This window comes from Anabrus simplex, chromosome 1 (genome assembly GCF_040414725.1).
Source record: "Anabrus simplex isolate iqAnaSimp1 chromosome 1, ASM4041472v1, whole genome shotgun sequence".
Taxonomy (NCBI): domain Eukaryota; kingdom Metazoa; phylum Arthropoda; class Insecta; order Orthoptera; family Tettigoniidae; genus Anabrus; species Anabrus simplex.
Genome location: NC_090265.1, coordinates 1,685,175,240 through 1,685,751,955, shown reverse-complemented (window position 1 = coordinate 1,685,751,955; position 576,716 = coordinate 1,685,175,240). Strand labels below are relative to the sequence as shown.

Below are 576,716 nucleotides of genomic sequence, written 5' to 3'. Positions count from 1 at the left end.
GAAATGATATAATGGATGCAGAAATTTTCTCACGGCACTGGAGTGTGTATCGTAGAGATAGGATACGAAAGGTGGGAGGGGGAGTTTTCATTCTGGTGAAAGAAGAATTTGTAAGCTACGAAAAAGTTAAAGATGAGACACATGAAATTCTAGGCGTAAGGATCATTTCTAAAGATAATAGGGAACTTGATATATTTGGAGTGTACAGATCGGGAAAGGGTAGCACTGATGCGGATTCGGAATTATTTGATAGGATAGTCAGCTATGTGGGAAACGACATGGAAAGAAATGTGATTGTAGCGGGAGATCTGAATTTGCCAGATGTCAATTGGGAAGGAAATGCGAACGACAGGAAGCATGACCAACAAATGGCAAATAAATTAATATGGGAAGGACAGCTGATTCAGAAAGTGATGGAACCAACCAGAGGGAAAAATATTTTGGATGTGGTGCTTTTAAAACCAGATGAGCTCTATAGGAAAACTGAAGTAATAGATGGTATTAGTGATCATGAAGCTGTTTTTGTGGTAGTTAAAAATAAATGTGATAGAAAGGAAGGTCTTAAAAGTAGGACTGTTAGGCAGTACCATATGGCTGATAAAGCAGGTATGAGGCAGTTTCTAAAAAGTAACTATGATCGGTGGAAAACGGTAAATAAAAATGTAAACAGACTCTGGGATGGGTTTAAAGAAATTGTTGAGGAATGCGAAAACAGGTTTGTACCTTTAAGGGTGGTAAGGAATGGTAAAGACCCACCTTATTATAATAGAGAAATAAAGAGACTAAAAAGGAGGTGCAGACTGGAAAGAAATAGAGTTAGAAATGGCTGTGGAAGTAAGGAGAAATTGAAGGAACTTACTAGAAAATTGAATCTAGCAAAGAAGGCAGCTAAGGATAACATGATGGCAAGCATAATTGGCAGTCATACAAATTTTAGTGAAAAATGGAAGGGTATGTATAGGTATTTTAAGGCAGAAACAGGTTCCAAGAAGGACATTCCAGGAATAATTAATGAACAAGGGGAGTGTGTATGTGAGGATCTTCAAAAGGCAGAAGTATTCAGTCAGCAGTATGTAAAGATTGTTGGTTACAAGGATAATGTTGAGATAGAGGAAGAGACTAAGGCCAAAGAAGTAATAAAATTTACATATGATAACAATGACATTTACAATAAGATACAAAAGTTGAAAACTAGAAAAGCGGCTGGAATTGATCAGATTTCTGGGGATATACTAAAGACAATGGGTTGGGATATAGTACCATATCTGAAGTACTTATTTGATTATTGTTTGGCCGAAGGAGCTGTACCAGATGAATGGAGAGTTGCTATAGTAGCCCCTGTGTATAAAGGAAAGGGTGATAGACATAAAGCTGAAAATTACAGGCCAGTAAGTTTGACATGCATTGTATGTAAGCATTGGGAAGGCATTCTTTCTGATTATATTAGACATGTTTGTGAAATTAATAACTGGTTCGATAGAAGGCAATTCGGTTTTAGGAAAGGTTATTCCACTGAAGCTCAACTTGTAGGATTCCAGCAAGATATAGCAGATATCTTGGATTCTGGAGGTCAAATGGACTGTATCGCGATTGACATGTCTAAAGCCTTTGATAGGGTGGATCATGGGAGACTACTGGTAAAAATGAGTGCAATTGGACTAGACAAAAGAGTGACTGAATGGGTTGCTATATTTCTAGAAAATAGATCTCAGAGAGTTAGAGTAGGTGAAGCTTTGTCTGATCCTGTAATAGTTGAGAGGGGAGTTCCTCAGGGCAGTGTTATCGGACCTTTATGTTTTCTTATATATATAAATGATAGGAGTAAAGGAGTGGAATCGGAGCTAAGGCTTTTTGTGGATGATGTTATTCTCTATAGAGTGATAAATAAGTTACAAGATTGTGAGCAACTGCAACGTGACCTCGAAAATATTGTGAGATGGACAGCAGGCAATGGTATGTTGATAAATGGGCCTAAAAGTCAGGTTGTGAGTTTTACAAATAGGAAAAGTCCCCTCAGTTTTAATTACTGCGTTGATGGGGTGAAAGTTCCAAAGTTCCTTTTGGGGATCATTGTAAGTATCTAGGTGTTAATATAAGGAAAGATCTTCACTGGGGTAATCACATAAATGGGATTGTAAATAAAGGGTACCGATCTCTGCACATGGTTATGAGGGTGTTTAGGGGTTGTAGTAAGGATGTAAAGGAGAGTGCATATAAGTCTCTGGTAAGACCGCAACTAGAGTATGGTTCCAGTGTATGGGACCCTCACCAGGATTACCTGATTCAAGAACTGGAAAAAATCCAAAGAAAAGCAGCTCGATTTGTTCTGGGTGATTTCCGACAAAAGAGTAGCGTTACAAAAATGTTGCAATGTTTGGGTTGGGAAGAATTGAGAGAAAGAAGAAGAGCTGCTCGACTAAGTGGTATGTTCCGAGCTGTCAGCGGAGAGATGGCGTGGAATGACATTAGTAGACGGATAGGTTTGAATGGCGTCTATAAAAGTAGGAAAGATCACAATATGAAGATAAAGTTGGAATTCAGGAGGACAAACTGGGGCAAATCTTCATTTATAGGAAGGGGAGTTAGGGATTGGAAGAACTTACCAAGGGAGATGTTCAATAAATTTCCAATTTCTTTGAAATCATTTCGGAAAAGGCTAGGAAAGCAACAGATAGGGAATCTGCCACCTGGGCGACTGCCCTAAATGCAGATCAGTATTGATTGATTGTTGTAATACAAGGCCTGGAAATAGAGCCCGTAAAGCTCCATTCACAATGCAAACGTAACGTAACGTAAACTTAAAATTAACGTTAACTTAAAAGTTAGCGGCCATCTTATCTAATGGAACCATTCACAATGCGCCGACGTAAACTTAACTGCGAGTCCGTAAAATTAAGGGATTGCAAACTCCAAGCTCTTGCGATTAATTTTACGTTAACTTTAAGAACCAGCCAATCAGAGCAGAGGTAAACATTGTGTGTTGTGCATGATATAATGACTTCTTTCGACGAAACACTTGTAATTCTCTTTCAAAATAATCTTTGTGTATAGGCTATGTATGATAGAAGGAAAAAGAATTACAAATACGCTGTACCGAAAAATAATAGGTGGAAATAAATTTCCTGTAGTAATGAAATCTGACGGTAAATGGCGGGAGGCAAGCTCATAGCGCTGGCGAACGGACGAGAGACAATCCCTGTCATAAATAAAACAGTGTCCCTGTATATTTCTTAACATTATGACGGACTACTAGTTTACGAAAACGATATCATCCAAACAAATAGATCCAAACGTCTCATCGGGGTGTGATAGGGTCATAGATGTCGGTAAAGGAGACCTTACATTTCTTTTTATTACAAAAGGGGAAGCAAATCGTAAGAAAGGCAAACAGTCCAGGTTTCATCCGCATGTCCAAAAATCGCCCTGAGATAACCTTCTTTGATTCAAGGGATGAACCCATTTTCTGCACCGATGTTTAGATCGCCTTTTCAGGTACCGTAGGCCTACACAGCTCCCAGGAGCAAAGCAATAGATGTTTGAAGTAATATGAATTCCGCTACCACGTTGTTTGATTCCATCGAGGTATTGAAATATAAAACTGCGAGATAGCCCAAAACCTGACTTCCGTACTCAATAACATGGCAGTGTTTTGATTGGCTGCTGTGTACTCTTTACGTTAATGTTACGTTCCTCCATTGTGAATACCACAAATTTTACGTTAATTTTACGGTTACGTTTGCATTGTGAATGGGGCCTAAAAGGCTATGGAAGTGGTTACACTGAAGTTCAATGCCGGGCAGCTAGGATCGCTTTCTTGCCCCCTCACTACCAGGCTCGCGCCTTTAAACGTGTTCATTAACTGAGTTGGTTGTGAATCTGTTACGTATTTGTCTAATGTTAAACATTCGCAGTTCCACTCATGGTTTATTCACGAGAAATTAAAGGTAGTGGAATTTTGTTTCACAAGTTTCCAGTGAATGTTCAATGTTTGAAACATTATACAGAGGAAGTATTACGCAAGAGTTGCGACTTCAAGCTGATCGAAGTAGGCCTCTGTTCCTAAGTTTTGATCCGAGTTACGTCATAAGAATCGAGCGATCCCAAGATTTGTCACTGGACTTTTTTTAAACTATGCTACCGTGACCGGGAATCATTTGAGAGGCATCTTCAAACTCAGAATTTTCCCCTGAAACAATCTCTGGTTTGTAAAGTATCGAGGTGGTTTTGTCCCGAGAGCATAAAATACAGTTTAAAAAGCCATTTGCTTTATGGAGCATTTTATTAAATTGTTCAATGCGCATAACGTCTGCAACACCTCACATGGGACATATTCCGGAACGAGAACAAACGAGCATCTTTTAACCGGGCGAGTTGGTCGTACGGTTGGGTTCGAATCCCACTGTTGGCAGCCCTGAAGATGGTTTTCCGTGGTTTCCCATTTTGACACGAGGCAAATGCTGGGGTTGTACCTTAATTAAGGTCACGGCCGCTTCCTTCCAACTCCTAGGCCATTCCCATCCCATCGTCGCCATAATACCTATCTGTGTCGGTGCGATGTAAAGTCACTAGCAAAAAAAAGAGCATCTTTTAGTACTGAAGATGAACTCCTCAGTTGGTTAATTAATGATTTCCTGTCATACATTAAGAAACTTAAAATGCATTCAGAGAAAGTAAAAAAGAATCATGAGAGAAATGTATCAGGCAAAGATCTTGACTACCCAGTCCACTGTGGCCTGCGTAAAATACCTCATAAGTATACATTTACATTATGCATTGACGAGGAACCTATAGTAGGGCCCCCGAGAGTTGAAGACTGGCATTTAGCGCCACCGGCGTGAAAAAGTTGACTAACGCTGCTCAAAAATGGTCTGTTGCTATGGCAACAATAACAGAGATGCCACATTTAAGAACGCTATCGCCACGTGGGTTGGCTTGCTCTCAGTGGCTTTTGTGATATTATTCGGAGTAGTACTGTGTTAGCTGCGTTAGTTGTTGCTGGTTTATGTAATTATTGACATGTTTGTTATTTGATATTTTTGTAAGTTAATCAGTAGCTTGTTGTACGGTTATATTCTCTATTTGATGTGTACATTTGTTGAGGTTATTGTCAGCTTAGTGAATATGAAATCTCATATTTATCGCCAATGACATGTTCTGTCATAAATGCCGGAATTATTAACACGAGCTTAGGAACGGGTCAAAGTTTATTGAATTGCATTAGGCCAACATAGCTGATTAAATATTCAGCCTGTATGAAAGAGTGATATGCCGCAGATTAAGGTAACTATGACAACGCAGCTTACTTCGTAGTTACTGCTTTTGCCGCTCAAATGTCAGACTTCAACTCTCGTGGGCCCAACTTTAACGAGCTATGACATCGAGCTCTTCTTCAGCTACCACCTAAGACGCCAAGCGGAATACAATGACATATGTTTCGTGTGGCAAACGAAAAAACAGACTATAAAGGCTGTTTAGAACATATCTGTTCTCCAGCTACTCAAAGTCCAACATTGTCTTATTCGTTTTCTAGATCGAGGAGCCCTCAGATACCGAAAATCATCGTCTGTGGCACTTCTGCAGTGAACGACGGAATTTGTCACTTCCGCTACGCAGTACTTGTCCCGAAGAAAGTTACTAAAAGGTGTACGTTTATTTTTTCGAAAGACATGTTCAACAGTGAAATTAAGTGTGGAAAGTGTAAAGGCGACAAACCACCTCTTTTTCTACTATGAAAATTTCTGAGACCTCTGTTAGACAACATTGCTTTGAGCCACTCAAGTAGAAGAGAGAAAGTTTTGAAACTTGATAAGAAGCCCCTCAGAAGGAAAGTTTTGAAACTTCAATGACATATCCAAGCCAATGCAGCACCGCTCTATAAATAAAGTACTGTCAATACTCGCAAAAACATTCAGTTCTTTTTATTTAGGATATACTTTACTTACTGACATATGCGCCCATGCGAATACAAGGGGGCAAGACCGCGATCCTAGCGGCTGAATGGTGAACTAGGAAGCAACCCATATCCACGAGTTCATTTCAAGGCCTTGTATTAAAGCGTAGGCAACGATTTTAGATGCCTTGTGCTTGCACGGAATGTACCCGATGCCCTTAAAACATCGCGGATTATCGAACTTTCCTATGACGAGGGGAGAAAGTCTCTCACTTCCGTCCAAATTACAACAACAGTACAGTGAATATACTTGTACGATTTCCCGTCATGGTACTTCTAAGATCCATTATGCATGCAATCACCTTGATTCTCAGTTTAAACTTTTCGAATGCCATGGAAAACACTATTTCAGAAATTTATCCAACAAGGTGCATTTACATTATTCAAATAATGTATAAAACAATGACAAGCATAACCTCACGCAACGAAAGGAACAAAAACCCGGTTCAAAGATGAGGGAAAAATAATGCGGGCTCCCCTGTGCAAATGCTTTATCTTTTGAATTACTGTACTGTCTGCATTTTTAGATGCCTTGCACTGACATGGAAAGTGCCCGACGCCCTTAAAACATCGTGGCTTTTCGAACATTCCTATGACACATTCCGTGAGCAGTGTTCACTGTATAGCAACTAGGGATGGCAACGATTTATCGGTTTTTATGAAATACCGATATTTTCCTTTCGATTTATCGATATATCGATATCGAAATTTTGATTCGATTTATCGAATAATATATCGGTTTTTCCATTAATATATCGTTTTTCTTTGAATTATTATTTTCATTAACAACATCCGCACTAGAGAACGCCGATAATTCTGCAAGAGATGATGCTAGTGAAGGTGGAATTGCAACCTGGAAATATCCAATCTAATCAATACCTTGCTCTGAGCCTCTGGTAGGCCGGACTATAATTCGAATACAAACGGTGGAATATGTAACACAGTTGTCTCCGCATGGCAGTTTACACAGCGCGAAATACGTTCTAGTTCCAGAGTCACCGCTAGACTTCGTGTTAGCCCTCCACCATTTAACAACACAGACTATATGGAAACTGTGAAGGAAAAAGGTAAGTTTAGGTGAGATAAGCCTTAAAATTCATTATAAAAGGCGTCGATTTGTGTATTCAGCTTGTGATGAGTATATGGTTTATATTTAAACGTAAAGTTATGAAAATAGAAGCCTCCGCGAGTCAGGTGGCAGCGCGCCAACTTCTCACCGCTGGGTTTCGTGGTTCAAAACCCGGTCACTCCATATGAGATTTGTGCTGGACCGGTTTTTCTCCGGGTACTCCGGTTTTCCCTGCCATCTTTCATTCCAGCAACACTCTCAAATATCATTTCATTAGTCAGTCATTAATCATTGCCCCAGAGGAATGCGACAGGCTTCGGCAGCCGGGAAATTTCCAATTCTCGCCGCTAGATGGGGCTTAATTCGTTCCATTGCTGACCCGGTCAAATGACTCTAAACAGGCTGTGGATTTACGTTAAGAAAATGTTTTGTGCATATTGATAAATATACAAGAGCCGAGAGAGTATTTATTGTAAACATTCTATTCACAAGATGTTTATTGCGCGTGATAAACAATGGTTTATTGCTGTGCACCATTCTGCAAAAGTAAACTTCAGAAAGGTAGTGGCATTTATTTCCACGAGCAAATGTGGAACTACGAGAAAAATGGGTCTTAATTATGTCATGTCGCGGTGACGAGAAAAATAGCATGTGGCAACCTTCCTCGAAGTCTGTAGTATGTAGTGAACATTTTGAAAGCACGTGTTTTAGCATTTCTACTAAAACTAGTCGCAATCAATGCCAACACTTTTTTTCAGGGTATTTGCATGGCAAGACTAGGTTACGTACTAATACTAAAATGTTTTAATTCCTCCCCTGAAGGAGGAGGCGGGCCTCTTAGATGGTGACGCCGTCTGTGAGGCCGGGAGATTTGTTACAGCGAAGGAGATGCTCGGAGATGGTGAGGGGGTTGGCGGCCGTGGCCTATACTAGGAACCCTCCCAGCATTTGCCTTATTGCAGGAGAATGGAAAACCACGTAAAACCATTCTCAGGAAAGCCGACAGTGGAGACCAGCCGTGAGGTCCAGCCCTGTCCAGTCTCCCGAATACAGAGACGAAGTGCCACCCTTCCTCTGGTCGGTTGGCCGGTCGGAGTGCAGAGCTGTTGGACCACGGACCAGCCGTGGCCACTTGTGGGCCGAGACCCACTCTGCATTCATCGACGAAGGCTCTGTGAATACTGCAGTGTTTTAAAACATACTATGAAGTATTTTCATTTTTATTAGGATGTGTACTTTCCGGTTGCAATTATACTACCTGATTCGTATGAGCTCATCTTGAATTACTCGGTGATACATTTATTTTTCTTCATTAAACGTCATAGAAATATCACTTTCCTACTCAAAACGCAATGTTTTATATTTGTAATGTGCTTTTATGTGCAAGTTATTATCGTAATGCCAATTGGAATCGTGCTGAGGAATGGAGGGAAAACCTCACATCCAGCGGCGATATTTGAACTGCTGCTACTTTGTCAATTTAGTACTTGAAGAGACCGTGCATGCTGAGGCCTTTACTTATCTCGTAGGCATCGATAACACCTAGGGACGTTCCGATATAATAAATATCGATATTTCATTCGATATCGACATGCCGATGTTATCCTACTATCAAAACAAAATAGCGATATAGCTCGATATAAAGTTATTTCTTTTCCAAAATACAAGGATTTGAAATATTATATTGAAGTTCTATAAATCGGGGATCTATTAACAATATGCAACTTGTTTGAAGCCATCAAGAAATATTTAATTTGTTTGTATCTATCTGTACATAATACTGAATGATTAAAAATTTTAATTTGTTTGTATATAATTCCGAATTTGATTGATTCCTTACTTTATAAGGTAAGGCGGCAGCTAAGAATTTAAGTCCGTTAAAATGTGCAGCATACTTGAAGCCATCAACAATGTTTTGATTTGTTCGAATCTGCTTCTATGTATTACTAAATGATTGGAAAATTTCATTTGATTTTATGTCATTCTGAATCTGGTTTGCACGTAAATTTGAATGTTTCAACAAAACAGTTAACCAAGAGACGTAAGCATGGTAAGACCTCTGTGGTGTAGTGGTTAGTGTGGTTAGCTGCCACTCCCGGAGGCCCGGGTTCGATTCCCGGCTCTGCCACGAAATTTCAAAAGTGGTACGAGGGCTGGAACGGGGTCCACTCAGCCTCGGGAGGTCAAATGAGTAGATGTGGGTTCCATTCCCACCTCAGCCATCCTCGAAGTGGTTTTCCGTGGTTTCCCACTTCTCCAGTCGAATGCCGGAATGGTACCTAACTTAAGGCTACGGCCGCTTCCTTTCCTCTTCCTTGTTTATCCTATCAATGCAATGATAAAACCATAAATACTTGCACGGTAGATGCTATTTTCAGCCATTTCTACTAATTTACGAGGTTTATATGAACATCAAGCATTACTGACACTACTTCTTTCACTCTAAAAAAGCTATTTATTCAGGATCTATGCCTCGACTGCTGTCTTGTGGCTGCGGCTGAATGAAAATTTGTGTTATGGAGGTATAACCCTAGCAACCGTGCAGGCTAGTGGTCATCTGAAATTAGCAGCCGTTGATGGATAATTTCCATCGATAATTAAACCTAGAATTCCAGTAGCAAGATAAACTCAACCAACCAGTCGCGTGCACAGGCAGAATAAACCAATATTGATATATATGCATTGAGATCTGGTGATGATATTGTAGTTACTCTTGGGTTACGATATATCGATATCGCTTGAATATACCGATATATTATGTGCAATAAATATCGATTATCGAAAATAAGTTTTCAATATATCGAAATATCGATATATCGGTATTTTTTTTTTAAACTGCCATCCCTAATAGCAACACAGTACATTTGTCGACTGGAAATTCTCTCCTTTAAACCCTTAAGTCCGTTTGGCCTCAGCATTTAAAAAAAATAAAACAAACAAAAAATGCAGTTTCATCAGCATTGACAATATTATTTGGTGCGTACGAATCGATTATAGGTTATTTTCGCCAACTGTCTGCATCGCCACTGTTTGCGGATTCTACCTCTCCGCACACTGCCTGCTATGTGATATTGTGAATTGTGGCGTTCCTAAAAACGCTGAATACAAAATAATTACGATTCCGCTCGAGCATAGCAGATATGAAGCAAACTAGACACGCCGAAGTAGGTGGAAGTGCGCGAAGTTGCCCCTTCACGATCCGGAAAACGGGTTCTTTCTTGACGCGGAGAAATTTTGAATTTAAATTACTCTGTAAAATACTATTATTTCAAAATGTAAAGCCAGTTTCGAATTAAAAGTCTGAATTTCGGTAATGGGACCGACATTGTCCTTCGAATTACGAATTGTCCGTATTTCGAATTAAACGAGTTAAATAACATGAGTACATCATTATTACCGTCTAATAATTATGTATTTTAATTAGATACGAGACGCTAATGCTGAAGAAGTCTAAAATTAGAAGAAACGTGTACCAAAGAATGTATAACATATTTTAACATTAAATGTGTTCTCACTTGTAAAGTGGACCTTGAAACCTAACACTAGTTCTTAATTAAGCTGTATCAATACGGACCTATATGATAAAGTTTGTAAATTGCAACTGCGTTCCAATCAAAGTTTCTTCTAATTATACTATTGCTGACTTTTCAACCACCCAGTTCGGGTCTCCCTTTTGCCCTCCCTCCTGTTTCTGAGTTTCCGTCATCTACTTTTGCATCTTTCTCTCTTCCATCCTCTTACCATGTCCAAACCATCTAAGTTTATTCCTCTATATTCTGTCATAAAGTTTTTCCACTCTGGTTCCCTCCCTGACATTCTCATTCCTTACTCTGTCCTTTCTTGTCTTTCCTATCATACTTTTAAAAATCTCATTTCACTGGCCTTGATTTTATTCTTCTGTCTTTTATCATTCTCCAGATCTCTGCTGCATATATCAGTATTGGGCATTAACACCATCATGTTACACTTCATTGGTATTTCCTTCCTCCACACCAGGATAAGCATTTTATTATTACTCTAATAAGAATAGTAATTCGAGACTCTGTGGCTCAGACGGCAGCGCGTCGGCCTCTCACCGCTGGAAACCGTGGTTCAAATCCCGGGACCACGAACCTGCTCTGCTGGAATAGCAGGGGGAGAGGTGATACTCCCACGTGGCGCGTCCCAGCTGGCGGATAGGGAAGTCCTAACCGGCTTGCCGGCGGACTTGAGGGAACTAAAAAACACCATGGGTCCCTTTTCCGTGCGCGTAGTACCACTGTGTTGGGTACCAAATAGGTTTGTGATTAGTAGCAAACGAGGGTTCGACGGCTTTTACAGTACCTGTGATTAGAAGCACTATATGAGAGACGCAATGGGATCAGGGAACTAATGGTTCTGGCTTGCATATGATTAGTACCCACTATATGAGGAACATCACGGGATAGTACGAGTCCTTGTGGTTAGTATCCTTATGTGATGAACACCATAGGTTTGCGTCGCCTGTAAATTGCGCCGCAATGTGCTAAACAGCGTAGGTCTGTAACACACGTGCGAATTTCATTACCTGTGAGTAGTACCATAACGTGTGGAATACCGCGAGCCTACGCTACTCTTGATTAGTACTGCAACATGACAAATATCATGGTTCTACTTTCCTGGCGATAAGTACCATTGTGAGGGGCCGCTGGCTTGGATTTTCGACCCCCTTTTGACTACATGTATCATCGATTCAGTATTGTGCTATAGAAGCAGTCCCTTGGTCAGTAATACTATTGTTCTACGCCAGCTTCTGTGTGTGAGGCACTGTAGGTCAGTTCCACTGATCGTTTTAAATTCACATCCGTCCGTCCTCCCTCACGTTTTGAATTGTGGTCAGTGGATTTTTTGAGCTTTTAATTTGTCATTTCATTTCGTACCATTAGGGGCCAATGACCTAGATGTTAAGACCCTTTAAACAACAAGCATCATCATCATCATCATCAAATCACGGTCACCCCGTGTGAGAATTTTGCTGAGGTGGGACAGGTTTTTCTACGGGTACTCCGGTTTTCCCTGTCATCTTTCATTCCAGCAACACTCTCCATTCTCATTTCATAACATCTATCAGTCATTAATAAATCACCTTGGGAGTGGCGACCCCATTGTACTAATAGCCTATATATATGCTTCTTTCATTACATCCCTGACCTGGTCAAAGACTGGAAAACAGGCTGTAGATTTTCATTTTCAATAATAGTAATTCTAAAACTGAGGTGATGACATTTTAGTGTTCTAGTTTCACACACAAGAGATGATGTTGCTTATGTTTGTTGTTGGTATATGTTAAACTCTAATTACACCTATGAATAAGAAGTAATCAGTATTTATTCTTGCATTTCAATTTCCTGTGCTAAAGAGAACGTGGTTTGCTTTATTATTACTAATAATAATATCATCATCATCTTCATTGAGGGGTTCCAATTCAACCTGATACATTTTTGGCCAATTCCAGTTGTTAGTGGTATCCGGAACGTAAGGTACTAAAGTGCACAAATGTCTGTATCACACTAATTTACCATATTAAAAGGATGTTGACTACCTGGGGGTAGGGGCGGTATAATAACACCCATGGTATCCCCTGCCAGTTATAATAGGCGAGTTAAAACATTCTGTTCCGTATTGAGCTGAGATCACGTTAAAATTTTGGGTAAAAGTTCAACCATTTCAATACAATGCATGTTGTACAGGAATGTTGTTTACAACATATTTTATTTAAAGTACTAGTTTCGACACCTATATATGGTGCCATCATCAGCTTAAAATTACAACTAAGCAAAAGAACAAGGGGAGTGTGTATGCGAGGATCTTCAAAAGGCAGAAGTATTCAGTCAGCAGTATGTAAAGATTGTTGCTTACAAGGATAATGTTCAGATAGGGGATGTGAGTATTAAAATTTACCTATGATAAAAATGACATTTACAGTAAGATACAAAATTTGAAAACTAGAAAAGCAGCCGGAATTGATAAGATCAAATCAAATCAAATCAAAAATCTCTTTATTTGCAAATGAGGTGTCTACCTCGGTGGCAAATGGTACACTAAAATACATTATTGTCAAGCACTAAATATTAAATTAACAAGAGAAGAAAATTTTTCCTATAATACAATATTATACAATTTACGCTAACAATGTTTTCTATTAAACACACAGCTCATCCTTAATAAATTTATATTGTTTAAAAAATTCTAATTATAATATCTCCTGTACTACTTACAAATATAGTCAACTGATACACAGTATGTGGAATTGCTTCAAATGATACTATAAAACTGGTATAACATTAATATTTACATTGCATTTATTTATTTACTATTTTTTTACCCGTTCTGGATCCTAAGTAGCATAACGACCTGCTGCGTCTTAACCAGAGCCCCTTTTGCCACCACTTTTCAGAGTTCCTGAAGGGCCTTCACAGCTACCGTAGCGGTCCCAGGGCCCTCGAAGTCCCCACTGTACTTCACCCCTACAGGCAGTCCCCTACTTTGGCTGTCCAAACTCCTTAGACCAGGGGATGGAATTAATTTATTCACACACATTTTTTTTATTTACAATAACCTGCACTGGTCGAATGCCCTCTAACACTTCATTTATTTTCTCTGTTGTTGTTTATTCTCTTCTTGAATATCTGTACAGATTTTGGAAAAGGATCAAACACTACCCCTGGTAAACTGTTCCACTCCTTCACACCCTTCCCAATGAATGAAAATTTACCCCAATCGCTTCTGCTAAAATTCCTTCTAATTTTATATTTGTGGTCAGTCCTGCCGATATAATTATTTTCCAACTGAAGCCTCTCACGGATATCTCCCCATGCTTCTTCTCCTGTATAGGCTCTATATAATCCTGTAAGTCTAGTTTTCTCCCTTCTCTTACTTAAAGTTTCCCACCCAAGTTCCTTTAACATTTCTGATACACTACTCTTTCTCCTGAAATCCCCTGTTACAAATCTTGCTGCTTTCCTCTGCACACTATCTATTTCTTTTATTAGGTATTCTTGGTGAGAATCCCAAACACTGTTTGCATATTCCAATAATGGGCGAACCATACTCAAGTAACTTTTTTCTTTTAATTCTTTGTTGCATCCTTTAAGTAGCCTCATTATGACATGTAATGATCTGTATGCTTTCCCAACAATGTCATCAATATGACCCTTCCAGTGCAAATTACTTTCAAATCTCACACCTAAGTATTTGCACTTGCCAGCTTTTGGGATAACTACCTCATCCAAAGTATATTCAAATTCAGTTTTAAAGCTCCTGTTTGTAAAAGTTGTAACAGTTGATTTGCCTCCATTAACCTTCATATTATTTTCTTCAACCCATTGTTGGATACTTTCAAGGTCCCTTTGTAATTCTGAACAATCCTCAATGTTGTTTATTTCTCTATAAACAATTATGTCATCTGCATACAATCTTATTTTTGATGTTATATTGTTCCCTAAATCATTTGCGTATATTAAGAAAAGTAACGGACCGATTATACTACCCTGTGCAATTCCCTTCCAAACTTTCTCTTCCTGAGATACATTATTTCCTACTTTGACTTTCTGAACCCTTGAATTTAGAAATGCTTTTATCCAACGTGTAACCCTTACGTCCAATCCTATTCCCTCCAATTTCTTTAGTAATATTCCATGTTCCACTCTATCAAAGGCTTTGGAAAGATCTATGGCTATGCAATCTAACTGACCTCCTGAATCCAACTGATCTGATATGTCCTGCTGAAATCCCACCAGTTGTGCCTCACAAGAAAATTTCTTTCTAAATCCATACTGGCTCCTCATGAACCAATTTTTATCATCACATATCCCTCTGATGTACTTCGATATTAAACTCTCCAGAATTTTACAAACTATACTGGTCAGGCTGATTGGTCTGTAGTTCTCTGGTTTCCTTTTATCACCCTTTCCTTCATAAATTGGTATTATTATAGATTCCTTCCATTCCTTTGGTATTACACTATTATTTATGACATAGTCAAAGAGAAATTTTAAATAAGGCACTATGTACCACCCCATTGTCTTTAATACCTCCCCAGTAATTTGATCACTTCCTGCAGCTTTTCCTTGCTGAAGCAGTTGGATTTCTCTGAAAATATCTTCGTTTGTGAATGAGAAGCTTCTTGTTTCCCTCTGTCTCTCTCCCTCTCTATCTTCTGTTTCGGTTTCCAACTCTTGACAATCATCTACTGAATCTCTAAATTCCCTACTAAATAGGTTTGCTTTCTCAGTATCTGTTAAATAGTGTTTACCCCCTTCTCCCACCATTGTAGGAATTTGGACTCCTTTTCCTTTTTGATTCCTGATATATGAATACAGCTTTTTCCATTTCCCTTTGTGGTCATTACCCTCTTGAAGTATGCCATTCATATAATTCTCTTTTGCTTCCTTTTTCACTCTATTCAGTTCCCTCATTAGCTGTTTTCTAGTTTCTCTACTCTCCCTACCCTCTTTGATTTTCCTGTTTACTATTCTACATTTTCTTTTTAATTTTCTTATTTCCCTTGTATAATAAACAGGGTCTGAGGTCATTTTACCCTTCTTAACAGGTACAAATCTCTTCTCTCCTTCCCAAATAATTCCTTTAAATTTAGCCCAAAGTGTATCCACGTTACTCCCTTCACTTATCCAACAACTGAATTGTGATTTAAGGTAAGTCCCAAATTCATCAACTTTAGTATTTCTGTACAATTTCTTGTCTTGTGTAACCCTCTTATTAAACCTTTTTGGTACGAGTCCTACATCCATTATTACAGCCTTATGGTCTCCTATTCCTTCAACTACCTCAGTTTTATCAACAATTTCCCATGGTTTAACCAAGAATACATCTAGTAAGTTATTGAGACGAGTCGGTTCTTGTACTACTTGTGTAAATCCTCCCTCCCAAATTAACTTATTTGCCAGTTTCTGTTAATGGGCTTCACTTGCAGCTCCTTTCCATTCAACTTCAGGCAAATTTAGATCTCCCCCAATTATTACCATATCATTATTATTGTTTTTATGAGTATAATCTATTATTTTTTCAAAGATTTCCATGTTTCTTTCCTCTCTTCCAGGCCTGTATGTTCCTATAATTCCCACCTCCTTCATATTATCACAAACTAATTTTATCCCTAATATTTCATCCCTTTCATCAGTAAACCATTCATGTGAACAGTAAGTTTCCTTCACCAGAATAAACACCCCCCCTCCCTTTTTATCTCCTCGGTCTCTACGATAGACTGTGTACCCTTCTGGAAATACTTCTCTATTACCCACCCCTTCTTTCAACCACGATTCCACTCCTATCACCACATCAGTCTCATAAGATTCCATCAATGTACCGAATTTTAATTGTTTATTTACTACACTTTGACAGTTTACCAAGAGCAATCTCAGACCCTCTTCCTCCCTAAAACTTGACTGTTGCAATTGGGTAACTTGAAATTCCTTACTATCCTGAGTTTCTTTTTCTAGTTGACTGAGCCAGCTTGAAGTACAGCTGGCTCTTTCTACTAGTTTTCCTGGTCAGTATTATAAATCAAGGGAGTTACCTGTTTTACAGTACATATCTTAAGATTAATAAAATCTAGAACAATATTTGCTATCATTCGTTTACCTGAATTGTTTAGATGGAGGCCATGTTTTGTATAACAGTATCTCTCAAAACTGCTGCATTCAATAACCTGAGTATTCCGAAAATGTTTAAAATTTTTAACAATATCTGTATTGACCTTGTCCACTTCAATGTTCACACACGAGTCTCTACTCAAATCATGCCTGTGGGGCACGTTCACTACAAAAACGTTAGTGTGGGTCAGCTTCCCTAGTGTATGTTTAAGTTGTGATCTTACATTCTTGGCGTCGTCGCGAGCTACGTCGTTCGTCCCACCGATGATAAGCACTGCATCGCCGCTCCCGAAGTTCCTAGTTGCTGCTTCTACGTTTTCCACAACACTGCTGATAGAAGCTCCTGGATATATTTCTCCGGTTGCTGCTATATTCTCGTCGTTAATAACTCCCGCAATTCCCCTTCCTTGGCTATCACCAAACACAGCTACCTTCGCTGATTTAGGCCTAACTGGGTCTTGAATCTGAATTTTAGGCCTAAATTTTAAACTCGGCACGGCAACGGATCGCGATGATTTGGTTTCACGCGCGCGATCACTTTCTTCCAGGATTAGATTATTTAGGGCAGAAAACCTATTTCTAATGTTTATTTCCGGAAATTCAGTTGTAGATTTCTTCTTAGCCTGCCATCCACGAACTACTTGACACCACGTGCTCGAGTTTGTTACTTGTACCGGTATATCACTCGAAGAATGGTCAGTCCCAAATTCTAGCGATCGCAGTCTTTCTTTTAATTCTTGATTTTCAACTTTAAGAGTCTCATTGTCCTTTTTTAGAATGTTTATAATTTCTAATGCACTTTTATATTCCTCATCGACTGTTTTCGGTGCTTCGTCAACGCCGTCCCCAACAACAACATTCCGAACACACTGCTCACAAATCCAGTCAACATTTTCATTAGTTTTTACGTCTCTAGGGCAATTTCCGCACTTATAATGCCACCATCGATCACATGAATCACAAAACATTCCATTTTCACTAATTTTCGACATTTTCCGCACTTTTTGTCACATTTTACGGTTAATTTACTCGGAGAATAAAACACTACGTCGTCATTACCGGGCGCCATTTTGAAAAAACTTCCTGGGGATATACTAAAGGCAATGGGTTGGGATATAGTACCATATCTGAAATACTTATTTGATTATTGTTTTGTCGAAGGAGCTCTACCAAATGAATGGAGAGTTTCTATAGTAGCCCCTGTGTAAAAAGGAAAGGGTGATAGATATAAAGCTGAAAATTACAGGGCAGTCAGTTTGACATGCATTGTATATAAGCTTTGGAAAAGCATTCTTTCTGATTATATTAGACATGTTTGCGAAATTAATAACTGGTTTGACAGAAGGCAGTTTGGGTTTAGGAAAGATTATTCGACTGAAGCTCAGCTTGTAGGATTTCAGCAAGATATAGCAGATATCCTGGATTCAGGAGGCCAAATTGACTGTAATGTGATTGACCTATCTAGGGCATTTGATAGGGTAGATCATGGAAGACTACTGGCAAAAATGTGTGCAATTGGACTAGAAAAAAAGTGACTGAATGAGTGGCTATATTTCTAGAAAATAGAACTCAGAGAATTAGAGTAGGCGAAGCTTTATCTGACCCTGCAACAATCAAGAGGGGAATTCCTTAAGGCAGTAATATTGGACCTTTATATTTTCTTATATATATATATATATATATCAATGATATGTGTAAAGTAGTGGAATCAGAGATAAGGCTGTTTGCAGATGATGCTATTCTGTACAGAGTAATAAATAAGTTGTAAGATTGTGAGCGGCTGCAGGGTGACCTCGATAGTGTTGTGAGATGGACGGTGGACAATGGCATGATCATAAACGGGGTTAAAGGTCAGGTTGTGAGTTTCACAAATAGGAAAAGTCCTCTCAGTTTTAATTACTGCATTGATGGGGTTAAAGTTCCTTTTGGTGATCATTATAAGTATCTAGGTGTTAATATAAGAAAAGACCTTCATTGGGGTAATCACATAAATATGATTGTTAATAAAGGGTACATATGTCTGCACATGGTTATGAGGGTATTTAGGGGTTGTAGTAAGGATGTAAAGGAGAGGGCATATAAGTCTGTGGTAAGACCCCAAATAGAGTATGGTTCCATTGTATGGGACCCTCACCAGGATTACTTGATTCAAGAACTGGAAAGTCCAAAGAAAAGTAGCTCGATTTGTTCCGGGTGATTTCCGACAAAAGAGTAGCGTTACAAAATTGTTGCAATGTTTGGGCTCGGAAGATTTGGGAGAAAGGGGACGAGCTGCTCGATTAAATGGTATGATCCGAGCTTTCAGAGGAGAGATGGCGTGGGAGGACATCAGTAGACGAATAAGTTTGAGTGGTATCTTTAAAAGTAGGAAAGATCACAATAAGAAGATAAATTTGGAATTCAAGAGGAGAAATTGGGGCAAATATTCGTTTATAGGGAGGGTACTTAGGGATTGGAATAACTTACCAAGGGAAATGTTCAATAATTTTCCAATTTCTTTGCGATCATTTAAGAAAAGGCTAGGAAAACAACAGATAGGGAATCTCCCACCTGGGCGACAGCCCTAAATGTAGATCAGTAGTGATTGATTGATTGATTGATTGATTGATTGATTGATTGATTGATTGATTGATTGATTGATTGATTGAAGGCGTTGACATGTTCCATGTACCTAATTTTAAGGTTGTGTCCAGTCTTTTCGATGTATGAGGATTCACAGCCGTTGCATTTAAAACGGTGTACACCTGACCTTGAGAAGATGTTGGATTTATTAACTGACTTTGAATTGTGCATAATATCCAGGTTCCTGTTTTTGGTTTTGTAAGAAATCCTGACGTTATGCTTCTTGAAGGTATTTACGACACTGTATATGTCCACGTTAAATGTGAGGGTGGAATAAGCACTTGGTTTAAGTCTTTCTTTTTGTAGTGTTGACTTCGAACAATGTTTGAATTAATTGATAATTCGTTCTATGAACGATTTGTTGTATTCATTGGCTTTGGCTATGGCATGGTTGATGTTCAATTCTTTATTTAGTTTTTCTTTAGAAAGGGGCATTTTGAAAGCTCGGTCTACCATGTTAATGTATGTATTGCACATAAGTGCGTGCAGGTGTGATGAGTCATTCCTAATAGTGGTTATTCTTTGCAGAGGTTTTCTGTATACTTCATATTCTAATGAAGATGTTAGTCTGTTTATCGTGATGTCTATAGCAAATTTATTGAGTTGTTAGATTCGGATTCCAAAGAGAATTTGATGAGGATCAATGTTATTTAAGTTATTTAAGGTGGAGGTTGTATTAACGATTCTGTCATGTAGAATGACTATCTACCTGGCCCAAAAGCATATTTTCTCAAAGGTGTTTTCGTTGTAAATTACCGTATGTTGTATGTAATCTGTATATATCTTCGCCAAAACCCTTAGGCCAGTGACCCCATGGCTAAACCATCCTATTGATAAATACACTTGTCAAAGGTGAAAGAATTGTTATTTACACCTATTTAAACACAGTCATAAAGTCTTGGATTTCTAGTTTGCGTAAGCCAATGTATGTGTTTAAGTTATTTAAAACGATGGGGAAAACTTTTTTAGTATTAATTCTAGTGTACGTGTTAGTAATATTATATGAGTGAATGGAATGGTAGGGTGTTTCTAAAATTTATCTAGTTTCTCAATTAGTTCTAAAGTGTTTTTGACAGATTTATTTGATAGAAATTTGTAGTTTTTCATAAGAAATTTCTGAATAAATTGTGCTAATTTATAAAGAGAGCAAGGTCTATTATTAATAATGGTTCCAATGGGGACATCGACCTTGTGGATTTTGGGGAGAGCTTTGGCGGTAAACAGATCGGGGTTCAAATAAATTAATCGTGTTTTCTCTTGCTCTGTGAATAAAAATGGTGTGTTCTTAAGTGTTTGTTTTAAAAAGTATTGGATCTGTTGAGTCAGTTCTTTATTAACTACAGAAAAAGTCATTATTAAAAAAGTTCTTAGTTTTGTCAATGTATTTGACTTTGTCCATGATGTATTACAGAAATGTTCAAAATAATTTTATTCGAATCCGCTTTGTCAATACACTTATTAATGAAAGAAAACTATTTATTTAACCATACATGTTTTGGGAAGTCAACCATTCCCTTCATCAGTGGTCACTTCAAAGAATAAAACAATATAACAGTATCTTTTTTTACAATTCAGAGAAGTATTGTGTCCTAATACACCATATCAATGAATAAAGAAAACTGATGAAATATTATGAAAATGATCAATACATAAAATTTTGTTGAACTTGAATGAGAATACTTACATAAATTTAAGATCTTCAAGTTTTTCTTCTTTCCTTCTTTTTGTTCCTTTAATGATCATATGCTAGTCTGCACTTCTGTCATTTAAACTTGATTCAATATTTCTTTGTAAGATAGATTTCTAAACCTTCCAAAACAGTCATTAATTTTCACTTTTTGGCCGAATGTTATAATTTCATGACATAGAAATATCTGTAAATTTATGATACTTTCCAACGACGTGTTCCCCCATTGCCGAATATCTTTTATGTTTAATATTGCATGAACATGTTCTATGTACCTTATAGCCACACTTCTTCCAGACTGTCCTATGTATAATTGCTTACATGTTTGGCTTGTTACTTTGTAAATTTCTGATTTATTAAATGTACACTTATTCTCTATCTTAACTGAATTGAAAATTATCTTATTAGTATTATTATCCGTTTTGTATGTGACATTGATGTTCTTTTTCCTGAAAATTTTAGCCAGTTGATAAGAGCGGTTATTTCGAAAAGTTAGAACTGCACATTTCTTTTCCTCCTTTCGCTCTTTAATTAAGTTGTTTTTGGTTAATTTTTTACTTTATTCATCATTCTATTAATACGTTTTTTGGAATATCCGTTGCTACGAGCAATTTGATGGATTATATTTATCTCTCTGTTATAATTCTTCTTAGACATAGGTATGTTCATAGCTCTATTAATTAAACTGTAAAATGTTGCCTTTTTATGTTGACCTGGTTGATTGGAGTCGTTTCTGATAATAGTATATATTTGAATAGCTTTGTGAAAATTTCAAAATTGAAATGACCAGAATTTCTAGTAATTGTTAAATCATTTTCATTTTCAGATTCCATCGTAAAATCACTTGTTTAAATACTCCAATATACCATCAGGTTTAACCTTTTGTTTGTAGATAATAACCAATATCTCATCGACGTATCTCAACCATGTAATCAATCCATCTGTTTTATCCACTATTTTATTATATTCCATGTTTTCCATGATTGTGTGTGCTAATATTCTTGAAGCCGGCGAACCCATTGCTAGGCCTTTGGACTGTTTGTAAATTTTGTTGTCAAAAACGAAATAGTTACTTTCCAAAGTAAATTCTAGTAATGTTAAAAATTCTTCAATTTGTCCATGATGACAGTTGTATTTCCTTTGTCTGCCTTTGTAACTATTAGGTTATTATCGTTGATACTCTTTTTGAGTTTGATAACGTTATCTTGTTCGACAAAAGATGTTCTGTTAGTGTTAGTATTGGCGGTTGCTGTTTTAATTCTGGAAGTGTGGATCTTGTATAATTTTCTTTTTACATCCAATTATATTTGATCCTGTAAATCTAGGGTTACTTTACCGATAGCCATTTCTGACTCTATGACTAAGTTGGTGAATGCATTGATTTTATTTAAATTTGTCCAGTTTTGTTTCGGACCTTTTACTAAGATCGTGTTTTCCTCTTCTGCGTTGTTTTTGAGAAGTTGACCACCGATGTGTGAAATCGTTCGATAAGAGTGTCAGGATGCCTAGATTTTTTTGGTTGTTTTTGTGTTGGTCCTATTTAATACTGCATTGTTCTTTAGCGTATTAAACTTCTTCTCTAGTGTTGATTGCTTTTTGACTAGTGCTCCAAATAGTCTGTTTTCAACTTGGGTATGAAATAGGCCCCATTGAGTTTTTGTGACTAGGCGGGCTGCCTCAAGATGTGTCAAGCGGTTGCTTTAAGAGAGATTTATTCTTGTACAAAAATCTAATTTTGTTCTTCATCCAAATTTTATTTACACGGATTTGGGGTCTTGCATTCTGGGAAGAGTTACTTTTTAATGTTGGTTTTTAGGAAGTTAGGTGTTAGGTTGTGTTTCGTACATTGTTTAAAACTGATGTCTTTGCCCAATTTAGCAATTTTGATCTTTAGGCCCATGTAATGATATTCGTAGAGGTGAAGGAAAAGGTGTACAAAGAGGGAGGAAAAATATACTTTGCTATAAATTTCAACACTTATATGTATTCGTATATTCACTAAATAATTTTTTTCCAGAGGATACGAAAGTTAAAATATGTGGGAATTATCAAGAAGTCGTCGTAAAGTGACTATGATCACAATAATAGTGAAATGCTGCCAGGTACAATTTGAGGGATCAGTACTGGCGATTTGGAATTAGTAGCGGGTGAGGGGACAGAAAAATTCCTAGACAACGAGAAGTACCAGGATTCTGCAGGATATAGCGGGCGGGGGTTAGACAACAAAATTGAAAAAAATGGATGCTCTTTGAACAAATTTTGACAGAGAAGTAAGGGTTAACAATTTGCAAACTTAACAATCATTCGCTACAGATCTGCATTTGGCAGATTCCCTAATTGTTGTATTCCTAGCCTTTTCCTAAATGATTGCAAATAAGTTGGAAATTTCTTGAACATTTCCCTTGGAAAGTTATTCCAATCCCTAACTCCCATTCCTATAGATGAGTATTTGCCCCAATTTGCTCTCTTGAATTTCAACTTTATCTTCATACTGTGATCATTTCTACTTATAAAGACACCACTCAAACTTATTTGTCTATTAATGTCATTCCACATCATATCTACACTGACAGCTCGGAACATACAACTTAGTTGAGCAGCTCGTCTTCTTTCTCACAAGTCTTCCCAGTCGAAAGTTTGCAACATTTTTGTAAACGCTACTCTTTTGTCAGAAATCACCTAGAACAAATCAAGCTGCTTTTCTTTGGAGTTTTTCCCGTTCTTGAATCAAGTAATCCTGATGAGGGTCCCACACCTTGGAACCATACTCTAGTTGAGAGTTTGATTGAATACTATACAATAAAACTTTCATCAAAAGAACAATTACATTACAATTAATTAGAAGTATGCCATTATTATACAATGAGTATTTTACTACAGAATGACGAATGCGCGTGGCAAGCGGGTGAATCTTACCTTATTGTCCATGATGTTGGCAAAAATATACCCCTGTTTCCGGTCCTCACAGCATATGCTAAAATTGTGATTAATATCTGATGGCACAAACATGCGCGGATCCATGAGCCTGGATCGGTAACTACTGCTGAGCTATTTGGAGCAAAATAAAGCCTTATCACCCTAACGTAGTTGCCAGGAGCCAATTTGAACACTTCAAAGTGAACATTCCTCCCTGCTGACTCACGCTACAACATAACATGGACTCGCAATTAAGGTTCTGTGCCATTACCTAGTAATTGCGCTTCTACATGCTGCTGTCTCCACAGCACTGTAGGAACCAGTTAGCTGCGTCGAATGATATTTTGTACGTATTTGCACTAAGTCGTCGGTTGTGACTGGATCCGAGTATATATAACTTCTTCCTGCATACGTTGACCAGTTCAACTCCGTTTATGGATGTGTTTGCGATGACTAAACAGACAAATCACACTGAATCGATGCTGGAGGGTAGGGTTATAATTAAGGGAGTTTTCTTGCTTGTCGCTTGGCTGCGGCGTTCTCTTTCAAACAAGTTGACAGCGGTGGATGTGTTCCTCCACAGAAAATGGTCCACAGAACATTCATCCCATTGTCTTCATGTCCAGTTGTCTTCATGATGTGATTCATCTGGTCCTTAAAACGCTCCACGAGGTCTTCTGCTGGAGCAATGTTCACCATAAAGAATTTGGTGGGGAAGCTTGGTATCACCCATGCGGTGAACATGGCCTAACCATCTCAGTTGATGAGCGATGATTGTGCCTCAATGCTATTTAGCTGCGCTTTGTCGAGAATTGCCGTGTTGATCACATAGTCCTCCCACTTAGTATTCAAGATGTATCTCATTTTCTGTTGGTGGAAGCGCTCAAGTTTTTTGATATCACGGCGATAGTGTGTCCAAGTTTCACAACCATACAGCAGCGTGGAAATGAAAACAGCTTTGTACACCAAGAGTTTGGTATGCAGTTTTAAGTCGTTATTCATGAATACTCTGTGCATTAACCATCCAAATGCTACATGAGCAGTCCCAATTCTTTTATCACTGGCTTGTTCGCAGGCGCACCGTTTACACAAGATGCTTCCAAGATATGAAATGTAATAAATCTGTTCCCGTGTTGTATCTAAGATGGAGATACTGAACTCAGGAAGAGTTAATCCTGGGGCAGGTTGTGCAAGTACCTTTGCTTTTTTCGCATGAATTACAAGACCAAAGCGATCACATGCAGTTTTAAAGCAGCTGACTGACTGTTGTAGTTCTGCAGGTGTTAGAGCAGCAGATGCGTTGTCATCGGCATACTGCAGTTCTGTCATCCGGGTAAGCAGAGTACATCTTTGTGAGCGAAGTCTTTCCAGATTGAAAAGGCCTCCATCAAAACAAAATTTAGTCATGTCTAAGTTGGGTGCATATGATTCATGCATTATGGCAGCCATGCATAGTGCAAAGAGTGTAGGAGCAAGCACACAGCCTTGTTTCTATCCATGTGTGATTGGGAATGAATCCGATACTGAGTTACCAGGAAGAACCAGTCCAGACATGTAATCATAAAGAACTTGAATCAATTCCACATAACGTTCAGGTCATCCAAAATGTCTCAATACTTTCCACATAGCAGATCTTGGTACTGAATCAAAGGCTTCTTCCAGATCATAGAACACTAAATACAGAGACTGCTGTTGCTCTCTGTATTTTTCCTGGAGGTTTGGAAAGAACATTGCGACTCGGGAAAAATAATCTGAGATAACTCGGAGTTGATTTAATAGAATCCTTGCGAGAACTTTACCTGTTCAATTGACAAAAGCGATATACCACGGTAGTTTCCGCATACACAACGATCGCCTTTCTTGAAGATAGTGATGATTGTGACATTCTTCAAGTCGTCAGGTACTTCTTGTGTTTCCCAAGTGAAGATGATGAGTGTGAAAAGTCTAGTCTTCACGGGTATGCCTCCATTTTGGATCAGTTCCAGAGGGATGTTATCAGGACCAAGAGCCTTTTTTGGTTTTAGCTCATTGAGTGCTTTGGTGAAGTCTCTGTATGTGGATGGAAATGTCATCCATGGTTATTGGATCTGCTGAGAGACATTATGAAGAAAGTCCTCAGCGACATTGGAGACACGATTTAGAAGTGCAGATAAATTTTTCTTCCAATGCTCTAATCTTTTTCCATTATCAGTTAAAATGATGGAGTTGTCAGCAGTCTTCAATGACCCCAATGAAGATTGAATTGGACCATATATCTCCTTTATGCCAGCATATAAATTTTGCAGGTCATGGGCATCAGAGAGTCTTTGCAGTTCTTCGGCTTTTTTACCACCAATTATTCTCAATTTACCTCATTTGTGCCTGACATTTTCCTTTAAGTTCCAAGAAATGTAATCTCTTCATATTGGAAGGGATCTTGAATATAGGACAGATGAGCTTCCCGTTTGGCATTGATCAGAAATTTAATTTCTTCATTATTTGTATCAAACCAGTCTTGTCTCTTTTTCCTCACAAAACCAACTGTTTCCTCAGCTGACTCAGTAATGACCACCTGAAGCGTGGCCCATTCCTGATTTATACTATTACTCTGACTGGATGACTAGCCAGTTTATTTGAGATTGCATTTCTGTAATCTGTAGCAATGGATTCAATTTGAAGTTTAGAATTATTGAATTTTTTTCTGGGCAGGTTGTGGATAGATCTTTTTGGTTTGCGACAGATTGAGATTCTCAACCGGCAAAAGAAAAGATTATGATCTGTCCAGCAGTCATCGACATTTCTTGCCGTCCTTGTAACAAGGAAATTTTTTTATCACATTGCCTGGTGATGATATAATTAAGGATGTGCTAGTGCTTTGAGCGAGGACGCATCCAAGTGGTCTTGTAGCAATTAGGCAGGCAGAACTGAGTATTAGTAATAAAGAGTTCATGTTCAGCACATAAATCAAGGAGCAGTAGACCATTGGCATTTACAGTTGAAAAGTCCACGTTTTCCCACCACATTTCCCCATAATAAAATTGCTGATCTTTAGCAACTCTGGGGTTGAAATCGTCAAGTAATAAGAGTTTGTCTCATGGTGGTACTTTGGTGATGGTTGTGCTCAGCAGGTTGTAGAAATGGTCTTTAGCTTCTACATCAGCATCCAAGGTGGGAGCATATGTGGAGATGAGCATCGTAGATTTGGCTCCAGAGAGTGGGATTTGGAGAGTCATAATTCTTTCACTGACAGCGGTTTGAGTTAGCTGATAATCATTCACCAATGTGCTCTTCACTGCGAATCCAACACCATGAATGCCGTGATGTCCCTCATCTTTCCCCTTCCAGAAGATTGTGTAGCCTGAGCTGAAGTCTGTAAATTTACATTCACTGGACAGTCTGGTTTCACTTAAGGCTGCAATATCAATGTTCATTCGTCCAAGCTCATGGGTGACAAGCACTGTTCTTCTCTCAGGTCTGTTATTGTCTTTCAAATAAAGTTAGGTTTGTACATTCCAGGTTATTATAATCAAAGTTTTGGTAATCTTCGTTTTTCAACCGCATAAGGGGTGACCCACTGGGTGCGGCCTCCCAGCCGGCTGAGATTGTGACTACCGATAATTAGCCCATATTTTCTATGGACTTCCCCATTCAGGGTGGGCAGCGGTGGATCTAAATAGGCCTGCTCAAACACAGGTGCAGGATTTAATTTCTAGTAGTCACGGGATCTCAGAAAGACGACCATCACACATCTGCTGTCAATGTGTAGGTCCGAACTAGAGGCTTCCAGTTTCACCCAACAATCTGCCTCCACCATCCTTATCCCATCGCCGTTGGACTTGAGTTGAAGGGCGTGAGAGCAGGAAAGAGTGCCACAAGCAGGATTTTGTTGAAGGTGGATCACAGCTTGCAAGGAAGTGAGCCACACACTATGATCTCAGAACTATACCCTGCGGCACAAATGAAATGTGACGTGCAGGTTCTAGTACCACGACTGCAATGGACTGCCGCAGACACGAAATACCATCGAGTTGCGCCTTCACAGCCAGTCCATTTGGCATGACCTCATCCGCCTCCTCGACTGATGAGAACCACAAAGAGGAGGTTCCTCCGTCCATTTTGACGTTAGGCCAAAGACACAGATGGGTATCATTTACTACACTGAGGGGGACCATCGCCCTACTCAAAGGGACTCATCCGCTCGAAGCCATTGGTCCCTATTTAGGGTCGAGTTATTTACCGCTCCTCGACACTAGGCGTTGTGCACTAAGTAATATTTAAAGAAAAAATGCCGCTACTTTGAGTGATTACAAGCATATTAACAGAAAATCTGAATACAGTTAATTATGTAATATAGAAAGAATACTCCCCCTAAAACAATATTAGCTTTTGCTCTAAATTGGAATCTCTAGGGAACCCAGCCCTCAAATACGCGAGGCATCAAATTGGGGCAACAATTCTTGGCACTCGAAACATTACTCACAAGAAAACAGTGTGCCCGTTGCATTTTCGGACGTGATCCAAAATGGCGCCTAGGAAAGGTATAGACCACTCAAACTAAAGAGAGTATACAACGAAGTCTTAATATTCAGATACAATAGGAGGCCATGACTGACTTGAAACGACAACATTTCAAAGGCGGTGCAGAACAGGGCAACGTCAAGCAAATTGCTTCAAAAACAAGTAAAATAGAATAGATTATTGTAAAAATTGACTTGAAAAACTGAACTCGAGAAGATAAGAAGTGAATTGCTGCTGCTCTGTAAAAATAAGAAGATTGTCAAGATTGTGGCGGAAATTTCGAGGAAAACGACTATAATTTAGAAGAAGACGGTAAAACAAACTGTTAAAACACTGTGGATGATAAATACGGCGAAAAATACGAGAATTTATTCAAATACATATACTGATAGTCCCGAGGCGCAAGATCACCAATACTTCGGAAAACGTAAATTGGAAGCCGCAAAAAGAGGAAAGAATAGGAGAGAATTACACCATTAAAAGAAAACAAGAGGTAGGAATAATATGTTTGAAAATTAAATAATATAAATTTGAAGATTTTTGCAAGACAAGGCGAAAATATCTTACGCGGACGTAGAGAATTGGTCGATTATAACGCAAAAGAAAACTAAAAGAATAGCTTAAAAGAAATATTAATCTAACAAGAATATAAAATGAATATTTACTTATCGGAAATATTTGATTTTATTGGCAGTTATTCCAAGAAGATGATGATCTGCAAAGCACCCAGATGGACCAACCTGGAGGGAGATATCATCCGAACAGCTGAACCTACCCGAGATGAGAGGAGGAACTCGCCCCAGCCGAACCAATCTAAGGTGAGATGAAGAGTCCAGCCGAACCTCGAACCATGGTCAATGAACCAGCGATGTGACAAGCAGAAAGAGAGCAACTGACGGCCGATATGATGAAGGACGAGCTAAGTGTTTACGATAAGTAACATAATTCTTAGTTTAATTTGGCATATGCCGTAGAATAGAATATTTTAAGTATGAAATATTTAAGTGTGCAAAGTGAAGTGCATTACATTTAAGCTGATAATGCTATATTAAAGTCAGTGTAGAATTAGTTAGATATCTCGTGAAGTGTGATTATATATGAACAGGTGATTCAACGAGGTAGTTGAGAATACGATTAGGAAGGAAAGTAATATAACAGCTGATTGCAAAAATTGTCATATGATGGAGAATATCTATGAATCTCGTAAAGCCATTCAGTCAAAGATTACGTCACAGGTTGATCGCGTGCGAGAAGTGATTAGATAGAATCGAGTTATTCCTTGTAAAGTAATATTGTTAAATGCTCAAATACGCTATTTTAAGGTTATGCATCGTAATTTTTGGAAGAAACCGTAAAGAGGTGTTGTTTTGAACTTCGGAAAATAGAACGTTTATTAGTGTTTATTAGTATCCGCGTGGTACATTGAGGATTTCTGAGATCTGCATAACGTTTTGCGATTGCGTTAGTGATCTTTTACGAGTTCGTGCGGAGCATTCAAGCTGTTCGCTTCAGTTCACAAGTGTAGTGAGTGTATCACGTGTGCTTCCTATACATTTGATATACTGTGTGTATCACTTAATCAATATGAATTTTTAGTTATTTGTGGGTACGATGGCCGCCTCCAGCGAAGGAGGCGGACATAATTTGAGTGATCAAATACCAATGAATCAGGAAGTAGAAGATTCAATGGATAATGAATCAATTCAAAGCTCTGAACAATCACCTGCTCAAAAGAATATTCAAGTAGATAACGGTGCTAGTGTTCAAATAGAAAAGGAATTTTACACTCCAAATCATTATGGCCCATTTAACGTATTCGTAGAATTCAATAATAACCAGTATCTTGGACAATTACACCCTATGGCACTTGGGCGATATTTTCACGAAAATGCTTTAAATGTGAAATCCATTACTCGAATGGGGAGGAATCGTTTACAAGTGTCATTTACTACTGCCTTACAAGCTAACGATTTTTTGTGCCATTCCATTCTCGACACATTAAAGTTAAAAGCATACATTCCGTTCTCAAATATACTAAGAGTTCCCATTAAGTCAGTACAAAGACTCAACAGACAGGTAGTCAATTATAAGAATATTGAGTATCTACCTTCAGGGTATGTTAAAATTATTTTCCGAACCCAGGCTTTGCCTCAATACGTTTCTCTTTTTAGCGTATATTTACAAGTTGAACAGTTCATTTTCTCACCCATATAATGTCGAAAATGCCAACGGTACGGTCACACAGAAAAACAGTGCAAAGCTCAATTTGTCAGATGCAGAAAATGTTCTCTTGCACATCCTACTAATCAATGTACCGAAGAGTTTCAAAAATGTGCATACTGTAAGGGCAGTCATTCAACCGGATCCAACGGATGTCCAGAGCATAAATACCAACAAGAAATAAAAAAGTTATGACTACGGATTACCTTTCGTTTGAAGAGGCTAAAGCGAAAGTTGCGCTACCCATTTACTATCCACAACAGCATCCAAATCACTTCCCTCCCCTTCCACGAAATGACCCCTCTACACCACTTACACCAGAAAATCCTAGAAAAAGGAAATTCACCCAAGTGGTAATGCAATCTCCAAGACCCACTCCAACCCCCGGATTTGATAAGGAGCAATATATAGCAATTTTACGTAATGAACGAACCCCTTCACAGGGGCCAGTCTATCTATCCCACCAGGTAACCCCTGAACCTTCCACTTCTTCTTCAACCTCTCCCCCTTCTAAGAGTATCAGCAATTCACAATCACAACAGGCAACTATTCTACATCAGAAAAAAGTCAACTTCAACAAGAAATTCTAAAAATCATAGGACTACTATTACAAAGTGCGGGAGAAGAGAGAAAACTCTCCCATGCTATATATCATTTAAGGGATCAAATAACTAATATGATGGCATATATGATTCGCATTTTGCAGTGGAATGCAAGAAGGATAGATCCTAAAAAACATGAGTTACAATTATTAATCCGCAAATCCCCTTCTAATATCATTATCATTCAGGAAACATGGTTTTCTAGCCTCTTCCACATTTCGTTTACCGAGTTTCAATCTTGAACGACAAGATGGACCAAGTAGTGCTAGCGTAGCGATTTTTATTCAACAAAATCTTACCTATCATATTTTAACTCTCACTTACCAAATTCCTTATACTTTCGCCATAGCTGTTACGCACAATAATATCCATTTCATTAATGTCTACTGCCCTCCTGATGTTTGCATTACTGCAAATCAATGGGCAATTTTTTGTCAATTTCATACTTTAGATCACGTCATTATCTTCGGAGAATTCAACTGCCACCATACGTTATGGGGAAGTCAGCATGATACACCAAAGGTAATTCATCTCCTATCTGCGTTTCAGCAATATGATTTCACATTATTAAATGATGGATCTCCTACGAGAATATCCCCCCCTGACGCACCTCCTAGTGCTGTAGATCTAACTCTTTGTAGATTCCACATGGCTCCCATAATCACATGGCAAACACTATCAGACACATATTCTAGTGATCATTATCCTATATTTATCACGCATGGTATTGGAAAACCATGCTTAACGCAGAGAGCAACTCAAATCCGTAGCAATGTCCACTCATTTCACACTTTCGATAAGCAAACTTACTGCACATTTATACATAGTCAACTTAGTGACCTTCAGCAAACTCCTCTCTTGTATAATACACTTCATTCTATTATTAATACCTACATTGATACATTTCATCCTTACAAACCTTGTGTGTCCACGTATTTACGACCCTATCAGTATATGCACTGGTGGGATAGTAAGTGCCTCCAATTAGTATTAAAACGAAAACGTTTATTTCAGACGTACCGAAATGATATGACGTTACAACATTATTTATCTTTAAAGCGTCATAATGCAAGAATGAAACAAGTATTTCATGAAAAGAGACGGACAACCTGGAAACCTTCATATCATCTTTGACTTCACAAATGTCCACTGCCTGTTTGTGGAATGCAATTAGAACTCCTACGCGTGCTGCCCAACAACGCCCACATTCATCCATTCCGCGAGAGATTATTACCCCTTTCTAATTTCTCTTACTCCAGATTATACCGTTCCCTTCCCTTTTCCTCAGTTTCCCAATCTACTCTACATTCAACTTTATTACAACCTATTCAACTTCATGAATTAACTCAAACACTTGTATCTTCGACAAGTTATGGTCCCGGTCCAGATTCAATAACCTATACTATGCTTCAATTGTTGCCATCTTCAACCCATAAGATAATACTCGAATATTTTGATAATATCTTAGCTGCTGGTAATATCCCTAAAGAATGGAACATCTTTCATCTTATACCAATACTTAAACCTGGGAAAACGCCAACCGACCCGGCGCATTATAGAGGAATCGTGTTGGGTTCATGTGTAAGAAAAACATTCCTAAAAATACTATTAAAACGTTTGGTCTGGATTATGGAATATTATCACCTCATTTAATATTTTTCTTACGTGATGAGATATCCTGAGATTATATCTGACTAGCGGGAGTGATAGCTGTGTCGTACCTTGTCGCGGGAAGGGCTCAGTTATTTTTGGCGCTCCAACTTGGGGTCAGAAGAGAAAGACACCGCGAGACTTAGAAGGCTCGAAGAGAAATACATCGCGGGACCTTACATGAAGAAAAAGGGACAAGAGAAGAAAGGTTCACCAAAAATAAGTCAGTTATTTTTCGTAGCATAGCGTGGAGCTTGAAAAGAGAGATACCGAGAGACTTATCAAGAGAGAGATATTGAAAAAGATTTCCAAGCAGTGGAAGTTGATTCGTAATAGGATCTGAGCCAGAAGGGGAAAGTATGGCAGGACCTTACATGAAGAGAAGAGATAGAGCTTGGATGAAAATTTAGTAATTTAATATGGAAAGATGGATGATATTTAAGAATGAGTATTCTTCGAAAGTTGATTTAGAAATAATTAGAAGTAGGATGATATTTTACTCCTTTCTCAGAATAATTTAGAATATTTTGATTTTAATTCTTTATTTCAAGATATTATCGAATTGTTTCTTGATATTATGATGAATAATTAGTATATAAGTGAATGATGTACACCATATAATGAATACTTATTTATTTTTGGGGAATTCATTCTGAAATGAACTCAAAGGAATGCAATCTGAATTCGTGTTAAGTTGCTCATGGTCAAGCTGGAAGGATGATATCGATCTTCACGAAGGTCCATACATTAATTTATTTGGAAAACAAAGCTAATAACTAGTGTCTAAGATTTAAATACTGAAATTTGTTAACTCATTAGGTTAAGAAATTGAAGACATTTTGGTATATTTATTGATATTGTGTGATGTTAGTGAACTTAAAAAATTAGAGAATTTGTAAGGAAATTACAGAGACCATACCGAATATAACCGATTTTAGCCAAATCATGGCAACTCAAGGAAGAGCACAGACTAAGAAGGAGCAAGAGGAGGAGTTGAAGAGAATGGATGAGGGAATTAGGAATAATGAGGAAGAGATGAAGAGAATGAAGGAGAAACAGGAAGGAATTCCAGTGTGGTTCCAAGAATTTATGAAAAAACAGGAAGAGAAACAAGAACGAGAGGAAAAGGAAAGAAAACAGAAGGAAGAGCAGGAAAAGAAAGAGAAGAAGCAGGAAGAAGAAAGAAAGAGAAACAAGAACGAGAAGATGAGAAGAAGCAGGAAGAAGAGAAAAAGAAGAGAAGGATAGAAGACGGACAGAAAAAGAACAGAAGCAACAGGAGGAAAGAATCAGAGAAAAGCAAGAATTATTGCAGAATCTCGATAGAAAACAACAAGAATTATTAAAGGAATTTAGTAAGGAACAAGAAAAGAAGCAAGAAGAATGGCAACAGAAACAACTCGAGGAAAGGAGAAAGGAACAGGAGTGGCAACAGAAAAAACTCGAGGAGAGGAGAAAAGAACACCAAGAATTGTTGAAAGATTTGCATAAGAGACGAGAAGAACGGCAACAGAAACAGCAAGAATCATTGGAGGGAATCATTAGGAAACAAGAAGATAAACATAATAATGATCGAAGAGCTAAAAAGGAAACAGGAAGAGATGAATGAAGCAGGCACGAAAATTCGGTCAGAAATATCGGGGATTAAGAGCGATATGCAAAATATGCGAGCCGAAATGACCAAGAATATGGAAAGTAAAAACAAGGAGATGCACGAGGAGATAAAATAAAAGAAGAAGTAACGGAAAGCCGGAGCATCATTCAAAAGCAAATGGATGAAGAAATTAATAAATTAACCAACAACCTGGAAGAATTAAAAGTTAGTAATGAGAAGAAATGGAAGGAAATAAATAAAATAAGTGAAAAAGTAACGGAGAGTCAAGAAATCGTTAAAAAATTAAAGGATGAAGAAATTAACGAATTAACAAGTGGCATGGAAGGATTGAGTGTTAGTCACCAAGAGTTAGAGGAAAAATTCAATCAAGCTACAGGTCAAGTAACCGGTAAAATTAATGAATTAAGAGAAAAGGGACAAAAATGAAGCAGACCAGAAAATGGAGAAGACAGAAGAGGAATTGAGACAAATTAGAAAGGAAATGCAAGAAATGAAGATGGAGAGCACTTGAAGTTCAAATCAACGAAAGGGAGACCACATCATCAGGGACAGCTGATCCGAATAGGCAGAATGTTGATTTATAAACGGAAGTAGCCATAGTGATAGTCCGTCGATAATAAATATTATTAAAACTTATGACGATCGTCCAAAACACTTTAATAATAAAGCGAAAATATCGCCCAAGCAATTTTTGAGAGAAATTGAGGAACATTTCCTAGAGAGTAGGGTTCAAGAAGATAAGAAGCTGCGAATAAATGAGAAGCATCTCAACGGAAACCCGAATATACGGTTCCAAGACTTTAAATATGTTTCCACAGTTATGAGGGATTTAAGGCAGCATTTTAAGAAAGTTTTGGAATCCAGAAATACAACAACAGTTAAGGCTTGAGTTTCATCAACAGGCCAGACGCGATATAGTGATTATTTCTCTTACCAGTTCCACCGATTTCAAGACTTAGACTCAGCGCCAAGCGAATTAGAGGCCATAAAGACTATCCAGAGACAGTTTCCACCAGAGGTACAAAGATTGTTGGCAGCCTCAGGTGTACAAGCTGCAGTCGGCATGGAGAACACGTTAAGGCAGATTGACATGACATCGACATGTTCGATAAATAGGAATCCACAGAATATTAGCCAAGAGGTGGCAATAAACGCTATTATTCCCGAGGAAATGAACCATAGAGAAAATGATAAGTCAGAAAATAGATCAGAAAATTATAACAGAGAAGGAGAAAGAGTAGAGAAGAGATGCTGTTTTCAATGTACTGGAGATTCAAATGGAGGATGTAGACAGAATGCTAATAGATATAATCCACAGTATAGAATTAATCCACGGTACAGAGGAAACAGGAAGCAGCAGTACTATAGAAATAAGAGACGGGGACAGAATAGTTATAGGAGAAATAAGGAAAAACCGACGGCATATCCAAGAATTACGAGAAAAGAGGCGAAATAAAAACCGTTGGGAAGAAGCTATAAGAGACAAAGATATAAACAGAGATATCGAACGAGCAGAAAGCCTCGAACTGCAGAGTTACAAACGCAGAAAGGCAGAAGAGGGAAGGTTGAACCCGGATAGTCTGGAATTTACAAATAGTTCGGAGTTGCCTGAAAGATAAAAAACGCCGATTTCAGATTGAGGAATGGCGATATTTTAAATAACGAAAGAAATGAGAACTTGGACAAAATTTACAGTTGGATAATCGCACAGGTAGATCATTGGGACATTCAAACGGATGATCTAGTTGAAGATAATATTCATGGCGAAGAAAGATCAAAATTCAGGTTACCAATAATAATAGTAACAGTGGCCGATATTAAGTTACATTGCTTGGTAGATTCTGGGGCCAGCATTAGTGTAATGGCGTATGTACTTTTTCAAGAGCTGAGTAGGAAAATTTATGTACCGTCAATACCCGTATCTGGAGTGAAAATTAGGGGAATAATCCCAGATAAGTCGGTCGAATGTAAATTGCAAGCATATATGACTATCATGATCGGAAAGCGTAAATTTGAACATCCTTTCATGATTATGAAAAAAATAAAATATAATATCATCTTCGGAATGGATTTTATGCTAGCAACACGGATGACTATAGACATGGAGAAGCGAGAAGTTCGGTTTCCAGCGGTAGAGAGTAATGGAACACAATCAATAGAAACAATCCAACTCAATAACACCATGGATGAAATTGAACACCTAAAGATAGAGGGAAGGGAAGTTGATGTTATGACCAAGGAAAGCCAAGGGCCGAATAGAGTTGATTATAGTCAAGAGATGATTTAGAGCTAATCGAAGGAATCGAGAAAATAATTACTATCGAAGAGAAGGAAGAAGAGAACTCTGAAATTTGGAAGAGTACTGCTGAAGCTGAAGTATCGTCTGTGGAAAAAAGGAAATTATATGGAATCCTAAAGAAATATGTGGAAGTTTTTAAGAACAATCCAGGGCAAATACCCAACTTTAAGTATAAATCGTTAGTCAATGACTAGACACCTTATAAAGGGAAGATATACGACGTCCCTGAGAAGTATTCTTCGGAAGTAAAGAAGATTATCGATGAAATGTTAGCTGATGGGTTAATTACGAAGTCAACCACTCCATATTTAAAACCACTCGTAATAGTAAAGAAAAGTAATGGGAGTCTGAGGCTGTGTCTTGATGCGAGAAGGATCAAGGAAAAGTTCATCCCAGAATACAATCAGTTACCGGGAATTAAAGACATAGTCAAGAGATTTAGAGGCATGCGATACTTCTCAAGCATGGATTGTACCTCATCATTCCATTACATCGTTCTGGAAGAAAAATCAAGGTTACTAACAGGATTTATGTTTAATAACCAGACATATGCATACTTCAGATTGCCATTTGGTTTAAAGAATAGTTGCGCTGTGTTAATAAGAGCATTAGACAGAAACTTAACAACTGAAGTGAAGCAATTCTTAAACTGTTACGTCGATGATTTGGTATTTGGCAGTACAACATTTGAAGAACACTGTGAGAAATTGGAGAAATTATTGAGTAATTTACAGAGAACCGAATTTAAGATTAATTTGGCAAAATCTAAATTCTGTCCAAATCAAGTACTTTTCTTTGGACATGTGATAGACGGTGAGGGAATCAAGCCTAACCCTGTAAAGATAAAAGCCATTTGTGAATTCCCACGTCCTTCGAAGGTAAAACATGTTAAGCAATTCCTTGGAATGATCGGATTCTTTTCTGACCATTGTGAGGGTTATACCGAAGTAGCCGCACCGCTGCAGAATCTGCTAAAGGTAAACATGTGGAAATGGAACGAAGAGACAGAACAGGCCTTTGTCAACATGAAAGAGCTAATGAGGCAAAGCATCAAACTGGGGTACCCATACTATGAGAAAGAGTTCGTTATCCAAGCTGACATGTTGGAGCATGTATATATCAGGAGGCAAAGGAAAATCAGAAGCGGTCGTATCTAGCATTTACTAGCAGAAAGTTACGAAAACATGAGCAGCATTACACAACAACAGAGCTAGAACTTCTTGCTATCGTAAATGCGTTGCAGCAGTGGAGGCGAATCATTTATGGATACCCTGTGATCATCAGAACAGATCATAAGGCACTTACTTTTGGATTGAAAGCAGTAATGGTAAGTGAAAGGGCAACCCGGTGGATGTTGTTCACACAGCAAATCAACATCAAAATTGAGCATTGCAGTGGTTAAGACAATATCTTGGCAGATGCATTAAGTCGAAATCCGGCAGGCCAAGAAGAAAATATTTTGCAAATTGTGTTAGATGATCAAGATGAGGAATTGCTAAAAAAGGGAATCTAGACGAATTTAAAAAATCAGACGAAAGATTAAAGATCATCATTAATAAATTAACGGATGATGAAGTGGAATCATCACTGAGAAATAAGTAGGAAATAGTGGATGGCATACTCACAAAAATCATGGAAAACAGTATGGAAAAGAAAAGGATAATGGTACCACAAGAACTGCAACGAGAATTGATATAGTATGCACATAAAATAACAGGTCATGCGGGAATAGATAAGGTAATAGGAACGTTAACAGCGAAATTCACCTGGACAGAATTAAGAACACAGTAAAAACGTGTGACATATGCCAGCGTGTTAAACATAACAATTTCATTAATAGCCACCAGCCTATTGCCATTCTACCATAAAGGTCAGAGAAATCTATGCGGTTGATATCTTTGGAAAGTAACCAACAGCCAAGAAAGAAAGAAGGTATATATTGGTAGTAATCGATGTCTTCTCAAAATTATATCTCGCTACAGCCTATTCAACGAGCAAATACAAAGCAGGTCCTACGAAGTTTAGTGAATAAAGTGATTCCTGAAATGGGAAAGCCCAACAAAATATTAACAGACAGGGGAACGCAAGTTACATAGGTAATATTCCGTGAACAGATGAAAAATATGGGCATAAAGCATGTACTATGTTCAGTACAACATCCAGCAGCTAATCCGGAGGAGAGGTATATGAAAGGAATCGCAAAATTCTGTAGGATTTATTGTAGTCAATGTCACTGGAGATGGATTGATATACTAGAAACCATAGAGGAAAGCTTAAATAACACAGTAATATAGAAAGAATACTCCCCCCTAAAACAATATTAGCTTTTGCTCTAAATTGGAATCTCGAGGGAAACCAGCCCTCAAATACGCGAGTTATCAAATTGGGGCAACAATTCTTGGCACTCGAAACATTACTCACAAGCAAAACAAGCAAGCCCGTTGCATTTTCGTACGTGTTCCAAAATGGCGCCTAGGAAAGGTATAGACCACTCAATCTAAAGAGATTATACTATGTGAGGTAGGCAAGAAGTTATAAATAGTGGAGCCGACGTATAAACATAGTACCGAGATATCATACCGCAGATACTTGTTGAAATTACTTGCACACACGGTATATTTGAGTTAAACGTAACAAATGAAGGCATATCGAGCCAAACTGCAATATATTAAGAATTATGTAGATAGAATAGGGAGATAGATTATTTTATATTTTGAGTATTATTTTATAATTTATGCTAGCATTTTAAATGAGAAGATATTAGGTTACGAGCCGTAATTTAAGAGACAGTAGGGTCGGAAACCTTAACACATCAGTTGTCATAATACAGTTCTTCAGAATGATATTCTACGTTAACGAATTCAGATTTCAAGACATATAAGTGCATAAATTATGAGGAGGAATTCCAAATTTTCCTAATGCTAATGTAATTGTGTGACATTGATGCATGTGAATTACGAATTTAATTTTCCAACGATGATTATAGATAATTTGATTTCATTTCAGAAATATTGAATTCATAATATCATGTTATTTTATTAATAAGCCAGCGCTGGCTTAAATATTGAATTTCACGATTTATTAATTTTGAACAACAATTGTGGGAGTTTATAATGATAATAGTTGTAATTTTTTTAAAAATTTTCTTAGTTTAATAAATATGTTTCTTCATTGTTTTATAATTCAGTGAGTGATAATTTATAGTCGTAGTTAGTAGATTGACTTAGTTTGTAAGGTGATTTTCGTATGATTTACGTAAAGAAGTTGCGGTCAGAGATGGATTTATAGTTTTATGCGATAGGATGGAGACGTTCATCGGTGATTATTGCGAACGGTCGCCTCAACTTTCTCGGAATTCACGTAAAGCCTAACCTACAGAAAAATTTAATTTTTTTCTTACTTGATGAGATACCCTGAAATTACATCTAACTAGCGGGAGTGATAGCTGTGTCGTACCTGCACGCGGGAAGGGCTCAACAGTAAGGATGAATATTACAAAACAATTCAGCACCGGTACTTTTTACTAATAATAATACTGGCATGAGAATAAAGCGTGAAGAATGAACTCCTCATTAATAGATAAGAGGAAACAAAGTTTCCATTCAAATAAGAAAATTTCTAGCAATTATATTTAATTTGACATGAAAGACGAATGGGACATACACTTAGGTACAGATGTCACCTCAAATATTTACCTTCCAAAGGTTAAACATTACATAAACAGAAGGGGACGAATAGTTAATACGGTAACTATACAGCAGAATTGCCAGCATTACAGGTTACAACCTCATGAATACTGCATAAGTGAAAGTCTTACAAAGTGGCCCTCCAAAATATGCAGTCTTACTCAATCTACTAAAGAAGAACATGTTTGATAATGGTAGGTGTGGAGATGCGGAAGTAAGAAGAGGGATTCCTGAATCCAACACAACTAAAATTTAGGAGGAAGTTCCACCAAAATTCAAAGTCCAAAATGTACTGTAAGTCTACAGTTAGCTGCTCATGAGGTAATGAAACAATGAAGTAATCCTGTAAGAGGAAGGAGCTCTCACCTTGAATAGAAGATAAGATGGTAGAGTTAATGGAGCAGAGAACCACCTCTCTCCCAAGTCACAGCTATCTTGCTCGATAAAACACACACATCTATTTAAGATTATTAAAATTTTATTAGTCAACCTATTCAATACAAATGATATTTGCAAAGTTAGGACTTACATCCTATTAAACTAAGGTCTAAAGAGACATGTTTCGCCCTTTAAAAGGGCATCATCAGCCTTTTTACACTCATGCTAAAGGTAAAAATCAGGATCCTGATTGTCGATATAAGAAAAAGTATATAAAATGAGAATAAAAATTAGAATGAATATTATATAATATGTGCAATCATGAGTTCTTAAATGACAATTGACAATTAAAAATCATTTAAAATGTTTGCGAAGAAATAAGTTTTGGTATGGTAATTACATCAGCAATCTTAAAATGATCTTATAAAACTGTACAAACTAGGCTTTGACCAAATAAATAATAAGAAAGTCTATGGCTAAAGTTGCCGTATCAAGGTTCGTGAAATTCGGCTGGAAGCAATCTGATTTTAAATGGAGAGCAAATTAGAATTCAATGGCCACTCAAGACAACATAAAACCTCTCTCGTTGAAAAGTCGTAATGAAACTGTAGTATGGCGCATGTAGATTATAAAGTTGTGTCCAATCAATCCATTAATTTCATATTTTACTAAGTGGGATCGCGGTCTCAGTATTTTTGTTGAAGGAGTTGTGAGAAGTTAACTAATAAGTGCCGCTGTACAGATTTTGTCAGCTCGTATACCGATGGTTAAATGGGAACATTCTTACGTGTTGGCTGTAGTTTTGAATGTGGATTGACTATTGAAGAAATATGGTGCAGAATCTGTAATGAAAAGGAGAATAAAAAGGTAAGAAGTTTAGAGGAAAAACGGTTAAATTAGGGGAATTGATATAAATTCAGTTACTTACGTTCTCGGTTTTTGCGGTATGAACTTGTTGCTTGTATGGTCTCGGAACGAGTGAGGTTTGAATGGCGTGTGTTGTATCTGTGTGGAACTGAGGGAGGGGGGGTGTGATGGATGAACGGGAATAGGCGGAGCGTTGAGCTTGCGCGCTATTGCCTGTTGAAGATGGGGAGTTAAGGAAGAGGAATGTAATGGAGAAGAGGAGGTGGACGGAGGGTTTAACCTACATGCCGTTGGCTGTGGAACATTAGCAGGGGCGGGGACGGAGGGAGTTACTTTTAAGGGGAAGTTAGAATCTTTATTGGAAGTTAGTTTGGGGTTTTTTAAGGATTTTATTTAAATTTGGATTTAAAGATTGTAATAAATTGGGTAAAGTCTCGTATAGGGTTTTTTTATTTCGACGGGATCATTGAGATTTAGGTCTTTGTTGTAATGTTGATCCAGATATATGTAAATATTTTCTAATTCGTTCATTAATTTTCCTTTATCTACTATTTTAATGATTGTTAAGTCCTGTTCGATAGTTGTGAAATGATGACCTGTATCTTTCATATGTGAACTCATGGCTGAAAATTTATTATGTCTAATGGCATTATAGTGTTCCTGGTATCTAGTAAGGAAGCTCCGGCCTGTTTGCCCATGTATGATTTTTCACATTGCGTGCATTTGAGCCTGTATATGCCTGAGTTTGAGTAAATACTATTGTTCATGTTGAGTGTATTGTGGTTGAAAAATAGGCTGTGATTGGTGTTTGTCGTCTTGAAGGCAATGTTAATGTTTTGTTTTTCAGAGGGTTTGTTGCTTGGTAAATGCCTGGATTATTGTATGTAAAGGTGGCGAATTTAGATTTTTTAGGTTTTTCAGGGACAAGGTTTGTTGCTAGTTTATCTTTAATTTTATTAATTATTCGGTTGATTATTTCTTTGAAGCCATTGAATTTTGCTAAGTTTTTAATATAATGAATTTCTCTTCTTAGATTCTTGGGTGATAATGGGATTTTTAAAGCTCTGTAAATTAAAGTATAGAAAGTAGCTTGTTTGTGGGAGTTGGGGTGTATAGATTAATTTTTGATTGTTGTTGGAGTGTGGGTGGGTTTTCTGTAAATTTGGAAGTCAAATGTGTTTTTGTCGCGTGTTATAGTTAAGTCTAAAAAGTTAATGGATCTGTTGACCTCGTCCTCCTTAGTGAACTTGATATTTTGATCAAGGGTGTTTAAAAAATCCAAAATATCATTGCTATTGTTGAGATTACTGTCAATTATTGCAAATGTGTCGTCAGCGTATCTGAGCCACAGGCTGAGTCCTTTTATTTTTGAAGTTATTTTATGATGTTCTAACGAGTCCATGTATATGTCTGCCAAGATCTTGGTGGTAGATTTTGCCATTGAAAGTGAAATAGTTGTTTTTTAGTACGAAGTTTAAAATATTGATGAATTCGTCTATTTCGGGGATGCTGAGATTGCTGTGTTTAGATAGGTTGTCCTTGATAATGTTTACAGTTTGTTTTGTTGGCTCGTTAGAATACATGTTCGTGATATCGTAGGAGCACATGATGTGGTTAGGGAGTAGGTTGAATTTCTTTAAAAGATCGCAAAAATCAACCGAGTTCTTCAGAGGGGATTTGTTGTTGAAAGTGTAGTGTCTTTTAAGGAAATGGTGGATGTATTTTGAGGTCTTGTAAGTTGGGCTTTTTGTGCAATTAATTATGGGACGTATAGGTGTATCTTTTTTGTGTAGTTTGGGTAATGCTCTGGCTGTGGGAATATTAGGATTCATGGTGAATAGTTTTTGTTGTTCTTGTTCATTAAGTAAAAAAGTTGAATTCTTTATCAATGTTTTTAAATTTCGCTGGATTCTGGTGGTAGGATCTGTATTAACTATTGAAAAAGTCCCATCTGCAAAAAAGTTTTCTGTTTTTGTAATGTATTCATTCTTATCTAATAATACGGTAGTCCCTCCTTTGTCCGCTTTAGTTACTATGATATTGTTGTCGTTGATCTTCATTTTTAAACTTTTTATTACGTTTGTATGATTGAAGTCGGAAGTTTTAATTAATTTTTTGGTGACTGTTGGTAGTTCCTTTTTTATTTCGTATCTGGTGTCGTTTTGCAAATCTGGAGGGAGATTGGTAATGTTAGACTCGATCTCTGCTACAGTGTTGATTATGTCATTTTCTTTTTGTATGCTTGGCCAATTATGTTTTAGACCTTTGCTTAGTAGGTCGATTTCCTGTTCTGAAAAGTTTGTCTTTGTCGTGTTAACTATGACTGGTGAGTTGTTGAAGAATAAATTGTTTTTTATTATTTCTACATTCCTATTGGATGATTTTAATTGGGTCTCCTTTAAGTGTGCAAGCTTTTTGTTTTCTGCTTAGGATATCGTTTAATTTTAATCTACATGTAGCTGGAATGAGCTCCATTCTATTGGGGATACGTATTGAGATATTGCCAAATGTGTTCTGTATAACTGTAAATTTAAAAGCATTTTCTTTTTGTGGGATGTTTTGATTTCGTGCTTGAGCCAAATTTCATTAGTTCTATTTTGAGTTTTGGTTAAACTGGATGTGGTTATGTCTTTTCTCCGAACAGGTCTCAAGAATCTTGGAACCAACTTTAGTTTTAGACATTCTTTTAAATAAGCTATGTCTTTACCTATTTTACAGATTTTTACCTTTAGGTTGAGATATTTGTTCAAGTTATAATTAGCCTGGTTGGCTTTAACATTACATGTTATAAACTTCATATTTGGTCCGTATTGAAAATGTACATCAATTTAAGATTATTAAAATTTTATTAGTCAACCTATTCAATACAAATGATATTTGCAAAGTTAGGACTTTCATCCTATTAAACTAAGGTCTAAAGGGACATGTTTCGCCCATGTTTCGGTATACGAGCTGACAAAATCTGTACAGCGGCACTTATTAGTTAACTTCTCACAACTCCTTCAACAAAAATACTGAGACCGCGATCCCACTTCGTAAAATATGAAATTAATGGATTGATTGGACACAACTTTATAATCTACATGCGCCATACTACAGTTTCATTACGACTTTTCAACGAGAGAGGTTTTATGTTGTCTTGAGTGGCCATTGAATTCTAATTTGCGCTCCATTTAAAATCAGGTTGCTTCCAGCCGAATTTCACGAACCTTGATACAGCAAATTTAGCCATAGACTTTTATTATTATTTATTTGGTCAAGGCCTAGTTTGTACAGTTTTATAAGATCATTTTAAGATTGCTGATGTAATTACCATACCAACTCTTATTTCTTCGCAAACATTTTAAATGATTTTTAATTGTCAATTGTCATTTAAGAACTCACGATTGCACATGTTGTATAATATTCATTCTAATTTTTATTCTCATTTTATATACTTTTTCTTTTATCGACAATCAGGATCCTGATTTTTACCTTTAGCATGAGTGTAAAAAGGCTGATGATGCCCTTTTAAAGGGCGAAAAATGTCCCTTTAGACCTTAGTTTAATAGGATGTAAGTCCTAACTTTGCAAATATCATTTGTATTGAATAGGTTGACTAATAAAATTTTAATAATCTTAAATTGATGTACATTTTCAATAGGACCAAATATGAAGTTTGTAACATGTAAACACACACACACAAAGAGAAAGAGAGAGAGAGGGGGGGGATCAAGAAAGTTTGGGAGAGCACAGGCGAACAAAGTCGTCTATGCCAGCATGACATCACAGTGCGAGAGAGAGAGACAAAGCAGGTGATCAGTACAGCAAGCTACAAGCAAGGGGAAAGATGTGCGAGAGCAAGATAGCAGCTCAGGGGTGCCGAAATTATCAGGCAAACTGTAGTAGCATGCCACACTATCCAGCTACCACTGCTCCTCCTTAACTCAGTTCCAATCCTGGTTTCTTCTAATTATATTATTCTTGATAGTTTTCAACCACCTTAGTCTGGGTCTCCCTCCTATCTTGGTTTCCATCATCCACTTTGGCAACCATCCTCTTAACATGTCCAAACCATGTAAGTTCATTCCTCTCCATTCTGTCATGTAGCTTTTTCAGTCCAATTTCCTACTTGACATTCTCATTTCTTTCTCTGTCTTTTCCTTTCTTTCCTATCATATGTAAAAATTTAATTTCATTGGCTTGGATTTTATTCTCTATCTTTTCGTTGGTGTTGAGATGTCCACTGCAAATGTCAGTATTGGGTAGTAGGAAATCTTATACACCATCTCTTTACACTTCTTTGCTCCGCACAAGGTTTTATCACACTCTGGTATAATGCTGAATCGTTTTAGTTGCATCAGTTTGCTTCCCAAGTACTTGAAGCTCTCTGTTCTTTTATAATTCCTTTCCCTTCCCTTTCTCCTCTAGTCAAAACCATTGGTTTACTCTGATCCATGGTGATTATCATTCTATAGTTTTCAATTTCATCATTCAGTCTACTGAGTTGTCCTTGTCCTTCCTCTGTTTGCTTCCCATATTACAGTATACCACCTCTGCGAACCATGTGACCTTGCCGCGGTGGGGAGGCTTGCGTGTCCCAATGATGCAGATAGCCGAGCCGCAGGTGCAACCATATCGGATGGGTATCTGTTGAGAGACCAGACTAACAAATGGTTCATCGAAAGGGGGGTAGGAGCCTTTCGGTAGTGCAAGGGCGGCTGTCTAGATGATTGACTGATACGGCCTTGTAATAATATTCAACATGGCTTAGTTGTGTTGATACTGCTACACGGCCGAAAGCAACGGGAAACTACAGCCGTAACTACCTCCCGAGGACATACAGCTCTCTCTGTATGAATGATGTACTGATGATGGCTTCCTCCCGGGTAAGATATTCCGGAGGTAAACTAGTCCCCCATTCGGATCTCTCGTGTACGAGAGGGAGATGGATACTGATATTCTGTGAGTCGGAGCGTGGAATGTTAGAAGTTTGAATCGTTGTGGTAGGTTAGAGAATCTGAAAAGGGAGATGGATAGGCTGAAGTTAGATGTAGTTGGTATAAGTGAAGTACGTTGGCAGGAAGAACAAGATTTTTGGTCAGCTGACTACCAAATTATCATTACAAGATATTAGAATCATTCCGTATTGACGGTTTTCACTTTACAATGGCGAAAAATGAAAGTATCCTCCTATTCAATACATCATATATTCCGTCATTAGACGGAGTAAACAAGTTCAGACATGTTTCGGCTCGTTTGAGCCATCTTCAGTGAAAAAATTAGGGGGGTTGGAATAATTTACATAATATGAGTTGAAAAAATGCTAAAAAACATAATGAAAGCGCAAATGAAAAAACAAACAAAAGAGAGCCTAGACGGAAACAAAATAGCACAAATATACAATATTTACATCAATATGCAGAGTAAAAAAACAACTTACTGCAACAAAATTCAGTGAAACAGGAGTTAATTTGAAATAATAATTGATACTAAAAAACTGCGTTAACCTAAGAAACAAGGGGCAAGGGGGTAACGCAGTTTTTTAGTATCAATTATTATTTCAAATTAACTCCTGTTTCACTGAATTTTGTTGCAATAAGTTTTTTTTTACTCTGCATATTGATGTAAATATTGTATATTTGTGCTATTTTGTTTCCGTCTAGGCTCTCTTTTGTTTGTTTTTTCATTTGCGCTTTCATTATGTTTTTTAGCATTTTTTCAACTCATATTATGTAAATTATTCCAACCCCCCTAATTTTTTCACTGAAGATGGCTCAAACGAGCCGAAACATGTCTGAACTTGTTTACTCCGTCTAATGACGGAATATATGATGTATTGAATAGGAGGATACTTTCATTTTTCGCCATTGTAAAGTACCAAATTATCAACACAAAATCAAACAGGGAAAATGCAGGAGTTGGTTAATGAATAAGAAAATAGGGCAACGGGTAAGCTACTACGATCAGCATAGTGAAACAATTATTGTCGTCAAGATAGACACCAAACCAATGCCCACCACAATAGTGCAGGTCTATATGCCTACTAGTTCAGCGGATGATGAAGAAATCGAAAGAATATAGAAGATTTAATACAATATGTAAAAGGTGACGAGAATCTAATTGTGATGGGAAACTGGAATGCAGTGGTAGGCCAAGGAAGAGAAGGTAGTACAGTAGGAGAATTTGGATTGGGTCAAAGGAACGAAAGAGGAAGTCGGCTGGTTGAATTCTGCACTGATCATAATTTAGTCCTTGCCAATACTTGGTTCAAACACCACAAACGACGGCTGTATACGTGGACGAGACCTGGAGACACTGGAAGGTATCAAATAGACTTCATTATGATTAGGCAGAGATTCAGAAACCAGGTGTTGGATTGCAAAACTTTCCCAGGAGCAAACGTGGACTCTGACCACAACTTGTTGGTCATGAAATGCCATCTGAAGTTGAAGAAATTGAAGAAAGGAAAGAATGCAAAAAGATGGGATCTAGACAAGTTGAAAGAAAAGAGTGTGAGGGATTTTTTCAAGGAACATGTGGCACAAGGACTAAATGAAAAGGCTGAAGGAAACACTCTAGAGGAAGAGTGGAGAGCCATGAAAAATGAAGTCAGTAGGGCTGCCGAAGAAATGTTAGGAAGGAAGAAAAGATCAACTAAGAATCAGTGGATAACTCAGGAAATACTAGACCTGATTGATGAACGACGAAAATACAAGAATGCTAGAAATGAAGAGGGCAAAAAAGAATACAGGCGATTAAAGAATCAAGTGGATAGAAAGTGGAAGGTAGCTAAGGAAGAATGGCTGAAGGAGAAGTGCAAGGATGTCAAAGGCTGTATGGTCCTGGGAAAGGTAGATGCTGCATACAGGAAAACCACTTCTAGGGACAGAGGACAAAGCAGAAAGATGGCAGGAACATATCAAACAATTGTATCAAGGTAAAGATGTAGATAATTTGGTTCTGGAACATGAAGAGGCTGTGGATGCTGATGAAATGGGAGACCCAATTTTGAGGTCAGAGTTTGACAGAGCTGTGAGTGACCTAAATAGGAACAAGGTACCTCGAATTGATGATATTCCCTCTGAATTACTGACTGCCTTAGGAGAAACCAGCATGGCAAGGTTATTTCATTTAGTGTGCAAGATATATGAGACAGGAGAAGTCCCATCCGATTTTCGGCAGAATGTTGTTATACCTATTCCCAAGAAAGCCGGTGCTGACAGGTGTGAAAACTACCACACCATTACTTTAGTATCTCATGCCTGCAAAATTTTAACACGTATTATTTAGAGAAGAATGGAAAAACAAGTTGAAGCTGAGTTGGGAGAAGATCAATTTGGCTTCAGAAGAAATGTAGGAACACGTGAAGCAATCCTGACTTTACGTCTGATCTTAGAGGACCTAATCAAGAAGGACAAGCCCACGTACATGGCATTCGTAGATCTAGAAAAGGCATTCAATAATGTTGATTGGACCAAGCTATTTATGATTTTGAAGATGATAGGGATCAGATACCGAGAACGAAGAATTATCTACAATCTGTATAAAAATCAGTCTGCAGTGATAAGAATCGAGGGCTTTGAAAAAGAAGCAGTAATCCAGAAAGGAGTGAGGCAAGACTGCAGTTTGTCCCCTCTCCTTTCCATTGTTTACATAGAACAGGCAGTAAAGGAAATCAAAGAGAAATTTGGAAAGGGAATCACAGTCCAAGGAGAGGAAATCAAAACCGTGAGATTTGCCGATGATATTGTTATTTTATCTGAGACTGCAGAAGATCTCGCGAAGTTGCTGAATGGTATGGATGAAGTCTTGGGTAAGGAGTACCAGATGAAAATAAATAAGTCCAAGACAAAAGTAATGGAGTGCAGTCGAACGAAGACAGGTGGTGTAGGAAACATGATTAGGAAATGAAGTCTTAAAGGAAGTAGATGAATATTGTAACTTGGGTAGTAAAATAACTAATGATAGCAGAGGTAAGGAGGACATAAAATGCAGACTAGCACAAGCAAGGAAGAGCTTTCTTAAGAAAAGAAATTTGCTCACTTCAAACATTGATATCGGAATCAGAAAGATGTTTTTGAAGATTTTCGTGTGGAGCGTGGCATTGTATGGAAGTGAAACATAGACGTTAACTAGCTCAGAAAGAAAGAGAATAGAAGCTTTTGAAATGTGGTGTTACAGAAGAATGTTGAAGGTGAGATGGATAGATCGAATCACGAATGAAAAAAGATACTGAATCGAATTGGTGAGAGGAGATCGATTTGGCTAAATCTGACGAGAAGAAGAGATTTATTTATTTATCGTGTCAGAAGTACAAAGTAAGAGAGACAAAAATTAAACCAAAAAATTTTAAACATTGGTTGACCAAAAATTGGCCACGACAAGCGCATTTCGAGTTGCTCTCATTAGATCTTTAATGGTACAAGTGGCTGGAGAAGATGGACACAGTAGAAGATGTTCGTTAGTCTGCTTAGTACCACACTTGCAGTAAACTGTCTCCACAGGAAGGCCCCATTTCTGTAGGTTGGTCTTGCATCTCGTGGTACTGGAGCGTAATCGATTGAGAGCCTTCCATGTTGTCCACTTTTCAGAATGTCCAGGAGGAAGTTCTTCCTTTGGAACCATCCATTCTCTCAAATGTTGACATTTTTCCCGCCACATTGAGATTCTTGCTTGTTGTGGAGTTCCTTTAAGAGCTTCAGTGGTTGTCAAGAAGCTCTTTCTTGATTTCAACCTAGGATGTGCTGGTTGACAGGCATACAAAGGATGGGCTTCCATAGTCATAGCCTTGCTTTTCTCATGCCTAGCAGCAATCTCACGTCGGATTTCAGGTGGTGCTATACCAGCGAGACAGTGGAGTTTATCTATGGGAGTAGGTCTTAAACAACCTGTGATAATACGGCAGGTGTCATTTAGTGCTACATCTATGTTTTTGGCGTGGCTGGACTTATGCCACACGGAGCAAGCATACTCAGCAGTGGAGTAGCACAGTGCTAGCGCGCTTGTTCTCACAGTGCAAGGGTGAGCTCCCCAGGTGGTGCCTCGAAGTTTCCGCACTATGTTGTTTCTGGCAGACACTTTTTGTTTCACGTTTAGGCAATGTTTCTTATACGTAAGCGTACGGTCCAGAATCACTCCCAGATATTTTGGAGTCGAACAGTGTTGAAGAGGGATTCCTTCCCAGGTGATTTGTAAGGTTTTAGCTGCTTTTTTGTTATTGAGATGAAATACACAGCTATGAGTTTTGGCAGGATTTGGCTTCAAATCATTTTCATTGTAGTAGTTGGTAAATTCTTTCAGAGCTTTGGATAAAGTCTGTTCTACCTTTTCAAAACAGTTGGCCTGAGCAGTGACTGCACAATCAGCATATATAAAACTCTGGGTACCTTCAGGTAGAGGCTGATCATTAGTATAGATGTTGAATAACAGTGGTGCGAGCACACTGCCTTGCGGTAACCCATTCTTCTGTGTTCTCCATCTGCTTCTTTTTCCCTGAAATTCCACAAAGAATCTTCGGTTTTGGAGAATATTTTTAATGTTGCACATTAGATTGAAGTCTTTGGTGATGTCATACAATTTTGTTAGAAGAAGCCGATGGTTGACTGTGTCATAAGCTGCAGAAAGATCAATGAAGACAGCGCCTGTAATGAGCCGATTCTCAAAGCCATCCTCAATATGCTGTGTCAAGTTTAATACCTGTGATGTGCAACTTTTTCCTTCTCGGAATCCAGCTTGCTGTGGTATAAGAGACGACTCCACCTTTCCTATCAGTCGCTCAAGAATGAGCCTCTCCAGGACCTTGTACAGGTGACAGAGCAAGGAAATAGGCCTATAGCTTTTAGGATCCAGCCGATCTTTGCCTGGTTTAGGGTTAGCAATGACTCTAGCCTTCCGCCAGATTTTGGGAATCTTGCATTCTTGGACACAGATATTCATTAATTCCAGTAGCCAACGCCTCGTAACAGGACCAAAATTTTTGATTTGCTCTACTCGAATGTCGTCTAGTCCAGCTGCTTTTCCCAATTTGCACTTCCTCAGTGCTGATTCCAGTTCATCTTCAGTAAATGGTGGAGATAGTATGTTGCTCTCTTGGTTTGGCTTCCGTGTTATTGGTTTCTTATCTAGCTTTCTAGATCGGGTTGATTTTCCATTTACTAGCAACTGATGGGCAATTTGATCTGCCTTTATATTAGAATATGTGCTGGCTTGGGTATTGTCATTATTGAGACGACGTAAAAGTAGAAGAAGAGATAGAATGATATGACACATTTTAAGACACCCAGGACTTGTTCAGTTGGTTTTTGAAGGAAGTGTAGGTGGTAAGAACGGTAGGGGTAGACCAAGGTATGAATATGACAAGCAGATCAGAGCAGGTGTAGGATGCAATAGTTACGTAGATATGAAAAGGTTAGCACAGGATAGGGTGGCATGGAGGGCTGCATCAAACCAGTCTATGGACTGATGACTCAAACACAACAACATTACAGTATAATATGCAAACCTTCAGCTTCCTGTCTGCATGTCCTTTGTCCTCTAGTCATTGTTTTAAATATTCATTTGTAAAACATTACCTGAAGTAGCTAGGAATAATTTTATTTAATGTTTTTAATATTAATTAAATTTTCATTTGTAAAACATTATCTGATGTAGCTTGGAATTATTTAATTCCTTTTAAATATTTAGTTTATGGTACCACATATATACAAATGAGCATTTACAAATATCTACATACGATCCAAGTTGTCCAGCCACTGTATAGCCTGTTTAGAAACTCTCATAAAATCCTCTGTAGATCCTGAAAATAAAATGAAATGGCGTATGGCTTTTAGTGCCGGGAGTGTCCGAGGACATGTTCGGCTTGCCAGGTCCAGTTGATTTGATACCCGTAGGTGACCTGCACGTCATGATGAGGATGAAATGATGATGAAGATGACACATACACCCAGCCCCCGTGCCAGCGAAATTAGCCAATAATGGTTTTCCCGACCCTGCCAGGAATCGACCCCGGGACCTCCGAGACCAAAGGCAGCACGCTAAACATTTAGCCATGGAGCCGGACATCCTGAAAATGATTTCTTTGAACAGTCTGTAACAATATTTAAAAAAAACTAAACTTAAGTTTATAAAATAACTGAATTCACATGGAGCCATCCAACTTCATTTCTTTTAAACATTAAGAACTATTATTACATTTAAATTTGTTTGGAATGATTAATTAAGCTCCAAATATTGGGAAGTGAAATAATCCAAGATGCAAGGTAGGATAAGATCAGCAGAAGGATATTAGTGGGAAATATGTTCTACCAGAATGTAAGGAACTTGGTGTGAAACAGAGAAGTTCCTATGAAATGAAATCAGATAATTTACAAGATGTACTACAGTGGAACCTCAATTCTCCGTTTTTGGAAGGACCACGGAAAATAACATATAACACGGAAAAGTGGAAAATACGGGAATGAATGGAAACCATCAACAATTTGGCTAAACATCACCAAAATGAAATATGTATAATTATAATATTACAAACACTCCTAAACCAAACCAAACCAAACCAAACTACAGTCCCAATGGGCCTTTGCCTACCAAGACCCCGCTGTTCAGCCCGAAGACCTGCAGATTACGAGGTGACGCATGGTCACTGTGACTAATCCTCTCGGCTGCAATTCTTGGCTCTCTAGAGAGGGGTTGCAATCTCACCATTAGATAGCTCCGCAGTTAAAGGAAATAATGTAGGCTCAGTGGACCGGGAACCAGCCCTCATATCCAGGTAAAAATGCCTGAGCTGGTCGGAAATTGAACCCGGGCCCTCCGGGTGAGAGGCAGGCAAGTTAGAACGCGGGGCCAGCTCCAAACTTCGTCAGTTTCCCATGAAAACTTCTTTCAGTTCAGCAACTTTAATCAACCAAACTCTTCGAAAAATCTAATTATGCCAAGCCAAACAACAATCGATCACAAGTAGTTTTCAATTCTCTAATCTAATAAAATAAAGCACATTACATACAAAAGCACTGAACATAATGGTGAAATCCTTTCTTTTTTTAAATCTTCCATTGTAATTTGGTCAGCGGTATACTGTTCGTATTCATAGTCAGTTTCTGGAAATCATGTACCGCGTAAATTTGGCCTACATCAATTTTTAAAGGTTATATTGAACCCAAGAATATGGTTTTGAATGTAAGTATTGATTCTCAAAAGTTCTCGAATGCATTATATTCAATTCTGCCCATCACTAATCACAATCGAATTGGAAAGAGAAAAAATATCATCAAAACTTCATAAATTACAGTTGTTTGTGACCTTGAACTCAGCTGGAAAGCACGCTTGTTGCACAAGTCAGTACTAGTGGGAAATGATATGAACTTTTTAAATGCAAAGAAATGGGGGTAGAAAAAACTGAGTGATACGATGGAGAAGAAGAAATTGAGATGGTTTGGACATGTTATGAGGATGGAGGAGGGAAGGATACCAAAACAAGAGTAGGAGGCTAAGACAGAGGGCAAGAGATAGGCCCTAAGCAAGATGGATAGACTCTTGTCAAGAATAGTATAAGAAAAAGAAGACTGTAATGAAATACAACTACTGAAGAGGAGTGGTGGAAGGAGAGGCACCGGTGGAGAAGTACCATCAACACTGACCTGACAAGAGCTGGACAAGGCAAAATAAAATGATGATGATTGGTCAAATTCTTTACATGTCTATGTAAGAATTATTTAACTCTCCCATCCTAATTTATAAGTATTTCAAAAATGAAAAGAGAAAATTACTAATCTGAGAGTTAAGACTGAAAACTTTAACCATCAATATCTGATATTTCACTTTTTAGGGCTTAGGAGGTTTCTGCAGAATAATCTTTAATTGTTCTGGTGTAGTGATATCAACAACAAAGATCAACTGAACAGAAATATTTATTTTCATTTCACAACAAAAGCAAATCATAATTTAAAATCAACCTCACATTTCAATTCTTACAGGAAGATACATCAGTACATTGTTTACAGCTCATGGAAGTTTGCATATATTTACATTCACTAGAACTGAAACCACACAGGTTTAGGTAGTTGTGTGAATAATAAGAAAGGATCACAATCAAAGAATATCTCACTCAAAAGTTTGCTGAAATTCATTTTTTTTTTTTTTACAAACATACAGTATATTCACTGATAAGCACAAATAAATAAAATTGCAGGAAACATAAAAGCCTGACAATTGCTTAACCTGCAACTGCCACATGTGGGTGCAGGGGACCCAAGAAATAATCATTTTCAATTTCTCATCTTAAGAGATTCATAGTCCAGAGCTAGGCTGCTGTGTAAGTTCCACCTGTTCAGTCGGCCTTAAATTTGATTGTTATCTTCCACAGTCTGTTACAAATAAAAGTCACGAAGTCCACTGTACCCATCTGTGTCTCAAATGCAACTTTTCTTCGTAAATATACATAGCTCATTTTGTAAGTTATAGCAAACAGTACTGATAGTCAACAATTCTAGAACTTTTAAGTGAAGCCTTGAGTGACACTGAAGAGACTTTAGTGAATCTAAAAGTGAATATAAGTTAAGTGTCCATTATTCAGTCTCTGATGAAGTCTGTAATGTCCTCTGTATCACCACCACTTTTCAATGCTATGAAAAAGAAGCATACTTTGAATGTTAATACATATGTTGATTACTCAGCCCTAAAGGTAGCGTATTTCACCGCATAATCGTAGCAATTTTTAAACTAAAATTTTTGATAAAATTGTAGAGTGCAACCATTATGCAAAGAATTTTTTAATACCAATATTTGTATTACTCAAAAAGTTAATTTATAACTAAAATTGTGTTTGATACAAGTTTAAGATGCACGTAACATTCACGTATATACATCCAAAAAATTAAAATGGTCCAGATCAAACATATACGTAAATAAATAAATAAATAAATAATACTGGGATATGAATGATGCATGGCAATTAGAGTATGGTTCCAATGTATAGGATTCTCACCAGGATTACTTGATTCGCAAACTAGAAAAAAGTCCAAAGAAAAGCATTACGAGTTGTAGTTTGACAACGTGGTCGCAAGCCAATGTACAATTTATTCACCAGCGGTATGAGTTCTTATTTGAAATACTTAAGGCTGTCAGTTATCGCTGGTCAGCAACATTGCCAAGAAATACCGGAACCGCACTTGTTTTCTATACTAGACTTAACTAAAGTTGGCGTCTGACAGGTAAGGTTGGAGGCAGGAGCACTGCACGTGCCATTTCACGATGTTGCCACATTCCAGTATTCCTTTCTACATGCTCTTACCCCTCGCTTCCGGCTCACTTGTTCCCTCCTTCATTCTGACCGCTGGGATCTGTTGTAGACTACCTGGCCAGGCGGTGTCGTCCCATTTGCGATCACTCAGGTTCTTATCAGTGACATACAAACAGTCAGGTTGCTGTGAGGGAATTCCTTACTGAAGGATTGGTACAGGAAGACATCCCTCAAGTAACTGGCGAAACTGGGAATATTACGAATCGTACGTTGAAAGTCATTAAATTACTTATATTTACCGTTTGAGACTGATGCGTTTATATCGGGACTGACAGGGAATAAACAGGACTCAAATAAACCTTTTATTTACCGAGCTGGATAGCTGCAGTCACTTAAACACGGCCAGTATGCAGTATTCGGGAGATAGTGGGTTCGAGCCCCACTGTCGGCAGCCCTGAAGATGGTTTTCCATGGTTTCCCATTTTCACACCAGGCAAATGCTGGGGCGGTACCTTAATTAAGGCCACGGCCGCTTCCTTCCCATTCCTAGCCCTTTCCTGTCCCATCGTCGCCATAAGACCTGTGTCGGTGCGACGTAAAGCTACTTGCAAAAAAAACTCTCTTTTATTTAGAGTTACCAGATGGTTGTGGGTGTAAAGGCAGTTAAATGATTTTTAAGAAGCAGGACAAAAGATGGGCATATTAACACCGTTGAATTTTACACTTTCTGATTTCAAAACAAAGGATTTTGCTGTAACACTTAAAACATCTTCGACAGTGCTACCCTTTTTAAAGCAATTGTAGCTCATCTCATACTTAACAGTTACACTTTTCTATACAATAGGGGACAATATTAATATTAAATGAATGCTTACATAATGCTCAAACTGTTCAAATATTCATACCATGACGTTAAGTAAGCAGCTGCACAAAATATAATCAGCCTACTTTTCTCTGTCTGTATGTATGTCTACCTCTCAGTCTCGTTTATTGATACTGGGTCAGGATGAGATGAGATTAATTTATACAGCATGTTTCTACTGCTGGATGCCCTTCCAGGCACCAACCTCAGTTGAGGAGCAAATGAAGACGAAATGTGTTATGGTGAATGAAATTGGGTAAGGGGTGCCTATGGATAGGAACTGTTCCGGCATTCGTCGTATTTGAAATATAAATTAAAATACAATGATTGCACGGGCGTATGTACATAAATAGTATTTAAAATACAATTAGAAACTTACTAATGGCCACTCACACTGAACTGCTTGCAACAAGATCTAGCTCACAAGTGAAGTGAGCGGTTTGGCAACTCCCAGCAAGACGAGCTGCCCTGAAGTTTTATCTCCATGGCAACCGCAGTTGCCCCACCCTCGTTCCCATGCCAACCACACAGCCACTCCCTTTATCCCGCCTCGGCAGGCAGTCAACGGACCTCCCTCTAAGAAATGTCAGACGCCAACTCTTATTATTAGCAGTATAGTACTGGTAAGGCTTTCAGAGCCTTGCAACCAGGGGTACACTGGTATCAAGAATGCACAGGCAAATGGTGACAAAATGAGTCACTGAGAATCTAATTCAACAAAAGTAAGTTAATATTTGTTCTTATCACTAGTAAACATCGAAATGAATGCATCCCTTTTTTTCATAACACTGTCATGTAATCAGCTGCCATGGGCCACATTCTTGTGGTCTGCTATAATACATAATCAAACATTCCATTATTGGGAAATTTACCAATTTACCTTGCAACCATCGTAATTCACCACAAGTGGGCCTCTCCATGTCCTGGCGGTATGTAGATTTTTCCTGTTTCGTGTTTATTAGGTACTCTCGTGGAAGTATCAACTGCTCTGTAATGTAAAGATGCATGTGTTTGTTTGTGAGTGATGTGTTTACTGTACTGTAGACAAGTGTGTATGAGAATTTAAATTTTATTTTGGCATGTTTGTAGAAATATATTGCTTTCTAATACAATAATAATGAACAGTTACCAACAGTAATTTACATAGCAACATGTTAATGTGTAAAGCATTTATTTGTGATCATGGGTAAATACAGAAACTATTCTGTGTGCTTCAAGCTAAACATAACTGTCTTAGCTGAACAGCACAGAAACAGAACCGAGGAAAGAACATCTTCAGCGAATGAAACGTTGGTGCATGACCAGAGGAAATTAAAAGACAGGGAAAAAAACCTATTCTAGATGTGCGTTCATCAGCTGGAGCAGTATCTTCATCTGACGTCACGTGATCGCAGCTTATCAACATGGCAGGATTCTGGTCCTCAGAAGTAGTCTCTGCATTGTCAATGCTGATGTATTGAGCTAAAGTTGTACTGAAATCTCGCAAACTTGAATGTGTTGCTAAATTCCCCATAAGCCAAATACGTATTTAAACTGCACTTTCATATGCAATGTACATTGCAATTCCATTAACCTTTCAAGCAGCTTGAAGAACAAAATTTGAATATGCAGCGATTATGGGATGAAATTTTAAAATCTGATTTTTGGATTGAAAATAAAGGATATGATGATTATGCGGTGAAAAACAGTAATTGGATCCTCAACGGATCCACCATCAGCTATCACATGTAGCCTATGTCACACTGGAAGAGGTGTACCAGGGGAATGAGGTGGTTTCCTGTTGCTTTCCTAACTGAGCCAGGAAGTGCTGTTACATAGCAGTTTACCAAGCGCTACTGTACTAGACACCAACCAACCTTATGAGCAAAACTTTTTGCACCGTTCATCCCAAAAGACTAGCTGCATAACAAATGCAGGTACTAATAATATTCATCAGTCACTTTCATTTTGTCAAAGCCAAGGATGAGACTGGGATAGAAAAATGAAAGTAACAAACCTGATACCAGGGGAGGATGCAGTGCTCTCTCCACATTCTACCTCACCTGAGACATCTGTTCAATGACAGATATTTTGTATCACCTTGATGGCTACACTTAGCAGTAAAAATAATAAAATTGCAAGTTTTTGTGTGGTACTTTCCTAAACACATCAGCTAATATGTGACAGTTAAAAAAAATAATTAAGGTAATTTTCAGCTTTCCACATAAGTAACTAAAATATAGCAAAGTAAAAGTGGCTACTTTTGAAGAAAGAGTGCTTTATTGGTATAGGCATTTTGAAAATTCATGTCCTAAAAAAAGGAATATTTAAAAAACACGCTTTTGTTTACAGAGAAGTAACTTATTTTGTTTCCATCATTATGCTGCTAGTGACAAAAATGTGCAAACTGGTCCCTTGAACCTATGTATCCTAATGAAATTCTTTTGTGTGTGGTAGTTACAGGTTAGAAATAAGAATGAGAACTTGAGTGGAATATTTTACAATTTATTGTACAGGTGAGAGTGTGGGAAAATTTTAACATTCCCAGTACTTTCCACAGTCAGCAAAACATACACTCAGAAGAAAGTAATGAGATAGGCCACCTCCCACATTGTATAAAAAGCAAAGCAAAGTCATCTCCGTACAGGCCTTGAAAGCCCTTGGAAGGGTGGAAGGTAAAGGCTTCCACTAACCATAACCTCGGCACTTGAGGGGGTAAAGTGGTTAGCTCTACGCCTGGCTGCCTTTGTCTCCAGGAATTAACCTGGCAGTAATTTTTGGTGTAGGCTGAGTGAACCTCTGAATTATATGCACCTCCGGAAGTAATAAATCTTGTTTCTTAGATTTTCGACTTCCTGACGGGAATCAAACCCACGTCCTTCCGGGTGAACCGAACACGCTGTTACCGCCTCGGCCAGGCAGCCCCTACATTGTATAAAGTCATTATTTTATCTTTTTAGCATGAATATCAGGCATAAATAAATAAATAAATAAATAAATAAATAAATAAATAAATAAATAAACACACACAGGTACATCTTAATTATAGACTTATGTCTTTCAGTGTTCAGTCTCTAAGCCTCCAAGAATCAACTAGGTGCCTCCTCTATTATTTCTTGTGGCTTTTGTTTAGTTCTATACTTTCATCTTCTATCAAACGTCATGATATCACCTAAAATGGTAAAAGGTGCATTTAAATATGAATACACCAACAGTGTGTACATTTTGTTTTCTGTGTCTCTTGAAACCAATGTTCCAGAATTACGGTACATTCTGGTAAGCGGCCAAGTTGTAAAGCCATCATGCTCTGTTCATTTGTTACTTGATACAACATGAAAGTTATATTTTACCATCAAATTAACCATATGTTTTTCAAATCTTTACAATAAAAATCTACAGTGCATCTTTTATGAGAGGAAAAACTGTAAATAAAATATTAGATATGTTAAAAAACATGCCATCTTGAAGGTGAAATAATCAATAGTATCAATAGTGATATAGCAAACTAATACAGATTAAAAACGATGTGTTGATGGTCTCCCTAAAAACCGATCTATCACTAGCACCAACTGTGTAACTTAGAGTACAGAGCTTATAATTGGTTAAAACAAAAACACATTACTAATGAATATTTCAAAAACATTACTGACATTTTATTGCTACTATTAGTACATAAGATTCACCTCATTCCTGGACTCCTGCAGACATTCCAACAATACTGGGTTTTCAGCGATTATTAGCCTGACAGCGTGGAGTGACGTGTAGCACGTCATGCAGCAGCCGTCTGCTACTGTGGAGTGACGTGTCAGACACGCACTGCGCCGCATCGGCATTATCATTGCATCTCGGGAGTTTCTTTCGACTATATCTGAGGTTTCTTCACAGTCATCCAGATAAAGCTTCATTCTTTCATTTCATGCATCTACCGATCCATTCAATGATTTTTTGCCAAGTTATCGGTGCAAAATTCATCGAATATTCGCTCGTGTACTTTTCTCACAATGTCGTCTGTAAACAAGGATAATTTTTCTGGCAATGCTATACAAGGGATGTTAAACGAGTGCTTTAGTGATTGTGAGAATAGTAGTTATAATTTTAGTGATGATTTTGATGACGGTGATGTTAAATTTGCCGAATCAGACCGTGATGAGGCTGAAATGATACAGAAGAGACTGTTGCTTCCAACACTATTCGTGCTAGATGTGTCAGTTTATTTTTTACAGGGATAAGATAGGTAAATACGTAAGAAGTAAACATTTTGTAAGGCCTTTTCACCCCAAGGTTTAGCTCTAAATGTCGTGCAACTAATAAACTCTTCCAAACTTTTCTTTTTCACTTGAACTCGTCCAGCTGAGTGTAACAGAAACAGGTCACTACACTTAGCGTTACATGAAGTCCCGAGGAATGTTATTTCCATTTCTATCTAGGGTAAGGGAATTATTTCCAATCAATGAAAATGAGATTGTTATCTTAGTCCTTTTCATGTTGATAGAAATAGTATGGAAACTAAATTTTAGGTCTTACTTCTCGAAAAATTGTACTATTGTCATGCCCCTATTTGATTCATATCTTTAGACAAACTTGAATTCATATGCAAATTACCTCACTTCAATGACGAGACTAAACACACTATATCTGGTGGACCGAAAAACTATTTCCAATATAATCAAAATTGGTTAGAAACAGAGACATGGTATCATAAAACAGTTCGGTGCACAGGTATACTAGCCATTAAATGCCGAGTGAAAGCTCCTCCCCGCATACAGTGAAGGCTAAGAATGTTCAATGCTCCCGCTCAGAGGGATTAGTCGTTGAGTGTATTTCTTGTGCATTATAAAAACAATCATGATTATAGAGTTTTCGTGCATTATTTTATTATTTACAAACTTGTATTTGAACATCACTATTTCATCCTTTACTTCTCATCATCGCCAATAAAAACTACACACACTCAAAAAATACTGCACACTGTATTCCCATATATACATGCTATGGAAATAATTTCCCTCTTCACAGAGAATGTTTTGTGGTGTCAGCATAACTGAGTGTGAACCTGTTCATCTCTGATTACTAGTCTTATTGCATAATGCAATATGTCCAGTTTTAAATACTGTATTACAAAGACAATTTTTGTTGAAAATGAAATGCATCCGTTGAAAAGGGAATTTTCCCTCCAAAATTTTAAGAGGATTGGTGGTGAAAAAATACAGTAATTGTTATTTAACATAATGTGATTGCCGTTAAAATTTGGACAACATTAATCAGAAAAGAACCAACAGTATTCAGTCTTTTGAGAAAAGTGAAGTCAAAGTTAAACCAACAGTACTGAAATTAAGTGGATAAAGATACAGTAGTTCAAAGAAAGGAACCACTGGCTAGTGCTTGAATATTAAAGTGTCCACTTTCTATAAAAATGAAAGTGGTAACTACCAGATTCCTTTCTCCTGAAATGGGAGTGCTGCATTTCTACCAAGAAAAGTTTCTAACAAGGAGACCATGGCACTGCAGCCCTAATGGATCTTGGCCTACCAAGTGACCCCTGCTCAGGTGTTCAGATTACGAGGCGACACATGGTAAGAGCGACAAATCCTCTTGGCTGTTACTTTCGGCTGCTACACCAGGGCTGGTGTCTTACTGTCAGAGAAGCCCTCAATTGTTTTCAAGTAGGCTGAATGGACCTCAAACCAGCGCTAAGATCCCAATAAAAATCCCTGACCTGGCTGGGAATCAAACCCAGGGCCTCCAGGTAAGAGGCAATCGTGCTACACCTAGACCACGGGGCCAGTTTTGTTAAAAATAGGCAATGGTAAATTACATTCAAAAACTAACTAATTTTGGAGAGTTGGTTCCTTTTTTAACTATCAAAAGATATAAATTTCACGATGATTGATCTGTATTGAACTGTGATCACAATAATAGTTAAATATTTTATTTTTAAGGTCAACCTTTTCAATACAAACTATGCAATGTTTACATTACATCTCTGTTCAGGGCTAGTTTCTACCTAACTGTACGTCATCATCAGCCATAAAGCAAATCACACAAATACACCAAATAAAATAAACAAAGTACAGACACCATGGCCTTAAAATAAAACTGTATACCCAACCCATAGAATTCAAGTTAAGACTGGATACATAAATATATTCTGTTAAAAGTTCAATCGATTTAAGATACAGTATTTAAACAGAAAAGCCCTTCTAACATCATGCATCACATTCATGTGTATTGAATGTGTTTTGTGTACATAACTCAAATATTTTTAACATCTTGAGAAGACACCTCGACTTCGGCTCAACTGAACTTTTAATTGAACGCAACATATATAAGGAGCTAGCATTAGTCGAATTTCTATGCGCCAAACTTAACCAACATTTTATGAATCTCTACAAAAAACAACTTTTGAACATAGTGCAATACATTTCTGGAGCCTTACTTCGATGCATACATGGTATGTACGTATCTTTTTAATGTCATTGACACTGCATTGTGTCTTAAATCGATTGAACTTATGTATTTATGTATCCAGTCTTAACTTGAATTCTATGGGTTATGCATACAGTTTTATTTTAAGGCCATTGTGTCTGTACATTGTTTATCATATTCGGTGTATTTGTGTGATTTGCTTTATGGGTGATGATGACCTACAGTTAGGTCGAAACTAGTCCCTGAACGGAGATGTAATGTAAACATTGCATAGTTTGTATTGAGAAGGTGGACCTTAAAAATAAAATAAACTATTTTAAATTATCACCAATCTCCGAGAGAAACAGAGGGAAGATCGACTGAGATGGTTAAGTCACCTTCAGGAAAGAACAGAAGATATGTGGCACACAGGGTGGAGAAGCAGGCAGCAGCTCTGGGCAGATCGAAATTAACACATGGGTGACGGGCCCCGAGAAATCTCTGTTTTATTCACGACATCGTTTTTGGTCTCCCTGTGACAGAGGTGCCAACTATTACGGATTTCACCTCAGGATTATGGAATTACGGTCAAAGGGGAAATTATTACGGAAAAGCTGACATCACAAAAAAATAATTTTCTATGAAAAAAAAAAAAAGAAAAGGAAAAATGTTCAATCCTTTTGAGACTTTCTCCTAAATCGTCATCATTTCAATGCTTGTGAGTTGACAACGATACTTATTCGATCGTGGCTTCCTTTTGCTACCCATAAGCATTGTAAAATTCATTGTGAATGAAGCAGCTCAGGCGCTGCTCTTCTCCACTATAAATCCTTCAGCAATGTTGTATTTGCTGTGTTAAGTGTACCTGACAGTTGACAGAAAGAATGAGAAAGAAGTGAGGCCTATAGTAAGCACATCTGCACTGGAATCGCTTATGGTTCAGAACGTTAAAAATGTTATCACAGTGGGAAGGATGCTTCAAGAAAAACTACACTGAAAATGACTGCTGCGTAAGAAACAAGCTACAAGGAATGAGCAGCATTTAAAGTAACATTTTATGTAATATAATCCTTGTGGTGTAGCGTATGGAGTTCTACCTGTTTTATCACAGAACTTACAGGCTGTGTGCAAATTTTATAGTGCAATATGATATACTTTCGAAATATTGCTAGAGGGAAGGGCAAAAGGGGCGTCATTATCGAAAGGAAGTAGCATGCTTTGGACATGACTCGAAATTTTTCTCGGGGGCGGGGGGTGATTACTGATAATTCACTTCGAAGGTTGGCACCTCTGCTGACATCTCTTGACCATATATTGAACTATTTCAGACATACACATTGAGTAGAATAAATCATAGACGACCGGGCGAGTTGGCCGTGCGTGTAGAGGCGCGCGGCTGTGAGCTTGCATCCGGGAGATAGTAGGTTCGAATCCCACTATCGGCAGCCCTGAAAATGGTTTTCTGTGGTTTCCTATTTTCACACCAGGAAAATGCTGGGGCTGTACCTTAATTAAGGCCACGGCCGCTTCCTTCCAACTCCTAGGCCTTTCCTATCCTATCGTTGCCATAAGACCTATCTGTGTCGGTGCGACGTAAAGCCCCTAGCAAAAAAAATCATAGATGTATATCTGCCACTTTTCTTATATTCACAACCTTATTTTATTCCTCGATTTAGTTTTGAAACGTCAACTTTCTTTCTGCTGGTTCAGTCGATGATAAGATGGAGCGCTTGCATAATACAGCGTTAGCTGATGACAATTTTTTAGAAGAATTGTATGCCGATGATCGTTCAACTGGATATAGTGATTGTGATTTAGTGGAAACTGAATGTGAGAGTGAGAGTGGAAGTGATATTCAAGCCCCTACACACCGTAATTTACATAGTGTGCTCATTTATTCAAGTGACTCTGATGACGACATCCATGTAAACAATGATGATTTATTAGGAATTGACGCTTATAAAGACAGATCCACCGATATATTTACAACTTTAAAGATAAAATCTTGACTACTTTAATATTTATGTACATTTTTAATCATGTGCACTCCAGTATGCTCAGTAGAAAAATGTCCAGTACGCAGGGTATGTGACAAGCTGAAACATCCGGTCAGCAATGTGTTAAGATGGAAAACCTGCATCTGGAAGGACCTGAATAGTACCAATGCTGATGAAAACAGATTATAAGATTGAAGTTACTGGAGGGAAGTTACCAGAAAATCCGATCCCACCTGTGGAGGAGGAGGAGGAGGAGGAGGAGGAGGAGGAGGAGGAGAATAGGTTCCTTTGTTAATTAATGCAGTCCATTTCTTCTTCCAAGTTTCCTCACAAGCTATAAGAGCACTTTACTCATCATCCACATTCTAGCTTTCATTTTTTAAATCTTTGCACATATTTACAGTATGCCGAACTGTACTCAATGACTAATAGCAAACACGAGTAAGCTGAACTTCCAACTTCACCTGTGGGTCTTGAGATGGCTGCATAGTCCAATGCGGGAAGCACACAATTTGCCACAATGAGCGCAGGTATAATTGGGATATTGAACTCAATGACTAAGCACTCACAAAATATGTTTTGCTTGCACCTTCATGCACCTTTTGAGTAGCCATTATCATCTTGCAAATGGAAACAGTTTCTGAGAGATAATACAGTGAGAGCATTTCAACTAAGAATCAGCAGCACAGTGTTTTTCCTACTGGCATTCAAGGTCAGGTCAGATATTACAAATGATCAATATTTATTAACATGTGATAGTTTCACTCATATAACAAAATATTCAAAAAATAAAATCTACTGGATTAAAAAAAATCAACAAAACAATGCAGCTAGATCTTGATTCAAATGGGTATTGCTTTTCCTAAGTAAAAATTGTTTCTAGTGCATTTCACCTGTAAAAATCCTTTCTTTTCCATATCATCTCAAGAAAGGAATAATACAGAAGTTAATACTGATTATAAACAAGTTCATGTTAAAAAAAAAAAGAAAACTTTTTACTGCATGTAGCAATTAATATTACAATGCAATACAACAACATTAAAATTTAAAGGAAGCATGATGACAACCTTGAAACAGTTTCAAAACTTTGGTATGCCACCCTTCTCTCCTGCTTCTCTATAAATCTGCCATTTTAACATGTAAGAATTCTAACGAGAAAACTACAAAATGCACATAAATGTTTGGAAGACTACAATTACAACTAGTATGGTAGTAGAGAAACTGCCAACTCTAACTTTGTTTTTAAAATTAACTTTATAACATTTAACATGGAAATTCATATTTCAATCAGCAATGGACAATGGAAATGTCAGACTCTTCACACCGAAACCAACCTACCTTGAAACTTTGGTGACATAACCAATTTGCTTCCAAAAAGAGCACGTGAAAAAAATAAGCTGACCGTTTCCACTGCAAATTCCGGAAACAAACCCCTGATTTATGCATATAAGCAATAAGAAAATAATACCTATCACTGCAAGTTGGATTGTACCGCCTTCTCTGTACTATGGTCATCTGATGAGAAGTTGCGTGGATGCAGGGTAAGAGGTGGTAGGAGTAAACATTGCTGCCGTGCATGCGTCAATCACAAGTCTCAAGGCCTGATAATAAACATCTGTTCTGTCTGGGGTTATTCCTGCAAAATGAGGTGCTGCTCTGAAGCTTCAAAGTGGTAGTCCAATTGTGCTTTAGTTACAAATTTAGCCTACTAATTATACACTGATCAACAAGAACATTATGACCACCCGTCCAGGCAATAGCAGCGTCACCAGACGAGGAATGACCAGTCAGACACACGCACCGTGCATGCAGTATCAGTGAGCATGCTGTCTGTGTGTAGAATGGGGAAGGCGCGCGACTATCTGAGTTTGACCAAGGGCAGATTGTGATGGCCCAGACGCTAGGTATGAGCATTTTGGAAACTGCATGACTTGTCGGGTGTTCGGGGAGTGCTGTGGTGAGTGTCTTCAACAAGTGGCGAAACAAAGGTGAAACGGTGACCAAACGTCAAGGGATTGGGCGGCAATCCCTCATTACAGATGTTGGATGTCGTAGGCTGGGCAGACTGGTATAACAGGGCAGACGGCGAACTGTGGCGGAACTAATATCAGACTTTAATGCTGGGCAAAGTACAAGTGTGTCTGAACACATAGTGCACCGAACACAACGCAGCCGATGACCCATGCATGTGCCGATGTTAACACCACGACATCAGTAACTAAAACTGAAATGGGCATGTGACCACCGTCACTGGACGTTGGCGCAGTGGCAGAGCGTTGCAGGGTCTGATGAATCCCAGATACCTTCTTCATCATGTCGATGGGAGGGTGCGAATCAGTTGTCTTCCAGGGGAACAGCCCCTGACATCTGTACTGCAGGACGGAGACAAGCTGGTGCCAGTGGCTCAATTATGCTCTGGGGAACATTACGTGGGCATTCATGGGTCCAGTGGAGATCGTGTAAGGTACCATGATGGCCAAGAAGTATTGTACACTGGTTGTAGGCCACATGACCATCATGTTTCCCAAAGGCAGTGGCATTCTTCAACAAGATAATGCGCCATGTCAGAAGGCCAGGAGTGTGATGGAGTAGTTCAAGGAACACAGTGGCGAGTTGCAAATGATGTGCTGGCCCCCCAACATGCCAGATCTTAACTCGTTCAAACACATCTGGGATGTGAGGAAGAAAAAATTTATGGGAATTAGGTGACTTGTGTGTGCAGATGTGGTGCCAACTCCCTCCAACGACCTACCAAGGCCTCATTGCTTCCATGCCAAGACACGTCGCCGCTGTTATCCGTGCCAAAGGTGGGCATACCGGCTATTAGGTAGGTGGTCATAATGTTCTGGCTGATCAGTGTAAGTACTGTATATGAACAAGTTAATAGTGAACATGCATGTGTTTCAGAGAGTTTGCACTGCATGTCATGATGAATGGTTATAGCTTAGAGTGTAGTATCTGTTACTCGTGCCGTACCTACAAGCTGCTGTGACTTCTTGTGAGATGCAGAGAGTAGGTAAGACAGCAATGGAGTTGTGAGTAGAGAACCGCGAATCATGGTCCACACAGCTCACCAGCGAGGCAGGGTTGTTCACTTGGGCTGCATTACTGTCTGGCCACGAAGGATTCTGGCTTCGATTCAGACCTTTGCATTGTAAACAGGCAGCTATTTTTTTGTATGTTGGTCTTTTCATATTACGTAGGTCATGTTACCAAAGGTACAGGGTAGGTTTCGGCATGAAAAGTTTGACACTTCCCTTGTGAGGAAGAAAAAATAGAAACAGTATTTACAGCAATTTAGGACCGAGCAGGATTTAATGAATTTTGAAAATTTAAAGAATTAAAGAAATATTTTGGAGATAACTGGTAACAGTATAAAGTAAAAAACCAAACCTAACTAGCAATAAACAATATAGACAAGAAAAACCTACAAAGGTCTGAATCACAATCCTCGATTATTAGTTGCAACACTCTCTCCTACCTCCATCCTTATTCAACAAATACAATAATGTTGTGCAGAATGAGGAGACAGTTGACTGACAGTTACATTTACAGGATTAAAACTATAAAATAATCTGTAAAAATTATAAATTTAGAACAATTTAAATAGCAATGGCTTTAACTAGCTTTTAATGTAAACATGTAAACATCAAAACTTGATGGTCTCACCATTATCCTTGCATTTAAACAACGAAGACATGGACCACCCGCGGACAACATTATTAATTTGTTTAACTCATGAAAATAATTTGTATTTTTCATACTAGAGAGTGACAGTTTTACTATGAAACATACCATATTTATCCATGTAATAGACACATTTTCTCTTTAATTCTTATAATAATAAAAATCTACAGTGCATCTTTTATATCAGGAAAAATGTCCACCATATTGAAACTTGCACCAACTCGAATGAGAAATAATCTATACCATTAATAGCAATATATAGCAAACCAGTCTGGCTCCATGGCTAAATTGTTAGTGTGTTGGCCTTTGGTCACAGAGGTTCCGGGTTTGATTCCCGGCTGCGTCGGGAAGTTTAACCATCTGAGACCTGTGTAGAATTTCTAGGATGTGGAAAGTGTATGTAAAATATTTTATTTGTAAACCTATCCTTTAAGGAAGACTTACAGTGTGAAGTGGAGTGCTGTGCTAGAATATTTTATTCATATTCCATTTTGCTACCTAACCTTGCACAGTGTAAAATATTTTTGTAGCATATTTTACTTGTAACTACTAGATTATTGTTCTATATTAGCTGGAACAGTCCAGAAAGATTGTGATGTGGACTTTTAGAACAGGGTGTGTTGTCCCCTGTCGGTTATGGATTCTAGAAATATGTCCTTTCTATTCTGGAAAATGGAAAGTTCATGATTTGTGTCTGTATATGTTCGAGAATATTGTATGAACATTGCAACCAGATAAAAGGTTGTGATTGGTGAATCTGGGTGGCACCGACTGGAACCTCTATGAATTTGAGCTTGTTCCATTCGTGTTTGCGACAGGAGCTGCTGTCCTTACTTGGTTACTGGATTATGTTTTATCTGACATTATGTTCAAGTTTGTCTATAATTACCTTGACGATTTGGTAATCTTCAGTGAAACCTTCGAGGAACACGTTGCCCATCTCAACGAAGTCCTTGAAAGACTGCGTATAGCACGTCTAACCCTTAAGGTTACCAAGGTTTCTTTCGCACAACCCCAGATGTCCTTCTTAGGCCATATTGTGTCGGGGAAGGGTGTCTTAATCGATCAGTCTCGTACGGCCGCCATCCAAAATTTTCCCACACCAAAGGATGTCAAGGCTGTAGCCAGATTTATTGGCATAGTTAATTTTTTTTTTCGTAAATTCATTCACAATTTTGCTGAATGGGCAGTCCCATTAAATGCCTTGAGAAGAAAGGATGCCAAATTTGTGTGGGGTGATGCCCAACATGAAGCCTTTTTGCAACTTGAAATCCGCCTTATGTAACGCTCCTGTACTGGCTATGCCAGACTTTTCTAAACGCCTCATCCTTCAGACTGACGCCTCTTCCTCAGGGATATCTGGTGTTCTCCTTTAGGAATTTCAAGAGGGGTGTCGTCCTATTTCGTATGCTTCTCGTGCCCTGAATCCTGCTGAACAAAATTATTCCATTTATGAGTTGGAAGCCATAGCTGTTGTATTCTCTTTAGAACACTTCAGAATGTACCTGGAACATCTCCCTTTCGATCTTGAAACTGACAATTAGGCGTTGAGTTGGGTACTGGCCAAACCGCAAAGGACCGGTCGTCTTGCGCGTTGGGCAGTGCACATCTCAGCCTTCCAATTTGAAGCTCGCCACATTCATGGCACGGAAAACGTTGTGGCTGATGGCCTCAGTAGGATGTTCTATCCAGGCAGCTCTGACTCTCAATCAGAGCCTGCAGACCCCTCTCCTGAACAGGTATCAGCCTTTGTGAATGTAGTTCTCAATGACTCTCCCTTCCTTTTGAAAGATATAACGAAACATCAGGAGGACAATGCTGAGTTAAAAGCTGTTATCGACAAGATTAAATCCGGTGAACATGTTAAGCCTTACGTCCTTAAGAATGGTGTCTTGTGTTGTCCTGCTCGCGGTCGCAGAGACCCCAAAATTGTAGTCCCAACTAACCTGGTTCCGGCTCTCTTCACGTATTTTCATGAATCCCTAGTGGGGGGTCATCTGGGCGTTTTCAAAACCAGAGAGAAAATTCGTAAGCACTTCATTTGGAAATCCATGGATAGTGAGATCCATATCCTTGTCAAATCCTGTAAGACTTGTAAAATCAGTAAGCCCGCCCCGAATACTCGTCTAGGCCTCTTGTCTTCCGATCAAGCTTCTCGTCTAATGGAGAGATTGTTCATAGACTACATCGGTCCCTTCCCGAGATCATGGAACGGCCATCGTTTCATACTTTAGTGTGTTGACGCATATTTGCGTTTTATGTGGCTGTTCCCACCTTGTATGGCTAATACCAACACCACCATCTTGTGCTTGAAACAGATTTTTGCTTCTTTTGGACCCTGTCAATTTTTGGTAAGTGATAATGCAAGAGCTTTTACATCTGTCCAGTTCCAGAATTTCTGTTTTGATCTATCCAATGCTCATATAACCACTACCCCGTATTACCCGAGGCCAAATTATGCTGAAAGAGTTAATCGTAACCTGCGATCTGCCCTCATCGCTTATCACTCTGCTGACCACTCTTAAGTGGGATTCCTCACTAAATTGGTTGTCGTTTGCATTTAACACTGCCGTCCATGAAAGCCACAAGCAAACCCCTGCTTTGTTAAGGTTGGCCTTTACTCCAAATTCTGCACTATCAAATCTGTGGTCAATTAATGATCTTCTGTCTGATGATGCCAGCCCAGAAAAGGTCCGAGCTAACTGGCATGTGCATGAAAAAACTTAAAGGTTTATTACGCTTAAGTCCAGCGTAATTACAACCACGATCGAAGGCCACACAATATGTCTGTGGGTGACCAGGTGTTTATTAAAACGCACCCCGTCAGTAGAGCTGCAGACCATGTTATCAGTAAGTTGGCCCCCAGATTTCGAGGTCCCTGCACCATCTTAAACTTCCTTACCCCAGTGTCATTATTGGTGAGCGATCCCAAAAGGAAAAGTATCAGCAGAGTCCACCTCTCTCAAGTAAAAGTACCTTAACCCTTTCAGACCGAGTACGCACAATTGTGCGGGTTCGTATTTTAGTTATCCCTGACCGTATTTGATGTTTTTTCGGCGCTACACCGGACTGCAGTGATTGTGCAGGACACGTGGCGTGTATTTCAATTGATTTTAGTATGCGCTTGACCGCCAGGGCGAAGGAAGAAGAGTTTAAAAAGCACAGTTGATCGGCGAGATGGCAGGAAGCAGTAGTGCCGAAAGTAAGTATTTATTTACTGCGTTTATATTAATCTAGAAGCTTTACTGAATACCGGAATATATTCAATGAAGTGTGTACATTGGTTAGTGAACGTAAATTTTGAAGCTACACCATCGTACGTGATACAACGAGGTTTTGAATTTTGATACGCACAATTGTGTGGGTCCTGTTTTTCGGATGTTAGTTTTTATTTTGTAAAATAAACTATTAATATGTGTATTGAGGAGCATTTTAGTCAGTTCTTGACGTACAAACAAAAATTCACACCTCCAGTTTTCTTTCAGGTCTGAAAGGGATAAGTCATATAGGGAGGGGTAAATACCATTGTTGGTGGCCATGTAAATTTAGATGTAAGTTATTTGTAAGATTTTGCTTGTAAGGTAATAAGTTTTATTGTAACGTAGTGGTAAGATTTTAGATGCTGGCCAGCAAGTAGCAAATATTATATCTATACCCTAATCATAAGTAATTTGTGTTTGTCATGACTATAATTGTGTGGATAAACACACTAGGTATCCTCAAGCATTTATCTACCTTAGTGTAATGGATTTAGTATGATAAGTTAGGTAGGTTTTAGTTTAGAGTCACTAATTGGAATTTATTCCCCTAACATTTTGGGCTTAGGGTAAACTCCTGTAGTTTTCTTTCACCCCCCCACCATAAACTTCTCTAAAATGTATGGATTGTAGATAGTGCATACCCCGGGGCTAGGTGCCCTAATGTCCCTGGTGTGGGAGGAGGGTTTCTACAAGAAATTCATTGAGCCACCCGTGGGGTGACTCTATGCTAGTCAGTGAATTAAAGAAAGATCACTAACCCTCCTTGAAAACTGTTTGTCTCCAAGATCTTCTAGTCCGGCAGGGTAGTCTTGCCTCGAGTATTCCCGTCTGTTGCGTGTTGGTTTATGTTACAGTGGCTGCAGTGACCAATTTCATCTGACGGCAATCTAACATGCCAAGTTGAGAGGCACACTGTATACCTTGGGCGCTACCATCCGGCACCACAATCCTGTGGCAAAGTGTCCCAATGGAGGCAGTCTGGCTAGACTGCGCTTCACCCATCTGCTCATTTGGTGCAAGATATGGCTGGGCTGCACTGCAACTTACCTAGCAACCTGGTTTGGCCTGCTTTAGACTGAACTTGAATGGAGGCTATTGGCAAACGGCCATGTCGGCAGCCACATCATCAGCAAGAACCTGTGGCCTAGTTGTGCAACTTCGATCCTATGATTGGTGTGAAAAGTGGTGCAAGATCAATTTATTCCGTAACCTTGCTAAGAAAGAGGCATTGGGCGCTTTCTTACAGAAAGTGAAAGGGTTCTGAATTACTGACATTTAGCAGAAGGAAAGAGTGTACATCCTTTCTGCGGACAGAGTTTTGGGCAAATTCATTTTGCACTGTATCACATTTTTGGGCATGTATGTTGTCCTTAAGTTTTAAAATTATCCTAGCTACTGAAAGGACGTTGGTGTAGTGACGGTTTGTTTTCATTGTTGGAAGTTCAACTTGATGAAAATCAATGTTGTTAGTAGGATGACTATCAAACTTTCTGAGAACTACAGTTGTGAATCCCATTATGTATGTTTACTAATCTGTGCTATGGTGTGCAAGTTCCAGAAGTGATCACTCCCCCAGTAACCTTATGTTGTCGAGCGGAGCTAGATTTTCGGAGGGGAGGAAGATGAGACCTGTGTAGAATCTCTAGGATGTGGAAAGTGTTTGTAGAATATTTTATTCGTAAACCTATCCTTTAAGGAAGACTTACTGTGTGAAGTGGAGTGTTGTGCTAGAATATTTTATTCATATTCCATTTTGCTACCTAACCTGTACAGTGTAAAATATTTTTGTAGCATATTGTAATGGTTGTCGAGTCCGCCATGCTAACTCGCTACGCGCCGGGGCCGTCACCCGTCGCCCCACCCCCCTTACGCTCGAGCGTGCCAATCCGCGAGCAACACTCAAGCGCTGGGCCGGCCCTTCTCACTTCTATCTGCAGTCGCGCCGCAGCGAACTACGGAAACGACTGGAAGACTAATCTGGAGTCTTCTATTTCGCGAGGTCCCTCGATCCATCGAACATCCAGACTATTCCAGAAGGGCTGGCGCTGGTATAAAAGAGCAGTTAGTTGCCTACAGAGTCAGTCAGTGAGAGCTAGCCAGTGAGAATTGTTCAGAGTGTGAGGGTGAGGAGTGAGCGCAGTCAGGCTGAGGTGTCAGCCTAAATAGAGTATCTGCCTGTGGGAGCGGAGGACTCGTTCCTGTCTCGTTGACGTCATGCGTGTGTATCTCTTGGGACTGGCTACGGGAGAAGAACCTTGGTTGTTCTGGAGTAGCGCGAAGAGAGCACTGGGTGCCGACGTGGAAGACTGCGGAGTTCAACGGGTTGAGTGAACAGCGAATACTATCCCGACCTGCGAGGCTGACGACCGTGACAGCGCTAACGAGTGTGACTGAGTGGCTGAGAGAGTGTACTGTAAATAATCGTCTGTGTGTGTGTGTGTGTGTGTGTCATCGTAGATAGAACATAAGAGAAACTAAGAGAGAGAGAGCACGAACCGTCTGTAAGTGTGTAACCGTGTACGTGTGTAACTTGTGGCTCGGCTATCGTCTGTGTGTAAATCTGTAGTTGTAGTGCTTAGTTAATAAATCTTAGAAATAGGTTGCTACCACGTGCTGTACGCATTTATTTGCTTATTTAACCCGCCAACACGTTACAATATTTTATTTGTAACTACTAGATTATTGTTCTATATTAGCTGGAACAGTCCAGAAAGGTTGCGACGCAGACTTTTAGAACAGGGTGTGTTGGCCCCTGTCAGTTATGGATTCTAGAAATATGTCCTTTCTATTCTGGAAAAGGGTAAGTTCACGATTTGTGTCTGTATATGTTCAAGAATATTGTATAAACATCGTGACCGGATAGAGTTGTGATTGGTGAATCTGGGTGGCGATAGGCAAGCTCCTGTGCTCTGATTGGCCACACCGTAATTGCACCAAGGCCAGTCTTCCCTTTCTAAAGTGAGCAAGATTGCATTTAGTTGTCTTTCGTTATATTGTGTGTCCAGCTGTTTTGACGCATGTCAGCGTGTCCTCGCTCCGAGGATGGGCTGCGTTGTGGTAAGCACTGTTGATTTAGGTCCAGTTTTAATTTGCATTTAATTTTCTTTCGTATATCACATAGGAGTTTGCCCTAGTTGCCACTCTATTGCTCAGATGTTTGAAAGCAAGTTTAGCTTCACTCTCAATTGTAATAACATGTTGTGTTTCCGCTTACCTTCAAGATTGTATCGTAGGACATGATTTGTGTTAAGATATATTTGCTTAACTCCTTGGTGTTATAGCAAGCCCTTGTCAAAGAAAGTCTAATTCGTATTTCGCAAATTGTGTACCTAGATTTTGTGTATAACTGCATTTGTTCGGAAGTTACTTTGTAATGTTGATTTTCGAAAATAATATCTTGAAAACAAGAGATCACTGTTGGCTTTTTGGAAACCCGCAACCTTTGCATCCATATGGCCTTTGGTAAGTTCCCAGTCCGTTCCACGTTCCTTGTTTATTGTCATCAATTTCCCCAACCTGATATTTACTTGTGTTGAATGTGGCGCAGTTCATCGGATGTTTAGTGTGTGTCTAAGGCTTTAGGGTACCGTGTAATTGCATTTATTTGCTCCCCTTTAACTCTGTATTGTGTAACCGCCGAAGTACCATCATTGGTTAAATTCTCTGGCATGGGGGCATGTATCATCTTCATCATTTCATCCTCATCATGATGCACAGCTCGCCTACGGGCGTCAAATCGAAAGAACTGCACCTGGCGAGCCAAACATGTCCTCGGACATTCCCGGCATGAAAAGCCAAATGCCATTTCATTTAAAGCAAACCAGTAGCAACAAATTATATATGGATGATCTTGCTATGAATGAATCTATAGTCAATCGGAAACTATAGGTCTTTTCTGCTCTGATGGCGGGCGGCCTACATGCTGTCAGGGGAAGTGGGGAGCATTGGGCCGACCAATCCAGGACAACGTGAGAGGCCGTTAAGGGAAAGAGACAGAGGCCACTATTACAACGCAGTTAAATATAACAAATTTTCGGCTATCGGCCAACATATGGTCGACTATAATCATAAATTTACGAACATTGAATCAGACATGGATATCCTTAAAATAGCTAATAAAGGCCCTCTTCTTAATATAATCAAAAATGTTTACATACATTTGGACCAATATTTCAATGCGAATTATAATCTTAATGAAATAACCGAGATACCTAATATTTTGTTTGATCTTTTTATCACTTATTTCAGAAAAAGTAAGTCAGTAGACCAAAACTCTTTCTTCAAGTCAATCAAAGGTCCCCCGCTAACACAAACACCGCCATCTTCCTTCCCGCCTACCTCGCCTTAAGCCACCTCCCATTTCCCCCTTCCCCTCCCCACTCATGTCACTCCATGCTCCTCCCCTATTAATCCCCTCCCTTCCGCTCACATTGCTCCTCTTCTGCTTCAAGCCATTTTCACTCTGACAGTAGCACTCAAACCGGCAAGCTCGTTTCACATTGCGCAAGGTGAGCTCTCAACGTAGTGTTTTTATTTTTATTTTTACTAGTCTCGTTCCTCATTTTACTTTTCTCACGTTAACTCAAACTCTCTCTTCCTCAGGTTCATTTTGGTTCCTATTGAATTGGGATTGCTCCTTTGCATCACAGCAAGATTCAATTCACCTCATGATATACCCTACAACTCTAATAACACTTTACCTTTGCTGTGGACTTTTTGAACAACAATTCCCTCTGTGCTAATGTTGATTCACATCTTCTAGAACCTAATAGAAACTGCTCTTTGTTTATAATCTGACTTAACCAATTTTAAATGTGCAACTTCGTCAACCAGAGCTGTTTTATTCTGTTTCGAGATAATAGTTGACTACTAATGTAATTTTAAAGATAACATTGTCACTGTTTATATAATTTTGCCACATTCAACTGTTCATGTATTACCATTCTATGTATATCATCTCAGGTCATTTCATCTTTCATCTCATCGAATCACTCTTTTAGAAATATAGTTTACATTTGTCTTGGCTAGGCTGATGATGGTCCTTATAGGACCGAAACTAGTACCTTATAATATTGTAATGTTATTGTAAACATTGCATGATTGATATGTATTGAGAAGGTGGAAATAACAAGATTTAGCATTTACTTTACGTGTCATACTAAGTAAGCTAATGGGGCGGTAATTTTTGGGATTTTTATGATCTTTATTTGGTTTTGAAAACATTATTTTAGCTATTTTCCACCATTTTGGAAAATATTCCATAGTTAGCATTGCATTAAATATGCTTGTTAAGATGTTGATCATGTTATTAGCTAGATGTTTTAATAGCAGTGGTGGGACGCCATCCTCGCCGGGTGCTTTATTATTAGAGAGTGGTTTGATTGTGTTTTTAATTTTTATTGGTTTGAAATTAGGTGCTGGGGAGTGATTTGGTGTATTTAAGTAGTCGGTTACTTTGTTTTTTACTTTTTCACTGTGGGTGCAGTTTATGAGATGTGTATTTGGGGTGAAGTTCTTTTCAAGTGTGTTTGCCAGTATTTCTGCTTTTTCGACATTAGAGGTGATTTGCGTGTCATTTGAGCTGACTAGAGGGGGTATTGGGCGCTCAGTGTTGGTAAAGATTTTGGCTGCTTTCCAGAGGTGGTTATTATTATTATTATTATTATTATTATTATTATTGTCATGATTATTATTTGTTACTGTGAGTGTTCTTAGTTTCTTTGCCCATTGTTCATTTTGGTATTTAATTATTTCTCTCTTAGTTTTAGAGTGCAGTCTGTTGTATAAAAGTTTATTTTGGAGGGTTCCTGACTTTTGAAAGGCTGTGCGGGCTTTATTTTTATCATGAATAAGCTGTATGATTTGGTCCGGTAGTTGTTCTTGTTCAATATTAATGGGGCTTATGGAAGAAAGAAGGTAGAACTTGCTGAGTCAGCAAAGAGGATGCATCTGGATGTGCTAGGAGTAAGTGATATTCGGGTAAGGGGAGATAAGGAGGAAGAGATAGGAGATTATAAAGTGTACTTGACGGGTGTTAGAAAGGGAAGGGCAGAGTCTGGGGTAGGGCTCTTTATCAGGAATACCATTGCACGCAACATAGTTTCTGTTAGGCACGTAAGTGAGCGAATGATGTGGGTAGATTTGTCAGTGGGAGGAATTAGGACAAGAATTGTGTCCGTGTATTCACCATGTGAGGGTGCAGATGAGGATGAAGTTGACAAGTTTTATGAAGCATTGAGTGACATCGTGGTCAGGAACAGCAGCAAGGATAGAATAGTGCTAATGGGCGATTTCAATGTGAGAGTTGGGAATAGAACTGAAGGATACGAAAGGGTGATTGGTAAATGTGGGGAAGATATGGAAGCTAATGGGAATGGGAAGCGTTTGCTTGACTTCTGTGCTAGTATGGGTTTAGCTGTTACGAATACATTCTTCAAGCATAAGGCTATTCACCGCTACACATGGGAGGCTAGGGGTACCAGATCCATAATAGACTATATCTTAACAGACTTTGAATTCAGGAAATCTTTTAGGAATGTACGAGTTTTTCGGGGATTTTTCGATGATACAGACCATTATCTGATCTGTAGTGAACTAAGTATCTCTAGGCCTAGGGTAGAGAAAGTGAAATCTGTCTGCAAACGAATAAGGGTAGAAAATCTCCAGGACGAGGAAATTAGACAGAAGTACATGGATATGATTAGTGAGAAGTTTCGAACAGTAGACAGTAAGCAGGTTCAGGATATAGAAAGTGAATGGGTGGCATACAGGGATGCTGTACTAGAAACAGCAAGGGAATGCCTAGGAACAACTGTGTGTAAAGATGGGAAAAGGCGAACATCTTGGTGGAATGATGAAGTGAGAGCAGCCTGTAAACGTAAAAAAAAGGCTTATCAGAAATGGATCCAAACAAGGGCCGAGGCAGACAGGGATTTGTACGTAGATGAAAGAAACAGAGCGAAACAAATAGTTGTAGAATCCAAAAAGAAGTCATGGGAAGATTTTGGTAATAACCTGGAAAGGCTAGGTCAAGCAGCAGGGAAACCTTTCTGAACAGTAATAAAGAATCTTAGGAAGGGAGGGAAAAAGGAAATGAACAGTGTTTTGAGTAATTCAGGTGAACTCATAACAGATCCCAGGGAATCACTGGAGAGGTGGAGGGAATATTTTGAACATCTTCTCAATGTTAAAGGAAATCATCATGGTGGTGTTGCAAACAGTCAAGCTCATGGGGAGGAGGAAAATGATGTTTGTGAAATTATGCTTGATGAAGTGGAAAGGATAGTAAATAAACTCCATTGTCATAAGGCAGCAGGAATAGATGAAATTAGACCTGAAATGGTGAAGTATAGTGGGAAGGCAGGGATGAAATGGCTTCACAGAGTAGTCAAATTAGCGTGGAGTGTTGGTAAGGTACCTTCAGATTGGACAAAAGCAGTAATTGCACCTATCTATAAGCAAGGGAACAGGAAGGATTGCAACAACTATCGAGGTATCTCATTGATTAGTATACCAGGCAAAGTATTCACAGGCATCTTGAAAGGGAGGGTGCGATCAGTCGTTGAGAGGAAGTTGGATGAAAACCAGTGTGGTTTCAGACCACAGAGAGGCTGTCAGGATCAGATTTTCAGTATGCGCCAGGTAATTGAAAAATGCTACGAGAGGAATAGGCAGTTGTGTTTATGTTTCGTAGATCTAGAGAAAGCATATGACAGGGTACCGAGGGAAAAGATGTTCGCTATACTGGGGGACTATGGAATTAAAGGTAGATTATTAAAATCAATCAAAGGCATTTATGTTGACAATTGGGCTTCAGTGAGAATTGATGGTAGAATGAGTTCATGGTTCAGGGTACTTACAGGAGTTAGACAAGGCTGTAATCTTTCACCTTTGCTGTTTGTAGTTTATATGGATCATATGCTGAAAGGTATAAAATGGCAGGGAGGGATTCAGTTAGGTGGAAATGTAGTAAGCAGCCTGGCCTATGCTGACGACTTGGTCTTAATGGCAGACTGTGCCGAAAGCCTGCAGTCTAACATCTTGGAACTTGTAAAATAGGTGCAATGAGTATGGTATGAAAATTAGCCTCTCGAAGACTAAATTGATGTCAGTAGGTAAGAAATCCAACAGAATTGAATGTCAGATTGGTGATACAAAGCTAGAACAGGTCGATAATTTCAAGTATTTAGGTTGTGTGTTTTCCTAGGATGGTAATATAGTAAGTGAGATTGAATCAAGGTGTAGTAAAGCTAATGCAGTGAGCTCGCAGTTGCGATCAGCAGTATTCTGTAAGAAGGAAGTCAGCTCCCAGACGAAACTGTCTTTACATCGGTCTGTTTTCAGACCAACTTTGCTTTATGGGAGCGAAAGCTGGGTGGACTCAGGATATCTTATTCATAAGTTAGAAGTAACAGACATGAAAGTAGCAAGAATGATTGCTGGTACAAACAGGTGGGAACAATGGCAGGAGGGAACTCGGAATGAGGAGATAAAGGCTAATTTAGGAATGAACTCGATGGATGAAGCTGTACGCATAAACCGGCTTTGGTGGTGGGGTCATGTGAGGCGAATGGAGGAGGATAGGTTACCTAGGAGAATAATGGACTCTGTTATGGAGGGTAAGAGAAGTAGAGGGAGACCAAGACGACGATGGTTAGACTCTGTTTCTAACGATTTAAAGATAAGAGGTATAGAACTAAATGAGGCCACAACACTAGTTGCAAATCGAGGATTGTGGCGACGTTTAGTAAATTCTCAGAGGCTTGCAGACTGAACGCTGAAAGGCATAACAGTCTATAATGATAATGTATGTATGTATGTATGTATGTATGTATGTATGTATGTTGTTCTTGTTGGCCCTGTTTTGTTTTGTTTTTTGGTTGTGTACTGGCTTTGGCTGCTGTTAGGAGTATATTTGTGAATGTTGTTATGGCTGTGTCAATTTCTGCTGTGGTGGTGGGGGAGGGTATTAGGTTCAACTCCTGTATATGGTGTAGTTGTTCCTTGTATTGGCCCCAGTCTATGCGATGTGTTGATAGTATGGATCTGCTCCTAGTTGCATGAGGACAGGCCTGTGATCTGATCGTAGTGCTTGCATGGTATCTATTGAAATGTTGTACGGTATGTTTCGTATTAGTGTTATGTCGTTGGTGTCTGATTGTAGTGTGTTATTGTGCCAGTAATAGAATGTGGGTTCAATTGGGGCTATGATGAAGTAGTCTTTATGTAGGTTGCGATTTCGTAGTTCATAGCCGTGTGTATTGTTGTGTTTATTGTTCCAGTCGGAATGTTTACAGTTTAAATCGCCCGCAATGATGACTTGGTTATAGTCCAGTAGAATGTCTACGTCGTTTGTTTTAAATTTCTTATTTGGTGGTTGGTACGCTGATATGAGTGCAATCCTGTCTGGTCCTCTATGGATCTGAATTGCTGTGGCTTCTATATTTTGCGTTTCTGGTAGGAAGATGTGGCTGTGAGAAATGCGCCTTTTTATGGTGACCAAGGTCCCTCTGCCGCCACCGTCTCTATCCGTTCTGTAGATATTGTAGCTACGTAGTGTGAATCGTTTAGTAGGTTTGAGTTTAGTCCCCTGTATAAGAATAATGTCAATGTCCTGTTCTGTGAGATATTGTGTGAGTTCTACTTTCTTGGCCAGATCATTGAGGCCGTTAGCGTTCCAGTAAGAAATCCTTAGTGGTTTCTTACCCATGTTTGGTTGTTAGAAAGTTGGAACGCTAGCTGTAGTAAGGACTGATTGAATTGTTGTATTGTTGCAAGTATGTTGTCTATGAAAGTTTTCATTTGTATTTGCAGTGTTTCTAATATGTATTTAATGTAAGGTGGGATGGTGTCTGGGATAGGGCACTTCGTAAATGTAGTCAATGGTTGTTCTTTGGGTGTGTGTGCTGGGTTAGTGTGGGTGGGTTCCTCAAGTGTATGTTCTGGATTAGTGGGGGGTGAAATTTGGCGTTGTGTTGTTGTTGCCGGTTATATTTCGTGGGGGTGGAGTGGAGAGTGGGGTATCTTGTGCAGTAGGGTGTGTGTCTGGTAATGAACAAGTTTTTCGTGTGGATCAAATCAAATCAAAATCTCTTTATTTGCAAATGAGGTGTCTACCTCGGTGGCAAATGGTACACTAAAATACATTATTGTCAAGCACTAAATATTAAATTAACAAGAGAAGAATGTTTCGGTGGGTGGCAGTGAGCAGGCTAATGAAGTGGGTGGGGTAGGTGGTGGTCGGGGGGGGCAGTGCTGTTGTCTCTGTTTTAGGGGTGGATAGTGTTTTTGATAGTGTTCTGTGTTTCTGTAGTGTTATGTTCTGCTTCTGAGTCTGGCACGTCTGATGAGAATCCTGGAACGTTCCAGTGGTTTGTGAGGGGGAGTGGAGCTAGTTGGAATTGGGGAGGTGGGGTTTTGTTGGTAGCAGTTTGAGCTGAATAAGTTGAGGTTTTGGCAGGTTGAGTTGTATGAGTTTATGTTTTTTGCTTTTTGTGCACATATTCTACGTATACTTTGCATTTCTGAGAGGAGGCAGGGTGGGTTTCTCCGCAGTTTGCACATTTGAGTCCCTCTGGGCCTTGAATTGTGCAGTTGGCAGGTTTGTGTGGGCCTGCACATTTTACGCACTTAAGTTTTAGGTGGCAATGTGATCTCGAATGGCCGAAAGCTTGACAATTATAGCATTGTTGCGGTCTGTAGTTTTCATTTTCAGTTCTTTTGGGTTCAATTCTGATAGGGATGTTAAGTATTGTATTGATCTGTGAGAGGTCCTTGTTTGTGGGTGTGGAGTCGTATGTAATTATGTACAGTGGCATGAGGGCTTTACGGATAGTGTTATCCTCTTGAGTGATGTTTCGGTACATTTGTACTACTGAGAGGGGCTGGAAGCCTTGTCCTATAAGGTCTTCCTTGATTTCCTGAGGTGTCAAGTCTGACAGTAGTCCTCTGACTACTATAGATTTTCTGTTTGTTCTTTCTAGTGCGTGCGTGAAGAAGTCTATGTCATATTTAGTGAGAGTGTAAGTGAGTAGCTTGTGGTCTTCCTTGGTGTGGACTCTAACATTAGCCCCTTCTTTCGTGGGTTGGATCTGAAACCGTTCATGTTTGAGTGCTCTTTCTACTGTTAGACATAGGTCTCTCCAGTGTTGGGATGAGCGAATGTGAATGAGTGGCAGAGTTTTCCGTTCGGTCCTTGGCTCATTACTTGCCACTGTAAAGACTTTATGCGTTATTTCTGGCTGTATTTATTTTCCTACTAGTTATTGCGACAGCAACGGCAGCACCTCGGGAGGCCCTGAGCCACATACTGGGTGCTGTAATACCAATATAATGGTCCGTTATTGGACATTATAAATTTTCCAGCTAACTCATTCTTGGTTGCCTGCGTTTCATCCTCGTGTGCTAAGTTAGGCTCGTCAGTTGGGACTTAGCACACCACCCAAGACACAAGGCTAGTGCATACCGTGGAGGCCACTGCATAGGCTACTTGAAGCCACCAGCAGTGCCAATGCACTACGAGAGCTATGTCTCATTTTCAAAAATTGATGCCTGCCTGGCCATCAAATGATGTAGATGTTGATTCCCATAGGGAACCTAAAATATTTGTCCCGAATGAGTAAATTTATAATACCAATATAATGGTCCGTTATTGGACATTATAAATTTTCCAGCTAACTCATTCTTGGTTGCCTGCGTTTCATTCGGGACAAATATTTTAGGTTCCCTATGGGAATCAACATCTACATCATTTGATGGCCAGGCAGGCATCAATTTTTGAAAATGAGACATAGATCTCGTAGTGCATTGGCACTGCTGGTGGCTTCAAGTAGCCTATGCAGTGGCCTCCACGGTATGCACTAGCCTTGCGTCTTGGGTGGTGTGCTAAGTCCCAACTGACGAGCCTAACTTAGCACACGAGGGCGAAACGCAGGCAACCAAGAATGAGTTAGCTGGAAAATTTATAATGTCCAATAACGGACCATTATATTGGTATTATAAATTTACTCATTCGGGACAAATATTTTAGGTTCCCTATGGGAATCAACATCTACATCATTTGATGGCCAGGCAGGCATCAATTTTTGAAAATGAGACATAGCTCTCGTAGTGCATTGGCACTGCTGGTGGCTTCAAGTAGCCTATGCAGTGGCCTCCACGGAACTCCTTCGACTCATCCAAATCACTGCCAACAACTTCAACCGAGCCCGTCCTACCCTTCTAATCACCTTCGACTTCCACCTAGCCTTCGACTCCGTCTGGCACCCCGCCCTCCTCTTCAAACTCCGGTTCTTCGCCCTCCCCACCTCCTACGTCCGCGTCATTGCCTCCTACCTTACAAACCGATCAACCCAAATATCAATACGGAATCAACTGTCACCATCCTTCCCTCTCACATTAGGCGTTCCACAAGGCTCACCCCTCTCCCCACTCCTCTTTATCCTATTTGTGGCCGACATCCCCCAACCACCTCCCCCCATCCAATTGCTCCAGTTCGCCGACGACACCGCCATCCTAGCCCCTCTACATTCAGTCCAAGCCATTAACCGCTCCGTCCAACCCTACCTCAACACCTTCCTAACATGGTGCGACCGGTGGCACCTAAAACTTAACCCAGAAAAAACCCAGTCCATCCTCTTCAGGCGTAGACGGGGAAAAACCAGTATATCCCGTAACCCAGACAATCTCCAACTCCGAATCCGTAGATCCCCCATTAGCACACAACCCACCCTAAAATACCTTGGTATCCTCTTCGACCAACACCTCTCCTTCCGTCCCCATTTCCAACACCTAAAAACCAAGACTGCCGCCCGGGCTCGACTAGTGCGCCGCCTAGCCGGGACCAGATGGGGTCTAAAGTCCTCACTACTCCTCCTCACTTACAAAGCCTTCGTACGCCCCGCAATCACCTACGGACTCATCACATGGGTGGCTGCTGCAAACACCCATCCGAACCTGTACCATCCTTTACTATCAATTGAACGCCGCACAGTCCGACACGCCCTCCGACTTCCCTTCCGATACCCCACTACCGACTTACTAGCAATATTCCCTTTCCCACCCTTAGACTCCTATGTCCTCACACAATTCCAGCGATCCTACCGCCGAGCCCTAGACCGAGACAACCCAACCCTCTACCAACTCCTCCGAGGAGACCCACCCCCCAACCCCCACTTCACCCAAACCCCGTTCCATCTCTACCGGTCCCTCCCCCCACCCGATGAGGGCACCACATAAGTAAAAGAAGCTGTGACGAAAATACCCCACCCCATAAGCCCCTAACCCCGTAAAATCCCACCCCCTCCCATCACAGGTAAAGCAACCACAACACCCTAAGAACCCCTGACGACCTCCCCCCCCCCCCCCAACATCAGGATATATGTTAAATGTATTAACGAAACCCTTCTATGTTTCAGAAGAAGTGCCTTCCAACCACAACCAGGATAATATTGTAAATCACCAAGCAACAACAAATGTAAATCTGCTAATCAACAACTGTAAATACCCAGATCAACGTGTAAATAACTCCATTGTGGACCACAAATAATTATGTAAAGCAAGCCAATCTACTGTAAATAACAACGTATTGTAAACATCAAGCACTGTAATAATCAATTGTAAATAACCAAGTTCTGTAAATAACCAAGCTCTGTAAATAACCAAATGTAGATAGTCCATAGTTTAACAGATGTAAATATCCTAATAACCCCCCAATAATAAATTAAAAAAATAATAAAAAAAAAGAGAGGGGGGGAAGGGATATATTAAATACACAGTAGGCAAAACAATAAACACGTAAATGTTACAGCACAAGAAAAACAATCTTAATGTAAAAACCCAAAAATTGTAAAAATGTAAAAAGAATACTGTACATATGGAAGAAATCAATAAATACTTAGTCAAGAGGTCGAGACCCCCCCAAATCCTACAACTTAAGCAAAGCTCCATCCTTCTCTACCAATCCCAACAAATCCCCAAACCCCGCCAAATCTCCTGGCCAGAGAGAAGGCGTAACCTTCTAGGTGGCCCGCCCCTCCCCTTCGGGGAGGGGAATGAAAACTTCCCCCTTGGTCCTTGGTCCTCCACGGTATGCACTAGCCTTGCGTCTTGGGTGGTGTGCTAAGTCCCAACTGACGAGCCTAACTTAGCACACGAGGGCGAAACGCAGGCAACCAAGAATGAGTTAGCTGGAAAATTTATAATGTCCAATAACGGACCATTATATTGGTATTATAAATTTACTCATTCGGGACAAATATTTTAGGTTCCCTATGGGAATCAACATCTACATCACTGGGTGCTGTGTCGGGCCAGGTAATTGTTTTTACAGTGGTTTCCCCACGACAAGGCCCGAGACAGCGCTCCGCGTGGGTGGTAAACTACTGTGAGAAAAAAAGCCTGTGGAGCGAGGTGGCTCTCTCTGGCTGTTGCGTTTGAGTGCTGTAGGTCTTGGTTGCAGGAAGTACCCTTTGTCTGCTGCAGTGGTGCGGGAGTGGCGGGAGCGCTGACCTTGTAGGCGGTGAAGCTCCCCATGGATGTCCCCAGGCAAACAAGGCAGGCATATTAGCAGCTATGTGGCCTTGTAGTAGGATTGCAGCTATTGTTTGTGTGTACAAGACCCAAGAAGCTCTCTCTGACAGAGGAAGCGAGTGTTCTCAGATGAGATGAATGTAGTCTCATCGAGCTCCTACTTGTGGAAAACAGTAAGAGGAGCAGCGAATCACAACCACACCGTCCTGCTTCCTAGTCCTGTAATCGAATGTGTGTTATGTTGTCTCCTACAACCTCCTTCACCTTTTTGTAGAGATTGACAGAACTATGCCTCTCAGTTACAGCACATTGTGCAGTGTACCAGTCTACCCTTGTATGTCATAAATCTCATCCCATATTGACGGTTATCACTTTAATACTTTCTATTTGTAAAGCTACACTACCTTTGCCTGCCATATTTCTTGAGAGATCTCATCATAGAAGCATTTGTCTTTGTTTTCTTATTACCACCTTTGCTCCATAAGGCTGAGGATGTCAAGGGTCATCCACTGTTGTTTTGACTGAACGCTTCCTTTGCAGAGCCATGACTTTGCTGTTTCAGTCAACAGGGTCTTTCAGTGATTCTATGCCTTGAACCTGTGCAACCTCCTTTTGTGTATAGTGGCATTACTATCACTGCTTCCATTACGGGCCAGATTTTCAGCATCTGATCACCCAATCTGAGTGTCATCTTCTTGGCAACTCTGAACAGGATCTGAATATGAGCTACCAAAAGGCAGTGATCCGAGGGTACGTTTGCGCCTGGATAGGTCTTTATGGATTTTACGGAGTTCCTGAACCTCTGAGGGATGGTGATGCAGCTGATTTGATTCCTTACCACATAATAATAATAATAATAATAATAATAATAATAATAATAATAATAATAATAATTAATAATAATAATATTTTGCCTTATGTCCCAATAACTACTTTTATGGTATTCGGAGACACCGAGGTGATGGAATTTAGTCCTGCAGGAGTTCTTTTTATGTGCAAGTAAATCTACAGACATGAGGCTGACGTATTTGAGCACCTTCAAATACCACCGGACTGAGCCAGGATTGAACCTGCCAAGTTGTGGTCAGAAGGCCAGTGCCTCAACCATCTGAGCCACTCAGCCCAGCTACTTACCACATGCTCTGGGGTATCTGCAAAGAGATTTTCAGGTATTTAAGCAGCTCTTCAGCAACTTAAAACGTGTGTTCATGATGATGAGGTCACTTCCTTGCACAACTGCACAAATCGATCGCCTCATTCATTCCTAATTCCAAGCGTGAACTCGCCAACCATCTCTCCTTCTCTTCCTTTTCCGACCTTGGCGTTCATGTTTCCCGTAAGAATGATATAGGCCTATTGATGCCTTGTTTGCCAGAGACAGTTTCTGATGTCACTATAAAATCGGTCCAGTCCTTCATCTTCCATGTTGGATGTTGGTGCATATACTTGCACGAATGTGACACAGCGGCGTCGACTGGACATGCAGAAGAGCGACCCTATCTGCGACAGGCAAAAAGCCAACCACAGCTCGATGCACTTCTAACAAGACAAGAAAGGCCACGCCATTGTGCTGTTCTCTCCCAAGAAGTAGACAGCACCACTGTCCATTACCTGTATGATGTTCTGGGGCCATCTCATCTCGCTGGTACCAAGGATTGATGTGCTGCATTCTATAATCTTTTTCACTGTATTCTTCAGCTTCCTTTTATACATACTTGTTCCTATCTTCAGTGCTCTTGATTTACATTTAGATTTCCATAGGGAACCTGAAATATTTGCCCTGAATGAGTTAATTCATAATTCTAATATAAGTGATCCATTATTGGAAATGATACATTTTCCAGCCAACTCATCCCCTGCAGCCTCCACTACTGTATATGTACTAGCCATGTGGATTGGTGTGATAGCAACTGATGAGCCCAATTTGGCAAACTGGGGAAAAACGCTGCCAACCAAGAATTAGCTAGCTGGAAAATGTATAATTTCCAATAACGGAATATACTGGAATTATGCTCTTGATTTCACCGACTGACTGACTGGCCGACCAGCAAATTCTTAGTGCTGCTGACCCATTGAAAGGGCGCCCATACTCAGCGCCACGATTAGAATTTGTAGCCATATGACTGTCCTGAGAAAAGCATAGTGTGGTGGTTTTCTGTTGTCTTCCACACCACTGTTGGAATGCCATGACCATGGACTCCATTGCACTGCTCCACGTTCAGTCCAGAACAATTTTTCTTCTTCTGAAGAGTTGCTCCTGGCCAATATTTGGTAACACAGGGTGCCACCTCCCAAGATGGTATAAAGTGGCATTTCCTCCACTAAGGGGACTGTCACCCCACCTGAAGGAGCTTATCTGCCTGAAGTCCTTGGCCGTCTTATGGAATTAGATTATTTACCACCACCAGACACTTGGCATCAAGTTGCTGGCAGTACGGTCTACTCGGCGACTGTAGCAGGTTTCAGTAGCTTTAATTTTACACTCGCTGTGGGTGGACACAGTAGAATAACACCCACAGTATCCCCTGCCTGTCGTAAGAGGCGATTAAAAAGGGGCCCTAGGGGGTTCTGATCTTTGGAGCGGGATTTGGCGACCACGGGGCCATTAGCTGAATTCTGGCATTGCTTACACCTACTTGTGCCAGGCTCCTCTCTTTCATCTATCCAATCCAACCTCCCTTGGTCAACTCTTGTTCTTTTCTGACTACGACGCTAGTAGGTTTGAAAGGGCTAGGGAGTATTTCATTTTCACGCCCTTTGTGGCCCTTGTCTTTCTTTGGCCGATACCTTCATTTTCCAAAGTGTCGGATCGCTTCCAGTTTCTCTCTCTGATTAGTATTATATAGAGGATGGTTGCCTAGTTGTACTTCCTCTTAAAACAATAATCACCACCACCACCACCTTTAATTTTAAATTAGGACACTTCTACCTAATCTACACTTAAAATTTATGTAGAATTTTATCCTATCTCATTTTTACAGTAGTACCAGTTTCAGTCTCTTACTAAGACCATCCTCAGTTACAATGATAACCTTATTACTGTAGAAGGGTTACCTGGTGATCCACCCTTCAAAAATCTGACTACACCTGCTGGGTTTGAACCTGTGGTCTTGGGATGCAGAGGTGCCAACTTTGAAGTGGATTATCAGTAATTGCCCTCCGCCCCCAAGAAAAATTTCGAGTCAAGTCCAAAGCATACGCCTTCCTTCTTGATAATGACACACCCCTTTTGCCCTTCCCTCTAGCAATCTATCGAAAAGTATATCATATTACACAATAACATTTGCACGCAACCTGTTGGTTCTATGATAAAACATTCCTTGTAGCTTGTTTCTCATGCAGCAGCTGCTTTTCAGTGTAGTTTTTCTTGAAGCATACTTCCAACTGTGATGACATTTTCGTTTTCTGAACCATAAGCGATACCAGTGCAGTGCAGATCTCTCTGTCAACTGTCAGGTACACTTAACACAGCAAATACAACATTACTGAAGGATTTGTAGTGGAGCTCCTTCATTCACAATTAATTTTACAACGCTTATGGGTAGCAAAAGGAAGTCACGATCGAATAAGTAACGTTGCCAACTCACAAGCACTGAAATAAAGTCGATTTAGGAGAAAGGCTCGAAAGGACTCAACATTTTTCCTTTTCTTTTGTTTCCGTCAAAAATTATTTTTTCGTGATAATGTCAGCTTTTACGTAATTATTTCCCCTTTGACCGTAACTCCGTAATTGTGAGGTGAAATCCGTAATAATTACGGACAATCCGTAATAGTTGGCACCTCTGGGGATGCAAGGACTGGCACTCTACCACTGATCCACAGAGGGAACTTTGTAGCCTCGAATATGACTGTCAGTTCGTTTAGGGATGATTATCTTGGAACGTAGTTCACTCAGACTCACAAGTTCAACCAAGGAACTGTCTGGAAATCAGATAGCAAACCTGGTCAAGAAAGTCGAGCAAAAACGCAGAATGTCATTGATCACACAACACCTCAAAGGGCAGCAACCGTCAAGGCCCTTTATGGACTATGGGTCAAGGATAGTTACATTCCATTTATTAGCAGATTATTTTTTTAATCTCGTATTTACAGATGAAACAAAGCAAACTAAAAAAAGGGATCATTGCTCATTTTAAAAGGTAAAATGAAAGGCTGTATGTATTAAGTGATCACCATTCTTCGTAAAGTAAGATTAGATGGTGAATAATGAATAGAGGAACAAAAGGTAGATTTCTGGTTACCTCTAGACTCACACATACAGGTCCTACCAAAAGTTTAGGGACACCTGCATATTTCTTGAACATGATTCCTGTTCTTAAACTTGTGGTCTCAGGTACACAGGGAACTAGTACATATTTAGAGGAAAATTTGCTGAAATTTGCATTAAAATATCACTGTTTTGAAGTTACTTTTTTTTTTTGTTTATAATAATCGGAAATAAAATAGCTATTTTTTAATTCTTGGGGTGATCTGGACGGTAAAATACGGGGATTACATCAATAATTTTTGTTATGGAGAGACACAGATACCTGTAGAATATTTATAATAGTAATAGAGCAACAGAATATGTTTCCATTAAACATACCCCGTTTTACAGCTCACAACAGAACCACAGAATGAGATCATAAAACAAACGTTCCTTGAGTTTGGCTGGACACGAGACTCCTCAAACTACCAATATCCTTTGTGTGTTATGTTGTAGTTTAAATATCCCAATACAACATAACACACAAGCGATCTCGGTAGTTTGTTTCTTCTTAATGAAAATTATTAATGTAATCTCCATATTGTACCATCAAATCTCCTCGAGTATTAAAAGATAGCTACTTTCTTTCTATTTATAGTAAACAAAAAACTTAGTAACTTCAAACCATAGAGTGATATTTAAACGACAATTTCAGCAAATGTTCCTCTAAATATGTACTAGTTCCCTGTGAAAAATTGTTTGCCTGAGACCACAAGTTTAAGCACAGGAATGTTGTTCAAGAAATATGCAGGTCCTTAAACTTTTGGTAGGACGTGTACATCCTTTAAATTTGATGATACTGAATTATATCAACTTGAATGGTGCTTGCAACTTATAAACTTCATTGTAGGATTCTGTATTGACTTCAACATAAATTAATTTTATTCCTTGACAGCATATAACAATTTAGATTCCATCTGTTTGATACTTCTCATAATATTCATATTAAATAGTCATCACATAAGGTTAGGGCATGTTTTGGCCTAACTGGGCCATCATCAGCTAAAACTTACAATTTATAAAGATATTTACAAATTTTGCCTTTGAATGTGGCACGTTATAAAAGATTTCGAGATAATACAATGAATATGACGAGTTTTAGAACGTGCCACATTCAATGACAAAATTTGTAAATATCTTTATAAGTTGTGACTTTGAGATGAAAAATGGCCCAATTAGGCCAACACCTTATATGATGACTATTTAAGTATGAGAAGTATTGATTATGTGGAACCTGGGTTATATTCTGTCAAGGAATAAAACTGACTTATTGAATGATGCTGTTAAAAATCTTGCATAATTCTGAATATCCTCGTTAGCTAAAATATCAATACAATACTTTATCCAACTTATTTATGTGCATGATTACAAAATTTTGTTTGTAATATTATTCATTCAACATAGTGATCTAATCCTGTAAATTGTACTTTGTATTCTAAATGAACATGAAGTATATTCTCAGTCGTTTTAACAAGGGCTACTGAAGAGTAGTTGGAACGTCTACATATTTTAAAACTGTCAACATAGCCTAATACCTCTGAGAAACATCATGGCTTTGTCAGCTGACATCGACCACGAAAGCCTGAATCAGTATATAGATTTTTTTATTTGTGACTTTATCCTGGTTTTCTGAAGAAGTAGCAACCCCTCGTTTGTACTGGTGGGAGCATGAAAAATGCACACTAAATGGGAATTTCACTGTAATTACAAAATTAGTCCACAGGAAATAAAAATCTTTTCCTAGATCTCTGTGAAGAGTAACCATGTTTTGTTTGTACCTGAACACAAATAAACTTAACTAAGAAGTGCGGAAGACATCACCTAACCAGTATGCAGCTGAACACACGTTAGTACACTCTGCAAAACTGTTAAACAATATCCTGCTTCTCCAAGAGCTCGTCCCACTGGCATGAAGCTCTCCATGTAAGCAGCTTCTGCAAGGAGGCTGGGCATGCCAGAGGCCAGGACAACAGTCATCAGACGAGGCAGCAAGTCATCTGCTCCACTGTAAGATAAACATATCAAACAATGCTTATTAGCATTTTAAAACAGCACATATCACTTCTTTCCTTGTCAAAAATGGTAGAAATGGATGCAGTTCCTAATGAAACACTGAGTGGAACTAAACAATATGAGGATAAGATAACAGGATAAAGGTAGAGCTGCAGTTCAAGCTCTGACTAATCAAAATATAAACATTCATTAATGACAGAGAAATTCAGAAAAAAGTATCTAGGATCTGTTGTCAGACGCAACTTAACATTGGTTGGATGAAATGGTGTGCACCACGTGTAGTCATGTGCGACGGGCAGATGCTGGTCAATTTGAATGGCAAGGAATGTAAGTCTGTCAGCCATCCTGCTCTTCTGTATGGCTCAATGTTGGACTAGGAAAAAGAAGCATGATCAACAACTGCATTCCATGAATATTGTATACAAATGCTGCAGTGGTTGCTTGCATCACAATGAAGGACAAGTTGTATACACCAAAACCCATGGAAATGTCAACAACCAGCATGTCTGGGCAGGGTTACTTGTGACGGGATGGAGTAGACCGTACAGCAAGTGATTCAATGCAGAGTTGGGCGGTGGTGAACGACCCGACTCTCGAAAGGAGTCAACGGCTTTGGTAAAGAAGCTCCTTAAGGCAGGTGCTGCTCTGTAAGTGGAGGAAATGCCACGGAAATCCAGCACGTAACGTCTGTTCTCCAGGTTACAGGTGGCCTCATTGAAACCTGGCCCGCCATGATAATACCCTATATGAAGTGTCTAAGTAGATTGGGCCACGGAGAGTGTGATATGGCGGTCAATGATCCACTGCTCGACCCAGGAGCTCCCTGGACAAAGGTGACAGGAGGATAAGGAGAAGAAGAAGATTATTCCAAAAAATTATTTCAAAAACTTTATGAATTCACCTTAGTCCCGCGAAGCCACTGCAATATGCTGATGATGTAAAAATATTTAGAAGTATCCAAGAGGAAAATTATTGCAAACTATTACAAGAAGACCTAAATAATATTACGTACTGGAGCTCGGTCAATCACTTGGATTTGAACATAAATAAATGCTACATCCTAAGATATACAAGAAACCAGTCAGAGGTAATATATCTAAGCGAGAATTCATAAGGGCAAAAAATTACTCGCTATTGAGGATTGTCGCTATATGCGGTTTTTCGTAAAAGTTGGGAAAAACGCCATACACATTAAAATTGGTACGAAACGGTAATAAATTTATTCAAAACTTGCGTTTTCATGGATATAATCCACTCTACGGATTATTTGTTCGATGATATAGATGTTGATTCTCATAGGGAACCTGAAATATTTGTCTCGAATGGGTAAATTTATAATACCAATATACAGTAAATGGTCAAGGCCAGGCAGGCATCAATTTTTGGTAATGAGACACTCTCTTAATGCATTGGCACTGCCGGTGGCTCCAAGTAGCCTACGCAGTGGCCTTCAACCATGCGCTAGCCATGCATCTTGGTAGGTGTGCTATTTACCAACTGATGAGCCCAACTTAGCACACTTGGGCAAAACTCTGGCAACAGGAATGAGTTAGCTGGAAAATGTATAATGTCCAATAACGGACCATTTATATTGTTTACTCGTTCGTTATATTTTTTGAAATCCTATACTACGTAAAAGTGTTTGTTTAATTTTGTTCTGAAAAAGTTTTCATCTTCGAACAGTGTCAGCTAACTTAACCGTATGTATCATGAAAACGTATTTCAAGCACATGCAGAGAAATGATAACCTCCTCGCTACAAATTCACATGGGGCCTTTCTGAAATTTAACTAGATGCAAGAAAATATAAACTATCCTCGGAAATGAGTGATGTACTCTGCCACATCTTGAGGCGTACCTTAAGTTTACTTAGTTTCAGTATATAACATTGAAATTAAGCGATCATTTACTTCAGCCTTTATTTCTAATGAGTTAAAAATTGCTATCGGACACACTATTTACACATTTATTACGAAAATATGTTATCCTCTTTCATTTTGAATTTTCCTTTAGAGAACAACAGTTGACGGGTATTACTAATCGACCGGGCGAGTTGGCCATGCGCGTAGAGGCGCGCGGCTGTGAGCTTGCATCCGGGAGATAGTAGGTTCGAATCCCACTATCGGCAGCCCTGAAGATGGTTTTCCGTGGTTTCTCATTTTCACCAGGCAAATGCTGGGGCTGTACCTTAATTAAGGCCACGGCCGCTTCCTTCCAACTCCTAGGCCTTTCCTATCCCATCGTCGCCATAAGACCTATCTGTGTCGGTGCGACGTAAAGCCCCTAGCAAAAAAAAAAAAAATTACTAATCGACTCAGACATTACCTTCGAATGTCGACGAGAGAGCTCACAAGTTTACACAGCGAGAAAACGATACGGTACCGAAGATAATGTTTCAATTTTCTTATTCAAACAGTATCACGTAACCTAACTTAACCGTACTCTATGCATCATGAAAACATATTCTAAGCGCCAGTAGAGAAATGATAACATTCCCGCTATAAATTTGCATGGGAATAGCCTCTCTGAAATTTAACCAGACGTGAGAAAATGTAAACTAACCTCTGAAATCAGTGGTGCAATCTGCTATATCTTGAGGTGTATCATATTCTTACTTAACCCAATGAACTCTGATGACTGAGCACGCCCGCTTGCAAGCACATGGCCTACAACTCGGATGACGAACTGGGCCCATGAATTTCCCATGCTCAGATATCTTCCCATAGTGCACTCAGGCTTGTAACAGATGGTGCTTTCATTAAGATTTTCGTATACTAGAAGGTTAAGGCGAGGGTATGTCCAAGTTTCCCCTTGTTTGACCTTCATACCACGTGTGTAGGGTGACTCGGAAATATTTAAAATACCTTTCAAGCCAGCAGCCAACATGGCAACTAGCAGCGTGCGCGTTTCTGAACAAAGAATTACTGAAGTTAGTTAATAGTATTTTAGATAGTGATTCCAATGACAGTGTAAGTGTAGATCTTCAAGAATTAGCAGACGATAATTTGTGTGAGGAAATGTTGAGTGTAAATAATGTAAATGACCCAGGAAATGTGTCTATCACTAGTGACTCAGAGAGTGATGATGAGCAAAAATCTTTGTGTCAGACCTCTACAACTAAAACGTGTGAAACAAGATGACTGGGTGTGGATAAGTGGAGATAATCCTGTCATTCACCCCTTCACCGCACAAAGGGGTGTTTCTGAGTTTTCATTTTAGAAATATGCAGCCATAGTTTCATAGAAGACACCATGGTGGAATGATAGAGTGAAAACAGCAGTGAAAGAAAGAAACCAAATAAAGAAGGCACTGGACAAGGAAAAACAAAAACAGCGACAAGAACGAAATGAACAAGAAATACAAAGACTTCAAGGAGTATACAGGAACAAGAAACTTGCTGTAAAGAACATTGTAAGGGAAGAAAAAAGAGAAGAAATGGAATGAGTTTGCAGACAAACTGGAAGAGGACAGTAGAGGAAATATGAAATTGCTATACAGAGTAGTGAAAAACAAGCGAAGGGATCAAGAGACCATAAAAGCAATAGAACGTGATGATGGAACTCTGGCACAAGAAGAGGGAGAAATTAAACAAGAACTCAAGATCTATTTCGAAAAGCTGCTGAATGGAGATACAGAAAACATAACAACGGATAGAGGAGAGCCAAGTCGAGGAACCACAACTGAACCACCAATTACATGGCTTGAGGTTGAAAATGCGCTCAAGAGCATGAAGAAAGGAAAGGCAGTGGGCATAGATGAACCAAGTGCAGATATGCTGAAAGCAGCGGGAGTTCCAGGAATCCAATGGCTCTATAGACTGCTCAACAAGATATGGGAGGAAAATACTATTCCTGAGGACTGGAAGATGGGCATCATTGTACCTCTGTTCAAGAAAGGAAGCCGACAAAAATGTACTAATTACCATGGTATCACACTACTGTCTCATGTCCTGAAAATATTGGAAAAAATAATAGAGACCAGAATCAGAGATATTGTTGAACCAATTTTGGAAGAAGAGCAGTATGGTTTCAGACCAGGAAGGTCAACTACAGACCTTATATTTGCAATTAGGATGCTAATGGAAAAATACTGGGAGAAGAACAAGCCTTTATTTCTAATATTTTTGGACATTGAGAAAGCATACGATAGTGTACCAAGGGAAAGAATTTGGCAATGCATGAAAGAACTTCAAGTGCGAGACAGCCTCATAGATAAAGTGAAAATGTTGTATAGTGGGAACAGAAGCTGTATTCAAGTAGGATGTGGTGATGAAAGTGTATGGGCAAGGAGCAGAACCAATAGCTCAACTGGACAGCGTTCCAGTTTTCAAATACTTGGGTAGCGTTATATCAAATGACAACCTAGCAAAACATGAGGTGAACAATCGAATCAATAAGGCAACACAATTTTACCACCAGGTAAGACACCTGCTGTGGGATGAGCAAATATCCATGAAAACAAAAATGACATTGTACAAGTCCTATTATACACCAATTCTTACATACAGTCTCGAAACCACAACACTGACCAATAGAAATAATTCCAAACTTCAGGCAGCTGAAATGAAATGAAATGAAATTCCTACGCACTATGATCCAGAAAACCAGGAAAGACAAGATTAGGAATGAGTCCTCAATAAGATTCAGATATCAAGATATCAAGACTGAAGTGGTTTGGTCACATGAAGAGGATGCCAGTAAACAGAACTGCAAGGAAGGAATTTGACAGGAAGGTAGAAGGAAGACGACCCATGGGAAGGCCACGAAGGAAATGGATAGATTTAGTTAAGAGCGATGTAGTGCTGAGAGGTCATGATTGGGACAAGTTGGTGGAGGAAGAATGTACAAGGACAGGATGAGATGGAGGAGGCTCATATACCACACCCGGGAAACTGGAGATGGTTTAGGATGATGATGATGATGAGTTTCATCAGAGCTCTCCGTCCTTTTAGACTATATGGATCCATTATTTTCTGTAATTGCTACAGAGACAAATAATTATGCTCAGAAGCAACTTCCAGATGAGAAAAGGAAAAAGAGAAAAGATGACGAGAAATGGTTTAACACAATGGAGGACGAATCCTGATGTCCCAGGTTCGGAAACCTCGTATCCAGTTATACTGGAGTAAAGATAGGTGTATTGAAACTCCTATCTTTTCAGAAACAATCAGCAGAGAAAGATTTCTCTTCATTTCTTGTTTACACTTCAGTGATGATGTTTCAGGTGATGCTGGTGACAAACTGAGGAAAATTAGGCCTATAATTCTGCACTTCTGGGACACATTTTCTTCGTTGTTTGAACTATCAGAAAACATTGCCTTAGACGAATCCCTTATGAAATTTCGTAGTAGGCTGCCGTATGTGCAATGTAATTGCAGTAAGGGGGCCAGATTTGGCATAAAGGTATATAAAATTTGCAATGCAAATACAGGTTACTGCAACACCTTTTGTATATATTCAGGAAATGATATGATTAATCTTTCCTTACCTGCAAGCACTAATGTTGTTATGAACATGTGTGAACATTTGTTCAACAAAGGTCACACTCTGTACCTTGACAACTGGTACAGGTCACACTCTGTACCTTGACAACTGGTACATGTCTACAGATCTTTGTAAAAGGGTTAATGAAAAACAAACAAATACTGTAAGAACAGCCAGGCCCAACAGAAAAAACATGCCACTGACATTTCATCGAAAGTACTACAAAGAGTGAATATCAAACGTGGCCGTACAACAACATTTTGTGCCTCAAGTGGAAGGATAACAAAGATGTTCATTTCCTTTCTTCAAAATACACAACAGCAAATACCGGTATTACATCAACGGGAAAACTCAGGAGAAAGCGCGGACAAGTGCCACAGGAAGAAGTAAAATATTAAACTGGCCCTTGAGTACCAGGAAGGGATGAAGAAAGTAGATTTACTAGACCGGGTCACTGAACTTTTTACTCATCATGAGACGAACAGTCAACGGGTATAGAAAAATATTTTACTATCTTCTAGCCATTTTTCTTTTTAATTCCTTTGCAGTGTACTGTACTTTCTCACACTTGGAGCGCAGGAAACCCTACTGCACAGACTTCCGTGTGGCCGTAGCGACACAGTTACTTGCGACCATTCAGCTGCCTGATTACAACGTCAAGGGACGACATTCATCTAGTGCACCTCCTTCTTAGACTACAAGCTAGAAACTAGGCTGATTTTCCCATGCACATCCCTAGTACTAAAAAGAAGAACAATCCCTCTAAGTGATGTTTTATGTGCTCAAAGCAGAAGAAAAGAAGTGAGAAAACGTGGCAGTGCAAGAAGTGTGAAATACCACTACATCTCCCTGATTGCTAAGAAACCTATCACACAAGAACATCATTTTAGGCGAGTACATGTATTCATTCACCTAATGAGAAAATTTCAGGTTAATACCTTGTATAGTTCTCTTTTTACAATATATTTTCCAGTGTGCTGCACAAACAGCTTCTCCACTGGGATTTAAATCTAAGTCAGTGTGAGACAATATAATATAATGCAATATAATAGCTGGGTTCATAAATATCTGTAACTGAAAAATATCATGCACGCTTAATTGCTCGTAATAACGGATGCATCAATGATAGGGCTCTCTCCCTGTAGCTGAAGGACAATACACAGCTGAATATAGGCATTTTGAAGGGACTAACAAAAACCGATGTTATAATGGGGTTCTCGTTATATGCCATACTCGCTATAGCGGACTTCTATTGTATCAGATTTTAGACACACAACTAACTGCCATAAAATCGCATAAGGATCTTTGTGTCAAGTTTGATTCCAGATTAACATGTTCAAGGTATATAATCGAAACTGTTGCAAAAGCTTATGAAATGTTAGGATTTATCAGTAGAAATTCCCAAGATTTTGTAAACCCTAAAGTATGGCTATTTTATATAAAATATATGTCCATTGCCAGCTGGAATATGCATCAATAATTTGGAATTCCTGGTTCTGAAAATATAGTTCTGCATTTGAAGTGGTACAAAATAAATTTATCAGGCATGTAGTTGAAAGTTACCTGCAAATATACAAAATTTGACAACAATGACAAATTACTAAATTTGCTAGATTATAAATCATTGTGTACAAGATGTAAAATTACATCCCTCATTTTTACTTTCAAACTATTCAATAATTTTATACATAGTCCATATTTATTATCACAATTCACCAGTCGTGTCCCTCACGCTACAACACGTCCAAAGCTGACAGTCTGTCCAAAAACAAAAACTGAGCACTACAAACATTCTCCAGTCATTCAACTGCATGAGGATTCATAATAATACTCAATTACTTTCAACTTGGATATATCTTTTAGCACAATAACAAATTTTACTTTTCTTTGCAAGACAACTGTGTAGAAACAATACTAGGATCTCTGACTGAAAATTAAAACTTCCATATTTAGATAACAGTGAACCTGATGCATTTCGATGACCTTACTTCGTAAAAGGTATTATTCGAAGTATCTATGAACATTAAACCTAAGTCCAATAGCTAACTGAAATGTTTCTCTACCAGAGGTACACCTTCCTTTCTGTTTATTCTGTGTGCCTTCTCTACTATGGCCATCTCTGATAGCAACTAAGAACTTTTGAAATGTTGTAAAAGTTTATCGGATGACTGGATGGCTCCAACATACATATTGGAATGAACACTGGAGGGCAAAGCCCAAAACTAATTTGTGAGAAAGTTTGAATGTTGAAGTTGGTGTTGAATACCATGTGTATGTTTGTCCCTCAGAGGGCAGCACTTTTCAGACAGCTACATCCTCTGTGGAAGGGGAGGCTAGCTGATGCTACTCATCGGCGTCAGTGAGTTACGAGTCTTGGATTAGCGTGGGTAGATGTGTTGAGGTTGGTGTGCTACAACATGGACCACAGCATCCTATGTATATATATTTTGTACAGTATAATTAGATTAGTGAATAAATTAGAAATGTAGATTCTATTCACCTTCCTTTTGCACTTAATGATAATAATGAAGTACATTCTGTGAACTGTGGGAAGAGCTAGGCCTCTAGCGATACGAGTTTATTTATTTAGCGTTTGGCTATACATATCAATATTAGTCAGGAAAAAAAAAACAAAAAAACAACAACATTTTTACATTATTTACAGTTTGACTTTCAAGTTGTTAATAAAGTCTATTACAGCTGGACCTGCTTCCACAAAGTCACTGAAGTTGCCACTAGAGGAATACGTCGGGCAGTCATTCACTATGTGCCGTATGGTCTGTCTGGGAGCACCACAACTGCATTCTGGCGAAGGTATATGTCCCCACTTGTAGAGAAGATCTGCACATCTGCCATGGTTTGTTCTTATCCTGTTCAGTGTTGACCATGTTTTCCGGGGTAGGTGAAAGCCACTTGGTGGTGTTGTGATGTCTTGCAGCTGACATGGAATGCTTTTTATTAATTCATCCTTCCAGGTTTGTAAGAGGTTGAAATTATTGTTCACCAGGTGTCTCGCTGTCCGGATGGAGGGATTCCGCGAACGTAAACGCCTGGCTTCAGCAGCATTGATGTCCTGGTGTATTGGTAGCTGGTCGTTTGCATTTATCTTCTTATACTCCCGGAGTAAGGCGTGTTTTCGTTTAAGTTCCGCTGGTGGAATGTGACTCAGTGCTGGTAACCAGAATGTAGGTGTTGATTTTACTGTGCCAGATACAATTCTCATTGCCTGATTCAATTGGGCATCGACAAGTTTGGTATAGCTGCTATTGAGCCACACTGGAGAACAGTACTCAGCTGTTGAGTAGACCAGACTGAGGGCGGTGGTGCGTAAAGTGTCAGCTGACGAACCCCATGTAGTGCCACACAGTTTCTGAAGTATGTTGTTTCTAGACTTCAGTTTTTCAGCAGTTTTCTTCAGGTGTTTCTTGAAGGAGAGGGTTCTATCTAATGTGATTCCCAGATAGTTTGCTTCATTGGTGTGGGTCAAGCGATTTTTACCCAGGTACACTTCTAGTTCACGATTAGCTAGCTTACTGCATAAGTGGAAACATGTCACTGTAGTTTTGTTTGGATTTGGCTTCAGCCTCCATTTTCGGAAGTATTACTCAAGAGTGCATAAATCAGTAGTTAGGGTATGTTCTGTGTTTTCGATCTGTCTATCCTGAATAGCAATTGCCCAGTCATCTGCATAACCAAACTTTCTTGATATGGTTGCAGGCATGTCAGAGATATAGAGGCTGAAGAGAAGTGGGGCCAAGACAGAGCCTTGAGGCAGCCCATTGTCAAGTTTCTTCTTATTACTGATGGTGTTTCCCAAAATTACTTGGAATCTGCGATTCGTTAACATGTTATCCACAAGTCTGGCTATTTTTCTACAAGGTATTGTGCGTAGGAGTTTATAGATCATGCCATGCCTCCAGACAGTGTCGTAAGCAGATGTCAGGTCAATGAATGCAACTGATGTCTTAAGTCTTTTCTGGAATCCGGCTTCAATGTGGGTGGTCAGTGATAGTACTTGATCGACACAGCTGCGATTTGGTCGAAATCCAGCTTGTTCCATAGGTACTTGTTCAAGAATCATAGAGCTTATCCTGTTGTACAGAAGTCTTTCCAGTAGCTTATACACTGTGCTGAGTAGTGCAATAGGTCTGTAACTTTGAGGTAAGTCATTTGGTTTGCCTGGTTTCAATATGGCGATAACCTTTGTTCTTTGAAGTGCAGGAGGTATGTTCCCTGTTTGCAGGATATCAGAGAAAAAGCGTGCAAGCCATACTTTTGCATATTTTCCACAATGAAGCAGGAATTCTGGGTGGATACCATCAAAGCCTGGAGCTTTACCCTTTTTAACATCTTTTAGTGCCTTTGAGATGTCCTCTGATGTGAATGGACAAGATACTTCATTATCCTCCTGACACTTTGCTTTTAAGACTTTGAGCTCTCGTTTAATCTTGATGGTGTAATCTCTTTGCTTGGGTGCTTTTGATGTTGCCACCATGTGTGAGGCTATAGTATCTGGACTGATGGTGCTGTTATCAAGTGATATTTTGTTTCCACCTCCCAGTTTTCGAAGAAGGGACCATGCTTTCCTGCTTGAGTGTTTGAAGTTGATATTCTCGACGGTTTCAATCCATTTCTGTCTTCTTGAGGCATCAAGGCTGTGCAGTAGTTCAGTTGATATTTCATGGTCACCAGTTGTGAGGAACTCTTCATATAATTTTTCGCTGACTTCACTCCATCCAGGAATATACTCCTTCCTAAAACCTCTAGGAATAAACGTTTTTGCTATACTGGTCACTGCGCCCACAAATCTCTCATAATTTTCACTAACAGGTGGAATCCAACCCAGACATTTGTCAAGGTTCTCAGAAAATTCAGGCCAGTTTGCCTTTTGGAAATTCCATCGCGGTCGTGGAGTAGAAGTGATAATGGGCACTTTCACACTTGTTTCAATAATGACTGGTCTGTGTTGACTGTGAGGGAAGGCACGTAGGACTTTGCGTGATGTTGCTAGGGGCAGACAGTTATCATCCGTTGATACAAAGCATAAATCAGGGTTGTAGTCCCGTTTCCATGAAGTTGATCTAAAAGTAGACAAGTCTTTCGCATCAAAAATAAGGTGCAAGTGATGTGCGTCGGCCCAGGTGACCAGAGCTTCGCCATTGTCGTCATTAACACTATATTTCCATTCGGTGTGATGACTATTGAAATCACCAAGATAAACAGATGGATGTGGGTAAATTGGGACTACATAAGGAGGCCACTGAACGGCAGGTGGTTTGTAAACATTTATGATTTTTGTCCCACTTACATCTATGACAACGGTGTGGATGTTGTCATTGGTGTTAGTAGAAATCAGATAGGCATTCTCCATAGTATTGTGAACATATATAGCTATACCATACATCTTGTGATATGTTGCCCCTATGAGATCATATCCTGGAATATTTCCTCTTGAGTTTAGTTGGCCTATATCTTCTGTGTGCGTTTCTTGAATGGCAATTACGTCAATGTTGTTTTCTAGAGCAATTTTAGATAAGTATTCTCCCTTTGCTCTGCTTATGCCTTCCACATTGATCTGTAACACATGGATACAGTAATCAACTTGAACACGAGACCGAACATTTCGGTCCTCTGGTGCCCGATGTGATTCAGTGGCGATAATATATCTTGTATAATTTGCGCATTTATCAGTGATTACAGTTCATTTACATGTGTTTATATTTGTGTCAAGTATGAATGTGTTCTTTTCGCCACCAAGCCTACCACCACCCACGAGTTACTACTGCGCAGTAAGGTACAAACGAGTGAATTCAACTAACCTGCCATATCTATAATTCACAACCATAATCTACATGAAACACTGTGACTTGTGATGTTTATTTATTTATTGTATGGAAAGTATAAAAAGAAAATTTACACTATATACAAGGGCAAGAATGTTGGTAGCGTTCACATTTACAAATCAATGTCTAGTTGCTGTAGCCATTCTAAGAAGCTACAGCTACCATACTTCCTCAGAGGGCACTCAATAATGTGCTGCACTGACTGGAAAGGGGCTCCGGAATCACAGGCAGGGGATTCTCAAAGTCCCCACTTATGTAGAATGGCATTACATCTAGTGTGGCCTGTTCTTAAACGGTTGAGTTTAGACCATTGGTGTCTCTTAAAGTGAAATCCTGGGAGTCCAGTTGTGGGGTCTTGGATGCCTTGGTGTTTCACACATGCAGAGCTCCAGCTTTGATGCCATTTTTCCTGGATATTGAAGCCAGTTATGTCATGCCATATTGGGTTCCTTGATTTAAGACAAAAAGGAGGTAGGCCAGTAAGGACCTCATGGATTGGGAGATTCTGTGGACGATCAGGATGGTGTAACATTTTCCACTCACGTATAGTTGCTTCCTGTCATCTCAGTTCCGGATGTGGTATGTTAGTGATAGTATGTAGCCACGGGATTGGGGTGGATTTTAGTGTGCCTGTTATAGTTCTCATACATTCGTTCAAATGGACGTCGATCTTTCTAGTATGAGCGCTACGTTGCCACACCGGGGCACAATATTCAGCCACTGGATAAACCATGGTGAGAGCAGTAGTGCGTAGTGTGGATGCATCAGCTCCCCATGTCGTACTAGCTAGTTTCTTCATGATGTTTCTTGACTTAAGTTTCTGACTTGTATTTTCCAGGAGTTTTTTGTATGTTAAAGAACGGTCTAAGGTGATGCCAAGGTACTTGGTTGAAATTATGTTTAATTCTTTGTTGGCAGAACACAACGTTGAGTTTTTAGTGAGCTATTTGGTTACACAGATGGAATGAGCATACTTCTGTCTTAGCCGGATTTCGGCAAAGTCTCCACTTCGTGTAGTATGCATTCAAGGTTTACAAGTCATTGGAGAGAATGCTTTCCTGCTCTTCTAATGTGACAGTTTGTACAGCGATGTCCAAGTCATCAGCATAGCAGAATTTCTTGCTGATGGTGTCAGGCATGTCACTGGTGTACAAGTTGAAGAGTAGTGGGGCTAATACAGACCCTTGAGGTAGTACATTTTTTACTGTAAAAGACTTGCTTGTTTTTTTGTCCTACGATGACCTTGAAGTAACGATTTGTCAGCATGTTCTTCAGAAGGGCTGTTAGTTTTCGGCAGCATGTATGCTTTTCCATTTTGAACAGTAGTCCATCCAGCCATACTGTATCATATGCCGCTGTCAGGCCAACAAAAGCGACAGATGTCTTTAGCTTCTTCTGGAATCCTGCCTCAATATATAATGTTAATGCTAATACTTGTTCACAGCAGCTTTGTTTGGTTCTGAAACCCGCCTGGTATGTTGGTGTTATGTCATTTATTATTTCCTGGATTCGGTTGAGGATGAGGCATTCCAACAATCTGTAGCAGACACTCACTAGTGCAATAAGACGGTAGCTTGAGGGGTCATCTGCTGGTTTTCCTGGTTTGAGGATTGCCATGGTGTGAGCCATTTTGAACTCCTGGGGAATGATTCCAGTCTCTAATACGTCACTGAAGAAGTTCTTGAGCCATATTTTCCCACTTGTGATGTGATTAACTGAGTTGTAATACAGTTTAATTAATTTAAAATTTCGAGATTGAAGCGTGAGTTGCCGCCATCTTAACTACAGTGCTGGCTGAACACAGTCTTGCCAACACAACTAGTAGAGGTTCCAAGGAGTAGTCCAGCAATTAGTGGAGATTCCAGGTAGTGGTCTAGACACGGAGCAGTAGTTCAAGAGGTGACCACCAGAGTGCAGCCCACCTCCTCAGAGCTCTTTGGTCTTCAGCCCTGCTGCTGAAGGATACATCCTCCTGATCTGTAAGTAGTCTGGCATTCCCAGTCCTTATCTTATATCCATTATTACTTATCCTTTACCATGGATCCTCTTCAGTGAAAAGGTCACATAAAGAAGAGAGCAGTTATTAAGACTTGAATAACGTGTATAGCCAATTTTGTCAATCTATTTAATGAAGTGTCTAACTGAATTATATTCGAGTTAGGCAAAAGCTGCTATAATCAAGTATGGAGGAATACAATGATGTTCAAACCCAAATAGAAATTAATACCGAAGAAGTTCAGAACATCCTAGAAATAGAATCCAAGATGGAAACTCTGTTGGATGCAAATTCGAGTGCAACTTCCTCCGCAACGTCTAGTTCTTCAAATACTAGTAGCATGCATGAAATAAGACTCCCTACAATTTCACTGCCAAAATTTACGAGAATTATTTTTAAATTTGTTCACTTTCAAGATACCTTCCAGAGCCTGGTAATTAATAATCATGCCTTAACAGACAGACATACAGAGGTATTATTACCTATTGTCACGTTTATTGGGAGAACCTCACAAAGTAATTGAAAGCTTGCCTGTCACTGAAAGCAATTTCAACGTAGCTTGGAAATTAATCTCTCAGAGATGTAATAACCCCAAATTGATTGCAGACCTACATGTTACGCAACTGCTAGATCTTCCATCAGTGAAAACAGAATCAACTAAGCAATTAAGAGTATTGTTAAAGCAACTGCTGAGCAACCTGAGTGCTCTAATCGTTTCATAAGAAAATATTTTCCACCTTTGGCAAAGTGGATAGTTTGTAACCTGAGTGCTATCAAAGTAATGGAGATAGACATGCCTCTGCATGAGCTTTTGTTATCTCGCTTCGTGCTAGATCAAATCTGCCTCAATCTTAGAAAACAGTGGGAAGCTAAATTCTCAGATAAGAAGTTCCCTCGCTGGAAGGATTCAGTAGTAGCATTCTTGGAGAATATCAGTCGGGAATGCATTTCTCAAACTTTCGGGAATGCATTATATTCAATCCTGTCCATCACTAATCACAATCAAATTGGGAAGAGAAAAAATACTATCATAACTTCAGATTTTGTGGTTATTTATGACCTTGAGCTCAGCTGGAAAGCGCGCTCGCTGCACAAGTCTGTACGAGCGGGAAAGGATACAAACTTTTTTAATGAAATGTGCACAAATGAAACGACTGCAGTTTTTAGGACATTAAAACATAAAATTCCCAGTCTTATCAAATCAAATCAAAATCTCTTTATTTGCAAATGAGGTGTCTACCTCGGTGGCAAATGGTACACTAAAATACATTATTGTCAAGCACTAAATTTTAAATTAACAGGAGACGAAGAAAATTTTTCTAGAGTACAATATTATACAATTTATGCTAATAATTTTTTCTATTAAACACACACATCATCCTTAATAAATTTATATTGTTTACAAAATTCTACTTATAATATCTTACGAACATAGTCAACTCATATACAGTACGGTATGTGAAATTACTTCTAATAATACTATACAACTGGTATAAGATTAAAATTAACACTGAATTTATTTACATATTTATATTTTACCCATTTTGGAACCTAAGTAGCATAACGACCTGCTGCGTCTTAATCAGAGCCCCTTTTGCCACCACTTTTCAGAGTTCCTGAAGGGCCTTCACAGCTACCGTAGCGGTCCCAGGGCCCTCGAAGTCCCCACTGTACTTCACCCCTACAGGCAGTCCCCTACTTGGGCTGTCCAAACTCCTTAGACCAGGGGATGGAATTAATTTAATCACACACATTTATTATTTACAATATCCTGCACTGGTCGAATGCCCTCTAACATTTAATTTATTATCTCTGTTGTTGTTTATTCTCTTCTTGAATATCTGTACAGATTTTGGAAAAGGATCAAACACTACCCCTGGTAAACTGTTCCACTCCTTCACGCCCTTCCCAATGAAAGAAAATTTACCCCAATCGCTTCTGCTAAAATTCCTTCTAATTTTGTACTTGTGGTCAGTTCTAGCAATATAATTATTTTCCAACCGAAGCCTCTCACGGATAACTCCCCATGCTTCTTCTCCTGTATAGGCTCTATATAATCCTATAAGTCTAGTTTTCTCCCTTCTCTTACTTAAAGTTTCCCACCCAAGTTTCTTTAACATTTCTGATACACTACTCTTTCTCCTGAAATCCCCTGTTACAAACCTTGCTGCTTTCCTCTGCACACCATCTAGTTCTTTTATTAGGTATTCTTGGTGAGGATCCCAAACACTGTTTGCATATTCCAATAATGGACGAACCATACTTAAGTAACTTTTTTCTTTTAATTCTTTGTTGCATCCTTTTAGTAGTCTCATTATGACATGTAACGATCTGTATGCTTTCCCAACAATGTCATCAACATGACCCTTCCAGTGCAAATTACTTTCAAATCGCACACCTAAGTATTTGCACTTGCCATCTTTTGGGATAACTACCTCATCCAAAGTATATTCAAATTCAGTTTTAAAGCTCCTGTTTGTAAATGTTGTAACAGTTGATTTGCCTCCATTAATCTTCATATTATTTTCTTCAACCCATTCTTGGATACTGTCAAGGTCCCTTTGTAATTCTGAACAATCCTCAATGTTATTTATTTCCCTATAAACAATTATGTCATCTGCATACAATCTTATCTTCGATGTTATATTGTTCCCTAAATCATTTGCGTATATTAAGAAAAGTAACGGACCGATTATACTACCCTGTGCAATTCCCTTCCAGACTTTCTCTTCCTGGGATATATTATTTCCAACTTTGACTTTCTGAACCCTTGAATTTAGAAATGTTCTTATCCAACGTATAACCCTTACATCCAATCCTATTCCCTCCAATTTCTTTAATAATATTCCATGTTCCACTCTATCAAAGGCTTTGGAAAGATCTATGGCTATGCAATCTAACTGACCTCCTGAATCTAACTGGTCTGATATGTCCTGCTGAAATCCCACCAGTTGTGCCTCGCAAGAAAATTTCTTTCTAAATCCATACTGGCTCCTCATGAACCAATTTTTATCATCACATATCCCTCTGATGTACTTTGCTATTAAACTCTCCAGTATTTTACAAACTATACTGGTCAGGCTGATTGGTCTGTAGTTCTCTGGTTTCCTTTTATCACCCTTTCCTTTATAAATTGGTATTATTATAGATTCTTTCCATTCCTTTGGTATCACACTATTATTTATGACATAGTCAAAGAGAAATTTTAAATAAGGCACTATATACCACCCCATTGTCTTTAATACCTCCCCAGTAATTTGATCACTTCCTGCTGCTTTTCCTTGTTGAAGCAGTTGGATTTCTCTGAAAATATCTTCATTTGTGAATGAGAAGCTTCTTGTTTCCCTCTGTGTCTCTCCCTCTCTATCTTCTGTTACGGTTTCCAAGTCCTGACAATCTTCTACTGAATCTCGGAATTCCCTACTAAAGAGGTTTGCTTTCTCAGTATCTGTTAAATAGTGTTCACCCCCTTCTCCCACCATTGTAAGAATTTGGATTCCTTTTCCTTTTTGATTCCTAATATATGAATACAGCTTTTTCCATTTCCCTTTGTGGTCATTACCCTCTTGAAGAATGCCATTCATATAATTCTCTTTTGCTTCCTTTTTCACTCTATTCAGTTCCCTCATTAGCTGTTTTCTACTTTCTCTACTCTCCCTACCTTCTTTGATTTTCCTGTTTACTATTCTACATTTTCTTTTTAATTTTCTTATTTCCCTTGTGTAATAAACAGGGTCTGAGGTCATTTTACCCTTCTTAACAGGTACAAATCTCTTCTCTCCTTCCCAAATGATTCCTTTGAATTTAGCCCAAAGTGTATCCACATTACTCCCTTCACTTATCCAACAACTGAATTGTGATTTAAGGTAAGTCCCAAATTCATCAACTTTAGTTTTTCTGTACAATTTCTTGTCTTGTGTGACCCTCTTATTAAGCCTTTTTGGTACCAGTCCTACATCCATTATTACAGCCTTATGGTCACCTATTCCTTCAATTACCTCAGTTTTATCAACAATTTCCCATGGTTTAATCAAGAATACATCTAGTAAGTTATTGAGACGAGTTGGTTCTTGTACTACTTGTGTAAATCCTCCCTCCCAAATTAACTTATTTGCCAGTTTCTGTTCATGGGCTTCACTTGCAGCTCCATTCCATTCAACTTCAGGCAAGTTTAGATCTCCCCCAATTATTACCGTATCATTATTGTTTTTATGAGTATAATCTATTATTTTCTCAAATATTTCCATGTCTCTTTCCTCTCTTCCAGGCCTATATGTTCCTATAATTCCCACCTCCTTCATATTATCACAAACTAATTTTATCCCTAATATTTCATCCCTTTCATCAGTAAACCATTCATGCGAACAATAAGTTTCCTTCACCAGAATAAATACCCCTCCTCCCTTTTTATCTCCTCGGTCTCTACGATAGACTGTATACCCTTCTGGAAATACTTCTGTATTACCCACCCCTTCTCTCAACCACGATTCCACTCCTATCACCACATCCGTCTCATAAGATTCCATCAATGTACCGAATTTTAATTGTTTATTTACTACACTCTGACAGTTTACCAAGAGCAATCTCAGACCTCCTTCCTCCCTAAAACTTGACTGTTGCAATTGGGTAATGTTTGACTCATGAGTTGAGAACTTCCCTGGAACCCAGATCCTTGTACATAGATCTTGATTTAAGGGTCTGGGTTTTCTGGCAAGTTTCCCTGTATGTGCCAGTTTAGTGGTATGGGTTTTCTTAAGTACAGATTAGTTTGCAAATCTCTGTTGATAATTGTAGCAATTTGTCTACAGAGAGTTGCTTTTCCATTACCATTTAGATGTAACCCATGTCTAGTGAACATTTGCCTGCCAAGACCTAAAGTATCTACTACATGGACATTTCTAAAACTCTTACTTAATCTCTTAATTTTTATATTTACATCATGTACAGCTTTGTTCACACATGAGTCCTCTAAAAGGTCAAACCTGGGTGGCACATTTACTACAATTACTTTTGAGTCAGGTAGTTTAGAAATCTTACCTCTGAGAGTCGTAATTAATTCCTCACCTTCATTTGCAGCAATGTCATTTGTACCACTCACAATCACCACATAATTGTCCTTCTCTAACACAGGATCACAACTTGAAAGGACGTCTTCAGTTTTGGCACCTGGTTTTATTAGTCCTAAAACCTCAGTCTCTGGATTCTGCAGCTCATCCTTGATGCCTTCTGCCATACCCCGCCCTTGACTGTCTGCGTAGAGATGAATCTTTGGCGATCTTGACTTTCGGTTGGTTTTCTTCTGTAGCTTACCTCCACTGGATTTAAAATTTTTTGGAAAACTTGGTGTGTCTTCTTCTGGAACTTGCTGCAATAACTGAAATCTATTTTGGCACCGCAAAGAGTTTTTTCCCGGTTTTAAGTTGTACGTAGTTTCTCCCATATGTTTAACATTAGGCCTAAAATGGCCACTCGTCACTTCCGTCCACGGCGATCTTTCTTCTCCAATGTCTTCTTTATCTTCCAGTTTCTTTATTCTGTCCTTTAAGGACCAAAACAGTAATAGGCAATCCGAAGACCTCCCATAGCTTTACGTATGTAAGGTGCAACATCTGTTCTGGTCTTGATAACATAATCGTATACAATAAACTAGATTTGTGTTAAGAAGGAGCAGTTTTGAATCCTGCCTGAAAGCCCAGTGATTGTATAGTGCCCTGAGGGAAGTGCCGCAAAACCCATTCGGCGATACAATCGAGAAAGATATATATATATAAACATCTAACCCTAGACATAATGTGGACATTTTACAAGTACAAACATTTGACGAAATTCATTCCGTCATTCCGTCTTCAAGTAGAGCTGTGGAAATGCGCTCTGTCTGCTTCCAATTGTCATGGCCACGCTTTCTGCTTTATGATTTCCGAGGATTCTCTAAAAATACCACCTGAATGCGATACCAAGGTGATCCCTTATGCAAGTTCACCACTGAGCGTTTTTTCCAGTACAGTACTTGCTCTAATTATTGCAATGACGGGGCATTAACGCCAAGATGTTAGTATGCCGCAGAAGTCCTTTCATGAGACACAGTTTCTTGAAATACACTTGATCGAGGAATGGATAATGCAGGATTTTTACAATGTGATTTAATTAGGATGCTTGCGAGAGCACATAATTTGAACGTATTATCCGGGAAAACGTACTTTCCAGGAACGGATAATCAAGGTTCCACTGTAAGTGCAAACCAGATGCTTAGGGTGGACATCAGATTGGAACAAACTAAAGCTCCATACAGCCAGAAACATACCATCATCCTACCACCTAATCATCAAGTGACCAGGTTGTTAGTAACGTGCGAGCACATGCGACTTTTGCATGCTGGACCCCAACTTTTGCTTGGAACCATTAGACAATGGTATTGGATACCTTATGGTAAGTCTGTCATTAGGCATATAACACACAAGTGTCTCCCTTGCTACAGGTTGAAGGCAAGTACATCAACTCAACTCATGGGCCAGCTCCCACACCACAGGGTAGAACCCAACAGACCATTTTTGAACTGTGGAGTTGACCACGGGGGTCCGCTATACATTAAGCAAGGACTCCTAGTAATCACCGACCTCTTAACAAGATGGAGTGAAGCCTTTCCGATACCCGAAGCCATGACGAGACGCATCACCAGTCTTCTAGAAGATGAGGTATTCAGCCACTACGGTTATTCACGGTGCATTCTGTCAGACAATGGGAGTCGGTTCACGCCAAAGGAAGTGGCAGCAAATGATGACTGAATGGGGTGTGGAGCACTGGACCACTCCTATCTACAACCCAAGGGCCAATCCAATGGAACGACGGAACCAGGAGCTAAAAGGGATGCTATGTGTCCACCTAGTAGACAATGAACATCGACTGTAGGACCATCAGATACTGCAGTCACTCTTTGCCCTGAGACGAAGCATCAACTGTGTCGATGGCTATTCCCCAGCGGAGCTGTTCCTTGGTCGACAGCTATACAGCGCCGGGGATTGGGAGATTTGTCCACCAACCACTTCTGGTCACGATGATGCAGCTGTTTCCCTAGCAAAGTGGCAACATAAGCAGCAGCAGCAGCAACAGCAGCAGCAGCAGCAGCAGCAGCAGCAGATCAAGGAGAAGCAAGCTTTGGCCGAGAAGAGATCCCTAATCCAGGCCAAGGCTCAAGATGTCGAAAATACCCAGATCTTCCTACCAGGCCAACAAGTACTGCGACGTAACCACTCAGTCAGTAATAAGATTGGAGGGTTTCATGCAGGTCTCGCACCTAAGTGGATTGGTCTCGTTGAGGTGGATAAGCAGCTGGGCCATGGGGTCTACTTACTAAAAATCAACCCTCCTATCAAAGTCCACGCATCAGAGTTGTGGCAAGTCACCCAACCGCTGCACATACAGGGTAAGCCTGGTACTGCCACGAGTCCACCGGGAGGAGAGGCTACTAATGACACAGCACATCCTGGTCATCATGAGGAGAATGCATCGAATATCATCAAGGAAGAGGCTGGAAGCAAGGCAACACCAACCCCCAACACGGCACGATCCGGTCAAGAGGAGGTGAACACTTCCAGCAACGGCGAGGAAGATATAATCTAGACCAAGGCAAAGTCGTCGAGTGTGACAGACAGTTGAAATTGTTTCATGTTATAGGGGCGATATTGATGCAAGTGCAATGGACTAGTATAACTTGGAAACAATTCCCTAAACTTACGGTTAGTGAAATATCGAGTTTGATTAGTAGATATTCAGTAATTAACAGCAGCTTTTATCCTGTTAGGGGTTGTAGGATAATAACAAAATAGAGCACGACTAAGTAGTATTGTAGTGTAGTCATATATTAATTACCTTATTGTTGTGTACTATCCCAGACAATATATCCCTCCGTTCATTTATTTTTTTGCAAATAAGTTATTTTTTAATTTAAAATTTTCCCCCCTAAAGAATGGCTAAGGAGCGCGAGTGTACTTATTGTGGGTGTGGTGAGGCATTGAGGGGTATGAGGGAGGAGTTGGAAAGTTTGAGGGAGATAATTAGGATTCTCACAGAAGACAGGAAGGAAGATAGGACTCCCTCAAACAATGTACAGGTTACAGTAGGTGTACAAGAGGGAGGGGAAGGAAAGGGAGGAGTTGTAGAAGACAGGTGGTCTAATGTTCTAAGGGGAAGGAGATTGCAGGCCAAGGGCTCTATTCAGGATCAGAATTCAGGACAGGTGTCTGTGCGAAATCGGTACGAGTCACTCCAGGTAGAACAACAGAGGGAAGATGAGGGACAGGGAACTGTTGCTGAGATGCGTGGAAGTAGGAGGAAGGGAAAAGGTAAGAAAGGGAAATGTAGAGTAGAGGATCGGAAAAGACAGGTGGAACAGGGTCATGGGAAGGAGAAAAGGGAGGAGGAAGTAGCTTCTGCAGCTATCAGGAAAGATAGGGCTGACCAGGAGGGGAGGGGATCAAATGAGGTGGGTAGGGTTGAGGCTCTGATCATGGGGGATTCCATCGTTAGACACGTGGGGAAAGTGTGTGGAGGAAAGGGAACCAGGGTAGAATGTTATCCAGGAATTAGGTTGAGGCAGATGTTGAGGAAAGTAGAAGAGAGGGAGGAGGGGAAGGAGAAGGTGGTAGTGTTTCACGTTGGTACCAACAACGTAAGGCAAGCTGATATAAGTACCAACATAGTCAGAGATGTGTGGGATCTGGTAAATGCAGCACGGGTGAAGTTTAAGAAAGCAGAGATTGTTATTAGTGGAATACTGTGTAGGAGGGATACTGACTGGAGGGTGATTGGGGATTTAAATGAGACTATGGAGTGGGTATGTGGGAAACTGGGAGTGAAATTTCTAGATCCTAATGGGTGGGTAGGAGATAGGTATCTGCGCTCGGATGGCCTTAATTTTAAACCGCAGTGGTACGTATAAGTTAGGAAATTTGTTTGGAAGGGTAATGGGGAGGTACATTCAGGGAAACGGGATGGCCTAGGGAGCGATGATAAGGGAACAGGGAACTGGAAATCAAGTAGGGATGACATAAAATTGTTAGTGTTGAACTGTAGAAGTATTGTAAAGAAAGGAATAGAATTAAGTAATTTAATAGATATATATTTACCAGATATTGTAATAGGTGTTGAATCATGGCTGAGAAATGATATAATGGATGCAGAAATTTTCTCACGGCACTGGAGTGTGTATCGTAGAGATAGGATACGAAAGGTGGGAGGGGAAGTTTTCATTCTGGTGAAAGAAGAATTTGTAAGCTACGAAAAAGTTAAAGATGAGACACATGAAATTCTAGGTGAAAGGATCATTTCTAAAGATAATAGGCAACTTGATATATTTGGAGTGTACAGATCGGGAAAGGGTAGCACTGATGCGGATTCGGAATTATTTGATAGGATAGTCAGTTATGTGGGAAACGACATGGAAAGAAATGTGATTGTAGCGGGAGATCTGAATTTGCCAGATGTCAATTGGGAAGGAAATGCGAACGACTGGAAGCATGACCAACAAATGGCAAATAAGTTAATATGGGAAGGACAGCTGATTCAGAAAGTGATGGAACCAACCAGAGGGAAAAATATTTTGGATGTGGTGCTGATAAAACCAGATGAGCTCTATAGGGAAACTGAAGTAATAGATGGTATTAGTGATCATGAAGCTGTTTTTGTGGTAGTTAAAAATAAATGTGATAGAAAGGAAGGTCTTAAAAGTAGGACTTTTAGGCAGTACCATATGGCTGATAAAGCAGGTATGAGGCAGTTTCTAAAAAGTAACTATGATCGGTGGAAAACGGTAAATAAGAATGCAAACAGACTCTGGGATGGGTTTAAAGAAATTGTTGAGGAATGCGAAAACAGGTTTGTACCTTTAAGGGTGGTAAGGAATGGTAAAGACCCACCTTATTATAATAGAGAAATAAAGAGACTAAGAAGGAGGTGCAGACTGGAAAGAAATAGAGTTAGAAATGGCTGTGGAAGTAAGGAGAAATTGAAGGAACTTACTAGAAAATTGAATCTAGCAAAGAAGGCAGCTAAGGATAACATGATGGCAAGCATAATTGGCAGTCATACAAATTTTAGTGAAAAATGGAAGGGTATGTATAGGTATTTTAAGGCAGAAAAAGGTTCCAAGAAGGACATTCCAGGAATAATTAATGAACAAGGGGAGTGTGTATGTGAGGATCTTCAAAAGGCAGAAGTATTCAGTCAGCAGTATGTCAAGATTGTTGGTTACAAGGATAATCTCGAGATAGAGGAAGAGACTAAGGCCAAAGAAGTAATAAAATTTACATATGATAACAATGACATTTACAATAAGATACAAAAGTTGAAAACTAGAAAAGCAGCTGGAATTGATCAGATTTCTGGCGATATACTAAAGACAATGGGTTGGGATATAGTACCATATCTGAAGTACTTATTTGATTATTGTTTGGCCGAAGGAGCTATACCAGATGAATGGAGAGTTGCTATAGTAGCCCCTGTGTATAAAGGAAAGGGTGATAAGACATAAAGCTGAAAATTACAGGCCAATAAGTTTGACATGCATTGTATGTAAGCTTTGGGAAGGCATTCTTTCTGATTATATTAGACATGTTTGTGAAATTAATAACTGGTTCGATAGAAGGCAATTCGGTTTTAGGAAAGGTTATTCCACTGAAGCTCAACTTGTAGGATTCCAGCAAGATATAGCAGATATCTTGGATTCTGGAGGTCAAATGGACTGTTATTGCGATTGACATGTCTAAAGCATTTGATAGGGTGGATCATGGGAGACTACTGGCAAAAATGAGTGCAATTGGACTAGACAAAAGAGAGACTGAATGGGCTGCTATATTTCTAGAAAATAGATCTCATAGAGTTAGAGTAGGTGAAGCTTTGTCTGACCCTGTAATAGTTGAGAGGGGAGTTCCTCAGGGCAGTGTTATCGGACCTTTATGTTTTCTTATATATATAAATGATATGAGTAAAGGAGTGGAATCGGAGGTAAGGCTTTTTGCGGATGATGTTATTCTCTATAGAGTGATAAATAAGTTACAAGATTGTGAGCAACTGCAACGTGACCTCGAAAATATTGCGAGATGGACAGCAGGCAATGGTATGTTGATAAACGGGGCGAAAAGTCAGGTTGTGAGTTTTACAAATGAGAAAAGTCCTCTCAGTTTTAATTACTGCGTTGATGGGGTGAAAGTTCCTTTTGGGGATCATTGTAAGTATCTAGGTATTAATATAAGGAAAGATCTTCACTGGGGTAATCACATAAATGGGATTGTAAATAAAGGGTACCAATCTCTGCACATGGTTATGGGGGTGTTTAGGGGTTGTAGTAAGGATGTAAAGGAGAGTGCATATAAGTCTCTGGTAAGACCCCAACTAGAGTATGGTTCCAGTGTATGGGACCCTCACCAGGATTACCTGATTCAAGAACTGGAAAAAATCCAAAGAAAAGCAGCTCGATTTGTTCTGGGTGATTTCCGACAAAAGAGTAGCGTTACAAAAATGTTCCAATGTTTGGGTTGGGAAGAATTGAGAGAAAGAAGAAGAGCTGCTCGACTAAGTGGTATGTTACAAGTGATGAAAATCATTTTTCGTCCGTATTGAAAGTTTCATAAACTGTATATAGGATAATATCTTTTGTTTATTTCCACCTATTCAATACATTACAAGAAGTTGGCATTTACTTTAAAACATTATTCCAGATGAGACATGTTTCGCCTCTCACTGTGAGGCATCTTCAGTCATTATCAAAAACCTTATTATTTTACCAGGCATCTGGTTAAAGATATTCAAAAATGTGTTTGATGATTATAAGAGAGGTAAGATTTACGTTAGTTATAAACATGTTCATGAAGTAACTGAAGATCAAATATATTGATAAAAACATATGTAGTTCTTTGTTGAATAGGACTTGTTTGATTCTACTATAGTAAGAGAAGGTGGCTTGAAGCCGTAGTCGTTAATAGATGTCTAATAGATAGTGGAAGGCATAAAATATCAGTTCTATGAGAATATACATTACATTCAAATGATACTAAAAACTAGTGGATTCAAAGGTAGTACATATAAAATGTTCAATGAAATAACTATTGATCTAATAAAATGATAAACACATATGTAGTTCTTTGTTAATTAGGACGTCGTAAGATTGTACGGCTTAAAGCCGTAGTCATTAATAGATGTCTAATACATAGTGGAAGGCATATGAAATCAGTTCAATGAGAATATATAATACACACAATTGATACATAAAAACTGGTAGATTCATAAGAGGTACATTTAAAAATGAAGGCGTCATGTGACTATAGAAGACAGTTGATGGCTTAAAGCCGTAGTCAAAGTTTGAAATGTAGGTCAAATAACTGCTAAATATATGGTAAAAAGATATAAGTCAAAATATACAGCTTAGTATAAAAAATATGAAGGAAAAACATTCCAATTGCTTGACAAAAGTTACTTGACGTTGGCATGCGTATGTCCGTGATATTTATTGGTCAACATTTCGTAGGTTATTTTAGATTTATTCGGCAAGATTGCGTTGACAAGAAGTTCACCAGATGTTTATAGTTGGCCTAATTTGTAAAAAGAAAGTTGCAGAGATGATGATGGGTGGAAATTCTCAACGTTGGTATGGTTTTTTTTTTTTGACGTGAAGGTTGGAGAGCTGTTGTGTTCTTCTACGATGACAATATATTTTATAAAACGTTGATTGTAAATAATTTATACTATTGAAGAGTATTATGGAAGTTTGATGAAGCTGTTGAATTATTGTTCTTATAGAATGGTTCTGAAATGAAGAAAAAACTGTAGTTAATTTTGACGAAAATGAAAGAAAACATGGGAAGGTTTTGTTTAAGTGTTGTTAGTGAGAAAATGTTGGTGCTTACCTATGGCGTTGTAGGCCCATTTAACAAGCTGTGTGAGGCGCTATTAGGATACTAATGGTCACTAACGGTTTTTACTCCTTGTGTTGTACGTATGTCGTCTGGCTAGAGGGGGGTGGGTAGGAGGGGGCGGAGTTGTAGGCTTGTGATTCGTGAACGGGAGGGAGTTGTGAATGGTAGGGGAAGCGGAGGGGCGTGTATCATTTATTGGTTTATGAATGGCGCGTGGAGGGGAATTACGTAAGATGGGAGGGGGAGGGGGTATGATGTATTTGTTGACGTAGGGGTGTTTGTTGATACTGTTTTGAAAATATTAAAAAATTAACTACAGTTTTTTCTTCATTTCAGAACCATTCTATAACAACAATAATTCAACAGCTTCATCAAACTTCCATAATACTCTTCAATAGTATAAATTATTTACAATCAACGTTTTATAAAATATATTGTCATCGTAGAAGAACACAACAGCTCTCCAACCTTCACGTAAAAAAAAAAAAAAAAAAAAAAAAAAACCATACCAACGTTGAGAATTTCCACCCATCATCTTCTCTGCAACTTTCTTTTTACAAATTAGGCCAACTATAAACATCTGGTGAACTTCTTGTCAACGCAATCTTGCCGAATAAATCTAAAATAACCTACGAAATGTTGACCAATAAATATCACGGACATACGCATGCCAACGTCAAGTAACTTTTGTCAAGCAATTGGAATGTTTTTCCTTCATATTTTTTATACTAAGCTGTATATTTTGACTTATATCTTTTTACCATATATTTAGCAGTTATTTGACCTACATTTCAAACTTTGACTACGGCTTTAAGCCATCAACTGTCTTTTATAGTCACATGACGCCTTCATTTTTAAATGTACCTCTTATGAATCTACCAGTTTTTATGTATCAATTGTGTGTATTATATATTCTCATTGAACTGATTTCATATGCCTTCCACTATGTATTAAACATCTATTAATGACTACGGCTTTAAGCCGTACAATCTTACGACGTCCTAATTAACAAAGAACTACATATGTGTTTATCATTTTATTAGATCAATAGTTATTTCATTGAACATTTTATATGTACTACCTTTGAATCCACTAGTTTTTAGTATCATTTGAATGTAATGTATATTCTCATAGAACTGATATTTTATGCCTTCCACTATCTATTAGACATCTATTAACGACTACGGCTTCAAGCCACCTTCTCTTACTATAGTAGAATCAAACAAGTCCTATTCAACAAAGAACTACATATGTTTTTATCAATATATTTGATCTTTAGTTACTTCACGAACATGTTTATAACTAACGTAAATCTTACCTCTCTTATAATCATCAAACACATTTTCGAATATCTTTAACCAGATGCCTGGTAAAATAATAAGGTTTTTGATAATGACTGAAGATGCCTCACAGTGAGAGGCGAAACATGTCTCATCTGAATAATGTTTTAAAGTAAATGCCAACTTCTTGTAATGTATTGAATAGGTGGAAATAAACAAAAGATATTATCCTATATACAGTTTATGAAACTTTCAATACGGACGAAAAATGATTTTCATCACTTGTAATATTAAAGCCAACCAGGCTAATAAAAACAAGTATCTAAACCTTAAAACAAAAATTAGCAAGATCTCAAAAGATATTCAATTCCTAAAAGAATGTGTAAGATCCAATCTAGTGCCGAAATTTCTAAAATCGACTCAAAGGAAAAACATTCCGAAACATAAATCTAACGATATTCAAAACAAAATCAACAACCTTTGGCTCAAAAATGAGATAAAACTATTGTATAGAAAGAAATCCTTATTAAATACACAACTTTATCGCGAACATTTGATTCTCGCGCAATCGTTATCACCGCTAGAATGGCTTTCTTATCAACAACACATTACATATAAAATACAGATTGCATTGAACAAAAAACAAGAAACACTAAATCGTAAATTGACACACTTAAAAGAAGAAAAAGCAAAATCAATGAACCGGAACAGTAATATAAAAATATCCCCCTCTCCTTGGAACAATATTCCAACTACAATTAATCTATCCGACGTCACCTTTACAGATAAAGAAACACGTTTATTCAACCAAGGCTTAAAACATAATTGGCCCAACCCACATAAAGCAGAAGATATAATCACTACAATAGCCGAAGCTGAAACAAACAAACGAACAAATTCCAGCAGACAAACAAAACGACATAAAATACGAAATTAAAAAGAAATTACCTGCCCTTGTAAAAAAAAATTTTAACAAAAATAACTCGTCCTCACTAAAACAGATCCAAGAATTAAGAAAAAAAGTGGACACTAATAACATAATAATAACTAAAGCCGACAAAGGCAATACTGTAGTCTTAATGAAAAAACAAGATTACATTCATAAAACAGAGGAGTTCTTCTCTAATGAGACCTACACAATAATCTCAAAGGATCCCACTAAAAAAACTCAACGTAATCTAAAAACACTTTTAAAAAACTCTTCATTTTTATTTAATGAACATGAATACCAAAGTCTCATTAATATGAACCCCAAACTACCCACCGTCAGATCACTACCGAAGGTACATAAAAAGGACGTTCCCATTCGACCAATCATAAACAGCCAAAATAGCCCGACATATAAAACCTCACAATTCCTCCAGAAATTTCTCAAAAAACATTTCAAATTCCATAACAAACACCCCAAAAATTCAATAGAACTATGTGAAACTCTAAAAAAATTTAACTTAAAACCTAATCACACATTGTGCTCTTTCGACGTTATTAACATGTATTCAAACATTCCCGCTAAAAAAACTATAGAAATAATAAAAAACAATCTTTCCAAACATAGCAATTTAAGCAAAATAGAAATAGAAGAATTCTTAAAAGTACTAAACTTCGTCTTACAAAACAACTTTTTCACTTTCAACAATAAAATATACAAACAGGAAGGCCTGGCCATGGGAGACCCTTTATCCGGAATACTTGCTGAAATTTATATGGAAAACCTCGAAAACAACAAAATAATAAATAACATCAATGGATTAAATCTCTGGCTACGCTATGTTGATGACACGCTAGTAATAATTGACAAAAACCTCAACAATAGTGAAAACATATTAACTTATTTAAATAATCTGGATAACAATATTAAATTCACTAAAGAGGACGAGAACCACAAATCAATTAATTTTCTTGACATCACAATAACAAGAACTTCCAATAAGTTTGATTTCCAAATTTACAGAAAACCCTCATTCACACCTATAACTATTAAACAAAGTTCCCTTCATCCACAATCACACAAACAGTCCTCATTTTATAGTATGGTGTACAGAGCTCTAAAAATTCCCCTTTCAACGACCAATTTTAAAAAAGAAATAAATACAATAAAAGAAATAGCCACTTTTAATGGATATAATCCCTCTATCATAGACAAACTAATCAATAAAGTTAAATTGAAACTATCCACAAACCTCTCCCCAATAAAAAATGAAAAATCAAAGTTCGCAACCTTTACATACACCAACCCAATCATACACCAAGTAACCAACACCTTAAAAAAATCAAAAGATCAAAATAGCTTTCAAAACTCAAAATTCAAACCAAAAAATGTTCTTCAACCATAATACAATAAATTCAGAAAATAATAAATACTCAGGCTCCAGTATCTATAGATTAAAATGTAATGAGTGCCTCAGCTCATACATCGGACAAACAGGACGAAGCTTCATAACTAGGTACACAGAACATTTCAATGCCCAGAAACATAATAAACACTCAGCAATGAGCAATCACATGAAAAAAACGGGGCACAACTTTACCACAATTGAACAGGACCTTCACATTTTGAAAACAGTAAAAAAAGGTAGACTTATGACCGAATTCGAAAATTTATACATATTTTTGGACCAAAAATTCAATGCTAATAAGAATTTAAATGATCCAATAGACAATAGAAGCCCTTTATATGACCAAATAGTAACATTATTCAATAATGTAAACCTGCAAGACAAAAAGCTTTTTAATATTTTCAAAACAGTATCAACAAACACCCCTACGTCAACAAATACATCATACCCCCCTCCCCCTCCCATCTTACGTAATTCCCCCCCACGCGCCATTCATAAACCAATAAATGATACACGCCCCTCCGCTTCCCCTACCATTCACAACTCCCTCCCGTTCACGAATCACAAGCCTACAACTCCGCCCCCTCCTACCCACCCCCCTCTAGCCAGACGACATACGTACAACACAAGGAGTAAAAACCGTTAGTGACCATTAGTATCCTAATAGCGCCTCACACAGCTTGTTAAATGGGCCTACAACGCCATAGGTAAGCACCAACATTTTCTCACTAACAACACTTAAACAAAACCTTCCCATGTTTTCTTTCATTTTCGTCAAAATTAACTACAGTTTTTTCTTCATTTCAGAACCATTCTATAAGAACAATAATTCAACAGCTTCATCAAACTTCCATAATACTCTTCAATAGTATAAATTATTTACAATCAACGTTTTATAAAATATATTGTCATTGTAGAAGAACACAACAGCTCTCCAACCTTCACGTCACAAAAAAAAAAAAAAAAAAAAAAAAACCATACCAACGTTGAGAATTTCCACCCATCATCTTCTCTGCAACTTTCTTTTTACAAATTAGGCCAACTATAAACATCTGGTGAACTTCTTGTCAACGCAATCTTGCCGAATAAATCTAAAATAACCTACGAAATGTTGACCAATAAATATCACGGACATATGCATGCCAACGTCAAGTAACTTTTGTCAAGCAATTGGAATGTTTTTCCTTCATATTTTTTATACTAAGCTGTATATTTTGACTTATATCTTTTTACCATATATTTAGCAGTTATTTGGCCTACATTTCAAACTTTGACTACGGCTTTAAGCCATCAACTGTCTTTTATAGTCACATGACGCCTTCATTTTTAAATGTACCTCTTATGAATCTACCAGTTTTTATGTATCAATTGTGTGTATTATATATTCTCATTGAACTGATTTCATATGCCTTCCACTATGTATTAAACATCTATTAATGACTACGGCTTTAAGCCGTACAATCTTACGACGTCCTAATTAACAAAGAACTACATATGTGTTTATCATTTTATTAGATCAATAGTTATTTCATTGAACATTTTATATGTACTACCTTTGAATCCACTAGTTTTTAGTATCATTTGAATGTAATGTATATTCTCATAGAACTGATATTTTATGCCTTCCACTATCTATTAGACATCTATTAACGACTACGGCTTCAAGCCACCTTCTCTTACTATAGTAGAATCAAACAAGTCCTATTCAACAAAGAACTACATATGTTTTTATCAATATATTTGATCTTTAGTTACTTCATGAACATGTTTATAACTAACGTAAATCTTACCTCTCTTATAATCATCAAACACATTTTTGAATATCTTTAACCAGATGCCTGGTAAAATAATAAGGTTTTTGATAATGACTGAAGATGCCTCACAGTGAGAGGCGAAACATGTCTCATCTGAATAATGTTTTAAAGTAAATGCCAACTTCTTGTAATGTATTGAATAGGTGGAAATAAACAAAAGATATTATCCTATATACAGTTTAAGTGGTATGTTCCGAGCTGTCAGCGGAGAGATGGCGTGGAGTGACATTAGTAGACGAATAGGTTTGAATGGCGTCTATAAAAGTAGGAAAGATCACAATATGAAGATAAAGTTGGAATTCAAGAGGACAAACTGGGGAAAATATTCATTTATAGGAAGGGGAGTTAGGGATTGGAATAACTTACCAAAGGGAGATGTTCAATAAATTTCCAATTTCTTTGAAATCATTTTGGAAAAGGCTAGGAAAGCAACAGATAGGGAATCTGCCACCTGGGCGACTGCCCTAAATGCAGATCAGTATTGATTGATTGATATTATTATTATTATTATTATTATTATTACTTGTGAGGTGTGGTTATGAAGTTGTTTACGTCTACTAGTATTAATTTTATTATTTACATAGTTATGTACAGACTTTATATTGGAAATAAATCATGGTCGTATCATTTATTATTTGTGTGTTGTACGATCTGTCTTGTGTACAAAACATGTGAGGTTATGCCATGATACATCTGCTGTATGTATATTAATATGAGTTCACATAATGTAAGAACTCTTAATAGTATATAAATTGTTATTACCTGTAAATATGATGTATAAATCCAATGTAATGTAGTGCAACACAGGGTAATAGTCTAGAACAACACACCTTTGTCACAAGAGTTTTACAGAATGTTCTATTCATTGGTAAAAAGGTTATTGGAGACTCAAGAAAACATGTGTCATACTTTTCTAGAAGCCTGGCCAGGCAAGGTATATAAAGAGACGGTGTAGAGTTGTTGCTAGCGAACGTCGTTAGTCAAGTGAACTAGTGTTGTGTTTTTGTTGTGTTTGTAGTTGGTTGACATACTAATGTGACGGTCTTCTTCTTATCCTTCTTAGCAGTGTTTTGTTCAAGAAAGCAGTTCATTATTGTGTGTGTATAATGTGTAGATAATTAGTAAATAAAACAGTGTACACAAATGACAGCATCTCCTGAGCGCGTCTTTGTGGTTATGACAATGTCCAAACTATTAGTCCAGATTGAGGCATGCCTGAATTCAAGACCATTAACCAAACTGTCTGGTAATCCTGATCAATATTCATTCCTGATTCCCAGCCACTTACTGATCAGAAAACCTCTCACAATCAACCCAGAACCAGATTTACTTGCAGTTTCAGGTTCTTGCCTGTCCAGGTGGCAGCTACTTCAGAGCTGCAGGTAATATATCTGGAAGCAGTGGTCAAGGGACCATCTGTGTCAACTCCAGCAGCGGACTAAGTGGTTGTCAGGAAGGGTCAACCCGGAACTCTGGTTCTTCTCAATGAAGACAACTTGCCACCTCCTGTGTGGCAGGCAGAGATAGTGGTAGATACGCAAGCAGGGGCCAACCGACGGCGTGGTGTGAGCTGCCACTATTCGCACTGCCAAGGGGACCTTTAAGCAGCCAGTTGAAAGAATTTGTCCTTTCACAGAATAGGTTGAAACTGTACATAGGGAAAATGTGTAATCTTTTATGTCATAAAACTTTCTTTCTTACATTTGACATTTTCAGTGCGAGTGCTAATTTGTTTTGTTGTTGTTAGTAATTTTTACACCTATAATTTATAAATAAACTAGCTAAGGTACCCGTGTTTCGCTACGGAATTCTACATTGTATACAAAATTGTAAGTTACATAGAGAACACGTCGCGAGCAAGACTATTAAATTGCACAACTCTTAATGTTACCCTAGAAACGCGTCGGAGAAATCACCAAACGCCTTTTCTCATGTGAAGACTGCGTTAAGGAATTTTCATTGTAAAGGTAGGCCCGCTTGCCTACCATCAGTCATAATCAGGTTGGAGAATTGCATTATAATGGCAGACACTCACTCTCCATCTGCCTTTTTACATCCTCAGAAAGACTGCCTTAGTGGTTTTCCCAGCTGAAATGAACATAGGTCATTACAATGACGCCAGTAGGAATGGTGCGAGTACAAGCAATGATTTCACATGAAATACTTGGTCAAATGTAAAACCACATGTTTTCTCACTTTTAACGAACAGTACTATGCTACCAATCTAACAGTCCAAAGTTCCAGAGCTGGAATGACCAGGCCGCAGACAGCCATGATCTGTGAACACTTTTAGTCTTTTTTCGGTGTGTGTGTGTGTGTGTGTGTGGTGTCAAATAGTGGAGAGTCCCAGGAAAATAAAACAAAAACAAACTATGCCCTTTTACTAATCTGTTTCCTAGGAGTACCTGATGAGTCCGAAAATCTCAATTCACTACATTGGCAGGGTAAAAATCTATCAGACTTGGAGGCAACTTTTTTTCTCCAAGCCAGAAGAGAAACCCACTCTTTGGTGCTAATTTTGAATAAAATGAATGTAGAATTTAATAAAAGTGAAGAGAAAGAAGCTTTTTTTAAGAAACTGCTCTTTTCAGGGTTGAACTTTGAGTTATTTAGTGAATTGTGGTGCTATAATTTGGAGTATGCCTAAATTGTAATTAGACCAGGTCATACTACTACTACTACTACTAAGTGAGCATCTGCCTTAAGAGTGCACACTGCCAAGGCCGCCCAAGTTTCTTTTCTTTCAAGAAAATTACTTAAAACTTGGTATTATGTAGAAGTGGTAGTACCACCCCCACCAACAGGCAGGGAATACCATACGTGTTATTCTACCACCATTCATCGTCCAAAATTTTAAAAATATTAAATAAATACCCCCCAGGTCTAGCGCCCCCCCCCCTTACAAACTGTCATATGGGCGCCCATGCACACTGCTAATTCAAAACAGCGCATCAGAGTAGGGTTCGAATAGCTGGAATACTATGATGAACCAGTGAGTTATGTACCAGGAGTACGGTATCAGAAAATGTATGAACCAGAGGAACGACATGCTAAAGAAGAAAGTTTTCTAACTCCCCAGCTATTTCCTGCCAATATTCAGTCAGGCTGTTATACTCGGTACGCATCAGTAATCCCATCTATCAGAGTTGAGCGGCAGCATAAGAGACAAAGAACATCACCACAAACAATGGTCAATGTAATATTATTGCTGATCAATGTTATGTCTTCCAATACTGTAGGCCTTCACATTTAGTTTTCTTCCAACTCTGAAATACCACTCTTATCATAGTTGGTACGGTAAAATTGAATAAAACATAAATGGTTGGAAATAGTATTCTCTATAACTTTTGTTAAGCAGTACTTTCGATAGGAACAATAACATAGGTACCGGTATTTAAAAATTAAATTTTAGGTGCCTTCCCCTAAACTACAATTTCATACAGGGCAAATAAAATTGTTTATAACTTAGACTGTAGTTTCTTATTCCCCGACTCTATATACCGACTTTCATTAAATTCTGTTAACCCATTTTCTCGTGGCTCGGCGTTGATATGGACTTGGCAACAAAAATACAAATTCATGAATATCTGTGTTATCAAAGCCAGTACGGTAACAATGTATGACATAAATGATCAGAAATGTAATTCTATATAACTTTAGTTACGTAGTATTTATCGATAGGACCACTAATAATATAAATATTTGAGAATTAAATTTTAGGCCTTCCCCTAAACTACCATTTCACATAGCATGAGTAAAATTATTTATAGCCTAGATTGTAGTGGCTCATCCCCCAACTTCACATACTGATTTTCATTAAATTTTCTTCAACCGTTTTCTAGTGATGCGTGTACATACGTACGTACATACATACTGTACCCGTTCAAAGGGTATTTTATTGGATTTGGAGAAATTGGTTCAATTCTTGTAATGTAACACGGGTCTACGCGTGAGCGAGCACCAGCTGATTACCGTGCCGTTCCGCTGCGGACGAGAGGAAACTGTGTCAGGTGGTGAAGGTCATCGTACGTCATAGGGTTTACATCACATAGCGAGAGCCGGAGGCGAAGGGGAGAGAGATTCCAGAAAGATCTGCTCCAAATTTGGAATAACGAATCACGTCGCAGAATAGCTGACGACCAATGAGAATTAGTGAAGCTGTTCTGTAGTCAGAGAATCATTCTGGAAAGAAGATGAATAGTGTGGTTTTAGTAAGGCTGAAGAACAGTGTGGTTGTAATGGAGCAGCCTAGTGCGATATATTATTGCCGCACATTTGCCTGGGTGAACGTTTCCAAACCACGGACAGTCAGCACGAGACGTTACGTCAAGTTTTGCCGCAGGAATTTTATGGAATGTTCTATTAGGAATTATGAGGGAAGATTATCACTGGAAATGGAATCTTCAAGAATGAACCTGGCCGAGGAACATTGTTTTTAACAGCAATATATTGGATTATTCGATATTCCAACAACTCAACAAAGTGCTGTAAACTGATAAATGAGGTCAAGATTTGAAGCTTTCTGTAGGGCTGAACCACAGTGTACATCATTGCACCAGTTAAGTACTGTAAGGCAAACTGTTAGTCTACAATGAGTGTGGATCAAATTTTAATAATAAATTTTGGTTTCAGCAACATCAACGAAGGCGAGTAGTCATCATGGACCAACCAAGAAGGAAATCCTGGGGAACTCTAAAACATCGCTGGAGTGATTCCGCGCTATTTGACTGCACAGGAATCCTGATGTGTTAAGCCGACTTGTGTGAGCCAGCATGATGAATTTGTTCATCTACAATCCGCCATAATCCGGAGAAGGAACTCACATCTACACCTATATTCAAGACACCAGAGATTTACATCGGAATAATAAGTACTCTTGTCATATTTTCTTCTCTTTCGGTAGATTGCTAGTTGGATTGTATTCTTATATAATGAAACGTAGATTAGTTAGAGACTTAATATTTACGTTGTGGTGATGGTAGAGTAGTCACTGATTCATTGATTTCATTTTGTACATTTCTTGCAATATTGCTGTGATGATTCAGTGATTGATAACCCCAGTTGTTAGTGAATTTCACGAGGTTACGTGTAATTAAGGTCTTCGAAATGAATTACGGGGGAATGAAGACTACTACTACTACTACTACTACTACTACTACTACTAAGGAAGATATATGACTTCATTAAAAATCATGACAATAATAAATTATCGGATTATGTTAAAGCAATAATTAAATTGAAGCTTTGGTAAAGTAATGATCTGTGAAGTAAGTCTGACCTTAGAAGGGAAGGTGATAGCTGTGGACAGTAGGCAGCGCATCGAGATGATGCGTTTTAGAGTAATAATCAGGGATATAATAATAATAATAATAATAATAATAATAATAATAATAATAATAATAATAACTTTCACTCAACAACTTATATGGTGTGAAGTAATGACTCACTAATTTGTTTTTTCCTTTCCCTGAGGTTATGATTGCATTCTTCGATGTATCCCTAACTGATGGTGGTGATGACTGTTTCTTCTATTTTCATTCATCCTATTTTGGTCATCCATCACAGGTCATGGTGATTCATTGCTATTATCTGCAAATAATGCGAGGGTCTTCAACCTAATTCTGAAGGGAGACATAATAAAATAATAATAATAATAATACTAATATTAATAATAATAATACTAATAATAATAATAATAATAATAATACGGTACACCTCCACGCCGCAAATTCAAATATTGCGCCAGTTTAAACTCCTCTACAGGAGAAGTTTGAAACCTTGAAAACTGAACTAATTCCACTATTTCTTAAAAGATGTCACTACTGTAAATTTGGTAATCTTGTAGTGTTCTGAACTGTGTCTATTTTGATTTGTGTTTGTTTATCCTGTATCAAGAAGTGTGGACATTCTCTTCTAGATGTCTCCACAGAGAAAAAACTAGGATTATGCACTCTGTTGCAAAGGAATGAACCTTCTTGAAGAAGTTTTGTGTTCATAAGTTTTTGACCTTACTAAATTTTGTTCTGTGGTTTGTGGGTTGGCAACATTAATCATTTCTACCCGCTTGTTTTGAATTTAGCCAATCCCGAATTTCTCTAATTAATTTTTGACCAATAACGTATGTCTTCTCCGATGTGGATATGTTGCTTTAAGCTATCCAATAAAGTTAAGGGGGGTGTGGGTACTCATCCTTGAAAGGTCTCGAATGTTCCACGAGGGTATTTAAACTGCTGATTTTCTTGTCTCGGTGCCACTTCATCGACATCTTGCTTAGTGTGTGATTATGTAGCAGGGGGCGGGAAGCGCCTCTTTCTTCGGGCAGCGGTTCATCCACAAGGTAATGGCCGTTTAATAACTTTATTTCTTGCTAGCTCAGCAGTTTAACCCTCGGGGCAGGTTCGAAACTTTTCTCATGTAACCTATCTTTAAAATGTAATAGACATTTGGTAAAAATTCCGCCTCTTTAACTATAAATTGGGATAGAGAGTGCCTAACCCTCTCGAGCTCCCACTCATATTGTTTTGAGGTGACTACGTTTTCATAACCGCTTTCCTTCTCTTCGTAATGTAATAAAGTTTTCTTATCGTGTCACCTCCTTAGTATGGGATTAGCCCTTGCGTAAGCGGCCTAGTGCCAAGTAGGTTGCAAAAGTGTATTAGGAGTGCAAGCTTCGCCTCCATTCTATTTTGTATTATGGGCCAGTAACTTAACCTGATGTTTTATTTTCCTCATGTAAAGGCCCTGTAGGTTGGGTATCAAATATCCGTGTTTCTTGGTGTGCCTTAAGGGCAGACAGAAATGAAGTTTGTTGTAGCCTTTGATAGGCTTGTAAAATTGAGAGCGGGTCTGCTCTTTTTCTTAACGTTGTAATTAGGAGCAAGTGCTCCTTGTACTTAGGGGTTTTCTGCCCTTTAGCTGTTGTAGTGGTGAGCTAAGAGCTCAGAAGTTAATCTTGGGGCTCGAAGCCCAAGTCTTGTAACTATTGTAATTTCTTAAATTATTTTCCTGCTACTTGGTACCTGTTACTCTGTTGTTGTTATCTGTTGATTTTGAAAAGAAAATATAACTTTTGTTAAAGTTTTAAATTAACTTTAATTTCGTAAGTTGAGACCTATTCCACCCAGCACCTTCTTTCACCTCTGCAAATCCACAAAACATCGTAACAATAATAATAATAATAATAATAATAATAATAATAATAATAATAATAATAATAATAATAATAATAATAATAATAATAATAATAATAATAATAATAACCTCGATACTATGATATAATCTGCTGATAAATAATTGGAGGAGATTGTGTAATTGTGTGAGAGCTTATCCATGTGTTTCAACAAGTGTTTATTCTTTTGGCGATTTTTCATGTGGTTTATTGTCAAATGAAGTTTTGGTTTCTGTTGGTTGCGCGTTTCGCTACGTGATACTCTGCTATCTATCCACAGTAAATTAGTAAGTGAATAATCGTTAAAAATTGCCAATAAAAGAATACAGTCGAACGTAATCTGAGAAGGAGGGGAAACTTGCCAAAGAATTTCCAAATTAAACGTTAAATGTATTTTCCAAATTAAATGTTAAATGAATTTTTTAAAATGAAATTGTAAAGAATTTTTCATGTAATTGTTGAAAGGATTTTCTTACGAAAATGTTCAAAGATTTTCCAAGGATTTTGTAAGCGAATTTTCTGAGTACAGTGAAATCTCGGAATGCGAGTAACTTGGTCTACGAGTGTTTTGCAAGACGAGCAAACATTTTAAATAAATTGTAACTTGATAGGCGAGCGAGGTTCCGCAATACGAGCGTCACGTGTGTCTACGATTTCCCCTCCCCTGTGGCTTTGTTGAATGGATGAATGTGGTCTTTGGCCCTGCAGTGAAGAAATACCGTTCAGAAAATAATCTGCCGCTCAAAGACTTGCTGATTATGGACAATGCTCCTGCTCATCCTCCAGGTTTTGAGGCCTTGAGGACAACTTGCTGACCGGAGGAAATCAAGTTCGTTAAGGGTAAGTTCCTTCCTCCCAACACTACTCCAGCCTATAGATCAGCAAGTCATTTCGAACTTCAAGAAGCTATACACCCAAGCACTATTTCAGCGATGCTTTGAAGGGACCGAAGGAATAAACCTTACCCTCCGTGAGTTTGGGACAAATCATTTCCCCATCGTGAACTGCCTGAAGATCATTGATAAAGCCGCTTGGGGAAAGCTGTGGCCTGACGATGTTTTTGGACGTGACTGAGGGGATTATTGGTGACAGTGAGCCGCTGATCGTTGATGAAATTGTGTCCTTAGGGAAGACTATGGGGCTGGAGGTGAATGACGTGGACATTCAAGAGCTGGTGGAAGAACATAGCCAGGAACTGACCACCAACGAACTGATGGACCTGCATCGCGAACAACAGGAGGATGTTATGGAGGAGATCTCGTCCGGGGAAGAGGAGGAGGGAAAGTCAATGGAATCTCTCACTTCAACTGAGATTCAGGAGAAGTGCAAAATGTTGAAGAGAAACACCAGCCAAATAAGGATGTAGCAGTGTGAGCGATGAACCAGTTCAATGACAATGCAATGTCACATTTTCGTGAAATCCTCAAAAAGAGGCATTGTCATTGGACAGGTTCCTCGTTAAAGTTTCACGAAAATAAAATAATTCCAGTGAGCCAACATATAGCAGTGATTCCGTTCATGAAATTCGTGCTACACAGTAACTTCTCTCATGTCATCTCTCGTCTCTCTCACACCAACAATGATTCAACGGTAAGGTAAAGTGCTCTTTAATTTGTTTTAAGTTATATTTTGTTTTAGAAATGGTATGCGAATAAATATTATTGTGTTGTGGACGAATCATCCGTGTCTCAATTGTTTCTTATAGGAAAACTTGCTTTGATATACGAGCGCTTTGGATTACAAGCATGTTGCCGGAACGAATTATGCTTGCAATCCAAGGTTCCATTGTATTGTGAAAGAATTTTAGAAATGGAAATATTGCAGAATTCTCCAAAAATTGGTAAAGGAAATTTCCAGAAAATTTATCAAATGATTTTCCAAAGCCAGAGTATATTAGTGAATTAATTGATGGTGATTTGCCCAGAACTTATATGGAGGGGCAGTAAAATTGGTAAAGAATTTATCCCTCACGGGAATATTGTATAATTTAATGATCTAATGTAACACTATTGGTCTTAACGACATTGTCGTTAACATTATGATCGGTCCAATGTTACAGTTCCATAAATCGAGGATTTGACCTGAAGCATGATTTCGGATGGTGTTTAACTAAAGACGGGTGAATCAAATGGAACCCATAAGCATGCTGTTGCATATATTTCACGTTAGAGATCAGAAGCAGTCAATTTGAGTTGTATTTGTGTAAATAGGTTTTTCTTTCCTTTTCTCATCTGCATGTCCAGACTGTTGGTTATTTAATAAATGTTATTGTTATTATGTTCTGATTTTATTTTTTTTATCATGCTGTGTCACCTATAGCCCTGCAAATTAAAAAAAATTCTGAAGGTCTGTCCCGAAACAGTAAAGTTGGCCCTGCAAACGTTTCACCCTTTGGGACCCTTGCTCCGCCGACTGAGCGACCCCGCAAAAGGGGACAGAACATACATACATACATACATACATACATACATACATACATACATACATACATACATACAGACAGAAATTACGGAAAAGTAAAAAGGGCATTTCCTCGTTACTATGGACATGACCAATACAGAAATACCATTCTTATCAAATTCTAAGCAATGTACAGACAAAACTCTTATTTTATATATATAGATTAGGTTGTCGGTATGTTGAATGCCATGTGTATGTTTATCCCTCAGAGAGCAGCACTTTTCAGACAGTTGCATCCTCTGTGAAAGGGGAGGCTAGTTGACGATACTGATCGGCGTCAGTGCGTTACGAGACTTGGACTAGCATGGGTAGAAGTGTTGAGGTTGGTGTGCTACAACATGGACCACAACATCCGATGTGTATATATTTTGTACAGTTTAAGAAGCCTTTCTTGTGGTCAGTCGAGATTTCTTCTGAGGATGCAGAACACAGTTTTCTGCGAAACGTTAAGATTTTCACCTCATTTTCTTGACATGGCCCAAAAGCCTATACAGTATCATGTCTATATTGTACAGTGTGATTAGATTAGTGAATAAATTAGTTAAGAAATGTACATTCTATTCACCTTCCCTTTGCACTTAATGATAATGGAGTGAATTTTAAGAACTGTAGGATGAGCTAGGCCTTGTGCGACATGAGTAATAAACTTGAACATGAGACCAAACAGTTGGTAAACCTATTGTTATGCTGTTCTGCTGACCATGGATATCCCCAGAACAGTTCGTATAGCTATGAGTATATATACCAGTACCTCATTATGTATATCACACTTCATGTTTGTGTTTGATAATAATGTCCTAGCTTTTTAACTGAACTTTAGTTGATGTTTGGAAATTATATGCTTAGAATGTCTTAATAATAATAATAATAATAATAATAATAATAATAATAATAATAATAATAATAATAATAATAATAATAATAATAATAATAATAATAATAATAATAATAATAATAATAATAATAACAACAACAACAACAACAACAATAATAATAATAATAATAATAATAATAATAATAATAATAATAATAATAATTTTATTATGTGTGCAATGTTTTAGTTTTAAAACAATATATAGCAATTAACTGCAATAGTATTAATGTTTTTATCACTTGTGTTCCTTGTTATAGTGGGTCTGAACCTGTCAGGATCGAAATTAAATAAACAAATAAATAAATAAATAAATAAACAAACAGTAATACTAATGTATCAATCAATCAATCAATCAATCAATACTGATCTGCATTTAGGGCAGTCGCCCAGGTGGCAGGTTTCCTGTATGTGTTGTTTTCCTAGCTTTTTCTTAAATGACTTCAAAGAAATTGGAAATTTATTGACCATCTCCCTTGGTCAATTATTCCTATCCCTAACTCCCCTTCCTATAAATGAATATTTGTCCCAATTTGTCCTTTTGAATTCCAACTTTATCTTCATATTGTGATCTTTCCTACTTTTAAAGACATCACTCAAACTTATTCGTCTACTAATGTCATTCCACGCCATCTCTCCGCTGACAGCTCGGAACATACCACTTATGTAGATGTTGATTCCCATAGGAAACCTGAAATATTTGTCCCGAATGAGTAAATTTATAATATCAATATAAATGGTCTGTTATTGGATATTATAAATATTTAGAGTTTTGTGTTTGCTCTAATAATGAGAAAAACATTCCTATTAACATATAATTTATAGTTTACCATTTCAAGCATACATTTCAAACTCTTTAGGAAAATTATTTACAGGGTGTAATTCCATCATTTAACTAGCTCCTTAGGCCTTTCCCACCTGCAAACAACCAAACAAAATAACCTTGCATTACTACCTATAGGTTTGCTAATAGTACCTACCTAAGAATTGTACCTGGTTACTATAAAACTTTTAGTCCTTTATAACAAATATTTGAAACTACAGTTAATTAAAAAATTGAACTAATTTCAGAGCAAACAAAATATTTCAGTACCTTCAGATATCCTGGTCTCCCTTGACATCCTCAGCTGTGCTCGAGTCATCTGGCTGGAGCGCATGGCATATAGTATGGCGATTCTGCGGTATGTATGGCAAAAGACACATCAAGTTCGTGTATTTAGCTTTATTAATTCTTCTTCCTACAGGATATAGACTTCCTACAGGATATATGCTGTAGAAAGACGTCCTGCTGATTTATTAGTCCAAATAAGAACTTGCACTTCCTCCCACAGACAAAGTTCAGAATAGCTGGTTTTGTACTGTAATATACCAGATTTATTACAGTCTATCCTGAGAATGGCAATCTTCTGGAGTGGCATTTTAACACCTGACCTGCGTTTCTAACGAAGCACGATGTGGCACTGTGGAAGTTTTTGAAGTCTTCACTTTTCATTTCTATCACATAAAAAGGATTCTTCACTCTTGAACGTTCCACGAGACGAAACCAATCTTCTGGTGTGAATACATATTCCATTTTCCTGATCATGCTTTCGATGACACCGAAATCACGGTCTGAAGGCAAAAAGGTGTGTCCAGGAACAAGAGAGTAACGTTCTATGCAGTCAAACTTTCCTGTCATCACAAGAGCAAATAAATCATATATAGGATGTTATTTTTGTTCTGTGCAGAACAGGAGTCAGAAAAGTATCTTAACTTCCGCTTTCCCAAAGTATTTGCAGGTATACTTATTTCATTTAAACATGATGCAATCTCTGAAGCACCTCGCGAAGCAACATTTTCGACCCACATACATATGAAGACAATTTTCTGGTTGCATATATGAATAAACTCATAGTTGCCTTAGATAAAATACCACTCCTGTTGGTATAGGGTTGGTAAAGCTTTCTGAAGATCCATACGTTATCAAGCAGCAGTCACAGTTTCCTTCGAGGCATTCAGATTGAAATGCACAGAGAAGATTGTATGCTGCAGTTGCCCTTACCTGATGTAGCCATATCTCTAGAGGTATGATATCTTCTTCATTAGCTTGCCATTCATCACACACTTTGCATGTATCTGTGCGAGGCATTTTGAAGCCGATATTAAATTTCGTATTAAATGTAGTACTGAATGTGCCACAACTAACACTCTTCATGCCAGCATCATCTTTTTCTTCTTTGTAGAGCCTATACATCTCTGCAACTGATTTCACAACTCGAACGAATTTTTATTTAACCTTCTTTCTGAAATAGTGACTTACATACACAAGGGAAATTTTTTAATATGGTCCATTACTGATTTGTCATCTTCATCACTTAACTTACGCTTGTAATTACCATGCTTACCTCTGAGATCCACATGAGGTGATACTATCGAGTTGTTTCACGATGATGATCCTTCGCTTTCAGATTCGCCTCCTACCGGCACATTACCTTTTCTGTCACCTCTGGCTGAAGAAAGACGTCTCCTGGATATTCTGAACACATCGCAAAATGCCTTTCTGCACACCCTAACTACATGACCACGGGAATTTTTCACAGAATAAGACACGTGCCTTCTATTTAAATGTTCGTTAATTCTCCTCTTTGGGTAAATTCCACTGCATTCTTGCTGATTTATTAGTCCAAATAAGAATGCATTTTGTGCATTATAATCACCTGTTTTATAGAATACACAGAATATGCAATCTTTCCTGTCATTTTGTAATTTCATAGTATTTACACCAGCTAACATTAGTTGCCACAGATCACACACTACACTCACATCCAGCACCTTGCTGCTTTGCAGGAACAACCTTATTCGTTTTATCGCTAATGTACTCTAATCCCAAGTTTCTACACACTTTATCATCATTTCTAACTCGTTTTTAGGTTTTTCACAACTACTCACTATTACTTCCCCTTCACCGTCCACCGTTTTGTACACAACTAACACGAGTTTGAGAATAAGCATAGCGATTGGCCAGCTCGCATAGCCGACAGACAGCGCATACATTGAATGCTTCTAGCTGCTTGGTATAGCTCACTCTCTCGCAGCATAAACGTGAGATGAGTAGTTCACAGAAAATTTCTTTAAAAAAGAAAGGAAGGAGCATGCGGAAGTCTTTGATATTTTGCACACTAAAAGATGAATGTAAGCCTACACAAGGGTACCAATTTCTCAATTTTGACAAAATCTCGGCATAGCCCACTCTCAATCAGTGCCTCAATTGGAAAATTTACATACCACTTAGTCGAGCAGCTCGTCTTCTTTCTCCCAAGACTATACAGAATAACATCATCCGCAAGAAGCCTTACCTCTGACTCCACTTCTTTACTCATATATATATATATACAGTAGAATTCCATTAGTCCGGCATCCAACAGTCCGGAACGTCCGATGGTCCGGCACTATTTCAGGATTTTTTAAAGTTATTATCTCTTAATAATGATCTCTCCTGGACAATTTGATGCATTATTTATCGAAACCATTGAAGTGTATTTTTTATTATTTCAAAGTTAATAATGCAAATGTATCTGATACAATCCAGTTGATATGCATTGACTTACTCAAATATCTCTATCACTGGAAATATTCAGTCTGGAAGGCTGTGTGCTACACTGAGTACTGGAATGCCAACCATATGATTAAAAAAAACAGATTTCAAAAATTGAATGTATGGGCCATGTTCAAAAACAGATGGGAACATGCCTTCAAAAACTGAAGCGGACAGAAGGAAAAGAGAAGTTGTAGATGGAAAGACTTGAAATGGTAAAGGGAGACTTACAGATAAAAACATCGATGAACTTACGGCACTATTATGGAATGGCAATAAGAAACAACGCGATTGAAAATAGGAGTGTGTTATTAAACTAATGATTCTGCTGATCAACATTTTACTGCAAAACGCCGTGTTACAGCTGTTCTCACTGTACGCCTTAACCTATATCGTAGTAAGAGGTACCGCCCAATAGTCCGGCATTTTCGGTAATCCAGTACCAGGCCGGTCCCGATCGTGCTGGACTATCGGACTTATACTGTATATATATAAAAGAAAACATAAAGGTCCAATAATACTGCCTGGAGGAATTTCCTTCTTAATTATTACAGGGTCAGATAAAGTTTCGCCTACTCTAATTCTCTGAGATCTATTTTCTAGAAATATAGCAACCCATTCAGTCACTCTTTTGTCAAGTCCAACTGCACTCATTTTTGCCACCTGTCTCCAATGATCCACCCTATCAAATTTTTTTAGACAGGTCAATCGCGATACAGTCCATTTTACCTTCTGAATCCAAGATATCTGCTATATCTTGCTGGAATTATACAAGTTGAGCTTCAGTGGAATAACCTTTCATAAAACCGAATTGCCTTCTATCGAACCAGTTACTGATTCCGCAAACATATCTAATGTAATCAGAAAAACTGCCTTCCCAAAGCTTACATACAACGCATGTCAAACTTACTGGCCTGTAATTTTCAGCTTTATGTCTATCACCCTTTCCTTTATATACAGGAGCTACTATAGCAACTCTCCATTCATTTGGTATAGCTCCTTCAACCAAACAATAATCAGATAAGTACTTCAGATATGGTACAATATCCCAACCCATTGTCCTTAGTATATACCGGTACAAAGAAATCTTATCAATTCCAGCCAGTTTTCTAGTATTCAACTTTTGTATCTTATTGTAGATGTCATTGTTATCATATGTCAATTTTAACACATTGCTGACCAGATGCTTGAGCTTGTCACATACCTTGTGGACCGGACATTTTTCTACTAAGCATACTAGGGTGCACTTGATTATAAAAATGTACATAAATATTAAACCAGTCAAGATATTATCTTTAAAGTTGGTATGAGTACTGACCAATGCCCCTAGTAGTACTTAACATATCTAAGATAAGCAAGCAAATGCGTGTCAATTCAACAACACATCATTAATGTTTACATCGTTGCCGTCGTCAGAGTCACTTGAATAAATAAGCACACTAGGTAAATTAAGGCGTGTAGAGGCTTGAATATCACCTCCACTATCACTCTCACATTCATTTTCCACTAAGTCATTATCACTATATCCATTTGAACGATCATAGGCATATAATTCTTATCGTCGTCAGCTGACACCGTATTCCGCGGGTGCTCCATCTTGTCATTGACTGAATCGGCAGAAAGAAAGTCGACGTTTCGAGACTAAATCAAAGAATAAAAGAGGCCGTGAATAAAAGAAAAGTGGCAGATATAAATCTACGATTTATTCTACTCAATGTGCAAGTCCGAAATAGTTCAATATATGGTCAAGAGATGTCACGGGAAGACCGAAAACAATGTCGTGAATAAAACAGATTTCTCGGGGCCCGTCACCTACCGCTGGCGAGTGTACAACGAGATTTCTCGGGGCCCGTCACCCATGTGTTAATACTTCTTTAGCATTAGTCACCTCCTCTATCTGGACATTATCCTTGTAACCAACAATCTTTACATACTGCTGATTTAATATTTCTGCCTTTTGAAGATCCTCACAAACACACACTCCTTGTTCATTATTCCTGGAATGTCCTTCTTGGAACCTGTTTCCACCCTAAAGTACCTATTCATACCCTTCCATTTTTCACTAGAATTTGTATGACTGCCAATCATGCTTGCCAAGTAGCCTATGCAGTGGCCTCCACGGTATGCACTAGCCTTGCGTCTTGGGTGGTGTGCTAAATCCCAACTGACGAGCCTAACTTAGCACACGAGGGCGAAACGCAGGCAAAAAAGAATGAGTTAGCTGGAAAATTTATAATGTCCAATAACGGACCATTTATATTGGTATTATAAATTTACTCATTCGGGACAAACATTTTAGGTTCCCTATGGGAATCAACATCTACATCATTAGATAGCCAGGCAGCCATCAATTTTTGAAAATGAAACATAGCTCTCATAGTGCATTGGCACTGCTGGTGGCTTCAAGTAGCCTATGCAGTGGCCTCCACGGTATGCACTAGCCTTGCGTCTTGGGTGGTGTGCTAAGTCCCAACTGACGAGCCTAACTTAGCACACGAGGGCGAAACGCAGGCAAAAAAGAATGAGTTAGCTGGAAAATTTATAATGTCCAATAACGGACCATTTATATTGGTATTATAAATTTACTCATTCGGGACAAACATTTTAGGTTCCCTATGGGAATCAACATCTACATCATTAGATAGCCAGGCAGGCATCAATTTTTGAATATGAGACATAGCTCTCATAGTGCATTGGCACTGCTGGTGGCTTCAAGTAGCCTATGCAGTGGCCTCCACGGTATGCACTAGCCTTGCGTCTTGGGTGGTGTGCTAAATCCCAACTGACGAGCCTAACTTAGCACACGAGGGCGAAACGCAGGCAAAAAAGAATGAGTTAGCTGGAAAATTTATAATGTCCAATAACGGACCATTTATATTGGTATTATAAATTTACTCATTCGGGACAAACATTTTAGGTTCCCTATGGGAATCAACATCTACATCATTAGATAGCCAGGCAGCCATCAATTTTTGAAAATGAGACATAGCTCTCATAGTGCATTGGCACTGCTGGTGGCTTCAAGTAGCCTATGCAGTGGCCTCTACGGTATGCACTAGCCTTGCGTCTTGGGTGGTGTGCTAAGTCCCAACTGACGAGCCTAACTTAGCACACGAGGGCGAAACGCAGGCAAAAAAGAATGAGTTAGCTGGAAAATTTATAATGTCCAATAACGGACCATTTATATTGGTATTATAAATTTACTCATTCGGGACAAACATTTTAGGTTCCCTATGGGAATCAACATCTACATCATAGGATGAAAGTCAGCTTGTTCTGGTATGAGTAATGGGTCTACCACTTCAGATAGTCTGTCCAGAATCATTCTTTCTAAGATTTTGAATAAATGGCACAACAAAGAAATTTCCTTCCAAATTGACATTTGGTAAATTCAGATCTCCCGCTACAATCACACTCTTTTCCATGTCGTTTCCCACATAGTTGATTATCTTATCAAATAATTCTAAATCCGTGTCAGCGCTACCCTTTCCCGGTCTGTACACTCCAAATATATCATGTTGCCTATTATCTTTCGAAATGAGCCTTACACCTAGAATTTCATGTTTGTCATTTTTATAACTTTCGTAGCTTACAAATTCATTTTTCACCAGGATGAATACTCCCCTCTCCTACCATTCCTATCCTATCTCTACGATACACACTCCAGTTCCGTTAGAAAATTTTTGCATCCATTACATCATTTCTCAGCCATGATTCAACTCCTATTACAATATCTGGTAATTGTATATCTATTGAATTACTTAATTCTACTCCTTTCTTTACAATACTTCTACAGTTGTTCAACAATGACATTTTTATCTCATCCCTATTTGACTTCCAGATCTCTGTACCCTTATCACCGCTCCCTAGACCGGCCCGTTTCCCTGAATGTACCTCCCTATTACCCTTCCAAACAAATTTCCCAACTTATACGTACCACTGCAGTTTAAGTGAAGGCCATCTGAGCGTAGATGCCTATCTCCTACCCACCCATTAGGATCTAGAAATTTCACTCCCAGTTTCTCACATATCCACTCCATAGTCTCATTTAAATTCCCAATCACCCTCCAGTCAGTATCCCTCCTACACAGTATTCCACTGATAACAATCTCCGCTTCTTTAAACTTCACCCGTGCTGCATTTACCAGATCCCACACATCCTCAACTATGTTGGTACTTATACCAGCTTGCCTTACATTGTTGGTACCAATGTGAAACACTACCACCTTCTCCTTCCTCTCCTCCTCCTCTTCTACTTTCCTCAACACCTGCCTCAACCTAATTCCTGGATAACACTCTACCCTGGTTCCCTTTCCTCCACACACTTTTTCCACATGTCTAATGATGGAATCCCCATGACCAGAGCCTCAACCCTACCCACCTCATTTGCTCCCCTCCCCTCCTGGTCAGCCCTATCTTTCCTGACAGCTGCAGAAGCTACTTCCTCCTCCCTTTTCTCCTTCCCATGACCTTGTTCCACCTGTCTTCTTTTCCTATCCTCTACTCTACATTTCCCTTTTCTACCTTTTCTCTTCCTCCTACTTCCACATATCTCAGCAACAGTTCCCTGGAACAATGATAGCTGTAAATATAAAAATAATTAATTACAATTTAAAACAAATACAAAAAAAGCTCAAAAACATGATAAATATATTTGCCCCCTTTCATATTTCAGTGTCAAAAATCAAAGTACTAAATGAGTCCAATGCTGAGACAGATTATTATAGTTTCAGATACAACAAGATTAATTCATTTTTATTGAAAAGTGTTGAAATTACAAAGCCTCAAAATATGGCTAACATGCTCAGTCATCATCATCATCATCATCTATTAAATTCAATGCCTTGTCACTGTAGCCACATCTGATTATCTTCTGCTAGCCTCTTCATGTTGCTATATTAACCACATACCAGTTCACCAATGGAATTTCTGATGTATGACATACTTGTTTGTTCCATGGCTCTCTTTCTCAGTACTTTACCTTCAACGTTGGTTTGGAGAAGAGAGTCATGTCTCAGTACGTGTCCAAGGAACTTTGTTTTCTTCTTCTGTATCGTATTTGATAAACGCCAATGCTCCTTTACATTCTTTAAAACAAGGTCATTTGTTTTTTTTAATCCATCCAACTTGTTTTTGTAATTCTCCAAAAGCACATTTCTGCAGCCTCAAGTTTTGTTACTTCCTGCTTCCCTAATGTGCAGGTTTTACATCCATACAGTAGCACACTCCAAATCAAAGTCTTGAGAAATGATTTTCTGGTCTCTAATCTGAGATGGTTATTTAGCAATAAGTTTTTCTTATTTCAGAAGGCTTGTTTTGCTACCACTATTCTTTTCTTGATTTCCGAAAGGGACCTGTTATCAGAGATATTTACACTACCCCAATAGGAGAATTCTATGACTTGTTCTATCAGTGTGTTATTTAATTTTTTTCTATCTTGATATAGCCATAAAGACGCACACAAAATGATGTCAATTGTGTACTGTTTTATTTACAAATTATTTACACATAATCTATACACACTAATAAACTTCCATCTTGAAACAAAACACTTCTATGAAGAAGCAGAAGACTGGAGACTGTGCAGCACTTCCATGTCAACTAATTATACCAACGTAACAAATTCACATACGCAACCAACATGACTTCCACACAAGTCTCATTAAAACAACTCTACTCTACCATCATCAAGACTGCTTCTTTATATACGTTGCCTGGCCAGGCTTCTAGAAGAATATGACACAACATGTTTCCTCGTAAATTTGAGAGTCTCCAATAGCCTATTTACAATGTAAGGAATTTTCTACACAAATCTAGTTGCTTATTGCATTGTTCTGGACTTATTACAGTGTGTTGCATAATGTTACATTGTAACATATATACATATATACATCATATATACAGGTCATAATAAATTATATACTATTAATTATGTGTTCTTACATTAAATAAACTCGTATTAATATATATACAGCAGGTATTTCCTGACATAACCTCAAAAATAATACAAACATGATTATACCAAATAAAGTTCGTACACAAATACACAACTACGCAAATAATAATAATACATCTTCATAGCCACACCTCACAAGTCATAATAATAATTTAAAAAAATAAGAATCGATATTTGCATTATTTACCCGTGGGTTAAAGCATTGTTTCGAAGTTATATTAGTCTGTTACACTTGAGTCAACCTGTAGGCTTCTTTTTTGTCTACTATCATGAATTTTTTTAAAATATTTAAATTTAGTTTAAATTTTTCTAAGAATTTGTTGAATGTTCTTAATAATAATAATGCTATTTGCTTTACGTCCCACTAACTACTCTTTTACGGTTTTCGGAGACGCTGATGTGCTGGAATTTAGTCCTGCAGGAGTTCTTTTACGTGCCAGTAAATCTACCGACACGAGGCTGACGTATTTGAGCACCTTCAAATACCACCGGACTGAGCCAGGATAGAACCTGCCACGTTGGGGTTAGAAGGCCAATGCCTCAATTGTCTGAGCCACTCAGCCCGGCGTTGAATTGTCTTAGCATATTACTTATATCCTTTTCAGTTAACACGTTATAAATATGCCAGTCTTCAATATGTTAACAGGAGCGAAGTACCAGCATATTTTAAAATTGCAACTCTTAACTATTCTCAAACAAGGAAAACTTAGGAATGATCCATCTACCAACCGATTAACTGCTCTTCTCAGCATGTGTTACAAATTACTTGAAAAACGTATCTATATCAGAATATATAAATTGATTAATGTGGCAACCTACAAAGCAGGGTTTCCACAAAACCGCAGCTTCTGCGAGCAAGTTCTCGCAATGACATGTTGAAGTACGATTCCAAAGGGATTTGAAGACATCGGAAGTATTCATAGACTCATCTGCTGCTTGACGGACTGATGCTGAAACTGAAGAACAATTTCTGCTCAAACCTAACCACACTGCTGTCAGGTATGACAAGGAAGAGATATTTCCGTTTATATATGGACGACCTCCATTGCTATTCAATCATTCAAACGCCTGAAAAGCCATACATCCAATTTTTGATCTGATTTTTGATATGCTCTATTGGTGGAAAAATATCTAATTCCCTTCATGGGAATTTAGTATTACCATTCAGCAGTTGGTCATGAAATTGAATCTAGCAAAGAAGGCAGCTAAGGATAAAAATGGCAAGCATAATTGGCAGTCATACAAATTTTAGTGAAAAATGCAAGGGTATGTATAGGTATTTTAAGGCAGAAACGGGCTCCAAGAAAGACATTCCAGGAATAATTAATGAACAAGAAGAGTGTGTATGTGAGGATCTTCAAAAGGCAGAAGCATTAAATCAGCAGTATGTAAAGATTGTCGGTTACAATGAAAATGTCTGGATAGAGGAGGTGACTAATGCTAAAGAAGTATTAAAATTTACATTATGATAACAATGATATTTACAATAAGATACAAAAGTTGAAAACTAGAAAAGCGGCTGGAATTGATAAGATTTCTAGGGATATACTAAAGATATTGGGTTGGGATATACAGTAGAAGTCCGTTATAGCAAGAATTCATAACAGCGAAAAATTTACTCGCTATAACGGATTGTCGTTATATCCGATATTTGTATAAAAGTCGGAAAACCCTTCATGCACTTTAAAATCGGTAAGAAACGGCAATCAGTTTGTTCAAAACTTGCGTTTCCGTAGATGATATCCACACTACGGCTTACTTGTTTGTTATTTTTTTAATCCGATACTACGTGAAAGTGTATGTTTAATTTCATTCTGAAAAAAATATAGTACCGTATATCTCAGAATCCAAGATGAACCCCACTTTTTCCTTCAAAAATTTTAAATCAGGCTCAAAAAGAAGTTTGTAAAATCATATGAATGCCTGTCTTACAGTAGGCCTACGCATTTTAAACTATTTTTAGACGCCGAACAATGACTTTCGTCACGCCGTATTTCTTTATTTTTGGCGGCTGCACAATTATTTATTTCCGCGGGTTTAAGGACCATTAACTCAACATTGGCATCATAATACCGAAGAGAACTCGTTGAAAATTTTCCAGCAATACCTATTCCATGCGTCTCTACAATAGAACGATCCATCAGGAAATTATTCTTGCTGTCTATAAAATTGTTACTTTTACGCAGCGTCAGATATAACCGGCTGCCGCTACACGCACGTCTCGCTTGTCGGGTTCGGCCAAATTCAGCGGCTAGCGATGTATTGGCCTAATCGCGAACGTTGAAAGTCAACGAACGAGTTTATATCGCCACGGTATGGCCATTCCGCCCTTGCGTTTTTCGTGCACATACCTCACAATTTCATCTTCGACTTCTTTAAAGTGTCCTTGTTGCGGACCACTGAATGTATTTATTGTACAGTACGCATTTTTTTAGCTCTTTGTCTTCACGCTAACGCCAAATACTGGCTTTAGTCAGGCCTATGCCGTATTTTCTTGCGGCTGCACAATTATTCTACATTTCCGTGTGTTTAATAAACATTAACTTATAATTGGCATCATAATATCGACTAGAACCCGTTGAAAATTTGCCGGCAATACCTTTTCCACGTATCTTTACAATACGACTATCCATCACGAAAATATTTCTGCTATCTATAAACCTTAATTTTACTAAGCGTCAAGTACAATAGACGCGTTATGATTCTGCCACTGAGTACTAGAATTCGAAGGGTCGCATGCTTTGATATCATTCTGCAGATTTGAGAAACACACAGGCTCTGTACAACCGGTTGTCGCGGCAAGCGATGTGTGGTAAAGAGGCGGTCGTTTATTGTCAACGAGTTCTGTGCGCGTGTGAAAAGAAGCAGCGTGGTTACCGCGGTAGTTGCCAGTGGTATCCATTAACTTACTGTTAGGCCGCGAATGCAACAACCCTTCAGTTTTCGCAGATTCTGAGAAAAAAAAGTCTTGGATTCGGAGAAATATGGTATCACTCCAGAGATTTCTGTGGCAAACACCTCAGCTTTCTTCTTCAAAAAGCGTCACCTAACCTAACCGTATATGTAGCCTATCATGAAAACATATTTGAAACGCATGTAGAGAAATAACCTCCTCGCGAAAAATTTACATGTAAATAGCCGTAACTAGACGTGAGAAGATATGAAATATCCTCCGAAATCAGTGATGTACTCTGCCATATCATGAGGTGTATCACATTCTTACTTAATTTCCGTATATAACATTAAAATTAAGAGGTCGTTTACTTCAGTCTTTATTTTTAACGAGTTAACAACTGCTATTGGCCACGTTATTTACGCATTTATTACGAAAAGGTGTTTTCCTCCTTCATTTCGAATTTTCTTTAGAGAACAGCAGTCAATGGGTATTACTAATAAACTCCAACATCGCCTTTGAATGTTAACGAGAGAGCTTGCAAATGCACAAAGTGAGAAAACTATACCGTACCGAAGATGATTGATAGCATTTTGTTGCAAACTTTTCAGTTTTCTTATTGAAACAGCGTCACGTATCCTAACTTAACTGTACTATACGTATGATGAAAACACACTTCAAGCGCCAGTAGAGAAATTATACATTTTCATAATAGCCTTTCCGTAATTTAACCAGACGCGACTGAACATAAACTAACCCCTGAAATCAATTAACCATTCTGCCATATCTCAAGGTGTATCCCATTCTTACTTAATTGCAGTATTTAGCCTCAAAATTAAGCGGTTGTTTAGTCAGCCTTAATTTTAACGAGTTAACAACCGTTATCGGACACGTTATTTACGCATTTATTACGAATATATGTTCTCTTTCATTTCGAATTTTCTTTACGGAATAACTGTCGCCGGATATTACTAATCGACTCCGACATCGCCTTCGAATGTCGACGAGAGAAATTGCTAGTGAACACAACGAGGAAACGATGCCGAAGGTAATCGATCGCATGCAATATCATCGCTGGGGTGCATAAATATCGGTAACAGAAAAAATCGCGCGCGCTTAATCGCTCGTAATAACGGATGCGCCAGTGATAGGGTTCTCGCTGTAACCGAAGGACGATACACAGTTTAATATAGGAATTTTGAAGGGACAGAAAAATGTCGCTATAGCGGAGTTCTCGTTATATGCCGTACTCGCTATAGCGGACTTCTACTGTAGTATGATATCTGAAGTACTTACCTGATTATTGTTTGGTTGAAGGAGCTATACCAAATGAATGGAGAGTTGCTATAGAAGCTCCTGTATATAAAGGAAAGGGTGATAGACATAAAGCTGAAAATTACAGGCCAGTAAGTTTGACATGCGTTGCATGTAAGCTTTGGGAAGGCATTCTTTCTAATTACATCAGAGATGTTTCCGATATTAATAACTGGTTCGATAGAAGGCAATTCGGTTTTAGGAAAGGTTATTCCACTGAAGCTCAACTTGTAGGATTCCAGCAAGATATAGCAGATATTTTGGATTCTGGAGGTCAAATGGACTGTATCGCGATTAACCTATCTAAAGCATTTGATAGGGTGGATCATGGGAGAACACTGGCAAAAATGAGTGCAATTGGACTAGACAAAAGAGTGACTGAATGGGTTGCTATATTTCTAGAAAATAGATCTCAGAGAATTAGAGTAGGTGAAACTTTATCTGACGCTGTAATAATTAAGAGGGGAATTCCTCAAGGCAGTATTATTGGACCTTTATGTTTTCTTATATATGTAAATGATTTGAGAAAAGGAGTGGAATCTGAGGTAAGGCTTTTTGTGGATGATGTTATTCTCTATAGAGTAATAAATAAGTTACAAGATTGTGAGCAACTGCAAAATGACCTCGATAATGTTGTGAGATGGACAGTAGGCAATGGCATGATGATAAACGGGGTTAAAAGTCAGGTTGTGAGTTTCACAAATAGGAAAAGTTCTCTGAGTTTTAATTACTGCATTGATGGGGTGAAAGTTTCTTTTGGGGATCATTGTAAGTATCTGGGTGTTAATATAAGGAGAGATCTTCATTGGGGTAATCACATAAATGGGATTGTAAATAAAGGATACAGATCTCTGCACATGGTTATGAGGGTGTTTAGGGGTTGCAGTAAGGATGTAAAGGAGAGGGCTTATAAGTCTCTGGTAAGATCCCAACTAGAGTATGGTTCCAGTGAATGGGACCCTCACCAGGATTACTTGATTCAAGAACTGGAAGAAATACAAAGAAAAGCAGCTCGATTTGTTCTGGGTGATTTCCGACGAAAGAGTAGCGTTACAAAAATCCATCCATCCGTCCGTCCGTGGCATGATGATAAATGGGGTTAAAAGTCAGGTTGTGAGTTTCACAAATAGGAAAAGTTCTCTGAGTTTTAATTACTGCATTGATGGGGTGAAAGTTCCTTTTGGGGATCATTGTAAGTATCTGGGTGTTAATATAAGGAGAGATCTTCATTGGGGTAATCACATAAATGGGATTGTAAATAAAGGGTACAGATCTCTGCACATGGTTATGAGGGTGTATAGGGGTTCAGTAAGGATGTAAAGGAGAGGGCTTATAAGTCCGTCCGTCCGTCCATCCTCTCTCTTGAACCCGTACATGAATGCCTTTGGGAAACTTTGCTTTAGGCACTGTTTCTCTTTTGAAAATAACGTACCACAGCAATTTCTTCCATCTGCGGTTACTGCTAGCATGACAGTGCAACACTGTTTTTCACACAAAGTTGTACGTACAAGCACGCTAGATTCTCCCTTCTCGTTGACGGTGGTGTTGTATGGCATGTCGAAGTTTATCGGAGTTTGATGAAAATCCACAGCCTGTTTCCACTCATTCGACCGGATCAGGAATGGAATGAATGAAGCCCCCATTTAGCGGTGAGGATAGGAATTGTTAACAACAATTATAATAGGAAATTATTTATTGTCCACCTATTCAGTACTATCCATACGGATTAACCATGAAGATGATAAGGATTGTGCTGGCTGCCGAAGTCTGTCTCACTCTTCTGGGGCAATGATTAATGAATGACAAATGAAATGAAATGATATTGGAGAGTGTTGCTGGAATGAAATATGACAATGAAAGCGGGAGTACCCGGAGAAAAACCTGTTCTGCCTCTGCTTTCTCCAGCACAAATCTCACATGGAGTGAGGGGGATTTGAACCACGGAACCCAGCGGTGAGAGGCCGGCGAGCTGCCATCTGACCCACGGAGAATCTATCGGGGTTTGATCTGCATTGCCAATTTGAGATAAGAGGTACTTGTTTTTCTTCTGCATTGCTATCACATGGCGATGAAAATCTATGATTTTGTTTTGCCGAAATCTCTTGGCATTCTCTGGCAGAGAGATGTTCGCCTTCACAGACACAATCCCTTTCGTGTCTTGAATCTACGGATCCAACCCCGGCTCACTTTCAGATCTGATCAGATAATTCCTCCCTTAATCGCTAGTTCAGGCGTTTTGAAAAGTAGCATCTTGTGCAAGATACTAAAGCCATCATTTCGCAACTCTGTAACGTAATGAAGTAACTCGTCTTCCAGGTCAGGAAACTGAACGGTTTTCGGGCCTCTGAATGCCTTATGTGTTCGGTTGATGGTTTCTAGTGCAGCTTTCTGTTTACGCCAGTAGCAAACATTAAACTCAGTCACACTGAATTCTCGACCGGCAGCTGTTACTATGGTCTTAAGCATATTTGATCACCTGAGTTTAAACCCAGCCATATCACTCACACTTTTCTCCATAACTTAAAGATCGACCTACACCAGAAAACTTAAATGAGAAACAAGAATGAAAAGTGAAGACAGAATACTGGTACTTGTTGACAATACAACAGATGGACAATACCTAATACTATGATCACTTGACTGTCTGGACAGGGAAACAGTCCCAGTTCACGTGATCAGCTCTGCAGAACAGGTAGCAATAAGCACATTGACAAAGATAGAAGAGTGAGAGGGATGGCCGAATGTGACTGACTGGCTAGGAATACGGCCTTGGGGCGGCGGTGTGCGAGTTAGTTATTTTTGTTACAACAGCTAGTCTCAACCGTTCTGCAGGTAGAAAGAAATGCAGCTTCTTCTTGTACTGTCACATACAAAGTACCGTAACAGCAAATGGTACAGCCCTGATATTGAACATAGGCATGTCCATGGAAAACCCAAACTTTATTTTGTGTATGTACCGTATATCTTTATGGACCGGTTGCATAAGGCATTTGACCGATCAATTTAGAACCTAGTTCTGAAAATGAACTGACATTACGACTTTGACGCGTTGTACACAACTGAATTCTGTTTACACATGTAGTTGAAATGTAATTGGAGTACAGAAAAGTGGACATTGCAACACCGCGAAACAAATGAAATATGAAATAGCTTTGCCTGTTGGATAATACTTAAATGATGGGATTAAGCTCGCCGTGACTGTCGACAAATGAACGTAGTTTGCAGCATGAAAAACGGATATCCGTCTTCCCTCAGTCAACCCTTGTTTCTTTCTGATCCCAATGGTATTAGCTTTGAGAAGCCTAACAAGTCTTTTATTTTCACAGCCTTCGTTGCCGTTCTCTTTCTTTTATTCATTCTTTGAAGAATCTATTAGTGTTAAGAAGGGGTGATTGCCCAGTTGCACTAGCTTGTTCGGTCTTGTGTGGTTTAATATCACATCAGGATCCGTTTTTCCTTTGTGGTTTCTGTTACCTACGGCGATATTAAAGGTGTTAAATCATACCTTTGGTCATAGTGCTTTCATGAGCACAGCAGAGCAAATACGTAACTGTCAGGAAAAGGTGAAGCAACTCCTGCATGTCAATACCTAGCTCATGTTTCATACGTAGCGCAAATCGAACAGGGCAGTCCCCAGCTGGCAAATGAAGCATGTTTGAATACATTACATTTTCTCGAGAAGTACTTGGATGGATTTTCGGAATAATCACAGTGTTGAACTTTTAACACTTGTAGATTTAAGGTTAGGCGTAGAAAACAGTGTAGTTCCATCTTAAAAACAAAGTTAATAGTATTACCTCAGAGGATATTAACGCCATTCAATCTTGAACAGTCCATACATTATTTGAGATGGACAACTTAGCTGAATAACCCTCCATATCGTATTAATCAGATATCTGTAAAACAGGAATGAGATAATGTAATATCGTAAGCAATTCATAGAGGTTATGTTGTAGAATTATGTTTCGCTGCATTATAAGAAGCGTAAATAGCTTATATAAGGACAACAACTACAGCTAACAATGTATTGATGATGATGATGATGCTTGTTGTTTTAAGGGGCCTAACATCGAAGGTCATCGGCCCCTAATGGAACGTGATGGACGACATGATACATGATATTTAAAATTTTAAAAATGTATCCACTGACAAGAGTTAAAAAAATATGGTGATGAAAAAATGAGTATGAGATTAAAACAGCAATGGATCTAATTCGCAATGCCTTATTTTCTAATAAAATAAGAGAAAATAGAGGGAGAAAAGGAATAAGGCATTGCCTGGTGGTGCATATATATGTACTTAATTTACATTGGACGTTAAAATAACACATTAAAATACGCAACACAAACTAAAATGAAGTCAATGGGATAAAAGCGCAATTGAAACAAATACACGAGGATAAAGGACTTCACTAGACACGATAAAACAGACCACTATCCCTCATAAAGCGGATGACGAGGTCGGCTGACTGCTCGTCATCTCGCAAGATAAGGGAGATGGTACCCGGAAGGTTAAGACTACGGCGAAGATCGACCAGGTCCATACACTCCGTAAGGATGTGTACCACGGTAAGATGGTTGCCGCAGGTACACACCGGAGGGGGTTCTCATTTCAAAAGATGCGAGTGAGTTACGATACCATGGCCGATCCGAAGACGACATAATACCACGGCTTCCCTCCGCAAAGCCCGAAGGGAAGTCCTCCATACCTTCGTTGTTCCTTTTGGCAGTGGTAAAGAAGTAGGGGACTGGAAATAATAATAACATTGCATTGAAAATTACTCACTTGTGTTTAGGACTCCATTTTGAATATTATTAGGTCCCAAAATGTTGTTTTATTAGTGATTTTGTGCGTAATATTGGTAATAATTGCACTTAAGAAGTAGGAGGATATATTTATGATAGCCATCTTTGTTTCCAGAGATGTTATGGTATAGACTGGTTACTTTGACTTTACAGAAAAGCATGGAACTTCAGATAGTTGAGGAAAGCATGGAGGTTACAATGCAAAGCATGGATGTTACAACATAAAGCATGGATGTTACAACTCCTCTAAATTAGTAGCTGTAACTTGTCTTTGCAAATTCAGGCCAAGCTCTGTAATTAGAACAGTGGCTCCCTTTGGGGGCCACACTCCCTTCCAGAGGCTCTTAACTATCGCCGCGGCGCATACTGCCTGCACGGCAAGAAAAAAAATAATTTAGTAGCTGTAACCTATATTTGCAAAATGCAGACCAGGCTCTGTCATGAGAACAGTGGCCCCCTTCGGGGGCCACACTCCCTTCCAGAGGCTCTTAACTATCGCCGCGGCGCATACTGCCCGCACGGCAAGAAAAAAAATAATTTAGTAGCTGTAACCTATATTTGCAAAATCCAGGCCAAGCTCTGTCATGAGAACAGTGGCCCCCTTCGAGAGGCTCTTAACTATCGCCGCGGCGCATACTGCCCGCACGGCAAGAAAAAAAATTATTTAGTAGCTGTAACCTATCTTTGCAAAATCCAGACCAGGCTCTGTCATGAGAACAGTGGCCCCCTTTGGGGGCCACACTCCCTTCGAGAGGCTCTTAACTATCGCCGCGGCGCATACTGCCCGCACGGCAAGAAAAAAAATAATTTAGTAGCTGTAACCTATCTTTGCAAAATCCAGACCAAGCTCTGTCATGAGAATAACATCTTTGCATTGTAACTACCATGCTTTATGTTGTAACATCCATGCTTTGCATTGTAACTTCCATGCTTTCCTCACCTATCTGAAGTTCCTTGCTTTGCTGTAAAGTCAAAGTCTATACCATAACATCTCTGGAAACAAAGATGGCTATCATGAATACATCCTCCTACTTCTTATGTGCAATTATTACCAATATTACCCAGAAAATCATTAATAATGCAACATTTCGGGACCTAATAATATTCACAATGGAGTCCTGAACATCTGTGAGTAATTTTCAATGCAATGTTATTAATATTTCCAGTCCCCTACTTCTTTACCAGAGCCTTCCTTTTATCGCTCTCAGCTTATTTGGAAGTGGAATGGCCTGCCACTCCATCTCCCAATGAGACATGACCAGATGTCTCAGCTGAGAGCGAAAACAATGTATTGTTAGTCTTTTGTGTATTTTCTTATGATTTAACATAATACAGGTAATATATTTACAATCAGCTGTTCTTCTATCTCTAATACGAAAAACCTCCTTGAACTGAGATCATAGAGTTTGATCGGAGAAATTTCCCCAGTCAAAGTTAATTCTAGTTCAGTGCGAATTGATCTGAGATTAAAGTTTATATAACAAAAAAAATCTGAGTTTAGCGTGAACTGAGATCAATTTCGTCTCTGATCTAAGATCAAACGGTTTATGCAACCGGCCATATGAGGTCGGAAATTAATGTGAGTGATATGCGGGGATTTTCTCCCCCTGCAATTTTTAAATGTTAAAAATGGGGTGCAAGATATACGCAGTGGCAAGTTATAAGTGAGCAAATATGGTATATACTGTACATACAAAGACAAAAACTGGAAACACAAACTGATAAAATGGAAATAAAATAAAAATAGAGTGACCTAGTATGGTTATTGAATGAACGAATGAAGGAAGAATGTTGAAGACTATGAAAATACAATAGCCTAAAGAAGAGCCTAAAGCAATATGATCTGGAACATACAATGGATGAGGGAGTGGAGGAGAGGGAGTAAAATGGAGATGAATTGTATTTGCCTTGACCAGGTTGCATCTGGATCACCACTGCTGCTCCTCAACTGTATTCCAATCTAGGTTACTTCGTATTATGCCGTTCTTCATCGAGTTCAACCACCTTCATCTAGGTCTACCTCTAGTTTTCCTTGAATACTACTCTCCATCGTTCACTTTAACATCCTTCCCTCTTCCATGTCCAAATAATCTCAGTTTATTTCTTTCCATTCTGTCGGAAAGCTTGACTCTCCTCTCTTATGTTTTCTCCAGTGTCCAGGTTTGCTGCATATGTTACTACACAGCGATAATACATCTTATACATCACCTCTTTACCCTTCCTTTTTTCAAACCGAAGTTTCTCAGACTCTGCTACAATTCATTTTCCTGACAAATCCTTCTACAAATCTCCATGTCAAAACAATCTTGACAAGTTTCTTTTCATAAGGGTGCATGTTTCAATACCATACATCAAGACAGGTACGAAGTAACTGTCGAACATTGGTAATTTTATCATCTCAAAGAAGAGTTGGTAGAAGATTTTTCTTTGTTGGTGGTTTAACGTTGCACTTACACATCAAACTTTTTTCGATGCAAAGATAGAAAAGGGTTAGGATTGGGAAAGATGCAGCCGTGGCCTTGATTAAAGTGTGAAAATGGGGAACCCACAGAAAACCATCTTCAGGGCTGCTGATGATGGGATTCGAACCCACTATCTCCCGAATGCAAGCTCACAGCTAACCACATGGCCAACTTGTTTAGTGGTTGGTAGAAGAGGCAACTTTTCCATCCTGTTGGTGGCCTCTCCTGTGGCTAAGTTATTCTTTCACAGACTATACTGCAAGGTAAGTGAAGCTGCCCTTACTCTCCAACTGGTGGTCTGTTATTTGATGCTGCCGGGCTGAGTGGCTCAGACGGTTAAGGCGCTGGCCTTCTAACCCCAACTTGGCAGGTTCGATCCTGGCTCAGTCCGGTGGTATTTGAAGGTGCTCAAATACAACAGACTCGTGTCAGTAGATTTACTGGCACATAAAAGAACTCCTGCGGGACTAAATTCCGGCACCTCAGCACCTCTGAGGACCGTAAAAGTAGTTAGTGGGACGTAAAGAACATTACTAAAATTATTACATTAATTTGATGCTTGTTGGTCGGCCCATTCACCGCCATCACCACTGTCTTACCTTGAAGATGAACTCCCAGAACTTTATCTTTCAAGTGCCAAGTCTTGTCTGCACTTCATCATATGTTTCTCCCTAAATCATGATATCACCAACAAAAGCATACAGTTCACCCGATATTTCCCTTATGTCCTTCAATACATCATCCATAATCATGATAAACAGCAGTGGGGACAGTGTACTGCATTGTTCAACTCTGCTTTGGTCGTAGGCCAGTAACTGTCCTTCTCTACCTCGCACACAGCTGGTACAGTTCTTGTACAATTGGATTTTCCTTACCCTTCCTTCAGGTAACTTTCTTTTTATCCGGTATTGGTAGATCTTCTCTCCTGTGACACCGTCATTTGCCTTTACAATATCCAAGAATATTACGAACAGATTCTTGCCTTCTTCCATATGTTTTGCCATCAGCATTAAGCCGACTATGGCTATCCAGTGATGAATTTGTATGTGATCTTGGAGACATACTGCGGAATGACCATTCAAAAAGATGTAACATACAGCTAATTACTCACGGCAATACAAGCATAACTGTGACAATGAAGACCGTGGACAAAATTGATTAAAATCCACACGTTAACTCTTAACTGTACAATTCAATAAGCAGCTCTTTTAAAATACTCACATTGATTTTGCATTATTTTCATCAGTGTTGGTCGCCAGTATTTTAAGTGTAGCGACTAGAGAATCTAACATAAAGCAAGGGTTATGGAGCGAAGCCAGTCGATGAAGGGCAGCACATGCAGTCCGTTGAACTCGCTCTTCCAACTCTGCCAAGTCTTTGGTATTGCACTTTGCTGACATTATGTTGGACAGCTCAATTTCAGCCTGCCTCATACCAAGTCTGTAACAATTAAAAATAGCAATCTGCATATATCACTTGATAAACACTAAATTAGCTACAAATTCATCTTATTTTTCAAATTATAAGTTCTCATTTAATGAGAAAAGCATTTACATATGTACGTACATAAATGAGAAAAAGTACAAAATCATTATTTACTGCTTTCTCCTTTCTAACTGTAAAACATATGAACTATAGCTACTCTTCTTGTAAGCTTGTTTTTCTACTATCTGCAAAACTTTTAGTGACACTTCATTTTACAGGGTGAACAGTAAGGAGGGAGCTACAACAGTTCCGGTAATACTGCCAATTGAATGGAAATGAAATCTGAATTGTTTTGATAGTATGATAGATCGATCGATATGGATTTCCTAAACCGTCGTTTCCATGTTGGAGTTTCCATGATGATGATGATGATCATCATCATCATCATCATTTCTTCGCTCCAGCAAGCCGGGTGCAGTTGTGTACGAGCCTCCTCCAGTTTGTTCTGTCCATCCACAGATGATGATGATGGTGTCTTATATTCAAGCCAATATGGTAAATAAATGAGAAATATAAAATCTCTATTTACTGCTACCTTCTTTTTAACTGCATGATATATATTGACTGTAACTTGTCACAAGCTTGCTTATTTTCTAAAACCATTCCCACAGCTTAAAGCAGTTTCTGACAAAGGCCGAAATTGCTAAATTACATTAGACCATCTAGGTTCAGAGTTACCTTATAATATTTCAAATTGTGCCAATTTACAAAGCATTCTATCACATCTACAGACATTAAATATTTACATAACACAGTCAACTTGCGATTATCCATGGTCAATGAGTGGTAGCCACCTCATAGATAAATGAAACCATAGTAAAAATGAGATTAGTCATAAACATGATAAAAATTAGGGTTATTTAAAACTTTCATCAATGTAAATGCCCAGCAGCACTGGAATGATTCACTATGAGACATTATAAACTGTTTCACCACAACTATAAACTATTCTAACTACTAACAATTTAATGTCACTTTATAAGACTTTTACACCTTGCCGAAATAGTCCGTCAACACCTTTTTGTTCCTTTAAGAGAAACCCACTGAAACTGCCAAACCAGAGATTCAAAGAAATTTTTGGCTTGTTTAGCTCACATTATTTTTGTACTGTGCGTTTTGCTGATTAAACCAAATCACCACTGTCAATGTTTTCAATGATTTACTATTTTTCATCCTACTGCAACTGGACGATGAAGTGACCGAAATCACAGTGAAACCTCGTTAGTTCGTTCCTCATTAACATGTTTTCCTGCTTAGCACGTCGTAAACTCTTAAGTCCCAATTCTCATCGTAATAAATCTATATAAAAATACCTCACTTATCACGTCGAGAATTTTTGCTATTACTGCTTAGTTACATGTAATTTACCTCATATTAAAACCATATTGAAGATGATATATTAAAATTATAAAATTCTTTCATTTATAACCACCCATTCAATACATTACAATAAACTCATTGAATTATAATATAATCATGAAGTGTCTAATATTGGGACACGTTTTGTTCGACATAGCAAACATCATCAGCCATTAATGCAATAAAAACTACGTCAGGGCCCTGAGCTTAAAATATAGAGAATGTTATCATCATATTAAAAATGAACCATGCTGTAATAAAAAGTGATAATCAACAATCAATACAATAAAAACATTAGACTTGAGGTTGTAACAAAATATGCAAGTTAAAAGCAAAATTCGTCGTGGACTACATTAACGGTGGCAATCTGTGGAATTAAAAACAATTATGAGGCCACTGGCACATGACAATAGATATTGTGACAAATATACGTCAATGTGTGAAGCGTGGATTAATATTGTGAGGATGAAATTCCTTTGAATTCATAAATAAGGGTTAAAATAGAGTTCACTGACTTGTCACGAGTCCAGGTTGAACCAGTCAAACGTATAAATTGAACTTCAGCAGGAGCAAAATTCATAAGAAAGGTGCAATCTTACTGTCGGAAAAATACCAGTTAAGCTAGTTAATATATACATGCTAGCAAATAAAACTAGAAGTTTATTATATAAACTCATTGAAGAGTAGCGATGAAACTTGAATGTGGGGAGAGTTTTAACGATCCTTGTAGGACAAAGAGCATATTTTGGCACAAAATATAGTTGAAGTTCAAGTTATACGTCAAATTTAGTTTGTTCAATGTTATGTGCCTTTTATAAGCCCCAGCAGAATAAGTTTTCAAATTTGTTATCTTGTGTTTTTCACACCTTTTAATACTCTCTTCTCATAGAGTTTTCACTGTACTCTTGGATATACAACGTAAAATCCCATTATGTCGGAAAAAATTGTATCTATTGTTTCCATATCCCTGTTGGATAGTTTTTATTTGTGTATTCAAAAGTACGTTTTCTCGCTTAACGCGTTCTTTTTCCTTGTCCACTGCAGAAACGTCTTAATGAGGTTTTACTGTAATTACTTTTCACATTGTGCTGTTTACTCTCCTATTCCATGTTGTAGTACTTGTTGTTCAAAAGTTTTCTATCTTTTCCTAACTGCTCAATTTTTTTCGGCTTTTGTTCATTGCTAAGAATTCTTTTGGCTTCAACTGTGGCATTTTCACTAACAATAACTCACACTGTGTACACTATGAAGTTCTACAAAAGACTGGGTATAACGCAACTGTAACACACGCAGCACTATGTTGCGTCGCTTATGGTAAAGGACTGAGTTTATGGAGTCTAAACTTGGTTTACAAGTATACAAAATATCGCAAGGAATGAAACAGTTCTCTGGTTAATCCGCACTCGAATAATCGAAAGTTGGCTATATTGTCTACAAAAAGGAGTCTCTGCTTTGGCTATGGCAAGATTTGAATTTGTCACTAAAGCAGAACAATGGCAGAGTTGTAAGTTTATCATCTAGCTTGATCAATGCAGCAGGCAGACAAAATTTTCACAGGCAATTTGAAAAAGAGAGTACAATCAAAAGGAAAAAAAAAAATAGAGAGATAAATTAAAAGAAGGCAAGCTTGTAGTTATACAAGGCTGTTGTGATTGTGATCATAGCCATGGAACCTTCAGTTTTACATGACTGTTGATATCCTGATCATAGCCATGCGACCTCCAGTTTTATGCAACTGTCAATATTATGACCATAGACGCGGAACCTCCAATTTTATGTGACTGTTAACATCATTATATTAACCGGTAGAGTGGGGCTCGCTTCAGGTGACGTGGCCGGAGTGAGTCCGCTAGTGGACGCGCGTTGTGTGTAGAGCGGAAGTTTTTATTTTTTATCTCCGTTGCAAAACAAATGGTAGGTTTTAAACTTTTTCTGTATGTTCTGGGAGGTGCTGCCAATTGACAGAATTTTTTCACCTTCGTATATCTAAGCAGTTCTCGTCAGGGAATCCCCTAGTTATCTGCTACATAGCTGCGTAGCGCAAGAACAACCGATGTGGTGCTTGGCTATTGCAGGTGCGAGAAGCTGTCAGAGTGTTGCGTGGAGCGTAGTATTGCATGTCTCGGTGTGAATGTGTTCAGCTTTCATAAGTTGTTTTGTTGGTATATATCTCTTGTGATTTATTCTACGTGTAGCTTTTCCTATTTGTTGTGAACATGTCCAAAATAATTGGAGATCTTCCGAGTGATGATATACGGGATATTCTCAAACTCGGTGAGGAAGATAGTTGCAGTGATTCTAGTTTAGATAGCAATGGTGAAACTATCCTGCTATTAGATGCTCCAAGCATGAGTGCTTCCGTTGGAGTAGGCCTTCTGCCTAGATGCTGTGGACAGGTGCCGAGTTCGAGCTTCGATGAGAGTAGCGAGTCAGAAAGAGAGAGTGATTTGTCGCCTACTCCACCTAGTGATTGGGATGTAAGGGGCTGCAGGAGAGCCAGATTTGCAGCTACATACCAAAGTAGAATTCAGGGCAAAATTTTAAATGAAAAAGAACCAGACGAAATATTTGAGCATTTCATTGATGACGAAATGTGCGACCTTATTGCAGAACAAACAAATCGGAACGCTCAGCAGTCAATACAAACTAGTATAGGAACAGCTAAAATGAAAAGAAAAAGCAGAGAGAGGGATTGGGTTCTTACTAACAAGGGGGAAATAAAACTTTTATTTGGGATTTTTTCTTTAGGGTATAATTCAAAAGCCGAAGCTCTCACATTATTTTTCAATAGATTGTTTGCTACACCCGTGATTCACGAGACCATGTCCGAGAAACGTTTTTTCCTTCTCCTGAAATTTTTACATTTCTCCGATAATGAGGCTTACGATCGGCAAGTATCCCCGAAACTCTACAAAGTGAAGCTAGTTTTAGACATTCTTGAATCAAAATTTAAAACTTCCCAACTATTGATGAAAGTTTACTCCTTTGGAAAGGTTGCTTGGGATGGAAAATGTACATTCCGAAAAAGGAGACGAAGACGAAGACGAAGAAGAAGAAGAAGCTTGTTTCGGGATGGAATCCTTCAAATTATGTGCGGCTAAAACAGGATATGTGTGGAATATCCTGTGGTACACATGCAAGGAAACTGAGCTAGTAAATGAGGTTTGTGGGGTAAATATTTCTCAGCATACCAAGCCCTCAGAAGTTGTGTTTGCCCTAGCTGAACCTCTTCTAAATAAGGGATACCTCATAGCTCTAGATAATTATTACAGTAGCCTGGAACTCTTCCAGCAGTTCAATGAGTTTTAGACAGACGCTGTTGGTACTGGAAAATCTAATAGAAAAAAATCTTCCGAAGGACATCAGGGGGAACAAGTTGAAAATAGGGGAGGTGGCTTCTACCTACAAAATCAAACTCATGGCCTTGAAGTGGAAAGACTAGAGAGATGTCTGCATGCTGAGTAGCATTCATGACGCGGAAATGCGCACTATTCTAAACGAGAAGGGAGAAATCAAAGAGAAGCCTGCATATGTATTGAGTACAATGACTCAATGGGAGGGGTGGACTTATCGGACCAATGTATCATGCCATAGAGTACAGCGAGAAAAAAGAATGAAGAAGTATTACCACAAAATTTTTTAGACACCTGGACATAATAATGTTCAATGCTTTCGTGATATACAAGAAACACGGCGGCAAATTCACTCAGCTGTAGTATCGTATTTAAATTATGCAGAAACTATTTCTGAAGTACGCGAACGCTATCCCTATCGCAGCCCTGCCAATTCGATCAGTGAGAGCCACACCGTAGACTTTTCAACTCGATTCTTGGGAAGGCATATTCCAGATTTCAATCCAGCCTCAAAATCAAGACTGCATGCAAATAAGAGATGCGTTGTTTGCGTGGCGAAAGGCCAGCGGCGGGACACTCGGTATTGTTGTGTAGTATGCAATGTCGCTTTGTGCCCGTCTCCTTGCTTCAGGCTTTACCATACAGCTGAAGTATAAGCATTGCAAATATGCCAGTGCATCTCACGTTCTATGCTCCGGAAATTTGAGAAGCTCATAGTGTACAATCAGAGACTGTTGTACAATCTGTGTGCCGGCAATTATCAGTGACCATCCTGAAAGTATTTCAATTTTTTCTCCAGTCATTTGTGACAGCTACTGAGTGTAAACAATTAGTGCTGAACAGTGTAGTGCAATTTTGTTTAATGTGGTGATAAAATTGTGATGAATGAACTCTTGGATGGAGCTGGTAAACACAAACTTAAGACAAGACTTGGACTAGAGCACAGTGGTGGATAAGGTAAAACTGAAAAGACTCATGTTTGCCAATAGGTTTTGAACTGCGTAAATACATTATACTAAGCAGTGTAGCACTATACTAAGCAGTGTAGCACTGCGAGCTGTGCTTGTCAAATGATTCCTACACCAAAACAACTTGGCGCAACCACAGTTCATCAAATGACCTGATTGGGTTAAGGCCACTCCAAATACCAAACAGCCCCAGGATAATAAAGCAGCTGCATGAAGCTTACTTCTCCTCTGTGAAAGTCAAGTTAGGTTAGATGAGAAGATACTTTCCAGTGTTATAATTGAAAACAATTTGTAACACCGGAAGTACGTAGAAAGAAGCAATAATTCGATAGTTTACTCTGACTACTTCATAGGTAAGATCGATGATGGATACTTTTTGAGCCTCGACCATTCAATTTACTCGAAGTTACAAGAGATTGGGTGGGCGTTTAAATTGTATTTCCTTTAGGAGTAAAGGGATTACTTTTAAAAATCCAGGACTTTTAGTCAGCCAGACGGGACATTATTTATAACACTCTAATCTGGAACAATCCCAGTTTTCCGGGACGTATGGCAACCCTATACATAAGGCACAAAACAACTTCATAATCCTGAGGGCAAGAGTTGAAATACTTTTATATTCCCCCAAAAGAAAAGAAAAAGAACATGGCTTTCCGCTCCAATAAAGTAAGAAAGGCCACCCCAATCAATACACAAATGATCAACATTCTTATTAAAATCTCTATTAACAATACTACCTGTAATACTCTAGGGAGGGGGAAAAGAGGTGAAAGTTCTTGACAGTGAAAAAAAGTGTGGTATTGCTCTTCACATAGAAGAATGTTTTGAGGTCTACCATTTCATGCAATTGTACTGAAGCAACAAAACTGATGAGTTCATGGTTTTGCTATTATACTTACCAACTTTATAAAACCAAAAATCAAGGTATTTTGATATTAAAATCAGGAAAAAATCAGAAGATACAATTGATCAACACTACTTATTCTACATGTCTTGCACAATACAGGAGTACTATGGTATATATTATAACACTTATTGTCTCAAAACCCGACTGTTGCTATACGACACTATAAGGCTAAAAATTACACATCTCTATTCCCTCACAGGTAGTATGTGAGTGAGATGATCTGTCTCTGATATGCCTTCCTAAAATAGTATGAACTCATGCTCACATGTGTGATTCAATCATGCACTTGGACACCATTACTTAGCAAATGCCCGCGCAATTATGCAAAGCGCAATGCTATTTTTCATAAGGAGTGGAAGTTTTTTTTTGCTAGGGGCTTTACATCGCACCGACACAGATAGGTCTTATGGCGACGATGGGATAGGAAAAGCCTACGAGTTGAAAGGAAGCGGCCGTGGCCTTAATTAAGGTACAGCCCCAGCATTTGCCTGGTGTGAAAATGGGAAACCACGGACAACCATTTTCAGGGCTGCTGATAGTGGGATTCGAACCTACTATCTCCCGGATGCAAGCTCACAGAGAAAGCGTGAGCTCTGAAGTTGTTCCCTGTTGGCTAGTATAGGGACTGCGATGAATCACCTGCTAGGGGAAGCACCGTTACTATCTGAGAGTTCGTATCTGTAGTTGTAATACGGTTATGTTCGGTAGTATTGTTCTGTGAAGGCAAAAACTTAAGTGTCTTGCATTATTGTTAAGTGAAAGTGAAGAGCATGTGATCTGGTGATGGTATTCATTTATTTAGTGTAAATATAGTGCCGAGTTTATAAAACTTACAAACATACTGAGGAGGAAAAAATGTCTGCTTGCTTCGCTCCAGGCTGTAAGTCTAGCTATAAAACTGAAAAACGTAAACACTTCTTAAAACCAGCTCAAAATGAAGCAGAATATTCAAAATGGGAAAAAGATGATTCGCAGAAAAGACAAAGAGCTTTCTGATAAGTGTTATGTGTGCGATTCACATTGTTCTGATGAATTTATTGTTAAATCAGATTCATTTGTAATTCAAGGCGAACAGGTAGAAATTCCTAGAGGTAGACGGAAACTGAAAACTGGCGCTGTCCCTCATATATTCCCCAATTTGCCACAATATCTCATGAAACAATTAAACAAACAAAAACCAATAAACTCAGAGGGATTTGAAGACAGTGAACCGACCGAAACGTTCACTAGGGAATTAAATATCCTAATAGTATTAAATACTTCTACACCAGCAGGGGCTCTTTATAAAGATTCAATAGGGCATCAAACCTTAATAAAATGGAGAAATAACCTCAGTGGGAAGAATAATACTTTTGCTTCGGAAAGAACTCTTGAATCCTTAAGAGTAACAATTGAGAGCACCATACAGGTGTCCGAGTATTTATGGAATAATGGATTGTGACATGTGCTCACAGCCAAATTTAACCAAGATCCACTAGAACGGTACTTTGGTATACTACGCTCATTAAGTTGTGACGACCACCCTTCAACTGACTTTCTGAATTTACACACGTTGCAGTCTATTTATATCCCAACCAAACTTGCCCTGTCATCGAGTAGTAATTGTGAGCCCAAATTTGAACTGATATTCACTTCATTCGTTAATCAAATGAGATCACTGGCTAAGAAGACAGAAGAGACAAATAAGGCTGCAGTAGAAAATGCACAAAATAAAATAAGGCAAGCACTAAACTTCACTGAGAACATGGATGACCTCTTACCGGATTGGGAGAACAATTTAGGTCTAATTTACAGTGATAACCGCAGTCTTCCAAAGGAGTGTTTGATATATTATCCAGGAGGATATGTAAGATGCAACGTATCGAAGGTCACAAAATGTCTTCAATGTGTCAGCCTGCTTCACGGAAAGCCTACAGAAGAAATACTTGCTGCAGCCCTCACATGTATTAAGGACTATAGCAATAAATACAGCACTGGCAGCACATTCCTCAGCCATCCTTCAAGAGCAGTTCATAATGTGTTCATGCAAGTTGAAAGTGTACTGGAACAAAAACTCTCCTGTGAACATAGTCAATGGGGCGATATATTTTACGAGTGTCTGGACAGTTTGTACAGTATAAATTCGAAAGAATTAGGATGCTGTGGTGACCATGTTGCGGGAATTATCCCTAAATTTGTTACATTATATGAAGTATATTATAATTATTTTTTTTTTACTCATTCGGGAGAAATATTTCAGGTTCCCTATGGGAATCAACATCTATATCATTAAATGAAGTGTTGATTTTATTTTGTAACAACACAGATGAGAAAGGAACTGAAATCTTCTAAGACCACAAAGTCTATCCAGAAGCTATCTAAACTATCTGACAACTGACTTCTGAAATGGTAAGCAAAAGCATAATATTTTGCTTGCAACAAATGTCTTATTCGTATGCTGAATTGTAAGCTCAAGCTCACTTACTGCTGGAAGAGCAGTCTAGCAGAGGAACCAATGAACTAGGGGAGAGATCACACTTCTACTTTCTACTCACTATGCTATCAAGTAATAAATTAAAATTTGCCAGAATTGTCTCCAAATGGCTCCTAAAATCTCTAGAAAAGTCACTAGTCACTATCTTTGAAATTCCGTCACGAAGTTACTAAAATAGACTCCAAATCGAGTGACTAGTCTCTAGAATCGACTAGACTGACGTGAACAAACACGAACATAGCATGCGAGAATGAGAGATTTACAATTGATAGACACGTCGTGATATACAGGATTGAATAAACATAGCGCGTTTCTAATATTAATAAATGTCCATGTATTTCATTTAAAAGCGGCCAATGAGAGGACTTCCGGCCACTGGCGTACAATGTTCAAATGACGGGATTTGAAAACAAATGTTTTAAGTTCACCAAAAAATGAGCTAAAATCGGGAGAAATAGTAGAATAATCGGAAGGTGGGAAAAACTGTTGAAAATCGGGAGTCTTCCGCCTAAATCTGGAAAATTGGCAGGTATGTACAGTGGAACCTTGATTCTCCGTTTGGAGGAACCACGGAAAAAACAACGTACAACACGGGAAAACGGAAAATCCGGTAACAAAAGAACCATCAACAATTTGAATAAACATCACAAAAATTAAATATGTATACTTAAAATCTTACAAACACTCCTAAACCAAACCAAACTACAGCCCCAATGGGCCTTCCGCCTACCAAGCGACCGCTGCTCGGTCCGAAGGCCTGCACATTACGAGGTAACGCATGGTCGTGTGACTAATACTCTCAGCCGTTATTCCTGGCTCTCTAGACTGAAGTCTCCATCTCACCATTAAATAGCTCCTCAATTAAAGGCAATCATAGAATGAGTGAACCTGGAACCAGCCCTCATATCCAGGTAACAATGCCTGACCTGGTCAGGAATCGAACCCAGGCCCTCTGGGTGAGAGGCAGACAAGTTATACCGCAGGGCGGGCTTTAAACATTACTTACCGGCACACGACTTAAAAATCACGAAAGTTTACATTCAGTTTTACCGGCGAAACTTCGTCAGTTTCCACTGAAAACTTCTTTCAGTTCAGCAACTTTGATCAGCCAAACTCTTCGAAAAATCTAATTCCTGTAACACCAAGTCAAACAACAATCGACCACAGTAGTTTTCAATACTCTATATCTCTAATCTAATAAAATAAAGCACATTAGATACAAAAGCGCCCAACATGATGGTGAAATCCTTTTTTTTTTTTTTTAAATCTTTCATTGTAATTTGGTCACTGGTATAATGTTTGTAGTCACTTTATGGAAACCTTGTACCGCGTAAATGATTAGGCCTACATCGACGTTCAAAGGTTATGTTGAACCAAGACCAACTACAAATTTGTAGTTGGGTAGTTGGTCTTAGTTGAACTCGAGGATACAGTATGGTTTCGAATGTAAATTTCGATTCTCACATTTTCAAATGAATTATATCCAATTCTGCCCGTCACTAATCACAATGAAATTGGAAAGAGAAATATATCGTTGACACACCTGAAATTACGATTATTTGCGACCTTGAGCTCAGCTGGAAAGCGCGCTCATTGTACAAGTCGGTACGAGTGCGAAATGATAAAGTTTTAAAATGTAACGTGCGCAAATAAAACGACTACAGTTTTTATAACATTTTAACACAAAAACGTGAAATTCCCAGTCTTATATTAGGATCAAAACAGTAATAGGCAGTCCCAAAACCACCCATGGCTTTATGTAAGTAAGGTGTAACATCTGTTCTGGTCTCGATAACAATCATATACGATAATATTAAAATAGTAAATTTGTATTATGGTATTTAAGAAGGAGCAGTTTTGATTCCTGCCTGAAAGCCCAGTGACTATACAGTGCCCTGGGGAAGTGCCGAAAACCTGTTTGAAGATACACTCGGGGAAAAAAAAAAAATCTAACCCTGAACATGATGTAGACGATTTGCAAGTACGAACATTTGACGAAACTTGTTCCCTCTTCAAGTAAAGCTGTCAAAATGTGCTCTGTCTCCTTCCAATTGCTGTGGACACTGCTTTATGATTTCCGAGAATTCTCTAAACAGTACCACCCGAATGCGATGCTAAGATAGTCCCTTATGCACATTCGCTTTTCTGGTACAGTACTTCCTCATATTACCGCAATGACGGGACGTTAACACCAAGATTTGTAAGTATGCCGTAGCAATCCTTTCACGAGATACAGTTTCTTGAAAAACGCATGATCGAGGATTTAGCATTGATGGGACTGAAATTTCTGGATGGTTGATCTGGGAAATTGTTTCTTCGAGGAACGGATAATGCAGGATTTTTACAACTTGATTTAATTAAGATATTCATGGGACCACATAATTTGAACGAATAATACAGGAAAACGTAGTTTCCGGGAACGTATAATCGAGGTTTTACTGTATTATACAAACAAAATTTCAGATGGGAGAAAACCTTATTGGTCGATTTTATATGACTTTTTTTTTTTTTTGTAAGTTAGCATGCTTTCTACCTCTCGGCTATGCCGTTCATATGTAATTTCTAAAACATTTTAAATCTGATATCATTGGGTTAAGGGCTTAATTTTTACCACAAAGTAGGCTCTTCCAGCATGCCACCAACATGCTCCCTTAATGTCAATAAATCAGGGATCAGATAATTAAATGTAAAACAGTTTCAAAGAGCAGAGTTGTATGCTTGATAAGAACACCAGCACATACCTGAGCAGCAATATTAAGCTGGACTTTATAGACGAGAAGTAAGCTTCATGCACCTGCTCTGTTAGAGCAGTATCTGTGCTCAGTGGTTCAAGTACAGTTGCAAGCAAAGTCTCCAGGAACTTTATATCCTGCTTCACATCTGTGAAGGTAACACACATACTGTAGACATGTTCACATTCCACATAACTGCACAAAATAAACCTGAACTATATATACAGTCCCATATGAATTAATAGGAAGAAGACAATAATGTACATTTGTATTTTCACTTTTTCCTCAGTTACATACTTTAATAGCCAATATGTCCTCATTTCTGTTGTAGAAGTTGCATAACACTATTTGGTATAGCACAAGCTTTAAGCACATATCTTTAAGACCAGTATCATGCTACCACACTCCAATCAGAAACTCTATAATGTGTATTATTGTGGAACAATCAATATTTAATTATCTCCTTTTGCAAATAGCTCACGTTTTCTATCACACTAATGTTATCAGGACATGTTGAGTGAGTATATTAGTAATTATGGAATGAAAACAAGCAAGACAATAGTGCTGAACAGAGGAGGAGAACTGGGAGAGAACTGGAAATTGTGGAAAGCTTCAAGTATTTGGGAAGGAAACTGATGCAGGAAACAAGTTTTGACATGGATACAACAGGGAAATCCATTTTACCAGAGTGTAAGGAACCTGATCTAGACGAAGGAAGAGTAAAGAGATAATGTATATTTTACAGACATACAGTGGAGGAAATGCCACTGGAATCCATTATGCAGTGTCTGTTCTCCAGGCTAGAGGCGGCTGCACAAGGCGTCTGTACTCTAGAGGAGCGGCCTCATTGTCACCTCACTGGATCACATCCAGAGTTGTAATTCGGTGACACCTTGACAGTCAACCACGGAAGGTATTTTAAGAAATACTCCACCGGCTGAACCAAGAGTTCAGAGAAGGCAGCATTCGGATATGGTGGGCTGCCACATAAAAGATACCATGAAGTCAGAGGCAGGGAAATACCCCAGCACCACATACATGAACGAGACAAAGTCAAGAATCAAACCAAAGCAGATAACCTACTTCTCTAAACACAATGTAAACTCACTTATGCAAACCGGTAAACTAAAAGTGATCACCGACATAATGGAGGAATACAAAATTCTTATCATAGGATTACAAGAAATTAGATGATGATGATGATGATGATGCTTGTTGTTTTAAGGGGCCTAACATCGAAGGTCATCGGCCCCTAATGGTACGAAATGAAAGAACAAAAATTACAAAGGCATCCACTGACCAAAATAAAAATAAAAAATGTCATGAAGAATGAATGGATGGACATGAACCCAACGAAACACAAAACAAACAAACAAAAACAAAAACCAGTGGATCGGATTCAACAGAGAACGAAAATAACATTATTACCGACCAAGGAACCACTCATAAAGCACAGCGATGCTTGGTGTCTAAAGGGGGTGCAAAATCCACGTCTAAGGCCCCACAGAATGGTACATGTCGCGAGTAAAATAGAACCATGGTATGTGTCACGTTGGGGTATTAATCAGAAGTAGCGAGGACTCACGGTGTTCCACAAAAGATGGTACTACTCACAAGTATTGTACTTCGTACAGGTAACGCAGACCTATGGTGTTTCGCACACAATGGCGCCACCCACAGCCAACGCAAACCGATGAGTTTCCTCACCTAGGGTACTAGTCACGGGTGCCGGTCCCAAGGGCCCCGTGGTGTTCCGCACATAGTGAGTACTAATCACAGGCAACGCAGACCCACGATGTCGCTCATATAGTGGCACAACTCACAGGCTACGCCCAGACCCGCGGTGTTGCCCACATGGGTACAACGCATGGGTACTGGAATCCACCAGGTGAGGCTTTTTACTGCAACGAATCACAAACATACTTCGTACCATGTTGGTGATACTACTCGCAAGTACATGCAACCTATGGTGTTCCCCGCATGATGGTACGAATCAAGAGTCGTTTCATGGTTCTAATTCATTCATCCCTTGGTCGCCCCTTTTAGTCGCCTCGCACGACAGGCAGGGGATACCGTGGGTGTATTATTCGTCAGCCTCCCCCACCCACAGGGGGTGTGTGTTTGGTCCACGAGAGGTATTTTATTTCCCTCAAGTCCGCCGGCAAGCCGGTTAGGACCCCCCTATCCGCCACCTGGGACGCGCCACGTGGGAGTATCACCTCTCCCCCTGCTACGCCTGCGTAGCAGGTTCGTGGCAAGAAATTAGAAACACTGACCAGGATGCCCTGGAATCTCAAGGGTACAGACTTTATAAAGGTATACCTGGGAAGAGGGTGATGAAGAATGTCCCACAATTTGGAACAGGATTATCGGTCAGCTTTAAAATAATAAACTCAGTTCAAGAATTCAAATCAGTCTCCATGACTCTCAAAGCTCACCTTAAAGGCATCTAATAACATATATACAATAATAAATGCCCATGTTCCCACTAATGATAAAAAAAACTTCTCAACATACCATGAAGAAATAGAAGAATTCTGGGACCTAGTGGACCAGACCATAGATAACATCCCCAAACACCTTGTAAAATTATTAATAGGCAACTTCAATGCTCAACTAGGCAGAGAAAGAAAATACCATGACATCATAGGAATATGGCCAGCACACAGAAAACAAATAAAAATGGAGAGAGACTAGTTGACCTGTGTAGAAACCATAACTTAATCTCAAAATCTACAGGTTTAAAGAGAAAACCTCAAAAACTCAAAACTACACTAAAGGAGAATGGCAACTGGATCACATATGCATGGACAAATACCACCACAAAGAGATCTATAACGTTAAAGTCCTCTGAGGCATAGACACAGGTTCAGATCACTACGTAGTTAAAATAAAAATTAAACTCACTCCCCAGAGGAGAAGACAAAAGCAAGTCTCTAAAACTAAAAGAAAAATAGCTCCTATACAGCTAATCAACAATGAAAATTACCCAAAACCAACTGAAAAAATAAAAGTCACTGATAAACTTGAAGACTTAGTAAACAACCTTAAAAAAATTGCAGAAGACCTGGTTCCAATTAAACCATGTAAAAAATACCAGTGGTGGAACAGTAAATGTAATGAAACAGTGGAGAAAAGACATCAGCCATGGCTATTACATCAGTCCCAAAAATAAGAAATATCCTATCAAGATCTAGTAAAACAGAGAAAATCTACCCAAGTCTTAAGAAGAATTAACAATGAAGACAATGCAGAAATTCTGGCTAAATATTTCAACAAGCTTCTAAATTGCGAAGAACCTACAAAACTCCTTCATTTGGACATCAACACCCCAATAAAAACACCACCAGAGAACATCAATCCCCCACAATAAAGGAAGTCTACCAAGCACTGATTAAATTAAAAACCTACAAAGTGCCAGGAAATCTGGAAATATGCAGGAAGATCAGCAAAAGTTGCCCTACATCAACAACTTGTCTATCTGGATTAAAGAAGATCTGCCAGAACACTGGACAACAGCCCTCATTCATCTACTGCACAAAAAAGGAGACAAAACCCACCCTAATAACTACAGAATCTCACTCCTAGACATAACGTACACAATATTTTCAAAAATCATCCTTAACAGGATAAGTTTACAACTTGAGAAAGAACTAGTAGAATATCAAGGAGGTTTCAGACTCTGGAGGAGCAGTCCTGATCAGATTATGAGTCTTAAGTTGATAATGGAAACAGAGATAGAAACAGAGATATGGTGATAACATTTGTAGATTTCCAGAAAGCTTACGATTGCATCCATAGAGAATATCTGTTTAACATTTTAAGACACCTTGGACTACACCCCAAATTAATAAACATGATAAAATTGACAAACACCATATCAAAAGTGAAGTTTAGGGGTGAAACATCAGTCATTTGAAATTAAAACTGGACTACAGCAGGGAGATGGGCTCTCACCACTATTATTTAATTGTGCTCTAGAAATGGTAATGAGGAAATGGTTTAGGAAATGTCCCCCAAAAATAAAGATTGGCTGAAAAATCAAAACAAATTGCCTGAGTTTTGCTGATGATTTAGCATTACTAGCAGTGGATATAAAAGAAGCAAAAACCCAGATATCAGAACTTCAAAACATTGCAAATAAAATTGGCCTCAAAATGTAATTTGAAAAAAAAAACAAAAAACAAATTATGGCCCAAAAACCAACACAACTAAAAGAAGTTACCCTAAATGGTAATAAAATCAAAATAGTAACTCAATTTAAATATCTTGGAGAAGTAATAACACATAACCTAAATGAAAAAATCTCAATCCAAACAAGAACAAACAGAATAGCTAAAGCACAAAAATTAACATGGGATATCTCAAAAAGAAATGTTTATCAATAAATGCAAAAATATAACACTACAACACAGTTATAAAACCGGAAGCTACATATGCAGCAGAAACACTTTTTCAATCAAAGACTGACAGACTTCAGAAAATTGAAAGGAGGATTGGAAGAACCTGCATCAACAAAAAATACCAGAAAGATGGACAGTGGCGGATAATACCTAACAGTGTCGTGTACAAAGATCTAAAACCCATTACAGATACTATGCGTAAGAGGAGACTGGGATTCTTTGGACATATCATGAGGATCTGAAGGGAATAGGCCTTACAACAAAAGACACCACAAATAACATAAAATTGAATACAAAACTCAAGGAATACAAATCTCTGCTTTACCCTTACACGAAACAAACCAATAACACGCATATTTTCAACCGAGGAAAGGGCATGAAGATCAGAGCACCTGAGGAAGTACTGGAAGGACCGCAAAGCCCGAACAATCCCTTCAAAGAGACCTGAACGACTGACTAACGTGATCCTATGCGGTCATAAAAGAAGAAAAATTACAGACAGAATGGAGAGAAATAAACAGAGATGGTTTGGACATGTTAAGAAGAGGGAAGAATAGAGATGATAGAGGAAGGAGAGCAAGAGAGGCAGACCCAGACCAAGGTTGTTGGACTGGATCAAGAACAGCGACATAAGGAAAATTGAATGGAACACTCAGTTGTAATCCAACCAGTAACATTAACCCTTTCCCACGCACTATCTTTGATTCATTGTCTGGCGAAACCTAGAGTAATAATTTGCTTGTCAGTTATAGTTGTGGAGTACCTTCACTAAATAATTTATTCTGTAAAAATCACTTAAGATATCGCTTTCAAATTTTGTAACAATGGAAAATATAGTATAGTTATTCTAAAATTTATTTATTTATTTTATTTGTATCAGAAGCATACATTTTATATAGCATAATGGTACTTAATGACATACATATCAAATAGTGTCTGCCCAGAATTTTGCCAAATCACGGGCATTAGGTGTCGCAGCCATCAAGTCCTCTATTGTGCAACTTAAAGGACATTTACTACAGTTCATGAAATGGGCTGTGGTTTGGTCTTCACCACATTTACATTGTCTGGATGTGCCAGGAAAGCCCCACTTTACCATATTGATTCTTGATCTACCAACCCCAGTGCGAAGCCTGTTAAACGATTTCCACGTAGACCAATGTTCCTCGTGTCCTGGAAGGAGGTGTTCAATTGGTAAAATTCAACCAGCAAATTGAGGATTTCTAGTTCTCCATAATCTCAACCTTGTCGATTGAGGAGATTAGTTTAAATCTTCGGTTGTATTCAGGAAACTCCTCCTAGACCTCAATCTTCGGTGGGCAGGTTCATATCCATTCAATGGGTGTGCACATGAGGCAAGTGCTTTAGTTCTCTCATTCATGGATGCAACTTGTCTTCTTATATCTGGTGGGGCGATTCCAGCCAAACAGTAGATTCTATCTCGTGGAGTTGGTCTCAAGCAGCCAGTAATGAGTTGACAGAGAAATGTCAACTTGTTTAGCATGACTTGATCTGTACCAAACAGGGCAAGCGTACTCTGCAGCGGAGTAACACAGAGCCAGGGCTGTAGTTCTCAATGCCTTTGTATGTGTACCCCAATTGGTTCCAGACAACTTGCGAAGGATGTTGTTTCTAGCCGACACTTTCTGGTTGATGTTCATGCAGTGTTGTTTGTAGGTGAGAGCACGATCAAATGTTACACCTAGATATTTAGGTGTTGGGCAGTGATCTAGTTGAGTATCTTCCCATACTACCTGCAATTTCCTTGATGCCTGTCTGTTCTTTAAATGGAAGGCACATACCTGAGTCTTAGATGGGTTAGGCTTCAATTGGTTTCCCCTGTAGTAGTAGGATAGTTCAGAAAGAGCCTCTGATAACTTTTCTTCTACAACCTCAAAGCAGTTTGCTTGAGTAGCAATAGCTCAATCATCCGCATATATGAAGCTTCTGGTGCCAACTGGAAGAAGTTGGTCATTCATATAGATATTAAAGAGCATAAGGGGCGAAAACACTGCCTTGTGGCAAACCATTCTTTTGTTTCCTCCATTCTAAAATGATACAGTGAGATCACCTAATTACATGCAGGATTCTCCCTCCCCATTCAGAGTGATACATCAAGAAGCATCCAATATGGTGCATAATGTTAAATGCTTGTTCTTGAAGTCAGTATGAATTGCTGGACCTGATGGGGCTCTTATTTTCTTGGTAGTGCAGAGAACACAGGAATTCATCCTGAATCTCCCAATTTATTTCATTTTCGGGATCAGTCGGATGAAGATATTTAGATGGCCAATCATATTTCCTCTCGGACATACAAATTATAAACAATTTTTCACTGAATGGGACTGGAAGATAAATTGACATTAGTTGGAATATTAAGTAATTAAGTAGAGGCTCATAGTCCGAAACAGAATTAACTGGCGAATTAAAACTGATAATTATGTTTTGTTTAAAGTGTTCTGAGCTCGGTAAATTCATGAAGCAGGATGCTGCCCTACTTGCACATAGTCCAAGTGAGGATCTCTCCTCTAACGGGTTATGGACCACTGGTGAATTGTATAGTCCTAGCCGCCTGAGCACAAGGAGAGCCATGACTCAGAATATGTCCGAGATGCCCACTCCCATTCCACAGCAACTGGTATCCCGACTCTCAGAACCACTTACTAGGCCACTCAGCCGTTGCCCATGGTTCACGAACTAGGGCATGACTACAGTAACCCACAAACATGAACCATCGAGGTATAGAACTAAATGAGGCCACAACACTAGTCGCAAATCGAGGATTGTGGCGACGTTTAGTAAATTTAAACCTAAGAATTTCATTTTTTGTCCGTATTGAACTGAGAAGGATGATAGGAAAAACTTAAAACGGTCCACCTTTTCAATACAAAAAGTTATATTTTATTTATAACATGTATTTGTACTTGGAACTAGTTTCGACGCTGTGTTTGCGTCATCATCAGCCAAAATGGGAAACAGGCAAGCATGTAGGCATTTATGTTACACAAGGCGTTACATTAAACAATACACATCTTACAAGGAGATAAAAACAGGGACGAATATAGGAAACAAATGAATCGTTGAGAAAACAAAAGTTATACAAATTAAAAATAACCTTAACCACACATCTTGCAGTGCGAAAGAGTTCTTCTTGAATGATTCCTGAATGTAAAACACACGCGCACACTTTTCTGAGGAGCCAGCAGGCAGGACAAAGTAAAGTGAAACCTTAAGAGTTCTTCTGAGAAGAGTTCATCATTTTTCTATGTTCCGACTAACTAATGAAGTCTCCCTTGAGTTCCTGATAAACATATACAACAGGAAATTCTCCTTCACTCTCCATGCCTGGAAGGCATCCTGGAAGGCCTTTTCCGGAATGTCTTTTAGAGCCGATGTAACATGCGCCTGGATTCTTTCAACGGTCCACCTTTTCAATACAAAACGCCCGCGCACACACTTCTAAAGAGCCAGCAGGCAGGAAAAAGTAAGGTGAAACCTTGAGAGTTCTTCTGAGAAGAGTTCATCATTCTTTCTATGATCTGACTAAATAATGAAGTCTCCCTTGAGTTCCTGATAAACATACACAACAGGAAAATTAAACAATACACATCTTACAAGGAGATAAAAAACAGGGAAAGTTATACATATTAAAAATAACCTTAACCACATATCTTGTAGTGCGAAAATATTCGTCTTGAATGATTCCTGAATACAAAACACACGCGCATACATTTCTGAAGAGCCAGGAGGCAGGAAAAAGTAAAGTGAAACCTTAAGAGTTCTTCTGAGAAGAGTTCATCATTTTTTCTATGTTCCGACTAACTAATGAAGTCTCCCTTGAGTTCCTGATAAACATACACAACAGGAAATTCTTCTTCACTCTCAACAATAGCTATAAAGATCAACGGTAAATTTCATTTTAAATATTGTGTAGAGACGTGAAAGCATGATCTTGAATATAATATAACTCCTTCATTTAACCCAATTTTTTACACAAGGTATTATATTAAACAATCCACATCTTACGAGGAGATAAAAACAGGGACGAATGTAGAAACAAATGCATTTTTGAGAAAGCAAAAATTATACATATTAAAAATAAGCTTAACCACACAACTTGCAGTGCGAAAATATTTGCCTTGAATGAATCCTGAATACAAGATGCACGCACACACTTTCTAAAGAGCCAGCAGGCAGGAAAAGGTAAGGTGAAACCTTAAGAGTTCTTCTGAGAAGAGTTCATCATTCTTTCTATGTTCCAACTAACTAAAGAAGTCTCCCATGAGTTCCTGATAAACATACACAACAGGAAATTCTTGTGTAACATAAATGCCTACATGCTTGCCTGTTTCCCATTTTGGCTGATGATGACGCAAACACAGCGTCGAAACTAGTTCCAAGTACAAATACATGTTATAAATAAAATATAACTTTTTGTATTGAAAAGGTGGACCGTTTTAAGTTTAGTAAATTCTCAGAGGCTTGCAGACTGAACGCTGAAAGGCATAACAGTCTATAATGATGATAATGTATGTATGTATGTATGTATTATGTTTTGTACAAGTAGGCCTAATATTTTAAAAGGAGGCAGTACCTGAATGAACATTTCTTGTCCTGTACTGTATTTAGATTTCCCTCAGATTCAGATTCTGTCCCAACTGCTTTCCACACCATTTTTATTATCATACCTACAACTTCAAACTCTCTACCATTGCATTTGTCAACATATTGATCTAATTTTTAACAAATATCCTCCGCACTCAACTGGTTATGAGCAGCCATGTTGCTGCAATGTGTTTACAATCAGTCAGATGTCTTTTCTATCTAAGAAAACATATAAAAGAACACTTTATTTTAGGATTCCGTGCATGCCAGGTGTATCTAGGAAGCATAGGGAAGTCACTGGTTCCATAAAGTTATATGTTTAGCAGACAGATGACAGAGGAATTCTGTTTGAAAGTCAAGTAAGCTTTACTACGCAACCTGCGGGAGACAATGTGAGACTCCAGTAAGCTTTACTACGCAACCTGTGAGAAAGAGTTAATGACATATGAGTAACATCAGAGTAACGGTTTCCACCTATTCAATACAAAATATACTAACATCTCTTTTCATTTACCACATTCACTTGTTATTCCATAATAATCTTACTGTTAAAATTAACATGTTCTTAGGATTTCGTCAAGAGTGATCTTTGCTTTGATGTGGCTGATGATGACCCCTAGATGGGTCGAAACTAGTTCCATGTAATTTTAAAATATTGTGAATATATTTTGTATTGAATAGGTGGAAACCTTCACTGTGTTGTTACTCATATGTTATTCTTAGTTCAATACGGACCAACAACATGAAATTTATAACCCTTAAAGAGTTAATGGAAGTGAAGTACTGAGTGATGCAAAGAGTGCGAGCATAAAATAAGAATGGACGCGTCAATTGAGCAATACCGGTGTGCTATAGGGAAGTGGCATTGTTCAATGAAAGTGAAGTACATCTAAAATGGCAAAAGTCTTATAATGCAGGTTGTGATTGAGCCATTAATGATCGATGGCACCTGGTCCTGGGCAGCCTCAGGAGGACACCGAGAAGCTCAAGGAGGTTGTGAAGGATGTACGCCAAGTGGACAAGATCAGGGAATTATTAATGGATCAGAATATGGAAATCAAGGATGTGAAGACCTAATTAAAAACATAACTGTGAGCTGGTTTCAAAATAAGTCAGAATTGGGCGAAATTAAGTATCTAGTAGTGGACTTGGAAGAAACGGTAAGGAAGTTTGAATTAACGCGCATTAAGAAATTACACGGACAGGCGCGCGCCGCATGGAATGTGGCTCTTACAAAATATAACTTAAATGCACATTCTTGGGAAAAATGTGAAGATGTGAGGGCGTTTTCATGAAGATACATTGCCAACTCATAGCTGGAGTAATAATTGTCGGTGGTAATGATTTTATTCAATGTATCGAAACAGTCATTCTTTTTACGATGTCAAATAGTTTAATAGACGTCACAAAAGGACCTGGTTTCTGAATTCTGCAATACAGCACAAAATTAGATATGTAATATGTTTTGCTGACACACAGGGCGTATATTTTATGCCGCATTTGGCTGGTTTGTTTTGGCATATACTGCACGAAATCCCAGCGCCCTCGAAATCCTACAAGCATTTCGTCTACTGTGACGAACTTGCTATGCGAATAATTCAATCGACAATTATTGTTCAAGAGCCTTGTATGCTGTTCCCTAATAGTTGCTAACTTATCACATTGCTGTCGTTCTTGACGAGTGCGCACATCATCAAATCGAAGTACTTGCATTGAAAACCAAAACGGCTTGAGACTGAATACAACTCTTAGGATAGGCATGCCAGTGCAGTCTACTTTCTATAGTTCTTCAGTGACAGTGCATCTTCCTTTTTTCTACTCCGATATGGAAAAGAGCCCCCAAAAGATCCCTCATTTCTATTCTTGTTCATTGCAGTCTCTCTCTCTCTCTCTCTCTCTCTCTCTCTCTCTCTCTCTCTCTCTCTCTCTCTCTCTCTCTCTCACATGCACAAATTTGTGGTAGAGCACAATTTGTCAATAAAAATTTTAGTTCATGAAACAATATTATCAATGATATGAAAATCAAAGAATTTTAGAAATGCACCATGTTCTGTTCTAGTATTCTTTACTACTCGTTTTGGACAGGGAATAGTTTTTATTATATTTCTCGACCTAGTTTTTCCGGTTCAATAACTGGTTTTCTACACCAGACTGTAAGTCTTTACCAAATAAAATCTATAATCATGTCCGTCGTCATCAGGTTCACCTGCTTCCAAATCCACTGACTGATCCGTATTACTAGCCTCTTTTTCCTCCTCCATCACAATTACGTATCCGTGGTCGTCGTCCTCGTCTCCATCCTCGTCCTCGCGGAATTCAGGTTGAAGATCTGGATCATCACAAAGCTCTAGAAGGCCTTGACGAATGTCCTGCCAATTTTTCAGCCCCTTCAAAATAAATATATAAGTAATCTTTTGAACGTTTGTTTAGATCAGGAAGCAATTCGCGAACAAAACAAATAGCATCTCCTATATTTACGGTTATGAAATCATTCTCAAATATATTTGCTTATGTGGAAAATAATATTGGAACGTTCACAGGGAGAAGAATTATATGAATAATACATACGTCACAACGTTTGGTCTGCATGAACTATAAAACAAGCACACAGAGCGAACAGTCCTACACCAAATGCAAAAGAAACTGTTACGAGAGTAGGCGCACACTTCACTCAGTGCGGCGTTACGGTACCTGTCAACTACCACAGCCCATGGACAACCGATTAGAGGCAGATAAGCGATCGATTGAGTTGAAATAATGAACATAGCATACAATGGCTCCCAAGGCGGGAAATCACTACGTTCATCAGCAAAGTGTAATCAAACGAATTTGCCACACTGAGTGCGGCTGCGCGCCCTCCAGGGGATTAAAGGGACAGGGAAGAAGGGAGGACTGGAAGATAAGGTTAAAGAGAAGTTGAACGATATGTTGGACAAAGTAACTTCTTTGATCAGGCAGAAAGTGAAAATTGATTCAGAATAAAGGAAGAACATGACAAGGAGAACAGTGAAAGTCTGTATGGTGTCGGGTCTAAAGATCCGGAAAATCTTGGAAAATACGAGGCACCTGAAAGGAACTAAAGTATCAAGGAAGAACTGGATACAGAAGAAATGAAAAACACGAGAATGCTACATTTTTACTTAGGGAAGCATGGAACTCAGGGCTGAAGGCTTTTATTCGTGGGAACAGACTTATAGTGGTTGGCGACTCGCGTAGTACGACTCGGTCAGCCAAACAGTTGCAGGAAATGGAAAGAAGCTCAGATGTGTCAGCCCCATGACACTTTAATGCCACAGTAGGCAGACAAGAGAGCATTGACTTGGCGGCAACCTGTGTTGACAAGGAAAGTGTAAATCAAGGGAGCAACGACTCGAAAACTTCAGGACATGCTGTTTTCAGAAGGGCGGACGTTATCACAGGAAAAAACAAGAAACATAAGGTACCATTCAATCATAAGTTATGATTAAATTACCATTAAATTCAAAAATCATTTAGACTAAAAAGGGGATGAAGAGTATAGACGAAGACTGAGATATGGAAAAGGAAATAATTAACCCTTTGGCTTTCAAGGTAACGATCTATCGGTACCCACGGGTCCTGCGAAAACTGTCAGGGTAACGATCCGTCGTTACCCGCCTTTATTATAATTATTTCATTATTTACGGGCCAAATAGCATTTCTTTTGCACGGAATAAGAAGAGTACAGTTTTATCTCACGTTATACTCCGCGGGAACTGCCGGCTAACCGTATTTATCGTTATTCTTGAGGTCTGAAACAGGTGCTCACTGGAGTTCCGTGTCTTGTTTACATCGTGGTTGGCGGCAAACTTGCGTTCATTTCTCTCCGTTTTCATTCGTGATTATATAGTGAAATTAGGCTCTATCGTAGGCAATATATTTAGTTTACTTTTTAGTTCATTATTGAAATAGTTTTCTTAGGTAATTAGGTGCATAGTGATAGTGAAGTGTAAGATATAGTTCATTTAGGTTAGGCCTAGTTATTTATCGCACGCGACATGGCGAAGAATGTTCATTTAGCTGATGATGATATCATTGAATATCTTGACAATTATTCAAGTGATGGTGATGTTTCTCTGTCCGAATCGGAAAGTGTAGACGATGATGATGATGATAATCCAGCACCCCCACACAGTGATGTCAGTATGGAGGGGGAACACCGTAAAGCTTGTGAAAAAACCGGAAGTGATCCACAGCTACAATAAATTCATGGGGGGCATTGATACCTCTGATATGATGTTGTATGCCTACCTAGATGAGCGCAGAACTGTTCGATATTGGAAAAAGGTGGCATTTAATATCATCGCCAGAATGGTCCTGAATTCTTACATTCTATATAAAGAACATGCAAGAGGTCAAGGAAAACTGAAATCTAGGCTACGCTTTATTGTAGAGATCATTGAACATTTAGGGGGTGAGTGGTTGCAAACAAAGAATGCTTCAGCGAATGATCCTAGAGGGCCACCACGTGTGAGAAAACTGCCTGATAGGAGGGAGTCCAGGTGCTGTGTCTGTACTTCAGAGGGGAGGAAGCGGAGATCCAGAACCATTTGTACGAGGTGTAGCAAGGGACTACACGGAGAGTGTTACCCAAAACACAAGTGTTAATAGGTCAGTGGTATATCACATTACATAACTGAGAAAATATGGTCTCAGGAACAAACAGTTTTTAATTTTAAAGTGCTAATAGGGCCTACAGACAGAATCAATTGAGAAAATTTGGTTAAAATTAATTTCCTAATGAAATTTATGTTTTCCAATATTTTTACTTTTTTCACATTCAAACCAGACGGTATAGATATCCAACACATTATCAGTGATAAGTGATTCATTTTCTATAGGTCAACTGAACTGCATGGTAATATCTTCATTGGTGAGTCTTTTATATTAGATTTAAGAAATGTGTGTTTTATGCAAAAATGGCTGACATTTTTCAGTGTTACATCACTTTAAACATTTTAATCTATCCTTGGATGTAATGGACATAGAATCGTGATATTTACCATGATAGTAAACAATAATATAGCCTTCCTACTGACATGAATAACAAACTCGGATTGTGAATACTATTTCCTAGAATTACTTCTAAACTTTCAAAATCTGAAATTTATAACTTTGCTTCTATATTTATTATTTTTTAACATCGCTTTTGGTTTTGGGAAATGACTTACATGCAGTGATACTAAGTGATGTATATTCTATAAGTTTGCCAACTTTCATGTTGATATCTTTATTGGTGTGCCTTCAATGCAATTTTAAAAGAATTGTATGCATAGAGTGCTAAATATGGCCGTCAGTTTTCACACATCCATCAGCTCAGAGCTTGAAAGCGAAAGGGTTAAATAATGTGAAAGTATTATACAGTAAGAAAAACTACAGGATGATTGCCCTCTTAAAACAATAATCACCATCAGTTAGAAAACCCAAGAATTACTCATAGTCAAGTTGGAAGTTTAGCAGATATTCTGACAAGTAAATAACTAGTCTGCCACATAGAATACAAAGGGCATTTTGAGTAAGCTGAGAAATGAGGCAAGGAAATTAACCCTTCGCAGGCTGCAGTAATTCATGGCTGTAGGTGGCAAAAAGATTTGTTTTAAAACTGCATGAAACATTTTGGAAAACTCACTAAAACCATGAAAATATACCTAAGTAAGCCACATACTTTGTTAAAAGTGGAAATACAACTCTGAAGACGTTTGAAGGCAAAATAAATTGATCACATCATTCTGTCATTGGAAGAATGATACAAGGGATACTCCACAATATGACCTGACAGTGGTTAACTTGAAGTACACTTTAGTCTACTATTACGAAATAAAGTAAAACCTCCTTAGGATGTTTCTGCAGGGGACGAGGAAAGAGACTATCTTAAGCGAAAAAATGTACTATTGAATACACGAATAAAAACTATCCTACAGAGATATGGAAACAATTCAGGGTTTTTTCCTTTTTCTACAAGAGTTCATTTTATGTTGTGTAGGAGCAGGTACAGTGAAAGCTATATCTATAATTTCTAAATATGAGAGGAGAGTATTAAAAAGTGTGAAAATCACGAGAGAGCAAATATGAAAACCTCTTCCAGAGCGACTTATAAAATTACAACAGTGCATTGAAAAGCATGAAAAATACCAAACAACACAGAGGAAAACATTTACATTGGGACACATAAAAGCATCAGCATATTATTGCAGATCATACTCTTTCTAAAACAAATGTTCGTTGAAGCCTTATATTTCGGACGAGTGGTTTTATGGAACACAGTTATCTGGTCACATTCTTCGATCATGAATTATAATAATTCTAAGGTTATACTCTGCCATGTGTGAGAAAATTACTTTGGTCACCATATTGAATGCAACAAAATTTTGACCAACTTGAGTCAAGACTTGAATGCGAGAGCTTCAACATTCACGTCACCTCTACGCACTTAAAGATGAGCCAGTCCACTTCCTGAAAGATTTTAATTTCATCTTCCTTAGTAAGCAATTTCATGACTTTATCCATATCCATAACTAGACTTATCACAAGATAAATTTGCCCCATGGTAGTCAACTTCACACAATTATATTTCTAATCCGTATATCACGCGACAAATATTCGCTACCCTTCACTCAACCAGTCAACACAGAATAAATTTCTTACTTTGATTGGAATGTAAAAAACAAGCTCAAACAGGCTCAGTGGGTTATTCAGGAATATCACTGCTAACCAGCAAGCAAGCAACACTGCACTTTCCTGAGGCTAATAGCTTGTTCGCCAAAGGTGTAACTTACCCTGTGAAAATTCAGGAATTCACGGCCTTTTCCCATTACCGCATAACTTTCTTGACCTGCCTCCTGTGGTGAGGGCTCTTATCTGTGTTGGAAATCACGTTCCTTTCGCAAGGGATGACAACAAACTGTTTCAGAGATAGGAAACATGTCATCGTACTAAGCAGTAATAGTGAAAATTTATGATATGATAAGCGAGGTATTTTTATACAGATTTAATATGACGGGAATCGGAACTTTGAATTTATGATGAGCTAAATGAGAAAACATGTTTATGAGGAATGCACTAAAGAGGTTTCATTGTACATGCACAAAACGCAAATTTCAATGATGTTTCGGTTTCATTTTGTGTCTTTGTTCATCAAAAAGTGGAAAAAATCAAGCACAGCAGTTGAAACCATGCTCTACACAAATATAATACCCTGAATTTGAGAGTGTCAAGGAGGTGGTTCCTCAAAACTCTTGTTGAGTGTGGTATACCTTGAAGCACTCACCTGGATCAGATAAGGCTTTGAAGTGCAAGTTTCACAAAAAAAAAATATGGTCCACTTGTGGTGACCTTGAGCCCTACACACAACAGAAGCAAGGAACGTGACACTGTTGATATCTACAAAATGCGGTATTCCATTTAGTATCTCACTGTAGGGACTACCTGAAGAATGCTTTGTGCTTGCAGGGATCACTCTTCTACTAGGGACTCTACTAAACACTTTCTGAACTTCTTATGACTCATGAGTTTTTACCACCTTCGTGTTGCACCATAGTGTACAGAAAAAATTAATTGACTATACATAGAGTAGCGCAGGTAGCAGGTAGGGACCCTCTTCGGAGGCAGCCCTACCGAGGGAGTGGCGCCCCTGCCTATGTGAGTCCCAGAGCACACTGACCCGGTGTGTAACATCTGGTATGGGTCCCAGCTCAGGGTTACGAGTAAAGACCTCAACGGCATCTACGGCGGAGAAGGTGGACTTCGGTACGGCAGAGATGGTGGAAGGGGCATACCCGTAGCGTCTGTACTCCAGAGGAGTGGCTACGAAAGGCGTCTGTCTCCATGTTAGGGGCGGCCTAATTTTGAACCTGGCAGTAGGTATAAAATGCCTTTGGGTGTGGCGAGCCCATCGTAACAATAGCCTATATGGACAAAGCAGATATGGTGCCTCGGAAAAGGTTAGGGCGTCCCCTGCTAAAAGCGACGCGCAGCTCTTCAGGTGCTGGGGGAACTGTGAAAAATGGGCAACCAGCACCAAACTACATCAAAACTGCAACAGTAAATGTACTGACGCTGACGGGAAAGACAGAAGAACTGGTTGACTTCATGATAGAAAAAGATATAGCCATACTTGGACTGTGCAAGACCAAGAAGAAGGGTACAGGGGAGATCCCTCCGAGAGAAGGATACAGGCTGTATTACAGCGGAGGACCTGAAGCAAAAAATGGAGTGGCCATCATACTTAGAAGAGAAATCCAAGAATATGTGGAATATACAGTGTACGTCAGCGATAGGATGATGATGATGATGATGATGATGATGATGATTATGAGACTCCAGTTTGAAAATGGCATGAAAGATCTATTTCAGTTCTATGCCCCACAAACTGGTTGCATAGATGAACATCTAGAGGACTTCTTAGAGGAAGTGGAGAGATAGATAGAAGATAAGGAAGTACTATTGATGGGAGATCTAAATGCACAAGTTGGAATGGTAAGACAAGGAAAGGAAGATGTTGTAGGGCCCTTTGGATATGGAAATGTTAATCCAGAAGGCGAGTTGTTGGTGGAATTTTGCATGAGGAATCAAATGATTGTTGGAAACACCTGGTTTAGGAAGAAGAACAGTCAGAAGATTACAAGGTATGGTTGGGGAGACAGACGAACAAAGACCATGATTGATTATATAATCATAGAGAAAGAACACCGGAAGAACCTTGTAGATGTAACAGCCATGCCTGAAGAAGCCTTTGGTGGAGATCATAGAGTTGTGATAGGAAAATTGAAAGTTGGGAAGATTGAAAAACCCCAATTAAGAAGAGAGAAAAGAATTAAAGTATGGAAGTTGAAGGAGAAAAGCATACAAGAAGAATTTCAAAGGGAAATAATACCCTTGGTACCCAGGACAGAGGTGGGGAATGTTGAAGAGGAATGGAAAAGATTTAAGGAAGCACTGGTTGGATGTGCAGAAAAGGTGTGTGGCAGAACATCAGGAAATGTGAAAGACAAAGAAACACACTGGTGGAATGATAGGGTAAAGATTAAAGTGAAGGAAAAGAAAATGGCAAGGAAAGCATGGAAAACATCTAAGACTGAAGAAAGTAGAAGAAAATATGTGGAGGCAAAGAATTTGGCCAAGAAAGTAGTGCACGAAGAAAAGAGGAAAAGCTGGGCCTTATCCACACAGAAATTGAGAGATGATACGCAGGGCAGCAAGAAATTACTGTACGGTATCTTAAGAAACAAAAAGAAAGGTCAAGTAAACACCAGATTTGTGAAGGATGAAGGTGGCATAATTTTAACAAAGCCAGAAGAAATAAGAAATAGATGGAGAGAGTATTTTCAGAAGCTGCTGAACATAAGAATGGATGACAGTCATTCAATGGACCAGGAAAGGCAATTAGTTGATGAAGAAATGGATAAAGAAATTACAATGAATGAAATTGAAATGGCAGTAAGAAAGATAAAAAATGGATAAACTGCTGGAATAGATGAAATTTCAGTGGAGATGATAAAGGCAGTTGGAGCTGTAGGCCTGCAGAGGACATATCGGGTTCTCAGGAATGTCTGGGAGAATAAGGAGGTCCCTGAGGATTGGCAAAAAGGTATAATCATCCCAATTTTCAAGAATGATAAGAAAGTTTTGAAGAACTACAGGGGAATTACTCTAATATCCCATGTTGCTAAGATAATGGAAAGGATACTGGAAAGTAGAATAAGGTTGAGGGTTGAGAATCAGATACAGGAAAATCAGTTTGGTTTCAGAAGTGGAAGGTCAACAATAGAACCCATTTTCATTATGAGACAACTAATGGAAAAGCATTGGGAGTACGGGAATGATATGGTGATGACATTCATTGATATTGAAAAGGCACATGACAGTGTCCCCAGGACGAAAGTTTGGGACAGTCTGGTGCAAAAAGGAATTGGACAGGGATTAATAAAAATGATCATGGCATTGTATAAGGAATGTTGTAGTTGCGTGCAAACACAAGTTGGCAGGACAAGTTGGTTCAAAATAACTAGTGGGCTGAGACAGAGAAGTGTTCTATCACCAATCCTGTTTACAATAGTAATGGATGACATCATGAGAACAGCAAAAGCAGCATATGGAGGAAGAAAAATGAACATGATGTTATTTGCAGATGATATTGTGATTTGGGGAAAAGACGACAGGAAGGTTCAAGAACAGTTGAATGTGGTGAATGGGAAGATCGAAGAATGTGGATTGAAAATAAGTGTAGAAAAGAGTAAAACCCTTGGTATGACTAGAGGGGAGAAAGAAGGGAAAGGTCAGATTAAACTTGCAGACAAGCCTCTGGAAGTAGTGGAAACGTTTAAATACCTGGGGAGTGAATTAATGGAGAATGCTCGACTGGATACTGAGATTAGTAAAAGGATTCAAGCTGGAAGTTGTTTCTATCATAGTGTAAGAAACATGTTATGGGACAGAGATGTGCCAATGGAAGCAAAGGATACTATGTAGAAGATGTATTACGTACCCATAACAACTTAAGGAGCAGAAACTTGGACAATGATAAAGAAGGATGAGAGTCGAATACAGGCAGCCGAAATGAAGTTCTTGAGGAGTATGATACAGAAGAGTAGAAGAGACAAAATAAGGAATGAGAAAATCCGGGAAGAAATTGGAGTGGAAAAAATGAATGATAGAGAAGAGCCGACTAAGATGGTTTGGGCACATAAAGCGAATGAGCGACGAAAGAATGCCAAAAAAGGTGATGGAAATGCAAATCCAAGGAAGGAGAGGCCGTGGACGACCACGATTGAGAAGGAAGGATACCATCCAACGCAGCATTATAGAAAGAAACCTGGATTGGGACACAGTGTTGGAGGAGGAGTGGTGGAAAGACCGAAGAAAGTGGAGAGGAACCATATTTGCCCCTACCCGGCTACAGCTGAATAAAGGGAAATGATGATTATGATGACATAGAGTAGCCAAACGAACATCTTTCTGTACCATTTACGTTATCGTTCTCATGAATTGGTAGGATGTTAAATAGTGATCAGTTCTGCCAACCCTACCCATGATTTTAGTGTAGTCTAGATTATTACATTGGGCTTGGAGACGGGTGGCTGTATGGGATATCCTGCAGTAACTTCTGTGACTGCAATTTTGTCATTCTTGTGACAGGTACTAAGCTAGGTCACCATACACTTATCTTTCTATTTTCTGGCCATCATTTCATGTTTTTGGCAGCTGATTATATCCCCCCCCCCCCCCCCTTCTCATTTTCTTTACATTACCAATTTTCAGCTTATCTGGCATGCCCGTTGTGACCATACCCATTCCTAGTCAGTACAGAAATGGAAACCTGGGAATGGGACATAGAATTTTTAAAATATTTTTTTCATGAAGGACCAGCAAAGACTTTCACTACCTGTGTTGTCTTCAAAATTGCAAACCACACTTCATGGTCCTTATCGATAAATTAATCAATAAATCAATCAGAGAAATTGTTCCACCTAATTAATACCTTTTTATTTTGCCTTTGGCAAATTTAATTTACAAGTAGTACATGTTTAGGTAGAAATTCATAAGAGTACAGAGGCATATTATTCCATGTGAATCTTAAAACACTCTCTAACATATTAAAAAATTAAAGGTTGAACATTTTAAAATGTGGGAGGGGAAGGGGGCAGGTTAAGAACTTAGCTAGGTCAATTTTGGTTAAAAATTATGGTTAATAAACATTTCTAAAAACATGTTATAATTGATGACTAGAAAATGTCATTGTTAATTTTGTGTTCTCAATTCAGCACACTGGGGCGAAACGCTGGCAGCCAGGAATGAGTTAGCTGGAAAATTTATAATGTCCAACAATGGACCAACTATATTGGTATTACAATCTGCTATAGCGAATAATATATATATATTTTGCCGTTATGAATTCTTGTTATAATGGACTTCTACTGTAGGAGGCAGCAGAAGTGCCATCCAATTTTTTTTCCCCAGCAGAATGTTGTCATACCTATTCCCAAGAAAGTCAAAGGTAACAAGTGTGAAAACTACTGCACCATTAGTTAAGTATCACATGTCTGCAAAATTCAAGCACATATTATTTACAGAAGAACAGAAAGACAAATTGAAACTGAGTTGGGAGATCAATTTAGCTTCAGAAGAAATGTAGGAACACGCGAAACAATCCTGACTAGGTCTGATTTTAGAGTATCGAATTAAGAAGGACAGGTCCACATATATAGTTATCGTAGATCTAGAAAAGGCATTCGATAATGTTGATTGGAAGAAGCTATTTGAGATTCTGAAGGTGATCGGGATCAGTTACCGAGAACGAAGAATTAGCTACATTCTGTATTAAAATCAGTCTGCAGTGATAAGAATCAAGGGCTTTGAAAAACAAGCAGCAATCCAGAAAGGAGTGAGGCAGGGCTGCAGTCTTTCTGCCCCTTCTTTTCAGTGTTTATATAGAAAAGGCAGTAAAAGAAATCAAAGAAAAATTTGGAAAGGGAATCACAATCCAAGGAGAGTAAATCAAAACCCTGAGATTTGCCGATGATATTGTTGTTTTGTCTGGGAATGGAAAGGATCTAGAAAAATTGCCGAATGATGTGGACGGAGTCTTGGGTGAGGAGTACAAGATGAAAAATAAATAAAACAAAAGTAATGGAGTGCGGTATAATGAAGTCGGGTGATGCAAGTAATATTAGATTAAGATATGAAGTCTTAATGGAAGTAGATGAATATCGTTACTTGGGTAGTAAAAACACTAACAATGGCAGAAGTAAGGAGGACATAAAATGCAGACTAGCACAAGCAAGGAAGGTGTTTCTTAAGAAAAGAAATTTGCTCACTTCAAACATTGATATAGGATTTAGAAAGATGTTTTTGAAGACCTTTGTCTGGAGTGTGGCATTGTATGAAAGTGAAATATGGACAATAACGTCCGGCTCCATGGCTAAATGGTTAGCGTGCTGGCCTTTGGTCACAGGTTCGATTCCCGGCAGGGTTGGGAATTTAAACCATCATTGGTTAATTTTGCTGACACGGGGGTTGGGTGTATGTGTCGTCTTCATCATCTTTTAATCCTCATCACGACGCTACGGGTGTCAAATAGAACCTGGCGAGCTGAACATGTCCTCGAACACTCCTGGCACTAAAAGCCATATGCCATTTCATTTCATGGATGATAACTAGGTCAGAAAGAAAGAAAACTGAAGCTTTTGAAATGTGGTATTACAAAAGAATGCTAAGGGTGAGATGGATCGAATCACAAAAGAAGAGATTCTGAATCGAATTGGTGAGAGGAAATCGATTTGGCTAATTTTGACGAGAGGAACAGATAGAATGATAGGAGACATTGATGATGATGATTGTTGTTTAAAGGGGTCTAACATCTAAGGACAACGGCCCCTAACGGAACGAGATGGACGACATGATATGATCATTAAAATGTTAAAATGCATCCACTGACTGGAGTTTAAAAAAATGCTGATGAAAAATTATGATTAAAACAATCAGTGGATCTAATTCGCAATACCATATTCTCTAATAAAATAATAGAAATAATAATAATAATAATGTTATTTGTTTTACGTCCCACTAACTACTTTTACGGTGTTCGGAGATGCCGAGGTGCCAGAATTTAGTCCCGCACGAGTTCTTTTACGTGCGAATAAATCTACCGACACGAGGCTGTTGTATTTGAGCACCTTCAAATACCACCGGACTGAGCCAGGATCGAACCTGCCAAGTTGGGGTTAGAAGGCCAGCGCCTTAACCGTCTGAGCCACTCAGCCCGGCAAATATTAGAAAATACAGGTGACAAATGAATAAGGCATTGCCTGTAAGTACAGACATATATATACCCCCCAGGGCACTAAATGCCCTTGAAAGGGCTTTGTCCAGCCCAGCGACCGCTGCTCAGCCCAAAGGCCTGCAGATTACGAGGGGCCGTGTGGTCAGCACGACGCATCCTCTCGGCCTTTATTCTGGGCTGTCGAGACCGGGACAGATATACCGGGTGGTACAGCTGCCCCTATTCATGCAGTTTTATGCAACCCGCAGATTATAGCCGAACCTAAAAATATTGACCTTGACTACTCACTACAATGTCTGCTCTTACAACGCTTTCCATAATTCGTTTATTCGTGTCAAGCAAATCAGCATTAATGATAAAATACCGATTGATGGTAAAGAATCGTGAAAATTATGTGTCGCAGAAACGTCCTGTACAGAGAATATTATTGGTGAATGACTAGAAGTAGCAGCAACACAACAGCGCTAAACAGCAACCCGTGATAGCCGAGCTTGCTAAAAGTTAGAGGAGAGTACCGGTGTTAGTTAGTAGGCGGTTCGAGTCCTGTGTACGACGAATATTTTTATTGCGTTGTTGATGTTCGTGAGAGTCGTGTTGTTGACGACAAATCTAAATCATGATCAGTTCTCATATTGCAGGTACTCAGCTATGTTTGTTTTTTAAGGAGCTCTTAAAAGAGCTATTTGCAATAAAGTGAGATTGTACCGACAGCAGTGCGATGGGCTTATGCATGGCCATTCGATTAATGAAGCAAATGTTCAAAATGACCACCTGCTTCGTTAATGCACATCTGAGCACGGTGGAGGAGAGACATTCTCGCTTGCTGCAACATATGTGGTGGAATCTGTCTGCAGGCTTCCGTGATGAGCCGCCGTAAATGATTCGGGCTCTCAGGCTCCTGCTCATAGACTCTTTCCTTTAAATAACCCCAGAGGAAAAAGTCGAGTGGAGTAAGGTCAGGTGATCTAGCCGGCCATGTGATCGGACCCCCTCGTCCAAGATATGTCCTATGCAAGTGGTTCCGTACTGCCAACGACCAGTGTGGGGGAGCTCCATCCTGCTGGAACCATATCCGTAATCGTGTCATAAGGGGCACATCCTCCAATAAGAGTTGGAGGTACTCACGAAGAAACTCTAGATAGCGTCGTCCCGTGAGGTTTCCTTCGAAGGAATATGGTCCAATTATCTTGTCACCTAGTATCCCGCACCACACATTGACGCCCCATTGTACCTGAAATCGAGCTCCCCTGATCCAGTGAGGATTTTCAACGCTCCAGTAATGGAAGTTGTGACGATTAACAGTTCCGTTGTTGTGAAATCTGGATTCATCACTAAAGAGAATGTCCATTAAGAAATTCGCATCAGCTTCAACTCTTTGTAATATCCATTGCGAAAATTCTATCCGTTTTGGAAAGTCATCTCCGTGAAGTTCCTGGTGCAGCTGTTGATGGAAAGGGTGGAATTTATGGAGGTGCAATATTCGCAGTACAGATACATGACTGATGTTCAGTTCATTTCCTATGGCCCGTGAGCTTGTGTGCGGGTTGTATGCAATTGCATTTTGAACAGCTTCGTCGTTATTTCCAGACGTCACTGGAGCATCCCGAACGGGGGGTAATGTATGAAATGACCCCGTTGCACGCAACCGTCTTTCAACACGTCGAAATGTATCTGCAGTTGGCAGCCTTCGTCCAGGAAATCGTTCTTGATACAAGCGTCTGGCTTCCCGTGCATTTTGCCTTGCTTCTCCATAAAGTAGTACCATATTCACATAATCATCCCGTGAATACATAATGTTTGCTTTCGTGCTAACCGTACAGTACGTGCTCACACGTTGCTGCTAGGATTACGATATGCTGTTTCATGTGCCCTACGTATGAAGTGTAGACCGCTGTTAGTTGGTCTTCGAGTCGAACGTGCGCAGTTGCTTGGTTGAATGGGTGGGTCAGAATGTTGACAACACGTGCACTGCACTTCATTCCCTGTAGTCGTTTGCCATATGGAAGTCGCATGTTATTATTCCTTTCATATGTATGCTTTCTTTGTAAAGGTGGCAAATTACTTTTGAGACTTAAGAACGTTAAATATTTATTACGAATGGCCTTACAAGTATAATATAAAAATAAAATTGAAAAGATCGTAACTAGATTCGAACTCTAAATGCCTGCTAACATATCGTATGCTCGCTGCGATTGGTGCCAAGTAGCCACTGCAGGCGACAAAGAATTGGTCTCGTAGCTCTGTACTAATGGAATTACCTAGGCTATCGCTTCGATACTGATCGTTGATGTTAAAAGTTCTGAACTCGAATGTGCAAACACCACAGTGAACTAAAGAATTGCGTCTCTCTTACGCTCAGATAGTGGCAACCATTTTCTACGCGTTACTTGGTTGAATGAGTCCAGCGTTATGTTTCAGGTGGTATTCACAATTGGTGCGTATGTGGCGATATTTATGATACCTGTTTATTATAACTTCCGTAGAAGAATATCGGAGACTTCAGAAAGGTCTTCGTAAACGGTGGCTAGGCGAATACGAAATGACATTAAAAAATGCATGACTCAAGAATGGTTGGAACCCTTCCTGCTTCAAGTAACCTATCGAAGTACGTCTTCCATACGTAATTCCGCGCAGCTATTTGCAACGTACAAGCGCCATCCTTGCAACTCTGTATTCACGAGGAGAGCGGAAGTTCCCGCTTCGACAAGTTACTGATGAGTTACAGCCTTATGGTCCCGTTTTATGCCTTTTTTGATCGCTCTAACGGTAGTAATTACATGGCGTAAGCTATCAAATCTGCTGTACAGCATTTGCGTGCCAGAGATTATAAATTACAGTGCAAAACATGTTTCTATCAATTTCGATGTGATGAGACTGTACAAAATGGTGGTGCATTGACATATCTGTAATTGGTCTTACCCTACACGTTTTCTATGATACCACGACCGCCCTTTCTATCAAAAGAAAATGGCCTCTTGGACTAATCAGGTGCGCATTTCTCTACCGACAGCTATAGGCGTGTTTATGGTTTGTACAGTATAGAAACATTTCGTAAAAATTAGTAGAGTATTGGACACTGCTCTACATAAAATGGTACAGTGTTTTTGAGATGAACCTCACTTACTGCCTCTTGTACCATTTTTCCATTGTGCGGAGAAGTCTACATCGGGTTAACTGCACATAACATTGCTGTAAGGTGTTGCGCAAGATGGGACTAAGAGGCATTTACGTCCTAGCTGGTTGCATATATTCGGGAAAAAATAGGGGCAGCTGTACCACCCGGTATATACAATTCAAGTTAGAAGTTAAAATAACACATTAAAATACGCAAACACGAACTAAAATAAAGTCAATGGGATAAAAGCGCAGTTAACACAAATACACTAGGACAAAGGACATCATTACACACGATAAAAAAGACCATCCCTCATAAAACGGGTGACGAGGTCTGCTGACAGCTCGTCATCTCGCAGGATGAGGGAGATTTTACTCAAAAGGTTAAGTCTACAGCACAGATCGACCAGATCTACACACTCCACAAGGATGTGTACCACGGTAAGATGATCGCTGCAAGTACACACTGGAGGGGGTTCTCCCTTCAGTAAATAGGAGTGCGTTAGTATACCGTGGCCGATCCAAAGACAACATAATACCACTGCTTCCCTCCGAGAAGCCTGAAGAGAACCTTTGTTGTTCCTTTTAATCGCTGTCAGCTTATCTGGAAGTGGAATGGCCTGCCACATTCCATCTCCCAATGGGACACAACCAGATGTCGCAGCTGAGAGCGAATATCACTTGCTGGAACCTTGTAAGGCAACGGGGGCAGTGTAACTGCCTCCTTGGCAGCCTGATCTGCTAACTCGTTTCCCTCTACACCCATGTGGCCTGGGAGCCACATGAACATGATTCTGGTGCTGGCATCCGAACACGCGGCCAGTAGGTCCTGGATCCGCTGCACCAGAGGGTGCCGAGGGAAACAGGTATCAATAGACTGTAGCGAGCTCAAGGAGACAGTACACAGAAGAAAGTGTCGGCGCTCATCGGACAGTGCGTACCGCAGAGCTTCACAGATAGCATACAGCTCTGCTGTGTACACACTACAGGTTTCCGGGAGAGCAAAAAGAAACCCATCATTGTTGACAATGATCGCACAACCCACGTTCGTTTCTGATCTTGAACCATCTGTGTAAACGACGGCTGAACCTGGATACCGGCCAATAACGGACAGAAAGAGCCTTCAATAAATCGAAGGGTCCGTGTACAGATCCAGAATTAGTTCAGGTCGTTGTATTATCCATGGAGGTACCCCACTTGGTTGTCTGACAAGGCAGGGAACCGAAGGTACAATCAAACATTCTGTAACTGCTATCCAAGCGTATTCCAACCGGCCGCATTTTTGAGGATGAGCATCATATAGCGGACGGTTTCCATTGTGAAATACGCAAGGATAGCTTGGGTGAAGTGGAATCTGTCACAAATTTGCAGCATAGGGCAGAAGCATTTGCTGGCGCATCAGGCGTAAATGCAGCACACCAGATTCAGCGAGCACGCTGGCAATGGTGCTTGTACGAAAAGCTCCATTCGCCAACCGAACCCCGCTGTGGTGGATGCTGTTCAGTTTCGCAAGGACGCTTAGCCTTGCTGATCCATATGCCGCACTGCCGCAGTCTAACCTGTATAATAATGGGCACAAGAGGCGGGACCCTGAAAAGGGCTCTGCTTCTAGGGCACAGAGGACTCCACCTACTAAAACGCCAGTGGGGAAACGACTTCTGTTGGGGGCAACCCCAGAAGAAGATCGGCAGGCCCACAAAAAACCCAAGGTGGAGTATGCCAGGATAGCTAAAGCTAGGATCAGGATGGCCATAGTGCCTGTAGGATATCCTGACCAGCAGCCAACTAAGAAACAGGTGGAGTCTGTGGAGGAGGTTATCACCAATCTGATAGATGAGCTACCGGAGCAGGGGCCCATTAAGCCACAGTTCCTGGATTGCTATCTGTCGAGAGGTGCGGCCATCATTATCGCAGAGAACGACGAGACTGTAGCATGGCTTTCTAGTGTTGTTACAGACATGCAACCGTGGGAAGGAGCCAGGCTCACAATTGTGGGCATGGATAAACTCCTTTCCTATAAGAGAGTCATGGTCTGGATACCAGGACAACCAAAGGACAACAACGTCCCTTTGGGAAGAATGGCACGCCAGAACCATGGCTTAAATCCTAACAGCTGGAGAATCTACGATCGCAAGGAAGAGAAGGGAGGTGTCCGACTTGTGGTCAGCACTGACTCCAGAGATGTGGAAAAAGTGGTGAGGAAGAAGATCTTCTGCGGCGTGCATGTTGCTTCCTTCACCCTGGTGGAGGGCAAACGCGACAAGCAGAGGACCAACCCCACCACAGACAACATAGAGACCAGCAGGGGCGAAGAGCGGGAGCCTGGACAGGAGCCGGGGCCAGTCAAACCTCAGGATTCATCGCGGGAGACGGAGCTGCAAGTTCCGGAGACCGCATAAGGTAAAGTATTGCATGAAAGTAATGAATGATTACTTTCATACAAGAAAACATACAACATTGTATAGCGGCCTCTAGGGTACTTACAAGAAGTATCCAGAAAGGCAGGTTTTCGGTCGCCCTGATACAAGAGCCCTGGCTTAGACAGGGGCATATCATGGGGCTAAAATGTGCAGGCTTCACTCTATTCAATGGAGTGGCGGTGGAGAAGCCTAGAGTATGCATACTAGTTAAGGATCATAACGCTTGGGCTATACCGGGCTTCATTACTAGAGACCTTGTAGAAGTTCTAGTGAGATATGAAGAGGGTGGACAGCCAAGAGACCTGGTTGTCTGTTCTGCATATTTCCCAGGAGACTCTGAATCTCCACCCCCGCCGGAGGAGTTCAAGAGACTGGTGATACACTGTAGGAAACAAGGACTTAACCTCATAGTAGGTTGTAACGCCAATGCTCATCACAGGAATTGGGGAAGTAAATACACAAACTGAAGAGGAGAGCATTTCATAGAATATCTATGTAAAACTGATTTTGAGATCATGAACATAGGTGATACCCCTACCTTCATCAATAATAGGAGTGAGGGGATCATAGATCTTACCCTGGGTTCCATGGGAATCATACAGGAATTGATAGACTGGAAAGTTTCGTTGGAGCCTTCCTTGTCAGATCACAGACACATTGTGTTTCATATAGAGGGCTCCTTCGAGATCCCATCTTACAGAAACCCTAGACGAACCAATTGGACGTCTTTTAGGGAGGACGTGAGGAGGGGACTGGAAGGAGGACCCTCAAATATAATTAAGAACAAAGAGGAGCTGGAGTTCAGTGTGAGCTTTCTCACACATACACTAGTTACCTCTTATGAATTAAACTGCCCAGTCGTTAAGGCAAAAAGAGTAACAGGAAGCTTCAAGTGGAACAGTTATCTTGAACACCTGCGGAGAAATACACGAAGGCTCTGAAATAAATACAGGGAACTTCAGGATCAAGAAAGTCTAGATTCTTATAAAGAATCACAAAGAAAGTACAAGTCAGAAGTCAAAAAGGCTTCTAAGAAATCTTGGAGACAGTTTTGTGATTCCATCGAGAGTCAACATGAAGCAGCAAGGCTGCATAAAATTCTAACCTTGGATGGAAGGGCAAGGCTGGGCTCATTGGAGTCACCTTCGGGTGGATATACATCCAGAGAGGGGGAGACCCTGAGCTTATTGCTTGATGCCCAATTTCCAGGTTCAGTAGTCACAAATCGTGAAGTAGAATCGAGCGCATCCTTCAGACCCGATAGAAGTAGCTGGAAGGAAGCCGTAGAGATTGTTACCCTAAGAAGGGTGAAGTGGGCATTAGAATCTATTGCCCCTTATAAAAGCCCAGGAATGGATGGGATCTTCCCAGCACTTCTCCAGGAAGCGGGCACGGTCCTTATACCATACCTGGTCAGAATTTTTAGAGCCTGTCTCACTATGGGGTACATGTACTCCTTGTGGCGTCAGGCGAAGGTTGTGTATATACCTAAACCCGGAAGGTCTTCATATACTAGACCTAAGGATTACAGACCCATTAGTCTAACGTCTTTTCTTCTTAAGACTTTGGAAAGACTGGTGATTAGACATATCAGGGACAAAGTATTAAGGGACTGTCCCCTGCATCCTCATCAACATGCATACCAACCAGGGAAGTCGGTTGAGACAGCACTACACCAGCTAGTTTCTAGGCAGGAGAGCGCCTTGGATCAGCAACAACTTGCTATGGTGGTATTCCTAGATATAGAAGGGGCCTTTAACTACACATCTTTGGGCTCCATAGAACTTAATCTAGAGAGAAGAGGAGTGAGCAGGATGGTCATAAAATGGATTATGGCCTCACTGCAGGACTGTGAAGTTCTGTTTACCCTCAACGCAGTAATGTTGAGAGCTAATATAGACAGGGGGTGTACACAGGGAGGAGTATTATCACGAACATTATGGTGTCTGGTAGTGGATGAACTACTTACCAGGTTAAATGTTGGAGGAATTTACACCCAAGGCTATGCAGATGACATCAGCCTGGTGGCGGTGGGAAATTTCCCCAGTACGGTTTCAGAGCTTGTACAGAGCTCCCTATGTAGGGTGGAAAGATGGTGCCACGACATGGACTTGTCGGTTAATCCCGACAAGACGGAGCTCGTGGTATTTACCAGGACGAGGAGGCTAGACGGACTGTCAGAGCCTTTCCTATTTGGGAAAAAATTAGTTAATACAACCTCAGTTAAGTACCTTGGGGTAATCCTTGAGGCAAGACTGAATTGGAAGAAACATATAGACTGTAAGGTGGATAAGGCTCGCAAGATTATGTGGGCCTGTCGCAGGGCCGTCGGAAAGACTTGGGGCCTAGGACCTAAGGTGATCCAGAGGCTCTATATTTCTATTGTATGGCTCACGATCACCTTTGCATCTTTAGTCTGGTGGCCAGGTTCGGAGAGTAAAACTGTGACCACCAAGTTAAACAGTGTCCAAAGACTTGCGTGTCTAGGAATAACAGGGGCACTGGATACCACACCATTATGTGCAATGGAGGCCATCCTAGGTTTTCCCCCTTTACATTTATATGTTAAGGAAATAGCGGGAATGAGTGCTTACCGTCTCTGGTCAATCGGAGGATGGTCCTTCAAGAATCCGAATAGAGGTCATGCTTCTATTTTTTACAAGGCTTCACCAGACCTGCCCTATGACAATGATGATCGGGGACCTGAAGCCTAGTTTTAATCTGAATTATAAGTTCACAGTAGTTATACCCACAAGGGAGGAGTGGGCCGCGGATGCTGGGGCCCGTCTTAGGTCTGCGGGCTGTACATGCTACACTGATGGCTCGCGGACAGAGACGGGCACAGGCGCCGGTGTCTGGGGACTTAAGACAAGGCTCTCCCTTCCAATGGGTAAATATGCTACTATTTTCCAGGCCGAAGTATATGCAATACTGGCCTGTGCTGTATATATATGGAACATGCCTGGACATAGGAGATGCATCACCATTTACAGTGATAGCCACGCAGCATTAAAAGCACTATGCGCAGTTAGAACATCAAAAATGGTATGGGAATGCCAAAGGATGTTAGATCAGCTGTGTGAACTCAGCTCAGTTACCCCATTATGGGTCCCTGGGCACACAGGTATCAGTGGAAATGAAGAAGCTGACAAACTAGCGAAACAGGGCTCGAAAGGTCCTTTCATAGGACCAGAGCCCTTCCTAAGAGTGTCACTGCGAAGCGTGAAACTGGTAATATCCCAGTGGACAAACCAGTCTCACTTAGACATTTGGAAGAGGCTAACCATAGCAAGGCAGGCACGTGAACTTATCAAAGGGCCTAGCCAAAGTTATAAAAAGGTCCTGATAAATTTGAATAGGACCAGAATGCGAATGGTAGTTGGACTGCTGACAAGACAATACATTACAGAGACACCTACACATCATGAAAATCAGCGAGGATCCGATGTGCAGAAGATGTGGTAGGGAGGAAGAGACCTCCACGCATGTGTTGTGTCAGCGTGAGGCTCTTGCAAGCACTAGACATCGATATCTTGGCTCACATTTTGTGAGCCTGGAAGACATCAGGAATGCCAACATCCGGACGCTGGTATCCTTTATAGGAGCACTAGGGCTGGACTAGGCAAACCCGTTTAAGGGACACAAAGCGTCTTCACAGACCTACGCGTGGAGCCCTGCAAAGGCAGGGCTCACCCATTCTTTATCTATCTATCTAACCATCTAACCTGTATAATATATGTACCCTATAAAATCATAGGAGCACCGTGCAGTCTGCACCCCAATTAGTGCTGCTAAGAAACTTCAAGATATTAAACTTCTTGGTGCACTGCAATTTCAACTGCTGCACATGTGGGTCCCACGATAATTTGCTATCGAAAAGAAGCCCAAGAAATCAGTAAGCGTCAACTACAGGAACAGCAACATTCATAAGGATAGGTCAGGATCCGAATGAAGAGTGCGCTTCCGGCAAAAGTGGACTACAGTGGTCTTCTCGCTTGAAAACCGAAAGCCATGTTGTAAAGTCCACTGTTCCACTCTCCTAATAGCTTGCTGTAATTGCCGCTCTGCGACTGCCATATTATGCGAGCTATAATACAGAGCAAAATCGTCCACATATAGCGACGGTATTACTGCTGAACCAGCAGTAGCGACAGTACTGTTTATTTCAATCGCAAACAGAGTGACACTAACAACCGATCTCTGTGGGACTCCATTTTCTTGAACGCGGTATTGCGAATATGCCCTCCCAACTCGGACACGGAATAGCCTGCGGGACAAAAAATTTGGAATAAATATCGGCAAGTTACCTAGGAATCTCCATTGACGTAGGACTGAAAGTATACCAGATCGCCATGTGGTGTCATAGGCCTTTTCTAAGTCGAAGAAAACAGCCACCAAATGCTGTTTGCAGAGAAATGTATCCTGGATAGAACTCTGCTGGGGTACCAAGTGGTCAGTGGTTGAGCGAGCGGCTCGAAAACCACATTGATAATCTGAAAAAAGTTCTTGTTTCTCCAGACACCGTACAAGTCGGCGATTTACCATCCTCTCAAATAGCTTACACAAACAGTTAGCGAGACAAATAGGTCTATAGCTTCCTGCATACCTAGGACTTTTGTCAGGAATAACTATGCCCTCTCACCACCAAGACGGAAACTCACCCTCTATCCAGACTCAGTTGAACACTCGAAGGAGATATAATAGACTCTCCTCACTAAGGTGTTTCAACATCTGGTTATGGACAGTGTCTGGCCCAGGAGACGTGTCCTTGCTACGAGCCACGCGCTGCGGAGTTCCCACTCCGTAAAGGGCACGTTATATTCCTCTGAAGCTTGAGTGGCAAAACTAAGGTGATGACGTTCTGCCTCCTGCTTCAGGGCGAGGAAATCATGATGGTAATTTCCAGAGCCAGACACATCCATGAAATGACTTGCAAGATGGTTAGCAACCGAGAGTGGTTCAGTGACGATACTGCCTGCAATGGAAATTCTCGGTACAGAAGTTGATCCCTGGATACCCGAAATACGTCAAAGCTTAGTTCACACTTGAGACGATTGAGTATGTGACATCATAGACGACACATATCTCTCCCACGAAGCTTTCTTACTTTGGCGAATAAGAACTCGTGCCTTAGCGCGGAGTTTTTTTAATGTTACCAAGTTGGCCACAGTAGGCTGCCTACGATAATGTTTATGAGCGCAACGGCGTTCTTTGACAGCTGCTGCAATTTTTTCATTCCACCAAGGAACAAGTTTTCAGGGAGCAGTCTATGAAAAGGAGGGAATGGACTCCTCAGCAGCAGCAAGGATAACTTGTGTTATGTAATTTATTTCGCTGTCTACGGTCCGCATGGTGTCATCGTTAAAGACAGCTAGGAATGTGAACTTTGGCCAATCAGCATGTTTAAGAATCCATCGAGGAGGAGCCTCGACGGATTTTTGTTCTAGCAAACTAAGAATAATGGGAAAATGGTCACTGTCACAGAGATCATAGAGTGTATTCCACTGAAACAGCGGAACCAATGTTCGGCTGCATAGACTTAAGTCTATGCGAGAGTATGTGCCGTTAAGTACAATGAAATGCGTTGATTCACCTGTATTCAAAATACTTAAATTCAGCTCTGTTACCAATGTTTCCAACTCCCTTCCCCTGGGGCAAGGCGCTTCAGAGCCCCATACGGGGTGATGGGGGTCAAAGTCTCCCAATAAGAGGAAGGGAGGGGGAAGCTGATCTATAAGATCAGTGACATCATTTATGTCAAGAGACTGGCCTGGTGGAAAATAAACATCACACACTGTTGCTATGACAGGCAGCAGAACGTGAACTGCTACAGCCTCCAGCAGAGTTCTTAGTGGAATCTCTTCGCTGTAGGTATCAGAACGGTAAAAACCGCTAACGCTACCGGAAACCAATGTTGTTCTGTCGAGTATAGTCGAAAATTTCTCAAGACCGTATGATGACCTGGTCTGAAATTTGTTTCCTGAATACAGACTATACTCATTGAATACCCGCTAATGAGCTGGCACAGCTCAGCAAGATGTCTATCATAAACGTTACAATTCCATTGTAACAGTGCCATAGTGTGGGTGTGGACTTCTTAGGTTTAGGTTAGAAGCAGCGTAATGCTACCTAACCTACACTCACATCCCCATCCGAAGATGGAGATAAATACTCCATGTTCATCACCTTGTTACCAGGAGGAAAGCCCGCTGGCGCAGACTCAGACCCTCCGGGTGCAGGGCATTGAAGTGGAAGAACGCCTTGAAAGGGCGCTCTTCTTTCCCACTGTCGATTCTTGTTTAGACGGGCCGGGACGCAGTTCCCAGCCCTGGTCGACGATGCCCCCTCCGCCGGCTTAGGCGCGGCTTTCGCCGACCTCGTAAGGGAAGGAGACATTGTCTTCTTCCCCTGCTGTGCCGGCGTAGGTTTTTTAGCTCGAACAGGTTTGTTGGTGGTTAAAGGCCAGGATGTACTCGCTTTCGAGCTCTTTCTCTTTGCAGCATTGCTCACAGGAGGAACTGCCGCCTTGGGCGCAGCGATCTTCTGGGAAGGTGTTCTAGTTATAAATGACGAACCTGGGAGAGACTGTGCTATCATGCTGAAGTCTAGTGTCTTAGCCAGTGCATTCAGAGAATTAAACTTACAGTATGCTTCCTGGTAGGAAAGACCATCCAGGTTCTTAATCTTCTGGATCTTCTTCTCACTCAGGTATACCGGACAGTTCCGATCTCAAGGAGAATGAAGACCAGGGAAGTTAGCACACCTATATGGAGTTATGCACTCTTCCATGCCATGAGTTTCTCTTCCACAAGTACGACACATAGATGGATAAGAACAACGAGATACCTCGGGCATTGATAGCATCGCATAGGAGGCGGGACGTACGGCCTCGCATCACAACGATAGTTTGTTACCTTGACTTTCTCTGGCAACATTGACAATTTGAAGGAGACTATGAACGCACCCGTGGCAACAGCTTCACCGTTAACTTTGCGCGTGATGTGCTGGACGTATGCCACGCAACGGTGCTTCACGTCATCCATCAATTTATCATCAGTGTTCAGAACGAGATCATGGTGGAAAATAACTCCACGAACCAGATTCAAGGTTTTTGTGTTCTTTCACCAAAGTGGTCGCACTTAAGCAACCGATCTGCTTGGAGCGCAGTGCTCGTCTTCAGAAGCAAACCACCATTGCGCATTTTCTTAAGATCCTCAAGTATACCATATACATCTTCGATGTATCGACTGAAAAGAATCAATTTGACCAGCTTGAAAAGCTTGCCCATCGGTTCTGGTAGTAACCAGGAACCTAAGGAAGCTGTAACCCAGACTAATACGCTGCGCTTGTTCCTAAGGGGTTGCCCCCCTTAAGGAATCAAATGTTAAAGACTAGGGTAGCGAACTACCCAAGGAGGCAGGAGGAAGTGGCTTCGACGCCATGCCCAAAATCATCCTCCCCAAATGCCACCCACTCCGATCAGGAGTCTCTGTAGCCGAACCAAGCAGCCAAGGCAATACCCACCTGGTCGTAGCCGGTATTGCCCAGGATCCGATGCTGAACGATGCCTAATACGGGATGACTGAGGCAATGAGCACTAGGACTCCCTTCCTTCAATCACCCACAATAGCATGTACCCCATAGCATGTTCAGAGCACTAAATATAGAGAAAAAGTAAAAAACAATAATAATAATAACATGTCCTTCTGGCATTCGACTGTGCGGGGACCTGTGTTGTCAAGCGGATACTACTGCAAGGGTACATGACACTTCCACCCGCCGCTTCCTGGGTGGTTACTACATGGGCTTTCAAGCATAATCACACACGTAGGAGGCCCATCTCCAAGCAGCATGCACATCAAAAATTTGGAATCGGTCTACAACTAACCCTCAAAAAACAATAAAAAATAAAGAGGGGACCATGGCCACATGACCCTTTTAGTCGCCTTCTACGACAGGCAGGGATTACCTGTGAATGTATTTAGCCCCTCCCGTCCACAGGCGGTCCAACACATGATATCAAACCGCAATCCATGTTCGTGCCTAGGTCGTCCCTTTTAGTCGCCTCTTAGACAGGCAGGGGATACCACGGGTGTATTCTACATATACGTCCCCCACTCGCAGGGGGTGACAGGAGACATTTTAAGACACCCAGGACTTGAAGTAAAACACTTTCAAGATTAAAATTATTGTGTCCATCTTTTCAATACAAATAGATGTTTTAAGTGATTAAGTTCTATATGAATTAAAAACACCCTAGTTATGGGCATCTTCAGCCTAATACTAAATCTTAAGGTCAAGAAATAAAACTATAAAAATCGGAACTCAATAGTAAACTTAATACTAAATACAATGGTCTTATGCTTTTTACGTAGTTTACTATATGTACAGTATGTGCAATATGTACATTAGCTTTGCCAGAATTTACGAACAATGAATTAATTTATTTGATAATGACTAGACATCCAAATTGTAGATTGGATTGATCACAGCATGAAGTGGGTTTCTCAAATTGTATTGACTAGAAATTTATTACAGCGAGTTGGGGTTTCTTCAATTGTTATGGTCGCATGAGTCGTAAGTATTGTTACAAAACCGGAACCTTGGTTGAAGTCGTTATTAGGGTATGAAATCTATTTGGATATTCCTTTAGAAAGAAGCATGGTTATGTATTAAGGTTGAAGCATGTATGTTGGAAACTATTGCTCATCGGATAAAAATGTTTTTGGAATAATACGTCATTCTTGTTGATTAACTTCCCATTGGTGCATTGTTCAACCTTGGGAGGAATATGAGTTGTCTGTAACTGGATAAGAGAAAAAACAGGGAATTAGAATGATGAAAGTGGAATCCAAATCACAGAACGCATGCGCTCCAATAGCCACGCCTAATGCCAGGCCCGCCCAATCCAATTCGAGTAACACCTCTCAAGCAACAACACGGACGCACGATTTGAAACTCACTCCCCCTTTCCCCCCTCCGTTACAGCATCAATACTACACTAGGAGTTGCAAGCTTAGTCGTTCAGACACAACCGGAAAAATTGGTCCCAGCTAATGTCGACAAGACAAGTAATTTCATGTGATAAACACTCACTCTGCAATTATTATCATATTAGATTAATGTACATATTGTACATACTGTACATAATGTAAACTATGTAAAAAGCATAAGACCATTATATTTAGTATTAAGTTAAGTTTACTATTAAGTACCGATACTTATAGTTTTAATTCTTGACCTTAAGATTTAGTATTAGGCTGAAGATGCCCATAACTAGGGCGAAACATGTCCCTAACGGGTGTTTTTAATTCATGTAGAATTTAATCACTAAAAATATATATTTGTATAGAAAAGGTGGACACAATAATTTTAATCTTGAAAGTGTTTTACTTATTGTATCTTCAATACGGACCAAAATGAGATTAGTTACTTGTAACCCAGGACTTGTTCAGATGGTTTTCTTGAGGGAAGTGTAGGTAGTAAGAACGGTAGGGGTAGATCAAGGTATGAATATAGCAAGCAGATTAGAGTAGATGTAGCATGCAACAGTTATGTAGAAATGAAAAGGTTAGCAAAGGATAGGGTGGCATGGACAGCTGCATCAAACCAGTCTATGGACTGATGACTCAAAACAACAGTTTATAATATCCTGAAAGTTATTGTAGTGATTCTGACCTGATTATATGTGTGTATCCATAGCCTGAACCACTACGAGTGTAGCTGGTTCTCTTTCCAGATTACTTACCATCTGAAATGTTTTGGAAATGCCTTTGAAAAGCTTCCTCTTCTTCTTTGGCAATCATGTTCTCATGTAAATGCTCATATGAATTACTGTCGCCATGTTCCATTCCTCTATTCCCAGCTTCTAGTGCTAAATCATACAGTTCTGCATTGACACTCGACACAGACAATGCTTGCTGCCTCGGTTCAATGATGTTACCATTGAAAGTTGCAGGAAGATTATGCTGATGTTTCGCAATAATAGGATTCACTTTATCAAGAACTGCATGTTGCATCTGACACATGAGGCTACCCAGAGGATGAAGTCTGTCTTGTAAAATTCTGTTCACAAAATCCCTGAAAAAGACCACACAATATAATTTATGGCTCTCAATAAAAGAAAACAATTATCTAACACATGGAAAAAGAAATCAGAATTTTAAACTGTATTGAAGTAAATTAGAACAACCAAGTGACTCACCTCTTGCTTGCCACATGAACTACATGTGTTAAAAAACTTAATTGTACCGGGCAAGCTGGCCATGCGGTTAGGGTTGCGCAGCTGTAAGGTTGCATCCGGGAGAATAATGGGTTTGAACCCCACTGTCAGCAGCCCTGAAGATGGTTTTCCGTGGTTTCCCATTTTCACACCAGGCAAATGCTGGGCTGTACCTTGAATAAGGCCACGGCCGCTTTCTTCCCACTCCTAGGCCTTTCCTGTCCCATCGTCGCCATTAGACCTATCTGTGTTGGGGCGATGTAAAAAACTAGAAAAAAATACTTAATGGTTCTGAAAGTAGGTGTCAATGAGTTAAGCTTTTTTTGTTGGTCAATATCTGATCAATTTTCAAATTAATTGGGCAATCAAATTAAAAAATGTAAATACAATTCTTAGAAGTACAAGATAAAATTAATCACATCACTGAATGAAACTGAAATGAAGATATAAACCATTCATTCCCAGTCTCTGACAGGCTTGTTTCTCCCATATTTATGGAGAGGCAATCCTCAAGAAATACCGAGTCATGTTGTTCCCTGCTTATGTTTAGTTCATCTGGCTCAGGGTTGGGGTTTGTGTTTGCCATAATGCACTACTATTCATCTACATATAACATATCACACTACTAACTACTATATAAACACACAATAGTGTGTCACATAGGGTTGGTGTCAGGAAGGGCATGCAGCCGTAAAACTGGGCCAAATCCACAGCAAGTGCCGACCACACAAAACTGGGGGGGGGAAGTTGGCATGAAGAACGTAAGAAGTGTAAGAGAAGAAGAAAGATAAACACACCTTTAGTCTATAGCATGTTTGCATTCAGGTTGTTCACGCCAAGACAAAGCTGCCAAACAGACCAAATCAAGTTTTTTTTTTCTTGAAAATTCTTAAGAAGGCAGAAGCCATACAATGACATTTATACAAGATCTCAATCCTCTGTGATATGGTACTCATAAAAAATTAATTTGAAAAACCCACACACAATTTGCAGTATTACTCTGATTTAAATTATGATAGTGCTTTAACGTTGGACTTAATATGAACAGTAGATTAAACAAAAGCTTTATGCTAAAATATTAGAAGTTACATATTTTGTGATAGTTCGATACAGAATAATAACATTGATAGAAATCGTACTGAGAAAGTTTCAGAATCAAACATAGAGTGGAACCTCAATTAGCCATTCCCAGAAAAAATGTTTTCCCAGATTTATTCAAATTACGTAGTCTTGGGGGCATCCTAATTAAATAATGTTTTAAAAATCCAGCATTATATCTATTTCACAAAGAAATGATATTCTGTATCAACTGTCCAGAAAAGCAAAATCCTCAAGAAAGAATATCTCACGTAAGGATAGCTATGCAACACCTATGGATCTTTGCATTAAAATTGTAGTAATTAGAGCAAGTACTGGAAGTACTGGAAAAGTGATCAGCAGTGAACTTGCTTAAGGAACTATCTTCACCTGGTATTGTTTAGGAAAAGCATGGAACTCAAAGTAGAGTGGCTGCAACAGTTGGAAAGAGACAATGACTTCAGATATTCTTATCACTGTGGAAGGTCATAGCTCATTTCGGAGTGAGAGGGGCAAAGTTCCTTCTTAAGCAATGGGTCGGCGAACGAGGCTTCTCCACCAGTTCCGGTCTCTGAACTTTTCTCCTTCTTCAATGCTCTCCAAAGTAAGTCCTCGCTGTATGTATATAGGGGCAATGGCTTCACAGAGTAGTAAAATTAGCGTGGAGTGTTGGTAAGGTACCTTCAGATTGGACAAAAGCAGTAATTACACCTATCTATAAGCAAGGGAACAGGAAGGATTGCAACAACTATTGAGGTATCTCATTGATTAGTATACCAGGCAAAGTATTCACTGGCATCTTGGAAGGGAGGGTGCGATCAGTCGTTGAGAGGAAGTTGGATGAAAACCAGTGTGGTTTCAGACCACAGAGAGGCTGTCAGGATCATATTTTCAGTATGCGCCAGGTAATTGAAAAATGCTACGAGAGGAATAGGCAGTAGTGTTTATGTTTCGTAGATCTCGAGAAAGCATATGACAGGGTACCGAGGGAAAAGATGTTCGCCATACTGGGGGACTATGGAATTAAAGGTAGATTATTAAAATCAATCAAAGGCATTTATGTTGACAATTGGGCTTCAGTGAGAATTGATGGTACAATGAGTTCTTGGTTCAGGGTACTTACAGGAGTTAGACAAGGTTGTAATCTTTCACCTTTGCTGTTCATAGTTTACGTGGATCATCTGCTGAAAGGTATAAAATGGCGGGGAGGGATTCAGTTAGGTGGAAATGTAGTAAGCAGTTTGGCCTATGCTGACGACTTGGTCTTAATGGCAGACTGTGCCAAAAGCCTGCAGTCTAATATCTTGGAACTTGAAAATAGGTGCAATGAGTATGGTATGAAAATTAGCCTCTCAAAGACTAAAATGATGTCAGTAGGTAAGAAATTCAACAGAACTGAATGTCAGATTGGTGATACAAAGCTAGAACAGGTCGATAATTTCAAGTATTTAGGTTGTGTGTTCTCCCAGGATGGTAATATAGTAAGCGAGATTGAATCAAGGTGTAGTAAAGCTAATGCAGTGAGCTCGCAGTTGCGATCAGCAGTATTCTGTAAGAAGGAAGTCAGTTCCCAGACGAAACTATCATTACATCGGTCTGTTTTCAGACCAACTTTGCTTTACGGGAGGGAAAGCTGGGTGGACTCAGGATATTATATTCATAAGTTAGAAGTAACAGACATGAAAGTAGCGAGAATGATTGCTGGTACAAACAGGTGGGAACAATGGCAGGAGGGTACTCGGAATGAGGAGATAAAGGCTAATTTAGGAATGAACTCGATGGATGAAGCTGTACGCATAAACCGGCTTTGATGGTGGGGTCATGTGAGGCGAATGGAGGAGGATAGGTTACCTAGGAGAATAATGGACTCTGTTATGGAGGGTAAGAGAAGTAGAGGGAGACCAAGACGACGATGGTTAGACTCGGTTTCTAACGATTTAAAGATAAGAGGTATAGAACTAAATGAGGTCACAACACTAGTTGCAAATCGAGGATTGTGGCGACGTTTAGTAAATTCTCAGAGGCTTGCAGACTGAACGCTGAAAGGCATAATAGTCTATAATGATAATATATGTAATGTATGTATGTATTAAGACTTTGTATGAATATGTTATTGAGACCAGAACAGATGTTGCACCTTACATACATAAAGCCATGGGAGGTTTTGCAATTGGATATTACAGTTTTGGTCCTAATATAAGACTAGGGATTTCACGTTTTTGTATTAAAGTTTTATAAAAACCGCAATAGTTTTATTTGCGCACGTTACATATAAAAAGTTTTAATCATTTTGCACTCGTACTGACTTCTACAGCGAGTGTGCTTGCCAGCTGAGCTCAAAGTCACAAATAACCGTAATTTCGGAAGTGTTAATGATATTTTTTCTCATTCCAATTTCATTGCGACTAGTGACGGGCAGAATTGAATATAATGCATTCGAGAACTTGACAATCGATACTTACATTCGAAACCATATGCTCGAGTTCAACATAACCTTTAAAGTCAATGTACGCCTAATTTACGTGGTACAAGATTTCCAGAAACTGACTACGAACAGTATGTCGGTGACCAAATTACAATGAGAGATAAAAAATTTTTAAAATAAAGGATTTCGCTATTATCTTATATCTAATGTGCTTTATTTTGTTAGATTAGAGAATTGAAAACTACTTATTGTCGATTGTTCGTTTGGCTTGGCGTAATTAGATTTTTTGAAGTTTGGCTTATCGAAGTTGCTGAACTGAAAGAAGTTTTCAGAGGAAAATGACAAGTTCCCATGGCAAAACTGAATGTAAAATTTCGTAATTTTTAATTCGTGTACCAGTAATTAATGTTTAAAGCCGGGTCCGCGGTCTAACTTGCCTGCCTTTCACCTGACGGGTCCGGGTTCGATTCCTGGCTAGGTCAGGCATTTGTACCTGGATATGAGGGCTGGTTCCAGATTCACTCATTCAACAAATTCCTTTAATTGAGGAGCTATTTAATAGTGACATGGGGACCCTGGTATAGAGAGCCAAAAATAACGGCCGAGAGGATACGTCACACTAACCATGCGTCACCTCGTAATCTGCAGCCCTTCGGACCGTGCAGCGGTCACTTGGTAGGCAGAAGGCACATTGGGGCTGTAGTTTGGTTTGGTTTAGGAGTGTTTGTAAGATTATAAATATGCATATTTCATTTTTGTGATGTTTAACCAAATTATTGATGGTTCATTCGTTCCCGGATTTTCAGTTTTCCTGTGTTGTACGTGTTTTTTTTTTTCCGTGGTCCCTCCAAAAACGGAGAATCAAGGTTCCACTGTATTTCATTGTTGTGATATTTAGCTAAATTGTTGACAGTTTTAATTCGTTCATGGATTTTCTGTTTTTCCATACCTACTGCACTTTCTTTTCTATGAGCCCTCCAGAAATGGAAAATTGAGATTCCACTGTATTACCTTTAAATTTCCCAGTCTGTCAAAACTAATGCAAGGTTAAGAAATACTAAATACCTGGTAAAAGAATCACATATGTCAACCCTTCTGATACAAGAATGTCAAAGGCAGATATTTAAAATCCAAATTTAGTCACTACATAATGAAAACACAAACATGATGCCCCACACCTTTGCCTTCTTTCATCATGGGGTGAATTGAGCAGATCTTGTTTTAACCTCTTCAACCACAAATGTTCTTCTTCATATTGCAGAGCTTCCGCATACAAACGCTGTTTCCTAAAATCTGCTTCTGTTATCTTTCCATTACCAATTTTTTCTTTAATGCAGAACTTCCTAAAAGAAATGGAAACAATATCCATTAGAACTGTTTTCACTATAGCAACACTGCAAAATCTCCACAACTATTATGGCAAAAGAGAAAGTCAAACTTTCATAGGAGAATCCTCAAAAGAATGATTGCAAATTTCGGCAAATTCAAAATGATCATAATGAAACATGGAAAAATCAAATGTTGCATTCATTGTAAGTACCTTGGAGAGATCATTTCCTTTCATGCATTGGAGATGAGGCTCTGAAATATAGGGCTAAACACATGAAAACAACTTTACAACTCTGTAAACCCACTCATCAGACCACAACAATCACCTGGCAGTTCAAATACCACTACTACACCACATTAGTATGTCCTGAAGCCTTATATGCTGCTGAATGCTTGGGTCGTCTCACCATACAGAGAGGATACAAAACAAAGAGAGGAAATTACTACAACAGATCCTTGGCCCACTTCAAAATGAAGAGCAGTACTCTAAATTTAAAAAGCTCTCACTTGTCATAAGGAAGTGTCGTCTTATGTTTTATGGCCATTTGTCTCAAATAATCATTGATATTCTCACGATATGGAAATGTACAATCCATGGGCATTTGCTGTGAAGGAGGATGTGGCTGACAATGGTTCAAGAAAGAAGTAAGTACAGGACCTGGGCACATGAGTTAAAGGATCTTCCGAAAAGAGCGAAAAGACTACCTGGTGCAAAGTGGTCCAAAGGACGAAGAACTGCATTCTCCATCAAGATGAAGGAGTAGGAATATATTATCAATTTTATAATCTCATTTACAATGGCTTTAACAATTTATTGTGTCATAGCAACGGAGATTGTGTTCCTTTGTGTGTACCTCTTAATTTTTGACTTGACCACCAGCTTGCAGATCTTCAGAATAATTACTACCTACAGATTACTTCCGCTCCTTTTGACTTGCCTCTCGAGATACGCAAATTGAGCAAAATGACAGGATTAAGTTGAGTGAGCAAACAAGAAGAACTATTTTATTTATTGCATTGTGGTGGCTCAGAAGGTGGTGGCTGACAGAGATACGAATCCCAAAATCCTGGGCAGCAGCAATGACAGTTGCTCAAATGAACGTGATGTTGGTATCAACAACCAGTTTGCATTAATAGACTATTACACTTCATTTATGACTATAAATACAGTAGAAGTCTGCTACAGCGAGTACGGTATCTAACGAGAACACCGTTATTGTACGGTACATACGGTACATAACAGCGAGTACGGTATATAACGAGAACACCGTTATAATGACAATGTTTCTCCATCCCTTCAAACTTCCTATATTAAACTGTATATTATTATTCAATTACAGCGAGAGCCCTATCACTGACGCATCCATTATTACGAGCGATTTAGCGCGCACTTTTTTTTCCCCATTACCGATACTTATGCATCCAGTCATTATACTGCATGTGGTCGATCATCTTCGGTATCGTTTTCTCGCTATGTCCACTAGCGAGCTGTCTCGTCGACATACGAAGGCAATACAGTAAATACTATTTATTTATTTACCTTTCACCTTAACATCTAGTACATGTTTCGAGAATATTATGCATTCTCTTCCTCAGCTAGTGGATTCAAATTCAGTATACAATAAGACCTGACTAAAATAGGAGGGCCCCCATAAAAAATTCAAAACAATGAGTATTACTATGTAACACTTAAAAATTGGATGGTACAAACATAGAATTAAAATCCCATTTTGCCAAGTACAAATTAAAAACACAATATAGTAATGTCTAGTTAAATACAACGTCTTGTGATGATATGAATTCACAGTATCCTTGAAGTTGCCTTGCGTAGTTCAAAAAAGTTGAGTTAGGAATGAATGAAATTGCATTAAAACTTGAAGTCCTGCCGATATCCACCGTTAATGGGTGTTAAAATGATGTCTATTTAAATTAAAATATTGGACACAGCGTCGTATAATGATGTGAATTTACGGTGTCCTTGGAATTGTAATACTATCTTGCGTAGTTCAATTGGATTTGTACAAGAATAAATTAGGTTGCGTTAAAACTTGGAGTCCTGCCATTTTCTTCGGTTGATAGATGTATTATGCAGCCAGGTTGAAAATAGGTTAAAATGGTCTATAAAAAGGAAATGAAACGGAAATTAACGAAAAGGCTAAAATGGTCTATAAAAAGGAAATGAAACAGAAATTAACAAAAAGGCTCCAACATGAACAAATGAGAATACAACGGGGCAAAAATATTAAACCTTACCAGCACCGGGCGAGTTGGCCGTGCGTGTAGAGGCGCGCGGCTGTGAGCTTGCATCCGGGAGATAGTAGGTTCAAATCCCACTATCGGCAGCCCTGAAAATGGTTTTCCGTGGTTTCCCATTTTCACACCAGGCAAATGCTGGGGCTGTACCTTAATTAAGGCCACGGCCGCTTCCTTCCAACTCCCAGGCCTTTCCTATCCCATCGTCGCCATAAGACCTATCTGTGTCGGTGCGACGTAAAGCCCCTAGCAAAAAAAAAAAAAACCTTACCAGTGTGATGATGTAAATATTACGTGTGGCATGCATGTGTTGGATAGATGTGAACTGTGCAATGTGTGAAAACATGCATGAAAACAACCATCATTTCACAAATATTGAACGTGATATGACTATTACATTCATTAAGCAAAGGCAAACAAATGAATGCCCTAGAGAAATTAGAAATATACAAATTGCAAAAATTTGATAATGAGAACAGCCTAAATGAACACATTGCAGAAGACAATCAGTTGTTTAAATTGGTAACCCAATACCCTAGTAAGAGGCCAAATGATGTCAAGCGTGTAAGGGGGAAGTATGATTGTAGTATCAGGGGCGGTTCCTTCCACCCCTCTTTCCATCCACCACGCAACCCAATGTAATTCCGTAACCAGTTGCCATACAACATCAGGTGCCTCTGAACTCTATTTCAACTTTTGTTTTTGCTCAATTTAAGAACTCCATAGTCAATAATTAATCCACGCTTCACGCATTGACATATATTTTAAGATCCACTATATCTATATCTTTTTACTTTAACAACCTCATGTTTGTTTTAACTTTATAGACTACCATCGTTCAAAGTATTCCTCTACAAATACTTGCTGTTAATCTGTACATATTGTTACAATTTCAAGTCTAATGTTATCATTTTACTTTTTATTATGGCATTGTCACTCTTTTAACAATTTTTATCATTCAGCTCAGGGCCCTGACCTAATCTTTGTAAATTAAGGCTGATGATGTTCGCTATGTCGAACGAAACTTGTTCCTTTATTTAAGACACCTCATGATTATTTTATAATTCAATGAGTAATATATTGTATTGAGTAGGTGGTTGTTATTAAAAGGATTTTATAATTTTAATATACTGTCCTCAATACGGTTCTATTACGAGATTAATTACATGTAATGCAGTTATCGAGCTCGGTACAAATAGTCTAAAAGTGCGTACTGTATAAGAGGCATTCATATGATTTTACAAAGCACTTTTTAAGCCCGATTTAAATTTTTTTGAAGGAAAAAGTGGGGGTATTCTTGGGTTCGGAGAAATACGGTAATATAATTTTTTCAGAATGAAATTAAATGTACACTTTCACAAAGTATCGGATTTCGAAAAATTAACAAGTAAGGCAGTGTGGATATTATCCGCGAAAACGCAAGTTTTGAACAAACTGATTGCCCTTTCATACTGATTTTCCCGACTTTTACAAAAAATCGGATATAACGACAATCCGATATAGCAAGTAAATTTTTCGCTGTTGTGAATTCTCGCTATAACAGACTTCTAATGTATTGTGTTGACTGACATTCTCAAGAGCTAACCAGATTTTACCACAGACACAACAAAAAGCAAGCAAGCTTGCATACTAGTTTCACTGAACTGTTGATATCGTGATCACACCCACCAGACCTCCAGTTTTACATGGATTACATTAAACATCTGCATAACATACCTGCCTACAAAAAAGCAATTAGTTACTTCGTAATAACTATAGAAAATAATATGCCACTCTGGATACAGTCCCTTATAGCAAAATGTACCACTTGTGATGTCAAGGGTACCTTCTGCGCATTATCCTGACAACGTGTGCCAACTATCATTTTTGTTACTTTCATATTGTTACCTCCAGTTTTTTCATAAAATTTCCCAAATTCAATTCCTTTCCCCAGCAGCACTAAGTAACATGGAGATCACTGGATCTTCAAAACCACTTCGTTCTTAAAAAATATGGTTGATCTGAAGCCATTTACTACTTCCTTCATCTGTAAGGAACATTGATAATCGTAACATCCCATTATTTGTCAAGTTCGTTTGAGAAGTTTCTGACCTGCCAAGTGGAAGCAAGACTCAATCACTCTCACAGGACCAAAGCTTAATAAAAGCACTGAGAATCAAGCAAGGTAGTAGCCTTTTCTCAACATAAACAAATCAGCATGATTTAAAACTTAACCATTCAGGGACAATCAGGTTCAGACACTGTAATGGAATTTTGGGAAGACACAGATGAAGGGATTGAGCAGCCTTCGCACAAGGATGGCATTGCATACCTGCCAACTTTTTAAAAGGGGTATCAGTAAAACACGCACAACAAAAAAATCTAACGATTTTCGACATAACCCGGCTTCTAATCAATGTGAGATAATATATCAACGTAATCGATACCTTTCTTTTATTTTGCCTTTGGTAATTTATAAAATCATTAATAATAACAGGACATGTTTCAATCGCTTTGCGATCATCATCAGCTGCATACACAAAAGCTTAGATAAAACAGCATAAAGCAATCACATAAATTAGTTACATTTTTGTTGACTTTAAAACTAATGTTAGTAAAGCACGTATGGGTAGGAGGGGGTAGTATGCGACGGGGGGGGGGGGGGGTTGTTAAGGACCTTAAACTTTAAAATGAATTAAAATACTATCTATGAGCTAAAATGTCTTTTGGTATCACTTTACGTCCCAAAGGAAGGCTTAATAAAATCACTTGTTTAAAAAACTAAACAATTGGTGTTGTGAACCTGAAGAAATGTTTTTACTGAAATATGCGTCTTCTTTACTTGACTTCTGGTTTTCTTTCTCGTCACTTTGTACTGTATTAAAAAGGCTGATCCTCTTGTTTATCCTTTTCTAAGTGGAAAGGGTGTATTCGCTGTTGGTTGAATTAAGAATTGTATTCATAAAAATATCAGGTTGGATAGCTTGTTGTACGATCTGTAACCGGCAAAAAGAAATATGCGTCTATTAGTTGAAATCGCCTGGGGAAGTGTTGTCTAAGGAAATTATTTAGAATAATGGAAATTGATTGAGAAATCTTGAACTTACCCCTGTCCAATTCACTTCCTTTACTTCCCCGTTATTACGGGTGTGGGTCTGATTTTACTGTCCGCAACCTTGTGTAATAGTGGTGTGATGTGGTTCGTATGCTAGCTTGATTCGGAGGGAGAAGGGGAAGCGAAGTCGTGTCGTCATTTGTTGTTTCTCGCGAGGAGGTGGCTTCTGTCTGTGAAGTAGGGCCCTCATGCTTGCTTGTTACAATTGCTGGGCGTGGTTGTTTCCTACCTAGTGAATCCATGTATCTCAGTGTATGTTCGTATAAGAAATGTCTTTGTTCATTCATCTCATTTAAGTTCTTGTCCTTATTGATTAACTTATCCAGAAAAATGTGAATATTTTCTAAACTATTCATCAGTGTACCTTTATTTATTCTATTAATAATTACAAGGTCTTATAGTCGTGTTGCTGTTGTACAGTATAGGTGGTGTAATAAATGGCCATAACTGGGAAGTGCAACTTATTTTCTGATCTGCCCTCGTAAATGTAAACAACAAACAAATATAATAAAACAGTCAGAGAAAACAAAAAAGTACGTGAGGTTCACCTACAACAATCCTAACATTTACGTAATTACAAATTTATTTAAGAAATACGACATCACGGTACCATTTTCAACAAACAATAACACTAGGCACAGGTTTTTCAACCACAACATGGTTAATAAGAACAAAGAGGAATTTTTCCCGGATTCAGGAATTTATAAGTTGATTTGCAATCAGGGCAATCCGGACGGAACTTTGCAATAAGGTACCAAGAACACGTCAATGCGGAAAAATATAGAAGGTTTTCCGCCATGGGAGTACATATGAAAGGGACGGGTCATAAATTTACAGATATAACAACAAGACCTTGTAATTATTAATAGAATAGATAAAGGTAGACTGATGAATAGTTTAGAAAATATTCACATTTTTCTGGATAAGTTAATCAATAAGGACAAGAACTTAAATGAGATGAATGAACAAAGAAATCCCTTATACGAACATATATTGAGATACATGGATTCACTAGGTACGAATCAACCACGTCCAGCAATTGTAACAAGCAAGCATGAGGGCCTTACTTCACAGACAGAAGCCACCTCCTCGTGAGAAACAACAAATGACGGCACGACCTCGCTTCCCCTCCTCCCTCCGAATCAAGCTAGCATACGAACCACATCACACCGCTATTACACAAGGTTGCGGACAGTAAAATCAGACCCACACCCGTAATTACGGGGAAGTAAAGGAAGTGAATTGGACAGGGGTAAGTTCAAGCTTTCTCAATCAATTTCCATTATTCTAAATAATTTCCTTAGACAACACTTCCCCAGGCGATTTCAACTAATAGACGCATATTTCATTTTGCCGGTTACAGATCGTACAACAAGCTATCCAACCTGATATGTTTATGAATACAATTCTTAATTCAACCAACAGCGAATACACCCTTTCCACTTAGAGAAGGATAAACAAGAGGATCAGCCTTTTTAATACAGTACAAAGTGACGAGAAAGAAAACCAGAAGTCAAGTAAAGAAGACGCATATTTCAGTAAAAACATTTCTTCAGAATCACAACACCAATTGTTTAGTTTTTAAAAAAAGTGATTTTATTAAGCCTTCCTTCGGGACGTAAAGTGATACCAAAGACATTTTAACTCATAGATAGTATTTTAATTCATTTTAAAGTTTAACGTCCTTAACAACCGTGCCCCCCCCCCGTCGCATACTACCGCCCCCTCCCCTGATGATGATCGCAAAGCGATTGAAACTTGTCCTGTTATTATTAATGATTTTATAAAATTACCAAAGGCAAAATAAGAGAAATTATCGATTAGGTGGAAATATTATCTTATATTGATTATATTGATTATCGATACGGGAATGAAGCGGATAGTTTGTAATACCCTGGCTTGACGAAAATAATACTACTTCTGGGCTACAAAATACAAGGCTTTAAACAGGATACTTGAATGAAATCATATCTACTTACATCATCAAATCAAATCAAAATCTCTTTATTTGCAAATGAGGTGTCTACCTCGGTGGCAAATGGTACACTAAAATACATTATTGTCAAGCACTAAATGTTAAATTAACAAGAGAAGAAAATTTTCCTATAATACAATATTATACAATTTGCGCTAACAATTTTTTCTATTAAACACACAGCTCATCCTTAATAAATTTATATTGTTTACAAAATTCTACTTATATCTCCTGTATTACTTACAAATATAGTCAACTGATATACAGTATGTGGAATTACTTCAAATGATACTATACAACTGGTATAAGATTAATATTTACATTGCATTTATTTACTTATTTACTTTTTTTTTCTTTTTCTTTTTCTTTAACCCGTTCTGGAACCTAAGTAGCATAACGACCTGCTGCGTCTTAACCATAGCCCCTTTTGCCACCACTTTTCAGAGTTCCTGAAGGGCCTTCACAGCTACCGTAGCGGTCCCAGGGCCCTCGAAGTCCCCACTGTACTTCACCCCTACAGGCAGTCCCCTACTTTGGCTGTCCAAACTCCTTAGACCAGGGGATGGAATTAATTTATTCACACACATTTTTTAATTTACAATAACCTGCACTGGTCGAATGCCCTCTAACACCTCATTTATTTTCTCTGTTGCTGTTTATTCTCTTCTTGAATATCTGTAGAGACTTTGGAAAAGGATCAAACACTACCCCTGGTAAACTGTTCCACTCCTTCACACCCTTCCCAATGAATGAAAATTTACCCCCGTCGCTTCTGCTAAAATTCCTTCTAATTTTATATTTGTGGTCAGTCCTGCCGATATAATTATTTTCCAACTGAAGCCTCTCACGGATATCTCCCCATGCTTCTTCTCTTGTATAGGCTCTATATAATCCTATAAGTCTAGATTTCTCCCTTCTCTCACTTAAAGTTTCCCACCCAAGTTCCTTTAACATTTCTGATACACTACTCTTTTTCTCGTGAAATCCCCTGTTACAAATCTTGCTGCTTTCCTCTGCACACTATCTATTTCTTTTATTAGGTATTCTTGGTGAGGATCCCAAACACTGTTTGCATATTCCAATAATGGACGAACCATACTCAAGTAACTTTTTTCTTTTAATTCTTTGTTGCATCCTTTAAGTAGCCTCATTATGACATGTAACGATCTGTATGCTTTCCCAACAATGTCATCAACATGACCTTTCCAGTGCAAATTACTTTCAAATCTCACACCTAAGTATTTGCACTTGCCATCTTTAGGGATAACTACCTCATCCAAAGTATATTCAAATTCAGTTTTAAAGCTCCTGTTTGTAAAAGTTGTAACAGTTGATTTGCCTCCATTAATCTTCATATTATTTTCTTCAACCCATTGTTGGATACTTTCATGGTCCCTTTGTAATTCTGAACAATCCTCAATGTTGTTTATTTCCCTATAAACAATTATGTCATCTGCATACAATCTTATTTTTGATGTTATATTGTTCCCTAAATCATTTGCGTATATTAAGGAAAGTAACGGACCAATTATACTACCCTGTGCAATTCCCTTGCAAACTTTCACTTCCTGAGATACATTATTCCCTACTTTGACTTTCTGAACCCTTGAATTTAGAAATGTTTTTATCCAACGTGTAACCCTTATGTCCAATCCTATTCCCTCCAATATCTTTAATAATATTCCATGTTCCACTCTATCAAAGGCTTTGGAAAGATCTATGGATATGCAATCTAACTGACCTCCTGAATCCAATTGATCCGATATGTCCTGCTGAAATCCCACCAGTTGAACCTCACAAGAAAATTTCTTTCTAAATCCATACAGGCTCCTCATGAACCAATTTTTATCATCACATATCCCTCTGATGTTCTTCGATATTAAACTCTCCAGTATTTTACACACTATACTGGTCAGGCTGATTGGTCTGTAGTTCTCTGGTTTCCTTTTATCACCCTTTCCTTTATAAATTGGTATTATTATAGATTCCTTCCATTCCTTTGGTATTACACTATTATTTATGACATAGTCAAAGAGAAATTTTAAATAAGGCACTATGTACCACCCCATTGTCTTTAATACCTCCCCAGTAATTTGATCACTTCCTGCTGCTTTTCCTTGCTGAAGCAGTTGGATTTCTCTGAAAATATCTTCATTTGTGAATGAGAAGCTTCTTGTTTCCCTCTGTGACTCTCCCTCTCTATCTTCTGCTTCGGTTTCCAACTCTTGACAATCATCTACTGAATCTCTGAATTCCCTACTAAATATGTTTGCTTTCTCAGTATCTGTTAAATAGTGTTCACCCCCTTCTCCCACCATTGTAGGAATTTGGATTCCTTTTCCTTTTTGATTCCTGATATATGAATACAGCTTTTTCCATTTCCCTTTGTGGTCATTACCCTCTTGAAGTGTGCCATTCATAGAATTCTCTTTTGCTTCCTTTTTCACTCTATTCAGTTCCCTCATTAGCAGTTTTCTAGTTTCTCTACTCTCTCTACACTCTTTGATTTTCCTGTTTACTATTCTACCTTTTCTTTTTAATTTTCTTATTTCCCTTGTATAATAAACAGGGTCTGAGGTCGTTTTACCCTTCTTAACAGGTACAAATCTCTTCTCTCCTTCCCAAATGATTCCTTTAAATTTAGCCCAAAGTGTATCCACGTTACTCCCTTCACTTATCCAACAACTGAACTGTGATTTAAGGTAAGTCCCAAATTCATCAACTTTAGTTTTTCTGTACGATTTCTTGTCTTGTGTAACCCTCTTATTAAGCCTTTTTGGTACGAGTCCTACATCCATTATTACAGCCTTATGGTCTCCTATTCCTTCAATTACCTCAGTTTTATCAACAATTTCTCATGGTTTAACCAAGAATACATCTAGTAAGTTATTGAGACGAGTCGGTTCTTGTACTACTTGTGTAAATCCTCCCTCCCAAATTAACTTATTTGCCAGTTTCTGTTCAATTCATTGCAGTTCCATTCCATTCAACTTCAGGCAAGTTTAGATCTCCCCCAATTATTACCATATCATTATTATTGTTTTTATGAATATAATCTATTATTTTCTCAAATATTTCCATGTCTCTTTCCTCTCTTCCAGGCCTGTATGTTCCTATAATTTCCACCTCCTTCATATTATCACAAACTAATTTTATCCTTAATATTTCATCCCTTTCATCAGTAAACCATTCATGTGAACAGTAAGTTTCTTTCACCAGAATAAACACCCCCCCCCCCCCTCCCTTTTTATCTCCTCGGTCTCTACGATAGACTGTGTTACCCTTCTGCAAATACTTCTCTATTACCCACCCCTTCTTTCAACCACGATTCCACTCCTATCACCACATCAGTCTCATAAGATTCCATCAATGTACCGAATTTTAATTGTTTATTTATAGGCCAATGATTTGTAGATAAACACAACAATAACAAGAAATCCATGTTAAATAGCACCAGGCGTGGTGAATATTGGTTTCGAGCATACATAATAGGATTTCCTTGATAAATTAAGCAGATATGTGATAACTGATAAAGGTTTTACACAATAAAACTTGTTTTACTTAAAAAAGGCAAGAAATAGTATAATACACACTACAAATCACACGCTAGTTCGACTTTGAAGTCATGGTTGTGGCCTTTTTAGCCAAGAAGAAATATCTCGATATCTACTGAAACATCGAAAGGAATCTGGATCATTGAACGTCACATAAAATTATAACAAACACTCAAGGCAGTCAAACACTTCATTAAAACATGTCAAAGCACACAAAGGTTTACCATTAAATGAACACGAAACAAACCTCGTGATCAAAGAATATGCACAAGGTAAAAAACATACACACATGTGGAATGAAGGTAATTCTTCTTCTTCTTCTTTATAATTTAATGGGCTTCGCTAATACCGGTACATCCAGCACTGGAACAAATGTAATTAGTCCAACGAATACAGGAACACCCACTGGTGCAACAGATACATGACCTTCTAGCCATGTTAGGGGATGCTGGCACCAGAATCCCTTTCGCGTGACTTCCAAGCCACGTTGGTATTGCGGTACACGAACTTGCGGATGAAGCTGCAAAGGAAGCTGTACTTTTACCTCCAAGACCAGTCAATGTACCTGCTAAGGATATTTGTTCTCAGCTACGTCGAGCCATCTTGGCGCCCTGGGAATCGGAGTGACTAGATATCCGAACTCCCAACAAGCTGAGAGTAATTAAGAAGACAACTACCGTGTGGCGGTCCTCTTTCTGACCTTCACGGAGAGAGGCCAGAGTACTGTGCAGGTTGAGGACAGGTCATTTACGATACGCGCACTCTTATCTCCTAAAGAGGGAAGACCCCCCAGTGTGTTCTTGTGGGGCCGATTTCACCGTGGCCCACATCCTCACAGAGTGCGCCGACCTCTCTGGCCTAAGATGGAGCCTCGGCCTGCAGGAAACACTTGAATGCATACTAGCCGATGACGCGACTACTGTTGATCTCGTGATCCGCTTTATGTGCGACATCCCCCTGTGGGTGGGGGCGGCAGAATAACACCCACGGTATCCCCTGCCTGTCGTAAGAGGCGACTAAAAGGGGCCCCAGGGGCTCTGAACTCTGGAGAGTGGGTTGGCGACCACGGGGCCCTTAGCTGAGTCCTGGCATTGCTTCCACTTACTTGTGCCAGGCTCCTCACTTTCATCTATCCTATCCGACCTCCCTTGGTCAACTCTCGTTCTTTTCCAACCCCGACGCTATTAGGTTTGCAAGGGCTAGGGAGTCTTTCATTTTCACGCCCTTCCTGGCCCTTGCCTTTCTTTGTCCGATAACTTCATTTTTCGAAGTGTCGGTTCCCTTAATTTTTCATTCTGATTAGTGTTATATAGAGGATGGTTGCCTAGTTGTACTTCCTCTTAAAACAATAATCACCACCACCTTATGTGCGACAGTGGACTCATCAAGGGTATATAAATTACAAGTGTACTGTTACTCAGGGAACGTACGTTCCCTTTTGATATGTTAGTAATCCTTTCAGCCTAATTCTATAATTTTTTTGTTTTATTTTGTACTGCATTTCCAAATTCCTTTGTTGAATAAATAATTTTGTTTTATATTTTAAATTTCTTTTCCACTTATTTGTTCCGAGAGGATGATTACCTCGTTGTACTTCCTCTTAAAACATAAATCACTACCACCACCACCACCACTCTTGTGACTGATTTCTTACTCTATACAAAATAACATCATTAGCAGAAAGCCTTCACTCTGATTCCATTTATTTACTCACATCATTTATACGTATAAGGAAACATAAATGTCCCTTAATACTACCTTGAGGATTTCCTCTCTTAATAATTACAGGGTCAGAAAAATCTTCGCCTAGTCTAATTGGACGTAATTATGCATTTATACACTAAGCGACAATTTGCTTATTTCAGGCTTTTCCTGTATGTTGGAGGCCCCAAGACTCAAACTTCAATATAAAGATAAGAAATGCCTACTTTCTTCAGTAATATTTCCAGTAAAATAAAAAAAACCTAAGCACCGCACGATTTAGGTCCATTGCTGTGTTTCGCATTTGAAGACCAAGTATTATCTTAAAAGGCAATAGTAGACCAACCGACTAATCATTTTGCAATTGTAGACCAAGGCTATCACTTGGTTCTTTTACTTTATACTGCATTCGACATCTGCATTGTTTAGCAGCTGCAGTATATTCTGGCGGGTTTGTGTGTCTAAGGATGCGTATTTTCTTCTTAATAATCCCACTTCTGTATTGTTTAGGAACTACTGCATTATTTACAAATCTTCTAGTAAGCTCTAAACATGCATCCTTCAAGAGGAAAGATGTTAGAAGCATTAGGGATAACTGTTATGAAAACGGTAAGATAGATTTTTCATATTCCTATTAAAACGGATGGAATGGTAAGGTTTATAATTGGATATTTAATTTTTTTCAATATCTATTTTAGGCATCTGAACAAGATCTGCCTTCTGACAAAAGGCATGCTGAACACTGCATTCAAGAAGTAACTAATCCTTCACAACTCTTTCAAACTAATTTTCTTGTACCTTTTGAATGTGGCGGAGGTGTTTCTGATGTACATGATGAATTTGATTGACTTAAAACTGACATAATTCACTGCGAAAGTAATATATTTTAATATCATCACAAGTAATATATTTTCACCTTCAGTCAAGCAGGACCTTCTGCCTTGTAATATGTCACTTTCAGTTGGGAAACAATGTGTAAATGTTTTGCCTGAAGTGGTCACATTGGTATGTTCCGAGCTGTCAGCGGAGAGATGGCGTGGAATGACATTAGTAGACGAATAAGTTTGAATGGCGTTTATAAAAGTAGGAAAGATCATATTATGAAGATAAAGTTGGAATTCAAGAGGACAAACTGGGGCAAATATTCATTTATAGGAAGGGGAGTTAGGGATTGGAATAACTTACCAAGGGAGATGTTCAATAAATTTCCGATTTCTTTGAAATCGTTTAGGAAAAAGCTAGGAAAGCAACAGATAGGGAATCTGCCACCTGGGCGACTGCCCTAAATGCAGATCAGTATTGATTGATTGATTGGAATCTGCGAGGAACGAAGTTATAACACAAAAACCTGAACACTTCATATCCGACTCCATAGCCAAATGGTTAGCGTGCTGGCCCTTGGGCACAGGGTTCGATTCCCGGCGGGGTATATGTTTTGTCTTCATCATCATTTCATCCTCATCACGACGCGCAGGTCGCCTGCGGGTGTCAAATCAAAAGACCTGCATCTGACGAGCCGAACATGTCCTCGGACACTCCCGGCACTAAAAACCATATGCCATTTCATTTCATTTGAACACTTCATTAAACTATGTCATAACATTAAAAGGCCACAACATTCAAGGAATGCCAACTTCGTGAACAAAGAATAACACTCACGTGGTCAAAGAAAGTGGGTTGAATCGCAGCAAGCGAACAGAGTGGAACAAAGAATTTGCGGAGCAGAGCCTGTCAACACCCAAGATTCACGCCGAAGAACTGTTATCCCAGCTTTAAATTAAATTCCAATAACGACAAAAACATCATACGGTTATAAATTCCAATCATATCAGAGAATGAGTTATCGACTATCGCGGACTTGCCTTCGACCCACGCAAACAATCGACTGTACGGAAGTGGAGTGATTATCGAATGTTAACGTTTCAAATTTTTGTCCCCAAAGTTGTAAAATGACACCGTCCATCTGTAAAACTGTAAAATTCTGCAATTTCCATAAATTTTACGGATAAACCGTGGAAGTTGGCAGGTATGGCAATGTCTCAGAAGATCTGGGATGGTTACTTCCATTCCATAGCACCATGTACACAAACTCTCTAGCCAACCCATCCATTATCATGGTTCACGAACAAGCCAGGTAACCAGAAAGGGAAAATGATGCAGTTATTTGATATTGAGGTTGTGTGCTTTCCTATCTGTTAGCTGGAACTGCTGGGGTCAGGAACAAGGAGGTGAGAAAGAAAACAAGTAGTTATATGACAGATACAACAACTACAACTGTTTGATGATTATAGTCCTTCAAACAATGACCACTGCCCTCCCACCTCCTCACTCAGTCACTCGCATAGAATCGTTGTTCAACATCAGAAACGTTCCAGGCCCATGGAAGCACCTGAACATCAAGTAATTGCTTACATTTGCATTTCTCTTCCCCTCCTCTCTACACTCAAGGTATTTAACAATAAGGAGAATCAATCAAATTTCTCTTCCCCCCATGAATATTTTTTAAAAATTTTCAATCAGTGTAAAGCAATCTCAAAATTCCCTGCTCTCCATCAGTTCCTTCAGCAAACATATTCAGCTCTTGTTAGATTTCATATTACAGCTTTTTTTTCTTTTTCGGAAAATAAAATTCTTTGATTAAGATGATAAGAGCTAAAGAACAGCAGAGAAGAAAATATCAAAAGATGCACTGGACTTGAATTTCATGCTTTTCATAGCCCTACACTACTGAGAACGTGAGTCTTCAATTAAAACCTATTACTATACAGTTTAAAAATTAAAAAGTTTAATATGCCATATTCTACTACATACTGAATGACAGTTTTGAAGCTTCCTTCATATTTCAAACTCAACTATAAAAAAATTTCACTCACTGCAGCTGGTGTTCTCCTTATCTAATTTCTTCAATTGAAAAAATAAAAGAAGATATACTGTACATATATCATTTGGGATGGTATGCCTACCGTTCAGCAGTCTGTTGGCACCAGGCTCGAACTTTACTCCGCTGTTGTTCCCAAGCATCCTGCTGTTGTTGAGCAATGGCAGCATTCTCAGTTAGACGTCGTTCAAGTTCCAACTGTAAGTTATGACGCTGAGGTTTGGAAGTAGCTGCTTGAAGACGCGTAGCATAGCGAGATATCAGTCTCTTGTTTTCCTCTTTCATCCGAGCTATCGGGGATTCATCAGCCATATCCTGTTGGGGATTACCTGATAACATCAAGTGACAACTGTTATAATAAAAAATCTTGAGAGAAAGGCTGGATATTTCTCTGTAATGTGTATACTAAAAAAAATCGAATATAATATTTTGAAAACTGGGTGTACTCAGGATATTTTATTCATGGCCTGCACTACGACTGTCAGATAACAGCCAGATACGTAGTTGCAGTTTTGCAAACTAGAAGTTAAATATTTCCTTGCGTACTACTATCGGATTTTAATGACTGTATTGTTATGCGGCTCAGGTAGTAACATTTTTATTGCGTTGGTAACAAGGACACTGAAAATATAGTGAAATGTTAAAATTAATTATCTATGTAACGAAACTCTCAAAACTGTTGTGGAAAATAAAAAGAACAAAAATGTATACTGGACTCAAAAAGATTAAGATTCAGGTTATATATCTTATCAAATAATTCATACCGTGGCAAAAGTAAAGTTTATATTAATAATTAATGCCACTGTATGTGGCGTCGGATCATTAATTTTATTATTAATTCAATTTATTGTTGCTAATTTAAAAAGTAGTTAGTTTCTTTTTTCCAAGACAATGTTAGAATAGTAAATGGCAAGTTGTTATGCATGCATGCATACATACATACATACATACATACATACATACATACACTATCATTATAGACTTATGCCTTTTAGCGTTCAGTCTGCAAGCCTCTGTGAATTTACTAAACGTCGCCACAATCCTCGATTTGCAACTAGTGTTGTGACCACATTTAGTTCTATACCTCTTATCTTTAAATCATTAGAAACAGAGTAAACACCATCGTCTCAGTCTACCTCTACTTCTCTTACCATCCACAACAGAGTCCATTATTCTCCTAGGTAACCTATCCTCATCCATTCGCCTCACATGACCCCACCACCGAAGCCGGTTTATGCGTACAGCTTCATCCATCGAGATCATTCCTAAATTAGCCTTTATCTCCTCATTCCGAGTACCCTCCTACCATTGTTCCCACCTGTTTGTACCAGCAATCATTCTTGCTACTTTCATGTCTGTTACTTCTAACTTATGAATAAGATATCCTGAGTCCACCCAGCTTTCGCTCCCGTAAAGCAAAGTTGGTCTGAAAACAGACTGATGTAAAGATAGTTTCGTCTAGGAGCTGACTTCCTTCTTACAGAATACTATTGATCGCAACTGCGAGCTCACTGCATTAGCTTTACGACACCTTGATTCAATCTCACTTACTATATTACCATCCTGGGAGAACACACAACCTAACTACTTGATATCATCGACCTGTTCTAACTTTGTATCACCAATCTGACATTCAATTCTCTTGAATTTCTTACCTACTGACACAAGAGTTTCTGTACAAGAGTTTCTCGTACTTAATTTTCCCATTGTAATGTATATTAATTTGTGCATGTTAAATACCAATCAGGTACCTGATTTTTACCTTGAGGAGATAATTTTGACTGATGATGCCCTCAATGAAGGGCGAAACATGTCTCAAGCGGAATTAAGAATAAATTCCTAAATGTAAAATTTATATGTATTGAATAGGTGACAAAATAAACCATTTAGCATCCTACATTAATTTAGTCTCCGAAAGGCTAATTTTCATACCATATTCATTGCACCTATTTTCAAGTTCCAAGATATTAGACTGCAGGCTTTCGGCACAATCTGCCATTAAGACCAAGTCGTCAGCATAGGCCAGACTGCTTACTACATATCCACCTAACTGAATCCCTCCAGGCCATTTTATACCTTTCAGCAGATGATCCATGGAAACTAGGAACAGCAAAGGTGAAAGATTACAGCCTTGTCTAACCTCTGTAAGTACCCTGAACTATGAACTCATTCGAGCATCAATTCTCACGGAAGTCCAATTGTCAACATAAATGCCTTGGATTGATTTTAATAATCTACCTTTAATTCCATAGTCCCCCAGTATGGTGAACATCTCTTCCCTCGGTACCCTATCATATGCTTTCTCTAGATCTACGAAACAAACACAAGTGCCTATTCCTCTCGTAGCATTTTTCAATTATCTGGCGCATACTAAAAATCTGATCCTGACAGCCCCTCTGAGGTCTGAAACCACACTGGTTTTCATTCAACTTCCTCAACTACAGATCACACCCTCCCTTCCAAGATGCCAGTGAATACCTTGCCTGGTACACTAATCAATGAGATACCTCGATAGTTGTTGCAATCCTTCCTGTTCCCTTGCTTATAGATAGGTGCAATTACTGCTTTTGTCCAATCTGAAGGTACCTTACCAACACTCCATGCTAATCTTATTACTCTATGAAGCCATTTCATCCTTGCCTTCCCACTACACTTCACCACTTCAGATCTAATTTCGTCTATTCCTGCTGCCTTATGACAATGAAGTTTATTTACCATCCTTTCCACTTCCTCAAGCGTAATTTCACCAACACCATTTTCCTCCTCCCCATGAGCTTAGCTGTTCACAACACCACCAGCAAGATTTCCTTTTACGTTGAGAATCTGTTCAAAATATTCCCCGCACCCCTCCAGCGATTCCTTGGGGTCTATTATGAGTTCACCTGAATTACTCAAAACACTGTTCATTTCCTTTTTCCCTCCCTTCCTAAGATTCTTTATTACTGTCCAGAAAGGTTTCCCCTGCTGCTTGACCTAGCCTTTCCAGGTTATTACCAAAATCTTCCCATGACTTCTTTTTGGATTCAACAACTACTTGTTTCGCTTTGTTTCCTTCATCTATGTACAAATCCCTGTCTGCCTCGGCCCTTGTTTGGAGCCATTTCTGACAAGCCTTCTTTTTACGTTTACAAGCTGCTCTCACTTCATCATTCCACCAAGATGTTCGCCTTTTCCTAGACATTCCCTTGCTTTTTCTACTACAGCATCCCTGTATGCCACCCATTCACTTTCTATATCCTGGACCTGCTTACTGTCTACTGTTCGAAACTTCTCACTAATCATATCCAAGTACTTCTGTCTAATTTCCTCGTCCTGGAGATTTTCTACCCTTACTCGTTTGCAGACAGATTTCACTTTCTCTAACCTAGGTCTAGAGATACTTAGTTCACTACAGATCAGATAGTGGTCTGTATCATTGAAAAATCCCCGGAAAACTCGTACATTCCTAACAGATTTCCTGAATTCGAAGTCGGTTAAGATATAGTCTATTATGGACCTAGTACCCCTAGCCTCCCATGTGTAGCAGTGAATAGCGTTATGTTTGAAGAATGTATTCGTAACAGCTAAACCCATACTAGCACAGAAGTCCAGCAAACACTTCCCATTCCCATTAGCTTCCATATCTTCCCCACATTTACCAATCACCCTTTCGTATCCTTCGTATCCTTCAACTCTCGCATTGAAATCGCCCATTAGCACTATTCTATTCTTGCTGTTGACCCTGACCACGATGTCACTCAATGCTTCATAAAACTTGTCAACTTCATCCTCATCTGCACCCTCACATGGTGAATACATGGACATAATTCTTGTCCTAATTCCCCCAACTGACAAATCTACCCACATCATTCGCTCATTTACGTGCCTAACAGAAACTATGTTGCGTGCATTGGTATTCCTGATAAAGAGCCCTACCCCAGACTCTGCCCTTCCCTTTCTAACACCCGTCAAGTACACTTTATAATCTCCTATCTCTTCCTCGTTATCTCCCCTTACCCGAATATCACTTACTCCTAGCACATCCAGATGCATCCTCTTTGCTGACTCAGCCAATTCTACTTTCTTTCTTCCATAAGCCCCATTAATATTGATAGCTGCCCATCGAATTCCATTTCGTTCGCCAAGTTGTTTCAAGGAGTCCCTCGCATGTCAAATGGGAGTGGGACTCCGTTACTCCCATAGGTCCGAGGCTTGCTTTAAATGTTTTGAGCTTGGATGCTACCCTACTTGCACATAGTCCAAGTGAGGATCTCTCCTCTAACGGGTTATGGACCACCGGTGAATTGTATAGTCCTAGCCTCCTGAGCACAAGGAGGGCCACGACTCAGAATATGTCCGAGATGCCCACTGCCATTCCATAGCAACTGGTATCCCAACTCTCAGGACCACATACTAGGCCACTCAGCCGTTGCCCATTGTTCTCGAACTAGGGCGTGACTACAGTAACCTACATCATAAAGTCAAATAAATATAACTTTAACTTCCTCATTCGACAGGCGAATCACCATGAACAACATCGTATACGTTTACTCCACTTGTGTGTCGTGGACAGATTTGGAACAGAACCCAAGCTTTTGACAGGCACTCTAATGATTAGGAAATATGTACTATCACCTTTAGTACCCTACCGACTAACAGTGAGAAGGTAAAAAATTATGTTGGACTATTGGGACACGAACCCATAAATAACGGCGTGCCAGCATTGAATGAAATTTTGTAACTACTACGGCTATCTAGGAAGCTTGCTATTGACTTGCTTGCGTGCAATTCATATACAGTAGCAACAACTTGTTACCTTGGGAAATCTTTAAAAATTCTGTAATAGCTGGACAGGAAGCATGATATATTCTATAAATATGCACATAGATTACATTATAACAAATTTTTTGTATAGCATCATGCAGATGTAGATTCATCTTGATGAGAAGCAATTTTGATACTTACAGTAGTGTCCCCGATAGGAGTAAAGTTCCAGATAAGAGCGTTAACTGCCTCTCGAATTTCGGCATAGCCAAATCGAGAATATTCTCCCAGATTGCACATAAATGAAAGTCGTAGTACACATTGTCAACCGAATTTCCAGATAAATGTGCAAACTGCCACATAAATTTAAACCGCATTTTTATCTGGCTGTCGTAGTACAGGAACTCATAAGTTAGAAGTAACAGAGATGAAGTTAGCAAGAATGATTGCTGGTAAAATCAGCAGGGAACAAGCAAGAGAGAACTCACAATGAGACATAAAGGCTAAGTTATGAATGAATCTTGTGGGTGAAGTAGTAAAAGCAGCTTCAGTGGTGGAATCATGTCAGACAGAACGAGACCAAGATGACGATGGTAAGATTGAGTTTTTAAGGATTTAAAGATAACAAGTGTTGAACTAAATGAAGCCATGGACCTAGTTACAAATAGAGGATTCTGGAGGCGCATAGTTAAATAACAAAGGCTTGCAAAATGAATTCTGTTTATGCATTGCAGATGTATCTTTTTATTTGATGCCATTTAGGATGCCTAGATGTCAATTTCAACATTCTGTTTTACTCTTATCAGATGGCAGAGAAACCGGGGCTGTGTTGAGCTATGTATGGCACAGTTTTAACTAGTTTTGACAGACAAAACCCAAACACATCACCAGAGATCTTTTATAAGTATGGTACAGAGCCGAATTGACTTTTTCCTCACTTTCAAATATCTGAATACCTCTGCTGAGCTTGAACCCATCATCTTGGGATCTGGAGGCTGAAACTCTACTATTGATCCACTAAGTGAGCTATTTCATATACTGAAACATTAAACTGAAGTGTTGTGAGTTTTTCAGAGCATCCAGAGAGGGTCAGAGCAATCCAGGCACAGTAAGATAATGTGGGTATAAATGCCAATTTATCAAATTAAATGTTACTTTTTTTAAAAAAATCCATGAAAACTGGAAGCATTAATGGAGAACAAGTGGAAAGTTGCAGGCAAGGCCCACCAGCTGGCGTGACACCACGGATCGCATAATCAGTTCACTCCGGACAGCCGAGAGGAAAGTCAGTACAATAGATGGAGTGCATGTATCTTTGAGAAGTTTGAAACATTTCCACATTTTGAACACAGAATTTCAACACACTTACTGATATTCATAATATTTATCCATTCATAAAAATGTAATTGGAGCAAAAATTTACAGCGCCAGGCTGAGTGGCACATACGGTTGAGGCGCTGGCCTTCTGACCCCAACTTGGCAGGTTCGATCCTGGTTCAGTCCAGTGGTATTTGAAGGTACTCAAATACATCACGCTCTTGTCGGCAGATTTACTGGCACATAAAAAGAACTCCTGCGGGACTAAATTTTGGCACGTCGGTGTCTCCGAAAACCGTAAAAGTAGTTAGTGGGACGTAAAGCCAATAATATTACTGTATTATTATTATTATTAAAATTTACAGCAGTTAATCTTGCTACCTCTTTTTTACATTTTTCAAAATTTTAATACACTTAAAATTCCAATATCATTTCTTGTAACCTAGGACAGAATGATAAAATTTACCTGTAAATAAATCTTACAGCTTCCTATTGATACACCTGATGCAATGTTATATTCACCAAGAAGTTTAAAGGACTAGGGTTATACAAGTTGCGATGGGAATCTTTCATTCAGCAGTATAATTCTTGTAATATACTACTAAGATCTAGCAATACATACATAAGAACCATCAGGGGCTTACAATTAGACAAAAAACAATGTCAAAGACATCAGAACAATCTTTAGGTTTGAAGATTACAAAAAATGGTGCCAATTGCAAACCCCTGCAATAGATGGCAGGAGATCAGGAAGGTTGAAGTAGTTCAGAATGGTGTGATGCTTCAAAAGGTAAACGTAGCTCCAGTGAGAGTTCTCCATGGCAGAAGTCAAGACGGAAACCACTGCAGACACAGTAGAAGATCGAAACTTTAGCACACGTCCTTGGCTCCCGTCCGCATGAAGAACTGTTAAGAAATACACTACACCATAGCATAAGAACAAGGATAGTGACTTCTTTGGGATATAAAAAGCGGAAAGTTCACAAAGAAGTCCACTGTGTAACTCAAAATTGTAGAACACAGAAAAATAGCTCCTCAAAGGTAAACACGTAGGCTGAATGGACCTGGAACCAGCCCTTATATCCAAATAAAAATGCCCGACCTGGCCGGGAATTGAACCCAGGCCCTTCAGATGAGAGGCAGGCAAGTTAGAGTGCGAAACTGGCATCAAACATTAATTACCGGTATGCGAGTTCAAAATCTTGATACTATATATCAGGGCTGGCCACAACGAGGCTCGCGAGCCACATGCAGCTCTTGAGTCAGTCTCGTGCAGCTCTTGACACCAAGTTTAGAGTAAAATTAATTGACATAATTATTGGAAACTAACAACATCTCGTGGTCGGCGGCAGTCAGCAGCAGTGATGTGCGGCTCAAATTAACTGAATCTAAACATCGATCTAAACTCTCTGATGAACATTTAAGTGTAATATTGTGAACTGCGCTGACAAATTATCAGCCAGATTTCAAAAAACTAACAGCAAAAATGAACACTGGAAGAAGCACTTCTCAAAAGTTAAATATCATTCCTTGATGTGTACCTGTTCTGTGTAGTGTAGAAAATAAATGTTCTTTCTTCATTTTATAAACCATTTTATAAACATGCTCCCAATTTTGTCTCCTAAATTTGCGGCTCCCAAAATTAAGGTTAGTGGCCACCCCTGCTATATATTCAGTTTTACAGGGGAAACGTCATCAGTTTCCCGTGAAAACTTCTTTCAGTTCAGCAACTTAGATTAGCAAAACTCTTCGAAAAATCTAAGAACGCCAAACCAAATGACAATCGACCACAAGTAGTTCCTATCTCTCATCTAATAAAATAAAGCACATTAGATACAAAAATGCCCAATATGATGGCAAAATCCCTTCTTTTCTTAATCTTTCATTGTAACTTGGTCTCCGGTACACTGTTCGTAGTCAGTTTCTGGAAATATTGTACCGCATAAATTAGGCCTGCATCGACATTCAAAGGTTATGTTGAACACAACATGGTTTCGAATGTAAGTATTGATTCTCAAAAGTTCTCGAATGCATTATATTCAATTCTGCCAGTCACTAATCCAATCAAATTGGAAAGAGGAAAATAAAAATAAAAATAATAATCATCAAAACTTCAGAAATTAGGGTTATTTGTGACCTTGAGCTTGTTGTATCCACAATGATGCACACAAAATGCTGTCAACTTGTGTACACAGATTTATTTACAATTATTTACTAATTAAATGCAAACAACCTAAATCACTGCCATCACAACGAAACACTTCACTCCGTAAACATCAACAAGCCACCATCGCTAACAACTGCCTATCACAAAATATCTTACAAGGCGACTGCAACCACTGCATGTCAACTACCAACTTTACTAAACCAATTCACATACTTCAAACACTCGTTAGCATAACACACGTCTCATCAGAACAACAACTGTTACACCATGACTCTTACTAAACAATAACTTGTCTCTACCATCAAGACCACCTCTTTATACAGTGCCTTCCCAGGCTTCTAGAAAGATACATTTCCCGCAAATTCTAGTGTGCTTAAGGGCCAGATATAGTGTACAGAATATTCTACAGAGTTCTTGTCTACCGAGTGCCATTCTGGATGTTACAGTGTGTTTCACAATAATTCTGTAGTGGATTACAAATCATATATACAGGTAATAATAAATTATATATTAGTTACAGGTTCTTACATGAACTAAATTCATAAATATCTACATTCAGCAAAGGTTTCATGACATAACCTCACAAATAATGCAATCGTAAACTAATAATGATACTAATAAGTGGATTACATTACAAGTCATAATAATAATAATAATAATAATAATAATAATAATAATAATAATAATAATAATAATAATAATAATAATTCGAGTTCGATACTTGCATTATATACCCATGGGTTAAAGAATATTGTTTTCAAGTTATATCAGTATATTACACTTGCAACAAGCTCAGCTGGAAAGTGCGCTCGCTGCACATGTCAGTACGAGTAGGAAATGATAAAAACCATTTAAATGTAACGTGTCCAAATAAAATGACTGCCGTTTTTTGACATTTTAACACAAAAACGTAAAATTTCCAGTCTTATATTAGACCAAAACAGTAATAGGCAATCCCAAGACATCCCATGGCTTTTTGTTTGTAAGGTGCAGCATCTATTCTGGTCTTGATAACATAATCATGTATGATAATATTAAAATACTAAATTGGTGTTAAGAAGGAGCAGTTCTGATTCCTGCCTGAAAGCCTAGTTACTATACAGTGCGCTGAGGAAAGTGCCGAAAACCTGTTCGGCAATACAATCAAAAAACGTAAAAATATAAACATCTAACCCTGGACTTCAAATGGACGTTTTATAAGTGCGAACATTTGACAAAACTCGTTCTGTCTTCAAGTACAGCTGTCGAAATGCGCTGTCTCTCCTTACAATTGTTGTGGCCACTCTCTGCTTTATGAATTCCTAGATTCTCTAAACAATACCACCCGAATGCGATGCTAAGATGGTCCCTTATGCAAGTTCACCCCAGATTGCCAGTACAGTACTTCTCTAATTATCGCAATGACGGGGCATTAATGCCAAGATTCATAAGTATGCCACAGCCATCCTTTCGTGAGATAAAGTTTAATGAAAAACGCTTGATCGAGGATTTAGCATGGATGGGACTGAAATTTCTGGACGGTTGATCCGGGAAACCATTTCTTTGAGGAATGGATAATGTGGGATTTTTACAATGTGATGTAATTACGATGCTCGTGGTACCACGTAATTTGAGCGCATAATTCGGGAAAATGTAGTTTCCGGGAACGGATAATCAAGGATCCGGTGTATATAAAGACGTGGCATTATTAGCCTTACAGGGATCTCTTCAACTTCTAATCATCTTTATAACTTGGTCAAAATTGCTTATTTTTTCCAAATTTATAATGCAATATGTTTACACACTTATACACTGTATTAATGCTGTCCACTTTGTGTAGTATACATTGTCCTGTGGCAACCCGTAAATTGGGAATTCTGAATGAATGAATAAAAACTATGTTGAAACTGAAAAGAAAATAGCTTCAATATCAACAACAATAAAAGTAAAGGAGTAGGGTGAAATATACTACTAGAGTTTATTAATTACACTTTATCAACGTAGAGAAGAGTGCACATCATTCTGTGTTGCCTCTAGTGTGTTGATGGAAAGTCATTTTTAGCAACTGTTGTGATAAAGGTTCTCACCCAGCCCAGCACAGACCATGTTTCATGAGGCTCAATCATCAACAGACAGCACTCATATTGCAATACGATAAGGTCTTTTACACACCTGTTATTCATACTTACACTTAAATTATGAATAATACATATGTTAATACGGACAGACAGTCGCTCTAATGTCATCAAGTGGAGACTAGGATGTGCAACTGCTGTCTTAGCAGCATACAGTTGTAGTACGAAATACCGAACTACACATGTTGCATTTGTTGTCTTCCTGATCACCTCGTTGCTTTTCACCAAAGAGGAGAGACTTGTCCTGTATATTTTAATTTCAGGTAAAAGATAATGAGATAACTCACCATATTCTTTCCTTTTGACAGCACCAATCTTCGAGGGTGAAGGTATGCCCCCAACTCTTTGAGTTGCTGGAGGCTCTGGGGATGGTACTGAACTGTTCTGTTCAGCTCCCTCATTATTGCAGACCATCCCACTTGTCCCTTTAAATATACTGTCAGATTCATCTAGAAGAAACCAAACAAGTAATGTTTATTAGAGCTTTCAATCACTGGCCTGCAGATTATCCCCCACTCAAATTCAAGATGGTGAAACAATTTTACCTTAGTTACACAATCAGTAAAATTCTTTTCCCATGTTTGGACTGAATACATTGTAACAATAAAGGTCAGAAGGTGGAAGCAGAAGGTGGTAATGCCAGGGGAGTGGCATCAGTAAACAAAACAATAGCACCAATGAATTTTTGGCCAAGCTCCTACAAAGATGCTGGAGGCTGGCAAACAATGGAAAGGTGCTGGGTATGATCCGGATGCAGAAACTGTGAGATATTTTCTGGAGAATCTTCTCCCAGGTCAACATAAAGAGCGAAGCCGGAAGGAATCAGTCAGTCAGTTAGTTAGTTTTGAGTCTGTCACGAGAGAATGTGAGGCAGTTATGAGACGGGCGTGAGCCCGTGCATGAGCGAGGAGTAAGATGGTGAAGATTACACAAAGTACAGCGAGTTGTAGAGTGAAATGTTCTGGGAATGACAACATGCCTTTGAAAGGCAGTGTTGGAGAGCAGGAGGTCGACGCCCCAGAGGACTGGAGTTTGGCATCATTTATGAATAAAACTGTGTGAAATGGAAAACTCAAGATGCAAGTGAACAGTAAATAGTAATTTAATCAATTTAGTCTACAGTAAAAATATTCTTCATCTATGAGTAGTCATTTTAGTTTTAAGGAACCTGACAAGGTGTCAGAATATCTTACAATCAAGAACCAAAAATTTCTTGAGTGTGATTACTTAAAAATCTTCGATAAAATAGTGAAATTCTTGCAATAACAGAAAGAAAGAAAGAAAGAAAGGGGGAGAAAATGTCCTGGGTTATCCAAATTTTAGTTATACAAGAAATGTGTTATATGACACACTGTGCACAACACATAAGGAGGGTAATATATTTTTAATTTTGTCAGTCTTACAAATGGCAAAACATTATACTTCTCAATTTGTTCACACCTTCTCCAGCACCAGCCTGTACGGTGTCTCATTGACAACTGGGGTCATGGCTTCAAGGCGCCAGCATCACACCTAAACCCCATCATCAGCTTGAAACAATTGGACTGTGACTCATTGGACCATGCCAGATGTCACCAGTCATTCAGGATCAATTTAGCAACATTATGCGCCCAGTTAAGATGCTGTGTCTGATGTCATGGTGTTACGAAAGGCATTCTGACCCTCTGCTAAAGAATACTGCATTGACCTTCTGGATATGTATCTGGTACCGTCTGCATTGAATGAGGACATGATTTGAGCCAGTGTAGTTTGTCTGTTACCACGGAAAATTCTAGCCATATGCCGCTGATCACGATTCTTGTTGGCCACTGTTCTGCCCACTGTGGGTGGTAATGCCTTCCATGAGATACAGAATGCCGTGCTCACTAATCATGCCCTGCTCAAAAGCTGATAATTCATGTCACCAGCACAGACGATGTTACTCTCAAAATTTCAGATTACAACTGATACAGGTCTAGGCACTTCCCGGACATCATGGTACAGAGGTACCATGGACCATTATTTTTCATGCTGTTATCCCGGAACTTTTGGCAAAACTATGTATATTTCCTGAAATTGCTAGTACCTTACGAACGTGATCTCAAACAAGGGTGGAGCAGGGCAAGATGTACAGTACTTAAGAGAGGCCAATGGGTCTAAATTCTATAACCTTGTAGGTCCCCTGATCTGGGACAAGAAGGTACCCCTACAAACCAAGATGTCCTTGTATAAATCGTAACTTATTCCCTGCATGTTGTGGGCGAGACCCTAGAAAACTGCAGGCCTGTGAAATGAAAGTTCTTAGGAATGGCAAGAAGAAGAACACAGCAAGAGGCACCCTCCCCAGACACATCGACCTTAATACAAAATCTGAAAGTTCCATTCTGCAAAACAAAAAGAATAGTAATACAAATACTGAGAGACTTTCTACAAATCATTCTTTTCCATCTACACCTGAGAACGTGATTAAAATTCCATCCCCACTAATGCTGGAAAGAAGATAATTAGCAATTAAATTTCCACTTTTTGATGTTTTTAAATCCGCACTGAAATTGTAACCTGACTGTATTCCGGATCTGGTCACCCTCATTGGGGGACAGACAATTTATTTCTTTAATAAATCTCTCTCAGAGAAATAAGGATGTCAGCTCATCTTTGGGAGTGGAGGACACCCTTGAAGGAAGAATAAGGTCTGCAAGACTTAAATGGTTCAGGCATGCAAAGAGAATGCCAGGCACTCTAACACCACACAGAAAGAGAGAGAATGATGATTTACGTGATTTCAGTCACATATAACCCTGAAAACTGTTAAGTTTTCATACCTTGTTTATCAAGTAGAAAAATAAGCCTTTCAACACTTTGCTTAGCAAAGCCTAACAAACTCCTTCGTTCCTTGTCAGACAGATACGGGCAGCCTTCAGTCCAACTGTTCACAGCATCTTCTTGAAGAGCAGCAGCAACAAGAGCGAGCCCATCGAGATAGTTCCGGTAAGCCTCCTGGAAGACAACAGGAAAAGTTAAGGAACATGCATCTGCATTACGCAAAGTGCATACCGATGCAAAAGGATACTTTACAATATGATTATTATCCTGAGGCAGGATATTTATCACAGCAACAGTCTTGTTCTCAGTGGAGCAGTACAATGAGTGACTCAATAAATACAAAGAAGGAATCATTTTATGAATCAGTTGTAATCATGAGCTCCTCCTGAGATGATGATGATAATGATGTGGTGTACAAATGTATTTGCAGTGTAGAAAACTAAAGAAAAGAAGGTACTGGGTGTACCCCTATAATGTCGGAAATATTGAACATAGTTGGGCAGCAGCCTCACCAGAACTTCCTCATATCATGAATTCTATAGGATGAGCCTGGACAGTTTCCAAGTTTTGGAGAAAATGGTTTCAGCACATGGTCAAACCTGCACTGGAGTAACACTTTAATAAGTAATTTCATATGTAACAGTAGGTCTGAATAAGTCTGGTGAATGTTATCATGGGTACTATGTCTTCTTGTGTCCTCTTCATGTTACCTACCTAATGTAGAACACAACACTGATCATACAAGACCATCAATCTATATTTCTTTGAACGATATGACGCCGATAGATGTCAGACGATCAAGATTTTAAAATGTATTCTTGATCATCACCTATGAAACATCGTATAAATTTCTACAAATCAATGCGGTTTTGTCAAAAGAGTCAGTACAATTGACGCTATTAATACAGCCCGTCTCCTGGTGGAGAAATATAGAGAGAAAAACAAACCTAGAAAAAAAAAATTTAGAAAAGGCTTTTGAACAGATACCACATAAGCTCATTATTGGAAAGCCCTTGGATCCCCTCACTTTCCAGAAGCCAAAGTCTGATGGACCCAACTTTTCTATGACAAAGTCATCAGTAGGGATCTCACCCTCATTTTCCATCAATGTTGGGTTCAGCACTGTCACCTCTCTTATTTATCCTAGGTATGGATACAGTCACAGTTAATATCCAGACATCATACCCGTTGACCATCTTATATGCTGATCATGTGTTACTTGCGGATCAGTCCTGAAGGAATCTGGAAAATCTACAAATTTGGAAAGACCGTTTAGGAGAATATGGCTTGCGCCTTAACATCACTAGAATCGAGTATCTGCAATGTGGCTTGCAGACTGCTGACACTATTCGCATCGCTGGGCAAGACCTAGTTAAAGCCAACCAATTTAAATATCTTGGATCACTCATCACCTCCGACGGAAAGACATTACCAGACACCCGAGCACGAGTAAATGCTACATGCAATATTTAAAAATGTACAAGTTAAATTTTTAAATATTGTAATCCCACTTCAATACAGATCATGAAATTTCTAAAGTTTAATAAATGCTACATGGCTGAAGTGGCGTCAGGTCACTGTGTGCTATGCGACAAGAAACCCTATGTAATTTTCATTTTGTATTGAAAAGGTGGACCAATAATATATTATTTTACTCTATTGTAATCACAGTTCAATACGGATCTATCATTATGAAACTTATTTCTTTTAATTAAGAAACCCACCCACCTGAAAGGAAAAGTCTATAAATCCATGGTCCGACCAGTTGCACTCCATGGGTCGGAATGCTGACCTACAACTAAGAAGCATGAGCAGATTCTACATAGAATGGAGATGAAAATGTTACGTTGGTCACTGGGTTTACAAGAATGGACCATGCCAGAAATGAAGAAGTCTGAAGGTGATTGAGAGAAAAGATGCGAGAAGCACGGCTTAGATGGTATGTATCCAATGCTAAAAACTTCATATTTGGTCCGTATTGAAAGAAGATTAACACACAACAGAAGAGAGTATAAATGATCCACCTTATATCAATACAAATTATGTTGTTAATACAAAATCACAACATTTTTATTAGGTTAGGGACCGGTTTCGATGTCTTTGGACATCATCCTCAGCCATAACAGGTTAAATGAACAAAGATATATATCTTACAATACAGAATGTCCGACTCGTTGGCTGAATGGTAGCGTACTGGCCTTCGGTTCAGAGGGCCCCCGGTTCGATTCCCAGCCGGGTCGGGGATTAACCTTCATTGGTTAATTCCAATGGCCCGGGGGCTGGGTGTATGTGCCGTCCCCAACATCCCTGCAACTCATACACCACACATAACACTATCCTCCACCACAATAACACGCAGTTACCTACACATGGCAGATGCCGCCCACCCTCATCGGAGGGTCTGCCTTACAAGGGCTGCACTCGGCTAGAAATAGCCACACGAAATTATTATTAATACAGAATGTAAACCATTAATAATGAGATAATATAAAATGGGAGAAATGTACAACATGATGCTCAAGAACCATTTTTATGAAATGTACAAGTTAAAACTTGATGGTCAGACAATAAAATAGGAATGAAAATGTTATCACTAGTTTAAAAAGTCTTTGCCATTATGTGATGTCTAAAAGTTTTTGAGCATGGCATAAATAAATAAAAATTGACGTCTGAAAGTTGACGTAAATCGTTGTTCCCCTGTAGAAAAATTTTGTAACTTGGTAGTGGCCTGTATCTCAGTTTTCATGAGATAATCATTGAGTCATAAGGTGGTTAAGCAAGTGGATCATGTTTACAGTGTTGACATAAGTATGTGTTGTAAGACCAGAAAGTTCTCGATCCAATCCGGGACCTGAAGTGTAAGAAATTTTGAATTAAAATAAGTTGATGGAAAAGAGGGCATTATGTTAAAAGAATTTTCAAATACAGGACTCACCTTGATCGGCCTGTTTGTATGGAGAGCGGAGAGGAACTAAAGGTTGAGGCTTACAGGGAGCATAGCACAGTGATAAGGGAGGGAGAGGGGCAGGTCGAGAGGAAGGGGGGAGGGGAGGGGCAATGGAAGGGGCGGAGTCAGGCGGACGTAGTAGGGAAGGATAGCGTGATAATTTGTTACGTAAAATCTGATAGAACCAAATGTTTTCAGGGAGCTTGACACTGTTGAATAGTGATATGAGGACATCAAATAAAAATCTAGGCTTTTCGGAAATGTCATTGAGATTCAGATTCGGATTGAAATATTGGTCCAAATGTATATGGCAGATCTCCATAGTGTCTAGCAAAGGGCCTTTGCTCAACGTATCTAAAATTGTTAAGTCGTGATCTATTCCATTAAATTTGTGTTTTGGCGTCTCCGAAGACCTTAAAAAGTAGTTAGTGGGACGTTAAACAAATAACATTATTATTAATTTGTGTTTGTAATCATGAATGTGCTGACCTACTGCGGAAAACCTGTTGTATTTGACAGCATTAAGGTGTTCTGCACATCTAATCTTGAAGTTCCTACCGGTTTGTCCGATATAAGAACTGCGGCAGTCATTACACTTAAACCTGTAAACACCTGACTTTGTGAAAGGGTTGGATTTATTAATTAGATTGGAATTGTGCAAAACATGCATGTTGCTGTTGTTAGTGCAGAAGGCAATGTTAACGTTATGCTTCTTGAAAATGTTGGTAACACCGTAAATGTTGCGCTTAAAGGTAAAAGTTGAAAACAATTTAGAACACCTTAATGCTGTCAAATACAACAGGTTTTCCGCAGTAGGTCAGCACATTCATGATTACAAACACAATGGAATAGATCGCGACTTAACAATTTTAGATACGTTGAGCAAAGGCCCTTTGCTAGACACTACGGAGATCTGCTATATACATTTGGACCAATATTTCAATCCAAATCTGAATCTCAATGACATTTCCGAAAAGCCTAGATTTTTATTTGATGTCCTCATATCACTATTCAACAGTGTCAAGCTCCCTGAAAACATTTGGTTCTATCAGATTTTACATAAATTATCACACTATCCTTCCCTACCACGTCCGCCTGACTCCGCCCCTCTCCCTCCCTTAACAATGTGCTATGCTCCCTGTAAGCCTCAACCTTCAACACGTACTACATGTATGTAACACGACCTAAAACGTTGAAAGTCTCTTTCGATTTCAGTTCCTCTCTGCTCTCCGTACAAACAGGCCGATCAAGGTGAGTCCTGTATTTGAAAATTCTTTTAACATAATGCCCTCTCTTCCATCAACTTATTTTAATTCAAAATTTCTTACACTTCAGGTCCCACATTGGATCGAGAACTTTCTGATCTTACAACACATACTTACGTCAGCACTGTAAACATGATCCACTTGCTTAACCACCTTATGACTCAATGTTTATCTCATGAAAACTGAGATACAGGCCACTACCAACTTACAAAATTTTTCTACAGAGGAACAACAATTTACGTCAACTTTCAGACGTCAAAATTTTTTTATTTATGCCATGCTCAAAAACTTTTAGACATCACATAATGGCAAAGACTTTTTAAACTAGTGATAACATTTTCATTCCTATTTTATTGTCTGACCAAGTTTTAACTTGTACATTTTGTAAAAATGATCCTTGAGCATCATGTTGTATATTTCTCCCATTTTATATTATCTCATTATTAATGGTTTACATTCCGTATTGTAAGATATATATCTTTGTTCATTTAACATGTTATGGCTGAGGATGATGTCCAAAGACATCGAAACCGGTCCCTAACCTAATAAAAATGTTGTGATTTTGTATTAACAACATAATTTGTATTGATATAAGGTGGATCATTTATACTCTCTTCTGGTGTGTGTTAAATGGTATGGTCATGTTGTCCGAAAGCCTGCAGAGTCAATGATACATACAGCACCCCAATTTGATCCTGGAGGTTCTCGATCCTGAGATCGTCCCAAGAAGTGATGGTTCGACTGCATCAAGGAAGACATGCGTCTTATAGGCATCACTGAAGCGGATGCCCTTGACCATAGGAAGTGGAGGATGGCATGTTTAAAAGCAGACCCTGCACCAATGCAGGACTAAATACTAGGAAAGGAGATGTTGCTAGCTTCTTGTTTCTGTTCCACAGTGTAACGGCTTTGTCGCTTCAGAACACATCATATATGTACCCTTCGAGCCCCGTCGCATTTTTATCACATTGAATATTGTATCGCTTACTGTATCATCTATTGCACTGCGCCAGCATGAACTCTGCCTTACTATTCCCAGATCTATACTAGATGGAGAAAACATACATACATACATAATCATTATAGACTGTTATGCCTTTCAGCGTTCAGTCTGCAAGCCTCTGTAAATTTACTAAACATTGCCACAATCCTCGATTTTCAACTAGTGTTGTGGCCTCATTTAGTTCTATACCTCTTATCTTTAAATCGTTAGAAACCGAGTCTAACCATCGCCGTCTTGGTCTACCTCTACTTCTCTTACCCTCCATAGCAGAGTCCATTATTCTCCTAGGTAACCTATCCTCCTCCATTCGCCTCACATGACCCCAACACCGAAGCCGGTTTATGCGTACAGCTTCATCCATCGAGTTCATTCCTAAATTAGCCCTTATCTCCTCATTCCGAGTACCCTCCTGCCATTGTTCCCACCTGTTTGTACCAGCAATCATTCTTGCTACTTTCATGTCTGTTACTTCTAACTTATGAATAAGATATCCTGAGTCCACCCAGCTTTCACTCCCGTAAAGCAAAGTTAGTCTGAAAACAGACCGATGTAATGATAGTTTCGTCTGGGAGCTGACTTCCTTCTTACAGAATACTGTTGATCGCAACTGCGAGCTCACTGCATTAGCTTTACGACACCTTGATTCAATCTCACTTACTATATTACCATCCTGGGAGAATACACAACCTAAATACTTGAAATTATCGACCTGTTCTAGCTTTGTATCACCAATCTGACATTCAATTCTGTTGAATTTCTTACCTACTGAAAAACAAGTGGCACATAATATTAAAGTTTGCCAGTCTGTTGAAACTAACTGATGATAGATTTATGAAGACCAGAAAGTACCTGGAAAAGAAAACAATTGGGAACATGCATCATTTTCAAAAATATTTTTTTTGAAAAGTACACCAATGAAATAGTACGTAAACGTATTAAATTGTGGTATGTTGTCTTGTTTTCTACCATTAAAAAAATATTTAATAGTGCCTTTCCGCAAGGCGAGTGAAACGGCCTCTGACGTAAGCGGCGCGCTGTGACGTCACGATCCAGTACCGCATGGAGCTCTACCAGCCGTTGTGCATCAGCCGTTGCTAAAAGCCGATTGTTTATTATTCATGATCGCGAATAACTTCAAAATGACAGAAGAAAGGTTAAAAACAGCACAATCAGAAAATCTATCTTGAAAAATAGTGACTTTTGTGGCCGCAGAAATTCGCGGATAACAAGCAAGTTTGTAAGTGGCGTCTTTTATATACGTGCAATGTACTGTAACCCATAGTATTAGGATAACAACGAACCTGGATAGGTATCACATCACTTTCAACATTTCCTTCTAGACTGATTCTCCTATTAAAGAATAACATTACATTTTCGGGCTTTCAGCATTAGTAAAGTAAGAAATCGGATTTCAGCACTAACATAAACATATAGGTTGTATTATAGTACTAGTCTGCTTCTGTGGTGTAGTGGTTAATGTGTGCCACTCCCGGAGGCCCGGTTTCGATTCCCGGCTCTGCCATGAAAGTTGAAGACAAATAGTACGAGGGCTGGAACGGGGTCTATTCAGCCTCGGGAGGTCAACTGAGTAGAAGGGTTTCGAATCCCACCTCAGCCATCCTCGAAGTGGTTTTTCGTATTTTCCTACTTCTCCTCCAGGCACCTAAGGCCACGGCCGTTTCCTTCCCTCTTCCTTGTCTATCCCTTCCGATCCTCCCATCCTCCAACAAGGCCCCTGTTGAGCATAACAGGTGAGGCCGCCTGGGCGAGGTAATGGCCCTCCTCACCACATCGGAACTCTACACCATTTATAAGTTTTCTGCCTCACTGTCTGCGCAGGATTCATTTTAAGTCTAAAATATACCACTCAGATTATTATCCAATGTATAGACCTCGAATTTAACCATACTAGACACTAACGTAAAGTAGAAATACGCAAAGTGTATCCTGCTTCTCACAGCACACTATGTGTTATTTCGTCTGCTAATTCAGCCAACCTGTACGATGACGTCAGGCCAATGAGATCGCGTACTTGCGTGACGTGACATTTTCGTAGATTTTTACCATGTTTGGAGTTATTATTTGTACATTATGATCACATTTTTGAATTCTGCATGCAATTTTGAATCAGATTAGCATATTTTTAATTAAAACTCCGAATCATGCATGTTCCCTATTGGCATAACTATCGTGTAGAGCAGTCCTGTCCAACGCGGTGCCCAAGGTGCCCTTTTATGGCGCCCTTCGCAATTAATTTCCAAATTAAATTTTACTTAATATTTGAAAACAACACTTTTGCATTTCAATAAATATTCTTACTTTCTCTTAAAAATACCATCCTCAAAGTCAGGAAATTTGTTATATCCGTACCTCCAAATACACAAAGAGCTCTGAGTAAGCCATAAATGTGATCTAGGCCTAACTGACTCATGTCCGCAATTAGTGAAGAGATAGAAGAAAGGTTCAGAAAGAGAGCTATTCGACATGTAAGTAGTTGCGACAAAGGGAAATCCTCCACAAACCTCTCACTGTGGGGGGGGGGGGGGGCTAGTGGCAGGTATAAGGCCCTCTCTACTCACGGAGCCAAATATAGCCGCATATTTATTCTGCCAAACAGAACCGCTTCCTTATGATTCACTTTATTGCAATGCCATAAACTACCTACCATGACAGAGTTTCACCAGGACGACAATGGGACACCCAATTTGCCCACAAAGTTACTTTAATCCCAACAAATGAACAAACGATTTATTAAAGTCTTATTTAATACTAAGAATTTCATTATGGTCCGTATTGAATCGAGATTTACAATGCTTATTGAAGATAAAAGGTTTTCACCTATTCAATACACTGATGTAGTGATTCAATTAAGACATCACACATTTATTATAAACATTATGGTGTACATTATGGTACCGGTTTCGGTATCTCACGTGCCATCATCAGCCATTGAGAAAATTATTGCAAGGTATATTGGATAAATACATAAACTATTAGTACTATTAGTTGCTTGACACTTCACAATTCAGTTCCTCACAAATACCACACGCAGTTACATCGAGCTACAGGTCCGTGCTGGTTCGAGATCAGTATTAACCTGTCCATTCCACCTGACATTGAAACAATTTTTCAAGATCTCAGCCATCAATATACGGCCTCAGCCATACAATTTTACTTTTTGAACAATATTATGAGTGCAGAGTTCAAGCTTAAATTATATCAACAACTAGAGGTTTCATAATAGTCATACAAAGACTGTGATACTTAAAATACGAAGGTAAATTTGTACACGATATTAATCTTATAACTGTATATAGTGACTGTTTTACATAAAACCGTACAACTCATACCTTAACCAAAGAACAATGTTCTAGAAATTATGTATTCAACACATCAGATGTTATTAAAGGACTAATGATAAATTTTATAAGGAACTCCTTGTACTTTTCTAGGCCAATTACAGACATTTTTAACTGTTAACAGAATTTTTTGACATACAAGATAATATTGTGTTTTAAGACGCTTCTAAAGATTAATTGGTCCTTGCTATTAAGTCAAATATATTTTCTTCTCGCTAGTTGCTTTATGTCGCACCGACACAGGTAGGTTTTATGGCGACGATGGGACAAGAAATGGCTAGGAGTTGGAAGGAAGTGACCGTGGCCTTAATTAAGGTACAGCCCCAGCATTTGCCTGGTGTGAAAACGGGAAACCATGGAAAACCATCTTCAGGGCTGCCGATAGTGGGGTTCGAACCTACTATCTCCTGAATACTGGACGCACTTAAGCGACTGCAGCTATCGAGCTCGGTAAATATATTTTAATGTATATATACATATATATAAAGTAAGACTCGCTAATCAGAATAGTATGCTCTGTATATACTTTATGTTGTACTAATAGTTTATGAATTTATCCAATATACCTTGCAATAATTTCCTCAATGGCTGATGATGGCACGCGAGATGCCGAAACCGGTACCATAATGTACACCATAATGTTTATAATAAATATGTGATATCTTAATTGAATCACTACGTCAGTGTATTGAATAGGTGGAAACCTTTTATCTTCAATAAGCATTATTAAAGTCTTGCAATTGGAATGATCCCAGTTCCTAGCTTTCAGGCGAACATTTAGTATTACTTGTGAGCTTATGCAGGGCTTATGGAATACGTTTTGAGTGCCTTGTGTTGTGATAAGTTGTACATTCAACATGTTTCGTGTGCTTTTTTTTCATTACTATTTAAACTTTAAATTATTCAGTTTATAATCTATATATAAAATAAGAGTTTTGTCTGTACATTGCTCAGAATTTGAAAAGAACAGTATTTCTGTATCGGTCATGTCTACTGTAACAAGGAAATGCACTTTTTACTTTTTCGTAATTTCTGTCTGTCTGTATGTATACGCATCACGAGAAAACGGCTGAAGAGAATTTAATGAAAATCGGTATGTGAAGTCGGGGGATGAGCCGCTAAAATCTAGGCTATAAATCATTTTATTTGCACTGAGTGAAATGGTAGTTTAGGGGAAGGCCTAAAATTTAATTCTCAGATATTTATATTATTAATGGTCCTATCGAAAAATAATACATAACTAAAGTTATATAGAATTAAATTTCCGTTAATTTATGTCTTATACATTTTTACCGCACCGACTATGATAACACAGATATTCATGAATTTGTATTTTTGTTGCTAAGTCCATATCAACGCCGAGCCACGAGAAAATGGGTTAACAGGATTTAATGAAAATCGGTATAGGCCTATAGAGTCGGGTAATAAGAAACAATCTAGTCTATAAAAAATGTTATTCACCCTGGATGAAATTGAAGTTCAGGGGAAGACTCTTAAAATTTAATTTTTAAATACCTATGTTACTACATAACAAAAGTTATAGAGAATATAATTTCCGATCATTTGTGTTTTATTCAGTTTTTCTGTACCGACTATGATAAGAGTGGTATTTCAGAGTCGGAAGAAAACTAATTATGCAGGCCTACAATATCGAAAGCGCATAACATTGAGCAATAATAAAATTATATTGACCATTGTTTGTTGTGATATTCTTTGTCTCTTATACTTCCACTCAACTTCGATAGATGGGATTACTGCTGTGTACCAAGTAAACAGCCTGACTGAATATTGGCGGGAAATGGCAAGGGAGTTAGAAAACTTTCTTCTTTAGCATGCCATCCCGCTCGTTCATACATTTTCTGATACTGCTGGTACGTAACATACTGGTTCATCATAGTATTCCAGCTATTCGATCCGTACTCTGACGAGCTGTTTTGAATGAGCAGTGTACCCACTTAAGCCAGAGGCTCACTTAGCAGCAGCAGCAGCAGCAGCAGCAGCAGCAGCAGCAGTAGTAGTAGTATGACCTGGTCTAGAATTACAATTTAGGTCTATTCCAAAGTATAGCTCCACAATTCACAAAACAACCTATAATTCAACCCAGAAACGAGCTGTTTCTTAAGAAAAGCTTCTTCTTCTTCTTCACTTTCATTAAATTCTATATTCATTTTAATCCAAATTAGCAGTGAGGAGGGAGGGGGTTTCTTCTCTGGCTTGGAGGAAAAATTTGCCTCCAAGTCAGGTAGATTTTTTCCGCCGTCAGTGTATTGAATTGGGATTTTCTAACTCATCAGTTGCTCCTAGGAAACAGATTAGTAAAAAGACATAGTTTTTGCCCTGGTACTCCCCACTATTAGACTCCCCCCACCGAAAAAAGACGAAGGGTGTTCACGGATCACGGCTGTCTGTTGCTTGGTCATTCCAGCTCTGGAACTTTGGACTATCAGATCAGCAGCTTTCGTTAAAAGTGTGGTTTTTAATTTGATCGACTATTTCATATGGAAGCATTGCTTTTAATCGCGCCATTCCTACTGACGTCATTGTAGTGAGCTATGTTCATTTCAGTTGGGTAAACCACTAAAAGTCTTTCTGAGGATGTAAAAAGGCAGGTGGAATGTGAGTGTCTGACATTATAATAAAAACTCCTCATCCTGATTGTGACTGATGGTAGGTAAGCGGGCCTACCTTTACAATGAAAATGCTCTAACCCAGTCTTCATATGAGAAAAGACGTTTGGTGAATTCCCCATCGCGTTTATAGAGTAACGTTAAGAGCTATGCAATTTAATACAATCTTGCTCACAACGTGTACACTACCTAACCTAGAATTCTGTATACAAGGTAAAATTCCGTAGCGAAGCACAGGTACATCAGCTAGTCAGTTATATTTCATTAAACATAACTCTTCTTAACATGGCTAAAAGGCAAAGAAATTATAACTTTAACAGTGAATGGGAGGACCAGTATTGCTTTATTGAAAACAAAGGAAAGTCGGTGTGTGTATTGTGTAATGCTAGCGTGTCTGTTCCTAAAAGAAGTAATGTACAGTGACATTTTTTGACTAATCACAAAAAATTTGACAGTGAATTTCCTGTTAATTCTGAACTAAGAAAACACAAAGTGAGACTTAAAATCTAAATTAGCATTGCAACAAAGTGCGTTTAAGAAGCCAGTTCAGCAAACGTGTAACGTGACAATAGCTTCTTACAAAGTTTGTTACGTCCTAGCTAAAAGGAAAAAAGCTTTCAGTGATGGGGAAGTAGTGAAAGAAGCTATGCTAAATGGCATTGAATCTCGTTCGAATCTCACAAAGATAAATCTGAATTGATATCTTCAATCAAAGGCCTTCAGTGGTCTCACCAAACTGTTGCTAGACGGGTTGAACAGATTTCTAATAATATGGAATCTCAATTACATCAGGATCTGAAATCGTGTGAACATTTTTCACTCCAGTTTGATGAAAGTGCTGATATGTCTGACACTGCTGAGTTGTGTGTATTTGCTAGAATGGTTTTTAATGATTTTACAGTAAAAGAAGAATTTGTCAAGCTATTGCCACTTCATGGACGTACTAGGGGAGAAGACATATTTAATGCTTTTGTTAAATTCACCACAGAGAGTAACTTACCACTGTCAAAGCTTGTCGCTATAACAACAGATGGGGCACCGTCTATGACTGGTAGAAATAATGGATTTCTTTCTCTTTGCGCTAAGGATGAATCATTTCCAAAATTTCTTTCTTATCACTGTATTATTCACCAAGAAACTTTATGCGCAAATGTTTTAAAGTTCGATGTCATGAAAACTGTAACCCATGTCGTGAATTATATAAGATCATCGTCTAATCGTCATCGATTGTTCAGAAATATTTTCAGTATGTCAGATTCGGAGTAGGGCGACGTCATCCTTCATGCAGACGTAAGGTGGCTTAGTAGAGGGAAAACACTCGAACGGTTTTGCTACCTGCTGGATGAGATACGAGACTTTATGAAACCATCTCCTGGGAAATATTTTCACGAACTTGATGATATATCTTGGCTAATCAAATTAGCATTCTTGGCAGACATCACTTCAAAATTAAATGAGTTAAATCTCAAATTGCAAGGAAAAGATCATAATATTTCAGGTATGATAAGTATTGCCAATGCATTTGAAAAGAAACTTAAGGTATGGATTGTCTATTTAAATAGAAATTCCCTTTCACATTTTTCAAATTTGAAAAATATGGTAGATACAGTAAATGGCGGCAAGCGTGATTTTTCATCTCTTGCTAAACATCTTGAAACTCTTGGGTCCGAATTTGGTAGCAGATTTAGCCAGTTTTCAATGCTTGAACCAGTGATCATGTTTGTCAATAATCCCTTCACTTCTGTTGACGTTTGTGAGCTTGGAGGGAGGGTGTGTGAAATATTCAAAAATTATAATCCTGAAGAATTAGAAATGGAAATTTTAAGCCTTCAGTCAGACCTTTCTTTGAAATCCTCCTATGCAGCATGTGGCAATTTCTGGACTCTGGTGGACAGTAAAAAATATCCCATTACCCACAGTGTTGCTCTGAAGATGCAATCTTGTTTTCGTTCAACCTATCTTTGTGAATAATATATAAGTAATAATAATAATAACGTAAATGTTTCCACCTTTTCAATACTACAATATATTCACAAAATTACAAAATTATACGGTACTAGTTTCGACCCATCTAGGGGTCATCATCAGCCGTATTGGAGCAAAGATCATTTGTGGCGAAATCCTAAGACAATATTATTTTAAAGAATAACAAGTGAAATGAGATGTTATGGTAATAGTTAATAATACAAGGAATATACATACTAAGAGGTTTTTAACAAAGAATAAAGTATAAATGGGGTGTTGTAAAAATTATAATCATGGAAATCAGTAAGTTCTTGTATTGAAATGAAATATGGCTTAGGAAGAGGGCTTAAGGTGGGGCTGAAGGGTGCGGGAGAAAGTGTAATTGTCTTGGAAAAGTACCTTTGATTAAATTTAGGATTGGGTTTAGGTTGGCTGCATTATTGTTTCTGAGGAAAGTGATAAATAGATCGAAGAATATGTTGGGTTTCTCTGAGATTTCATTGAGATTGTGACTGGCATTAAAGTATTGGTCTAGGTGTATGTAGTAATTTTCCATTATGTTCAGTAAAGGGCCCTTGTTTGCTAATACGAGGATGTCCATGTCTTGTTCAATATTGGTATTAGCAAACAAGGGCCCTTTACTGAACATAATGGAAAATTACTACATACACCTAGACCAATACTTTAATGCCAGTCACAATCTCAATGAAATCTCAGAGAAACCCAACATACTCTTCGATCTATTTATCACTTTCCTCAGAAACAATAATGCAGCCAACCTAAACCCAATCCTAAATTTAATCAAAGGTACTTTTCCAAGACAATTACACTTTCTCCCGCACCCTTCAGCCCCACCTTAAGCCCTCTTCCTAAGCCATATTTCATTTCAATACAAGAACTTACTGATTTCCATGATTATAATTTTTACAACACCCCATTTATACTTTATTCTTTGTTAAAAACCTCTTAGTATGTATATTCCTTGTATTATTAACTATTACCATAACATCTCATTTCACTTGTTATTCTTTAAAATAATATTGTCTTAGGATTTCGCCACAAATGATCTTTGCTCCAATACGGCTGATGATGACCCCTAGATGGGTCGAAACTAGTACCGTATAATTTTGTAATTTTGTGAATATATTGTAGTATTGAAAAGGTGGAAACATTTACGTTATTATTATTATTACTTATATATTATTCTCAGTTCAATACGGACCAAAAACATGAAATTCATAACTATCTTTGTGAAGACGCGTTTTCGACTATGAACATAATAAAAAACAAATACCGATCCTGCCTGACAGACTCACACCTGGATGATGCGTTAAGAGTAGCCTGTTCCAGTTACACACCAGACTATCCTCAACTTGCAGTGAGCATGCAGTGCCAGATTTTACATTGATTATGTGAGTAAATATATTTTCATATAATTTTTAATTCCAGATTTATTATTATTATTATTATTATTATTATATAGTCATTGTAGTACCGATAACAGTAGTCAAATTAGTGGAATCGTACCTGGCGCCCACATACCTTTAATTATCATGTGAATGTGCTCGCGTAGAAACGAACGTTGGACAGCTCTGGTGTAGAGAAATGAATTTCATTTTATGGGTCCATACTGAACTTTGATTAAACCAAATAAGTGAGTTATTCCACCTTTTCAATACAAATTAAATAGTGTTTATTAAATAAACATTTAATGGGACTAGTTTCGTCCTATTTAAAGGTCACCTTCAGCCATATCGCGTGTAGAACTAAGTATATGAAACACAGCTGTTTTAAAGATGGGCTCAAAAAACATATAAGTTAAACACTATGAAAAATTGTTTATAGAATTTCCTGAAAACACATTTGTTGTAAGAAATTAGTTCACTTAGCTGTATACGAATATACGAGAAGAAGAAGTCTTATAATATTCTTCCTAGTATACTTTTTTTTCTATTTGCTTTACGTTGCACCGACACAGATAGGTCTTACGGCGACGATGGGACAGGAAAGGCCTAGGAATGGGAAGGGAGCGTCCATGGCCTTTATTAAGGTACAGCCCCAGCATTTTCCTGGTGTGAAAATGGGAAACCATCTTCAGGGCTGCCGACAGTAGGATTCGAACCCACTATCTCCCGGATGCGAGCTCACAGCTGCACGCCCCTAACCGCATGGCCAACTTGCCTGGTTAGTAGTATTCAAGAACGGATACAATTCAAAATTCACAGTCTTGATGAGATGTGGAAATGGGCATATATGTAGCCTATAGTGTTGTTGTGGTAGAAGTCTTATGATATTCTTCTTATCACTGTGAAGTGTAGATACACTTTAAAATCATTCATAATCTTGATGAGATGTAGAATTGAGCATATATGCAAAGTATTGCCTTAGTAAAATGTGAGTTGAACTTCTATGTTTTAAGACCATCTTTAAAACAACAGTGTTTCAAATACTTTGTTCTACATGCGATATGGCTGAAGATGACCTTTAAATAGGTCAAAACCAGTCCCATTAAATGTTTATTTAATAAACACTATTTAATTTGTATTGAAAAGGTGTAATAACTCTTATTTTTATTTGGTTTTATAACTATAGTGTCCGCCCCACAATACTAGTAGCAACAAGCACCACTATGTGGCGCACGCAAAGCCACGGCTTAACTGTCCTTTGTTTAATACTTCGGTTTTCCACTTGTACGCTAAGATAGGTCGAACTATATTGTTGCCAACTGCTGCTTTTCATACTCTGTTGGTTTAAGGATCTGTGTGGCAGGGTGTGAAGTAAAGTTAATGCAATTTGCTGTTGATTTTAAGGATAATCTTAATTTAATAGATTTCTTGGAAGGTCATAACTTAATTACACGTATCAGGATGAGTTTTTGGAACGTCTTAACTTAATTACAAGTACAAGGATTGGTGATAAGTGCGGACACAATGTGAAATTGAGTTACACAGGAAAACTAATTCTTTTTAGGTGCTGTTGCCATCTTGAAGGCAGGAAAGATGTGGGTGATGTGTGTGCTAGAAAGAATACCGTAGGTCCCATAAAGCAAAGAGGGTGTGAGGACATAAACCCCCAGAGTGATTATGGTTTTAAGAAAAGGGGAGCAATTCAGAAAGAGTAATGTTACCGTCTTGACGCCATGACAGTTTATAACTTTGCGGGCCTCTAAAGCATTTTTTATTCTACGACGGTTGGTAACGAAATCTGTCTCTTAATTTGTGGAAATGACATCATATTCTATGATATTTTAGCCAATGACAGTGATAGTAAGCGCAGAAGTTATGAGTGTACCATTACATAATGTTATAAAAGAAAAATGTATTTCTGAGAGCAGGTGGGTTGGTCCCTGGTAAGCGTAATGAACACATCTCTCCTCTACGATTCCCACGTAAAAACTGCAGCTCTAAGACTTAAATATTATGTTATAAACCTTGCAGGGCAGAAACTATATTTCTAGCAAAACATTTTAATAACAGAATGACATGTTTTGTTTGTATAAGAACAGCATCAGGTTCTATGAAATCATTCTTATTAAATGTCTGTCTGTCTATATCGGTCCTTCAATCCTGAGGATCGTGATCTCTGAAGATATTTCTTTGTACCCGTTTCCATCCTCCACGGTCTTCTGCTATACGGGTAGATTGTATGAACGATGTCTTTGTTGCATGTTTTATGCCATCTGTCCAGCGTATAGGTGCTCACCCACGCTCCCTCTTTCCAGGCAAGTTTCCCAAGATTATGTGCTTTTCAAGACTTCCTTCTCCACGACGCATAATATGACCAAAGAATTGGAGAATCCTCTGTTGACATTTTGCCGATAACCTGGTACTGATGTTCAGCTCCTTGATGATGAATTCATTGGTTCAAAATGCTGTCCAAGGAATGCGAAGCATTCTTCTCCAGCACCACATCTCGAATGAGTTGATCTTATTCAAATCTGAAACTCGTAAAGTCCACGTTTCACCACCATAGAGGAAGATAGAGAATACCAGTGTCTGTACTAGTCTCATCTTTAGCTTTACAGAAATGGAGCGATCCTTCCAAATATGAGATAACTGAGACATAATGTTCTTGGCCATGGCAATCCTTCTCCTGATCTCTATTTCACAGCTGCTGTTGCTAGTTATAATGGCACCCAGGTACAACATTTCTGAAACCATTTCCATTTTGCTGAAGGCACTGAGTGCCAGGCCTATCAACTACCATAATTTTTGTCTTTTGTATGTTGATCTGCAAACCCAACTGATGCTCTCAGTTCTGACACAGTCTAAAAGCTCTGTCATTTCTGCCTCATCCATGGCAATCAATACAGTGTCATCTACATATCGGAGATTCGATAACTTTCTGCCATCAATAGGAAATCCACCAGTCCATCCAGCCAATGCAGTTCTCATGATGTACTCGCCATAAATATTAAAAAGCTGGGGTGACAATATACAGCCTTGGCGAACGCCCCTTTGTGTCTTGAAGATTTCAGACATCTTGACATTTATCCTGGCAACTGCTGTGTTAGACTCATATAGATTCTTTATCAACCAGATGTTTTGGAACTCCAATTTCCAATAACACTTGCCAAAGTTTCTTCCATTGAACACAGTCAAAGGCTTTCCTATAGTCTCGAAAGCAAATGATCAGAGGAAGCTGGAATTCTCTAATCTTTTCGATTAGTTGTCGGATGTTCAGCAGCTGTTCTCTTGTGCATTTCCCTTTGACGAAACCAGCTTGTTCAGGGAGAATCTGTGAACAAATATAATTTTGGAGTCCGTCTTTCAAGATATACAACATGATCTTGCTAGCATGTGAGATTAACGATAAAGTCCTATAGTTATCACATTTCATTGTTGAGCCCTTTTTATGCAAGGAGATGAAAATGGATGTAACCCAGTCAGCTGGCCATTTGCCATTTCTCCATATTTTACTGCAAATGTCTGTGATAATTTGAGCACCAATATTGTTCGTCTCTTTCAGTAGTTCAGCTGTTATGTTGTCAGAACCCGGTGCTTTGTGCGGTTGCAACAATGTAATTCCCCTTTTTGTTTCCTGAAGTAAGATGTCTGGTTCTTGTACAAAATCTCGCCATTCAATCATCGGCTGTACTGTATCTTCTTTGTACAACTCCTTACAGTACTGTTTCCATCTGTTCAAAACAATTTCAAAATCATGTATCCCATGACCACTAGAATCTTCTATGGACCATACACGAGGTTTGTATTTATTTGACAGCTGTTTTACTTTCCGGTATATATCTCGTGTTTCATTGTGATGGCCACGAGCTTCAATTTCTTCACCGATTCCTGACAGATACTTATGTCTGTCTAAGCAGCAATTACGTTGAATTTCACGACACAGCTCAAAGTATCTGTCTTGAATGTGCAAGCCTGTTACTTTCAGTTGTTTCCGCTGTTCTATGAGCTGCCACGTATGATCACTGATCCAACACTTACGATGACTCTGTATTGGAGAAGAATGTTTCATTGCAATGGTCACTATATTAAATGAACATAATTTAAAATGTTTTGTGTTATTGATTAAAAAGGGCAATTATTATTAAGAGAAAATCCTTACATTAAAATTCTGTGTTCAATGCCTACAATACAAAACAAGTATGTTATAAAATGTAAATAATTAACATAAAATTATATAGAATTTTTAAAAAAAGGTGACTTGTCGCATGCTTATATTCTGCACTATGCAGTGTCGCATGGAGTACGTAACCTATGGTACCATCAATTGTAGACAAATATCAATTCACCAAGATCTACTGTAGCATCCTCTCAAATTACTGGAAAGTAATTTGAGAATTTGCTTTACGCTGTACTGACTTATCTCGACAGTAGGATAGTAAAGGATTAGGAGCGGGAAGGAAGCAGTCGTTGCCTTAATTAAGGTACAGCCTCAGCATCTGCCTGGTGTGAAAATGGGAAACCACAGAAAACCATCTTCAGGGCTGCCGACAGTGGAGTTCAAATCCACTATCTCCCAGATTATTATTATTATTATTCTCTCTTTTTACAGTCACCACTATCCCCTAACTTATTACTTACTCTACTACTTCAACTCTGGATCTTCAACTCCTACATTTTGTTATCTGTGGGGAAGAATTCACAGAGCAGGCTACTGGAGATGAACAACGTCTGCTCTATGGAATTTCAAGTTGTAAGGAAGCAGGTAATACATCATAAATAATTATTACTGGTAAAACTTTAGTAACTAGTTTGTAAAACAGAGGTAAAGAATCCAACCTGGCCCAGCTCATATGACGAATGCTACACACGGCTGCCACCTTAGGAACATTGGTCAAAGACCACTGGGCAAGATCGGTTAGGTCCGACTAGTAGCAAGATCACTGGGCTGGATTGGTAAGGTTCGGCTAGTGAAAAAGACCATTAGGCTAGAGGAAAACAAATGGGGTCTGGGGACATTAGCGGTCATAACAGTGGGCCACACATGATGCGAGCTCTGTCGGAGATGGTAGAAACTGCCCTGCAGCCAATGGAACACTGACATACCACAGGGTTGGGATTAATTTTTCTATATAAGTAAGTATACTTCTAGGGGTGGGTTAGTGGGTCCCTGGCAAGCATATAGGAAGGGTGTCTCCTCTCACCTTCTTTAGGAACGGGTATAATTTCACATCATTTTTGCACGATTTTCAGCTTCCTAAAACTGTGATGAGCTAGTAAAGTGTTACTTTACTACTCTGTAGAGCTATAATGAATTAGGTTAGAAGTAACGATCATCTTGCAGAGCTCTGAATGAAGAATGCAGCTTTCATTTCCCACCACAAAGAAAGACATAGTCATACATGTTGCATAATATTGCAATAGGATGCTGAATTCTCATCAGATAGGGAGGTGCGAGTTAAAATGGCTATGGAATCAAATAATGTGACTACTGTCCATGATTGTGGGACTCCAATATGACAGGTAGGAAAAGACCCAGTCCAGATTATAATGGTTTAAGAGATCAGTGATGGTAAACTGTAAACAGTAAAAAGGAATCTTGTGTCTTTGTCCTGAGATGGTGCAGCTCTTTTCAGGCACACGCCATGATGGAGGTGAGATGCCTGTACCATTTTAATCATATACCAGTCCTCCTGCCATTTTAAAATCTTTGGCAGTACCAGGGATCAAATCCATGCCTCCATGGATGACAGCTAATAGTGCTAATCATTACACTCTGGAGGCGGAAGCTCCTTAAAATATTGTATTGTGAATAATGTGAATTAAATTAAATAATACTGAACGACATTGTACACTTGGCTTCAAATATCTGAAAGATAAATACAAAGTGAAAAGTAAGAATTTATGGGACCATCCAAAATTTACACTCTACAGATACCAGTAAAGAAGGAAAGGCAGTGATATTAACAACATTGCATCGTAAAGTGTCCTAGCTCATTTCTGGAAACTTTTACATTGAATTCTTACAGTACAACAGTTTACAGAAGTAAATGTACAGTTCTAGAAATATTCCCTTAACTCTACATCATTAACCATTTGTCTGCTGGACGACACGTGGAGAGATGAATGTTCTTCCCCCCACCCTTCTGTCAACATTTTTTGCTTTCCTTTCCCAGTATGCATCCTAACCTGAGAAAGCGTGGCAGTTCTTTTTATGCCTAATTTTATTTTAGAATTACAGAAGTGCCGTCATCTGAGAAATGAATGGTTAACAATAACGCAATGGTATGGACTTAATGTAGGATGCTAAAGGGTTTAATGTGTCACCTATTCAATACATATAAATTTTTAAACATTAGGAATTTATTATTAATTCCATTTGAGACATGTTTCGCCCTTCATTGAGGGCATCATCAGTCAAATTCAGTATCTTCAATACGGACACAATGATTTTTATCACTTGCAACGGTATGGACTGTCGAAGAAGGATCCAACGCTGCCTTCTATGCATTTACTTCTGAATAATAAAAATGTTCCTTGTACAGGGTTACATAATACCGGGCGAGTCAGTCGCGCTTAACGGTTTATGCTGTTAGGCATCCCACCGAACGTCACTGGTGTCGCCATTAATGTTTTCACGGCCCGTACTTATAGACATGATAGTGTATAGGCTTTTGGGGTTATGCCGTGTCAAGAAAATAAGGTGAAATTCTTAACGTTTCGCAGAAAACTGTGTTCTGCGTCCTCAGAAGAAATCTCGACTGTCCACGAGAAAGACTTCTTAAACAATAACATTTTGAATTTCAGAACGTTATAATAGAAGTACATGCTTCGAACGCTAGCGTTGTGCCACGTCCTGGGGGCCATCTGGTGGCGAATGAACGTACCATTTCCACTTCTATTATAACGTTCCGAAATTCAAAGTGTCATTGTTTAAGAAGTCTTTCTCGTGGACAGTCGAGATTTGTTCTGAGGACGCAGAACACAGTTTTCTGCGAAACGTCCAATGCATGGATGACAATAGGCTACCCCGACAGATACTATACAGTGAACTCAGTTCTGGCAAGAGGCCACGTAGCGCACCTCTGAAACGCTACAAGGATCAGCTCAAAAAACCTTCAAGAGCACCAACATTGACCCCAGTAACTGGCACACACTTGCTGAAGATCGCCTTCGCTGGCGCGCAATCACATCCACTGCTGTACTGCAGTTTGAAACTGAGCGTCGAAGACTGCAAACAGAGGCTCGTCTCAGAAGAAAACTCAGAAAAATTCAACCATGTTCACCCCCTTCTCTCAGGTGTGCCAAATGTAATTGCACGTTCTATGCAAGAATTGGCCTGATGAGTCTTCGTCATTTACACAAAACGGACTCTACATGAATTGCAAGTGAAAAACATACTTGGATATGAGTAGTGGCCGACGACGAGGCCATTAGGGCTGCTTATGTGGATGTTTTATAAGCAGGGCTGGATGAGGATAGAATGGTTGGGGGTTTGAATCCGCTTGACTGAGCAACAGCCTGTTAACACAGTAAGTGTTCGAATAGATGGCATTCTGCAGTAATGCATGTTTCAGCACGCCACTGAACTGCCATTCAGGCTCTTTGTAGCACTGTAGATGTTACAGATTCACAGGCTTCCGTAATAAGGTTTCGAAGGCTTTCAGGATTTTCTGACTGCTAAGCGTACACTACATCCTTCAAATAGCTCCATAGGAAGAAGTCCAGTGGCATCAAATCGGGCGATCTAGCAGGCCAGGTGTTAGGTCCTCCCATTCCTATCCATCGACCAGGATATGTAACATTCAGGTAATTGCAAACATCTGCTGACATGTGAGGGGGAGCTCTGTCGTGTTGATACCACATGGTTACACGCTCACCCGGGGGCACATCCTCTAGCAGCAATTGTAGTTCGTCTTTAAGAAACTGTAGGTACCGGGGTCCTGTCAAATGATCCTCAAAGAAATATGGTCCAATTAGGTGATCATCCAGTATGCCACACCAGAGATTTACTCCCCATCGCGCCTGAAATGCTGCCTGCCTTACCCAGTGGGGATTTTCAACACTCCAGTACTGCATATTATGATGATTCATAAGTTATGAATTTCATTATGGTCCGTATTGACAATTGATCACTATCAAAGGGTAAGAAGGATTCACTAATTCAATACTATTAGTTTGTACATTGTCTTATATAACTGGGACTAGTTTTGACCCCATATATATTGGGTCATCTTCAGCCACGTTCCAATTGGAAGACATAAGCACACATATAACCAATAATGATATAAACACTGATATGACAATTTATGGTCTTAATTTAAACCATTGATGAAGTCTAAATAACATTTCGAAACTAGTCACAGTTTTATAAGACAATATACAAACTAATAGTATTGAATAGGTGGACCCTTCCTACCCTTTGATAGTATTATGACTATTCACAGAGCCATTATTATGAAATGTGCCTCGTACGAAAATAAAATGTGAGATACAAACGTTGGATCATTTGCCACTTGCGTCAGTATCCACGCACTGAAATCAACACGAATTTCGAAATCTCATCCATCGAGTTCTTGATGAAGTTGGTGATGATACAGATGAAAAAAACTGGAATGCCTTACAACAGACGACTGGCTGATGTTGGCCTGTTGTGCTACTGCCCGGGTACTTGTGTGAGGATTCTCCCGGAAAATGTCCAAAACCATCTCAGCAGTTTACCGCACATAACTGGTGCCTCTCTAACAGGACCTGTTTGGGAAAGCGACGAAGTTGTACAAAAATGTCGATCCACCCTCCTAAATGTATTTGCATTTGGTTGTTGTCTGTGTGGAAATCTTTCCTGGTACAGGTGCTGTGCTTCCTGTTCGTTCTGTCTTGCTTCACTGTAGATTAGGAGCATGTCAACATACTCATCTGTTGAATACATAGCGAAGAAATGACCAGGACTGCTAGGCTACACCAAGTGTCAGGCCACTACACATTCAACATGCATGCTATTGGTCGAATGTGGCATGAATAGCCTCTTATCTGATCCTCAAAGTTTAAAATGTGAATTAAAATATTTATCGCTTGTGGGATTCGAACACACCTACCAACGCAACATGCATCAACACATCTGTGGTTAGTCCATTACACCAAGGCGACTGTTGCCTCCAGTTTATCAGAAAGCTTACTTGGTGTAAAACTACGTCCCGCTTCACAAACTCACACACGTTTTCTATCAGTATGCCATCGCTTTTAGCGATAATTTCATAACCAATCGAAAGCTTATAGTTGGCATATACATTTACATAATCGTATGACAGTTTGATGTGTTGCGTAAATACCTGTCGCATACATGTTTTTGCAGAAGTCGTGCAGTGATGACGCGGCAAAGGAAAATCGACCATCACCCCACTGAGTTCATAGGGATGTCTTAAAGCAGAAACGTCAGGCACAGCGGACTCACCCAATATACTGACACAATATTCTGAAGAAAGGAAAAAAACCAGTCTCGCTAATGGAATATGCACGGCAGCCGAGTGATTATCTGATTACACCTCACCTTCGTCACCAGCTTACGCAGCCAACTACATTGCGACCGATGAGAGTAATGTTATGTGAAATACTCCAAGTAAATGCAGAAATATGAAAACCTGAACAAGAGAAACCCTACAGGAAGAAAACATGCCTTTTCTCTTTTTAAGCTGCAGGCTCACTTCTTTTGCGCTGCTTGCAGTCAGGCAGTATGTGGTGACCACTGATCAAATACCTGAATAGTGCGTTTAAGTGATATGTAGGTAGTTAAGAGCACATAGACAGACCTTAAAGTGAACCATCATTCGCAAATATTAATAAGACACGATTAAAGTAGAATACAAATGCACTTCTCAACCAACCTGCTGATGAAAAACATGATCCCATGTTCATTTTCACAATGGTCATTAAGTGTGATGCAGATTGATGTTTTTGGAGAAAATGCAGTGGTAGAGATTGAACTCGGAACAGTGTAGAAAGAAAATGTGTGCAATTTTCCATTTTCAACATACCGGTACTGAAACTGATGTTTTCTTACTGTATTGGTTACGATGGAGATGTGCAGTGATCAAGAATCGAAGAAATACTGTCCATGCAGTAACTTTTACGACTTTGAAAATAAAAAAGTGTGCTTGTATATGTGTATTTTTAAGTTTTGGTTTACTTTTATAATGTGCATAAAGGTGACAATTGGAGATATTGATGGTTTCATTTTCGTAGTCTCACAGATGAATGATTAGTGATAATGTTGGTCGTGGGAGAGGATAGTGATCAAGGGTAAAGTCAGTTTACTGAGTCATCCCATGAAGGGGTAGTTCCAAACAATTCATTGGAAAAGACAGGGCAAAAAAAAAATAGAACCTTAACTCTTGGCACGTTTGTGCGCTTTTCTTATTAATATAAAATAAAAACACAGAACATTATGTAGCCTATACTAAAACATCTAGCTTTCTTATATTACTTCGTACCCAAATAAAGATGTTCTATCTTAATTTTAAAAGCTGTCACTCACCAAATCACAATTATTTTGTTCCAAATCAATAGCTTTGCCAAAACTCGTTACAACTCTCTTACGAATATTTTCTTCGCCCATTCCAAGAATCAAATACTGAGAATTCACATTCTAATATTTCCTGAAAGAAATTTGAAGGATTCTAAAGATGACATGTCAAATTAACTCACAAATACAACAGATAAATACACGGAAAATGCGACAGTACTATCTTTTATTCACAAATCTGCACTATAGTTGGTATTAAAGTGAATCACCGACAAACAATCTGCAGTATTTCACGTACGGTATAGTCCCAAACAAGGCACGGTCACATTCAAAGCATACGGGTCTGCTACAACACCAACTGACCAACTCCAACACCCAGCCTTGGCAGCAACGGTCATTTCAACGGTTGTAGGTCAAGTCGATACGTAATCGATAGATGAGGGCAAAGCAAGACCATCTACAATGTAGTTGCTCTTGGGCAAAGATTTTGGATAAAGAGTACTACTTTAAAAGAAAAGGAAAATGTGTACAAATATTTATTTTTTTAATTTAGAAGAATAGCACAAAATATGCATGAAATTCACTCCGAACAAAACTTGGACAGAGACTAGTATTTTGCTACAAAACATCGTATGATATCTATCACACTCAAATGTGTACAAATACAGTCAACGTTGCGCGTGTGCGCTTTCCTCTTTATTATTCAACGTTAAAAGTGTAGTTGGGAGTTGGATGTGAAAGAATGTGTCAAAAATAGTTCCATAATTACGTGCTAAAATATAAACGTGAGTTTGTTTTATAGTCGTTCGTCCTGGTAATGATGTCGTGTAGATATGTAGTGATGGGTCGTTCATGAACGAACTGACTCTTTTGAACGACTCATTGGATATGTCTTATGTCTTATCAGTGATGAATTTGAGAAGAAAGTGATGAACACTATGTTGCATGGATGGGTAAAAAAAAGGAGGCAGAAAATGTAAGATGAAAATAAAATGGGGGTAAAGGCCAGGAAACCACAAACATTTTTCATGTCCATGACGTTTAGAAGAGGGGGACCTCATGGAATCTTCTATTGTGAAGACCACGTAAAGCATTTTAAATACTTGGGCGTAATTTTTCAAACCCAAGGTAATGTTTTTACCCTCCATCTCATAGACCGTCTAAATGCATCTATGAAAGCAATATCTGACATTAAGCACCTGAGAAACTTGTCTTTAGAAACGGCCATAAAACTCTTTCATCTAAAAATCAGCCCTATAGCAACATATGGCTTGGAAAACATTTGGGAACATTTGAGTATGAAACAGTTAGATAAAATCGAGAAGTTGAAGGCAATCTACTTGAAACGGGCTCTGTGCCTCTCCAAATATTCTCCTTCCCGGCTCGTGTATGAGCTATCCAGAGAGGGATTTTATGTGGAAGAGCTAAGGTTACAGTTGTTACTTCCAGCAACAACACCCTATATACATCTGCTTCGAGACCTACGATCGAAGAAGGCTGACATCTGGGAAGATTTCTACTCTACCGATGCCATGCTAAATCGCGAGTGGGTTCAAGGTGGATATGAACTGCGACACCTGCTGACAAGGTTCTCCGTTCATGGGTTCCATTATAAACTGTGTAATATTAAGCGTTATCATGAACCAGGTTTGAACTGTGTATGTTTAAGATGTGGTGCACACTGTACTAGGTACCATGTTTTAAATTGTAAACAGCGATCAGAATCACTGGTGAAATTTTGCAACGAAGACTAATGTTCTATATAGTAATTCTTTGCACATTGTGCGCGTTAAATAAATTATTATTATGTCTTATCACGACCCAAATGAAAAATGTGAATGTTCACTGTGTGATCAGTTCTGTGACATGTATCACATCACAAGATGTAAAAACAACAACAAATCTCTATGCGATTATAGCAAAGACTAAAACGGTCAATGATCTTTGTAATGCACATTCGTGCGCTTTTCTAATAATAATTGGAGAGAGAGCTAGCTCAGGGCTAGCTCTCTCAATGAGAGTCAACTCTTGTAAGAGCTAGCTCCCTCCTTGCTCCATGAGAGCTAGTCGTTCAATTACGAGTCGACTCTTGTATGAGCTAGCTCCTCCTTGCTCCCTGAGAGCTAGCACGAGCCGTTGCCTACGCTATAATAGAAGGCCTGGTCAAGCCGACACATTTATGGGAGAACAAAGTAGTTCAGACAATGGCCGCTTCGATCGCGTTTATGTTCTGTTGTTCTCATGTTCTGTCTATATCCTTATATATTGAAGATATATATACAATAACGCGAAATAATACATTTTTACTTCCATTATGCCAGGCGTGAATCAGATATAAAAATATAAAACAACTTAGAACACACTACACTTCATAGATTTCTTTCATTTTGCACTTGTTTATCACACAAAAATAAAGAATTGGGAAATAAATAGAAGTACTCACCTGATATTTCCCTATTTCTATAATTTCAAACACTTTTTCTGCTCAGAGGCTTGCTCTTGAATTTGTTTAATAAATTACAGCCATTAGTCACTTTCTTTGCATTGTTATTAAGAACAGCCCTGAAAAATTTTGCAAGTATAACGTATGTGATGAGTGCTTGATCACAGTCGCGGCACTGAAAAGTCTCTTTAAACTTTGGAGCGGTAAGGAATTTCAGCTTTCGGACAAGGTTACATTTTCCGAGGTATCCTAACGTCCGCGTTGTAAATATTAATACATTTTTTAGAAGAAGACGAATTTGCGTCGGCATTTATCGGAGAGCAGAATTCCCCTCACAGTACTTACACTGTAATCTGATTCGACAAAGTGCAAGCTACATATTCTGGAGCCCAGAGAGATCCTTTTCTGCTGCCCTCTCGAGAAATAGCAAGTCTCCACTTCTTCAGTAACCTCGGACCTTTAACAAAAAGATGAACATTTATATTTGTGTATATTTCTTCGCTGTGTCAGATGTGCGGTAATTATCCCCAGGGGCTCTGAAATTTGGAGCATGGGTTGGTGACCACGGGGTCTTTAGCTGAGTCCTGGCATTTTTTCCACTTACTTGTGCCACGCTCCTCACTTTCATCTATCCTATCCGACCTTCCTTGGTCAACTCTTGTTCTTTGCCGACTCCTACGCTATTAGGTTTCCGTGGGCTAGGGAGTCTTTCATTTTCACGCCCTTCGTGGCCCTTGTCTTCCTTTGACCGATACTTTCATTTTTCGGCGTGTCGAGTCCCTTCCAGTTTTTCTCTCTGGTTAGTGTTATATAGAGGATAGTTGCCTAGTTGTACTTCCTATTAAAACAATAATCACCACCACCACCTTCACGGTAATTTGGAAGCACATAACTAAACAAATGTTAAATGCATCTCACCAACCATCCATATATTGCAAATCGTGAGACCAAATAAATTTAAAAAACGTCAAAACTCTTCACATTTCATATTAGATAAGGCCTTACCTTATAAAATGAAGTTTAATATGTTATTTCTTCTCATAAAATCATGTTGCTGTACCACACGTAATCATAAAATTCGTGCCAAACAACAGAACATAAACGCTAACCTAGCGGTGGAAAAGAGAAAAACTATTACCCCGCTTTTAATGCAAGAAATTGGCTATCTGTCCAGGCCTTCTAGTATCTAGTAGGCTTTGCACGAGCCGACTCTTGTATCAACAGCGACTCCAAGAAAGGGCTAGCTCGTCACATCGACTCTCGTTCATTTCTAGCCAATAGATAATCACGTGACGTACAGAAGCCGCTTTCTTTTTTATACGCTGCCCAGTCTAGCCTCTTCCCGCATTCAGTCAGTGCTCCGAGTGCAGTGGTTGTGGTCTGTTTGTTAGGTACGTTTTTGTGCCATAGTTCTGGCAACTTGCAACGTAACGAAACAAGGAAATGAAATAAACATGTTATTGAGCAATACTTACCTGTTCACTTCCTGTATGCACTCATAACCTATGAAGGATGTAGGGCCTAGTATAGATCCAGTAGGTTAGGAGCAAATAAAACGACACGAAGTTCGGGTTAACTAACCTCAACTAAGCACGAACAGTCACTATCCAGAATACTGAATATACCACTCGGCAAGTAGAAACGGCGTAGTTTTATTCTGTCTGAAATAATTAAGAAATACTCTGACAAATCCTCACCTGTTTCTTAAATGCGTTCGTAGTTATGAATTAACATATTGCCAAAATCTTTCGGTTTTACGGTACAGTGGATAAAATAATATACCGTAGTTTTAAATCGAATTAAGGCAAATAGAAAATAACACTAGTTTTGGCTTTAAAATATAGGCTAAATAACTCATACCAAAGTGTATACCGCAGTACATTTTCAAATAATTATTTATTGACGTGTAAGAAGTCCGACTCCTTAGCTGGATGGTCAGCACTGAGGCCTTCGCTGCAGAGGGTCCCGGATTCGATTCTCGGCCAAGTCGGGAATTTAATTCTTCTGGCTCGGTAACTGGGTGTTTGTGTTTGTCCCAACACTTTCCTCGTCATATTCAGACAACACACCACAATACCAACCACCATAGAAACACGCAATATATATTACATCCCTCCGCATAAGGTTAGCATCAGGAAGGACATCCGGTCATAAAACAGGGCCAGCCGGGCTGAGTGACCCAAACGGTTGAGGCGCTGGCCTACTGACACCAACTTGGCAGGTTCGATCCTGGCTCAGTCCGGTGGTATTTGAAGGTGCTCAAATACGTCAGCCTTGTGTCGGTAGATTTACTGCCACGTAAAGGAACCCCTGCGGGGCTAAATTCTGGCACCTCGGCATTTCCGAAAACCGTAAATGTAGTTGGTGGGACGTAAAGCCAGTAACATTATTACTTACTATAAAACAGGGCCAAATCCACATTTGCGGATCAGTTCGCACCCGCGAACCCACAAGTGTGGGAAAAGTGGTCGAAGCGGAAGAAGAAGAAGAAGTAAGTTTAGATAGTGTAAGGAATGCCAATATATCGAACATATACGACTCATACGGTTTAATCGTTCTTGAAAAAAAAATAGAAGAGAGTGTGACCATACTGTACAAGAAAAATAGGCAAAATGCTATGCGTACTGTAGTATACTTGGTTATATGTGCATTTGTGCTGATAGTAGTTTCCATTATTTTCGTTAAAGATCGCGTTTAATCAGCTATGTTTCCTACGCTGCATTAATGAATGAAAGAATCTGTTGTTCCAACGCGGAGTGTCAAGTAAAAAAAACTTTCTGTAGCTCCAGTCGAAAGAGGATATTCTGATGACATCTTTTGAGTGAAATGTAAACTACGTGCACAGGAATAGAGATTCTTCTTATGCTTATCTGGATTGCCGGGGTCGAACGGAAGTATTGCCAATATCTCGAACATACGTCCCGTACAGTGCATTCAATCTTGAAATACATCATTTTAAGGAGAATGGAACTTAAGCAAAGTAATATTAAATGTCATCAATCAACACTGTATATTTGTGACACGTTTCTTCGTTACTGTGTATAAAACTTTATCATTGGATTAATTGCGAATGTTGCCAGCAGTGTACATTTGTTTTATTCCAAGAGTAACGTACCAAACTGTACATTGTGTTTCCATCTGTTGTGGAAAATGTGAACTGTCTCGCGCCATCTCGCTCCTTCAAATAAAAACGGGAGTCATGATTAATCTAGAAAATGTAAAATCACGCTATTTTGGGCGTTTATGAATAAATAACTCATAGCTTAGTGTATACTATAGTAACTTACATCCCATTACATTCTTAAACAATTATTTATTAACGTGTAAGTATTGCCAATATCATGAACGTACGTCTCGTCACAGTGCATTCAGTCAAGCATCATTTTAAGAAGAAAGGAAAATGGGCACGACTTGGCCAGAGAGAGGGCGCTACCCTCTAGGTGGCCCGCCCCACCCCTTCAGGGTGGGGAATGAAAGCATTGTTAGTAGTAAATGGGCACGACAACACACAATCTCTCCCTGAGTTGGATTGCACCGAACTCCGTCGCATCTTCAAATCATTTTTGCTCGGCCGGGTGGCTCACCATCTGTAACTTTGCTTCCCGCCGATACAATCAGCATAATGGGCCGACACCTAGTTGGTAGTCAGCCCCCCTCACCCACCACCATATCAAGCTGCGTGCTCCCTGATATTGATCCCGCCTTTTCTGACCAGGACTTACTTCTCAAACTTCAACTGACACACGTCCCAGCTCGAAGCGTCTCAAGGATACTCCAAGACTTCGTTCCTACACGTCGGGTCCTGCTACATCTCCATCCAGCGGACGCCGTTCCACATTTCATCGCAAACGGAATCTACTTGGATCGCCAGATCCATCGAGTGACGTCTAGTCCTTCGTACTTTGCCGAAGAAGCACCGCCACAGTGGGCACCGCCCCAGTCATCTTCCTCTCGTTCCTACACCACTCCCAGCACCACCACCAGCACCATCATCACCACTACCATCACAACGACCACCACGCCATCCATCCATCTCATAATTCTATTCCGGTCACAACTGTTGTAACATGCCATCCTTCTCCTCTCATGACTTCTTCCATCCCTCTCTGCCGTACCCCTGAAGGACCTCAACCCCCGTACCAGCCCACTGAGACATCTTCGTCTACAGATGCAGCACTGCCTTCGTCACCATCATCTACGCACGCCGCTGACGCCGCAGCCTCCGCCGCAACACCATCCACGAAGTCCTCAACGACCTGTCACACCATGTACAGTTGTGTGATCCGTGGGGTGGATCCTGCTCTCTCCAAGGACCAAGGGGGATGTTTTCTCTGGCCAGGAGATTTGGCGGGGTTCGGGGATTTGTAGAGGTTTGATGATAAAAGGAAGGAGCTTTGGGTTTGTTGAAGTGAGGGATTGGCCTCTTGGCTAAGGTGCAGCATCTGTTCCTGTGCTTTTTATTGAGATTCCTGGGTTACATACATGAGTTAAAAATACATGGGTTACATACATCATATGAGTTACATACATTAGGTTGCTTACAATGGTTTTACGAGTACAATGTGTTTAGTTGGTTTACTAGTGCATATATTGGAGATAGGTTGCTAGTTAAATGTGGGTTGGGTAGGGGTTGTAGTGGTAGAGTTGGGATGTAAGGAGATGGAGGGTTGTTGTGATGTTGGTAATGGACGTGGCTAGGAGGCGGAGAAGATCTAGAATCGGGAGTGGTGGTGGTAGGAAGTTGGTTTGGGGGATGGGTAGGTGTATGGTTTGCTGTGGTGAGGTGGGTGGGGGCGGCCGGGGGCGGCGGTGCGGGATATTAGGAGAGGAGCGTGTAGATTGGGGCGGGGAGCGTGAGTGTTCTACTCTGTGATACTGGCTATTAATCTGGACTCCGGTGGTTATTAGCTGTTGTACTTCTTCTTCTGTGGGGAGTTGGATTCTTACCATGTAGGTCGGGCCGTTTCTGCTGTAGATGCGGTACGCTCGGAGTACTGATATGCCTGCAGATTTTAGTTCTTGCTGGATGTCATTTGCTGTTAAGGTTGGTTCGATTCCCCTGATGACACAGCTCGGCACTGGTGCTGGTGGCTGCTGGTGTGCTGGAGTTGCGGCGGTTTCTTGTTCTTGCGGGGCTGGCTGTGCTGTGCTGGTTGCATTTACTTGGCTAGTAGGAACTGGTGGCTGCTGATGTGCTGGAGTTGCGGCGGCTGGCTGCGCTGTGCTGGTTGCGTTTTCTTGGTTAGTAAGGGTTTGTTGATAGCTGGGCGGTGAGGGGCTTGGGGAGGTGGTGGTTATTGACATTATCGGTGTAGGATGAGTTGTCGTGGTAGTGAAAGTGGGAGAATGGTGGGGGGTGTAGGCCGAGGTAGTGATGGTGGTAGTAGTAGTAGTGGTTGATGTGGATGTTAGGGACGTGAGAGGCGGTGGGGGCTCGTGGGCTGTTTTGGGTTGGTATTCATTGACAGTAGGAAGGGCATAAGGATTATCGATCATTTGTTGGAGAATGTAGTCTGGTGTTGTTACCACTGGGTACCGTCTATTGCCGATATCTGCTCCACGGGCTTCCAGGGTCAGTTTGTCTTCTCTATTAGGTAGGTATATCAGTAGCTGTGTTGAAGGCTGGGAGGTTGCTTGATCCATGAGGCGGCGAACATCGTGGACTCGGTAGCCGGACTTGCGAAGTTTTGTCCTGATGGAGTGTTCTGCGATGGTGGTGTCCACACCTGATATGAGACAGGAGTACATGATTGGGGAGGCGACAGCCAACTAGGCGTCTGCCTGTTTGTGCTTTATTGGGCCGGCTGAGTTTGCGAGTAGAGGTGATGGCACCCCAGCCGAAAAAATACAGGTGTGTTTGATCCTGAGTTGGCGAGAGAGTGTCTCTCCACCCAAACGATTCTCCAGGAACTTCAAGCTGCAGGCGTCCCAGTCCGTCGCGTCTTTCGGATCAAGAACTCCTCCGGCCTACGTATATGGTCCGCATCCACCTTCCAACTGCCGAAGACGTCCAACGACTTATTACCAATGGAGCCTACATCTATCGCCATCGTCGTAAAGTTGAGCCCTCTCTCTCCCCACCTAGAACTATTCGCCAACATTTCAACCCACTATATTATATCGCCACCCCCGGCCAGCCTCTCCTTTTCAACCTAGTACACCCGTCTGCCCACGACTTTTTACACCTAGTTTCTTCCCCCAACCACCTCCAACGATAGATATCATCCGACATCTCATCACTTCCCTCAACAATATCACAACAATTCTGCACCTCCTCCCATTCCATCTCCACCCAGCTACATTCAATTAAACTTCATTCTTAACGCACAACTCCTATCATTCCCATCTCCCAAGCTAAGACGATCTACCGTTACTTCCCTATGACTTTTCACATCGTTATACCCACCTTCTTATTCTATCCCACCTTCTAATTCTTTTCAATTCTCCCGGCCCGAGCGAGAGCGTCACTCTCTAGGGGGCCCGCCCCGCCCTTCGGGTGGGGAATGAAAACGAGAAAGTAGTAGAAAATGGGCAAAGTAATATTAGATGTTATCCATTAATACTGCATATTTGTTAAACATTTCTTCGTTATTGTATATAAAGCTTTATCGTTAGATTATTTGCCAATGTTGCCAGGAGTGCATATATTAGTTGTTTATTTGTTTTATTTCAAGAGTAGCTTTCTGAACTGGATGTTGTGCTGCCATCTGTTGTGGAAAATATAAACTATTTGCGCTATATCGTTCGTTCCCGGAAGTCATAAAGAGCCGTCTGCCCTAAACCGGATGAACGAATGAACGAACGAACCTGGAGCGGAGAGCGGCCTCTGACTTCCTGGCTCGCTCCTACCTACCCGCTCCCAAGAGTCGACTCTTTCGAACGACTCTCAGTTAGGAGCGGGAGCGAATGAGCTAGCTCCCTCAAAAGTGCTAGTTCGACCCATCACACATTGTGTACTAAGAGGCAGGGTTGCCACCGGGCAAAAAAGTTTCGTACTAAATTTTCCCCTAAAAAGGTACTAGATTATGGGAAAAGTACTATTTTTTAAATGGAGTAGGATTATTCATAAAGGCAGTATAGAAAACATAGGGTACTTATAAAAAATACACATTTATTATATGAGAAATTTGTAATATCTCTTGTGATATCTATTATGGGAAGCAGCAATGTTGCCGTTTCAATCACCACCATCGTAACACTTCCAGTTCCAAGCTGAGTACAAGTTTTAGTCATTTATTTGTGTTTAGAATATGAACACTATAAATATTCTCACGCATTTCAGTTCAAAATTCACACCACACACACCCGCGTGCGCCTTTTGTCTTTATACACTACCCAAAAGTTGGCTGTCTTTTAGAATATATCACATGTATTTCACATTTTGCTCTTCTCTTAATCCTTGGAAAACATTGCCAAAGCAATAAACTGTTTTGAAATGTGAAAATTTTGAGCAGATTAATGTTTTAGTTTCTCCTTTTTAGAAGGAACCCATTCAACACACAGGATTCGAGTTTATTTCTCAATTTGGTGTTATTTAAGCAATAGTAACAGGCAGAATAACTTTCCGTTGCAGCAGAAAAATGTCGTAAACAGAACACTGCCTTCACAAAATTCGTCAAATTTGGAAAGATGTAGCCACCTACAGGATTTTTCATTTCAAAGTCAAAGTTCGAAAATTTCATAAATTCTTAGTTTCCTTCCAGCGATTCTGTGGACTTGTTTGTTAAGAAGGAACTTTCCACTGTCGACTCAGTCAAACGTAACATTAAAACTTTTCAGTCTGTTGAACACACAGGTTATATATCAATATTGTTTAATAGTGTGTTTTTACAAGTATGTTATCGTGTAATATTGAGCTTGTGTGTTTGATAGATCGAGAAGCCCTTATATTTCTGTGGATTTGGCTAATCACCATTTTTATCTTCATTAACACTTTCTGTAATTACATTAGGGAAATATACAGCTAATGGGATTGTACTGATGAAACTGCCATCTCATTTGTAATTTTCTAGGTTCGACATGGACAGATTTTTCAAACAGGATCACAAAATCAATCCTCTTAAAAATCTGTTCGCAGAATTCAACATGAAAAGATAGGCTTTGAAACTTCTTATCAATTTATTTCCGGTTCTTCTGCTGCAGTAGAAGAGCTTCTACTCTATATCCGTAAAAAGTACTAGATTTCCATAAAAAGAACTAATGTACAAAAAATGTCCACGAAGTACTAGATCTAGTACGAAAGTACTAAAGCTGGCAGCCCTGCTAAGAGGCAAAGGCTAAGGGGAATTAAATTCTAGTCAGGAGATATTCTTGATTTATGTATTGGCTGTCCTGCCTCCCCCTTTTTGTTTTCTTGTACGTTCAACATCATGACAACGTGCAACATGTGAATTTTATTTGACAGGCACATTGTATTCCTTGCGATGTTCCGTAGCCTGTAAAAGGAGTGAACATTTGTGACATTGTACATAACCGATTTATCGGTGGTATTGAATATAAAAACACATTACGTTTCTTCGCATGACGGTGCTGTAATCTTCGACTCTATAAGATTTTTCCTATCACAGTGCCAGGATGGGAAAGTTAAACGTAACGATATTGAGGTATATGACCCGAGAAGACTTCAGAGTGTTAACAGCAGTAAGTTAGATTGTGTTTTTTATATTAAAGTCCATCCATTTTATACATTATATCATTTATTTTTTAATGTATGGTGAGGGCAGAAGTAGCGAGTTTCGTTTATTGGAATGTCAGAAAGTATATTCTGGCTTATAGCCTATACTGTATGAATATTTTAGGTGTAAGGTAATATAACATGTCTATTTAATGTTTGTCCCATTCTTGACTGGTACTCACCTAAAGTAAACTAGTTTAACCCCTTGGCTCAATTCAGTTATCTTAATTACCCTTCTTCCAACTTATACCATAAAGTCAAACTGAGATGTTTCTGTGTGTCCCATCATACGACACACATACTGTTATGTTATCATTTTCAGTACACTCAGAAACCTGTTTGAAGTAAACATTGTATGAAGGTGTAGAGATTGTCCTTGTCATTTTTTCTTGTTTATAACCTCTTCCTATTAATAATTTAATTTAATGCAGCCAGTGACCATGGGATAGTTATATACATAAATACATTGAATAAATGTTCACTTAGAATACCATATGTAGTTCTCTGTGTTAGTCACTACAAAATTTGGTCAGGGACACGACTCTTTTCCCACATTCCTGGAGGTGATAGCGATCACAACAACTCTTGCACAGCCAACACATACAATCCTCCTGCGGATTATGTTGTTTCGTATTGTCACATATTCTGTGATGGAAGCCATGTACCGCAAATCGTGTTGTGACATGTTGTAGCTCATAATTTGATTGTTTCCAATCTTGAGTCATCATGGTATCCGTGGTATAAAACATGCTCCATATTTCCTTTTTCTTTGAATAAAGTTATTGTAGAACACTATTGTAGGCAGGTGTAGAAGTAGTAGCATCCACTCTCGCAGATCCTCTATGAAGAACCTTTCTCTTACTAGTTCATATACCAATCGTGAGGGAGTAAATTTCAATAGGCTTAAAACTTTCTTTAGATAAACAGCTTTTGCCTTCTCTAAATCTCTTACATTTCTGTTAGTAAGATGATCCCACATTAGATGTAGTCCGTAACTCAATATTGGTGAGACCTTCACTTCAAAGAGCATCATCGCTGTATCCACTGAGAGACTCTGCAGGTGCTTTTATTTCATTCATGGCTATTACCGCAGCAGCGACCTTGTCTTTTATATGAAGCATGAAAGTGGTACCCGTGACCTGTAGAGTCATTCTCAGGTACTTAAAGGAGGTGGGCATCGATAATATCTCACTCTTATAATAAATTGTCTTTCAATGAAATTTTCCCTCCTGATCTGAAAGTCACGACTACTGTTTTACTTGCATTCAGCCGTAAATCGTTTCTACCTGCCCATCCCACTAATCTATCAAAAGCTGTTTGTAGATCTTCACTGGACAAAGACGCAATTGCCATATCATCCGCATAGACAAATTTTTACATTCACTTACTCTCCTGATTGTGTCGGTCGCTATGTTGAACGGTTTTGGGCTCAACGGATTCCCCTGAAGAAGTCCTGTTGTTTGTTTTATCAGAAAGGACATTGTCAGGTTGTCAATTTGTACCTAGTTTTCTGCAAGTATATTTTGTATCAGAACAAATAGGGCATTATCACTTACAATAAGTGGCTCAGGTTTTTCTATCTCTTTCTATTGCTCCCTTTTTCCACATTGACCTGTTTTTGTGACCTGTTGTAATAACTGAGAACAGTGCACTCAAGTGAGCATTTGTGCGCGAGTTATTCCTTGCTATATTCAGTTATTGATTTTAGTTTATTTTTATACTCTGTGATGCATATCACAACTCTTCCCGCACAGTTTACGAACACAGTAGTTGTTGGGTTTTGTGGTATCTTGTGTTTGCACAGATTTTATGGTGAATACATGTATGGCCAGTCAGGTTGTCACATGTCTTTGTTCTTGGCACTCTCTGGTCCAGGTTTCTCTGACATAGCAGATGTGCAGTAGAATTCAAGCCTCTTCCCGTTTTTTTTTTTTTTTTCTCTCCATTTCTGATATTTACAACCTCTTGGTATGGCCTTGTGGACGGTAGATGGTGTTAAGCTCTGATATCCTCAATGAAATAACTTAGATTTCTTTTATAAGGTTGAAAACTAGTTGCGAGGGTGCTGTTTTTCCTACCCCCATTGCTCTTTTCATGAACATTGCTTTGACCATTTCAATTTTGATTAAATTGCCAATTGTAAGATGTTCCCATATGATGTGAATTCCATAAGTTATGATATGAACTATTGCTGTGGTGAACAGTGTCATTGCTGTGCTGATGGAGAGATTGGTTATGCTTTTTATGTTGTACATGACTCTGATAGCTGTTGCTGTCTTCTCTGGTACCTAGGTAGTTATGTTAGTCTTGTGCATATTAATGTGAACAAGCAGGTAAATTTAGTTTTGTAAGTAATAAAGTGGTAACAACTGTTTCCCAACAATTTGTAACAACAGTATGCAGTGTTCTCCCCATTATTTTTTGTCAGTTGGGTGGGAGGAATGAGTAGCCGGGCAGGGAATATGTAAAAAAATGAATATGATAACATTTTCAATATATTCCCCTCAGGTCATTAACAGTAATATCAGGCAAGTAAACATTATCTGCAGAACTGTACTATTTCAGTGTTATCACAAACAAGACATAACAGAGTATTCTTGAACTTGTAATGTTCTCCTGCTCGTTCATAATGATGTAACACTGCTGCTTACCACTCAGTTGCTGTAGAGTACCCTACAGGTTTGTGATGTCATACGGAATCAGTGCTCTCATGTAATTTCTCGCCAATCCAGACACTACGCGATAGTCAAGCTAAACTCCGATATATTTGATGCAGTTACCCTGACAATAATGAAGATTTATCATTTAAATAAATGTTTTACAGTATTTACATTTTAATTTGGATCTCCTAATACAGGGTCTTTATTTATGCTTGGCAGGGACTTTCTCGCTCGACCTTGGCTGCCAGTGACGGTTCAGTTGCCAGGTACCGCACGTGCTTACGTACGGAAGAATATGGTGCTCAAAATCATTATCATGCATTTTACTTACCATGTTTAGTTTATGCTCAAAAATCATCATCATGCATTATCATGCATTTATCATGCATTTTACTCACCATTTTTACAGTTTATGCTGAAAATGTTCCCCATGCGCTGCCAAAATAATCGGCATCTCCTAATGAAGTTTTTGGTTACTCTACCAAGTTCTTCAGCACTGATGGATGCAATTGCAACTCTTATATTGTCTGTAAGTTCATCTAGTGTGTGAGGGCTGTTTCCATAAACTACATTTTTTAACATTCCCCACAAATAAAAGTCACATGCTGTTAAGTCTGGGCTACGAGGGGGCCACAGATTTTTACTTATGATTCTCGTACCAAACATGCTTCAGTAAGGAGATAACGACCTTTACGTCTATTTTTATTGTTTACTGAACCTGTAGGTTTGAATCTCTTGGCTAGTTGTTTTATTGTCCTATTGATCGGAATGGGTCTCCCTGGAAATTTCGCTCGAAACTTTTGTCCCACTGCACGATTTTCTGCACTTAATGTAAGTATTGTGCAGATATACACGTTCACGTAACAAATATTTCACATACATTACAGCACTATACACAATCACAATAAAACACTATACAATACGACATACAGTACGCAGTAGCTTCATTGAACACCCTACTATCTCGGAGCTCAGCTCTGAGCAACTGCAGAAGTGCCGGAAACCGCATGCGCCAGCGCCTGGTAGCGGCCTGTCATCAGCGGCCAAGTTCGAGCGATAAAGTCCCTACCAAGCATAAATAAAGACCCTGTAGGTATTAATATTATATACCAAAACCCACACAGTTGTGCATACGAATGATGCTACGATTTACAAAGTTGGCTAATTGTGATTTTTCTCTTTGAGCACTTAATTGTGTGGTACCTGTCACAGAATTCATTGCATATCTCGCACACACATTCACGACTTGGTTCATGGAATGTCTTAGTCCTACATATTTTGTGGTGATAGACATGTACAGCTAAACCTGTGATCATGTATCGAAGTAGTTGGTTAGGTTGCATCCATGTTTTGGTCCATCATTGCACTTGTGGCATAGAATTCTGGCCATATTTCTTCTCTCTTCTGTTTCCTTTCTTCCAGTAATTTTGACCAGTTTACTGTTGATGGGATTGAGAATTTTAGTCGTAGGTCCTCCACTAGAAAGGTTTCCCTTGCAAGTTCATATGCGTGCCTCAGTGGGCAAATTTTGATAGTCCAAGTGTAATTTTCAAAAATTGTGATTTCACTCTTTCCAATGTCCTGAGATGTGATAAAATGAGGCTTTCCCAGGTCAGTTCTATGCCATAACACAAAATTGGGATAATTTTGACTTCTAGAAGTTTTACAGTGGTGCTTAAACTTAATTGTCTGAGATTCTTAATATCAAATATTGCCTTAGTCACTACTACAGCTCTCTCCTTAGTACGTATACATATACAGAATGATTTAATGATTTGATTGTAGGGTCATTCCTAGGTATCTGAAAGCGTTGACAATTTTCAAACGTTCTTCTTCGAAAATAATAGTGTCATTCTCTGTAGTTCTTTCACCTCTCCTGAATACCATCTGGACTGTTTTCTGTAGATTTATGTTAATTTTGTTTCATGTGGCCCAGTTTATTAAGAGATAGAATGAATCTTGAAGGGCGTTTTTGTTTGGTGGTCATAAAGCCATATCAGCATAGACGAACAGAGATGTCCCTGGAAGACATATTTTTGTGATGTCAGCGGTGGCAGTGTTGAAGAGAAGAGGACTTCAAGGATCTTCCTCTAACACTCATCTGGTTTGCCTTACTTCCTCTGATGTTGATATTGAATCATCTATCCTAATGATGTTATATAATCATATATTTTTGAGAAGTGTTGCAGTAATTTTGTCAGTTCCAGTTGTATCTAGCTTTTCAGAGAGAATTTCTCTGTCCAAACTATCAAATGCTTTACTATAGTCGATGAAAATTGTATAGTATTTCTGTCCTGGTATGCGAATATTGTCATGGATGACACAGTATATTCTCCAATGCCTGTAAACAGGAGCGTCCTGTCCTGAAACCATATTGCTCAATCAATCAGTCACTACTGATCTGCATTTAGGGCAGTCGCGCAGGTGGCAGATTCCCTATCTGTTGTTTTTCTAGCCTTTTCTTAAATGACTGCAAAGAAATTGGAAATTTATTGAACGTCTCCCTTGGTAAGTTATTCCAATCCCTAACTCCCCTTCCTATAAACGAATATTTGCCCCAATTTGTCCCCTTGAATTCCAACTTTATCTTCATATTGTGATCTTTCCTACTTTCAAAGACACCATCCAAACTTATTCTTCTACTGATGTCCTCCCACGCCATCTCTCCACTGACAGCTCGGAACATACCACTTATTACATGTAATAAATATCATTTTTGCCACTTATTACATACAATTTACAAAATATTCGTTTAATGTTACCTAGGATGCTAAAAGGTTAGTTTTTTCCACCTATTCAATACATATAAATTTTATAAATTAGGAATTTATTATTGATTCCACTTGAGACATGTTTCGCCCTTCATTGAGGGCATCATCAGTCAAAATATCACCTCAAGGTAAAAAATCAGGTAACTGGTTAGTAGTTGACATGTACAAATTAATACATATTATTAATACAATTACAAAAATTAAGTATGGGAAATAGTTGTACAAAAGTGATGGTTGAACATATAGGTTTATAGATGAAAAGTCGGCACCAATGCCTAAAATTAACATAGTAGAGTTCGGCAGTGGTGCTCTGGAGAAACAGTTGACGCAATCATAGGAAAATAAAAAGTTAAAAAATATTTACATTAAAACAATTAAGGGAGAAAAGGTGTAGTGTTCGGCGTCAATGTTTGTAACCAAAAATTAATGTTAAAGGTAACTATACAGTATTTACATTGTTCAATTGAACAGTTGAGATAAAGTTTTAAAAATATTTACATTATAACATTCAGCGTAAATGTTTGTAATAAAAACTAATGTCAATAGTTGGTAACTATATAGTAATTACATTATCTAATTGAATAGTTGAGAATTTACAAATATATACATAATTACACAAGAGCAGCTGGTGTGCAAGGATAAAAAAATTTTAGTACCAAGTGCGTCCTGATGTTTTAGAGGTTGGAAGAAGGAATTAGTATTGACATTTCAGAAATATGTAGAGCAGTTTATTTTAGTTAAAATCACCGGGGGTAGGGAAATATTTCATAGGCAAATGAGGTTTTATAGGCATCAAGCTGGAAGTTTTTCAGTTGCAGTGCTGAGATCGGTACGGAGACTGGTCAGTGTGGATGGAGATTCATGGGTATTCCGTGCGTTTGAACGGCAACAATGGTGACAGTTATTAGTGGGTAATTGCTAGTTATATGGGTAATTGCTAATTAGGAAAATGTTGCGGGTTGAAACTTTCGCTTATTCTTTTAGTTGACTTCTGTAGCATCGAATGTGATGTGAAGACATCGGTGTGAAATGCCGGTGAGACAAATTGATATTGTTCCGTGGAATAAAGTATGGCGGACTTCGGGATGAAGTTATTGTTCTTTTCTGGTCTGGTGAGATAGAATAGAGTTGCTTGTGTTGTGAACTGCTGTGGAGAGATTAGAATGTATGATATTGATATTGATATTGAAAATAACTTTTAACATCACAACATCTCATTCCAATTTTATATGACCAATAATTGTAAACAGTCTTAATTGTAATTATTTGTTTTAAAGTTATCCATTGTGCTGATGATGCCCATTAAGAAGGATGAAACATGTTCACGATCTTTCTATTTTTTATAATTATTTAACCACAAAATGTGGTATTGTAAGTATTGACTAGGTTAACATTAAACGAAAATTTTGTAAATTGTATGTAATCACTGTCGTCAATACGGACCAAAAATGAGGTTAAGGACTTGTAACATACCACTTAGTCGAGCAGTTCGTCTCCTTTCTCCCAGTTCTTCCCAGCCCAAACTTTGCAACATTTTTTGTAACACTACTCTTTTGTCAGAAATCGCCCAGAACAAATTGAGCTGCTTTTCTTTGGATTTTTTCCAGTTCCTGAATCGAGTAATCCTGGTAAGGGTCCCATACACTGGAACCATACTCTAGTTGGGGTCTCACCAGAGACAAGTATGCTCTCTCCTTTACATCCTTACTACAACCCCTAAATACTCTCATAACCATGTGCAGAGATCTGTACCCTTTATTTACAATTCCATTTATGTGATTTCCCCAATGAAGATCTTTCCTTATATTAAAACCTAGGTATTTACAATAATCCCCAAAGGGAACTTTCACCCCATCAACGCAGTAATTAAAACAGAGAACTTTTCCTATTTGTGAAACTCACAACCTGACTTTTATCCCCGTTTATCATCATACCATTGCCTACTGTCCATCTCACAACATTATCGGGGTCATTTTGCAGTTGCTCGCAATCTTGTAAGTTATTTATTACTCTATAGAGAATAACATCATCCACAAAAAGCCTTACCTCAGATTCCACTCCTTTGCTCAAATCATTTACATATATAAGAAAACATAAAGGTCCAATAATACTGCCTTGAGGAATTCCCCTCTTAATTTTTACAGGGACAGATAAAAATTCACCTACTCTAATTCTCTGAGTTCTTTTTTCTAGAAACAGAGCAACCAATTCAGTCACTCTTTTGTCAAGTCCAATTGCACTCATTTTTGCCTATCAAATGCCTTAGACAGGTCATTTGCAATACAGTCCAATTGACTTCCTGAATCCTGGATATCTGCTATATCTTGCTGGAATCCTACAAGTTGGGCTTCAGTGGAATAACCTTTCCTAAACACAAACTGCCTTATCAAACCAGTTATTAATTTTGTAAAAATGTCTAATATAATTAGAAAAGAATGCTTTCCCAAAGTTTACATACAATGCATGTCAAACTCACTATCCTGTAATTTTCAGCTTTATGTCTATCACCCTTTCCTTTATATACAGCGGCTACGATAGCAACTCTCCATTCATCTGGTATAGCTCCTCCGACCAAACAATAATCAAATAAGTACAGATATGGTACTATATCCCAACCCACTGTCTTTAGTATATCCCCAGAAACCTTATGAATTCCAGCTGCTTTTCTAGTTTTCAACTTTTGTATCTTACTGTAAATGTCATTGCTGTCTTAGGTAAATTTTAATACTTCTTTAGTATTAGTCACCTCCTCTATCTGGACATTATCCTTGTAACCAACAATCTTTACATACTGATGGCTGAATACTACCTTTTGAAGATCCTCACATACACACTCCCCTTGTTCATTAATTATTCCTGGAATGTCCTTCTTGGAACCTGTTTCTGCCTTAAAGTACCTATACATACTCTTCCTTTTTTCACTAAAATTTGTATGGCCACCAATTACGCTTGCCATCATGTTATCCTTAGCTGACTTCTTTGCTAGAATCAATTTCCTAGTACATTCATTCAATTTCTCCTTACTTCCACAGCCATTTCTAATTCTATTTCTTTCCAACCTGCACCTCCTTCTTAGTCTCTTTACTTCCCTGTTATAATATAATGGATCTTTACCATTTCTTACCACCTTTAAAGGTACAAACCCTTTTTCACATTCCTCAACAATTGCTTTAAACCCATCCCAGAGTCTATTTACATTTTTATTTACCGTTTACCACCGATCATAGTTATTAAAAACTCCCTCATGCCTGTTTTATCAGCCATATGGTATTGCCTAACAGTCCTGATTTTAATCTCTTCCTTTCTTTCACATTTATTTTTAATTACCACAAAAACAGCTCCGTGATCACTAATACCATCAATTACTTCGGTTTCTCTATAGAGCTCTTCTGGTTTTTTCCAGCACCACATCCAGAATATTCTTCCCTCTAGTTGGTTCCATCACTTTCTGAATTAGGTGCCCTTCCCATATTAACTTATTTGCCATTTGTTGGTCATGCTTCCTGTTGTTCGCATTACCTTCCCAATTGACTTTTGGTAAATTGAGATCACCCGCTACAATGAAGTTCCTTTCCTTATCGTTTCTCACATAGCTGATTATCTTATCAAATAATTCTGAATCAGCATCTGCGCTACCCTTTCCTGGTCTGTACACTTCAAAGACTTCAAGTTGTGGGAGTTGTGGATCTACTATTTCAGTGAGCCGTTTGTTTGATTGTTGGTAATAGTTTGAATGAATTGTTTTTCAATGCTATACCTCTGAAGAATTTAGGTCATCAGTTGAGCCTTTCCCCTTATAAATAATTTTGATGGTTGTTTCTTTCCATGGTTTTGGTATATCGCCTGTCTGTAGGCATTCGTTGTAAAGCTCTTGCCAGACATTTATTAGGAGTGGGTATGATGCAATAATATTTTGTTGTATATTCCGTCCGGTCTAACTGCTTTGTATTTCTTTAAGTGTGCGATGGTGCTTACAATTTCATCATCGGTGATACAGCTATATGTTGTTTCTTTGGGAGCTGTTAACAGGGGGAATGCGTTTATCCTTGCATTCAGGTTCAGAATGTTATTAAAATGATTTTGCCCATTTTTCATCTGTGTTCTAGGCAGTACTGGCATTTTCCTGTTATTCAAAGCTATGTATGGATCAGAATCAGCTGCATCTGATAATTTCCGTGCTTCGATTTCTATGTATTGTTTTTCTTTCCTTTTAGCAGGGATTTGTATCTCTTCCTTAGTATACTGTAGTATGTTTAGCTTGGTGCAAGGCTTGTAGAGTTCTACATCGTTCTTGATAACGTTGGGCATCAAACCAAGGTTTGGCGACTTTCTTTTACAGGTATCATTGTTGATTGGACCAAGTTCGAGAGCAGCAGTTGTCACGTTCAAGTGTATCATTTGTTGTATTTTTTAAATTTCGTCTTCCCTTTCTGCTAATGCTTTATTAATTATTAATGTTAATATTATGTAACTAGCACATATCTAGATTGTTAGTTGGGCAGTCTAAAAATGGCAAGGCGTTGCACTCATTAAAAAAGTCCTAGGAAGAACACTGAGAATGGATACCCATTGTTGAGATAGGTAATTGTTGTTAATTGTATTGTTTGTGTTTAAAAGTTCCTATTTGGCAAATGTTTGCAGTTGTTTGAAACTGCATTCAGCGAGTATGTTTAACCCGACAGTACTCGCGGCCGCACGTATAACGGCGTTACTCGCTGGTGAGCGCGGCGCTCACCTCGCGTACGTTTGTTTTCCTAACGATTTCTTTTGTCAACGTTCATTCAGAGTAGGAGATTTATTCATTATAATTGCAGTTTTGAAATAATAGTATACATGCTGGGGTTTAACTCACTTAATATAGGTTTGAATGCATGATTCATAGAAATTTAGGTTAATCTTACTAGAATTGGGGTTCGCTCACTTTATTCAGGTTAGAAGACATTAATTTATTGAAATCTGGATAGTAGCGTGACATATAACTTCTGCACAAACAGTCCAAAAATAAAAAATAAAAACCGAACAAAAATCAATAAAACAATGTTTCTGCCTATAGAACTGTCATTGTTGAACCTGTTCGTAAATTAGGCAACAGTACATGTTCTTGTGGAGCACATGTTTCAATATAAAGTCTCAACACTGTTGTCACCTTTATTCTGTTTCCGAGTCACTTTGATCCGGATGTGGAAAATGGCATGGTTTACAAACAGTTACTATGGGGTGTCCGCAAATTGGTGCACTGCATTTCACACATCTGGCTGCTGTTTTCCTGTTCTTCTTTCTTGGACAGTATGCACACTTATCTTCCCGACGATGTCTCTTGTGGAGGATCGTTCATTTTCCCCAGAACTTTCAGAATTTTCAGATGCAGATCTGAGTGAATTCCAGATTTTGCAACACTTTCTTCAAGTTGGAATTTTGTAAGGTCCAGGACGAGTGTTTTCAGGTACTTCCTTCGCAGTAACTCTTCATGTGTGTTCGAACGATAAATAATCTGGCTGTTTATACCGGCAATATCCAACATTGTGAAAATATTCTGAGAGGCCATCTGCAGCACACTCTAGATACAGAGTACGACGACTTCATTTCATGAACAACATCGACCCCTCCTTTTGTCAAATTATAAATGGTAAGTCTTTCTGGTTTCATAAGGTCCCCAGTTGTTTCATCAATTACTGGAAATTTGTGCATACTTGATGTGGGTATTACGTTTCTATTTTTTTTAGGCACACACGAAATCAGCATGCAATGCTCCCCAAAAGCAAAAATGCTGCTATTTACATGCCTGGATCTAGTGTTGACTAGTTCTTTCAGAATCTCCCACTTATTTTTTCATTGTTGCAACCATTGTTAGGTTCTTCTCCCGTACAAGCTCATTCACAATCCCTGCGGAAGAAAACCAGTTGTCGACAGTCACGTTCCTGCCACAGTTTTCTATTGGCTGAACCATTCTTCAGGCGACACTACTAGGACTATTGTCTATTACAAAGGGACCTTCAGGCTGTCTTCCTGCATGTTTGCAGTATAAAACGTCCGAGAACAAACCAAGGCAAAAATTTTGATTCTGTATTTGGATGGTTTGCTTGGAATGTACTGCCTGAAGCTGCACTTGCCACGAAATGTTTTCAGCATTTCGTCTAGTGACGTATTCCCCGACACTGTAATTGTCTTCACATCACTGAACAAAACCTTGAAATATTTCTCTGATTGGTGCTAACTTATCCAGAGCTTTCCTTTGTTGCCTAGTACGAATTTTATCAAACCTCAGGGCACTAAGAAGCAAATAAAATCTGTTGTAACTCATTACCAGGCGAAAATACTCCGGTGCTGTCATATCAGTTGCCCGTAAGTCTCGGATATTTTGATATGATTTCATAACTCCTGCTAAGTATAACAAACCATTCAGGGCTTTTATCTTGTTCACATTTGTGTCCAAGACGTCACGCTCACGAGTGCAATTTTGTCTGAACTTCTGCAAACGAATGTTTGTGTGGTTCACTATTTCAGCAATCACATCATTAGGATGTCCCACGACTGGAGAACTGTCGCTGCGTGCTGAGCACGTGTTTTCACACCTGGCGGATGAATGACAATATTCTTCTTGCTCCTTCACCTGTTGTGTGGAGGGGGATGAATGTTCCACACCGTGACGTTGTCCTTACCAACATAATGAGGCCCGATTTGCTCATCGAAATGAGAATCGTCAGTGGCTACTTCACTGCTAGTGTCATGATCAGTTTTCAATCTCTCCCTCTGAATCTTCACTATCATTGTCTACTATCAGCGGAGAGTCTAAAATTTCATCATCAGATTCCTCTAACATCCACTTCCGAATGTGTTCTTCACGTTCCATACTCAATATGTTAATAAAACATCACTCGGCACTCAGACTCGCACTACTTCACACATGCACGAAAAGTTACACGGATCCTCGAGGGTGAGTGCTGAGCTCACTTCCATTCACATCTGCGCCACAATTGAAATCAAAGCTTCTGGGAAGCACTCACATTTCCGGTTTCCTGTATACGTCAAAGGGGATACTCAGAAAGGAAGGTAGACGAGAGCCTGGCTTCCCAATTTCCACTAGGTTAGAGTTATAAGCTGTTGAAAATTAAAGTGAGCGCAGCGCTCATTCCCACAAGTACTGGCGGGTTAATCAGTCATAATGGATACCACACCAAAGAAGAGAAGTAAGATTATAACCCTCCACAAATTTAGTGGTATGACTCGGAGACAAATATCAGCTGAATGTAATGTACATTTGGGTTTATGTTTGTAATATAATTGGAAGGAAAAATGAGACTGGGTCCATTTCACCTTAAACGAAAGAGCACTGTTGCTGAAAACGGAAAACCCCGAGGAAAGATGATGCCTATCTCATCAGAACAACAAAAATTAATCCCGAAAAATAATAGTTTCTAATTATTTTAAGATTTGAATCATGCAGGAGTAAACATTGATGCTTCAACAGTGCGTAGGCGGCTTTTAGAAGCTGGAAGGAAAGCTCGAAGTCCTATCAGAAAACAGCTGTTAACGTGTCCCATGAAGAAAATGAGATTGTAATGGGCAAGAAAATCTCAGAAATGGACACAAGAAGAGTGGTGAAGGGTCCTATTCGGTGATGAGTCATTTTGAATTGCAAGGTTATAACATCTCCCATGTAAGGAGAAGCAATAATGAGAAAATCTCGCCAGAGTACATCAGACATATAGTAAGGTTTCCACAAAAGATTATGTTTTGGGGCTGTTTTATATTCACTGCAGGGCCGATGACCTTCGATGTTAGGCCCCTTAAAACAGCAAGCATCGTCATGCTTGTTGCTATATTCACTGCCTTAAATGTTTGGTTCCTGTTGATGCAATGCTGAACAGCGACAAGTACATCCCAATTTTAGTGAGAAAATCTGCCCCAGAACTGAAGAGATTGGCTGAGGAACTGAACATTGGAAAAGTCATTTTCCAGCAAGACTTTGCCACTTTCCATGTATTGAAAAAAGTCAAAGACTTTGTGTTTGGACTGGCCTGGAAATTCATCGGACATTAATCCTATTCGTACAATTTACGAACTAACTGTTTTTATTATTTTCGTGACTTCTGCCATTAACTAAAATACTAAGGTGTTCACCTTATAAAAACAATCTTTTATTGCACTGACTGTCAGCTTATATATATATATATATATATATATATACTTTTAATTATATTCATGTTTATATTCAATACTATTAATGTAATATTACTGTAGGAGTCACGATCAATGTAATATATCTTTGTATAGTTGTCCTGGCTGATGATGACATCAAACATTGTCGAAACCGGTACCAAATGTAAATAAACGTGATGTTTTAAATGTAAACCTTCACGTAATATATTGTATTGAAAAGGTGGATATTAACTTTCCCATTTCTCTATTGTGAATCTTGATTCAATACGGAACCTGAAGAATGAAATTCTTAATGCTAAATGTAGATATTGAACAAGGGCTGATTGGGTCTGCCTGCAGCACGCTATTTGTTTGAGTGATTTTACTTGAACGAATTTAATCCTATGGAAAATCTTTGGACAGTTATCAAGAAATGGATGAGGAAAATAGACTGCATTACCAAGGAAAAGATGTTTTGTGCTGTAGTGAATGTGTGGTTTTGTGACCAAGAAATAAGGGAAATATGTAAGTAGGCCTAACTCTGACTCTATACCAAAACGAGTGGAAATTATAGACTATGAATCTCTTGTTAGATTGATATTGACGGTTGAACTTCTTACAAAATTGTACAAAATTATGTTGATATCCTCCTAGTCAGTACTATAATATTTTACATCCAATTAAGACAAAACTTTACATAGACAAGTGAAAATATTAATTAAAGTCAAGGGTGGACATATTAAATAATAAGTAACTTTGATGATTTGTTAAATAATTTTTAAAAATTGTATCTCCAGCTACAGTTTTCTCCCTCTTCTTGAAGGTCATCTGTACAGTCTTGTCCTGGTCGACCGTGAGGTCATTATCCCTAGCCCATTTCTTGAGTTCGTCATTTGTTACTTGTACTTCAGTCTTGCTTTTAGAGCACATTACCATGCCGTCTACATTTAAGATTACAGTTGCCTTCGATTCTGCTGTTTTTATTTCCATGACTTCTGCTGTGTAGATATTGAACAGTGTAGGGCTGATTGGATCTGCCTGCAGCATGCCATTTGTTTGAGTGATTTTCCTTGAGGTTGTGATATTATTTATTTGGACGTGATTATATGCCAGAACAGTATTCTCGTTATAGGGTGGTCATTCCCAATCATTCTTTTGTTTTCCCATCAGTATTTCCCTGTTTATTGGGTCACAAGCTTCTTTGAAATCTACAAAGACCTTGTAGTACTTTCCTCTGCAGTGTCTTAGCACTTCCCTTTTTGCTGGTTTGCAACTGCTTGAAGGGTACTTCTCTCTTTCCTGAAGCCGAATTGGCATTCTCGTTTACTGTATAATGATCGGTCATTACTAGAAGTTTCTTGTTGAGGATTTTTGTGAACAGTTTTAATGTGGTATTTTCCAGTTATCCTTTTGTGTGTTACTTTTCATGTTCTTATTTTTCTGTATTCTTGGTTTGTCACTTGTTTGTTTCTTTCCATTACTTATATTGAACATTTTGTTTGACATCCTCTCTAGAATATCCTATAGTAATGGTGTATTAAAAGAAATACTGTAGTCTCTTTAAAGTTAATTAAAAATTAACTCTAAAAGCAGTGAGTTGCAAATTGTAACTATGTGAATGCACAAGTGTTAGTTGTTTTATTTTTAAAACTGGCAAACTCAAACAAGTTTTTCTTTGCAGATTGAAATGGGAATGAAGAACCACGAACTTGTGCCTGCATCGTTGGCAGCTTCTATTGCCAACCTGAGACATGGTGGAGTTCACAAATTGCTCAAAGATCTTTGTAAACATAGACTCTTGAGCTATGAACGAGGCAAACGCTGTAAGTTGAGAATATAATTCAGGTTAATACATATGAATTCATTACTGGCTGAAAGAAAAGCATTGTACAAGCCCAGGTTCTGCGGTTGCTGTCCGTGCGTCTTTATGACGTCGTTTGTGACTTGTTTAGATACAGCTAAGGTTAAGTTGAATGGAGAATCCTGCCTTCCAATACTTATGTATTTATGTAACATAATCCTACTTAAAATCAAATTTCAATATTAAAAAGTACATGTTTCATTCTTAATATGGAACATCTTCAGCTAAAAAATATATAAAAATAGGCATAAACGAAATAGAAAACACTTTTGATGATGGTGATGATAATAAGATAAAATGTTCCTTCATGTTGGGTTAAAACCCCAAGTCAGGGTTCGAGTTTGAGGTAAAATTTGATGTAAGGGATCTTCTTTTTTTTTCAAAAGCTGGAGAAGTATGTACTTTTAGTATCTTGAAGGATAGACTTAAAATATAAAATTTTAAAATACAATGATTGGGGGAAACTCCTAAAAAAATAACCAAAGTTGAGGTTGATTTTTGTTTTAAAGTTGTAAGATGTTGAAGGGAGTCTGTAATGAAAGAAATGAAATGTTTGTTTTAAGAAACAAAATAAATAAAAAACCATTAAATATACAGTGGTGAAGAGTATAAGGAACAATGAAAATACTTACCTCCCAGCCGGTCCCACTATGTTTACTTCTTCCCTTGCGCCGTGCCGTCAGCTGACTGAGTGTGTATGTGTATGCTGTGAGAGAAGCATGAGGCAAAAGAGGAGAAAGTAGGGGAAATGTCGTGGAGAGTGAAGCCAACGGCAGGGAAACGTACAGGATGTTTCTCCGGGTCCTTTTTGATGGCCTTCCTACATAAATCTAGGTTGGAAACCTCTTCCAAAAGTATATTTATATTATTGGTTATTTCATTTGACTAGGGTTTTGTTTTTGATCAATCTCAATATAAATGTTTTCTAAAATATTCATCAATTTACCCTTATTTAAAGTTTGCAAAATACAGTAGTTAAGTCTCTTTCTATTGTCGTAAAACTATGCGTATATTCGGTCATGTGTAAGCTCATGGCCGAATATCTCTTATATTTTTCACCATTTACATGTTCCTGGTATCTCTCTAGGAAATTTTGTCCTGTTTGCCCAATATAAGAAATGGCACAGTCAACACACTTAGTTTTATATATCCCCGAATTTAAATATCCACTACTCGCAACACTTTGGTGATAAAATATTAGACGTTGGTTATTATTACTGGTATGAAAGGTTATATTTAAATTAAGTCTCTTGAAAATGTTAGTGATCTGATAAATATTTCCATTATTATAGGGGAAGGTGGCAAAGTTTTTCTTTTTATACTCTTTTTCAGCTGCGTTTGAGGTTTACTTTTTATTTTGTCCTCCACTTTGTTTTGCCATTTTACCCTATGAAATGTATATTTAGCGATCATGATTTTTTGTTTTGGATTAGGTAGGAATATATTAAACACATTTTTAATTTAAGAAAATGTGTATTCTACAAAATATTAAGTAGGAAATATACAATTGAATCGTGCAGTCGAGTAAGGAACTAAGTCAAAATCGACCATTTTCATTTTATTGCCTCATTTACCGCACATATCCAAGCCCTATCGTTTGGTAAAGGAAAGAAATAAGTCAGCCTTCTCCTTGTGGGAGAAACTGTGGATGGACATCAGGCATATTGTGAAGAAACGCACTAAGTCAATGACTTAGTGCGTTTCTTCACCACTTGCTATTCATGACTTAGTTCCATTCTTTGCCGCACGTTGCATGCGATGTAGGTATAACAGGGGATATTTCAATTTACGGCGTTGGTACAACACAAAGGACAACACACTGGAGGGAAACAGAAATCGTACGGTACATGGTGGGTTATAGTGTACAGTATTTCAGTTTGTATCTCGGTGGATGACAAAGTGATCTATGTATTACGTTTGAGAATATGACTCCGAAAAGGAAGGCACAGCCTGAGGGCCATAAACATAGTGTTCTGAAACACGCAAGACTCAGAGGACTGGCATATGTGAATAAACGTGGGAGAGTTGTGGAAGGCAAAGAAACTGGTTCTGACTGCAGGTAAGTAAGGAGCTTGAGAAGTATTACTAGGGATTGTTTAGTAAATAATATTCTAACATGCAACCAAACTTTCTACTCTTGTTTTAGATAACAATACGTATGGTACAGATTTATACTTAGTATTAATAATATGTTATTCTTCTAGATGCAGAAAGAAGTGCTTTGAGATTATAAACGAAGAGGCTCGCATGTCCATTCTTTCCAAGTTTCTTCAACTTCCTAGTAAGGATGCACAAGATTTACACTTGCAGCGCCTCATCGAGAAGAATGAAATTAAGACCAGAAGACCGAGGAATGAAAATTCAAAGCAGCGAGCAGCAAGTTTCACTTACTTTGTTATGGATGGCAACAATAGAAAGAAGGTATGCCGTTCAGCTTTTATGAGCATGCATGCCGTCACTCAGAAAAGAGTATTCCGTATCACAATGCTTCTTCTTCATGGAGAAATTCCCAGGGACAAGAGAGGAACCAATCCAAATACCAGAAAGATACCGGAAGATGTCACTAAACTGATATCCGATCATATTCAATCATTCCCTCTGAAACGGACTCATTACGGAGGGAAAGAAGTGCATTACTAGATGCCCGCTTAACTATTAAAGAAATGTACAACATGTTTGTCACAAAATACCCGGAGTGTGGAGTCAAGTACAGCTTCTACAGGACTTATTTTGTTGAGAATTACAACTACCGATTCGGACGACCACAGATCGATGTCTGCAGCAAGTGTGAGGAGTTCACAGCTAAACTTAGGAGTCCACATATTTGTGAATCAGCAAAGCGTGCAGCTCAGGCTGAATATGATGTTCATAAAAGAAGAAGCAGGAAATTCTACAGGTCTTTGAAAGAAGTTGCAACACTATGCAGAACAAATGACAAAGTGACAGGCCTTGCCTTTGACTTTATGCAAAATCTGCCCCTGCCACATATACCGGTGCAAGAAATGTTTTACACGAGACAGTTGTGGGTGAATGTGTTTTGTATTCATGATCTTGCAACGGACAAGTGTGTTGTGTATATGTATCATGAAGGCCAAGGAAAGAAGGGTGCGAATGAAGTTGCTTCTTTCCTGAAAGATTATATAGACGAATTTGTGTCAGAAAATGTTGACCAGTTACACGTTTTCTCTGATGGTTCTCCAGGCCAAAATAAGAACCATACGGTCATAAGACTAATGCTAGGCCTGGCAGCTTCAAATCGATTTAAGGAGATTAGACAGTACTTTCCCGAGAGGGGTCATTCATTCCTACCATGCGACAGGGACTTTGGGCTATTTAAGAAAAACATTTAAAAAGTAGACAGAGTTTATACTATCGAAGAGTAAATGGCAATTATTGTAAACAGCAAAGCAAATGTTACAGTTAAGTTAGTAGACTCAAGTGCAGTATTTAATTTTGACAAGTGGTGGCCTGAGTTTTTTAAAAAAGTGACTGTATCAGCTGAAACATCGACAAAGAATACTCCTCGTGCTGGAAAGATTGCATTTTCTCCTTCTTCGTTTAAAGAATACAGATATAGGGCAGAGAAACCAGGAGTTATTGTAGCACTTCCCTTCATAAACAGCATTGTGAAACATACGTTTCATCTTGGGAAAGGTAACTTTTGCACATTTTCCTTCCAACCAATGGCAGCATATCCAGAGGGTGGGGTTCCAATAAAAGCTGAGAAAATAAAGGACTTGCGTAAACTGTTGAAATATGTTGCGAATGAGGATGCTTTGGCATTTTATTTGGACATTATTTCGCAGCCAATGAATTCCCCTTAGGTTAGTAGTCTCGGTTGTAATACGGTAGTTATTTGGCGCTTCAAGGTCATTTGTATTTGTTTTCCCTGTTTTTTTCTGTTGGATAAACTGTAAACAGTGCTTATGTATTGCATTAAGCTATGTTTAATATATAACAAAGGTTGGTGTAGTTTGTATGAGAGATTTATTCCCAAACTCCAAATTTTTTTCGGTATTATTGGAGAAAGGAACTAAGTCAAAAAAGTTTAAACGGTCATAAAATTTATAAATTTTTCTTGAACATTTTCCTGTTACCTTCATTACATATCTATCACTGATCTAAATATTATATACAATAATGGGAACTATTCACTGAAGCGTGTCGAAGAAAATCAGTTTTTTTGCTCTCCTGAAAAGTAGCAAAATCTGACTTAGTTCCTTACTCGACTGCACGATTCAATTATGATAAATCAAACAAAAACATGTATAAGTTTGATATGTTCTGTTATGAATGTTACAAAAATTTGTATATGTTTTATGTTATAAATGACAAACTATAAAAATTAAATGTTGTTATTACTTTCTAGTTTGAAAATACAAATTGGTTTCGTACTATAAAAAAATTAAAGTACATACCTAATTTTCCATATTAGTGAAGCATAAGAGCCTCCGTGGCTCAGACGGCAGCGCGTCGGCCTCTCACCGCTGGATACCGTGATTCAAATCCCGATCACTCCATGTGAGATTTGTGCTGGACAAAGCGGAGGCGGGACAGGTTTTTCTCCGGGTACTCCGGTTTTCCCTGTCATCTTTCATTCCAGCAACACTCTCCATTCTCATTTCATAGCATCTATCAGTCATTAATAAATATCACTTTGGGAGTGGCGACCCCATCGTACTAATAGCCTATATATGATTCATTCATTTCATTCCTGACCCGGTCAATGACTGGAAAACAGGTTGTAGGTTTTCATTTTTTTCAGTGAAGCATAAAGAACACTAACAGAATGTTGAAACTTTATAAACTTCAGCTTATTCATTCCACCTTGTACAAACATTTCTCATATGATCTGCACACACCCACCCACCCATGACACTTCACACACTTTTTCCTTGAAGTCTTTTTCCTGGCTCTTTTGCAGAGGTAGCACGTTCCTTTCTCAGTCACTCCTCGGGATGCTGGTTGAGGTGGAACTTCTTCCCTGTCCAGTTTCAGCAGGATCCTTCCTCTTGGCTTTATTTCCTGTGGTATCGTCTCCAAACTGATACAATGTTCAATTTGTGGTCTAATCAGGGCGAAGGCCATTTGTTTCAAAAAATCACAGCGGCTCACAAAGCCGATTTTTTTATTTGTTTTATAGATTACAAGAGCATTTACTCCTACATTCAGAATATGAAAGAAGATTGTTAGTGGCCATGTTCTTGAGTTTCTCGCAGTGTAATATTGACGGCACTTTTGTCCAGAACGTCCACGCCGTACTTGGTTTCATTGTAGGAAGTAAAGATCAAGGGTTTTCGCTCATCACCTGTATCTGGATCGATTGCCATGTTTTCATGCATAGTTGATATTGCCAACACAGCCTTATTCTTCTTTGGTACGTAAGATACCAATGTACAGCTTTTTAATAATAATAATATTTAATGCAGCCAATGGCCATACAATAATACAGTTATAGCCATAGTGGTCAATGTATAGTTTTATAGTTTATATAGCACTTAACTATTAGATAATTTTGTCCGTGAGATTTGTCTGCTTTTGCATTTTATCACATGGTATCTATCACATTGGTCGCCACAGAGTTTACACTGGTACAGTTCACTTGGATCATGGTAGGTATCTCTCTTGCAGATTTTGTAGTGGAAACAGTGGACCGCAAAGCAAGTCATGGTGAGCCTCGGTTCATAGACGTTATCCATTCCCTGTTGATCATCGCGTCTGTGGAGAAGAAATCTAGCCATATATCTTCCCTTTTGTCCTGAAGTTCCTTTAATAGGCTCTGGTATGCTCCTGACGTGGACAATGATAATTCAAGCCTTAGATCTTCAATATAGAAGGGTTCTCTGGCAAGCAGGTAGACCAAGTGTGATGGGGTAAACTTAGAGACTCCCAATGCTTTTTTCAGAAATCTAGCTTTTACCTTTTCAATATCTTTGATGTCTTTTTTTTTTTGCAGTTGTTTCCAGATTAGTGTCAGGTTGTAGGTTAATATCAGTGAGATCTTTCACTTAAACACTTCCAATGAAATTTTCTGTATATTCTGAATGCTGTTCATGGCAGATATGGCAATTGCCACGTTTTCCTTGATGTGGTAGCTGAACGTGTTTCCGTTTGTCTGTACTGTTAATCCAAGATACTTAAACTGTGAGACAACTGTTAGTGGTTCTCGTCTGTATTATATTATATCACTGGCTGCTGGCTTGCCACCTTTCCTGAAAGTCATTGTCACTGTTTTCTTCTCATTTAGTTGCAATCCATTGTGTGTAGCCCATGATGTAAGTTTATTGAATGCTTCTTGAAGGTTTTTTAATTTCACGAGACACCAGTACCATTTAAAGATAAAAATTTCATGATGTTCCATATTGAACTATATCACAATTAAATTGAAATAAGAAATAATATAGTTCAACCTATTCAATACAAATAAATAAGAAATGTAGTGTTATATTTCTATTTAATTATATTTAATTATATGGGTTATCATCAGCCGAATAAAATGCAAAAGCAATACATAGGTAAATAAGAAATTAAAGAGTGAGTCTTACACAAAAACAGTTGAAGAGGCAAAATAAGTTAATGGGGATTGGCACTGTGCAATTTTAAATTGTAAAATCTAGAAGAAGTAGAAGGTCAGTCACTTACAAAAAGTAAGGCGCGATCTTCTGAATAGTAGCACAACATACGCAAAGTTCAGCACTGTCTCATAATGTTTACCAGAAGAGGTGAAAAGTTAAATGAGCCAGCATGCATATATTATCAGGCGTGAGGTCACAACATAATTTAATAAATATGAAGTCCCAAAATTGTGTGTAGAAGTCAAAGACAAGTCGCTTGATTGAAGCGTATTGCTAGCTCCTGAAGATCAGCGCAACACACTCAATGTCCGGCACTGTGCTTTCAAATGCCGACGGAACACAGTGAATAGCTTGATGAACCAGTCTGTAATTGTTTCGGTTGTGAAAATGTGTGTGTATACATAGGTGGTTTGAAAAGTTCTCGGAATGTACTAGAATTAAGTATCTTACCTCGATGGAACTGCTTTTATTTTTCAACATAGTCTCCCTGTAGACTAATGCATTTGGTCCAGTGATGTTCCAGTGCCTTGATCCCATCTCGAAAATGAGATTCCTCCAGGCCTGCAAAATACCTCTCCAATTCGGCTGTCAGTTCTTCCCTTGTGTAGAAAATCTCCGTCCATCAAGGAAAATTTTCAGCTTGGGGAATAGATGAAAGTCTGATGGTGCCAAATCAGGTGAATAAGGTGGATGTGGCAACAATTTGTACCCCAGTTCATGAAGTTTTGCCATGGCAATAACACTTGTGTGCGGCAGAGCGTTGTCCTGATGAAAGATGACCTTTTTCGTTGCCAAACCAGGCCTTGTTTCGCGTATCTTTTCCTGTAGTTGGTCTAGGAGGTTTGCATAGTATTGCCTCGTAATTGTTTGGCCAGTAGGAAGATAATCTATCAGCAGAATGCCTTTTGCATCCCAGAAAACTGAGGCCATGACCTTTCCGGCCGAACGCACTGCCTTTGCTTTCTGTGGTGTTGATGAATCAGCATGTTTCCATTGCTTTGACTGCTGTTTTGTCTCTGGGGTATAGTAGTGAACCCAAGTTTCATCTCTAGTCACAAACCGGCGCAAAAAATCTTGTTGGTTGCACTGAAAACGGGCCGGACTTTGTTCGGACATTTCCAATCTGGTACGTTTATTGTCCAATGTCAAGAGCCGCGGCACCCATCTTGCGGATAATTTTTTCATACCGAATTCTTCAGTTAAAATATAATATACCCATTCAGAAGACATCCCTACAGCTTCAGCAATCTCCCGCACTTTCAGTCGATGATCCTCCATGACCATTTTGTGCACTTTTGCGATAAATTCTGGGGTCGTAACACTTTCTGGCCGTCCACTACGCGGATCATCCAAGCTCTCCCTACCAAATTTAAACTTGCTGGTCCACTTGGCAACAGTTGAAAATGAAGGAGCAGAGTCTCCCAGTGTGTTCTGAAAGTCTGCATGAATTTCCTTTGCTTTCATACCTTTCTTTACAAAGTATTTAATCACTGCTCGAATCTCAGTTTTTTTCATTGTCACAAATCACTACGTGGGAACAACAACAACAACAACAACAACAACAAAGAGTTGTCACTACCACACTCCTGCAGCTAGAGCACTGACGCGCCACGTGTTCACTCACAAAGGATGTGTGATTATTGCGCGGGAACCTCGTTGCTCTAGCACTGACATCTAGCGGTGATTCTGAGAACTTTTCAAACCGTCCTCGTATATACATAAATAATACAATTTAATATAATTGAAGTATGTAACTAGGATCTTGTAGATTCTTTAGAACAATTGTTTTTTTACGTCAACTGTTCCAAAAAATCTACAAGATCCTAGTTACGTACTTCAATTATATTAAATTGTATTATATATATACACACACACATTTTTGCAACCGAAACAATTACAGACTGGTTCATCAAGCTATTCACTGAGTTCCGTCGGCATTTGAAAACACAGTGCCGGACATTGAGTGTGTTGCGCTGAACTTCAGGAGCTAGTAATACGCTTCAATCAAGCGACTCGTCTTTGGCTTCTACACACAATTTTGGGACTTCATATTCATTAAATTATGTTGTGACCTCACGCCTGATAATATATGCATGCTGGCTCATTTAACTTTTCACCTCTTCTTGTAAACATTATGAGACAGTGCTGAACTTTGCGTGTGTTGTGCTACTATTCAGAAGATCGCGCCTTACTTCTTGTAAGTGACTGACCTTCTACTTCTTCTAGATTTTACGATTTAAAATTGCACGGTGCCAATCCCCATTAACTTATTTTGTCTCTTCAACTATTTTTGTGAAAGACTCACTCTTTAATTTCTTATTTACCTATGTATTGCTTTTGCATTTTACTCGGCTGATGATGACCCAGATTGGGGTCGAAACCGGTACTGCTTCCGCTTATAATTAAATAGAAATGTAACACTACATTTTTTATTTATTTGTATTGAATAGGTTGAACTACATTATTTCTTATTTCAATTTAATTGTGACACCAGTACCATGTTTGTGGGTTACTGTAGTCACGTCCTAGTTCGTGAACCCTGGGCAATGGCTGAGTGGTCTAGTAAGTGGTCCTGAGAGTCGGGATACCAGTTGCTATGGAATGGGAGTGGGCATCTCGGACATATTCTGAGTCGTGGCCCTCCTTATGCTCAGGCGGCTAGGACTATACAATTCACCAGTGGTCCATAACCCGTTAGAGGAGAGATCCTCACTTGGACTATGTGCAAGTAGGGTAGCATCCTGCTTCATGAATTTACCGAGCTCAGAACAATTTAAGTAAGCCTCGGACCTATGGGAGTAATGGAGTCCCACTCCCATTTGACAGGCGAGGGACTCCTTGGAAACAACTTGGCGAACGAAGTAGAATTCGATGGGGAGCTATCAATATTAATGGGGCTTGTGGGAGAAAGAAAGTAGAACTGGCTGAGTCAGCGTAGAGGATGCATATGGATGAGCTAGGAGTAAGTGATATTTGGGGAAGGGGAGATAACGAAGAAGAGAGAGTAGATTATAAAATGTACTTGACGGGTGTTAAAAAGAGAAGGGCAGAGTATGAGGAATACTCAGGAATACTATTGCACGCAACATAGTTTCTGTCAGGCACATAAATGAACGAATGATGTGGGTAGATTTGGCAGTTGGAGGGTTCAGATGAAAATGAAGTTGACAAGTCTTGTGAAGCATTGAGTGGGATTGTAGTCAGAGTGGACAGCAAGGATAGGATAGTGCTAATGGGCGATTTCAATGCAAGAGTTGGGAATAGAACTGAAGAATACGATAGGTGATTGGTAAATGTGGGGAAGATATGGAAGCTAATGCAAATGGGAAGCGTTTGCTGGACTTCTGTGCTAGTATGGGTTTAGCTGTTACGAATACATTCTTCAAGCATAAGGCTATTCACCGCTACACATGGTAGGCTAGGGGTACCAGATCCATAATAGACTATATCTTAACCGACTTCGAATTCAGGAAATCTGTTAGGAATGTACGAGTTTTCTGGGGATTTTTCGATGATACAGACCACTATCTGATCTGTAGTGAACTAAGTATCTCTAGGCCTAGGGTAGAGAAAGTGAAATCTGTCTGCAAATGAATAAGGGTAGAAAATCTCCAGGACGAGGAAATTAGACAGAAGTACCTGGATATGATTAGTGAGAAGTTTCGAACAGTAGACAGTAAGCAGGTTCAGGATATAGAAAGTGAATGGGTGGCATACAGGGATGCTGTAGTAGAAACAGCAATGGAATGCCTAGGAACAACTGTATGTAAAGATGGGAAAAGGCGAACATCTTGGTGGAATGATGAAGTGAGAACAGCTTGTAAACATAAAAAGAAGGCATATCAGAAATGGCTCCAAATAAGGGCCAAGGCAGACAGGGATTTGTACGTAGATGAAAGAAACAGAGCGAAAAAAAAAGAAGTCATGGGAAGATTTTGGTAATAACCTGGAAAGGTTAGGTCAAGCAGCAGGGAAACCTTTCTGGACAGTAATAAAGAATCTTAGGAAGGGAGGGAAAAAGGAAATGAACAGTGTTTTGAGTAATTCAGGTGAACTCATAATAGATCCCAGGGAATCACTGGAGAGGTGGAGGGAATATTTTGAACATCTTCTCAATGTAAAAGGAAATCATCATGGTGGTGTTGCAAACAGCCAAGCTCATGGGGAGGAGGAAAATGATATTGGTGAAATTATGCTTGAGGAAGTGGAAAGGATGTTAAATAAACTCCATTGTCATAAGGCAGCAGGAATAGATGAAATTAGACCTGTAATGGTGAAGTATAATGGGAAGGCAGGGATGAAATGGCTTCATAGAGTAGTAAAATTAGCGTTGAGTGTGGGTAATGTACCTTCAGATTGGACAAAAGCAGTAATTGCACCTATCTATAAGTAGGGAACAGGAAGGATTGCAACAACTATCGAGGTATCTCATGGATTAGTATACCAGGCAAAGTATTCACTGGCATCTTGGAAGGGAGGGTGTGATCAGTCGTTGAGAGGAAGTTGGATGAAAACCATGTGGTTTTAGACCATAGAGAGACTGTCAGGATCAGATTTTCAGTATACGCCAGGTAATTGAAAAATGCTATGAGAGGAATAGGCAGTTGTGTTTGTTTCATAGATCTAGAGAAAGCATATGACAGGGTGCCGAGGGAAAAGATGTTCACTATACTGGGGGACTATGGAATTAAAGGTATATTATTAAAATCAATCAAAGGCATTTATGTTGACAATTGGGCTTCTGTGAGAATTGATGGTAGAATGAGTTCTTGGTTCAGGGTACTTACAGGGGTTAGACAAGGCTGCAGTCTTTCACCTTTGCGTTCGTAGTTTCCATGGATCATCTGCTTAAAGGTTTAAAATGGCAGGGAGGGATTCAGTTAGGTGGAAATGTAGTAAGCAGTTTGGCCTATGCTGACGACTTGGTCTTAATGGCAGACTGTACCGAAAGCCTGCAGTCTAATATCTTAGAACTTGAAAATAGGTGCAATGAGTATGGTATGAAAATTAGCCTCTCGAAGACTAAATTGCTGTCAGTAGGTAAGAAATTCAACAGAATTGAATGTCAGATTGGTGATACAAAGCTAGAACAGGTTCATAATTTCAAGTATTTAGGTTGTGTGTTCTCCCAGGATGGTAATATAGTAAGTGAGATTGAATCAAGGTGTAGTAAAGCTAATGCAGTGAGCTCGCAGTTGCGATCAGCAGTATTCTGTAAGAAGGAAGTCAGCTCCCAGACGAAAACTATCTTTACATCGGTCTGTTTTCAGACCAACTTTGCTTTACGGGAGTGAAAGCTGGGTGGACTCAGGATATCTTATTCATAAGTTAGAAGTAACAGACGTGAAAGTAGCAAGAATGATTGCTGCTACAAGCAGGTGGGAACAATGGCAGGAGGGCACTCGGAATGAGGAGATAAGGGCTAATTTAGGAATGAACTCGATGGATGAAGCTGTACGCATAAACCGTCTTCGGTGGTGGGGTCATGTGAGGCAAACGGATGAGGATAGGTTACCTAGGAGAATAATGGACTCTGCTATGAAGCGTTAGAGGAGTAGAGGGAGACCAAGACAACGATGGTTAGACTCGGTTTCTAACGATTTAAAGATAAGAGGTATAGAACTAAATGAGGCCAGAACACTAGTTGCAAATCGAGGATTCTGGCGACGTTTAGTAAATTCACGGAGGCTTGCAGACTGAACGCTGAAAGGCATAACAGTCTATAATGACAATGTACGTATGTATGTACCAGTACCATGTCGTCTGCGTATGCATATATTTTCACATTTCCTGAAGCAATGATCCTGGAAATGTCCGCAGTCGCAATATTGAAGAGCAAGGGGCTGATTGGATCTCCTTGTAATACGTCAATCTTCTGCTCTAGTGGGTCTGACATGTCCACATTGTCATCTATCTGTATCATGTTGTTCAGAATATTCCTCAAAATTTTTGTGATGTAGTTTTTATCAGTAATTGCTTCTAGTTTCTCAATTATCATAGTCCTGTTTAATAAATCAAACACTTTCTTATAATCTATGAAGACAGCATGTAGCTTTCCTTTAGGGATTCTTAATGCGTATTTTATATCTTCTAATTGACATTTTATTGCCTGTAAGGTTGACTTTCCCTTTGTGAATCCAAACTGTTCTTCTGTTATTGCTCCCTCTACTAGGGTGTATAAACGGTCTGTTAGTAGGCTAGTTAGTATTTTGAAAGAATCACATTTTAGGGCTATGCCACGATATGAATTTGGATCTTCCTTGTCTTCCTTTCCTTTGTATAGTACTTAGAGTGGCAGTTCTCCAATTTCGAGGAATACTTCCTTGCTTCAAACATTCATTAAACAGTTTTGTCCATACTTCCTTGAGGTTAGTTGCGGTTCTTTTGAGAATTTCATAATATATTCCATCCTGTCCACATGCCTTTTTGTTTTTCGTTGTATTTATCGCTTGTTCTACCTCTTCCACAGTGAAAGGTTCATAGCTAATTGTCGAGTAATCTTCCTCCCTCAGATCGGGTCGCGTTTCGTATGCTTGTAGAACACTTTTTGCCGCTCCCACGTTTCCAGCGGGATGCCTCTTGGGAAATGTGGTTGTTTTGGTGATCCTATCTTGTACCATTGTTGTTCTGCCTCTTCCATAATTTTTCTCTCTTCTTTTGCCTGGAAGATTTCTTTCGCTTCCCTTATGATGTCTTTGTATGTCTTCCTAGCTTCATTATATTGTCTAAGGGATGTGTCCGTTGGTGAATTTCTTGCTCTTCTGAGTGCCTCTAGTGCAACTTGTCTTGCTTTGTAGCAGATGTGATTGAACCATGGCTTCGCCTTCCTGTTTTGAGGGATGTTGCGTGTGATTTCACTCTTAGTGATTCTTTCTATATTGGTTGTTGCATTATCTATATCTCCTTTTTGTATTTCTCTTATAATATCTCCAGTATCTGTGTCCTTTATTATGTCTAGGTCCAGTTTTCTTCCTTTAAGTATATTTCTGCTTCCATTTTTAGTTATTGGTGTGCATTGTAGGTTTATGGTGGTGTCCACAGGTAGGTGTTTCCTTGCTACGACGTTTGTTAGTACTTTTTGTTGTGATGATTGACTATTGCTGAACACAAAGTCAATTGTGCTGCAGCCATTCACACATATATATGTTGGAGAGTCTTTCTTATTTATAAGGTTTAGGCCTTCCCTTTCCAGGTAGTATACTACAGTCTTTGACTTGTCCTGTTTTATATCAATCCTACAATTTAGATCCCCTGCTAGTATTATTATTTCTTTGTGGGATACTGCATTGAGAGCTACAGAGAGATTGTCAATGATATTGTTTTCTTTATAGTCTGGTTGAAAGTAGACCGCTATTATTACACAGAGCTTTGTTCTTACTACTAGGGTAGTATCAGATTTTAGTATGATGGTGAATGGGGATATTCTTGTTTTTAAGAGCACCGTGATGCAACCGTTTGGTCTTCCACTTAAACCTTGAGTTGCAAAGTGATGTATACAGTAAAATCTATCGTAACTCCATTCTGTTTTGAGGAAAGTTTCGGTTAATATTACTGCGTCATAAGGTCGGAACAAATTCTCTGGCACTAAACCAAGAGCATTATTTAATCCTTCATTATTCCATAATATCATTCTTAAAGATTCTTGAGTGTATATTACGTTTTCTGTGGTTGTTCTTTCCTTATAGATATGCTTCCAGCTATCCGTGAAACGTCTCGGAAAGCGAAATCGTCTCGCTACCACTCCTTTAGGCCAAAACTTTGGATCTTCTGTGTCCTTTAGTTGTTTGAATGGGAAGCCTACATTGAATGATTTGTGGGCTCCCTGTGAGTTCAGATCCTCACAAAAAACATTGTCTTTGATTCCCTTCTTTTTAAGGAAGTTTATAACATTTTCACTTGTGGTTTCTTTGGCTAGTTTACCAATGTAGAGCCATGCGTTTTTCTCTGCTGCTTGAAGTAAGTTGTCTGTTGACGTTCAAGTTCCCACGATTACCTGTTTGAGAGCGTCTTGGTTGTTTTTTATATACTAACTCTGTACATCTCGGCATGTCAATGCTTTCTTTGTCGTTAGTCTCCAAACTTTGATTTATAGATTTCAGATTCTGATCACATGCACCATCCGTGTCTTCGATAGTTGCTTGTGTTGCCGTTTCGCATGGTTGTTTTGCAAAGGATGTGTTTTTCTTTTGTTGGTTATCTTCCAGTTTCGTAGAGTCTGCTGATCTATTGTCCCTTGAAAGGTGTTGGTTTGTTAATTTAGAAAGATTTTTTGCCATTTCGTCAATTTTCTTGCACATTTCTGCACGCAACTCTTCTAGTTCTTTTTACATGCTTCTTCCCGCTTTATATAGAGTGAAGTCCTGTTCAGTTGAAACATAACCATAGAAGTTTTGATTTTTTCTTGTTGTGTTTGAGTCATCAGTCCATAGACTGGTTTGATGCAGCCCTCCTTGTCACCCTATCCTGTGCTAACCTTTTCATTTCTACGTAACTATTGCATCCTACATCTGCTCTAATCTGCTTGTCATATTCATACCTTGGTCTACCCCTACCGTTCTTACCACCTACACTTCCTTCAAAAATCAACTGAACAAGTCCTGGGTGTCTTAAGATGTGTCCTATCATTCTATCTCTTCTTCTCGTCAAATGTAGCCAAATCGATCTCCTCTCACAAATTCGATTCAGTATCTCTTCATTCGTGATTCGATCTATCCATCTTACCTTCAGCATGCTTCTTACTAGTTGATTTTAGCGTGTTAAATTGGCCTTGTTGTAATTCTGCACATGATAGATGGTGCCATCTTTGGCATGGTCTATCGCAGGTCACAGCTGTTTCATTTTCTTCTACCCTCTTGTCGCATACAGAGCAGAAATCAATTCTTTTGTCTGCCACACCAGTTGTCAGAGCCTGCTGACTGTTTTTCTCTGACATGGTTGATTCTGTTTTTTATTCCTTGGACTGGAGTAATGAACAGGTATAAAACGAGAATCGATTCGTGTCCGTGCAGTTATTCTGCTAAACTTAATTTCCTATCGTCACGCTCTATTTCAAGAATCAGTGAATTATTTATTCTTTGAAAGATTCAGCGATATTATTCGATAACGAGAAATTTCCTGCAGCCAATATGGCGTCTTCTGACGGATTGGACAATAGTTATATTTCTTTCTATAAATTATCTCTTGCTTTACTAATTACTAAAATTAGCACATCCCACTGAGAACCGGCACTTTACATACAGAAACCACTTACTGCACCAAACAGGGAGAGCCTTATTCACTATACAATCATTGGTATTTGTGTATGCGTATACTCATTTCACCTCTCTTTTTTTTTTTTTTTTTTTTTTTGAAAGCTAAACAAACTGCTTTTGACTTCTCTTGACTTATCAGGTAGAAAGCTTGGGGGAACTTCTGCTTTGTTCTTTCTCGGTGTAGCAATCATAGTTACTTTTCCTTCTTCCCATAGCTTTATTGCCAAGGGCACAGATGCGAACCAATTGTCACCAATTGTCTATTGGTTCCTGAAATAGGCTGCACCAATCTCAAAACAAAGTCTGACGTGTTGTTGCTTCTTCTGAAAGGGCCGTTTGGTTGCTTCCCTACATACACTTCAAGGTTTTGTAGCATAGAAGGTTGTTGTGGAAACCATAGCAAAGATCTTTATCCCATACTTTGCAGGTTTACTAGGCATTTACACACGGAAGGGACAGTTTTCTCTAAGTGCAACTAGCTGTTCATCAATGGTAAGATAGTCGGCTGGTTTGTATGCAACATCTCAAAGATTTCTCGAAAAGCAGCTAGTTTGTCAACAGATTTTCTTTGACCTCTGTTGTGTACGTTATCAAATCTCAGACAACGTAAAAGAAATCGAAACCTCTTTGTGCTCATGGTTACATAACCCTTTCAGACCTGAAAGAAAACTGGCGGTGTGAATTTTTATTTGTACGTCAAAAATTGACTAAAATGCTTTTAAATACATATATTTTTAGTTTATTCTACAAAATAAAAATTAACATCTGAAAAAAAAAAGCACCCGCACAATTGTGCGTGTCAGGACTTAGTTCACTACTTACAAAAAAGAAAAATTACCTCAAAGCATGTGAATATACATATGTACATGATCAAATGTTCTATTTTACAGTGGGGAATAATTTAAAACAATTAAATCTTCGTTCAAACACAAGTAAACGTTACATTTTCTACATTGAGGAGGAGTTTTGCTATTACTGCCCTTTTGGCAGCAGCAGCAGCAGCTTGTCGTCAGACCTGAAAGAAATCTGGAGGTGTCAAAACATCAAAAACTTACTAAAATGCTCTCAAATACATGTTTTTCCTCCTCTGCGAACCATGTGACCTTGCCGCGGTGGGGAGGCTTGCGTGTCCCAATGATGCAGATAGCCGAGCCGCAGGTGCAACCATATCGGATGGGTATTTGTTGAGAGACCAGACTAACGAATGGTTCATCGAAAGGGGGGTAGCAGCCTTTCGATAGTTGCAAGGGCGGCAGTCTAGATGATTGACTGATACGGCCTTGTAATGATACTCAACATGGCTTAGCTGTGTTGATACTGCTACACGGCTGAAAGCAACGGGAAACTACAGCCGTAACTACCTTCCGAGGACATGCAGCTCTCTCTGTATGAATGATGTACTGATGATGGCTTCCTCCCGGGTAAAATATTCCGGAGGTAAACTAGTCCCCCATTCGGATCTCCGGGTGGGGACTACATGAGAGGGGGCGATCATCAGGAAGATGGATACTGACATTCTGCGAGTCGGAGCGTGGAATGTTAGAAGTTTGAATCGTTGTGGTAGGTTAGAGAACCTGAAAAGGGAGATGGATAGGCTAAAGTTAGATGTAGTTGGTATAAGTGAAGTACGTTGGCAGGAAGAACAAGATTTTTGGTCAGGCGACTACCGAATTATCAACACAAAGTCAAACAGGGGAAATGCAGGAGTTGGTTTAATAATGAATAAGAAAATAGGGCAGCGGGTAAGCTACTACGACCAGCATAGTGAAAGAATTATTGTCGTCAAGATAGACACCAAACCAATGCCCACCACAATAGTGCAGGTCTATATGCCTACTAGTTCAGCGGATGATGAAGAAATCGAAAGAATATATGAGGAGATAGAAGATTTAATACAATATGTAAAAGGTGACGAGAATCTAATTGTGATGGGAGACTGGAATGCAGTGGTAGGCCAAGGAAGAGAAGGTAATACAGTAGGAGAATTTGGATTGGGACAAAGGAACGAAAGAGGAAGTCGTCTGGTTGAATTCTGCACTGATCATAATTTAGTCCTCGCCAATACTTGGTTTAAACACCACAAACGACGGCTGTATACGTGGACGAGACCCGGAGACACTGGAAGGTATCAAATAGACTTCATTATGATTAGGCAGAGATTCAGAAACCAGGTGTTGGATTGCAAAACTTTCCCAGGAGCAGACGTGGACTCTGACCACAACTTGTTGGTCATGAAATGCCATCTGAAGTTGAAGAAATTAAAGAAAGGAAAGAATGCAAAAAGATGGGATCTAGACAAGTTGAAAGAAAAGAGTGTGAGGGATTGTTTCAAGGAACATGTTGCACAAGGACTAAATGAAAAGGCTGAAGGAAACACTATAGAGGAAGAGTGGAGGGTCATGAAAAATGAAGTCAGTAGGACTGCTGAAGAAATGTTAGGAAGGAAGAAATGATCAACTAAGAATCAGTGGATAACTCAGGAGATACTAGACCTGATTGATGAACGACGAAAATACAAGAATGCTAGAAATGAAGAGGGCAGAAAAGAATACAGGCGATTAAAGAATGAAGTGGATAGAAAGTGCAAGGTAGCTAAGAAAGAATGACTGAAGGAGAAGTGCAAGGATGTCGAAGGCTGTATGGTCCTGGGTAAGGTAGATGCTGCATACAGGAAAATCAAGAAACCTTTGGAGAAAGGAAATCTAGGTGTATGAATATTAAGAGCTCAGATGGAAAGCCACTTCTAGGGAAAGAAGACAAAGCAGAAAGATGGCAGGAGCATATCCAACAGTTGTATCAAGGTAAAGATGTAAATAATTTGGTTCTGGAACATGAAGAGGCTGTTGATGCTGATGAAATGGGAGACCCAATTTTGAGGTCAGAGTTTGACAGAGCTGTGAGTGACCTCAATAGGAACAAGGCACCTGGAATTGATGACATTCCCTCTGAATTACTGACTGCCTTAGGAGAAACCAGCATGACAAGGTTATTTCATTTAGTGTGCAAGATGTATGAGACAGGAGAAGTCCCATCCGATTTTCGGAAGAATGTTGTTATACCTATTCCCAAGAAAGCCGGTACTGACAGGTGTGAAAACTACCGCACCATTAGTTTAGTATCTCATGCCTGCAAAATTTTAACACGTATTATTTACAGAAGAATGGAAAAACAAGTTGAAGCTGAGTTGGGAGAAGATCAATTTGGCTTCAGAAGAAATGTAGGCACACGTGAAGCAATACTGACTTTACGTCTGATCTTAGAGGATCGAATCAAGAAGGACAAGCCCACGTACATGGCATTCGTAGATCTAGAAAAGGCATTCGATAATGTTGATTGGACCAAGCTATTTATGATTCTGAAGATGATAGGGATCAGATACCGAGAACGAAGAATTATCTACAATCTGTATAAAAATCAGTCTGCAGTGTTAAGAATCGAGGGCTTTGAAAAAGAAGCAGCAATCCAGAAAGGAGTGAGGCAAGGCTGCAGTTTGTCCCCTCTCCTTTTCAATGTTTACATAGAACAGGCAGTAAAGGAAATCAAAGAGAAATTTGGAAAGGGAATCACAGTCCAAGGAGAGGAAATCAAAACCTTGAGATTTGCCAATGATATTGTTATTTTATCTGAGACTGCAGGAGATCTCGAGAAGTTGCTGAATGGTATGGATGAAGTCTTGGGTAAGGAGTACAAGATGAAAATAAATAAGTCTAAAACAAAAGTAATGGAGTGCAGTCGAACGAAGGCAGGTGATGTAGGAAATATTAGATTAGGAAATGAAGTCTTAAAGGAAGTAGATGAATATTGTTACTTGGGTAGTAAAATAACTAATGATGGCAGAAGTAAGGAGGACATAAAATGCAGACTAGCACAAGCAAGGAAGAGCTTTCTTAAGAAAAGAAATTCGCTCACTTCAAACATTGATATCGGAATTAGAAAGATGTTTTTGAAGACTTTCGTGTGGAGCGTGGCATTGTATGGAAGTGAAACATGGACGATAACTAGCTCAGAAAGAAAGAAAATAGAAGCTTTTGAAATGTGGTGTTACAGAAGAATGCTGAAGGTGAAATGGATAGATCGTATCACGAATGAAGAGATACTGAATCGAATTGGTGAGAGGAGATCGATTTGGCTAAATTTGACGAAAAGAAGAGATAGAATGATAGGACACATCTTAAGACACCCAGGACTTGTGCAGTTGGTTTTTGAAGGAAGTATAGGTGGTAAGAACGGTAGGGGTAGACCAAGGTATGAATATGACAAGCATATTAGAGCAGATGTAGGATGCAATAGTTACGTAGAAATGAAAAGGTTAGCACAGGATAGAGCGGCATGGAGAGCTGCATCAAACCAGTCTATGGACTGATGACTCAAACAACAACAACATGTTTTTACAGTTTATTTTACAAAATAAGTACTATCGGCTGAAAAACAGAGCCCACACAATTGTGCGTGTCAGGACATCATTCACTACTTTAATAAAAATAAAAAATTAAACAAATTCAACTCAGTACATGTGAATATGCACATGTACATGATCAAATGTTCTATTTTACAGTGTGGAACAATTTTAAACAGTTAAAATCTTATACATTACATTTCTCATGTAGAGTACGAGATTTCTTTCTCAGTCCTTTTTGCGGCAGCACCCAGCACTCCTTCATGCATTGGCTGTAAGGAAACCTAGCCCGCACATATGTGGGTATCAACATTCAAAACCTCATGGTATTACGTACGATGTTGAAAGTACACAATTTACGTTTGCTACACAATCTACACACTTCATAGATTGTATTCTGATATTCAGTAAAGGTTCTAGATTAATATGAATGCAATAAATAAATAAATAAATAAATACTTACTTTAGGCATTTCTGCTTCAGGCCATATTGCTAATGAACTGTATTGTTAAACTCTTCTTCCTTCCCCCTGGTGGTCAAATACTAAATAAAAACAGCTGAAGTACATGCTACATGTCCCGTACAAGCACTGCAGTCCGGTCTAGCGCCAAGAAAACGTCAAATAAGCTCAGACATAAATAAAATACGAACCCGCACAATTGTGCATACACGGTCTGAAAGGGATAAACAGCTCTACTCCCGTGCCATGTGAATTATCCCACATTTCAAATACGTTTCTTCTTCCAGCCTTCAAAACCCCAGCAAGATATAATATACCAATGTGCACGAATTTCTCGGGAATCAGTGGGCCTAGCATCCCTTTCTCTGACAAACTGAGGGCGAATTTTAGTTATGTAAATGTTAGTAGAATCAACTATTTTTTTCACCATTTCATCAATAATACACTGCAACGTAGCTTCTGGAGTGATAGCATTTTTCGCAGACCCTTGAGGTCCTGGGCGATGAAAAGCTGGTACAATGTTATGTCTGGGTGTACGAGAAGTCTGGGCAACTTGAGGTTCTAAGTACCACCTTGATGTGCGAGCTTTTCCCAAATAAAACTGGGTTGACAAAAGCGGCAGGAGGAGGAACTGCTTCTTCTACTACTTCCATTTCCTCAGAGTCGTCAGGAACATCAGCCAGGTTATCCTCTGCATTGATTTCATCTTCTCTACTCTCTCTGTCATATTCCAAGTGGTCTTCTCGTTCATCTTCATCCTCTATACCTAGAACACTCTCGTTATCCTCAGTCTCATCTAGCAAACGGCATACCTGTTCACGTTCACTTTCACTGGTCATTGTTATCACGCATAAACTATTTCAATTAAACCGTTATTACGTTCAAAACTATGAAATTAATACAAAATACCACAGCAATATCCGAAAAAACAAGTGTCCTCCACTACTGCACAGCACAAATAAACACGAGGCCACGTCGACTATTGGCGAACAAACGCTGACAATGCACTGACGGGCGGAGGGTGAGTGGGAAGGAAGGTATATGGTCGCTCAAGGTCACGAATGTTGCCAACCCTTGTAGTCACGCAAAACAAAATCACTGGTTGACACCTGTACTCCGCCTGCCCACTGGAGTGTTAAAGACTCTATTCAGCATGCTTAGAAAATAACTTTTATGTGCTTCAGGGTGGTGTGAATCCTTCCGTGTAGTAATTATGGTTTGAGTTGGCTTTCTGAAAATAGAAAAAGATAAGTTTCGTTCTTTTCTTTCGATAGATCCAGAAAATTTAATTTATTATTATTATTATTATTATTATTCTCACTTTCTAATGTAAATTTTATAAAAGGGTCTAAATTATTGGTTTGGTCTATTAAATTGGCCCTACTATTGATTTGTTCATGCACATTTCAAAGATGTCATCAACAAACCTCAGCCAGACGACAATGCCTTTTTCATCGTTTAAAATTTTGTGTTTCTTTATTTAATCCATGTAAATTTCAGCTGTGATGCCCGATGCTGAGGCTCCCATTTGTTGGTACACTGTGTCATTGAAAGAAACATAATTGTGGTTGAGGGTAAATTCCAAAACTAGCATGAATACTAAGTTTTGTGTGTGTCCTTAAGTTGTTCTTGATTATGTCAAGGGTCTCTTTTGTTGGGATGCTGGAATACATATTGATAACGTCAAATGAAGTCAAGCTGAAAGCATTACACGTAAAATTTTTCAAAGAATATGAATTAGATGGACAAATGAATTGCGAGAGTTGGAACTTATATAGTGGCAACACTGCTGTGGAGACGCTATGCAACGGAATCTAATATTGTCGCTGATAGTACATGTTGGTTACATACCTACCTTACCTCAGAGCAATGGACTCGCCCTTCCCACATCACCTGCATGCGCACAAGCGTGAGAAACACAGTCACTTGTGAGCTAGCGGTCTAACGTAATGTCACTATGTTTTTCAAACGGAGTTGGATCAAGATTGAATGTGCCAGAGGTCGTACAGCACAACAGTGTCATCAAGGTCTTCAAGAGGCTTGCGGGGAATCTGCATTGCCTTACAGAACAGTGGAACGTTGGGTAAGCTGTAAGTTGAAAACATGCTTCATTGTTCACACACAAATTCACTACTGGTTGAGAGAAAAGCTGCATGAGGGATGTCATACTGGGGAACTGGGGTAGCAATTACGGTTAAGAAGCGGACCATCGCCATTCACTTGTAGGTGCTCTTAAATGCCATTAGATATGACGAGAGCAAACGTCAACCATGTTTACAGGGCAATTCAGGAGTGATGACATTATACCTGATGTCAGAGAATAATAATAATAATAATAATAATCATATGGCCTCGGCTACCGTGTGCAGGCATTTCATTTGACGCCATCTGGCTGTCCGCTCGTCAATTTTGACGTTCCGTTTTACTCTAGGCCCACTAGATGGCAGACTGAGTAAACCAAAACTCTCTTGGGCATCTATGGCTGAGATTTAATGAATTTTGTCGGGTAAACACCAAATGTGTCACCAGAGATCTTTTACATGCTAACATCGTACGACATGGAGTGTCGAATGGACTTTTTTCCGGCCTATAAAAATCCGACTGCCTCTGCCGGGTTTGAACCCGCTATCTTGGAATCCGGAGGCTGGCACTCTACCACTGATCCACAGAGGCAGCTAATGTCATAGAATCTATTGCATTTTAATTGGTATATATCATTACCGCTGGTGGAAACTGGGTGATTAAAAAAATAGTCATACCTCATCGATCCCTCAGATGACAATAAGCACACTGACACCTTATAGAAGCGAAAATTTGAAAGTATATATATTTTTAAAAAATCCAAATTCCACACCTCCGAAAAAAGCTGTGGTGAGGTTTAGAATATGGTCTTGTAACTCGGTATCCGTTTCAATACCATTCTGATAATATGAATCGACACCATAAAAGGGAACTGAATCAGCGTCAGCGTTACCCATTCCCAGTCTGTACACTCCAAAGTCATCAAGTTGCCTATTATCTTTAAAGATGAGCCTTACACACAGAATTTCATAGTTTTCATCCTTAACTTTTTCGTAGGTTAGAAATTCTTCTTTCACCAGAATACTAAATACAACTGTAACAAGCAGAGTGACAGGAAGCTACACTGAGAGGGACAGCAATAGGTCCATGGTAGGTACAGGATAAAGAAAAGTGGGCACCATTTCATAACAAGGATTAACAACTGTATTAAATGAAGTAGAAATAACTTTCCACAATGTACATATATATATAATATATGTAAAAGATTTGATATATGAAAGTAACAGCTGAGGATAGGAGGAGAGAGTAGAAGAAGGTGGTAGTGTTTCACGTTGGTACTAACAACGTAAGACAAGCAGGTATAAGTACCAACATAGTTGGGGATGTGTGATCTGGTAAATGCAGCATGGATGCAGTTTAAGCAAGCGGAGATTGTTATCAGTGGAATCCTGAGTAGGAGGGGTACTGACTGTGAGGTGATTGGGGATTTAAATGAGACTATGGAGTGGGTATGTGGGAAACTGGGAGTGAGATTTCTAGATCCTAATGGGTGGGTAGGAGACAGGGATCTGCGCTCAGATGACCTTCACTTAAACAGTCGTATATACGAGTGGATGTGCTCTCTATGTGAGGAAGTGTGTGATCGCTACCACATACTTAAGGGCAAAAAAAAGAACAAGATCAATCAACGAGTACAGTAAAGACAAATAACTATTAAACTCTTTGCACTGAATTCTACTGTTTTCGATATGTCTGCAGTTGCGATGTTGAATAGTATTGGGATAATTGGGTCTCCTCCCTACATTACTCCATTGGTCTGGTAAATATCTTGGGAAAGAGAGATGCCATCACTTATGTTAACTGTGTTTTATTCTAGGATGTTCTTCAGAAGGTCTGTAATGCTGTGTTTCTCCAATAATTTATGCTAGTTTCTCAATCACTACTTTTCTGTTTAGGGTGTCGAAGGCTTTTGTGTATTACATGTAACTAATCTCATTATTAGACCCGTATTGAACTATGCTATGATATACTAACAATTTGTTGGTTGTTTTGATCCACTTTTTCAATACAAATTAATTGTTAGGCTTTTGTGTAGTCGATGAATACTGCGTAGTATTTTCCTTTTGGAAATCATAAGGCCTGTTCTATTTCACTTATTAGGTTTGTTATTGCCTGCAGTGTTGAGCGATGTTTTCTGCAGCCATACTGACGTTCAGGGAGGAGATGGTCTGTTTCCCTCATTAATCGGTCCATGATTATTCTCATAAAGATCTTGAAAGTATTGTTTTCTAGAGCAATGTCTCTAAATGAGTTTGGGTCCATGTTGTCTCCTTTTTCTTTTAAAGATTATTTTTATCATGGACCTCCTCCAAGATCCAGGTATTTGTGCGCTGTCTAGACACGCGTTAAATAACTCAGTCCACACTTCTAGGAGTACATCTTCGTTTGCCTTGATAAGTTAATTGTAGATCCCATCAGGACCAGCAGCTTTCCTGCTTTTGGTTTTTGATATGACTTGTTTCACCTCATGAGTCGTTACTGGGATTGGGTGCAACTTTAGTTGACTTCCTATTCGTGTTGATACACTTGTGGTTGGAGTGGTGCACTTCAGGTTGAGGATGTTATTGAAATGGTTTTCCCACACGTCCATTTGTATTGTCGTGGTTTGCTGGACTTTGTTCTGTTTTAAGACAACGAACGGGTCTCTGTTCGCCTCTTCGACTCATTTTTCTGCTTCTGTTCCTGACGATGCTGTTTTTTACCTTTTAGAGTGAGTTTGTACTTTTTTCGTTTCATTGAGTATTCTTTAATGTTCTCTGTTTCTCCGGTATATCTCGCTTTATGGAGGGCTTGCAGTGTTATAAGTCTTAGTTCGTAGCATTCCCTGTCAAACCATGGCTTCGCATTTTTTTTCTTATAGGGGACGCTGACTGACCTAATGCTGTCTTCTATGGTTTTCATAGCCAGATCGAGGTTGTTGGTTTTAAGGTGGTGCATCGCTTCCTCCACACCCTTCCATAAGTTCTCCATCCTGTTTTCAGTGATTTTTTCTCGCCAGTGTGGGTGCCGTGTTGGTATTTTTTGTTTCCTTTACTGTTGATTTAATTTCAATGTATGTCTTAATGGGAATGTGCTTCCTGAGTGGTGTGTTGGCCGACGACCAGAGTTCACCTTGTCATATAGAGCTTAGTGATCTTCCCTTGATAAACACTAGATCTATGGTACTTGCACCATTGTGCGCAAAATACGTTAGCTCTTTGCTGTTTACCAGTTTGAAATTCTGTTCTGTCATTAGATTAAAGATTAACTCGCTTTTATGGTCTGGCTTGTCTAGCCTGCAGTTTAGATTCCCAGTAATTATAACATTTTCTTCAGATTCGATTAGAGAGATTGCTCAGGCAACTGACTCACACATCTTCTGTTGATGATTGTGGCTGTATGTAAAGTTTTACGATTGTGATATTTGTTGTGAAGAAAATAACCATGTTGTCCTCTGTGTGTGTTTTTGTTGCTTTGCCCATTGTGTTGTTATAAAGACAGGAGACCCCCTGGGTTGCCAAAGCGTGCACTCTGTAGTAGCCCGGAATGTCCATGGGTTCAGTTAGAAAGGTTTCTGTTAGGATAACTATATCACTTGTGAAAAGTACTTGACTAGTACAGAGCTTTGCTACGCTTTTCAATCCTTTGATGTTCCATAGTAGGCCGGTCAGCTTTTGGCTGGTACCCATTTTATTATCCTCTGTTGTTCGAGACCCCGTGATGTTGTGAGAGGCGAAATCAATATCTTCACACTGTGACGTCTTGCCCTGTTGGTCCTTCTCTCTGGTTTATCAGATGTTATTATAGGTGAGTAGATTGCGAAGATTTCGGGATCAGTTTTGTTTCTGTCATATTTTACTTGGCGATCGTTTTCCCTTAGGATTTTAGGGTGTGTTCCTGTGGAAGTTTTCTCCTTAAGTTCTCGTGAATCACTCTGCTGAGATTTAGTTTTGTTTAGCGTCTTCTTGTATTTTCTTAGGAGATTGACTTTTTCGGTATCTGTTTCCTGGGGTGGTGGAGGTTTATTATTGGTATCATGGGTTTCTCCTATGGTTCCGGGCAATCTTGTTCCTTGCGTTAGACCCTTTTCATTTAAAATAACCTTATATCCTTCCATCAATCTTTGAATCAATTTGCGGGTTAAAATATTTAAGAAGTAACTCTATCTTTTGGTCAATTTCAGGTATTTTTCGATTTGAGTCTCTATTTTCTCTTGTTTCTTATTTCTTTCTTTCAGACTGTCTTTCAGGTTCTTATCAGAGTGACTGCAATAAGGTTAACACGTTTACGATGTAGATCAAATTCAGTAAGGATATGTAGTAATGATTCACGATGGATAGTGTCTTAAGCCTTTTTAAAATCAACAAAAGTGATCACTAAATTTTTGCTCCTAATGCGTTGATGATTTATGATCCATTTGAAACTGATAATTTGAACTGGACAACTTCGTCCGTGACGAAAACCATCCTGATATTTACCCAATTCACTATCAAGCTGGTCATTAATAAATGTAAAAAACGCAATGTTATTCTAGATATCTAATATCCATTGAATTGATGGCAATAGGCTTAAAATCTTGTACTGATGGGAGATAACTATCTTATACTCTGCATCAGGAAATTAACAGTGTTCTTTTATAGTTCTTACTGTTAATACCATATACGTAAATATTTTTAGATTTTAATAGCTGTAATTTCTGTATCAAGGAGAAGTGTATCAGTGGCTTATGGGTGGAGTTAATCTCTTGATAAGCAAGAAAACCAGTGCCTAACAAAAATGTTTAAATTTAAGTGTGCACATTTTTTCTCCATGCTGTGGTTCATGTGGTTATTGATTAATAATGACCATCGTAGTATAGTATTTGTACAGTTGCTATAAAAAAGGAATGAGTGCGTGGTATTGTACAAGTTCCTCACAGGTACGCTTTTCTCAGAAACGATTGAACCTGTAGATATAATGTATGTTATGGGTTTCCACGGGGTTTGTATCTACATGGGAGGTGAATTATATTTTTATAATAAAAATTAAGTCTAATAAAATATTAAATACAGGGAGTGGAGAAGACCATGTGCTCATTCCTTGAGTGACTATGCATATAAAAATGTTCTCCTTACATTATGGTGGATGACTGTTTAAATATTGATATTGATGATTTAAACTCTCGTTTTCCTAGATATTTTTCAATCTTAGACATTGTCCCATGTGTTCTGGTAACACCAATCCTGCCTGTCTTCAAAATGTTCACATTTTGTTTATTTTGCTCATGTGATATAGTGTTTATATACCATTGAAAACTGAATACAATAAAATCTCTAATAGGAACTAAGGATTGTCTGTAAAATAAATTAAAAATGTTAGATTGGGTATCTTAAGAATTGACAGTGAAAACTTTCAGTGGTATTACTATACTTGAATGGGAACCATTTCATGTACATACCATTTTACTGTACATTTTGTTTAAAAAATTACAAAGTTTCAGTTGATTTCCACTTGTACAATATACTGTTTTTTAATAATATTGATCAGTATTGCTGAAAATGTTCTTAATAAGCAGTCACCCCTGATCTAATGAGGCACGTCTAATGGAGATAATGTTGCCCATGAGTTCAACTATTTATAGTTTGAGACCAGTTGAAACCATTTCATCATTGTCATTATCAGCTTTATGATTGCCCCAGAACATCTCCAGTAATCCCCTTCTGGCTTTGTATTTGGCAACCTGGGTCACCTTTATTGTTATCTAGCCATTGATAAATGCTGTTCTCTTTCCAGTTATCACCAATCTGCTTCAAAGTTTCATAAATGTTGAAGTTTCAAAGCATCTAAAATTGAATCAATCATTTAAGAAAGGACACATGTCCAGAAATGTAACTTTTCTGTTGGAGCAAAAAAATGATTTAAAAGCCAGTCTTGCTATTTGCGTTAAATGTATGTATTTTGACCGTTAATGTTGATGGTTGTGGCTAGGTTACTTGATAAAATATGGAGCAAAGATGAAGGACTTGGTGGAAATTGGCAGATTAAAAAAAAATGGATATATGCCCTTTCTATAACGACAGCTGAATTAAAATCAGTTTTGCAGCAAAAACACATTGTCTACTAAGATAATTTAGACAAAATGTGTCGTCATTCTACAATAATAATCATTTAAATGACAGTCAATCAAAATAATTTTCAATTACACGAAAAAATGGTCACGCAAGTATTTCGTTGAACAAGTCTTTGTACTCCCCCAGAATGTACACTTCTAGATGCTTTAGATCATTCATACTATTCCTGTCAATGGGAATTGGTTCTTTGTTGCCTAGTTCATTAGGAAGCTAAACGTTGCTGTCTACTTTCAAACGGCAGAGTGAAGGAAGTGCATGAATGATTCTGGCTGGACGCAAATTTTCTAGTTGGTAGGTACTCCCCTTCCTTCAGATACATCCGACTGTCCTCCCCTCTTATATAATTTTGGCCGCCGTGCAGTAAAGATCTTACACCTTTCATACGGGTTTTACAGCCACCAGAACACTGAGAAACTGCCTTAACCGATGCCATAATCTTAGTATTCGAAGTTAGTAAACAAATGAAAGTGTACTCAGCTGGTTGACCAACGAGCAGGCAGCTGTTCCTTCTTATAAGCAGCAAAATTATTCAATAAGGGGGCACTTCTCCAGGGATATGTGCCCTTTCATAAATGACTTCCAAACCACACACAAATCAGCCTTGAATATAAGCATGTTACTGGTTCGATAAATGTTGTTCCTTTTGTGGAAAGGTGTACCAGGACGAGAAGAATGCTAATCCGCAGTTTTAAAAAATCTACAATTTGGGCATGTGCCCTTTCTTAAATGACTGATTCAGTTGTATTCTGGTTCATTTCCATTCAATAATTGTTTTAAAATTTATTTTCATTATCTGTATTTATTTGTCAAAAGTCCACCTGGTGGCCATGATCGTTACCGGTAAGGTGTGAAGTCCGTATGGTGCAACGCCTTGGTTAGCCGCTTCGAGCCCTGTTGATCGTAAAATTTTCACTATCAGAATGTTGGCCGGCAGGGTAGGAGAAGTGGGATATACAATTTCTAATCACTAGATTGTGTGCTAAAAGTCTGGATTCAATTCCAAAACCTCTCCAGAGTGCTCATGTGGAGTGAGGACATATGCTGTTGATGGTGAGTCGTCCACGGATGGAGAAGTAGTCTTGAGTAGACCCCTTCGTGCTGTTCGACCAGAGTAGGCTATGTGCCGGCACCGGGTTTCACTGTCTCCCTTCCTACTATCATATATCATGTCATTCATTTCTTCTTCTTAACTCCTCTGCACTGTCTCCCTTCCTACTATCATATATCATGTCATTCATTTCTTCTTCTTAACTCCTCTGATGAGGTTGGGAAGGACATCCGGTCATAAACGTTCTACGAAGATTCATCTCACCTTATACTCCATCCTGTAGAGAAACTGGACAAGGGTTAGAAATATGTACATTTGTATTATTTTATTTGTCAAACTATTTTTCGAATTTGAAGTCCATTGAATCTGGGTTCATCGAATCCTGAGTTTACTGTACAAACAAAAATATTTCCTGGCACATGAAAGTTAATGATAATGCTGTTACTACTCTTGTAGACCATTTTATTATAGTGTTTCCACTATACTATATCATTTTACATTTTAACCAAGATAATGCATTGTCCTGTTCGGGAAGATTGAGGTCGTGATTTAACATCAGCTACTAGACGTTTTTAGAGAACTAAAATATACATCAATGAATTCAGCATACAGTATTTGTAGAGTTTGTGGTTTATAGCATTTAAAAATCGGAGATTTAGTGTTTTGATTTTCAAATTTAGCATTTTGTAGCATCTATACTTCTGAAATTTAGCATTTTGTAGCAAATTGGTTAAAAATAGGCATAATTTGTGAAATTGCACACACAGCAGTTGGGAGTAAAATCATACTGTTTAATCACACATCGCTCATCATGCAGTTTTGAATACACTATGGAAAATAATACAGACATCAACACAAGACTGCAAGAAGTATTAACACACACACGATTATGATATTTACAAATTTACAAACAAAATTTCAAAAATACTAATCTGATCGTACTCATTTATCACAGTACAACAGACCTACAAGGGAGAGTTATTTCAGTGGTGATTGAAATACAACATTCCAATTGTTTGAATGGTGTCTTCCTTCATTCGAGACCGCCTATTAGTTAACATCATGTTGTAGTTGCTAAGAAACCTCTCTACATCGACACTGTTCATAGGGGCCCATATGCACCGCAGTGCTGCCGAGGCAAAGGAAGGAAACTTCAGTTATCAAACTAGACATGCAGCTGACTAGGCCTTGTACCACATCCATTCTTCAAAATATGGAAAGAATAGTTGTAAATTTTCAGCAATTCAAGCATACAACAAACTTTCCACTGATGTAAAAATTGCCCCTACTTGAAAAAGTTTCAAACGAAAGGCAAAGGAAAATTTATGGAATAGATACTTCGTAGGACAAATGTTTAAAATAACCACCCTCCTCTGTAAATCATCCTATGCATTGTTACTCACTTTTAGTAAAGTATCTTAGTATAAAGGATACTGATACCGCTACTACAGCGGTTACACTAAACAAAAACTAAACACAGTAAAGGGAGGAAAGTAAGTGCAATTTCACAGTACCAAAAACCACTACACACTCAGTGTAACATCTGTTGAAACTACGCGGATCTCCGCAGATAACAACTTTAGTAAATCAGTAGGGCCAACTAGATGGCAATAAACCGGGAAGGTGGGAAGGGGCTGGAACCTACCGAGGGCATGGACATGGCTTAGGTTGCAGTTTCAGAAATAATCAACGGTGATCCTTAATTTTGAAAAATATTATTTACAATTGGACTTGACAAATGAATTCCGAACAATTTCAGTCATGCGGAAGGTACCGACACACAACTTGTGAATTACGAACTACATGTTCTGTGATACAACTATTCGACGTTCTTTGATAATGGCTTCCTATAAGTTCAAAGGTTCAACCAAACTATACATCTAGTTAAAAATCCAGTTGTACAATGCAATTTAGTAGGTAAGAAGAAACTTAATACGCTATTACAATTTACAGTGAAGTTAAACGTACTTTTCAAACTCTAGCGTACATCAAGCGACACAGAACTACCAGAGGCAAAACCCCAAGGAAAATATATTAAACTACAATTTACATATTTAGCGAAACAAGAAACAGGGAATGCCTCGAAAACAAACAGGCAAGCCCAGCCGAAAAGCTAAGGTATCATAAATAATTAAGTGGCGAATCTAGGTGAGGTTAGGGCAGACTCTTATATGAAAAAGCAAGCGAACATTACAGGAAATTTAAGCTGGAACGGAAATCAAGAGTGCTTACCCACAAGGTGGCCCATCCCAGTAGCGAGACGACATCAAAATTTCGGACAACCAGGTAGACTGCTGACAGACCAAGACCGAACACGAAATGCTGCCCCACTCTCTTAATAAGGGAAACCCTGGTCTAGGAGTAGCCAATCAGAATGCATGAGCCCACCTATCGCCACCCAGATTCACCAGTCACAATTCTTACTTCAGTCGCGAACTTTAAATACTTTCTCGAATACACACGATCACGAATCTTCCATTTCCAGAACAGTCAGAAAATACTTTCTAGAATACATAACCAACAAAAGGCAACACACCCTGTTCAGAAATTCATGTGATAACTTTCTGGATACTTCCAGTAAATATAGAACTGAAATCTACTATTTACAAATACCATGTTATCAAAATATTACACTATACAGGTTAGGTCATTATATGGAATACAAATAAAATATTATATCCCCACACTTCAGATCGTACAGTAAGTACTACGGAAGGTTTACAAATAAAGTCTTCAATAAACACACTTTCCACTTCCAATACATTCTCTACCTGTGACAGAAACTATAGAATGGTAAGGGATAAATTCATTTATATTTAACACTTTCTTTATTGATGTGTCTACTTTTACTGTTTAAGTCTCCTGATTTTATCATTGTACATATCAGAGTTTGTAGATCCACCATTGAATATATTGTTCATTGTACAATTCCTCTTATGAGCCTTTGGCTCGTTGGAATTAATTATTGCAATAAATATCTACCTACCTATAATATGTCTGTAGCTTACATAAAAATATTCCGATTTGTAACTCTCGGCACGCTGTTTGATCATCACTTTGCTTCTACCCATGGCTACCAGACAATAAATTGCTACTGTACTTTAAAACAGAACTACTTCTCAACACGTATATCAGGAATAACAGACTATGATCAAGGGTCAACACAAACTGAATGAACGTGTGTGCATAAAACTGCATTAAGCTCTTTGATTGGTTGTTCTTTGCACTGCTGAAAGAAAATCCACTCATTGAAATATTTAAGGAACTGTAATATTTTTTCCCCCCTGAAATAAATAACATATACTGGTATTTTATTTTTAAGAAAATGCATCATTTTTTAAAAGATACAGTATATATTTATTTCACATAAAACAGAGTATTTCACATAAATTTTATAATTTTGCTTTTTGAACCAATTTTAGATTTTATCGTCAATTCGAAATCACTTAAAAACCACTCGTAGGGGTCATGTAAAATGAAGGCACATACACTGACAAAGTTTCAACATTTTTTGCATTTATCGCAAATGCCAAAAACCACAAACTCTTAAGTATTCCATGTATCTCCTTCATATGTACAATATGTAGCTTATTAGAAACATTGTGATTTGTCTTTGTTTCAGATGATGGGTACAGGCTGACTAATTCTGGTTATGATTACCTGGCTTTGAAGGCACTCACATCCAGAAATGTTGTTTCCTCATTTGGAAACCAAATTGGAGTTGGAAAGGAATCCAATATTTATGTGGTTGCTAATGAAGAAGGCCGAGCACTGTGTCTCAAATTACACAGGTACTTAATTAAAAGGTCATACTCTGATAATGGGGGCTACTTAGCAATTAGATACGGTTGCTGGTATTGAGCTATATATTTATTTTATTATTATTATTATTATTATTATTATTATTATTATTATTATTATTATTATTATTATTATTATTATTATTATTATTATTATTATTATTATTATTATTATTATTATTATTGTTGTTGTTGTTATTGTTATTATTGTTTTGTTGTTGTTGTTGTACACAAAGTAGGTTGTGTTTGATACCTTGAATCTCATCTGCAGAATGATGGTTGCATTGACTTTCACATGTGAGGTTATTCTGTCCATGAGATAGTGTTTATATAGGGCAAGGATTAATGCTGCATGAATGCAATGGAGGAATGTTTCTGGAATTGTATGTGGTACGCGAATGTCGATCTGTCTGAAGCCCAAGGTGTCTCGGACAGTTGTATGACCAGTTACGCTTTATGGCACTGAGTACTGAGCTGCCAACAGAAGTGCAGTACACTCCATGCATACCATGAAAATGTGAAAGCTAAGATGGACCCTGAGCATTTCACTTCTTGAGCACAAAAGCAAAAATATCATCAGACATCACATTGTTGTAGCGCTAATCAGTGAGAAGTTATGCAAATGTCTGCTTTGCTGGTATGGCCACACCTGAGCAGCACCCATCAGCATTGCAAGCACTGCCTTCCATCTTGATGTGCAAGGAAGTAAACCTCGTGGGTGTCCAGAAAAAAAAAAAAAATACACAGAATTTGCTACTTACACATGCAGTAAACCCTCACTAATTTGGACTTATGGAAGCGAGACCACATCCGTGTTAATGAAAGTCCAAATTATATAAATGTTTTCTAAAATAGTTCACTGAAGCTATACCGGTAATGAAAATAATAATAATAATAATAATAATAATAATAATCATCATCATATCTGAAGAAACGGGGGATCCTTCCAGCAAATGCAGACACCTTGAGTGAATGTGGTGCTGAACAAGTCCCAAGCCACCTACTTATCTGTCCCCTCCTAGACAACCCATGCACATCACAAGATGTGTTTCGAGGGAACAACAAGGTCATCGCAGCTGCAGTTTTTTTGGAAATGCTGACTGGACATGGAAATTAATGAATGCATGAATGAATGACCATCATCATCTTGAACAGTTTCCAGCCTTTGACCAAATCTTTTGTTGATTCTGGGGCAAAGTTTTACAAACCCAGCCCTCCATGGAATGTAAAAGGCCACTGCTTACCTGGAAACCAGATGCCTTTCCAGCCTTCCCCAATCTAGGGTACACTAGGATCACCCCCCTTCCAAGAGGGCTCCTCTGCCCAAAGTCTTTGGCCCTCTCAGAGTGTTGGGTTATTTCCCACTGCTCAACACTCTGTATTCAGCCTGTGGCTGAATGGTTTACTCCATTACCCTAGCAGGGTCTCCTGACCAGATATGGGACCTTTTAACAATCATGAAATGCAAATAAACGATACCAAAATAGCCATAGTCTCAACGCCAATTGTCTGGCTGTAAATAACCTGATTCCCTGAGGTGACCAATGGCTTCGGGCGGATGAGTTTCCTTAGGTAGAGTGATGGTCGCCTCGGTGTAGGACATGATACTGGAATCCATCGAGTAGTGTCATACTCCAGATTAGGGGTACCTGCAAAAGGAATTGTTTGAGCGAGTTGGTCACATAGCTATGTACTTGAATTCGGAAGATGGCGGGTTTGAATCCCACCGGCGGCAGCTATGAAGATGGTTTTCTGTGGTTTTTCATTTTCACACCAGGCAAATGTTGAGTCTGTACCTTAATTAAGGCCACGGCTGTTACCTTCCCAATCCTAGTTGTTTCCTGCCCTTTATTTACTGTAAAACCTTCAATGTGTTAGTGCAACACACAAAAAAATAAAAAAGAGAGAAAAGCATCCCTAGTCCTAGTTAGGAGTGGCTTGTTCACCTTTTGGCAGTAACTCTAAAATGCCTTTGGGAGTGGCAACCCATCGGTAATATCAACCTAAAATGATAATGGCTCTTTTAAATCAGCTTCAGAAAAGGCTAGGGTGTTCCCCAGAAATAATGTGCAGTTCTTTTATGCCGGAGGAACTGTGAGAAGGGGCCAACCAGTAGAGTACATTATGAAGATAACAGTAATCAACCTCATTTCACTGACTGGAAAGTTAGAAGAGGTGGTTGATATCATGGAGAGTGATAATATAGTGATGGAATTGAAGGAAGGCTAAGTGGAGGGAAAAAGGAAAGAAGTTAAGGAAGGGATATACTGTCTATTTGGAGTGGAGGACATAAGGCAAAGAATGAAGTGGGAATAATAACAAACAAGATCTTAGATGAATATGTAGATAAAGTGGACTACATAAGTTATAGAATAATTAAAGATACAATGAAAGAGAATGGAGTAAAGGATTTCATCCCAGTGTATACCCTGAGATATGGGCAAATTCCTGAAGACACAGGATGGAGAGAAATAATGAATGTGGAAGCGATTGTTACGGGGGTCTTTAATGCAATGGTGGCATGGGATGGAAAAGGAATGGAAGAAGTAATTGGACCTTTCAGATATGGAGATAGGAATGAAGGAGAGAAGTTGATGGATTTAAAAAAAAAAAAATAAATAAATAAAAAAAAATTTAAAAAAAAATTTAAAAAAATTGGGAAATGGGTTAAGCGTGGGCAGTGCATGCTTCAGGAAGAAGAATAATAGGAAGATTACAAGATATCGATGGGAAAAAAGGAAAAAGACAAATTGATTACTTCTTTGTAGAAAGAGCAAATCGTAGATTGTTGTTAGATATAGCAGGCTTGCCAGAAGTAGCCTTTGATGGAGACTGTAGAGTAGGGGGGCAAAAATGGAAATATGAAAAGTAGTGAAAATGAAAGAAATAAGAAAAGAAAATACAAGTGTGGAAATTGAAAGATATGGAAGATACAGTTGAAACAACATACATCCAGAACTGAAGTGGAGAGTGTGGAAATGGAATGGGACATGTCAAGAAGGTATTTGTATTCTGTGCAGAGTGTGTCTGTGGTAGAATGGCTGTAGGAGTAAAAGAAGAAGAAAAGACCCCCCATGGTGGAATGAGAAGATAAAGACAGCTCTGCAAAGTAAGAAAGTATGGAATAGGCATAAAATGAAAGAATGTACCAGGAAATGAAAATGTGGTGCAAGAAAGTAGAAAGTGAAGGAAAGCTGAGAACAGTTTACACGAGAGTTGGAAGAGGATGTGGATAACAGTAAAAGGATGCCATATGGATTTGTAGGAAGGAAGATAAAAGATAGTTTACATAATGCAGATGAAACGGGAGAAAAAGTAGAGATAATACAACCAGAGGATATAAGAAAGATTGAAGGAGTACTTTGAACTTCTGAAAGTGAGAAGGGGTGTAGACGAGATGATAGAGATACATACCTGCCAACTTTCCCAATTTAGACGGGAGACTCCCGATTTTCGACAGTTTTTCCCGCCTCTCGATATTAGCTTACTTTTTGGTGAACTTCAAACATTTTTCAAATCCCGCCATTTCAGCTTTTTTTACGTCAGTGGCCGGAAGTCCTTCGCTCATTGGCCGCTTTCAAACGAAATATTGATGTTTATTAATGCATGAAATGTGCGCTAATGTATGATGTCTATTGAAACCTGTATATCACGACGCGAATATCAATTGTCAAGCTCTCGTTCTCGCGTGCTATGTTCGTGTTCGTTCACAGTTCACATCAGTCTGGTTGCCAGACTCATTGGCTGAATAGTCAGCGTACTGGCCTTCGGTTCAGAGGGTCCCGGGTTCGATTCCCGGCCGGTTGGGGGATTGTAATCGCTTCTGACTAATTCTTCTGGCTCGAGGACTGGGTGTATTTGTCCGTCCCAACACACTCATCATACCACTCTACCCTCTGAACAGGGTTGGCGTCAGGAAGGGCATCCGGCCGTAAAACAGGGCCAGATCCACAAGTGCGACGCAGTTCGCATTCGCGACCCCACAGGTGTGGGGTAAAGTTATATATTATTAAATTTCCTATCATTTATGTCTTAAACATTTTTACCGTATCAGCTGTGATAACAGAGATATTCGTGAATTTGTATTTTTAACCGACCTTGATAGCTGCATTATTATTTATAAGCTTCATTTTCTGTATTGATTGGATTCAATTTATAGACAAGAAAAGTGTTCCACCGATCAATACTTATTTATTGTGAATGAATTATTACACTAGTACCGGTTTCGGCCTGTCATTCACAATAAATAAGTATTGATCGGTGGAACGCTTTTCTTGTCTATAAACTTGATAGCTGCAGTCGCTTAAGTGCGGCCAGTATCCAGTATTCGGGAGATAGTGGGTTCGAACCCCACTGTCGGCAGCCCTGAAGATGGTTTTCCGTGGTTTCCCATTTTCATGCCAGGCAAATGCTGGGACTGAACCTTAATTAAGGCCACGGCTGCTTTCTTGCCATTCCTAGACTTTTCCTGTCCCATCGTCACCATAATACCTATCTGTGTCGGTGCGACGTAAAGCAACTTGTAAGAAGAAACAAAATTGGATTTTTGTTGCCAAGTCCATATCCGCACCGAGGTACGAGAAAATGGGTGAATAGAATTTAATGAAAATTGATACTGTACCAGGTAAGCCTATGTCCTGGCCCCTATCAATCGAAAGAAACGTTATTCCAGCATAAAATATCCGTCCGACGTATGAACATTTAAATAAAGGAATGTTCCAGCAGGTGCCAGACTTCACGAGTGCACTAGGCGAAGTCAAGTGACGTCACCTGTCGCTCGAAGCTCACCTCCCCTATAGATATTTCTCGAAAATAATTTTCTTTTCGCAAGCTTTTCAATGCCTTAACCAATTTCAACGGGACAAACGCTGAATTGTAGCGGACGTCATAAAAGTTAATCCCTGTGAATTTCGAATTAATCCATCCCATGGTTGTTGAGTTATAATAATTTAAAGTCTAAGAAAATTATACACTCACGGTCACATGGCCAGGAGAAACCACCCCTCCCAGTGCCAGCATATATATGTCAAGGCTAACAAGCAGAGCAGCGCAGTACAAGGAAGAGTAAACAGATGTGTGTGAGACAGAGGAGAGACCGACCCTCGTACAGTATGTCTGCGCAGTCACAGTGAAAGTACTTGCCGTCGCGTTTCCGGAACACGAAGTTATATCGCCGACAAAATTATAAAAGACGTCGCACTGTATTTAGTACATCGCGTCGCGACTACAGTCTAATTCTAAAGACATTTGAGAATATAATACGAGTGAACTTATTGAAGTGTAAATACCAAATATTTAACGTTCACAGAATATATCATTACGTGTAGACTTAGTTTACTTCACATGATATTGAACTTCTACAGAAACTAATGTGTAGAATTACCAGAACTCATTTCTTTTTGAGTATTGAACTGTGTTTCTTTATTCACGCCATATTAGTATACGACTTACAGTAGTAATCTGGGTGAATTCTAAGAACTTTTTCTGAGGTAATATGACGTTATAATAAGAAGATAATCAGAAAATAATCCTTAGTGACTTAATGACCATGTTCAAAGACTGTGATTATAGACTATGATTTGCCTTTTTCAAGTGTGAACTGTGTAATTATGGACGTTTCAGTAACGACTTTAAATAGTATTTCATACAGGAAGGACTGTGATTATTCATGTAACGTCTTAAAGTTCAATTACGCCATAAACTGAGTTCAACAGTAAATGACGGTGTCAGTGATAACTACTCACACTAAGTGAATTTTTCGTGTGCAAAAAATCACCTTAACGAGCTGCAATTCTACACGATCCAGTTCCAGCCGTCATCACCTCATCGGGGAATGTCAACATGGTGTGTTAAGGGAACATCGCCGACCCTGATTCTCCACGGAACATTCCAGATGTCCATCCTTCAACGTTTGTAGCAACATTTCTTTCATTAAGTGAGTAGTAACAAACTGACTAAAACTTTCTCATTAATTTTGAACAGTGGAAACTTCAGTGCCGCGTGTGAACAAATATTTCAGAGTTCTCATAGTTTCTCAGAAGTGATTAATTTAATTTTCAAATTTAATTTTCATATCTCATAGAAAGACTTTAGGCTTTTCGTGTACTATACATCAAGGTTTACAAACTGAAAAACTGAAAACTTGTAACAGAAATTTAATTTCTCATGTCAATTTGCAATTACAAGTGTGTGCTCATATTTAGAAAGACTTTAGTTGGAAATCTAATACCTCGTCTTCTCACATATGAAAGACTTTGGAATCAGTGATATTCATTTAATTTTCATGAACAGAATTCAGGAAGATTACGTTCAAACTTTTAATTTCAATGCCAGATTTGAGTCCAATAATCATATTGCAGGGTGAAGAATTAATAAATTGTTTAAAAAAAAAATGTAACCATCTATTATTCGCTCTGCGAGTCTATCCTACTCTGTATCGGCTCCAAAACCAAGTTCCACTCCCTGAGGTCCTACTCATGCCCTTTCCCCAAGAACTTTTCCTGGTACAATACGTAAAGTCGGGGAATAAGGAATTTTATTCACCCTGTTCGAAATGGTGCGGGGAAGGTGCCAAAAATTTAATTTGTAATAACCTATCTTATTGGTCATATCAAAAAGTACTACATAACAAAAGTTAGAAAGAATACAATTTCTGATTATTTTTATCTTATTCAGTTTTACTGTACCGACTATAATAATATTGGTGGTGATGGTGATTAAATTGTGAAGAATGAGAAAAAAGTCATTAAGGAACGCTTGAATAATAACACAAGAGGAAGTCATGAACGAAAGGACGAGTCACTTTACATTAGATGCTCTAATATCACGAAGTCGGAAGAAAACTAAATGTGAAGGCTTGCAATATAGAAAGCTCATAAAATTGAGCAACAATAACATTACTTTGACCATTGTTTGTTGTGATGTGCTTTGTGTATTCTGCTGCCATTTATCTCCGATAGTTGGGATTACTGCTGCGTAGGTGCATACCGGTATCGAGTATAACAGCCTGCCTGAATATTAGCGGGATGTAGCTGGGGAGTTCGAGATCTCTCTTCTTTAGCATTCCATTCCTCTGTTTCATAAATTCTCTGATACTACTGGTATGTAACACACTGGATCATCATAGTATTCCAGCTATTCGATCCCTACTCTGAGGCAGTGATTGGAATGAGCAGTGTGCACACTTAAATGGAATAATTACACAGGAGTGTTCGCGATTGTTTGTGGCCTGGTCATTCTAGCTCTGGAACTTTCAACTCTTAGATCGATTCCGTAGTACTTTTCGTTAAAAGTGAGAAAATGTGCGGTTTTTAATTTTATCGAATATTTCATACCACAGCATTGCTTTAATCACGACATTCATAATGACGCCATTGTAATGAGTAATGACCTATTTCAACTGTTGACTTCAGTTGGGAAAACTATAAGGACAGTCTTTCTGAGAATTCCGTAGCGAAACACGGCTACATCAGCTAGTTATTTTATACAACTAGTATTGCGCTTTCCATAATCGCACGGGTGCTTGATACAATATATTAATCTATGCATTTGCTAAATAATGGAATGACTGATTCACACGTGTGGAGCATGAATTCATACTATTTTCGGGAGGCTTATCAGAGACCGATCATCTCACTCACATACTTCCTGTGAGGGAATAGAGATGTGTAATTTTTAGCCTTGTAGCCTCACATAGCAACAGTCGGGCTTTGAAACAATAAGTGTATAAATATATCATAATACTGTATTGCGTAAGACATGTAGAGTAAGCAGTTTTGACAAATTGTATCTCCTGATTTCTGCTGATTTTTTTCTGATTTTCATATAAAAATCTCCTGATTTTTGGTTTTGTAAAGTTGGCAGGTATGGAGATATATTGTGAAGAGAGAGAATCAGAGAGTGGAATCACAATAGAACAGGTGGAAACGGCTTTTAAATTAATTACATTGGGAAAAGCAGCAGGATTGGATGAATTGTATGTGGAAATGATAAAAGCAGCAGGACCTGTTGGTCTACAATGGCTGTATAAGCTATTTAGATGTATTTGGAAATAAAAATTGGTACCAAATGACGAGTAGAGGAGTAGTAATACCTAATTTTTGAAGTTGGAGAAGAAGATGAGTGGTAATTATTGACTAATCACCCTCGTATCTTGGTTTGCAAAAATATTTGAAAGGGTACTAGAAAAGAGAATGAGAAGAAAGTTGGAAGGACTACAAGAAAAGCAACATGGCTTTCATAATGGAAGATGAACACTAGACCCCATCTTCAGTATGAGGCAGTTATGGAAAAACATTGGGAATACAGAAGACATTGCTTGATTTAGAAAAGTCTTATAGTAGTGTACCGAGAGCAAAGGTATGGAAAGTAATGCAACAGCAAGGATTTAGAAAATGGCAGCATACTCCAGACACTTGTGAGGAGAACAGAGTGGTTTTAGAATGAAACTGGACTGCAAGGAAATGTGCTGTCACCGCTGTTATTCATAAGGATTATGGACGAAATTGTGAAGGAGAGACAGGTAAAATACGGGGACAAGAGCTGAAGGAAATGCTGTTTAGAGATTGTATAGTTGTATGGGGAGGAAACAGAGGGGAATTACATGTTGAGCTAGATTATTGAAAATTATGGAATGAAAATCAGCATGGAAAAGAGTAAGACAGTGGTGTTGACCAGGGGAGAAAGGGAAGGGAAAGAAATTATGAATATAAAAGAACAAAACTAAAATTGTGGAAATCTTAAAGTACTGAAGTGAACTGATGCAGGGCTGGACATGGAGATCAGTAAAAGGATTCAACAACAATTCTGTTGTAGTTCCAACCTTACTCTACGGATCTGAATCCTGGACATGCTACAGTCGACGCCTTTAGAAGCTGGAACAGTATCATCAATGTTGCTTGAGGAGAATACTGCAAATAACTTGGCAAGACAGGCGCACAAATATCAGCGTTCTTGAAGAGACACACACCACCAGTATAGAATTGATGGTTTTAAGACGCCAGCTACGATGGACAGGGCACGTAGTTCGCATGCCCAATAATCGCATTCCCAAACAAGTGTTTTACTCTGAGCTATCAGTAGGTAAACGCTGTGTAGACGGTCAGAGGAAGCGATTTAAGGATGCAATCAAGGTTAACTTGAAGAGATGTAACATTGATGTTGATAACTGGGAGAATTTAGCCCTTGACCGTTCATCCTGGAGATCACTAGTCCATTACGGCACACTGTCTTTTGAAGAAAACTGCCGACGTACAGCAAATGACAAGAGGCAACGTAGGAAAGAAAAAGAAGTGCTGAGGAGACATAGAAATAACATCACTGCTCCACCTGGGACTACCTGTCCTCACTGTGGCAAATTGTGTAACTCCCGCATTGGACTGTATAGTCACCTCCGAACGCATAGATGAAGAGGCATCCTGCCTGGAAGACAAACCTACTCGATTATGAGTGTTTGCTATCATCACATCATCATCCATATTTTATTAGAGTGAGAGAAACCTGGTGTGGGGGGAAGGAAGTACCAGCGAAGTGTAAAAAGGCAATTTTTAAGATGTACTACTGACATATGCATGAGAGAGACCTGGCCAGTGAAATGACATTTTTTAAAAGTATGATAGGAAAGAGAGAGTAAGAAAGGAGGACGTCAAGAAGGAAATCAGTGTGGAAAAGCTTTATGGCAGAATGGAGAGGGATAAACTTAAATGGTTTGGGTGTGTTTTAAGAGGATGGAAGAGGGAAGTATACTGGAGGAGATGTTGAAAACACAGATAGGAGGAGGGTGAACAAGAGAGAGACGCAGACTAAGGTTGTTGAAAACGATCAAGAATAGTATACTGTAATTAGAAGAAACCTGGATTGGAACAGAGTTGAGGAGCAATGGTGTTGGGATGGAGCGTGGCATGTTACTATGGTTGTGTGTACCTCACCTCTATGATACTTGTCTGCTAACTTTGGCATCCCAGAGCTGCTATCTTGCTACCACACATCTTTTCCCTTGCTTGCAGCTTGCTTCACTGATCACCTGCTTCATCTCTCGCACTGTGACTTAACGCTACTTCGTTCTATAATAACATTCTCAGGTTCTTTTGAATCGCTAATTTGCATGTGTATAATATGTTGAAGATTATTAGTGTTGTGTAAATTTGTCACTAATTATTATGAATAGGGGATGTTGTGAACAAGTGCAAAAGTAATTTGAAAGTTAAAATTCTGTGTCCACCACCTTAATAACTTCAAAAATGTTTCTCAAACTAAAAAGCTTCAAGGTTATTTTAACTAAGTCGACCCTGAAAAATGTGGCCTCTATCTTACCGGGGAAAAAACTTTAAAAAACAAAAGCAAAAAAACTAATGACAATATTGGGAAAAGAAAGAGATGACCACAAAAGGTTGAAAATGAGCTCCTTAGACCTCTCAAAACTAATACGATTGATGTCAAAAGAAAATGAGAATTGACAGAGGGAGGTCAAGGAAGAAAGCGGAAGGTGAATTTGTTATAAGTGGAAGCAATGTCGTTCCGAGCTAAGGCACTTGGAGCATAAATCTGTAAATTGGAGAAAGTATAGCTTATTTTTCTTAAATCTCATTATAAATTATAAAAAGGTCTTGTATGTCAAATGTTTTTGGTACAATTTTTGTTTTAGTTCATTGGTAAAGAATGTTGCTATTATTAAGTTAGGAAACAAACTGCAGTGGACTCTTTTTAACTTAAACTCCACGGGGAATCACAAAAAATTTGAATTAACCAAGAATGACTATTTTAAGGAAAATATAGTATAGTACTGTATAAATACAGAAAATTTAATAAATTCATTGTAATAAATAATTATTACAGTATTATGCATTCTATTGTACCTTAACAGCTGCCATGTTGTCCTGTGCTGTAGATGAAAGTTTTCACTCGAAAATATACAAACACAACAGTAGTAACACACAATTTAGCACATGTAACAATACACTAATTTCATTGCTCATTTAAAACTATTAGTGATTTTTGTTTGTTTGGATTTGTTTAGGTTTACGTGATAGACAGAATCTTCAATTTCCTTTAAAGCTTGAACTGTGTCATCACATTTGATTGAGCTTCAACAAATCTTCTTAAACTTCCTACCATTTTGAAAGCCTCATATGTGGTCGGTACAGGCTCTTTTATGATATCATTATTACTCTGCTCTTTATCACTGGATGGATTGGAATTTTGTAGTACTTCTTGCAGAATCTCATCTCCTGTCAAATTTCCACATACTGTAACTTCAGTATCAACAGCTAAATACACGTCATAACTGACATTAGTCACTACTTATTGCCATCGGTCAGGTTCCACGTACATTTCTAGTTCTTCTGGAACAATTTCTGCGTTAGTTTTTTTAAATTCAAAGCTTGATGATTTTAGAATGGGGGAAGGAGAAGACTTCCAACGGCCAAGTACGGATGCCCATAGACAAGCGATGGTCAAGGCCATGCTGAATCCTACAATAATTGACAGTCGCAAAGATAAAGGTTAAGTCTGTTAGCAGTAGCAACTATCTGACCATAACTAGGAAACTAAAATAAAAAGAGAGAATTCTTGGGAATTATTTGAAGGCTTCAATTCGTGGAACCATTACAAGAGTAACTTGTGATAAAATCCTGACTTCAAATTATCCAAATTTAAGCTTTGAAAATTTGAATTACAAGATTTTTGTATTGATTAGAATAGGAATTTCAAGGGGAATGCACTTTGATTTGAATTATCCAACATTGAATTAACCAGAGTCCACTGTACTTAATAAATTTAAGCAGTTTTAATAAACATACTGTTTGGACGACCGTAATCAGTTTGAACGTTATAGGCTTGGTCGAACCTGTTTTCGCAACCTGAAAGAGAAACGAGACTACCATCAGCATCGTCACTCTATGTCCTGGCTATACCTGTCTCGTGTATCTGCCACCAAGGAGTTTGCATACATGAAGGCTTTGAAAGAACGAGACTTTCCTGTACCAGAACCCATCGACTTCAACAGACACTGTGTGGTCATGGAGCTGGTGGATGGACACCCCCTGTAAGTACTTCAGGCTCTGTTATAAACACCATGTTTGTTTCTTATTTTCTACTTCTGGAACATGGATTGTCAAGTTTAACCCTTGTAGATCTCATTTCTCAAGTTTTTTTGTGTATATGTGTGAATGTGTTAACACTCCTCCATTGTCTAGTTTTTTTATATGATCTTTGTTGGAAGAGGAGAGGAAAAGACAGCAGGTGTAGAGAAGCCGCTGGCCTCAATGTCAGATGACCTACTGCATTACTTACTTTATAGTCTTCTCTCAGCAGTATCCAGATATGCTGCAATCTAGGAAACACATACTTCTGTGTGTGCAAGTGCATTTTGCACCTGCTATCTTACACAAGGCATTGCTTTCCATTTGTTTCTCAGTTACCATACAGTAAATCCTAAAATAAATTTAGAACAAGCAAACTAGTAAACTGGACAGTGTGCTGTGGATCAGCAAACGAGTTACTGGGCTCAGAGAACAATGTTTGCAAAACGTGTTGTCGTTTCTCACAAATTCTTCAGTAAAGTAACTTTCCTCCCTATAATACCAATATAAATGGTCCGTCATTGGACATTATAAATTTTCCAGCTAACTCATTCTTGGTTGCCAGCGTTTCGCCCTCGTGTGCTAGGGTGGGCTCATCAGTTGGTACCTAGCACACCTACCAATACGCTGGCTAGTGCATACCGTGGAGGCCACTGCGTAGGCTAACTGGAGCCACCGGCAGTGCCAATGCACCAAGAGACTTTGTCTCATTATCAAAAATTGATGCCTGCTTGGCCATCAGATGACATAGATGTTGATTCCCATGGGGAATCTGAAATATTTGTCCTGAATGAGTAAATTTATAATACCAATATAAATGGTCCGTCATTGGACATTATAAATTTTCCAGCTAACTCATTCTTGGTTGCCAGCGTTTCGCCCTCGTGTGCTAGGGTGGGCTCATCAGTTGGTACCTAGCACACCTACCAATACGCTGGCTAGTGCATACCGTGGAGGCCACTGCGTAGGCTAACTGGAGCCACCGGCAGTGCCAATGCACCAAGAGACTTTGTCTCATTATCAAAAATTGATGCCTGCTTGGCCATCAGATGACATAGATGTTGATTCCCATGGGGAATCTGAAATATTTGTCCTGAATGAGTAAATTTATAATACCAATATAAATGGTCCGTCATTGGACATTATAAATTTTCCAGCTAACTCATTCTTGGTTGCCAGCGTTTCGCCCTCGTGTGCTAGGGTGGGCTCATCAGTTGGTACCTAGCACACCTACCAATACGCTGGCTAGTGCATACCGTGGAGGCCACTGCGTAGGCTAACTGGAGCCACCGGCAGTGCCAATGCACCAAGAGACTTTGTCTCATTATCAAAAATTGATGCCTGCTTGGCCATCAGATGACATAGATGTTGATTCCCATGGGGAATCTGAAATATTTGTCCTGAATGAGTAAATTTATAATACCAATATAAATGGTCCGTCATTGGACATTATAAATTTTCCAGCTAACTCATTCTTGGTTGCCAGCGTTTCGCCCTCGTGTGCTAGGGTGGGCTCATCAGTTGGTACCTAGCACACCTACCAATACGCTGGCTAGTGCATACCGTGGAGGCCACTGCGTAGGCTAACTGGAGCCACCGGCAGTGCCAATGCACCAAGAGACTTTGTCTCATTATCAAAAATTGATGCCTGCTTGGCCATCAGATGACATAGATGTTGATTCCCATGGGGAATCTGAAATATTTGTCCTGAATGAGTAAATTTATAATACCAATATAAATGGTCCGTCATTGGACATTATAAATTTTCCAGCTAACTCATTCTTGGTTGCCAGCGTTTCGCCCTCGTGTGCTAGGGTGGGCTCATCAGTTGGTACCTAGCACACCTACCAATACGCTGGCTAGTGCATACCGTGGAGGCCACTGCGTAGGCTAACTGGAGCCACCGGCAGTGCCAATGCACCAAGAGACTTTGTCTCATTATCAAAAATTGATGCCTGCTTGGCCATCAGATGACATAGATGTTGATTCCCATGGGGAATCTGAAATATTTGTCCTGAATGAGTAAATTTATAATACCAATATAAATGGTCCGTCATTGGACATTATAAATTTTCCAGCTAACTCATTCTTGGTTGCCAGCGTTTCGCCCTCGTGTGCTAGGGTGGGCTCATCAGTTGGTACCTAGCACACCTACCAATACGCTGGCTAGTGCATACCGTGGAGGCCACTGCGTAGGCTAACTGGAGCCACCGGCAGTGCCAATGCACCAAGAGACTTTGTCTCATTATCAAAAATTGATGCCTGCTTGGCCATCAGATGACATAGATGTTGATTCCCATGGGGAATCTGAAATATTTGTCCTGAATGAGTAAATTTATAATACCAATATAAATGGTCCGTCATTGGACATTATAAATTTTCCAGCTAACTCATTCTTGGTTGCCAGCGTTTCGCCCTCGTGTGCTAGGGTGGGCTCATCAGTTGGTACCTAGCACACCTACCAATACGCTGGCTAGTGCATACCGTGGAGGCCACTGCGTAGGCTAACTGGAGCCACCGGCAGTGCCAATGCACCAAGAGACTTTGTCTCATTATCAAAAATTGATGCCTGCTTGGCCATCAGATGACATAGATGTTGATTCCCATGGGGAATCTGAAATATTTGTCCTGAATGAGTAAATTTATAATACCAATATAAATGGTCCGTCATTGGACATTATAAATTTTCCAGCTAACTCATTCTTGGTTGCCAGCGTTTCGCCCTCGTGTGCTAGGGTGGGCTCATCAGTTGGTACCTAGCACACCTACCAATACGCTGGCTAGTGCATACCGTGGAGGCCACTGCGTAGGCTAACTGGAGCCACCGGCAGTGCCAATGCACCAAGAGACTTTGTCTCATTATCAAAAATTGATGCCTGCTTGGCCATCAGATGACATAGATGTTGATTCCCATGGGGAATCTGAAATATTTGTCCTGAATGAGTAAATTTATAATACCAATATAAATGGTCCGTCATTGGACATTATAAATTTTCCAGCTAACTCATTCTTGGTTGCCAGCGTTTCGCCCTCGTGTGCTAGGGTGGGCTCATCAGTTGGTACCTAGCACACCTACCAATACGCTGGCTAGTGCATACCGTGGAGGCCACTGCGTAGGCTAACTGGAGCCACCGGCAGTGCCAATGCACCAAGAGACTTTGTCTCATTATCAAAAATTGATGCCTGCTTGGCCATCAGATGACATAGATGTTGATTCCCATGGGGAATCTGAAATATTTGTCCTGAATGAGTAAATTTATAATACCAATATAAATGGTCCGTCATTGGACATTATAAATTTTCCAGCTAACTCATTCTTGGTTGCCAGCGTTTCGCCCTCGTGTGCTAGGGTGGGCTCATCAGTTGGTACCTAGCACACCTACCAATACGCTGGCTAGTGCATACCGTGGAGGCCACTGCGTAGGCTAACTGGAGCCACCGGCAGTGCCAATGCACCAAGAGACTTTGTCTCATTATCAAAAATTGATGCCTGCTTGGCCATCAGATGACATAGATGTTGATTCCCATGGGGAATCTGAAATATTTGTCCTGAATGAGTAAATTTATAATACCAATATAAATGGTCCGTCATTGGACATTATAAATTTTCCAGCTAACTCATTCTTGGTTGCCAGCGTTTCGCCCTCGTGTGCTAGGGTGGGCTCATCAGTTGGTACCTAGCACACCTACCAATACGCTGGCTAGTGCATACCGTGGAGGCCACTGCGTAGGCTAACTGGAGCCACCGGCAGTGCCAATGCACCAAGAGACTTTGTCTCATTATCAAAAATTGATGCCTGCTTGGCCATCAGATGACATAGATGTTGATTCCCATGGGGAATCTGAAATATTTGTCCTGAATGAGTAAATTTATAATACCAATATAAATGGTCCGTCATTGGACATTATAAATTTTCCAGCTAACTCATTCTTGGTTGCCAGCGTTTCGCCCTCGTGTGCTAGGGTGGGCTCATCAGTTGGTACCTAGCACACCTACCAATACGCTGGCTAGTGCATACCGTGGAGGCCACTGCGTAGGCTAACTGGAGCCACCGGCAGTGCCAATGCACCAAGAGACTTTGTCTCATTATCAAAAATTGATGCCTGCTTGGCCATCAGATGACATAGATGTTGATTCCCATGGGGAATCTGAAATATTTGTCCTGAATGAGTAAATTTATAATACCAATATAAATGGTCCGTCATTGGACATTATAAATTTTCCAGCTAACTCATTCTTGGTTGCCAGCGTTTCGCCCTCGTGTGCTAGGGTGGGCTCATCAGTTGGTACCTAGCACACCTACCAATACGCTGGCTAGTGCATACCGTGGAGGCCACTGCGTAGGCTAACTGGAGCCACCGGCAGTGCCAATGCACCAAGAGACTTTGTCTCATTATCAAAAATTGATGCCTGCTTGGCCATCAGATGACATAGATGTTGATTCCCATGGGGAATCTGAAATATTTGTCCTGAATGAGTAAATTTATAATACCAATATAAATGGTCCGTCATTGGACATTATAAATTTTCCAGCTAACTCATTCTTGGTTGCCAGCGTTTCGCCCTCGTGTGCTAGGGTGGGCTCATCAGTTGGTACCTAGCACACCTACCAATACGCTGGCTAGTGCATACCGTGGAGGCCACTGCGTAGGCTAACTGGAGCCACCGGCAGTGCCAATGCACCAAGAGACTTTGTCTCATTATCAAAAATTGATGCCTGCTTGGCCATCAGATGACATAGATGTTGATTCCCATGGGGAATCTGAAATATTTGTCCTGAATGAGTAAATTTATAATACCAATATAAATGGTCCGTCATTGGACATTATAAATTTTCCAGCTAACTCATTCTTGGTTGCCAGCGTTTCGCCCTCGTGTGCTAGGGTGGGCTCATCAGTTGGTACCTAGCACACCTACCAATACGCTGGCTAGTGCATACCGTGGAGGCCACTGCGTAGGCTAACTGGAGCCACCGGCAGTGCCAATGCACCAAGAGACTTTGTCTCATTATCAAAAATTGATGCCTGCTTGGCCATCAGATGACATAGATGTTGATTCCCATGGGGAATCTGAAATATTTGTCCTGAATGAGTAAATTTATAATACCAATATAAATGGTCCGTCATTGGACATTATAAATTTTCCAGCTAACTCATTCTTGGTTGCCAGCGTTTCGCCCTCGTGTGCTAGGGTGGGCTCATCAGTTGGTACCTAGCACACCTACCAATACGCTGGCTAGTGCATACCGTGGAGGCCACTGCGTAGGCTAACTGGAGCCACCGGCAGTGCCAATGCACCAAGAGACTTTGTCTCATTATCAAAAATTGATGCCTGCTTGGCCATCAGATGACATAGATGTTGATTCCCATGGGGAATCTGAAATATTTGTCCTGAATGAGTAAATTTATAATACCAATATAAATGGTCCGTCATTGGACATTATAAATTTTCCAGCTAACTCATTCTTGGTTGCCAGCGTTTCGCCCTCGTGTGCTAGGGTGGGCTCATCAGTTGGTACCTAGCACACCTACCAATACGCTGGCTAGTGCATACCGTGGAGGCCACTGCGTAGGCTAACTGGAGCCACCGGCAGTGCCAATGCACCAAGAGACTTTGTCTCATTATCAAAAATTGATGCCTGCTTGGCCATCAGATGACATAGATGTTGATTCCCATGGGGAATCTGAAATATTTGTCCTGAATGAGTAAATTTATAATACCAATATAAATGGTCCATCATTGGACATTATAAATTTTCCAGCTAACTCATTCTTGGTTGCCAGCGTTTCGCCCTCGTGTGCTAGGGTGGGCTCATCAGTTGGTACCTAGCACACCTACCAATACGCTGGCTAGTGCATACCGTGGAGGCCACTGCGTAGGCTAACTGGAGCCACCGGCAGTGCCAATGCACCAAGAGACTTTGTCTCATTATCAAAAATTGATGCCTGCTTGGCCATCAGATGACATAGATGTTGATTCCCATGGGGAATCTGAAATATTTGTCCTGAATGAGTAAATTTATAATACCAATATAAATGGTCCGTCATTGGACATTATAAATTTTCCAGCTAACTCATTCTTGGTTGCCAGCGTTTCGCCCTCGTGTGCTAGGGTGGGCTCATCAGTTGGTACCTAGCACACCTACCAATACGCTGGCTAGTGCATACCGTGGAGGCCACTGCGTAGGCTAACTGGAGCCACCGGCAGTGCCAATGCACCAAGAGACTTTGTCTCATTATCAAAAATTGATGCCTGCTTGGCCATCAGATGACATAGATGTTGATTCCCATGGGGAATCTGAAATATTTGTCCTGAATGAGTAAATTTATAATACCAATATAAATGGTCCGTCATTGGACATTATAAATTTTCCAGCTAACTCATTCTTGGTTGCCAGCGTTTCGCCCTCGTGTGCTAGGGTGGGCTCATCAGTTGGTACCTAGCACACCTACCAATACGCTGGCTAGTGCATACCGTGGAGGCCACTGCGTAGGCTAACTGGAGCCACCGGCAGTGCCAATGCACCAAGAGACTTTGTCTCATTATCAAAAATTGATGCCTGCTTGGCCATCAGATGACATAGATGTTGATTCCCATGGGGAATCTGAAATATTTGTCCTGAATGAGTAAATTTATAATACCAATATAAATGGTCCGTCATTGGACATTATAAATTTTCCAGCTAACTCATTCTTGGTTGCCAGCGTTTCGCCCTCGTGTGCTAGGGTGGGCTCATCAGTTGGTACCTAGCACACCTACCAATACGCTGGCTAGTGCATACCGTGGAGGCCACTGCGTAGGCTAACTGGAGCCACCGGCAGTGCCAATGCACCAAGAGACTTTGTCTCATTATCAAAAATTGATGCCTGCTTGGCCATCAGATGACATAGATGTTGATTCCCATGGGGAATCTGAAATATTTGTCCTGAATGAGTAAATTTATAATACCAATATTAGCTGGAAAATTTATAATGTCCAATGACGGACCATTTATATTGGTATTATAAATTTACTCATTCAGGACAAATATTTCAGATTCCCCATGGGAATCAACATCTATGTCATCTGATGGCCAAGCAGGCATCAATTTTTGATAATGAGACAAAGTCTCTTGGTGCATTGGCACTGCCGGTGGCTCCAGTTAGCCTACGCAGTGGCCTCCACGGTATGCACTAGCCAGCGTATTGGTAGGTGTGCTAGGTACCAACTGATGAGCCCACCCTAGCACACGAGGGCGAAACGCTGGCAACCAAGAATGAGTTAGCTGGAAAATTTATAATGTCCAATGACGGACCATTTATATTGGTATTATAAATTTACTCATTCAGGACAAATATTTCAGATTCCCCATGGGAATCAACATCTATGTCATCTGATGGCCAAGCAGGCATCAATTTTTGATAATGAGACAAAGTCTCTTGGTGCATTGGCACTGCCGGTGGCTCCAGTTAGCCTACGCAGTGGCCTCCACGGTATGCACTAGCCAGCGTATTGGTAGGTGTGCTAGGTACCAACTGATGAGCCCACCCTAGCACACGAGGGCGAAACGCTGGCAACCAAGAATGAGTTAGCTGGAAAATTTATAATGTCCAATGACGGACCATTTATATTGGTATTATAAATTTACTCATTCAGGACAAATATTTCAGATTCCCCATGGGAATCAACATCTATGTCATCTGATGGCCAAGCAGGCATCAATTTTTGATAATGAGACAAAGTCTCTTGGTGCATTGGCACTGCCGGTGGCTCCAGTTAGCCTACGCAGTGGCCTCCACGGTATGCACTAGCCAGCGTATTGGTAGGTGTGCTAGGTACCAACTGATGAGCCCACCCTAGCACACGAGGGCGAAACGCTGGCAACCAAGAATGAGTTAGCTGGAAAATTTATAATGTCCAATGACGGACCATTTATATTGGTATTATAAATTTACTCATTCAGGACAAATATTTCAGATTCCCCATGGGAATCAACATCTATGTCATCTGATGGCCAAGCAGGCATCAATTTTTGATAATGAGACAAAGTCTCTTGGTGCATTGGCACTGCCGGTGGCTCCAGTTAGCCTACGCAGTGGCCTCCACGGTATGCACTAGCCAGCGTATTGGTAGGTGTGCTAGGTACCAACTGATGAGCCCACCCTAGCACACGAGGGCGAAACGCTGGCAACCAAGAATGAGTTAGCTGGAAAATTTATAATGTCCAATGACGGACCATTTATATTGGTATTATAAATTTACTCATTCAGGACAAATATTTCAGATTCCCCATGGGAATCAACATCTATGTCATCTGATGGCCAAGCAGGCATCAATTTTTGATAATGAGACAGTCTCTTGGTGCATTGGCACTGCCGGTGGCTCCAGTTAGCCTACGCAGTGGCCTCCACGGTATGCACTAGCCAGCGTATTGGTAGGTGTGCTAGGTACCAACTGATGAGCCCACCCTAGCACACGAGGGCGAAACGCTGGCAACCAAGAATGAGTTAGCTGGAAAATTTATAATGTCCAATGACGGACCATTTATATTGGTATTATAAATTTACTCATTCAGGACAAATATTTCAGATTCCCCATGGGAATCAACATCTATGTCATCTGATGGCCAAGCAGGCATCAATTTTTGATAATGAGACAAAGTCTCTTGGTGCATTGGCACTGCCGGTGGCTCCAGTTAGCCTACGCAGTGGCCTCCACGGTATGCACTAGCCAGCGTATTGGTAGGTGTGCTAGGTACCAACTGATGAGCCCACCCTAGCACACGAGGGCGAAACGCTGGCAACCAAGAATGAGTTAGCTGGAAAATTTATAATGTCCAATGACGGACCATTTATATTGGTATTATAAATTTACTCATTCAGGACAAATATTTCAGATTCCCCATGGGAATCAACATCTATGTCATCTGATGGCCAAGCAGGCATCAATTTTTGATAATGAGACAAAGTCTCTTGGTGCATTGGCACTGCCGGTGGCTCCAGTTAGCCTACGCAGTGGCCTCCACGGTATGCACTAGCCAGCGTATTGGTAGGTGTGCTAGGTACCAACTGATGAGCCCACCCTAGCACACGAGGGCGAAACGCTGGCAACCAAGAATGAGTTAGCTGGAAAATTTATAATGTCCAATGACGGACCATTTATATTGGTATTATAAATTTACTCATTCAGGACAAATATTTCAGATTCCCCATGGGAATCAACATCTATTTCCTCCCTATGTCGAAGAGATGTAATGTATTTGTATATACATGTGGAAAGAATGAGGCATACTCAAATTATATTGCTAATAATGAGCAAAAGCATCATATGTTCAGCTTGTTACATTTTTCGAAACTATGTAAGTTGAGCAACATTAATTTTGTGCAGATGTTCATTATAGGGAGTGCGTTTCTAAAACCAATCCTTGCACAGATTGCATACTCTGACTTTCAAACATGGTGAGACAGACTGTAAGTTTGTGAATGGTTGTCTATTGAAGATAATAAAAATTTCTATCAGTTTTTTTTTTTTTTTTTTTTTTTTTCTGTCAAACTCTAATACATGTAAGCTGTACCACAAATACAGTATCTTCTGAAATAGTGGTGTGACAAGTATGTACATGCAGTACAAACTAACAGAAGCAGCTGAGTGTTGAAAAACTTCATCTCAGGCGTTGCATGAACTTTATTCGTACTAGAGCTGGCTTGAGAACACAAGTGTCTGGCAGGAACTGAAGGCCCAGCTGTCTTCTTAAAAACTGTAATTGTTTTGTATGAGAAGCACTGGATATATCCCGTGTATTTTAAAGTATTATTTCCCTTATTTCTCCGAATTTAGTCCAAGCAAAGCTTGTTGCTGGTTTTTCCTTCCCTTCTTCTGCTGCTGTAAATTCTCATGATATAATTTTATTCACAGCACATAATTTTGGCATTGTGTCGTGCAGTCTCTTACCATCAGCAGAAACATTGTTCGAGCTTCTACTTGAGGTCGACAGTGTTGTACCCTCATCAACATTCATTTTGATGCTTAATTAGTATAGGCCTACTGGTTAGAACTACAGTTTACCTACTACTGTGAGAAAAGCATTCAACCAACACCGATCGCTCTCCTTTGACCCATACACTTGTTATTTACATTACTTCGTTATTCGTCAGAGTCATTCCGTAACTGTCATTATAATCACAATTTGCCTTTTCAGTGCATTCATGGAGGGTGTACAATATGTTGCACTCGCTCTTTTGCAGCTCACTAGTGAGTATCCTGAGGGGCCCATCTTTTCATTCAGCTGATCCTATACTACAGTGAAACCTCATTAGTGCGTTCCTCATTAACATGATTTCCGGCATAGCACGTCGTAAATTCGAAGTCCCGATTCTCATCGTATTAAATCTATGTAAAAAAATTACCTCGCTTATCACGTCATGAATTTTTGCTATTACTGCTTAGAATGGAAAATTCTAAGTTCCCATAGAGGGAATTAGATATTTTTCACAAATAGAGCATGTCGAAAACAGAACAGATGTAAGGCTTTTCAGGCGTTTGCTCTATTAACCAGCGTTTTGTCTTAGGTCTAACACTAGACTCATCAGAGTGGGATGTGTCAGACCCTACCCACTGATGCTGGGGGTATGGAGGGAACTTATCAGAAGCCCATATAAGAGGCACAGTCTGATAACTGCATACAGGAGAAAAAACTCCACAATGGAATTATTGCCTGCCTGGCAATTCTGAATGGAAAATTCTTAGTTCCCATAGAGGGAATTAGATATTTTTCATCAATAGAGCATGTCAGAAACAGATGTAAGGCTTTTCAGGCGTTTGTTCTATTAACCAGCGTTTCATCTTAGGTCTGATAAGTTCACCTGCATACACCCTAGCGTCAGCGGGTAGGGTCTGACACATCCCACTTTGATGAGTCTAGTGTCAGACCTAAGACAAAACACTGGTTAATAGAGCGAATGCCTGAAAAGCCTTACATGTGTTCTGATTACTGCTTAGTACGATCACATGTTTCCTAGACCTGAAAAATGTTACTATATTTGTCATTCCTTTTGAAAGAAGCACAATTTTCAACTCGGGTAAGAGCCGTCACCACAGTTGCGTGATTATGGGAAAAAAGGCCTTCCTGAACTTCAAAGTATAAGTTGCACTTTCGGGGAGCAAGCCGTTAGCCTTAGGAATGTTCAGTTTTGCTTGCCGGTTAGCAGCGAGATTGCTGAATAGCAGAGTGAGCCTGTTTGTCCATTCAGAAGGTAGAAATGTATTTTGTTGTGAGTGGTGCGTGATATGGTAGCCTATATCTGGATTAGGAACATAACTGTGTGAAATTGATCAACATGGAGCATGTTTGTCGTGTGATAGCCTATTTATGAATATGGAAAATGTTGTAAAATTCCTTAATAATGAAGATAAAATTAAAATCTATCAGAAAGTGGACTGGCTTAAGTGCGCAGAGGTCCCGAATGTTGAAATTCGCACCTTGGAGTTTTAACTCAATCACTCAAGTTGGTCGAAGTTTTGTTCGATTCAGAATGTTGGCCAAAGTAGTGCCTGCTGGCGGACCTAATGTTTACAGTGCACTATGTCTTCTGGTATGGGCTAGAGCAATTTTGTTACTTTCATTGATCTGTCTCAGCTTTATCCTTGGCTTTGACAAAATGAAAGTGACTGAGGTATGAGTGATGCTAGTAATGCCATTCCTTCTGCAGCCAGTCCCTGCTATGAATGGCATGAAAATATTGCTCATAGGGTTGGTTGGTGCATGCATTTCAGTGGGCTTGGCAGACTGATATGTAATAGCAACCTCTGGCTCGGTGAGGAAAGCAACGGGAAACTACCTCACTCCTCATTTCCTTAGTACGCCTCTTCAGTGATGCCTAGGCCATCTATGACAGCTGATGGTGGAGCTGTTGAGGATCCAACCAGCCTTCGGGCTGAGGACTAAACATACACATACACGGCCAAAGTCATTCCTCACTCCTTTCAGTTGCAGGTGGTTGAGTGTAACCTGATGACCTCCAATTCATCGTCTAAGAGTGTGACAAGAAAATAATGTTTAACAACCCACTGCTCCGAAGTAAAGGACTCCTATTAACATTTGTTTTAGAAAGAGTGTGATCTGCAATAATATTTTGATATTTTTATTGGCCCCTTTGCACATGTTTTCATATTTGTTTCACACCTTTCAGTGTACCGGTACTTGTTATTTTATAATCCCCAGCAGAAAAGGTTTTCATATTTGTTCTCTTGTGCTTTTCATACCTTTTAACACTTTCCTCTCATCTTTAGAAATGGTAGATAGGCCTATACCGGTAGTTTACATTGTACCTGCAGATTCATGGCGTAAAATGCCCCCATAATATAAAAATAATATAGAAGCCTCCACCTTATCAATACAATGTTTATTTACAAGATGCAGTAAATTCAGTACCGGTTTCGACCCCTATGGGGTCATCCTCAGCTGTTATACATTAAGTCGGTTTCAAAAACATCACATTATAAGGACTAATGCCTTCATATCACTGACCCAATTTGACAGATCATGAAAAAGTAAATATTATAGTAGTATATCATCTCATTGACTAGAAAGTTGCTTATTATGTAAAGCGTCATCTCGTAGCCTGAGTCTAGTAAACATCAAATAAAATTTACAACGGTATATGTGGAATTATTACATATTTACATATATATTATTGGAACATACATTGTCTATTAAAAACAAATATATACACATAAAATTTGACCCGCTATAACAGACCATTTAAAAGTGGATGAAATGATAAAAACAAGATAAAATGGGTCCACATTTAACTCTAGTTTATACTGGTTTGTTGTTGCTGCATTATTCTTGTAATATGGTAAGTACACAGTGTTTGTATTCTACTGTTTAAACTTGTGATAGTTTTTGTTCATTCCGATGTTTTCTTGATTAATACTAGTATGATATATTACAGTTGTCTTGATGTACTAAATTATTATGAGAAATTGTGTGCACCATTGCTAAGTTAAGATAATGCCTATTATAAACTGGAGTATTAAGTAATGCCGTGCATCTTGGGATTAAAACTATGTCTATGTCAATCAATATACATAAGTTCTAGGTGATAACGTGAGGGCTTCCTTTATATTGTAGACTGTAATATCTGAAAATAGAGATAGGTTATGTAAGAAACGGCGTCTAATGGGCTAATAAAAGTGTAATATATGTATGATATACTTACGTTGAGTGTTGGCACTGTGTATGCTGCACGGCTGCACGTCGAGATCTGTTACGTGTTATTCTGGGGCTGTAGTTCGCGGATACGGAGGGAAAGTTTGGAGGGATGGGAGGGGCATCTGTGGAGAGATCGGAACTAGGGTAGGGAGGGTCTTTAGGCGGTTCATTTGTATGTATGGGCTGTTGTTTTTTAAAATTCTTTTCAGATAATAATTTTTTAGAAAGGGAATGACTGTATCGAAAAGCATGTTAGTTTTTTCTGTGATTTCATTTAGGTTGAAATTTGGGTTGACATATTGATCTAAATTAATGTAAAATTCTTCCAAGATGCTGAGCAAGGGGCTTTTGGGGTTTGTATTCAGAATTTGCATGTCATGGTTAATATTTGTAAATCTATGTTTTTGATCATCGATGTGTTGTCCCATAGCTGAAAATTGTCTGTGCTTAACTGCATTTATGTGTTCGTTATATCGTATCTGAAAGTTCCTTCCGGTATGCCCTATGTAGCTGGTCTTGCAGTCATTACATTTCAAGCGGTAGACACCTGAGTGGTTGTATTGATTTTTATTGTTGACGGATTTAGAATTGTGTAAGATGTTGGCGTTGCTATGTGTAGTTTTGTAGGCTCTTTTTAGGCCTTGTTTTTTAAAAACGTTTGTTATGGGATGTATATGTCTATTGTTATACAGTCCCTGGCCAAATTAATAGACTCAGTCACATTTTCTTTCATGTATACAGTGTGAAGCACCGTGGAAGCCTAGTACATGCTCAAAGAGGAGTAATTTTGATTCCATAGGTACTTACAGTTGGTAATATGACTTTAACATGTGCGTTATGTTAGTCAGTTGTTTCTTGGGCTGCTGATGTGCAACTGTTGACAGCTTGGGAATATTTGGCGCCAAATATTTAACCCCTTACAAGTGTTTCCACAGTGTTTTTCATCACAATAACTGAGAGGGTAAGTTGTACTGCTCGGTTTACTTTATTCTCTATACAAGAGTTAATGATTTAGGAATATTAAACTTTAAAAACCAGAGAAACGTTGATAATATAATGACATTTTGATTTTTTTTTAGGTTATGATGTCTGGTGACATAACCCCTCGAAAGGGGGCACAGATAAAGATCCTCACTGAGACAGGAACGTATTCTGAGCGTGAGATTGGTAACAAAGTTGGTGTTTCACAATCCACAGTGAAACGCATTGCTAAGAAACTGGCTTTTGGTGAGGACTTGAATGGAAAACGGAAAGGTCATTGTGGCAGGAAACCTCTCTTTACTGAGCGTAGTGAACGATGCCTTCCAAACTTTTGCAAAAGAAACCGACATTCTACGGTGAAAATGGTAAAAACTGAACTAGAAGCATCTGGGGTACATGTTTCAGAAAGAACAAAACGGCGGAAACTGAAGGAATTGGACTTCATGGCTCATAGGCCATGTAAGAAACCATGGCTTACTCCCTGTCTGATGGCTAAGAGATTCAAATGGGCCAGGGAATACAAGGATCATGGTATAAACTACTGGAAATCGGTAGATAATAACATATAATATTTGACAAAGGGTGCTGAAGAGGATTTTGAAGTTAGGTGAAGTATTTACAAATTTCTCTATTTATTTTCAGGCATGCTTCAGTGATGAGTCAACTTTCGAAGTTATTTCCCAGAAGGCAGCATTTGTTCGTCGCAGGTCAGATGAGAAATACCATCCAGACTGTCTTTCTCTGACAGTCAAACACCCTGATAAGATAATGGTGTGCTCAGTAATTAGCGGGGAAGCAGTAGGACCTCTTTATTTTGTCGATGGTATAATGTGCCAGGACTAGTATAAGGAAGTTTTGCGCACTCAGCTACTACCACAGATACGCGAATGGTTCCCTGATGGAAAAAATGTGACTTTTATGCAGGACGGAGCACACTGCCACACAGCTAAATCAGTTAAAGACTTCCTGAAGAAAAAAAATACCCTTATTGTCATGGCCAGGGCATTCTCCTGATATGAATCCTATTGAAAATGTATGGGAGGTGGTCAAAAGAGAAATAGCAAAAGAAATGATCACAACAAAAACCAGACTCATTGAAAAACTAAAAGAAGTTTGGCATCATAATCCACTAATAAAAGAGACTGTTCAAAGCTGTATTGAAAGCATGCCCAGGAGGATTAAAGCACTAATAGATGCAAAAGGTGGACCTACAAAATATTGAAACTGTGTACATTTGAAGAAAAGTGTTACTTATCACCTAAAATTTTGTGAAAGAAAGGAAAAGGAATGTCTGTACATAGTCCATAAACATCCCTTCTGTAAATAACTGTAATAAATAAGTTGTAATTCTAAGAAATTTGGTAATTAATTTAAAAAACGTGAAAAGTAGTACTGAGTCTATTAATTTGGCCGGGGACTGTAGGTGAAAAGTACGTAGTCTTTTTTATCTTTCTCGGTTCTGGTTAACTTGGTTTTTGGTTGTTTTTTATTTTGTTAATAATCTTATTAATCATTTCTTTTTTGTATCCATTCTGTCTTTCTATATCATGGATTAAATTTAATTCTTTATTTAGATCATCTTTTGTAAGTGGTACGTTGTATGCTCGGTAAATCATACTGTAATATGCGGCTTTCTTGTGTGTGTGTGTGTGGGTGGGTGGGTGGGTGGGTGGGTGGGTGGGTAGAGTCTATTTTTATTGTATTGGATGTATGGGTAGGTTTTCTGTATATTTTATATGTTATGTTTTTATCATTTCATCCACTTTTAAATGGTCTGTTATAGCGGGTCAAATTTTATGTGTATATATTCGTTTTTAATAGACAATGTATGTTCCAAAAATATATATGTAAATATGTAATAATTCCACATATACCGTTGTAAATTTTATTTGATGTTTACTAGACTCAGGCTACAATGAGATGACGCTTTACATAATAAGCAACTTTCTAGTCAATGAGATAAGATCCATTATACTACTATAATATTTACTTTTTCATGATCTGTCAAATTGGGTCAGTGATATGAAGGCATTAGTCCTTATAATGTGATGTTTTTGAAACCGACTTAATGTATAACAGCTGAGGATGACCCCATAGGGGTCGAAACCGGAACTGAATTTACTGCATCTTGTAAATATTGTATTGATAAGGTGGAGGCTTCTATATTATTTTTATATTGTGGTAGCAGTCAATACGGAAATGAAGCTCATAGATTATGAAATGTCCCCATGTCGGAAAGAATCGTATCTAAGAATCGTATTTAAGAAAAGGCTAGGAAAACAAGATAGGGAATCTGCTACCAGGATGACTGCCCTAAATGCAAATCAGTAGTGACTGATTGATTGATCTTCATCTTCTCTTCACAAGTCATTCCTGCTACTGTCATAACCTCCATTACAACACTGAAAATTATCATAACAGATGAAATCTTATAAAATAAGGAATGTGGATATCCAGCAACAGCTTGGATTGGAAAGAAGCTTGCTGGAGACTAGAAGTGAAGGGATTGCAATGGTATGGTCTCATGAAAAGAATAGACCCTCACAGGACTCCTCGAACTTACTTCGACCACAATGTTCCCGGGAAGAGACCAAGAGGAAGACCTTGTGATGTTTGGGAAAAACAGATATTGAAGGACCTTGAAATTAGAGATGTGAACTGACGTCACATATATGAGCAGCATCTGTGGATGGATAGGACAAACTGGAGGAGGCTCATACCCAACCGCACCCGGCTTGCTGGAGCAAAGAAATGATGATGATGAAAACTTATGTAAATATATCATTTGTCTCCTTCCTCGCTTGTTAGTGGAGTTTTACACTTTTTTTTGCAAAAAATATATTCCTTTCATTAAATCCAAATCCAAGCACCTTGTCCAAACCTAAACATTAGTGACCTAGTCTGTAAATGCTCCACTCCCATGCTAGGCCATTGAAGACTAGTATGTATGTATATATATATATATATATATTTTTTTTTTTTGCACTGTCTTAGGGTAGAAGCTAATGAATGAATGAATGTATGTTTTGTTACAGTTGTCAAGTTCATGAAGTGGAGGACGTTGAGGCACTATATGATGAACTAATGAACCTGATTGTCAGACTTGGTAACCACGGAGTTATACATGGCGACTTCAATGAGTTCAATATCATGTTATCTGAAGGAGATAAGCCAATCATTATAGACTTCCCCCAGATGATGTCCACATCACATCCTAATGCTGAAATGTAAGTAACAGGACTTTTTTTTTTATCCCTTGAGGTTTATTTTATTAGTGTACAGTGCAATAGCTGACTTACGTAATGAACCAAGAAATATCAATGCCACAATTTCACACGGATCAATATATATGTATATTGGCGTTTAGGGGGGGTTATAGGTATGTCAAAGTTTCATATTTTTTTGTTATTATTGGAAAGTTAAATGCCTTTGTCTGATATTTAAATTCCATAGATATGCTAGTGCAGAACATGTACAATAGGGAAAAATATATATTATAGATTAAGAACAACTAATTGTAAAATGCAGAAGATTTAATAAGTTTCTTACACCGTGTAACTACACTTTACTATATTTTAAGCCGACACACCGTAATTTCTTCGTATTGTTTCTGCAACTCTCCAGCAGGTCACTTGTTTCCAATTGAAACCATCTGTCAGCACACCTCTTCGATTCTCCACAAATAGTGGAAAAATCATCCCACAACTTGTGAGCATACGGGTAGGACGATCCCTCCTGTACTGTGAGTTCTGCATTAATTTTCACAGATATCTGTTAAACAAACTTTATCTGAACTTTCAGCAAGGGAAGCATATCCTCATCTCTAAACATATCAAACACTGAATGGCCAGTGCTATTTAGGGAATTCTCATCAAGAGAGCTAAAGAATTCTGCCAGGGGTGTGAAGTACTTGTCAAGGTACTGGACTGAGCGAAACCAAGAGTTCCATCAGGTGATGACAGGAGCTGGGAACAACAGTGCATTCAAATCAGGGAAATTATCTTGCAAAAAATGTAGATAGGATTTCTTCAACTTTCTGCAGTGGAGAAAAGCCATCTTAAGTTTTGAAACCAAATTGTTCAACTGTGACAGATCCTTGAGAGTAACATCCCCCACAAGATGCAACTTATGTTCAAAGCACTGGAAGTGAAGATTGTCTCCAGTTACACCGGTCTGCGAAAAAAAAAAAAACTCTCTCTGGTGAAAGTTTGAAGAGATGATTTACCCTAATTTAGGTGTGCTGATTTCAAATACGTAAACCGTTTTTACCTATCACGTACATTTTTTTTGCTCTTTGAAATCCATATTTGACATATTGTTGTAATCTCGATAGAAAACACCATAATAGGGAATATATGTAATTTTAATGGGATGTTATCGAATTGCAACGAATATAGGCCTACAACGAAGTAACTTGTTCGTTACTAGAATGTATGAATCTCACGATAAGAACACTATTGTTTGCTGCACTTTGATTTGAATGAACGCTGTGTTGATTTGCGTTTGTGTTCTTCAGTAGTGGTATCTCGCACTAGACACCAACAGTAATCTGGCGTCATGGAGACGTCCCATCGCCCCTGATACCTTCATTCCATTTCTTTCAGATCCTGATGGAACCACTCACCATGTTCCTCGCTGAATGCTCCAAAATTTGCAGGAAAATAATCCGGATGACTGTGCTGGAAATGTAATTTTAAGCTCATGTGGTAACCCAATTTCTGGAAGTTGTACAGCATGGTTTCCACAATCTGTTGGTAGTTGACATCTTTAACATTACCCAGGAATTTGCTACAAATATCCTTGAATGATTCTCATGCCTAAATCTGTGTTTCGTTCATTGTCGTACTGATTGTGAGATCCTTTGTAAGCTTCCGAATTTGGGGGCTGTCGAAAACACCTTCCTTAATTTTGGCACCCAACAGTCCTGGAAATTTAAGAAAGAGGTACCAAAAGCAGGGACTGCCTCTATCCAAACTCTTCATGTACTGCTTCATAATTCCCAATATAATATGTAAAGGGGGCAATAACACACTTTGAGGATCAATTAATGGATGATTTACAATGGTTTTTTCTCCAGACACAAACTGTTTCCTCTTGGGCCACTCAGACACTAACCAGTGATCCCTGTCCCAAGAGTCCCACTCACACAGAAAACAGATGAACTTTGTATATCCTCCTTGCTGCCGTAATATGATACCGCACATTTTTAAATCACAGCACAGTTACCATCTGTGTTCATTGTAGTTCAGTTTCTGCAACACCATAGATAAATTGTGATAGTTTTCACAAATAGATGTTGAATGGGCGACTGGCACTGGAGCAAATATATTTCCATTGTCAGAAGAACACCTTTGAGGCTTCTTTTACTCGTATCAATAAATAGATGCCAGTCCTATGCTTGATAAATAGTTCTGGGGATATCACAGCAAAACACAAGTTCGTTTTCGTGAACAAAAAGCTGCCGGAATTCTTCCTCCCGATTTCTGTAACAATATGAATTTGTCCCAGGAAGTAAAAGATGTCTTTTAATCTTGAGACTAAAAGTTCACTCTTTTCTTTAGTGAGGCCTAGGTTATTCACCAAATCATTTAAGTTACACTGATTATAAAGATGTGGAGTTTTATCGTCAACATCCGGTACAAAGATATCATAATCACCATCCTCCGCACTTGAAGATGATGAAGACACACTCTCTGGTAAGTGTATTGGTGGTTTTGGGACAGGAATATCGGGTCCATGTGGTACGGGGGTTATGGCAGATGGAAGGCAGGGATACGCAATGAACTTTTTGTTTTTTGTATTGAACCCGGACACTTTACATATACATTAATAACATTTGTCAAAATGATTTCTTTGTTCCCGCCAAGCCATTGGGATTCTGAATGTCATTAATGGCAACAACCCACTGTGCCTTTGCCGCAGGTTTTCTACACACGTTTTACACACAATATGGGGTGCGAAATTCTTGTTCTGATCACCTAACTTCATGTTAAAATATGCCAAGTACAGGCTTTTTATTAATGGCGTAATATTTCGCTTCTGGCCTTTAATTTTATACTGGCCACACATATAACAGAAATAATTGGGATTGTTCACACATTTTCACCTCCGAACATCACTGCCACTTGCCATTTTAACACTAACTCACTTATTCATTCAATCGACTTCAAGTGCATGTTGTATCTTGTAGACAAAGGCATGACACACCTGCTCAGATTCTCCTCTCAGACTACGGGGAAGCGCGATCTTGGCGCTTTGACCTTATCTGACATTTTGTATGCGCGAACTTCAACTGTTTTAATTGTTCTTCCGGTGTTCTGTATGATTACCTACTCCCCTCCAAAACAGAGCACATACAATATTTTCTCTCAAACATGTCCATACTGCATTCCATACAACCAATCCAAACCTCATTTACAACAATGAAGCTCCATTAGCATAAACATGAGACGGGCTTGTGACAAATCTGTACGTGGTACGAAACTACTGGTATTATTTTTTACATAAGAACATTAAATGTAACTTATATCCCATACAATTACTTTTGCCGGAAAATATTCGCAGGCCGATGTTATCGCCTGTAATGCCTGGAAACATGTACCCATGTACCTGGCAGAGTCTGACACTACACCCAGCACATTTCCGTAATCAATATCATAGTCTTTGAGAGCATCAATGATGGTTTGACTGCATGTTGTCCAGTTGGCAGCATCCAAAAATAAACAACTTGCCAAATAAACTTGTTGTTCTGCAGTTGGCGTGATCGTCCTGAATAGAACAGCAAAAACACGTCTGCCGTGGTTGTCCGACATCTCGTCTGCAACATTCACCTCTGCCCTTGCTGAATCCCCACAATGTGGAACATAATCTCTGCTAAGACATCTGAGACATCTGATCCTAGGAGTCTATGGAGCCAATAAAATTTTGGTAAACATGATAATAATAATAATAATAATAATAATAATAATAATAATAATAATAATAATAAAGTTTAGAGGTAAGGATAAATAAACATTTGGTGTAGTGCTAGCCTAGCGAATCACTGAACGAGCTTTGAAGATTTTCCCTATTTCCCTGTTTTCCCTATAAACTTCCATTTATGTACCTGAAAACAACGTCCATTCACGCTTGTTTGTGTTTTTTGGGGTTGAAAATTTGAATAACTTCACCTAAAATTCCACGTGAAGTCGTCATATTGGAAAACGTGCTTCAACGTGGTTGTTGATCAAAAGTTTAAGGTACCTAACCTAAAATTCAACAAGGCTGTATAGCCATCGTAATACTTCAAAACAACCATCCACGTGGTTCTTTTTTTAGGGCAGGGATATAGGCTAGTTCATGAATATTTTACAGTAAGTTAGGCTATACCATTCAAGATAGTGTAAATGTATTTTAAACACTAAATAACGCCCAAAAATATATCTGAAAACGGCACTTACTTTTCAAGGTACTGGTAGTCTCGGAAAGCTCGAGGATGGGGATATTAGTCTACAGGCACATATTCACAGTATCCTCAATGAACGTTTGTTTCTCACTTTTTGCTTTTTGCCTTCCTATCCATTTCTGCTCTTGTGGTGTGCCCCTTGACGCCATGCTGTTCACATGCTGGTTGGGAAAAAAAATCCTTCCTTAATAACGCATAATTTCTGCTCTTGCAGTGTTTATCCAAAACTTGTTTCTTCTTCCATTAGAGTCTTTGATTGCAAAGTCGGCACATCAATATATCTGTATCGCTTACGGTTAGGAGTGCACAGCTGTGAGCTTGCATCCAGGAGATAGTGGGTTTGAGCCCCACTGTCAGCAGCCCTGAAGATGGTTTTCCGTGTTTTCCCATTTTTACATCAGGAAAATGCTGGGGCTGTACCTTAATTAAAGCCACAGCTGCTTCCTTCCCACTCCTAGGCCTTTCCTATCCCATCGTCGCCATAAGATGTAACTGTGTTAGTGCGATGTACAACAAATTGTAAAAAATAAGTGTTCCGATTTGTAACTCTAGGCACGTTGTTTGATTGTCACTTCGCTTATACCCATGGCTACCAGAAAATAAATCGCTACCATACTTTAAAACAGAACTGCTACTCAACACGTGTGCTTGAAAGTGTATTAAGTTGTTTGGTTGTGTTTTTGCACTGCTTTTTGGCCATTGAAAGATATTCTACACATCGAAAAATTTAAGGTGATGTACTGTAATAATTCTTTCCCATGAAATAAACAACATATATCTTATTTTTAAGAAAAATATGTCATTTTTAAAAATATATATGTTTATTTTGCATGAAACCAAGAATTTCACATCTATTTTGCATAAATTGTATAATTTTGCATTTGGACCAATTTTGCATTCTGTCGCTAATTCAAAATCGCTAAAAACCACTTGTAGGGGTCATATAAGGTAAAGGCACATACACTGACAAATGCTAAAAATTGCTACTATTCTACTATTCTACTAAAAATTGCAAATGCTAAAAACCAAAACCTCTAATGATGCCTAATTATGTGGAGGCAAGAGACACCTACCTCCGACTTACTTGTTCATGTGTTTAAATTTACTGACAAGGGTTCTTTCAGGTAGAAGAGTCACAGATAATTTTCCATTTTACTTCAAAGTGCCCGCTTGAATATGAATGTCCCGAAGCCATTGGGCTAGACATCCAGGCATTCTCGAGAAAGTCGCCTTTGATACATTTCATGTGCCTTATATCAACTAAACATTAACGGAGTAGCCAGTGAGTGCATAGCTCTGTGGGTAGCGCCGGACTCTAGGCATCAAGGGATGCACTGTTCAAGTCCAGCTGCTTGCATAATTCTACCTATATTCTATGTAAGAATATGTGTGACTGTTCAAAAGTTGGGTACAAAAATGAAAAGCTTTGGGCACGACATGAAGCATTTAATTTTGCTTTGATATGGTGAATACAAATATGTTCAACTTCCTACCTGACATTTTTCATCTTTGAACCCAACTTTTGAACAATTATAAATATTCTTACCTAGAAGATATGTAGGCAAGTCAATGAGTATTTGCAATTTTACTCTAATAGTTTTTAGGTTGGCTCTATTATGTTGTGTGCTCACCAGCCGCTGGATGGCACCGTTGTCTACGCCTGTGATAGGTTTCAGCATTATCAGATAAGTACAGCTTGCGCTGTTGTGACGTAAAGATGGCCACGCTACAGTCTGTTTGCACCAAGGAAGAACAGTGTTCCGTAATTCGTTTTTTGTGGTTTGAGGGTGTACCAAGAGCGCAAATTCATAGAAGACTTTCAGCACAATATGGGGACAATGTTTTGCCACAGCGAAGTGTTCACCAGTGGATTGAACAGTTCAGAAGGAGTCACATGAGCATGAAGGATGAGGAAAGATCCGGGCGTCCATCTGCAGCCATAACTGATGTCAGTATTGAACAAGTGTGTGATATGATCCTGAATAACAGATGAGTGACTGTTGATGACGTGGCAAACCATATGCACATTAGTCATAGTTGCATATGAAATCTTGCATAACAGGCTTAACTTTCACGAAGTCTGTCTGAGATGGGTTCCAATACAACTCATTGAAGAAGCGTGATCGTGTTAGAATCTGTCAGCACCTACTGGACAGTCATGCTAACGAAAGTGAAACATTTCTGAAATGGATCATCATGGGAGATGAAACAAGGGTTCACCACTTCGAACCATAAAGCAAATGTCAGAACATGGAATGGAAGCATCCACTCTGGCAAAACATTGTCCCCATATAGTGCTGAAAGTCTTCTATGAATTTCCGCTGCTGGTACACCCTCAGTCCACAAAAAGCGAATTACAGAACGCTGTTCTTCTTTGATGCAAACAGAGTGTGGCTCGGCCATTTTTACGTTGTAACAGTACAAGTTGTGCTGATCTGACACAAACCTACCACAGATGTAGACAATAGTGCCATCTAGTAGCTGGTGAGCACACAACGCCTAGAGCCAACCTAAAGACAATTAGAGCAAAATTGCAGATATTTATTGACTTGCCCTCATACATGAGATGAAACATAAGAGGGGGAGGGGAGGAAAAGATAACCCTGCACGCAGCAGGACTTGAACCAGTATTGCCCTTATTACAAGACTCGGGTGCTACTCACTGAGCCACGTGCTCGCTTGTCACTTTGCTAATGTTTTGAACCATTGTAACTATTCTTACCTAGAACATACTTAAATGAAACGTACAACACTTGAAATCTTCCAAAGCCGATTTTCTACAGATTGCCTGACCCAGTGCCTTTGGGACATTTATATTCAAGAAGTATAAAAAATGTATGTGACCCCTGAACCTGAAAGTACCCATATGAAATGTATTTAAGAGATAGTACATGATTAAAGAGCACTAATGAAACAGAACATATCTCTTAGTTACAGCTCTACTGTATGAAATAGATACCGGTATGCTTTTAAGTTTAAGTACTACTGCTTTGGATATAAATGCAATTGACACACGTTTAGCATCTGATTATTGTAGTCTCACCAGTGAATGTGAAAATTTCTTTATATCATGCTGTAAGAGAGATGAAACAGATTTCACCACAGATCGTCAAAATTTGTAAATTGATATATCAGAGTCACTTTTCCTAAAGATTCAGAAAAAAGCCATAATAGATCTAAATAATTAGTACTATTATAATTCCAATGTGTTTTTCATTATTTCCCATCCAATATTTGTACTTTGTATATGATTTTATGTTTGTGCATGGAAAGAGTGTAGTGACATTGGCGGCGGTGACAGGCTTCCAGCTTCAGCTCTAGCTGCTCTTTGTCAGTCTATCTATATACAGTATATAAAGTAAGAGTTTTGTTTGTACATTGCTCAGAATTTAAAAAGAATTGTAATACTGTATCGGCCGTATCCACAGTAATAAAGAAATGCACTTTTTAATTTTCCATAATTTCTGTCTGTATGTACGTACGCGCATCAAGTTATCGAGAGTCGACTGTACTTTCATGACATAACCTCACACACAACGCGATCGTATCATAATAATAATAATAATAATAATAATAATAATACAAATACTAACTGGATGTAACACTTCATAGCCATTCATACAAGTAATAATAACAATAATAATAATAATAATAATAATAATAATAATAATAATAATAATAATAATTAGAGCTCGATATCTGCATTAGTTACCCATGGGTGGGAGAACATTGTTTTCAAGTTATATCTGTTATTGCACTTGTGTCAGGGGACACGGATGAAGAATACACCTGAGAGTAGTACCACTATGTTAGGTACACAATAGGTTTGTGATTAGTAGCAATAGTGGGTGGCTCACTGTGGGTGTATAGTACCTGTAATTAGTACCACTATATGCGGAACACCACGGGCTTATGTTGCCTGTGATTTGTACTATTGTGAGAAACACCACGGGTCTCTGCGTTGCCTGTGATTACTAACATTGTATGAATGACACTGTGGGTCTGCGTTGCCTGTGATTAGTACCCACTATGTGAGGAACACCACAGGATAGTATGAGTCCATATGATTAGTACACCTATGTGAGGAACACCATGGGTTTGCGTTGCCTATGAGTGACGCCATTATGTGAGAAACACCACAGGTCTGCGTTACCTTTGCGACGTACCATACTTGTGAGTAGTACCATAATGTTTGGAACACCATGAGTCTACGCTACTCTTGATTAGCACCACAACTTGAGAAATACCATGGTTCTACTTTACTAGCAATAAGTACCATTATTAGGGGCCGTTGACCTGGATTTTGGACCCCTTTGGACAACAACAATCATTGATTCAGAATTGTGCTTTGTAAGCAGTCCCTTGGTCAGTAATACTACTTTTTCAATATAGTTTCTGGAAAGGTGAGGCATTGCGGGTTGGATCCACTGATTATTTTAAGTTCGTAATCATTGTTCGTCATCTTTTTTAATCCTAGCCAGTGGATCGATTTTGGAATTATTTTTAACTTTCAGTATTGTAGGTTGGCTCTGCTGATTATTTTAAATTCATACTTATCCTTTCATTCATCATCATCACGTTTTAAATTCTAGTCAGTGGGTGAATTTTGGACTTTTAAATTGTCATTGCATTTCGTCTAATTTCATACCATTAGGGGCCGATGACCTAGATGTTAGGCCCCTTTAAACAACAAGCATGATCATCATCAATATCACAGAGTTGGAAGAAAACTAAATGTGAAGGCTTACAATATAGAATGCTCATAAAATTGATCAATAGTAACATTACATTGACCATTGTTTGTTGTGATGTGCTTTGTGTCTTCTGCTGCCACTCATCTACAACAGATGGGATTACCGCTGCATACAGAGTATAACGGCCAGCTTGAATATTGGCGGAAAGTAGCTAGGGAGTTAGATCTCTCTCTTCTTTAGCATGCCTTTCCTCTGGTTCATAAATTTTCTGATACTACTGGTACGGAGCACACTGGTTCATAATAGAATTCCAGCTATTCAATCCCTACTCTGAAGCACTGATTGGAATGAGCAGTGTGCACATTTAACGGAATAATGGTAGAGGAGTGTTCGCAGCTGTCTGCGGCCTGGTCATTTTCATATACATTTTTTGCACCAAAACCTGCATCCCCAATGCCTCTCTGGTGCCAAATCCATTATGAAATCCAAACTGGGTGCTGTCTATTCTTGCATGTATTTCTTTTGGGAAGATTTTGAGAACATGGCTCATAAGGCTTATGATTCTGTAATCTCCATGTGATTTTGCCTTTAAAAAAAAAAAAAGGATTGATGTCAACCATCGGTGCATGCTAGATTGATTTGCTCTGTCAGGATATCCAATGATAGGTCTTCAGGAATTTTTAATATTTCTACATGTTTACCATCAGGTCCAGGTATTTTTCTGTTTTTATGATTCATGGATGCATATTCTACTTCCTGGTGAGCTATTAGTTGTCCTTCATCTGTATCACAAACAAAAGGATATGGTGCCTTATTATCATGGATAAGATCAGTCACATAGACTTTCCATGCTACTGTTACTTAAAACATTGCCATATGCAACACACAATGGATTTGGTGAGTTTTACTACTATCACTTATGTGCATAACAACAATGTCCTGGGGTGTGCCCTGGGAAACATGGTCTACTAGGTACCTGACACTACACACTGGAGGGTGACAGTTTTTCAGAGTTCCAGTTTTTAACCACTTATCCATAAAGGATTACTCTCAGTGATAATGTATGGGGGAAAAAATCTTCTTTACCTTCTGTAAAATAATCTTGTGCAAAACTATATTCTCCACACATTTTGCAACGAACATTACAATCTTGAGAGAGTTCTGTGGAAAGAAAGCTAGGTAAAGAAAAGAACAAAGCTAAAGTGATTTTCAGTTGGCAAGCAAAACAGAAGTCTCTGCAAGTTGCTTGGTGAAAAATGGGTTATGATTGGTTGGGGCAAGGCTAGATTTAATTAAGATGTTGAGGAAGTGAGCCAATTCACCCACAGTTGCCACTAAGCGAGCACAGACGCGTGGCTTGCAACAAGTGCACAAGTACATGGATTATTTTTAAAATACAATGTGACGCAATTACTTTTATGATGATATAGATGTTGATTCCCATAGGGAATCTGAAACATTTGTCCCGAATGAGTAAATTTATAATACCAATTTAAATGGTCCGTTATTGGACATTATAAATTTTCCAGCTAACTCATTCTTGGTTGCCAGCGTTTAGCCCTCATGTGTTAGGGTGGGCTCATCAGTTGGTACCTAGCACACCTACCAATACGCTGGCTAGTGCATACCGTGGAGGTCACTGCGTAGGCTCTTTGGAGCCACTGGCAGTGCCAGTGCACTAAGAGACTTTGTCTCATTACCAAAAATTGATGCCTGCTTGGCCATCAGATGATACAGATGTTGATTCCCATAGGGAATCTGGAACATTTGTCCCGAATGAGTAAATTTGTATGTTTAGTCCTCAGCCCGAAGGCTGGTTGGATCCTCAACAGTTCCACCATCAGCTGTCATAGATGGCCTAGGCATCACTGAAGAGGCGTACTAGGGAAATGAGGAGTGAGGTAGTTTCCCGTTGCTTTCCTCACCGAGCCAGAGGTTGCTATTACACATCAGTCTGCCAAGCCCACTGAAATGCATGCACCAACTGACCCTATGAGCAATATTTTCACTCCATTCATAGCAGGGACTGGCTGCAGAAGGAATGGCATTACTAGCATTACTCATACCTCAGTCACTTTCATTTTGTCAAAGCTAAGGATAAAGCTGAGACAGGTCAATGAAAGTAACAAAATTGCTCTAGCCCATACCAGAAGACATAGTGCACTGTAAACACTAGGTCCTGCCAGCAAAGGCACTGAGTAAATTTATAATACCAATATAAATGGTCCGTTATTCTCTATGGGAATCAACATCTGTATCATCTGATGGCCAAGCAGGCATCAATTTTTGGTAATGAGACAGTCTCTTAGTTCATTGGCACTGCCGGTGGCTCCAAGTAGCCTACGCAGTGGCCTCCACGGTATGCACTAGCCAGCGTATTGGTAGGTGTGCTAGGTACCAACTGTTGAGCCCACCCTAGCACACGAGGACGAAATGCTGGCAACCAAGAATGAGTTAGCTGGAAAATTTATAATGTCCAATAACGGACCATTTACATTGGTATTACAATTACTTTTAGACGAACGTTTTAATTTTTCAAAGTGATTTTAGTACGTGTACATATTTTATTCAATACTTTTGTGCTGTAATTATTACTTAACCTTAGTATCAATACGATTAATGTAATTTGAAAGACTCCTCAGACCGATATGTGTTTTAAGATTGAACGAGGCTGATGATGCCCAGTAAAAAATGGGTGAAACATGTACCTTTAAAATTCTGGTAATTTCTTTGTGCATTTGACCACACAATAGGTGAATAAATTGTATTGAATAGGTGGTATTTAAATTACTCCTTGTATAAACTTAGTGATATAGCTATTTTCAATACGGAATAATGACAAGAATAATGGTTTGTAATAAGTACACAACAGGTAAGCAGTGCATTTTGAGAGACAAATAGCACCTGCCATTACGGTTCATTTTAGGTGTGTCCCACATTGGAAACCATTCATATAGATAACAGATACAGTTTTCACAGAGTGCCTTAAATCTTGATACTGTATAATGTGGATTTTAGAAGGTACAGTATCTTGCAAGATGTTTTCAAACAGTCTGAAGTCACCTCATTCTACAGAATGTTTAGCTGTATAACACATTCTACAATCTTTGCTGTTCTATGTTCCTAGTGCTGCAGCATAGATAAAGGGTCTCACACCATCAAGAAGGAATGCAGTTCCTTCTGCTTTATTGTTCTGCCATATCAAACTGATTGTCTTACAGATGTAGATGTTCTTCTAGGTGGTCTACCTCCTCCTGTCTCGCCTAATTCCATAGATGTAATTTCGTGGAAGTCCAGAAGTCTGATGCAAGGCCAGCTAGAGTATCACTGGAGGTGGCAGCACTCTCAGTAGCCATTGCCTTTTCCAACGAAGTTTGAAACTCAGCCATTTGTTTCTCAAACTTTGTCAGACATTCTTTCATGGCATTCAGCATCGTAGCACTTCACTATTATATAATTTGCAGTTAAAATGAAGCACTAGCACACCCCCCGAATTAGAAAATGTTTACTTGTTGATGAATTGTGAAGCATGTTTACTCATGTTGTCTTAGTGTGTTTGTGGAAGCTAAATAAATGAATGAATGAATTGCGCATAGCAAACAAACGGTGCTTAATTATGTTCTACCTCAAGGCTCACTTCTGGGCTCCGCTACTGTTTAACTTGTACATAACGAACATTCTTGAAACACAATAAAGGAAATTTGGATATGCTGATGACTGGGCAATAGCAACCCAGCACAAGCACATCGAGGTCAGCGAAGAAATAGTAACAATGTATTTAGCTATATTAGAGCAGTAAAACCCACTCCAGCATTTTGGCTGGCAGCCATGAGCCTCATTTCCCCTCCCCACCTTAGAAGGAAAATGTCCCCATGAGGGAAAACAATAAAATTTTAAGGAATCAGCAGCTACCCATCCACGAGAACATCATAGACATCAACAGGCTTCACTCCAGATGTCCACCATTGGAACATAATTTTAATCTTAAACAGGCCTGAATACAAGAATGGTGCAAACGTGTATCTCCGCAGTTCCATGGTTTTCTCTGTGCCAGAAACAAGCCTTGGGAATTAGATCTTCTTCGCAAGATATGGTGAACACTTAATAGGATAGATCTAATCATGGCAAATGTGGTGATCTACTCTTCAAATGGGGGGAAAAGTCACTTCAGCAGAATGTAAATGCGGCTTCGCAAGGTGGATAGTCAAGTACATTGTTTACCGAGCTCCTGCATATTCCTGCCCCTCTCTTGTTCAAAGAACTTTATTTATTCGCATTCCAACCCTCGTTAATGCATTTTCTTCTGACAGGAACTTGGATGTTTTTCCTTCGTATGCCTCCTTTAATAGACTTTCCCTTAATTTAACCTAGCTCCTTTCCTTCATTTTCCTTTTTCTTCTCTCTCTATCTTCTCATTGCTCTTTATTGTACTTTTTTTGTTACTGTACTGTTACATATGTGTCATATCAGTATTTATCTTACTGTGCCTAGCTGTAAGTTCTTCTATTCGTTTTACTTTCATTCTTTCCTCATTTTTCTCATTTTTATTGTTAATTGATGTTTCCCTATATTTATCATATTAGATTTTAATTTTCTTCCAACTACTTTTGTTATTATTTGATTTTTTCCTTTGTTGTGTTTCATTTATATTTTTTAAATTTGCTTTATGCTACTTCATTGTAAATATGTAATTCACTGCGGAACTGTGTAATTTGACATACTGCTATTTTAGTTTCCCAAACAAATAAATAAATAAATAAAAATAATCTTAACCTCAAAACTCAGGCAAAAGTTGAAATATTACATCTGGTCAATGCTACTTTATGGAGTAGAAGTGGACTGTCAAAGCTTTCCTCCATGAACAGATTAGAGGCCTTTAAAGTGTGGTTACATAGGAGAAGGCTCAGAATGGATACCCTGGACATATTTTGTAACAGATAATAAAGTGTTAAGGATAGCTAGAGCTGAGCGTGAGCTGGCAAACATCATCAAAGCCAGGAAAACAGCTTATTTAGGCCATGTTCTACGAGGTAGAAAGTACAGGATTCTACACCAGATATTACAAGGGAAGATAGAAGGCAAGGGAGGAGCTGGTAGACCACCGATGGCATGGCTCCAAAACATCAATGACTGAATTTGCATCAACACTGAACTCTTCAAGTTAACTAAACAAAGGGATGCTTTCTCCAGGGTGATCGCCAACGTCTGGGGTACTGGATATGGCACTAGGAGGAGGAGGAGAAGAAAAAGAAGACATTACAGTATTTACTTTACTGAAAAATAATTGCCTGTTTTAATTAAACTATTTAAAATGCAAATGACAAACAGTGTGCGTCTTCGTATCGACGCTTTCCTTCACCGATATATCAGCTGGCTTCATGATAAAGTTTCCAGCCCATGCCATGTGTAAAGAATGAAACAGTCTGAAAAAACTTTCTTTCCCCTTATTGACATATTTAAAAATGGATTACATATTCATTGAAATTGCTTGTTTCGCTGAAGAGACACTTTATTCACAGTAGTGGAACTCTTATAAAGTGTTGCACTTATGATGAGATGTAATTGAAAGCTTTATTTTTGTTTTTATTTTCATTGTGGTTGTGAAGAATGCAAGGGCATGTTTGTTAGATGGCAAATCTCTTAATAATGCCTCTTTTTGTCAGATTGAAGGAACTATATTTTGTCAATTCCTCATAAATTGGACAGGTATATCTTTGAATGGTTCATTAACAGAGGTGTCTAGCAGTTGTAAAAGTGATGTAAGCCACCTGGTATTATGACCAGAACCCTGTTGAGGCAGGACATTTCATTTTTTACCTACTCCACTAATTGCCACAGAAGCTGGATTGTTTACAAAGTAAAGCTCTAAGGCATTGATTCCATACAACTTTCAACTGACATCTGCTCTTTCACGCCTCTCCTGGTCAAAATTCTGGTTCTTGGCCATCTCTTCAAAACAAGAAGAGATGTACAGAAATAATAGAACTCTCTGGACATGTTGGAAGAAAGTTCTTTTTAGTTTGTTCTATTTTTTCCTGATTGTTATTATGTTCTCTTATTTTTTCTTTTTCTTGCTGTAGGTACTTCAATAGAGATGTGAACTGCATCAGAGACTTTTTCAAGAGGAGATTTGGCTATGAGAGCAGCCTGTCCCCCAGTTTTAGCGATGTTATGTAAGTAGTTAATAATTGTGGTTATGTAATTTTTTCAGAGGAAAGCAGTTACAGACAACAGAATTAATAAGCATCTGGAAGAGACAGGCTTATAGAAACTGAAGTAGCCCATAAGGGGATCAAATACAGGAACTTTTGAATAAGCCTGGGAATGTCAGAAACGGCATAATGGACTACATTCCTAATCAATGCATTTAATGCACAATGTGGAGTTAGGCATTGGACACTGAATGTTGTTAACAAAAGCTATTCCAACTGACATTGCACATGGTTTCGTCCTAGACTCATGTTCCTTTTTAAAAGTTACTGGGCTACTTCAGATTCTCTGCAACCTTTTGAATGACCCAGTATATGTATAGGAAACAGATTGAGAACAGTGACTTACCACATGAGCACATGTAGATAGAGTACAACTGTTATTTAGTGCTGTTTGATGGAACAGACATCATCATCATTATCATCATCATAATTCCCCTTATCCAATTTGATCTTGAATTGGGTTGCAGAACATTGATCTCCATTTCTGCCTGTCTTTCTAATGTCTTGAAAGTTTGCCACTTAGGTCTTGATCAATGTGTTCTCTTCATCATTTCCTGGGTCTTGTTCCTCTAACTTCCAGTAAAAGTATTGACTTTGGGATACTCATTGTCCCCATTCCTTTCACGTGCCCATACTTTCTCACTTTCGATCCTGCTACTACTCTCTCTCTCTCTCTCTCTCTCTCTCTCTCTCTCTCTCTCTCTGCGTACTCCTACTGTTTCTCTTATTACTGTATTTCGTACTTCGCCCTGTTTTACTTTTTAGGAATTTCATCTCGCTTGCCTGGATTTTACTTTCCTCTGCTTTTTAGTTGATTAAGCTCATATTCACTGTTCCGTATTGGCACCAATACCATGTAACAACCTCGTATGGAAATAATTCCTGTTCCACCTTATTCAATACTAATGAGCTTCTTAAAATGTTAAACTTATTATTACTATTAACATTTACAAATTGCTCATATTTTTTGGTATATGTTTCATCCTTAGTATGGAACTTCTTCAGCCAATATACAATGACAAAATAATTGGTACATGATTAAGAGAAATATTTAAAAACATTTGACATCACACATAAAACTTTTCATGCTATTTGTTCATTACATTAAAATCATCTATATAAAATAGTCTTCTTAGACTTAATTATCCCCCAAAAAATTTGATTAGATGAATAAGAATGAAAACAGTGTACGTTAATTGCAGTGTCCACTAAAAACTGTTGTGAATCATTGAATTGACATTACCTATTATGCTCTCATGTTAAGGCTCCTCTGCTTTGGTTGTTACCCAAGTTTCGCTCTATATGTCCAGATTGGTGATAGAAAGTAGTTCCTCTACACGATTTCCATGCTTAATTGTAAAAGCACAGTATGCTCATGACTTCCTGTTCTTATAAAATTGTTGACAGTTTCTGTAGTTTGATGTTCTGAATTGTTTTATTTTTCAGGAGAGAAGATACGCTGGATGTGGAAGTTGCTGCTAGTGGTTTTACTCGTCAAATGGAAAAGGATTTTAATGCTGAGTTGGGAGTTGATGAAAATGAATTAGTTGACAGTGGAGAAGATGGTGGTATGGAGGATGAAAAGATAAAAGATTCAGAAATTGAAGACCTAAGGCAACAGGTAGAAAACATTGTGACCCAGGAATTTAGCAGTTCTCGTGATGATGGTAAAGATGAAAATTCAGAGGATGATGTTTCCAGTCAGAAGGAAGGTAGCATTAAAATTGATTCAAATGGAGAGGAGTTCGGTTCTGTTCCAAAGCCTCAGGTGATGACTGATGAATCAGAGGAGGAAAACCAACGGTGTTCTGCAAGGGAAAGGTTGTCATCTTTGTGTTTTAGTGACATTAACAGCGTGTCAAGTGCTACTACCATTGCTCCTGAGGTAGTGAAGACACGAGTCAGAAAGATGCTTGACCACAGGGAGAAAGCACGCAAAAGAATTATGGCCAAGGGAGAAGCTAGTGCTGTCACCAGGACACGCAGAGAAAATCGTGACACAATCAAACAGTCCTTTGGTATCTGGGGATGGGATTAAGTTTCATTGTGTTATTTATTAAAGAATTATTGTTCAACAAACCCTAAATGTGTGTAATGTCTCAGATAACCTTGATACGCTCGTCTCAAGTTGGCGAATTTGGTCCTGTCTCAGTCCGGTGTTATTTGAAGGTGCTCAGTTACACCAGCCTTGTGTTGGTAGATTTACCAACCTGTAAAACAACTCCTTTGGGACAAAATTCCAGCACCTCGAAGTCTCCAAAAACGTAAAAATAATTAGTGGGGTGTAAAACCAAGAACATTATTTCCTATTACAGTAGAACCTCTATGCATCGTTCCTGGAACTGTCGTTTTCCCATATCCATCGTTCAATTTATTCGGTCCCAAAAATTTTCCATATAAGCCAGTGTTAAATTTCCTCACCATCTGTTGTTCCTCAAACTATAGTTTTATTGCATCAATCGTCAAAAAAATTATTTGTCCTCAGCCAGAATTTTCCTGTATGGATCGATTGAACATAAGAAAAATATATGCAAAAGTTTTTTAAATTTAGAGAGAGAGCTGAATACTCCAGCATATAATAGCGGCAACCTGTTACGCGAGAATGTACGAGCAGTAACGAGTTGCTAGTCTTGAGCAAGGATCTCGTAGGCTGGAGTTTTGTGCGCAGGTTATTCATGTGCAACCTCAGTACGAGCCTCCTGGCGCCAACGCTTCTCCTCAACCCACTGACTGGCCCCTGGAAGTAATCTTATTTACAAGAATTAAAACGGAGGCACTGTAAAAGTAAAATTTGCCACCATTTTCTGTGTTGTTATTGGCTGGCTAGGGCTGCCAGCTTCGTTGAAAATGATAAAATTGCGCAGTTTAAAATAGTCACGGTGTGCTCCGGGTACGTTTTAATTAGTCACAGAGTTATTTCCCTCGTACCTTGTGATGTGTGTGGGATGCTAGAGGCCTGTTGTCCACTTTGTTGCCCCTGCCCAGTTGTCTTGTTACAAGCCGTACCTAACCAAGCCAGACCAATAGTCTTTTCACTAGCCTGGTCTTGAAACTTTCCTAAGTTGGCAGCATCGCTTAGCCCACTTGACATCGTCTGAGGTGCGCCATGTTGAATTTCTAACCTCTGCGACATCGTCCGAGTCGTGCCATGTGGGGTCTCTAACCTATCGTTCGCGAAGGTTCTACAGAATCTTTACCAAAATACAGGTTATCGCCGTAATATCCACGTATATAATTAATTTGCAATAAGAGAACTGACCTTGAAGATTTACAAGATGTAAGGAAAAGTGAAACGAAACGACGTAAAAGTTGTACTTTTTATTTTCATCGTGTATATCATGATTGCAATGGTTTGATACCGTTGTATGAGCCTGTCCGGCTCCATGGCTAAATGGTTAGCACGTGTTGGCCTTCAGTTCAAGAGGTCATGATCAGGTCGGGTATTTTAACTTTCATTGGTTAATTCCTACAGTTTGGGGGCTGTGTGTGTGTGTGCGCTGACTTATGCATTAGGATTCATCGTAGGTAGAGCTGCATTTTCGTAAGCGCGTAGATCGCCTATCTCGCGACAATTCAAAAGATCTGAATCCGGCTTCGGAGGCCGCACACAATCATTATTATATTTACATGACAAAAAATGCGCAAATACAGCACCCATATTTTATTATTTTGCTTTCCCCTTATTTTATATGTCACCCGCATTTATTGTTTTCCGCATCCATTGTCATTTTCCCCTCTCCCTTGAAAAACGATGCATCAAGGTTTTACTGTATCATCAAATTTATTTTTTCCAGCTCCTAGTGGGTTGAGTGTTAATGTTACCTACCCATCTTCTTCTACCCTACCACCATCGCTGCTTCATTAAACAATGAACTCTGTACTGGTTTTCTTAATGAATAAGTCATCAAATGCTAGGAACACTTCTATGTCTCTTCTGATACACATGAAGGACAGCATTCTAGTTCCTTATACTGCTACTAGATTGGACCACTGATCATTGCAGTATAGAATATGAATGCTTGATTTTAAGAATAGCAAGTGCATGTTCTGCAAATCTATTCCCACTCTTTCCTACATTGACATCACGGTGGCTTGATTCTGTGATAAACTGTAATTCAAGATCCGAATTGGACGACAGCGGTGATGATGAAGGATCCTTGCCTTCCGTCAAAAATTTAGGTCAATTTTCATACCCAATTTTGATTATAATAGCAGTCTATTATTTTTCAACAAAGACTTAATGTGTGTAATGTTTCAGATAACCTTGATACCCTTGTCTCAAGTTGGCAGGTTCAGTCCGGTGTTTTTGAAGGCGCTCAGATACACCAGCCATGTTTTGGTAGATTTGCCAACCTGTAAAAAACAGAAATCCATCAGTGGAGTATGTCTTGTACTTCAGCGACGTTGTAACTGAAATCGACTCACAATTTTGGTAACGTAAGAAAATGAACTCATTTTCTCTTTCCGAGGTGACAGTTTTCACCTGCTTACAACTGGACAGAGGACGACAGCAAGCAATCTCTTCCCGTGTTGCAAGGACATAGTGGTACAAACGTTTATATAAATAAGAATTATTCTGTGTTTTGCAGTGCAGGCATCATAAAAGATATGCTACTAGTATTGTGGAAATGCGATGAGCTGGAACACTGAAGCAGAGTGGGCCACAGTGAAATTATTTCAATATTTGTTTGGTACTGAAACTAAGCAGTTACTAGAGTAACCTCCTTTAATCCATACCCCATTCACTAGAAAATTATTGAGCAGAAATCTATTCTTTCAGGTTCTATGTAAATACGCCCACATTGTATTTGAAATAAACTTTCAACATATTAAATCTTAATTTTTACATTAGTATTCACACTATATGAGCAGCATCTGTGGATGGATAGTACAAACTGGAGGAGGCTCGTACACAACCACACCCAGCTTGCTGGAGCGAAGAAATGATGATGATGATGATGATGATGATGATATTCACACTATCAAAGGGTAGAGAAAGGTCCACCTATTCTATACCATTACTTTAATATAGTGTCCTATATAATTGGTACAGGTAGACCTCATTATACGCGACAGTTACGTTCCACGGAATTGCTGCGCATACCGAATTCGCGTAAATCGAGAGTCATTTTATATGTACAGCATAGGGTTAGGTTTCCGTTTACTCACATATTAAGTTTAAAGTAGCAGAGATTCTTAGTATTTTTACAAAAAATAAACATTATCATGTTTTTGAAACACATTTTAATGCCAAATTTATACACTTAAAAATAAACAATAATAAACAAAAATAATGTCATTAAGTTCATCTGCATACCCTAAATAGGCTCTGGATCATCTACATCGGAATAATCTGATAATCCTATAGTCAGTTCGGGTTCTGTCACGCATTTCCTTTTGTGCAGATCTTTTGTAGGTGAAGTGATCTCGCTAGGCACCTGACATTTATTTGTTATTTGAAGTGCGACATTGTTTTGCAAAGAAATGCTTAATTGTTGACTGCACAATCTTCTTTGCCAGTTGATTATACAGCTCCTTGTAAAAGTTAAGACAATGTTCAAGTTCTCTCTTCGCGCTCCTTACACCTTCAGGATCATGTTCTTCGAAAATTGCCATTGCAGCATCGATCATTCTGAAAGCCTCGGCCATTTTCTTCGTTGTCGACTTTCTAAGAGTGAACTTCCTCCACTTATGTTTCTTTCTTATTACTATTCTCATTCAAAATGATCATATCTTCGTTGCCCAGATCTTTGAAATGAGAGTTAATGAGGTCACACACATTCTCTTCATCGACAACTGTAAGTCCAATCTGTCGTGCTATGTCTGCAATTTCTCTCGTTGCATCGGTGACATCAGTGATCACTTCATCACCTAGCAGTGACACAGCATCAGGCCACAGTTTCCTTCATACACCATTCGTACATTTCGGAGTAACGTCAGTTCATGCGTCTTTAATAATATCAATCGCCATCTTAATATTGAACTGTAGTGTGAAAATCTTGATGGTATGTTCGTCTTTCGAATCACTTAGAAACCAAAATCGCGTATATGCGAAATCGCGGATAATGAATCCGCGTATATCGGAGTTTACCTGTACAAGTTTCGACCCTACATACATTGGGTTATCTTCAGCCATGATCTAATTGGAAACATATGTTTACATACAACCAACAATAAGGAATATTATGCAGAATGTCTTATTTTAAAATCTAAGTCTAAAACATTGATGAAGTCTGACTATACATTTAAAACTGAAACCAAATTGACACACAAAAACTGCTGCAGTTGGTGTTGAACCATATCATCGTTCATTACCATCTTCATTTCCAGCTTCCCGGGTCGGGTTGTGAATCAAGTACCTCCATCACTGCCTGTCTCTTCACCACTCTTCTCCTTTTTCAAGTACATCTTCTGGTTTTCCTCCCCTCTTCTCTATGGACTCCCACACTGAATCTATCTCTTTTGGGGTCTTCCTCATGGTCTCTTTCCTGTTAACTTCTCTGAAAAAGTTTTTTTTGGCACTCTCTCTTCTCCCATTCTCATCATAGGCCCATACCACTTTAGCTTTGTTGTTTCTATCCTGTCTTGAAGTTTCAAGATTCCTGTCCTTTTCCTTATCTCTTCATTTCTAATTCTATCCTTTTTTATCTTGCCCTCGACCTCTTAGGAAATTAATCTCTGCTGCCTGTATTCTACTCTCCTCTCGTTTTGTTGTAGTCCATGATCCAGCTGCATATGTTAGTATGGGTTCATAATAGGTTGAATATAATGCTTTCTTACATTTCTTTGAGACATCTTGGTTCAGATGATATAGATGTTGATTCCCATAGGGAATCTGAAATATTTGTCTCGAATGAGTAAATTTATAAAACCAATATAAATGGTCCGTGATTGGACATTATAAATTTTCCAGCTAACTCATTCGTGGTTGCCAGCGTTTCACCCTCATGTGCTAGGTTGGCCTCATCAGTTGGTACCTAGTACACCTACCAAGACTCTGGCTAGTGCATACCGTGGAGGCCACTGCGTAGGCTACTTGGAGCCACCGGCTGTGCCAATGCATTATGAGAGACTTTTTTCTCTTTACCAAAAACTGATGCCTGCTTGGCTATCAGATGATATAGATGTTGATTCCCATAGGGAATCTGAAATATTCACTGTTCACGTCGTCTTTGGGAATTTCTTTCTTCAGATCCTCTTACAACTTTTCCCTTATCTCTTTTATAATGTCCAATAACGGACCATTTATATTGGTATTACATCTTGGTTCTGCAAAATACTCCTTACACTCTGGTAGAAACTGTTTGCTTGTATTCTTTTTCCAATTTCCTCGGTAATCTTTCCATCTTCTGTGATCAAAGTGTACTTGAAACTTTTAACTACTTCCAGAATTTTACCATTCAGGTTTATCTTTCCCCTTCCTTCCTTCCCCTTGTCATCACTATTAAAACAATAGTTTTTTCCTGCTTACTTTCATCCCAAATTTTTCTATCTCTTGATTCCATACATCTACTTGTTTTTGCACATCCGTTTCATCCTCACCCCATATCATATCATTATATCATCTGCAAACAACATGATTTTTATTGCCTGTCTTCCCAATCTCTGTTTAAAGTTCTTATGAATTTCATCCATGACTATGATAAATAGTATAGGGGATAGTACACTTCCCTGTCAGAGACCAGTTTCAGCTTTAAACCATTTTGATTTTCCTATACTAGTCTTCACACTACTAACACAATTTTTGTACATAGTTTTTATCATTTGCACTTCTACTCTGTTAACTTGTTTTTTCCTTAATGTGTCCCATACCAACTGTCTGGGGACACTGTCATAAGCTTTCTCAGTGTCAATAAATGTCATCAGTATGTCTTTTCCAAACTCCCATCTTTTCTCTATCATATGTCTTAATGTAAAAGATCAGGTCAAACGTTGATCTGTCTTTCATAAAACCACACTGTTCTTCCATTTCTCCTTCTAGCTTCCTCCTCAGTCTTCCTTCCAATATCTCAAATATCTTAGCTACATGGGCAATAAGGGTGATCCCTCTGTAGTTATTACATTCCTTTTTATTACCTTTTTTAAATATCGGGACAATTAAACCCTTTCCCCACTCTTCTGGGATCTCTTCCTTCTTCCAGATTATTCTAAATAATCTATACAGCCACTGTAGCCCTATTGGTCCTGCTGCTTTTATCATTTCCGTAGTTGCATCATCCACTCCTGCTGCTTTACCTCTCTTCATCTTTTGTATGGCTTCCTCTATTTCTAACATCAGTATCTCCTTTTCTTGTTCTTCTTTCCCTATTGTTACTTCTTGCTCCTCATCTACCAGTTCACTGTATTTAATATTTAGCAATTCTGAGAAGTATTCTTCCCATCTTTTTAGTATGTCATCTCTTTGCATCAATATCTGTCCTGTTTCAGTTGTTACAAATTTTGTATCTTCCCTATTTCGTAAACTATTCTTCACCAAACTAGACAAAACCTTTTTACGTCCCTTTATATCTTCCAGTAAAGTTCCTGTAAAACTTTCCCAGTTCTTCCGTTTCTCTTGTACTATTTTCTTACATACCTTTTGGCTTCTTTATATTTCTGCCAATTCTCTGTACTATTGCTGCCTACCCAAGGCATTTATTTCTCTTTGACTGCTTCCTTTACCCTGCTGTTTTACCTGATGGTCTTCCACAGGTGTTTACCGCACACTTTACAAAACCATTTCTGAAACATGTCTATTTCTCTTCCACACTGTTCACATCGTCTTTGGGAATTTCTTTCTTCAGATCCCCTTAAAACTTTTCCCTTATTTCTTTCTCTTTTAACTTCCATTCCTTTATTTTTCTTTCCCTGTTTTCTATTAACTTTGTTATTTTACCAAGTCTTAATTTGGCTACCACCACTTCATGGTCTCCTTCGAAATCTGCTCTTGGCATTGCTGTCACATCTTCCAGTTGTCTACATTTCTCCTTCTCCACCAGAATAAGATCAATCATTGTATTTGCCTTTCTATCTCTCCAACCATATCTAATTATTTTTTGTGAGTTCTTTTTTCTAAACCATGTATTGCCAGCAATTAATCCATTCCTTCTACAAAAATCTATTACCAAATCTCCTTCATCTTGGTTTCCACAACTATAGGGGCCAATTATCTCTTCTTTTGTCTGTCTTGTCTGTTCCAACATGTGCATTCATGTCTCCCATTATTATAACTTCCAGTTCTTCTAGAATCTCTTCTAAATATTCATCTGCAATCCCCGTTTGCATTGCATAAACCTGTATAAAATCCTTGATTCCACTCTCAAGTCAAAGTCTAACTTTAATTATCCTGTCACTGATCTGGTCAATTTTGTCCATGTATTGCACTAGGTCTTCTCACAATATAACACCAACACCATTTGTTGCCATCTTTCCTCCACTCCAATATAATCTACACCCTTTCTTCAATTCTTTTTGACCTTTCCCCTTCCATTTTGTCTCCCTCATTCCCATCATTGCTATGTCTTTCTTCTCCATATACTCCATCAGTTCTACCTTGCCATTCAAAGTCATGACATTGATGATACAGATTCTTGTGATGTCTGGAGCCCAATCTCACAGTTCCCCCAGAGCACCGGGAACTGTGCGTCACTAGCATTTTCCGAGACCTCAATTCACTCGCACTCATTTTTTGGGCTATTTGTACGATGGGTTCACCACTCCCAAAGGCATTTTATTACCTTCTGCCAGGTTCAAATTAGGCCGCTCCTAACATGAAGTCAGGCACCTTTTGTGGCCGCTCCTCTGGAGTACAGGTGCTATGGGTTTGCACCTTCCGCCATCTCCGCCGTACCGAAGTCCATCGTCTCCGCTGTAGATGCCGTTGAGGTCTTCACCCATAACCCAGGGCAAGGGCCCTCCATATTTATGACTCCTGGAGAGAGGGTGTCCTTGTATTTTAAAGCCCCCAGAAATTGGGCTACCTGTTGATCTGCGGGTTGTATGGAGTATTTCAACCAGCCCTATGTACTGTAGGTGCTCCCCTATCTGCCACCTGGGGATGCGCTCTGTAGGGGTCAGGTTCCCCTGGTTACTTATTGGAAGTTAACCCCACCCACAAGGGCTGAGGTTATTTGCAGTGTGTCATCGTTCTTATAGTAACCAAATGTTCTTGAGTCGATCTGGGAGTTGGTATTCCTTTTCTGTATAGTTGAGCCATTTGATGTATAAATTATGTCTTGTTGAATAGTAACATGAGTAATGGTTTATATGTAGCTTGATGGGGAACATTCACAACTTGAATAAGTATTCCTTTTCATCAGATGTAGTGATCTATTGTTTGAACTTGGTATGAAGTGAATGTCCCTATGTTCCTCATAAATTGTATGCATTTGGCACGGACTCCAACACCAGACTCTTATGATTAGTATTCACATGCTATCCAAAATGTCTGCAGGGTGGTCGGAAATAATGTGAACTGGGTGTGTGAGTGTTAGAGGGTTGGTCATACTAACAAATAATTCGAAAAAAGTTAATTCAGTACTTTGCACTGTCATTTTATCAGCTGCTAAAGCTAGCCAATCAGATCTCTTTGTGGACGAATTCAAACTGGCTGTGCGAGGCAGTGGTGCTAAATCTTCACGTGACTTAATACTGGCTTGAGAGCACCACGCAAAGAAGGCTTGGATTGCAATGTGAGAGTTCACGTCCACTGTACACATGCCACATGGCTGCGAACATTTCCATAAATGGCCAATTGCCTAGCAGCTACCAATGCCAAGAAATCAGTATCAAACACACACATTTTGGGTTTCAGCCGTTGTCACCAAAACGTACTTGCTATGGCGCTGTCCTGTCAGCTCAGAGGCTCGTGTTAAAATGCTTCCCCTGGTGAAGCTTTTTCTTCGATTAGTGCTCTCAAACTGGTCTTAAGCCACGCGAAGATTTGTAAAACCACCTTGCAAAGCCCATTTGAATTAACCTGTGAAACGATCTGATTGGCTAATTTAAGCAACTGATAAAATGACAATGGTGCAAGATATCAATTATGTTTTCAAATTATTTTATCAGTATGACCAACCCTTTTAACATTCATACACCTACTTCACTATCATTCTCAATGCAATTTTATTTTGGTGTAAATAAATATCACATGAGATACGTTCACTTCCTTGCATAAAACCACTTTGTTGCTGCTAAGTTGATTCCTTAACAACACACAGTTACATACAATTACACACAACACTACATTATTAACGGAAACACAATGAAGCAACTCACTGTAGATTCTGTCAAGTACAGATGACAAGTCCTCACACTGATCAGTCACATCATCATCATCACACAGTCGATTCTGAAAAGTACAGATATCAACAAGTCCTTAGACTGATCGTTCACCTTGTCATCATAAGGGAGGATGATTACCTTGTACTTCCTCTTAAAACAAAAAATCACTACCACCACCACTATCATCACAAGGCAAGACTGACTACCCTCTCACTCAAGTCGATTCTGACAGATTCAGATATCAACTCACTTTTATCCACACTCTACATTCTCTTACGTCACTGTCTCACTGACTGATGCACTCGCTCATTACGGAGTCCACCACCAAAACTGACTCCACCACAGAGCTGAACACTGACTGACTTCTCGGCCTGTCAGCTCGATATATATATATGTACTGTTCGATAGTCTAGATATATAGACTTCTGGAAATGTTCTTGCAACACTCGAAATGTAACACATCCGAACGATCGATTGACCAGCCTCTCGATTGGAGTAGGTCAAACTCGAATGTTCGATTACCGTTTACAAACACAAATGGACATGTCTACAGGTTTCCTAATGTTTCCACATGTATCAGGATAATAAATCATCACTGTAAGTTTCCAGAAACCTCCATATGTATCAGAATGATAGTTGATTATACCCAATAGATGAATATCAGAGTTTTAGACTACACAGATTTTGAGGTTAGATGTATTCACAATACATATTTGGGGTTATACAAATGTACAATACATTTTTACAGGGTATAGTCGTACTTAGCATTTAACAAAGGATAATTAAAATATTAACCCTAATAACTGAAGGTTTTACAAGAGTTTGGTTACTGTATGAGTAGGTTACATGTAACAAGCTTTAACAGTTTCATTTCTAATAATAATAATAATAATAATAATAATAAACCTGTATTGGCTGAATATCCACTATAGAATATTTAAGATAAACTTACCTGGAGAAATGGCCTGCTGACTGGTTAAGGCACTACACACACACACACACACATAAATCTAATAATTTTCAAAATTTGTTTTAACTTTTTTTGAAGTCCATTAGTGGGATCCTGAAAACTGTAAATAAAGGCCATTTATTGAACATATATGAAAAAATTTACATTTATCTGGACCAAAGGAACAATCTAACAAGTAATATCAATGAGCTTTCTGAGAAGTATAACATCTTACATGAAGAACTAAGCAAGAGTTAAGAGAAAACGTCAGACTGAAACACGTCACACGCTCGATGACACACAGGTCATTCACCCTAGGACACACCCTCCCGCTTCCCCTCCACTCTCCTTGCTCAGCGTAAAAGCTACCAGTACTTGTTTTGAATCAGATACACTCTTACCTCAGTAGAAGCGAATCCTTCTTTGCGCATCGGGGACAATAATGAGTAAGTAACACGATTATATTAATTCATTTCATCTTCCATCTCTAACTACTTCACTTAGTTTTTTTTTTAATTTTTTATTTCAGACAATATAATATTCATCACTACAAAGAGCTTTACCACTATGGCCCCGAGTTGACTTTAAATTCTGAAGCATTCAATGTATATACTGTACTAGTTAAGAAATGCATATCAAAGACCTAACAATCTTTCATCAAGAAATACTTTACATCAAGAGTGCTATTCACAACAGTGGTCATTTAAGAATGTATTCGCTCTCATGAGAACTGTGAAACAAAATTTGTTACCTTAGTTTTGAAGTGGTGGACAGTTTCTTAAATTCAGCACCCAATGAATGGGAAGTACACCCGAAATTTCGGCACTTTGACGTCTCAGAAAACCGTAAAAATATAGTTAGTGGGACGTAAAGCCAATAACAAGCGAATTCCGCACCTGAATTTATTTTGAAACATTCAAAATGGTGTTAGAAATATAATTTTAAGAGTTTTATCATGTATTTTCATCTATCCAGCGAAGAAATATAAGAGAAAACGTTATTTGACGAATTGAAATTTCTAACTAATCACCTTGTTGGTCTCTTCTAGTAGAACATATGTGATTCTAGTTGATTATATGTGATGCGTACTTGTTGAAGTGTTTTCATACGTGTAAAAGTGATTTTCCCTATGATGTTACATTTATCATGTTAAATTACCGCCGTTTATATAATATATACGTGATATTTTCGTGTTAGCCAATACCAGCAATCCGGCTACTTCGGCCGCCATGTTTTTTTAATATTTGTATTCCTTGTAGGCTAAGTACGGTCTGAGGATTGGAGTCGGTCTTGGCTATGTCCACTAGCAAGCTCTCTCGACATTCGAAGTCGATTAGTAATTCCTGTAGACTGCTGTTCCATAAATAAAATTCGAAATGAAAGAGAACATGTTTTCATAATGAATGCGTAAATAACGTATCCGATAACAGTTGTTAATTCGTTAAAAATAAAAATAAATGCTACAGTAAATACTGCAATTAAGTAAGAATGGGATACACCTCAAGATATGGCAGAGTGCGTCATTGATTTCAGAGGTTAGTTCATATGTTCTCACGTCTGATTAAATTACGGAAAGGCTAGTATCATGTAAATTGATAGCGAGAAGGTTATAATTTCTCTACTACCGCTTGAAATATGTTTTCATCATGCGTATAGTACGATTAAGTTAGAATAGGTGACGCTGTTTGAATAAGAAAACTGAAACTTTTGCCACGAAATGCGATCGATCTTCGGTACGGTATAGTTTTCTCACTATGTGCATTTGCGACCACTCTCGTCGACATTCGAAGGCGATGTTGGAGTCAATTAGTAATAAACGTCGACTGCTTTTCTCTAAAGAAAATCCGAAATAAAAGAGCATAACACGTTTTCGTAATAAATGCGTATATAACGTGGCCGATGGCAGTTGTTATCTCGTTAAAAATAAAGGCTGAAGTCAACAATCTCTTAATTTAATATAATATACTGAAATTAGGTAAGAATGTGATAAACCTCAAGATATGGCAGAGTTCATCACTGATTTCAGAGGATAGTTTATATTTTCTCGCGTCTAGTTAAATTTCGCGAAGGAGCGAGGAGTTTAACATTTCTCTACATGCTTTTGAAATGTTTTCATGATACATATACGGTTAGGTTAGCTGACGCCGTTTAAAAAAAGAAAAATGAAATGTTTGCCACAGAAGCCTCTAGAGTGATACCGTATTTCTCCGAATCGAAGAAGTTTTTTTCTCAGAATCTCATGTGAAAAATCAAGGGTCGCCTTGCATTCGCGGCCTAACATTAATGAACACCACTGGCAACTACCGCGGTAACCACGCGCTTCTTTTCACCCCCGCGCCCGCGCACACACAAAACTCGTTGAAAATAAATGACCGCCTCTTTCTTATATATCGCTAGCCGCGGCAACCGGTTGTACAGTGTCTCTGTGTAACGTCACTGGATCTCGGGAAATAGTGAAGAGATAATAATAGTTTCGTGTGGCTATTATTAGCGGAGTGCAGCCCTTGTAAGGCAGACCCTCCGACGAGGGTGGGCGGTATCTGCCATGTGTAGGTAACTGCGTGTTATTGTGGTGGGGGATAGTGTTGTGTGGTGTGTGAGTTGCAGGGATGTTGGGGACAGCACAAACACCCAGCCCCCGGGCCATTGGAATTAACCAATTAAGGTTAAAATCCCCGACCCGGCCGGGAATCGAACCCGGGACCCTCTGAACCGAAGGCCAGTACGCTGACCATTCAGCCAATGAGTCGGACAGTGAAGAGATAATGATGTTCTATTGACCTTCTAGAAAGGCTACGGCTCAGTGGCAAAGTTATAATGCGTCTGCTGTACCTGACGCTTAGTAAAATTAAGTTTTATAGGCAGCAGGAATATTTTCGTGATGGATCGTCATATTGTAGGCTACAGATACGTGTAACAGGTATTGCCGGCAAATTTTCAAAGGGTTCTCGTCGATATTATGATGCCAATTTTCAGTTAATCCCTGGTTATCTGTATGTTCCACCTATCTGGTTATTAAACACTCGGAAATGTACAATAATTGTGCAGCCGCAATAAAATACGACATAGGCCTAACTGAAGCCAATATTCGGCGTTAGCGTGAAGACAAAGATAGCTAAAAAATGCATACTACATAAAAATAACATTCAGTAGCCCGCAACAAGGACGCTTTAAAGAAGTCTAAGATGAAATTGTGAGGTATGTGTACGAAAAATGCAAGAGCGGAATGGCCATACAATGGCGCAGTAAATTTCTTCTTTGACCTTCAACATCCGCTATAAGGCGTTTACATCGCTAGATGCTGAAGTTAGCCGAACCCGGGAAGCCAGACACGCGTGTAGCGGCCGGTTGTAGCTAACGCTGAGTTGAAGTATTAGTTAATAAACAGCAAGAATATTTGCCTGGTGGATCGTCGTATTGTACAGACGCGTTGAATAGATATTGCCGGCAAGTTTTTAACGGGTTCTCTCTGATATTATGATGCCAATTTAAGTTAATGGCTATTAAACCCACGTAAATAAAGAATAATTGTGCAGCTGCAAAAAATTACGGCATAACTAAAGCCAATGTTCAGCGTTGGCGTGAGGACAAAGGTAGTCTAAAATGCGTACTGTAAAACAAAAGCATTCATATGATTTTACAAAGTACTTTTAAGCCTGATTTAATTTTTGTAAGTGCGGGTCGTATTGCATTCAGGGTCGTCTTGGATTAAATTAAACATACACTTTCACGTAGTATCGGATTTCGAAAAATAACAAGTAAGCCGTAGTGTGGATATCATCCGCGAAAACGCAAGTTTTGAACAAACTGCCATTTCATACCGATTTTAATATGTACGGGGGTTTTCGCAACTTTTACAAAAAATAGGAGATAACGACAATCCGCTATAGCGAGTAACTTCTTCGCTGTTATGAATTCTTGCTATAACGGACTTCTATTGTATATACTGTTTGAGAAACAACTACATTAGTTGGTCTTGATCAAACTCAAATGGTCGATTACCGTTTACAAACACACATGGACATGTCTGCAAGATTCCTAATGTTTCCACATGTATCTGGATAATAAATCATTACTGTAAGTTTCCAGAAACCAACCTCCATATGCATCAGAATTATAGTGTATTATACCCAATATATATCAGAGTTTTCTACAGTTTTCACCTACACAGATTTTGAGGTTAGACGTATTCACAATACGTATTTGATGTTATACAAATATACAATACATATTTACAGGGTATATTCGTACTTAGCATTTAATAAAGGATAATTAAAATATATTAACCATAATAATTGAAGGTTTTACAAGAGTTAGGTTATTAATTGGTTGGCGTACATACATCATCACGCTGTTACTGACCATCCTGTATATTATACTGCGAAAGCTGTAATACATCTCTCTGTGTACTGGTATAAGGTGTGGCAAGTTGTTGCTCAGTCCACAATAGTTCATGATCTTTGTCTCTGACTACAACATATTAGTTTCGTTCCGTATTGATGGTTTACACTTTACAATAGAAAAGCTTTTATTACTTCCTCCCATTAAATACATATACCCATCTTTGGATGGACGTCGTCCAAAATTGCCAATATTGATTTTCAGACCATACTCCCTGCTCGCTCTTGTGAGCTGGTCCATGATGACCTCCACCCACCTGACACTGAGTGCTATGATGAAGGTATCACCTGCACACCTCAATTTGCTGATCATCTTTCTCCTTCCCAGTCCTCCAACACCTTCCTCGTAATGTGCTCCCAGTAGGTGCACAGGATAGGATGCACAGTTGTCTGATGCCAGCCTCAGTTTTTAATGGTGGTGGTGATTATTGTTTTAAGAGGAGTTACAACTGGGCAACCATCCTCTATATCACACTAATCAGGGAGAAAAAATTGGAAGGGGTCCGACACTTCGAAAAATTAAGGTATCGGCCAAAGGAAGACAAGGGCCACGAAGGGCATGAGAATGAAAGACTCCCTAGCTCTTGCAAACCTAATAGCGTTGGGGTCGGAAAATAACGAGTTGACCAAGGGAGGTCGGATAGGATAGATGAAAGTAAGGAACCTGGCACAAATGGAAGCAATGCCAGGACTCAGCTAAGGGCCCTGTGGTCGCCAAACCACGCTCCAATGGTTCTGAGAAAGTATTAGTGATGTGAACATAAGACCTGTTATTGCTTGTTCTTGAAGTCAACAAAGCACGAAAACGTTGCAACAGTAAAATTTCCTGTCCTTTTCAATAATCTGTTGTATATTCAAGATTTGTTCCCTTCTTTGTGCTGCTCCTCTACATTCTGTGGTAGCAGAAAATTCTTCAGCTAATCATTGACGATGTAGAGGAGGACCTTGTTGGTGAGCGTCATCAAGGTCAGAGTGAAGTAGTTATTGCAATATGGTTGGTGCTGCCTTCTTGTGGATGAGGGTAAAGATTGACTGGCATCATTCGTCCGGCCGTTTTCCTGTCTGCGAAACCCTCCAGCACAGGTCCAGTAGCGCATCTACTTCAGATTCTCCCATCACTTTGATGCTGTCCACACTGTGAGGCTTGTTCCATCAAAGATGTCTTATTGCATTTTCCACCTCTGATCTCATGGTTTCTGGCTCTCTCTATTCAGCTGGGATATTTTGTTTTCTTGTGGCTCGTCCTGGAATATACTCGAAGTAACACCACCCCTCCTTCGCTGTGCTGTTAGGATCCCTTTTCTTCTTTCCGTTTTCATCGAAAATGATTTAGGTGGTCACCTTGATGTTCCTGCTCAGGTACTTCATTTCTCCCAAGAGCTCCCTCGAATCATGTTAGTCATCATGACGTTCATACCCTTGACAGATGTTTCTGAGGTGACTGTGTCTGTGTCAGACCCTGCCTTAATTCTTCTGTTCAGCTCCCTCTGGTCTCATTATCTTCATGGGCTTCCCATTCAGACCTTAGACTTCTTTTTCATCCAGTGTGAGCAGTGCGTCATTCATCGTGTAGTGGTGAAATCATGCCTGGAATCGGTTTGCATTTCTTATCTGCCTCCTGTATCCACCTCTTGAACTGCTTCCATGACTCAGTGCCTTGATAAGGTATTGCAACACTTTGGAGGTGTAGTTGGAACTCTGCTGGGTTTGAGACTGACGCTATTCCTGCCTGCTTCGTCCTCCTAGTGGTGTGGAGTTCAAGTATACAGGTAGCGATAAGAAGTATGTGATATGAACCACACTCCACGCCTGGTTTGGCCTTTTGTGTTCCTGATGGATGACCTTCACCTCATTTTTTCACCAGCATAAACTCAATCTTCTACTTGTGCTTTTTGTTGGGACTAGTCCAAATGGATAGTTGACATGGGTGGTGTTGAAACAGTGTGTTAGTAATCACTAGATTTCAGTGGCAAACTGCAGGAGATAATCTCCCCTTTTATTTCTCTCGCGGGGGGCCGATGACCTTAGATGTTAGGCCCCTTTAAACAACAAACATAAACATCATCGTCTATTTCTCTCGCTAAGTCCAGACTGGCCTACAGCATCTCGAATATGAGGGCCTTTCTTGGTGCAGCTCATTTTCGCATTGTGGTCCCCTAGGATGTTCCTTCATCGGGATTGTTTCCAATTCTGTCATACACCTGTTCTATCTCGATATTGGCGTATCTGTAAAAGTATGTAGATCTGTAACATAACTGTTTTTCTAGTTTTGTTTCCACGGTCAGCTTTACTATTCTCTTGTTGATAGGTTTATACACCAAAATGTACTTTGCCAATCTATTGTCTGCCAAGACGACCACTCCATTCCTGCCTGTGGTCTGCCCCCCCCCCCCCCCCCCCCAAGATGTACACCATATAGTTCTCTGTGGCAAAGTGTCGCTGGTCTTCCAGCCAAAGATGTCAATGTTCTCACTCCAAGGTGTACATTTTTACCATATGCAGAAGGCTTCTCACATGCCAAGTACCTATCTTGATCTTTCTTCGGGCTTACATTTTCTCTGTTCTTCCAGGCACATATTTCACGTTGTTCCTGGTCACGTACACCAATCCATCTGGTTGCTCTTTTCTCACTACCTGACCCGGACTTGAAACAGTGCCGGTTGCTAGCTGGAGCGCTTAGCAACATACAGTAAATCTATTTTTATTCCTTTCATGATGTGCTCAGACAGGAATGAGATAATCCCTTCTCCTCTATAACAGCCTGCTACTGTCTAGTCACGAGCCTTGCTGTTGTCAATCATCTTCAACTTGAAGCCAGTAATGACTGGTGCTGCTGCCCTCTACCATGATGAATTCCAGTAACATTTCCTCTATTGAGGCTTCTTTGGCCCCTCTAGGATGCAAGGTTATTTCCTGCCACCTGGCACTTGGTGCAAAGTTACTGATTGTATGGTCTCTGTAACATAGTGGGATTACTGTTCTTGTAGTTACCACATGGCAAATAGAACCAAGGCTCTCGATACCACAGGAGTCAAGAGAAAGTGTAGGCAGACCACCTGTTAGAATGAGGAAACAGATCCAATGCCACGCAGGAAGAGACTGGATTCTCATTGCCCAGCGGAGGTCGATATAGAAGGGAAAGGAAGAGGTGATAATGGTGAAATCTGTTTTAAGGGGGAAGTAAAACTCGGCTACTGTCCTGTGTTAATACTAATCTAATACTAATTAGAGGGAAAATGGAAGAGGCTCGTCACTTCGAAAAATGAAGGTATCGTTAAAAGAAACACAATGGCCGCAAAGGACGTGAAAATTAAAGACTCTCTAGACCTTGACTGCTCTAATACCATCGGGGTCGGAAAAGAGCAAGAGTTGACCAAGGAATTTCAGATAGGAAAGATAAAGGTGAGGAGCCCAACACAAGTAAGTGGAAGAAATGCCAGGTTCACCTAGGGGAACTGTGGTCACCTACACTCGCTCCGAAGTTCAGAGTCCCTCGTCCCTTTAGTCACCTTTGATGACAGGGAAGAGATACTGTGGATGTATTTTACCGCCCTTGCCCACAGGGTAGGGAAAGGAAGAGGCCTATGTTCAGAAATGGACATAGCCAAGCTAGAGAACAACTACGCACAGGTAGCAGTTAGTTGTTCACACTAATAACGAAATCAGGTTAGCACCAAATGTAAAATATGTATTTCTCTGCAAGAAAATAGGTATTTACACAACAGCCACAGAAAGTGATCTTTTGCATTATGTTTTTAGGCTTTAAATCAGTGCGTACTTGTCTTGTGTTGAGTGAGTGTTGGTTGTATATTGCACACTGTGTTCTATTAGTTTTGTACTGCACAGAAGTTGTTACTGAAGCTTTGGGTGTTGTGGTGAGCAGCGATACGTCATGGCATAACTTGTACAGATAAAAAGACATGCTGTGTGTTTTATTTGTGCTCGGTTTTGTTACTTAGCTGTTCTTTTTAAGCGCATTTTAAATTTAACACTGTTTTTACGACCGCATTTAATTTTTACTACTTTTTTTGTGAGCGATACAACTGCACATCGTACCCTGCGTCACCTGGGGAAATTTATTAAATGCATTCCTCACCCCTCGAGCCCATAAAACATATTATTTTTCTATTTTCTCCCCCCAATTTGCCTCACACTTCAATGTTGAGGTTTTTTAGGTGCCGTAGTTGAGCTCTGATTCTGTACAAACCAAAAATAGCCCCTGTAAACCCTCATCTCGCTTAATTCGTAAAAATAATTTATAGCTTAGTTTCTTCTGCCTTTTATCTTGAACTTAAATCCTGAATTTGACAGATATATAATCCACAGTCTTCCCGCGATCGTGTTGAGCAGAGCCGTTCGATATGGCAACTCTGTTGTCATAAGAGCAATACTGTTTTCTTAACATGGAATGAACTATAGCGTAGGCACTGTTTCTTGCAAAATATTTCGAGAGATCTCGAGAATGTTGTCCCCACATGTGTGGCGAGCACCGTGCCATAGGCCTACAGGTAGATGGAGCTGAATGTTGTTTGTGCCGAGTATGTGAATAGCCAACCACGTGCCTTCTCCATTCCGAAAATACGTGTCAACAAGCGACTAGGACGTACATTTCTTTCATTTCTACCGAGGTCTATTTTTATGCAGTATAACATAATTATGAAGGGTACGCGTTTTGGCATTGTATGCAGCAGTAAGTACACAAATGAGTAGGATAAGTACAGAAAGTGACGGTTACTGTAGGTTAACATCGTTATCACATCCCACATCCATCATCCGTATCACCAGTGCTTGTGTTTGCCAATATTTTGGTCAAGGGTTATAAATTTCATTTTTGGTTTCGTATTGAACTGAGATTACATCTAATTCGATTTCACAAATATTGTATTATTCCACCTATTCAATACTTCACATTACTTGCACCATGGCCCAACACCACACATTTCTGCTTGTAATTCCTCAGCCGGCCAGTAACTGCACTTCCCCCTCTTAGTACCTTCCTGCTGACCCCCTCTCTACTACCATATCTTAGTTCGCGCCCATTCCTTGTGCATTGTTGACAGGTCTGGGTCACTGACCTACTACCACTAGTTTCGTGTGCAGTTTGTATCCACTGCCATACTTTTAATTTGTTGGTCCATTTGTATTTTGTCAACATTTTTCCTTGATTTATCTGCAATCAGTGCTCATGTAGTGTTTTCTTGTAATGACAAACGTGGGGACAGGAATTTCCTGAAGTGATTACGACAGGAACTGCTTGTGGATTTTGTGAGATTGAGACTGCAGCAGACGAGTCTGCCAAAGAGATCGCGGTCTTAAATCTCATTTATACTCAAAGAAGATGAGGGAACTCACAAAGGCAATAGACCATCAGGAAAGACCTCGAAAAAGGAAGAGATATGAGTTTTGTTCCAGCAACAAGGACACCAAGACATGTCATTTCTGTCCAGTTTGTAACAAGTTTGTGGAAATCACTGGAAGCTGGTATGTAATAACTGCGTGTAATGCACACAAATGGACGCTTTGTTGTCTAAATAATACAACACTGTAAGGGCATATTTATAACAGTATCCCTGAACACCAAGCATTTTTATTTTTATGAGCTAGTTATAATAGATGTAATTTTGTAATCCATTTCCTTCTGATTTAATAATATTGTTGTAGATTGGTTAATAAACACATTTCATTTTGATTTTAATTTGAGAAGGTCTGTAAATGTATGTCAATGTGTATGAAATGATATAAACATCATTGGTTTTAAAAAACATCCACATTCAATTTCCCGTTACCCGTGACAACCATGGTAGGCGCAGAACCTACCATCGACAGTTGATAAGGCAGACATTTGCAAGATGCGTCGCCGGTACGAAGACCGTGCAATCAGCCCAAAGTTATTCAGAGTCACCAAGGCAAACGGACCGGACGAGCCGACCGATTGATTTTGATCTAATAAAAGCATCCCTTCCACTTCTGGTCGGGACTCTGTTTGCATGTATTAGCTCTAGAATTACCACAGTTATCCAAGTAAAGTGGTACGATCTAAGGAACCATAACTGATTTAATGAGCCATTCGCGGTTTCACCTTAATTTGGCTTGCACTGAGTCATGCATGGCTTAACCTTTGAGACAAGCATATGACTACTGGCAGGATCAACTAGGGAGCTGGCTGGCTCGAGAGCCGAAACCGAGCGTCGTAGCCCGCCGCCGACGAGTGCGGCCTGCGGTACAGACTTGCTTTGCTCCGTTGGCCGGCCGAGTTGCCGCCAACTAAAATTTCATGGGCCGCTATTCAGGCAGATGAAATTTCAGATATATGATGCATGTCACAATTAGTTATATTGTTGTTCGTAGTGGCCCAGTTGAGAGATTCATTTCCTTTTTCCGTATTCAAGATCAATCAATACTGATCTGCATTTAGGGCAGTCGCCCAGGTGGTAGATTCCCTATCTGTTGTTTTCCTAGCCTTTTCTTAAATGATCGCAAAGAAATTGGAAATTTATTGAACATTTCCCTTGGTAAGTTATTCCAATCCCTAACTCCCCTTCCTATAAATGAATATTTGCCCCAGTTTGTCCTCTTAAATTCCAAATTTACCTTCATATTGTGATCTTTCCTACTTTTAAAGACGCCACTCAAACTTATGTCATTCCACGCCATTTCTCCGCTGACGGCTCGGAACACACCACTTAGTCGAGCACCTCGTCTTTTTTTTTCCCATTTCTTCCCAGACTAAACATTGCAACATTTTTGTAACGCTACTCTTTTGTCGGAAATCACCCAGAACAAATCGAGCTGCTTTTCTTTGGATTTTTTCCAGTTCTTGAATCAGGTAATCCTGGTGAGGGTCCCAAACACTGGAACCGTACTCTAGTTGGGACCTTACCAGAGATTTAATGCCCTCTCTTTACATCCCCTGAACAACCTCATAACCATGTGCAGAGATCTGTACCCTTTATTTACAATCCCATTTATGCGATTACCCCAATGAAGATCTTTCCTTATATTAACACCTAGATACTTACAATGATCCCCAAAAGAAACTTTCACCCCGTCAACGCAGTAATTAAAACTGAGAGGACTTTTCCTATTGGTGAAACTCACAATTTGACTTTTAACCCCGTTTATCAACATACCATTGCCTGCTGTCCATCTCGCAACATTATCGAGGTCACGTTGCAGTTTCCCACAATCTTGTAACTTAGTTATTACTCTATACAGAATATCATCATCCGCAAAAAACGTTACCTCGGATTCCACTTGTTTACTCATATCATTTATATATAAGGAAACATAAAGGGCCAATAATATTGCCTTGAGGAATTCCCCTCTTAATTATTACAGGGTCAGATAAAGCTTCGCTTACTCTAATTCTTTGAGATCTATTTTCTAGAAATATAGCCACCCATTCCGTCTCTGTTTTGTCTAGTCTAATTGCACTCATTTTTGCCAGTAGTCTCACATTATCCACCCTATCAAATGCTTTAGACAGGTCAGTCGCTATACAGTCCATCTGACGTCCTGAATCCAAGATATGCAGTCGCTTAAGTGCGGCCAGTATCCAGTATACGGGAGATAGCGGGTTCGAACCCCACTGTCGGCAGCCCTGAAGATGGAGTTCCGTGGTTTCCCATTTTCACACTAGGCCGCTTTCTTCCCAGTCCTAGCCCTTTCCTGTCCCATCGTCACCATAGGACATATCTGTGTAGGTGCGACGTAAAACCAATAGCAAAAAAAGAGAATACAAGATATCTGCTATATCTTGCTGGAATCCTGCAAGTTAAGCTTCAGTGGAATAACCTTTCCTAAAACCGAACTGCCTTCTATCGAACCAGTTATTAATTTCGCAAACATGTCTAATATAATCAGAAAGAATGCCTTCCCAAAGCTTACATACAACGCATGTCAAACTTACTGGCCTGTAATTTTAAGCTTTGTCTATCACCCTTTCCTTTATACACAGGGGCTACTATAGCAACTCTCCATTCATTTGTTATAGCTCCTTCGACCAACAAATGATCAAATAAGTACCTCAGATATGGTACTATATCACAACCCATTGTCTTTAGTATATCACCAAAAACCTTGTCAATTCCAGCCGCTTTTCTAGTTTTCAACTTTTATATCTTACTAGCAAGATACCCGTGCTTCGCTACGGTATTATACTGAAATTTATAATTGAATGCTTATTGTTTTAGATATATAATCCGCCGAAATTCGCGGTCTGACTCGTTTTCTGCGAGAACCCACCAAAATTCCCGATCTGACTCGTTTTCTATTAGATTACGGCATGTTTCCTCCCATTTTTCAATCTTCTTTTCCAGCAATCGATTTCGTACTTCCCGGGCTAGGCTCAGGTATTCCTCCCGGTCAGTTGGGTCCGTAAATCTTTGCCATCTTTTCCTATAATCATTTTTAATATGGATAAAATCCTTCAGGAGATCCGGCGTGGTGTCATATTGGGTGCCTAGAAGGCACTGAACCCGCGGCCGGACTGCATTCTTAGTCATTACCCGTCCAGGAGCCGTTTCCAGCGCGGTCCGCACATTTGACGACGGTCCGGAACATTATTATTATGATTATTATTATTATTATTATGTGTTGCTGGAATGGATGATGACAGGAAAACCGGAGTATCCGGAGAAAAACCTGTCCCGCCTCCGTTTTGTCCAGCACGAATGTCACATGGAGTGAACGGGATTTGAACCACGGAACCCAGCTATGAGAGGCCGGCGCGCTGCCGAGGATCCTTATAAGTACATTAAGAACAGTAAAATCAATTGGTCTCACCTCCTTCTACACCCCACCGCCGTTAAGTTTATTTACCGGCACCCCCCCCCCCAAAAAAAATTAAAAGAAGGCTTGTTTCTTATGTTTAAAGAAGATTTCAAACACCAATGTTCACGTCTATTACTTTCAGTTTTGAGATATAAGTATCCCCATAACAATAATTTCCTTTTTTCACTTCATTTCACACTACTCCCCCCCCCCTAAGTGAATTTTCCCGCAAAAAATACTTCTTTCTTTAATAGTAAAGGATCTTCTAAATACCAATTATCACGACTCTAACTTCATCAGTTTTTGATTTATGTGTCCTCATGAAAGGAATTCAACTCCTTTACACTCCCGTCCTCCAAGATGGTTTCCCCCAAAACGCGTTTTTCTTTGTTTTTAAAGGAGATCCAAATACGAATTCTCACGTCTGTAACAACTTTAGTTTTTATTAGATGTATGTATTCTCATTCAATTAATTCAATTAATTTTTCAATTCGTTCACCCCCCCCCCCTTCATTGGATTTTCCGAGAATACGTGTTTCTTTATTTTTAAAGCAGATTGCAAATATCAAATTTCACGTCTGTAACATCTTCATTTTTGAGATATCGGTAGCCTAATTAAAAGAATTCAACACCATTTTCAGTCACTTTTACCCCTCCCCCCTCCCTCCACCCAAGTGGTATTTCCGAAAGCTAAAAATACACGTTTCTTTATGTTTAATAGAGATAAAAAATACCATTTTTCACTTCTGTAACATGTTAAGTTTTTTGAGATAAACTGTAAAAATTCTCATTTTAAAATTTCACCCCTTTTGAGTTCCCCTTAAGTGGAGTGTCCAAACACAAATCACCTATGTTTCTATAGATTTACAGGAGATTACAAACACCCACTTTTTACGTCTGTAACATTTTACGTTTCCAAGATATTCTGTAGATATAGTCTTTCAAAAATTCACCCAATTTGTCACTCCTGTTTAACCGCCATTAATTGGATTTTCCAAAACTAAAAAATACGTGTTTCTTTATTTTTAAAGGAGATCCCATGTACAAATTTTCAGTTCTGTAATATATTTCGTTTCTGAGATATATGTATCCTCATTAAAGGCATTCAACCCATTTTTCACCCTTTTACACCCCTCCTATTGGGATTTACAGGAAACAAAAAATACGTTTTCCTTTATTTTTAGAGGAGATTCTAACTACCAATTTTTACATCTGTAAATTTTAAAGTTTTAAGATGTATACACACTCATTTTAAAAAATTTACCCTCCCCCTTTTTACCCCCCAATATTTGGATTTTCCAAAAACGAAAAAATACGTGTGTTTATTTATTTTTAAAGGAGATTCTAAATACCAATTTTCACATATATAACCTTTAAAAATTTTGAGATAGATACTCATTTTAAAATATTACTCCCTTTTCACCCCCCCCCCTAAATTGGATTTTCCAGAAACAAGAAAAAACGTGTTTCTTTATTTTTAACGGAGATCCCAAACACCAATTTTCAGGTCTGTAATATCTTCAGTTTCTGATATATAAGTAGCCTCATTAAAGGCATTCAACCACCTTTTAGCCCCTTTTCACTCCTCCTATTGCGATTTTCCGAAAACAAAAAAATACGTGTTCCTTTATTTTTAATGAAGGTTCTAAATACCAATTTTTACATCTGCAAACTTTAAAAGTTTGGAGATATAGAGCAACTCATTTTAAAATTTCACCCCCTTAGCGAAGGAATATCCAAAAATCCTCTCTTAGCGAGCACCAACGTCTTAATATGAATATATCCCCAAAATTTCATCTCTTTATGTCCAGTAGTTTTGGCTCGGCGATGATGAATCAGTCAGTCAGTCAGTCAGGACAAGTTATTTTATATATAGAGATTGTAAATGCCATTGTTATCATATGTAAATTTTAATACTTCTTTAACATTAGTCTTCACCTCTATCTCGACATTATCCTTGTAACCAACAATCTTTACATACTGCTGACTGAACACTCCTGCCTTTTGAAGATCCTCACATAGACTCGCCTTGTTTATTAATTATTCCAGGAATGTCCCTTTTGGAACCAGTTTCTGTTTTAAAATAACTATACATACCCTTCTATTTTTCACTAAAATTTTTATGACTGCCAATTATGCTTGCCATCATATTATCCTTAGCTGCCTTCTTTGCTAGATTCAATTTACTAGTAAGTTCCTTCAATTTCTCCTTACTTCCACAGCCATTTCTAACTCTATTTTTTCCAGTCTGCACCTCCTTCTTAGTCTCTTCATTTCTCTATTATAATAAGGTGGGTCTTTACAATTCCTTACCACCTTTAAAGATACAAACCTGTTTTCACATTCCTCAACAATTGCTTTAAACCCATCCCAGAGTCTGTTTACATTTTTATTTACCGTTTTCCACCGATCATAATTACTTTTTAGAAACTGCCTCATGCCTGCTTTATCAGCCATATGGTACTGCCTAATAGCCCTAATTTTAAGACCTTCCTTTCTATCACATTTATTTTTACCTACGACCAAAACAGCTTCATGATCACTAATACCATCTATTACTTCGGTTTCTCTATAGAGCTCATCTGGTTTTACCAGCACCACATCCAGGATATTTTTCCCTCTAGTTGGTTCCACCACTTTCTGAATCAACTGTCCTTCCCATATTAACTTATTTGCCACTTGTTGGTCATGCTTCCTGTCGTTCGCATTTCCTTCCCAATTGACATTTGTTAAATTCAGATCCCCCGCTACAATCACGTTCCTTTCCATGTCGTTTCCCACATAGGCGATTATCTTATCAAGTAATTCTGAACCTGTGTCAGCGTTACCCTTTCCCTGTCTGTACACTCCAAAGATATCGAGTTGCCTATTATCTATAGAAATGAGCCTTACACATAGAATTTCACGTGTGTCATCTAATTTTTTCGTAGCTTACAAATTCTCCTTTCACCAGAATGAATACTCCCCCTCCCACCATTCCTATCCTATCTCTACGATACACACTCCAGTTCCGTGAGAATATTTCTGCATCCATTATATCATTTCTCAGCCATTATTCAACTCCTATTACAACATCTGGTAAGTATATATCTATTAAATTACTTAATTCTATTCCTTTCTTTACAATACTTCTACAGTCGAGCACTAACATTTTTATGTCATCCCTGCTTGATTTCCAGTTCCCTGTTCGCTTCTCACCGCTCCCTAGGCCACCCCGTTTCCCTGAATGTGCCTCCCTATTACCTTCCCAAACAAATTTCGTAACTTATACGTACCACTGTGATTTAAGTGAAGGCCATCTGAGCGCAGACCCCTATCTCCTACCCACACATTAGGTTCTAGAAATGTCACTCCCAGTTTCCCACATACCCACTCCATAGTCTCATTTAAATCCCAAATCACCTTCCATTCAGTATCCCTCCTACACACTATGCCACTGATAACAATCTCCGCTTCCTTTAACTACACCCGTGCTGCATTTACCAGATCCCACACATCTCCAACTATGTTGGTACTTATATCAGCTTGCCTTACGTTGTTGGTACCAACGTGAAACACTACCATCTTCTCCTTCCCCCTCCTTCCTCTCTTCTACTTTCCTCAACATCTGCCTCAACCTAATTCCTGGATACCACTCTACTCTGGTTCCCTTTCCTCCACACAATTTCCCCACATGTCTAACGATGGAATCCCCCATGACCATAGCCTCAACCCTACCCACCTCATTTGACCCCCTCCCCTCCTGGTTAACCCTATCTTTCCTGATAGTTGCAGAAGCTACTTCCTCCTCCCTTTTTCCTTCCCATGAACGTGTTCCACCTGTCTTTTCCTAACCTCTACTCTACATTTCCCTTTCCTACCTTTTCTCTTCCTCCCACTTCCGCACATCTCAGCAGCAGTTCCCTGTTCCTCATCTTCCCTCTGTTGTTCTACCTGGAGTTACTCATACCGATTTCGCACAGACACCTGTCCTGAATTCTGATCCTGAATGGAGCCCTTAGCCTGCAATCTCCTTCCCCTTAGAACATTAGACCTCCTGTCTTCTACAACTCAATTTCCTTCCCCTCCCTCTTGTACACCTACTGTAACCTGTACAATGTTTGAGGGAGTCCTATCTTCCTTCCCGTCTTCTGTGAGAATCCTAATTATCTCCCTCAAACTTTCCAACACCTCCCTCATACCCCTCAATGCCTCGCTACACCCACAGTTCCTACACTTGCACTCCTTAGCCTTCTTTACGGAAACATGAAAGAAAATAAAATAAAAAAGTAAATGAACGCAGGGATATATTCTCCGGGATAGTACTCAAAGATCACACGACAATAAGGTAATTAATATACGACTACACTACAGTACTACTTAGTCGTACAGGATAGAACTGCAGACGGTTTAATGCCATTTCTGAAACAACAGTTAGGGCCGTACAAGCTAGAATAGAAGTTAATTGCTCAGTCCTATGATGGTACTGCCGTGTTTAGTGTGGGGGGGGGGCAGGGGGGAATGGGGATACAGGTAAAGATAAAATATACATTTCCTCATGCACATTTCATTCTATGTTACGCCCATAAGTTAAACTTCGTAATAAAGAAAGCGTGCTCGACTGTGACATCAGTGAAGGTGTTTTTCATTAATATATCGGGCTTTTCATCATTTTTTCTGTTTATTCTAAGCGCACTGATTTATTAAGATCTGTCTGTGCCAGTGTGGTTCCGAAAACTGTAGAAATGCGCTGGAATTTTCATTGCAGAGTTGTTGATACTGTCTCCAGCAATAAGGATGATTTTCTTCAGTGTTCTGCCATCATTCAAAATGATGATGGTTGACATGACGTTGCAGATAGAGAGGCAATAGGACTAGGTAATCTTCTGAATGATGAGGAATTCCTATATATTGTCTCATTTTTAAATTCCATTCTGGTAAATGTTGACATTCTGTACAAGACACTACCGAAGTCATCAACCAATGCCATAAATATTCGAGCTGCAATTCAGCATTTCGAAACTGCAATAAATGACATCAGAAGGAATTTACCCGAGTTGGAACGAAATTCCGAACGCCCAACAAATCGTGCGTTGAAAGAAGTGAACAATAAGTGGCGATGCTAGAGAATCGTGTGACATAATTGTGAATCAGATGAAATGAAATGTCGTATGGCTTTTAGTGCCGGGATATCTCAGGATGGGTTCGGCTCGCCAAATGCAGTTCTTTCTATTTGACGGCCGTAGGCGACCTGCGCGGCGTGATGAGGGTGAAATGATGATGAAGACACCACGTACACCCAGCCCCCGTGCTATTGGAATTAACCAATTAACTTTAAAATACCCGACCCGGCCGGGAATCGAACCCGGGCCCTCTGAACCGAAGGCCAGTACGCTGAACGTTCAGCCAACGAGTCGGACTGTGAATCAGATGAAACGCCGTTTCGAAAAAGCGCAGCACACACCATGCTTTTCTTTAATTGATCCACAGTTTTTTGTAGAGCATACAGTTGCTCTTAATAGGGTACTTGTAACCAGTCCAGTGAAATATTATCCCATGCTTATGAAGGGTAAGTTAAAAAGTGAACTATGTGTGCTTTATGGGAATGATACATTCGCGAGTGTAACGAGTGCACTTTCTCTTTGGACCCTAATGAAGGAAAACAATCTGGAAACAGCTTTACCAGAAGTACACAAACTGGCAGAAATAGCACCTACTTACAACCGCAATTTCAACCACGGAATCAGAAAGTTGTTTCAGTACTCTAAAACGAGTTAAAGCTTATCTAAGGATAGCAGATCCTGGATTCAGCAGGTTAAATGGACTGTATCGCGATTGACCTATGTAAGACATTTGATAGGACAGATCATGGGAGACTACTGGCAAAAATGAATGCAGTTGGACTAGACAAAATAGTGACTGAATGGGTTGCTATATTTCTAGAAAATAGATTTCAGAGAATTAGAGTGGGCGAAGCTTTATCTGACCCTGTAATAATTAAGAGGGGAATTCCTCAAGGCAGTATTATTGGACCTTTATGTTTTCTTAAATATATAAATGATATGAGTAAACAAGTGGAATCAGAGGTAAATTTTTTTGCGGATAATGTTATTCTGTATAGAATAATAAATACGGTATGTTACAAGATTGTGGGCAACTGCACAATGACCTCGATAATGTTTTGAGATGGACATTTCACAAATAGGAAAAGTCCTTGCAGTTTTAATTACTGCGTTGATGGGGTGAAAGTTTCTTTTGGGGATCATTGTAAGTATCTAGGTATTAATATAAGGAAATATCTTCATTGGGGTAATCACATAAATATGATTGTAAATAACGGATACAGATCTCTACACATGGTTATGAGGGTATATAGGGGTTGTAGTAAGCATGTAAAGGAAAGGGTATATAAGTCTCTGATAAAGCCCAAACTCGAGTATGGTTCCAGCGTATGGGACCCTTACCAGGATTACTTGATTCAAGAACTGGAAAAAATCCAAAGAAAAGCAGTTCGATTTGTTCTGGGTGATTTCCGACAAAAGAGTAGCGTTTCAAAAATGTTGCGAAGTTTGGGCTGGTAAGACTTGGGAGAAAGAAGAAGAGATGCTCGTCCAAGTGGTATGTTCCGAGCTGTCAGTGGAGAGATGGCGCGGAATGACATCAGTAGACGGATAAGTTTGAGTGGTGTCTTTAAAAGTAGGAAGGATCGCAATATGAAGATAAAGCTGGGATTCAAGAGGACAAATTGGGGGAAATATTCGTTTGTAGGAAGGGGAGTTAGGGATTGGAATAACTTACCAAGGGATATGTTCAATAAGTTTCCAATTTCTTTGCAATCATTTAAGAAAAGGCTAGGAAAACAACATATAGGGAATCTGCCACCTGGGCGACTGCCCTAATTGCAGATCATTATTGATTGATTGATTGATTGATTGATTGATTGAAAAAAGGAACTCAACGGAACAAACGCATCAGCCGTGCTTAGTAATTATAAGGACGTCATTGCAGAGAATCCAGAATTCAACCGAAAAGTGATTGACTTGTTTGCGTTACAGAAGAATCGACGAGCGCAATTCTTTTATAAATGAGATAACTTTTAAAGTATTTTACTATCAGCATGAATTAGAATCAAGTTTGCTTAACTGTACTGATACTGCCAAAAAACATGTAATGACAACGTTTAATATGTGTGTGTACACCACAGCAGAAGTAATAAAAACTACATAAATAATAGTAAAAATAATAGCCTACCTACATTAGCCCTACCTGTCATTTGAGTTACGAGCCGCTACTGAAGGTGTACATTTGGTAAATTATTCCTATACCCAATTCCTTTTCTTATAAAAGAATACTTGCCCCAATCTGTCCTTTTCATTTCCAATTTCATCTTCGTATTTATAATGATCTTTTATAGTTTTAAAACCTCCATTGAAGCTTGTTCGTCCACTATTGTCATTCCACGCCATCTCTCCGCTGACCGCTCGGAACATTAGTCGCACTGTTCGTCTCCTTACTCCCAAGTCTGCCCAGCCAAAAGTTTGCAACATTTTCGTACCGTAACACTACTCTTTTATAAATATAAATACAGTGTACGCAGAGTATGTTAGTTATTGTTGTTGTTTGAGGGGCGGAACAGTGAAGTCGTCAGCCCTTAAACAAAGTACGAGTATACCGGTATTTTGCATCACAAACAATGTGTAAGTTACGGTATAACCTGATGTTTCCAGTAGCGTTCTAAGTTCACTATCAGGATGAATGCAGAATACTTAGATGATGATCACGTAGAGTCTGCTTTGGAGGAGTTATTATTATTATTATTATTATTATTATTATTATTATTATTATTATTATTATTATTATTATTATTATTATTATTATTATTGAATATCCAGTTACAAACCCTATTTTACAAGTACTGTAGTTGGAGGAGATATTAGCCATTCCTTCTGACAGTGAAGATAGTTTTGACTCTTCAGACGATGATGATGATGATGATGATGATGACGACTATGGTGATGATACCGAGAGCGAAAATCACCATTTCCTGTGTCTGATGTTCTGCCCCCACTCGCATCAACTGTATCTGTAGGAAATTACATTCATCAGCTCGCTACGAAAAGGCGTGTTCCTATGATGGATGATCTACCCCCATGTACATAAACTGAATCTGCAGGAAACTACATTCATCAGCTCCCTATGAAAAGGCGTGTTCCTATGGTGGATGATCCACCCCCATGTACATCAACTGCATCTGTAGGAAACTACATTCATCAGCTCCCTATGAAAAGGCGTGTTCCTGTGACGGACGATCTATCTCCATGTACATCATCTGCATCTGCAGGAAACTACATTCATCAGCTCCCAACGAAAAGACTTGTTCCTGTGACGGATGATCCATCCCCATCTACATCAACTGCATCTGTAAGAAACTACAGGCGGGCTGCTACCATACAACGATCAGGTGACATCAGTTCTCTCCGAGACAGGGCGAAGTACAGACATTCCATATGGAAGATGAACAACATTCAACGTACAGATAATGATATAAAGTTCACTGGAGTAACAGCATTGCCAGAAGATATGATGTGTTTACAAACTCGCTTTCAGTTATTCAGCTTCTTCTTTGATGATGTTTTAGAAGAAAACTTGTCGTGATACTCATAAGTACAGTATACAAGTAGATCCCAGCAAACCTTTTGTCCTAACGAAGGATGAAGAAAGTATATAGTTATCTGCAAACTTATGTCCATAGTTAGAGTTCCCAGTGTGAGAGACTATTGGAAATATATCTTCTTCTCCTCCTTCTTAATCTGCTTACCCTCCAGGGTTGGTTTTCCCTTGGACTCTGCGAGAGATCCCACCTCTACCGCCTCAAGGGCAGTGCCCTGGAGCGTGAGCGTGGGGATACAATTGGGGAGGATAGCCTCACCTGCTATTTGGAAATACATAATAGGCAATACAACCATTAGGGAAGCAATGTCTGTCAACAAATTTGAAAAAAAGAGACATTTGCTTCATTTTAATGATAAAGATTTAGCAATTCCTTCTGGTGAACCTGGATATGATAGACTACATAAAATAAGGCCACTTGTAGATCATCTAAATAAGAAATGTTCTGCTGTTCCTGCGGAGGAGTCCTTGTCAGTTAATGAAGAAATGTGTTCAACTAAAGCCAGGTACTTCCTGAAACAGTAGGTCCTACATGCCAGATAAGCCCCACAAATGGGGATACAAAATTTTCATCATCTGTGGTGTTAGTGGCTTTGCAGATAGAGTGGAGATACTGTATATAGTGTTTTGAAGAACGATCCCCTTCTTCGAGCTGATCTAGGAGAACCTGACTTAGGTGCCAGCTCCAACATTGTCATGAGGCTATCAAAAATTATTCCGAATGGTTGCCATCACAAACTGTACTTCGACAATTATTACATATCTCTGCTCTTTTAGTGAACTGGAGAAGAAGCAAATCCATTGTCTTGGTACATTTAGGAGAAACAGATTTACTAATGTCAAGTTGTTCAAGGACAATGAAATAAAAAGTCAGCCAAGATGATATATTGAGGAATGTGTATGTTCCATGGATGATGTTGAAGTTACAACTGTTATGTGGAAGGACAAAAAATCTGTATCCCTTGCTTCAATATTCTTTGGCGAGGAGCCAAAAACAACCTAAAACGATTTGATAGAAAAGGAATAAAAACTTTAGAAATTCCTTGTCCCAAGTTAGTTTGTTTGTTATAGACACAAACTTCACATGGGTGGAGTTGATTTGCTGGGTAGTCTCATTGGTACATACCAAAACAAAATGAGAAGTCAAAAATGGTATTTCAGACTGTTCTACCATTTGTTAGATTTGATTGTAGTCAATTCGTGGCTCGTACTCAGACGATGTTGTGCTCAAAATGGTTTGAGATGCATTATGTCATTAGCTCGTTTGCGTGTTGAGCTTGCCGTATCGTTGTGTAAATATGGCTCTGACATTACTCCTACAAGAGAAAGACCTCGCAGTGGCACTGAGGTTCAGATATAGGCAAAGAAGCGGAAAGGACCTGCTGCAACAGCACCTCCACAGTATGTCCGGCTCTATCAAGTCTCTCATTGGCCAGAGTTCACGAATAACAGGCAGCGATGCAAACATCATCAGTGCAGTCCTAAAACGTCCTCAAGGTGCATCAAATGTCGAGTATTCTTGTGTCTCCATGGCAAGACAAATTGTTTCACTGTGTACCATAATAATTAATATGTGAAAAACACTGATGACCTTGCAGTTTTCATAGTTACTGTCTTGTAAAATGTATTGGGAATACTTTACCAGGTCAAATTGCAGGAAATATGAAGTATTGTACAGTTTCAACATAAAGATGAATTATTTGAACTTGATTTTACTAGGGCTATAATTCGCCACCTTAAGCAGCAGCACTGGATAGTGTCCAAAACGGCATTATTTAGAGCTAAACGTTCATGAAACATGTAAACTTACAAGGCGACACATGCATATGTTAAGGAAAAAATAGGCATTTGCCTGAAATCCGCTGTCTACTTATGTCTCAAAATCTGAGGATGTTACAGACGTGTATTTTGTTTTCGGAAAATTTACTTAAGAGGAGGTTGAAAAGAAGTGAAATTTTTAAAGTGAGTATATCTCAAAAACTTAACATCTTACAGACGTAAAAACTGGCATTTGGAATCTCCTTTAAACATAAGGAATCACGATTTTTTTCTGTTTTCGGAGAATCCACTTATGCGGGGTTAAAAGAAGTGAAATTGGGCTGAACTTTTAAAATGACTACATCTCATAAACTAAACATGTCACAGACGTAAAAGTTGGTATTTAAAATCTCTTTTAAAAATAAAGAAACACGTATTTTTGTTTTCAAAAAATCCACTTAAGGTGTGTTGGAAAGTACTGAAAAAGGGGTCGAATCCTGAATATATTACAGACGTAAAAATTGGTATTTCGAATCTCCTTTAAAAATAAAGAAACACATATTCTTGTTTCCAGGAAAATCCATTTAAGTGTGTGCGTGTGTGTGTGTGGGGGGGGGGGGTAGGGTAGGGGGGAGGACCGAAAATGGTTTGAATTCTCTTTATGAGGATACTTACGTCTCAAAACGTGAATATATTACGGACGTGAAAATTGACTTTTGGAGTCTCCTTTAAAAATAAAGAAACACTTTTTTTGTTTAAGGAAAATCCACTTAAGGGGGTACAACGAATTGAAAAAGTGGGTAAATTTTTAAAAGGAGTACCGTAAATACGGTATGTTGTTAGGTATTCAGCCCGAAGGCTGATTTGATCCTCTACAGCTCCAACAACAGCTGTCATAAATAGCCTAGGTGTCACTGAAGAGGCATATTAGGGAAATGAGGAGTGAGGCACGAGGGCTGATCAACAAAGACTGAGACTGATTTTTCCTGTAGCTTACGTGATAGTTTCCTATCTGTAACATAAATATTTGAAAAGAGCTGGATTTTATGTATAATGTTCGTAGGTGGCGGCACTCTCGTATCGGTAGGTTGTTGGTAATGCTCTATTTTGTAGACGCTACGTGCATTTCGCATACCAGACAATGGAGGTGACGCGAAAGGAGCGGTACAGCGCAATCAAATTCTGTTTTCGTTTAAACCATACAGCCACTGAAACTTACGAAAAGCTGAAGCATCATTATGATCCTGAAGGAAAACAAGCCAGCACAGTGTGGAAATCGCCAAAAAAGGCTAAAGTTGTTCCATCTGTAGGGAAAGTGATGTTGATCACATATTTTGACTGTAATGGAATTATTTACCAGCATGCAGTTCATCCTCACACTACTGTTACTACACGTCAATACTGGCTACACTGAGGAAGCATATTGCAAAGAAACGACCAGAACTTTCTCGGACTGGGTGGCGACTTCATCATGAAAATGCGCGGCCTCCCGTCAAAAATTTAGTCATGCAGTTTCTGGTTCCATTCAACACTACCTGTGTACCGCATCCACCTTATAGCCCTGATCTTGCACACTGTGATTTTTTTATTCCCATCACTCAAGGCAAAGCTTAGGGGCATTTGATTTGAGAACTCGTGAACCAGTGCTCAAGAAAAGTGAGGCGATTCTCAAGGACCTGACAAAGAATGGTCTGCAGCATGTGTTCAAGGACTGGCAGAGACGCTGTAAAAAGTGCATTGAAGTAGGAGGGGAATACTTTGTAAACATGTAAACATTGAAATGGAGTAATAAATATCAGTGAAAAAATCAGTCTCAGTCTTTGTTGATCATCCATCATAGTTTCCCGTTGCTTTCCTCACTGAGCCAGAAGTTGCTATTACATATCTGTCTGCCAAGCCCACTGAAATGCATGCACCAACCGACCCTGTGAGCGATATCTTCACACCATTCACAACAGGGACTGGCTGCATAAGGAACGATATTACTAGAATCGCTCCATACCTCGGTCATTTTCATATTGTCAAAGCCAAGGATGAGACTGAGACAGGTCAATGAAAGTAACGAATGTATTCTAACCCATACCAGAAAACATAGTGCACAGTAAACACTACATCCCGCCAGCAAAGGCGTAAAATGAGTACCGGTATATCTACAGTATATGTGAATAAAGTTAACATGTTCCTGACGTGAAAATTGGTATTTGGAATATCCTTTGAAAGTATAGCAAAGGTAAGTGTGTGTATACACCCGATGGTAGGTCCGAATCTCCGCAGAGGTGTGCCTGTGCCGGAGTTTACGTAGGATACGTACGGTAGAGTGGCCAGTTCCTATCAGCTCCTCCATTCCCTTACCCCCACCAACAGCGCGTGGCAACCCATCCAAATCTTGACCACACCCAATGTTGCTTAACTTCGGAGATTTCGCGGTAGCAATTTCGCAAACGTGTCTGATTTCATCATAAAATCAGAGAGAATGCTTTCCCAGAGCTTACATGCAACTTATGTCGAGTTGACTGTCCTGTATATTATCCGCCTTATACAGGGTCCCTCATAGAAACCCAGACGGAACGCACGGTGTCCCCCTGCGGGTGGGGGCGGTAGAATAACACCAACGGTATCCCCTACCTGTCGTAAGAGGCGACTAAAAGGGGCCTCAGGGACTTTGGAGCGTGGGCTGGCTACCATGAGGCCCTCAGCCGAGTCCTGGCATTGCTTCCAGTTACTTGTGCCAGGCTCCTCACTTTCATCTATCATATCCGACCTTCCTTGGTCAACTCTTGTTCTTTTCCGACCCCGACGCTATTAGGTTTGCGAAGGCTTGGGAGTCTTTAATTTTCATGCCCTTGGCTGATAACTTCATTTTTCGAAGTGTCGGATCCCTTCCATTCTTTCTCTCTGATTAGTGTTATATAGAGGATGGTTGCCTAGTTGTAATTCCTCTTAAAACAATAATAATCACCACCACCACCGAACGCACGATGTTTTACTCTGCGCTAAGGCAGCTGCAGTATGGGATGTGCGCGCATAGTTCTTGACCTTGCAAGCATCCTGCACGTGTTTGATCTGGCAAGCATGAGCCGCCAGTCTGTATCTGAGCTGTTAACATGGTGATACAGTTATCATTGCAACACTTATAAAAGTTCTGGTTTCACCTTAATGGTCGTGTGAACAGTCGTAACTCTCGCTATTGGTGTGCAAAAAATCCTAATGCTTTTTATGAAGTCCCTCATTATGATAGGAAGATTGATGTTTGGTGTGCTGTTAGTGCAAGAGGAATAATTGGGCCTAATTTCCTCGAGACGATAGTATATGCAGAGAGGGACCAAGATGACATTTTGATGCCGTTCTTCCATCAGATAATTAACGGATGAAGAAAAATCGCGTGGGTACTTTCAACAAGATACAGCAGAAGATTCCCTTCTTACAATTCTCTGTTTCCAGTAATTAACAGCAATTTTCATCCTGTCAGGGTGTTGTAGGAATAAAAATTTGTACAATTAGGTAGCATTGTAGTGTAGTAGCAGCCTATATTATTAACTTATTGTCGTGTGATCTTTGTGAACTATCCTAGACAATATTTCTTTCCTTTCATTTTTATTTTGCACAGAATAAGTTATTTTATTTTTCCTTTACTTTTCATTATTCAGTAAAGAATGGATAAGGAGTGCAAGTGTAGGAACTCTGGGTGTGGCCAGGCATTAAGGAGTATGAGGGAGGAGTTGGAGAGCTTGAGGGAGATAATTCGGATTCTCTCAGAGACAGGAAGGAAAGTAAGCCTCCCTCAAACAATGTACAGGATACAGTAGGTGTAAAATAGGGATGGGAAGGAAAGGGAGGAATTGTAGAAGGCAGGTGGTCTAATGTTTTAAGGGGAAGGAGATTGCAGGCTAAGAGCTCCATTCAGGACCAGAATTCAGGGCAGGTGTCTGTGAGAATCCGTATGAGTCACTGCAGGTAGAACAACCGAGGGAAGATGAGAAACAGGGAACTGTTTCTGAGAAGTGTGGAAGTAGGAGATAGGGAAAAGGTAGGAAAGGGAAATGTGGAGTAGAGGATAGGAAAAGACAGGTAGAACAGGGCCATGAGATGGAGAAAAGGGAGGAGGAAGTAGCTCCTGCAGCTGTCAGGAAAGATAAGACTGACCAGGAGGAGAGGGGATCAAATGAGGTGGGGTAGGGTTGAGGCTCTGGTCATGGGGGATTCCATCGTTAGACATGTCGGGAAAGTGTGTGTGGAGGAAAGGGTACCAGGGTAGAGTGTTATCCAGGAATTAGGTTAAGGCAGATGTTGAGGAAAGTAGAAGAGAAGGAGGAGGGAAAGCAGAAGGTGGTAGTGCTTCACGTTGGCACTAACAACGTAAGATCAGCAAGTTTAAGTAACAACATAGTTGGGAATGTGTGGGACCTGGTAAATGCAGCACGCGTGAAGTTTAAGGAAGCGGAGATTGTTATCAGTGGAATACTGCGTAGGAGGGATACTGCATGGAAGGTGATTGGGGATTCAAATGAGACTATGGAGTGGGTATGTGGGAACTGGGAGTGAGATTTCTAGATCCTAATGGGTGGGTAGGAGGTAGGGATCTGCGCTCAGATGGCCTTCACTTAAACCGCAGTGGTACATATAAGTTAGGAAATTTGTTTAGAAGGGTAGGGAGGTACATTGAGGGAAACGGGGTGGCCTAGGGAGCGGTGTTAAGGGAACAGGGAACTGGAAATCAAATACGGACGACATAAAAATGTTAGGGCTCAACTGTAGAAGTGTTGTAAAGAGTAGAATTAAGAAATGTAATAGATATATACTTTCCAGATATTGTAATAGGAGTTGAATCATGGCTGAGAAAGGATATAATGGATGCAGAAATTTTCTCACGGAACCTGAGGGTGAATCGTAGAGATAGGATAGGAATGATAGGAGGGGAGTATTCATTCTGGTGAAAGAAGAATTTGTAAGCTACGAAAAAGTTAAAGATGACAAACATGAAAGTCTAGGAGTAAGGCTCATCTCTAAAGATAATAGGCAACTTGATGTCTTTGGAGTGTGCATACCGGGAAAGGTGGTGCTAACGCTGATTCAGAATTATTTGATAAGATAATCGGCTATGTGGGAAACGATAAGGAAAGGAACGTGTTGTAGCGGGTGATCTCAATTTATCAAATGTCCATTGGGAGGTAATGCGAAGGACAGGAAGCATGACCAACAAATGGCAAATAAGTTAATATGGGAAGGGCATCTGATTCAGAAAGTGATGGAACCAACTAGAGGGAAGAATATTCTGGATGTTGTGTGGGTAAAAACAGATGAGCTCTATAGAGAAACCGAAGAAATAGATGGTATTAGTGATCACAAAGCTGTTTTTTGGTAGATGCATAGATAAAACAGGCATAAGGGAGTTTTTGAAAAGTAACTATGATCGGTGGGATGGTTTTAAAGCAATTGTTGAGGAATGTGAAAATAGGTTTGTGCCTTTAAAGGTGGTAAGGAATGGTAAAGATCCACTATATTATAAGAGAGAAGTAAAGACACTAAGAAGGAGGTGCAGATTGGAAAAGAAATAGAGTTAAAAATGGCTGTGGAAGTAAGGAGAAATTGAAGGAACTTACTAGGAAATTGAATCTAGCAAAGAAGTCAGCTAAGGATAACATGATGGCAAGCATAATTGGCGGCCATACAAATTTTAGTGAAAAATGGAATGGTATGTATAGGTACTTTAAGGCAGAAACAGGTTCCGAGAAGGAGATTCCAGGAATCATTAAACAAGGGTAGTGTGTATGCAAGGATCTTCAAAAGGCAGAAGTATTCAGTCAGCAGTATGTAAAGATTGTTGGTTACAAAGATAATGTCCAGATATAGGAGGTGACTAATACTAAAGAAGTATTAACATTTACCTACGACAACAATGATATTTACAGTAGGATACAAATTTGAAAACTAGAAAAGCAGCTGGAATTGATAAGGTTTGGGGGGATATACTAAAGGAAATGGATTGGGATATAGTATCATATCTGAAGTATTTATTTGGTTATTGTTTGCATGAAGGAGCTAAACCAAATGGATGGAGAGTTGCTATAGTAGTCCCTGTGTATAACGGAAAGGGTGATAGACATAAAGCTGAAAATTACAGGCCAGTCAGTTTGAGATGCATTGCATGTAAGCTTTGGGAAAGCATTCTTTCTGATTTTATTAGACATGTTTGCGAAACTAATAACTGGCTTGATATAAGGCAGTTTGGGTTTAGGAAAGGTTATTTCACTGAAGCTCAACTTGTAGGATTCCAGCAAGTTATAGCAGATATCCTGGATTCAGGACGTCAGTTGGACTGTATCACGATTGACCTATCTAAGGCATTTGATAAGGTAGATCATGGGAGACTACTGGCAAAAATGAGTGCAATTGTACTTGACAAAAGAGTGACTGAATGGGTGGCTCTGTTTCTAGAAAATACAACTCAGAGAATTAGAGTAGGCAAAGCTTTACCTGTCCCTGTAATAATTAAGAGGGGAATTCCTCAAGGCAGTATTATTGGACCTTTATGTTTTATATATATATATCAATGATATGTGTAAAGTAGTGGAAACAGAGATAAGGCTTTTTGCAGATGATGTTATTCTGTACAGAACAATAAATAAGTTACGGTGCGAGATTGTGTGCAACTGCAAAATGACCTCGATAGTGTTGTGAGTTGGACAGTAGGCAATGGTATGATGATAAATGGGGTTAAATGTCAGATTGTGAATTTCACATATAGGAAAAGTCCTCTCAGTTTTAATTACTGCGTTGATGGGGTGAAAGTTCCCTTTGGGGATCTAAATACCTAGGCCTTAATATAAGGAACGATCTTCATTGGGGTAATTACATAAATATGATTGTAAATAAGGGTACAGATCTCTGCACATGGTTATGAGAGTATTTGGGGGTTGTAGTAAAGATGTAAAGGTGATGGCATATAAGTCTCTGGTAAGACCCCAACTAGAGTATGGTTCCAGTCAGGGGCGGTAATTTTACGGAATGAAGGGAATGAGCCATTCCCTTAAAAAATTTTACACAAAGAATAAATATTTAAGCATGTTATTGCAGCCAGTATTTATTTTAAGTTTTGTGTCGTTTTATATAATATATAATTATCTTTATTTTAACGTGACAGTGATGCATGGACAGTTGAGATTTGCAAACATACGTCTATCTCCATGAGCTACGCAAGGATGTGCTATCAAAGCCGTTCGTCAGGCAAGTGGCTTGCCAGACTCGACCATTGCTTCACTCTGGTCCCTTCGTAATGATTCGCTTGGGTTCGGGAAGCTCCGAGGGGCGAGCTATGGGAATGCATCTGACTATTCATTCCGTTCGAGAGTATTTGTATGTGATAAAACTTGTGAGAAAAATGTTTAATTGTGCTAGTGTTTCCAAATGGAGTGAAATATCGTACAGTGAATTACACCAGTTAATTTACTTTGTGTTATTTGTGAAAATTACACCACAATTTACATGCACACTTGTAATGTAAAGGAACTACTGCGATTCTGCCGGTTTAGAAGGGAATGCATTGACTGTGCTCATTCCCGCTTTAAGTCTCTGCGGCGCGAGTGAGGAGAGCGGAGGGGAGTGTGGATGCGTATTAGAATCTCTCTTAATCCAGAGCATGATTTCGAGGGCTTTTCAAGGAAAGAGTACCGTAATATAATTTCCGGTGGCAGACCAATGCCTGATTTACCGGGTGTAAAAACTAAAACGAAACGTTGTGTTCGACACTTTAATACAAAGCAGTATGGAAAAATAGGCTGGTTGTGTGGTTGTAAAAAAACATCAAAACTCTACTGTTGGTCTTGCGTTCAATGTTCAAATGAAAAGGATGTGTGGAACAGTGTACGCTTCGATGACATGAATAACTTACTTAAAGCATCCCAGCGTCATCAGCAATCACAAACACATATCCGAGCTGAAATTCTGTTAACAACTTTCAGAACGACCAGAATAGATTTGCAACTCGATCGGCAGCGTAAACTGGAGACAATAAAACGTAACAAGTTGGTAAAACAGAATAGAAAGGTGATCCAACGACTGATTGACGTTGTAATGTATCTTGCAAGACAAGAACTTCCTTTCAGACCGCATGCAGAAGATAAAAGTTCCTTAAATCGTGGAAATTATAAAGAACTTATAAAGCAACGGTGTTCACAGGTCTTTCACATCAAATACAAAATGATTTAATTGACGGAGTAGCCAGTATGTTATTGACCGAAATAAAGAAATATCACATTCACCATTCGTGGCGATTATTATTGATGAAACTGCTGATATTTCTGCCCATTCCCAACTTTCGACTGTTGTTGGGTTCACGTCTGCTGATGGAGAAGTACAGGAACTATTTCTTGGATTTATCGACTTAAGCGCCGATCGCAGATCACGTGTACCACGTAATGGACGAGTTCAAACTGTGGTTCTAAACTAGTCGCTCAATGTTACGATGGAGCCGCAGTGATGTCAGAGACCTCAGTAGTTTACAGAAAAGAGTGAAAGACAAGTATCCCGACGCTATATTCGTACATTGTTTTGCTCACAGACTGAACCTTGTCCTTACCCAGACAACTTCTAATATAAAAGAATGTAAAATATTCTTCATGACTCTGAGTAGCCTGGCCACTCTCTTTTCTAATTCGACGAAGAGAACTGCTGCTTTAGATAAAGAAGTCAAGAGACGATTTCCTAAAGTGTGTCCAACACGATGGAATTACAATGGAAGACTTGTTGAAACAGTTCGTGAACAAAAAGAAGAATTAGTTCAGTTGTTCGAGAATATCCTTGATAATCCAGAGCAATGGGATAGACAAACGTATCACGAAGTTCTAGGTTTTAACAGTGTTCTCTCAGAACTCCAGTTCAATTTCATTTTATTAGTTTTCAGCGAGATATTTTGCTTAACCGATTCTCTCTTTGAAATTCTTCAAACGAAAGCACTGTATGTAAATTTCTGCATTGCCAAAGTAGAGGAAACAAAAGTATCATTCAGGAAAAGAAATGAATTTGAAAGTGGATGGAACAAATGTCAAGAGAGCTACGAGCTGCCAAAGAAGAGGCTACGTCAAAATGAAACCTGCGACATAAATTCACACTACCGTCGCATATATTGCGAGATATATGACAATATACATACCCAACTAGAAGTTCGGTTCCAAGCACTCGAGAAATTAACATTTTTACAGTTAGTTGATCAAAGGAATACGAAGAAACGTTTTCCTGAAGCAGCATTCTGTTCTTTGAAACAGAGTTACGGTCAGCATTTTGACTTCGCCCGTCTCAGAAGCGAGCTCAGCGTAGCTTATTCCTCCGATGAGTATCTTATGGTGGGAGTTCTAAAGCTTTTGTTTTATTTAAAAAGTAGTGGATTGCCATCTTCTGCCTTTTCTGAACTCTTTAAGTTATGTGCGTTGATTTCAACTATCCCAGCGTCCAGTGCTAGTGCCGAACGTTCATTTTCGGCACTTCGGAGAATCCACACATACTGCAGAAACACACAGGGATAACAGAGACTCTCGAACTTGTCTCTACTGTCGATTGAGAAGACGTTACTAAAATTGAAGTCATCAAAGAATGAAGAAGAATTTATAGCCTTGTCATAGAAGAATTCGTCAAGAAGGAGAGGCAGATGGAATTAACATTCAAATAGCACAAAAAAATGTGAGTTATTATTGTGCATTTTCGGACTATTACAAAATGGCGTCCAGAAAAGGTATAGACCACACAGGCCCAGATTGTTTACAAGAGAATCTTGAGATATGAATACATTAGGAGGCCATGACTAACTTGGATCGTCTACTTTTAAATGGCGGTGGAGAACAGAGCAATGTCAGGTGAATTGTTTCAAAAAACAAGAATTGTTTATATTATTAACACACACACTTGAAAAATTGAGCCCGAGGCGATAGGAAGCAACTCGCTATTACTGCGTTGGAAGAGAGGAATAATCACGACTACAGCGGAATTTCTGAAGAATTACTGCTCCAAAATAAGAAAAGACGGCAGGATACTTACTATAGCACTGTAAAAAAATATAGGGACGACGTAATATATGCGTATTTATTTAAATACGTTTGCCGATAGAGTCGATACGCAAGATTAGCAACTCATCGGAACTCATTATCTAGAAGTGTTGAAGAAAGATAAGAAAGAATCATTCCCTAAGAAAAATAATTAAGGAACAAATTACATTTTCAGAAGATAAATAATTGGAAATAGTAGATTCCTATAAGACAAGACCGAAGATTATATATATATATATATATATATATATATATATAGATAATTGATTGGCTATAGCGCAAAGAAAAACAAATAGAATATTTAAAAGGGAGAATATTATTCTAAGAAATTATCAAAGTGAACGCTTACTTGTCGAACTTGTTGGATAATGTTGACAGTTGTACCATGAAGAAGATGTCTTGCTAAACTCGAGATGGACCAACCTGGAGGGAGATATGATCCAGCCCGCTGACCATACCTAATGTGAGAGGAGGACTCCAAGGTTGCGTTCACAAAATACTACTCTCCAACTCCGAGTAAACTCAGAGTTCACTCTATCCGTTCACAGAAGTAAAGAGTTAACTCTACAAGGTGTTCAGAAATTGCATTCGAGTTAACTCAGAGTATACTCTTTTTACTCCGCGTAAATAGGTGGGTAGATTTAACTCGACATGCGCAGTAATGCATTCATTGGTGGCCGTGAAAAATATTAAAATGCGAGTATATTGACATGGCAATGTATTCAAATTATTTTCTAGTAGTTGATAAAGAAGGGCGTTAGGTATTGAGATATTTTCGTTTCAACAGGAAATATAATTACCAATTTAAATAAATAGAAATAATATGATTGAATTTTTATAAGAATACCCATGTTATGAATGATCAGGTGATTTATTAACCTCGTCTTTCTAAGATTTCCTTGGTAAATGTATAATACGTAACTTTTTTAAAAATTTTAGATGACCTTGTAACTCTCACGAAACGGATCTGTACGAATCAAGTGCTAAGAGCCAAATTAGAACCAGAAATTGCTTTCGTGGGTCTTGCAATGGTCTTTCTCGTTCCCCGATTTTGGATTTAGAAAGTTTAGGGCCAATGACTCTGAGTATATGTTGAATGCTGATCCGGGCAATCGGACATGTTGTTTAAATTCAGTTTCGTCATAGTTGTTAACAATATAATCTACATAGCTTATTGTGCACCAGTGCGGAGCCGATGTATTGGTATTCATCATCAATGTCATCAGATTGTTCCTACGAGGTAAAGAAGAACGGATACTGTTTTAAGGCACGACTTGGTGAGGAAAGTAGTAACAAATCATATAGCATGCTGCTATGAAGAAACTCACTTGGAAATTAGACAGTAAATTCCTCGCGAATGTGGTTATGGTAAAACAAATAAACTTCCTTAATTGATCAGCCATATTATGTTACTCTGTATTCACTCCAAGCGTTCACGAAATAGCGTTACTCAGAGTTAACCTTACTAGTTACTCCGCGATACTCTACTCTACTCCGAGTCGTATTTTGTGAACGCAGCCCAACCAAACCTCAGAACATGGCCAGTAGTGACCAGCCATGTGATGAAAGAAGAAAGCTACTGACGGCTTACCTGATGAATGACGAGCAAAGTTTTTACTATAAATATTTTAATTCTTAATTTAGCTAGGCATATGCATATAGTATAAAGTATTATAAGTGTGGAATACTTAGAAGTGCAAGTGATACAGTGAAGTGATGTGTGTTACATATAATTTATTGTTACTATATTTAGTATATGATGAGATCGATATGTCGTGGGAATTGACTATGCGTAAAATAAGTGAATTATCATAGTAATTAAGATTGCGGGAATTAAGGTAAAGTATCAAACAGCTGAATATAAGGATTTGCGAATGTTAGATATTATTTACGGATCTCGTGAAACCATTCAGACAAGGATTACGTCACAAGTGGATCATATGTGAAGAAGTGCGATATATATACGAGTTATTCCTGTCAAATAATGTTACTAGATGCATGATTGAAATATTTAAGGTTAAGCATCGTAATATGAGAAAAGAACTGGTCCATTTAAGGAAGTATTTATGTAAAGAAGAATAGTACGTCTTAGTAATTGCATTTATGTTGGAATAGGTTATGAGTAATGAAATATGGTATTGATAATGACGATATGGAATTGTTTGAAGTTTTAATAGTTGAGAAAGAAGTTATATGAAGTAATTTGAGAATGGTAATGTATAAGACGTAAATATGGTCGATAAAGGTTTAGATATTCATGTTTGGATCAAATAAGCGATGCAAGCACAAGGAAGGAAATACGCCGTGGGAATAACACAAAGTAAAGTATGAATGGTGGATTTATATATATAGTTGAGATTAGAGAGTTACCATAATGTCAAATACAGCTGTTGATGTTGAAATATTCGTGTCTTATGACATATTCTCGTAACATGTGTGAAGTGAGAGATATATTAAGTCGGTATAGCCATAAGGTACAACGTAGTTATGTAGTATCGAGATATCATAAAGTAAATACTTGCGGAATTACTTGCACAAGTATGATATGTTGAATATGAGTCTAGTAAGTGAGTGTATGCATATTGAGCCTTATAGTAGCAAATTAAGAATTATTTAGTTAGAAGTGTTGTAGGTTATTTTATATTTTGAGTGATGATTAATAATTTATCTGGTATTTCAAATGATAGGCTAGGATGTCAGGAGCCTAGATTTTGGTAGGCAATGGGGATAGTAAGCTTAGCCCGTCAATCGTCGGAACATATTTCTACGCCAGAGAACAAATTTAATGACGAGTTGAGATTGCATAAACATGAAATTTATCAATTGTAAAGAAATATTTCATTTTAAACTTCAATGTGATTATGTTATTGTGATTGATTTGAATCATGAACGTTCTTGCAAGCTAATTCATTATTTACACAGTAATTGAATGACTAATATAAATCTCAGACATAATAATATGTTAAGAAAAACAAGTTCATTTCAGACCCAATGGATTCAGTTTTTTAAAATTAAGCCAGCGCTGACTTAGATGTAAAATATTGTGACTTACGACTGAATTTATTCATCGATGATGGAATTTCATGACGATTCGAGTTCTCAATTCTTTCACTTGCGCTTAATTTAATAAATGTCTTCTGTTATTATTTTTAATTTATCAAGTGAGCGATGATTTGTAGAGGTTAATTGTAGATAGACTTAGTTGTTAAGATATCATATAATTTACGTCGAATTTATGCGGTGAATGATTGATTTACTCAAGATTGCGATAGGATGGAGGCGTTCATCGATTATTGTCGCGTGCGTTCCCTGTCTTTTCTCAGAATTCACGTTAATCTAAGCCTAAGAAGAAAAATTAGATATTTTTCTCGTAAGAAGAAATACCCTGAGATTACATCTGGCCGTCGGGAAATTTTTACTGTGTCGTACTTGGACGCGGGAAGGGTGCAATATATTTATTTTACTTTATATACCTTCTTAGCTTATGATATGTGCTTCCCTTACTGTAAAAGGATTACTTGATTCAAGAACTTGAAAAAATCCAAAGGAAAGCAGCTCGATTTGTTCTGGGCGATTTCCGACAAAAGAGTAGCGCTACAAAAATATTGCAAAGTTTGGGCTAGGAAGACTTGGGAGAAAGGAGACGAGCTGCTCAACTAAGTGGTATGTTCTGAGCTGTCAGTGGAGTGATGACGTGGGAGGACATCAGTAGACGAATAAGTTTGAGTGGTGTCTTTAAAAGTAGGAAAGATCACAATATGAAGATAAAGTTGGAATTCAAGAGGACAAATTGGGGCAAATATTCGTGTATAGGAAGGGGAGTTAGGGATTGGAATAACTTACCAAGGGAGATGTTCAATAAATTTCCAATTTCTTTGCAATCATTTAAGAAAAGGCTAGGAAAACAACAGATAGGGAATCTGCCACCTGGGCGACTGCCCTAAATGCAGATCAGTATTGATTGATTGATTGATTGATTGATTGATTGATTGATTGATTGATTGATTGATTGATTGATTGATTGATTGATTGATTGATTGATTGATTGATTGATTGATTGATTGATTGAATCTCGGAAGTGTTTGCAGACAGAGTGATCAGTGCTGGTCTGTTTCCCCCTCGTTCTCCAGATCTAACAGTGTGTAATTTTTATTTGTGGGATAAACTGAAAGAAAAAGTGTAACGAACAAATTTTCACACATTGGAGGAACTGAAAGAAAACATTACGAATGAAAGCAGAAGCATTACAATGGCAGAACTCACTCGCGTCAGCCAGAATGTGGTTACCAGATACAATGCCTGTATAACCCAGGAAGGACGTCACTTCCAGCATATTTTATAAGGTTTCATATAAGATTGTATATACTCTTACAATTGGTTTTACGTCGCACTGACACAGATAGGTCTTATGGCGAAGATGGGACAGGAAAGGCTAGGAGTGGAAAGGAAGCGTCCGAGGCCTTAATTAAGGTACAGCCCCACCATTTGCTGGGAAACCACGGAAAACCATCTTCAGGGCTGCCGACAGAGGGGTTCGAACCCACTATCTCTCGGATGCAAGCTTACAGTTGCGCGTCCCTAACCGCACGGCCAACACGCCCGGTTATACATGCTTAAAGCAGAGCGGCTGAGGCAGATGCCGTAGTACTAGTCAGGCAGCTGTACTTGTTAGTACATCTTCGAAAGAGCATTGTCTGAGCTGAGCACTTCTCAATGCTCGCTCTTTCTCTTTCAGAGTTTGTTACAGGAGGACCAAGATGGACAACCAGGCGGATACGATGACGACCCAGGAACGGGCGGTGGCGATCGGGCACTTGCTCCGAGATCTCTTCACCGGCATGACACCGACACCGGAGACCAACACGGAGCCGCAGACGCTGGAACCTGTGTCGGAGACCCCGGCACCCGAGCCGGAGCTGCCACAGGAGGACCCGGAGATCGAGGTGGAGACGGAGCCTTACAGGGACGGGTGTGACCCCCCTAACGGCTTCTTCTTCTCCGAAGGCTACACCGACCCGGCGCACGAAGCGCTGCTCGTGTACTACAGGCCGGGGCGCCCTGTAACTTCTGAACGGGGCCTCGTCCTGGACAGAATGCGGCGCCCTCGCCGAGGAGGCAGGATCATCTCGACAACCATGGCCGTCGAGAGCTTCCTACCAGGAGGCCTCATCATCAGGCATCACGACCAGGAGCGGATGCGCGACGCAGAGAGGGAGCTTTCTTCTCTGTTCTAGGTCATCCGTCTACCAGGGAGGGACGGAGTGCCAGGGATGAACACCGGCGCAGTCAGGGCCGCGACGGAGACCAGGGAGACGCCGAGGAGGCTAAGGAATAGGGCGGTTAACACCGACCTAGTCCTGGCCACACAGCCGGCGACCAGCGACGCCACCACGGAGGTGGGGCATGACGCCCCCTGGCGTCGCGACTGTGCGACTTCTGTGGAGGAGGACGCCCCCTGGCGTTCTGAGGTTGCTGTCCAGGCCCAGCCTGACAGCACGTCTGTCGAGCTGCAGACCTCGATGTGCGCCCCACAGGACAGGGAACGCAGTCAAGCGTTAGCACCGACCGACGCCGCCGCCGCCAGCCAGGAGAAGGAAGAAGACGGCGACGCAGCGGAACCATCAGCTACCCTGGGGTCACCAGGCCGGGAGGAGCGTCACCAGGACGAGGCCTCTTCCCCTGCCGAGAAGACACGCCCGGGAAGAAGAAGAAGACGACGCCGGACCACGAAGCAGAAGGCGACGCCGGCCCACCAGGAGAAGGCCGCCCAGCCGCAACCCAAGACTGCTCCCAGGACAGCAGTCAACCGAGGAGCCAATCAGGAGAGGACCTCAGCGGGTAGCGGCAGTCAGGTAAGAGTAAAACGTCCCCCTCAGCAGCTCTTGCAGTGTTTCCGCTGTCTGAGGTGGGGCCACCGTCAAGTTAACTGTGGACTCCAAGTGAAGTGCAACCGCTGTGGTGGTGATCACCACTACACGGCCTGCGCAACACTTAAGGAGGCGCCGGTGTGCGCCAACTGCGCGGGGGGCCACCCGGCCTCCCACCGCAGTTGCCCAGTCTACAGGGCCATGGCGCGGGCAGAGAGGAGGGAGGCCCGGCGCCATGACCCACCCCATTCCAGGAGGCCCCCGCCTCGGCGGGCTTGGCCTCATTCTCCGGGATCGGAGACTGGGTACGAGGTACCCCAAGGAGGTGGAGCCGTGCGACAGGCCCTAGTGGTACTTGACGCATGGCTCCGCAGCCGGCAAGGACCGCGCTAGTCCCAGCAGTGCCCAGACGGACTGATCCCCAGGCGATGGAATGGCGAGGAATAGGTTTATGTTTTGTGCATGTTACCTGTTCCTAACTAACACAACCTCTGGTCTTTTTCCAGCCCACATCCTTGCATGTGCTATCAAAAGATGTCAGGTTTTACATGTAGGCTCTTTCTTCTTTCTGCCTATGTGGTTTTTCCCTGACCCTTCAATACCATACCTTAACACTATCCAACCAATACAAACTTTGCCGTGGTAGCGAGTCTGACTCGGAAACCGGCAGATACTCCTTGTATCACTTCCCACTCCTCCCTGCTATCTCTTTCTTCTTCTTAGAAATAATAGCATGTCGGAGGCCATGTAGATTGAGTCGTTGGTCACGCGGGGGGAGCGGGCTTCGGGGGCCCCCCCGAAAAAAAAAAAAAAACCAGATGCCGTAGCGCAGAGTACAAACACCGTGCGTTCGGTATGAGTTTATATGAGAGACCCTGTATTTAATCACCCTTTCCTTTTTACAATGGGGCTACTGTAGCAATACTCCATCCATTTGGTATAGCTCCTTCAGTAGTTCAGTTGCGGCCGAGGTAGCGGAAGTTGGAAGGGAGGTAACCAATGATCACAATAGTACCATGCTATGCACATGGATGTCAGACTCTTCAGTATTCTGTCTTGGAGAGGTTCAGCTGCAGATAAAACTCACAGTAGTAAGTATACAACACTAAAAGAGATAACTGATCCCAAAGTATCTGTCTGCGCATGGTACAGCCAAGGTTAAGAAGGTCATCAATTTCTTTCTTATCTCTATCGAGTGAGGACATAGAAGGTGAGTAGTAAGGTAGGTAAGGGTTATTCTGCCCGAAGGCAGGTCCGAACCTCCGCAGAGGTGTTCCTCAGCCGGAGTTTACGTGCGGTAGGGTGGCCAGTTTCTTTCCGCTCCTCCAATCCCTTACCCCCCCCCCCCACCAACAGCGCGTGGCAACCCATCCAACTACTGACCACGCCCAATGTTGCTTAACTTTGGAGATCCCACGGGATCCGGTGTTTCAACACGGCTACGGCCGTTGGCAAGATGAGTAGTGGTACCCTACAATTTAAAACAGAGTATTTTCCTCCGTAATACGTAAGTGCAGAAGAAGTCCTTCAAACTATTCCGTGATAAATTCAGACGCAAATATCTGCGCGTTTAATTACTTCTTTCTCTGTCTTTACCTGTGCATCGTTAATACGTAGGTGGGTTAAATTACGTTAATAAAGAATTATTGTATGTTGATTTATCAGCCCGAAGGTGGGCTGGATCACCAACAGTTCAGTATCAGCTGTCACAGAGAGTCCAAGAGTCACTGAAGAAGCGTACTACAGACGTGGGAGTGAGGTATTACCGCTTTGTTTTCTAGAAGTTATTGCAAATCACTCAGCCGAGTCCAGTGAAATGTTTGCTGATACTGACTATAATATGCACTTTCATTACAGCAGCCTCTGGAACCCAAAATTGCGCGGTCAAACCCGGCCTTGGATTTTTGAAGGGTGGAAAGAAGTTGAGGCTGAGTCATGTAAAAGATCTCTGGTGATACATTTGGTGGTTACTCGACAAAATTATCTGGCACTTAGCCGTAGACGCCCAGGAGAGATTAGGTTTACTATGCCACCTGGTAAGCTTAGAGTAAAATGGAACGTCACAACACACGAGCAGGCAGCCAGGTGGTGTCAAATTAAAATACCTGCACGCTGTAGCTGAGGTGATATTATTATTATTATTATTATTATTATTATTATTATTATTATTATTATTATTATTATTATTATTATTATTATTATTAGCTAATATACCCGAGCTTCGCTCTACATTATATACAGCATTCTATGTTAGGTAGTGTACACGTTGTGAGCAAGATTGTATTAAACTGCATAGCTCTTAACGTTACCCTAGAAACGCGACGGGGAAGTCACCAAACGTCTTTTCTCATATGAAGACTGGGTTAGAGAATGTTCATTGTAATGGTAGGCCCGCTTGCCTACCATCAGTCAAATCAGGTTGTGGAGTTTTCATTATAATGGCAGACAATCGCTCTCCATCTGCCCTTTTAGATCCTCAGAAAGACTCTCTTAGTGGTTTTCCCAAATGAAATGAACATAGGTCATTACAATGATGTCAATAAAAAGCAATGTTTTCATATGAAATACTCGATCAAATGAAAAACCACACATTTTCTCACTTTTAACGAACAGTCCTATGTTGCCGATCTAACATCGGGTTCGAATAGTGGAAAATCCCAGAGCAAAAACTATGCCTGTTTAATTTTCTGTTTCGTAGGAGTACCCGATGAGTCGGAAAATCTCAGTTCGCTACACGGGCGGGCGAAGAAACTATCTCACTTGGAGGCAGTGTGCACACTGCTCATTCAAAACAGCGCGTCAGAGTAGGGATCGAATAGCTGGAATACTACGATGAACCAGTGTGTTACGTACCAGCTATATCAGAAAATGTATGAACAAGAGGAATTGCCTGCTAAAGGAGAAAGTTATATAACTCCCCAACTGTCCCCCACTTATATTCAGTCAGGCTGTTATACTCGGTACGCAGCAGTAATCCCATTTATTGGAGTTGAGTGTCAGAATAAAAGACAAAGAACATTACAACAAACAATGTTTCTTCCGACTTTGAAATACCACTGTTATCATAGTCGGTGCGGTAAAACTGAATAAAACGTAAATGATCGGAGATTGTTATGAGCATAATATAGATCTACATATGTTGTTTGTAGATTTTAGACAAGCATTTGACAGTATTATCTGCGCACCTTTTCTGGATACATTTACACCCTAGTGTTGAATTGGTCGACCTCGGCAATCTTCGAGATTCGTACTGACAACCTTTGAAACACAAACTATGAATCGCTTATGCATCGCTGTGCAACATCTGGCGTACACTTTGCGTACTAGTACTGTTGTTATTTACACAGCAAAGCCAAACTATAGAATTCACTTCAGGAATAACATTCGCATCGAAAAATATTATATAATGTTATATAAAGTGTGTGTGACACAGTTGTTGGCTTAAGATAACAAAGGTTTAGCAAAATTCATATCGATCGATCATATTATCGATTCAATTAGGATTTCATTTCCATTCAGTTGGCAGTACTACTGGAACCGGAACTGCTCCCTCCTTACTCCTCACAACCGTACACAAAAATATCGATAAAAAGTGCGCAGATAATATATACAAGGATAAGCTATATGCATATATGGAGACAATAGGAATATCACAGAAACGGATTAGGATGTTCGGGATCACGTTGAGAAAGGTAAGGGCAAAGGTGATGGTGGATGAAATAATTGGAAATGAGTTTGCTCTTAATACAGGAGTCAGACAAGTTGATGCACTCTCAGCTACTTTGTTTAATCTGGCAATTAACCAAGTCCTTGAAAAAATTATGGAAACCGGAAATATTGTATATAAATCTAAACAAGTTTGTGCGTATGCAGATGATGTAGTGTTAATGGCCAGGAATGATAGATATGTGAAGGAAATGTTTCTTGAAATGCGGGAAGCAGGAAAACGGATGGGACTGGAGGTGAATGACAGTAAATCCATGTGACTGTTATAGAGGGCAGAAGAAGTCAAGCAGATCAAGGTAGCAGTGAATGTGTACAAACGTGTTATTGATGTGTGCTAGTTTTTACGTAAATAAACATACTTCAAGTTCTTTCTCAATGCAAATACTGGACTAAATGTGAGTATTACGACTCAGTGCAAACTTCGAGGACTGGACTCGACATAATTTTATTTAATTAGAGTGAAATTGATTCTTTTCTGTTCTACGTGTAGAAAACCGTTAGGATATCAATAACCAACAGTTGAACATCGTAACTCAGGGAGGCTTCAACGCCTTCCACCCTCAAAGAAATGGCTTCTTACCAAGGAAATCAGACCGTACATAACCTTACCGACAGCTCTACCCATAATGTTCCTAAACAATCTCAAAAAAGTTATGCTTCTGTAATGCAGTTAACACCAAAAAAAGAACAGGCTATTATTATTGATGCTCACGACGGAATCCCAATAAGAGACTACGTCCTTGCTGTAGGAAAAATAACAGATCCAGCTAACATACGTTATATATCTCGTATTTCAAACTCAAGAATTTGCATATTCCTATCGAACACAAAAATTGTTCAGGAATTGTCACTCAGTCACCCCGTAATTAAAATCAATAATATTGATCTCACTCTCAGACCGTTAATTGTCGCAAACAAGAGAGTGATATTATCCAATGTATGTCCTATTTTACCAAACACAGTCATTGAAGAACATTTACAACAACTGGGTATTAAACCAATGTCATCTATATCCAACTTAAAGGCTGGAATTAATATTCCGGGATTCACACACATTCTTAGCTTCCGCCGACAACTATATGTTAAACCCGACGATTTCAATAAACTACCGAATGCACTACAAATATGTTTCGAAGGAACCAGTTATTGGATCTACACTTCGTCAGACGTTCCCACCTGTTTTATTTGCAAAGAAGAAGGCCACCTGGCTCGAGTATGTCCCTCACTACCTGAGAATCTAGAAGAAAACAACCAGCCACCTGATCAACATTCAATTTCTTCCAAGGAGGACACCTCCAACCCAGCAAATGCCACTATGAATCCTCAGCCAACTACTGACCCTCAGCAAATCATTGAATATTCTAATGACACATCATCTTCCTCTAAAAACCTCTCTGAACAGGACATCTCCTTGAAATTGAACACTTCAGTCCCAATATATGAAGTAAATAAAGAATCACTCATAACTAAGCCTCAAGGAATAAAACGACCCTTCCTTTCAAGTGACTCTTCTAATAACACTTCCAAGGCTGATAATAATTCCCTCTTAGATAATTCTTCTATCTCGGGAGATGATAAAACAGATGATGAATTTCCTGTTCTAGGGTCACATAAAACCCAAGACATTAAACAGCCTAAGAAGAAACTAATGGTATTAAATCCCCTCAGTCTTGAAGAACAACTACTTCCTGTTAAGGAAGTAATAGAAGCTAATCCCTCAAATTTTATTCTTAATTAGCTGATGTACCCGTGCTTCGCTACGGAATTCTAGATTATATACAGAATTCTAGGTTAGGTAGTGCACACGTTGTGAGCAAGATTGTATTAAATTTGCAAAGCTTTTAACGTTACCCTAGAAACGCGACGGCGATGTCACCAAACATCTTGTCTCATATGAAGACTGAGTTGGGGAATTTTCACTGTAATGGTAGACCCGCTTGCATACCATCAGTCACAATAAGGTTGGGAAGCTCTCCTTTTAATGGTAGGCACTCACACTCCACCTGCCTTTTTACATCCTCAGAACGACTATCTTACTGGTTTTCCCAACTGAAATAAACAAACATTACAGTGACGTCAGTAGGAATGGAGCAATTATAAGCAATGATTTCACATGAAATACTCAATCAAATCACAAACCACACATTTTCTCACTTTTAACGAACAGGTCTAAGCTCCCGATATTACAGTCCAAAGTTTCAGAGCTGGAATGACCAAGCCGCAGACAGCCGTGATCCGTGAACAATCTTCGTCCTTTTTTCGGCGGGGAGGAGGTCGAATAGTGGAGACTCCTAGGGCAAAAATCATGCCCTTTCACTAATCTATTTCCTAGGAGTACACGATGAGTCGGTAAATATCAATTCACTACACTGGCGGCGGAAAAATCTATCTGACTTGAAGGCAAATTTCCCCTCCAAGCCAGAGGGGAAACCCCTTCTTCACTGCTAATTTGGAATAAAATGAATGTAGAATTTAATAAAAGTGAGGCGGAAGAAGCTTAAGAAACGGCTCTTTTTAGGGTTGAATTTTGAGTCATTTAGTGAACTGTGGTGTTATAATTTGGAATAGGCCTAAATTGTTATTCTAGACCAGGCCAAAGGCTTACTACTACTACTACTACTACTACTACTACTACTACTACTACTACTACTACTAAGTGAGCCTCTGCCTTAAGTATGCACACTGCTCATTCAAAACAGCGCGTCAGAGTGGGGATCGAACAGCTGGAATACTATGATGAGCCGGGGTGTTACGTACCAGCTGTATCAGAAAATGTATGAACCAGAGGAATGGCATGCTAAAGAAGAAAGTTTTCTAACTCCCCGGCTATTTTCCGCCAGTAATCGGTCAGGCTATTATACTCGGTACGCAGCAGTAATCCCATCCATCGGAGTTGAGAGGCAGCATAAGAGATAAAGAACACCGCCACTAACAATGGTCAATGTAATGTTATTGTTCATCAATGTTATGCGCTATTGTAGGCCTTCACATTTAGTTTTCTTCCGACTCTGAAATACCATTCCTATCATAGTCGGTACGGTAAAACTGAATAAAATATACATGGTCGGAAATTGTATTCTCTATAATATTTGTTATGTAGTATTTTTCGATAGGACCAATAACATTGGTATTTAAAAATTAAATTTTAGGCGCCATCCCCTAAACTACAATTTAATCCAGTTTGAATAAAATTGTTTATAGATTAGACTGCAGTTTCTTATTCGCCGTCTCTATATACCGATTTTCATTAAATTCTGTTGACCCATTTTCTTGTGGCTCGGTGTTGATATGGACTTAGCAACAAAAATACAAATTCATGAATATCTGTGTTATCATAGCCGGTACGGTAAAAATGTATAACACATAAATGGTCGGAAATTTAATTCTATATGACTTTCGTTATGTAGTATTTATCGACAGAAACACTAATAACATAAATATTTAAGAATTAAATTTTAGGCCTTCCCCTGAACTACAATTTTACTCAGTGTGAATAAAATTATTTACAGCCTAGATTATAGTGGCCCATTTTCCGACTTTACATACTTTACATACTTTTCATTAAGATAGGACCCCTAATAACATAAATATTTGAGAAATACATTTTAGGCCTTCCCCTAAACTACCATTTCACTCAGCGTGAATAAAACTATTTATAACGTCGATTACATAGACTTATTCCCCGACTTCGCACACCAATTTTCATTAAGATAGGACCACTAATAACATAAATATTTGAAAATTAAATTTTAGGCCTTCCCCTAAGCTACCATTTCTATCAGCGTGAATAAAATTATTTATGGCCTAGATTGCAGCGACTTATTCCCCGAATTTGCATACCGATTTTCATTAAGTTCTCTTTAGCCGTTTTCTAGTGATGCGTGTACATACAGACAGACAGACAGACAGACAGACAGACAGACAGACAGACAGACAGACAGACAGACAGACAGACAGACAGACAGACAGACAGACAGACAGACAGACAGACAGACAGACAGACAGACAGACAGACAGACAGACAGACAGACAGGAATTACAGAAAATTATAAAGTACATTTCCTTGTTACTGTGGACACGACCGATACATAAATACCAACCTTTTTAAATTTTGAGCAATGTACAGACAAAACTCTTATTTTATATATATAGATTTCATACAACTCAAAAGTTTATTTGAAAATACTAAAGGAACATCAGCAACAAATATCTTACCTATTGCATTATCTTACACTTCCCATGTTGAAGATCTCATAGAGACCCTGAATAAACTATACCCCTACTATCAGGACAAAAAAATTAAAAACCAGAGTACCAGACTTGTTAAGAAACTACTTACAGCCATAAACGGAGAAAGCAATAGGCCTGCCCCAGATCAGACAATCCCAATATCTGATAAGGATCTAATCTAGTACATACATCTTTAAAAAGCCATCATGGATTCTTGGATACTGCAGAGGAATATGAACGGATTTTACTCTCAATACGAATATCTACAACAACTTATTAATGAACACCAACCCGAAATCATTTGTTTACAAGAAACCAATTTTCGAGATAACTACGTAGCTAATATGAGACAATTCACAGCATATCACAAAAACCGCAACAATCCCATTCATGCAAGTGGAGGGGTTGCCACTTACATCCGTGACAATGTTCCTCAAAAAGAAATACCACTAAAAACCCATTTGGAAGCAGTAGCAGTTACAGTCTTTCTAACATTTTCCCTATGCATCTGTAATATTTATTTGCCCAGCAGCCAGAAAATGGATTTAAATGAATTAGTAGATCTGACAAATCAACTTCCTAAACCATTCCTCCTCTTAGGAGACTTCAACTCCCATAACACCCTATGGAACTGTCTCTACACTAACACAAGAGGAAGAACAATTGAATCGTTGCTAGATTCTGAAAATTTGATCCTAATAGACTCGAATGGTCCTACACATTATGATATCCAGCACGGTACTTTTAGTACTATAGATCTGTGTCTGAGCATTCCAGATGCAGCAACGATATATACATCATCAGCTAGCAAAACCCTTTTTGGAAGTGATCACTTTCCTATCGTAATAAATGGAAACAACAAGCCCCACCCAAGTGTATGCCCAAATAAATGGAGTACTAAACATGCTAATTGGCAAGAATATAAAGAAAATATTAAGGCAGAGTTATATAGATTACCACCACCTACCCATTTCAAAAATTACAAGATTGACTATATTGTAAGAGAATTCACCAATATCATACTTAAAGCCGCAGGAAATTCTGTTCCAAGGACCAACAATACAACTTACAGAAAATCAGTTCCTTGGTGGAATGATTCCTGTAAAGTTGCAATTAAAAAGAAAAACCAAGCATTCTACAAGTATAAACGCCATCCCACTTTACAAAACAAATTACGGTTCCAAGAAAGTCGCGCTGCAGCCCGAAAAGTCATAAAAGAGAGTAAACGAGCATCTTGCCTGAAGTATGTGTCATCTCTTTCTCATCAGACCCCACAAAACACAATTTGGGAACACCTACGAAAAATAAGAGGGATTAAAAAACCCTCACGTATCATAGCCCTCAATAAAACGACTGGACCAGTTACAACTACACCTCACGATATTGCAAATGCATTAGCAGAGAACTTTGCAAAAATTTCAAGTGATTCCAACTATGAACAAGAATTTTTATCCTCTCGTGAAGATTGTCCTGATTTACAGTCACACATCCACTTAAGTACTGACCAATGCTACAACGGTAATATCAGTATTAATGAAGTACTATTTGAACTTAGTAGCTGTCGAAGTACAAGCTCAGGTCCTGACGATATTATATATGATTTCTTGAAAGAATTTCCTCCTGAAGGCCTAGCATTCCTCACTGAAATATTTAATTTCATTTGGGCACAGAAAGTCTTTCCTGTAGCTTGGAGGAAAGCTATAGTAATTCCAATACCTAAACCTGTTTGCGACCACATGTTACCCGATAACTATCGACCAATAGCTCTAACCTGCACTATGTGAAAATTAATGGAAAAAATAATAAATAAAATACTAAAATGGGTTCTAGAACAACAGAATTTCTTCACTGCAGAACAGTGTGGCTTCCGACAGTTTCACTCAACAGCTGACACCTTGGTAGTATTAGAGTCAGAAATCCTGGATGCCTTTCATTATGGACAACATCTCCTTACTGTCTGCCTGGATATTCATAAAGCATATGTTATGGTGTGCAAAACTCACGTTATTAAAACTCTACTGCAACATAATATTAAGGGAAATATGATCAGTTTTATCTATAACTTCCTGCAAGACCGACGCATTCAAGTTGGAGCTAATGGTGTCCTGTCCCAAGAAGTCAGTTTAGAAAATGGTGTCCCACAAGGCTCAGTTCTGAGTGTAACACTATTCTTAGTAGCTATAAATGGCATCACGTCATGCGTTAACCCTCCTGTAAAAACTTGCCTCTTTGCTGATGACATGACTATTTTTTTGCAGAGGTCGCAACCTGTCAACCACCCAAACAATAATACAGAATTCCCTTGAAGATATTGCCAAATGGGGAAAACACACAGGCTTTACGTTTTCTTCAACCAAAACCAAATGCATCTTATTTTCCAAACAAAAGAGTGATAGTAACTGCCCAGAATTGTACCTCAAGGGAAATAAAATTGAGATAGTAAATGAAATAAAAATACTAGGAATGACCTTTGACAGAAAATTAACATGGAACTCCCATCTAAAAACTGTAAAAAAGATTGCCTACATCGAATTAATGTACTCAAATCATTGGCAGCTAACAACTGGGGAGCAGATCTTCATGTATTAATGTGCACTTACAAATCTATAATTTGCACCAAACTGGATTATGGTTCTATTATATATAATTCAGCTACAGCATCCTAATTGAAAATGCTTGACCCGATTCAAAACACGTCTCTCAGGATTGTCCTGGGAGCATTCAAAACTAGCCCGATCTCAAGTTTATTAATATAAGCTAATGAACCCCCGCTTCGGACTCGTAGAAAACAACTGACTATCAACTACGCAGTGAAGATAGCGGCGTCTCCTCACTCCAGAGCACACGAGTATGTTTTCCCACGTTATCAGCCTCAACGCTATTCCTCGCAACAAAAGAGACATATACCCTTCCACGTTAGGTTTACGCAATACTTACAGGAAATTAATTCTTCAGTTCCCCCGATTGCTTCAAGAACTAAAAAAAACATCACATTCCCCCCATGGAAAGCTGAACCACCACCAACAATATTAGATTTAAGTGAATTCAATAAAGAAACAACAGATAGTACCGTATTTAAACAAATGTTATCTGAAAAGTGTGAAAGTCTGCCCAGACACACTCCTATATACATTGATGGCTCAAAAACCGAATATGGTAGCGGCTGTGCTGTTGCCCACCCCGATCATACAATGAAGTATGCACTACCAGCTACATGCTCCATATTCACATGTGAACTGTACGCTATCCTAAAAGCTATGGAATCCATAAAGAGTTCCCCCAAAAAAGAACCTTTTCTAATCCTTAGTGATTCTTTATCAACAGTAAAACTCATTCAAAATGCATCATCCTCAAATACATTAGCACAAGACATACTGCAAACTTACAATACCGTGAAAAATAAAGGACAGTAAGTTACCATAATATGGATTCCCTCACATAAGGGAATAAAAGGCAATGAACAAGCTGATATATCAGCTAAAGAAGCAACTCGTCTTCCTGTACATGATCCAAACTTTCTAATCCCCTACACCGACGTTGCTCCTTTTCTTACTACAAAGATCCGAAAACAGTGGTTAACTGAGTGGTCAAGGGAACAACGCACAAGACTCCATGATATCAGGTGTGGATCTACAGATAAATTTGATGTTTCATTCCTTCAGCGTCGAGAACAAATGCTCATTACTAGAATACGTATAGGCCATAGCAAACTGACTCATGCTCATATCTTCTCTAAGAAACCTCCACCAATATGTGACACCTGTCAAAAAAGAAAGACTGATGACCACATTTTACTAGAATGTCATCTATACGATCAACAAAGACAGTTGTGTAATTTAAACGAGATTAATAGAGTATGTGACATCTTCAACAAAGATACTCAGTGTTGTTATTTTTACAATTGTAACTCTAAGTAATCAATGTAATAATCCTGTATGTATAATTGTGAATGTCGCGATATGACTTCCTAAGTTAAAGCGACAATAAATAAACTTAATTTTAAAAAAAGAAGTCAAGATCATTTGGCAATAAATGGGCATAGTTTTGAGAATGTACGAAGTTTTGAGTATTTGGGAACCATGTTGACAAACAATAACAGAATAAGTGAGGAGATACGTCGTAGAACAATAGCTGGAAACAGGGCCTATCATGCATGTCTTGGATTATTTAAATCTCGTCTATTGTCTAAAACTACAAAACTAAGTAAACTCGTGTCCTCATCCCGAGGTGTTGCAGCTCTTTTCGGGCACACCCCCATTGGAGGTGAGCTGCATGTTCCATTCCAACCACATACCAGCTCTCCTGCCATTATTAAATTTCTGGCAGTACCGGGAATCGAACCCGGGCCCCCGAGGACGGCAGCTAATAACACTAACCGTTACGCTACGGAGGCGGGTACTACAAAACTGAAAATATATAAGACCCTTGTTAGACCTGTAGTGACATATGGCTCAGAAGCCTGGAACCTTTTAGTTGATGATGCAAATAAATTAAGAATATTTGAAAGAAATATTATTAGACGAATTCAAGACCAGAATGGTTGGAGGATAAGGACAAATGCTAAAATAAAGAGCATAATAGACCAGGAGGACATACAGTAGTTAGATTTATTAAGGCACAGAGACTGCGATGACTTGGCCATGTGGAAAGAGTGGAGGAAGATCGAATGCCAAGAAAAGCAGTTAAATCCCGAGTAAATAAAAGACGGCGACAAGGAAGACCCCGTAATAGATGGAGCTATGAAGTTGAAGCCGACCTGAGGGCAATGAACATCCGTCTATGGAGACCAGCCGCTCAGGATCGAAGTAGGCTGGATGGCGGGCGGACTATCGTAGAAGAGGCCAAGGCTCACACAGGGCTGTAGCGCCGGATAAGTAAGTAAGATCGGAGATTGTATTCTCTATAACTTTTGTTATGTAGTACTTTTCGATAGGACTAATAACAAAGACTAGGTATTTAAAAATTAAATTTTAGGCGACTTCCCCTAAACTACCATTTTATCCAGGGTGAATAATTTTTTTTATACCTTAAACTGTAGTTTCTTATTCTACGACTCTATATACCGATTTTCATTACATTCTGTTGGTACCCATTTCCACGTGGCTCGGCGATGATATGCACTTAGCAACAAAAATACAAATTCATGAATGTCTGTGTTATCAAAGCCGGTACGGTAAAAATGTATAAGACATAAATGATCGGATATTTAACTATATATAATTTTAGTTATGTAGTATTTATCGATACGACCACTAATAATATAAATATTTGAGAATTACATTTTGGGCCCCCCTAAACTACCATTTCACTCAGCGTGAATAAAATAATTTACAGCCTAGATTGTAGCGGTTCACCCCCCGACTCTACATACCGATTTGTATTAAATTCTCTTCAGCCATTTTCTCGTGATGCGTGTACATACAGACAGACAGACAGACAGACAGACATTACGGAAAAGTAAAAAGTGTATTTCCTTGTTACTGTGGGCATGACCGATACAGAAATTCAATTCTTTTTTAATTCTGAGCAACATACAGACAAAACTCATATTAGGCCTATATATATATATATGTGGGATTAAAGGTAGATTATTAAAACAATCAAAGGAATATATGTTAACAATTAGGCTGCAGTGAAAATTGAGGGTAGAAGTAAAACTACGTACAAAAAAAAAAAAAAAAAAAAAAAAAGTACTGTAAATTCGATTCAAAAGTCAATAAATCCGTGATCGATTTTACTTAGAAATGAGGTTGCGCTTTCTGTTGGGCAAAGGCGTCGATCACATTGTCATATTTTATGGATTTTAAGAAACTCCATTTTCGGTGCACAAAAGAGAAAAGACTTCTAACTCTCCTTAGTAAGGAATTTACAAGCTTAATTTTTGCGATGCACCTGACGCGACATTATAGACTGGTCTGAGATCGAACATCAGTGTGTATTTTAAGATAACACGTGGTTTAATTAACTGATTCCTTCAAATAAAAAACCTCAGTTTGTGTCACAACCGCGAATACTAAATTGTATACATTTCATACCTATGGTAAAACAAAAACCTTGATCAGTAAAATTGCCTTCCCGCAAAACTTTTGTCGCCTCGGGCCCTGGTCTAGGTCAGCCCATGAGTAGACGTCGTCACATCATACAATATAATAATTTGTATACATTTAATCCGTTTACCCTCCAGGGATGATATTTCCCCGGACTCAGCGAGGGATCCCACCTCTCGCCTCAAGGGCAGTGTCCTGGAGCGTGAGATATTTGGTTGGGGATAAAACTGAGGAGGAGGACCAGTACCTTGCCCTGCCTGCCTCACCTGCTACGCTGAACAGGGGCTTTGTAGGGATGGGAAGATTGGAAGGGATAGGTGAGGAAGAGGTAAAAAAGCGGCCGTGGTTTTAAGGTACCAAGGAGAAATGCGAGACCACGGAAAACCACTTCGAGGATGGCTGAAGTGGTAATCGAACCCCTCTATTCGGATGACCTCCCGAGGTTGAGTGGACACCGTTCCAATCCTCGTATCACTTTTTCAAATTTCGCAGCAAAGTCGGAATCGAACCCCGGCCTCATGTGGTGGCAGCTAATCACAAGAACCACTACACTATAGAGGCGGATAATAATAATAATAATAATAATAATAATAATAATAATAATAATAATAATAATAATAATAATAATAATAATAATAATAATAATAATAATAATAAATACATACATACGTACGTATATACATTATCATCATAGACCGTTATGCCTTTCAGCGTTCAGTCTGCAAGCCTCTGTGAATTTACTATGTCGCCACAATCCTCTATTTGCAACTAATGCTGTGGCCTCATTTAGTTCTATACCTCCTATCTTTAAATCGTTAGAAACCGAGTCTAATCATCGTCGTCTTCGTTTCCCTCTACTTCTCTTTTCTCTGGGGTTGGCTTTTCCCTCTGACTCAGCGAGGGATCCCACCTCTATCACCTCAAGGGCAGTGTCCTGGAGCGTGAGACATTGGGTCGGGGGATACAACTGGGGAGGATGATCAGTACCTCGCCCAGGCGGCCTCACCTGCTATGCTGAACAGGGGCCTTGGTGGGGGATGGGATAATAATAATTTCGTGTGGCTATTTCTAGCCAAGTGCAACCCTTGTAAGGCAGACCCTCCGATGAGGGTGGGCGGCATCTGCCATGTGTAGGTAACTGCGTGTTATTGTTGTGGAGGATAGTGTAATGTGTGGTGTGTGAGTTGCAGGGATGTTGGGGACAGCACAAACACCCAGCCCCCGGGCCATTGGAAGTAACCAATGAAGGTTAACATGCCCGACCCGGCCGGGAATCGAACCCGGGACCTTCTGAAGCGAAGCCCAGTACGCTGACCATTCAGCCAACGAGTCGGACGGGGGATGGGATGATTTGAAGGGACAGACAAGGAAGAGGGAAGGAAGTGGCCGTGGCCTTAAGTTAGGTACCATCCCGGCTTTTGCCTGGAGGAGAAGTGGGAAACCACGGAAAACCATTTCCAGGATGGCCGAGGTGGGAATCGAACCCACCTCTACTCAGTTGACCTCCGGAGGCTGAGTGGACCCCGTTCCAGCCCTCGTACCACTTTTCAAATTTCGTGGCAGAGCCGGGAATCGAACCCGGGCCTCCGGGGGGTGGTAGCTAATCACACTAACCACTACACCACAGAGGCGGGCCTCTACTTCTCTCACCCTCCATAACAGAGTCTATTATTCTCCTAGGTAACCTATCCTCTTTCATTCGCCTCACATGACCGCATCACCGAAGCCGGTTTATGCGTACAGCTACATCCATCGAGTTCATTCCTAACTTAGCATGTATATCCTAATTCCGAATACGCTCCTGCCATTGTTCCCACCTGTTTGTACCAGCAATCATTCTCGCTACTGTCATGTATGTTACCAACTTATGAATAAGATATCCTGAATCCACCCAGCTTTCGCTTCCGTTAAGCAAAGTTGGTTTGAAAACAGACCAATGTAAAGACAGTTTCTTCCGGGAGCTGACTTCCTTCTTACAGAATACTGCTGATCACAACTGCGAGCTCACTGCATTAGCTTTACTATACCTTAATTCAATCTCACTATATTACCATCCTGGGAGAACATACGACCTAAATACTTGAAATTATCTACCTGTTCCAGTTTTGTATTACCAATCTGACATTCAATTCTGTTGAATTTCTTACCTACCGGCACCAATTTAGTCTTCGAGAGGCTAATTTTCATACCATACTCATTGCACCTATTTTTAAGTTCCAACATATTAGACTGCAGGCTTTCGGCACAATCTGCCATTAAGACCAAGTCGTCAGCATAGGCCAGAGTGCTTACTACATTTCCACCTAACCGAATCCCTCCTTGCTACTTTATACCTTTCAGCAGATGATCCATGCAAACTACGAACAGCAAAGGTGAAAGATTACAGCCGTGTCTAACCCCTGTAAGTACCCTGAACCAAGAACTCATTCTTCCATCAATTCTCACTGAAGCCCAGTTTTCAACATAAATGCCTTTGTTTGATTTTAATAATCTACCTTTAATTCCATAGTCCCCCAGTATAGCGAACATCTTTTCCCTGGGTGCCCTGTCATATGCTTTCTATATATCTACGAAACATAATAATAATAATAATAATAATAATAATAATAATAATAATAATAATAATAATAATAATAATAATAATAATAATGAAAGGAGAGGAAGAAGAAGGGGCCAATGACGTTCGTCTGGTCGCTCTATTCTATGGAGGTAGGACACATCCACATCTAAAGCCACACACTCCTAAGAGACCAATCGGAAGCAAGGGTCATTTACGCACCTCGTCTGCGCAATAGGTCAGGCGCATGGTTGCGACCTCTACTCTGAAATACCGTACATAAACTGACGCGCGAAGTTTCTTAGCTGCAGTAGCGACTACGTAGTGCTCGTCAGGAGACTTTAATCGATATCAGCATGGCGAACCAGGACAAGGACAACCTCACTGCCGTTCTTTACAAAGTCAACGATTTGAGGCTGGTAAGTCAAGTTCTCTTATTGCGGCTGTATGGGTTGGGAGTTGGGACATTATCATACGTGTGTTCCTGTTACTAAACTGAGTCTCCAAACGCACGTGCATAACAAGGAGACCTTGACAACAGTCGTTCCATGCACGGCCTTCACAAGTGCTTGTCAACACTTGTATTAACACTAGAATCCAACCTGAATAGATCTGCGATGTCTCTTTTCTAAATTGTGTGTCACGAGCGTAGGAAATGTATTTTATTGCAGAAGAACCTTCGTTAATAATTCACAAAACAAACCGAGAGTTCGTTGCCAGCTTTGCAGTTTGCGCAAATTCTTAAATGTCCCGATTACCAAATGGGATGGCCGCGCGTGTTGTCCGCCTCTGTGGCGTAATGGTTAGTGTGATTCGCGGCTCTGCCACGAAATTTGAAAAGTTGTATGAAGGCTGGAACGGGGTCCACTCAGCCTCGAGAGGTCAACTGAGTAGAGGTGGGTTCGATTCCCACCTCAGCCATCCTGGAAGTGGTTTTCCGTGCTACCTAACTTAAGGCCACGGCCGTTTCCTTCCCTCTTCCTTGTCTACCCCGTCCAATCTCCCCATCCCCCCGCAAGGCCCCTGTTCAGCATAGCAGGTGAGGCAGCCTGGGTGAGGTACTGGTCATCCTCCCCAGTTGTATTCCCCGACCCAGAGTCTCAAGCTCCAGGACACTGCCCTTGAGGCGGTAGAGGTGGGGTCTCTCCCTGAGTTCGAGGGAAAAACCGACCCTGGAAGGTAAACAGATAAAGAAGAAGAGATGGCCGCGCGTGTTAACCCTTTACTGCATGAATTGTGAATTTCGTTTGGTGAAGAAAATTTCAAGCTTTAATGTTGAACTTACCTTCAGTTTGTTAGAGCTACCATCAATTCTTAGCTGGGCTAATAGCTTAACACTCGTATGTGATGTGGATTGCCATAATGGGGTATATATACGATTTCATCTTCATGAGTTCTTCAAGTGAGGTTGGCGTCAGGAAGGGCATCCGGCAATAAAAATGCCATATCATTTCATCTACGACCACGTATCAGGAAGCGGGACTAAGGGGTAGACACACACTTAGATGTCCCGACTTCGTGACACCTGTAATTGTAATAAAGCTTGAGTCAACAAGACAGTTTACCAAGCAAGTTGGCTGCGAGGTTCTGACCGTGTAGCTGTGAGCTTGCATTCGGAAGATGGTGGGTTCGAACCCTACTGCCGGCAGCCCTCAAGATGGTTTTCCATGGCTTCTCATTTTCACACCAGGCCAACGCTAGGGCTGAATCATTTTTAAGACCATATCCACTTCCGGGCAAAGTGCTGGGACAGTTCCTGTTCATAGGCAACACCCGATTCCTTCCACCACCTTTTCCAGTTTCATTGTTGCGTCGAAAACATGTTGAAATTACAAAGGGAGATAATACTAAAGCGCCGTTCACTGGACTAAATTCGTGCTTTAGTGTAATGTTAGTTTCTAAGTGAGTATATGAAGCCTGGACCGTCGTTATTGTAAATGATGCAGAGCAGGTCTTGGAAAGGCTAATTCTCATAGCATACTCTTTGCACCTATTTTCAAGTTCCATGATGTTAGTCATCAGGCTTTCAGCACAACCTGCCATCAAGACCAAGTCGTCAGCGTCGGCCAGACTGCTTACTACATCGCTGCTGAAACACTTCTAAGTTGGTTCACCCATCTTTTACTTCCGTAAAGTTGGTCTGTAAACAAACCGGTGTAAAGATAGTTTCACCCAGGAGCTGACTTTCTTCCGTTGATTGCAACTGTGAACTCACTGCATTAGCTTTGCTCCACCTTAATTAAATCTCATTTATTATACTACTATCCTGGGAGAATACACATCCTTAACATCTGAAATGATCTACCTGTTCCAGCTTTGTATTCCCATCCTGACACGCAATTCTTATAGGTTTCTTACCTACTGATATCGCTTGAGTCTTGGAAAGGCTAATTTTCATATCATACTCTTTGCACCTATTTTCAAGTTCCATGATATTAGACTACAGGCTTTCAGCACAATCTGCCATCAAGACCAAGTCGTCAACATAGACCAGACTGCTTACTACATTTTCACCTAATTGAATCCCTCCCTGTCACTTGGTACCTTACAGTAAAGTATCCAGGTAAACTATGAACAATAGAGGTGAATAATTACAGCCTTGTCTAACCCCTTTAAGACCCTTGAACCTAGAACTCATTCCACCCCATCAATTATCACTGCAGCCCAATTATAAACATACATTCCACTGACTGCTTTTAATAATCTGCCCTTAATCACATAGTCCCCCAGTACGGCAAACAGGTTTCCCTCGGTACTCTGTCATGTGCGTTCTCTAGATCTACGAAACATCACAAATATAACTGTCTATTCCTTTCGTAGCATTTTTCAATTAGCTGCCGCATACTGAAAATCTGATCCTGACAGCCCTTCTGTGGTCTGAAACCACACTGGTTTTCATCCAACTTCCTTTAATCCACTATCGCACCGTCCCTTCCAAAATGCTAGTGAACACCTTGCCTGGCATACTGATCAGTGTTGCTAACCTTCCTGTTCCCTTAATAATAATAATAATAATAATAATAATAATAATAATAATAATAATAATGTCCAACCCTTTTCCCGTTTCTCTACGGGGTTGGGTATGAGGTGATATGAACCTGTCGTGTCGCGTTTTTACGATCAGATCCCCTTCCTAACGTCAACCTAATCAGAGGAGTTAATGAGATGAAATGAATGGTGTGATATAAGATAGTAGGAAGGGCGAGGGTGAAACACGGTGCCGGCGTATAGCCTACTCCTGTCGAATAGCACCTAGAAGTCTGCTCAAGGCTTACCGTCGCCATCCGACGGACGAATCACCATCAACAGCGTCATATGTCCTCACTCCATATGAGCACTGCGGAGAGGGTTGGAAATTAATCAAGGATTTTGGCACGCAATCTAGTGATCAGAAATTGTATAATACCACCTCCCCTACCCTGCCGGCCAACATTCTGATGGTGAATTTTTTTTCAACCAAGGTTCATGTTTGTGGGTTACTGTAGTCACGTCCTAGTTCGTGAACCATGGGCAACGGCTGAGTGGCCTATTAAGTGGTCCTGAGAGTCGGGATACCAGTTGCTATGGAATGGGAGTGGGCATCTCGGACATATTCTGAGTCGTGGCCCTCCTTGTGCTCAGGCGGCTAGGACTACACAATTCACCGGTGGTCCATAACCCGTTAGAGGAGAGATCCTCACTTGGACTATGTGCAAGTAGGGCAGCATCCTGCTTCATGAATTTACCGAGCTCAGAACACTTTAAGCAAGCCTCGGACCTATGGGTGTAATGGAGTCCCACTCCCATTTGACAGGCGAGGGACGCCTTGGAAACAACTTGGCGAACGAAATGGAATTCGATGGGGAGCTATCAATATCAATGGGGCTTATGGAAGAAAGAAGGTAGAACTTGCTGAGTCAGCAAAGAGGATGCATCTGGATGTGCTAGGAGTAAGTGATATTCGGGTAAGGGAAGATAAGGAGGAAGAGATAGGAGATTATAAAGTGTACTTGACGGGTGTTAGAAAGGGAAGGGCAGAGTCTGGGGTAGGGCTCTTTATCAGGAATACCATTGCACGCAACATAGTTTCTGTTAGGCACGTAAGTGAGCGAATGATTGTGGGTAGACTTGTCAGTGGGAGGAATCAGGACAAGAATTGTGTCCGTGTATTCACCATGTGAGGGTGCAGATGAGGATGAAGTTGACAAGTTTTATGAAGCATTGAGTGACATCGTAGTCAGGGTCAACAGCAAGGATAGAATAGTGCTAATGGGCGATTTCAATGCGAGAGTTGGGAATAGAACTGAAGGATACGAAAGGGTGATTGGTAAATGTGGGGAAGATATGGAAGCTAATGGGAATGGGAAGCGTTTGCTGGACTTCTGTGCTAGTATGGGTTTAGCTATTACGAATACATTCTTCAAGCATAAGGCTATTCACCGCTACACATGGGAGGCTAGGGGTACCAGATCCATAATAGACTATATCTTAACAGACTTTGAATTCAGGAAATCTTTTAGGAATGTACGAGTTTTTCGGGGATTTTTCGATGATACAGACCATTATCTGATCTGTAGTGAACTAAGTATCTCTAGGCCTAGGGTAGAGAAAGTGAAATCTGTCTGCAAACGAATAAGGGTAGAAAATCTCCAGGACGAGGAAATTAGACAGAAGTACATGGATATGATTAGTGAGAAGTTTCGAACAGTAGACAGTAAGCAGGTTCAGGGTATAGAAAGTGAATGGGTGGCATACAGGGATGCTGTAGCAGAAACAGCAAGGGAATGCCTAGGAACAACTGTGCGTAAAGATGGGAAAAGGCGAACATCTTGGTGGAATGATGGAGTGAGAGCAGTCTGTAAACGTAAAAAGAAGGCTTATCAGAAATGGCTCCAAACAAGGGCCGAGGCAGACAGGGATTTGTACGTAGATGAAAGAAACAGAGCGAAACAAATAGTTGTTGAATCCAAAAAGAAGTCATGGGAAGATTTTAGTAATAACCTGGAAAGGCTAGGTCAAGCAGCAGGGAAACCTTTCTGGACAGTAATAAAGAATCTTAGGAAGGGAGGGAAAAAGGAAATGAACAGTGTTTTGAGTAATTCAGGTGAACTCATAACAGATCCCAGGGAATCACTGGAGAGGTGGAGGGAATATTTTGAACATCTTCTCAATGTAAAAGGAAATCATCATTGTGGTGTTGCAAACAGTCAAGCTCATGGGGAGGAGGAAAATGATGTTGGTGAAATTATGCTTGAGGAAGTGAAAAGGATAGTAAATAAACTCCATTGTCATAAGGCAGCAGGAATAGATGAAATTAGACCTGAAATGGTGAAGTATAGTGGGAAGGCAGGGATGAAATGGCTTCATAGAGTAGTCAAATTAGCGTGGAGTGTTGGTAAGGTACCTTCAGATTGGACAAAAGCAGTAATTGCACCTATCTATAAGCAAGGGAACAGGAAGGATTGCAACAACTATCGAGGTATCTCATTGATTAGTATACCAGGCAAACTATTCACAGGCATCTTGGAAGGGAGGGTGCGATCAGTCGTTGAGAGGAAGTTGGATGAAAACCAGTGTGGTTTCAGACCACAGAGAGGCTGTCAGGATCAGATTTTCAGTATGCGCCAGGTAATTGAAAAATGCTACGAGAGGAATAGGCAGTTGTGTTTATGTTTCGTAGATCTAGAGAAAGCATATGACAGGGTACCGAGGGAAAAGATGTTCGCTATACTGGGGGATTATGGAATTAAAGGTAGATTATTAAAATCAATCAAAGGCATTTATGTTGACAATTGGGCTTCAGTGAGAATTGATGGTAGAATGAGTTCTTGGTTCAGGGTACTTACAGGAGTTAGACAAGGCTGTAATCTTTCACCTTTGCTGTTTGTAGTTTACATGGATCATATGCTGAAAGGTATAAAATGGCAGGGAGGGATTCAGTTAGGTGGAAATGTAGTAAGCAGCCTGGCCTATGCTGACGACTTGGTCTTAATGGCAGACTGTGCCGAAAGCCTGCAGTCTAACATCTTGGAATTTGAAAATAGGTGCAATGAGTATGGTATGAAAATTAGCCTCTCGAAGACTAAATTGCTGTCAGTAGGTAAGAAATCCAACAGAATTGAATGTCAGATTGGTGATACAAAGCTAGAACAGGTCGATACTTTCAAGTATTTAGGTTGTGTGTTTTCCCAGGATGGTAATATAGTAAGTGAGATTGAATCAAGTTGTAGTAAAGCTAATGCAGTGAGCTCGCAGTTGCGATCAGCAGTATTCTGTAAGAAGGAAGTCAGCTCCCAGACGAAACTATCTTTACATCGGTCTGTTTTCAGACCAACTTTGCTTTATGGGAGCGAAAGCTGGGTGGACTCAGGATATCTTATTCATAAGTTAGAAGTAACAGACATGAAAGTAGCAAGAATGATTGCTGGTACAAACAGGTGGAAACAATGGCAGGAGGGAACTCGGAATGAGGAGATAAAGGCTAATTTAGGAATGAACTCGATGGATGAAGCTGTACGCATAAACCGGCTTCGGTGGTGGGGTCATGTGAGGCGAATGGAGGAGGATAGGTTACCTAGGAGAATAATGGACTCTGTTATGGAGGGTAAGAGAAGTAGAGGGAGACCAAGACGACGATGGTTAGACTCTGTTTCTAACGATTTAAAGATAAAAGGTATAGAACTAAATGAGGCCACAACACTAGTTGCAAATCGAGGATTGTGGCGACGTTTAGTAAATTCTCAGAGGCTTGCAGACTGAACGCTGAAAGGCATAACAGTCTATAATGATAATATATGTATGTATGTATGTATGTATGTATGTATGTATGTATGTATGTATGTATGTATGTATGGGACCCGAATCAGCTAATCACGGTGTCAGACGTTTAGACTTCAGCGCCTTAACTATCGTGGCTACTGGGCGGGCTAATAATAATAATAATAATAATAATAATAATAATAATAATAATAATAATAATAATAATAATAATAATAATAATAATAATAATAGTTAGGGTCACGCAGCCCTGAAGATGGTTTTTCGTGGTTTCTCATTTTCACACCAGGCAATTGCCACGCAATCTGTACCTCAATTAAGGTCACGGCCGCTTCCTTCCCACTCATAGACCTTTCCTATCCCATCGTCGCCATAAGACCTATCTGTGTCGGTGCGAAGTAATGTAACTTGTTAAAATATGTATATATTGTTTTTACGTTCCACTGAAAATGAAATGGCGTATGGCTTTTAGTGCCAGGAGTGTCCGAGGACAAGTTCGGCTCGCCAGGTGCAGGTCTTTTGATTTGACTCCGTGGGCGACCTGCGCGTCGTAATGAGGATGAAATGATTAACTACTTTGGACGGTTTTCGGAGGCGCGGAAGTGCCGAAATTTTGTACCGAGGGAGTTCTTTTACGTGCTAGTAAATGTAGTGACACGAGGCTGACGTATTTTGTGCACTTTCATATTCCACCGGACCGAGCCAGGATCGAACTGCCAGTTGGGATCAGAAGCCATTGCTTATAGAGATAGGTGCAATGCTTTCGTTCAGTCAGAAGGTAACTCGCTAACACTTGCCTTGTTTTGCTTGGAATAGTTATTAAGGCTACTCTTACATTAAACCAAGGTTAACAACTACATATAACTGACACAACCAAAGTAACTAGGAAATTACTTTAAGAATGACCCATAACATAAAAGTAACTATAATTATACTAATAAGCAGGGCCCGGGTTTTGATATTATCTTTCAACTGATGCACCATAAACGTTGCTAACGTGTGTATATAACTCCTGATCATGGCTCCCTGAGTACACAAATGCGCATGTATTAAGTTATTTTTGTCATTTTAAAGGTATTTTTTCAATTTGTCTCATTATTTTGAATGCGACAGGCTTCGGCAGCCGGCACAATTCCTATCCTCGCCGGAAGATGGGGCTTCATTCATTCCATCTCTGACCCGGTCATTGTCTGGAAAACAGGTTGTAGGTTTTCATTTTTTCTCATTTTGTCATTTTCAGAAATTCTTTACATTATTTTCTTGTTTTAAGTCATGTTGTTTTGTTCTGCGTTGTTATTTGTTCTTAGAGGCATGATTTCTTCGCATTAAGGATAAGCGTGACAAGAAATATTTTGAAGCGATTTTGAGATATTTTAACGCATCATATGGTTCAGGTTAAGAAATTAGTGATTTTGTTTTCGCGAATTACAGCGAATTAAAGTGAAGAGGCAGTTTGTTGAAGCGAAATATGCTTATTTTGAGATAAGTGCGAAAATGCAGCGAAATTCGTGGAAAATAACGATCTTGAAATTGTATTCCAATATCACGTGTTTGAAGGGAAACAGAAGACAGAATAAGGATTTCTCATTTCGACAGACGTATCTCTTCGTATTAATATTCTATAAATTCCCTTAATAGTATGGCCATATAAGGTGAGAGCTACGGCCATCTAGGGTGAAAGGATAATTTGTTATGTGTGATTGTCAATATTGTATCTCTTTATTTATCTATCTTTCACATAAATAATTCACAAATCTCACGAATTAAACTTTTTATGAATAATCTTAGGAAATGATTAACGCGAAATTAAAGCGATGGAGTCAGCCCTATTTCGTCAATAACGCGAAAAATAGTTTCCTTTTCACGAAATCGAACATAAATTAATGCGAAAATACCATGTCCCTAAGCATTTACTTTGGGTAATCAACATATCTGAATATTATCCTAGCTTTCAATAAACGAGAATACTCAAATATCAAAAGATCCAGTACTCAGTTCGAAAACTATGAAATAAAATAACCGTCTACAACCTTTATCCGAAGTCTTTGGAAATCCACATCCTTAGAGAGCTTGCAATGAGAGTGGGAGGTGTACATGGGGGACAAAACATGACGAACGCGCCTCACACCACTACTCTGCAGAGGCAGCGCGTTGTCTATTAGCGCCTGATATTATTTACGATGTCTACGGTAGGCGTAGTTGCCAAATCGTCCACTGCACTCGACACGAAGAAAGGGTAAAAAATTGAAGAGAGTGTGGAAGAAAGTGGTTTGGCAGCCGCTCCACGTCATACAAGTATCACTCAGAACTCGTAACTCAGCGAGATGCAGGGTGTGACGCTGGCTTCTAGCTCGCTCCCAGGTGTAACTTGCACAGCGACATCCATTTTCAACAGTAACTTGTTGATTACCATAGTAAAGAAAAGAATAATTAAACATCGCGCGCAATCAGTGCCCTCCCCTTCATCGCCCAGGTTGGTACCTGGTGCTACGTAGTATTAGGAACTAAGTTTACTTGTTGATACGTCATACTAGAAACTAATTAAAGTTGGTACCGCGAACTAATTTAACTGACTTACATACCCAATGACAAATGAAGATTAAACAGCGGTTCAGCGCTGGTCAGCCTTCACGGGAGTTGTACCGATACAAGTTCACATTTACTGTGTCAGGTTGTTGAAGTGCTCGATTACTAGCATACATATACCGTACGAGCTTGTTAACAGTGCAAGTTTTATTTATTTGTGTGTGATTGACTTCAAGTATTAGAATGCCAAAGATAAGGTTTAGCTGTCCATTGAAGGTAAATATTTCACAATTCGGCAAGTTCCACATATTTTCAGATACCTTTCTGAGGGTAAAATTCCAGACCTATTCATGCAAGGTTTATAAGGAGGTGTTGAAGTAGAAAGCATGCAAAACTTATGTGGAATTCCTTTTAGAGAAGAGATGTGTTCATTGCCATGTCCAGGGACCCACCAGCCAACCCCCAGAAGTACATTTACTTTTATAACCTAACAAAGAGTAGTACACGCGATGTTTCATTGCTGGAATGGCTACTCGCATTGCTATTGGCTGACGTAAAATACGTTGTGATATCATTCCCATCAATGATCAGAAGAAAATAGCGTTACCAAACCGCGGGACTAAAAAAAGCACAGCTAATAAAGCCTGTAAGTTAAGCAATGTATAATACACGAGAACATATCAATAGAATTACGTAGGCATTGTATCAACAATGGAGAGATGCACTGTTGTTTCAATCTTGAAGCGCTATCTGCCGAGAACAATGTAGTAGGCTTTGCTATTATCCGGCATTCTTAACTAATTAAACTTTTCACAACCACCGCCGTCTCGATCCTCTTATACTGCCACTAGTTTAACACATTATAAGGCGCGAATACCAATATCTCTTCAAGTCGCCGTAAGAGTGCATTTGTTTCTTAACAATCACAGTGATGTTCGAATTTCGAGCACTACGTAACCCTGTGGTTAATGAACTCTTTTAACTGCTCTCTTATTGCCTTGAAATCATTTCCCTTAATTGTAGCGCCAGTTTTGTGGAGATATCATAAGCACTGGAGATGAAACATCGCAAGTCGTCAGTCAAGTAGACAAATGAAGTTGAACAAGGAAACGTATCTACCAGGATACCACTCCATATTTGCGTGAGAAGTATTTCGATCGCTATGGAAACCGCTTACACTCTGTCAAAGGGTTGTTGTTTGAAGCCCGAGGAAGAATTTACAAAATAGTTGCGGAATTTATACAACATTCGACATAGAAAATACTTTGTTATACTGGCTTGTGGAAGGTATCACAGCAGACATAACCAAGTTTACGAAACCTGGTGGTTTAGAGTTATATTTAAAAGTTTGCAATGATTCGTATCTTACTGTAGGTCCAGAAATGGAAGGAAGGGTATACTGTGTCACGAGGCAACTTGAACAAAGTGAAGCAGCTTCATTTAGAGTGTATTTAATAACTATATTAAATATATTGCTTCTAGTGTTCATTTATTGCATTTTTTAAATTTCTGGAAACATAAAACTTGATTACGGCTCATGCTTCATTTATTATATTAGGATGGATTATGGATTGGATGTGGCATCATACACAACCATTAACCCGGCTCAAGGGAGATGGGGCCACCGTCCCTATCCTTCACTTGAGTGATTCTTGTCTGGCGCATCAACGTTGCGGGGGTGGGTATCCTCCACATCAGTAGGCCGGTGTGAAGGAGAGCTAAGTTCAGGCAGGGACCCAGTCTCACGGGGTATAACGTGGAACCCTTGGCCAGGGTTACGGGTGAAGACCTTAACAGCATCTTAGGCAGAGAAGGAGACCTTCGGAATGGAGAAAATTACAAGAGGAAACCGCTGCCATGTGGAGAAGAGGGATCTTCAAAGGCAAAGGGAGTAAACCCCGAAAGAAAATCCTCAGATGCGTTAGGCTTAGCAAGTCAGCAGACGAGTAACTTTGTACTTGCTTTCAACTATAATACAAGCCTCGGATAGAAGTTTAAAAATGGAAATGGAATTGACAAGTCTCTGGCTACAGTTGCACAGTGTGACGGAAATGCTGATGTTCGTGCAAGTGTTAGATCAGAGAACAAAACCCGATTTGGAACAGTAAATATTTTAACAATGTATGGGAAGGAAAATGAATTCATTGACCTAATGGAGAGACGAAAACTCGACATCCTGGGATTAAGTGAAGTAAACTGGAAATGGAAAGGAATGAAGAAACGAAGAAAGGGGTACACCTTGTACTGGGTGGGCAACAGTAAAGAGAAAAGAAATGGAGTGGGATTTATAGTGAATCAGAATGTTGAACCAATAGCTGAGGCTAAGTATGTAAATGAAAGAGTTATACCAATGCACGTACAGTACATGTAAAACAGGAACTACTGAAGGTGATACAGGTGCATGCTCCACAGACAGGATGTAGCGTGGAAGAAAGGAAGATTTCCTCAATGAACTGCAAACACATATTTTTGGAGATGGGATCATGAAAATGGGAGATCTGAATGCCCATGTGGGAACTGATAGAATGGGATACGAGAATGTCCTGGGCCCATATGGGTATGGTGATAGAAATGAAGATGGGGAAAACTGTTGCACATATGTATCCGAAATAACCTGATAATGAAGAATACATGGTGTATGAAGAGGAATAGCCATACGATTAGCCGATATAGTGGACAGTATAGAACACTCATCGATTTTATAATAACAGACCGAGAATAATGGGGAAGATACGTCATGAACACGAAGATAATCCCCAGTTAAAGTATGGAAGGATATCATAGATTATTAATTATGGAATTAAAACAAGTAAAAATCCCTAAAATTGTACTGAAGAAGAAACCAAAGATCAGGATTTGGGAATTGGAGGAGGAGGATAAAAGAATGGCATTCCAAGATTGTATAAATAGGAAGTTGCCTAATACAGAAATACGAAGTGGAGTAGACATTAAGACAGACATTTGTGGAAGAAGCAATTCAGGTATGCGGGAAAAGAAAATCAAAGGTTAAGGGAAAGGAGACACGATGGTGGACAGACAAAATTATAAAGAGAAATAAACGAAAGGAACAAGGTGAAGAACGAAAGGATAAGGAAAAGCAAAAAACGTATCAGAGGGATGAGAATAAGATAGAAAGGTTGCATGTGGGACACAAAAGATTTAAACTACAAGTAAAGACAAGTATCAAGGAAGAAAAGGAGAAATGTTGGGGAGAATTTACTAACAAAATTGAGCAAGATACTCGAGGAAATCAGAAACTATTATACAGAGTAATAAAATCGAAAAGAATAGATCAAGAAAAAATCAAGGCATTAGAGGGAGAAAATGGATCCATAGTACATGACGAAAAGGGTCTTTAGAAGGTGATGGCAAAATATTTTGAAAAACTTTATAATGCGGATGACTGCTCGGAGGAAGAAGGAGATAAGAAAATGCAAATAATAGGTGGAGAAAAAAGAAGAGAACCCAATAACATGGTTGGAACTTCAATGGGCAGTGAAAGCAATGACCAAAGGTAAAGCAAGTTGAAAAGACGAATTCAATGCTGATATGATTAAGGCAGCAGGAAGTAGTGGACTCCAGTGGCTATACCGAGCCCTAAATGCCATATGGTCCGGCTCCATGGCTACATGGTTAGCGTGCTGCCCTTTGGTCACAGGGGTTCCGGGTTCGATTCCCGATAGGGTCTGGAATTTTAACCATAATTGGTTAATTTAGCTGGCACGGGGGCTGGGTGTATGTTTTGTCTTCATCATCATTTCATCCTCATCACGACGCGCAGGTCGCCTACGAGCGTCAAATCAAAAGACTTGCACCTGACGAGCCGAACATGTCCTCGGACACAGCAAGACTGAGATGGTTTGGATATGTAAAAATAATGGGAAAGGAAGGGATAGCATGAAGGGAATTAGAAAGAGAAGGATGGAAGGATACCTGAAGTTTGGCAACAAGGAAGCATTGAACATTGTTCAAAACAGGAAATGGGAAGAAATGTGAAAATATTATAGGTATAACCCTATTATCATATGGGCTAAAAATAATGGAGAAAGTCATAGACAAAAGACAGAGGGATATAATAGAAACACAGTTAGAGGAAGAACAATATAGTTTTAGACCGAATAGATCAACAATAAACTCGATATTTACAGTGCGAACGATAATGGAAAACACCTGGAAAGGAACAAGGAAAACATCTTCGTATTTTGGATTTGGAAAAAGCTTATGATACAGTTAAGAGAAAACATGTATGGGGATGCCTACGGAAAAAGAATGTACCAAAATCATTAATTAATAAGATAAAAATGTTGTACCATGAGAGTAAAAGCAGTGTACAAGTGGGGAGTGGTGACTCTGAAACATTATATGCAAAAAAAGTCTCAAACTAGAAAGTGCACTGTCACCATTATTGTTTATTGTATTGATGGTTGAACTCATAAAACGTGTAAAACAGAGTATCAGTAGTGATGAAGTGAATGCTTTGGTATTTGCAGATGGTGTGGTGATTTGGGGAAAGGGAGAAAAGAACGTACAAAGGAGAATGGACATTTGGAATGAAAATCTGAAGGAGTTTGGAATAGTAATTAGTAAAAAGACAACTGTAGTCATGCACTTGTGGCTACTCCTATCACTACTCTTATACCTTCACATCTTCCACACAATATAAATAACATTTGTTTGAGCGCCAGTTGCTTTTTTAAGAAAAACAACAAAATTCGGTAGAGCATACCTCTTACATCAATTATCTCAAGGCGTGAGGTGATAAACTCACATATCTGGCAATATACAGGGATATGGATCAGGACAATATTAAATTACTGTTGCATTTCCACAATTGAGGATTGTACATGGAGCTGGAATCACTTATTATAATTAAAATAAAACTGAGTTTATGACTATAATTTACGTCACAATGAACAATCATTGACGTCTTTTAATTTAACAAAAAAATATAGTGAGATTTCCGGTACTAATAAAAGGAAAATTTAATCTAAACAAAAAAGCTATTGGCATGAACTTAAAGTGAGATGTGATATCGCCGCTGATTACATTCTTCTTCATGTTATGAATGCATAACATGTCTGATGCTTTAATTACCTGATGTCTGCATACACCGCTGTTGAACTTGAAATTCTTGGGAAAACCTATGAGCTGAAGTCGGGAGCCGTCTGCTGTTATCTTTTTATATAACAAGGAGTTGGCCTACATACCATGTACACGTGTAGGGAGCTCCAATGTAATTACGTCCACTCAATATATTATAAGTAATTGACAATATTATTGAAACATCTTGTGAAGTCCATCCTCACAAGAAGATGATGTTTCTTTATCAACATAGTACCCGTCTCTGCTCGGATACAACCACCACTTGTAGACCTCCTCGATTATTACAAGACCTCTTGAAAACACAACTCTTAGCTCTGACCATCACTCTAAGACCACTTCTTCCATTTGATACATCTGACTGTTACATATGATCTGAACGATATGATCTGAATACCTCTCACCACCGTTGCATCGACTTTTATAACCTCGCGATGACGACTCATCTCCCTACTCTCTGTTCATCCCTTCCACTTCAACATACAGTAGCTGGCGAATACTGACACTTGGTCGCAATCACGTGCCCACGCACTGATGTCATCAGTCAAGTGTTGGCTAAGCGTGCCCAAGCGGATTGCAGATGACTAAGTTTCATGCGTCACCGGGAATTCTACTTGCACACAACATTCTCAGTTAAACATAGCCTCGATTGAAAAATACTATGCCAGCTCATCTAGCCAGAGTTACAAGCCATAGCATGACTAATAATAATAATAATAATAATAATAATAATAATAATAATAATCGTATGGCCTCAGCTACCGTGTGCAGACATTTCAATTTGACGCCATCTGGCTGTCTGCTCGTCAATTTCGACGTTCCGTTTTACTCTAGGCCCCCACTAGATGGCAGACCGAGTAAACCGAAACTCTCTTGGGCGTCTATGGCTGAGATTTAATGAATTTTGTCGGGTAAACACCAAATGTGTCACCAGAGATCTTTTACATGCCGACATCGTACGACATGGAGTGTCGAATGGACTTTTTTCCGCCCTTCAAAAATCCGACTACCTCTGCCGGGTTTGAACCCGCTATCTTGGGATTCGGAGGCCGACACTCTACCGCTGATCCACAGAGGCAGCTATAGCATGACTATATGAAACCAATAAATCTCACTTACAGCAATACAGAATAATTACAAACAAATTTCACTTAACCTATGATTAAATACAATAATATGCGTGATGCCTAATTATTACAGTCTAAATGATGAGAAACAGAATATAAAATCTAATGAATCAGGTTAATAATAATAATAATAATAATAATAATAATAATAAATACTGAATGGAATCTGTAACCCTGTTGTACGGTTACACACTGTGGAAAAGAGAAAAAGAGAAGCCAAGTGAACATAGATGGAGGATGTTTAGAGAATGTAGAACATTTTACATATCTGGGAAGCATTATTAATGGAAGTAATGAAATAAACCCTGAAATTAATAACAGACTAAGTAAAGGTACAACACTTTATCATCAAGTCAGAGAGCCTTTATGGGATGACAAAGTGCCCAAGAGACCGAAATTAACATTATATAAACGGTATTTGATACCAATTGTAACATACGGACTAGAAACGCTGGTAACTAATAAGAGACACGATAGTAAGATCCAAACAGTGGAAATGACATTTTTAAGAACATTGGTTAAAAAGACAAGAAGAGATAGAATCCAAAGTATTAAAATCAGAGAAGAGCTAAATATAGAACAGTTAGTAGAGAACATACAGAAAGCAAGACTGAGATGGTTTGGACATGTAAAAAGAATGGAAAAGGAACGGGTAGCATGAAGGGAATGAGAAAGAGAAGTTAATGGAAAGAGACCACTTGGAAGACTGAGAAGAAGGTAGATGAATCAGATTTGGAAGGACATTAGAGTAGCTGGATTGGATGTGGCGGAAATAATGGAGCAGGAAAAGTGGAAGGACGGAAATGAGTAGAGATGGCTTGTTAACCGCACCCGGGCGACTGGAGTGGGACATTGATGATGATGATATGGTATAGGTACAGAGATAATTTCACACCTTGTGCCTCACCCATTCAGATGTTAACCAACTCTTTGATATAACGAAGGGACAGTTGTTGTTTACTATCAAAGTTCTCATTGTGTGCTAATTCACCGATATCAGTTGACATCAATAATTGATGAGACTTTCAAACTCAATACAAAACATTTCACTGTGGGAATTCGCATTGTATTTAGGAAGACGAAATGTTCCAGTATTAGGCCAGGAGTGATATAAAACTGACAACATAATCACGATTATAGAATGGAAAATGTATCACAAAAATGTTATGAATCATTCCGGTTAAAATATCTTGTACAGAAGAATAAGTGTCAAATTTTGTAAACCTTGATTGTGGCATGGTCTTCGGTAATAAAATATTTCATGTCTTGTTTTTAATATATATTTGTCCAAGAAACACTTTGTCAATTAACTTACATATCCCACCCCATTTTCATCTATTCGTTGGTGTTGGGTGACGAATTGAATGCTGTAGCACACATGTTGTATTACTAAACAGCGATGATTACTCTGGTAGTGGACTGTAGTTTGGTTAAGCACGTGATAAGACCATAGGGCCGAGTCATGCATCAATATTACACGTAAAAAAACTTTTATTACAATTAAACATGATTAACAAACTGCATGGAAATTATTTACACATTAACAATAAACTGAAATGCCTGGATGGCTATTGATTAAGTTAGAGGCCATGTGGCCGCGAATGCTTCTCTAGCCGACATGTTGTCTTGTTCGAGTCTGTCTCTTTTTCTTGCCGGAAACCAGATGCATTCTGGACACTCAATAGAGACGCGGACAAGAGCGCGCTCTGTATACATTTTCTAAGAGGGCGGAACAGTTGGGTTAGCTAATGAAGTCCCATCACTAACTTCCGACTGTGTACTTTCTTTCCTAACTGAATTCAACATCGGTCATTACAAAAACGTCAGTAGGAATGTAGCGATTGAAAGCAATGCTATCATATAAAATACTCGATTAAATGAAAAACCGTACACTTTCCCAATTTCAACGAACAGTACTACGGTGCCGATCTAACGGTCCAAAGTTCCCGAGCTGGAATAACCAGGTCGCAGACTGCCGTGAACACTCCTCTGTCATTATTCCGTTAAATATGCACACTACTCATTCCAATCAGTGCCTCAGAGTAGGGATTCAATAGCTCGAATGCTATGATGAACCAGTGTGTTACGTACCAGTAATATCAGAAAATGTAACCAGAGGAATGGCTTGCTAAAGAAGAAAGTTATCTAACTCCCCAGCTACTTCCCGCCAATATACAGGCAGGCTGTTACAGTCGGTACGACCAGGCGAGTTGGCCGTGTGGTTAGACGCACGCAGCTGTGAGCTTGCATCCGGGAGATAGTGGATTCGAACTCCACTGCCGACATCCCTGAAGATGGTATTTCGTGGTTTCCCATTATCACACCAGTCGCACCAGGCTGTACCTTAATTAAAGCCTAGGCTGCTTCCTTCACACCCCTATTTCTTGCATATCCCAACGTCGCCATAAGACCGATTAAGTGTTTAATTTGGTACCATTCTGAGTGTATATGTAGTGCTGGTTTTGCTAATAATGAAGATACTTGGACTTGTGTTAGCTGTGGCGAGAGCAATTTGAATAGCGGTAACAAACCTAGGCCTACATGGTCAACGAATCGCTGGCGTCTCATTCCTTGGAGGATGGAGGTAATGATAATGTACTTGTAATTCTCTCTTTATTGCAGCAGGATTTACAAGCATTAAAAGCGGAGAATGAGATTTTAAAGGAAAAGGTACGTTTACTGGAATCGAAAGTACCGGTACCAGTAAACACTCAGAACACAGGTGGCTCCGTGAATTCTAGCGCGTGGTGTCAAGTTGCTTCAGATTCGAGGAGGAAAAGTGTACAGTTAAATACGGACAACTTTGTAATTGACACCAAAAATAGATTTTCAGCCCTGAGGGAATTAAGCGATATGCAAGGTATCCGTATGAGAAGTAGTCAAACGTATAGCGCAAAATCCGTTACGAGAAGCGGCAAAGTTAGGCCTAAAATCCCACTCAGTGCACCGGCGAAAGTGTCGAACATTCTTATATTTGGTGATAGCCAGGCGAGGGGAATTGCGGAGAAAATGATCAATGAAGATATTGCAGCATTGGCTGTCATCTATCATGGGGCCCCAATGAAGAAGGTATTGGAAAACACGGAGCAGGCGGCAAGAAATCTCGGAAGTCGTGATGCAATAGTGATCATCGGCGGGACGAACGACGTAGCTCACAACGACGCTAAGAATGTCATTTCTTGTACACTAGGTAAGCTGACTCACACTAACATATTTGTAGTGAACATGCCCCACAGGCTCGTGTGTGAACATTGAAGTGGACAAAGTTAATACAGATATGGTGAAAATTTGTAAACATTTTCGTAATACACAGGTAATTGATAGCAGCAGCAGTTTCGAGAGACACTGTTACACAAAACATGGCCTTCATCTAAACAATTCAGGTAAACGAAATATAGCAAATATTGTTCTAGATTTTATTAATCATAACATATGTACTGTAAAAAAGGCAACTCCCGTGAGTTATAATACTGACCAGGAAAACTAGTTGAAAGAGCCAGCTGTACTTCAAGCTGGCTCAGCCAACTAGAAAATGAAACTCAAGAAAGTAAGGAATTTCAAGTCACCCAATTGCAACAGTCAAGTTTAAGGGAGGAAGGGGGTCTGAGATTGCTCTTGGTAAACTCTCAAAGTGTAGTAAATAAACAATTAAAATTCGGTACATTGATGGAATCTTATGAGACTGATGTGGTGATAGGAGTGGAATTGTGGTTGAGAGAAGGGGTGGGTAATGGAGAAGTATTTCCAGAAGGGTACACAGTCTATCGTAGAGACCGAGGAAATAAAAAGGGAGGGGGGTGTTTATTTTGGTGAAGGAAACTTATTGTTCACATGAATGGTTTACCGATGAAAGGGATGAAATATTAGGGATATAATTAATTTGTGATAATATGAAGGAGGTGGGAATTAAAGGAACATACAGGCCCGGAAGAGAGGAAAGAGACATGGAAATATTTGAGAAAATAATAGATTATACTGTAACTGTTCCCTCTCGTCAAAACACTTGGGGAGATGAAAGTTATTATCTTGGGACACATGAATATTAAATAAACTATTTGTGGCCTGCCCGCAAATTGCCACGCAAATAGAAACAATAAACATTCCATGGTTCCCCATTTCTCTATGTAATGTTTGGGCGCCATTGTTACAGTTTTAAACAAAATTGTAAACCAAAATTTATATTTACTAGCATAGAGACTTATAATTAAATCACAGGGGTAGGATTTTAAATAATTAACCATTAAGTATCGCTTAAGAAAGAAAATTAACGCAATATAAAATACAAATGAATTTATTATACAAAAAATGAGATGAATCGGAAAAGTTTCCTTAAAGCGTGGAGGAATTTAGAATTTAATTTACTGAATTTACTTATTGCTTGCTTTATCTAATTGAAGCTCACCAATTGCAGCTTCCGTTGAAGTCATCTGGTTTCCGTGGTTACTCGTTCTCTTTTTCTCGATGTTGAATTTGCTCCATGGACATCCTTCCTTCCTTCTCTGATATGTTACGGGCTATCTGGACTAGCACTCCCTGCTTGCCTAGTCTTTAAATTAGACATTGGCCCTATACTTGTAAAAACTGATCAGCGTGGATCGTAAGAGGAGAAAATTCAGAGATATGAATTTTTCCATATTACTAGAAATCTCAATCCAACTGAGCTATACTATTTATACGGTACAGACTTGTACCAAATTTCCGTAGACTTGAACTAAACATAGTTCTTCGTCCACAAATTTTACTGAATATCACACAAGCCATAAGCTTGTTTCGTTTCTCGTAGATCCGATAACATAACCGAATCTAAGTACTGTATCGAAGCGACAACACATTGTACAAAAATAACTATGTCGCGGAGCGACCACACACTGTTTCAAAAATCAAATCACGTCGTTCAAAGTAGATGTTCACAGTAGAAGTAGTAGTGATGGAGAATCACGTTAGGTTGTAAGGTCGTAAGGTTGGAAGGTTGCGTTCTCGTGTTGAGAATCAGTATATATCCGGGCTCACCCCCACTCTTGGTAACAGCTTAATCTCAAAACTCATATACAACGAAGTATCTGATTCGATAGATCGAAGCATCAACTCCCCTCCTCTTCTTCCTCGACAAGTCCAGAAGGCGTGGCGGTGATATAGCTGACCAGCTTGCAAGCCTCGCGCACGGGTCGCTGTTTACTAGCCTTGGTTATAAAATAAACCCATGACTCACGCAAAATCCCAAGCTTCAAGAATAACGCTCCGTATACACAAACATGAGATAAAATGAAAACAACTATGTCTCAACATATTGACCGTATTTACAACAAAATGAATTCTTATCCTACATAATATAATAATTTAAATAATAAAACGATGTTATCATATATACAATATGATTCCAAAAAGCCTTGATTACAAATGATTGACGTTGAATAAATATGTTATTACGAATAATCGCCGATGGCGGATAAACTTGATATCAAATGATATCGCGTAAAATGATATTATATTAAATTAGTAGGGCTGGAGAAGCCTGGACGGTTACATATGCCCTCCTTTTATTTACAGATATAACATATATGAAAATAACACACTACAACAAAACGGCTGATATATACATCATTACATCTTACGAACACTTAATAAAAAACATACATAATCAAATCTTGTATCTCACTGTAGAGTGTCTGTTTCAACGATACCAGATAACATTAGTAATAAATCCTGCCAATTTTCTTGCGAAAGTTTGTCAGCGACACTCATAATATTTACAACAACAGGTAAATAACTCTATCTTTACACTTCACCATCAAAGTGTTCGGCAGTTCCAGGTTATCATAATATATACACCACACACACAATCACACGTGGCTTACCTCCCTTAGATGGCCGCAAGCAATTTCTTGTTTTCATTGCAAAAGATATTACTACTTAGAAAATTATTGCATTAATTTCCTTCTGCAGTTTCAAAAAATCCCAAGTTACTCATGGCTTCTACAATGGTGTCAGGTCTAGGTTCACAACCTATACATGAATTCACGTTTTCCAACTGAAGTACATTTAATGTTGTCAAAACAACGTCTGGGAGACATTACACTTAATTCGCAGAAATATATCGTCTCAGAGAGCGAATATTATAACTGCCCAACATGACACGATTACCATCTTTCAATCTGTATGCACAAGGACCAACCCGACAATGAATCTGGAATGGACCCTGATACAACAAAAAGAATTTCTTCGTCACCTTCTCTTCACTGGACGAGAGCATGGGAACACGTAACAGAACAGAATCTCCTACCTGAAATTCGTCTAACACCTGACGTTTCTGCTGTCTGCTACGCTTCTCAGCCGCTTTAATCAAATTCTCTCTCGCTAGTCTGACATATATATGAGAGTCCCGCTGAGGTTCCTGTGTAATACCTAGTACTTTTGTCAGCTCATTCCTTGGATTGCTGCCAAAATGAACCTCTAATGGGGTGAATTTCGTACTATCATGCTGAACCATGTTAATCCATTTCTCAATCAACGTTAAAGAACCAACCCACGCAGTGTGCTTGTCATGAACTAAAGATCGAAACATCCTACCTAATTCCTTCATCGTGCGTTCACACATATTCCCTTGCGGATTCCTAATTGAGGAAAAAACATGTGTGATACCTAACTCTGTCATCACAGCCTTCCACTTCTTCGATGTAAATTGAGATCCGCTATCAGCTAATAACCTACTAGGCGTACCTAATTCCTGAATATACTTGTCACTAATAATCTTACTGCAACTAAGACCGGTCGCTTTTCTCATCGGATACAATCTGACTAACTTGGAAAAAGCGTCAATCACCACAAAAACGTATTGATAGCCATATTTACCACGAACTACGGGTCCAAATAAGTCAATACAAACAAGATCACCAGTTTTCTCAGTAATGACCGCTTGCCTAGGTCCTTCGAGATACCTATTGGGATCTTTACTCCGTTGACATAAATCACAAGGGGAAATAGTTTTCCTAATTTCCCTTCCCATCTTATCCCATACAAAACTTCTCTGAATCTCATACAACACTTTACTTGCACCAAAATGTCCCAACTCCTTATGAATGAACCAAATTAATTCCGTTCTCAAAGACTTAGGTACACATATACGCCAACGATCGTCACCACAATTCCTCGTTAAAAATTGATCAACCATTCTATAGGTGTGTCTACCTTTCTTCACACTTTCCTGATCTCCGTTCTCAAGTTCTCTTATCACATATTTACACTCATTATCCTGAGATTGTTCAAAACACATCTTCTTTAATTTATTCAAGGCTTCCTTATTGTCTTTATGAAGACATGCACAGATTAAAATGCCTTCCTGGGTCTTAATAACACTACCTTCATTACACAAATCTCGGTCTCTGGATAGCAAATCGGCTAACATATTGTTCTTGCCTTTAATGTGTACCACTTTAAAATCATACTCTTGTATAGCTAAAATCCATCTACTGACCCTGTTAGATGACAATTTGCAAGTAGAAATAAAAGATAGCGCATGATGGTCGGTCCAGATCTCAAATTTAGTACCCAACACGTACATCCTGCACTTACTTAGAGAATAAATAATCGCTAAGAAATCTAATTCAGTAATCGTATAGCGTTTCTTAGCTGCACTAAGCCCTCTCGAAGCCAACGAAACAATCCCTAAGTTGTTCTCATCATCCTCCTGACATAGAACTCCAGCAATACCACAATGTGATGCATCAGTCATTATAACATACTTCTTATCTCCTCTAGGATATTTCAGAATCACAGCTTTCCTAAAACCATCTTTTAGCTCTTCAAATGCCTTCTCATGGTATTCTGCCCACTTCCACTTATTGCCAGCTTTCAGCAAATCTCTAAACGGCTCTAATAAGTAGGAAAATCTTAAAACAAATCTTCTAAAAAAATTACATACTCCAATGTATGATCTCAATTCTTTTATATTCCTGGGCCTTTTTGCATTCAATATTTTCTCTATTCTCGTGCTTTCTGGAGTCACACCTACTGCAGATACACGGTGTCCTAAAAAGATGACTTCGGGCTGACAAAAAATGCATTTCTCCAGTTTAAGAGTGAAACCTGCCTGTTCTAACTTGGTAAATACCCTGTCGAGATGTTCTAAATGCTCTTCAAGACTGCAAGACGAAATTACTAAATCATCAATATAAATAGTGGCATAGTGGTCGGCTTTGTTCCCCAGAGCAATATTCAAAGCACGAATTAAAGCAGAAGAACTAGTACGAGTACCATATGGGACACGACAGAATTGATACAGATTACTCTTGTGACTGAAAGCTGTTAAAGGTCTATCTTCCTCCCTTAACGGAATCTGCCAGAAACTACTACGTAAATCAACAGTAGAAAACCAAACTTTCCCTTGAAAATCCTGTATCAGCTCCTCTACAGTTAACGATTTTAATTGATCAGCAGCAATACGTCTGTTCATCTCCCTCCCATCAATACACAAACGGACAGAACCGTCGTTCTTAGGCACAACCAATAAAGGATTGACACACTGAATACTCGAAACTTCAATAATACCATCCTCTAACATAGCTTCAATTTGATTGTCTACCGCTTTAGCATATTTATGTGGTATCGGATATCTCGGTCCAGCGAATATACTTTTATCCAGCACTGAAAATGAGTGTTCATACACATGTGTTTTGCCAGGTTTCGATGAAAATACTTCCTTGTGTTCTCTCAACACATACAACAATCGGTCCCTCTGACCTTCTTCCAAATTTCTACTATCTACCGCTTCTCTCAAAGCATCATCGTGGTTCTCCTCTAACCACACTTCACACAACTTAAAATCCGCTCTCTCTTCTTCATCTTTTGAAACCTCATTAACACACCACATGTTACAAACCTCCACTTTCGTCTGAACTTCGGCATCCCACGTGACTTTAACATCCTCATTATCCCACCTTAAATATACTATCGCCTCATTGTAATCTAGCCGAGCTGAGTATAAACTTAGCCAGTCAGATCCCAAGATAACATCAAATACACTGACTGACAGTGACAATGCAACACCAAGGAGGAGTGGTTCGAAAGGGATGCAAGTTGGGGAAAAACAGAGACGGCACGGACGAATAATTGATGTTTATTTCAAACCGATATGCAGGTTACACAATGCGCACGGCATCGACTCAGTAGGATGTAGGACCACCGCGAGCGGCGATGCACGCAGAAACACGTCGAGGTACAGAGTCAATAAGAGTGCGGATGGTGTCCTGAGGGATGGTTCTCCATTCTCTGTCAACCATTTGCCACAGTTGGTCGTCCGTACGAGGCTGGGGCAGAGTTTGCAAACGGCGTCCAATGAGATCCCACACGTGTTCGATTGGTGAGAGATCCGGAGAGTACGCTGGCCACGGAAGCATCTGTACACCTCGTAGAGCCTGTTGGGAGATGCGAGCAGTGTGTGGGCGGGCATTATCCTGCTGAAACAGAGCATTGGGCAGCCCCTGAAGGTACGGGAGTGCCACCGGCCGCAGCACATGCTGCACGTAGCGGTGGGCATTTAACGTGCCTTGAATACGCACTAGAGGTGACGTGGAATCATACGCAATAGCGCCCCAAACCATGATGCCGCGTTGTCTAGCGGTAGGGCGCTCCACAGTTACTGCCGGATTTGACCTTTCTCCACGCCGACGCCACACTCGTCTGCGGTGACTATCACTGACAGAACAGAAGCGTGACTCATCGGAGAACACGACGTTCCGCCATTCCCTCATCCAAGTCGCTCTAGCCCGGCACCATGCCAGGCGTGCACGTCTATGCTGTGGAGTCAATGGTAGTCTTCTGAGCGTACGCCGGGAGTGCAGGCCTCCTTCAACCAATCGACGGGAGATTGTTCTGGTCGATATTGGAACAGCCAGGGTGTCTTGCACATGCTGAAGAATGGCGGTTGACGTGGCGTGCGGGGCTGCCACCGCTTGGCGGCGGATGCGCCGATCCTCGCGTGCGGACGTCACTCGGGCTGCGCCTGGACCCCTCGCACGTGCCACATGTCCCTGCGCCAACCATCTTCGCCACAGGCGCTGCACCGTGGACACATCCCTATGGGTATCGGCTGCGATTTGACGAATCGACCAACCTGCCCTTCTCAGCCCGATCACCATACCCCTCGTAAAGTCGTCTGTCTGCTGGAAATGCCTCCGTTGACGGCGGCCTGGCATTCTTAGCTATACACGTGTCCTGTGGCACACGACAACACGTTCTCCAATGACTGTCGGCTGAGAAATCACGGTACGAAGTGGGCCATTCGCCAACGCCGTGTCCCATTTATCGTTCGCTACGTGCGCAGCACAGCGGCGCATTTCACATCATGAGCATACCTCAGTGACGTCAGTCTACCCTGCAATTGGCATAAAGTTCTGACCACTCCTTCTTGGTGTTGCATTTGCTCTTTCAGTCAGTGTATAAGATTCGGAATAACAAGACAGATCTGAATTTTCGATTTCCGTTAATACAAATAGGTAGGGCAACTTGTTTACATATTTGCTTGGATCGTTTACCTACAGCAGTGACGATATATGTGGAATTCACAGGCATTTCCTCAATCTCGAAATTCTCCTTCTTTCTGTCCTCATACCACTTCGAACTTACACATGATCCTTGACTGCCTGAATCCATATAACGATCGTAACAACTGGGTTCTCACTTTTACTACCAACATCGACTTGATTCACATCCACCTCCCGTAATAACTCATCTCCAACATCGAGATCATAATCCATGTGCGTCATTACACAATTTCTCGCAACATGTACTGAAGACTGATAATCTGATCTCTCATTACCGTCTACTATCAGTTTAAATTACTGTGTCTCCTTGTATCCTGATTTCGGTTAGTGCCTTCTTCAACATTGCGTTCCCTCTGAACATTTCTATTTTGCTGGTGTGACTGATTACCTACAAGTTGTTGTCTCGGTTGAAATTGACCACGGTGATTGTGTTCTTGTCTTCTGGGTGGTGTCTGATAGTTTGTGTGCTCTCGTGTACTATTACTATTTCCTAACGCATCGAAACTTGCTAGCAATCTTTCCATTCCCTGAATAGACTCTATCTGTTGCATACAGCTAGCTTCGCGGATTTTGTTGGGAAAATGTCTGAGTAATAACTTCACAATATCTCTCTCCACTGACATCCCGTCTACGTTTTCACAAATCATAACGTGGGCTAAAAAATATTCGGTCATAGAAACTCCCTCGTGTGGCCTAAATTTCCCAAAGACAATGCGTTCTCTTTCCCTGCTTTGTATAGCTTCACTCCAAAATTTTTCCGTGAAATATTTCTGGAATTCCACCATACTGGTCATGCTGCTCTTATACACCGCAAACCATGATTTCGTTTCCCCAATAAAAGCTTTACCAATTATTTCTAACGCTTCTTCCCATTCAATGATTCCTTCTTCTATTCGCTTTTCAAACCGTTTCTTAACAGTGTTTAAAAAATCTAAAGGGTTTGTCTGCCTCCCATTGAATTTAGGTAAATCAGTGACATATATGAAATTTGTACCATGGCACTGACTTCCTATATTACCTTGCTTTTCTCTGATTTCTTTACGTATTAGTGCCTCCGACCTCTCAATACGTTCATTAATTCTTCTCTCTCTAGTTTCTACGACATTTGCAATGTGTTCCTGTCTTTCCTTGGTGGCTTTAATTTCAATAGCATATTCCTCTGCTTTCTTAAACTTTTCATTATATATTTTGGCATTAATCTCTACCTTACCACACAGATCATCGTATTGTTGTTGTACTCGTTCTTTAACTTTACTATTTTCTTTCTCTACCAACTCTATGACTTCGGTTTTATGTTCAGTTAGCTTTCTTTCTACCACTTTCTCATGTTGGCTGCGTCTCACCTCCTGTTCCGCTAACTGATTCTCAAAAAGTTTCTGCTGCTCTAGTGCTTCATCTAATCTATGATCTAAAGCATCCATCCTAGCATTCACTTCTCTGCTAATTTCTGTTTTCGTCTGTTCAATCTCTCTGCTAATTTCGGTTTTCGTCTGTTCTATCTCCTTTCCATTTTCTTTAATCTCTGTCTGTGTTTTCTCTACTTCTTTCTTTATTTCATTCGTTTGTTCAAATATCCCTTGCATCATCACAAACAGTTGTTCCATATTCTTATCACTATTCATATTACCTTTCTCGCCCTCCATCCTAGCTACATCAGATTCTGTACTATTTTCCATGTTCCCACCACTCTCTACCGTTTTATCTACTTCAATGCTTTCATCTACAACATTCCCAGAATTCAGCGTCTCGCCTCCCTTTACTAAGTTTCCGCTACGTAATTTCATGTCCTTTTCACCTTGTGCAGCCATGATTCCCCCAAAATCACACATACAAATTATATGGACACTCACTTAGCCCCCACAAACACAGATTCTACTTGACTGCTTTCCTTCCACGAATACTTAATGGTTTTCGAGCCCCACGCTGGGCGCTAAATGTAACTGTTCCCTCTCGTCAAAACACTTGGGGAGATGAAAGTTATTATCTTGGGACACATGAATATTAAATAAACTATTTGTGGCTTGCCCGCAAATTGCCACGCAAATAGAAACAATAAACATTCCATGGTTCCCCATTTCTCTATGTAATGTTTGGGCGCCATGGTTACAGTTTTAAACAAAACTGTAAACCAAAATTTATATTTACTAGCATAGAGACTTACAATTAAATCACAGGGGTAGGATTTTAAATAATTAACCATTAAGTATCGCTTAAGAAAGAAAATTAACGCAGTATAAAATACAAATGAATTTATTATACAAAAAATGAGATGAATCGGAAAAGTTTCCTTAAAGCGTGGAGGAATTTAGAATTTAATTTACTGAATTTACTTATTGCTTGCTTTATCTAATTGAAGCTCACCAATTGCAGCTTCCGTTGAAGTCATCTGGTTTCCGTGGTTACTCGTTCTCTTTTTCTCGATGTTGAATTTGCTCCATGGACATCCTTCCTTCCTTCTCTGATATGTTACGGGCTATCTGGACTAGCACTCCCTGCTTGCCTAGTCTTTAAATTAGACATTGGCCCTATACTTGTAAAAACTGATCAGCGTGGATCGTAAGAGGAGAAAATTCAGAGATATGAATTTTCCCATATTACTAGAAATCTCAATCCAACTGAGCTATACTATTTATACGGTACAGACTTGTACCAAATTTCCGTAGACTTGAACTAAACATAGTTCTTCGTCCACAATATTTACTGAATATCACACAAGCCATAAGCTTGTTTCGTTTCTCGTAGATCCGATAACATAACCGAATCTAAGTACTGTATCGAAGCGACAACACATTGTACAAAAATAACTATGTCGCGGAGCGACCACACACTGTTTCAAAAATCAGATCACGTCGTTCAAAGTAGATGTTCACAGTAGAAGTAGTAGTGATGGAGTATCACGTTAGGTTGTAAGGTCGTAAGGTTGGAAGGTTGCGTTCTCGTGTTGAGAATCAGTATATATCCGGGCTCACCCCCACTCTTGGTAACAGCTTAATCTCAAAACTCATATACAACGAAGTATCTGATTCGATAGATCGAAGCATCAACTCCCCTCCTCTTCTTCCTTGACAAGTCCAGAAGGCGTGGCGATGATATAGCTGACCAGCTTGCAAGCCTCGCGCACGGGTCGCTGTTTACTAGCCTTGGTCATAAAATAAACCCATGACTCACGCAAAATCCCAAGCTTCAAGAATAACCCTCCGTATACACAAACATGAGATGAAATGAAAACAACTATGTCTCAACATATTGACCGTATTTACAACATAATGATTTCTTATCCTACATAATATAATAATTTAAATAATAAAACGATGTTATCATATTTACAATATGATTCCAAAAAGCCTTGATTACAAATGATTGACGTTGAATAAATATGTTATTACGAATAATCGCCGATGGCGGATAAACTTGATATCAAATGATATCGCGTAAAATGATATTATATTAAATTAGTAGGGCTGGAGAAGCCTGGACTGTTACAATACTCATAAAAACAATAATAATGATGTGGTTATAATTGGGGGAGATCTAAACCTGCCTGAGGTTGAATTGAATGGAGCTGCAAGTGAAGCCCATGTACAGAAACTAGCAAATAAGTTAATTTGGGAGGGAGGATTTACACAAGTAGTACAAGAACGGACTCGTGTCAATAACTTACTAGATGTATTCTTGGTTAAACCATGAGAAATTGTTGATAAAACTGAGGTAATTGAAGGAATAGGTGACCATAGGGCTGTAACAATGGATTTAGGACTGGTACCAAAAAAGCTTAATAAGAGGGTCACACAAGACAAGAAATTGTACAGAAAAACTAAAGTTGATGAATTTGGGACTTACCTTAAATCACAATTGAGTTGTTGGATAAGTGAAGGGAGTAATGTGGATACACTTTGGGGTAAATTTGGGAAGGAGAGAAGAGATTTGTACCTGTTAAGAAGGCTAAAATGACCTCAGACCCTGTTTTGTTATACAAGGGAAATAAGAAAATTAAAAAGAAAATGTAGAATAGTAAACAGGAAAATCAAAGAGGGTAGGGAGAGTAGAGAAAGTAGAAAACAGCTAATGAGGGAACTGAATAGAGTGAAAAAGGAAGCAAAAGAGAATTATATGAATGGCATTCTTCATGGGCGTAATGACCACAAAGGGAAATGGAAAAGGCTGCATTCATATATCAGGAATCAAAAAGGAAAAGGAATCCAAATTCCTACAATGGTGGGAGAAGGAGGTGAACACTATTTAACAGATACTGAGAAAGCAAACCTCTTTAGTAGGGAATTCAGAGATTCAGTAGATGATTGTCAGGAGTTGGAAACCGAAACAGAAGATACAGAGGGAAACAAGAAGCTTCTCATTCACAAATGAAGATATTTTCAGAGAAATCCAACTGCTTCAGCAAGGAAAAGCAGCAGGAAGTGATCAAATTACTGGGGAGGTGTTAAAGACAATGGGGTGGTACATAGTGCCTTATTTAAAATTTCTCTTTGACTATGTCATAAATAATAGTGTAATACGAAAGGAATGGAAGGAATCTATAATAATACCAATTTATAAAGGAAAGGGTGATAAAAGGAAACCAGAGAACTACAGACCAATCAGCCTGACCAGTAGAGTTTGTAAAATACTGGAGTTTAATATCAAATTACATCAGAGGGATATGTGATGATAAAAATTGGTTTATGAGGAGCCAGAATACCTAATAAAAGAAACAGATAGTGTGCAGAGGAAAGCAGCACGATTTGTTACAGGGGATTTCAGGAGAAAGAGTAGTGTATCAGAAATGTTAAAGGAACTAGGGTTGGAAACTTTAAGTAAGAGAAGGGAGAAAACTAGACATAGGATTATATAGAGCCTATACAGGAGAAGCAGCATGGGGAGATATCCGTGAGAGGCTTCAGTTGGAAAGTAATTATATCGGCAGGACTGACCACAAATATAAAATTAGAAGGAATTTTAGCAGAAGCGATTGGGGTAAATTTTCATTCATTGGCAAGGGTGTGAAGGAGTGGAACAGTTTACCAGGGGTAGTATTTGATCCTTTTCCAAAATCTGTACAGATATTCAAAAAGAGAATAAACAGCAACAGAGAAAATAAATGAAATGTTAGAGGGCATTCGAACAGTGCAGGTTAATGTAAATAAAAAATGTGTGTGAATAACTTAATTCCATCCCCTGGTCTAAGGAGTTTGGACAGCCGAAGTAGGGGACTGCCTGTAGGGGTGAAGTACAGTGGGGACTTCGAGGGCTCTGGGACCGCTACGGTAGCTGTGAAGGCCCTTCAGGAACTCTGAAAAGTGGTGGTAAAAGGGGCTCTGGTTAAGATGCAGCAGGTCGTTATGCTACTTACGTTCCAGAATGGGTAAAGAAAAGAAAAAGTAAATGAATGCAATGTAAATTTTAATCTTATACCAGTTGTATATTATTATTAGAAGTAATTCCACATACTGTATATTAGTTGACTATATTTGTAAGTAGTACAGGAGATATTATAAATAGAATTTTGTAAACAATGTAAATTTATTAAGGATGAGCTGTGTGTTTAATAGAAAAAATTGTTAGCGTAAATTATGTAATATTGTATTGTAGGAAAATTGTATTCTCTTGTTAATTTAATATTTAGTGCTTGACAATAATGTATTTTAGTGTGCCATTTGTCACCGAGGTAGACATCTCATTTGCAAATAAAGAGATTTTGATTTTGAAGACCTACCTGTGTCGGTGCGACGTAAAGCAAATTAAAAAAACCTCGGTACGCTGCAGTAATCCTATCTATCGGGGATGAGTGGAAACAGAAGACAAAAAGCACATCACAACAAACAATGGTCAATGTAATGTTATTGTTGATAAAGTTTATGAGCTTTCTATATTGCAGGCCTTCACATTAGTTTTCTTTCGACTGTGTGATATTAGGGCGTCTTACAAAATGATTTATATCGTAGACTGTAGTTCCCTATTCTCAGACTTTACATACCTATTTTCACTAAATTCTGTTTACCCATTTTCTCGTGACTCGGCGCTGATTTGGACTTAGTAACAAACATCCAAATTCATGAATATCTCTGTGATTATATGTGGTATGGTAACAATGTATAAGACACAAGTGATCGGAAATTGAATAACTTCTTACATAACTACTGCTAACTTACGATATAACTAAAGTTATGTTAGTTATGTAGTATTTATCAATACGACCACTAATAACATAAATAACTTATATGAGAATTACATTTCAGGCCTTCCCCTAAACTACCATTTCACTCAGCGTGAATAGAATAATTTATAGCCTGGATTGTATTGGTTCATCACTCGACTTCACATACCGATTTTCATTAAATTCTCTTCAGCCGTTTTCTCGTGATGCGTGTACATACATACATACACTGACTGACAGAGCAAATGCAACACCAAGAAGGAGTGGTCAGAACTTTATGCCAATTGCAGGGTAGACTGACGTCACTGAGGTATGCTCATGATGTGAAATGCGCCGCTGTGCTGCGCACGTAGCGAACGATAAATGGGACACGGCGTTGGCGAATGGCCCACTTCGTACCGTGATTTCTCAGCCGACAGTCATTGGAGAACGTGTTGTCGTGTGCCACAGGACACGTGTATAGCTAAGAATGCCAGGCCGCCGTCAACGGAGGCATTTCCAGCAGACAGACGACTTTACGAGGGGTATGGTGATCGGGCTGAGAAGGGCAGGTCGGTCGCTTCGTCAAATCGTAGCCGATACCCATAGGGATGTGTCCACGGTGCAGCGCCTGTGGCGAAGATGGTTGGCGCAGGGACATGTGGCACGTGCGAGGGGTCCAGGCGCAGCCCGAGTGACGTCCGCACGCGAGGATCGGCGCATCCGCCGCCAAGCGGTGGCAGCCCCGCACGCCACGTCAACCGCCATTCTTCAGCATGTGCAAGACACCCTGGCTGTTCCAATATCGACCAGAACAATTTCCCGTCGATTGGTTGAAGGAGGCCTGCACTCTCGGCGTCCGCTCAGAAGACTACCATTGACTCCACAGCATAGACGTGCACGCCTGGCATGGTGCCGGGCTAGAGCGACTTGGATGAGGGAATGGCGGAACGTCGTGTTCTCCGATGAGTCACGCTTCTGTTCTGTCAGTGATAGTCACCGCAGACGAGTGTGGCGTCGGCGTGGAGAAAGGTCAAATCCGGCAGTAACTGTGGAGCGCCCTACCGCTAGACAACGCGGCATCATGGTTTGGGGCGCTATTGCGTATGATTCCACGTCACCTCTAGTGCGTATTCAAGGCACGTTAAATGCCCACCGCTACGTGCAGCATGTGCTGCGGCCGGTGGCACTCCCGTACCTTCAGGGGCTGCCCAATGCTCTGTTTCAGCAGGATAATGCCCGCCCACACACTGCTCGCATCTCCCAACAGGCTCTACGAGATGTACAGATGCTTCCGTGGCCAGCGTACTCTCCGGATCTCTCACCAATCGAACACGTGTGGGATCTCATTGGACGCCGTTTGCAAACTCTGCCCCAGCCTCGTACGGACGACCAACTGTGGCAAATGGTTGACAGAGAATGGAGAACCATCCCTCAGGACACCATCCGCACTCTTATTGACTCTGTACCTCGACGTGTTTCTGCGTGCATCGCCGCTCGCGGTGGTCCTACATCCTACTGAGTCGATGCCGTGCGCATTGTGTAACCTGCATATCGGTTTGAAATAAACATCAATTATTCGTCCGTGCCGTCTCTGTTTTTTCCCCAACTTTCATCCCTTTCGAACCACTCCTTCTTGGTGTTGCATTTGCTCTGTCAGTCAGTGTACATACATACAGACAGACAGACAGACGGACAGACAGACAGACAGAAAAAATTACAGAAATGTAAAAAAAATGCATTTCCTTGTTACTGTGGACATGACCGATACAGAAATACCATTCTTTTCAAATTCTGAGCAATGTACAGACAAAACTCTTATTTTATATACAGGGTTATTCACCTAACATGTTACACGAAAATAACTTCTAAACCATTAAAGATATCAGCATTCTGTTTTCATATTCGTAAATGGTACGCAGGGTCTTGTAAAATAACGTGCTACTTAGTCTCATTGGGTGATTAACAACCGAGATATTGATACTAACTCCATATTTTTAAATGGAACGGCATAAATTCATATAGCTGATTTAAAAGTTAATATGCGTACAAGTTCAAATATGTAAGTATTTTCAAAATCGGACAATTACTTTTTGAGATATAAGTAAGAAAACATGTGCTGTTTTGCATGCCGCATTAGACGGCGTGAAGTCGGGCAAGGACGTATTGAGGCTCAAGCAGTTTCCTGGGAGTGAGTTCAGCCACAAAACGGATACCAGGCAAGTAAGCACCTCGTACACATGTGATGGGTTTGCAAAGTGTGTATGACAGACGAACACATGACAGGACAGAAAGGGTTGATGTGTTTAAAAGGAATAAAATAAGTACTTTATATTTAAAAGAACATAACGAAAGCTATAATTGCCACTGGTTTTAGTGTACAGTTCATACTACTCTATGAGTTGAGAAATAAACATAACACAAAACACCGGAAGACCTCCTTCTAGAACAGCAAATGGTCAGAGCTGATCCTGGTGAGATGGCAGCAACACTATTATTTATGTTTTATTTTACACGCATTAATCTCCGCAGAGCTCCAGCGCGACTGTAGTAGCGTGCATTCGGGAGAGCGTAGGTTCGAGTCCTGCCTCGCCCAACCTGAAAGTGATTTTCATGGTGTCCCATGTTTAACACCAGGCAATTACCGGATAGGTACCTTTGTGATAGGCCACGCCCGACTTCCTTTCCAAATCTTTCCCATTCCCATCCGTGAGAAAAAACGCTAAACTGAGCGCAACTTATTACATGTCAAAACAAAACAATACAACTTTAATCTCCCTTCCGCGTTGTGTGTTCGCCAGTCATACAATAACGTTGCACACCCAGGGTATGTTACGGTACATCACATTATGTTTACAGTACATGCCTGGTATCCGTTCTATGGCTGGAATCAAGGCCAGGAAGCAGCTTGCGCCTCAATATGCACTTGCCCGACTTCACGCCGTCTGCGTCTGATGCGGCAGCAAAACCGCGCATGCTGTTCTTATTTATATCTCAAAAAGTAATTGTCCGATTTTGAAAATTCTTACATATTTGAACTTGTACGCAGTTGATCTTTTAGGTCACCTGTATGAATTTGTGCCGTTCCTCTTAAAAATATGGAGTTAGTATCAATATCTCGGTTATTAATTACACCATGAGACTAAGTAGCGCGTTATTTTACAAGGCCCAGGGTACCATGTACGAATATGAAAACAGAATGCCGATATCTTTAATGGTTTAGAAGTTATTTCTGTGTAACATGTTAGGTGAATAACCCTGTATATAGATTACATTTTAGACCTTCCCCTACACTACCATTTAACTCAGTATGAATAAAATTATTGATGGCCTAGATTATAGCAACTTATTCCACGACTTTGCATACCAATTTTCGTGCAGATACGATCACTAATATAATAAATATTTGAGAATTAAATTTTAAGCCTTCCCCTAAACTACCATTTTTCTCAGTATGAATGCAATTATGTATAGCGTATATTGTAGAGACTTATTTGCCATCTTTGTCTACCGATTTCCATTAAGATACGACCACTAATAATATAAATATTTAAAATTAAATTTTAGGCATTCCCCTAAACCGCCATTTCACTCAGCGTGAATACAATTATTTATGGCCTAGATTATATAGACTTATTACCCCGACTTTGTATACCGATTTTCATTACGACACGACCACTAATAACATAAATATTTGAGAATTAAATGTCAGGCCTTCCCCTAAACTACCATTTCACTCAGCGTGAATAAAATAATTTATAGCCTAGATTGTAGTGGTTCATCACCCGACTTTACATACCGATTTTCATTAAATTCTCTTCAGCCGTTTTCTCGTGATGCGTGTACATACATACATACATACATACATACATACATACATACAGACAGACAGACAGACAGACAGACAGACAGACAGACAGACAGACAGACAGACAGACAGACAGACAGACAGACAGACAGACAGACAGACAGACAGACATTACGGAAAAGTAAAAAATGCATTTCCTTGTTAGTGTGAGCTGACCGATACAGAAATATCATTCTTTTCAAATTCTGAGCAATGTACAGACAAAACTCTTATTTTATATGTATAGACTAGCTGATGTACCCGTGCTTCGCTACGGGATTCTCAGAAAGACTGACTTGGTGGTTTTCCTAACTGAATTCAGCATAGGTCACTACAAAAACGTCAGTAGGAATGAAGCGATTGAAAGCAATGTTATCATATAAAATACTCGATCAAATAGAAAACCGTACACCTTCTCACTTTCAACGAACAGTACTACGGTGCCGATCTAACGGTCCAAAGTTCCAGAGTTGGAATAACCAGGTCGCAGACTGCCGTAAACACTCCCCTGTCATTATTCCGTTAAATATGCACACTACTCATTCCAATCAGTGCCTCAGGGTAGGGATTCAATAGCTCGAATGCTATGATGAACCAGTGTGTTACGTACCAGTAATATCAGAAAATGTATAAACCAGAGGAATGGCTTGCTAAAGAAGAAAGTTATCTAACTCCCCACCTACTTCCCGCCAATATACAGGCAGGCTGTTACACTCGGTACGACCAGGCGAGTTGGCCGTGTGGTTCGAGGCACGCAGCTGTGGGCTTGCCTCCGGGAGATAGTGGATTCGAACTCCACTGATGGCATCCCTGAAGATGGTATTCCGTGGTTTCCCATTATCACACCAGGCACACCAGGCTGTACCTTAATTAAAGCCTAGGCCGCTTCCTTCACACCCCTATTCCTTTCCTATCCCATCGTCGCCATAAGACCTACCTGTGTCGGTGCGACGTAAAGCAAATTAAAAAAAACCTCGGTACGCTGCAGTAATCCTATCTATCGGGGATGAGTGGAAACAGAAGACAAAAAGCACATCACAACAAACAATGGTCAATGTAATGTTATTGTTGATAAAGTTTATGAGCTTTCTATATTGCAGGCCTTCACATTAGTTTTCTTTCGACTGTGTAATATTAGGGCGTCTTACAAAATGATTTATATCGTAGACTGTACTTCCTTATTCTCAGACTTTACATACCTATTTTCACTAAATTCTGTTTACCCATTTTCTCGTGACTCGGCGCTGATTTGGACTTAGTAACAAACATCCAAATTCATGAATATCTCTGTGATTATATGTGGTACGGCAACAATGTATAAGGCATAAGTGATCGGAAATTGAATAACTTCTTACATAACTACTACTAACTTACGACATAACTAAAGTTATGTTAGTTATGTAGTATTTATCGATACGACCACAAATAATATAAATATGAGAATTACATTTCAGGCCTTCCCCTAAACTACCATTTAACTCAGCGTGAATAAAATAATTTATAGCCTAGATTGTATTGGTTCATCACCCGACTTTACATACCGATTTTCATTAAATTCTCTTCAGCCGTTTTCTCGTGATGCGTGTACATACAAACATACATACATACATACATACATACATACATACATACATACATACATACAGACAGACAGACAGACAGACAGACAGACAGACAGACAGACAGACAGACAGACAGACAGACAGACAGACAGACAGACAGACAGAAATTACGGAAAAGTAAAAAAAAAATGCATTTCCCTTGTTACTATGGACATGACCGATATAGAAATACCATTCTTTTCAAATTCTGAGCAATGTACAGACAAAACTTTTATTTTATATATATAGACTAGCTGATGTACCCGTGCTTCGCTACGGAATTCTACATTTTATACAGAATTCTAGGTTAGGTAGTGTAAACGTTGTGAGCAAGATTGTATTAAGTTGCATAGCTCTTAAAGTTGCCCTAGAAGCACGACGGGCAGGTCACCAACGTCTTTTCTTATATGAAGACTGGGTTAGGGAATTTTCATTGTAATGGTAGGTCAGCTTGCCTACCGACAGTCACAATCAGGTTGGGGAGTTTTCATTACAATGACAGACACTCACTCTCCGCATGCCTCTATAGATTCACAGAAATACTCTCTTAGTGGTTTTCCCAACTGAAATGAACATGGGTCATTACAATGACGTCAGTAGGAATGGCGCGATTAAAAACAATGCCTTCATATGAAATACTCGATCAAATGAAAAACCACACATTTTCTCACTTTTAACGAACAGTACTATGCTGCCGAACTAACAGTCCAAAGTTACAGAGCTGGAATGACCAAGACGCAGACATCCGTGATCCGTGAACAATCTTCGTCCTTTTTTCGGCGGGGGGGGGGGGGAGGGGTTTCAAATAGTGGATAGTCCCAGGGCAAAAAGTATGCCCGTTTACTTATCTGTTTCCTGGGAGTACCCGATGAGTCGGAAAATCTCAATTCACTACACTGGTGGGGGAAAGAACTATCTGACGTGGAGGCAATTTTTCCTCCAAGCCAGAGAAGAAACCACATCTTCGCTGCTAATTTGGAATAAAATTAATGTAGATTTAATGAAAATGAAGAGGAAGAAGCTTTTCCTCAGAAATTGCTCTTTTCAGGGTTGAAGTTTGAGTTATTTAGTGAATTGTGGTACTATAATTTGCAATAGGGCTAAATTGTAATTCCAGACCAGTTTATACTCCTACTACTACTAACTGAGCCTCTGACCTTAAGTGCGCACACTGCTCATTCAAAACAGCGCGTCAGAGTAGGTATCGAATAGTTGGCATACTATGATGAACCAGTGTGTTACGTACCAGCAGTATCAGAAAATGTATGAACCAGAGGATTGGCATGCTAAAGAAGAAAGTTATCTAACTCCTCAGCTATTTCCCGCCAATATTCAGTTAGGCTGTTATACTCGGTACGCAGCAGTAATCCCATCTATCGGAGTTGAGCGGCAGCATAAGAGACAAAGAACATTACAACAAACAACGGTCAGTGTAATGTTATTGTTGATCTATGTTACGCACTTTCGATATTGTAGCCCTTCACATTATTAATTGTCTTCCGGTTCTGAAATACCACTCTTATCATAGTCGGTACGGTAAAACTGAATAAAACATAAATGATCGGAAATTATATTCTCTATAATTTTTGTTATGTAGTACTTTTCCATAGGACCAAGAACATAGGTATTTAAAAGTTAAATTTTAGGTGCCTTCCCCTAAACTACCATTTCACCCAGGGTGAATAACATTGTCTATAGCTTAAAAGTGTAGTTTCTTATTCCCCGACTCTATATATCGATTTTCATTACATTCTGTTTACCCATTTTGTCGGGGCTCGACGTTGATATGGACTTAGCAATAAACATCCAAATTCATGAATATCTGTGTTATCATAACCGGTACGGTAAAAATGCATAAGACGTAAATGATCAGAAATTTAATTCTATATAACTTTAGTTATGTAGTATTTATCGATATGACCACTAATAATATAAATATTTGAGAATTGAATTTTAGGCCTTCCCCTAAACTACCATTTCACTCAGCGTGAATAAAATAATTTACAGACTAGATTGTAGCGGTTCACCCCCCGACTCTACATACCGATTTTTATTAAATTCTCTTCGGCCATTTTCTCGTGATGCGTGTACAGACAGACAGACAGACAGACAGACAGACAGACAGACAGACAGACAGACAGACAGACAGACAGACAGACAGACAGACAGACAGACAGACAGACAGACAGACAGACAGACATTACGGAAAAGTAAAAACTGCATTTTCTTGTTACTGTGGACATGACCGATACAGAAATACCATTATTTTCAAATTCTGAGCAATGTACAGACAAAACTTTTATTTTATATATATAGATTGTGATCTTTCCTACTTCTAAAGACGCGACTCAAACTTATTCGTCTAATAGTTGTTTACCTAGCTTTTTCGTAAACGTTTCCAAAGAACTTGGAAATTTATCGAACGTTACTCTTGATAATGTATTCCAATCCCTTACTCCTCGTCCTGTTATCGAATATTTATCCCCATTTTATCCTCTTGAAATCCAACTTCATCTCTCCACTGACAGCTGGGAACATACCATATAATCGAGCATCTCTCCTCCTCCCAGCCCAAAATTTGCAACATTTTCGTAACACTACTCGTTCGTCGGAAATTACCAGAACAAACTGTACTACTTTCGTTTGAATATTTTTCCAGCTCTCGTATCAAGTAGTCCTGGTGTAGGTCCCATACACTGGAACCATACTCTAATTGGGGTCTTACAATAGACTTATACACCCTCTTATCCTTACTACAACCGCTAAATACTCTCATAAACATGTGACCTTTCTCAACAACCTCGTCTACACGATTACGCCAATGAAGATAATTCCTTATATTAACACCTAGGTACTTACAGTGTTCCCCATGAGGTATTATCACCCCATCAAAACAATAATTAAAACTGAGAGGACGTTTCCTCTTGGTGAAGCTTACAACTTGACTTTTCATCCCTTTACCATCATACCATTATCCGTTGTCCATCTCACAACATTGTCTAGGTCCCCTTGCAGTCGCTGACAATTCCACAACTCATTTACTACTCTATACAGTATAACATCATTTGCAAATAGCGTTATGTGAGATTCCACTTCTTTACCCATATCATTTCTTATATACTGTACACACAAGAAAACTCACAGGTCTAATAATACTCACCTGCGGGACTCCTGTCTTAATCATTACAGGATCAGATAACACTTCCACTTCTCTAATTTTCTGAGTTCTATTTTCTAAAATTTAGCCACCCATTCATCCACTCTTTTGTCTAGTCCAATAGCCCTCATTTTCGTCAGTAATCTCCCATGATCTACCCTATCAAAAGCCTTGGATAGGTCAAAGCGATACAGTCCATTTGGCCTCCTGAAGCTAAAATATCTGCTATAACTTGCTGGAATCTTACAAGTTGAGCCTCACTGGAATAAGCTGCCCTAAACACGAACTGCCTTCTATCAAACCAGGTAGAAATTTTACAAACGTGTTTAATATAATAAAAATGCTTTCCTAGAGTTTACGAATAATACATGTCAAGCTGACTGGCCTGTAATTATCCGCTTTATGGTTGTCACTCTTTGTTATAAGTCCGCGCAGCTATCACTCCCGTACGGCAAAGTCTGTCTGAAAATAGACCCGTGTAAAGATAGTTTCGTCCGAGAGTGGACTTCCTTTTTACAGAATACCGTTGATCGTCACTGCAGTAGCTTCGCTAGGCCTACACCATGATTTTGTTTTACTTACTATACTACCATCCTTGGAGAAAACATATCCTACGTACTTGAAACGATTAACATGTCTTTAAAATGCTAATTTTCATATTATACTCAGTGCACGTATTGACCAAGACCGGCACTACATTGGTGTAAAGAAATCGCAGCTTATTTCAGAGAAAATTCCGGCATAGGGTGTTTTAATTGCGAGAGACCAGTTTAAGTAGATGTTATGGAGAATAATTATTTTTCGGTGTACTCGAACCTGTCTGAAGACTGATTTATTAGTTGTTAGACACCCAGGAGACAAATAAATCACCTCATCCTTGGTTACATATTCCTCGCAAACAGCTGGAGATAAGAATGTCATGTGAGAGTTTTGGCTATCTTATCATACATTCTCCAGAACGATGCTTTGGTAAGTTCAAGGGCTCGTGACATAACCTGCTCACTTATGCAAACTGCTGAGAAGGCAATTAATGAACAACTTGCTGGTGATGGAGGGTCAGGGACTCGCATTTGATTAAATTACCCGCTATATTGTGTAGGACAAGTATGTTCATAATAGGACTCACGACGACATCTTGACTCGTGGTTATGTCCCTATAATCTCCTGTAATAATCATTTCGAAATAAGTAACGTATCGTTAAGGAGGTCAGTTTTCCAGAGAAACAGCCTCCCTAATAGTTGAGCTTTTCGAGCTCTATATCTTGTGTTCGATGGTCTGAAAAATTACTGGTCAGGGATGTCGTGACAACGTCGCATGACGTATATTGAAAGACTAGATAGTAATTTCTTCTTCTTCTTCTTCTTCTTCTTCTTCTTCTTCTTCTTATTCTTCTTCTTCTTCTTCTTCTCAACCATAAGTTTGGTGTGTAACATGCATGGCCAACAACTGCAAGTGGCAATGGATATGCTAACCTTTAATGATGTCTATAAATTGTACTCCTGGTCTTACTTTGCTCCTTTTACCGTCCAGCTTCTCTTGAAACAGAATGGTGCAGCAGTCAGAATGACGAAGCAGGGGGTAAACGAACCTATTTCTTCTCCTTTTTTTTAAGATATCGTTGAAGGTGCGTGCCTCATTTGCTCGTTTGAGAACGTTCCAGTTTGTGACAAAGTATTCTTAGAATTCGATGCCAGCACCACATCTCAAATGCCATGATTTTCAATAATTTTCGTAGGGTCCATGTTTCTGACCCATCGAGATGATGCCTTTCTTGCGAAGTTTGACGGTGACACCTCTTCGTCAGTCTTCCGGAACTATTTGTTCTTGTCAGCACCTTTTGAAGAGCTTCGTTAGCTTTTTTGCGACGGCCTGATTATAAAACCGTAAGATCTCATAATAATAATAATAATAATAATAATAATAATAATAATAATAATAATAATAATAATAATAATAATAATAATAATAATAATAATAGTAATTGTACGTGCCACTAACTACTTTTCCAGTTTTATGAAACGTCGAGATGCCACAATTTAGTCCCGCGGGAGTTTGTTGACGTGACAGTAAATCTACCGACATTAGGCTGACGTATTTGAGCACCTTCAAATACCACCGGGCTGAGCCAGGATCGAACCTGCCAAGTTGGGGTTAGAAGGCCAGCACCTCAACCGTCTGAGTTTCTATTCACATAACATTAACGTAGACATTTGACACTTCCTGATTTGATCTCTTAAACAAACCTACAAACAGGCTATGCCTGAACATTTGAGTTGTGAGAAATTTGGTTAAAAATGGTTTTTCAAGGTGTCGCAACAAGCAAGCAAATAAACAAACGTGGTTCCCCATTTTCACAGCACCGGGCGAGTTGGCTGTGCGGTTAGAGGCGCGCAGCTTGCATCCGGGAGATAGTGGGTTCGAACCCCACTGTCGGCAGCCCTGAAGATGATTTTCCGTGGTTTCCCATTTTCACACCAGGTCTGCACTCTGGTCAACCAAGCGAAGTCGTCTTTTGCACTGTGCACAGTGCAAGCACCTGAGAGGCCCTGTTCTGTCTCTTCTTCTGGTCGGATTTAACCAAATCGATCTCCTCTCACCAATTCGATTCAGTATCTCTTCATTCGTGATTCGATCTATCAATCTATACCTTAATTAAGACCACGGCCATTTTCTTCCCAGTCCTAGCCCATTCCTATTCCATCGCCGCCATAAGACCTATCTGTGTCGGTGCGACGTAAAGCAAATAGAAATAAAACCCAGCCATTTTCACAGCAGGCAAATGCTGGAGCTGTACCTTAATTCACGGCCGCTACATTCGATGTGTTAGTGCGACGTTAAACCGCTAGGAAAAAACAAAACAAGAAACTGAACCTAGTTCCGAATTCTGTGCATGAGATAAGAACGACCTGTTGTTGTTTGAGTCATTAATCCATATAATGATTTGATGCAACCCTATTGTGTGCTAACCTTTTCATTTCTAAGTAACTGCTGCATCCTACATCTGCTCAATCCACTTGTCATATCCATACTTTGGTCTACCCCTGCCGTTCTTACCGCCTACACTTCCTTCAAAAACCAACCGTACAAGTCCTGGGTGTCTTAAGATGTGTCCTATCATTCTATCTCAGGACCTCCCAAACGCCCAAAATCTCACGCGTGTAAACTGAGGCGCTGAGTTCCTTTGCACAGTGTATCGGTCCCACTCGGCTCGGCTCGGACCAACGCTTCTTCTCTGGGCTACTCGTCTAAGCTCGGCTGAAGTCGCCTCAACTCGGCTCGGATTTGGAGCGCTACGGAGCAAGTGAGGAAGAGGGAGACAGGCGGAGCGAACGAGACAGGCGTGGGGAAAGAGAGAGACAGCGCTATTCCTCCAAATCGAGGAGTGGGGGTCTGCACTCTGGTCAACCAAGCGAAGTCGTCTTTTGCACTGTGCACAGTGCAAGCACCTGAGAGGCCCTGTTCTGTCTCTTCTTCTGGTCGGATTTAACCAAATCGATCTCCTCTCACCAATTCGATTCAGTATCTCTTCATTCGTGATTCGATCTATCAATCTCACCTTCAGCATTCTTCTGTAACACCACATTTCGAAAGCTTCTATTCTTTTTCTTTCTGAACATCGTCCATGTTTTACTTCCTTACAATGCTACGCTCCAGACGGAAGTCTAAAAAAAAGTCTAATTCCTATATCAGTGTTCTAAGTGAGCAAATTTATTTTCTTAAGAAAGATCTTCTTTGCTTGTGCTAGTCTGCATTTTATGTCCTCCTTACTTCTGCCATCGATAGTTATTTTACTATACAAGTAACAATTTTCATCTACTTCCTTTGAAACTTCATAAGGTTAAGAACGACATATGAGGCAAAAATTTATTTCCTACGTACCGAGCTCGATAGCAGCAGTCGCTTAAGTGCACTATCCAGTATTCGGGAGTTAGTGGGTTCGAACAGCACTGTCGGCAGTGCTGAAGATGGTTTTCTGTGGTTTCCCAATTTCACACCAGGTAAATGCTAGGGCTATGCTTTAATTAAGGCTACGGCCGCTTCCTTCCCACTCCTTGCCTTTTCCTGTCCCATAGTTACCTTAAGACCTATCTGTGTCGGTGCGACATAAAGCAACTTGTAGAAAAAAGAAAAAAGAAAAAGAAAGTAACGTTTCTTTCTCTTATCTGTGTTGTTCTCACTGTTGGTATGTAACTTCATCAGTTCGAGGTTATGTTTTATCTACTGTGGTGATGAACCGTGAATGAATGATGTGTTTACTTTCTTTGACAGGAGGTCAACGTTCTCATTGTTTACCAAACCCATTAACGTAAGTAACGTATCTCTCAAGTTCAGCCCAGTTACTGTTGGAGGAACTTCCCTGTCGCTTCAAGCTGTTGAGTATTGCGGTCATTAGTACAATCAACGCCGTACCCAGAAATTGTTTTGTTTTGTTTTGGATTTGGGTGTGGGGGGAGGGGGAAGGAGGGTGGACGTCCGAAAACAAAACCTATAGTAACAATGTTTTTTATACTTTCAAGTAGGTTTTACAGAGTGTAAAGTTTGAACTAGTTTTAGAGCAGTACCTTTTCCAACTTAACTGGTGTAGTAGACAGGTACATTCATAGCGGTCTGGTGGACAGAACACGCTTTCTAACACGTACGTGCAGTGTGACACAAAGATTTCTGTCATTTGTTTAAAAATGGAGGTAACAATATGTTCCACAGTTTGATTCATATTTAAAAAATCTTGTAGCGGCTCAACAACATGAACATAATTTCCATATATTTAGTGAAATTCATTTTTCTTTCTTTCTTAATCCGTTTACCCTCCAGGGTTGGTTTTTCCCTCGGACTCAGCGAGGGATCCCACCATCCCACCTCTACCGCCTCAAGGGCAGTGTCCTGGAACGTGAGACTTTGGGTCGGGGGATACAATTGGGGAGGAGGACCAGTACCTCGCTCAGGCCGCCTTACCTGCTATGCTGAACAGGGCTCTTGTGGAGGGATTGGAAGATCAGAAGAGATAGACAAGGAAGAGGAAAGGAAGCGGCCGTGGCCTTAAGTTAGGTACCATCCCGGCATTTGCCTGGAGAAGTGGGGAAACCACGCAAAACCACTTCGAGGATGGCTGAGGTGGGAATTGAACCCTCCTATACTCAGTTGACCTCTCGAGGCTGAGTGGACCCCGTTCCAGCCCTCGTGCCACTGTTCAAATTTCGTGGCAGAGCCTGGAATCGAACCCGGGCCTTCGGGGGTGGCAGCTAAAGCACCCATCGGATGCATATCGAGCAGGCAGTGCACTAACCACTACACCACAGAGGCGGACGAAATTCTTTTTATGGTGCAAAATTTAAGAACATAAAAAACAAACAACCCTTATATCTCACCAAAATTAAGATTTCCATTTATGTTTTCAGTGAATTTGTTAACTATATGCATACATAAACATTTAAAGATGGCACATATTTCATAGGTTAACAATTGTTTATTTTGTAAATGATTATTTTTATAATATTTCTCATTCATTGTAGGCTATTTCAAAACCCGTATGCTGTATGCTTTTAAATTACTCTAGTTCACATTTATTTCGGTGGCGGTTTAAACCCGCATAACCTCCACCCTGGGTACAGACTTGAGTGCAATGAATGAGATCATCATTAGCATTGTTATTACAAGTTTCTTACTAACGTGCGCATAGCCCCAACATTTGCCTGGTGTGAAAATGGGAAACCACGGAAAACCATCTTCAGGGCTGCCGACAGTGGGGTTCGAACCTACTATCTCCTGAATACTGGATACTGGCCCACTTCTCCTCCACGCAAATGCCGGGATGGTACCTAACTCAAGGCCACGGCCGCTTCCTTTCCTCTTCCTTGTCTATCCCTTCTGCTCTTCCCTCCCACTACAAGGCCCCTGTTCTGCATAGCAGATGAGGCCCGCCTGGGCGAAGTACTGGTCCTCCTCTCCAGCTCTATTGCCCCGACCCAAAGTCTCACGCTCCCTTGAGGTGGTAGAGGTGGGATCCCTTTCTGAGTCCGAGGGATAAACCAACCCTGGAGGACAAACGGATTAAAAAAGAAAGAAAGAAGCCGGACCCGCTTCCATAAAATCACGGCGGGCTGAATAGCTCAGACAGTAGAGCGCTGGCCTTCTGAGCCCAGATTGGTAGGTTCGCTCCTGGCTCAGTCCGGTGGTATTTCAAGGTGTTCAAATACGTCAGCCTTGTGTCGGTAGATTTACTGGAACGTAAAAGAACTCGTGCGGGACAAAATTCCGACACCTCGGCGTTTACTAAAACCGAAAAAGTAGTTAGTGGCAAGTAAAATATTATTTATTATTATTATTATTATTATTATTATTATTATTATTATTATTATTATAAAATCTCCTAGTTCGCGTTTGTAGGGGCTTAAAATACACTCTTCTACTGTATTGTAGAACTCCACAATTATGTTCTGAAGAACGAGCTTATCTCCACTTGTAAAGATGATCAGCACATCTACCGCGATTTTTTCCAATCCTGTTGAGAGTTGACCACGTTCTGCGGTATTTTTAGGGGATCAAATACATCGGCATCGTGTCGGTAGATTTACTGGCATGTAAAACAACTCCTGGGGGAGAACATTTCTGTTTTTCAACGTCTGCGAACACTGTAAAAGTGGTTAATGGGACATAAAAGTTATTTACGATATGCATATCGTAACGTGTCGTATTACAATAGCAGATGGAAACACCGTGAAACGAGGTTGCAGGCCGAGTTTCACAGCCATCGAGCGTTGCACTGTAATATAATATTACGGTAAGAATATCGAACAACTTTTCAGCTACTGTGAAGGGAGACAGATTTCAACTGTTGAAGTTTTGTTACATTTCGAGGATCTTTGTTTTGCGAGATGTTTTGTGTGTTTTTTTTAACTTTAAATATACCGAGCTCGATAGCTGCAGTCGCTTAAATGCGGCCAGTGTCCAGTATTCGGGAGATAATGGGTTCGAACCCCACTGTCGACAGCCCTGAAGATGGTTTTCCATGGTTTCCCATTTTCACACCAGACAAATTGCTGGGGCTGTACCTTAATTAAGGCCATGGCCGCTTCCTTCCCACTCCTAGCACCTTCCTGTCCCATCGTCGCCATAAGACCTATCTGTGTCGGTGCGACGTAAAGCAACTTGAAAAAAATTAAGATACCTACGGCACTATTTTCTTTTATATAAAAGCCAAAATAATCGTATGGCCTGAGCTCGTATGTAGGCATTTTTATGACACAATCTAAGCTGCCTGCTCATCAGTTTCGACGTTCCGTTTTACTCTACCAATGTGCAAAGTATTGTGAAACTCTGTTGGGCGATCTGTGGCTAAATTTAAATTAATTTTGTCGGGTAAGCACCAGATGTATCCGCCAGTGTGATTAACTGCCACTCTCTCCCACTCCGGAGGTCAGGGTTCGATTCCAGGCTCTGCCAAGAAATTTGAAAACTGGTACGAGGGCTGGAGCGGGGTCCACTCAGCCTCGGGAGGTCAACTGAGTAGAGGGGTTTCGATTTCCACCTCAGCCATCTTCTAAGTGGTTTTCTGTGGTTTCCCACTTCTCCTCCAGGCAAATGCCGGGATCGTAAAGCCACGGACGCTTCCTTCCCTCTTCCTTGTCTATCCCTTCTGATCTTCCCATCCCCACAACGCCCCTCTTCAGCATAGCAGGTAGGGCCTCTAAGGCGAGGTACCGGTCCTCCTTCCCAGTTTAATCCCGCGACCCAAAGTCCCACGTTCCAGAACACTGCCCTTGAGGCGGTAGAGCTGGTATCCCTCTGTGAGTCCTAGGGAAATACCAACCCTGGACGGTAAACGGATTAAGAAAGAAAGAAAGAAAGAAAGAAAGAAAGAAAGAAAGAAAGTAAAGCACCAGATGTGTCAACAGAGATCTTTTACAGGCCAACATCGTTAGCATGAAGTGTCGAATGGACGTTTTACCGCCATTCAAAAATCCGACTATGGACAGTTTCTAAGAATAAGCGATATAGATGAATTTGAAGTGAATGCTGCAGTTAAATGTTAAATATCAATTAAATCATGCGTTAGCTATGAAGTGCAATATAAGAAATTTGAAAGTCAGTGCTTTAAGAAAACTGTTGAAACAGTTTCTGAGACACTACGTGGTTGTGAAAAGTGACAGTGCTCGAAAGTAAGCAAATACAAAATTTTGTTCAGTGTCGTAGTGTTACGAGACTAAAGTAGATAAAAGCAATACACTACGCCACTATATGATCTATGGTATATTTAGGGAAGAAAAGTGCGTAGTTTTAGTCCAGAGACTATGGCGGAGCTGGGGAAAGTTCTTCAAGAGGAATGGAAGTTCATTCCTCGAGAGGACATTGTGGCACCCATTAGGAATAACCTATGCCTCAAAGGCTCGAAGCCTGTGCCAAATGTGACAACACATGTTTCTGAAAGTGTTTGTGAGAGAAGAAAGGCAGTGCAATAATAACCGTAACATTTGAGTGTAAGGAAATGAAAATCAAACGCCACTGATCTGCATTTAGGGCAGTCACCCAGGTGGCAGGTTGCCTATCTGTTGTTTACGTTGTCTTTTCTTAAATAATTTCAATGAATTTGGAAATTTATCGAATATCTCTCTTGGCAAATTATTCCAATCCCTAATTCGTCTTCCTATAAATGAATATTTTCCCCAATTTGTCCTCTTGAATACCAACTTTATCTTCAGCTACCTTTCAAAGTTCCACTCGAACTTGTCCTCTGCTAATATCATTCCATGCCATTTCTCCACCGACAGCTCGAAACATCCCGCTTAGTCGAGCAGCTCGTCTCCTTTCTCCGCAAGTCTTCTAAGCCCAAAATGTGCAACATTTTCGTAACCCAGAACAAATCGAGCTGCTGTCGATAAACAATGTTAATTTCCCGGAAGCCAACGGCATTGGGTTGTCACCTTTAAACACCCTTAAAAGCCACCGACCTCAGTCGGGTTTGAACCCGTTAACTTGGAATTAGTAAACCAACACCATACCCACTATATCACTGCGGCCGGCAGTCAAAAGTTAAAGCAAACATCGGTCTGATACCTCCGACTCTACTGTACACTACATATGCTAAGAGATTCTCTTCAGTCTCGACAGGTGCCTCAGACACAAAGTAAGAATATTTAATGTAGTAATATTTGCCCCTACTGGCACCATATGTGAGGAAACCAACGACATTAAAAATATAGACTGCTAATCTAATGGCCATCTTTGAATCTACTTGAACCGCTGGCAACCACGACACTTGAAGGCAAAACATATGCTTATGATACTTATTTCCTCTGTATCTGCCATAGGAAGGATCTGGAGAAGTTGTGTGATGGAGTACGGTCTTTGAGAAGGCGTGCAAGGTTAAACTAACTAACTAACTAACTAACGAACTAACTAACTAAATAAATAAATAAATAAATGTAGGCTATGTATTCAGTAGAATGAAGTCAGGCGAGGGTTGACCAAGAGAGGTCCGACAGAAATATTAAAGCGGTGAAGCAGGCAGAATACCTTAAGTGGAAGGATTGCTACACTCAGCCAGGAGTCCGGTGGTCTCAAGATTATAATCTTGTGTTACCCCTTTTAGTGGCCCCTTACGACAGGCAGAGAATGCCGTTGAGATATTCTTCGCCGCAACAAACGGTCGTATGTGCTGCCTGTTGCACAGCAGTTCTCAGAAGGCCTAGCAAAAAAGCATAAAACCTAACAAACTAGCCCAAGAAGCAAAATTAAAAAATTATACCAGAATGACACTGCAGGCATGTCATTAAAAGGCAGTGGTATCTTTCTCTACGCGTGTGAATTCCTCAATGAACTGCTGTACGTCTTTCTGTAGAGAATGACTTTATTGTTAGTGCATGATGCCGAATTATCCATCCTTCTACATACGTAATTCTTCTTATAACCAAGCAAATGCCTACCATATTCACTGCGCTTATTTCATTATAACATTAATACAACATTAAGAGAGTTTGAAGGTGTCGTGGCTGTTTTTAAATAAAACTTCAATTTGCAATAACATATAATCTCATCAACTCACTACCTAGGGCTAACTACTATACGCGAACCTTTTCTTGAGCCCTGAGCTCCCTAGTGCTGAATCGGTAGACCTCGGTTATCTTCGACGTCCATATTGGCAACTTTTGAAACACAAACTACGAATCGCTTATTCATCGCTTTGCGACATCTGGCGTACACTTTACGAAGTAGTACTGTTGTTGTTCACACAGCAAAGCCAAACACTATCATGCTAGTAACAAGATTCGCATCGAGAAATGTTATATAATGTTAAATAATGTATGTGTGACACAGTTGTTGACGTCATCATCATCATCATCTGTTTACCCTCCAGGTTCGGTTTTTCCCTCGGACTTAGCGAGGGATCCCACCTCTACCGCCTCAAGGGCAGCGTCCTGGAGCTTCAAACTCTTGGTCGGGGGATACAACTGGGGAGTATGACCAGCACCTCGCCCAGGCGGCCTCACCTGCTATGCTGAACAGGGGCCATGTGGAGGGATGGGAAGATTGGAAGGGATAGACAAGGAAGAGGGAAGGAAGCGGCCGTGGCCTTAAGTTAGGTACCATCCCGGCATTCGCCTGGAGGAGAAGTGGGAAACCACGGAAAACCACTTCCAGGATGGCTGAGGTGGGAATCGAACCCACCTCTACTCAGTTGATCTCCCGAGGCTGAGTGGACCCCGTTCCAGCCCTCGTACCACTTTTCAAATTTCGTGGCAGAGCCGGGAATCGAACCCGGGCCTCCGGGGGTGGCAGCTAATCACGCTAACCACTACACCACAGAGGCGGACAGTTGTTGACGTAAGATAATAAATGTTTAGAAAATTCATATCGATCAATCATATTATCGATTCAATTCAGATTTCATTTCCATCCAGTTGGCAGTATAACCGGAACCGACAGCGCTCCCTCCTTACTCCTCACCCCGTAAAAATCGGGCTCAAGAAAAAGTTCGCGTATAGTACCAAGGCCAAGAAGTGGCAGCCACCATGACACTTACAAGCAAAAGTTAGTTCGCTGTGCCTCAATCAGGGACGCTGTAACGAATATGTTTAGCAGTATTATCTTTCATGTTGTTGGAGGAAACCGCATGTATTATGTAATGGCGGAAGTGTAATGTGTTAAATATGAGGAATGAAATGTTAAGGACGGCTAAAAAAAAAACCTGACCCGGACGCGAATCGAACCCGTGGCCGCCGGTTGACAGGCGAATGCGTTGTCCCCTACACCGCGGGGCCGGACGCAATAAATTATTACTCTCTCCCGTTTTCAGGCGAACTGGAACTAGGTGATGGGAATACTTCATTCTTTTCTGTTCTATTCTACTTTCTTCTACCAAGCTCGATAGCTGCAGTCGCTAGGTGCGGCCAGTATCCAGTAGCCTATTCGGGAGATAGTAGGTTCGAACCCCACTGTCGGGAGCCCTGAAGATGATTTTCCGTGGTTTCCCGTTTTCACACCAGGGAAATGCTGGGGCTGTACCTTAATTAAAGCCACGGCCGCTTCCTTCCCACTCCCAGCCCTTCCCTGTCCCATCGTCGCCATAAGACCTATCTGTATCGGTGCGACGTAAAGCAAAAAAAAAAAAAAAAACTACTACTTTCTTCTTTCTTAATCCACTTACCCTCCAGGGTTGGATTTTCCGTCGGATTCAGCGAGGGATCCCACCTCTCTACCGCCTCAAGAGCAGTGTCTTTGTAAGCGTGATACTGAACAGCGGCCGTGGCCTGAAGTTATGTGCGATCCTGGCATTTGCCTGGAGGAGCAGTGGCAAACCACGGAAAACCACTTCGAGGATGGGTGAGGAGGGAATCAAACCCCTCTTTACTCATTTGACCTTCCGAGGCTGAGTGAACCCTGTTCCAGCCCTTGTACCACTTGTCAAATTTCTCATGGCAGAGCCGAGAATAGAACCCGAACCACCGGGGGTGGCAGCTAATCACACTAACCACTACACCACAGAGGCGGACCCTATTCTATTCTACTTTACTACCTTGGTAGTTACATCACAGAAGACGGCGCGACCTTGTTAGACGTTTGGAACCGTATTACTAAGCAAGGGAAAGCTTCGCACAGCTAAATCTGTCTAAAGATATAGACAACTTTGTAGTAATATTGTTAAATCAGTATTTCTATATCGGTGTGAATCATGGAAAGTCACTAAAGAGTTGAACAACAAACTCGAGACCTCCTTCAACCACTGGAACATGTAAGAAATGTGGTGGCCTAATATGATATTTAATGCCAAACTTTGGGAAATAACCAATCAGAGATCAATATCGGAGGAAATCGATGCAGCACACAGTTAGACAGGGGAAAGGATCAATTGCGAAGCAAATTTCGAAGTGGAATCCGTAAGGCTGGAAGAGACAAGCTAGACCACGGATGACACGGGAAGATCTATAGACCGAGATGAACGCAACTCGGCAAGAGGCAAAAGAACTGGCGAGGAACAAAGTGTCGTGGGGACTCTTTGTGGAGGCCCTATGTTCCACTGCGAATTAAAGGATTATTATTATTATTATTATTATTATTATTATTATTATTATTATTATTATTATTATTATTATTATTATTATTATTATCTTTCTTTCTTAATCTGTTTATTGTCCAGGGTTGGCTTTTCCCTCGGACTTAGCGGGGATTCCCACCTCTACCGCCTCAAGGGCAGTGTCCTGGAGCTTCAGACATCGGATCGGGGGATACAAGTGGGGAGAATGATCAGTACCTCGCCCAGGCGGCCTCACCTGCTATACTGAACAGTGGCCTTGGTGGGGGATGGGAAGATTGGAAGGGATAGACAAGGAAGAGGGAAGAAGCGGCCGTGGCCTTAAGTTAGGTACCATCCCGGCATTTGCCTGGAGGAGAAGTGGGAAACCACGGAAAACCACTTTCAGGATGGCTGAGGTGGGAATCGAACCCACCTCTACTCAGTTGACCTCCCGAGGCTGAGTGGACACCGTTCCAGCCCTCGTACCACTTTTCAAATTTCGTGGCAGAGCCGGGAATCGAATCCGGGCCTCCGGGGGTGGCAGCTAATCACACTAACCACTACACCACAGAGGCGGACATGATTATTATTATTATTATTATTATTATTATTATTATTATTATTATTATTATTGCAGGGCTGAGTGGCTCAGACGGTTGAGGCGCTGGCCTTCTGACCCCAACTTGGCAGGTTTGTTCCCGGCTCAGTGCGGTGATTCGAAAGTGCTCAAATACTCCAGCCTCGTGTCGGTAGATTTACTGGCACGTAAAAGAACTCCCGCGGAACTAAATTCCGGCACTTTGGCGCCTCCGGAAACCGTTAGTGGGACGTAAAGCCAATAACATTATTATTCGTCTTTTCAAAGGATATCCGCAAGCCTATTACAGTAGAACCTCGTTAATCTGGGCCCCCATTGGTCCAGACTTCGCTTAATCCGGACAGTCGTTTAATAATACATGATACATAAATGCAATTACAGTATAAAGCTGAGTTACTAACGCAATGTTATAAACTATGCAAGAGGAGATCTTTGAAAGTGTGATCACTGCAGAAAGCTCTGAAATGGACGAATTTGACCAGGATGAAGCAGGTGATGTTATTAATCCTAAGCTAAACCTTAGTGAAATTAAAGACCAACTAAACATTGTCATCACATACGTTGAACATAACAGCGATGAAAACATATCTGCACATTACGAACATCTGAGGCATCTGCGTGAGTTAATGACTAAATAAATTAATGCCAAAGGAAGACAACAGATCAGCAATTTCTTCAAACCAATAAGCGTGTCAAACGTGGTCAATGATTGCCGTGTTCTAATTCTGTGCTGCACTAGTTATTCTGTATTTTGTAGGGCTCAATACTGTATTGCATTGTATCTTGTGTTCTAAATAATCTTTGTATTTCTTAAATTTAAAATACTATACTTTACACGTTCTTTTTTAATGAATAGAGCTTTTAAATATCTGTCATCATGGGCGCCCATAGGATAGTTTGTAGGGGGGGGGGGGCTAGACTTGTGGGTATGTAGTATTTTTAGTAGTTTGGAAGATGAATGGCGACTTGTATTGCACGGTAGAGTACCACACACGGTATCCCCTACCACTTCTATGTAATACCGATTTTTAAATCATTTTCTTGAAAGAAAAACACCTGACTATATTATATTTTTTCCTTTCCCTGAGAGCTAGTTGGGGGGAGGGGCGTCCCCACCTTGCCCCCGGGTATGGGCGCCCATGTCTGTCATAGCTCATTTCATAAGTTATTTTGTTTAATCCGGACTTTCACTAATTCGGACAACCTAGAGCCTGAATTAGTCCGGATTAATGAAGTTCTACTCTATTATTATTATTATTATTATTATTATTATTATTATTATTATTATTATTATTATTATTATTATTATTTCTTAGTCTGTTTACCCTCGAGGGTTCGCTTTTAGAGAGTGATCCCACCTCTACCGCCTCAAGGACAGTGTACTGGAGCGTGAGACTTGAGGTCGGGGGATACAACAGGAGAGGAGGACTAGTACCTCGCCCAGGCGGCCTCACCTGCTATGCTGGACAGGGGCCTTGCAGGGGGTTGGGAAGATTGGAAGGGATAGTCAAGGAAGTGGGAAGGAAGCGGTCGTAGCCTTCAGTTAGGTACCATCCCGGCATTTACCTAAAGGAGAAATGGTAAACCACGGGAAACCACTTCGAGGATAGCTGAGGTGGGAATCAAACCCACCTCTACTCAGTTGACCTCCCGAGGCTGAGTGGATCCCGTTCCAGCCCTCGTACACTTTTCAAATTTCGTGGCAGCTAATCACACTAACCACTACACTACAGAGGTGGACATTATTATTATTATTATTATTATTATTATTATTATTATTATTATTATTATTATTATTATTATTATTATACTCCATCTTCTGCCCAGCTCACGTTGATCTTCTAACTGTTCATTAGGGTTATGAGTTGGATTTGGAGTTAACAAGGTTTACTTTTTTTTTTTTTTTTTTTTACAAGTTGCTTAACGTCGCACCGACACATATAGGTCTTATGGCGACGATGTGATAGGAAACGGCTAGGAGTGGGAAAGAAGTGCCCATAGCCTTAATTAAGGTATAGCCCCAGCTTTTGCCTGGTGTGAAAATGGGAAACCACGGAAAGCTAACTTCAGGACTGCCGACAGTGGGATTCGAACCTACAATCTTCCGAATACAAGCTCACAGCTGCGTGGCCCTAACCGCATAGACCTTAAGATCGTTCTCGCTGATGTCTTTCTAATAATAGGTCTGTAGGATGGATATTATCATTCTGCTACCTTAAATCGTCCGACTCCTTGGCTGAGGGTTCAGAGAGTTCCGGCGTCGATTCGCGGCCGGGTCGGGGATTTTAATCTTCATTGGTTAATTCCAGTAGCCCGGGGGCTGGGTCTTTGTGCTGTCCCCAACATCCCTGCAACTCACACACCACATACAACACTATCCTCCACCACAATAACACGCAGTTACCTACACATGGCAGATGACGCCCATCTTCATCGGAGGGTCTGCCTTACAACGGCTGCACTCGGCTAGAAATAGCCACACGAAATTAATTATTAATTTTAAATCACCCGCCGGAAAATGTGTCGTACATTCTTATGTACCTTCAAGGACTCGCCTAGGTTATCTTATATCAGTGGTCACATGTTACGAGTGAATTCTGTGTTGGCCTGTGACTCGCTGACAATATAAACAACCTGCAGTGATTAACTGCGATATTTTTATATTGTGACAGCAATGGTTTGAATGGCAGAATCCGAAATGAAAACGACGACAGTAAGCGCATGGTGCTTGGGAAAGTGGAGCGAAGTGCAAATGAATTACAATTTCATAAAGTAACAGGCGAGGTTTGGATTTGATCAGATAGTGAAACATTGTGGCAAGGTGGGATTCTTCTTTTTATTATTTATTTATTCCCGTTTAGGGCCAATAAAGACCACGCTGAATAACTTTTACACTTTTTTTGTAGCTCAGAATGGCTGCATTCTTTCCTCGGCGGCCTACCGTTTTTCCACCGTATAACCACGGTTCTGCTTTTGTTCTTCATGGAAGCCTTTGAAGCTGTTGATTTGTAACTGGCACTATGCTCGATTTGAGTTGTCCTCTCGCCTTAGTCCAGACTTGTTGAAGGCCTTACTCACTTTCTGGAACAGCCCGCCTGGTGGTCATGATAGTTAAGGCTTTCGAAGTGTCGGACCTCTTCTATTTTCCTTTTGATTACTGTTAATCAGTAGCGACTGGCCCTTAAGGACTCCCGGACGGTGTCCTTCCTAGAGAACGAAAAGGTTCTTTTATTTTCTCTCGACATTTCAAGTCGAATATTGGACTCGAATAATGCTTTTGAAAAAAAAAAAAATTAATTGTAAAACTGTACATTCTCATCAATAAGGAAGACTGTTCGTCAATAAGTTATCAAACTGATTGACTTTTAGCGCGCAGTTCACTGGTAAATGTTTTCAGGTTGAAGATAAAGCACGGACACTCTCGAGCTTCTGTCCGAGCATACAGTGTCGGTGAGAGGGTTAAGATGTAAGCGGGAAGCGCACTGGTCGACGGTTTCGGGAGGAGGAAGAGTGTGGGAAGAGGTTTTCACTTGGGCAGAGTCCGTAGTAGTGTAGCAGTAAAGATGTCCTCACAAACCCCTATACGAGCATGCACCAGCCAAATCTCCATGGTTGCATACAATAACATTAAATAATAATTGATGACCTTGTTTGCCCTATTATTTCTATTTTAAGAAGAAAAATTATACATAATTATATTGAAATGTAACATTTCAGACCAGGAATTTTGATTCAGTTGGGCCTCTGGCTTGCATCTCGCGTTTTTGTGAGTCTGGCAGCAGTGAATTTGTTTGTTTTCGCGCGAAAGACTTGAATGAGTGGGGAGTTACTGGTCAGTAGCAAAGAAAGATTTGTGGGAAAAAGTAGGCCTACTGTGGCCGCCCTCCGACCTGAGGGTCCACCGGCCGCCACTGCTGTTAATAGAGAATGCTTGCCTACTTGTACTTTGCCTTAAAACAACAATTACCACCACCACCACCACTACCTCAACAGCTTCGTCATCAGCTTTTATAGATGGCCTAAAATTGTAAATGGACAATACATGAACAACTGTACCGGGAAAATGGACGACTAATGGAGAATATTAGGAAAAGAAGGCTGAAATTCTACAGACACCTCTTCAGAATGGCTGGAAAGCGATTAACAAAACACATAATTCAGAAATTAATTTGATAACAGACCTAAAGTGGTTCCATGAGGTTTATTTATTTATCGTATGGCTTTTAGTGTCGGGTGCGTCCGAGGACATGTTCGGCTCGCCTGGTGCAGGTCTTTCTTTATGACCTGCGCGTATGGATGTGGGAGAGGATGAAACTCAGTGTCGGCACATATCCTACTCCTGTCGAATAACGCCAAGGGGTTGGTCAAAGCTTTACATCCCCATCCGACGGACGAATCACCACCAACAGCGTCATATGTTCTCACTCCATACGAGCACTGCAGAGAGGTTTGGAATTTAATCCAGGCTTTTGGCACGCAATCTAGTGATTAGAAATTGTATACTAGCACCTCTCCTACCCTACCGGCCAACCAAAGTATTATTCGAAGGACCTTTGCGGTTTAAAAAGTTTTTTGCTAGTTGCTTTACGTCGCACCGACACAGATAGGTCTTATGGCGACGATGGGACAGGGAATGGCTAGGAGTGGGAAGGAAGCGGCCGTGGCCTTAATTAAGATACAGACCCAGCATTTGCCTGGTGTGAAAATGGGAAACCACGGAAAACCATTTTCAGGGCTGCCGATAGTAGTTTAACAAGTAGTGATAATGATGTTTGGCTACATTGGACGTGATTCCGAGTATACTACGTCGACATCACACGGTAAAGTTGAGGAACGAGTATCAATCATCCTTCTGAGATTTATACTGAACACACTACGGACAGACAGGCGCTACGTAGTAAGTTCTTGAACTTCCATTTGAACTTTTGAAAATCGTAGTAGATGGCGTCCTATTATTATTATTATTATTATTATTATTATTATTATTATTATTATTATTATTATTATTATTATTATTATTATTATTATTAAGAAATGCATCGCAATTGACAAATATCCCGGTGGCAATGGTCACTTACAGTAGTGTAATTATAAAGTAAAGTTAAAAACATAATTACCCAACAACAACAATAAGAGGACAACAAGCAATTCGACAGAAAGAAAATATTACAAGAAATACTACTAGTAGCGGGAAATCACAAGTTCAGTGTCCATCATTTACAACTTTTACTTTTCACTTTACACTAGTACTAATGATCTTAAAGGATTTGATACCGGAAGGGAATCTATGAAAGACTGCTGCAGGTAATAATTGATTTAAATTCCTTATGATCCTGTTTACGAAGGAAAACTTGCCCACATCTGTATGCCGGTTTCTGGCCCGAAGTAGTAGTAGTAGTAGTAGTAGTAGTAGTAGTAGTAGTAGAAGGAGGAGGAGAATAAGAAGAATGAGTAGCTCAGGCGGTGGAGTGCTGGCCTCCCAACAAACTCAGGTTAGCGGGCTCGATCCCGGCTCAGTCTGAAGGTGCTCAAATATGCCAGCCTCGTGTCGGTAGAGTTACCGACACGTAAAAGAACTCTTGTTGCAGGACAAAATTCGGCCATTTCTGCTTCTATGAAAACCGTAAAAGTAGTTAGTGGGACGTTAAACCAGCAACATTATTATTCCCAATTCCTCAGTGAGCTTGAAAGTTTTCTGTTCAGGTGGTTTGGTTCATTAGTGTCTCTATACGTTTCCAGTGTAAACTTGAATGTGTAACGAGGCTGGGAGCTGATCATATTAAAAATATCCCTCCCTTATCGTTTATTAGAGAAAGGAAGAAAGAAAGCAAGCAGAAAACAACATTCAAGCCAAATAATTCCACCATCGGCAGTCCTGGAGGCGGTTTTCCGTGTTTTCCCATTTTCATACCAGGCAAATGCTGGGGCATTAGCTTAATTAAAGCCATGGCCGGTACTTCCCCTTGTGGGTGGGGGTGGTAGAATAATACCCACGGTATCCCCTGCCTGTCGTAAAAGGTGACTAAAAAAGGCCGCAGGGACTCTGAACTTTGGAGCGTGTGTTGGGGACCATGGGGCCCTTAGCTGAGTCCTGGCACTGCTTCCACTTACTTGTGCCAGGCTCCTCACTTTCATCTATCCTATCTCATCTTCTTTGGTTCTTTTGGTGTTCTTTTCCGACCCCGAGGGGCTATTGGGTTTGAAGGGCTAGGGAGCATTTTCACGCCCTTCGTGGCCCTTTCCTTTGGCCGATATCTTCATTTTTCGAAGTGTTGGGCCCCTTTCCTTTTTTCTCTCTGATTAGTGTTATATAGAGGATGGTTGCCTAGTTGTACTTCCTCTTAAAACAGTAATCACCACCACCACCACGGCCAGTACCTTCCCAATCCTAGGTCTTTCTCATCCTTTCTTCGCCGAAACTTTCGATGTGTTAGTGCGACGTTAAACCACTAGCTTCGATGTGTTAGTGCGACGTTAAACCACTAGCTAAATAATAATTAGCGGCGAGGATAGGAATTGCGCCGGCTGCCGAAGCCTGCCGCATTCCTCTAGGGCAATGATTAATGTCTAGGGCACGGAGTTTGCCTACTTGCCTGTTTTATTCCTTTGATCTGAAAGGTAGGCTTTTAAGTTATAAATCCATTTCATGCCATAGTGCATATAAATGCCTGTTTGATACGTTAGTGTCTCTTTTGATCTCGATGCCTAAAACTGCCCTTTTTAGATACCGTAATTTGTCCTCGTTTCGCCAAACGCTTTTACTATTTGCAATCATACTGTAGTTTTAACGTAAACGTTTCGGGAGCTTGGCACTTCCTATAAACTGGTACCGGTATGGAATTTGAGACCTTTCACCAGGAAAGGATAAACTTTCTTAATGACGCGATAAACTGGTACCTAAGATAAGGCCGTTTGTGTACCGAATTCCCACATAATAGGAACAAAAGTGAATGAATGTGAATTACTAATTCTAACGGCTGTTTAAGCACACACACCACGTCATTCCATATTTATTTGTACTTCTGTGCATGTCCGCAGCAGGAAACTGGAGATGAAAATGCCAAAGGAATAAAGTTGTAGAAGTGGATTGCCACTGATTCGTCCTTTTCCACAGATGGAAGAATAATTTCCTGCCAGGTTTGTGTGAAAGAAGTAACACTTTGTTTTTGGTATCCTTTTATTATTGTGTCATTCTATTTTACTTTTAATAAATGTGTCAAAGTTAACGGTTAAATTACCACCGTTGTTTGGGCAGATTATTCAGTTTGAATCGTTACAATGACGCTATTGTTTTAGGTCAAATGTGAAAAATGATATCACCTAAAACAATAACACAAACAAACGTTTATGCATCATTGCATCAGGAAAACACTGGGAAGAAACAGGGACACCAGCCTTTCCTTTCTGATTCTAGGACTCGTGGCATAGGTCGTGATGAATTTTGTGTGGCCGATATTTCAGTAGACAACCTGATTTTCAGAAGATATCTTGAATTCGGGAGATAGTGGATTCGAACCCCACTGTCGGCAGCCCTGAAGATGTTTTTCCGTGATTTCCCATTTTCGAACCAAGCACATGCTGGGCCTGTACCTTAATTAAGGCCACTGCTGCTTCCTTCCCACTCCTAGTCCTTTCCTGTCCCATTTTCGCCATAAGACCTATCTGTGTAAAAAAAGAAAGAAAGAAGAAGAGATATCCTGAAAAGTATACCAAAACGGACTTTCCCCATGAATTGACACTTAGAAGGAATTATTTGCTGCCATACTACGAAAAAGGGCTGGCCGAGTCTTACCCGGAAGGACGTGGGTTCGATTCCCCGTTAAGAAGTCGAAAATTTAAGAAACGAGATTTCCACTTCCGGAGGTGCATTTCAGCCTACACCAAAGGTGAGTACCAGATTAATTCCCGGGGGCAAAGGTGACCCCACCAATTGCTGAGGTTATGGAGAGTGGAAGCCTTTACCTTCCACCCCTCCATATTTCATCTTTCATTCCAACGACATTCTCCAATAGCATTTCATGTCAGTCATTAATAGGGCATAGAGATATGAATATAACTTTGCTATACTATGGAAATGTACTTACGTTGTGTGGAGGGTATCTTAGATGGAGCACTGTAAGTATACTAGAAACCCATTTCTTTAATTTTTCATACATTTTGTGATTTATTGAATTTTTAGTGCCTTTTAAAGTGCCTAGTTGTTGAATTTTTAGTGCCTTTTTACCTGCCTATTTCTCGAATTTCCAGTGCCTTTTTTCCTGCCTATTTAAAACATTTTCAATGCCTCTGAATCTACGCCCTATTAATGACTGACAGATGAAATGCTATTGGAGAGTGTTGTTGGAATTAAAGATGACAGGGAAAAGCAGAGTACCCAGAGAAAAACATGTCCCGCCTCCGCTTTGTCCAGCACAAATCTCATATGGAGTGACCAGGATTTGAACCACAGAACCCAGTGCTGAGAGGCCGATGCACTGCCGCCTGAGCCAATGAGGCTCAATAATAATAATAATAAGAATAATAATAATAATATGCTGTCAGTTCTGGAATGTTTGAAAATCACGCTACAATGATTTATTAATTAAATTGCATCATCAAGACATATCTCTCATTTTAAAAGAATATGATTATAGTAATGCGTACCGGTATATAAACATAAAGGTAGAATGTATAAAATTAAATTTTGTGACAGAAGGAGTGTGTGTATTTCTTTCCTTAATTCCCCACTGAGCTTGAGATTATCAATATCGTGATTTATTTCGTATAGCAATATGAAGGACACTGCTACATCTTACGTTATGAACGATACTGGAGTAAGTTTGGGGTTAGTTTGTTATGGTAATGTTTGGTGATTTTAATATGTAACTAGTCGAATTGGCAGCAGTGATGAGCCATAAAATGAAAATGGTGGGGATAATAATTGCTTGTTTAGTGACTAACCTTACATGATTCAGAGTATACTATGTCGACATCACACGGTAAAGTTGAGGAACGAGTAGGCCTATCACCATCCTCAGATGTGTACTCTACAACACTTTAAGTGGTATGTACTATATTGTTTCACAACAAAGACAGTATTTTAAATGCCATTTCCTAAATTTTACAGGAAACACAAAAGACCAATAACATGATACCAAAACTCCCTGCATGGTACACCATTGCATAGACTAATACTTCGTGCTATAATTGTATGTATCTTTGGTGGTTACAGTACAGTGCTTAAGATGTGGGGAAAATGGAAAACTTAAAAGAGATGCAAGAAAGTAAAATAAATGTGTGTAAATTAAAAGATAAGAAAGTTCAGGATTAATTTCTGGAGAGACTGAATTCCAGTTACAGAAGTTGGAAATATGGACAATGAATAGTCCAGCTTCGAAAGGGCATTTGTAAGTATGGCAGAGAATGCCTGTGGTAGAACATCGATGAGACTGAAAGGAAAGGAGACACTGCCGTAGTGGAATGAGTATCAGTGAAAGAAAAGAACATATCATTGCAAGAATGGAATAGAGATAAAAAAGAAAGAAAAAGGAAATACCTGTATTTATTTATTTATTTATTTATTTATTTACAGAGTTTATGCCCACATTCGAGCACTTAAATCAGACTACAACAAATTTGTCTTCCTTTTCTTCTCCCAAAAAGTCTTGGGTCTGGTTGACCTGGCTGCCCTCTCTGCATCCGTTATAACATATTGTTTCCTCTGTACAGTGGTCAGAGGAAGCCTGATGCATTTATTCTTCAAAATACTTTTCTTGCCTCTGTTTTCTATGGTTTGCATGGTAATATTCAACTCCTCCAAATCACTTTGGACTTCTTTAAACCAATTGTTTTTTGATTTACTATTCCAAAAGTAATTAAATAATTGTTTTAAAACTCTGTTATCACTTAGTCGAAATATATGACAAAAAAAGGCAATTCTTCTTTTTCTCATCGTGTCTGTGATGGACTCACTTTCCTGATAGATACCGGTAACCTCATTCGGCAACAATCTCCACTGTCCATCCACCTGATATTTCTTGTTTATGATCGTCCTGAGTATCCTTCGATCAACTCGTTGTAAGCGTTCTGTTGTTGATCTAGTATTGAGTTTAAATAATGTTTCACAAGCATAAGTTGCTTCTGGTTTAATAACAGAGTTATAATGCCTAAATTTAGCATTAATTGAAAGACATTTCTTTTTGTATGTAGGCCAAGTTATCCGTTGTGCCTGCTTCAGTTTATATATTCTGCTCTTTATTGATGGTTTTTCATTGCAATTCCAAGTGAAGTTTTCACCCAAATATTTAAATGTACTTACAATTTCAATTCGTTTATTATTATTATTTAATAATAGCTCTGAATTTAAAGTTCTGAAAGTAGGCATTATTTTTGTTTTATCATACGAAATTTGTAATCCAACTTTTTTTGCTACATTTGCAAGTTCTTCCAATTGAACTTTAGCCTCTTCGAAACCATTTGCCAGTATCGCAAGATCATCCGCGAATGCCAAGCAATTTAGTTTGATATTTTTTCCAGTTTTGACTTTTGGAGGACATACCTTAGTCCACTCTCGCATGACCTTTTCCAATACACAATTGAACAATAATGGCGAAAGTCCATCTCCCTGGCGGAGGCCTGTTGTAATTGCAAATGATTTAGATAACTCATTTCTGAATCTAACTTTAGATTGAGTATTCTTAAGAGTCATACCAATCAGGCTAATAAGTTTGGAATGTAGACCAAATTCCTGAAGAACATTCAACAGTGATTCACGATGTATACTATCATACGCCTTTTGAAAATCAACAAACGTAATAACTAAATTTTTGTTTCTAGATCTATGATGTTTCATAATCCATTTTAAACTGATGATTTGGTCAGGGCAGCTTCTTCCTGGATGAAATCCACCTTGATATTCCCCTAGTTCACAGTCAAGATGTCCCTGTATTCTGTTATAGATAATCTTAGATAAAATCTTATATGTAATATCCAATAATGATACTCCCCGATAATTATTTGGATCAGATCTATCGCCATATTCCACTCTTCAGGCATTGTAGCAGTATTCCAAATATCTATAAGATGTTTATGTAGATTCTGAACGGTTTGGTCATTAGCATTCTTCCATACCTCTGCGACAATTTGGTTCTCTCCCGGTGCTTTATAATTTTTAAGGGAATCAATTGCTGCTCGTACTTCATTATAAACGGGCGGTGTAACCTTTTCTAAAGGTATCCTATTTTTTGGATGTGTGTCATATTGCAGATATTCTGAAGGTTCCTCACTGTTAAGTAAGTTCTCAAAGTATCTAGCTAAAATTTCCGCATTATCTTGATTAGTATGTGCCTGTTTTCCATTAGTATCTCTCATTAGGAGTGTTGGGGGAGTATAATTAGTTTGGTATTGCCGAAATGTTTTATAGTAATCTCTTGTCTTATGTTGAGTAAATGCTTCGTCAATAGAGTGTAACATCTCCGTGTGATAATTTCTCTTAACCCTTCGGATGATTTTAGCCGTATGTCGTCTAACAGTAACAAGTTCTTCGCGTGACTGTTCTGTTTTCCATTGTTGATCAATGAACCATGCCTTGTGTCGGTGTTGAATCGCTGCATATTGATAATAAAAAGGAAATGTAAGAAATTGGTAAGAGAAGAAAAGTTGGGAAGAATTTACACAAAAGATGGAAACAGATGGAGCTGGCACTGAAACATGCTGTGTGGAATTATATGAAGTAATAGGAAAGAAAGAGTTTATACAAAGCTGATGAAAGAGGAAGGTGGAGAGTGAATAACACATCCAGAAATAAGAAAGCAGATGGAAGGAGTATTTTGATATGCTGCTAAATGTGAGGAACTGTGCAGAGGAGACAGTAGTAATATGGTGTGATGACTCAACAGGAATAGTTTGAAGTCATCAATCAGATTTTATAAAACCACCTTCGCTGTGATACTTTGTCGTTGATTTCTTTCTAATCTTTTGAACATTCTTGAATGTTTTGTTATACTTTGTCCTTTAGGCAACCTTCAAGTGGGGTGGGGAGTGTTTTTTCTAAATTTCTTTAGTAAATATATGTATAACTGCTGGACCTGTTGGACTGCAGTGGGTGTACAGATTGTTCAAATCCAGGGATGGGTGAAATTAGTGTGGAAATAATAAAGGCTGCTGGACTTGTTGGGCTACAATGGATGTACAGATTATTAAAGTGTATGTGTCTGGGGAATGAACAGCAAAGAAATACAAGAACAACTTGATGCACTGAACGAAAAAATTGATAAGTAAGATATGAAAATTGGCACAAAGGAAAACAAGACCATGGTGATATCAAAAGGAGAAAGACAAAGAAAAGGAATAGTGAAAATTGGTGGTCAAGCCTTGAAATTGTTGACAGTTTCAAACACCTAAGGAGTAAATTAATGCAGAATACAAGGCTGGACTTGGAAATTAGCAAGAGGGTGCAACAGGGCAATGCATTCTACCAGAGTGTAAGAAAAGTTGTCTGGAATAAGGAAGTGTAAAGAGATATCACAAAACGTATTATGCACCCTATTGACTGATGCGGTTGAGACCTGGACAGTGGCAAGTAGAGAGGAGGGCAGAATTCAAGCTAGCAAGCTTAGAAGTTGATAGGAACAACAGAGTGAGAAATGAAGATGTTAGAAATAAGTCAGAATAAAAACCTAAATGAGGGAATTGATAGGAATAAACTAAGGTGGTTTGGACATGTAAAGAGGATGGATGAGAAAAGAATACCCAACAAAACAGATGATGGAGATTATGTTCAAGGGAAAGAGAGCAGGAGGGAGAACTAGAACAAGGTGGCTCGATTGAATAAAGAAGGTGCAAGGAGATAAAACCTGGAGTTGGACAAAATGATGGAAAAGGAATGGTAGAAGGAGAGAGTAAGTTGGAGAAGTGCCATAAATGCCCCGACCCAGTAGGAGGTGGAGGAGGATTCTTAAGATGTTTCTACAACTTAGATGCTTTTCATAAATTGAAAAAAATAATATTCAGTCAAAACACAGGCATAATGATGCATTATCAAAGGCAATGTAACCTCAATGATGGTATTATTAGAGTACATATCGGACTCAAGAGATGGCGGTTGTGATATCAATCAATCAATCAATCAATCAATCAATCAATCAATCAATCAATCAATCAATCAATCAATCAATCAATCAACACTGATCTACATTTAGTGCTGTCATCCAATGGGAAATTTTCTATCAGTTGTTTACCTAGTATTTTCTTAAAATGATTTCAACGCAGTTGGAAATCTATCGAAGATCTCCCTTGGTAAAGTATTTCAATCTCCATTATTCCTCTTCCTGTAATGGGTATTTGTCCTCTTGAATTCAAACTTTTGTCTCATGTTATGAACCTTCCTACTTTTAAAAGCTCAATTCAGGCTTATTTGTCTTGCCATTCCATGCCAACTCTCCACTGACAGCTTGAGGCATACCACTTAGATGGGCAGCTCATCACCTTACTCTTTCCAGCCCAAAGTGCATTAGTGGTAATTATGGTATTTTGCACTGCCTCTTACAGTTACTACCACAGAGCTTGCAATGCATATTGTGGTACTTAAGATATTTATAGGATAACTTTACGATGGTATAAGTTGACACTTGAAACACTTTATGAGAATATTCCCACCACTATGAAGTCTGTAATACTAAGTCGGTTTGGTGCTTATGATAATTTGCCTGTCGGGGGATGATATCTACTCGATCTAATCTAATACTGAAAGGCTACTTGAACTTACTAATCTCACTTATTGGTTTTTTACTACTTTCCATTTCAATTTCTCTCGCTGTACTCTCATACACATCCCAGGTACCGTACTTGAAATAGTATAACTTCAGTTTCATATTCCCTACCTGGCATCCAATCTACTGATATGAAATTAATCTTAGGATGCTGACTTTCATGGCATACTCGCTCCATATGTTTCAAGTCCAAGGTTTTAGATTATTACAAGTTTCCGATACAGTTTGTTGTTGAGATCAAGTCACTGACATGAGCCAGACTACTTACTATATTGTCACCCAGCTTAATCCTACCCTGCTATTTTATGTTTGTCAGTGTCAACTTGTTAACAGTGAGATTATTTCTGTGCTGAACATTGGTTATTTTTTTATTCCAGGAACAGAGACCAATTCCTGAACCCAAGGATGACCGTGAGTATAGGCCTACTGTCTGTATGTTTTGTTCATTACTGCCTTCTATTTCCTTCATTTTCCATGCAAGAAAATCAGGTCCTAAGCAGCTTCATTGAAATATCATATTTGACGTCGATGCCATGATATCACAAGTCATTAATCTCATTTTTGGTCCGTATTGACAATAGTGATTACATACAATTTACAAAATATACATTTAATGTTAATCTAGTCAATACTTACAATACCATATTTTGTGGTTAAATATTTGTCTTGCCATTCCACGCCATCTCTCTACTGACAGCTTGAGGCATACCACTTAGATGGGCAGCTCATCACCTTACTCTTTCCAGTATTGACTAGGTTAACATTAAATGTATATTTTGTAAATTGTATGTAGCCATGATATCATTTGAGAACATCTGAATGTCATGGCATATCTTGTTGTATGAAAATGGACATAAGGTAACCAGACTTTTAAAACTAAACCCCAACACCACAATCCACCTTCATTATTTTCTAAAGATATAAAAGAAATGAAAAGCAGAAAACTAAAATAAAGGGGATGTATTTCATTAAACATAAGCCATCATTTCCTTTAAAAAAAATTACACAAAATAGACATAAATTTTATTAATAATTCATCTTCACTGCTGTCTGTGGTAATTTGAGCTGTTTATTGCTAGTGGTATAATGTCACACTAACATATCAAAGGTTTCTGGTGATGCAAGGATGTGAAAGAGCTACGATTGGGAAGGTAGTACCCATGGCCTTAATTAAGGTACAGCCCCGGCATTTGCATGGTGTAAAAATGGGAAACCAAGGGAAAACCATTTTCAGGGCTGCCGAAGGTGGGATTTGAACCCACCGTCTCTCAAATTCAAGCTTACAGCTAAGCGACCCTAACTGCATGGCCAACTCTCTCGGTATTTGGGCTGTTGTGTCTGTTCCTGGGTTAGTAAGAGACTGACGCAGGTTTTGTCACTGTCACTTCCAACAAAGAAGAGTCATATAAGCAGTAGAAGTATGGAAACAACTATGTTCAATAGAGATGAGTATTTGTTGAGGTTACTATATGCAGGGCTGCAGTCGAGGGTACTTGCAGGTATACACCATATGCTCTCTGCTTGAGTCTGCTCGCTAGAGTATGCCTTCTGATTTCTTGTGTATACATTCTACTTGGCTTCTCTTATTTTTAATTTTACCATTGTGTCCGTGAGTTTTAACTCTCCAGCTACACTCATAATTGTGAACATCAAAGGTTCAACTTGATGAATAACATTATCAGCCATCACCTATTTAAGGTAACAACTGTTCGTTGCTTTCGTCTCCACCTTATGTTCATACGTTCAAATGCCTTGTCAGTTGACCGATTTAAACTTGAGAATACATGAAGACACGGCTGCAAAACCACCGTACTACAACATATACCAGCATAAGAGTTTGTTCCAGTGTAAAGTGTGATTGCAAATCAAAAGTGGCACCTTGGATTGTTTTTCATAAATACCTGGAAGTAGGTCCAGTAGAAAACTACTGTGTAAGCAAAATGAGATTTTCAAACTAGTGCTTTAAAATATGGATGTCTTTTTTGTCATCATAAAATGTCTTTTATATGCCTGGTCTATGCTAATAGAGGGGAGTTTGTTGTAGCTAGCTGTAACCCACTAATTTTAAATGCCAGGTTGGTCTGGCATCCGGGATTTGTCATGTCCTGACTTAGAGTATACCATGTGAGAATTTTGGGACTACAGTGCGAAGTCTGTCTCTAGCATCTTCTCTTCTCCGTCCATCATGGTTAAGTTGGAGAGCTTGTTGCACAATGGATCAGCTCTGGCTATATCAGCCATACCAGCGAAGTCTGTCTCTTGCATCTTCTCTTCTCCGTCCATCATGGTTAAGTTGGAGAGCTTGTTGCACAATGGATCAGCTCTGGCTATATCAGCCATACCAGCGAAGTCTGTCTCTTGCATCTTCTCTTATATTGAGGCGACTTTCAAAGACACCCAAATGGTTTCATTCCTGATGTGACTCTTATATGCCTGAGTTTGTAGATAGTGCAAAGAAACAAACAAGGGTTAAATCAAGTCATGCACTAAAGGATCATTGCAGTAAGTGTAATAGACAAATCTAAAGTCGTATTGCATATGGGAAGTGCCAACTGAGCTCATGTGCTTCTGTCCTGCGACCCCGCAGAAACACCTAATGTGTCCCACTCTCTCCATGTCGTATCAGCTTTGAAGTTCCTGAAAATTAACAGAAAGAATACAGGTAAACCTACATCTCAGTTTGTAAGACTTCTGATTTTGAGTGACTCTGCCTTTATAAACAACCAATTTGTAAAAAAAAAAGGCTAAAATGATACAAAAATTAAGCATTTTTTCCCCTTGTCAAAAAATAACTTTGATCTAATATTGACATATTCATGTTTGCAGAAGTTGCGAGAGCTGTATACAACCTGGAGCAATAACATTTCAATACAAAACGTCAAGCCAAGTTAAAGGCCTTTCTTTCTTTTCACATCATGCAAGACACTGTTGTCCCAAAGAGGATGTAGTCCAAGAGTGGAGAGGATGTGATTTATAGCCATGCCTGGGGAGCCAAAAGTTGCCTCGTCTCAGTGACACAGCTCCTCCAATACACACAAATAGGCCTGCCATGCTTCAAAGTGTGCAAATCATACAGAACCCTACGGGTAACTCTCTAACTAGAGCTTTCTCCGATAGGCGGCTAAGTGTGCTCCCATACGTTCGTCCTAAAGTGCTGTCATTCACAGGTTCAACCAAGGGTGCCAAATAACCAGTAACGGACCAGTAACCAGTGACCTTTGGGTCAATAACAACACACAATATGAAGGATGGATCGCTCATTGGGGTATATTCTTTCATTCTGGTGGTTCTGTAGCTCTTATTATGAAGCTGCACCTGCAATCTCCACAAAATCCATTTCCAGTGATTGAAAAAGTAACTGGGCTGAATTACAGTCACCTAAGAAATCTTCTTCTTCCTCTTCTTCATTGGCATTTTCCTGTCAAAATGTGGGGTCCACCATAAGTCTACAAAGGACCTTTCACTTCGTCCAGCTGATAGAATCAACAGGTGGTATGCCTCATATCCTCATGAACACAGTCCATCCAGTGTTTTCTTGGTCTCCGTCCATCATGGTTAAGTTGGAGAGCTTGTTGCACAATGGATCAGCTCTGGCTATATCAGCCATACCAGCGAAGTCTGTCTCTTGCATCTTCTCTTATATTGAGGCGACTTTCAAAGACACCCAAATGGTTTCATTCCTGATGTGACTCTCAGTGACTCCTCTTAGCATCTTAATTTTCATGGTATGAAGCATCTGCTAATGTCTTCTAGTTGAAGACCAACACACAGCCCTACAGAGACCCACTGGGTGGACAATCATGTGGTGTATCTTTGTCTTCGGATGCTGAGATACCTTCCTGTCACACAGCACGCCTGTAACTTGCTCCCATTTAGCCCAGGTAGCATTTACTTGAGCTCAAACATCCTGCAGCATGCTTCCATCTGCTGACAGGCAAGAACCAAGATGTCTGAATTCACAGGACTTTGTAAGAGGAATTTCATTGGTCAGAAATGTGCCATTTTTCTGGGTGCCACATTCCAGATATACTGTCATAGAGTGGTTAAGCCACAGTCCAAATACATCCAGCCTTCCTTTCTACTGGTTGACAAGTTCCTATCTTCTGTAAAATTAGTAAAATGTGATTTAGGTTGGTTTAACTCTCAAGTACGGAAATAATATCTTCATTATCACTTAACTGTTTCCTGTTTATGCTTCCACACATGTTGGTTCTCCAGGAAATTGTCTTAAAGCTCCTGTTCCAGAGGTGATGCCCATTAATGTGTAGGTATTTAATGAACTTGCGCTTGTGTTATCAACTAAATACTAAAATAATAGCCAAATGGTCGTTTCTCATAAAACAAAGCCCAGCATGTAACTTAAAATTCAGTTTTCTACAAGAAAGTTCGTACACATTTTCTTTATAATTTTAACCCTGCAACCATACATCTGCATTTTAGGAACACTAACTGTACACTGGGGCACTGAGTACCCCACAAAAGAAACATGTATTTTACACATTCAGACTTACGATCTATTTTAGAATCCCATGAAATGAGTGAAATGGAGATTATTTTCAATACATGAATATGTATTCACAAAGCTTTCTAATCGCTGGTAACAAAATAAAGTAAGAAGGTCACGTTTGAAAAAATTCTACCTTTTGGCTTTTGGTACTACTATAAGTTTGTTGTTGTATCTTATGGCTAGCCTGGATTCCAATCCATCAGCTTTCTTGCATTCCAGTATGAGATATCCTGAAGTTCTGGCTGTCACATCAAGTTTCTTTGAATGTAGCAGGTGTTTCTTATCCATTTTGCTTCCAGGGTCATGGCAAAGTGTGCATTTTTCGGATCTCAGGATGTTGGTTTGTTTCAGATGAGCTGAAAGACAGTCGTGGCCAGTGTTAAGCCTGAAGAAGGCAACAGCTTCTATTCTTGTTTTTATTTTATACTGACCCCATCTAGCATCAGTATCCTTCCATAATTTGGTTTCTGCTGTTTTCTTTGCCATTTCTTCATATTTTTCAGAATTCTTTTGCTGACATAAAATCAGTCTGACTGGCAGGTTGTTGTAGTGTGGTACCTTTTTTTGGCTAATCTGTATGCCTCTTCATTACCTGTTATTCCAACATGAGAAGGAATCCACTAAAATGAGATATGGCTTTTGCATACAGATATCTTTCGTTCACTGCAAATATTAGGGATTTAAGACTCTTTGGACAGTTGTTAATATTCCAGACCTGAGACTGATTGGTGTTGGCTGACTGATATCATAAATACCATTTTTTACACAATAGAAAAGTGGATTCCTCTGCATGTTGATAGGATTTCCAGTCCTCATCATACCCAGGATCTCATTAATTCTTCTGCCAATGTGAAAATAAGTTCATCTGAAGCACAACGCTTACTCACAGCTGCTGCCTCCAGAGACAAAAATTTATGGTGACAGAAAGACAGAATGAACGCTCAGTTCCACAGACAGAACACTCTACAGACTGCCTTCTCAACTTCAGGTTGTCAATATCCACAGCGACAGTCACTCACACACAACTCTCTACTCCAGCTGGACTGAACTGCCTGACTGGCAAATCTCTCGTGTCTTATGTCCCTTTGAGGGACTGTGGACACCAGAAGCCCATGGAAGCCTCTGGAGACGAAAGGCCCTCAGTTTGCTGTGTAGCGAATGGCAAGGCTTCATTCAGTGACGTCACTCCCTATCCAGTCCAGGCTCGGCTGCTCCTTCCCATGTCTTGCAACAAAACCGCGGGCAGAGAGACCTTCCACATTACAATACCTTCACTCTCTGTATCAACTAGACAGTGTTTATTAGACAATGGTTCTAAGTGGACTAATGATCATAAAAGTACAGGAGCCTTAACTGTTTAGCTGCTGTGGTCACGTTTATGTACAGGACGCCAGGTGCCTTCTCCGCAGAAGTTGCATTATTGTGATTTCATACTTCCAGTCACTGTGGGTGTCACATTTGCACAGAACATCGCTTCTGGTGGACTTCTGACATCTCTTGATAGTATTTGAAATTATTTCAACTTGTAATTGTCTAGAATTATTGTTTCTAAAGAAAGTTTTTTCATAATAGAATAGAATTATCATATCAGCAGGAACTACAGAATGGTTTGCCAGTGCAAGGAATGACTTTGTTAGTTCTGTCTAATGTATTATGCAATGTACTTTTGTGAAATTGTTTCTAAAAAGTTTTATTTCAATTTTTTTTAAAAAATATCATCCAAGGAGTGACTTTTTAAAGTTCTCTCTAACGTATTATGCTATGTAATTTTGTAAAATATTATACCACCAAGTTTTTTCAATATTTCATTTTTTTTTTTCAAAATATCATATAAACAGGACTAATTAATGGTTTCCCACTGCAAGAAATAACTTTTGTAAGTTTGCTGTCATATATTATGCAATGTGAAAAATAATTGTTCATCAATTTTTTTAAAGTTTAATTATGCAACCAAGGGATATTTTGTGCCAGAAAATTCTGCAGTGAAAGAACATGCTTGAAATATCTCTGTTGGATGAATTTGTAGAATGACAGGAGATTTTCATTTGAAATTTTATATCTTTTGTGCCTTATTCATCATAAGTAACAAAATCAAAGCAATGATTTATTTTCAGACTTATAAAGCCTTTATGCTTTGCTTTCTCTCCAGAGGTTCTACTCAAGATGGGTTGCGTTGGTATCTGTGGCTCTGACATTCATTACTTGGTGCATGGCAGAATCAACAAATTTATTGTGGAATCTCCCATGATTTGTGGCCATGAAGCCAGTGGAGTTGTCGTGAAGTTGGGAAAGAATGTTACAAAGTTGAAAATTGGTAAGTACTTGTTGAAAAACTAAATAGAAATAAAAAGGGAATATAATTAAAAAACAATATGAACACGAGGTTGAGGGAGGGTTAAACCTGCAAAGTAATTTTTCATTTTTTAAAATCACCATTATTTAATCCACAACTTGATAATGGAACTAAGACAGGACTAAGAGAATGCAAATTGGCTTAATGAATAATGGAGCAATATAATACATTTTGTTTATGCTGAACATTAAGCAAAATATTTTTGCATCCCCCCGCCCTCTGCCACCTTCTGACAAGTGAGAAATACCAATAATTTTCGAGGGATACCTACCTACCGACCGACCGACCAACCTACCTACCTACCTACCTACCTACCTACCTACCTACCCTAAACATGCAGCCTATATCACCATAAAGCATAAAATGTTACTTTATTTGATTACAGGGGATAGAGTAGCCATCGAACCAGGAGTACCTTGCCGTAAATGTTCCTTCTGTAAGGAGGGCCGCTACAATTTGTGTGAAGACATCTTCTTCTGTGCTACACCTCCTGATGATGGTAATCTGTCTCGCTACTACGCTCATGCTGCAGACTTCTGCTACAAGTAAGCAGGAAATAGTGTCAACCTTGTAGTAACTATCCATATTCGTGCAATTTCTGTCTGATTCATCTCCTGTAAGCTGAACTGGTTAACGTTAGAAAAGATGTCCTCGAACATAAAATATGGTGGGTACTACCCCAACACTGGTATGGAATAAATGCAGAAGAATTCAGAATACACTATATTTGAGATGGCCACCAAAAGTTGCTATGGCTCAACATATAAAAGTTGTTCCATTGAAACATAGACAGAGCTGGCAAGACTACAAATAACTGACAGAACAGCCATGAGGTGGCAGCACTGCATGGTTTGATGCTTGTAGTAACAGCGCAGAATGGGGTCAGTCTGAGCCACAGGGTTTGCTAAGCAGAGGAAAAACTTAAAGCAACACAATACAATAAAACTTAATTAAATTAAATTAAATTATAGGTATAATATTTTATTATATGTTTTCCTTTTCAGGTGTTTTCAAAATTTTATTATTCATAAATTAGTTTTGACAGATTGAAGAGCCTAACAGTTATAAAATAACCGAGTCGAAAATGAAAAGAAATGGCTTCCACTGTAACAAATTAAATGGTAACGGCCAAACAGATACTATGTCGTATGATTGAATTCTTGTACAAGAAATGTGCTTACACTGGGTAAAGACCGAGGAAATGGCCATGTGGTTAGAGTCATGCAGCTGTGAGCTTGCATTCAGGAGATAGTTGGTTCGAACCCCAATGTCGGCAGCCCTGAATATGGTTTTTATATGGTTTCCTATTTTCATACCAGGCAAATGCCGGGGCTGTACCTTAATTAAGGCAATGGCCCATTTCCTTCCCACTCCTAGCCCTTTCCTATCCCAACGTTGCCATAAAACCTATCTGTGTCGGTGCGACATAAAGAAAATAATATTCAGTGGATAACTGTTACAAAACATACTTGTGGTTCATAGCAACGAATGTCAACATGTTTTCAATGCACATTGAACAGTCAGCATTGTTTTCACTGGGGTTTTATTGATCACCTTTTTTACAGCCAGATCCCTCTCCCTGTGACAGTCACACTTTTGATTTGCTGAAGAAAGCCCTGAAGAGTATGCATTTCATGACCAATCTAGTGGTTCCTGATGTTGTGGAAGAGTGGTTCAACCAGCTTCCTTCATTGTGGAGGATGTAGAGAAACTTGTCCTGCATTATAACAGGTGGCTAAATGGTGGGGGTGACTATCTGTAGACTCTCTCAAACTCTCATCAGTACGCTGTCATTTTGTTATAATGTATGTTGTCCAACACATACTGTGTAACCGAGCGAGTTGGCCATGTGGTTAGGGGCGCGCAGCTGTGAGCTCGTATTCAGGAGATAGTGAGTTTGAAACCCACTGTTGGCAGACTTGAAGATGGTATCGAGTGGTTTCTCATTTTCACACCAGGCAAATGTACCTTAATTTAAGGCCACGACCGCTTCCTTCCCACTCCTAGCCCTTTCCTATCCTGTCATCGCCATAAGACTTCTCTGTGCCAGTGCAATGTAAAGCAACTTGTAAAAACATACAGTGTGAGTTTGTAAAAACCCATTTATATTTAACAACCATTATACAGGATGGTCGAAAACAACATGAAATGGGTATACAAGCGTTAGAGGGATGGTCACACTGATAATTAATTTGCAAGAAATAATTCAATATCTTATGGCAGTACATGTTCCACCACATTTAAACAAGGAGAGTTCCCCACAATTCAACCCAACAAATATTCGGGCCATTTTATGACTAGAACGCTCTGGAACAATATTATTAATTGAGTCATTGATGCTTTCATGGCTCGTAATTATAGGCATGATATTGGCTTTTGGGCTTATGCCGTGTCAAGAAAATAAGGTGATAAGGTGAAATTACCGACTGGCATAAGCCCAAAAGTCTATATCGTGTCCATAATATCCCTCTGCTGCATACAGTCCATAATATCCCTCTACTGCATACAGTTGCCATCAGGCAACAAATAATTTTTCACTTGTATAAATGGATACAGATTATGGACAGAGGTACAATAGTTTGACGGCACACCTTCAACTGTACAGTCAATCAAACACATATACCTTTTCTTTTTTTTTCATAACAGATGACAAAACAGCCCTACAAGCAAAGGTACTCCTTCCACCCCGTCAACATCCACATGTACCAACCACTGTTTACTTTACGTGGGCCCTCCCCATCACATTACCACAGGCTTCAGGAGAACCTCTGGCTCAACCTCAAAGACATTACTGACCTACGGTCGTGCAAGTATTCTTGTGCGTTGCAATACGTACCCATGGTCAGTAGGCAGTAATGATCAGTCTTTGAATGTTAAAACCTTAGCGTAAAATCGTGAAAAATCGTATATTACCCCATTGTGGCAAACCACATCACATATGAATGTGAACGTAAGTTGAACATTAAAGTTTGAAATTTTCTTCACCAAATTAAAATGAAAAATAATTCATGCAGTAGAGGGATATTATTTATTTTTAAAAAATCAAGATTGTAACAATTAAGATAGTCATGCTAAATTGCATTTTTAATAACTTTTTAAGCATTCGTGACTCGTGTACTTTTGTATCATATTTTGAAATAATTTTAGTAGTACTTGAGGTGTCTTCATCAATTGTTCAAACCAGCTGAGGATGGCCCAATGAGGGCTAAACATGTACTGAATTTAATATTCAGCTGTAGTGTAAGGTTTGAATTGTACTGAAAGGTGGACCAATAATAGAAATTCTCTTAAGAGTTAGTATATATGATTTGTAAGTCAGTACGGAACTATCATGAGGTTTATTGTTTGCAAGGCGCCAATGACCTAGATGTTAGGGCATTTTAAACAAGCATCATCATCATCATCATCATCATCATCATCTTGTTTGTGATAAAGGTATCAAGGTAGGTTGGTATTTAGTACAGAATATTTGCAACAGCTTACCTTGTCACATGACAAGGTGGTGGCGGTGGTGATTATTGCTTTAAGAGAAAGTACAACTAGGCAACCACCCTCTATATAACACTAATCAGAGGGAAAAATGGAAGGGATACTTCGAAAAATGAAGATATCGGCCAAAGGAAGACAAGGGCCACGAAGGGCGTGAAAATGAAAGACCCCCTAGCCCTTGCAAACCTAATAGCGTCGGGGTCAGAAAAGAACAAGAGTTGACCAAGAGAGGTTGGATAGGATAGATGAAAGTGAAGAGCCTGGCACAAGTAAGTGGAAGCAATGCCAGGACTCAGCTATGGGCTTCATGGTCGCCAATCTACGCTCCAAAGTTCAGAGCCACTGGGGCCCCCTTTATGTGTTGTCAGCCTCCCAAGGATAACTGAAAGGCTAGAGCACTGATCACAACACACCCATTTAGTCTCCAAAGAGGGAAGCTGCCAGTCAGTAGTGCTAAGGCGTTTGATGGTTTGTTTGCTCCTATTCAGTGTAATGATTGTCTGTTTTCCAGACTTCCAGACCATGTCTCCTTGGAGGAAGGAGCCCTCCTGGAGCCGCTCTCTGTAGGAGTCCACGCATGTCGCAGAGCTGGAGTGTGCCTCGGCTCCACAGTTCTCATTACTGGTGCTGGACCCATCGGTCTGGTCAGCCTCATAAGCGCCAAGGCTATGGGAGCCAGCAAAGTTGTCATTACAGGTTAGTAATAACTTGCTAATGTCCAATGATAGTTTGAGGTATATAACAATAGCGAAATATGCTATGACAAAAACTACATTAAGTTACACTTAGAGACAAGAAGATCATAACCATAAATTTTGTTATTATATGTAATGTTATAATTATACCTGCAATATTGTCTTTGTCTGTTATACATATGTTTTAGTTATCACATAATCTGTTAAATTTATTTGGCCGAAGATGGCCACCAAGTGGCTGAAACTAGTCGCAAGACTTATGTAATATAATTTACTTGATGTATTGTATTGAAATGTCAATTTATTCTTACATAGAGAGTAGGACCATGGAAAGGAAAAAGTAATGACAGGTCAACATGGGAAAGAGAAAACAATAGAAAGGGGAGACAAGGGCATTCACTGCATCTTCAGACACTGCTGCAGAGGTGCCAACTATTACAAATTGTCCATAATTATTACATATTTCACCTCACGATTATGGCATAACGGTCAAAGGGGAAATTATTACGGAAAATCTGACATTATCACGAAAAAATATTTTCTATGGAAAAAAAAAAGAAGGAAAAATGTTCAATCCTTTTGAGCATTTCTGCTAAACCATCCTTGTTTAAGAGCTTGTGAGTTGGCAACAATACTTATTTGATGGTCACTTCCTTTTGCTACCCGTTAGTGTTGTGAAATTCATTGTGAATGAAGGAGCTCTGATTTGTTATTCTCCACTATAAATCCTTATGTAATAATAATCAAGTGTACCTGACAGTTGATAGAAAGAATGAGACTCAGTTGAAGCCTACATTAAGCATGTCTATGCTGGAATCACTTATGGTTCAGAATACCAATATAATGGATCCGTTATTGGACATTGTGTGCCTCCGTGGCTCAGACGGCAGCACGTCGGCCTCTCACCGCTGGAAACGCTGGAAACGCTGGAAACCGTGGTTCAAATTCCGGTCACTCATGTGAGATTTGTGCTGAACAAAGCGGAGGCGGGACAGATTTTTCTCCGGATCCTTCGGTTTTCCCTGTCATCTTTCATTCCAGCAACACTCTCCATTATCATTTCATAGCATCTATCAGTCATTAATATATCACTTTGGGAGTGGCGACCCCATCGTACTAATAGCCTATATCTGCTTCATTCATTACATCCCTGGCCCGGTCAATGACTGGAAAACAGGTTGTAGGTTTTCATTTTCATATTGGACATTATAAATTGTCAGGCTAATTCATTCCTGTTGCCAGCGTTTCACCCCAGTGTGCTAATTTGGGCTTGTCGGTTGGTAAATAATGCACCTACCAACATGGATGGCTAGTGGTTACCATGGTGGCTACTACTACTAAAATATTTTCATTCTTCCCCTGAAGGTGAACGCCATCTCTCAGGCCGGAAGATTTGTTATAGTGAAGGAGATGCTCGTAGAAGGTGAGGGGGTTGGCGGCCGTAGCCTATACAAGGAACTGTCCTGGCATTCGCCTTAGTGCAGGAGAACCATTCTCAGGACAGCCGACGGTTGGGGCCAGCTGTGAGGTCCAGCCATGTCCCGTCTCCCTAATGCAGAGGTGTAGAGCCACAGTAGAGCCGTGGTCACTGCTCCTTTGCTCGGTTGGCCGGTCAGTGTAGAGAGCTGTTGAGCTACGGATCAGCCACGGCCACTTTTGGGCCGAGACCCATTCTTCATCTACCGACCCTGTGAAGGCCACTGCGTAGGCTATTTGAAGCTACCAACTGTGCCAATTCACTATGAGAGACTGTCTCTTTTGAAAAAGTTGAAGCTTGCCAGGTTTTCAGATGATATTGATATGGATTCCCTTAGGGAACCTGGATTATTTGTCCCGAATGAGTAAATGAGTAAATCATTATATTGATATTATAAATTTACTGACTCCAACGTGGCAGGTTTGATCCTGGCTCAATCCGGTGGTATTTGAAGGCGCTCAAATATGCCAGCCTCGTGTCGGTAGATTTATTGGCACTTTAAAGAACTCCTGCAGGACTAAATTCCGGCACCTCATTGTCTCCGAAAACCATAAAAGTAGTTAGTGGGATGTAAAGCAAATAACATTATTATTATTTATTATAAATTTACTCATTCGTGACAAATAATTGAGGTTCCCTTAGGGAATCTATATCAAGTAGTACAAGTAGTACAAGAACCGACTCGTCTCAATAACTTACTAGATGTATTTTTGGTTAAACCATGGGAAATTGTTGATAAAACTGAGGTAATTGAAGGAATAGGAGACCATAAGGCTGTAATAATGGATGTAGGACTCATACCAAAAAGGCTTAATAAGAGGGTTACACAAGACAAGAAATTGTACAGAAAAACTAAAGTTGATGAATTTGGGACTTACCTTAAATCACAATTCAGTTGTTGGATAAGTGAAGGGAGTAACGTGGATACACTTTGGGCTAAATTTAAAGGAATTATTTGGGAAGGAGAGAAGAGATTTGTACCTGTTAAGAAGGGTAAAATGACCTCAGACCCTGTTTATTATACAAGGGAAATAAGAAAATTAAAAAGAAAATGTAGAATAGTAAACAGGAAAATCAAAAAGGGTAGGGAGAGTAGAGAAACTAGAAAACAGCTAATGAGGAAACTGAATAGAGTGAAAAAGGAAGCAAAAGAGAATTATATGAATGGCATACTTCAAGAGGGTAATGACCACAAAGGGAAATGGAAAAAGCTGTATTCATATATCAGAATTAAAAAGGAAAAGGAATCCAAATTCCTACAATAGTGGGAGAAGGAGGTGAACACTATTTAACAGATACTGAGAAAGCAAACCTATTTAGTAGGGAATTTAGAGATTCAGTAGATGATTGTCAAGAGTTGGAAACCGAAACAGAAGATAGAGAGGGAGAGAGACAGAGGGAAACAAGAAGCTTCTCATTCACAAACGAAGATATTTTCAGAGAAATCCAACAGCTTCAGCAAGGAAAAGCAGCAGGAAGTGATCAAATTACTGGGGAGGTATTAAAGACGATGGGGTGGTACATAGTGCCTTATTTAAAATTTCTCTTTGACTATGTCATAAATAATAGTGTAATACCAAAGGAATGGAAGGAATCTATAATAATACCAATTTATAAAGGAAAGGGTGATAAAAGGAAACCAGAGAACTACAGACCAATCAGCCTGACCAGTATAGTTTGTAAAATTCTGGAGAGTTTAATATCGAAGTACATCAGAGGGATATGTGATGATAAAAATTGGTTCATGAGGAGCCAGTATGGATTTAGAAAGAAATTTTATTGTGAGGCACAACTGGTGGGATTTCAGCAGGACGTATCAGATCAGTTGGATTCAGGAGGTCAGTTAGATTGCATAGCCATAGATCTTTCCAAAGCCTTTGATAGAGTGGAACATGGAATATTATTAAAGAAATTGGAGGGAATAGGATTGGACGTAAGGGTTACACGTTGGATAAAAGCATTTCTAAATTCAAGGGTTCAGAAAGTCAAAGTAGGAAATAATGTATCTCAGGAAGAGAAAGTTTGGAAGGGAATTGCACAGGGTAGTATAATCGGTCCATTACTTTTCTTAATATACGTAAATGATTTAGGGAACAATATAACATCAAAAATAAGATTGTATGCAGATGACATAATTGTTTATAGAGAAATAAACAACATTGAGGATTGTTCAGAATTACAAAGGGACCTTGAAAGTATCCAACAATGGGTTGAAGAAAATAATATGAAGGTTAATGGAGGCAAGTCAACTGTTACAACTTTTACAAACAGGAGCTTTAAAACTGAATTTGAATATACTTTGGATGAGGTAGTTATCCCAAAAGATGGCAAGTGCAAATACTTTGGTGTGAGATTTGAAAGTAATTTGCACTGGAAGGGTCATATTGATGACATTGTTGGGAAAGCATACAGATCATTACATGTCATAATGAGGCTACTTAAAGGATGCAACAAAGAATTAAAAGAAAAAAGTTACTTGAGTATGGTTCGTCCATTATTGGAATATGCAAACAGTGTTTGGGATCCTCACCAAGAATACCTAATAAAAGAAATAGATAGTGTGCAGAGGAAAGCAGCAATATTTGTAACAGGGGATTTCAGGAGAAAGAGTAGTGTATCAGAAATGTTAAAGGAACTTGGGTGGGAAACTTTAAGTAAGAGAAGGGAGAAAACTAGACTTACAGGATTATATAGAGCCTATACAAGAGAAGCAGCATGGGGAGATATCCGCGAGAGGCTTCAGTTGGAAAATAATTATATCGGCAGGACTGACCACAAATATAAAATTAGAAGGAATTTTAGCAGAAGCGATTGGGGTAAATTTTCATTCATTGGGAAGGGTGTGAAGGAGTGGAACAGTTTGCCAGGGGTAGTGTTTGATCCTTTTCCAAAATCTGTACAGATATTCAAGAAGAGAATAAACAGCAACAGAGAAAATAAATGAAGTGTTAGAGGGCATTCGACCAGTGCAGGTTATTGTAAATTAAAAAAATGTGTGTGAATAAATTAATTCCATCCCCTGGTCTAAGGAGTTTGGACAGCCAAAGTAGGGGACTGCCTGTAGGGGTGAAGTACAGTGGGGACTTCGAGGGCCCTGGGACCACTACGGTAGCTGTGAAGGCCCTTCAGGAACTCTGAAAAGTGGTGGCAAAAGGGGCTCTGGTTAAGACGCAGCAGGTTGTTATGCTACTTAGGATCCAGAACGGGTAAAAAAAAAAAAAGTAAATAAATAAATGCAATGTAAATATTAATGTTATACCAGTTGTATAGTATCATTTGAAGTAATTCCACATACTGTATACCAGTTGACTGTATTTGTAAGTAGTACAGGAGATATTATAAGTAGAATTTTGTAAACAATATAAATTTATTAAGGATGAGCTGTGTGTTTAATAGAAAACATTGTTAGCGTAAATTGTATAATATTGTATTATAGGAAAAATTTTCTTCTCTTGTTAATTTAATATTTAGTGCTTGACAATAATGTATTTTAGTGTACCATTTGCCACCGAGGTAGACACCTCATTTGCAAATAAAGAGATTTTGATTTGATTTGATCAATATCATATCGTTCAGAATCAAAGAATTATTTAACCACCTAATCAATACTTTTATTTGCCTTTGGCAATTTTATGAAATCATTACATGTTTTGACTGCTTCGCAGGCATCATCAGCTACATTCACTTATGCCTAGGTATAAAAAAGATGAAAGTATATACAATATATATTCTCATAACAGCCTTGATCTCTTCTCATAGGAAACTTATGACTTTGTCTAATGGGGAAGGATGATGATGGTGAGGGGGGAGGGATTGAAGGTGGGGAGGAATGCTTAAAATGTATAATTAAAATCTTGTCCTTAACTAAAATATTGTTAAATTTTTTTCAGCTTCCAATTAAGATAGAAACATCTTTTCAAGTCTCTTTTTGCTTGTGCTCAGATGCATATTTGGAAAAAACTAGTTAACATTTTACAACTAATTCTTAAGATGTAATTAAAGTGTAATTAAAACTTATCCTTAACTAAAATACTATTAAAACATTTGCCAGTTTCCAATTGAGGAGATAAAATATTTTTAAGTCTCTTTCATGGTTCTGCTCAAAAGCGTGTTTGGAAAAACACTGGTTAACTTGTTACAGTTTTATTGCTAAAGGTGAATTCCTTATTGCTCTTCCAACTCAATGTTGGGATGTGTTTAGATGTTACTTGTCCATGCACTACACATTTGGGCAACTTGTAACACGATCCTTGTCTGTGGATTTCCATCTTTACTTCCCGCTATCTTGGGTATGGGTCTGTGCCAGTGTTCTCCATCCTCGAACTGTCTGCTATAGTATTTAACTATAATTTTTAAGCATTCTCCATGCCCCCCCCCCCCCCCCTCCCCACCATCATCCTTCCCCACTGCACAAAATCATAAGTTTCCCATGAGAAGAGGTCAACCGAGCTCGATAGCTGCAGTCGCTTAAGTGCGGCCAGTATCCAGTAATCGGAAGATAGTGGGTTCGAACCCCACTGTTGGCAGCCCTGAAGATGGTTTTCAGTGGTTTCCCATTTTCACATGAGGCAAATGCTGGGGCTGTACCTTAATAAGGCCACGGCCGATTCCTTCCCATTCCTAGGCCTTTCCTATCCTATCGTCGCCATAAGACATATCTGTGTCGGTGCGACGTAAAGCAAAAAAAAAAAAAAAAAGAGGTCAAGGCTGTTACAAGAACATATATTGTGTATATTTTCATCTTTTTTATACTTAAGCGTAAGTGAATGTAGCTAATGATGACTGCAAAGCAGTCAAAACATGTAACGATTTTATAAAATCGCCAAATGCAAATAAAGGTATCAATTAGGTGGTTAAATAATTATTTGATTCTTATATTATCATATTGATATGGATATGAAGTGGATACTTTGTAATATGGTTCAGAAGTTGAAAATGTCATCGCAGGGAACAGATGCTTCAAGAAAACTTACACTGAAAAGCAGCTCCAGGGTGCAAAACAAGTTACAAGGAATGTTTTATCACTGAATTAACAGGTAGTGAGCAAATATTATGGTATAATATGATATACTTTAGAATAGATAGCTGACAGGAAGAGCAAAGGGAGTGTCATTATCAAGAAAGGAGGAGCATGCTTTGGACTTAACTTGAAAATTTTCTGTGGGGCGGAGGGTGATTACTGATAGTCCACTTCAAAGTTCGACACCTCTGCTGCTGTCTTCAAATAGATAGGCTCTTCCTTCATTAATCCCAGTTGTTTTACATCTATGGCTTCTCAGTGCTCGACAAGCTTCATCAGGAGGGTGGGCTCTGACTCACTGAGGGGCCATCTTGACACATCATCAGTCTTGTTGTGGGAAGTGTGAGATAACATGAAAATCTTGTCTCGTCTCGTCTTGTCTCGTCTCGTCTCATATTATCTCAATCAATCAATCAATCAATCAATCAATCAATCAATCAATCAATCAATCAATCAATCAATCAATCAATCAATCAATCAATCAATCAATCAATCAATCAATCAATCAATCAATCATTGACCTGCATTTAGGGCCTTGTAAATATCCACTGATTTTCTGTCTGGCTTCCTTCCCTTAGTCTTTTGAAGTTTCCACTCTTATCCGCAAGACAGTGGAGATTCTGACCTCTTACCCCTGGTCAGTAGGGTCACCTGTTCTATCAGCTCTGCCATACCAAAGACTATCTTCTCCGTCTTCCCTACCACTCAGGACTGGCGTGATTTTTCAGGGTTCTGTAAGCCCTTCACAGCTACCATATTGGTCCCAGGGCACACAAAATCCCCACTCTACATCATCCATGGCTGATAACCTAGATGTTAGGCTCTTTAAAACAACAATTATCATCATCGTGTACATCACCCTTACAGGCATTCCCCAATTTCATGCCATTTCCTACCTCCCATTGGGGTTGGACTTCTCTGAGACTCTGTAGTTTTAGTTGCACATGAAAGAATTCCTGCGGGACAACATTCCAACACCGTGGTGTCTGTTGCAATTAGCAAATTTCATTATATTGGTCTGCATTGATACGACTTAATTCATCATTATCATTTACTAAAGGCAATGCCTTGTCACTATAGCCACATCTGACGATCTTCTGCTAGCCTCTTCATGTTGCTATATACCAGAAGTGAGTCATGTCTCAGTACATGTCCAAGGAACTTTGTTTCTCTTTTCTTTATCGTATTTAATAAACATCAAACTTTTTCTACATTCTTTAAAACCAGGTCGTTTGTTTTCTTATCCATCCAACTTGTTTTTGTAATTCTTCTCCAAAACCAGATTCCTGCAGCCTCAAATTTTGTTTCTTCCTTTTCCCTAATGTCCAGGTTTCACATCCATACAGTATCTACAACTTAAGTAAGAACATTAATTTAGTTTACTAGTCCACCTAATCTATACTCCTCACAGTACATGCAGTAGTATAGTGAGGAATAGACCAGAGCTAGGCCTCGGAAGGTAACCAGCCATAGGGAGATTTTTACCAGTTTGAAAGCTTCGGCACTCTTCTGTTGATCAAACAAGAGCCAACAAGGTTCCATCTTTCCTCCACCTCTGAAGTTACAGCTCAACTTTCAATCAGTACTCTGAAGATAAACCAAAATTATTCCAAGAAAGTGGTAAAACAGAACTTCAACAAAGCTTCTTGTACAGACAAAAATGGTTTTAAATATCCTTGAAAGGACATGTACTCATTAGAATTAAGTCATTGGACAGTGACATTACAGTATTTTAATTAGACATTTTATTGAGATGCTACAGCTGAGGAGGTCTTCAAAAGAAGACAAAACAGGTACCAAATTATGCATAAATAATTCAAGAATAAATGTATGTGGTGTGTTGATTAGGTGGACTAGTAAACTAAATTAATGTGTCTCCAAACCTGTATTTTCACTTGTAAAATGTGGTGTGTTGATTAGGTGGACTAGTAAACGAAATTAATGTGTCTCCAAGAACCATTAAAAAAGTATCGGTAGTTAGTGGAACATGAAACCAAGAACATGATTATTTATTATTATTCCTTTCCATGTTTTTATCTGTTCATTCATGACATATTTTGTATTTAATAGTACTTAAGGAGTTGGATAGGACAGTAGAACCTTTCTATGTGTATCGACTTGTAATATCGCCTCCTTTTTGCTAGATCTTCTTCAGCATCGCCTGGATCAGGCCAAGAAGTTAGGTGCTGACTTCACCATTCAAGTTGGCAAAGGTGAAACTGAGGATGAACTGGTGAACCAAATCCATTCTCTAATGGGGGAAGCTCCCGAGAAGACAATCGACTGCAGTGGAGCAGAAGCTACAATCCGGCTGGCAATCTTGGTATGTTGATCATAATACCAAAACAGTAACAATTCCTTCTCAGTAATAATGGTATGAGATTCATATCAGTTATACTTAATGAACATGTAGGAAACTTTGTACCTTTAAAGGTGGTAAGTAATAGTAAAAGCAAAGCAAAGTTATTTCTGTACAGGCCATGAAGGCCCTGGGAGGGGTGGAAGGTACAGGCTTCCACTACCGTAACCTCGGTGCTTGGTGGGGTAGAGTGGTCAGTTCTATGCATGGCCGCCTTTGCCCCCAGGAATTAACCTGGTACTCATTTTTTGTGTAGGCTGAGTGAACCTCAAGGCTATGTGCACCTCCAAAAGTGGAAATCATGTTTCTAAAACTTTTTGACTTCCTGACTGGGAATCAAACCCACGTCCTTCCGCATGAACCGAGCACGCCTTTACCACCGTGGCCAGGCTGCCCCTAAGGAATGGTAAAGACCCACTGTATTATAATAGAGAAGTAAAGAGACTAAGAAGGGGGTGCAGGTTGGAAAGAAATAGAGTTAGAAATGGCTGTGGAAGTAAGGAGAAATTGAAGGGACTTCATAGGAAATTGAATCTAGTAAAAATGTCAGCTAGGGATAACATAATGGCAAGCATAATTGGCAGTTGTACACATTTTAGTGAAAAATGGAAGGGTATGTATATGTACTTTAAGGCAGAAACAGGTTCCAAGAAAGACATTCCAGAAATCATTACTGAACAAGGGGAGTGTGTATGCGAGGATCTTCAAAAGGCAGAAGTATTCAGTCAGCAGTATGTAAAGATTGTTGGTTACAAAGATAATGTGCAGACAGAGGAGCTGACTAAATTATGAAAATTTACCCATGATAAGAATTACATTTACAATAAGATACCAAAGTTAAAAACTAGAAAAGCAGCTGGAATTGAAAAGATTTCTGGAGATATGCTAAAGACAATGGGTTGGGATATCTGAAGTACTTATTTGATTATTGTTTGCATGAAGGAGCTATACCAAATGAATGGAGAGTTGCTATAGTAGTCCCTGTGTATAAAGCAAAGGGTGATAGACATAAAGCTGAAAATTACAGGCCAGTCAGTTTGACGTGCATTGCATGTAAGCTTTGGGAAAGTGGTCTTTCTGATTATATTAGACATTTTTGCAAAATTAATATCTGGTTCGATAGAAGGCAGTTTGGGTTTAGGAAAGGTTATTCCACTCAAGCTCAAACTTGTAGGATTCCAACAAGATATAGCAGATATCTTTGATTCAGGAGGTCAAATGGACTGTGTCGCTGTTGACCTGTCTAAGGCATTTGATAGTGTAGACAATGGGAGACTACTGGCAAAAATGAGTGCAATTGGACTAGACAATAGTGACTGAATGGGTGGTTATATTTCTAGAAAATAGAACTCAGAGAATGAGAGTAGACAGAGCTTTATCTGACCCTGTAATAGTTAGAGAGGAATTCCTCAAAGCACCATCATTGGACCTTTACGTTTTCTTATATATATAAATAATATGAGTAAAGAAGTGGCATCAGAGATAAGGCTTTTTACGGATAATATTATTCTGTATAGAATAATAAATAAGTTACAAGATTGTGAGCAACTGCAAAATTACCTCAATAATGTTGTGAGATGGACAGTAGGCAATGGTATTTTGATAAATGGGGTTAAAAGTCAGGTTGTGAATTTCACAAATAGGACAAGTCCTCTCAGTTTTGATTACTGCATTGATGGGGTGAAAGTTCCTTTTGGGGGATCATTGTAAGTACCTAGGTGTTAATATAAGGAAAGATCTTCATTGGGGTAATCACATAAATGGGAATGTAAATAAAGAATACAGATCTCTGACATGGTTATGAGGGTATTTAGGGATTCTAGTAAGGAGGTAAAGGAGAGAGCATATAAGTCTCTGGTAAGACCCAACTAGAGTATCGTTCCAGTGTATTGGATCCTCACCAGGATTACTTGATTCAAGATATGGAAAAAATCCAAGGAAAAGCAGCTCGATTTGTTCTGGGCTATTTCTGACAAAAGAGTAGCGTTACGAAAATTTTGTAAAGTTTAGGCAGGGAAAACTTGGGAAAAAGGAGACGAGCTGCTCAATGTCAGTCAATCACTATTGACTAAGTGGTATGTTCTGAGTTGTCAGTGGAGACATGGTGTGAAATTACATTAGTAAGGAGGCGAATAAGTCTGAGTAATATCTTTAAAAGTGGGAAAGATCACAATATGAAGGTAAAGTTGGAATTTAAGAGGACAAATTGGGGCAAAAGTTTGTTTACAGGAAGGGCAGTTAGAGATTGGAATAATTTACCAAGGGAGATGTTCAATTAATCTCCAACTTCTTTGCAATCATTTAAGAAAAGGCTACGAAAACAATAGATAGGGCATCTGCCACCTGGATGACTGCCCTAAATGCTGATCAGTAGTGATTGATTGAATGAAGCCAAAGGAAGGCTGCCTGGTTTGTGATAGGTGACTGGAGGACAACTATTTGAGTTCTTAGAATGAGAAGATATTTGTGATGATTAAGTTTAGCTTGTAGGTGAGCAAGGGTGAAACTGGAAGGCATATATCTTGCTTAGATAGTGCAAGGAACACAGGAAGATGTAGTGTGATTTTCATGGAGGGGGTATTTAGGACATAATAATGGAGCACGTTTACCAGAATTATGTTTATTTCCACCAGCAAACGTTGAAAAACTCTGAGAGCTAAGCTGTAAGTGGCAAGACAAAAGGAGAAACATGTGGAGTACAGTAGAAGTCCAATATAACATGGTTGTTTGGGGCATATTTTACCCCCGCATTATAGCTTAACCACAGTATAATGAAAGGTCTTGTACAGTGATAAATGATGGAGTGGGAATAAAGGAAAATAAAATACAACAACATACTTCTCGCATAATAAACTTGTCTTTGATTGCCTGTTCTTCACTTAATCAGTTATTTTGAGAGTATCATTCACAGAATATGCTTTCAGTTTCTGTGACATCATGTACATAAAGTAAATTCAGAATTCAACACTATCTATGACAACAGTGTACTATAGCCTACACTTGTTGACAGGAGGAGTGTCAAGGAATACTTACAGAAGTGTAGAACTATAAAACATGAGTGGGTAGATGATGGCATTCATACATAACAGCCTCTGCCATAAAATAGATGGACACTTGCAAACCAAGGAGAAATATCAAAAATAAGTCTCTTCTCTTGCACTTGATTTAAATTTGAGACATGAAAAGAAAGAATACAAAACCAGGTAGAAACAAGAATACAAAATTGAACATTGTCTATGCACACAAATTTCAAAATTCAGTTTATTGAAACCTAGGAGCAATAAAAATAGAAAAAAATACTCATATATGTTCATCACAATCAACCTCTTACACATGACACAGGACAAAATGAAATTTAAAGATGAATCCATTCTCACAACACTAAATAATCTACAATTTTTCTCAAGATATCTAAAATCGTAGTTTTCCTGAAAACATAACATTTCTTTTCACAACACTGGAAATTGCACTCTTGCTTAAGATACTGGAGCTTCCATCTTAACATCTTCAGGGCTGGATCAGTAATGGGAACTTGAACAGGAAATTTTTGTTCCTCTCACAGTCTGCAAATGTTGAACGATTCAGTAGATGAGTATTCTTCAAGTTGTATTACTTGATTGTAGTTTTTCAAGAGAATTTCTGCATGCCAGGGGAGTTGCCTGGTATCTGAGCATTATTTTTCTGAACTGAAATGTTTTCATTTGAAGATGCACAGAGTTTTTTTATCAGCATCTGAATGTGTCTTTTGGCCAGTCCGCTTGTATCCAAGTGTGTCCTAGTGTGACGAATGTTTGGAAAATCCCGTTCAGAGTGCAGAACTGTCTCCCACTATGATCACTAAATTCTTCACTCTAAAATTTGGTTGCATTATCTGAGACTATGCTTTGAGGAATCTTTAACAACTTAATAGTAGAGGCACTTGTTGGAGCATCTCTGAGAACCCTTATTTCTGCCCATTTAGATTTTTCATCAATACAAATCAAGAAGTGATGATCATCTATAGGTCCTGCATAATCAGTATGTACTCTATCCCAGTTTTCTTTGGGTTGATCCCATGGGCATACTCTCGGAATCTGCAATCATAATTTTGGAGGAATAACAACTCTGCAAAGTGAACTGAGACTCGGATGATTTATTCTTCAAGACCGATACCACCTTGCTTAATTCTGGGTCCTTGCTTGTCTCAGTCTTGGTAGTCTGGAAGGAGATAGTTGTGTTTGAAATATGGAAAATAGCCTGAGAGAATAGTTGGTGTACTTCTTCACCAATTGAATTATCAGTGGTTATGGATTTATGCCGTTCTGGTGCTTGTGATAAACAGTCGACTTCCTAGTTTTCTTTACCTTTCTTGAAGTGCACTATATAATCAAGTCTACAAAAGAAAGACACGTAACACAAGAGGTGGCATATGTCATTTGAGGCAGAACCTTATTATGGTAAAAAATGTGTGTCAAGTCCAAAATTATGATGTTTTTCCATCAGATATATGGAACACGTAAACGCTAAGATCCTCTCATTTTTAATTACTGCGTTGATGGGGTGAAAGTTCCTTTTAGGGATTATTGTAAGTACTTAATCACATAAATGGGATTGTAAATAAAGGGTACAGATCTCTGCACATGGTTATGAGAGTGTTTAGGGGTTGTAGTAAGGATGGAAAGGAGAGGGCTTATAAGTCTCTGGTAAGACCCCAACTAGAGTATGGTTGCAGTGTATGGGACCCTCACCAGGATTACTTGATTCAAGAACTGGAAAGAATCCAAAGAAAAGCAGCTTGATTTGTTCTGGGTGATTTCCAACAAAGAAGTAGCGTTACAAAAATGTTGCAAAGTTTGAGCTGGGAAGAACTGAGAGAAAGAAGACGAGGTGCTTGAAAAGTGGTATGTTCTGAGCTGTCAGCGGAGAGATGGCGTGGAATGACATTAGTAGATGAATAAATTTGAGTGGCATCTTTAAAAGTAGGAAAGATCACAATATGAAGACAAAGTTGGAATTCAAGAGGACAAATTGGGGCAAATATTCATGTATAGGAAGGGGAGTTAGGGATTGGAATAACTTACCAGGGGAGATGTTCAATAAATTTCCAATTTCTTTGAAACCATTTAAGAAAATGCTAGGAAAACAACAGATAGGGAATCTGCCACCTGGGTGACTGCCCTAAATGTAGATCAGTATTGATTAAACATAGGAAGTTTTCAGCAATGAGTCTGCATATGGAAGAGATGGTTCACACTTTTATGTCCATCAAACAGGATTTGGTCATCCTTAAAAGAGTTAATAAAGGTAGTCTTATGAACAACCTTGAAAATATCTACATCTCTTTCTCTTCCAAGTCTATAATAGTAACAATAATCTAAATGACGCAGTTGACAACAAAAACCCAATTTATATAAAAGTTCCACACATACTTAAATAACTCCGAAGAGACAAACATATATTCAAAATAAAGGAACCATCACCTCCCAATAGTTCATCCTCCAACATAAATCCCTCCCCGACCTTCACAATCCCTCCTCACATTTCCTCTTCCCCTCCTCGTAACATGACACACAGATACAATACGCGTCAAACTACAGCTACCAGTAAAGCAGGGCACGCTATCTAAGTTAGTTGGCTGCAGAGCAGCTTAACATTGGGATTAAGTCTTGTTAAAAATGCTCCTCTCTTTAGCTCCTAATTCTTCAATACTCACTTTATTTCTCTCCCGTGTCTCGTTTCAGATCTCATACAAGATCACGCTCTTCAAGTTCATTCTCTACAATTAAGACCTTATCGTCCTAATCAAATTTGAAGGAATCTCCTCTTCCATACAACTATATATTTTAACACTACATCATAGTTTTACTCATGTATTTTATTGTAAGCTTTTAAACACAAGCAGCGACACGCACAAGTATAGCCCCATATAACTATCGATACGAGAAGACAAGTTCTCATAGGCATATATAGTGTTTGAATAACATCTCCCAACAAGACTTTAAAACTTGTGTGTGAATCATATTTTTGTCATACTTGTTACGAACCTTTCAGGTGATGTTATCTTCATACCTCCTTTTTATAGTGTTTTATAGACATTTTTAAGAAGGTGCTGTATTCAGGAATTTTTAGAATTTTTTTTTTTAGAATTGGCTTTATGTTGTACCGACACAGATAGGTCTTATGGTGACAATGGGATAAGAAAGGCTTAGGAATGGAAAGGAAGTGGCCATGGCCTTAATTGTGGTACAGCCCCAGCATTTGCCTAGTGTGAAAGTGGGAAACCATGGAAAATCATCTTCAGGGCTGCCAATAGTGGGGCTCAAATCTACTATCTCCTGGATGCAAGCTCATAGCTGCGCGCCTCTAACCATATAGCCAACTCGCCCAGTCAGGAATTTTTAAGAACACAACCTGAGTAGTGCATTTTAGTGATATTAATCTTTACTAAGCAGCTAAAGATGCCCGAAATGGAGGCGAAACATGTCCTGCTTTATTCATTAAGTATGTATACCGGTATGTAATTTTTGTAAATATACGTTGTATTGATAAGGTGGACCATTTTAAAAAGGAACAATTATTTCCTCCCCACTGAAGTAATTGGTATGTTCAAGCTGTCAGTGGAGAAATGGCGTGGAATGGCATTAGTAGACGAATAAGTTTGAGTAGAGTTTTTAAAACTAGGAAAAATCATAATATGAAGTTAAAGTTGGAATTCAAGAGAAAAATTGGGTCAAATATACATTTATAGGAACAGAAATTAGGGATTGTAGTAATTTACCAAGGGAAATCTTCAATAAATTTCCATGGTTTTTGAAAATATTTAAGAAAAAGATAGGTAAACAACTGATTTGCCACTTGGGCAACAGCCCTAATTGCAGATCATTGATTGATTGAAGACATGGCAGTTTAAACACAATTGTTAGATCAGTGTGAGAAGAGGGAGAAATAGAAGTAAAACACGAAAGGACAAGGACAATCTCCACATCTTCATACTCTGCTGTCTTCAAATAGATTGACTCTCTCACCCAGTCCCAGTTCTTCAACATCTTCTCAACCACTGACAAGCTCATTTCTGCTTCCCATCTTCTTCAACACTCATCGAGGAGTCATCTTGACAGATCTTAATGTGATATAAGGAGAAGTCCTTCATCACATCCTTTATAATTTTACCTATGTTTATCTTGCTTTCTTCTAGTGCCACCTGGTCACAGAAGGTTGACAACCATCGTGGAGTAATTTTCACTATTTTTCTGTTTCCCATATCAGAGTTTGCAATGCTGTTGTATATTCTGCATCCAGGAAACATTTATTTTTTAAGAATTTTTATGTATATGCTTCACTTTCTATCATAATAATATAATCAAAGTTTGGAAGTAATTGAGTAAATGTACTCTAATTACTTGTAACAAACTGCCATGCTGAGTGGCTCAGACAGTTGAGACGCTGGCCTCTGACCCCAACTTGGCAGGTTCGATCCTGGCTCAGTCCAGTCGTATTTGAAGGTGCTCAAATACATCAGCCTTGTGTCAATAGATTTACTGGCGTAAAAGAACTCCTGCGGGACAAAATTCTGCTAGCTTGGCATCTCCAAAAACTGTTTTAAAAAAGTAGTTAGGGGGAAGAAAGCAAATAACATTAATTTATTAGAGTTTGCAAAACTGTTTTATATTCTGCATCCAGGAAACATTTATTTTTTAAGAATTGTTATGTATGTGCTTCACCATCTATCATAATAATGTAATCATAGTTGGGAAGTAATTGATTAAAAGTAATTGAATTACTTGCAATGATTACATTCTCAGATATTTGTACTTGTAATCATTACTCAGAAGAGGAATTGGGAGAGAGAATACAAAGCTGGAATGAGGAGTTTAAGAAATATGGTTTAAACATCAGCAAGACCAAGACAGTGGTGATGAAAGTGTATGGGGAAGGAGCAGAACCAATAGTCATGTTAAATGAAGCTCAACTGGACAGCGTTCCAGTTTTCAAATACTTGGGTAGCGTTATATCAAATGACAACCTAGCAAAACATGAGGTGAACAATCGAATCAGTAAGGCAACACAATTTTACCACCAGGTAAGACACCTGCTGTGGGATGAGCAAATACCCATGAAAACAAAAATGACATTGTACAAGTCCTATTACACACCAATTCTTACATACAGTCTCGAAACCACAACACTGACCGATAGAGATAATTCCAAACTTCAGGCAGCTGAAATGAAATTCCTACGCACTATGATCCAGAAAACCAGGAAAGACAAGATTAGGAATGAGAAAATTAGAGAAGAAGTAGGAATAGATGATTCTCTCCTCAATAAGATACAGATATCAAGACTGAAGTGGTTTGGTCACATGAAGAGGATGCCAGTAAACAGAACTGCAAGGAAGGAATTTGACAGAAAGGTAGAAGGAAGACGACCCGTGGGAAGGCCACGAAGGAAATGGATAGATTTAGTTAAGAGCGATGTACTGCTGAGAGGTCATGATTGGGACAAGTTGGTGGAGGAAGAATGGTACAAGGACAGGATGAGATGGAGGAGGCTCATATACCACACCCGGGAAACTGGAGATGGTTTAGGATGATGATGATGAATGATTACTTCTTACAAAATGAAGTTTATTTCTTGAAATAAATTTGTAATCATTACATTCTAGTAATCGATATACATTGCACAGAAGCTGAAATGGGGAAAAATAAATGATGATGAAGATAATTTTTTCAAAAACATTCAAGCTTTTTAGGCCTTTACAATCATGATACTACTAGCGTTTTGCCCCAGAGTAGCAGTGGGCTCATCAGTTGGACTTTCCAAGACACTGGCAGCCAGTGCACCGTTGAAACACCATTACAAGCCTACTATGTAGGACAATGCAGTGACGGTTTACTAGGGGAAGTATGTGCCTCCACATGTATAAATGTCAGGTGCAGTTCTGCCTTCAGGTCACATGGTCACGTGCCCCTCCACCGATTAAAACTATTATAAAAATCAGAACAACATTATTCACGATTACTGTCATGACCACCTTCAGTGAGTTCAAGAGGCTATGATTCACTACGGTTGTTCTTGTTCTAGCAACCCTGGACTAAACTAGGCAACATAGTAAAGGTCTAATCCCAGATGGGACCGACTCGTTCGTATACCTGAACATCATCCCCTCATTCTGCGAGCTGTGAGGGGTGAAGGGGGTAATGGCAAATTCCATTGATCCGGTCACAGTATTTCTACGACGTGACACTTCAGCGCTAGTTCGTATTTTGAACTTACTTCTCCTACAGCCTACTAGATAGCACCCAGCTACACTTTCTTGTCGGCATATGTATTATTAACGCTTTCAAAGGTAGTGTTTGTAGCAAACCTGTGCTTACCTTGTACGTCTGTTAGATTAATCGTGTACCGAGCTCCATAGCTGCAGTCGCTTAAGTGCGGCCAGTGTCCAGTATTCGGGAGATAGTAGGTTCGAACCCCACTGTCGGCAGCCCTGAAAATGGTTTACCGTGGTTTCCCATTTTCACACCAGGCAAATGCTGGGGCTGTACCTTAATTAAGGCCACGGCCGCTTCCTTCCCACTCCTAGCCCTTTCCTGTCCCATCGTCGCCATAAGACTTATCTGTGTCGGTGCGACGTAAAGCAACTAGCAAAAAAAAAAAAAAAAAGATTAATCGTGTCCATCGGTATCGATGTTCATTGTAAGTCTGAAAAGTGTGTGAAGATTAGTGTGATGTATCTGAGTGTATTCCTGTGCGAGCATAAGTGTTTTAAAATGAATCAAGTGAGCTACTTACAAACAAAATCTCTTAATTACGAAAACAGATTATTAGCTAAAGAAATAGGCCGACCAAGACCAGAGCTTAGCATAAATCGTTCAAAAATAAAAATAGAACCTACAATCGCAGTTTCATATGCAAGAAATAAGAAGGTAGATGTTAGATAGATATTTATTTCAATAATTAATTCCAACGAACCAAAGGCTCATACAGAGGAATTGTACAATGAATAATATATTCAATGGCAGATTAATTTAAGATTAATTTAATTGATTCCTAGTGTTCCTAATATGTTGAATGTGCCCCACCCATTTCTATCATCACGAGCCGCCACTGATAAATGCCTGCCTTACACCTTTATGTAAAAAATTATGTTTTCATTAAGTTAACATTTAAAATCAACTTTATTTTTGATATTCCAGTTGTACTACAGCAGAACTCGTAACTTCACCACTTCTGGATGAGATACCATACTTTCTTACCTCTCCAGTACCTTCAAAGACAAATATATACCAACGATGTTCTTAAAATTAAACACAGATATTCCTTCAAGTGCCACTGTAGAGCGTCTTTAGAGTAAGTGCATAAGATGTACTATACTTTCCCACAAAAGATGTTCAGACTCAGTCACAAACTAATTTATTTGCAAAGTAAGTGGCAAATGATTTGAAACACTAGAAGTCATTAAACTAAAAATAATGGGAAAAGATCATTTCAAAAGTTACAAGGTACCATGTTTAGTCTCGCTTAGTGATGATAGCCAGTTAATGTCTCTATGCTAAAAAACATCATCAACATCCTTTAACCATCTTCACCGTAGCCTGGGTGCAGTACAAGAGTGCTCTCCATCTTTATTTATCCAGATACATTTTCCCCTTTTCAGCTTGGTGCAATTCCACTCGTGTTCCTTCCAGGTCCTGCTTTACTTGACCGATCCACCATTTCCTTGGTCTGTTTCTAGATCTTTTGCCTTCCAGTTCCTTTTCTAGTAAATTCTTTTGCTGTTCTGATTTGATCCATCCTTTTTACATGGCCATACCATTTGAGTCTTGATGTTCTGACAATTTCACTTAGCGACTGCTTTACTTGTGTACTATGACAGATCTCTTCATTCCAGATTTTATCTCTTCTTGTTTTCTGTAGCATTAACCTCAGGAACTTCATTTCTGCAGCTTGAAGCCTGCTATTATCTCTACTGCTGATCATACAGGTTTCATGAAATATACCTGATAAGGTGTTCTCTTGCACTTAAAGGTATTGGGTTATCCAATAGAAGAGACTTAACTTGGTGATAAAATTTGTGCTCCTTTTTGAACTCTATTAGTGATTTCAGCAGAGGACATTTTGTCACTAGTTACAACACTACCAAGATATTGAAAATGGTTAACGTTTTCTAGTTTCTCACCATCCTGTTGGATGTTAACCTGTAGGGCTTGCCCGCTGACTGGCATCACTACTGTTTTTGTGTGGCTGATTTTTTAGGCCAAACTGCTTAAACTGCTGGTTCCAAGTGTTTAATTTCTGTTGAAATTCTTCTCCTGTTCCTCCCCAAATCAGCACATCATCTGCAAAGATTAATGCAATGAAGTTCTCATCAGATTCATTCTTCACTGTCTTCATTACTTTGTATTATTCCAGGATCATGTGAGAAAATGTCAGTGATTTCCTTAAAATTAGCGTTCTGTAAAGTAATTGTAGGTAATTGTTATTTTACTGAGTACATGTTGAAAAAGTAAATTGTAATTGAGTAAACCAAATTGTTTTTTAGGTAACTGTAATCCAGCCCAATTACTTTTTACTTTTACTCTTTCCATCACTGAATATAATGATGGTGATGATGATGAAGTCAAAGATCATGGCAATTTTGATATAATTACTGTTTATATGTTTGTTGTACAGGCAACCAAGTCTGGGGGAGTTGTAGTGCTTGTGGGCATGGGATCTCCAGAGGTGAAAGTTCCACTGGTCAACGCCTGTGCAAGAGAGGTAGATCTGAGAGGTGTCTTCCGCTACTGCAATGAGTGAGTATCATTATCGTAAACAACAAGAAGTTTGGAGCATGGATATCTAGTGCTGCCAAGGAGAAGGAATGTCAGAATGATCCTGACAAAATTCTAAAATGTTATTATGTTCTGCTATCCAAGTAAAATTTGCATCAATGACTTCAATGGAAAACAAACCTAAGAATACTTTTCATAATGTAGATAATATGGATATGCTACATTTAGATCAGAAAGAAATCTTGAAGGCTGATTTATTTGGCATTAAACAAGTGCAATATCCTTCATTATATACCCAAATATAGTTATTCTCCATATAAACTAAACAAACATACTACTCCAATAATAAAACTATATACACATCAATATATCTTACATGTTTTTTTTTCTACAATTTGTTTTACGTCTCACCGACACAGATAGATCTTATGGCGACGATGGGTTAGGAAAGGGCTAGGAGTGGGAAGGAAACGGCCGTGGCCTTAATTAAGGTACCACAGAAAACCACTTTCAGGGTTGCTGACAATGGGGTTCGAACCCACTATCTCCCAGATGCATATCTTACATGTTAATAGATACACTTAAGAAACAATATAATTTATGTTTTGAAATAAAATTGTAACTGTTACATTCTAGGACATAAGAGAGAGTACAATAAAAATGTGGAAAGTAAAAGATAAGAAAGTACAGGAAGAATTTCTGGAGAGACTAAAACAACAAATTCCAGTTACTGAAGGAAAAGGAGACACCATGGTGGAATAAGAAGGTCAGAGATGTGGTGAAAGAAAGAAGATAGAATGGCAAGAATGGAATAGAGATTGAAAAAGAAGAATGCAATAGGAAGTATCTTGACAATAAAAGGAAATGTGAGAAATTTGTAAGAGAAGAAAAGTTGGTAAGAATTTACACAAAATATGGAAACGGATGGAGCTGGCAGTAAAAGAATGCTGTATGAACTGTACAAAATAATAGGAAAGAAAGATTTTATACAAAGCAGAGAGTTGATAACACATCAGAAGAAATAAAAAGAAAATGAAAGGTAGAAGGCTTTCATGGCTGGCGTTATAAATCATAGCTGTATTTTCCTGGCTTGTAGGCCATGCTTCAGGAGCATATGATGGCCCCGATGTTTCACTGAAGACTGCATTCTGCATTTTCAAGGGTTCCTACAGATTTCAATGGCTGTGAAAAAAAGTAAAATTTTGCATCTAGTGACATCACAACAGACACATCAAACTTCATAACACAGCTCACGAGCACATCACCCAGTTTTAATGTATAAGTTTTGTCATTGTTTTATGTATATATACAGAGTCTAACGTTTTGTCAATTTTTAGCTGTAAGTGGCTGAGGATGATAGGTATATGACTGAAACTAGTCCCACATTGTGATATATATAAATAGTCACATATAATAGATATGTAAGTGATTAGGTGGAACCCTTATTTCTACTTATCATAATTGTATCAGTACAGACCAAAATGAAGGTAATTGCATACGAGGTCAAAGTCTGTCAAGATGGCACCTCAGTGAGTATTAATGCCCACCCTCCTGAACATGAATGAGCTTGTCTGGTCTGAGATGATGGATGTAGAAGAATGGGGACTGATGAGGAGAGAGCCTATCTACTGTATTTAACCCTCTTGGAGCCAGGAGCCGATGTGGTCGGCTGCTCACCATCAGCTGGAAGAGGCCAGAGCTTCTCCTCCACTCTACTACTGTAAAGTGCCAGGCCGTTTTTAGTGGAAATACATGTATTTTAAAATTTGCGTTTATCTACCGGTGTATGGCAAATAGTGGCAAGAAATTTTCTACATGTCGACTACATAGAATAAACAACTGATTTGGAGTGATATAAAGAATCAAAAATGTTTTATTGTTAATATTATAGTTTTATTATTTATAAATTTCATTTTCCGTATTGACAGATTCAAAGTATAGATAAGAAAAGTGTTTTTCCACCAATCAATACACAATTTATTTTAAATAGATTAAACTAGTACCGGTTTCGGCTCTTTAACGGCCATCATCAGCTAGTACATGATTTGTTTCCAGCCATTAGACAATTCACAAGTTGTTATTGTATTAGACATCCGGATGTCTAATGGGGGATGGAAATGTATACAGTAGCATGTAATTAAAATATCATTAGTCAAGGTAAAAAGTTACAATAAGTTAGAACATGAGTATGTAGGACATATTAAAACATATGGGTCATAATATAAAACACTTAAAAAGTTTTAACACATTAAAATTTGGTAAGTATAAGTAGACACTTGTTAAAAAATTTTAGTTCATGTTACATAGGTTCCATTCTTCTATCTTCTGTGTAGTTCCTTTGCTTTTATGTTATGTTGATTTTAGCTGTGTATGGTAATCTTCGAGAAAGTTCTGAAGCTGGTATGCGTCATATTGATATGGACCTTTGTCATGAAGAAATTTTTTATATTGTGTTATATATTCCAACTTGTGATGTACTCTGGTAAGTTTTAATATAGTAAACAGCAGGTCTTGAGTTTGAATTAGAAGCAGTTGGTGGCAACACCTCTCTCGTCTACGTTTGTGGTTGTAGTTTTAGTTGTTGTGGAAGTCTTGTGCCGATGTGTTTGAAGGCTTGTTGTGTTCTACTGCGAGTACGTCTGGGGCTCATATTCATATTCAAGTGTCTACTAATACTTACCAAATTTTAATGTGTTAAAACTTTTTAAGTGTTTTATATTATGACCCATATGTTTTAATATGTCCTACATACTCATGTTCTAACTTATTGTAACTTTTTACCTTGACTACTGATATTTTAATTATATGCTACTGTATACATTTCCATCCCCCATTAGACATCCGGATGTCTAATACAATAACAACTTGTGAATTGTCTAATGGCTGGAAACAAATGATGTACTAGCTGATGATGGCCGTTAAAGAGCCGAAACCGGTACTAGTTTAATCTATTTAAAATAAATTGTGTATTGATTGGTGGAAAAACACTTTTCTTATCCATAATATTATAGTTGTCAATAACATTTATTTTTAGGAAGAGAAAAATATTTTCTCACTTTCTCTCTCAATATCGAGTTTGAAAAAATCATTTATGATACAAAAGTATATCCGTAATGATATATAATGTATTTCTAAATAGAATTCTATAAATAATTACTTTGAACGAGAAAAATCAAAATATAAAAAATAGATGTTCAAACATATGTCACTAGTAAAAAGGAGCCTCCGTGGCTCAGATGGCAGCGCGTCGGCCTCTCACCGCTGGATACCGGGTTCAAATCCCGGTTACTCCGTGTGAGATTTGTGCTGGACAAAGCGGAGGCAGGACAGGTTTTTCTCCAGGTACTTCAGTTTTCCCTGTAATCTTTCATTCCAATAACACTCTCCATTATTATTTCATAGCATCTATCAGTCATTAATAAATCACTTTGGGAGTGGCGATCCCATCGTACTAATAGCCTATGTATGATTCATTCATTACATTCCTGATCCGGTCAAAGACTGAAAAACAGGTTGTAGGCTTTTTTTTTTTTCATGTCATTAGTAAAAACAAGACGATTTTACTCATCGATGAAATTCGCGTATATGTATCGATGTATGACAAATACTGATAGGAATTTTGTATGTGCAAAATACATAGTATAAAAAATAATTGTGAATTATTAAAAAAATAATGGTTGATATTATAGTTTTTGTTTTCAGGAAAATCCTTTTCTCATTTTCGGTTCCAGTATCTATTTCAAATAATAATAATAATAATAATAATAATAATAATAATAATAATAATAATAATAATAATAATAATAATAATAATAATAATCGTACGGCCTCAGCTACATTTTACAAAACAATGGAATATATGTAATTAAAAATGTATGGTCCTAAAGCCCTGATGGGCTTTGAGCTACCAACCGACCGCTGCTCAGTATGAAGACCTGCAGTTTACAAAGTGACGCATGGTCAGTGAGATGAATCCTTTCGGTCATTATTCTTGGTTTCCTAGACTGGGGTCGCCCTCTCACCCTCAGATATCTCCTCAAATGTAATCACTTAGGGTCACTTAGGTTGAGTGGATCTCGAATTAACTCTCAGGCCCTGGTAAAAATCCTTGTCCTGGCTGGAAATCGAACCCATGACCTCTAGGTGAGAGGCAGGCACGCTACACTTGGCCTGCAGGGACCGGCATTTACATAATGATGGAGGGCTATAAGGTTTAGGAGAGAGAAAATGAAAAATAAACTGAAGTATGATATGGGCGAAGAATCAGACGGTTGGGGCATGTTTCTGTCCAGGAAGTTCCACGGAGGAGATAGGAGGTTGAGGAATATTGTCAGGTTACATATAAATTATAAACATAAAAGTTTTCCACTTATTCAATACATAGTTATATTTACACTTTTATGTTTATAATTTATATGTCATCTCAGTTCAGTACAGACCAACAACATGAAATTTATAACCCTTGAATGTCAGGTTCATTGGGAGAAATCTCCACAAAAATGTTTTCCAGAGACGTTGTCATCAACTTCATCATCACTATTTTCATCTACCACCATATTCACAGTAGCTTTAGTGCCATTAGAAACAAAATAAATGTCTCTTCTTTAGCTGCAGTGATCCTGGGGGCATGTCCGGTATAATTTCGTTGCTACTCTCTGAACTAAATTCACTATTGCTATCCGATAAATCATCCGCATTGATTTCACATTGTTCCAAATACTGTATTAATTTATTGTCATCAATACCCACTGAAAAAATATCACGTGAACTACTTGCCATTTTGCTGTCACAAATCCACTCACTGCAAGGAGCAATCTCTTACTGACCGGTTAGCGGTATTTCTAAACACAGGAAACGACTCTTGTGAAAGGTAGAAGACCCTCTTAGAACTGCCAAAGCAAGGTCAGGCACACAGTAACTTGTAGCCCCTCTACTATAGGTTGTCACAAAAGTATGTCCATCATTATAGGTTGCCACAAAATTATGTATATCACAGCAATTTAAGCCAGCCGATGTAATCAGCTCTGGCAACTTCCCACTGAATTTTTAAAGGCCGACTTGATTGGCTCTGGCAATTTCAAGGGTGGGTGCTCGCACTTACCGCCTGGCTCCAAGAGGGTTAAAGATGGTAGTGTATGAAGATGTGGAGATTGTCCTTTTGTGTTTTCATGTTTGTCCTCGTCTGCAATATATATTGCTCTCTCTTTCCACATTGACCTGCAATGTGTTTGTCCTGTTATATATATTCCTTTTTTTATGCCCCCTCGTCTCTCTCTCTGTCTTGTTGGGATCAAGAGTTGACTGAACAACATTGGATAGGAAAACACAAGTGGGCAGTTGGGGTCAAGTAAATGGAAACAATCCTAGTCTGAGCTAGGAATCTATGTTCATTTAAGTTCACAGTACATATTTTTTACGTAACTAATGACGAGCCATATATTGTGCATTTATTCGGTAGTTTATTGACCTACTTGTTATCTGTTAATTTGTGATTTGCAATGGGAATTGAAAACTAGAGAGATTAAGAATACAGGGTGATAGGGAACAATGTAAATTGGGTGTATGAGTGGTAGAGGGTTAGTCATACTGATAAATAAATGGAAAAATGTAATTAGATATCTCGTGCCCTTGTCATTTTATCAGCTGCTGGAGTTAGCCAGTGAGATTGCTCCGCGGGCGACTTAAGATGGGCTTTGCGAGGCGTTGCTGTTAAATCTGCACATGGCTTATGACTGGCTTGAGAGCAGCAGTAGAAGAAATAAACTTCTCCAGGGGAGGTACTTGAACAAGGACCTCCCTGCTGATAGGCTCGGCCCATAGCAAGCACGCTACGATGGCATGGTGTGTTAGTGTTTGATGATCATTTCTCAGCACAGCTCTCAAGCTTGACCAAGCCACGTACAGATTTAGCAGCATCGCCTCGTAAAGCCTGTTTGAATTTGCCCGTGAAGCAGTCTGATTGGCTAATTTCAGCAGCTGATAAAAAGACAATGGTGTGAGATATCGACATAATTTTTTCCAATTACTCATCAATATGACCAACGCTCTAACACTCATATACTCGGTTCACGTTGTTTCCGACCACCCTATATGTAAGGTATAATTTTTTCAAGTTCATTAAGTCATACTAAAAAGCTGTGTCCCATGAAGGACAACAGTTAATGTAAAATATTCTATTCACTTTCCAGTTACCCGATTGCCCTCGCCCTCGTAGCCTCGGGCAAGGCTGACGTCAAGCAGCTCATCACACACAACTTCAAGCTGGAGGAGACAATTAAAGCTTTCGAAGTGGCTCGCACTGGTGAGGGTAATCCCATCAAGGTCATGATCCACTGTAACTAACAAGTAAAGAGTAAAAAGACTGTTTTATGTATCCAGTTATACCCATTATTATGCCTTTTCATACACACTGCAGCTTCTTGTACAGCTCTACAAAAACAACTTGAAAAATAAAACTGCTATGTTTTAAACTGGTGTACATTTTATGTTATAACTATAACCTGCCAAACCTGAAATGTAGAAGATCTTTAAACTTTTAGTCATAGTTGTATAAGGGGGATATGTATAGGCTTGCTACAAACTGCAGATTTTCCTAGACAGTCCCAGATTACAGTAATTTGTCTCAGTGTTCCAGAAATGATAAAAATTTAAAAACAAAAGAACCTTCTGGTTATTGCTTCATACAATGGGACTATCACATTATTATTCTCAACTGAATAACATTTGGTAAATTGAGACCACCTGCTACAATAACTTTCCTTCTTGTGTCGTACCCCGCAGAGCTAATAATCTTATCAAGTAATTCTGCATTAGCATCAGTGCCACACTTTCAGGTCTGTACACACTAAAACATCAAGTTGCCTGTTATTTTTAGAGATAACTAGTTCTGCATTACACATAGAATTTCATGTTTTCATCCTTAAAATTTTTGTAGCTTAAAAATTCTGATTTCACCATTCCAATCTTATCTCTGCTATAAACACTACAGTTCTTTGAGAAAATTTCCACTTCCATAATATCACTTCTGAGCCATGATTCAACTTCTGTTACAATATCCTTTAGTTATGTACTGTATCTTTTCAATTACAGTGCTTAATTATATTTATTTCTTTAAAATACTTCTACAGTTTAACACTAACAATGTAGTCATCCTTAATTGACTTCCAGCTCCCTATACTCATCACTGCTTCTCAGTCCACCTGGTTTCCCTGAATGTACCTCTATACCTCTTCTAAACAAACCCTCCAACTTACACGTACCACTGCAGTTCAACTGAAGGCTGTCTGAGCATATATCCCTATATCTTATTCACCTGTTAGGATTTACAAATCTCACTCCCAGTTTCCCACCCTACACATCATCCCACTGTTAAATAATATCTGGGAGATAGTCATTTCAAACCCCACTGTCGGTAACCCCGAAGATGGTTTTCCGTGGTTTCTTGTTTTCACGCCATGCAATTGCTGGGGGCTGTACCTTAATTAAGGCCACAGCTGCTTCCTTCCCACTCCTACACCTTCCCTATCCCATCATCTCCATAAGACCTATCCGTGTTGGTGCGACGTAAAGCAAATTATTTAAAAAAAAAAATCTTGCTCCCTTAAACTCCCATGCTGTCATAACCACATCCAATACATCCCTAATTATGTTAGTACCCATTCCTTCTTGCCTTATGTTGTTGGTATCAACATGGAAAATTACCACATTTTCCTTACCCTCCTCCTTCCCTTCTACAGGGTCTCTCTTATAAACCAAGACCGTCCAGTGGTGTTTCTACTCTCTGAGACCTAAACAGCTGTACAGGAGGTGTGCACATAGTTCTTGACCTCGTAAGCAGAGTGCATGTATTCAACCTAATCAATAGCCAGTCTGAATCTCGGCTGTTAACATGGTGAGACAGTTATCATTGCAACACCATATTGTCGTATGTAAAAGTTATTTTAAGTACGAGTTAGCTCAATAGGGACGTGATGTATTTGTTCAGCAATTCTCTGGTGAAGTGCCGCCTTCATGAGCACAGATTCACGTAATTGTAAATAAATTTTAAACTACTGGCTCAGTGCTCAATAAAAAACATGCACGCACACAAACAGTTTTAACAGAGGAAAAGCTAAATGACATCGATGTGAATCTTGAATGGTCACCGAATAAATCACTCACAAAATCAGCACCACAAGTAGGGGTTCCGGTTTCTTCTGCACACAGAGATACAAAGCTGTTACACATCAAACCGTACAGGTTTACAAGGGCCTGTTGTGTAAAACCTGCTGATCCAGCCACATGAGTGAGATATTGTGAGTGGTATCTTGCATCTTCGAATGACCGTTTATTCGACCCACAGCTTGTGTTCTTTTCGGTTGAAGCCTGGTTTGATCTTAATGGTCGTGTGAACAGTCATAACTCTTGCCATTGGTGTGCAGAAAATCCTAATGGTATTTTTTGAGTCCCTCATTATGAAGGATGACACTTGCAGCATCTTTTATAAGACTAGCAGTTTCCCGCTGACTCCGACTGCAATGTACAAAGTATGGTGTTGTTCGTTGCTATCCTCACGGATGCATTTGCAAAGTTTTGAGATAATGAAATAAAGCACAGATCTGCTATGGTAATAGAATGTAATATTATGTCAACAAAACACTTGAAAATACATCACACAAAGAAATTGAATTAAACGTTCCTTGGAACAACACTACGCGCCGAACTGTTAAAAAGTCCTTCCAAGATATTTGTCATGGAGACAAATGTACTCATAACTTTTCTCAGAATCTACCAATTTAAGTAGTTATTACCTCAAAAGAAAGTGCTTGATCCACTGAGTGTTTTTAGATCAAAACGAACTGCATACCTCAATTAGAACAAAAGACATGATTGCTTCAAAGAGACAAAAAATTGAAAAAATAAAATAATTTGAGGAAGGCAGAAGTTAAGTGATTTATAGTAGCTGATGACAAATCTGTACATGAATACCTTTCAGTTTAAAAAAATGAAGGAAATCGACCGGATAGAATGGTCGGACTGACTGACTTTAGTTTTCATAAATTTTTTAAATATTTAGATTGTATACATGTTTAAAGCAGGGCAGCCGCGCATGACCTAAGTTGGGCTGAGGCAGCTGCTGTAGCGCAGAGTGCAAACACCGTGTGCTCGGTCTGGGTTTAAAAGAGAGACCCTTTACTTTCCTCAACATCTGTCTTAACCTAATTTCTGGAGAGCACCTTAAACTTTCTGCAGATGATGTTATACTGTATATGGTAATAAACAAAGAGAGTAATACAGGATATGGTAGGTAAGCAACAGGGAGGTGAAAGAAGAACAGAAGGTGTGGAAGACAGGTAGGCAAATGTTTTAAGTGGAAGGAAAATAATGGCTAAGGGTTCTCCTCAGGGAGTGAGTTCGGGAGAGGTATCGGTCAGGAACTGGTATGAGCTACTGCAGGTAGAACAGCAGAGGAAGATGGAAAACAGGAAGGTGTTACAGATGAGAGGCACGAGGCAACAGGAAATGGAAATGTAGAGTAGAGGATAGGATAGGAACAGGGAAGAGGAGTAGGGTCATGAGAGGCAGAAAAGGGAGGAAGAAGTAAGTTTTGCAGGTGTCAAGGTGTCAGGGAAGTTAAGGGAGACCAGGAGGAGAGAGGATCTAAAGAAGTGGGTGGAGTTGAGGCTTTGGTTATGGGTGACTATTGTTAGGCATGTGGGGAATGTGTGTGGACGAAAGGGAACCTGGGTAGAGTGTTATCCAGGAATTAGGTTAAGGAAGATTTTAAGTAAATTAGAAGTGAAGAAGGAGGGTATGGAGAATGTGGTCATTTTCCACGTTTGTACCAACAGCAGGAACAGGTACAAATATAGTTGTGGATGTATGGCAACACAGATTAAGGGAGCAGATTGTATTTGTGGGATACTGTGCAGGAGGGATGCTGACTGGAGGGTGATTGGCAATTCAAATGAGGCTACGAGGAGGATATGGAAGAAACTGGGGATAAGATTTGTAGATCCTAAGGGGTGGGTTGGAGGTAGGGATCTAATTTCAGATGGCCTTCACTTGAACCACAATGGAGCATATAAGTTAGGGGTTTGTTAAGAAGAGTCATAAGGAGATACATTCAGGGAAATGGGTTAGACTAGGGAACAGTGATGAGGGTATTGGGTGCTGGAAGGCAAATAAGGATGACATAAAGTTGTTAGTATTAAACTGTAGAAGTATTGTAAAGAAGGAAACAGAATTCAGTAATTTAATAAGATATACTGCTTATCTACCCGATATTGTAAGAGAAAGTTCATCATGATTGAAAAGTGTTAGATGTAGAAATTTTCTCACTGAACTGGAGTGTTTATCATAAAGACAGGATTGGAACAGTAGGAGGGGGAGTATTCATACTGACGAAAGAAGAATTTGTAATCTATGAAAAAGTTAAGGATAAGAAACATGAAATTCTAGGTGTAAAAGCTCATCTCTAAAGAGAATAGGCAACTTGATGTTTAAGGGGTGTATAGACCTGGCAAGGGTGGTGCTAATGCTGACGTAGAATTATTTGATAAGGTATGTGGGGAACAACACAGAAAAGAACATTATTGTAGCGGGCGATCTCAATTTACCAAATATTAACTGGGAAGGTAAAGAAAATGATAGAAATCATGACCAACAAATAGTAAGTTAATAAGAGAAGGAGCACTGAACCAGAAAGTAATGGATTCAACTAGAGTGGAAACTATTTTAGACATGGTGCTGATCAAACCAGATGAGCTCTACAGAGATACGAAATGATAGATGGAATAAGAGATCATGACTGTTCTTGTCATTGTTAAAAATAAATGTGATAGAAGGAAAGGTTGTAAAAGTAGATTTTTTTTTGCTATTTGTTTAACATGGCGCTAACACATCAAAGATATTTAGTGATGGAAGGATGGAAAAGGTCTAAGATTAGAAAGGGAGCAGCTGTGACTTAATTAAGGTACAGCCCGCCTGGTGTGAAAATGGGAAAACATGGAAAACCATCTTTAGAACTAACGACAGTGGGATTCTAACCCACTATCTCCCAAATGCAAGCTGACAGCTTCGCGCCCCTAACCGCACAGCCAACTCACTTGGTAGTAGGTCTATTATCCAGTACCATATGGTTGATAAGAGAGACATAGGGGAGTTCAAAAAAAGTATGATCAGTGGAAAATATAAATAAAAATGTAAACAGCCTATGGGATGGGTTTAAAGCAATTGTTCAGGAGTGTGAAAGCAGGTATGTACCTTTAAAAGTGATGAGACATGGTAAGGAACCATTATATTATAATAAGGAAATAAACAGACTACGGAGATGCAGATTAGAAGGAAAAAAGAGTTAGGAATGGTTGAGGAAGTGAGGAGGGATTTAAAGAACTTGCTAGGAAATTGAATTTAGCAAAAATGTCAACTAAGGATAACATAATGACAAACATAATTGGCACCTATATGATTTGTGCAATATGAAAGGGTTTGTATACATGCTTCAAGGCAGAAACAGGTTCCAAGAAGGACATTCCAAGAATCAATTATGAACAAGGGGTATGTATATGTGACGACTTACTGAAGACAGAAGTATTTAATATTTAATCAGCAGTAGTCTATGTAAAGATACTTGGTATAATAATAATATCCAAGCAGAGGAGGTTACTAATACTGGTGAAGTATTGAAGCTTACCTATGACAATAATGATATATACAAAAGAGAGACTGAAGTTGAAAGCTAGAAAAGTAGCTGGAATTGTTAAGATGTCTGGGGATATATTAAAGGCAGTAGTGGCACTAAAATGCTCAAGGCCCCCCTCCGGCAGTAATTGAAAATGGGCCCCTAGTTTCCTGGTAAGGAGAGTTACAAGTTTATTTCATAGTACAAGGTTGTATATTATTACTGTTCCGAGGTATCTGTGGAACAGCAGAGGTGAAAGAAGGTGTAGGCTGGAATAGGTCTCAACTACAAAATTAAAGTTAATTTAAAACTTTAACAAAGGTTATATTTTCTTTTCAAAATCAACAAATAACAACAACAAAGTAACAGGTACCAAGTAGCAGGAAAACAAGTTAAGAAATTACATTTGCTGGGGTTCAAGCCCCGGGTGAATAATTAATGAGCTCCAAGCTCCACTTTACCAATATGCAACCAGACTACCTGGGGCAGAATTCCCCTGAAATCAAAGAGCACTTGCTCTCACCTAACACATTCCGGCCTTCTAGAGGCACTCAAAACCTAATTCGAAATGAGCGAACCGGCTCTCAGTTATTCACGCCTATTTAAGGCATCCTCGACTTTTACAAACACTTGCCTGCAGGCACAACTTACAAATTTACACAGGGGTATCATGTACCCAACCTACTGGGCCTACTCAGAAAAGGAACAGGTTAATTACATGGCCCAAAATACCAAATTGACTGGAGGCGTAGCTTGCACTCCTAATACACTTTTAAAACCTACTTGGCACTAGGCCGCTTACACAAGGGCTAATCCCATACTAAGGAGGTGACTCATATAAGAAAACTTTATTACATAAAGAAAAGAAGAAAATCGGTAATGAAAACGTAGTCACCTCAAAACAATATGAGTGGGAGCTCGAGAGGGTAAGGCACTCTCTATCCCAATTTGTAGTTAAAGAGACGGAATTTTTACTAAATGAAGGCACTCTCTATCCCAATTTGTAGTTAAAGAGACGGAATTTTTACTAAATGTCTTTTACATTTTAAAGGTAGGTTACATGAGAAAAGTTTCGAACCTGTCCCGGGGGTTAAACTGCTGAGCTAGCAATAAATAAAGTTATTAAACGGCCATTACCTTGTTGATGAAGTGCTGCCCTAAGAAAGAGGCGCTTCCCGCCCCCTGCTACATATTCACACACTAAGCAAGATGTCGATGGAGTGGCCACGAGCCATGAACCTCAGCAGTTTTATACCCACAAGGAAGCTTCGAGACCTTTCATGAAATAAAAGCACCACACCCCTTCCCTTTATTGGCTAACATCAAAAGTTACACACAACATGAACAAGAAACCTAGGATTGGAGGAAAATTAATTTAGAAAATTCAGGATTGGCTGAATTCAAAACAGGCGGAAAGAAAGGATTTATATTGCCAACCCACAAACCACAGAACAAAAATTAGTAAAAACAAAACTTAGGAATACAATATTTCTTCAGGAGACTACATTCCTTTATACCAGAGTGCGTTATCATAGTTTTTGCTAGAGACATCTGTTAGAGAATGTCCCAACTTCTTGATACGGATCAAACAAACACAAATCGAAATAGACACAGTTCAGAACACTTCAAAATTATCAAATTTACATTGGTGACATTTTCTGAGAAACCGTTGAGTTAATTCAGTTTGTTAAAGTTCGGTCTTTCTCCTGTAGAGGAGTTTCAACTAGCGCAATATTTGAACTAGCGGCGTGGAGGTGTACCGCCTGGCACAGACCTCCCCCCCCCCCCAAAAGTCCTTCCAAGGGGTGACACAGAAGAAAACAAAAATTTTGATTTTTAAAAAAAGTCCAAGCTTTTGCTGATGAGTTGAAGAATTTAGAAGAGAAAAATATAACTTTTCAGTAGTTGGAGGTCTCAGAAGTTGTTTGATATAGGTGGGTGTGACTAGACTAAGTGCAGTTTTAAACCATTTGTAGTAGATTTTGATGAAAGGTCTCTATGTCGTAATAGTTGAATTCAGAAAAAAAACTTTAATTCTTGAAAGAAACAAATTTTCTAAGTTCACCAAATGTTGATTTGAAGGAGTATTTAATTGCCGAATAGAGAGTCCATGTAGCAGAAGGAGTATATTAGTTGCCGATTACTTTTGACGGCAAGACCTGCCGCCGCTGCCTGTATCCAGAGGAGGCCGCTCGGACCCCTCAAGTACCCTGAGATACCTCTCTCCCGCTGCTATGAGAGGGGTAGTCATGCTACACGCCGCAGAAGTGAAGTTTGTTTACAGTCCACAAGTAGCTTGCGGGTGGTGCGCCGCCCATCAGCCTTGGCTGGAAGGAGGGCTCCGGCGCGCCGTACACAGGTTGACCTCACTGGAGTGGAGTGGGCTCGTACCCCACCTCAGTGGCGGTACGACGCCGCACGGCTGCGGGGGCACTGAAACAGTAAGATCTCGGCGGCAGAATTGTGTTGGACATTAATATTTTTAGGGTACAGTCTTAGTGGTGAGGCTGAGGGGCCAGCGGCGTGGAAACTTTTATTTCATTACTTTTATTTTAATGCCACTGGTGTGGTTTAGCAGAAGACAGGAGCTTGGTAATGGCCTTATGGAGAGGACAGCAGAGTAACCTCAGGGAAGGTTTCACAAAATTTATACAGAGCAGATAAAAAAAAATGTAAAACTATGAGGGGCAGAAGGCCTAGGATTTAGAGAAAAATATAACCTTTTGGGGTTCTTACAAGATTTTAAAGATCCAATGAGCAAGTAATTTACACAGGTTTCACCTGAGACAGGTGAACCCTAAAGATTCTCTCGGTGGCTGGGTTGCTCACTAACAATGTCACCGGCGTTAAAAAATCCAAGACGGTACACGGCCCATGAAATCTGGGGGCAACCTTGCCCGCGGGAAGAAAATTCTTGACCATAACTTGGTCTCCAACCTTTAAATTGGTGGGCCTCCATCCACGATCATATCTTTCCCTAACCTTTTCATGAGAAATTTTAAGATTGGCCTTGGCCTTCTTCCAAAGATCTCTAATACTATCTGGATCTATTGTCTCGGGTAGAATATCACTAAGAGACCAAAAGTTAGAGAGCGGTGTGTTGGGAACAAACTTGAACATCAAAGAAGCTGGAGTAAACTTATGAGATTCATGAACTGCCGAATTCAAAGCAAAAGCTAACCAATGCAGGGACATGTCCCACCTAGAATGATCTTCATGATGATAGGCAATAAGAGCCGACCTCAGATTACGATTGACTCGTTCAGCTAGAGATGGTTGAGGATAGTAAGCAGAAGTAGTCACATGAGATATGGACAGATCAAAACAGAATTTACGAAAGAGATTGGATGTGAAAGCTTTAGCATTATCTGAAACAATATATTGACACGGACCAAAAGAAGCGAAGATGGAATTTAAACAAGAAATGGTGGACTGAGCGGTAGCCAGCTTAGTTGGAAATAACCAAGAAAATCTTGTGAGGCCATCTACACACACAAGAATGAACTTGTTGGCATTCCCCTTTGACTGGGGGAACGGTCCTACATAGTCGATGTAAAGACGTTCCATGGGGCGAGACGCTTGATGAGAAGACAAAAGCCCTTGCTTAGTGGACATGGTGGGTTTACTAAGCCAACAAGATTTAAAAGATTTTACCAATTCACGGATTTCTCCGTCCATACCCTTCCAGATGAACATTTCACGGATCTTTTCACGGGTTTTGAAGATGCCTAAATGCCCCCCTAGTGGGGTCTCATGGTAGTCCTTGAAGATCATAGGTACAAGAACAGCTGGAACTACAACTTTCATCATCTTATCATGCCTCGACGGGCAACATAAAACACCATTCCTCAGTACATAAGGGACGACGTGTTCCCCAGAAGAAAGGGTTTCCATTATCGGAGCCAGCGTCGGATCTTCACGTTGATATTTTTCAATATCCCTAAAGAGCATGGGAGCATCAGTTAGAATGGCATTAACCTCAGGTAGTATGGACTTGGGAGGTGAAGAACTATCAACCTGTTCAGAGGTCTCTACCTCATTAGCAAACATACGGCTTAGTCCGTCTGCCACAATATTTTCAGTACCTCTAATATGCCTAACGTCAAATTGGAAGGCAGAAATTCTTATGGCCTAGCGGGCTATGCGACCAGTACGACGCGGCCTACCTAAGACCCAACTTAAGGCTTGGTTATCTGTCTCCAAGTCGAACTTGACATGTTCCAGATAGAGGCGGAACTTTTCTAGAGCAAACAAAACTGCTAAACCTTCAAGTTCGTAGATGGAATACTTGGATTCTTGGGCCGATAATGTCCTAGAGGCATAGGCAATGGGTCGCCTCCCTAGTTCAGTCTCTTGAAGAAGGACTGCAGCTACCGCCGACGACGACGCGCCGGTTTGGACGATGAATTTCTTAGAGAAATCGGGCATGGCAAGAACAGGAGCATTACACAGAACTAATTTGAGATCTTCAAAAGCGGCTTGTTGCGAAGGTCCCCACTCAAACTTGACGCCTTTCCTACGAAGTAAGTTCAAGGGCGCCGCTCTATTGGCGAAATTTGGAATAAATTTCCTGTAGAAATTCACCATACCAATGAACCTAGCAATCCCTTTGATGTCCTTGGGAGGTTTGAAATCACGGATGGCCTGTGTTCTAGAATGATCGAGTGCGACACCATCGGGCGACACAATATGCCCTAGAAATGACATGGAGGGCTTAGCGAATGCGACCTTGGACAACTTCACCGTTAACCCTGCCTTACGAAGGCGACTTAAGACCTCTTTCAGATGATCAAGGTGTTCTTCAAAGGTCTCAAAAAATACAACGACATCATCCAGGTAATGATACAAGTACTCAAATTTGATGTCGGAGAAGACCCTGTCTAGCAGTCTCGTAAGCACAGCTGCTCCCGTGGGGAGCCCGAAAGGCACCCGGTTGTATTCATACAAGTTCCAATCCGTGGCAAACGCAGTCAGGTGTTTAGATTCCTCTGCAAGCGGTATCTGATTATACGCCTGATTAAGATCTAAGATGGTGAAGAACTTAGCTTTACGAAACCAAGAAAAACAAGAGTGAAGGTCTGGAAGGGGCACGGATTGTAACACCACCTTCCGATTGAGAGCCCTATAATCAATCACAGGCCTGAAGCCACCTTGGGTTTTCGGGACTAGAAAAATAGGCGAAGAATACGCCGACTTAGAGGGCCGAATAATACCATCCTTCAACATCTGATCTATGATTTCCTTCAAAGCTTTCATTTTAGGCGGAGACAGCCTATAAGGCGGAAACCGGACTGGAATCGAATCCGTAACCTCAATCTTGTATTCAATAAGGTCAGTAACACCAAGAGTATCAGAGGACACCTCTGGAAACGACTGACACAACTTACGAATACTATCAGCCTGCTCCTCAGGTAGATGTCTAAGATCTAATAACATCTCATCCTGGGTAGGCGAAATAGATGAACATGACACAGAACTACATTTTAGCAACGGGATTTTAGAATTACTATCAAATTTGAAAGTGCATGACTTGCTCTGAAGGTCGAGCACTAGACCGGTGTGAGACATGAAATCAGCTCGCAATATAATGGGGCAAGGCAAGTACTCGGCCACAAACAGTTTAAATTTCCAAGTAAATTTAGATATACGAAGTTTGGCATACAGAAAACCTAAAGTTTCTAATGGAGAGGAATTTGCCGAAACATATTGAACCGAAGTCGAACAAAAATCAGGAAGTTTACAAATAGATTTTAATTTGGAATACCATTCAGCCGAAATAATGGAACAAACACTGCCTGAATCTAATAGAGCTGTTACAGGTTCATTATTTAATTCAATTTTGAGGAAGGGAACAGGTGCGGGTGAATCCGCCGCAATCCTAAGACATTCTCTGGGGCCTTCGAATGCGGGGTCAGAAGAATTTCTACCTTGTTCCGAGCTGTCGCTAATTTTGTTCAGGGCTGAGCCTTGGAAAGATGAATTTGCCGACTCAGCTGAAGCCACTAGTCACTTTTGATTCTTGGTAGGAGTTGCACCAGAAGTTGAGCAGGAGGGGGTGCTATTAGCGTTAGTACAATTCTTGGCGATATGAGAAAATGCGCCACATTTAAAACAGCCTTGGGATGACCCTGCTCCATTGTTTGTCCTACTAGATTTAATCTAAGGACACTTGTTTCGGAGATGATCTGCCGACCCACAGGCATAACATTTTCGGGTAGTGACGGTTCGGCGAGGTGGAGGCCGAAAGTTACTCGATAACGGAGGGGGCTCCCTCGCGACACGTAGTGTGTCCGCATACCTAACCCCTTCGGCTGACACAGCCAATGCTTCTAGCTCGGAAAAGGTTTGCGGGCGCGCCGCAAAACACAAATTTGACCTGTAGGATGGTGATATTCCTTCCACAATAGCATGAACAATTTGATCTTCTGGAAAATGAAGAGCAAACACCCTGGTATAGAATTTGATGTCTTGTATGAAATCAGCAAGATTTTCATCCAGTCTCTGTACTCGATAATAGTACTTCTGAATCAGAGATGACCTCGCACGAGCAGGAATGAAATTTGCGAGAAGGTGTGCATGAAAGTATTCAATCGATGACTGTTCAGTTATTGCCCTAACAATCTTGTCCGAGAGGACACCTATGGCATACGGATATATAATTTGAAGAATTTGCGAAGCAGAGAGGGAAAACACTAGAGAATGATCCTGGAACTCGACCAAAAATCTCAAAAATGAAATTACATCACTGGTAGAGTTGACCGAAAACTTAGAAATACCCCTAAGTAACATTGCTAATCGATGAGGCAAACTACTGAACCCAGGTGACATAGTAAGTAACTGCCTAGGGGGTGACGGAGACTCGGACGGAGCGTTGTTCAAAGAGAAGGGCGGAATTGAGGGCCGATGATCAGGCTCGGTGTCTAGTAGGGCAGTGGTTTTTTGAGTAACCGCCGATGTTCCATTTTCTTCCCCTTTGGAAGAAGTTTCCTCGCTAACAATGTTTACCCCTAGGGGCGGATCGTTTTTGGGAGCCGCTACCCCAGTTAGCAACTGGCTAACTTTACTGGACAATTTAGAAATGTTTTCAATAAGAGCACTAGCCTCCTTTCCCTGAATGTCACTCAACTTAAGAGACAATAGATCATTAAGTCTATTATAAAAATGGAATAGTCTAGCTTGCACACGTTTAAGTTGGTTAGGGGATGGATTCCCCTCCTCAAAAAAACTAACTACAGATGCTAGCTCAGTAATATTTTCAGTGATCGTGGAGAGAGCGTCATCGATCTCTGTCTCTCCCAAAGTTGGGGTGGTAATAGGCAAATCAAGGGAATCTTTAAGTTTATTGGAATCCGCCGCAACCGTGCCTCCAGATTGAACGTTTCTAATAGCTAATTCATAAATTAATTCCTCCTTACGCAAATAGACGGGATGGAGGACATCACGAGGGCCGGACATGATGACGAACGATTTACATTTAGAAAAGAAAAGTTTCCAGGAACGGAGAAAATTGTTGGAGTTCAAAACAAAGCAAGTCAAAAGGGGCAAACTGAGACCCATTCAACCACGCTCTGCTACCACTTGTTCCGAGGTATCTGTGGAACAGCAGAGGTGAAATAAGGTGCGGGCTGAAATAGTTCTCAACTACAAAATTAAAGTTAATTTAAAACTTTAACAAAGGTTATATTTTCTTTCAAAATCAACAAATAACAACAACACAGTAACAGGTACCAAGTAGCAGGAAAACAAGTTAAGAAATTACATTTGCTGGGGTTCAAGCCCCGGGTGAATAATTAATGAGCTCCAAGCTCCACTTTACCAATATGCAACCAGACTACCTGGGGGCAGAATTCCCCTGAAATCAAAGAGCACTTGCTCTCACCTAACACATTCCGGCCTTCTAGAGGCACTCAAAACCTAATTCGAAACCAGCGAACCGGCTCTCAGTTACTCACGCCTATTTAAGGCATCCTCGACTTTTACAATCACTTGCCTGCAGGCACAACTTACAAATTTACACAGGGGTATCATGTACCCAACCTACTGGGCCTACTCAGAAAAGGAACAGGTTAATTACATGGCCCAAAATACCAAATTGACTGGAGGCGTAGCTTGCACTCCTAGTACACTTTTAAAACCTGCTTGGCACTAGGCCGCTTACACAAGGGCTGATCCCATACTAAGGAGGTGACTCGTATAAGAAAACTTTATTACATAAAGAAAAGAAGAAAATCGGTAATGAAAACGTAGTCACCTCAAAACAATATGAGTGGGAGCTCGAGAGGGTAAGGCACTCTCTATCCCAATTTGTAGTTAAAGAGACGGAATTTTTACCAAATGTCTTTTACATTTTAAAGGTAGGTTACATGAGAAAAGTTTCGAACCTGCCCCGGGGGTTAAACTGCTGAGCTAGCAAGAAATAAAGTTATTAAACGTCCATCACCTTGTTGATGAAGTGCTGCCCGAAGAAAGATACGCTTACCGCCCCCTGCTACATATTCACACACTAAGCAAGATGTCGATGGAGTGGCCACGAGCCATGAACCTCAGCAGTTTTATACCCACAAGGAAGCTTCGAGACCTTTCATGAAATAAAAGCGCCACACCCCTTCCCTTTATTGGCTAACATCAAAAGTGACACACAACATGAACAAGAAACCTAAGATTGGAGGAAAATTAATTTAGAAAATTCGGGATTGGCTGAATTCAAAACAGGCGGAAAGAAAGGATTTATATTGCCAACCCACAAACCACAGAACAAACTTTAGTAAAAACAAAACTTAGGAATACAATATTTCTTCAGGAGACTACATTCCTTTATACCAGAGTGCGTTATCATATTTTTTGGTAGAGACATCTGTTAGAGAATGTCCCAACTTCTTGATACGGATCAAACAAACACAAATCGAAATAGACACAGTTCAGAACACTTCAAAATTACCAAATTTACAGTGGTGACATCTTCCGAGAAACCGTTGAGTTAATTCAGTTTGTTAAAGTTCAGGCTTTCTCCTGTAGAGGAGTTTCAACTGGCGCAACTGCATTCCCTCCCTGTAAAAAAAATGCTACTAAATACTACTAACTAGCGACGTGGAGGTGTACCGCCCGGTACAATTACAATGAAAAACAACGATGCAATAATAATAATAATAATAATAATAATAATAATAATAATAATAATAATAATAATAATAATAATTGTGCCGGGAGGTACACCTCTACGCCGCGCATTCAAAATTAGCGCCTAAAAGAACTCCTCTATTGGTGAAACAGTGAAGCTGAAACTATACCTGTTTAGAACTTTACTCTGAAGATGTCACCACTAAAATCTGATATAATTTTGTTATTGTGGAGTTTCCTGACCTGTGTGAATTTCTACTTGTTTTGTTTTCCATTCATCAAGAATTTTGGATATTCTCTCATAGATGGCACTACCAAAAAACTATTACCATGCACCCTGGTGTTAGGTACAAGAAATTATTCAAAGAAGTTTTGTATTCATAAGTTTGTTTTTATTGATTGATGTTCATTTATTTTTGGGTTGGCAATATTTCCTTTTTATTTCCACCAGTTTTGAATCTAGCCAATCCCTAATTTCTGTAATTAATTTTCTACCAAACACAGTCTTTTTCTTATTCTTCTTCTCCTTCTTCTTCGATTTTGAGTGTAACTTTTAAACTGGCCAATAAAAGTGAGAGGGGGTGGCTAGTTTAATCTTGAATGGTCTTGAACTTTCCCCGAGGGTTTATAAACTGCGGATTTTCTCGTTTCTGGGCCAATTGATCGTCATCTTACCGAGTGTGTGTGTCAAGCAGGAGGCGGGCAGCCTCTTCTTCAGTTGTTAGAACTTCTACAAGGTAATGCCAACATCTTTATTTCTTGCTTGCTCCGCAGTTTAACCCGAGGGAAAGGTTCGAATCTTTAACTATGAAACCAACTTTTCTAAATGATAAATCTTCTTTCGGCTAATGTAAAAACTTCATAAAACCTTTAACTGTAAATCGGGGATAGAGAGTGTTATACCCTCTCGAGCTCCCCTTCATTTTAGTCTGAGGTGCCTCGTTTTTTGTAATCTTTCGTTTCTGCAATGTATTAAAGTTATTTCCATGTGAGCAACCTCAGTAGTTTGGGAATAGCCCCTGTTTCGTCAGCCAAGTGCCCTATAGGTTTTAAAGTGGTTTTTTTTTTTGGAGCTCAGTCTTTGACTCCATTCAAATTGTACTCGGGCTGTTTATTTAACCTGTTCTTTTTTCACTAAGGCCCTGTAGGTTGGGTACTAGATACCACTGTGTAATAAGATTTCTATGTGTAAAAAGTGCCTCGTAAGGCTAGAGATTATCAGATTTTCATGCAATGTTGCCTTGAGTAGGCTTGAGAAATTGAGAGCCTGTTAGCTCTTTTCAGCTTTTGATAATTGTAAAATGCGCTTCCTGCAGGCTAGATGTTGTGATTTAGCGAGCAAGTGCTCTTGAATTAGGGGATTTCTGCCCTTCATTAAATAATACCTCTTCCTTTGTAAAATTGTAAAACTAGGGGCTTAAAGCCTAAAGAGTTAAGGTTCCGAATCTTTCACTTTTTTCCCAATATTGTTCAATGATTGCTACTTGTACCTGCAATATTGTCATAAAAGCTTGTCATGTGTGAAGTTCTGAAAATATAACCTTCAGTTTAAGTTTTAAATTCAATTCTTGACATTGTAGTTAGACCCATTCACCCCGGCACCTTCTTCCACCTCTGCATTCCACGGGTAACCCCGTAATAATAATAATAATAATAATAATAATAATAATAATAATAATAATAATAATAATAATAATAATAATAATAATAATAATAATAATAATAATAATAATAATAATAATAATAATAATAATGTCTGCCTCTGTGGTGTAGTGGTTAGCATGATTAGCTGCATTCCCCCCCTGTAAAAAAAATGCTACTAAATTTGAAAAGTGGTATGAGGGCTGGAACGGTGTCCACTCAGCCTCGGGAGGTCATGTGAGTAGAGGTGGGCTCAATTCCCACCTCAACCATCCTCGAAATGGTTTTCCATGGTTTCCCACTTCTCCTCCAGGCAAATGCTGCTAACTTAAGGCCATGGCCAGTTCCTTCCCTCTTCCTTGCCTGTCCCTTCCAATCTTCCCATCCCTCCACAAGGCTCCTGCTCAGCATAGCAGGTGAGTCCCCCTGGGTGAGGTACTGATCTTCCTCTCCAATTGTATCCCCCAACCCAAAGTCTCACACTTCAAGACACTGCCCTTCAGGTGGTAGAGGTGGAATTCCTCACTGAATCTGAGGGAAGACTGACCCTGGAGGGTAAACAGATTAATAAATAATAATAATAATAATAATAATAATAATAATAATAATAATAATAATAATAATAATTATTATTATTATTATAATGATGAGTCAGAAAATCTCAATTCACTACACTGGCGGGGGAAAGAACTATCTGACGTGGAGGCAATTTTTCCTCCAAGCCAGAGAAGAAACCATATATTCGCTGCTAATTTGTAATAAATTATTATTATTATTATTATTATTATTATTATTATTATTATTATTATTATTATTATTATTATTATTTGTATGATGCTTTTTAAGGCACCAATTTTCTTATTCGTAGTTTTTCTTTTAGCGCAGATTTTGTTAAGAATTCGGAAAGAAAATGTCTGCATTAATGAAAGTGAAAATGGCATTTGCAGGACAATCAACGTGAGATTTGAAACCCTGTTTCCCGAGTGCATTGATAGAGCCAGGCAGCATACGAATACTCTGACATAAGTGGGTTGAAGTTGATAATGTCCTTTATACCACTTAGTCTGCTCTCGGATATGAACTCAGGAGTTGAGTGTTGAGATGAGATTGACATAGTAGGCTATAGGTTTTAGGCCAGTATGCCTTTCCTTAGAGAGCAGTGGTGGACTGGGTGAAACTGACTGGTAGTGGAGTGTATGGGCAGAATGAAACAGGAAAACATGCATCGCGTACGCTTTTAAAAATATTGATATAGCACCGTGATGGGCACCCCCGCTCTGTGGGTACTGCGGAGTCCTTATCGCCGCCACTGATTAAATGCTATGGGTGGGAATATAGTGTCATATCTGATATACTTATTTGATTACTGTTTGCATGACGGAGTGATACCAAATGAATGGAGAGTTGCAATAGTAGCACCAGTGTACAAAGGAAATGGAGATAAACATATACCGGTAGCGTATAATACGAACATGGTTGTGTTGTTTGTAATCTCTTGGAAAGCATTCTTTCTAATTATATTAGACACTAGCTGATATACCCGTGCTTTACTACGGAATTCTAAATTTTATACAGAATTCTAGGTTAGGTAGTGTGAACGTTGTGAGCAAGATTGTATTAAGTTGCATAGCTCTTAACGTTGCCCTAGAAGCACGACGGGCAAGTCACCAACGTCTTTTTTCATATCAAGACTGGGTTAGGGAATTTTCATTGTAATGGTAGGCCACCTTGCCTGCCGTCAGTCATAGTCAGGTTGGGGAGTTTTCATTATAATGGCAGACACTCACTCTCCGCCTGCCTTTGTAGATTCTCAGAAAGACTCTCTTAGTGGTTTTCCCACCTGAAATGAACATAGGTCATTACAATGACGTCAGTAGGAATGGCGCAATTAAAAGCAATGTCTTCATATGAAATACTCGATCAAATAAAAAACCATACATTTTTTTCACTTTTAACGAACAGTACTATGCTGCCGAACTAACAGTCCAAAGCTACAGAGCTGAAATGACCAAGACGCTAGACATCCGTGATCCATGAACAATCTTCGTCCTTTTTTCGGCAGGGGGGGGCGGGCTGTTCAAGTAGTGGATAGTCGCAGGGCAAAAACTATGCCCTTTTACTTATCGGCTTCCTGGGAGTACCCGATGAGTCGGAAAATCTCAATTCACTACACTGGCGGGGGAAAGAACTATCTGATGTGAAGGCAATTTTTCCTCCAAGCCAGAGAAGAAACCATATATTCGCTGCTAATTTGTAATAAAATTAATGTGGATTTAATGAAAGTGAAGAGGAAGAAGCTTTTTCTAAGAAACGGCTCTTTTTAAGGTTGAATTTTGAGTTATTTAGTGAATTGTGGTACTATAATTTGGAATAGGGCTAAACTGTAATTCCAGACCAGTTCATACTCCTCCTCCTCCTCCTCCTCCTCCTCCTCCTCCTACTACTACTACTAACTGAGCCTCTGACTTAAGTGCGCACACTGCTCATTCAAAACAGCGCGTCAGAGTAGGTATCGAATAGCTAGCATACTATGATGAACCAGTATGTTACGTACCAGCAGTATAAGAAAATGTATGAACCAGAGGATCGGCATGCTAAAGAAGAAAGTTATCTATCTCCTCAGCTATTTCCCGCCAATATTCAGTTAGGCTGTTATACTCGGTACGCAGCAGTAATACCATCTATCGGAGTTGAATGTCAGCATAAGAGACAAAGAACATTACAACAAACAACGGTCAGTGTAATGTTATTATTGATCTATGTTACGCGCTTTCGATATTGAAGGCCGTCACATTATTAATTGTCTTCTGGTTCTGAAATACCACTCTTATCATAGTCGGTACGGTAAAACTGAATAAAACATAAATGATCGGAAATTATATTCTCTATAACTTTTGTTATTTAGTACTTTTCTATAGGACCAAGAACATAGGTATTTAAAAATTAAATTTTAGGTGCCCTCCCCTAAACTACCATTTCACCCAGGGTGAATAACATTGTTTATAGCTTAAACTGTAGTTTCTTATTCCCCGAATCTACCGATTTTCATTAAATTCTGTTTACCCATTTTGTCGGGGCTCGGCGTTGATATGGACTTAGCAACAAAAATCCAAATTAATGAATATCTGTGTTATCATAGCCGGTACGGTAAAAATGCACAAGACGTAAATGATCAGAAATTTAATTATATATAACTTTAGTTATGTAGTATTTATCGATATGACCACTAATAATATAAATATTTGAGAATTGAATTTTAGGCCTTCCCCTAAACTACCATTTCACTCAGCGTGAATAAAATAATTTATAGCCTAGATTGTAGCGGTTCACCCCCCAACTCTACATACCGATTTTTATTAAATTCTCTTCAGCCGTTTTCTTATGATGCGTGTACAGACAGACAGACAGACAGACAGACAGACAGACAGACAGACAGACAGATAGACAGACAGACAGACAGACAGACAGACAGACAGACAGACAGACAGACAGACAGAAATTATGGAAAAGTAAAAACTGCATTTTCTTGTTACTGTGGACATGATCGATACAGAAATACCATTCTTTTCAAATTCTGAGCAATGTACAGACAAAACTCTTATTTTATATGTATAGATGTTTGTAAAACTTCTAACTGGTTTGGTACAAGGCAGTTCAGGTTTCAGAAATGTTACTCCCGTGAGGCCGAGCTTGTAAGATTCCAGAATGAAATACCAGATATTTCAGATTTAGGAGGTCAAATGATGGACTGTATCGAGATTGACCTCTCCAAGGCTTTTGATAGGGTAGATTGTGGGAGATAACTAGAGACGAGAATTATAGGCACTAAAAACAGTTAAAATAGGCAGGCATATAGGCTCTTAAATTACCCAAAATAGGCATTTAAATATACACTAAAGTGTAAAATAGGCAACAAAATAGACATGAAAAAATTACTTATAATTTAATAACACACTCAATTACTACGTATATACCGTAAAAGGAATTTACAAGCAATATTTCAATGTTTTCTGGTAACAATCTTGTTCTCCTCTCATGTATAATGTTTTTGTACTGAGAGAAAGATCTCTCAACATCACATGAAGTGATTGGACAAAACTTCAATGAAGTCACTTCATCTGGTTTTATTTCGCTGACAGTGGCTGCCTTCCCAGAGGTTCAGTCAAAACTTCCCCTGACTTCTTCCACAATCATAAATGACTCCACCAGGGGCATGTCACTCTTCTCCAACTTGGTGATTGCTCCCGCAGCTTGTTGAATTTTGAAGATGCTCCGATTTATGCAGGGGCATATTATATTAGCTCCCAACATTGCAGTGCATAGGTCTGAAGAAAATGGTTGTTGGTCGCTGCCCAAAGTGGACTGGACAGATTTCTGTACTCGTATCAGATGCATCGCAGTATTTCTGAGTTGATCTATGTGATATATTTTTCACATTTTATCAGAAAAATAATAAAACTGACATAAATTGCATTGTCCCTATATCTTAAATTTCTACAGTTGGGCTAACTGGCAATAATGCGTATCATGCATTTGTTTCATAAAAAAGAATTTTAAAAGACTATTAGAGATGCTGTTTCTAGAAGTACAAAACTTTAAAGTAGGAACAAGGGAATTAGTAATTTACATGGAAAGATGTCCTCAAGAATTTTTAGTTATGATTTTGCAGTATCGTGACGAGTTCACCGGGTGAAGAATATAATAAGACGTGAAACGATACCGGAGTAGCGTAGAGGAGAGATCTGTCCTTTTTGCTTGCCAAGGATCCACCAAGCTGGCCCTAGCAGTATTCTTATTTATATAGGGGAATGAAAACGGTGGCACTATAAATCTCAGATTTGTGAACATTTTGTTTCTATTCGCTGGCTTTGGTCAGCCGGGCCAGCTGTCATGAAGACTATTTTCTGTTGCCTGCAACAGAACCTGCATCATGTGTGCCCAAAAGGCAGCCACCCTCGTTCAAAATTAAAAACCATGTAATTTGAAATTGTCATGACATGCGCTCATAACATTATTTTTGTCACAATTTAGGAAGACTCTAGAGGGGATGCTAGAGGCTTGTTAACCTGGGAGCTTACGCCCCTCAGACTCTCTTTGCTTCTCCCTCCCCCTCCTCCCCACCTCCGCCAAGTACATGGTTACTAACCGGACCTCACCAATCGAGACCACTGGTCTTTCCACTGGCCTGCTCTTGTAAAGCTGTCTTGGCAACCTTGTAAAACACGCTGTGGCAACATCCTAGCCGGGCTACATTGGATATGCAACCTGTGTTTCGAGAAGGCTTAGCGGAAGTGTAATAGAATTCACGATTTTTAAAAGGGAGTTTTAAAAATTGCATTTCAGTTGTATATCTCTATTTTCACAGGAAATGAATCGCAGTTCAAAATACCGATTTAATTTTCATCCAAGAGACCACCGGCGTTCTAACTCCTCGTTCAGTAATTTAGTAATTTAATGATTATTTACATTTTAGCAATATAAATTATTGAAAGTTCACGCCTAATACAGCTTTGGAACGAAACAACTTGCCACAATACATAAATTAATAGGCTTATATATGCTACAATGAAATGCGATTATAGTTCTCAGTCACAAAGAAGATAAAAGGGACAAACGAACATACCTCCTTACAGCAAGCTTGATAGATCCGTACAGGTAGTGAAATTGGAATCCCCTGTGATCCACTGCTTTAGCCATTACGACTTCGACGATTTTTCTTCGGGCATTGCAGCAAACACACGTCTTCTTCTTCTTCTTCTTCTTCATCTTCCACCTCACAATAAATCACAACACGTTCTGAACATAAAGCGTAAGCGTACAACAGTTCACATCGAAAGGGAGGTACAGGGCATATGGGTTGTGCAACGTAGTTCGACGTTGACTGGTTCTCGCATATGTCTTAGGAGGATGGAGGGTATAATAATTTCGTGTGGCCGAGTGCAGCCCTTTTAAGGCAGACCCTCCGACGAGGGTGGGCGGCATCTGCCATGTGTAGGTAACTGCGTGTTATTGTGGTGGAGGATAGTGTTATGTGTGGTGTGTGAGTTGCAGGGATGTTGGGGACAGCACAAACACCCAGCCCCCGGGGAATTAACCAATGAAGGTTAAAATCACCGACCCGGCCTGGAATCGAACCCGGGACCCTCTGAACTGAAGGCCAGTACGCTGACCATTCAGCCAACGAGTCGGACATGGAGGGGTTGAAGGCTTCGAGGTCAAATTGTTCCTTGTTTCTCCTGATGGAAATTTCCCTAGAACTATTCCTGGTGATTTCTGAGAATTCTGATTTTTGTTCGTGGGGTAAACAAATATTGAGAAAAGAGAATTCTGTCAAGCACACTAGCTACAATATAATGCACTGGAAGAAAATCAGCTGTTATAAAATACAGTCAAAAGGCATCAAATAGGCAATTATAATCCAAATAGGCACAAACCGCTGAAATAGGCATTTATAGGCACAATAAAACCAACGAAATATAGCTACAAAGACCCTAAATGGAATTTATATCTCAAAAGCCTACGTTCCTAAACATAGGAATAAAATAGGCAAATAGGCAAATTCTCGTCTCTAGAGATAACTGACAAAAACGAGGGGTATTGGATTAGACAAGAGAGTGGTTCAACAGGTGATGGAATTTCTGGAAAATAAAACTCAGAGAATTAAAGTAGGTGAAGCATTACCTGATCCTGTGACAATTAAGAGGGCAGGCTCACAGGGCATTTTATTAGATATTTATGTTTCCTTGTGTATATAAATTTTATAAGTAAAGAACTGCCATCATGGATGAGGTTTTGTTCAGATGATGTTATACGGTACCATTAGACACCTGCTATGGGATGAGAAGGTCCCACAAAGAACAAAAATGACCCTGTACAAGTCATATTTCATTCCCATCCTTACATATTCCTATAACACTATAACATACGTGTAATAAATTACACCTATTAAACAAAGAATGACATATTTCGTTCTACAGAACATCCTCTTTAAATCATCCGCATATATGTACAATATTGTTTACGTTGCGTAAACTAGTAAATGATTATGGATTGGTGACGTTATGAGCAAATAATGAATGTACAGTATTAGTCCTCTATTGTCTCTTTAGTAACTTTTCTGTACTTATCTAGCTGCTATCACTTTGGTAACTTATGTACATGTTTCTGCACTTTCTGCACTGCTATCGTTGCTGAAGGTAACGGATGATAACAGCCGAGATAAGTATGCTACAGAAAAGTTACTAAAGTGACAATGGAGGACAAATACATTCATTATTTGCCCATGTGTATGTATGTTCAGTCCTCAGCCCGAAGGCTGGTTTGATCCTCCACAGCTCCGCCAATAGCTGCCATGCACCAACCGACCCTATGAGCGATATTTTCATACCATTAATAACAGGAACTGGCTGCATAAGGAATGGTATTGGCACTGCTCGTACCTCAGTTACTTTCATATTGTCAAAGCCAAGGATGAGACTGAGACAGATCAGTGAAAGTAACAAGTTTATTCTAGCTCATACCAGAGGACATAGTGCACTGTAAACACTACATCTGGTCAGCAAAGGCATTATTTGTTCATAACATCACCAATCCATAATAATTTACTAGTTTATGCAACGTAAACAATATTGCACATACAGTATAACCTCATTAATCCGGACTAATTGAGACCCTAGGTTGTCCGAATTAATGAAAGTCCGGATTAAACAAAATAACTTATGATCCATGGTACATATTTAAACACTCTGTACAGTAAAAGCAACGAGTACAGTACAGTACTTTAAATTTAAGAAATAGCCTACAAAAGTTATTTAGTACATAAGATATAATGCAATACAATATTAGGCCCTACAATACAGAATAACTAGTGCAATACCGGTACAGAACTAGAACATGGCAGTCAAGGTATACCTTCACTTACCACACCTGACATGCTTACTGGTTTGAACAAACCGCTAATCTTTTGTTCTCTTCCTGTGACATTAATTTATTTTATAATAAACTCATGCAGATGCCTCAGATGTTCGTAATGTGCAGATATGTTTTCTTCGCTGCTATGTTCAACGTATTTAATGACAATGTTTACATGGTTTTTAATTTCACTAACTTTTGTCATAGGGTTAATACTAGCACGTGCTTCATCTTGGTCATATTAATCCGTTCCAGAGCTTTCTGCAGTGATCACACTTTCCTGCTTAGTTTACAACTTTGCGCTTGTAACTCAGCTTGCATTTATGTATTATTATTATTATTATTATTATTATTATTATTATTATTATTATTATTATTATTATTTTTTTTTTTTTTTTTTTGCTAGTTGCTTTACGTCGCACCGACACAGATTGGTCTTGTGGCGACGATGGGACAGGTAAGGGCTAGGAGTGGGAAGGAAGCGGCCGTGGCCTTAATTAAGGTACAGCCCCAGCATTTGCCTGGTGTGAAAATGGGAAACCACGGAAAACCATTTTCAGGGCTGCCAACAGTGGGGTTCGAACCTACTATCTTCCGAATACTGGATACTGGCCGTACTTAAGCGACTGCAGCTATCGAGCTCGGTTGTATTATTATTAAACCGATCTCCGGATTAAGCGAAGTCCGGACTGATGGGGTCCGGATTGGTGAGGTTCTACTGTATTCGCATATGATTAAGTGAATTAATAGCATCTGAGGATGTTCTTGTAGAACGAACAATGCCATTCTTTGTTTAATAGTGTGTATTTTTGTACAGGCATGTTATATGTGTTGTGTTTTCAGCAGACTGGAAATCTTTTAAGTTACATTAACTAAGTCGCCCCTGAAACAAAAAAAGATAAAAATGGGCTCAGTAACTCAGCTCCGCTAATGGCAGCAATGTTAGAAATGTGGAGCAATTAATGCAATGGCTTGCATACTATAAACGAATACAGTCCCAGATGTCAGGAGGGAGATGGAATAATTTTATGCTAAAATACAAATTTACGAACAATAGAATGTGAGAGGAATAGGCATTAAATTTGTATCGTGCTCGACGTTCATATTATCAAACGTACCTCATTTCGAAACTTACGATATACAGTACATCAGAACATACAGAGTTAACGAATTATGTTTAGTGGGTACAGGTAAAGCGATTTTGATAAGAAAGAATCAGCGATCAATGAAACACGAAATCGAACCTTGGACTGTCTATACTGAAGGCCAGGATACTATAATTCTACCAAGCAACCGGGCCATTAAGAACAAAAATGCAGGACTTGAGTTTTTGGCTTTGTGGTGGGTTCAAACTCGGTTCAAACTGAAGTGTTTTAAGTACACCAGCCTCGTGTCAATAGAGTTAACTCAGGCAGATTTAAAAGAACTCCTACTAGTAAACAAAATCTCGCATCTCAACATAGGCGAAAATTGTTAAACCAGTTAGAATGTAAAACTAATAGCATTATTATTAGAAGTGAAATACGTACACTTTACGTCCGGTACACTGGTTTCCGGTGTGGGCTTCCTGCCACATTTGAAATCAAGTCTGCATCCTCTTTCTCAATATAATATGGTACTTCACAGTCCGATTACATAACGATAAATTGTTAGTTGAAGAAATCGACGATATGAGAATATTTTAAGGACCAAAGAACCTGTCGTGCTTATAGTTGTTTTGCAGTTCTGCTGTAGGAGAGGTGGTGATTACAGTCTTAGGAGGAAGTAAAAATGGGCAACCGTCCTCTATTAACACCAATCGGAGTGGGGGGGGGGGGGAATAGAAGAGGTTCGACACTTCGAATAATGAACATATCGGCAAAAGAAGGAGAAAGGTCACGAAGGGCGTGAAAATGTCTTTCCTTCTCTTCTTATTTTTTTACAGTCTGCTTTACGTCGCACCGACACAGATAGGTCTTATGGTGACGATGGGATAGAAGAGGGCTTGGAGCGGTAAGGAAAGGACCATGAACTTAATTAAGGTAAAGCCCCAGCATTTGCCTGGTATGAAAACAGGAAACCATGGAAAACCATATTTAGGGCTGCCGACTGTGGAGTTCGAACCCACTATCTCACGAATGCAAGCTCACAGCTGCGCGCCCCTAACCGCACGGCCAACTTGCTCGGTAGGCGTGAAAATGAAAGTCTCTAGTGTTCGCAAACCTAATACCGTCGGGGTCGGAAGAGAATAAGAGTTGACCAAGAAAGGTCGGATAGGAAAGATGAAAGTGAGGAGCCTGACACAAGTAAGTGGATGGAATGCCAGACTCAACTAGGGGAACCGCGGTCGCTGAACAACACACCCAAGTTAAGAGCCCCCGGTCCTTCTTTAAGTCACCTCTTAAAACAGGCGCCCCAGGGGCTCTCGACTTGGGAGCGTAGGTTGGCGACCACGAGGCCCTTAGTTGAATCCTGGCGTTCTTTCCACTTACTTGTGTGAGTCTTCTTATTTTCATCTATCATATACGACTTCTCTTGGTTAACTCTTGTTCTATTCCGACCCCGACGGCATCAGAGCATTCGATGCCTAGGTAATCTTTCATTTTCACGTCCTCTTCGTGGCCCTTGTTTCTCTTTGGCCGATACCCTCATTTTTTGAAGTGTGGATCCTTTCCATTCTTTCCCCTCTGATTAGTGTTAGGATGGTTGCCAAGTTGTTCTTCCTCCTAAAACAATAATCACCACTCTTAAGACAGACAGGGGCTACCGCGGATGTATTCTACAGCCCCCACACAGAGGGGCTCATAGTAGGAGAATGTTTTCTGAATGTGTGCTCACGACGCTTAGCGAAATCCGAGGTAACATTTCTTGATCAAGTCTCTGAAAATATTTAAGAAAAGGCTAGGTAAACAACTTATAGGGGATCTGCCACCTGGGTGACAGCACCAAATACAGATGATTGATGATAGATTAATTTATTGATTGATTAATTAATTAATTAAAAGCATGTGCACCCTACGGGTCAGGGTGACCACAGTATTTTCCCAACTAGTCAGTTACATATCTCAGGGTATTCATGCCTCCAGAAAAATGGTTAATTTTTCTATGTTTTGGTTTAACGTGTGTTCAAAGAGAAAGTAACGGCATCATACGCGGTTCAGAATTACGTAATTCAATGCTCAGTAGTGGATTTTGCGAACATAAACATCAGTCAACCTTTCGAAAAACACATCCGCATAACGAGAACCTTACTCACTAAGTACAACTACTGACTACCATTATAAATGAAAACTCATTCCATTCTATAAAAATTAATCAAGAAACACATTTATTAAACTATCAAGATTCGCGAAAGTAATGGTTAATGTCAAATATTGCTCATAATCTTCAAATTATCAACCTAATAAACAAATATTTTAATTACTGAATCAAATATTCTAGGTCAGCGCTGCCTTACTCCTGAACTAAGTTTACATATCTTAACATTCTGGGTCGCGTATTCCTGAAATGAATTATTGTTTTGTTTCATCTTCCTATTAAAATTTACATCTGGTCACTTAAGTATATACTATATCAAAGTCTTCAAACCACGGTCAAGATTCGGTATATCAATAAGTTATTCCATCACTCACGGTGTTAATTATACACCCCATCAAAAATACAACCATAACATTGTTCAAGTTATCGCGGAAATGAACTGAATTTGAATAAAGTGTCCTGAATACAAATATCAGTGACCTAAGTTACATTGAAAATTATCTGAGTTCGTTGGTGCACACTACAGTGAAGAAAATGAAATATTGAATGACGCACTAAGTTTCTCGGTCCGATTGCCACTTAAATTACGGCTCCTAACTAAATATTCGCTCTAATAATATTTCAGATTAATAAAACATCGATGATAACCTACGTAAATCTCGAATAATTTCCCTACTCTAGCTAGATAATTTCTTATGTATCGTATTCCAGTTCAATATACACATAGCCAATAAGCATTTTTCATATATATTGTGCCCTACTGGACTCTGAAGTTCCGGCCAGGCGAAAGCCGGTCTCGAACCCAGAGTACGGTAGTGAAAGAACTCTCACAAACGTGAGCTGGTGCACATAGTCTTACCTGAACACACTCCTCTTCACTCAGCCGACTCAGCAATCTTCTCAGGGATAACATGGGTATAACGGGGCAACAAAATATAAACAAGAGGATATGTGACAAATCAGGTAGGATTCGGCTAAATTAAAAATAAAATAAAAATATCTAAAACTCGCTGCATTCAAAGTTTAACAAATAGGGATTTATTACATAAAATTGAATTATTTACAAAGGATACAGCTTTTCATTATGACAGGGTAAAATAACGCTGAGCCGATGACAACCAGTTCACTGCCTTGACGAAAACAAGTGAGCTGCAACAAGCATGTTACAACAGTGTAAGTAACGAAGTTTAGAAAGATGGATATCCACTTAATTACTCATAAACAGTAATTCCCATAACAATTTACAATGCCTCGCGCCGTCGAACCCCGGTGCAAACAAAAATCACCACAAAATGTACAATGACCTGACTCGGTCACGAACCCTAGTCCCATGACGAGTAAGGCGTCAAAGATACCAATGCAACCAAAATAAAAAGGACACAATCAATATATACACGTGTGTAAGTATCAAACGGGCCAGTGTTAAAATCTTACGTAAAACAGATAGGACATAAAACAAATCTCTCTCTGCTTTCAAAACATGAAGGTCGTTTCTTCCCCCCTGGCACACTTGACAAACTGCAGACGACCATCACCAACTCACAAGCCTGTGACGTCAAGCTCAATGACCTCCACCCTCACCACTTCACTTGCGGCAGTCCCCTAATTTATGAGCTCAAATGGGCGACAGGCTAAAGTCTTGCCTTTCAAAGAAACATCTCACGTAATCTGCTGCTACAGCCCTCTTTTAAATACACCTGGGCTATCTGCCCTCGTCTTAATATCTCCAGCAGTCTCGCAAATCTTACTTATGCCTCTCATGGGCTCAATCCCGGTGCTACAAAAACACTAATCATTAAGCAATAGTCACATTGCCATACTAGACATCTCCAAATATATTCAATAAACTCTCAATTGTGCTGGGCTCTCTCATCTCAATTGCAAATCTTAATTCTGCCTATCAAGGGCTCATATCTCTTAAATCTTCGGACTCGCTCGCTCTATTAGTGGATCTGGGTGAATTACTGGTCACGTCTTGGTCACAATTATACACATCTACGTCTGCAGAAACAAATGCCTAAATGCGATCTAATAAACGTACCTATCTGTAGACTAATCTCCTATGACCAAAGGAGTTCGATCAGACCCTTATAAACACACGTACGTTAAAATAACACAATCAAAATGAAATATGAACACGCTAACAAGGACTCTACAAATAACATCTACCTTAATGTACGGGGTTCGAGTTTGAGGCCTAAGCTCTAAATTACAAGGAAAGTTTTCCTACCATAACTAATCTGTGGACTGACGGCCCCCATATTCCTATCTAAATTTAAATGACATGCTTGAAACAGAATTGGAAAGCTCTGACCTTAAGTTATCTCAGACATGACGGAGTGGCCATCCCTGTGGACCACTGAATCTACCACCACATGATAGACTGCGGCGCTGGCATCAGATACTGTTGACCACTTGGAGACATTCTTTCTTGTGTTGCGTCTTCGTACAGTTCCCTCTGTAGTTGGAAGGTGTCCCCTTCGACGTTGTGCTGATCAGGTGCTCCCAACGTTCCTGGATCGATGCCCGTTGTCGTGTTGGCTTCAGCTCCTGGTTGTGGCTTCCTTGCAATGACGATGTCAAACACTCGTTCTGACTTGATGCTGGGGTAACTGAAAATAAATTCATATATTACAGACTGTCCAAACTCGATGCCGGTCTCCACTACTATCGTGTCTCACACGTCACATTAACCAAGTCTCGTTCAGAGTTTTAACCTGGTACACAATAGTTTCTTCACTCCTCTCAGTCACTGTTCTTTCACCCTATCACACGGACAACATATAGTTTCAGAATTCCTAACCTGAGCCAATATTAATTCTAGCCTTTCGTCAGTAATACCTTGACCTCATAGAAATATGAAGCTACTAGTTCATTAGTCTCTTATAAGCAGTACCTCATCTCCCCCTCGCATATTCTCACAGGTAAAATCTTAAATTCATCTGAATATTCAAGTTGATTACTTACTTCCTTGCAGAAATAGCAGTACGGGTAGTAGGTGTAGCTCGAAGACAAAGCGTTGTTCTCAGTACCAACACGCAGTATGACGATTCGTTCAAGCAGCCCTTTGGTCCAAGAATGACTCTGATATGCCCGGCGGCCTTATTTTATAATCCCGGATCGCATCATCAAGCCGCTTGACTGCGTGCAATCTTAGCGCGCCCGGGAAGTTTTCCCGCATTAATTATATCATGAGCTCTAATTAGTGAATGCATTAATGAATGCAGCCCTAATGCCTATCAAAATAAAGCAGAAATTATACAGGTTGCAATTCTTGTCTCAAGTCCAATGCAACTCTTCCGTAACCAAAGATATTAATTTAATTCTTTCGTCCCTCCTATAATAAGTTTAGCCGGGATCTGGGAAGCGTCCCCAATCTTCATCAAGAGGCTTGGCTTGGGACATAACTCCTTTTAATGGGTTTCTGGAGATTTCTCATAATGACACTCGCGCTCACTTCACATAAGAATGCTTCTTCTGGACCCCTTTATGACATATACTGTAAGACATTGGCTTCGTGGGTGGCCTGGTGTGATTCCAATATCCAATACTCAAATTAATACAATTGTCCCAATGAACCGAATGGTTCAATATAGATGTGCAAATGCCTACATAAAGATATTTCAACACTACATTATCATACTAGTTGCATACAAGTTTGATCTTCCACGCAATTACCATTCATTCAGAATATGATACAATCATGTATTCATTTACCCATCACCGGTTGTTATTATTGTCAAACCACTTTCACACTTCATTAAAATATGCGTAATTTTATTGTCCATACCTTGCTATAGTTCCTCCCTGGGGCATACTTATATTCCGTAGTCGCTTTACATGTGCTCCTATATCGCACATTATATATATCATATACGTTTTTACTCCCTGTTAATCTGCGCAATATATCATTTAAAATACCATATATACTCCCATTATTTCATTATTAACCTTCAATTCAACCCATATTTAATTCATTTAACATCTATAATTACCGCGTTTAACCTCCAATATTAATTAAACACAACGATACGTATCACTCCAATAGCGCAGAATTCGTTCCTCAAAACGCATTTTGTCATACAATTCAACATATAACCCCAAATTCAGTATCTATTCGGGTATAGTGCGCATTGGTATCACCTAAATATCACTATAAAATTTGTCACAAATGGAACATAATAATTACTTTTACACATATCAAGTGAAAAATCCCTGGCAAATTAAGAAATATATGTTTTTTGGAGAATATTAATACGTACTTTACTACTTTACAAGTACATTTGGTGTTGCGCTCACAGTGACACACGTATGTCTTTTGTCTTACACTTTGAACAATTTCGTGTGTGATATCTGTGTTCA

The 576,716-nt window shown here is 39.3% G+C and overlaps 3 protein-coding genes across 5 annotated transcripts; 2 read left to right on the top strand and 1 right to left on the bottom strand.

The window, feature by feature from the left end:
• Nucleotides 1-90,387: 90,387 nt before the first annotated feature.
• LOC136881856 (VPS9 domain-containing protein 1) lies at nt 90,388-266,795 on the bottom strand. 3 transcript variants are annotated; one of them, XM_067154296.2, is made up of 10 exons: nt 266,694-266,795; nt 266,408-266,528; nt 241,307-241,481; nt 238,793-238,954; nt 228,250-228,493; nt 212,559-212,723; nt 207,405-207,736; nt 169,329-169,467; nt 157,264-157,482; nt 90,388-92,875 (listed from the first exon to the last, which is right to left on the bottom strand). In XM_067154296.2, exons 2-10 carry the CDS (start codon nt 266,486-266,488, stop codon nt 92,692-92,694), a joined length of 1,701 nt encoding a protein of 566 aa, XP_067010397.2. In that variant the 5' UTR covers nt 266,489-266,528; nt 266,694-266,795; the 3' UTR covers nt 90,388-92,691. The 3 variants fall into 3 exon arrangements, with proteins under 3 accessions (XP_067010397.2, XP_067010404.2, XP_067010414.2); XM_067154303.2 differs by having other exon boundaries at nt 266,665-266,746; XM_067154313.2 differs by lacking the exon at nt 266,408-266,528 and having other exon boundaries at nt 266,694-266,775.
• A 10,390-nt stretch (nt 266,796-277,185) lies between these two features.
• Nucleotides 277,186-373,331, top strand: RIOK2 (RIO kinase 2). Its single transcript, XM_067138403.2, has 7 exons — nt 277,186-277,478; nt 292,764-292,905; nt 326,467-326,635; nt 338,475-338,684; nt 355,931-356,122; nt 371,114-371,206; nt 372,692-373,331. Exons 1-7 carry the CDS (start codon nt 277,413-277,415, stop codon nt 373,281-373,283), a joined length of 1,464 nt encoding a protein of 487 aa, XP_066994504.2. The 5' UTR covers nt 277,186-277,412; the 3' UTR covers nt 373,284-373,331.
• A 66,432-nt stretch (nt 373,332-439,763) lies between these two features.
• Nucleotides 439,764-545,256, top strand: LOC136858681 (sorbitol dehydrogenase). Its single transcript, XM_067138402.2, has 8 exons — nt 439,764-439,915; nt 507,511-507,544; nt 513,790-513,954; nt 514,379-514,538; nt 517,994-518,178; nt 526,819-526,997; nt 538,686-538,807; nt 544,975-545,256. The coding sequence occupies exons 1-8, from the start codon at nt 439,853-439,855 to the stop codon at nt 545,126-545,128; spliced, it is 1,062 nt and encodes a 353-aa protein (XP_066994503.1). The 5' UTR covers nt 439,764-439,852; the 3' UTR covers nt 545,129-545,256.
• Nucleotides 545,257-576,716: the final 31,460 nt, after the last annotated feature.

What these genes read in the sequence shown, in the direction of transcription:
- LOC136881856 (XM_067154296.2), bottom strand. Translation starts at nt 266,488, where the DNA reads ATGGGCGAAGAAAATATTCGTAAGAGAGTTGTAACGAGTTTTGGCAAA. An exon ending in TTTTCTACTTGATAAACAAG is followed by an intron (nt 238,955 to 241,306) that starts GTATGAAAACTT and finishes GGTTTCTTCTAG; the next exon opens with ATGAATCTGACAGTATATTT. An exon ending in GAAAATAATGCAAAATCAAT is followed by an intron (nt 92,876 to 157,263) that starts GTGAGTATTTTA and finishes TTTATCTTACAG; the next exon opens with TGGAGCAGATGACTTGCTGC.
- RIOK2 (XM_067138403.2), top strand. Translation starts at nt 277,413, where the DNA reads ATGGGAAAGTTAAACGTAACGATATTGAGGTATATGACCCGAGAAGAC. An exon ending in CTGTGTCTCAAATTACACAG is followed by an intron (nt 326,636 to 338,474) that starts GTACTTAATTAA and finishes TGAACGTTATAG; the next exon opens with GCTTGGTCGAACCTGTTTTC. An exon ending in CCCAGTTTTAGCGATGTTAT is followed by an intron (nt 371,207 to 372,691) that starts GTAAGTAGTTAA and finishes TTTATTTTTCAG; the next exon opens with GAGAGAAGATACGCTGGATG.
- LOC136858681 (XM_067138402.2), top strand. Translation starts at nt 439,853, where the DNA reads ATGGCGAACCAGGACAAGGACAACCTCACTGCCGTTCTTTACAAAGTC. An exon ending in AAGTCAACGATTTGAGGCTG is followed by an intron (nt 439,916 to 507,510) that starts GTAAGTCAAGTT and finishes TTTTTATTCCAG; the next exon opens with GAACAGAGACCAATTCCTGA. An exon ending in GCTGCAGACTTCTGCTACAA is followed by an intron (nt 514,539 to 517,993) that starts GTAAGCAGGAAA and finishes TCTGTTTTCCAG; the next exon opens with ACTTCCAGACCATGTCTCCT.